The sequence below is a fragment of the Hemiscyllium ocellatum genome, chromosome 5 (genome assembly GCF_020745735.1).
Source record: "Hemiscyllium ocellatum isolate sHemOce1 chromosome 5, sHemOce1.pat.X.cur, whole genome shotgun sequence".
Taxonomy (NCBI): domain Eukaryota; kingdom Metazoa; phylum Chordata; class Chondrichthyes; order Orectolobiformes; family Hemiscylliidae; genus Hemiscyllium; species Hemiscyllium ocellatum.
This window is the reverse complement of record NC_083405.1, coordinates 79,467,894-80,044,609: the sequence shown is the minus strand read 5'-3', so window position 1 is coordinate 80,044,609 and position 576,716 is coordinate 79,467,894. Positions and strand designations below refer to the sequence as shown.

General features: G+C 41.6%; 1 protein-coding gene and 1 pseudogene across 1 annotated transcript; both read right to left on the bottom strand.

Moving 5' to 3' along the window:
• Positions 1–3,512: 3,512 nt before the first annotated feature.
• On the bottom strand, positions 3,513–3,635 carry LOC132816270 (5S ribosomal RNA; annotated as a pseudogene).
• Positions 3,636–115,377: 111,742 nt separating this feature from the next.
• LOC132816083 (potassium voltage-gated channel subfamily H member 8-like) lies at positions 115,378–553,772 on the bottom strand. The gene is made up of 16 exons (XM_060825513.1): positions 553,697–553,772; positions 427,323–427,556; positions 360,996–361,127; positions 336,133–336,260; positions 332,234–332,477; positions 323,414–323,571; positions 285,283–285,490; positions 254,514–254,711; positions 242,715–242,914; positions 235,271–235,520; positions 186,148–186,362; positions 165,737–165,778; positions 163,401–163,756; positions 153,234–153,340; positions 152,094–152,173; positions 115,378–116,088 (listed from the first exon to the last, which is right to left on the bottom strand). Exons 1-16 carry the CDS (start codon positions 553,770–553,772, stop codon positions 115,378–115,380), a joined length of 3,339 nt encoding a protein of 1,112 aa, XP_060681496.1.
• Positions 553,773–576,716: the final 22,944 nt, after the last annotated feature.

Below are 576,716 nucleotides of genomic sequence, written 5' to 3'. Positions count from 1 at the left end.
TCCCACCGGAGACACATTGCTTTAGACCCACTCATCCAGATGTTTTGGTTCAGATCATGAATTGTTGGAAGCACATTTAAAGCTCACTCAAAATGCAGGACCAATTTTTGCTTTGGCTGCACTCTGTAAATTGGTGCAGATAGAATATATGACGGAAATATATACTGTGGATGTTTGCTCATTATGTGCAGAGTATATTGTTGTTGAGCAGAGAGCAGTTACAGAAAAGTATTGTCTTACACATGTAGGGGCGCTGATCCAGGATAATAATTAGGTTCGATTCTGCCATTTTGTCCTGCAGTTTACTTTCTGACATTCATATGTGAAGGATTCTGGAGGCAGATATAATTGTCATCCTTTGTTGCTGGTACGAAGGATCATTACAAATGAACAGGAAGAGGTTTTGGTGAACATTTTCATGAAATTTCTTCATCACTTTTATCATTGTTCCTATGCCATCTGAGTTTCAGGTGCCTCTCCAGCAATTGTACAGCCTCTCTTTTTGAATTGTGCAACCAATGGATTCACAATGTGAATTCATTTCAGTGGTCTGATGGGTGAATATAGGTGGACGAATTTTCATGGACACTTCCATTGAATAAATTGACTGGAGGAAGCTGACACCCATTCAATAAGGTTCACTGGAGATCCAGGAAATTTCCACTGTTATTAGGAATATAGGAACAAGATTAGGCAATTCAGCCCCTCAAGCTTGCTCTACCATGCAAATAGATCGTGGCTGATCTGTGACACAACTCCATATGCCTGCCTTGGGCTCATATCACTTGATACCTTTGCTTAATAAAAGCTTGCCTCTCTCATATTTAAATGTAATAGTTGAATTGGCATCGGCCACCATTTGGGGAAGAGAGTTCCAAACGCCCATAACTTGTGTTGCATATAGGAATGCTTTCTCCTGAATGGTCTGGCCCTCATTCTTAGACTATGCCTGCAGGTTCTAGAATCTTTAACCAGTGAAAATAATTTATCTTTATCCACCCTGTTGAGCTGCCAATACTAAATGAGTGTAATTAAAATAAAACCACTGATTTTCCAATACGAAATGTTGAATACGTGAGGAAGGAATTACCCTGGGTACCTTCAACATTGAGTCTGGATATCATGTAATCTCATGGCATCAAGTCAAACATGGGGAAGGAAACCTTCTGTTGATTGCCACCTACCTTCCTCCCTTGACTGATGAATCAATAGCCCTCCATGTTAAATACCATTTGAAGAAAGCATTGAGGACGTCAAGGACTCTGACTGGGGGACTTCAATGTCCATCATCCAGAGTGGCCTGATGGGACCAATGCTAACCGGGCTGGCCAAGTCTGAAAAGATGCTATACTGAGTCTGTTGCCGGTGGTGAGGATACCAGCCAGAGACAAATATTTACCAGACCTGGTCCTCCCCATTCCCTCTGTACCAGATGCATGTGTCCATAACAATATCAATAGAATGACTGCTGTATAGTCATTGTGAAGACAAAGCTTTCTCTTCATATTGCGTGTACCTACCATTACATTGTGTGGCATGAGACCATATGACATAAGAATAGAAGTAAACCATTCAGCCCGTTGCTCTACCATTCAATGAGCTTATGGCTGATGATCATTCTGTTGAATGTGGCTTTAAATGCAGACATAGTTGGCCCCAATGTATCTGCCCTCCAAAGAATTGTATCCTACTTTACTCTCAGTAGGTGTGAATGAGACTTGTGTGGTTCTATTCCAGCACCCCTGGAAAGTTGATGGTGGATCAGAATAATTGGGCAAAGCAGACTATTACATGGATGTGCATGCACCCTTTAGATGTCTTCAATATGAGTACTCATTAACAAGTGTGCACGGCAAGGTTCTGCTCCCCATTAGAGGATGGAGGTTTCTACTTTAGTCAATGAGAGGGGATGGCAGGCCTAGGTTTATACAGGAGATCAAATGAGGTCTGCATGACCATCACTTTAATGCTTGACATGTTAATGTTGTGAAAACTTGTATAGATGAGGTTATCCCTGATATCCTGTGCATATTTCTCCATGGCCCTGGCATCAATGAAAGGTTCTTTTGGATGAATGTTATGATGATGGCCCAGAACCCCAAAGTAGTTATAGACTTTTTCTTAAAAAATTTAAATTATGTTATTTTTACAAAGAGGACAGCTACAGAGAAATTTAAAAAGCCTGCAAGTTTAAGTTTAGTGACTGGCAGAATCTTGTGTGAAACCAATGAAATGCTGCACATATAAATTGTCAAGGAAACTTCAAACAGGAAAGGACTTAACAGGAAGAAATAATGTAGGAGCGGACTATCTCTCCCCTCTTGGCAGAGAGCCAGCTCTGCAAATGTGTCTATTTTACCCTCTATGAATACACAAATATAGGAGGTGGACTAGTTGGATTCAATGCACTTGTATAATATCATCTGTGGTTCGGGTGATAGTGTGCTATGAAGGTCACAGCCAAAGAGCAATTGCCTAGTTACCCCCATGTAGCGTATCAAGAATCTGCCTCATGTGAAACACTGTAAACCAGTGAAAGGAAACAGGACAACAAAGGATTCTCTCTTTCCCCAAATGCTGGAATTGAATACTGGTCAAAAGCATTAGTGAAACAGAAACTTAACCAATCTGCAAAATAAAAGGTCATGCAGCCGACTGTTCATCTACCGATGTCACGCCTCCATTGTAAAGGCTGCAACCTTTAACTATCCATTCTTTGTGAACAATTCAGAAGTTAATCGGTACACCTGTGCTTTTTAAAATTGCTATCCTTTTGGTTGTACCTCTCGTTGCTAATCTGTGCATGTCTGTTGCATTATCAATTCTTCTCACAATTTGTCATTAATAAACTTTCACTTTTGGTTAACTCAATGCATAACTAATCTTTATCATCTGAAGAGGGCTGATTGGCCTCACACTCTGCCCCTTAGAACATTTATCTATGTTGTTGCACCAGGTTATGCACCACTATTATTAATGCATCACTCACATATTGCAGAGTCCCTCTGGACCAGACAGAGAGGCAGAAGCCCATTTTAAGAAACTCAACAGGTGTTTGATGTTGGCTCTCCCAGAGATTTTTCTTTTTTTCTTCTTTTCCGCCAGGAAGATAGGAAAAAATCCGAGTGGCCAGTGACAAGCAGTGCCCTTCACATCAAAGGGCAATGTAGGCTTGTTCTTCTCTTTTTTTGGCCTATGGCACTTGGTTTTTTTAGATTAGATTAGATTAGATTAGACTTACAGTGTGGAAACAGGCCCTTCAGCCCAACAAGTCCACACCGACCCGCCGAAGCGCAACCCACCCATACCCCTACATTTACCCCTTACCTAACACTACGGGCAATTTAGCTTGGCCAATTCACCTGACCCGCACATCTTTGTGACTGTGGGAGGAAACCGGAGCACCCAGAGGAAACCCACGCAGACACGGGGAGAACGTGCAAACTCCACACAGTCAGTCGCCTGAGTCGGGAATTGAACCCGGGTCTACAGGCGCTGTGAGGCAGCAGTGCTAACCACTGTGCCACCGTATTCCCAGGCAGTCTCCCAGCCAAGTACTAACCAGGCCTGAGTCTGCTTAGCTTCCGAGATCCGACGAGATCGGGCGTTTTTTTCAGACTAGTATGGCCGTAGGCTCCCAGAGATTTTTAAAGCCACAGCCCAGGTTGATGGTTGGATACTGAATAACAAGGTTTATGACCTGCATACATCACTGATGTACCAGTGAGGCATCTCCAGAACAAGTCAAAGGTGAACTAAAATCAATTGCTTTGTTTAGGTCCTTAATCTATTTTTGTATCCCTACTTGACCCACCCTCCATAAATCCCTCTGCATTTTTTACATGAATGCCACAATGAGACCCTTCCCTGTAATGCATCCCCTTGCACTTGAACACCAACCTCTATCCACCATCCTTTCCCTCCATACATTTCCCTGCACCTGAGCACTAACCCTTCAAAGTCTACTGTGTTGTGCCACAGAGTTCACCATGGAAACTCCTTCCCTTAGTGACATATGCAAAAAGCTGACTGGTGCACACCACCTTTACACAGTTTTGAACTGGGTGTGTTGAGACTCTCATACACCAATAAAATCCTGCAGATAAGATTTTATTGAAAAATGTTTCACGTTAATGATGCTGTGCAAATGTATTATGTGTATGAATCTGGCACAGACCAATGAATTGTTTTTAATGCTGCAAAAGCACTGTTGATTTTAGTTATGCATCTCAGGCTAAATGCTGATTAACCCAGGAATGTGATTTCACAATAATTAGGTTTAAAACCCTCAGCCAGATTAGCTCCAGCTATAACTTAGTGGCTTTTAGGCACAGAATAATTTTGATGTTCCTGTTAATAAAAAGCACTATAACAGCTGACTTGTTGTGAACAATGCCATGCCAGATGCATTAAAGAGCTAATATTTCCAAAGCTCTTTGCCATGATTCTACATTGGGGTTGGATGTTTACAATAAAGAAAAATATGGGCATACTTTTGGTACAGACAGCATTACTGCTGTTGTCAACACAGTTCACCAAACAGTAAGCTCTGTACTAGATGCGGGTGGTTCTGCCTATGCATGCGTTTCTTCACATCGACAAAGCACATGTCATCATAGGATATTGGCATTTTTTTTGCAGGAAGTTTGTTTTTAAAAGCCAAGCCAGAGCCTAGAACAAAACCTCAGTGACCAACAAGATGGTAAAACACCACAATGCTGGCAGCATTGGCAGAGTAATCAAATATACAAAAAGAGATCAATAAAGCAAATGGCAAACAAACTTAAAAGCAAAGTTTGGAAGTTGACCAAACATTTCATATTGTCAACCTTATATACCAGACCAATGGTATAAAATTATTACAGAAGCTACTACCAATATTTAACCATGAGACATCTTTTAAGATATGTACTCTGTCACAAAGCTGCTCCCTTTTTTCTAAAAGCTGTTGGTTTTTCTCAGAGAGGTCATAACACCCTCCCAGCTCTGAATAGACTAGTTTGATACAGAAATGAAGAAGGATTTTCACAGGCCTTTTGTTTATATGTAAACAGATGAGACTTCAGGCCAAAGTGGTCATGTTTTAGAAGTCACCTGTATAATGAAAGGGGAGTTGTCAGCTCTCTAGCTGAGCAATTCAGTCCAGAACTAGTTAGGGGCTAGCTGTGTGAAAACAGGCTGCTAAACCCTCTCTCTCTCTCTTCTTCTGCCCTTCTAACTTCAACCTGTAAACATTTGTTCCATTTTTACTGTTTTTTTAAAGGGGGTTTGCTTATTGGAACTGTTGTGTATATTCAGAACAGCCTAATTAAGTCTAGTTTGGATAGACTGAGTTCGGTAGGGGTTCTGTATTCTGTTCTTTGTGTTTCATTGTGTACTTTTGTGAATACAGTTGCGGTCCCATCACTGATCCCTGTGGAATGTCACTGGTCACGAGGTGCCAAACTGAAAAATAACCCCTAATCCCTATGAAGTATTTCTTTATCCAAGCCCATGTATTACCTTCAACACTGTAGGCTTTTAACTTCTGACTTAACTTGTTGTGAGGTATCTTGTCAAATAATTTCTAGAAATCCAAATGCAACATATTTACTGGTTCTCCTCTATCCATTCTGGTTGAGGCTTTCTCAAAAAAAACTCTAATAAATTAGTCTGACATGATTTCCCTTTCATGAAATTATGCTGAGACTGCTTGATTAGATTATGATTTTTCAAATATTTTGCTATTACTTCCTTAATAACTGATTCTGATACTTTTCCAGAAATGGATTTTAGGCTAATCAGCCTCTAGTTACCTACATTTTTCTTTCTTCCCTTTTGGAAAAAGGGTGTCACGTTAGTAGTTTCCCATCCTTAGGTACTTCTCAAGAATCCAACAATTTTTGGAAAATTGCAACCAATGCATTCAGTATCTCTGTTACTACCTATTTTAGGATCCTCAGATTCAAACCATTAAGTCCATGGGACTTATCTATTTTTAGCCCCATATAATGGTTTAAGAATACTTCTTTATTAATGATGATGGTATTTGATTTCTTCCCCAATAATCTTGGAGTAGATCATCTGGGTCTTTCTGCCTGCTCTGAATTTAAAATCAGCCACTTTCCTGTTTGCACTTCATAATTCTTAACTCCGTTGTGCAACAAAATTCAAATAGGTTTGAATAAGCATAAAGATTGTCTCCATAACTATTGGGGAAGAGAATTCCGCACTATAATGATCTGTTGAGAGAAAATAATTCCGCTCATCTCTGTCTTAAAAGGGAGGCTACTATCATAAATGATGTCCCCTAGTTATTGTCTCCTCAGGAGAAAACAACCTCCCAGGTTCCTTCCTTTCTAGTCCTTTCAATATCGAATATTTCAATATGATCACCTCTCATTTTTTAAAAACACCATTCAGTGCAGACCAAACCTGTTCAAACTTTCTTCATAAAATAATCCCTCACTCTGAGAATGAGTTGAATGAAGCTTCCTTAAACTGCTTTCCTAAATTGCATTTTTTTCAAATAAGGAAACCAGAATTGTCCATATTACTTCAGATGGAGTCTTACCAATATCTTGATTGCAATAAAGCCTCTCTACTCTTATATTCCATTCCCTCTGCAGTAAACAGCAACATTCCATTAAATTTCCAAATCACTTGCTGTATCTGAATTGTTAACATTATGTGGATCATATATCTAAAGCACATATATGCCTACAGTTGATACAAGGTGATTTTGCGAAGAGGATATAAGGGTAGAAAGTGATGGATTTGGACATGGGTTAGCATGAGTTGGTATTTGGTTGCCAGCAACAATAGCTCAGGAGCAAAAATTCAAGATTAAGGTTCCAGCAGAATAGGAATTTCAGGATGGCAGATTTTTATTGGGTTTTTTCAAAGCCTCCTTTCAGCCTTTGAAATAATGTGATGCTGCTGTGCCAATGCTTCTGAAGCAGCCTTTCCTATTGTTCACCAAGTTTCTAGATGTCCTGTCATGCTCACTAAACTGTTATCAGCTCAAATGCCCAATAAAATGTAAAATAACTTTAAGGCAGCAGAGAATGTTCTAACAAATTGGACATGACTTGAAATGCCTTGGTTAGTTTAACTTTTCATGGACATTTAAACATCTTAGTCTCATTTGCAATGCATAATTTCATCAGGGTCAATCTGTTTCTGAATTAACACATAGTTGAAGAGCTGGAATATAATATATGTGATTTAAGAGCTTCCAAATGGTATTCCATTTCAACCCAGGGTTAGATTATAACTTGAAACTCCTTCAGGGTGCCTATTATTTTAGAATATGCAAAGTTCATTGTTCTTTATCCTTATCTCTTCTTCTGAAAGTTTTGACTATTTAATGTTTCCAGGGACTAAGAATTCTACTATATGTCCAAGAGGCATCAATAGGAACTGGGAAAAACTCTGCTTGTTGGACTCACACCTAACATAGAGGAAGGTGATTGTGGTTGTCATAGATTAATCATCTCAACCACAGGGCACCACTGCAGGAGCTCCTCAGGGTAGTGTCCTCAGCCCAAACATCTTCAGTTGCTTCATCAAAGATATTCCCACCATCATAAGGTCAGTGGTGAGGAGGTTTTCACAATATTCAATAACATTCATTGTCATTTGTAATTCTTCAGATATTGAAGCAGTCTACATCAAAACCTGGACAACGTTCTGCTTGGACTGATATTAGATAAGTGGCACACAGTCTACATAGGTTCCAAGCATAGACCATCTCCAGCAAGAAAGAATCTCCCATTGACCCTTAATGGCATAATCTTTATTAAATGCCAGGTAATGACCATATCCAGTAAGAGATGATTTAACCACTGCTCTTGACATACTTTTTCCCATAGAGTGTTGACATAGACTGTTATCATCAATTAATCCCCCGCTTTCAATGTCCTGTGTGGTACCATTGACCAGAAACTCAACTGGACTCACTATATAGACACAATGGCCTAAAAGAGCAGTTAGATGCATGGAATACTACAGCGAATAATTCATCTCCAGATTTTCCAATGTCTGTCCACCATCTACAAGGCACAAGTCAGGAGTGTGAACGAATACTCCCCACTTGTCTAAATGGGTACAGCTCCATTAACACTCAAAATGCTTGACACCAACCAAGACAAGTAGTCTGCTTAATTGATATCACATCCAAAAGCATTGACTTCATCCACCACCGAAACTCAATAGCAGCAATGTGTACTATTTCCAAGATGCACTGCAAGCATTCACCAAAGATCCTCCAACAACACCTTCCAAACCCACAACAATTCCATCTGGATAGAAAAGAGCAACAGATACATGGGATAACCACCACCTGCCAGTTCCCCTCAACACCACTCACCATCCTGATTTGGAAATATATCACCATTCCTCCATTGTCACTGGATCAAAATCCTCCTTAAGGACATTGTGCATCAACTTCCAGCAAGTGGACTGCAGTGGTTCAATAAGGTAGCTCACCACCTTCTCAAGGGCAACTGGGGACAGGCAATAAATGTTGGCGGAGCAGCAACTCCCAATCCCATGAATGAATTAAAAAAAACAAATCACAACATACATAATTACATACAAAATAGGAGGAGAAGTAGACCATGTGTCCTTCAAGCATACATGCCATTCAATAAATGATGGCTGATCTGTTTGTATTTTGAATTCTCATCTACCTCAATAACTTGTGGTTTCCAAACAACAATCTATCTCCCCGTCTTAAACTATATACTGACCCTATTCCCTTGAGGCAGAGAGTTCTAAAGTCACACAAGTATCTGTGATAAAAAGTTTCTAATTACTATTCTGAAAGGGCAGCCCCTAATTTTAAAACAACACTCCCCATTTCTGCACTGGCTTGTAAGGGGAAACATCCTTTCCACATCCAACTTGTCAAGACCATTCAGGATCTTATACACTTCAATCACACCATCCCCCATTCTTCCAAATTTCAGTTGAATGAAGCCCATTCTGTCCAATCTTTCATTATAATAAAATCCATTCATTCCATGTAAAAATCTAGTAAATCTCCTCTGAACAACTTCCAATATTTTTACATCCTTCCTTAAATACGGAGAGATGGATTTGACATGTGGTTTCATCAATGATCTGTATAACCGAGGCACAACATCCTTTTAAAATTCAGCAGCTCTGGCAGCAACTGTGGAGAGAAAATAGATTCAATGTTTCCAGTGACTTTCCTTGCATTTATGTCAAAATTCTCCTGGAATAAAGGATAATAAACAATTAGCCTTCTGGATTATACACGTTTTTTTAAAAAAGATTCACTCACAGGATGTGGACATTTGCCAATGTTCATTGCACACCCTAGCTGCCCTTGAGAACGAGATGGTGAGCTGCTTTCTTGAACTACTGCATTTCATTTACTGTAGGTAGACACAGAATACCATTATGAAGGGATTTTGACCCATCAAGAGGGAACAGCGATAAGTTTCCAAGTCAGGATGATGGGTAGCTTGGAGGGGAGCAGTGAGGTGGTGGTGTTCTCATGTATCTGCTGCTCATGTACTTCTAAATGATCATGGTCGTGGGTTGGAAGGTACTATCAAGTGATCTTTGGTTTATTTCTGCATTATCTCTTGTAGATGATACACAATGAAAGTCAATGGTGAAGGGTGTGGATGTTTCTGGATGTGGTGCCAGACCAGCAGGCTTCTTTGTCCTGGATGATGTCAAACTTCTTGAGTGATGTTTGAGCTGCTCTCATCAAGGCAAATAGGGAATATTCTAACATCCTCTTGGGCTTGACGTTTGTAGACAGCAGACAAGTACACAGGTCAATATACTGCACCTGCATGCAAATTTTTTTCAAATCACGCAATAGAACACCTCAAACCCTCAGAACCTCAGAATTTCAGTTATTCTGCATTTAAGTAATACGCTGCTACTATTTTCCAAAGTAAACAATTTCATATTTTCCCACATTACACTCCATCTGCCATATCTTTTTTCCCACTCACTTAACCTATCTGGATCCTTCTCTAACTCCTTATGTCTTTACATTCTGACATATTTTGATGTTATCTCTGAATTCAGCTGCTATGTCTTTGCTCCCATCACCTAAATCATTGATGTAAATTGTAAGAACTTGAGGACCTGGCAAGGACTCCTGCAGGCATCCACTCATCACATCCTCCCATCCTCTCAAAACCCCATTTATGCATGCATTCCATTTTCTGCCAACCGGCCATGCAACAATGTTAACCCCTATACCTTGAGCTTTTATTTTCTGCATTAAGTTTTGATATGGCACCTTATCAAATGCCTTCCAGAAATAAGTTAGTGTTGTGCTGGAATACTCCCCTGACACGACTGAAATGTTAGCTGACTCCATTCATTGACATGAAGTACTGTTCATGGGTGTGTCATAAAGGACTGTTCCTGGATTGAGCTAACTAGTTGGCCTAAATTGAAAGACCAGTTCTACTGCTAAGTTACTAACTGGCAGCCATGTTTATTTACCCTTAAGTCAGGTCTGATATCTCATATAACAAGTGATTATGCCACTCAAATGTAATTAAACTACTTGTCAAGGACTATGTTTATCAAGATTGAGCCTTTCTTATGCTGTGGGGTTCTTTACCAATTGGTAGCAGTAACTTAGACTAAGACCAATAAGAAGGATTAGTAGCAGAGAACTTCGCCAAGGCATTTCAGATGGCTCTGAGTTTGCCAGCAACTATGAGTGAGCCACATATTAAGGGTTCCCTAAAAGGTTTTATCCCCACACTGCCATCTGGGAATAAATGGATCATAATCAAGAGTCAGAGAACCCTAATCATGATTATCTTCTCTGACAATCATCTTGGGTAAAACCAGGTAACTCAACAAAAACTGGATATTCAATCTCAGCTCTGCTTGGTCTGAATCTAATTGTCTGAATCACATAAGCCTGAGTGATCACTTTAAAATACAACTATTATTTATGAATACAGTCATTCTTCTATAATGCCATAGTTGCGTTCTTGTGCAACCCAGCGTTATAGAGAATTTGTGCGTTAAAAACAACTGTAATTGTGTTGTAGGCAACACAGGTTTTAAAATTTTGCATTTTAAGTAGAGAGTCCACAATTCATCAAACGCATTACAGTGAATTTGCATTGATGAAATTTGCGTTATAACAGAACAACCTGTATGTAATAGTCGTAACATTGGGCTAAGTTCTTGTTTTAATCCATCTCACTAAAACTCTTAAGAATTATGTTCTTCTTCCTCACTTCGCTGACTGGACAATGTTAAAAATTATGCAACACCAAGTTACAGTCTAACAAGTTTATTTGGAAGCACTAACTTTTGAGTGATGTTCCTTCATCAGGTGGTTGTGGAGCATAAGATCATAAGGCACCAAATTTATAGCAAAAGATTATAGTGTCATGCAACTAAAATGATATATTGAACAAACCTGAATTGTTGTTAAGTCTTTCATCTTTTAGAATGGGTTGCAGGTTTCGGTTCATTAATATGTAAATCCCAGAACTTCTTTTAAGTCACCTTCTCGAGGTTTTATAACAAAAGGTGACATCTCAGCTCAGACAATGCATTAAAGGTGTGAGGTCAGAATCTACCTGTATTCCAATCTTGAGTTAGACTGGTTCTATTTCCAAAGTGGAATTTAAAAAACATTACATGGATTTACTGCCTGCACTGACTGCCTGAAGACTGTACATTTTCTGAGCAAAATAGAATCTATCTGCAAATGTAATTCTGCAAATGCAAATTCACCCCATAGACTTATGTGTGTGTGCATGTGCATGAGAAAGAGAAAGAGAAAGAGAATTAGTGTATGCATCTGAGTGTGTGCGTGTGAGTGTGACTTCATATGAAAGAATGTGTGTTTGCGTTTGTGATAGCTTGGTAAATGCGTGTGTGAGTGTGATAGAGTATAACCCTGTGAGAGGGTGTGTATGTGGGTGTGAGTGTGTGTGGGGTGGGGTGTATATGTCTGTGTATAACACAGAGCGTGTGTATGAGAGAAGGTCTGCATGAGTGTGTGAGTATGTAAGAGTACGTGTGTTTGTGTGAGAATGTATAGTGTAGTGGGATCACCTGTAGTGCGACATGAACCCAAGGTCCCGGTTGAGGCCATTCCCAAAAGGTACTGAACTTGGCTATCAGCCTCTGTTTGGCCACTCTGTGTTGTTGCCTCTCCCAAAGTCCACCTTGCAGGATGTTTACCCAAAGATCCAAGGCCAAATGACCCTGAGTGCCGAAGTGTTCCCCGACTGGGAGGAAACACTCCTGTCTTTTGATTGTTGCTTGGTGACCATTCATCTGTTGTCGTAGCTTCCAAACACACTCTTTTATCAAGCTTTTTTAATTAACATTTTTAATCTTTGCAAACTATGACTGTATATTTCTAGCATCTTCTGTTTTTTGGTCCACTTTCTTAACATCCCCTTTAACTTGGAAGTTTTCAAACTTCATAAGAGCTTGTTCATTTATTCGCAATTAACTCACTTTATTCCAAGATGGTGACAGAGTAGGGGAGCTGAGCCTGGGGCTCATCCACTCATGTCAGCTTTCTTCCTCTTTTCATCTTCTTTTTACTTTAGCTCTTTTCCTGTTGCCTTTGTTTTCTTTGAAGCCTGAAGAGTGGTGGGTGGAAAAGGAAGCCTCTAGCGGCAGCGGCAGGGACAGCAACACCAGGGTGAGTTGGACCTAGCTCCACCCTAGCCTGGGGTCTCCCATCGAGTGAGGAGCAGGTCCTGAGTTGGCTCTCTCAGGCTGGACTTGCAGGCTGGTCAAAGGCTCAGGTTGTAAGTTTGCTTGCTGAGCTGGAAGGTTTGTTTTCAGATGTTTCATCACCATGCTGGATAACATCATGAGTGAGCCTCTGGTGAAGTGCTGGTGTTATGTGTCTTGGTCTCTTAGTGCGAAAACTTAAAAGGGACCTAAGGGGCAACTTTTTCACACAGAGGGTGATGCGTGTATGGATAGAGCTGCCAGAGAAAGTGGTGGAGGCTGGTACAATTACAACATTTTAGAAATATCTGGATGGGTATATGAATAGAAGTGTTTAGAAGGATATTGGCTAAATGCTGGCAAATGGGACTAGATTTAATTAGGATATCGAGTTGTCATGGATGAGTTGGATTGATGGGTCTGTTTCTGTGCTGTACATTTCTATGACTCTATGACTCATAGGCTTTTGTACATGAAAAAATTAACATCCAAGTTTTCATTCATCAAATGATATCCTCTTTAAAATTCTATTTGGTTCAATTTAAAAAATGAAATAAAATATTGAGCAGGCGATATATTAACAACATACAGTATTACCAATCAGAACACTGGGGGATGTTAAGTACTTGATATTTGAAACACTTCATTTGTAAATGTTTATCATGATGAAATCTGACAATGATGGATGACAAAATTATGATGGGTGACAGTTATGTGCATTTCTTGATTATATACAAGGTTAACAGCAATTATTGGAAATTTCTGTTTGAATATGAAGTCAGAATGATTCCTGGACAAACTGCAAGTCTGATTATTTTAGCTGTATTTATTAAGCCCTGCCTAAAGAATTCAGAAAACATTTGGTTCTGATGAACACCCCTTTACATATGATAGTAGATAAAGATACCCCTTTACATATACATTCAGTATGACATCTCTCCAAGTTTTACCTTATATTATGTTTCTTGGTATCCATCTTCAAAAAGGAGCAGAATGCAGATCTTAAGAAATAGTTTTGAAATTTTTTAAAAATGTGAATAAATTTCCGTATCTGGTGACATAGTGATGGATATCAATCAGAGTGCTTGATGATTTTGATAGGGTGGTTGCTTGTGGTGTTAATAATGATTATAATAAAAAGACATTTTTTTTTCTTCTAAGTAAATCTATCTCCCAATTTTATTCATGTGTCCATCTTCATCATGAAGCAAAAATAATGTCTAGTATTCATGAGATTGCTTTTCTCAACCAACAAAATGCATCTATTTAAGGTTCTACAATAAAATATTTTACTTCCTGATTTATTTTATAAAAATAAAAAATCAAAGAAATGCATTTTTTTGTCTATTTTAAAGATATTTAATTTGTAATTGACTTAAAAATATATAACCCGGTGTTTTTACAATAGACAAAATTGATAGTGAATGCCAAAAAGTAAAATAATTGATTGAAAAATGGAAGAGGAAGTTCATTGTGCAAAATTTAAACTACTGAACTTTGGAAAAGAAGAAGGTTAATGTGTGAAGATTGGAAATGTGTAGTAAATATAAAGGTGTTAGCTATAAGTCTCACCAAGTACCAGGAAGTATCTCAAGGTTTTTGGATATTTAATTTGTTTGTAAGTGAAAAGACGATGCTTCATCCTTGTGATTGGTAAGGCTATGACTGGTAAAACAGCCTAGAGATTGACATTACTAACATTTGCTTTCTTTTTTGTCAATAGCTAATTCAGACAAGCTACCAACTCTTTGATTGGATGATAGCCTTTGGAAACAGGATTTTCTCTCTTAAAAGAAAATGCATTCAGGCAGTCAACTGTTTGAGGGCCATAGAATTATATTAAAACCTAAGAACAGCAATGGTGAGCTTGCCCCTATCTTTCTTGCCTGCTTTGGAATCCAACCTGTTGCCATTTAATTCAAACTATTGTTCTAGTTCTACCCAGATCCCATCCCGCTTCTCTTTTTTTAGGACATTGTAGGAGAGAGGAGCACAGTTGGGTTAGTGACCTTTCACTAGAACATTTGTTTTACCCCAATTGCTGGCCTGCACCTTCATTAACCTCCAGTGCCATTTCCCCCGTATTCAACAAACTTCTTTCAATTTAGATATCAGATTTGCTGTTCATGTTGCAGTCTATTCTACATCAGGGAGATTTGGATTTCTGAGCACCTCTGTACAAATGTGATCCTGAGCTTGCAATTGCCTGTTATTTTAACTGTCTGATGCACTCTTACTTTCTGACCTCTCTATCCTTGGCATCCTGTATTGTTCCAAAGAAGCTCCATGTAAATTTAAGGAACAGCGGTCAATTTCGATTCGACACTTCACAGCGTTCTTGAATCAATGTCAAGTTTAATAATTTCAGATTATAACTGTTTTCATTTTCAAACAGCACCTATTGGAAATGAGCCTGCTACTGTTTTTTATGAATTCTCTAGAACTATCTTTTGTTTCCTTATGTGTTCATGCTGCCTTCTTTTGCTGCGAACCCTCATCTTTTTTGTCATTTATTCTCCCCTGCCCTTGACTCTATTACATATTATAACTCTTCTGTTATTTCCTCCTCAACTGCATTTTGTCATTACCCACCTCCGTGCTTGCTTAAAATCTATTCCATTTCTAACTTTTTAAAATTTTAATTAAAGTCTATTGAAGTAAAACGTTAATTTTGATTTCCTTTCTCTACTGATGATGACTGACCTGCTGAGTATTTCCAGCCATTTTTGTTTCATGCCAGATATTCCATCATCTGTAGAATGTTGCCTTTTGTAATGCAAAGAATTAGACTCAGACTCTATGGGGAAGGCAGTATTGTTAATTAAAGCTTTTCCTAACAGCCGAGTTCTTCCTCAAACAGAAATACCATTTTAAAACATCACTAACTACATCCTATTTACAGATTTTTGGTTCATTTCTCAAATCTCTCTGCTTTAAGTATATTCGAAGATTCTGCTTTCACTGTCCTCTGAGGAAATGAGTTCAAATGAATCATTTCATGCAGAGGGGGATATGTGTTAAGGAATGAGCTGCCAGGGGAAGTGGTGGAGGCTGGTACAATTGGAACATCTAAAAGGCATCTGGATGGGGATATGAATAAGAAGGATTTGCAGGGATATGGCTTGGGTGCTGGCAAGTGGGACTAGATTAGATTGGGCTATCTGGTCAGCAAGGACGAGTTGGACCGAAGAGTCTGTTTCTGTGCTGTATATCTCTATGACTCTATGTCACATTAAGAGAAAAGGTTTCCCACAACTCTGTCTTGAATGGGCAATGCCTTATTTTGAAATGGTGACCCCAGTTCAAGATTCACCCACAGTTGTAAATATCCTTTCCACAAACTACACTGTCGGGATCTGGCATGTTTCAATCAAGTGGCCTCTTACTCATCCCAACTCCAGTGGATTCAACATTTGCTTATTCAACATTACTTCATAAGACAATCACCCATGCAAGATTTCTAGTTTAGTAAACCTTCTCTGAATGGCTTTACACGATTCCTTGAATAAAGAGACAAAAGCTGTACATGGTATTCAAGATGTGAGATCGACAATGTTTTGTACAATGAAACACAATCTCTCTATTTTTTGTACTTAACTCCCCTTGCAATAAAGGATAACATTATATTAACTATCCTAATTATTTGCTGTACCAGAATATGAGCCTTGTACAAAGCAGCCAGTAGGTCACCCAGATCCCTCTGCATCTCAGAGATCTGCATTTGAATAAGATATTTCTTTTTTATTCCTGTACCAAATTGAAGAATTTCACCTCTTCCTATATTATGAGTGAAATCTTACAGAGGCTAAATGACCTGGGCTATGGTGAGAGATGTGGCAGAATACCTTGAGAAATTCAGCAAAGTCTAACTCGTGTAGTTCTGTTAACTAAGTTCTGAGGTGCTAAGGTGAAATGCTCCCGTAGGGAGCAACAAGCTGCCTATTTAGAGGATTGCTAATATTGACTATACATGTTAGCCAGGAAGGGCCTAGAAAAGAGCTAAGAGGAGCCGGGAGGGGACATAAGAAGTCTTTGGCAGATAGGATCAAGGAAAACCCTAAAGCTTTCTATAGGTAAGTCAGGAATAAAAGAATGACTAGAGTAAGATTAGGGCCAGTCAAGGACAGTTGTGTGAAGGTTAAAAGGTGACTTAATAGAGACATATAAGATGATCAGAGAATTAGATAGGGTGGACAATGAGAGCCTTTTTCCTTGGATGGTGATGGCTAGCATGAGGGGACATAGCTTTAAATTGAGGAGTGATACATATAGGACAGATATCAGAGGTAGGTTATTTACTCAGAGAGTAGTAGGGAACGCACAGCTTGCAACAATAGTAGACTCAGCAACTTTAAGGACATTTAAATGGTCATTGGATAAACATATGGATGATAATGGAATAGTGTAGGTTAGATGGGCTTCAGATTAGTCTCACAGGTCGGTGCACCATCAAGGGCCGAAGAGCCTGTACCGTACTGTAATGTTCTATGTTCTATTTCACCTAAATAATAAGCAGATTTTCATTCTGCCATGGCGCAAACAAATTAGATGCCGACGTGGAAGTCAAGTGGGTACCTGATGAGCTCAGCTCAGTGCTGGCTGCGAAGAGCCTCCATGTTGGTCGCCACACAACAGCAGCTCAGGCATGATCTGTGGGAACTAGCCTTATGCACCTTTAGTCCATGGGCAACTGACATTCAATATTTGCCAACCCCTCAGGATCCTCTAGTACCTCTCTGACCCACTAGCAGGATGCTTAGGTAGCTAGAATGAGGAGAGAGGGGCACCATAAGGATACAGTAGACAGGCTTGTTAACATATGGTGAGAAATCAGGATAGGCCTCGCATGAGAAAGCCTCCATGGAATTCAATGAACCAATACTTAAAAATAAAATGACAAGAGAAACCTCCATGTTCCATTTGCCAGATTTCTCACATTCACTATCTGCATTCCTTTGTAGCCTTATTACGTTCTCTGCAAAACCCTCTTTCCAACCTATCATTGTGACATCAGCACATTTCGCATTCATACCTTTTGTTTCCTCATCCAAGCCATTTAAATAAATTGGTAGCAGTTGACCCTACTGATTCTTGCAGCACATCACTTGTTACATCTCGCCAACCAGAAGAAGACCCAATTATGCCAACTCACAGTTTCCTGTTAGCTAGGCAAGCTTCTACCCATAGCAATGTGTCACCCCTCCATCATGAATTTTTATTTTCTGCAAAACTTTCAATGTGGCTCCTCATCCAAGGCCCTCTGAAAATCTAAGTGCAGCGCATATTTTAGTTCCCTTTATGCGTAGCACATGTGACTTCCTCAAAAATTCAAATAAATTAGTTAAACATGGTTTTCCTTTTACAAAACCATGTAGTTTGATCTGATTAGTTTGAACATTTTCTAGATTACCTCCTAGTACATCTTTAGTAACAGTTTCTGGTATGAAAATGGGTTGGAACTCCAAAATATTATTGTTTGCATTCCATAATTCTAAAATGTGCTTTTTAAAAAGAGGATTACTACAGAGACAAAATAACTGCAAGTATAAAATCTTCTGTGTTGGACTGATGGGATGCAACACCTAAAGGTGTTGAAACTTCAAACAGACCTCAAACTACGACAAGTGACTGAAGTGATATTAGAGGAACATTTTGGATATACTGATCATAATTCTATTTGTTTTGAAATAGTTATGGAAACGGATAAATCTCCCATATAAATTCAAGTTTTTAATTGGAGTAAGGCAAATTTTAATGGTGTGAGACAAGAACTTTCAAGCTTTGATTGAAGTAGACTGTTTGCAAGTAAAGGGACATCTGGTAAGTGGGAGACTTTCAGAAGTGTGAAAATAAGAGTTCAGAGTCATTATGCTCCTCTTAGAGTAAAAGGTAAAGTTAGGGTTAGAGAACAATGGATGAATAAAGGTATTGAGGTCCTTGTCAAGGATAATAAAGAATCATACATTAGACATAGACAACTGGGTTCAATAAATCTCCTGAACAGTATAAAGAATGTAGGGGCATTCTTAAGAGAGAGATCAGGAAGGCAAATAGGATATGAGATAGCCTTGACATATAAGGTCAAGGATAATTCAAAGAGATTGGACAAATACTATAGAACAAGATAACAACAAGAGAGAGTAAGGTCCCTTAAAGATCAAAGAGGTCATCCTTGTGTCCAATCTTAGGCGATGGGAGAGATATTAAATGAACATTTTTCGTCAGTTTTTACTGTGGAGAATGATACGGAGGTTAAAAACTCAGGGAAATAAATATCAATGTTCTGAAAACAGCTCATATTACAGAAGAGCAAGTGCTGAAGTCTTAGAAAATATAATGGTAGATAAATCTCCAGGACCTGATCTAGTGTATCCTGAGTCCTTGTGGGAAGTTAGGGAGGGGAATTGCAGGGTCCCTTGCAGAAATATTTGTATCATCTATAACAACGGGTGAGGTGGCGGATGCCTGGAGAATGGCTCATGTTTGCGCCTTCGTTTAAGAAAAGATGTAAGGAGAAGTCTGGGAACTATAGACTTGTGAGTCTAACATCTGTGATGGGTAAGTTTGTTGGAAGTGATTCAGAAAGATAGGATTTATGTGCATTTAGAGAAGCAAGGAATGATTAGGGCTAGTCAACATGGTTTTGTGTGAAGAAAATCTGTCTCACAGACCTGATTGAGTTTTTAAGAAAGTAACCAAGAAGATTGAGAAAGGACAGAGTAGTGGACATTGTTTACTAGGAATTTAGTGAAGTTTTTGGCAAGGTTCCACGGGGTAGACTAATTAGAAAAGTTAATTCACTCGGGATTCAGGGTGACCTTGCCAATTCGATACAAAATTAGCTTAATGACAGAAGACAGAAAGTAATGGTGGTGTGTTGTTTTTTAAGACTGGAGACCTGTGACCAGTGGTGTTACACAAGAATTGGTGCTGAGTCCACTTTTGTTTGTCATTTATATGAATGATTTAGGTCGGAATATAGAAAGCATGGTTAGTAAGTTTGCTGATGACACCAAGATTGGTGGTACAGTGGATGGTGAAGAAGGTTATCCAAGATTACAAAGACATCTTGATCCATTGGGCCAATGGGCTGAAGAGTGACAAATGGAGTTTATGAGGTATTACATTTTGGAAAAACAAACAAAGACATGACTTTGAAAATTAAAAGTAAGGCCTTGGGCAGTGTTTTTGAACAGAGATAATATGGGTTCAGGTACATAATTCTTTGAAGTTTGCATCACATATAGCTAAGGTGGTTAAGAAAACATAAGACCATAAGACATAGAAGTGGAAGTAAGGCCATTCGGCCCATCGAGTCCACTCCACCATTCAATCATAGCTGATGGGCATTTCAACTCCACTTACCAGCATTCTCCCCGTAGCCCTTAATTCCTTGTGACATCAAGAATCTATCAATCTCTGCCTTGAAGACATTTAGCGTCCCGGTCTCCACTGTACTCTGCAGCAATGAATTCCACATGCCCACCACTCTCTGGTTGAAGAAATGTCTCCGCATTTCTCTTCTGAATTGACCTCCTCTAATTCTAAGGCTGTGTCCATGGGTCCTAGTCTCTTGTCTAATGCATGCTTGTCTTCATTGCTCAGACCTTTGAACATAGGATTTGGAACATTTTGTTGAGGATATACAGAATGTTGGTGAAGCCTCTTCTGGAATACTGTGTCCAGTTTTGGTCACTATGTCATAGGAAGGATATTATTAAACTGGAGAAGGTTCAGAAGAAACTTACCAGGAATGGAGGATTTGAGTAATAAACAGAGGCTGGATAAGCAGGGACTTTCACTGGAGCATAGAAGGTTGAGAGGTGACCTTATAGCGGTTTATAAAATAATGAAGAGTGTAGAAAGATTAATGGCAACTATCTTTTCTCTAGGGTGGGGGCATTTTTAAGATGAGATGAGAAGAGTTAAAAAAGACATGAGGGCAATTTTTTTAACACAGAGAATGGTTTATGTGTGCAATGAACTTCCAGAGGAACATATGGATGCAGGTGCAGTTATAATGTTTAAAAAACACTTAGATAAATATATGAATAAGAACTCTTTAGAGGGATATGGGCCAAGTGCAGATAGGTGGAACTAGACTAGTTTAGTTTCGGATTATGGTTGGTTGGATGGAAGGGTCTGTTTCCACGTTGTATGACTCTAGACTGGACTGTAATCTGACAGTACTACAAAGAATTTATGTCTCAAACAATAATCACATTAAGAGTTATGTCCTTTGAAGAGTATACTATGACAGAGATTATAAAGCTAGTTGCATTCTACTGGAATGGATTAGTAGGGTAGAATGCTATCATAGGTATCAGCCTGGGTTGAAATGTTAGCATGCTGTGATGATCACAATCAAAGAACCACCCCTATCAACCCTCAAAGGTAAAGAGTGTCTCTAATTCTAAGTGTTACAAACCAGTTAATAATTAAGGGGGTAGGCAAATAAGGAAAGGGAATGACTTCATCCCTCTTCACTTGGGAGCTTTGCAGTTTGAAGTAGCCAGTCTGAAATGTCATGAATTGGTGAACTTCTCGCAGGGTCTGATTGGAACACTTCTAACATCCTTCTTATGCCGGATGCTAAGATAATGAGCAGGTAAAAACAATGATTGCAGATGCTGGAAACCAGAGTCTAGATTAGAATGGTGCTGGAAAAGCACAGCGGTTCAGGCAGCATCCGAGGAGCAGTAAAATCGATGTTTCGGGCAAAAGCCCTTCATCAGTAATATTGCTGCATTCAAACTCCCTCTATTTTCAAATAAAAGAATTATATTAGCAGCTTTCCAAACAAGTAGAACCTTCTCTGAATCCCTGGAATTTCGGAGAATCAATACATCAACTATCTCACAGGTTACTTTTAAGACCTTATGATAAAAAAAAGGACCCAAGGACTTGTCAGCCCATATCTTCAACAATGTGCTCAGTGTCACTTTCTTGGTGCTTGTAATTTTGTTGAGTTTTTCTTTCTCTGCCATTTCCAAATTTGCCATTATTTCTAGGATGTTACTAGTGTAATAACTGAATGACATAGCGTCGGATGATGTGGAGTCTGTGTGGGTGGAATTGAGGAACCACAAAGGCAAAAAAACTATAATTGGAGTTGTGTACAGACCTCCTAACAGTGATCAGGACCAGGGATGCAACATGTACCGGGAAATGGAGAAGGCATGTCAGAAAGGCAAGGTTACAGTGATCATGGGAGACTTCAATACACAGGTGGACTGGGTAAATAATGTTGCTAGTGGATCCAAAGAAGGGGAATTCATGGAATGCTTACAGGATGGCTTTTTGGAACAGCTTGTCATGGAGCCCACAAGGGAGCAGGCTATTCTGGACCTAGTGCTTTGCAATGAACCAGACTTTATAAAAGATCTTAAAGTAAGGGAACCCTTAGGAAGCAGCGATCATAATATGGTAGAGTTCAGTCTGGAGATTGAAAGAGAGAAGGCAAAATCAGATGTAATGGTGTTACTGTTAAATAAAGGTAATTATGAGGGCATGAGAGAGGAACTGACAAAAATAGACTGGAAGCAGAGCCTAACAGGGAAGACAGTAGAGCAAAAATGGCAGGAGTTTGTGGGTATAATTGACGACGCTGTACAGAGGTTCATCCCCAAGAAAAGAAGGATTATCCGTGGAGGGATTAGACAGCCATGGCTGACAAAGGAAGTCAGGAAATATATTAAAGAAAAAGAGAGATCCTATAAAGTGGCCAAGAGCAGTGGGAAATCAGAAGATTGAGAAGGATACAAAAACAAAAAAAGGATAACAAAGAGAGTAATAAGAAAGGAGAGGATCAAATATGAAGGTAGGCTAGCCAGTAATATTAGAAATGATAGTAAAAGTTTCTTTCAATACATAAGAAACAAACGACAGGCAAAAGTAGACATTGAGCCACTTCAAACTGATGCTGGAAGCCTAGTGATGGGAGATAAGGAAATAGCAGGAGAACTTGACAAGTACTTTGCGTCAGTTTTCACAGTGGAAGACGTGAGTAATATCCCCGAGGAGAAAGTGAGGACTACAGATGCTGGAGATCAGAGCTGAAAATGTGTTGCTGGAAAAGCGCAGCAGCTCAGGCAGCATCCAAGGAACAGGAGATTCGACGTTTCGGGCATAAGCCCTTCCTGAAGAAGGGCTTATGCCCGAAACGTCGAATCTCCTGTTCTTTGGATGCTGCCTGACCTGCTGCGTTTTTCCAGCAACACATTTTCAGCATGAGTAATATCCCAACAATTAAAGGGAGTCAGGGGGCTGAGTTGAGTGTGTTTGCCATTACAAAAGAGATAGTGCTGGAAAAGCTAAAAGGTCTTAAAATTGATAAATCTCCTGGCCCCGATAGGATACACCCTAGCGTTCTGAGAAAGGTTGGCTGAGGAAATAGCGGAGGCATTGGTTGAGATCTTTCAAGAGTCACTGGAGTCAGGGAAAGTCCTGGATGATTGGAAGATCGCTGTTGAAACCCCCTTGTTCAAGAAAGGATCAAGACAAACGATGGGAAATTATAGGCCAATTAGCCTAACCTCGGCTGTTGGTAAAATTCTAGAATCTATCATTAAGGATGAGGTTTCTAAATTCTTGGAAGAGCAGAGTCTGATTAGAACAAGTCAACATGGATTTATTAAAGGGAGGTCATGCCTGCTAAACCTGTTGGAATTCTTTGAAGAGGTAACAAGTAGGTTAGACCAGGGAAACCCAGTGGCTGTGGTCTATCTAGACTTCCAAAAGGCCTTTGATAAGGTGCCACACGGGAGGCTGCTGAGCAAGGTGTGGGCCCATGGTGTTCGAGGTGAGCCACTGGTATGGATTGAGGATTGGCTGTCTGACAGAAGGCAGAGAGTTGGGATAAAAGGTTCTTTTTCGGAATGGCAGCCGGTGACAAGCGGTGTCCTGCAGGGTTCAGTGTTGGGGCCGCAGCTGTTCGCATTATATATTAATGATCTGGATGAAGGGACTGGGGGCATTCTAGTGACGTTTGCAGATGATACGAAGTTAGGTGGACAGGCAGGTAGTACTGAGGAAGTGGGGAGGCTGCAGATGGATCTAGACAGTTTGGGAGAGTGGTCCAGGAAATGGCTGATGGAATTCAACGTGAGCAAATGCGAGGTCTTGCACTTTGGCAAAAAGAATAAAAGCATAGACTACTTTCTAAACGGTGAGAAAATTCGTAAAACCAAAGTACAAAGTATAGAAAGGCTATTGGAAAGAAATAACGATAGTGCGAATGAAGATTAAGCCTTGAGTGCTAGTTGAAGATTCTCTAAAGGTAAACATGCAGGTTGAGTCCATGATTAAGAAAGCGAATGCAATGTTGTCACTTATCTCAAGAGGGTTGGAATATAAAAGCATCGTTGTGCTACTGAGACTTTATAAAGCTCTGGTTAGGCCCCATTTGGAGTACTGTGTCCAGTTTTGGTCCCCACACCTCAGGAAGGACATACTGGCACTGGAACTTGTCCAGCGGAGATTCACACGGATGATCCCTGGAATGGTTGGTCTAACATATGAGGAACGGCTGAGGATCCTAGGATTGTATTCATTGGAGTTTAGAAGATTAAGAGGAGACTTAATAGAAACTTACAAGATAATACATGGCTTGGAAAGGGTGGACGCTAGGAAATTGTTTCCGTTAGGCGAGGAGACTAGGACCAGTGGACACAGCCTTAGAATTAGAGGGGTCAATTCAGAACAGAAATTTCTTCAACCAGAGAGTGGTGGGCCTATGGAATTCATTGCCGCAGAGTGCAGTGGAGGCCGGGACGCTAAATGTCTTCAAGGCAGAGATTGATAGATTCTTGATGTCACAAGGAATTAAGGGCTACAGGGAGAATGCGGGTAAGTAGAGTTGAAATGCCCATCAGTCATGATTGAATGGTGGAGTGAACTTGATGGGCCGAATGGCCTTACTTCCACTCCTATGTCTTATGGTCTTATAGTGTCCTCAACAGTGAAGATGAACACAAAATACTTGTTCAATACGTGCCTTTTCCTTATTTTTTGTTATTAATTTGTGATACTCACTTCTACAGGACCAACACTCACTTTATTTTAATTCTTTTCTGTAACGCATTATGTAATACAAAAGCTTTTACCGTCTATTTATATTTCTGATTAACTTTCTCTCATTCTACAGACTCACTTTCTAAAGGACTGATGCTCACTTATTTATTCTGTTTTATAAAATATGTGTTGAAGCTCTCACTTTCTTTCTCTTTATTTCCATCTAGCTCTTGTGGGTGGGGAATGAGTTCCTCACACACTTACTGGGCCACCTGATAACTTAGTTGCGAATGCTTCCAATGTTAGTGGTATAGCCAGTGTGATTGTTCAGTTTGCAGACAAAGAGCTCACTTTTCATCACTGCTTGACTACAACTTCCCCCATCCCATGACATCTCTCTTAAAAACAATTTCTAAATCAGTTAAAAGAATAACTGCATGGCTTTTAATTATATATCATAATTTAGCTTGTAGCTAATTAACCCCATTTGCACTTTAATATATAAACCTCTGCTGTGAAATTATGGATTAATTATTTTATTGAATCATAACTCCTGTCAGTTGATTGTGACCTGATACATGCCTCTGATGCGATGGAGAAAAACAAAAGGTGATGTTTTTTTCTATTTAATTGAAAGTTTAGACAGTCCAAGTCTTTTTATATCTACATAATATTATCTCGACTCAGCATGCAGACGAGAGGGATGCTAATGATTTCTTGCACTGACCTAGTTATGTGTATTTAATGCAACATCACTATTGACAGTCATAAATGTTCTGAGTCTCAGAGCTAGTCGAATATCAAAATATATTAATTATTTAGGTTAAGTCAACATTGATGAATGATACTGTGTATAGTAAAACAAAGACAATGAGAATTCTAAACGAAAAATGAAATGACCTATATTATAGATATTTTCTATTGTATTAAAGTTTAATTGAAGTCTACAGAGTGATATAAATTATTTAATAATTTTTAACAATCATTCTTCTCTCAATGGCCAGTTTGTACTTTATAATGTTGTTATTGGGTTGGTTCTCTTGGAGATTGAAATCTTTCTTCTAAGTAGATAGTTTTTAGGATGATGATTGAAAAAAAGCCTCAATCAACAACAACTCGATATGTACCAAAACAACTGGGTGGGCAGCAATATTGTAAGCGGAATCAGCTTCTATAATTGCTCCCATAACATAGAAGAGGCTCAAAGAGAAAAACAAAGATAATAAATGAATAGAAACAACCCCCTCTGCAATTGCTCTCCAAAATCATATCAGTATTAGTTGCACAGGGCACATTCTCCTTACTATCCATCCAATTTTAGATGTAGCCTGTGCTGGAGGAGTTACACCATTGGGTGGGTAGTCACACTGCCACGTATTGGGCATTTGATTTAATTTCCCTAAACTTAGCATACTGTACTGAGGAATGCACAAATCATTAAAAGGAACTGTAAAAGCAAATGTGACTTTTAATATTGTGCTTGTCGTTCGGACTCTCTCTACTACCCAGCTGCATTGCAACTTCCCACACATAGGATTCCGCACAATACTGTTATAATGTCCTTTATTTTCTCTCTGTGTTCCCAACGGAGACTTATTAAGATCGAAGGATGAGTAGACACAACGTGTTCCCAACTGGATTGTTTACCCAGAGAGCAGCAGAAAAACCAATTTACTGCGGTGCTGTCATCAAAATGATTTATGACATAAGCTAAGCATACTTATTATAGAAAGCATTAAAAGGATGTACAACATGTTTTATTACCGAGAGACTACCTAAAATAGCACAATGTCGTTTTATAACCCTGGAGAAAATGTTAATTCATTTTTTCATTATAAATGATGAAAAATGTATTTAAATATTAAGTGTGATAGGTTTACACATAGAATGTAGACCTCGGAAGTACTAATTACTCCTGGTAACAAGAGGGTGAGTCCTGCCACAGCTGCAGAAAGGAATTAGAAATTTGACAAGTTTTAAAATTCATGATACCATGCCCTCCAGTGCTGCTGTTGCACATGCCCCTTCTACCTGGAGATCTCCCATATCATCATCATTGTCTCTACCATAATACATGTCTCTGTTTACCCCAATGCCTTGACTCCAGTCAATCTGGTGATTTATTCTTGTTACCAGAAAACAAATGTTACAAGAACACAATGGTTGATTGTGAGTTCTTCAGGGAATTTGCCAGTCTGATTTGGTCTGACTGACATATCATAGAGTTATGGGCGGCACGGTGGCACAATGGGCAGCACGTGGCACAGTGGTTAGCATTGTTGCCTCACAGTGCCAGAGACCTTGGTTCAATTCCCACCTCAGGTGACTCTCTGTGTGGAGTTTGCACATTCTCCCCTTGCCTGTGTGGGTTTCCTCTGGGTTTCCTCCAACAATCCAAAAATGTGCAGGTTAGGTGAATTGGCCAGGCTAAATTGCCCATAGTGTTAGGTGAAGGGGTAAATGTAGCAGAATGGGTCTGAGTGGGTTGCACTTCGGCGGGTCGGTGTGGACTTGTTGGGCTGAAGGGCCTGTTTCCACACTGTAAGTAATCTAATCTAATCTTACAGGACTGAATTTTACGTGAGGAAGTAATGTTCCCATCTAACATGAAACACTAGGGGTGATCCCACCTTTATTTAGATGACTTTCCCCATAGTTAGGCTTAAGGCAAAACCTCAGTCTCATCTGAAAGGAATGTCAATCTCTGAGAGCTGTCAGTCAGAAGTTGTGGCCTCTGCTGGGTCTGCAGCAAATCCCTTGAAGTAAAGGAGCCATGACCCAAGAACAAGGTCAATCTGGAGTGAGCGAAGGATGAGGCAGACTTGAGTAACAAAGATCATAAGGGTGGGAGAGGTGCCGATGTTGATAGAGCAATAGAGGAGGAGAAGTGGTTGGGGGGGGGTTCTCTGATGAGCACAAAATGCCAACACAGAAAGCACAGACCCAGCCCAGTTGTCAGGCTGATATTTTTACTGGACTGCTTGAATCATTTGCATGGGTCTCCTTGTCTATGGATAAGTTGTTCATGGAGACAGGTGAGGGCAGAGAGGCAAGAAACATGGTGCCAGTGTTTAACATTGTCAGCACCTGCCATCTTGCACTTGGGACTGGTATGAGACTCATAGAGTCAGACCGAAGCTTATTCCACCCATTTTTCAAATAATCTAGCATTTCAGATCAACCAATTAACCGAAGTATACATATCACTCCATCCAGCTTACTTGTCTGGTTGTCCATGCAGTCAGTTTCTAGTATCTCTGGGTACTAAAGAATATTGACTCATTCTTGGCACATGTGCATTACTGATAATGCTGTGACATTTTGCCCATTCTTGGGGCGCAGGGCAGAATGTGTTGATGGGGACGGGATGGAGGAATCAGTGTTCTTTTCAATCACAAGAACTCTCTTTAGTAGCTGTTTGTTATACTTAAATGGCTTGCTAGACCATTTCAGAGGGCAATTATGGGCTGATCACATTAGCATGGGATTGAAGGTTCATAAATGCTAGATTGGCAAGGACAGTATATTTCCTTCTCTAAACAACAATAGTAAAACATTTGGATTTTTTTATCAACAGTCTGAGAGTTTCATGGTCACTGTCACTGATATCAGTTTTTGTTTTTCTTTTAAGATTGCAAATCTGTTTTCACATTCTCAATTTACCATAACCGAAGGTGCTCTTGAACTTAATCACTGCAATGGTGAATGCCTCAAACTGAGCAAACACTAGACATCTTTTCAAAGCCAATTTAAAAGACTGTCTTCCAGCCTTTATAGCCCAAGATGAAAATAGTAAAAACAGAAAGTGCTACAGAAATTCAGCAGGTCTGGCAGCATCTGTGGAGAGAGAAACAAAGTTAACATTATATTTCCAGTATGAAGCTTATTTCAGATTTCCAACATCCGAATTTTGCTTTTACGAGAGAGGTACTTTGATAAAAATACATCCACACCCAAAAACATCGAATACTGTATAACTACATTCATAGAATTGTTCCTGCAATGGAAGAAGCTCATGGCCCATGGTGTCTGCCCTTTGTGCCATTCCCTGATCATTTCTCTGTAACCCTGCACGCACTTCCTTTTCAGATAATAATCCAGATCCCTTCAGAATGCCTCAATTGGACTCAATTGGACTTATCTCCATGACATCCTCAGGGAGCATATTTTAGATTGTATCGACTTTCCGCTTAGGAAAGTTTCTCCCCTTGTCAGAATAGCTTCTTATGTCAATTAACACAAATCTATGTCCTCTGGCTTTCGATCCCTCCACTAGTGAGCACAGTTTTCTCAATCACCTGTGTCCTGACCCCCTCAGTGTTTTCGGTTGCACTATTGAAACTCGCATTAACCTTTTCTTCTCCAAGGGAAACAGTCCCAACTTCTTGAATCTTTCCATGTAATTGAAATTTCTCATCCCTGAAACTATTCCCATGGACCTTTTGTATATTCTTTTTACTAGCTTCATACATTTCCTAAAGTGTGATGCCTAGTACTGTTTACAATGCCCCAGGTGAAGCTATACCAACTACCATTAACTCTAGCTATAACTAGAGAAATAATTTTAATGTAAGGTGAGGACATGATAAAGAAACAAGAATATGAAGTTTAACTTATGTTGCAATCTTAGGAAAATAGAAACCATTGTTTGGAGCTGTCTCACCATGCTCACACAACATGGAATAGCAAACCAGAGACACTTTGTGAATTATTAACTTCATGACAGTGAATGTGACTCCCAACAGGAGGAAGCCACAGCCTTGTAAACTTTTATCCTTGTTGAATAGAAAAGAAGATTTTTCAAATCTTTGTATTTCAGATGAACCTTTTCTGTAAAATGTGTAGATACAAAAGGCGTTTAGACATGAAGGACATTAGTAGTCCAGACATGTAACCTTAAGCTGACATGCATTATACTCTAATTGTAAACACCACAGCGTGGGATTTCCTTGTGCTGATTTCCTGAGCATTTAATGAAATTAGGTGGAGGAATAGTGCATAGAGTCCATTGACTTCTTAACCAAATCTACCAAAGCTGCTCTGCTTTATATTAACCTTTATATCATATTATTTCCCTAAAAGAATTTGGATTACTCATGCTGCACTGCACTCGTACTCATTTTACGGAGCTGTTTTGTTTCTTGTTGAATTAAGGAGATTTAATATGACATGTCAAATTATCACAAAAATATTTTTAAAATCCCTGTGTACAGGGATCTTTGGATTTTGCCTATATGTTATGAGTCAGTACTATAGCAGAGATTAAAACATATGCAGAATGTATGCTTGAGAATAATACCTCAACTGAATGCATCATTCCTAAAGCTGATTTATTAAAACAATTTAGGTCAGAGTTTAGTCTGGTCTTATTTTTAGGTGTGAGAATTGTGATCGATGACATGTCCGTGACCCTTCTCACAAATTATTCATCATGTAGTGACTCATCACTTTCTGATGAAAAATCCAACTCCAAGTTTCGAACGTCTATTCAAATATCAAAGCTTAATCTTCATTCGCACTATCGTTATTTCTTTCCAATAGCCTTTCTATACTTTCATTACCTTATCAGCAAGTTTACATATAAAAGACTGTAAAACAGGAATTTCTTCCACAGTGTAGGGTTTGGCTTGTCACAGAGCATGATGGTGAATAAGGTCAAGCTGAAAATTATGTAAGCTTGCTATGTTCCTTCACATTCATGACAGCTTTCTCCCTGATTCTGCAATACTTGCTTTTCCTTTTTACTAATTGTGACATTTCATATCGCCCTCAGAAAAGTTAAAAGCTCACCTTGTCTATTATGTTACATCAGTCAGTTGAGTTCTCTTTCCAGAAATCCTTGAGTTGCATGCATATGCTTAAATATATAGGTTATAGTTACCAGCCATTAGAGTAGCACTGCGTTGAAGTGCTAAGACATGCAAATGCACACAGAAGACAGGTACCAAAGGAATGTGCAGGTTGATTAGTTGATCACTATGTGTCTTATTGAATGGCTTGTGATAATAAGGTTGGTTTGTAGTAGCTTTCATCTTAGCGCTACGGTCAAAATATGCTCTGATGGGCAATGACAGAAGAAAGAAAAGGTGTAGAACATTATCGAATGGGGATTTGAGGATGCATTCACTAGTACAGTTTTGTGAGCCTATCAGACACAACCTGGTACAGAAGTGTTATGTTGGTTGCCTCTTCTTTTCCTCTCAACCTTCTTCCTTCTTCTCCTATTGTGCTGCCACCATTTGAAATTTCATATTATATGAGTATGGTGCTAGAAAGGTACAGCTAGTCAGGTAGCATCTGAGGAGCAGGAGAATTGACGTTTGGGCATAAGCCCTCAGTCATTCCTGATGAAAAGCTTATGCTTGAAATGTCGATTCTCCTGCTCCTTGGATGCTGCCTGACTGGCTGTGCTTTTCCAACACCATACTCTTCAATTCTGACCTCCAGCATCTACAGTCCTCACTTTCTCCTAATTACGTATTATATACCTGGTAGCAAGTGCTGTGCCCTTACAATTTTGAGAGTGTGCAAGATGCAGTAGCCTGTCATGATTCTGACATGTCTACTGGACTGTTGGACTCTCTAAGGTGGTCCAGAGAGCAGAAGCATAGCCTTATCCTGTCAGAGATTAACTCATAATAAGCCCAATGTCCATGTGTTGCACTCATAAGCCAGATGGTCACTCAAAATCCACCCTCTGATTTCTCATGGTGACTCAAAAGCTGATGGTGCCGTGGAAAATAAAGATATTGCGACAGCTGTCAGGACACTAGGCAATGAACAATGAGATGAAGTGAGACATTGAGAAATGGAAATCAATAGTGTGTGTTACATCTCTGAACTCCTTTAAAACACAGCAAAGCAACATGTGTGTATTCGATGGCAACTGCATCATAGAAAAGCCTGGCATTGAAGCTATGTGCTTGCCCCATTTCATTCTCTCTGGAATGTGAAGGTTTGCATAACAAATATTTGTGGACTCCCTTATGTAAAGTGGATAGCAAACTGTGTAATGTTGGAAATGTCACCTGCTTAGTTCTGAAAAGAGCTCAGTGTAGAGAAACATAAGGCCATGGTTTCTTTGTGAAACTGACAATAAGTTCAGGCATCTGTGTACGTGCAGTTAAATGTGGAAATCCTGAATTTGCTGTCAATGCTCCACAGGGTGAGCTCCTCACAGATGGAAATCACGCACTGGACTTTTAAAATACTGTCCAGTGAATGTAAATTAAGAAAAGTTCATCCCCTTGAATGGTATGTAGCTCAGTCATTTAATGATATACTAAAGGACAATTACTTTGAAACAACCTCCCAAGGCCTGGAAAGTGTAATGTTACACTTGCGGAATATCAAAATTCAATGTTTTTGACTGTATATGTTGAACCTGTGGCCACTGTTGTGACTAAATGGAGGATATAACCTTATCCATCAGGCAGGAAAGCCACAGGATCACAGTGATAATTAGTTTTACATTTCCATCGAATATTACTCACCACTGCTTTCTATGGCAGAAACTTTGAGCTGGGTGCAACACTAATGTGGCACTCAATCTTGTCAGCATTGTGACTAATTTGTTGGATTAAAAAGGCTCCTTTTGGCATTGGCTGATAACTTTGGGAAGGTTGGGCTGTTCTTGCACTGCTGCAATTAGGCAGGCAGTGGCATAGCGTAAATGTCACTTTAGGAATAATCTTGAGTCCATGGGTTATATTCTTGGGGTTTTATTTCAATCCCACCATGACAGATGATTAAAGATTCAAATTCAATAAAATCAGGAATTAAGGAAAACTAGTTTAACAGCAAAGGTATAAAGCACACAGTGGAACACACACCCTTGTTTTGTTTTTTAATAATGTAACGGCAAGATGAATATGGATCAGTAAGAATATGGATGAGTGCTATTTTAACTTCTGGATGGAAAGTGAGGACTAGTTAGTGGGCAGCAGGGAAGAGTGGACAACCCAAAGGGACTTTGCTGACACTAAGGAAAGTCATAGTGTGGAGGAGCCAGTGTTGGATTGGGGTGGGCAAAGTTTAAAATCACACAACACCAGGTTATAGTCCAAAAGGTTTATTTGGAACTACTAACTTTGGAAGCTAGTATTTCCAAATAAACCTGTTGGACCTCAACCTGTGTGATTTTTAACTAAGGGAAGTTTTACTATCACAAGAAATATTTTGGGTTTTCCTAATGGCAATGTCTTATACTTGGGATGGGGGTATGGCTAAACAAAGAAGAAAACTTTACTCCCTTTGCAAAGCTTGGACAAATAGGAGTGCTCCTCCTGGCCTCTCAAACAAAAGTGTTAACATTTTTCAGAAAGAAAGACCAGCTGTAGTGGCAGTATCTTGGTACGTTTTGTACATCAAGCTTCCACCTGATTTTGGAAAGCCTGGTCTGGTCCATGAGCTGGGTGCATACCCCAGAGAACACTGTGTCCTTGCAGCAGCATTACAATGATAGTTACTTGTGCAGCCCAATGGTGTAGCATTGAAGGGCAGGAGATTCATTTCAGTGGATTGGTAATGTGTCATAATGATTATTAGAGGCTGGTACTTGTATGCCAATGTCTGTGGACAAGGGGTGCATGTAAGCAATACCCATGGAGTGTGCCCTGAGATGCTAGTGCCTGGTTTCCAACATGAAGGTCATATCATCAAGCAGCAAGCTGAAACCACCTGGTGCTTGCTCTGGTTTCCTTTATGAGTTTCCTAACTTTGAGGTTGTTTGGTGGGTTTGGCAAGATGGGAGGGTGATTTTTTTAAAAAAAAGCATTGATTTCAAATTTCAGCACCTGTCATGGCAGGATTCGAACCCAGATCCCCAGAACATTATCTGGGTGCCTGGATTTGCAGTCCAGCAATAATAGTACTAGGCCATTTTCCACTGTCTCAAGTTGCCCACTGTTAGACTCGTCGCCTGGGGTACATCACTTGTGACTCTGGCAGTAGTGGGATTCAAGCCCACGACTCAATAGAGACTGAAGCTTAAAGACAGCGCTTTAGATCCCTTGGCCACACTACCAGATAGCAAGATGGGAGGCTGAATATTAATGAAGTGAGTTGGGCTGTTACCAAGGCATTTATCAATTTAATAATGACCATTATTCGGTAACTCGCCACAGCTTGTGAAAACCATTGCTCCCACTTTGAGACGGCCCTTTCTGCGGTTGTCACCTCTTTCTGACAGATATCTGACAATAGCTCATGTTGCTCAGATCGACATGTCAACCATCATGTCTATTTATATCACATAGCAAAATAATTGTAACAATGTATCCATTTCCTACCACTTCAAGTTCTCTGGACAATTTCGTTCTTGTGTCAATATAGGCAGATGCTGAGAAAAACCTGGAAAATCAGAGTGTTATCAATAAAGTAAATTGGATTTTGTGTGGCAGATTTCAAATGTCTCCAGTCAATTAGTGCAGTTGTTGAGTCAGCAAACATAGGTGTCAATTTGTGTCCTGATTTGAGATCTTTCCATGAGTACCAATGATATTAACAGTATGTCTTTGCCATCAGGTTTGTGGAAATGGAAACAGCAGATGTCAGTAGATACAATCATAATTATGACCTGTTCCCTGATGCATCATTAATATTTAATTTAGATCATTAAATAAGATTTATAAGATTTGAAAGCCCTCAGAGGCCCCATTTGTCCAAAGCATCTATGATACTGAGATTAGTCTGGAAATAATATTTTCCTCTGCCTTATGTTGTTAGGGATATTTTGTGACTTTGGCAGAAATGTCACAGAAGAAAAGCCACTTGCTGAATTTTTTATATCTCACACCATGATACTCACATCTTTTATAACGAAAAAGACATATTATTTAACAGCTTCTCTGCTATACAAAAGGAAGAAATTCCAGTGTACAATGCCTCTGTAGGAGTGTGCTTTCAAACTTGGTGCAAATCTATAAGATTCAATAATCAGGTCACCTGTTCCATCATCTGATTTTTAGATGTTTTTTCTGACTTTACCAAAAATAGTTTGTATTGACCTCCCGTAGCACTGCTGGGATGATTATTCCTTTAAGTAAATGCAAGCAGTCATTGTCATTTTTGTTTTATTTGAGAAAAGATATTGCACATATAAACGATTGAGCGAGAAAATAAAATTGCATGCCAACACCATTTTATTATTCACATTATGTCTTGCATTTTTATCATTTGCTAACGCGCAGAATTTCCCTAATTTGATAGCTGAGGACTGCTAGTAATTCAGAAAATGTTTCTGAGCTGGGGTGGTTGTGATAACAATTGGGAAATCCATGAAAGAGTCTAGGTCTGTGGAAAGTCTGATTTGAATGAGGATTATTGGGTTGTCTAAGTGTTTCGTTCCTCAGTGGGTGCAATGTGGATGTAATTTTAGTTTCACTGTTCAAAGGTGAAATTTGAAAGGATTGGAAGCACTTAAAGAGAGACAATAAAGTTGGAATATGGATTCAGAAAATCCAAACGCTGTGCTCCATTTTAGCATGCCACCATTGACAGGCTGGTAGAAAGGGGTAAGGAGTGGAAAGGAAAAAATCCTGCCCAGAAATAGGAAGAAGAAATAAAAAAAACAGATAAGAGGTTGCTGAGGATGGTATTAGATCAGATAAAATGATTTAATGACTCAGAAAAGGTGAACACAATTGCATTTCACTTACATTCAGTGTTGCACACACATTATTATTATTATCTTGCCAAGTGTACTTCATTACTTCTTACAGTCTTAATTTTAACAGCACCCACTGTTAACTCTCTATGCACTTTTTCACCTCTCTAATTACCATTTTATCACTGCCACTCAATCCAATATCTAAACAAGATGATTCATTTGCCTCATAATCTCCTTCACTAACTAAACTGCTTCCATCAGCTGAACAGATCCCTTACAGATATTAATAGATCTGACATTTGCTCTTTCAGTGGACATCTTATAGTCGAATGAGAAGTGATAGAATGACCCCACTCTTTTCCCACTCCTTGTTTGTCTGCTATGATCTGTGAAGAAACACTTGCCAAATCATTATGTGTTTAGCTATTTAAGTGCCATGACTTAAAAGACACATAGAAGCAAGATATCCTGAAGTTATTTTAAAGTGAAGGAAATAGTATTTGTTGTATTTATGATCTAAATAAAAATACTAAAACCATCTTAACCTCACACACACATAATCGTGAGCTCATGTACATGCACAAGTAAATTCCAGAGTGGGAGGATAGGTTAAGTGGATTTAAAAGTCCAGAATGTCAGTTGTATGTGAATTTGAGTGATTTCTTTGAGGAGCAGACTAGATGGGTACATGACGATAGTGTAATTGATGCAGACCACATGGACCTTTGACAAAGTGTCATATGGGAGACAGATCAGGATGGGAAGAGCACATGGATCCAGGGCAACTTGTCAAATTAGATTCAACTTTAAAGAAAAAACATTCATGGGATGAGGGCATGGCTGACTAGGCCAGCATTTAATGCCCTTCCTAATTACTCAGAGGGCAGTTAAAAATCAACCACATTGCTGTGGGTCTGGAATCACATGTGGACCACAGCAGATAAGGATAGCATTTCCTTCCTTAAAGAATCAGAAGGGTTTTTCCAACAATCAATCCAGAACATTACCTGGGTCTCTGGATTAACAGTCCAGTGATAATACCACCACGTTGTCACCTCCCCTTATTAGCTTATTGGCAGGAGGCAAAGAGTGATGGTTGAATGTTTTGATGATGGGAAGCTTGAGTCCAGTGGCACATTGCTGGGACCCTTGCTGTTTTTAGTATAAGTTATAGACAGGAACATAGGAAATATGATCAGTAAGTTTGTAGATGACTCAAAAATTGGTGGTGTGGTAAATAGTGAGGAAGAAAGCCTTAGACTACAGGATGTTATAGATGAATAACATAAAACAACAAACTGTGGATGCTGAAGTTTTGAAACAAAATCAAAACTTGCTGGTGAAACTCAGCAGATCTGGCCACATCTGTGGGGAGAAAGCAGAGTTAATGTTTTGATTCTAGTGCTTCTTCATCAGAACTCTTGAATGATGTAGATGCTCTAATCAGATAGCAGAAAAGTTGCAATTGGAATTTAAATCCAAAAAAATGTGAGGTGAAGCATTTTGAGAGGATGAACAAGGCAAGAGAGTGAAGGATGGATGATAGGATTCGAGGTAGTACTAAGGTTCAGAGAGACCTTGGTGTGCAAGTCCATTGATCTGTGAAGGCAGCTCGACAAGCGGTTAAAGATGTGATACTTCCTTTTATTTGTCATTGAATATAATTCATTAGTCTATAGTTGCAGTACTGTGTACAATTCTGGTCACAACACTATAGAAAGGACGTGATTGCACGAGAGAAGATGCAAAGGAGATTCACCAGGATGTTGCCTGGACTGCAGTGTTTCAGCTATGAAGAAAGACTAGATAGGCTGGTGTTTTTTTGAACAGCAGAGTAGGATTCATGTGTACAAAATGATGAGAGGCATGGATAGGGTAATTACAAGAAACTTCTCCCCCTATTAGAGGGGTCAATAGTGAAGGGACATATAATTAAGGTAAGGGGCAGGTGGTTCAGGGCATTTGAGGAAAGTGCTTTCACTCATAGAGTTGGGATTAGCTAAAGCTCAATGCCTGAAATGATGGTAGAGCTGGGAACCCTCACAACAATTAAGAAACATTTAGACGACCATTTAAAACACCATAGACTACATGCCAAGTGCTGGAAAATGAGATGAGAACGGATAGGTGCTTGATGTTCAGCATGGACACAATCGGCCTAATGCCTGCTTTCCCTGGGTTAAGTCTTTATGACTCTGCAAATTTATGATTTGGAAGATTGATGCCTTGGATGATATTGGACTGGGCACAAAAGTCTTTCTGAATTTTGCAACAGCACTGTGCAAAGATATTGAGGAAAAATTCCTCAATAGATCTTTTAGAGTAAGTAGTTGCTGAGTTGGCTTTTAGACATTGGTCATAGTATAAAACTGGCAAAATGAGGGCAGGGTTCAAGATCGCCATTTGGACAGAGAGAGAGAGATCCCAGTCAGGGTCTATCCTCTGTTGGATCTCCTCTACTTCTTTTCTCACTGCCCTGGAAAAAAGCAGTTTCTAGAAAACACAGAGGATCAGGTGGAAGAGACATGGTGTCTCTTAACAATGCGTCAGTTAGTCAAACATGGTCATAACAACAGGACTTCAGATCCAAGGTGTAAAAATGATGATATGACTGGAAGAGTTCCCTCCTTAGCAAGTGCCCATTGTACAAAGTAATTGTATCTCATGGTGTATTCCATACTCAGTTAAATGTATAGGTGCTGTCTGAGCTTTTAGTAAATGGGCCAGGAAATAGATCATTTGCATTCCTGTATTATGAATGCCTCTGATGACTTCTTATTGCTGAACTCCAAGTAAACTACTTTTGAATTTCTTGCCTATAAAGTAAGTTGCTATTGTTCTACTGAACCACAGGACTGTGCTTTCATTAAAGAGAGAAGAGTGGCGCTGGTTTAACCTGATGGCCACTGTGTCTGAGGTGAGCAGAGAGGCTGAGAAGGGGAGTCCTTTATGGCAACCTCAGCCAGCGTGGGAATCGAACCATGCTGTTGGTGTCACATCAGTATTGCAAACCACCCATTCAGCTCACTGACCCTCTCCCTTATCCAAATGCTTGTTTGGTGTAATAGAAATTGATGCTGAAAAAAGACTCCCATTATTGGAGCTTTTTATCTTGCATTCACCAGAACATATCACAAGAATACAAATTCAAGGGGTTAGCCAATGTTTCTGTTGCATAACAGAAGTAATTCTTCACATATTCAGGATTACTTAGTAAATGTTGTCCAATCACAGAATCATATCTAATATTAGACACTGTATTTAGGTTCACAAACACTGACTTTTTGTGAACAGCACAAGGTACAAACTGTTTGAGATGATCTTCCAGTTTTTGGAGTGAATAGCTTATATAGTTGACATTACACTAACACTGAAATTCATATACCACATTACTTATTACAAAGGCAGAATGTCTTTTTAGTTTGACATCAGCATCCTGTTAGTGGCGAGTACCAACTTATCAATCTAAACACCAAGCTACACAAAAAAGTTTCACCTTCATTGAATTGGGCTGAATTTCGTCAGTTTCAGTCATGATCAGGTATTGGGCAGAAGTTCAGGAATGTCTCACTCTGCTTTTTAGGAAATGCTTTTATGTAATGTGCAGTAATGAACGGCATAGGATGGTAATGCATGGTACAGTTTCCGATCACTGCATGACTTTCTAGTATTACTATTGCCTATTAATTTTTTTCCAACATGTAAAATTAAACTGGCAAGGAAACTGCAGCTATCTAAGAATGCTTTCATTGAACATATATTGAACATATTATTGAACAGGAATTAAAAGCAATCAATTTAGCATAATGAAGGATGAGCTGTGCATGGAGAAAAATTGTTGACATGAACTGATGAGATAGTATTGTATAAATTTATCCAGATTCCCTTACATATTCAGGGTTAAGACTGATAATTCATTTAGACCCAATTAGATCAGGCATTCAGCAGGTTTTTGACAGCCTGTGCAATTAATGAGGAGTCACAGAAGATGAGCAGAGACATGCAGAGGTTGGGAGGTGGAAGGGGATAGACGGAGAGGTAAAAAGGTCAAACCACCAGTCAAAGACAAGAAAGAGAAGGAGCAGTCTCATTATTTGCAGCTGAAATGACCTCCACAGGAACAGCCTCTTGGCAATGGGGATGATGAAGAATCCAATAAATGCTGTAAATCATTACTCAGTCTTTGCAATGTCAGTTGAAAATTATTTAAAGTTTAATTATTTGCAATTTAAAGATTATAAATAATAATTTAAGATTCATAATTTGTGTACTTCATAACTTCTGTCGCAATTAAATTGAAAGGAATAACAGAATACAATGTAGATAATTTTCAACACTGCTGCCTGGTTGATGCCTGAGGGGCATTCTGTCTATTACCAATACCTGTATATATATAACCAATATAAATTAGGAGCAGGATTAGGCCACATTTCTCATTGAGCCTGCTGCACCATTCAATAAGACCATGGCTGATTTGATTACTTCACATACCCACCTATACCAATGGTCTTTCACCAATGGCTGATCAAAATCTACAATCCACCAAGTAATACAATGGACACATTTTTTAGCTGTCAACATTGCAAATTACATCCAATAATATGAAGGCAACAGAAAATAAAATACTATTAATTGTGAAAGGTCACCAAGGATTGAATTTTTACGTCAGTTGCGTGAAACATAAGTCAGGCCTTTCCTGACTTATAAAATATACAGTTGGCTCATGATGCACACAGGATTTAGGCATGTGATATAGTTTGTGACTCCCAGTGAAATCCAAAATGGCACCTGTATGGAGTTGAACTGGTTAGGAGACCTGCTTCAAGTTTTGGAGAAAATAGCTAACTCCCAACATTGCCTGAATGCTCCTTAAAACTCACCCCTTCCCAAACCCCATGCATCCTCATCTCCACCATGGCCTGTAAGTCTTAACAGACCACTCATGCCTCCTCAGTGTCACTTCAAATTCCCATGTCACCCATGCCCCCAAGATATCACCCAGTGACTGTTATGTACAATCATGGGAATTCTTCCAGCTCAGGTAAAGAAAACTAAACCTATGATAATCTAATTAAACTCTCATTTATATATTTGTCATTGATGGTCAAAGAGAAGAAGCTGCACAATAGAAATAAAGTATTTTAATCTCTTAAGTAGTAAAGAAATAACCATACACAGAAACATTAAAGGCAGAATATATTATTATGATCTCTTTAAATTGTTAATCATTCCCTGAGCATTTGTGACAGTAATTCCTGACCGAGGTCAGGCCATTTGAAGCTTTTGGAACTTAGCCAAGAATTCACAATAGCCACAACTATCATTCAAAAAAACATTGCAGCTACAAGGTTGTACAATTGAAAGGAATTGCCATATTATATTTTGCCTATCAAGGTAGGGGAGCAGATGTTTAGATCTGTTTTAGCATTTAACTGTAATTTCCATGTGTACATTTAAATCATAGTGAAATGAGCCAGGAAGGTTTAGCAATGCATTTTATTTGCTTTTATGTTGTTTCATCCACTGACAAAAGAACTGTAAATATATGTCAACATGAAAGCAGCAGTGATCAATGTAATAAGTTAATTTACTTTTGCAAAACAAAGCCGCATGGTGAAATATTCCATTAAAACTACAGTCTCACTAGATGTCAAAGCGTTTCACTACTGCCTGTCATACTGCGCCAGCTGCCTTAACAAACTTCTTGCTGTTGTCATGAACTCTGTAAGGAGCACATTTGTTTTGGAGAGGGAGATTCTGAAATTTTCAAAAGCTCACAAAAATATTGTACTGAATAAAATATAATTTTCCTGTGGTCTTCAGAAAGGAGACTCTGACTCCAGGAGAGGTGCATGTGAGTTTTGAAATTAAAAACTTACCAATCTGTGAGAAAGTAGCATGAAAATGTCACGAGGTTGGAATGATACAGAAAAACTCCTTTTTTAAAAAAAAATTCTGCAGTTTACATGTCAACTCCCATGACAAGATAGACAGTCATGTTTCTAACTATCTTGAATCTAAATTGTGACGGATAACTTTGAATTGATTTTTAGCTCCTCTAAACATCTTTTGCATTGATCCACCATGGTATTATCTACAAAACAATTGTTTTATAATCTTTGTTATTCACAATGCATTAAAGCCATTTGGGTATATATCAAAGAGTTTGCTATCGCAGGTTGGAACAATTACAGTTCATGCTATTGATCATGCTACTTCATTTTTTTTTATTTTTGTCAATTAATCTTCCTCCATTCAGCTTCTTTCCTGCTTTTAAGAGCTTTCATTTTTCTCTTTTGAAGCATTTTATCAGCTACCTTCTGATAATCAAGATCGATAATGTTCCTGATTCTGTTACTTTGTCAAAGGATTCCAAGTAATTTGTTAAATGTTTTCAAACCCCCTATTGATTTGGAATTGTTCCCTTTCCTCTGATTACATGTATTGGAATTACATCAACAGGATAATAATTTTAGAACCTGATCTTAACTCTGTGAGTGGATTAGTTTTGAGTTAAAATCTGGCATTGTGTGTCAAACAAACTGTTTTGACGAGAAAACTTAGTCGATTGACATATTTTCAAGTAAAGGTAAACACGTGAAATAACATTATAATTTTACAATAGAATAGGAAGGCCATTCATGATGATGTAAACGCATGTTAGGCTAATGTAATTCTTTATAGTGCAAGAAAACTATCTGATCTTTTTTTGAAAACTTATTTCATCTGGTGGTCCACAAAACAATTACTTAACCTTTAATAAGTTGTTCCAAAATTATCTAAATCAATGCATTTCAAGCACAATTAAGTTTAAATAAAACATTGAAAACATGCTATTGTGTTAACACTAGAGACACCTGAAGTCTAATTCACTGGACCATATATATTCTTTGCATTGTTGTATTGTAATGGCATTGACATACTCAAAAATGTGGGCATTAAAATTTAGTTTTTATAAACAAAATGCTTTGGGTACGTTTTTCACTAATCAGTTGTCATTGTTGCCTCCCACTGTATGATGTGCTCTTGGCAAACTGATTTGCTGAAATGATTTCTCTGTCAGACTACAATGATATTCATGTGAATGGAGCCACTTGTGTTGTTCAGGACTGGGGTTTGTGTACAGAATACTTTTTTTTACTGCCCTGCAATAGTGTCACAGGTGCTTTTTGGCACAAAAAAGAATCCAGTTCAGAATAAGCTAAATATAATTAGTGTGTGGAAGAAGCTTCACATTTTTCTGTAATTGGAGGCATCAGATAGATAAGACCCATAGTTGCCACCAGGTGGCCATGCTCTCCTGAAAACAAAACAACTCGTGGAATTGTGACTTCGTGCAATGGCATAAAGCAGATGCTAGAAAATCAGCAACATGTTTTAGATCTCTCCCCATTTTTATTTGCCTTAACTTGAAAGATTGAAGGAAATGTAATATACGTTTCCAGTTCATGTCATCCTTTTCAACATTAGAATTGTCCTTCTGGTACTCATGAGGCCATTAAGCATCATCAACATCATGAATGAGGAATCATTTTCACTCAGTTAATGTTCAGGTAGTATCTGACAAGAGAAATGCCAGTACACAATTTACAGGTTATATTAATGGAAAGAATCTTGATGCCTTCATTGCTTATATGTCCTTGATGCCCGCAACATTTGAAGGAAGGGAATGATTGAATAGATAATACTTGCTTTGATCTGTTTTTCTTTTGCATCCATGCACCCTGATCCCAGTGACAAATCCCTTAACAGCAGAAGTGTGGCTAGCTCTGACTGAATATCTAATAATTGATTTGCTGTTTTTCAGCTTGGCTTGCATTTTCAAAACAGTATTTGAATGAAGCACTAGGTGCATTCCCTCCAGGGTTAATTTTGATGGGTTTTGGATCAGTGATTTCATGATTCACGTTCCCCACAATTAACAAGTACCTAATCACTGAGCAAGCTCGAAGCATTTTTTCTTCCTTTTCACTTTCCTGGATGTAGGCATCATTAAGGCCAGCATTTGTCAGTCATCACACTTTGAACTGATGGCTTGCTCATCCATTTCAAGGGGCAATCAAGATTCAAACACATGGCTGTGGGTCTGGAGTCATAAGACAGAACTGGCAAAGATGGTAGATTTAGTAAACCACATGGGGTTTTACAACATTGACAATGGTCATCATGACTTAAACTAATTCCAGAAATATTCATTGAATTTAAATTGCACCAGCTGTAATAGTGAGATTTAACATGTATTTTTAGAGTATTTGCCTGTACTTTTGGATTAGAAGTGGCATTAGAAAGTTGATTAGAAGTACCTTTGGATTATAAGAGACATTACAGTAATTTTAAAAAAATTCTTTCCCGGAATGACAGTGGCACCAGCTGGGCCAGCATCATTGCTCATCCTTAATTACACCGAGGGCAGTTAAGAATCAACCACATTGTTGTGGTATTGGAGTCACATATAGGTCAGAGCAGGTTAGGATTGCAGTTTTCTCATAGAATCTACAGAGTGGAAACAGGCCATTTGGCCCAACAAGTCCACAGTGACCCTCCGAAGAGTAACACTCCCAGTCCCATTTCCCTATTACTCCATATTTACCCGTGACTAATGCACCTAACCTATACATCCCTGAACACTATGGGCAATTTAGCATGGCTAATTCATCTAACCTGCATATATTTGGATTGTGGGAGGAAACCAGAACATCTGGAAGAAACTCATGCGAACACAGGGAGAATGGATTTATTCTAACAATGGATTAATAGTCATCTTTTGACTCTTAGTTCCAGGTATCTATTGATTTCAAAATCTACCATCTGCTGTAATGGGACTCACTTGCCTGCAACATTATCTTGGTCTCCAGATTAATAGCTCAGTAATAATATCACTAGGCCATTGCCTCCCTTATTGATACTACATCCTCATTATGTGCTTCCCAGCATAGGTTTATTCCATACCAAGTATTGTGTCAAGAAACTTCTGCATAGACAAAAAGCACATTTAATAAGAAAACAGCTCATTGTCATCTACATTAGGTACAAGGACATACGGGAACTGAATGATTCACTTTCCAACCTTTTATGTGTGTTTGGAAAAGCACTGCCTAGTTAGGGATAGACAGCATGGCTATGTGCAGGCAGGTCATGCCTCACTAAATTGATTGAATTTTTCGAGGAGGTGACGGCGGTGATCAATGAGACGAGAGCAGTGGATGTTGTCGACAGGGATTTTAGTAAGGTTTTCAACAAGGCCCCTCATGGTATGCTCCTCCAAAGATTAAGATGCATGGGATCCACGATGACTTGGCCACTTGGAATCAGAATAGCATGCCCATAAAAGGTAGAGGTTGGGTGGAAGGGTATTTTCCTGTCTGGAGGTCTGTGATTTGTGGTGTTCCAAAGGGATCTGTTCTGGGATCTCTGCTGTTTGTGGTATATATAAATAAATTGGATGAAAGAGTATATGGGAGGGGGGGGGGGGTTAGTAACTTTGCAAATAAGACAAAGATGGGTGGAGTTGTGGGTAGCAGAGAAGGTTATCAAAGGATACATGGGGACAGTTGCACATAAGGGCGGAGAAGTGGCAGATAAAGTTTGGATTAGATTAGATCCCCTACAGTGTGGAAACAGGCCCTTTGGCCCCAACAACTCCACACTGACCCTCGGAAGAGTAACCCACCCAGATCCATTTCCCTCTGACTAATGCACCTAACAGTTTAACATGGCCAATTCACCTGACCTGCATATCTTTGGACTGTGGGAGGAAACCCAAGCAGACACAGGGAGAATGTGCAAACTCCACACAGACAGTCGCCCAAGGCTGGAATCGAACCTGGGTCCCTGGTGCCTTGAAGCAGCAGTGCTAACCACTGAGCCACTGTGCCGCCCCAATCTGGATAAGTGTGAGGTGCTGCACTTTGGGAGATCAAATGTTAAGGAGAAGTACACAATTAATGGCAGGGCCCTGAACAGCATTGATGTACAGAGCGATCTTGGGGTTCAAGTCCATAGCTCCCTGAAAGAGGCCAAGCATGGAGCTAGGGCGGTAAAGAAGGCGTTTGGCATGTTTCCCTTTATTGGTTGTAGAACTGATTACACGAGTCAGGATGTCATGTTGCAGTTTTATAAGATTTTGGTTCGGTCTCACTTCAAGTATTGTGTTCAATTCTGGTTACCACAGGAAGGACGTGGAGACTATGGAAAGAGTGTAGAAGACTTTTACCAGGATGCCGCTTGGATTAGAGAGAATGAACTATAAGGAGAGGCTAGAAAAACTTGGGTCACTTTCTGTGCAGTGGCAGAGGCTGAGGGGAGATTTGATCAAAGTTTATAAAATTATGAGATGTATAGATAGAGTTGGTGGTCAGAATATTTTTTCCCGAGTTGAAATGTCTAGGGAGCATGTATTTAAGGTGAGAGGGAAAATTTCAAAGGGGCAATTTTTTTTACCCAGAGAATGATAGGATTCTGGAACGCACTACCAAGGATATGATATAGACATTTAAGGGACTTTTAGATAATTTCATGACTATGCGATGAATGCAAAGATATGGACCAAGGGCAGGAAGAAGGGATTAGTTTAATTTGATGTCATGTTCAGCATAATATCATGGGCCAAGGGGCCCATTCCTATGCTGTATTCTATATTTTATGTAATCTGGGTCTATTATAGCTGCAACCTGAGTATTTCTTAGAGGGTGGCCTTTAGCCCAGTTTAAGGTTTATGTCCTTGGGTGGATCTCTAACTATCCCATGGGTACAGTACAAGTGGCCTCCAAGATTCTGATGTGGCAGTAACTTTCAGTTAATTCACAAAATCAAGGCATGTCATTTTGTATTGCTGGTGATGAGAAAATGAAACATTAACAAGGAACTACCTGCACTTCAAAATAGCTACCTGGTTTATATTTCAGACATTACCAGCAAGTTAATCAAAACATTGACTAATTTGGAACAAAATTAGCCAGATGACAATTCTTGTCTTGACCAAAATTTAATTTTCCATGCCAGTTACTTGCAATTCATGGGAAGTCAACATCCCATTATGATCCAAACATTTCGGTCAATATTGAAGTTGGCCAAGACAGGAATTTTATTGCCTTAACTTGCACTTTCTCACTTTTCATCCAGCACAATAACATCAATCTTAATAAGGAACTGAGCAAAGTGATGGATAAGACAAAATTGGCTCAAGGGTCCTGCATAGGCAAGAAATGTGGAGACGTTTTTGACCTTAATGGCAGGGTAGTAGAACTATATTATGGGGATGCCTTGAATCTGATAGATGAATAAAGGGACAGTGTGACAGACCTGTGGGACTTACAATAAAGGGACAGTGTGACAGACCTATGGGATTTACAATAGCAGCAGAAGACCTGAGCCTGAAGCTAATGGTAACAGCCTCTAGGCGAAGAGGGGGGAGATCTGCTGAGGGTGACAATCGGGCAATTGGACATTGGAAGGATCTAGGCTGAGATACAGTTGGTGACTGGCAGTGGGGAGGCTATATCTTACTTTTTGAAATGAGGGGGGAAGCCCTCCTATTTCTTCTGGTCTGCAGAGGTGCTAAAAGATTAAATTAGCTGAGAAGAGTCAACGCTTTTCACCTCTGTTCCATCAAACAATGACTTCGCCATTGTATTTAGGCCCCTACTTGACTTTTACAAGGACTCCATTCATGGCTAGACTTCTGTGCTTCAGAACTTAAAGGGAGACGAGTGTATTGGCTTGGGATTTAGTTTTTAGTCCTCTAATTTCAACAATTCCCCACCACCCTTCCTTTTCACTCCACTCCCAAAACATTCACAGCCCCTTGGGGTCAGGGGGTTACATTAAAATCAAAAACAATGTTTCAGAAAAAAAAAATGCCTTGCATTTTCACACTACCCTCCAAATGTACAATGCTGTGTTTTTCCAGAGCCTGACCTGCTGCGCTTTTCCAGCAACACATTTTCAAATCTGATCTCCTGCATCTGCAGTCCTCACTTTCTACTCCAAATTCACAATGGCTGTTTCTACTTTAGTGACAAATAAAGAATTAGTTTATTGCAAACAAAATCTTAAGCAAAGATGGAAAGGTGATTAAAAAGGTTTTACTACAAACATTTATTTATTTATGGTATGTCAGTGACACTGGTTAAACTGGCATTTATTGCTCATCCCTGCCTGCATGGGGGGTATTTAAGAGTCAACCACTCTGTTGTTGGTGTGGAGTCACATGTAGATCAAACCAGGTAAGAATGGCAGATATCTTTCCCTAAAGAATAATCACGAACTAGATGGGTTTTACAACAATAGTTATATGGCTGTGATTTAGCTAAGTTTTTAATTCCAGATTTTTTATTTAAATTGAAATTGTAGAATTTGAGCCAATGTCCTCAGATCTTGATTTGCCCAATCCACCTATAGATTATAATCACGTATGAGCACAGTTGTTTCCTTATTTCATGTGTCTCTAATCTCATGTCTAATGCTTTCACTTGCAACTCCACTCTGCATGGAGGCACATAGACACCTCTCACCAATGTTTTCTACACTGTGTTGTTTCTTATCTCCTACAATACAGGTTCCACATCATACTTTTTCAAGCCAATATCCTTGCCAACTATTGCATTGATTTCCTCCATTACGAACAATGCTATTCAACATCCGTTCCTTTTTCTTTGACATTCTTAAATACTGAATACTGGATATTCAGTTCTTACCTTTGGTCACTGTGACTTACCTGATGAAGGAGCAGCACTCTGAACGCTTGTGATTTCAAATAAACCTGTTGGAATATAACCTGGTGTTGTGTGATTTTTAACTTTGTCCACTCCAGTTCCCACACCGGCTCCTCTGCAGCATGGCATCTATCCATGATAGTAGAAATGACCATTGCACAATCTTTATGGAGACAATGTTCCTTGTACAGATTGTGAATAACCTCCACTATGTTGTGTGGCAATGCCATGCTAAATTGGACAAACTTCAAACAGATTTAGCAACTCTAAACTGAGCACTCATGAGACACGTGTGGCTCATCATAAGAATTGTACTCAGCCACAATCTGTAACCCATGGCCATGCATACCCTCATATTACCATCAAACCAGGAGGTCAATGCTGGTCCAGTGAATAGAGTAGGACAGTATGTTAGGAGGATCATGTATACCTAAGAAGTAAGATAGCAACCTAGTGAAGCCACAATACAGGACTACTTGCACAATTTAAATGGAGAATGACCACAGAATTCCAATGTGTAGAGGGATTTAAGTGTTCTGGTGCATCAATCACAAAAGATTAGTATGCTGGTGAGGTGCGTAATCAAGTAGGCAAGTGGGATATTATTCTTTATAAATTGAACACAAAAATAAGAATGTCATGCTTTGGTAATATAGGAACTGATGAGAGAACATCATAAAACTTGTGTACCATTTTGATCTCCTTATTTAAGTCAATGCATTTGGAGATTGTTCAAAGGAGGTTTATTACACAGAAACTAGGAATGAGTGGTTTGCCTTACAAGGATAGCCTGGACAAACTGGGATTATTTTGAATGGAATACAGAAGAGTGAGGAGTGACTTGATTAAAATGTATAAGACCCTAAATGGTGTTTACAATGTGAATAGGATGTTTCCTCTTGTGAGTGAATCCAAAATAAGAGGGAACTGTTTTAAAATGGAGGTCACCCTTTCAGGATAGAGATGAGGAAAATGATTTTCTCTCAGGGGATTATGTGAATTTGGAACTTTGGGCCTCAGAAGGTGTTGGAAATGTGATGTTTGAGGTGGATAGATTCTGAATTGAGAGGAGGGCAAGTTCAATGAGATCTGGGTGTCCTTGTGCACCAGTTGCTGCAGATGCAATAAGCAGTACAGAAAGTAAACCTGATGTTGACCTCCAAAATGAGAGGGGTTGAGTACAGTAACAGGTATGTCATGCTGCAATTATATAGGGCATTGGTGAGGCCACATCTGGAATATTATATGTTATGGTCTCCTTATCTGCTATGGAGGGAGACCAGCAATGGTTTACCAAATTGATTCCTGTGGTGATTAACATATGAGGAAAGATTGAGTTGGTTAGGATTATGTTTGTTGGAATTTAGAAGAGTGAGGAGGGGATCTCATGAAAACATGTACAATTCTAACAGGACTGTTTAGGTAAGATGTCGGAAGGATGTTCCCGATGGTGGGGAAATCCAGAATCAAGGGTCATATTTCAAAGAAAAAGGGTAAATCTTTTAATACTGTGATGAGGATAAATTTCTTCCCTCAGCGAGTGGTGAGCCTGGGGAATTCACTACCACAGAAAATGGTTGAGGCTAAAACATTATATCTTTTCAAGAAGGGTGTAGAAATACTTCTTGTGGCTAAAGGGACCAAAAGATATGGGAAAAGGGCAGGAATAGGGTATCGAGCTCAATGAATTGAATGGCAAAACAAGCTTGAGGGGTTGAATGGCCTACTCCTGCTCCTATTGTGTATATTTCTGTGATAACAACAGTAACTCAGCAGAGTTGTCAGCATATGTGGAGAGTGAAACAGAGCTAATGTTTTAAGTCCAATATGATTTTTCTTCAATCTGTAGTCAGTCAACAAATTAAAACGATTGAGCCACTGAGATGTGGGACCCTGCCCTCAAGTATAAAATTCCACCTATTGAGAGCAAAATAGATCAATTCCTTTAAGTACAGAATGTGGCATTCTAGGATGCCTCAGAACATAAACTTTTAGAGGTTATATTCATAGAATTCATCGCATGTCAAAACATAGAGCAGTGAAGTTTCACACAGTTTCTACTCCTTCAATATATAATGATGGAAGGGCCTTAGACAGTGAGACCACTGAGCCTTTGCAGGGTCTGCTCCAAGTTTTACAGCATGCCTCAGTCTTGGAATATTCCTGCCTACAACATTTGAATGTGACAGCTTTGCACTGGGTGACCAACAAGCGTGGATGGTCCTTTAACAGAGGGTTGATAATATCTTGGTGGGCATCCCTGGGAATTGAGGTTCATGTAAAAACTCTGATGGTCTTGGTGAAATTCTGTCCTGTTGTAATTCTTCATGGGCATGAACCATCACCAACCACTCCTGGATCTGACAAGAAGCAATTCAGATACGGTCAGCAGATATCGTGCACTGTTAAAATTCAGTGGTGAGCCAGCAGAATCTCTGCTCCGCTAGATGACTGGAATTGAAATTGTAAAAAAACATTGGTGCATCATCATCTACTAGGATCTGATACTTGAAACCAAATAGAACCATGTTCTATGCCCTAAACACAGGCAAAAACAACTCAGCCAATTATCCTCCTAGCAGTCTACTCTTGATCATCAGTAAAATGGTAGAAAGGAAAATGACAGAGCTGTCAAGCAGTATTTACAAAAGGATAAACTGCTCACTGACACTCAGTTTGAATTATGCTCCTGACCTCATTACAGCCTTATTTAAAACATGGACAAAAGAGCTGAATTCAAGGGGAGAGATGAAAGTGACTGCTTTTGACATCAAGGCTGCATTTGACGGGGTGTTCCGTCAAGGAATTCTAACAAAACTGGAATCAATGGGAATTGGGGGCAAACTCTCCACTGTCAGTTCAGATCAGAACAGCACCAAAACTTCCTTATTGGTTCAGCACGGGACTCAGCATTGGCGAGGTAGACCCAGTCATGAGGGGATGGTGACCAAGGAATGGTGACTCCTATGTTGGTGCATCTGAAGCAGACAGCGGGGGCGAGGTGGTGGAGGAAGGGTGGTGGTGCAGGTATCATAGGTAGCCTGCTCAGGACTCAGCAGCAGCAGAAAGAAGACAGTCTCTCTTTCATTTATATCATCGTGCTCTTTTTATTCTTAATGTCTTCAAAATGGCACCAGCTTGTGGTGACAGTTGAAGCTTTTCACTGTATTTTACTGTATTATTCACTGTAAAATGCAAGTAACAATAAATCATTCATTCATTGTTTGGTTGACTGGAGTTGCACCTTGCACTAAAGGAGATGGTTGGGGTATTGGAGTCAAGCACTTCAGACTCAGAATAAAAAGATTAATCTGTTTTCGTTTAGTAAGGTCTATAAGGGCTATCTGAGATGAAATAAAACTAGGGCATAGGTGATGCTAACTATGAGTGTGTGTGTGTGTGTGTGTGTAAGAAAATAGGTAATCAATGTGATTTCAATTTTGTGAGATTGGTTCAAATAAAATACTGATTGTATACAATACCCATTTGGATTCAATCTGACCAACCTTTTAACCTCTGCTGTTTTACAGAAGAGATATTGTCATAAATAACTGTACAGAAGGAGGTTTCCTACATCCACAAGTCAATCCAGGAGCAAGGAATCCCTCATCATGGATCGGGGATTATATTGTTTTCTGTAATGTAAACAACATTCTGTAATGTTGAGTCTTGCCTACAGGTCAGTGCATGGAATAAGCCAAAGTAAAGTGGATGGTAAGGAATATGACAATGTCAGCAGGAGATGTGTTTTTGAAACTATGATGTGAGTTATCATAAGTGGAAGACAACACTAAAAAAGAGGTCCAGACCATGTTGCAAGATGCCACAAATCCATTGAAAAGGCCATTTGCATTTTATAATTGGCTGCTACAAATTTCCACCATTTACAGCTGTCTGTCACAAGATGTGCCGACCCTGTTACAACTTGCATACGGCACCCACTGGACAACCATTCGCCTTACCATTAACTTCCCCACCCAACCTGGGACCCTGTTGCAGACCAGGACAGTTGGCTGGACAGCACCGTGAAAGAGGTGATAAAAACTCGTGCAAGGCAGCATGCAGACTTTGGTGCTGTTACCCGGTGTCTGCAGAAAACAGACGACTCACTGCCAGACTTCATTGCCCACTTTAGGGAGGTCTGAGACTCTTCAGCAGGCATCCTCTTAACAGAGAATAAGAAGCTGGCCGTATAGACTCTCGTCAATTGCATACTCCCTACATATGCCCATGTATACAAACTTCATAACTTAACCTGGCAAACAATGACCACACTCACTAACCTGGAGAGGAATGGATTGTTCACCTTGCCAAGACAGGTGGCATTCCCCTGAATTTCACAGCTGGACTGCCCGAGGAATACAGCCATGCCAGCACAGGGACCTATTGGGTTCTTTAAAGGACTGTGCTGGAACTGTGGCAAAACAGGACACTTGGCTAAACACCGCTGGCTACCACCCAAGCAGGGACTGCCAAGCATCTCCGTCTTCCCCTGTTCCCCACAGGCACAGCAGCAGCAGCCCATCGTCCCACAGTGGCAGCCTACACTCTGACAGATCCCTTCCCCTGTGCCCCTGAAACAAACTAGAGCAGCCGCAAGAAGGAGGTTATGCAGGCGGTCTCAATACACCTCTCCAACTCCCCATTGGAAAACCCGATGATGGATGTGGAAGTGGGGGTGTGGCTCATCTCCTTTCTGGTAGATTCCAGGGCCACCCACTCGTCTGCTCCTCCCTCTGCGGAACTTGCCCCTAGCTCCGAGACTGTCCGTACAGTAGGGGTGTCAGGAGTGCCCATGACAGAGCCACCCTCCCAACCCGTGAACTTTAGTGTCAGACCAGCCACTGTCCCTGATGCAGCCATCATTTCCGCTACCTGCCCAGTCGCTCCCCTGGGCTGACAGACCTAATGCAAACTAAATGCCGTTATTCACTGTTCCCCAGAGGGCCTCATACTGGAGATCCTGGACACCCACTATTCCATGTTGCGGGCGAGAAACACTCACAGCCTGGACCCCCCTAACCAGACAAGCTCTTGCTACGCCTGGTCCTGTCCCCACAACCCCTACCCGCACTCTTCTTGACCCCCTGCTTTCCCTGTTATCAATGGCCCCTTCATCCCCCACTTTATCTTTCCTCCACTGGCTGCTTTGTCTGTCAGTTTCACTGCGCAGCTTCGGCCCACAGGAACCGGCATCACCATATGCTGCACCCGGGGACCCTCATCTCACCTTCACCAGCCTGTTAGCACTCACACCGGGCACAGCCTCAGCCCCTACACCCCACAGTACCCGAAACTTCCCCTACTGGCCCCAGAGCCAGACCCACTGCTAAACGAAGTGGCTGCCTTTGTTACCACGCGGCCCATGAGAAGCTCACAGCAGGACACAGCAACTGCTGGGCAGCCTGAATCTCTACCACTGCCCAACACAGGGAGTGGCAGCAGAGGTACAGCTTGGCAAGGAACTGTTCCCTATATTCCCCTCATTGTTAAGAGCTTGTGGGTCCCTAAGGATTTTGGTCACATGATGGTGCTCCTAAGGGAGTCCCCCCATTCCCCTACCACTTCATGCCCCTCAGTCAAGTCCACACCCCAATCAATGCCCATTTATTCATTCCGTCCTGGCCACTATGTCATGATAAGATCACTAGAAAAGAATTCTATCTCCCCGAGATGGAAAGGCCTGTACCTGATCCTACTGAGGACCCGGACAGCTGTGAAACTGGAAGGACGGCCCAAACTGACATGCCACCCACTGCAAGAGGGCTCCACAACCAATGAACAGGGACCACACAGAGGAAGACACCACTCCGACCACCAACCAGCTGCTCGTGGCAGTCATCACCATCAGCACCCTCAGCCTGATCTGTCTGACCATCACACTGGTAAACAGGGACAAGGGGCAGCACATTTCATAACCCGCCGTGATTTGCAAGCCAACACCTTCCTGAAACTGGCCCATGGGTATGCCCAGCGATATAATCAGACCTGCTGCTGGGTCTGCTCTAGGATCTCTGTCCACTCTCATGGGAGTATTCCTTTATCCTCAATCTTCTTAAATATCTCTGACATGGCGGAATGGTGGCTAGACCCAGACAGGTCCCCTGAAGTTACCACACTGGCCATGCCCAACTACGGGACAACAGCCCAGCCCACTGGAGGTCTGCAGGTTACTGCCGAGACAAATTTAAAGGGTGGTTTCACCCCGCCTCCAATCTTTCCCATGAACTCCCAGCCCTGACCATTGCTGACACTAACGCACAAGGGCCACCTGTGGGATCCATCTGTTTAAAAAGCACACAGCCATCTGGATGGGAGGCTGGCTGGAGCCAATGTACTGACTCCCTGCTCCTAACTCATGCAGCACACCGATCCGTTGCAGAAGGCAGCATGTTTAACCTACAGGTTCTCAACAGGACCAGCCAGAATGTCACCTTCACCGCTATCTGGACAGGGACCCAGACCCATCATCTCCAGACCGACAATGGCACTTAGAGTCATAGAGATGTACAGCATGGAAACAGACCCTTCGGTCCAATTTGTCCCTGCCGACCTGATATCCCAACCCAATCTAGTCTCACCTGCCAGCACCCAGCCCATATCCCTCCAAACCCTTCCTATTCATATACCAGATGCCTTTTAAATGTTGCAATTGTACCAGCCTCCACCACTTCCTCTGGAAGCTCATTCCATACATGTACCACCCTCTGAGTGAAAAAGTTGCCTCTTAGATCTTTTTTTTATCTTTTCACTCTCACCCCTAAACCTATGCCCTCCAGTTCTGGACTGCCCTACCCCAGGAAAAAGACTTTGTCCATTTATCCATGCCCCTCATGATTTAATAAACCTCTATAATGTCACCCCTCATCTTCCAACGCTCCAGGGAAAACAGTCCTAGCCTATTCATCCTTCCAACCCAGGCAACATCGTCATAAATCTTTTCTGAAGCCTTTCAAGTTTCATAACATCTTTCTGATAGGCAGGAGACCAGAATTGCGCAAAATATTCCAACAGTGGCCTAACCAATGTCCTGTACAGCTGCAACATGACCTCCCAATTCCTGTACTCAATACTCTGACCAATAAAGGAAAACATACCAAACATCTTCTTCAGTATCCTATCTAGCTGCGACTCCACTTTCAACGAGCTATGAATCTGCACTCCAAGGTCTCTTTGTTCAGAAACACTCCCTAGGACCTTACCATTAAGTGTATACGTCCTGCCATGATTTGCTTTCCCAAAATGCAGCACCTCACATTTACCTGAATTAAACACCATCTGCTACTTCTCAGCCCATTGGCCCATCTGGTCAAGATCCTGTTGTAATCTGAGGTAACCTTCTTTGCTGTCCACTACACTTCCAATCTGGTGTCATCAGCAAACTTACGAACTATACCTCTTATGCTCACATCCAAATCATTTATATAAATGACGAAAAGTAGAGGACCCAGCACCAATCCTTGTAGCACTCCACTGGTCACAGGCCTTCAGTCTGAAAAACCAACCCTCTACCAACACCCTGTGTCTTCTATCTTTGAGCCAGTTCTGTATCCAAATGGTGAGTTCTCCCTGTATTCCGTGAGATCTAATCTTGCTCACCAGTCTCCCATGGGGAACATTGTCGAACGCCCTACTGAAGTCCATATAGATCACATCTACTCTCTGCCCTCATCAATCCTTTTTGTTACTGCTTCAAAAAACTCAGTCCAGTTTGTGATTTCCCACGAACAAAGCCATGTTGACTATCTCTAATCAGTCCTTGCTTTTCCAAATACATGTACATCCTGTCCCTCAGGATTCCCTCTATCAACTTGCCCACCACCAATGTCAGGCTCACTGGTCTATAGTTCCCTGGCTTGTCCTTATCACCTTTCTTTAAAGTGGTACCACATTAACCAGCCTCCAGTCTTCCAGCACCTTACCTGTGACTATTGATGATACAAATATTTCGGTAAGAGGCCCAGCAATCACTTCCCTAGCTTCCCACAGAGTTCTACCGTACACTTGATCAGGTCCTGGGGATTTATTGACTTTTAATTTTTTTAAGACATTCAGCACTTCCTCCTCTGTAATCGGGACATTTTTTAAGGTGTCACCATCTATTTCCCTACATTCTGTACCTTCCATGTCCTTTCCCACAGTTAATACTGATACAAAATACTCATTTAGTAGTATCTGCCCCATCTCCTGCGGCTCCACACAAAGGCCACCTTGCTGATCTTTGAGGGGCCCTCTTGTATCCCTAGTTACTCTTTTGTTCTTAATGTATTTGTAAAAACCCTTTGGATTCTCCTTAACTCTATTTGCCAAAGCTATCTCATATTCCCTTTTTGCCCTCCTAATTTTTCTCCTACTGCCTTTATACTCTTCTAAGGATTCACTCAATCTATCCTGTTTATACCGGACATATGCTTCCTTCTTTTTCTTAACCAAACCCTCAATTTCGTTAGTCATCCAGCATTCCTTACACCCACCAGCCTTTCCTTTCACCCTAACAGGAATATACTTTCTCTGGACTCTTGTTTTCTCATTTTTGAAGGCTTCCCATTTTCCAGCCATCCCTTTACCTGTGAACATCTGCGCCCAATCAGGTTTTGAAAGTTCTTGCCTAATGCTGTCAAAACTGGCCTTCCTCCAATTTAGAACTTCAACTTTTAGATCTGGTCTATCTTTTTCTACCACTATTTTAAAACTTATTTTATCTGTGGCCACAAAGCCTACCCCTGGCCGCATTTATCTTGGACTGGGATCTGCAATGTTGGGTATGCGGTACTATTCATTTATCACTCCCAGTCCCTTCTATTCCCAAAGCCCATGACCTGCAGCAAATGAGCTTGAGCTGCCATTGACGCAGCTCTCTACCTCATGGCACCCCCTCTTTACAACCCTGTGATTACAGGTAAAAGCCCATAAACTTGCTGCCACACTAGAGGAGGTGGCAAACTCCACAACAGATGAAACGCCCAGCTGAATGCGGAGGCTGTTGCTCTGCAAGACAGGATGGCCCTGGACTACCTACTCGCTGCGAAAGGGGGCACATGCACCCTTATTGGTGCTGATTGCTGCACCTACTTTCCTGACCCCAGTGAAAACATCACAGACCTGGCCCAACATATCCGGCAGGCAGCTTCTGCAGGACCACAACTCCCACTGGGACTTTTGGGACTGGGCAGCCTCCTGGCTGGGGTCATGGGTCACAGCCCTACTGCAGGGACTGATAGCTCTCATCGTTATCATTGCCAGGCATGTAGCGCTGGTCCTGGCCATCTGACTGTGTTATTCACGCCTATGTGCAATATTGTTACCCTCTGCCAACCCCCTCACCACTCAGCTAGCATTAATGCACTGGGAGGACATCCCTGCATCTGAGATAACCTCTCCTGGGCCAGACTCGGAGACTGAGAGCTACCTGTCTGATGCCGAGCCCCCACCTGACAATCCACCTGGCTCTGGCTACATTGGCCTCTTCTCATCCCTTCCCTTAGCAAAACAAAAAAGAGGGAATTGTGGGAAAAGATCTGCTACCCTGCCAACCCACAATAGGCCCACAAAATCAAAATTGGCCAAAAGTACCAAAAACACCCAGAATGCCTCAGCAGGGACCAAGCAGGCTGACAAGCCAAACTAGGCAGCACTTGCAGACAAGGGAATACACTTCAAGCTCCCACTACCAATGTCATAGCAACACAGTTATCCCAAAGCCCTGAGGGCAGTTTCACAACCCAGCAATACCAAAGCCACACAAAGAACTGGTCAGATATAAAGGCACCAGCAAGAATATTGCTTCCAGGACAAGACAATGGAAGCACCTCACCACTTCAGAGGAGGCATTAACGCCTACCTGCGAAGAGCAATGGAACCATTGATACTGTCAGGATGTTGCATTGTGTGAAGGAACAGGACGTTCATCCAATAACTATTTTCCAAATAGCATCGTTATAACTAGATGACTGCATTTCTGGATACATTGTATTTTCCCCATTTCTAATTAGCCTTATTGTACAGCATTACTATAAAAACTGGTCTCATCCTCAGCTCTGCAAAGAGAAATTCTGATCTACCTGTACAGACTGTTAGTCCTTGTCAGCCGAGTCATTTTCTCTTCCAGCAATATCGCTTGTAATAAACAGCATGTCAATTTCACCCAATCTGGTTTGTGTGGACTCTATTGGGCAAATTTCCCTGACAGTGGCTAACTTGTGTTTGATAGAAGCTACATATATTCATAAACAGGATTGGTCTTTCACAGGCCAAAGAATATTTCCAGGCATTGCTCATTTTCTTAATTAGGTAAAGGCTTGTTACATTGATCATTGTTACATGTGAATTCCTTACGGCATGACCCAACCAAGTCAAGTCAAATTGCCTTTCCTGAATTTACCCAAAGGCTGAGGAGTAATTGTTCCCTGCTGCATTCTCCATAGTAATGCCTTTACTAATCAGAGTTCATGTGCCAACCACTCTGTTTTACTTACAAAATAGAAAACCTCACCCTTTTCTATGTAGTAGCATCATCTATATTATAACAAGTGGCTTAACTCAGCAAAGTGTAATTTGAAAATGGCACAAATTAACACTCCTATCAAGCTATCACCTATCAACCAGAATATAGTGTAAAAGCTCACACTAAAATGCATGTTTCAAGATATCTGTTACATGCTGAATAACATAAATAAATCTAGACTTCAGCTTGCATCTTTTTATTTATATTGTAAAACGTCAATATTATTGGGTTTAATGCTGCAATGAACGTGGACGTGCTAAGCTAATTGTCTGCGTGTTTCAAAGCCCTGATGTGTAGTGACATTCATTCAGGATTTATCGATTTTCATGTAATTACTGTGGGTCTATAGGGAAATAATCTGCAGTATTTTCATCCGCTCAGTTGAATCTTGAAATTGTCTCCAGTTGGCAGCTTTATCTGATAGAAGATTAACTGTATATATTGTAAGTTAAGGCTACTGTCTCACTGATTAATATAGTCAATCAATAGCAATTTTAAATCCAAGCTGCACAAACTAAAGTGTCCAGGTGGTAAGTTAACCTTAGCAGTCAATTCTTTGCCCAATGCATATCTATAAACAATCATTTTGTGTATTGCTGTTTGATGTATAAGATGATCAGCTAACTAGTTGGTTTAGTTTGAAATGATGTGTTTTGTGGTCAGTTTCCTTTACCAATAACAGAAAAGGAGATGTGACTGTAATGCATCGATTAGAATGTTCAGCGCATCTCAGAAAAAAATGTAAGTGCTTTATACACCTAACTCTGATATCAAATTGTATTACATTTAAAATGTACTGATTTAATATATATGTCAAGAGTCCCGGATTTTCCAATCTATCTACGCAAGTGAACTTCCTCATCCCTGAGATCATTCTCGTGTATTGGATAAACATCCCTGCCAATGCCTTCACCACCTGCTCAAAGTGAAGTTTCCAGAACCGGACACAAACACTTCAGTTGAGGCCACACCAGTACTTTGTAGAAGTTTACCATAACTTTCTTGTTTTTGTACTCTACATCCTATTTTTAAGGCCCACTATCATGTATACGTTTTTATTGCTCTCTCAGCCTGGCCTGTCACATTTTACACTTAGTGCACATAAATATCCTGAGGTTCCTATGTGGTATTCTGACTGGATGTGGCAACAGGCCACAGGGGAAGCTTCATGGGAGTCATTCCTCTTGTTCCATGTTTATTAGGAATGTGTTTGATTGAAGCTCTATTTCTATTTCTAACAGGGATATGCCTCAAATTATTTGCACTTTTTCTCTATTCTCCAGACTGTGGTTGCCTCATGTGGAGATGGACTGTTAAGTCAGAGAACAATCTTAGCTTAGTCCTTGGCCTAACCAATGTGGTCATAAATGGGTCAAGGCAATGGGTGTTATGGGGGGCCATTTGCCCTGCTTGTCCTCTTTCACAGTTTTGATCACACCTGGATGCCCAGAAAAATTAGCACAAGGTGGACACATGGTGTCCATTGGATATCATCAAGGATGGAATACATTAATTACCTCAGAAATAATAGTTTAATTTAAGTTTGTGGAATTTTGTTTGAAGATCTATTTTTGTTACAGGGCCTCAGGGCCTGTCAGTTTTATATGTATATTGTATATATATATATATATATATATATATATATCTCAATAGAATATGTTCTCAGGTCCCTGCACTGTGGTGTTCCATTTTGTTGTCCAGGTGTGGTGACGGCCCCTGATGGAAAGAACTCTATGTCAAAGTTGTTCTCTTTTCTGCTGGAGGCCTTGCATAGACATTGTAGCAATAGAAAACTCAGATCATTCCTGATCTCCAAAGTGATTTTAATTTCTGGAGCCTGTGCAGTTCATGTTTCATAGCTGGGTTTGACGTATGAGCTTTTTTTTGTCTCTATTTGGCCATTTGAGGAAGCTACTCTCCAATCTTTGATTACACTTGGAGCTCTTGATCTTTAATCATCTGGTGTGAAGAAAGATGTGGAACAGACATTGTATAGGACATTCTAGATAACCATCTCCTGGTTCAGGTTGTAAGTTTGCTCGCTGAGCCGGTAGGTTTGTTCTCTGGCGTTTCATCACCAAGCTAATTAACATCATCAGTGAGCCTCTGGTGTAGCGTTGGTGTTCTGTTCTGCTTTCTATTTACGTGTCTTGGTTAGTTGTGATGGGTGATGTCATTTCCAGTTCTTTTTCTCAGAGATTGGTAAATGGAGTCTAAGTCAATGCATTTATTGATGGAGTTCTGGTTTGAATACCAGGCCTCTAGGAATTCCCGTGCATGTCTCTGTTTTGTTTGTCCTAGGATGGAAGTGTTGTTTCAGTCGAAGTGGTGTCCTTCCTTGTCTGTGTGTGAGGATACTAGTGATAGCTGGTCTTGTCTTTTGGTGGTTGGTTTGTGTTTGTGTATCCTGGTGGCTAGTTTCCAGCCTGTCTTTCTGATGTAGTGTTTGTTGCAGTCCTTGCAGGGTATTTTGCAAATGACATTCATTTTGCTGGTTGTTGGGATTGGGTCATTTACTTTCATCAATAGCTGTTTCAGTGTGTTGGTAGGTTTGTGGGCTACCATGATGCCAAGGGGTCAGAGCAGTCTGGTAGTCATCTCTGAGATGTCAATGATGTATGGTAGTGTGGCTAGACTCTCTGGGCATGTTATGTCTTCTTGTTGGGTTTGTTGTTTAAAAATCAGTGGACTGTGTTCATCGGGTACACATTGTTCTTGAATACGCTGTACAGGTATTTTTCTTCTGCTGCTCAGAGCTCAGTGCTTTGTGGCCAATTTAAATAATGTCCTGATGCAGCTCTGGCGGTGCTGTGGCACTATGGTAGTGTCCCCATCTCTGAGCCTGAAGACCTGTGCTCGTAGGTCCAGCTGCCCGATGCATATCGAAACCTGTCTGAACAGGTTTATTAAAATATCTATAAAGAGACACTTATTCTTTATGAGGTTGCCAGTTAGTTAATTAATTCATTTCACTGTTTGATTTAATTGAAAATGTACAACCCCAAATCCCTCTGCTCCTTTACCCATTTTAGCATTGCATTTTCTATTTTAAATTGTCTTTGTATTCTCCCTAAGAAAGTTAATTACTTCAGCCTTCTCTCCATTACATTTCATGAGGCACTTGTGTGCCTCTTCCACCAGTTTGTCTGTGTCCTTTCTAAGCTTCACGTTATTCTCCATGCACTTCATAATACTTCCATGATTTTAGTCATCTGTAAATTTTGAAAGTGCTTCAGGAAAAGCGAGCACCTCTCACTGTGCAACTCCCATATAAATCATTCTTCACACCAAGAAAGCCCATTTGCTATGACTCCATGTTTCTTGTTACTCAGCCAATTTTATATCTGTTGTCTCTATTTATCCATAAAATCATAAGACATAGGAGTGGAAGTAAGGCCATTCAGCCCATCGAGTCCACTCCGCCATTCAATCATGGCTGATGGGCATTTCAACTCCACTTACCAGCATTCGCCCCGTAGCCCTTAATTCCTCGTGACATCAAGAATCTATCAATCTCTGCCTTGAAGACATTTAGCGACCTGGCCTCCACTGCACTCCGCGGCAATGAATTCCACAGGCCCACCACTCTCTGGTTGAAGAAATGTCTCCGCATTTCTGTTCTGAATTGACCCCCTCTAATTCTAAGGCTGTGTCCATGGGTCCTAGTCTCCTCGCCTAACGGAAACAATTTCCTAGCGTCCACCCTTTCCAAGCCATGTATTATTTTGTAAGTTTCTATTAAGTCGCCCCTTAATCTTCTAAACTTCAATGAATACAATCCCAGGATCCTCAGCCGTTCCTCGTATGTTAGACCAACCATTCCAGGGATCATCCGTGTGAATCTCCGCTGGATATGTTCCAGTGCCAGTATGTCCTTCCTGAGGTGTGGGGACCAAAACTGGACACAGTACTCCAAATGGGGCCTAACCAGAGCTTTATAAAGTCTCAGTAGCACAATGGTGCTTTTATATTCCAATCCTCTTGAGATAAATGACAACATTGCATTCGCTTTCTTAATCACTGACTCAACCTGCATGACCACGGACTCAACCTGCAATGTTGAGTCCATGTGATCTAACTTTGCTGATAAATCTAATGTGCAACTGTTTATTAAATGCCTTTTAGAAGTTTATGTTCACTCCATCATCGTCATGAACATATTAACCACATTTGTTCATCAAAAATCTCAAATGAGTTAACAAAGCATGATTTACCCTGAACAAATCTTAGTTAAGATTAATACATTCTTAATGAAAGCACACTTTCTAAATGACTGTTAATTTTGTCCCAACGTACAATTCTAAAAGATTATCAAGTGCTGAAGTTAAACTGGATGGTCTGTCTTTACTATAGTGCTATAATTTCTACACTTCTTTTTAACAAACACTGAAACATTTCCAATTCTCCTGTTCTCTGGCATCACTTCCATATCTAATGAAACTTGGAAAATTATAGCTAGTGCTTTCGCAAGTTCCACTTTCATTTTCCTCAGTATCCTCAGATGCTCCATATCTGATGATGGTGACTTATGAATTTCAAATGTTGCCTGTGTATCTCACACCTCATTTCTGCCAACGTTTAGTCAATTCAGTGTCTCAACAACACTTCTACTTATCAGAAATTTGGCTAGCATATTCACCCTCAGTAAAAGGAAATACAAAAGTGCTAATTTAGCACTTCAGCCAATGTCTCTGCCGCAATGCACAAATACCCACGTAGATGCATAAATCCCACTTTTACAATCCTTTTGCTGCTCCAATGTCTATGGAAGACTTTCACATTTCGTTATTTTGTTTGGTGCTAGTCTCTTCTCACACACTCTCTTTTCTCTTGCTTGTGTCTTTTCACTTTACCCATGAAACTTGTATAATGGCCCTAGATTTCATTATAGGTTGAGTATTATTCATCTGACTTCTGACATATGTATCCTTTACTTTGCATCTCAATCTAAATCTATTTCAGAATCCAGGGACCTTTACATTCATTTTCTCTATCTCTATCATATCTAGGAATATACCTCAACTGAACATTAGCTAACACCACTTTAAAATCAACCCATTGTTCTTCATAAGCCCTGATGAAGGACTTATGCCCAAAACATTGGCTTTCCTGCTCCTCGGATGCTGCCTGACTGGTTGTGCTTTTCCAGCACCGCACTCTTCAACTTTGATCTCCAGCATCTGCAGTCCTTACTTTCTCCATTGTTCTTTATGTATTTTAAATTATGAGCTTTCAGTTCTTGATCTGTTAAACATAGAAGCAAACAAGTTATAATCTTGTTCTGGTTATGGTTATGCATTATTCAGAAACCGGGTTATTAAAGGCTTCTAGGCTGTACTGATGCTTGCTTTAGGTAGTATGACTGTATAATGAAGCTTCAGAATATATGTTACTGTTGTTTGGGAACCTTGGTTTAAAAATGGAGGAAAAAATGGATTTAGTTTTCAGTTCTATGAAGGTTTGGCCTATCTTTTTAAAAATGGCCAGAAAGTCATTTTAAAATGTAAGTTCAAAATGGCATTCAAAAGAACTCATGATTATAGCTAAATAATCAGCAAGTAACCGGGGGCTTAATTTCCAAGATGTTTGCTGACTTTTGTTTTATGGCCAACAGAAAGAGACTGAGAGAGAAGGACCCAGAAGGATGTTCAAGCAGAGAGAAGGAAACCATAACAGAAGAAGTGTTATTATTAGCAGTCAAAAAGTGTGATGCTGGAAAAGCTCAGCAGATCAGGCAGCATTCAAACAGCAGGAGAATCAATGCTTTGTTCCTGATGAAGGGCTTATGTCCGAAATGTCGATTCTTCTGCTCCTTGGATGCTGCCTGACCTGCTGAGCTTTTCCAGCATCACACTTTGGACTCTGATCTCCAGCATCTGTAGTCTTCACTTTCTTCTGTTATTAGCAAATCCAGTAGTCAGGGCTGGGGATAATTCCGGACTTGCTCACAAGTCAGTGAGAAGAAAGCTTTAGGAGCAGAAGGCTGTAGAAGTGTCAAAGAAGAGGACATCGTACAAGACTATTGAAGACATGTGATTAGGGACCCTGTGTTCAGTAGTAAGTGAAGTGAATCAGCAATTTGCTTCAAAGTTCTCAATGAAAGACCTTACCTAAAGCAAACTGCATGGAATGAGCAGATAGAATCTTCAGGTGGAAACTGATTACAGCCATGATGACTGTTCAAGAAGCTTTGGTGTGGAGATAGGCTGTATCTTCTCTGAACATTCAATCTGTAAGAATCTTTCTTTCTGATATTTGCATTGAGATCATTCCAATAGTTATTTGGTAGTGTAGAACTTGAGTATTCTTACAAAAAGTCATACTTTGTTGAAATTTTTTTGTCTTGCATTCAACAGAATGATTTGTAAGAAATACCGAAGTAAAGTCGAAAAGTATGGTGCTGGAAAAGCACAACCGGTCAGGCAGCCTCCAATGAGCAGAGGAGTGGACGTTTCAGGCATAAGCCCTTTGTCAGGAATGTGGAGGGGGAAGGGTTGTGGGGAAGGTAGCTGGGAAGGTGATAAGTGGATACAGGTGGGAGCTGATTGTGATAGATCGGTGGGAAGTGTGGAGTAGATAATTGGGACTGAAGATGGAGAGGTAAGTCAGGTCAAGAGGGCGGTGCTGAGTTGGACGATCTGAGATGAGGTGGGTTATGGGGAGATATGGGAACTAGTAAAGTCAACGTTAATGCCATGTGCTTGTAGGGTTACAAGGTGAAAGATGAGGTTTTATTCCATTCTTCCTCCACCTCTCATCTCCAAGACTTCATCTCCCAAACCTACACCCTCACCCTCCTATTTATCCCTATCACCTCCACTTTCCTGATGAAGGGCATATGTCCGAAACATTGATTCTCCTGCTCCTTAGATGCTGTCTGACCTGCTGTGCTTTTTCCTACGTCACATTTTTTGACTCTGACTCGCCAGCAGCTGCAGTCCTCACTTTCTCCTAGATACCAAAGTAAAAGAAAAATAACTTTCATATTGTATGAGAGGGAAGTGCATATTGTTTGACATGTGGACCCTGATTGGTAGAAGCGTTACCATTGAGAATACACAGTTAATAGCATTAGAAACCAAGTATAGCTTAAAACTTATGTAATTGGTTATATCATCACCTGATTGCATTAATTTTTTTTATAGGTAGTGTAGGAGTGAGACCAGAAAGGAATCAGTGCTTCCTTCTAATATATTTTGTGACATATTTCACACCGTCACATCCTATAAAACGCTATTGTAAGAGCTATTGTTCCCTGTTGACAAAATGCCAAGAATCCATCATGGATTATGTGGAGGGTTTAACCAGAGCTGTTGGCAGGAGAGGGGTGGGAGTGCTAAGTCAAAGCATATGTCGTCAATCTCCTTTCAGTTCTTGTGGTACATCTGTACCTGTGAGTCAGGAGGCTTGGGCTCAAGTATGATGTGCTTGAGAGATGTGCAATAACATCTCTGAACAGGGTGATTTAGAAAAAAGAACTGGGTTTGAGGGGTCTTGTGGTACAGTCATAACGTCCCCGGCTTCAATTCCTCCCTGCTCCATAGGTGTATAAAACATCTCTGAACAAGGTTGATTAGAAAATAATTTTTCAATACTTAAATTACTGCTCTTCTCCTCTACAGCTCTTACTTATTTGTTGCATCTCTTTGCCTTCTTCACATCCCTCTACTTTTCCACCACAGGCTCTAACCAGTTCCTTTAGCTTTTCTGCTTCTCAAATTTCTCCTTTGGCAGTTCTTGCATCTTGAGCCTTTTTGCTTTCCCTATTCTATTTTCTGCCCATCTTTCATCCTTTATTGAAGACCTCTAGTTACACTGGCAGGTGGTTATACAACTGAATGGTTTGCTATAGTCACGAGTCAACTACATCCATGCAAGACTGTAATCGCATTCAGGACATTTTGGGAATGATGTCAAGGACATTTACAAGTTTATTTTTCTTTAACAGTATTAGATTTGAATTTCTGTAATTCTTCTCATCTGAACTCATATTCCCAGACTGCCATGCTGGAATTAGCGTTAAGTGGATTATTGATTCACAAAGTGCTGCTCCCAAAAGACCTGAGTCACCACCAGCCCAGTGACAGCAAAGGGTGAGGATGGGATGGTGGTGCAGTTCATGTTTAGTGAGTGCCATTGAGGAAGCGTTAATGCATTGCATGTTACAACTGTTACTGGAATAACCAGGCATTCCATCCAGTTCCATTCCCTTTATTGGACTGCATAGTGGTTAGATAGAACTGATCAGCAATTTCAGAGGACAGTTAAGAATCAGTTACCTTGCTGTGGAGTTGGAGTTTCATATAGGTCAGTCCAGGTGAAGATCATAGAATGCCTACTACGTGGAAGCAGACCATTCGACCTATCGAGTCCACACTGACCCTCCAGACAACATCCTACCCAGACCCACACCCTTGATCCTATACCGGTAACCTGCATTTCCCATGGTCAATCCACCTAACTTGCACTCCTTTGGACTGTGGGAGGAAACTAGAGTACCTGAAGGAAACCCACACAGACACAGGAAGAACATGCAAACTCCACACAGACAGCCGACCAAGGGTGGAATCGAACCGAGGTCACTGGAACTGTAAGGCAACAGTGCTAACCACTGAGTCAATGTACCACCCAAGGTGGCAGATTTTCTTAACCCTAAAGAACATGAATGGATCAGATGGGGTTTTCATTACAGTTGACAATGGTTTCACTATGGAGGGTAAACCCCTATCCCTAGAACATTTGCCTGGGTGTCTGAATTACTATCCACAATACCACCCACTTCCCTTTGGTCCTGTAAAGGCAACTGATATTGAACAGTTACTGCAGGGTCAAATCAATTACTTAAATGCTATACATGACAGCAAGATGACATTTAATTATACTGGCCACTGCAGTGCATGGCTCAATATATATTACACATCTAAAAGATCAGAAAAACACTGACAAACAATATTTCAGAAAATTATGAAGCAGCAAATTCTGTGTAGAGGTCTGAGTCAGCAGATTAGAATTGTACAGAACCTTGAACTTATAGAGACTGTACTCTAAGTGTTTGAGATAAGTGGTGATAGGTCTGCCACTCTGTTAACTGCAACAACAGCATTATCTCCACATCAATGCGAGGGGACTGTCTACTGGAATGCGATAAGTTATAGTAAGAATGATTTAGTTACAATGCACTTATTTCTCTTACTCTTTAGTTATCTCTGTTTCTTATTAAGATAACGTTTATTTCATTACTTCTCCAATTATCTAAAATAACAAAGTATTGCTGCAACATATGAATAACTAAATATTTAAACTGGAGGTTTTTATATTGGAAATTGGCCAGCTTCTGCAGAGGTCATACAATCCTTTGAAACATCTATCATAGTTACTCTTATTCATTGAATGCCCTCTAACAAGTGAATAATATTGTAGAAAAATTAGGAACAGAAGTGGACCATTGAGTAGATTCAACTTGCTTTGATCATTTCTCTGTCTCAGTTCCACTTGACCATCTATATGCTGAATGAAAATCTAACAAATTCAGTCTTGACAAATTCAATTGATCCAACCTCCATAGATCACTGGTAAAGCAACTTTCAGGTTCTGCTACTCTTCATCTAACAAGGAGCTTCCTGATTTTACTCTCAAGTGCTCGAACGTTGCACTTAACGTTTTCTGGTTTTCACCATTACAGAAATTATGAGTCCCTTAATTATTTTAAATAGACCAATTTAACACTCCTTAGTCTTCCTCTAAATGTAATAGAAGACAAGTTGAAGCCACATGTTCTCATATTTTAATTCTTTAAACCTTGATACTTTGGCAAATTTGTTCACTTTCAAAGTTAATATCTCATTCTGGAGCCCAAAACCAAACATAGCCTCTAGATGTGTGCTGATGAAGGCTCAGTTCAACTGAAGCATTCCTTCCTCACTTCTGAATTATTACCATCCAGAGATAAGGACCACCGTTCCATTAGCTTTTCTGTTTTCATATTTTTGTTTAATTACTTTCAGTGATTTTTTTTCACAACTATCAGGATAAAATTTATTATCCTACCACATGGTGAGAACATTTAATCCAATGAGATGTTATGGTGGGGGCTACCTTGCCTACTATGTTTACGTTGTAGGTCTAAAAATCTTCAGCTGCTTCATCATGACCTTCCCTCCATCATAAGGTCAGAAATGGGGACGTTCACTGGTGATTGCACAATGTTCAGCGTGACTCAGATTGGCAAGCAGTTCCTGCTCAAATGCAATAAGCTCTGGACACTATCCAGACTTGGGGTGACAGGTGGTAAGTGACATTCATGCCACACAAATGCCAGACTATGACCATCACCAATAAGATAAATCTAACCGCCATTCCTTGACACTTAGTGGTGGTAATGTTGTGATTGTAATGAGGTCAGCCAGTTGAACCTCATAGAACATGAGTTCCCTGACGGGGGCTGTTAATCTGGTCCATTCAAGGAACCCTGCCTGATAGAAAGGAACAAGAGGGTCAGACATCTTGTTTGCTCTGAAGGCTGACTCGGAGGAATTTGGATCAGTGTGAAGGGCTCACCACGTGCAAATAAAGGGCAACTTGGTGCTTGGATGCTGGCTTTGTGAAGTTATTTTGGTTACCATCACTGAATCCCCCATTGTCAATGTCCTTGCTTTACCATTGACCAGAAGCTCAACTGGACACCTGACATAAACACAATTGCTATAAGAGCAAGTCAGAATACCGTGGAGAGTAACTTACCTCCCGATTCCCCAAAGTCTGTCCACCATCTACAAAGCACAAGTCACGAGTGTGATGTAATGTTCCCTGGATGGGTGCAGCTCCAACAACACTCAAGAAGTTTGACACCATCCAGGACAAAGCAGCCCGCTTGATTGGCACAGCATCCACAAACCAGGCCTGACCCCTCAAAACATTTCAAGAAGGTAGCTCAGACCCCAACTTTGCAAGTTGTTTTAAGACTGACTGTGTGGAGTTTGCACGTTCTCCCTGTGTCCGCGTGGGTTTCCTCCGGGTGCTCCGGTTTCCTCCCACAGTCCAAAGATGTGCGGGTCAGGTGAATTGGCCATGCTAAATTGCCCGTAGTGTTAGGTAAGGGGTAATATGTAGGGGTATGGGTGGGTTGCGCTTCGGTGGGTCGGTGTGGACTTGTTGGGCCGAAGGGCCTGTTTCCACACTGTAAGTAATCTAGTAATTAAAAAAAAAGCAGGTGGAAAGTGGATATTGCAGAAGAGAATCAGCTGGTTAAATCACTTAGTTTTAAACAAAACAGAATTTATTTACAAGATTACTGAATGAAATACAAAGAACAGAAAACAGAATACCGGATCACTTATCCTATACGAAAACCCATCAGACTATCCCAACTTAATGATGCTGTTCCAAAATGCTTGCAATAATCCCATAAACAACCCTTGGCACAAAAAGCAACACGAAACACAAGTTCTTACAAGAATGAAGTCAGAGAGAGAGAAGGAGTCCAGTAGCCTTTCCTCATACACCCACTGCTGCATTCCAAACAAACCCAAGAAAAAAACTGAGCTGCAACAGCTGGCCACACCCTTTTCATTATACAAGTACTTTGTTGTGGTTCTGTTCGCCAAGCTGGGAATTTGCGTTGCAGACTTTTCATTCCCTGTCTAGGTGACATCCTCAGTGCTTGGGAGCCTCCTGTGAAGTGTTTTTGTGATGCTTCCTCTGGCATTTATTCCTCTGGCACTATAAATGCTGGAGGAAACATCACAGAAGCGCTTCACAGAAGGCTTCCAATCACTGAGGATGTCACTTAGACAGGGGACAAAACATCTGCAACACAAATTCCCAGCTTGGCGAACAGAACCACAACAATGAACACACGAGCTACAAATCTTCTCAGAAACTTTGAACAAGTATTTTTTTCAAAACTGGAAAGCTTTCTGCCTGGGACAGTATCTGTTAGCTGTAAACAAATTGGCCCTAAAATCCATCCAACCTCAGACTTTCAGGAACCTGTGTCATTTACAACCTCGTTGAGAAAAAAACCAAGGACACCCTAACCTTATTCAAAGAATTAGGGCGGCACGGTGGCACAGTGGTTAGCACTGCTGCCTCACAGCACCAGAGACCCGGGTTCAATTCCCGACTCAGGCGACTGACTGTGTGAAGTTTGCACTTTCTCCCCGTGTCTGCGTGGGTTTCCTCCGGATGCTCCGGTTTCCTCCCACAGTCACAAAGATGTGCGGGTCAGGTGAATTGGCCATGCTAAATTGCCCGTAGTGTTAGGTAAGGGGTAAATGTAAGGGCATGGGTGGGTTGCGCTTCGGCGGGTCGGTGTGGACTTGTTGGGCCGAAGGGCCTGTTTCCACACTGTAAGTCTAAGTCTAAAAAAAAATAGGTACATCACAATATTATCTACAAGATACACTGCAGAAATTTGCCAAAGATCATTGAATATAACATAATGCCCCCAGCTACTGCTGAAGCTTCAAAACCAGCACCTTGAGTTACTCCAACCAGAGGTGTCTTCTGCACTCACAGTCATCCAAACCAATGGGAGTGTCTCAGGTATTCTCACATATTGCAGGATGTGCAAATCTTCTGTGACATTTCAGGACTAAATAGAACATGGGTACTTACTTTCACTGTGCCCGTATAACTTCTTTAGCACAAAAGTCTTCTTTCTATTTATGTCTCAAGTCCCACTCATATAAGCCACCAATCTGTCTGCTCCTCTGTAGGAGTCCTCATCACTCTTGCTCCACTCAATGAATGATATTGACTGCCTGTCTCAGGGCCCTCTGCTGTGTGTTAACCAATTCTCAGTCCATGTTAATTCATTCTCCATAATGCTGTGACCTTCTATCATGTGGAATAAATTTTGATTGCTTTCTCAAAATCTAAATATACTTCATCAACCAGTTCCCTTTTATCAACTCTTGCGGTATCCTTAAAGATCTGTCAGAAATTTGTCGAATGTGATTTCATTTTCACAAAACGGTTTGACTTTCTTTGACTGCACTAAGATTTTTTAAATGTTCTGCTACTTCTTCCTTTTATTTGAGTTCTAGCATTTTCATATGCAGCTGATAATCCATTGACATGTAGCTTTCTGTTTTCTGTCTCTTTCCCTTCTTGAAAATTAGTAGCATATTATCACCTGCTGGAATTCTCCCAGCATCCAGTGAGTTCTGGAATGTTTTGACCAATAATCCACCAACTCTGCTTTTAAAAACAATAGATGACTTGTCTGACATTAATCCCTTAATTTGTCAAATATTTTGTCCCTTATGACAAATGTTGTTATAATATTTTTTCTCCTATTAGAATTGTGCTTATCTGATATCTCTGTGATGTTTACAGTGTACTCCACCACAAAGACCAAAGCAAAATATTTGTTTAAATTATGTGTTGTGTTCAGCTCCCTGTTATTAATTCTCCATCCAAGAGTCCCAAGTTTTCTTTAGCTACTCTCATTCCTTGTACATATCCAGAGAAGCTGTTGCTGGTCATTTTTATGTTTTTTGCCAATTCACATTCACAATCAACTTCCTACCTTAGCTTTTTAGTCATTTGCTGCTGATTCCTAAAGACAAAAAAAAAATCCTTTGACCTACCACTAGATTTTGCTCTTTGTTTGACATGGTCTTTGATTAGATATTCAAAATTGTTGACTGTCTTTGCTAACCATGGATGGTTTCTTCTTCTCATTGAGTCCTTCTTTTTGACTAGAATAATTTTTAGCTCAGCATTATGAAATACCTGCTTAAATATTTGCTATTGCTTATCTGCTGATCTTCCTTTAGTCTATTTTCCCAGCCCACTTTAGACAAATCTTTCTTCATATTTCTGTGATTATTTTATTTTACAAGTGAGGACATTGATTTGGGACAAAATTATTTAAGTTTCTGGCATCTTATAATCACCATTCCTTAAGATGCTCTTTAACTTTGAAAAACGTTATTAATACTACCCCATTACAAGTTAAATAACTAAAATAGTCTGGTCACCAGGAGGTTGTTTAAAATACAGGTCTAAAAAGTAATCCCTGATACAATCTACAAATTTGTCTTCCATGATACCCTTGCCCATCTGATTGGTCCAGATATTCTGCAGCTTAAAATCTCTCACAATAATTATATTGTTATGATTACATGCCTTCATTATTTCCTAATTTTCACTTTGTCCTGTAGTGGGGTAACCCTTCCTGGACCTAGAGGTAACCCCAACTATGAACTCTTTCCCAGGTTATTCTGTATTCGTACCCAAATCCAATTTCACATCATGATCTATTGCATCACTCATTGACACCTTCCTTTTTCAACATTGCTATTCATTTTATTTTCCTTTCTGCTTGTTCTTCCAAAATGTTGAACATCCTAGAATATTGAGTTCCCAGTTTTGGTCACCCTGCAGTGAAATCTCCATAATAGCTGTCACAACATTTTCATTTATATCTGTTTTTGCCATGAATTCATCTGTCCTTTTACAAATGCAGTGTGCATTCAGATTAACAGCCTTAAACAGATACTTATTACCATAATTACTCTTGTTCTAATTTCTGCTGTGTTCTTCTGCATATATTTTCTACCTCTTCCTGTCACACTTAAATGATTGGGTAAAAAATGAGGTCTGCAGATGCTGGAGATACAGTTGAGAATGTGTTGCTGGTTAAAGCACAGCAGGTTAGGCAGCATCCAAGGAATAGGAAATTCGACGTTTCGGGCATAAGCCCTTCATCAGGAATGAGGAGAGTGTGCCAAGCAGGCTAAGATAAAAGGTAGGGAGGAGGGACTTGGGGGAGGGGCGATGGAGATGTGATAGGTGGAAGGAGGTCATGGTGAGGGTGATAGGCCGGAGTGGGGTGGGGGCGGAGAGGTCAGGAAGAAGATTGCAGGTTAGGAGGGCGGTGCTGAGTTGAGGGAACCGACTGAGACAAAGTGGGGGGAAGGGAAATGAGGAAACTGGAGAAATCTGAGTTCATCCCTTGTGGTTGGAGGGTTCCCAGGCAGAAGATGAGGCGCTCCTCCTCCAGCCGTCGTGTTGTTATGTTCTGCCGGTGGAGGAGTCCAAGGACCTACATGTCCTCAGTGGAGTGGGAGGGAGAGTTAAAATGTTGAGCCACGGGGTGGTTGGGTTGGTTGGTCCGGGCGTCCCTGAGGTATTCTCTGAAGCATTCTGCAAGTAAGCGGCCCGTCTCCCCAATATAGAGGAGGCCACATCGGGTGCAGCGGATGCAATAGATGATGTGTGTGGACGCCTGGACCAACCAACCCAATCACCCCGTGGCTCAACACTTTAACTCTCCCTCCCATTCCACCGAGGACATGCAGGTCCTTGGACTCCTCCACTGGCAGAACATAACAACACGACAGCTGGAGGAGGAGCGCCTCATCTTCTGCCTGGGAACCCTCCAACCACAAGGGATGAACTCAGATTTCTCCAGTTTCCTCATTTCCCCTCCCCCTACCTTGTCTCAGTCGGTTCCCTCAACTCAGCACCGCCCTCCTAACCTGCAATCTTCTTCCTGACCTCTCCGCCCCCACCCCACTCCGGCCTATCACCCTCACCTTGACCTCCTTCCACCTATCACATCTCCATCGCCCCTCCCCCAAGTCGCTCCTCCCTACCTTTTATCTTAGCCTGCTTGACACACTCTCCTCATTCCTGATGAAGGGCTTATGCCCGAAACGTCGAATTTCCTATTCCTTGGATGCTGCCTAACCTGCTGTGCTTTAACCAGCAACACATTCTCAACACTTAAACAATTGTCTGTTCCCTCACTACCCTGTGCCTTTGCTCTCTCAATTCTTTTTGGGTTTATAGACTTGTTTTCAATTGAAATCCCTCTTTCATTAATTAGTTAAAGCCGTCTCTTCAAACCTACTTATACAATTCATGAGGATACTGGTACTAGTATGATTCACATTAAGCTGTCCCAAGTACTGGTGCCATACTTCCTGAATTAGAGACCATTTCTTTCACACATATAGCCCTTCTAATTAGTAGTGTGTGCAAATTTGGAAGATGTTAGTGAGCCTTGGCGAATTTCTGCAGTGCATCTTGGAGATGATTCATACTGCTGCTACTGTATGTTGATGGTAGTAGAGGTGAATATTTGTGAATGGACTTCTTAGTCCTGGATTATGTCAAACTTCTTAAGTATTGTTGGAGAAAGACCCCACCACCAGAGATATATTTCCCTCCCCACCCCTTTCCGCCTTACGCAAAGACCATTCCCTCCGTGACTATCTGATCAGGTCCACGCCCCCCTACAACCCACCCTCCCATCCTAGCACTTTCCCCTGCCACCACAAGAACTGTAAAGTCTGTGCCCACACCTCCTCCCTCACCTCTATCCTAGGACCTAAAGGAGCCTTTCACATCCAACAAAGTTTTACCTGCACATCCACTAATATCATTTATTGTATCCGTTGCGCCCGATGCTGTCTCCTCTACATTGGGGAGACTGGGCGCCTCCTAGCAGAGCGCTTTAGGGAACATCTCCAGGACACCTGCACCAATCAACCACGCCGCCCCATGGCCCAACATTTCAACTCCCCCTCCCACTCTGCCGAGGACATGGAGGTCCCTGGCCTCCTTCACCGCCACTCCCTCACCACCAGACGCCTGGAAGAAGAACGCCTCATCTTCCACTTCAGAACACTTCAACCCCAGGGCATCAATGTGGACTTCAACAGTTTCCTCATTTCCCCTTCCCCCACCTCACCCTAGTTCCAAACTTCCAGCCTAGCACTGTCCCCATGACTTGTCCGGACTTGTCCTACCTGCCTATCTTCTTTTCCACCTATCCAATTCACCTTCTCCTCCCTGACCTATCACCTTCATCCCCTCTCCCACTCACCCATTGTACTCTATGCTACTTTCTCCCCACCCCCACCCTCCTCTAGCTTATCTCTCCACGCTTCAGGCTCACTGCCTTTATTCCTTATGAAGGGCTTTTGCCTGAAACATCGATTTCACTGCACTTTGGATGCTGCCTGAACTGCTGTGCTCTTCCAGCGCCACTAATCCAGAAGCTGCACTCATCCAGCCTATCAGTGAACATTCCTTTGTACTCCTGATTTATGCACTGTAAGTGGTGGAAAGGTTTTGTGGAGTCAGAAGGTGAGTTATTTGTAGCAGAACTCTTACCTTTAATCTGCTTTTGTAGCTATAACATGGGATGATCTAGTTTTGGGCATAAGACTTGGGAAATTTTTCATGATGCTGGGTAGATGTCACTATTGTAGCTGTAGAGGAATAGTTTGTCTAGGGGCACAACAAGCTTTTCAATAGTATTGCTGAAATATTGCCCTGTCCCATCACCTTTACAGTATTTAGTGCTTTCAGTTGTTTCTCAATATCACATCAAATGAATTACATTTTCTGTGATGGATGGCAAGTGAGTAATGTGGGGCTTTAATGTATATAAAGTCTAAAAATGCATTTTGGTAACACGTTATTTGTGCAGCATGATTTCATTTTGTTTAATAAAGCAGAAATTTCATTCCTAAATAACTAACATTTTCCATACTGTTTGCTAGCCATATTAAATCTGGGTTTCTACTAGCGTTCTGTTCAGTTTGAAGCCGATGATGGCATAAGGCCATATGGAAATCCCAAATACTGTATTTATGTTTTACTCTTACAACAATGACTTGCTCAATTAGTCATTAGTGGGACTTTTTATTTCTCTGGTCGGTCATTTGTTTTCAGTGTTTGAATAGCTCTGATCACAAGGTCATCATCGTACAATCAACCAGCATGGAAAATGACTGAGGGAGCTCAATAGGGGCCAAATGCATGCATATGAAATGGCAACATTATTACGAGCATCAATAACACCAGTAATTAGGTTGTTTTGTAACCTTTTGTATTGAAAGGATCTAATTGCAGAGTTGTGAACACCAGGACTGAGCCCCAGCATGTCATTCTTTGGCTTTTAATCCCAATGAGACAGTTCAGAGCCTGTTGTCTGAAAGTAAAGCCGCCTGAAAAAAGAACAAATGCACTAAAATAAGTAAATCTGTTTCTGAGGGAGTGGTCTGAATTGTTCTCTCATATCTAGATATCATAAAGAATGACTTTTGTCCAATGTTGGATGGCTGTGAACCATTCTGATAATTAGAGACAATCTTTTCCATAACTTTGGCATCGTAGCATTTCACTCCATTGGTGTCTCAAGTAAGAATGGTGCATTGTGCATTCCTAAGAAGTGCATCAGGTCTGTAAATGTAATATGGATAATTAGATTAAAACCTGTGGTGCTTCATTATACACCACTGTAACATTGGAGGAAATGAGTCAGGACACATCCATTTGGGTGAGGTACAGGGGTGTTTATGTATCTGACTTTTTGGGGTAGTTGGGGAGATTTCTCCTGACTTAACCAAAGTGTAGGATGTTGGAAGAGGAAATTCACATTCAAAATTGTGATTAAGCCTTCAAAGTGGAACTGAATAAAAAATAAATATATATACAATGGCTTTTTCACAACTTTGTAATTCTGAGATACAATGAATGGAAGTATTGCAGATGTGATGTTACACCACTCCCTACCCTTGTCACTCACAGCTGGCCAGTCTTATTCTGGTGAGGTTCTGAGATGCAAGTAATGTAAGATGTAATGAAAATCATGGCAACAGGAAACAAGGTTTGCAAATAGGAAGGAAGTGCACATAAATTTAATTAGACATAAACAATCAACTTGAATATCATAACAAACATACAATCATCTTGTAAAGGTATATTTTGTAGACACATAAATTTGCATTTTCTTAATATGTCAGGTCTAACCATAGATTTAAATCCTTTTTCTATATTCCTTTGTATGTAGATCAGTACAAAGGATACACTATTGGATCAGGCTGGACATTTGTTCTGAAATGAAAACGCAATGCTGGTGATTACAGCAGGTCAGACAGCATTCATCGACATTTGTTCAGAAAATACACCACTAAGCCACTTGCAAAATTACATTTTTGATTTGTTAAAAAATACATTGAAACTTGTTTCACTGTCTGAATTGTAAATTCATTAAAAACCACTTCAGATTGAGAACAAACATGCATGACCACAAGGGACAAACCTGATTAAACCAGAAAACTCATTATCCAATCCCAGGCAATTCCTTCAATATTTTACACCCCATTTGTTGGAAGAAGTTTATCACTCGTCAGGGAAATACTGTATAGAATCAGACCTGCCTACTGTCACCTTCAAGGAATGTGAGGTAGTGGCTAACTTTATTGTGTTTTGGCAAGAGATAAGGTAAGAGATAAAGTATTGTTCCTGTGCACACTTCCACTTAAACCTAAATTGTTCAATTCATTTTATTCAACTTCCTTCTGATTCCTTCACTCAGTTAAAGTCAGATACTGATAAATAAATTCCAATAAATTGTATCTTGTTTTAAGGCAGTTTTTAAGTTTATTTCAGCATCAGTACTATCAGCTTATCATTACTTTGCAGATTTTAAGGTTTTAGAAATATTCTCCTCATTCATGTCTTTCTCATCTATATATGTATCTCGTCAACTTGTTATCCTCAATCACACCACTAAAAAACATTATCTCATTTGGGTCTTTGTGGGTGCTGCTGTGTGCAAATTATTTTTGTTGCCAACAAAATTAGCAGAGACGATGATTAAAAAATAATTCATTATCTTTAAAGAAATTTGATGTGTTTTGGTGGGATAATAAAAGTTGTATAAATGTAGCTTTTTTTCTTGTGTTAAAATTATGTGCAACAAATAACCCACATAAAAGTATTGTTGGCATTAAAAATGGTCAAACTGCAACACTATTACATTCATCATATCAGATATAAATCTGCACATGGAAACCCACTTGTTTCTCTTACTTTTGGTCTTGCTCATAGCCCATTATTGATTTTAAATAAAACCACTTTTTTTTTTGTAATTTCATGTGATTTACCATTTAGTTATTTTGATGATATAAACCTCGTTCCCTTTGAGTGAAATCCTTCATGTTAGCCCCAAATTTTTACCTGCTTTGACTGCTTGTGAAATTTCAGTTTGTTGCCATGAGTTTGCAGCCAATCTTACAGTTGTGATTATAATGTTCAAATATAGATGTTGCCAATTATGCTGTATCATTTGCCTTATTTATTGCTTATCCATGAGGTATCACACGGAAGCATCTGTTTGTCAAGTGTGCAACAGCTTTTTCAGAAATTAATGACAGAATTTTGCAAGAATCATTAAGGTCGATTTTTCAAATGCATGTATTTGGGGCACAGCCTCACACAGAGTAAGCACTTACTGTGGATCATGTGGTTTAATTATCACATACAGCACACCAGTGATGTCCTAATCTGTATTTCTGGTTAATGAATCTTTTGATTCAGGGGAATGCTATCCAAAGATTATCCATTTTAATGTCATGTGGACCTCACTGTGTTAAAATGGCATTATCTGCCAATACATTCCATATCTCTGTTTAATTAATTCATTTCTTTGAGAACCATATGTTTATTTATGTTCATATGTGAAGGCACTAAATATGTACATGTTGTAGAGTCATGGAGTCATACAGCACAGAAACAGACCCTTTGGTCCAATGTTTCATTGCTGACCAGGTTTCCTAAACTGAACTAGCCCCATTTGCCTGTGGTTTGGACTATATCCATCAAAACTTTTCCTATCCATGTACTTGTCCAAATGACTTTGAAATGTTGTAATTGTGTCCACCTCGATCACTTCCCCTGACAGTCTGTTCCATACATGGACCACCCTCTGTGTAAAAAAAAAAATGCCCCTTAGGTCCCTTTTCTCCTCCTACCTTAAATTGTTGTTTTCTTGTCCCTCTAAACCACTGATGCTTCCCTTACATTTCTTGTGAATGTCTGTAAGGGACGTGGAGGTCAAACAAATTCAGAATTTGGCTGCCACGTTTGGCTCCAGGAGGTGGAACAATTCCTTGTTGAAGCAAAGACCTGGAATCTCCTGTCAGTTAATTTATCATAGAATCATTCCACAGTGTGGAACAAAGCCATTAAGCCCAACAAGTCCACACCAAGCCTCCAAACATAATCCCACTCAGAACCATTCCCCAACCCTATTACTGAAGGGATTCTGTGATTCTATGATTCAATAGGGTAATGGCTAATTTGATATCCGTCACATCCACTTAATGAAAATGGCGGCATGGTGACTCAGTGGTTAGCACTGCTGCCTCACAGTGCCAGAGATCCAGGTTTGATTCCAGCCTTGGGCAACTGTCTGTTGACCCCGGGAAACATCGAGGAGCTCAAGAGGGCTTACGCAAGTTGGAGAACCTTGAAGCCCCTCTTTGAGTCCCCAGCGGACTAGTGGGAAACAGTAAAAGGGAACATCAAGAGGTTCTTCATCCTCAAAGGTGTTCAGGAGGTGAGAGAGAAGCGGGGAAAACTGTCCCAGCTCCAGGAAAGTATGCAGAACCTGCTCCTGCTGTAGACATTGGGGGGGGGGGGGGGGGGGGGAGGTCGATGTCACCGAGGACATCCAGGAGGTGAAGGGCCAGCAAGCCTCGTTCTTTGCCTCGGAGGCCTCCAAGATAATCTTCCAGTCCAGAGTTCGCTCCATGGACCAGGAAGAGACGTGCTCATGTTTCTTCTTCCAGAAGGTGCGAGAGGGAGAGGCTGAATAGGCTGGGGTTGTTTCTCCTGGAGCGTCAGAGGCTGAGGATGGCCTTATAGAGGTTTATAAAATCACAAGGGGCATGGAGAGGATAAATAGACAAAGACTTTTTCCTGGGATAGAGGAGTCCAGAACTAGAGGGCATAGGTTTAGGGTGAGAGGTGCAAGATATAAAAGGGACCTAAGGGGCAACTTATGGCTTGGTAATGTCATCTCAGGCTGACGTCATGAGGATCAGCAAATCCTTCTATGCCAGTGTGTATGACTCAAAGCCAAATGACAGCGTGACCTCCCAGTCATTCCTATCCTCTATCACAGAGGTCTTAGATGACGGAACACGAAAGAGGCTGGACCAGCCGCTATCTCTGGATGAGCTGACCAAGGCCCTCGAGTCCTTCTAAAAGAATAAAACTCCTGGAAGCGACGGCTTACCGGTCGAGATTTATTCTGCTCTTTGGGACTTGATTGGCCAGGACCTGCTGGAGGTGTATGTCAGTATGCTTCAGGAAGGTACCATGAGTGAATACATGAGGAAAGGCATCATCACCCTCATCTACAAGCGGAAGGGGGTGAGGGAGGAAATTAGAAATTGGAGACCAATCTCACTGTTAAAAACAGAATACAAAATCTTGTCAAAGGTCATCGCCAACCGGGTCAGGTATGTTCTGGGATCGGTGATCCACCCTGACCAAACCTGTGCTGTACTGGGCAGGAAGATCGCTGAGAGTCTCGCACTCCTCAGGGATACGATTGCCTCTGTGCAGGACAGGGGGGTGGATACCTGCCTCATCAGCCTGGACCAGGAGAAAGCCTTTGACAGGATATCGCATACATATATGAGGGACGTCCTCTCCAAAATGGGCTTTGGGGAGGGAATCAGTAATTGGATCAGACTGCTCTACACCAACATTGTCTGTGCAGTCTCAATCAATGGGTGGGATTCAGATAGCTTCCCAGTCAGACCTGGGGTCAGGCAGGGCTGCCCTCTCTCTTTCCTGCCTTGTTTGTGTGTTGCATAGAGCCATTTGCCGAATCCGTCAGGAACGATGTGAGCCTGAGAGGGGTGACTATTCCTGGCAGCAGGGGCCTGCAGGTTAAGGCCTCCCTGCACATGGATGACGTTGCCGTTTTCTGCTTGGATCCACTGTCCGTGCACAGACTCATGTGCATCTGTGACTAGTTCGAGTGGGCCTCGGGGGCCAGGGTAAACCGAGGCAAGAGCGAGGCCATGCTCTTCGGGATCTGAGCTGACCAATCCTCTGTCTCCTTCACCGTCAGGACCAACCACCTGAAGGTACTGGGTATTTGGTTCGCGGGGGCTGGGGTATGTGCCAAAACCTGGGAGGAGCAGATCAGGAAGATGAGACAGAAACTAAGCAGATGGGAGCAACGGTCGCTCTCCAATGCCAGGAAGAACCTGGTCATCAGGTGTGAGGTACTTTCAGTATTGTTATATGTGGCACAGGTCTGGCCTATCCCCAGAAGCTGTGCCTCCGCAGTCATCTGGGCCATCTTCCACTTCATGTGGAGATCAAAGATGGACCGGGTCCGAAGGGACACAATGTACAAAGACCTGTGCAATGGGGGACAAAACACACCCAATGCCACCCTCACCCTGATGGCCACCTTTATGTGTGGCTGCATCTGGATCCCTGGTACGTAAATACCAAGTGTCACTACGTACTGTGGTTCTACGTGTCCCCAGTGTTGTGAAGGATGAGCCTGGCCTCGCTGCCGCAGAACGCTCTGAGTAGTTGGACTGTTCCATATCACCTGTCCTTCGTGGAGAAGTTTATGAAGAAAAACACCTTTAACCACAAGTCCATCAGGAAGTGGTCAGCACGTAATGACCTTGAGACCCTTCAGGAAAAGGAGAGGGCGGATTCTGTCGAGCAGTTCCCTGAGCAGACTGTCAAAGCCATTTGGCAGAATGCCTCATCGCCAGAACTTTCCAATAAGCACCAAGACATGGCTCTGCCTGTGAGATCCTTTATGCACGCCCGGACTCTCAGCCGCACTGCACGCTGCCCTCGAAGCGGCGGCGGTGGGGACGAGACTGTCACACACCTCCTTCTGGAATGTGCCTTTGCAGAGGAGGTCTGGAGAGGAATGCAGTGGTGTTTGTCAAGGTTTGTCCCGAGCCGCGCCGTGACGTGGGACTCTGTGCTCTACGGCCTGTTCCCTGGGACACACACCGAAATGAACATCAACTGCACCTGGAGGATCATCAACTCGGTGAAGGATGCTCTCTGGGCGGTTCGAAACCTGTTGAACTTCCAGCTGAAGGAGTTGACCCCGACTGAGTGTTGCAGACTGGCACATTCCAAGGTACAGCACTACATGTTGAGGGACGCGCTGAAGCTTGGGGCAGCTGCTGCCATGGCACAGTGGGGAAAGACCACCGTGTAACATCTGCCTGCCTAAAGAAGAACAGGGAGCCCATGCAGTCATTTGGGCTCTGCTAACACCTCAGCTAAAAATGTAATTGTACAGACCTGTAAATAGGAATGATTACTCTGTTTCAGTATGCAAAGAAATGGAATATTTACATATGTATGGCATTTCCAGTTGTATAGAGCATCAAAGTATTTTATGAAAAAAGTATATATATTTGAAATAAAAAAAGTCTGTCTGGCATTTGCATGTTCTCCCCTCGTTGGTGTGGGTTTCCTCCGGGTGCTCCAGTTTCCTCCCATAGTCGAAAGATATGCAGGTTAGGCGAATTGGCCATGCTAGATTGTCCATTGTGTTCAGGGATATGAAGGTTAGATGCATTAGTCAAGGATAAATGTAAAGCAATCAGGTAGAAAAATGGGTCTGGGTGGGATACTCTTTGGAGAGTCAGTGTGGACTTGTTGGGCCAAATGATGTGTTTCCACACTGTAGGGATTGTATAATTCTATGATTACTCTGCATTTCTCCTGCCAATGAATCTAGCCTACACATCCATGAACACTATGGGCAATTTAGCATGGCCAGTTCACCTAACCTGCACATCGTTGGACTGTTCAGCCAAAATCAAGATAATGGGCATAAAAAACTGGAATTTTGAACATATTTCCGAAACTTTTTGCACTTGTTTGAAAGGGATTGAGGGACTCAACATAGGGCAGGTGTGTGGCTAATATGCACCACACCCTTTCCCTTGCTTCTGCCACCCCTTTCTCCCTGCTAATTCCAACCCCCAGCCTTTGATTGACTGCCAGCACTCAATGGGAAGGGACCTCTTTAGATAAATTGATAAATTAATTCTTAATTGATCCCTAATAAAAGCTTAAAAACATTTGTGAATTTTTTCACACATGAATTATTCACAGAATGAACTTTAGGAGTGCAACAATGATGATTTCATTCTTGTTAATGTACAAGATTACTCTTTCCTTCGGATGGTGACTGGCCTTTTATACAATATCTTGGTTTTTATTTTTGTTTGAGCGTGGTTCAATGTCAATCGAACACTGGAAATTACTTTAATGGTCCTGAGATATTCTAGCTCTTTATGGTCTAAATTCTATTTAGATCTTAAAGTCCATCTTCTATATGTTACTTTCTAACTTTATTGATTGATTAGATTCCCTTCAGTGTGGAAACAGGCCCTTTGGCCCAACCAGTCCACACTGACCCTCCGAAGAGTAACCCACCCAGACCCATTTCCCTCTGACTAATGCACCTAACACTACGGGCAATTTAGCATGGCCAATTCACCTGACCTGCACATCTTTGGACTGTGGGAGGAAACCGGAGCATCCGGAGGAAACCCACGCAGACATGGGGAGAATGTGCAAACTCCACACAGGCAGTTGCCCGAGGCTGTAAATTGAATCTGGGACCTTGGCGCTGTGAAGTAGCAGTTCTAACCACTGGGCCACCATGCCGCCCAAATTTATAGTGAATGAACTGTCATTTTTCGAACAAAATTTCAGTACATTTTGATTTATGCACCTGCATCATAATAATACTACAGGATAATTGTTGATTTTATATCAAAAAATATATCTGAGAGGATTCTGGGCTAAAAACATCTCAAACAGCTAAAATGCTTTTCATTTGTATGTACCGTCCATGAAGGTGTTCTGTGACTTTCCATTTGTCGGTTCCATTAATGTAAACTTCACTTGATTCTGGTCGCAAGTTATAATACTGAGTTATCAAATCATTTCCTTTCCACTGTGCAGAGATTTAGGTCACCCTTTTGTGCCTCTCTAGAGATGTGTTGAAACCAAGCTGTCTTTTCTGGAATAAGTCATTGCTCGTGTTGATTGAATCAGGTTGTCACAATAAGGTCAGCGGTTTTTGGCTGATGCTGCCATGTTTCCAGTAAGGGAATACAATTGTAGCGCTGCACAATTATTGTAACAACAGCAGTGGCTTTCCATCAATGAGTGCAATGTCCAACATGTCTATTTGTGAAGCAGCTGTCAAACTAGTTAAGGAGGTATTCCAGGTCATTCACTTCTCTATTATTTAATATAAACCTTGATACAATACAACTATTTTAATATATTTTGAGCAAAATCTTATTTTGTTTCACATAGATTCTTAGAGAAGTATAGCACGGAAACAGACCCTTCAGTCCAACTCATCCATGCCGATCAGATATCCCAACCCAATCTAGTCCCATCTGTCAGCACCCGGCCCATATCCCTCCAAACCCTTCCAATTCGTACACCCATACAGTTGCCTTTTTTTTAGATTAGATTACTTACAATGTGGAAACAGGCCCTTCGGCCCAACAAATCCACACCGACCCGCCGAAGCGCAACCCACCCATACCCCTTACCTAACACTACAGGCAATTTAGCATGGCCAATTCATCTGACCGCCACATCTTTGGACCGGAGCACCCGGAGGAAACCCACGCAGACACGGGGAGAATGTGCAAACTCCACACAGTCAGTCGCCTGAGGCTGGAATTGAACCCGGGTCTCAGGTGCTGTGAGACAGCAGTGCTAACCACTGTGCCACTGTGCCACCCATAAAATGTTGCACTTTTAAATGTTGCAATTTTACCATCCTCCACCACTTCCTCTGGCAGCTCATTCCATACATGCACCATCACTTCTGTGCGAAAAAGTTGTCCCTTACGTCTCTTTTATATCTTTCCCCTCTCAGCCTAAACCTATACCCTCTATTTCTGGACTCCCCAACCCCAGGGAAAAGATCTTGTCTATTTACCATATCCATGCCTCTCATGATTTTATAAACCTCTATAAGTCGCCCCTTAGCCTCTGACGCTCCAGGGAACACAGCTCCAGCCAATTCATCCTCTCCCTATAGCTCAAATCCTTCAACCCTGGCCTTTCTGAACCCTTTCAAGTTTCACAACATCCTAAAGAGTTCCAGCATTCTGGCCCAGTGGTGTAATGAAAGGTCATATATTTCAAAGTAAGGGCAGTGTGTGTGGATCACAGGAGATTTTTTTTCCAATATTCTATTGAAACTTACTTTCTATCTGATTCCACCAGGCTTTTGGATAATGCATTCTAAGTGAGGAATGAATTGGAGATCAATGGTTCTTGTTGTTCTGGTCTGTGAATACCACAGATGTCACAATTGGTGATTAGATTGTCCTTTGAGATGTCAGGTCACCACAGTACTGACTGAATTCTGGATCTGCACTTAGAGGTCTCTAAGTATCATTGGTCAAGCTTTCCTCAGACAACATTCTGCAGTGATGCTGGAATGGCTATTTGCACATTGCACATGTGTACATTATCCTAAATTGTATAATGCTGTTGGTGGTCAAAATATGTTTTCACGACTAGTCCAATGGGATTTGTTCTGGCCAACCTTCAATACAATACCAATAGATGTTGAGACATTCTGTCAGTTCTATCTCTGTCAATTCTGCCACCATGTACTGAGTGTATAATTCAATTTTGTGAACAAACTCAATATCATACCTAGTAAAACTGTCAACCATCCCTCGGAAGAGTACATATGCCATTGTTTGCACTTTTCCTTGCATGCATAAAATTTCATCAGGGACTCTCATGAGATAAATCAAAATCTTTGTATTCTTGGAGGTATTTTTGCTAGTTCTATCTCATCCAATAGAGAAGCCAGAGATTTGGGATCCGTTTCCACTTTCAGTTCAAGGATGTAGTCATGCAATCAAGATAGCCTCCTTCTCAAAAACGGTTGAAAATGTGTTGCTGGTTAAAGCACAGCAGGTCAGGCAGCATCCAAGGAATAGGAAATTCGACGTTTCGGGCATAAGCCCTTCATCAGGAAGGGCTTATGCCCGAAACGTCGAATTTCCTATTCCTTGGATGCTGCCTGACCTGCTGTGCTTTAACCAGCAACACATTTTCAAGTGTGATCTCCAGCATCTGCAGACCTCATTTTTAACCATAATCCTTCTCAAAAACAGCATTTTCTATGACTGATAATACTTGCAATGTGTAAAAGGCTAGTCAATGACACCCATCTGGTTGCTGCTGAAGAGCATTGCTGCAGATCCTGTAGCTGATATGATGGTTGAAAAGAGCAGTTCATAGCGTTGATAGATCTGTGGGCATCAACATGTCCCTGATTCTCCACAAAGAATGCTCTTGATACAGTTTCTAATACTAACATTACATCTTCTTGACGGGTTGTCTCAAAGGTTCTGCCAACAGAGGCAACATTTTACCAATAAATTTACCATTCCCAGGAATCTTTGCTCTGACTTTAGACTTGGAAATTTCTCTAGGGGAATCATTTTCTGAGGACCCACCATTATACCATTGCTGTTCACAAAGTGTTCTGAGAACTGAAAAACATTTCAGATGTCTTTCAGGCTGACCTTGCTGACTGTGTTTCAGGATGCATGCACTCTCAGACCATGCTCTTCAACTATTTCTCCATGTATCAACATATCATCCACATGGCATGTGACTCCTGAGGTGATCAAAAGCAGTAATATCCTAAAACAGAATCTTTATACATCACAAGTATTATCAGACATAGAATATGCTGTGATTGAGAAGGAAGCTGTCTTGGTGGCATGACTATAGGAGCTTTGAAAGTAGTAAGCAATCGTAATTACTCGTCCTATGAAAACTGTCAGAATCTATTGATTGAGTGGAGTTTTGAGAAAACTCCAGCTTTGGATAGGTTAACTGCACTCTCATCAACTGTAAACATTGAGTAAGGTTTCTCTCAAACAAGGCCACAGCACGTTGTGTTCTGTTAGGTAAACACAGATTTGAATGGCATGGTTAGGCTTGGGTATAAAAGTCACGGCTGAGTAACTCTCCATTGGCTTCTGGACTGAAAAATGGTATCCAGGCGAAGTTGCAATTATTATGTGTGTAGAGAAGGTTTAGATTCTTTCTTCAGTGAAATGCTGTATTCAGCACCCTTATGTCTATCCATCTCTCTGTTTGTGTAAAGAGGAGTTTATAAAGGACTTGGAGCTTTAATTTATAGAGTTTGTATGATTTGATTTAGCTACTTGCCTGTTACTAGAATCAAAATCCCTGTTCTGGCTGAAATGAAGCACAAAACATACTCTGTACTTTTTATCAACCTTGGTTTGAAAATCAGGTTGTTTAGAGATTTCTTGCAAAACAATTAATATATTTTTTAAAAATCTTGTGATTACCTTGGGAATAGTGAGGCTTGATTTCCAGCATGCTACTCCAGTGAGTCATGACAAAATAAATAAATGGTGGAGAATTCTTACATTACATACAGAAAAATTTTATTAGCCAATAAATCTTAATCCCAATAAGAAAAGTGGCAAATTGGCACTTGTACATATGGAATGACCACAGGTAGCTGAAAGGGTTATATATGGGAGAGCATCTTAATGGGAGTGATCATAATTCACTTAGATTTAAATTAGTTATGGAAAAATGATAACAATAGAGAAAAAGTTTTTTTTAATTGGAACAAGGCCAATTTCATTAAGCTGAGATGTGATTTGACAAAAGCAGACAGGCAGCACCCACTTGAAAATAAATCAGTGTCATAGCAGTGGGAGGCATTCAAGGAGATGCAGAGAGCTCAGAACAAATATATTCCCATAAAGAAAAAGGCTCAGAAATAACAACTCCCTTGAATGTCAAAGACCATGCAGAGGAGGATAAGGCAAAAAAAAAGACAGCTTATGTCAGATGACAAGAATTCAATATTGCAGAATGGCCTGAAGAATTTAGAATAGTGAAATTAAAATGGAATTTATGAATGTAAAGAAAGGGGATGAAAAATCATCGCCAATATAATCAAGGAAAACTCAGAGAAGTTTCATAAGCTAATAAAGCACAAGAATATAAGAAAGAGAAGGGTGAAGAAGGGTCAGAGACCAAAGTGATTTTGAGGCAGAAAATATGGGAAAACTCCAAACTTTGCATTTTTTTTCTCAATCATGGGATGTATTTGTCGCTGGCAGGGCCAGCATTTATTGTGCATCCTAACTGCCTTGGCATAGTTGGTGGTGAGCTGCCTTCTTGAATTGCTGTTGTCCTTGATCCCCAATGCTGGTCAGGAGGGAGTCCCAGGATTTTGATTCATTGACAGTGAGGGAAAGGCAATATGAATTCTGAGTCTGTTATCACAATAATAAAGAAAAACAGACCCTGGAAGTAAGGAAGGGGAGTGTGAAGTGTGAAGTATTTGACAGAGTAAACATGATGAGGTCAAGGATGGGGCATTCATAACATGACCAAACAGGTTGAGAATCAATTTGCAAATCACTCTATAATATTCCAGATACAGGAATAATGTCCAAACTCCACACAGTTAGTCTGTAAGGTTGGAATTGAACACAGGTCTAGGGCACTGTGAGGCAGCAGTGCTAACCACTGAGCCACCGTGCCACTGATATTCCATGTTTAATCAGCTATGAATAAAATAGCCAGGGAAGCAAGGTTCCTTCAAGCCTTGGTTGGCAAATCACTGGGAGAAGGAAACTCTGAATCCAAACCTACAGCTTAGAGACCTTACTGCCAGTGTCCTAATTCACTGGGTCACAATAGATGAGCTCCTTGCTCAAAGACAGGGGTCAGAGATCACAACCTATTCTCCCTAAAACCCCTTTGCACAGACAGGAAGAAAAACTGATCATTCTCACTCTGCTATAGGAGGAGTGTTATTAAACTGGAAAGGGTTAAAAAAAAACTCACAAGCATGTTACTGATACTGGAAGGCTTGAATTATAGGGAGAGACTGGATAGGCTGGGACATATCTCCTGGAATGCAGGAAGCTGTCAGGGCACCTGATAGAGGTTTATAAAAAAATCATGCTGCTATGAGTCTTTAACAAAATTGTGTATAAGTGAGAAAGAGTCAAAACAGCAGGTGTGAGATGTTGCTGGAAGCTAGGTTCAACCCTGCACGCAGGCAGCTCAGGCTATAGATCATTCTGTTGATGACCTAGAAATAACGCCATCATCAGGTAGCACCCTAAGTGAGCACGCAGCCATTTTGTGGAGGAACACTATTTGCTTCTGAAATGGAAAGCAGCCAGGGAAAGGTGGCATAAACAATTGTTTGCCTTGCCACCAACCAGCTGGTTTGCCATAGTCACCAAATATCTCGTAATGTGATTCTGTGACACAGAAGAATTAACCAAATACTCAATCTCACTTCGAACAGAAGAAAAGTACAGAAACTCACTAGTGACAGCAATCACCACAGTGATGCACAGTTCTGCCTATCTGCCCATGAGCAAACCAGATTAGACATTGAGATACTGTCTCAGAGCAATGCAACCTGTCACAACTCAATGCTGGCTACATGTTGTACTGGTCAGGTAGACCTCAAGGTGAACAAATCCTTTTCAGTGTTGAGTTCACGGTGAAGAAGATTAACATCACGAGTCCTTCAAGCCTGTTAATTGACCATTCTGAATAGATCATGTTCTTGAGTCCCCCCCTCGGTGACTAGCAACATGCAACTCTCATCAGCATTCCTATCCCAAAGCTGAGAAAAGTGAGTCACACAGATCTCTGTGAACTCAGATGGATTGCCTCTCTTGGGGATAAAGTTATCATTGTCGGTGAATTCATTGTCAGAGTTGGCTGTGTTGGCCAAACTTCAAAGGAATGGTTGAAAACCATTAAGTTGGACACTGTGAGGACTAACATCTACTGTTGGAACTCTATGCAGTAAGGCAGCTGTCCATCAGCTTTTTCTAACAATATCACTTCAAGGCCACATGGATGCATCCCCACTCTAAATGCTGGCACCTAATAAACTATAGCTTGGTGTATCAATGTGGTCTAACTGATGCTCAAGTCATGCTCAGCAGTCATTACAGAATATTTGCTCATTTAATCAAAACTGAACTTCCATTTCAAGTTTAAGCCCAAGAAGAGGCCCATCAAAGCAACTGGCACACTTTATCTTACAGGGATGTTTATCAAACAGCCTTGTGGACCAGACTGGAACATTCTGACCTCATTGCTCATTTCGCTCCAGAAGACATCTGGAATAACATTAGAGCTGCAGACCTGGATACTTCCAACAAGATCATCGGACACAGCACTTTGACGACATTTTCTTCCTCTGGACCCATGGCGAGGAGTCACTGATAAAACTACACAGTGACATCAACAAGTTTCATCCCACCATCAAACTCACCATGGAATACTCTCGACTATCTGTCTCATTCTTGGACACATGCATCTCCATCAAGGATGGGCACCTCAGCACCACACTCTACCGCAAACCCACAGACAACCTCACAATGCTACCCTTCTCCAGCTTCCACCCAAAACATATTAAAACAGCCATTCCCTATGGACAAGCACTACGCATACACCGGATCTGCTCAGATGAGGAGGAAGGTGACGGACACCTGGAAGTACTCAAGGATGCCCTCACAAGAACGGGGTACGATGCTCAACTCATCGACCGCCAGTTCCGACGTGCCACAGTAAGGAACCGTAATGACCTCCTCAGGAGACAGACATGTGCTGCAACTGACAGGGTACCCATCGTTGTTCAGTACTTCCCAGGGGCTGAAAAATTACGCCATGTACTTCGTGACCTGCAACACATTATCAATGAGGATGAGCACCTCACCAAGACCTTCCCCAATACTTGCCTTTAAACAACTGCCGAACCTCAAATAGATCATTGCTCATAGCAAACTGCCCGGCTCTCAGGACAACTCCATACAACCCTGTCATGGCGGATGCTGCTAGACGTGTCAGATTGTGGACATAGATACCACTATTATGCGTGGGAACACCTCCCACCTTGTACATGGCAGGTACTCATGTGACTCAGCCGATGTTGTCTATCATATACGTTGCAGGCAAGGATGCCCGGAGGCATGGTACATTGTGGAAACCGAGCAGAGGGTACGACAACAGATGAATGGGCACCGGACAACAATCAACAGGCAGGAGGGTTCCCTCCCAGTTGGGGAACACTTCAGTGGTCCAGGACATTCAGCCTCGGACTTTCGGGTGACCATCCTCCAAGGTAGACTTTGGGACAGGCAGCAGAGAAAAGTGGCTGAGCAGAGGCTGATAGCTAAGTTCGGTACCCATAGGGAGGGCCTCAACCGGGACCTTGGGTTCATGTCACGTTACAGGTGACCACCATTGCACTACACACACACACACAGATATTCCTACAACACACACTCTCACATACACACGGACACAGGTACACACAGACGCGCACGCAGACACCCACACACACCCTTTTAGACACATACACTTCCCCACTCACACATGCACCCCCTCACAGACTTAAAACACTCTGCACTCACTACACACAAACACACACACACACACACACACACACTTTCTCACATTCACAACCCCCACCCGAGACCGACACATACACACACACAGCCAAAGATCAATGTACACACAAATATTTTGTGGGGTGAATTTGTACTTGTAGAGTTACATTGTACTTTGCTCAAAACTGCATGCATTCATGTAGAACTCTGAGCTCAAAAACTGCATGAATTTCTGTAAAACTCTGTTATCTCACTTTTTAGATTAGAATCAATCTAAACATCATGGCATAGACAGAGAACACAGGGAGCCAACACCTTCAACATATTGTCTAGCTATCACCATTGTTAACAGCTAACCCGAGAATGCAACTTTTAAAAAAAAGTTTTTGTGATTTACACATGAATGACGTGAAACTATCACTATATTCGAACAGATGAAGACAATCAATTTTTCAATGTATAATTTCAGTTATGTCACACTGTAAATTTTTGCTATAAATTCTGTGTTACGATCGAGCCCTCCACTATCACCTGATGAAGGAGCGTCGTTCCGAAAGCTAGTGTGCTTCCAATTAAACCTGTTGGACTATAACCTGGTGTTGTGTGGTTTTTAACCAAGTTCTTGAAGATTAGATTAGATTACTAGATTAGATTAGATTACTTACAGTGTGGAAACAGGCCCTTCGGCCCAACAAGTGCACACCGACCCACCGAAGCGCAACCCACCCATACCCCTACATTTTACCCCTTACCTAACACTACGGGCAATTTAGCATGGCCAATTCACCTGACCCGCACATCTTTGTGACTGTGGGAGGAAACCGGAGCACCCGGAGGAAACCCACGCAGACATGGGGAGAACGTGCAAACTCCACACAGTCAGTCGCCTGAGTCGGGAATTGAACCCGGGTCTCAGGCGCTGTGAGGCAGCAGTGCTAACCACTGTGCCACCGTGCCGCCCACAAAGATCTGTAAAGACAAATCAAGCAAACCAGCATCATTTTGAATCCCTTTAAAATCTACAGTGGAATGAAACAGGGATTTGTGCTGGTTCCAACCATATTCATTATTTTCTTCAGAACATTACTGCAGCAGTCAGACCTTGCACACAGGGAATTTACACATACTTCCATATTGATGAAGGTTGGCACAACATTTTGGATTAAAAATCAACATAAAGAAAACTGAAATGCTGTATCACCTTGCACCCTAGCATCAAGCATTATCATCGACGGAGTCAAGAAGAAGGGCCTATGCCCGAAACATCGATTCTCCTGTTCCTTTGATGCTGCCTGACCTGCTGCGCTTTTCCAGCAACACACTTTTAAGCTCAAGCTAAATCCTGTCAGTTGACCCATTTGGGGCGTGTCACCTTATTTGATGATTGAGAGGTGTTGGATATCTTTTGCACTGGGTCTCAGCTGCTGTCAAAAGTGTTTAAAAAAAACATTTTCCAAAACCTTTCAGTCCTGATGAAGAGTCAGGCCAGACTCAGAACCTTCATTCTATTTATTTCTTCACAGCTGCTGCCAGACCTGTTGAATTTCTTCAGCATTTCTTTGCTTGTTTCAGATTTCCAGCATCTCAGGATCTTGTCTTATTCATACAGTAGCCTGATGAAATTTTACTATTACAGTTTGTAAATGTGTTTATTGCAAAAGTAATTCATGTCCCTTTTAGATACTTTTAATCAGAGGACCAGATATGAAAAAAATCTGTATTGGCATGCAAGCCTTCAGTTTAAAAATAGTGTCTACTGGGAATTGGCTGTTGTTTTCCTCAGGGAAAGAAATTTTCAGGTCGTAAAGCAATGTGCATTTAAAGTGATCATGGTAACAGCATTTAAATGCCTACTGCAAGTGCAGTTTTTCCTGATGTTAGTAATTTCATAGAGATGTATGGGTTCTTGTAGGCTATGCAAACTATACCAGGTAAGACGCTCTGTGAACCCTGGAAGGAAGCCTGATATGAAATCAGGAAACGTTTGACAAGTCATTTTGAAAGGTCTTGCCAAATTCAAATATCAGAATGCAATGGTGCATGACGATTTATATATGTTTTCAATGTAATGATTGATCAATGGACAGTGTCCATCAAATGTATGTGGTCTTTGCATTTATCAGCACTATGTGACTGCTTTCATACATTATAGTACGTTATCCAGTGGGTTATGTATCCTTCTAAATTCAACAGTATTGGGAATCAGATTTAAAAGGGTAATTTGCATACTGTGGTTTGAGTTTAACACTTATTTGAATTCTAGAGATTCTTTCAGTCTCTGAAAACAAAAACAAACAGATGTTAGTATTTTATGATTAGAACATCTTTGAAACTTTAAAAAAAAGTCTAGTCAAGCAACTTGAAACACTGTATTCTATTGAATTCTTTAGGATCTACTTATTCAGATATATGTGTTTATTATGAATGCTTAGCATAGCAGGGGTTGCTGACAGAGTTATGGAGGGCACTGTATCCTTCCTTTGATTGAGCTTCGTAAAAAGATAACAGAAGTTTCTGAAGGGATTTTTAGAATCTGTGTTTATTTTGAAAAATTAATGAGCACTTTAAATGAATAGTTTTTGAAAAATAATTTTAAACAATGAGTTTTATTAACATTAGTATGAACTTCTATGAGGAATGCACTTTTTAATTGTGCTTGAATGACTAATTATTTTCTTTTTAAATTTCTTGAGCAAAGGCCCTCCTAGTGTTATCAAATGGCTCATGTGTTTTGTACATTGTAGCTAGTGGGTGAGTGAGTCGACAGAGTATGCTGGGGTATGGAGGATGGATGAGAGTGTGCAGAGCTTAGGGAGGGACATCAGCTGGTTGGGGAGGCTGAAAGATATGAGTAGCTAGAGTGAGGAGCTGTAACAACCATGTTAAAAACTATTTAGGAGAAAGTGAGGACTGCAGATGCTGGAGATCAGAGCTGAAAATGTGTTGCTGGAAAAGCACAGCAGGTCAGGCAGCATCCAAGGAGCAGGAGAATCGATGTTTCGGGCATGGGTCCTTCTTCAGGAATCTGAAGAATCTGAAGGTTCCTGAAGAAGGGCTCATGCCCGAAACGTCGATTCTCCTGCTCCTTGGATGCTGCCTGACCTGCTGCGCTTTTTCAGCAACACATTTTCAGTATGTTAAAAACTATGTCTATGTCCCACTGAAGAAAGATGGGTCTGCATTGTAGGTAGTTCAGAGATGTTTTACTAGATTGACACCTGGGTGAATGGGTTCTCTTCTGGGAACAGACTATCCACGGTTCTTGTTTCTGCTGTAGTTCAGAAGAATGAGAGGTGACTCAGGTTAACATCCTGAATGATTTTGAGAAAGTAGATGAGGAAAAGATATTTCCTCTTGTAGTGATTCTAGATCAGGAGACACTGTTTTAAAATTTGGAAGGGACTGGGTAGCTCGTAAACTGTTGGTTTTAAATATATAATTTTTAATTTTAATTGCTGTAAGCTTGGCTTCTGGTTTTGAACTAAAATCTTGTGGGCTTTTCTGCATGCCTGAAGTTAAAAATTAATTGGTAAATATTGCTGCAATGGTGATTCATTTAAACCTTCTAAAGGTGATTTATTTCAAAAATCAGTTTGTTAAAGTCTGACTATAGAGTGAATAGATATTGTACACTAATGGACTTTCTTTATTTCAGATTATCTGTGATCCATCATGGGAGATGATACAGCCTCAAGACTTGTTCGAGATTTGATTTATTTAAAATTGTAAGTCATACAACACCAGGTTATAGTCCAACAGGTTTAATTGGAAGCACTAGCTTTCTGAGCGCTGCTCCTTCATCAGGTGGTTGTGGAGTGGACATTGTAAGACATAGAATTTATAGCAAAAGTTTACAGTGTGATGTAACTGAAATTATACATTAAAAAATTCCTTGATTGTTTGTTAAGTCTCTCATCTGTTAGAATGACCATGTTAGTTTCACTTCTTTCATATGTAAATCACAAAACTTTGTCTGACAGGAATTCGTGGGGAGGTGGGGCAGAGAGAGAGACAGAGAGAGAGAGAGAGAGATTTAGCCCTTGGCTAAATGAAATATAATTCACAATGTAGGAATATGATGGGAGTTCATTCCTAGTTCATCTAGTTTGAGGTAGAGAAAGAATATCTAAGAATGAAATAACTCATTGTAAAAGATTGTTTTAAGATTAAAAACTTGCAGGCTGAGGTGGATATTGTCAGGAATGGAGGGCTTAAGTTATAAGGAGAGGCTGGAAAAACTGGGATCTTTTTCACTGGAATGTAGAAAGTTGGGGGAAGTATAAAGAAGCTGGTTTATGATACCACTGATGTTTTGGGAGTTGCACTGAGTGTTTGGAATACCAAACAAAAGTAGGGAACAGGGCCGGGGAATTCCTCATCCCTGCTCTTTATTTCCCCAGTCTGAGGTAAAGGTCCCATGATCAGGGTTCTGTGATATGCTCAGTGACAGAACCAGTAAACCTTTGGTGTTTGTATCAGAACAGCTGGGATCAGTGGGCCAAGTGGTCTCTTTACATGCTGCAGGTTTTCTATGATTCCTGAAGGGAAATGGTAGACTGCAGGCGGCAGATATTTTGGAAAAGGACTTGTGTTTCCCTTGAAGAAGATAACCGAAACCACTTCATGATTCTTTTCCTTAATGACATTACTTAATAAATGGGAATGAGAGTTTTCCACAAGTAATGAAGAAGAAGGTACAAGACTATAATTCACAAGTGAACAAGGGATCCATCCGGAGGGAGATCAGAACACTCTCGAACTGTTGTCTGTGAGTTTCCAGAATGAAATATTGTAAAAGCACTGCAGAGAAATATTAAACTGAATGATTTCCTAGATAATGGAGTGTACAGCAGTCAATTTATTTGTAAATGAATGGGGAAATCACATTTTAAAAGTTTTAAAAATTGTCTATTGGTGTCTTTCGGTCTAAGTAGAAGCATTATATTTGTAGTCTCCTTGAAAGCCCAAAGATATAAGAAGCCAAATGTTCACAATAGTGTTTAATTTGATCTGGGAACATGATGAATTTTGCTGACAAGGCCCGTTTGAAATGAAATTGCTTTTTGTTAAACTACAACAAAAGACTGCAGAAGCTTTTTCTGTGCTGAATGTAATTTGTGCTTAAACTTTCTTGACCTTTTGTGCTGGTTCAGTAGATTTCAGTGGAATTACACTGAAAAAAATGTATAAGCTAATGGAAACTGTGTGCCAATGTGTAAATGATGAAGGAGAGATGTTAGGTTGCTTGTCGATTTTCGTTCAGGTTGATCAATGCGGTAGTGACTCTCAAATCTTGATTTCTAGTTCCGGTTGGTGTTGGTTATTGAGATGGGCAGTAACTAAAGATAGCAGTGCCTGCTTAATCCCTGTTTCCTCAGTTTCATCCTGCCCCAGGGCCATTTTGGTGAAGGAAGGAATATTGTGGGTGCTGATGAGAGGAGAGTGTGGTGTGGAGATTAGGCGGTTGTTGATGGTCGTGTTTATAAGGGTTACTGGCCTGCTATTTTCTAATTCATTTACAGGATGTGGGTGTCACCGGGTAGGCCAGCATTCATTGCCAATCCCTAATTGCCCAAAGGGCAGTTAAGAGTCAACCATGTTGCTGTGGATCTGGACTCATATGTAGGTAGACCAGGTCAGGATGGTAGTTTCTTTCCTTAAAGGACATTAGTGAACCAGATGGGGTTTTTCCCAATCATCGACAATGGATTCATGGTAATCATTAGACTTTTATTTCCAGATTTTTATTGAATTCAAATTCAACCATATACCATGGCAAGATTTGAACCAGGGTCCCCAGAACATTATCTGCTCCCTGGATTGACAGTCCAGTGATACTACCAGCAAGCCATTGCCTCCCAAATGATGATGATTATTAAGGCTGTTGACTGAGGTCATTTGGAATTTTATACTTGTACGTTGGTTCCTGGGAGTGATGAGTGACAGTCCAGCTGCCTGCATATGGTTCCAGCAAGAAATCTGGAAGAAGATTCCCGGGTAGGGGTAGAGGACCCCTGCTTGACCAGCTCAGCTCTCACAACTGCAGGCTGCTCTGTAGAGGGTTCTCATCTCAGTGCTTCACTGTTAAGTCTCTGTCAACTTTAAAACAATTGGAGATGGTACATTGTCTGCTCCATCTCCCTTTCATTTCATCTTGCTGCAGCTTTCAAGTTGGAAAGTCACTGATGGAAAATTTTTCCTGCTTAGCACAGCCTCCTGCCATCCTTAATTGTCCATGCTGGGAAAGTCATAGTGAGTGCCCATTTCCCACATCGTGCGTGCATTGGACTCGCAGTTAATCCTAAAAATGTGGGGGTACTGCAGCCTTCAGGAATCTCCTGCCCATTGCTTTTAGTGTAATGTTGGATCCACATGTTTCCCGCACTTTCTAATTGAAATCAAGGTGACTGCCTAACGGCTAATGCATACTCTGTACACTTGTCTGCTTTCTTACTGGTTATCAGAAAAGGGTCTTTTCACAGTACTTTTGCTGAGAGGTTACTGTTTACACTTTGGAGGTTTCCTGCAGCACATCACGTTTAGTGCTGTTTACATTTTTGTAGAGAGAGAGCTACAGCACAGATTCAGGCCCTTCAGCTCAATGCATCCTTGCTGGTCAACAACAAAACCTTAGATTGAACCTCCAATCAGGACAGGTAACCAGTAAAGATACCGTCAGCAGTGTCCTGTTGTAATTGCACAGCAGGAAAAGGATCAGGAGAGAGAAGACCAACAGAGTGATGAGCAGCAAAAAAAGGGCCAGGCAGATGGATGCAGCCTGAGAAAGTATTAGTCACAAACAGGACCTATGGGCAGATGATCGGTTTCCTTGTCACATCTAGCTAGGCAAAAGGGCTTTTGCCCGAAACATCAATTTTCCTGCTCCTCGGATGCTGCCTGTCCTGCTGTGCTTTTCCAGCACCACTCAAATCTAGACCCCCACTTCCTTGTCATATCTGACCAGCGGTATCTCAGGAGGGTCAGGATATGCCAGGTTGTGTCAGACATATGCAATCACCTGGAAGATGAGCTGCCAATTGACAGGCGGTCATTTTGTGTCTCTAGATCATTCAGGCTTCTTGTGCACATATCTACAACACTTAAATAAAAACCAAAAGGACTGTGGATGTTGCAAGTCAGAAATGAAAACCGATATTGCTACAGCTTTGGCACCATCTGTGGAGAGAAATCAAAGTTAACATTTCAGGTTGAGTGACCCTTCCTCAGAACTTCTGACTGGAAGCCTTTGCCTGTTCTGCTGTTGAAGACTTTTAGAACATTTGGAAAAGTGCAAAAGTAGCAGGGTTGTTGTCATGGGTGATTTCAACTTCCCTAAGATTGATTGGCATCTCCTTAGTGCAAATAGTTTGCATGGAGTGGTGTCAGGTGTGCTTAGGAAGGATTTCTGACTCAATATGTAGATAGGCCAACTAGAGGGGAGGCCATATTGGACTTGGTGCTTGGCAACGAACCTGGTCAGGTGTCAGGTCTCTCAGTGGAAGAGTATTTTGGTGATAGTGATGGCAACTTCCTGACCCTTACTATAGTCATGGAGAGGGATAGAAGCAGGCAGTATGGGAAAGGATTTACTTGGGGGTGGGGCAATTAAAATGTTATTAGGCAGGAAGTGTGGAGCATAAATTGTGAACAGATTATCTCAAGGAAATGCACAACAGAAATGTGGAGTTTGTTTAAGGACCACTTGCTACGAGTGCTGGATAGGTTTGTCTCACTGAGACAAGGAAGGGATGGCAGATTAAAGGAACCTTGGATGACAAGAGATGTGCAACATCTAGTCAAGAAGAAGGAGGAAGTTTACTTAAAGTTGAGAAAGCAAAGATCACACAGGGCTTTGGGTGGGGTGGGGGGGGGGGGGGGGGGGTGTTACAAGGTAGCCAGGAAGGAACTGAAAAATGGACTTAGGAAAGCTAGAAATGGGCATGAAAAAGCCTTGATGGATAGGATTAAGAAAAACCCCAAAATTGTTAGGAATAAGATGATGGTCAGAGTGAGGGTGAGGCCAATCAGGAATAGTGGAGGGAACTTGTGCCTGGAGTCGGAGGAGGTAGGGGAGATCCTCAGTGAATACTGTGTTTCAGTATTCATTACTAAGAAGGACCTTGTCATTTGTGAGGACAGCGTGAATCAGGCTGATTTGCTCAAACAGGTTGATGTTAAGAAAGAAGATGTGCTGGAAGTTTTGACAAATATGAGGATAGACAAGTCCCCTGGGCCAGATGAGATATACCAACGGTTACTATGGGAGGTGAGGGAAGAGACTGCTGTACCTTTGGCGATGATCTTTGTGTCCTCACTTTCCACTGGAGTAGTATCAGATGACTGGAGGGTGGCAAACGTTATTCCCTTGTTCAAGAAAGAGAATAAGGATAAACCTGAGAATTACAGAAAAGTCAGTCTTACATTGGTAATGGGCAAATTATTGGAGAAGATTCTGAGAGACAGCAATTATGATTATTTGGAAAAGCATAGTTAATTAAAGGTAGTCAGCATGGCTTTGTGAGGGGGCAGATCATGTCTCACAAGCCTTACCGAATTCTTTGAGGATGTGACAAAATACATTGATGAAGGTAGACCAATGGATGTAGTGTATATGGATTTTAGCAATGTATTTGATAAGGTTCCCCATGGTAGGACCTCAGCTCTTTGTGATTTTTATAAATGACTTGGATGAGGAAGTGGAAGGGTGCATTATTAAGTTTGCCAATTACATGAAGGTTGGTGGAGTTGTGGATAGTGTGGAGGGCTGTTGTAGGTTGCAACACAACATTGACAGAAAGCAGAGCTACGCTGAGAAGTGGCAGATGGAGTGTTCAACCTGGAAAAGTGTGAAGTGATTCATTTTGGAAAGTCAAATTTGAATGCAGAATACAGGTTTAAAGGTAGGTTTCTTGGCAGTGTGGAGAAACAGAGGGATCTGAGGGTCCAGGTCCATAGATTTTCAAAGTTGCCACTCAAGTTGGGTAGGGTTGTTAAGACAGTGCATGGTGTGTTGACTTTCATTAGCAGAGAGATTAAGTTTAGGAGCCGTGAAGTTATACTGCAGTTCTATAATGTCCTGGTTAGACCACACTTAGAACATTGTGTTCAGTTCTGGTCACCTCATTACAGGAATGATGTGGAAGCTTCAGAGACAGTGCAGAGGAGTTTTGCCAGAATGCTACCTGAAATGGAGGGCATGTCTTATGAAGAAAGGTTGAGGGAGCTAGGGCTTTTTTCATGAGAGTGAAGAAGGATGAGAGGTAACTTGATAAGATATACAAGATGATGAGAGGCTTAGATAGAATAGATAACCAGAGACCTTTTCCCAGGTTGGAAATGTCTATCACGAGGGGGCATAATTTTAAGGTGAATGGAGGAAGGTTTAAGGTAGATGTCAGAGGTAGGTTCTTTATGCAGAGAATGGTGGGTGTGTGGAATGCACTGCCAGCAGTAGTAGTAGAGCCAGTTACATTAGGGACATTTAAGCAACTCCTGGATAGGCACATGGATGATAGTAAAATGAAGGATATGTGGGTTAGTTTGATCTTAGAGTAGGATAAAGGTCAGCACAACATTGAGGGCTGAAGGACCTGTACTGTGCTGTACTGTTCTATGTTCTAACTGCCCCTTGGCACCGCCATCTGCCTTTTCATGGCTAGCCCTATCAAGAACAGTGAACTCCTGATGGCATCACTTAAAGAGTTTGTCAGAGCACACAAACTTCTTCACTGCATCAAGATAATCATCTACAGATTGCTGTAAAGGCAGAAGAAGGCAACAGTTTTGGTACTGGATCCATGTAATACAGCATCCTGCCTGACAATCTGTGTCAGTGTTTGTAAAGAGGAATACATAAAATGTCTGCAGCATTACATTCACCATTCAGTTTGAACTAATGTCTTGTAACATCTTGAGACACATACGATGCAAGTGTTTCATTCCCAGCTCTGCATGACAAATGACACTTCTGTTTGCTGTTTTGATATCTCCAGACATGTCTAGGTAAATGTTTAACAATTACATGGACACCTTTGGAGCATTGAAAACAAACTTGCAAGAATCTTGACTCTTGACATTAAATTTAGAGTGCACTTCTCAGTGTAGGGTAGTGAATCTGCTGAATGCTTTACTGTTGCGGCTGGGTCGTAGATAGAGTTTTAATCAGAAAGGCAATCAAGGGCTATGGCAAAAGGCAGGATAATGGATTGAAATCTGACCACTGGCCCATAATGGTCATGTGAACAATGATAGCTTCCCCATGGTTCACATGTTGAACAGAGTTACTTTGGCTGGGACCTGCTTGCTCAGTCTTGTGGTAATGGATGTTCACCAATATTGATAAGACTGTGAACCTGGCAGTGTTTATCCAGATTTTGCACAGAGCTGTTGAATGTAGGATTAGTGTTTGACAACTGTGGAAAAATGTCAGCAGCATCTACGACTGAGAAGCTCTCTTCAAGTTATACCCCCTGCTGAACCCAAATGGGAAGAGGGCCAGAAAAGGTGCTCCAAAAACAGACTGTCCCACTTTCTCTTGCCTGGGAAATCATGCCCAGTGATTTCACCAACTTTGTGGCCAAAGAAAGCAAACTTCATATTTTGTAACTTGGAACATTAGAACACTCAGTGTTAGGTTATCTCAAGTAGCCGAACACATGATACTACATGAGTTATCAAAACTCCAAATTGGCATCAGAGCCTTCAATGTGACCTGACGTCCTAGGGAAGGAATAAGCAGGAGATACATCTTCTACTCGAAATGACCATCATGTCTATGAAGTTTGTTCTGCCTTCTGAAACTGCCAGAACTCTCCAATGTATAACTGAAAGACTTTGTGACACTTATCTGCAGCTCAGTATCAATACGCCACATAGGAACATAAGCATGCAAGTAGGCCATTCGGCCCCTCAAGAATATTCCACTATTTGCAGAAATCATGGCAGATCTGTGGTCTTTAGTCCATACCCCTTAGTACCTTTGCTCAATAAAACATACCTATCACAGATTTGAAATTAACAATTGATCTGGCGTCAATTGCTATTTGAGGAATAGAGTTCCAAGTCTCTAACACTCTTTGTGAACCAAAGTGCCTCCTAACATTTCTCCTGAATGGTCTGGCCTTAATTTTTAGCCATTGCCCTCTAGTTTTAGAATTCTTAACTTAGCTTATCTTTATCTACCTTGTCTTTTCCTGTTACTATCCTTAATATTTTGATCAGATTACTGCTTAAACTTCTAAGTTCCAGAGAAAACAGACCTAATTTATACAATCTCTCCTCATAACTTAACCTCTGAAGTCCAGGTTATCATTCTTGTAAACCTAAGTTGTACAGCCTCCAAGGCCAACACATCCTCCCTAAGGTTTGGTGTCCAGATCTGCTCACAGTACTGCAACTAAGGTCTAACCAGGGTTTTGTACGACTGCAGCATAACTTCTGTGTCTTATACTCCAGTCCTCTAAACTTAACTTTTATCAGTGCTTGTGCCCAGACCTTTGACTTTTAATGAAAATGTTAAGGAAAGTTTCTATTCTGAACCTGATGAAGTCTTGCCTGCCATTGCAACAGATCAACCTTCTAGGAGCACTGGCTGGGAGGGAGTGTAACATCAGTTGACCATGATATCAACACCCTTCGATGAACTATTGGGAATAATAACATGAGAAAAACCATTATGAATGGTGTCCTCCTATTGACAAAGTATGCTCTAAAACATATGAGAAACTTCAAGTATGTTCAAAGAGCAATACTACAAAGAGACTCTTCTGCCAGGAGGAAAAATATCAAATCACATGGAGGCATTGTCAATCAAAGCACTGGCACATCCTCAATAAGCAATCTATTTGCCTTTTGGATTTTGAAGCATGCTATTATTGCATTCTGGCTAATAGATGTTAGCATTTTTCTGCCATTGGTGTCAGCTAACTGATCTTTATTTCCTGTTTTCTCACAATCCTTTCTTGAATCAGTGGATTGTGATTTTTAGTTTCTATGCTGCAGAAATTGGGGGAATTCTGGAAGATCTGTGTGCCCATTATCTCTGATATCACCTCTTTTAAAGCCCCAAGATGTTGGGAGCGGAAAAGGTTGAGGAATCTTGATAGAGGTGTATAGGATAAGAGGGGCATGGACAGGGTGGATAGAAACCAGCTGCTCCCCTTAGGTAAGGGGTCAAGAAGAAGGGGACACACTTTTAAAGTGAAAGGCAGCAGATTTAGAGGGTATTTGAGGAAAAATGTATTCACCCAGAGGGTAATAGATGTCTGGAATGCAGCGCGTGTGAGGGTAGTTGCAGTGTGAAACCTGACAACCTTTAAAAAGCACTTAAATAAGCACTTGAAGTGGCATAGTATTCAAGAATATAGACCTACTACAGAAACTGGGATGAGTTTAGTTAATAGAGCATTTTTGGACTCAATAGGCTGAAGGGCATCTTCTGTACTATGATTCCATGATGTGGTCATCAGATCCAGGGGTTAGCTTTTAGTCTCTAGTCCTATTTCCTTATAAATTTAAAATTCTTAATAAACATTTGTTTCTTTATTGTTTCTGGAATGCTTTATGTGTCTTCCACCAAAGTATTTGTTTAATTCTCTGCTTTTTTTTATTTCCACAGTAATTCCTCCTGTTTCTGCTTCTAAGGGACCCACATTTACTTTCACTAATCCCTTTTCTTTTACCTCTCTTAAGAAGCTTTGATTTTTTTTTTAATGATTCTTGCTAGTTTACACTTACATTTTCTTTGTTCTTTATTAATTTATTAGTCTTCCTTTATTGCATACTAATTTTTACCAGTCATCAGGCTCACTACTCTTTTTGGCAACATTATAAGCCCTTTCTTTATCTAACAGGGCTCAAACTTATGTTTTTATTTTGTTTAAGTCTGAATTGTAACAAGTGGTTTGGAGGGTAATTTTTTTTCATGAGGCAGAGGAAGATTTCTTGTGCTACCGTACCTCATTAATTACCTCCCTATGGTGCCTTTGATGTCTGATTTCTGCCCCAACTTACTACAGGCCATTCCATTTAAACTTGCCACCCAATGGTTACCAGCTGAAACACCAGCATCCCTTGTGGTTGCACCATCTTTAAAAGCCCATGGTGCACTACTCTGTTCGATCTAGGAAGGAGCTTGAAGAAATCAAGGAAGGGGAAGATGGCACCATGGTTCTCTAACAGGGGTCCTCGTGGGCAGGATCATCCAGTGGGGCTGTAACATTTTCCTGGAGGACCAGCAGAGGAGGCTGCATCACCCAACCCTGCCAGTCTGATCTGACATTACCACCCAAATGTTTGCTATCTGCACAGTGCAGAAGAATGGTCAGCTTTGCAGAAAGTCAATGACTCTCTCCACTCTGCTGTGCTAAGTGCCACACACTTTTCTCTGCCACTCACTGTACATTTGTCTGCATCCACCTCCCACCAATGCACGTGTTCTAATACTCTCATAATTGCATGAAACGCCTTCTCTCACTTGCTCTACTAACCCACCCCCCCAAGCCTTTTGCACCCTAATCCTGCTTGGTATCTGTGTTACCTCTTTAGTCCTTCAGTGCACCTCTGTATCATGAGAATTTCAACAATATAATAGCATCTCTGTGATTTGCAATTAGTTTGCACAACCTCATAAATCATAAAAGTGTTATGTTCCCATGTATAGCAGTTAAGGCTCTTTTGGTGGTTTGCCTACTGGCTGGATGGCGAGAACTCAGTAAAATTCCAGTTTACAATACTTTAACTACTGTTATTATAGTAATAACATAAAAACAGCGGTCGGCCATTCAGACTCTCGAGCTTGTTCCACCATTCAATGAGATCATGGTTGATCTGTCGTCTAACTCTATATACCTGCCTTTGGCCCATATCCCTTATTACCATTGCTTAACAAAAAAAAACTATTTCATGTTTAAAATTAACAACTGATCCAGCATCCACTGCTTTTTGTGGAAAAGCGTTCAAACATTTACCACCCTTTGTGTATAGAAATGCTGCCTAACATTTCTCGTGAACGATCTTGCCCTAATTCTCAGACTATGCCCCTAGTTTTAGAAATGCTATAACAATGAGTTTTCTTTGCAGACTAGTCACTATTCATTCCTCATCCGACACCACCAATATAACTCACCTCATTTGTTATATGTGGGACCTTGCTGCGTGTTAATGGATTGCTGTGTTCGCTTACATAAGCCATTTAACTAAACTTCAAAATCAACTTGTGAGTGAGGCACTTTGGAAAGTTCTGAGGAGATGAAAAACAAGTTGTTTCTTTCTTGTACGTACCAGTGATGTGCAGGTTAGTGGATTAGCCATAGTAAATGAGGGGTTAGGGGGATAGGGTAGTGGGGCTGGGCTTGGGTAGATGTAATATAGTTATATGAAGTAGGATGGAGGAAGGTTGGATTTTGCATCAGTTTGGTGAGCAGATTAATGAAAGGGCCATTCTGCTTTAGAAACTGTGGCCGTAACTATTTCCATACCATAATGCAAAGTAATTAGTCATTGTATAATAAAACAACCTTATTTAGAATTGTATAATTATATAGCTGCATGCTTTCTTCTTCCAGACTCTTGTAGAATAGTTAGCTTCATAAGGATATTGCCCCTTGCCCTTGAGCTATTATATACATTGTAAATTCCAGAGATGGGTTTTGTGAAATATTTTGCTTTTGGGAGAAATGCGTTTCTCGGACTTGGTACCACAATATAATGTTTGGTCATTGTGGTGCGCCTTCACTGCATGTTATTGGTCCATTTTTGCCTTAATATTTTCTTTTCTGGAATCCATACAGCTTTGCTAGAAAGTAACCTGCATTTGTGCAGCACATTTAACAAAACCCAAAGGATGGAAAGGTTGCAGGCAGGAAAATAAGGATTAGGAAGATGAGGTTTCATGGAATGGCAAAACTACACAATGGTGAAGAAAAAGCAGTCACAGCATCAACCCCACCAATAACCCCAGCTGCCTGATGGTAGACTCTCAAATAACACTTCACATCCCTGCTGTCCCAGCATATCGATTCTGAAATAGTTTCCACTAGCTTCTTCACTCCCATCAGTCAATTGTCACCTCACAATCCAATATCTTTTCCTTCATTTGACGACAAATACAAAACACAAATAACTATCTAATAGCTGTATTCCACACATGTATGACTCTTACATAATTAAGGAATGCACTTGTGAAAACCCTAGTTTGAAATTTGTGCTGACAGATTTCAGCCCAAAATGGATGTTAAAAATATTTATTTGTGCCAGAAAAGAATAATGAACTTAGAATATATTTAATAACACTCATAATGTGCCATCATATTTACCACAATTCCCCATGTTATTCCAATAGTGTGATACTCTCTTGTGCATATGGTATTATGTTTTCTAGTGCTACTTTGAACGGTATCTCCAAAATTTCAACTTGCATTGCGGAAGGCTGCTGCGCTTCCACTGAGACCACTCCATATCACTGTGGTGGGTGAACTCAAACAGCTCTGGGCTTGAGGGCCTGACTTCAGACTATAGCATCTTGATATGGACTGGGACAATCTGTTGGCATCATCAAAAACACTGGTGAAGAAGTTGGCAAGGAGCAAATTGTTTGGAGAGAGAACAGAATATGCTTTTCCAATGGTGCGAAGGTCACTGCATGCAGGACCACAGTGATACAGTGAAGGAATGGGGCCAACAGAATCACCCGAGAGGGCCAGCTTGACGTAATGAGCAGAATGACCTTCTTCTGTTCTTTAATAGCTCCAGAACTTTTCTATAATGCACCAACAGCTCTACATTGCAACAGCATGTAGGACTCCAATGATCTTTATTATTGATTCCTGCACTCCTGACTGAAAAGTCTGCTCACACTGCACTGACTAGAGACCTGCCTATGCCGTAGTTGTATTAGGCTGGTGGCAGTTTTATTTGGGACTTCTGCCCCTATCGGAGAAGATGTCCCACCTAGATAGCTATCTGGTTAATCGGATTGGCTTGTAGCTGTGTAGTCCCAGAAGGCCAAAGTCAAGTAATGGGCACGACTGGACTACAATCAGTTTATGAAGAATAAGAGCAATGGATTGTGGATTATGGGTAAGTTCGGAATTTAATTGAGTCTGCCTGGAAGACTCCCGAAGGTTGGGGAGGAGAAAGCAAGGAGGGCTTTAAACGCCAGAAATGGTGAGATAAAGAGGATGGCACAATCTGGTGGATGCTGTGGTGTCACCAATGGGCAAAATGGTTTCCTCCAAAGAAGTTACTGCCTCATCTGTGCTTGCCTGAAAATAGCTTATGAAGATAGGATAGCATGTTAATTGCCTTGCTCATCTTCTCCTGCCACACTTTAGACTTTGGAAGAAACAGATAGAGGCCCTTGAGTTGCTACTAATGGGTCATTTAAGGATCTCACATAGTCTGGCCTAAGGGCATGATACCTGTCCACTGTAATTTGGGAGAGGGGTGGATGGACAGGCGATTTTATTTAATGAGCACCCAAACTCCTGCCTTCAAATATATCATTGTCAAACCATAATATTCAGTCCATTATCTTCCTCTGATGGAGAAAAGATGTACAGATGGCCTCCATTAATCACCATCTCCTGCATCAATTTGTATGCCACTAATGTCTACAAGAACAGGGCCCTCTACTTTTTGTCATTTACATAAATGATTTGGATGTGAGCATAAGAGGTACAGTTAGTAAGTGCGCAGATGACACCAAAATTGGAGGTGTAGGGGACAGCAAAGAGGGTTACCTCAGATTACAACAGGATCTGTACCAGATGGGCCAATGGGCTGAGAAATGGCAGATGGAGTTTAATTCAGATAAATGTGAGGTGCTGCATTTTGGGAAAGTAAATCTGAGCAGGACTTATATACTTAATGGTAAGGTCATAGGGAGTGTTGCTGAACAAAGAGACCTTGGAGTGCAGGTTCATAGCTCCTTGAAAGGGGAGTCACAGGTAGATAGGATAGTGAAGAAGGCGTTTGGTATGCAGGTGGGACTAGATTGGGTTGGGTTATCTGGTTGGCATGGACATGTTGGACAGAAGGATCTGTTTCCATGCTGTACATCTCTATGACTCTATGTTATTGTTATTGACAGTACCAAAAACAGAGTTCAGGAGAAACTCAGCAGTTCTGTAGCATCTATGGGGACAGAAACAGGATTAATATTCAAGTCCAATATGATACTTGTTCCATGAATCCAACCTTGCCCTTCTTAGCGTAAGAGGCCATGGGTTTGGGAGGTGTTGTAGAAGTAGTTGCTGCAGTGCATTTTTAGATACCACTGTTACCATTGAGTGTTAGAGGTGCAGGAAATGAACTTTTAAGGCGGTGAATGTAACGGTTAATTGAATGGGCTGCTTGTTGCAACTGCTCTCATCGAGGCAAATACAGAGTGTTCCATTACACTCCCTAATGGGCCTACTCTTTCATCATTATTCACCTGGTCTTCATATATTATTTGAAAATGCTTTGGGTTTTCCTACAGTCCATCTGGCAATCTCATACATTCTCTTAGTTTTCATAATCCCTTTTTAAGATCCTAACAACCCCCACCCCTCCAAACATTTTATAATACTCTGCCTTTTTGAACCTGGTTGGGCCAAGGAAACTATATTGAGGACCTCTTCAGTGATGTCCATGGACTGCGATAATTGACATCTAAGAACCACAACTATTTTCCTTTGTGCTAAGTATGACTCTAACCAGCAGATATTTAATTTTGATTCATATTGGCTTTGGTTTTCTTCTGGCTCCTTGATGTCTGATGAAATCAAATGCTGCTTTGTTGTCTCGGTCAGTCACTCTCACCTCACTTCTTGAGTTTAATTTTATGTCCATGTTTTGACCAAGACTATAATTAGATCAGAGCTGAATGGCCATGAGGAACTCAACCTTAGAACCAGGAGCAGGTTATTTTTAAGTAAGTGTCATCCTGCATCAATGATAATGACCACTACCATCACTTTGTTGATGGTCAAGAGTAGACTGATAGGGAAGTAACCGGCTGAGTTGGACTTGTTTGTTTGTGCATGAACATATTTTGGCAATTTTCCACATTGCCATGTGGACTCCAGTGTTATAGATGTGCTGGAATCGTGTGGATATGGGTATGACTAGTTTGCAGTTGTCAAGGTGTATAGTCTTTGCAGCATCCAGTGCTGTTTTATGTCATCATGAAGGAGTAGGCCAATATGGATCATCCACTATTCTAATTCAAGGTGGATGCAAACACTTCATTTGCATAAATGTGCTGGTTCCCCCATCATCGAGAAAGGGGGTATTTGTGGTGCTACCTCCTCTTGTTAGGTGTTTAATTCTCCAATATTATTCATGATTGCATAAGGGCAGAATGAAGAGCTTTGGTCTGATGTGTTGGTTGCAATTTTGCTCAGCTTTCTCTCCCACATTCTGTTTCCTTTATTAGGCATGTAAGTAGTTCTGTCCCTTCAAACAGTTATACCTTATTTTTTAGGTACACTTGGTGCTGCTCCTGATATACTTTTCTGCATCCTTAGCTCTTCACAGTTTTCCGATCAGCTTGATGGTGATTGTAGAGTTCTGGAAATGGTGGTCATATGGCTACAGATTATGTTTGAATACTGTTTAGGTTGATAGATTTTGGCCTATTGTTGCAGAGGATGCAGGGCACACCTGAAATCACTAGATTTGACTCAAGGACTGTACAGTGATTCTTTCACTAACATTACCAGTGTTGTTTTAGAAAGATGCATGTGTGACAGGTAGATTGGTGAAGATGATCGAGAATCAGTATTTTCCTTATTGGTTGCCACACCATCTGCTGCAGATCCAGTCTACCAGTTACACCTACCACCCCACCAACCTCAGCATACAATGTATCATCCGCCGCCATTTCCGCCACCTCCAAACGGACCCCACCACCAAGGATATATTTCCCTCCCCTCCCCTATCAGCGTTCCGCAAGGACCACTCCCTTCGTGACTCCCTCGTCAGATCCACAACCCCCACCAACCCAACCTCCACCCCCGGCACCTTCCCCTGCAACCGCAGGAAATGTAAAACTTGCGCCCACACCTCCACACTCACTTCCCTCCAAGGCCCCAAGGGATCCTTCCATATCCGCCACAAGTTCACCTGTACCTCCACACACATCATCTATTGCATCCGCTGCACCCGATGTGGCCTCCTCTATATTGGTGAGACAGGCCGCTTACTTGCGGAACGCTTCAGAGAACACCTCCGGGCCGCCCGAACCAACCAACCCAATCACCCCGTGGCTCAACACTTTAACTCTCCCTCCCACTCCACCGAGGACATGCAGGTCCTTGGACTCCTCCACCGGCAGAACACAACTACACGACGGCTGGAGGAGGAGCGCCTCATCTTCTGCCTGGGAACCCTCCAACCACAAGGTATGAATTCAGATTTCTCCAGTTTCCTCATTTCCCTTCCCCCCACCTTGTCTCAGTCGGTTCCCTCAACTCAGCACCGCCCTCCTAACCTGCAATCCTCTTCCTGACCTCTCCGCCCCCACCCCACTCCGGCCTATCACCCTCACCTTGACCTCCTTCCACCTATCCCACCTCCATCGCCCCTCCCCCTAGTCCCTCCTCCCTACCTTTTATCTTAGCCTGCTTGGCTCTCTCTCTCTTATTCCTGATGAAGGGCTTATGCTTGAAACGTCGAATTCTCTATTCCTGAGATGCTGCCTGACCTGCTGTGCTTTGACCAGCAACACATTTGTACCAGTTACATCAGTTCAGATTTGACCTGTTTGATCAATAGTGTACTACTGAGCCATTCTTGGTGATGGCCACTGAAATACCACCCAGAACATATTCTGTGCCCTTGCCACTCTGTGATCCAATGAATTGCTGTTCAACGTGGAATAGTCACGATTCACCACCTGAGGTGGTGAGGTCAATGGTAATTAGCAGGTTTCCTTGCCCCCATGTTTGTCTTGATGGCATCCAGCACCAACACTGCGGTCTTCCTGGGCAACTCTCCCCTTACTGTATACCAGTGTTCAATCACCTCTGGAATGTCTGTCCTCGTGGGACAGGTCATACCTGAGGATGGTGGTGTTGGTGTCAGGGTCTTTGTCTATTGAGGTATGATTCAGCGATTAGGATGATGTCAGGCTGTTTCTTGACTAGATTATAGGACAGCTTTGCCAATTTTGACACAAGACCTGAGAAGTTAGTAACTAAGATGCACCTTTCAGAGTCGTTAGGTTTTGCCATGGCTGCTCCCGGTGTCTGGATCAATGTCAAATGGTTCACTCTTGGTATGTTAATTTTATAGTTTGTAGCAACTTCTTCCAACAGAATGTACTTGTTAGGCCATTGCTAGGCCACATAGAAACCACTTAAGTGTTTACCACATTTTTTGTGAGTTACATGTAGGCCAGACCAGGTAAGGTCATGGTCACTAATATCCTATCCTCAGAGATATTAGTGAACCAAGTGAGATTTTACAACAATGACTTCATGTTCACTAAATAAGGAAGAACATTTAATTCTAGATTTCATTCATTGAATTCAAATTTCACTGGCTGCGGTGATGGAACTTCATCCCATGTCAGCATAGAATTAGCGTTGGCCCCTGGATTATTCATGCACTGATGTTATCATTACATCACTGTCTCCTTGAATACATTTTAACCGTCTGCCCAAGAACCCAAAACATTCAAAATGGGTAGCAACTGGCCACACACTGGATAAACATAAAATGTTAGGAGCTGAACTAGCCATTTCGATACAGAACTGAGTCAAAGATAGAAGGCAGCGGGTGGTAGTGCAGGGTTGTTTCTTCAGACTGGAGGTCTGTGACCAGTGGAGTGCCACAAGGATTGGTGCTGAGTCCACTACTTTTCATCATTTATATAAATGATTTGGATGTGAGCATAAGCGGTATAGTTAGCACTTTTGCAGATGACACCAAAATTGGAGGTGCAGTGTACAGCGAAGAAGGTTACCTCAGATTACAATGGGATCTCGATCAGATGGGCAAATGGACTGAGGAGTGGCAGATGGATTTTAATTTAGATAAATGCAAGGTACTGCATTTTGGGAAAGCAAACCTTAGCAGGATTTATACAATTAATGGTAAGGTCCTTGGAAGTGTTGCTGAACAGAGACCTTGGAATGCAGATTCATAGCTTCTTGAAAGTGGAGTCACAGGTAGATAGGATACTGAAGAAGTCGTTTGGTATACTTTCCTTTATTGGTCATAATATTGAGTTCTGGAGTTGTAAGGTCATTCTGCGGCTGTACAGGTCATTGATTAGATTAGATTAGACTTACAGTGTGGAAACAGGCCCTTCGGCCCAACAAGTCCACACCGACCCGCCGAAGCGCAACCCACACATACCCCTACATTTACCCCTTACCTAACACTACGGGCAATTTAGCATGGCCAATTCACCTGACCCGCACATCTTTGAACTGTGGGAGGAAACCGGAGCACCCGGAGGAAACCCACGCAGACACGGGGAGAACGTGCAAACTCCACACAGTCTGTCGCCTGAGTCGGGAATTGAACCCAGGTCTCAGGCGCTGTGAGGCAGCAGTGCTAACCACTGTGCCACCGTGCCGCCCTACGGTTAGGTCACTTTTGGAATTTTGCATGTAATTCTGGTCTCCTTCCTTTCGGAAAGATGATGTGAAACTTAAAATGGTTCAGAAATGATTTACAAGAGTGTTGCCAGGGTTGGAGGATTTCAGCTATAGGGAGAGGTTGAATAAGCTAGAGCTGTTTTCCATGGAATGTCAGAGGCTGAGGGGTAACCTAATGGAGGTTTACAAAATCATGAGGAGCATGGATAGGATAAATAGACAAGGTCTTTCCCTGAGATAGGGGCATCCAAAACTAGAGGGCATAGGTTTAGGATGGGAGGGGAAAGATATAAAAGAGATTTAAGGGGAAAGTTTTTCACACAGAGGGTGGTGCGTGTGTGGAATGGGCTGCCAGAGGAAATAGTGGAAGCTAGTAAACTTGCAACATTTAAAAGGCATCTGGATGGGTATATGAATAGGAAGGGTTTGAAGGGATGTGGGCCAGGTGCTGGCAGGTAGGATTAGATTGGGTTGCGATATCTGGTCGGCATGGACAAGTTGGACCGAAGGGTCTGTTTCTGTGCTGTACGTCTCCATGACTCTATGCTCCATGTGTAGCACAAGATGTGCCATCTGCTTTAGAGGATGACCAAATCTGGAGGACACTTTTTTACCCACTGCTCCTTTAATCTGTGACTTTTATTTTGCAGTTTGCTTGTAGAAGAACTCTCTCAAAGAGATGCCTCGCAATTATATTTAGACCTATTAGAACAACCAGAAAGGGTGAAAGATGATAGGTTTTCTACTCATCTCTATGAGTAGTATTCAGTAGGGGGTCAAAAAGCTACAGTGGTCCTGTTAGTTTTTGAACAATATTGTCGTGGCAATACAATGTGTATAAAACGCAAACCATTTGTACCACCCCTCATACAAAGTTATCAAGTTATTTTTATTAAATGTTAAGAATTTAAAAGAACATGAAATACTTGTAATGGTAGTGATTTTTTTTCATAATATTGTACTTATTTCTGGAATTACATAATTTTTTTTGACATTCCCTACAATCTTTTATTGAAATATAAGCAATAAATAAGTGTCATTCTTTATTAGTTTTAGTTATATTTTGATCACTGCAGGTACATTCATAGTAGCTAACATGCAACCATTTCTAAGTAACCTAATTCATTACATACCTTTTTAGCCACAGTGCCGTACATAACCTTTTTTCCAATTATTTGAGATAACACCATAAATAGGATTATTGTAAAGCATTTGAGTTTTCTTTCAAGCTTTGTCACAAAAAGATTTCATTATAAACATGTGACTTAAATACGGTTTCCATACCAAACGTATAAAAATAGTCATTTTTTGATAAATAATTGAACAAATTGATTTACATGATACAATGTGCAGCAACTAACCTTCTGCTACCAGCTGTAGTTGACTGATTGTCTAGGAGACTGCATGCAGCGTTAATTGTACCTGGACCTTGTCCATAAAGAAAAATGAATCAGCAGGACATCCGACCACCCAGAGCAAACTGTCCAATTCATAGCCATTCGGGATAGCTCAGCAGAGATCTTTCAGAAATAAGAAAAACTTTGCTTTTGGGAAGAATTATTTTCTGTTATAAAAGCCATTTTTATTCAGCTGCCCTGAATTTCCAGCTGTCCTGAGGCTGTAAGTGTCTTGAATCGCCCTGGGAGCCTGCCGGCCAGATAAGCAAACTACTTTTGTGCTCAAATAGTTATAGATTCATAAGCATGCTCCTGAAAACTGTTATATGATTTTTTTTTCTCCACTGGAGAATAATCTGATAGATTTCTACCACTTCATTTATAATAAAGTTCGATTTCCAGTGCTCCCCTGAAGTCATTTTCTGTGACTCTTACTTCTGCAATATCAGTGGAATGCAGAAGAATATTGCATGGATGCAATCATAAAATATTCAGAACTGAAAGCTCAATGCCAACCTTTTCAGCGCTTGCTTATTAATTCATCATAATCATTACAAATTAATGGCACTGTCATTCTTAAATTTGTCAGTACTTGTCATAACTTCCATTGGTGAAGCTGCCATGTTTGATAAAGAAATACCTGACATCCCCTCAAGTTCCCAGGAATCTGGAGAATTTCCAAGATCTGATGAGCTGATTGGGCCCAGGTTGGAGCTGCTACTTTCTTTAGATTTGCAAGGGAATGCTAGTGGGTTTGCTCTCTCAGGTGATGAACCTGTAGAAGATGAAAGGGTAACTGACATGGACTGAAGAGGGGTTAATGTGGTGTCAGAATGTGGAGTCCCACATCGAACGCGTGGTAAGCAATCACCTTGGAGTGACTGGCAATGCTGAGCATGGACTGGTGTGGACAAAACGTGGTAATGATCACTTTCCATTGGTCGTTGTGAAATTATTCCCAGTCCTTGAGGGTTACTGTATTTAATTCCTGAATCCAAAGGCCACGTGTCAGCCGCCACTGTTGAGTTTTGTGATGAGTTTGTGGCAACACAAGAGGCTGTCCCACCCTGCATATGAAAACAAGGCTGATGTGATGTCCAAGCCATTCTTGCTTTCATGTTGTCCACTGTAGGGGCCATGTGAGCACCACGAACAGGCCAGAAAGGTGTATTTTTCTGTGCTGTCAAAAGGCTTTCCAGAAGATGCACTACATTGTGTAGGTCTTTGCCTAATTGAGACACTTCTTGAGTTAGATTACCCATCTGTAAAATAAAATGTACTTCATTAGTTGATTTGTTTATGCAGTGTCAATCAAACCAAGAATACAGGTAAATACCCAACAACTCAGATGGCCTCCTTCAAAGACCACAACATCCCCCCAGGCGTGATTGGCGATGCTCTCCACCGCATCTCCTCCACTTCCTGCTCCTCCGCCCTGGAGCCCCGCACCTCCAATCGCCACCAGGACAGAACCCTACCGGTCCTCACCTACTACCACACCAACCTCCATATACATCATATCATCCGTCGTCATTTCCGCCATCTTCAAACGGACCCACCAGGGATATATTTCCCTCCCTTCCTCTATCAGCATTCTGAAAAGAGCACTCCCTCCGTGACTCCCTTGTCAGGTCCACACCCCCCACCAACCCAACCTCCACTCCCGGCACCTTCCCCTGCAACCGCAAGAAATACAAAACATGCGCCCACACCTCCTCCCTTACTTCCCTCCAAGGCTCCAAGGCATCCTTCCATAACCGCCAGAAATTCACCTGCACCTCCACACACATCATTTCTGCATCCGCTGCACCCAATGTGGCCTCCTCTATATTGGGGTGACAGGCCGCCTACTTGCGGAACGTTTCAGAGAACACCTCTGGGACACCCGGACCAACCAACCCAACCACTTCTTGGCTCGACACTATAACTCCCCCTCCCACTCCACCAAGGACATGCAGGTCCTTGGACTCCTCTATCGTCAGACCATAGCAACACGACGGCTGGAGGAAGAGCGCTTCATCTTCCGCCTAGGAACCCTCCAACCACAAGGGATGAACTTAGATTTGTCCAGTTTCCTCATTTTCCCTCTCCCCACCTTGTCTCAGTCCCAACCCTCGAACTCAGCACCACCTTCCTAACCTGCAATCTTCTTCCTGACCTCTCCGTCCCCACCCCCACTCCGGCCTATCACCCTCACCTTGACCTCCCTCCACCTATCGCATTTCCAACACCCCTTCCCCAAGTCCCTCCTCCTTACTTTTATCTTAGCCTGCTTGGCACACCCTCCTCATTTCTGAAGAAGGGCTCATGCCCAAAACGTTGATTCTTCTGCTCCTTAGATACTGCCTGACCTGCTGCGCTTTTCCAGCAACACATTTTCAGCTCTGATCTCCAGCATTTGCAGTCCTCACTTTCTTCTTGAAATATAAGCAATAAATATAATTCTTCACTAGTTTTAGTTATATTTTGATCACTGCAGGTAAAGACATAGTAGCTAACATGCAACCAATTCTATATAATCTATTTCATTGCATATCGTTCCAAAAGCAACTGTACTCTGTGTTCTTTTAGATAAATGTGACTTTGTTTTCTGGAAATGCTATAATATGTGGTTAATTGGTATTCTGTACATAAAGAATACTGCAAACTGTACTAGTATGGAGTCTATGTTGATTATGCCATATGGTGTTTTTCTGCCCAAGAACAAAGTACTGCTTTGATCAGTACTGCAGTAAATTTAATACACGCTAGAGTATGGAGAAATGATTAAGAAATACCATATCACTTTCAGAATACAGAAAGGACAGCTGTAAGATAAAATCTGGCTCCCCTAGTGCCAATGTAATATCATTGGGTATAATAGTTTAATAGAATTTTATTTGGTAAGGGTACTGAGGGGTTAAAGGCAGTACACAGTTGAAACATAGATCACCTGTGATCTAATTGACAAATGCAAAATAAATTGTATTCACATAGCACCTTTCCTGGCCTGAGGACAACACAAAGCACTTTAGAACCTCTGCACCAAACAACCTTTACTATTGTAAAGTAGAAACTATGGCAGCCAAAGTGACAATGAATAGAATTTCCACCAAATGACAATGATAATGGGGTACCACGGACTATTCCTGTGATTTTGTCAGGCAAAATTATGGCATGTGATCTTTCCTGTCACCGTGAATTCAGCTGAAAGACATGCAGAACCTCTGACTGCTGCACGTCAGTACCAGCAATGGAGAATTACATTAGATTTTAAACTCAAGTATTGAGCTTCTAAACTATCTATGTTGGGTTCTATCTTCCTATGAACAGAATTGATACAGAAAATTATACATCATGTACGTGTACATTCTCAGTAAAGAATACTGTCTTATCTATGTCCATGAATAGCATCTAGTCTGTGTTTCTATTCACATTGTGAAATCTATCCTCAGACTCATAGTTTCTGATGTATGCTGCTTTTGAAAGTAATTATTAACTATATATCACCTCAAATCAGATACAGATTCAGTCTGGGAACTAATTGCAGCATATTTTCACAGTGCATTTTTCTTCCTTCTTTGACATTGTATGGCAATGAGATCTGAATATCTTTGCCTTTATGCATCTGATTACAGACAGAGCCAGCTCACTCAGTCCATAGGCGGACATCTTCCCATTTGACAGACTGTATGCATTGGATCGCAGAAACATACATCATGGTAAAAAGCCATTCAGATCATCATGAATGTGTTGACTGTTTGAAAGTTGTACCCAATTAGACCCACTCCTTCGCATATCCCTGTTAAAGTCTCAAATAATCACATGAATTAGGAGCAATAAGAATACATTTTAGCTCTCATGGTACCTTTGCTATTCAATATGATCATGGTTCATCTGTTAATGAAAATAAAACATTACTGACGCTGAAAATCTGAAGTAAGCAAATAGTATATGGGAAAAATTTCAACAGGTCTAGCAGCATCTCTGTGGAGTTAACAGTTTGAGTTTAATACAACTCTTCTTCAGCTGAAAAAAAGACAAAAAGATCTGTGGATGCTGGAAATCAGATGCAGAAATTGCTGGTAAACTCGCTTCTGGAGTCTAGTTCTGTTTTAGGAAGGTTATTGTTAAGCTGCAGAGGATTCATCGAGTCATCGAAATGTACAGCACGGAAACAGATCCTTCAGCCCAACCTGTCCATGCCGACCAGATATCCCAACCCAATCTAATCCCACCTGCCAGCTCCTGGCCAATATCCCTCCAAACCTTTCCAATTCATATACCCATCCAGATGCCTTTTAAATGTTGCAATTGTACCAGCCTCCACCACTTCCTCTGGCAGCCCATTCCACACATGCACCACCCTGTGCGTAAAAAAGTTGCCCTTAGGTCTCTTATATATCTTTCCCCTCTCATTCTAAACCTATGCCCTCTAGTTCTAGACTCCCTTATCTCAGGGGAAAGACCTGGTCTATTTACCCTATCCATATCCCCATTGATTTTGTAAACCTCTATAAGGTCACCCCTCAGCCTCCGACACTCCAGGGAAAACAGTCATAGTCTATTCAACCTCGCCCTGTAGCTTAAATCCTCCAAACCTGGCAACTACGTTGTAAATCTTTTCTGAACCCTTTCAAGTTTCACACCAACTTTCCAATAGGAAGGAGACCAGAATTGCATGCAATATTCCAACAGTGGCCTAACTAATGCCAGCTGCAACATGACCTCCCAACTCCTGTACTCAACGCTCTGACCAATAAAGGAAAGCACAGCAAATGCCTTCTTCACTATCCTATCTACCTATGACTCCACTTTCAAGGAGGTATGAACCTGCACTCCAAGGTCTCTTTGTTTAGCAACACTCCCTAGGACCTTACCATTAAGTGTACAAATTCTGCTAAGATTTGCTTTCCAAAAATTCAGATAAAATTAAATTAAATTCCATTGGCCACTCCTCAGCCCATTGGCTGATCTGATCAAGATCCTGTTGTAATCCAAGGTAACCTTCTTCACTGTCCACTACACCTCCAATATTGGTGTCATCTGCAAACTTACTAACTATACCTCTTATACTCACATCCAAATCATTTATATAAATGACAAAAAGTAGTGGACCCAGCACCAATCCTTGTGGCACTCCACTGGTCACAGGCCTCCAGTTTGAAAACAACCCTCTACCACCACCCTCTGTTGGCTAGTTTGAGCCAGTTCTGTATCCAAATGGCTAGTTCTCCCTGTATTCTATGAGATCCAACCTTGCTAACCAGTCTCCAATGGGGAACCTTGTTGATCGCCTTATTGAAGTCCACATGGATCACATCTACAGCTCTGCCCTCATCACTCCTCTTTGTTACTTCTTTAAAAAACTCAATCAAGTTACCAGGATGTTGCAAGGAATGGAGAGATTGAGTTATAAGTAGAGGCTGCATAGACTGGGACTTTTTTCGCTGGAAAGGAAGAGGTTGAGGGGTGACCTTACGGAGGTTTATAAAATCATAAGGGGTATAGATAAGATGAATGGAAGGTGTCTTTTCCACAAGAGTGGGGGATTTCAAAACTAGAGACGAATTTTTAGGATGAGAGAAGGAAGATTGGAAAAATACATGGGGTTATTTAAAAAGGGAATGATTCATGTGCAGAATGAATTTCCAGAGGAAGTGATGGATGTGGATACAGTTAAAAAATTTAAAAGGCATTTGGATAAGTACATGAATAGAAAACATTTGGAGGGCTATGGGCCAAATGCAGGCAGGTGCCACTAGTTTAGCTTGGGATTATGGTCAGCATGGAGTGGTCGGACAGAAGGGTCCATTTTAATTCTTTCTCCTCTCACTTTGAAAATATGCCCCCTAGTCTTGAAATTCTACACCCAAGAGAAAAGCTGCTGTTCACTTTATCTATACCCCTCATTGCTTATAAAACTCCATAAGGTCACCTCTCAACCTCCTATGCTCCCGTGAAAAACATTCTAATTTACCCAGCCTTTCTTTATAACTCAAATCCCCCATTCCCAGCAACATTAGATTAGATTAGATTAGACTTAGACTTACAGTGTGGAAACAGGCCCTTCGGCCCAACAAGTCCACACCGACCCGCCGAAGCGCAACCCACCCATACCCCTACATTTACCCCTACCTAACACTACGGGCAATTTAGCATGCCCAATTCACCTGACCCGCACATCTTTGGACTGTGGGAGGAAACCGGAGCACCCGGAGGAAACCCACGCAGACACGGGGAGAACGTGCAAACTCCACACAGTCAGTCGCCTGAGTCGGGAATTGAACCCGGGTCTCAGGTGCTGTGAGGCAGCAGTGCTAACCACTGTGCCACCGTGCCGCCCATACATCTGGTAAATCTCTTCGGAACCCTCTTCAACTTAATAATATCCTTCCTATAACAGGTGACCAGAATTGGACACAGTACTCCAGAGTCATTCTCTAATGTTTTTTGTGTTCTGACCAGTCACCTTACTTGCCATTCATCTTTGTGTAATTAGATGTTCCAACCTTAAGTTTGATGATTTACTTAACTTCTTTAGCTAACCACAGATGGTGGGTTTCCCCTTGGATTTCTTCTTTAAATTATTCTGAAATATCCACTAAGATTTCTACCGATGCTTCTCTACTGATCTATTTCTTAGCCTAAAAATTCGATTCACTCAGTTTAATATCCAAATAGTTGCCTCTATTAAAGATTAAAATGCTAGTCTTAGACCACTCTTCTCCCTTTCAAACTGAATGTAACGTTCAATCAAGTCGTGAATGCTGCTACCTACAGATACACTTATTCTGCAGTGATTGATTAAATAAGACCAAATCTAGCATAGCCTACTGTTTGGTCATTGAAGGAAATACTGCTGTGTGAAACTATTTCAAACATTCTATGAACAAACCGATCAAAGTATTTCTAATATGATCTTTCCATCTTATGATATTTCATCTTTCTAATATGATTTAAATCGTCAATGATTAATGTTTTCTCACAAACTTGCAATATTTCCCAACAAAAAAAAAAATCCCTGAGGAACCATGGATGCTGGAAATCAGAAACAAAAACAGAATAGGTTGGAAAACCTCAGCAGGTCTAGCAGTATCTGTGGAGAGAAAGCAGAGTGAACATTTTGGGTCCAGTGATCCTTCTTTAGGCTGCAGTATTTCTAGTTGCATATTTTTTCCAACATCATAGCTACTGTTTTAAGGCCTGAAGATAACTCCCACAAGTGATTTCTTACTCCACACAAATTAATTCTACATTATTTCCCACGATATGTCCAATTTCTTTTCTGAAATTTACAATTCAATCAGCTTCTAATAATGTCTTTTCTTCCAGATTGTGACAACTTGCTGCATAAATGAATTTCTTCTTGCTGTCTCCTCACCACTTCCAGAATATATTCTAATTATTATTTAGAATTACAGAATGGATGGAATTCATCACCACAGTAACCCCACCCCCCCATCCAATTCCCAGAACAAATGGGTTTGAAGACCTGAAACCCAAGTGCAATCCATCTCAAAACACATCCAACTGGTTTTAATGGAGGCTGAATGGGGGTGGATGATCAATATCTAATGAGGTAGATTGGTCATTCAAACTTTGAAGAAGGCTGTGTGTGTCCAGTTTAAAAGGATTTGTATTTTTAACCTACGTTGATTACATTTCCTGGGCATTTGGAAACCCAAAAGAGACAAAGAGAGGAGACAGACTGGATCTGTGAGGAGGTGCCTATATGCCTGCTGTTGGACCATGGGAAGCAGCAGTTTCTCCCCAAAACTAACATGTTCTGTCTGTTCTCCCACCTTCATATCTCCCTCTGACACCACTGATCAGAGACCTGCTAAAGTTAGCCATTTGGTCAGCCTTTGAATCCCACATCACTTCATCTGATAAAGCAGCAACTGAAAGCTTGTGATTTCAAATAAACCTGTGGGTCTATAACCCGGTGTTGGGTGACTTCTGACTTTGTCCTCCCTAGTCCAATCACAGCCCCTCCATATCATCAGTCCCACATCATTGCCACCACTGCCCAATAATCACTTTCCCACAGTACCAACCACTCAATCACTAAACTCTCCAATCCTTGCACCCATCCCCACACTCCCCCATACCCCATACAAACACCTCCTCTTACCATCCTTAACTCTGACTCACCTACCACTGAACTTCTATACACCGATCACCTGCCTGAATTTCCCGTAATTGGACATCCCATCATTCTACCTCCAACACCACTACACCAACTTAATGCCAAAAACTCCCCCGTGATCAGAAACCTTCCCAAGCCAGTGCTTCTAATTTTTGACTGTGGTCTAATCCTGATCTCTGATATGCTTCTGATCTCTCATCAAACTCCCATTATCTACACAGCACTCCCCAAACTATAGTGATCATCACTCCTAATAATCAGTGAGCACACTCATGCTTAGACTGCAAGTTTTTCTGCAGTATTTGCTGCCCAACAGGCATAAACTTATCAATCCGGTTTGCTTCAATGTACAGAATCTATCTGAAAAACATACACGCACACATAGAAGTAAAATTCCGTTCTGAGTCAGTACATTTTTAAGTGTTGGTGCAATTCCTGTAATTTTATTTTGGGTCTTCTCCAGTATTTCCATTTCTTTTCAATAAGTTGGTTATCAGAAGCGTGCAAAGTACTTTGAGTCCAGTCCATTCAAATTTCAACCTACGGGCGAGGAACACTAAGACAAGCAAGGTAATGGGAATCACGTCCCAACTGCCTGAGCGCAATCTATGAACAACTCCAATCCCTACGTGAATGCCGAAGGAACCAAATACTACCACTCTGGGTCAGACACAGACCACCAATCAATAACCCACAAGCCAGGGAAACAGTCAGACAAAACAGTCTCAGAACAATCCAGGTTATGATTATGGACTCATACAACAGATTACACAGGTACAGGCCAGAAATTGCACGCAAAGAGTTGTTAATTTCGGAAACAGCCAGTCAGGAGTGGAGCACAACAATTGAACAGGCCATCACTTTAGGACAGAATATAACCGTGTATGGAAAGAGAATAGCACCACAAGACAAAATGACGAAGCTAACCAAAAGTAGAGAGGACAACATGACAGACACCTGGTTTGGAAACTCTCCAACAGACAGCTTACAGACACAGAAAAAGTGGTACTAGCTAAGGGACTACAACCACAGGAATGCAAATACAACAGACTTCCTAGCTGCGCTCAGAACTAATGGACTAAATGAAGAGACACAGCAAATTGATACCCTTACTAACAAAGAATAGACAAACAAACAATCTCAACGCCAAAGAGAGAGACGTCAAAAAAAAACTCAAAAATCACAAGAACATAATTATAGTACAGTGGACAAAGGCAGAATGATGGTTATCATGTGTTGCTGGTTAAAGCACAGCAGGTTAGGCAGCATCCAAGGAACAGGAAATTTGACGTTTCGGGCCAGAGCCCTTCATCAGGAATGAGGAGAGTGTGCCAGGCAGGCTAAGATAAAAGGTAGGGAGGAGGGACTTGGGGGAGGGGCGATGGAGATGTGGTAGGTGGAAGGAGGTCAAGGTGAGGGTGATAGGCCAGAGTGGGGTGGGGGCAGAGAGGTCAGGAAGAAGATTGCAGGTTAGGAGGGCGGTGCTGAGTTGAGGGAACCGACTGAGACAAGGTGGGGGAGGGGAAATGAGGAAACTGGAGAAATCTGAGTTCGTTCCTTGTGGTTGGAGGGTTCCCAGGCGGAAGATGAGGCACTCTTCCTCCAACCGTCGTGTTGTTATGTTCTGCCGATGGAGGAGTCCAAGGACCTGCATGTCCTCGGTGGAGTGGGAGGGAGAGTTAAAGTATTGAGCCACGGGGTGGTTGGATTGGTTGGTCCTGGCGTCCCAGAGGTATTCCCTGAAGCGTTCCGCAAGTAGGCGGCCCGTCTCTCCAATATAGAGGAGGCCACATCGGGTGCAGCGGATGCAATAGATGATGTGTGTGGAGGTGCAGGTGAATTTGTGGCGGATATGGAAGGATCCCTTGGGGCCTTGGAGAGAAGTAAGGGAGGAGGTGTGGGCGCAAGTTTTACATTTCCTGCGGTTGCAGGGGAAGGTGCCGGGAGTGGAGGTTGGGTTGGTGGGGGGTGTGGACCTGACGAGGGAGTCACGAAGGGAGTGGTCTTTGCGGAACGCTGATAGGGGAGGGGAGGGAAATATATCCCTGGTGGTGGGGTCCGTTTGGAGGTGGCGGAAATGACGGCGGATGATACGCTGTATACGGAGGTTGGTGGGGTGGTAGGTGAGAACCAGTGGGGTTCTGTCTTGGTGGCGGTTGGAGGAGCGGGGCTCCAGGGCGGAGGAGCGGGAAGTGGAGGAGATGCGGTGGAGGGCATCGTCGATCACGTCTGGGGGGAATCTGCGGTCCTTGAAGAAGGAGGCCATCTGGGCTGTGCGGTTTTGGAACTGGTCCTCCTGGGAGCAGATGCGGCGGAGACGAAGGAATTGGGAATATGGGATGGCGTTTTTACAGGAGCAGGGTGGGAGGAGGTGTAGTCCAGGTAACTGTGAGAGTCAGTCGGTTTATAGTAGATGTCTGTGTTGAGTCGGTCGCTCGAGATAGAAATGAAAAGGTCTAGGAAGGGGAGGGAGGAGTCTATACGGTATTCAAGGCCAATACCGTATAGCCCAGATGGCCTTCTTCTTCAAGGACCGCAGATTCCCCCCAGATGTGATCGACGATGCCCTCCACTGCATCTCCTCCACTTCCCGCTCCTCCGCCCTTGAGCCCCGCTCCTCCAACTGCCACCAAGATAGAACCCCACTGGTTCTCACCTACCACCCCACCAACCTCCGTATACAGCGTATCATCCGCCGTCATTTCCGCCACCTCCAAACGGACCCCACCACCAGGGATATATTTCCCTCCCCTCCCCTATCAGCGTTCCGCAAAGACCACTCCCTTCGTGACTCCCTCGTCAGGTCCACACCCCCCACCAACCCAACCTCCACTCCCGGCACCTTCCCCTGCAACCGCAGGAAATGTAAAACTTGCGCCCACACCTCCTCCCTTACTTCTCTCCAAGGCCCCAAGGGATCCTTCCATATCCGCCACAAATTCACCTGCACCTCCACACACATCATCTATTGCATCCACTGCACCCGATGTGGCCTCCTCTATATTGGGGAGACGGGCCGCCTACTTGCGGAACGCTTCAGGGAACACATTTGGGATGCCTGGACCAACCAACCCAACCACCCCGTGGCTCAATACTTTAACTCTCCCTCCCACTCCACCGAGGACGTGCAGGTCCTTGGACTCCTCCATCGGCCGAACATAACAACACAACGGTTGGAGGAAGAGTGCCTCATCTTCCGCCTGGGAACCCTCCAACTACAAGGACTGAACTCAGATTTCTCCAGTTTCCTCATTTCCCCTCCCCCCACCTTGTCTCAGTCGGTTCCCTCAACTCAGCACCGCCCTCCTAACCTGCAATCTTCTTCCTGACCTCTCCGACCCCACCCCACTCCGGCCTATCACCCTCACCTTGACCTCCTTCCACCTATCACATCTCCATCGCCCCTCCCCCAAGTCCCTCCTCCCTACCTTTTATCTTAGCCTGCCTGTACACTCTCCTCATTCCTGATGAAGGGCTCTGGCCCGAAACGTCGCATTTCCTGTTCCTTGGATGCTGCCTAACCTGCTGTGCTTTAACCAGCAACACATTTTCAGCTCTGATCTCCAGCATCTGCAGTCCTCACTTTTTACTTGACGGTTATCATGGACCAGACTGAATAATTTCAGAAAGCAGAGAAACTACTTGCAGATACCGACACCTACCTACAGAGGGAGTTTGACCCTATGTCGCAGCTAACCAATAGAATAAACAACACACTACTGAACCTTCAAAAAAATGGACTAGTAACCAAGATTGACCTGCAAAGGTTGAAACCAGAAAGCAACAATACTCCAAGACTTTATAGATTACCCAAAGTACACAAAGCAGACAGTTCAATCAGACCCATTGTGGCTCTGCCAGGAATGCCATCGCATAAACTAGCAAAAAAAACTCCAACAAAAACATTATATCAGCAGATCCAAACACTCCAAATACAAGCACCACAGGAACTCCTTGACAACATAAAGAACATAAATGTAGACAAGGACGAAGCATTGGTCTTAATGGCACAGTTCACTTCAATTGACAAAACTCTAGCCAGAGAGACAATAGCCAATCTCCTGGACAAGCAGAACAGACAACACAATGGGGAACCCATCAGCCAGGACTGCATACTCAAACTACTACGCCTGTGCTTGACGACACACTCACAGTCAGCAACCAAATATATGAACAGTTCAATGGAATACATATGGGTCACCCATCTCTGGACTCATAGCAGAAGCAGTGATGCAAAGATTGGAACAAACAGCCCTTCCACAAATCCAACCCAAACTCTGGATCAGATATGTAGACAACACTTTTGTTATTATTAAGAGAACAGAAATCGAAAACACACATTGGATTATCAACACCATTCTCACAGGGAACAGATTTATGAGAGAGGATGAAACCAACAATTAATTCCCATTCCTGGATGTAATGGCTCAAAGAACACAGAACGGTGAATGCAGCACAAAAATGTACAGGAATGCCACACACACTGACTAAGTCCTGAATTACAACAGCAGCCATTCAAACACACATGCAAGAAGCTGCATTAGGACCCTGTTCAAAAGGGTTACAACACACTGCAGCACCGCAAACCTATGAATGGAAGAAAAACATCTTTATACAGGCTGGGCCAACAATGGGTACCCCTCAACTCCATCTGCAGAAGCCTAACAGACAAACAACGTGATGAGGACATAGTATGGCATAACTCACTAGCCACGCTACCTTACATAAAAACGTCTCGGAACTGACAGTCAGATTTCTCTGACCACTCTGATTCACGACAGCCCATAAACTGACAGCCATGCTCAGACAAAAACACACCAGGACAAAAGACCCTATACCCATCATGTGCAAGACTAATGTACAAGATTCCATGCAAAGACTGCGCAAAACACTAGTGCAGACAACTAACAATCCACATCCACGAACACCAACTAGCCACTAAACGCTATGACCAGCTGTTCCTCGTAGCCATATGCATGGATCATAGGGACCACAAATTCAACTGGGACAACACAATGATCATAGGAAAAGCAAACGGAGGCCAGCCAGAGAATTCCAAGAAACATAGCACTCATTCACAGACTCCTGAACCTAGACCCAACATACTAGTCACTACAACGAACAACCGGAAGCAACAGAAACGGCACCAAATAAATTCCAGAAGACACAGTACAGCAGTACTTCACAGGAGGCTCCAAGATGTCACCTGCAAATCAACTTCCCAGCTCAGCGAACATACCCACAATCACAACAACTGACACCCGAGCTACAAATCTTTTCACAAACTTTGAACACCTTATCAAGCATTGTGCATGGATCTGGAATGTATTACCTGAAAGTCTGGTGGAGGCAAATTCAGTGAATGCTTTCAAAAGAGATTTGGGTCATTATTTGGAGAGAAATATGCAGAGCCACTGGGGAGTAATACTAGGTGTATTCCTCTCACGGAGAATGAGCACAGAATTGAGAGGTCAATTGTCTTCTTTCAGTGATGTAAACATTTAATGATTCTGTGTTTAAAGCTTAAGCCTGAATGCATAGATATATTCTAACATTTAAGCACACAGCTGTGTGCAGACAGGTGGTCAAGAAATGCCACACTGCATTGGACACAGTGAAAGCTATAAGACCTGACAACAGTCAGATTGTGGAGCTCAATACCTTAGCTTCATATCTAGCTGTTCTTCTAACCAAGCTGTTACATTACACCTACAGTTCGCAATTCTAAAAATATGGAAAACTGCCTAGATATTTTCTTTTGCAAAACCATTCACCTTTGTCAATTATTACTATATCAGTCTACTCAAAATGATCAGTAAAGTGGTTTAAGGAGTATCTGTATTGTTAAAAGCATCAGTGACTCATGAATAACCTGCTTACTGAAAGTATTTGCTGGACCATTTGGTCCCAGATGTCATTGCAGCTTTTCTCCAAAGGAATTTAGTTGTTATTGCTGGAAGCCAGTCACTTCAAACTCAGAGCAATGGCACAAAATTTCCTGAGGGATTGACCCGGGCCACAAAATATAAACTGGAGCTGCTGACTGAGGATTACACAATGTACAGCTCCATTCACAATTAATGTTACTGGGTTTAAAGCCTGGAAACCTCTCCCTAATGGCATTATGGCTTGACCTACAGCAAATGGACTGCAGTGGCTCAAGAAGGCAGCTCACTACAACCTTGTCAACCTTGACAAGGAACAAACTATAAGTACTGGCTCAGAAAAACTGCACTGGACCAACCGCATAAATACTTTGGCTATTGAGTTAAAAATCACACAACACCAGGTTATAGTTCAACAGGTTTCACCTGATGAAGAAGCAGTGCTTCGAGACCTAGTGCTTCCAAATAAAGCTGTTGGACTATAACCTGGTGGTGTGTGATTTTTAACTTTGTCAACCCCAGTCCAACACTGACGCCTCTAAACCTTGGCTATTAGTGATAGCCAGGAACTGGATACTTTGCAACTAGTTGCTCTTCCCTTAACTACCCAAGGTGTTTCCATCACCTGTACAGGAGATTGATGAAATACTCTCCTTTTGCTTGGATGACTGAATGCCTTAACAATACATAATAAAATCAACACTGATTAGGAAAATAAAGCAGTCAGTTTGATCAGAACTGCACTCATTAGGTTCAGCACAAGCACTGGCACAATGCAGCTGCAGTATGTGCTATCCAAACCAATTGAAGCTTCTCCAGTAAAACATCCCAAACCCACAAATTCTCCCTTCTACTGGGTCAAAGGTAGGGTGAGCCTCACCATCAAAAAACAACCCTCCAAGCCCGGCACCATGCTGACCTGGAGGTATGTCTCTGTGTTTTAAAAGGAAGCTCTGCAGGATTTTACCAATTTTCTTGAATGTGTACTGATATCTTTTGGAGGTTGTGGAGAGTCAGTATGTGCTCCGAAGGTCATCAGTCCTTATTTTGGTCATTAGTTTAAAATCACACAACACTAGGTTATAGTCCAACTGGTTTAATTGGAATCACACTAACTTTCAGAGCGACGCTCCTTCATCAGGTGATTGTGGAGGGCTCGATCGAAAGCTAGTGTGCTTCCAATTAAACCTGTTGGACTATAACCTGGTGTTGTGTGATTTTTAACTTTGTACACCCCAGTCCAACACCGGCATCTCCAAATCATGGTCGTTAGTAGCTGTGTTATCATACTTTCCTCCAGAGAATCAGATAATCAGGCTATCAGGTGGTGCCTTCAGTGTTTGAGAAATCAAAACACTGTTGTTTCTTTGAGCGCTTCCATTTGGTGTTTGGACTATGTATGATCTAAGTTGTGGAAACCTTGTCAGCTCAATACCCTTACACTGAAGATTCTTAATCAAATCTGGGTGCCTTTGCCATTTTGGATAGGTTAAAATCCCTGTCAGTCCCATTGACTCAGGAGACATTCTTTCTCTTATGACACATTCTTCTCCTTCTGGTTTGCCATTGGCTTGAGACCATCTCCATTTGAACATAGATAAACCCATTTTGGGCTGCAAAGGATTGGAAACACACATTGGCAAATTGTGGTCCGTTATCAGAGATTCCAAGTGTGGAAAATATAGTCTGCAAAGAAGTTATCATGGTCCCTGAGATGGTCTGATTGAGTTTCTGAACCTCAATCCATTGGGAATAATAGTGAACAAAGACAAAAATAATCTTAAAATGAAAAAATAGACAATAGACAAGACAATAGACAATAGGAGTAGGCCATTCTGCCCTTCAAGCCTGCACCATCATTCAATATGATCATGGCTGATCATCCTTAATCAGTACCTTAATAGATCTATGCTTTGACATTTTCATGATCTAGCTGGAAAGGATGAGATGTTCTTTCTGCCATAGTATGAGTAGCACATGTCCATGAGGGAACAAGAGATACCAGGTTTCCAGATTGTGCCCCTGGCTGGGACTTGAATATACCCAAACATATCTCATGTATCTTTTAGAGGAAGCCTAGATAGAGAGCTCACAGGATGAAAAATTTCTCACTTTAGAATGAAAGTCCATTAATGATACTGATGTGGTGGCATTGTTCAAAAAGCGGTTGCAAGGCAAGGTTCATGGAGAGACCATGTCAGCCTGCCATCAAAGCATAATATGAGGATATCCATGTTGAATGATGACCCTTCACTACTGCTCATGTTTTCTGGAAGATTTGCTGCCTTCATCCTCTTACCTGGCAGGGATCTATAAGGCCTGCCTGGTCTAGTGTAGTGAAGGAAGACCACTTACTAGACTAATGAGAAGAAGTTATTGCCTTAACATGATGGCTTTTAATCCATGACAGCAACAATGTACATGTTACAATGATGTAATAAGCATTTTAACAGGGACAATGAGGAAGAGCCAGATGTTAGGCCTTACTCCTTTAAGATCCTAAACTGTCCTCCCATCATTCATCTGATATCATCATAGCATGTAGTACTTGAGACACTCCACCACATTAACCCTTTCAGACCCCTACATCCTTTCCAAGAGGCCACGTATTTTCCCTCGTTGGACTATAAACTAGAAGGGAAATTGGACACAGAATTTAACAAAGATACCAGAAGAGTTTTACAACTTGAAAATACCAAAAGGTATGCATTGCTAGCTGTAAATACGATGTTGCTTTTGGAGATCTCAGTCAGGTTGCTACATTTTTGAGTTAGAGCAACACCAGGTATTTTTTGGGTGAATGAAAATAAAGCTGTCTGATGCCAGTCCTTAGATTAGTCAAGTTGCAGTTTACACAGACTTGTGGGAGCAATAGTTTGAAATAGCTAGAGTCTGCAAACATGAAACATTGATCTCTTGTCATTGAAAAAGCAGACAAAAACTCAGAAACTTATGAGAAACGGTAAAGGCCCTAGGCTCATCCAATTAACCTCTGAATCAAAGAATGATCATCACTCTACAGACAGCAGCTGGTCATCATTGCTAACCTCAAAAGGACTAAAATCAAAATCTGTATTTTTGATCTTCAGAATGTATTTTCCATCCATATAATTTTCCACCCATAATATTTGTGCCAAACTATCTGTCTTTATTGTGCCTTATTTGAGAATGAATGTGTGCAGGCTTGGAGTTTTAAAGGGGGTGGTTTAAGTTGCATAACAATAGATTAGTAATCCTTTCTTTTCTAATACTTGTTAAAGAATAAATACAATCAGTTCTGTCATAACACGATAGTTCCATTCTTGTGTGATCTTGCGTTATAAGAAAATTGTGCAATAGCCACACCATTTAAACTTTTGGGCTGGAACCGTGTTAAAGATGCAGGTGTTATAGCAGCACCAATTAAACATTTACACTGGAGTTTTTTTTATTAAAACCTTGGTATCAATTTAACCTGCAATAGCAGTCAGTCAGGTGAACTGATCATCTTGAATGTTTTTTCTTGCACATTTGTGACGGTTTGTGGAATAATGGGGCTCAAATCAATTAACTCCTCCTAGTTAAGAGGTAAAATCTTCCAAAATGCTGCACACATTCTTCATCACACAACTGAGCCTCTCAAACCTCCTTCATTGCGGGTGGCAAATGGTGGGCAGTTAAGGCAGCAAAAGCTGCTCTATCGCTTGAACAACCTTTTATTCTCATTGCTTGGGCTGTTGATAGACTCCTTGATAGAGTGAGAGTGCTGGTCTTGCATTTCTACTCTGCATACTTTTTGACTGTGTCATTCTATGTCCCTGGTCGCAGGGACGTTGTGCATCTTCCCCAGTCGGGTGCTAGATTAGGAAAGGACTGGAATTTTTGGGAAATCAATACTTTGTTAAATGGGAGGCATGTGAGCGGTATACCATTTGATTAAACATAAGAACACAAGAAATAGGAGGAGTAGGCCATTCGACCTCTCAAGCCAACCCGGTCATTCTGTAAGATCATGACTGACCTGTCCCATGCCTCAACCATTGTCCTACCAACTCCTCATCGCCCTTAACTCTGTGATATTTTAATAATCTATCTATCTCTTCTTTAAATACTTTCAGTGATCTGAACAGTCAAGCACTCTCATTGAATTCTTACTGACTGCTAACTATGAGCATTGCAATCAGAGTATCACTCCAGCTCCCATGCAGATGTTATCCAGGGTGGGCAGCCATGTACAAGTCCAACAGCAGATGTGGCACTATTTCAGAAATACACAAAAAGCCCAAGACTGGCATTTCTATAAGCTGATGAAACAATATACTTCCTGAAACTTTGTATTCAGAGAATTCCTTTCAAGTTCTGAAGAAGAGTAAAAGCACACTTGAAATGTTGACATTGTTTCTCACTCCACAGATGCTGCCAGTCCTGCTGAGTTTCTCCAGCAATCTTAGTGTTTGTTTCAAATTTCTAGTACCTGTAGGGGTTTACTTTTGTTCAAATAATCTCACAACGTTAACTGAAAAGTATATCAATAGAGACAATGGGGCAAAATCTTCCCAGATCCTGAATGACATGGACATTGGTAAGAAAACAGGGAAAATCAGGTGGGATCAGCAGTAATGAGATTCCCAACCTTATGAGGAAGATACCTGATTCTCTAACCAATGGCTGAATGGTGAGGTGAAAATCTGTTTTCTGAGCAGCAAGAGGCCTGTTTGTATCCATCCATACATCAAAATCTCATTTTCAGTTAATCTTGCCTGAGTTATAAGCAATTTCCCACCTGTTTCATAGAAACTAGACAGTGACAATTCCCAATGTGGAGGTCAGAGAGGTCACTTGAGGTTTCTTCTCTGGCCTTCCATCTTGGACAGCAGTTACTAATATCTCAAGGTCTGCTCCTTGGGCATCCCTCCCATCCACAGGCACCTAGCAAGTCTTATGACACATCTTATCCAGTTACAGTGCAATTCTGTACTTTGGAGCACTCGGCACCTTCATTAGAAAGTTGCTGCCAGCAAAGAAAACAGACACCCATCTGATGGATTGGACCAGGATGCATCTTTGGACTCTTTGCTTGTTGTCTTTGCACTCACTCACTTTGCTCACAGCACCTCTGCCAAGCTTTGATTTCTTTTTTTTTCTTTTCTCTCTCAACTATAGCTTAAAGACTCACTGTATTACTGCCTTAACTTGCTCTGTAGCATCAACATGAAATCAAACAGCTGGTCATGGTTGTCTTCAGTCAGTGATCAAAGGGAAGGATGCTGCTGCTATGACAATTGCTATGTCAATCTCATACCTGCACCATGTGCAAGCAGCAAACACACTGATGATGTGCTTCAATGCAATGGCTATTTTTCAAAGGAGTCAATCTTCTCTCAGGAGTCCTGGCACAGTACGTCAAGGACAGCGTCCACTATTAGTCCAGGGGCTTGACACAGTCAGTGGCTCCTTGCGGTAGTCTGACTTCAGGTGTCTGTATGATTATAGTGCAGGAAATGGGCCATTGTCAGTGCTGTAGATCCAGTGTAACCAGTCCATAATGTTCTGGTGAGTTAGTCAGGAAGTTGCACAGAGATCAGTAAAGGACTTTGTCAGTTGGGGCAGTTCTTTGAAGTTGGTCAAAAGGTTGGGCCATGCTCTGCCCTGAGGCTTAGCTTGATGAAAGTCAAGGAGGGGTTCCCAGCGGCCACAGATATAGGAGGGAGAGTAGGATGTCAATTCTGAAGATTGAAGGCAGAAATGCTGGGATGCATAGGGAACAATAATTGTGAAGGTTGATTCTCAATCTATAAAATTGAGGGAGATAACAGTGCCTTAGAGAGATGTGATACTGCAGGAGGGGGAGTCATTGATGGCCACCAAGAGCCTGGGCTTAGTGGGAGGGATAGGGCAGCATGATGGTTAGCATGACTGTAGGGTCAGGCCCTGGGAATAAAGTTGGAAGATGCAGTTGTAACATGAAGCGATATGTGAAAACAGTTGGAAGCTCAGTACTGTCAGAGAGTGCCAGACAGAAAAGAACATGGAGGTGTGAAGGAACCCATTGAGTATCAGACTGAGCTGACAGCTCACTGTGCCAAGCATGACCTACACCATCTTCTGTATTCATGAAACACATAAACGCACAATGGAAATGGAAAATACCGTAACCACATTGGAGTGGGCAAAGTAAATGTTTTTTTTTCTCACTGAGCACATCGGCTCTATTTGTGAACGGTAGATACCATACGAGGATGGGAGACAAGGATTACCCTCTGGAATCAGAGTTTAGATCAGAGTGGTGCTGGCAAAGCACAGCAGGTCAGGCAGCATCCGAGGAGCAGGAAAACATTTCTGCCCAAAACATCGATTTTCCTGCTCCTCGGATGCTGCCTGACCTGCTGTGCTGTTCCAGCACCACTCTGGTCTAAACTCTGGTTTCCAGCATCTGCAGTCCTCATGTTTGCATACCCTCAGGAATCAGCTGATTGTTCAAATTGATGTATGATGGAGCAGGTAATGGGCTTCCTGAAGATGAGATTGTAATGATTGGATTGGTCAGAAAGAGCCTTTCACTATTCTCCAGAAAACGTGTGCTCTGCACAACTGAAGCAGGTGACAAGAGGATATGATGGACACTGAAGAGCTGGGAAAGCAGCAGTAGGCTTCTGAGGAGGAAGAAGAAGACACGCAGAAGGAGAACTATCACCTTCTACATTACAGAGCACAGCATTAAACACAGACAGGAATTAATCAATACTTGGTTCCAATCACTTCACTCTTATTACATACTCTGTAACAATTTATTTAGGTTAGTGCAAAATGATCTTCAGTATAGTTTTATACCTTTGAAATCATAAACAACTTTTTACAATATATCTTTTGTCCTTTCAAAAATGAGGAACTCTTCCAACCATTCAACTAGAGACAAAAAAAGTCACCAAACAGGTATGTTGGTCACCAACCTGGTAAAACATCACCTAGCAAGAGAGCGCAAAGAACATCAAACCAGGTGGTTCATCATCAATGTCTGATTTAATCAGAACTTCACCAAGTGAGGGAAGGTTGGGACCATAAGCCCAGAAATATCAGCCGTCGGATCGCGACTGTGTATCCCTCTCTTTTCGAAAGCAAAGAGGTAAAGAACATTTCAAATCATCCGCTTATTTTAGTAAAAGAAAACGCAACAATAACAAAACTCACTGAAAGGAATGGGCTCGTGGATAATGAGAGATAAATAGTGAGAAGTATCATCAGTCAGTGTTCATCAGCGTTAAGAGCCAACTAAAGATTGCTTATATGCACTTTAAACCAATTAGCACTAAGACACGCTTCACTTTGGAAATTCAGAATGTAGTGATGCTATCGACCATGTTCCACGTTGTGGCTTTGGAAAGAGTTAATAAGCAACAGCCTTACAGGCGTACAAGGCATTTCAAAGTAAAATTATCCTGCTGTCCAAGCAGAAGCAGAAGATCCTCAAAATATTGCAGCAAGTCCAGACACGGAGTGTGGACCCACATCCCAGCTGAACTGAATGGCAAGCATGATAGTAGGCCCATGAATCCCTGCTTTTATCAGTGTTGTTTATAATTTAAATAAAGTTTCCTGAGTTACGCCACCAGATTTTCTGCTCTTGCTGTGAACACGTTAATATTGGGCTTTGAGTTTAAGCTGTAACCTAAAACTTACACTTGTGAGGAGGAGCAAAGAACCTTTGACTCACAATTCTACCTAGTTTGTGTCCTCAGTAAGTTTGAAAATATTACATTTTATTTTCTTATCCACATTATCGATAGCTATTGTGGACAGTATGGTACAAGCTCTGATTTCTGCTATACCACATGAGCCACCACCTTCTACTCTAGAGAACACCCTTTTATTCCCACTCGCTATTTGTGCAGATTCAGTTTATTGAAATGTGAAAGAATTGGGACAGTGACTGTGATCTTGAATCTTTAAAGAGCAGATAACGGCAACTGACTACTGTGAAAGCTGGAAGCACTAAAGCAGACAATTTAAAACATTGGAATAAAACCATGCTCAGATACATAACCTGGTGGGTGTTATCACTACATACTTCTAAGGTTTAAGACACAATACAGACCAGAAAATGTTCTGACTGGCTGACCTGATGTACTGCTAACAAATATTTGTATAAGCAAAGGTAGTATTAAATTCTGAGAGGATTCCTACAATTAAAAACTAAAAAGATTGATATTTTTGTTCTTTTACTTTTTTTCTTGTAATATATGGGACTGTTACAAGCACACTTGTGAATTTTCATGACCTTTGGCACCAATATTTCAAATCCTTCATGTCTTAATAGAAAGCAATTACATAAAAGAGGCAGAGGAAAATTTATTGAAAGACTAAATGAAGGAATGACTCCAACCGCTCATGCAGCTTTCAAAATGCTTTGGAAATGTACCCTTTGATTTCCATCTGCTAAATGTACAGCTGTAGCAAGGAGCCCTGTGGAGCAACGTCTGCTTCAGATATTATTGCAAATTTATATAACAATGGAAACTACAGAGCCATTACTTTTCATTTTTCTGCTTTTTTCTCTATAGGAATTTGTAATCTACATACAGTTTGTTGTTCTTATGAGTACAGTATACAGTAGCACATGGACAGTGAGAAAGTCAACATTTACTGATTCAGAATATCCTGGTAAAATTTCCAGCCCCTTTTAAGATGTACTTGAGCTGTAGGATACATACTGACCTGGCTCACTTTCCCTTTTCTCCTTGTGTCTTGGTTTTGCATGAGTAGTAGATGAATTGGCACATCTCCTTTCTCTGTGCTTGGTCTACTTGATCTACTAAACAGCTCTTACATGATGAAGTGATCCTACATTTTCAAGCTTTAAGACTAACTCTATGAGTTAATTTGAAGGTCTAATTAGTTCACCATAATCCTGTCTTAATATTGAAGAGATTTTCATTTTTCTAACTGGTCTTTCTTCGATCTAATGTTTCAGCTCAATGCTATTCATTATGGGTTCTAATGAAAAGACATTGACTAGAAAAGTGAGTTCCCAGATCTCCCAGTCTCTGATGAAAATATGGGAATTGCCTAGGAAGTGTGAACTTCCAATTGCCCTACTCTTTCGGTCACAGGGACTGAGGAAGGGGAGTTCTCTGCCATTCAATATGATCATGGCTGTTTAATCATTTTAATACATCTGCCACATTGAAAGAGAGGGTTTCTTTAATTTATCTCATCTCTAGATACCTCTGAGGCATAAGTCACAATACAGTCCAGAGGAAGTTGTGGCTTGCTGACCTGGCAGAAACACTAGGATGCTTCGCTGCTGTTTCCCTGCTTACTGTATTACCCATCATGATTAATACCATACCCACACTTCCATTCCTGTTTGGTGAGCAGTAAACAACTCCTACCAATGTTTATTGACTCTTGCAGTTTCTTACCTCCACCTGAAGAAATTCTACACTTTGTTCTGATCTGACATCCTTCCTCTGGCCCACTTAAAAAAAGGCCTTCAACTTTAAATTGGACTTACATATTTTGGATAGTTCTGATTTATTTAGCTGGATGTATGCCAGAAAATCTTAAACATAAAAATCCTAGTTTAACACTAGTTAGCCATATAACTGAACACCCTGATTCCCCCCAACAACATCCCACCTCCCAGTTCTCCCTGACTCAACTTGACTTGCTTCAACTCCCCACAGGTCTCCTGGCCTGATCTCCCTTGCTTCATCACTTGACTCTTCCCTCAGACACTGCATGACGAGCCCCAACCTAATAGTGCCTCCTAACCTCACTATCCCAAACCCACATATCCATTCACTTGCCACCCTTCCTATTGCCTTATTCAGTTGCCACCTAACCATATTGCCTACCTAGCCACTTATACACCTGCACATTTGACTATTCACTCACCCATTCACTTAAGCACTGATTCACCAGTAGGCTGAATATTCTTATGATATTTAAACACTTACTAGAATATAGGAGCTAGAGCTGTATAAAGTGCACGTGGTTTGTCTTCCCTCCTCCCCACAACCAAAACCTCAACAATTAGACACAGGGAGGAAGCAGTTCAGTGGAAGATATGATCCATATTTCTGAATACGTTGGGATCATAAGACATGGCCCGAACTACAGAGCACTTACAGGGTTTAAAAAGTCGGAATGGAATGGTAATCTGATGATGGTTGCTGTTTTGCAGCTGATCTGGGCCAATATTATTATTAGAGTAAAAAATGAGGTCTGCAGATGCTGGAGATCAGAGCTGAAAATGTGTTGCAGGTTAAAGCACAGCAGGTTAGGCAGCATCCAAGGAACAGGAAATTCGACGTTTCGGGCCAGAGCCCTTCATCAGGAATGAGGAGAGTGTGCCAGGCAGGCTAAGATAAAAGGTAGGGAGGAGGGACTTGGGGGAGGGGCGATGGAGATGTGATAGGTGAAAGGAGGTCAAGGTGAGGGTGATAGGTCGGAGTGGGGTGGGGGCGGAGAGGTCAGGAAGAAGATTGCAGGTTTGGAGGGCGGTGCTGAGTTGAGGGAACCGACTGAGACAAGGAGGGGGGAGGGGAAATGAGGAAACTGGAGCAATCTGAGTTCATTCCTTGTGGTTGGAGGGTTCCCAGGCGGAAGATGAGGCGCTCTTCCTCCAACCGTCGTGTTGTTATGTTCTGCCAATGGAGGAGTCCAAGGACCTGCATGTCCTCGGTGAAGTGGGAGGGAGAGTTAAAGTGTTGAGCCACGGGGTGGTTGGGTTGGTTGGTCCGGGCGTCCCAGAGGTGTTCCCTGAAGCGTTCCGCAAGTAGGCGGCCCGTCTCTCCAATATAGAGGAGGCCACATCGGGTGCAGCGGATGCAATAGATGATGTGTGTGGAGGTGCAGGTAAATTTGTGGTGGATATGGAAGGATCCCTTGGGGCCTTGGAGAGAAGTAAGGGAGGAGGTGTGGGCGCAAGTTTTACATTTCCTGCGGTTACAGGGGAAGGTGCCGGGAGTGGAGATTGGGTTGGTGGGGGGTGTGGACCTGACGAGGGAGTCACGAAGGGAGTGGTCTTTGTGGAATGCTGATAGGGGAGGGGAGGGAAATATATCCCTGGTGGTTGGGTCCTTTTGGATAACTGACCAACTGAATAACTTCTCTTTTCAATCCTCCCACTTCCTCCAAACTAAAGGAGTTGCCATGGGCACCCGCATGGGCCCCAGCTATGCCTGTCTCTTCGTAGGATATGTGGAACAGTCCATCTTCTGCAGCTACACTGGCACCACCCCCCACCTTTTCCTCCGCTACATCGATGACTGTATCGGCGCTGCCTCATGCTCCCACGAGGAGGTTGAACAGTTTATCAACTTTACCAACACCTTCCATCCTGACCTCAAATTCACCTGGACTGTCTCAGACTCCACCCTCCCCTTCCTAGACCTTTCCATTTCTATCTCGGGTGACCGTCTCAACACAGACATCTACTATAAACCGACTGACTCCCACAGCTACCTGGACTACATCTCCTCCCACTCTGCCCCCTGTAAAAACTCCATCCCATATTCCTAATTCCTTCGTCTCCGCCGCATCTGCTCCCAGGAGGACCAGTTCCACTACCGTACAGCCCAGATGGCCTCCTTCTTCCAGGACCGCAGATTCCCCCCAGACGTGATCGACGATGCCCTCCACCGCATCTCCTCCACTTCCCGCTCCTCCGCCCTTGAGCCCCGCTCCTCCAACCGCCACCAAGACAGAACCCCACTGGTTCTCACCTACCACCCCACCAACCACTGTATACAACGTATAATCTGCCGTCATTTCCGCCACCTCCAAACGGACCCCACCACCAGGGTTATATTTCCCTCCCCTCCCCTATCAGCATTCCGCAAAGACCACTCCCTTCGTGACTTCCTCGTCATGTCCACACCCCCCACCAACCCAACCTCCACTCCCGGCACCTTCCCCTGCAACCGCAGGAAATGTAAAACTTGCGCCCACACCTCCTCCCTTACTTCTCTCCAAGGCCCCAAGGGATCCTTCCATATCCACCACAAATTCACCTGCACCTCCACACACATCATCTATTGCATCCGCTGCACCCAATGTGGCCTCCTCTATATTGGGGAGATGGGCCGCCTACTCGCGGAACGCTTCAGGGAACACCTCTGGGACGCCCGGACCAACCAACCCAACCACCCTGTGGCTCAACACTTTAACTCTCCCTCCCACTCCACCGAGGACATGCAGGTCCTTGGACTCCTCCATCGGCAGAACATAACAACACGACGGTTGGAGGAAGAGCGCCTCATCTTCCGCCTGGGAACCCTCCAACCACAAGGGATGAACTCAGATTTCTCCAGTTTCCTCATTTCCCCTCCCCCCACCTTGTCTCAGTCGGTTCCCTCAACTCAGCACCGCCCTCCTAACCTGCAATCCTCTTCCTGACCTCTCTGCCCCCCCCCCCACCCCGACCTATCACCCTCACCTTGACCTTCTTCCACCTATCCCACCTCCATCGCCCCTCCCCCTAGACCCTCCTCCCTACCTTTTATCTTAGCCTGCCTGGCACACTCTCCTCATTCCTGATGAAGGGCTCTGGCCCGAAACGTCGAATTTCCTGTTCCTTGGATGCTGCCTAACCTGCTGTGCTTTAATCAGCAACACATTTTCAGCAATATTATTATTATACTATATTTCTACTGTCAATGGCATAAGCCAGATACTGATAGTTTAGCCCTCTAATTAAATTCTTAACTTGTGATATCTGAAAATAAGCTTAACTGAAGCAGAATGCAACTGTACATTTAATCTTTAACCCTCTCAGCAGCTTCAATACAAAGAGGTAAAATGAGCTCACAAACAATTTAATATGTCACATAGAACCAGGAAATTACAGTGCCAAAGTGGCTCAATGGGAGGGATGCTCTTTGGTGGGTTGGTGTGGACTCGATGGGCTGAATGGCCTGCCTGCACACTGCAGGGATTCTATGATTGCATGATATTATTGCAGAGATTCTTTAGCAAAGTTGTTACAATGCTGCAGCAGTACAGTATGTCAGCAGTATGTTATGAACCTTGCTGAAAGTACAAAGCTGGAGTTATCAGCAGTGTCAAAATACGGATTGTTCATGCAACTTATGGACAGCTAGCATTTGTACCATTATGGCTATTAATGTCTTTTACAGCTTCATCATTGTTATGAAAGTTTATGATATATCATTATTATTTGAAACTTGGGTGATAATGTGGATAGAATCAAATATGAATTGAATTTGAATTGTCTTTCTACATTGTGTGTGTTAGGAAGTTTCAGTTTTGAGTTCTGCGAGTGGAGGTGGGCTGTTTGGAATTTTGTACAGTTTGAGGAATACTTTATTGCCATACTGTAATATAAGGCTTTTAATTGAGGCTTTTTAAACCGTAAAGGTAACTAATTCAGTGCCTAACAAACAAGTAGAGAAGAGAGAAAAACAAATGGGCTTTTGATTAAGGAACTTATGTCAAGAAATAAACGAACACATTAGCAGTTGTTTAGAAGTCTCAGGAAGAGATAATAACTAAACAAATCACAATGAGTGAATACAGAAATTTGCTAAAAAGAAATTGATAACAACAGGACCTCACAGTGCCAGTGACCTGGGTTTGATTCCACTCTCGGGTGACTGCCATTGTGGAATTTGCACATTCTTTCAGTGTCTATGTGTGTTTCCTCCAGGTGCTCCGTTTCCTCCCACAGTCCAAAGATGTAGAGGTTAGATGAATTAGCTATGGGAAATGCAGGGTTACAGGGGCAAGGATAATGGGGTGGGTCTGGGTGAGATTCTTTTCCGACAGTGTGAACTCAATGGGCTGAATGGCTTGCTTACACGCTGTAGGGATTCTATGATTCTATGTCCACTAAATAAGGAACTTTAAAGATGAATCTGGGTGATCCTGTAAAGTTGCAGTATTTTTAAGGTTGTTTTGGATGTCGGTTTGCTTGCTGAGCTGAAAGGTTCATTTCCAGATGTTTTGTCACCCTACTGGGTAACATCTTCAATGAGTCTCAGGCGAAACACTGCTGAAAATTCCTGCATTCTATTTATATGTTTGGGTTTCTTTGGATTGGTGATGTCAGTTCCTGTGGTGATGTTATTTCCTGTGGTGAAGTCACTTCCTGTTCCTTTTCTCAGGGGTAGTAGATGGGGCCTCACTCGACTTGTTTGTTGATAGAGTTCAGGTTAGAATGCCATGCTTCTAGGAATTCTCGTGCATGTCTTTGTTTGGCTTGTCCTCAGATGGATGTGTTGTCCCAGTCGAAATGCTGTCCTCCCTCATCCGTATGTAAATGAGAGAGGGTCATGTCTTTATGTGGCTAGTTGGTGTTCATGTATCCTGGTGGCTAGTTTTCTGCCTGGTGGTCCAACGTAGTGTTTGTTACATTACTTGCATGGTATTTTGTAAATGACATTAGTTTTGCTTGTTGTCTGTATAGGGTCTTTCAAGTTCATTAGCTGCTCTTTTAGTGTGTTGGTGGGTCTGTGGGCGACCATGATGCCAAAGGATCTGAGTATTTAGCAGTCATTTCTGAGATGTCTTTGATGTAGGGGAGAGTGGCTAGAGTTTCTGGACGTGTTTTGTCTGCTTGTTTGGGTTTGTTACTGAGAAATCGGTGGACTGTGTTCATTGGGTACCCATTCTTTTTGAATACACAGTATAGGTGGTTTTCCTCTGCTCTGTGTAGTTCCTCTGTGCTGCAGTGTGTGTTGGCTCATTGAAATAATGTTTTGATTTAGCTTCACTTGTGGGTGTTGGAATGATTGCTTCTGTTGTTTGATATTTGATCTGTATATGTTATTTTCCTGAAGATGCTGGTTTGAAGTTCCCAACACACTAAAACAGCAATGAATGAACTTGAAAGACCCTACACAGGCAACAAACAAATCTAATGTCATTTACAAAATACCATGCAAGGACTGTAACAAACACTACATTGGACAAACAGGAAGAAAACTAGCCACCAGGATACATGAACACCAACTAGCCACAAAAAAACATGACCCCCTCTCACTAGTATCCTTACATACGATGAGGAAGGACACCATTTCGACTGGAACAACACATCCATCCGAAGACAAGCCAAACAAAGAAATGCACGAGAATTCCTAGAACTCTAACAACAAACAAATCGAGTTAAACCCAATCTACCACCCCCTGAGAAAAGGAAGAGGAAGTGACTTCACCACAGGAAAAACATCACCACAGGAAATGACATCACCAACCCAAAGAAACCCAAACAAACCCAAATATATAAACAGAAAGCATGAATTTTCAGCAGTGCTTCACTTGAGGCCCACTGAGGATGTTACCTAGTTGGGTGACGAAACATCTGGAAACGAACATTCCAGCACAGTGAGCAAACCTACATCCAAAACCTTAACCTGAGCTACAAATCTTCTCAAAACTTTTAAGGTTGTTGTTGAGGATCAAGGGTTAAACCTTTTGTTCTGATATTTTTAATAAGACCATTTCAATTAAGTCTGGTGTAGCACAATAGAGTTGGTGCTTTTTTTCCCTTTTACACATCATAAATCTTTATATTTCTTTTTTAAAGTACTTTTGCAACCTCTTACAAGCTTGTTCAGTGGTTGACCACTGCAGTGAGCGAACTGTAAATATAAAATTTATGACCTATCATGCTAGGTTTCACACTGGATCGGAGATGTTCAGCATTATCATCAGCTGCAATCATAACGCTATTACCTCCTTTGAAATCAGAAAATTTACTTTTAATTGCCTTTTTGTATGCATAAAGGTCTCCACACTGATTCCCGATGCATCACTAGCTCTTATCTTTCATCTATCCCTGAACCTGTGCTGTCAGTATATTTTTAACACCATGAACCTGAAACATATGAAATAATTCTCCTCTTTAGGACATCATCAGAAGCTTTTTAAAAGCCAGATATTCAATTCATTCACTTTGACTGTGTTCAGTCAGTTCATTGAAGGATTTGATTAAATTAATCAGGCATGACTTAGGTTTTGTGAACCCAAAGAGACTGTCCCTGAATAACCTGTGCCTTTCTAAGTTTCATTAATGTTACTCTATATTATGTTCTCAAAATGTTCCTCTGTCACTATCATGAATATTTTACTATGATCCACTTCTTTGATGGTGAGCATATCTACATCATTTCTTTCATCATTAATTTACCTCAGTATTTTTCAGTTAAAACTGTTCCATCTGCTGACTTAGGGTCACAATTTATTAGAAGCTTTACAGTCACATGAACCCCAACATGTGAAGTAGGGTAAATAGGAGATCCTATAGCTCAAGATCTGCTAGAGGTTAGTGATTACAACATGATTGAATTCCAAATTTAGTTTGAAGAGAACAGCTTGGGTTACAACCCAATTTTCTCACTTTAAATAAGGGTGATTACAGAGGTGTGAAAAAAAATGTTGTCTAAAATAGGCTGGGAAAGTCGATTAATGGGAAGGTCAATAGCTAACAGAGGCACACAGTTAAGTAGATATTTCATAACCTTCAACGAAAATGTACTCAGCTCAATACGAAGAATACTATTAGAAGGATGAACCATCCATAATCAATAAAAGTGGTCAAAGAGAGTTTCCAATTAAAAAGAAAACTATGGCATACAAAATATCAACAAACTAATGGCAGACCAAAGGATTCAGAAATTTTTAGGGACAAGCTGTCGATGACTAAAAGCCAAATGAAAATGAAGAAAATTTATTATGAAATAATTGGCATGAAATATAAAACAAATATATAACAGTAAGAGCTTCTAGATATATGTAAAAAGAGGTGTAAATAAATGGGGTGTTAATGGGAGGAAAAAGTATGTAACACTCTCCACCATGAGGACCTGATGGCCTGCATCCAAAGGTTTTCAAAGAAGTGGCTGCTGAGTCAGTGGAAGCTTTGGTTGAAATCTTTCAGAACTCACTGGATTCTAGGGTTCCATCACATAACAAAGCCTTTTGCTCTCTGTTTAATGTGATATGCTGTTCAAGAAAAGTTGGAGATAGAAAACAGGAAGCTATAGGTTAGTTAATGTTACATCTAACATTGGGAAAATGCTAGAGTCCATTATTAAGGAAGAAATAGCGGGATATTTGGAAAGCTTAACACAATTAGACAGAATCAACATAGTTGATTGAAAGGAAAATTATGTTTGACAAATCTGCTAGACTTCTTTGAGGACATAACAAGCAGAACTTATAAAGTGAACTGATTTCAAGAAGGCATTTAATAAGGAACCAGAATAAAAGGTATTGCACAAGATAGGAGATCACAATATTGGGGCTAATGTATTAACATGGATTAAGGATTGATTAATACACAGAAAACAGTTGGGATTAATGGGTCATTTTCAGCTTAGAAAGACAAAATGAGTGGAGTGCCTCAAGGACCAGTATTAGGCTATCACTTATTTACTATCTATAAGGACAGCTTGGAGGTTGGGACAGAGCGTATTGTATCTAAATTTGCTGATAATGCAAAAATAGATGTCAGGACTTCTTGTGATGACAAAATAAGGAATCTGCAAAGGGATATAAATAGTTGAGTGATTGGGTGAAAACTCTGCAGATGGAATTTAACGCAGAAAAATGTGAGGTCATGCACTTCCTAATCAATTTTCAGTTTTGGCATTTATTCATTTGTCTTTTATTCATTTGTCAGTCAAGGTACAGTTAGATAGAATTATTGGGGAATTTTTAAAATTGTATCAATGAATAAATGAGGATAGTCTTTGTCAAATGTATTTGTTTTATTTAGTGAGGAACTATACTCAGATTCTAACTCAAAGTTTAAATTTACTGTCACAGATATTAAAAATGTTGCTCATAAGCATTTCTAAAAAAAAACTTGACTGCTTTCTTCTTTCAAATGCTGTCACATTTCCTTTTAAATGTGCTTGTTATATACCATGGAACTGGAAATGTTTTTGATAATTACAGCCTTGTATCCAAGGCTGTTCTCATTTTCAGATGTCACCTTCGTAACAAAATTTACTGAGAAATTTAAAACCTCACTTGCCATTGAAAACTTTTATTGAAGATATACATGGTACATTGGTTATGTTATTCTTATGCAGCAATTTTATTCCCCTTGTTGGCAATAGCATAAATGTATTTTTAATGTGACTAAATTAAATGCAAGACAATAATCTGAATATTGTATCTTCTTCTCATAGTGGAATCTCTGATCTCTGCTAAACGCGTCAATGAGCATTGCTCTGCTATTGATGCATGTTGGAATAAATACCTGTTTTAATCATTGCACTTTGAAAACAAAACCCATGACCATGAATATGAGATTCTTAGCAGCAATGGTCAGGGTTAGTATAGATTTAGGTGCAAAGCTGTGATAAATTTAGCCTTATGAAAATGCATTTGTGAAGTTAGCAATATGTGATTCCAGTAGGACTCTGCTGGAGTAGCATCTGTTACAGTTGCTCAAAATATCGGAAGGTTCCAGTTCAAGGACTCAGCATATGCTTCTCTAGTTCTGTTTTTGAAAAATTATTGAACTAAATTTTACCTTGGAGAATCAACTGAGCTTGGGTGACTTGATTTGATGGTTAAAACTACAGCACATTGGGAACTCAACTTCACCTTGCTGTTTCCTACATTTCATTTGAGTATGTTAGGCCGTGATACATTGGGAGTAACAAATTTGTAATTACTCTATGTAAATCACTCAATTAGAGCAATATTTCAATGTCTTTTGGCTTTAATATTGAGTCCATTGGCTTCCTGAAATTAGGCAGTGGAAACAGCAATCAAAATGGGGCTGAATCAATCCCAGAAGAATATGTTGATAAATATACGCCCCTGACTCCCTCCTTCCCCTTGAATGGGAGATTGTTTGTTCACAAAACTTTTCATGAGATATTATTTTCTATACTTCAGCTCTAACACATCAGGATACATCAGGAAGGGTGCTGCTTATTCTGCTTTAGGTTAGACCTCAGATGAGGATCCAGGTTGCCAGAAAATGTAATAACCACTATTCAAGCTTATCTAAGCAATGCCACTGGTACTGAGTAGACCTTCCACCAAACAACCAGTATCCCAGAACTCCCTCTTTGATGATCCCATTGCTTCATACCTTAGTTATAAAATAGGTTAGAAAGCCAATTACCACAAGCACTCAAGGATGGATAAAGGGAAAGTGGTCAAAAAGAATAACATATATGCTATGATAATTTAAGAGCAACAACTTAATAAATACATTTCCTCAAAAACCATGCGCATACAAATATTCAGTCCCTTCAACCCACTATACCATTATATCAAATTATGGCTGATTTGATTGTGGTCTCAATTTCAATTCCCATCTAATACTGCTAATCTTTAATCCCTTGTTATTAAAGCATCTAACTACCTCTACCATAATAGTAGTAATAACCTGACATCCACTGCTTTCTAGCGAAAAGAGTTCCAAAGACTCTTTGTGCATTCCTTTTTACAACTATAAGACTTTAACTTTATCTTCTACCTCTCCTGAGAGGGGGACAATGCTTCCTGTATCACTCGCAGGGTTTCCATCAGCTTATCCCACTCGTCCAATATGCTCACCATCAGCTGCTCGAAATTAGTGTCCTCAGTGCCAATCTGGATGGGGGTGCAAACTGTGGAGATTCAGCAGAGCGACACAAACCTGCTCAGGTTTCTATTATAAGTCTATTATAAATAGATTCACGGTTACTCATGGAAAGACGCATAATTTTGGTACATTCTATAGAATTGAAGTGCAAAAGTAAATTATGAAAATATATACAGTAAGCTATTAAGTTTTCATTTACATGTTTCTATGAGTACAGTCAGTTAAGCTGACATAAGCTGCAATTTATGCCAGTTTCATTTTGGCTACTAGATTTAAATATAGACTGTCACAAATATGACTGGTAAGTTTTGGCATTTCATTTGATTGCAATGTTCTAAAGTAAAAATAAAATATTGGGAGAGACAAAACTCTGAGGAGCACATCAGAAGTAGTTTATGCGATGGTCCTTAAATGGATGATGCCAAAATCTAGTTAAGATGTAAGTAGCCTGAGGCCAAAATTTGTGGACAGTTATATATGGGAATTGTAGAAGCCTAATTTGACAAGGAAACAATGTCATTTTTCTGTTACTTTGAAAAATAAGTTTTTTTTTCTTCAACAAAGTTAACAGTGCAAGTAATGGCTGAATAAATTGGGTAAATTTCAGCGAAGATCTGACATACAATTGAGGGTTCCTAATCTTTGGTTGTTACTGCCCTATGCTTAAACTTTCCAGAAGTAGTGAAATAACATATCCCTATAGATCTGGGATATGCTTTTCATATTGGACACCTATGAATACATGCAGAATAATATTTTATACAGTCAAGAGTGATCTCTTGTACAGTCAAGCAACATGGAAACAGATCCTTCGGTTCAAATTGTCCATGCTGACTAGATATCCTGAAGTAATCTAGTCCCTTTTGCCAGCATTTAGCCCATATCCTTCTAAATCCTTCTTATTCATATACCCACCTAGATGTTATGATTCTGTTCGCTGAGCTGGGAGTTTGTGTTGCAAACGTTTCATCCCCTTTCTAGGTGACATCCTCAGTGTTTGGGAGCCTCCTGTGAAGCGCTTCTGTGATGTTTCCTCAGGCATTTATCAGTGGCTTGTCTCTGCCGCTTCTGGTTGTCAGTTGCTGTCCGCTGCAGTGGCCGGTATATTGGGTCCAGGTTGATGTGTTTGTTGATAGAATCTGTGGATGAGTGCTATGCCTCTAGGAATTCCCTGGCTGTTCTCTGTTTGGCTTGTCCTATAATAGTAGTGTTGTCCCAGTCGGATTCATGCTGTTTGTCATCTGCGTGTGTGGCTACTAAGGATAGCTGGTCGTGTCATTTCGTGGCTAGTTGGTGTTCATGGATGCGGATCGTTAGCTGTCTTCCTGTTTGTCCTATGTAGTGTTTTGTGCAGTCCTTGCACGGGATTTTGTACACTATATTGGTTTTGCTCATGCTGGGTATCGGGTCTTTTGTCCTGGTGAGTTGTTGTCTGAGAGTGGCTGTTGGTTTGTGTGCTGTTATGAGTCCTAGTGGTCGCAGCAGTCTGGCTGTCAGTTCAGAAATGCTCCTGATGTATGGTAGTGTGGCTAGTCCTTTGGGTTGAGGCATGTCCTCGTTCCGTTGTCTTTCCCTTAGGCATCTGTTGATGAAATTGCGGGGGTATCTGTTTTTGGTGAATACCTTGTATAGGTGTTCTTCTTCCTCTTTTTGCAGGTTCTGGTGTACTACAGTGTGTTGTGTCCCTTTTGAATAGTGTCCTGATGTAACTTCGTTTGTGTGTGTTGGGGTGGTTGCTTTTATAGTTCAGAACTTGGTCAGTGTGTGTGGCTTTCCTGTATACCTTCATGCTGAATTCTCTGTTCAGTGTTCTCTGTACCAGGATAGGGGAGAGGTACCATGGTACAGAGAACACTGAACAGAGAATTCAGCACGAAGGTACACAGGAAAGCCACACACACTGACCAAGTCCTGAACTATGAAAGCAACCACCCCAACACACACAAACGAAGTTGCATCAGGACACTATTCAAAAGGGCCACAACACACTGCAGTACACCAGAACCTGCAAAAAGAGGAAGAAGAACACCTATACAAGGTATTCACCAAAAACAGATACCCCCGCAATTTCATCAACAGATGCCTAAGGGAAAGACAACGGAACGAGGACATGCCGCAACCCAAAGGACTAGCCACACTACCATACATCAGGAGCATTTCCGAACTGACAGCCAGACTACTGTGACCACTAGGACTCATAACAGCACACAAACCAACAGCCACTCTCAGATAACAACTCACCAGGACAAAGGACCCGATACCCAGCATGAGCAAAACCAATGTAGTGTACAAAATCTCATGCAAGGACTGCACAAAACACTACATAAAACAAACAGGAAGACAGCTAACAACCCACATCCATGAACACCAACTAGCCACGAAATGACATGACCAGCTATCCTTAGTAGCCACACACTCAGATGACAAACAGCATGAAACCGACTGGGACAACACTACTATTACAGGGCAAGCCAAACAGAGAACAGCCAGGGAATTCCTAGAGGCATGGCACTCATCCACAAATTCTATCAACAAACACATCGACCTAGACCCTATATACTGACCACTGCAGCGGACAGCAACTGGCAACCGGAAGCGGCAGAGACAAGCCACTATAAATGCCGGAGGAAACGTCACAGAAGCGCTTCGCAAGAGGCTCCCAAGCACTGAGGATGTCACCTAGAAAGGGGACGAAACGATTGCAACACAAACTCCCAGCTCGGCGAACAGAACCACAACAACGAGCCCCGGAGCTACAAATCTTCTCCCAAACTTTGAAACCATCTAGATTTCTTTCAAATATCTTGTACAAGATAATACATGGCTTGGAAAGGGTGGACGCTAGAAAATTGTTTCCATTAGGTGAGGAGACTAGGACCTGTGGACACAGCCTTACATTTAGAGGGGGTCAATTCAGAACAGAAATGCGGAGACATTTCTTCAGCCAGAGAGTGGTGGGTCTGTGGAATTCATTGCCACAGAGTGCATTGGAGGCTGGGACACTAAATGTCTTCAAGGCCGAGATTGATAGATTCTTGTTGTCTCGAGGAATTAAGGGCTACGGGGAGAACGCTGGTAAGTGGAGTTGAAATGCCCATCAGCCATGATTGAATGGCGAAGTGGACTCAATGGGCCGAATGGCCTTACTTCCACTCCTATGTCTTATGGTCTTATGGTCTAAATATGGTAATTGTACCAGCCTCCATCACTTCCTCTAGTGACTTATTCCACACGTGCACCACCCTCTGTGTGAGAAAGTTGCCCCTAAGGTATCTTTTAAATCTTTCCCCTCTCACCTTATATCTATGTCTTCTAGTTTTGAACTCCCCTACCCTGGGAAAAAGACTTGGCTATTCCTGATGAAGGGCTCTGGCCCTAAACATCAATTTTCCTGCTCCTCGGATGCTGCCTGACCAGCCGTGCTTTTCCAGCAACACACTCTCAACTTTGGCTATTCACCCTATGCATGCCCCTCATAATTTTATAAACCTCTGCAAGGTCACTCTTTAGCCTCTGACACTCCAGGGATAAACAGCCCCAGCCTATTCAGCCTCTCCGTATAGCTCAAACTATTCAACCTCTCCCTATCGCTCAAACATTTAAATATTTTCAAATGTAATCCTGTCTGTAAGAATTCTGTTTTTGCTATTTCATGCTGAATTATGATTTTCAGTTTGAGTTAATAATAATTATCCATACCTCATCATTCAGCTTTTTTATTTGCTGCTTTGTTTCTTCAGCTTTCGCAGCCAGCATTGCAGGTGTAACTTGGTCAAAGTCTGTGAACATTAAATAGGAATTTACAATTTCCAGTTGTCCTCCAGTTCAGCTGTGCAAGGTACTGACGATTATTGTTAGAGAAGCAATTTTCATTACTTGAAAATGCTAGCATTTAAAAAATAATATTCAGAAGAATTTAACAAAATCGTGGGATTTTGGAGGGGGTGGGAGGAGGATTGGAAACTAGGTGAGTAAGCAGTTAAATTATCTATCTCACTTACCCATCAATTCATCACCTGCTTCTTGCTAATTCTGATCTCAGTCTACCCTTCTGAGGAAGCGACAAAGGCAATCACTTCACAACTGATGGGTATCTCTTGAAATGCACAGCTTGGGTGTGATGATCTCTTAAGGCCCCGAAGTGCAATCTTAACTCTGGTTCAAATGGGGAAACCGTGGTACAGAAAGGAATAAGGGATCTAATGAAGCAATGTTTTGAAGGTTTTAATGCTTTTCCTGGGGTGTCTGGCTGACAGCTCACTGATGTCGAAATCCCTGTTTAACTTCTCTGATCAGAGCTGATATTCATTCACTTCAGGCGACCAGGAACTAAAATTAGTTGGGAGTCATGCTGCTAACGTTCACTGTGTTTGGTGCTTTTTGACCCCACTCAACTAAACCCTGCTCACACTTAAAATGTCACTATGTCACTTAAAAGACAGATTTGATGTTCATTTTTTAAAAAAAATAAACATAGATACACTACAGTATCTGGCAAGAACCCCACCAAATGTGTGATAGGAAGCTGGCACATTCTGAGTGTCTGCCAGGTTGCACATCTTGAACCTGACTTAATTTAAATAGAAGACATCTGATGGTCTCTGGTGATATACCATCCACAACGGCGGCAAGGATTCCCCTTCAAGTAATAGTGAAGACTTCCCTGAATCTTGTTAAGAACTCATCATTGTTGATATTGTGGACATGTGGATCTCAGATGAAAGGAGGATCAGGATGATCTGCTCTCATCTACATATCAGAGGACAATTTTTAATAATATTCAAGCATAATAGGGTAATAATTTTATGTTGGTTCAAGTATAAACATGACAAATATTACCTCTGGCATGTGTAAGTCTGAATGATTCTTGTCCTGTATTTTCATTGCAAAACTCAAATCTCTGGTTTCCTATTGAACTTTTTTCATCTTCAATGCCATCGACAATTCTATAAGAATTAAACATTTAGTTGTGTTAATATACAGATGCAAATATGAATCATCTAATTTGTGTGTACAAAATAATATTTAAAAGGTTCAGCTCCTGTGTTTGTGCATCAAATCCAAGTGGAGTGATTAACAGTTACTGTTTATAGTTTGGGAGAAGATTTGTAGCTCGGATGCTCGTTGTTGTGGTTCTGTTCGCCGAGCTGGGAATTTGTGTTGCAAACGTTTCATCCCCTGTCTAGGTGACATCATCTGTACTTGGGAACCTCCTGTGAAGCGCTTCTGTGATGTTTCCTCAAGCATTTATAGTGGTTTGTCTCTGCCGCTTCCGGTTGTCAGTTCCAGCTGTCCACTGCAGTGGCCAGTATATTGGGTCCAGGTCGATGTGTTTGTTGATAGAATCTGTGGATGAGTGTCATGCCTCTAGGAATTCCCTGGTTGTTCTCTGCTTGGCTTGTCCAATAATAGTAGTGTTGTCCCAGTCGAATTCATGTTGCTTGTCATCTGAGTGTGTGGCTACTAAGGATAGCTGGTCGTGTCCTTTCGTGGCTAGTTGGTGTTCATGGATGCAGATCGTTAGCTGTCTTCCTGTTTGTCCTATGTAGTGTTTTGTGTAGTCCTTGCATGGGAATTTGTACACTACATTGGTTTTGCTCATGCTGGGTATCGGGTCCTTCGTTCTGGTGAGTTGTTGTCTGAGAGTGGCTGTTGGTTTGTGTGCTGTTATGAGTCCTAGTGGTCACAGTAGTCTGGCTGTCAGTTCGGAAATGCTCCTGATGTATGGTAGTGTGGCTAGTCCTTTGGGTTGTGGCATATTCTCGTTCCGTTGTCTTTCCCTGAGGCATCTGTTGATGAAATTACGTGGGTATCCGTTTTTGGCGAATACATTGTATATGTGTTCTTCTTCCTCTTTTTGAAGTTCTGGTGTGCTGCAGTGTGTTGTGGCCCTTTTGAATAGTGTCTTGATGCAACTTTTTTTGTGTGTGTTGGGGTGGTTGCTTTCATAGTTCAGGACTTGGTCTGTGTGTGTGGCTTTCCTGCATACCTTTGTGCTGAATTCTCTGTTTGGTGTTCTCTGTACCATCACGTCTAGGAATGGGAGTTGGTTGTCCTTTTCTTCCTCTCTAATGAATCGGATTCCTGTGAGTGTGGCGTTGATGATCCGGTGTGTGTTCTCTATTTCTGTGTTTTTAATGATTACAAAGGTGTCATCTACATATCTTACCCAGAGTTTGGGTTGAATTTGCGGTAAGACTGGTTGTTCTAACATTTGCATTACTGCTTCTGCTCTTTCATCAACAGATGCCTAAGGGAAAGACAATGGAACAAGAACCTGCCGCAACCCAAAGGACTAGCCACACTACCATACATCAGGAGCATTTCCAAACTGACAGCTAGACTGCTGCGACCACTAGGACTCATAACAGCACACAAACTAACAGCCACTCTCAGACAACTCGCCAGAACGAAGGACCCAATACCCAGCATGAGCAAAACCAATGTAATGTACAAAATCCCATGCAAGGACTGCACAAAACACTACATAGGACAAACAGGAAGACAGCTAACGATCCGCATCCATGAACACCAACTAGCCACGAAACAACACGACCAGCTATCCTTAGTAGCCACACACTCAGATGACAAGCAACATGAATTCGACTGGGACAACACTACTATTATAGGACAAGGCAAACAGAGAACAGCCAGGGAATTCCTAGAGGCATGGCACTCATCCACAGATTCTATCAACAAACATATCGACCTGGACCCAATATACCGGCCACTGCAGTGGACAGCTGGAACTGACAACCGGAAGCGGCAGAGGCAAACCACTATAAATGCCGGAGGAAACATCATAAAAGTGCTTCACAGGAGGCTCTCAAGCACTGAGGATGTCACCTCGACATGGGACGAAACGTTTGCAACACAAATTCCCAGCTCGGCGAACAGAACCACAACAACAGTTACTGTTTATCTAGACTAAGCCATCCTTCACTACTGAACTGCATCAAAATTATCTGCTTAAATTAGCAAGGGAAACCAATTACTTCAAAAAGTTTTATTTATGTTCCTGCTGAAAGACAGACACTGCTTAACAAACTCCTAACACATAATGCACAAAGCCCATTTCCAGCACATTAGACCACTTTGCAAAATGTTATTCATATTCAAGAATCACCCATTCCAACTTTGATTAAACTTTATAGGTGTATGTGGCAGAAGTGTTTTGAATATGTTTTGTTTTTGTGTAAGTGTACTTTCTGTAACTTGTAACTCTGAATTATAGTTTCCTTCTAGTGGAAGAAAGAAGCAGAATTTCTACTAAGAATGGAAGCAAAGTGAATGTCAATTGACTTGCGATCTAGAGACCTGAACTCATATCCATATTTAAACTGGAGCTCCCCATGACAGCTGGGGAAATTTGAATTCAGCTAATTAACCCAAAAGGGTTAATTCCCACTTGGGTGCAATCTTATAGGCGCCTGATTGATGTGGGCTAGAACAAGATTGGAGACAGAATCACACAGAGCGTCCAGCAAGGCTTATCTCACATCAGTAGCACTTGCCACAACTTCTACGTATTTGCTGATTGGCTTGACGATAACTTCAGTGAGTTGCCATGAAGGAGGAATTATAACTTTATTAATGCCATGACTCACCTTATCAATATTCAGCTTTCTATTTTACCAAAGCCGAACAAGTGATATGTTGAGAATTCTTGCGATGGAAGTCAGCAGGGACATCTGGCGACTAAAGCTCGCCAAAGACTCCAAGGTATGCACCATGCACCCCATGTGCATTGACATTGACATTCAAAATATGCCAACACCTTGGAACTCTCATGGCACCTCTCACTTACAGTATGTTTCTGCTCATCAAACCACATCAGCAACAATCATTGCAATGCTACTGCAAGGACACCGCGCTCGGGGACATGCACCAGCTCATAGATTGGACCAGGTTGCATGTCTGGTCTGTTTGTTTGCTGTCATAGCACTTGCTCGCTCTAAGCTTTCTTGGATGCTTGCAGCATCTCTGCCTTGCATTGCTTTCCTTTTTACCCTCTGAGCCTGAGATACCAGGCTGACAGTAGTGTGGTATTCCCATGTCATTTAGCACAGACACAAAGCCAGGTAGTTTGAAATAGTTGTGAGCTGTCATCAGTCAAATCAAGGGAGATAGTCTTCACTCAAGAGTCAAGGTCAGCCTCTGTATCAGTTGAAGGGCTTAGACACAGTCAGTCAGCCACTCAGGCAGTCAGCATCAGGATAATCTGTATAAGGGGCAAGGAACATGAATGTGAGGTAGCCCACACCTATCTTGATTCTTAATTCCTTATTGTGGGCTGTTTTCCTCTTTGAATGAGAGAGAGGCAGCTATTATGGGAGATGAATTTGGGTGGCACAACTGTAACTTTTGGTGCAAATGGGGAAGTGTCCAGAACGATTAGATAGTGCAGATGACAATGCAGGATTAGAGGATAGGTTGGCTAATGGGAAGCAGAAAGTGGGCACTAACAGGTCATTTTTGAGTTGGCACAATGTGAGGTGCGTCACAAGTATCAGTATTGGGCCCATTTAAATACAATTTATTCCAATGACCACGTGTGGTTGCTAAAGTTGCCGATGTCAGAAACATAGTGAGGAAAGTAAGTTGTGAAAAGGACATAAAGAGTCTGCAAAGGGATTTAGGTAAGTTAAATGAATGGCAGAAAATTGGAAGCTGGAGTATAATGTGGAAAAATGTAAACTTATCCACATTGGTTAACAAAAAAGAAAAGCAGCATAGTATTTAAAAAGAGATAGTTCGCAAATGATGCAACCCTCCACGTGAATCCTATACATGAATCATAAAAAGGTAGTACAAGGTATAGTGAGTGACTTGCGAAGAAAATGGAATGATGTATTTCATTGCAAAGGAAATGGAATATAAAATTCTCGACTTATTACTACAGTTGTATAGTATACTGCTGAGGCCACAACTGGAGTACTGTATATAGTTTTGAATTTGTTATTCAAGAAAGGATGTAAATACATTAGAAGCTATTTCAAGGAGGCTTACTTGACTGATTCTTGGAGTGTAGGGAATGGAGGAGGCTCATCTTCTGTGGAGATTTTGTTTGCTTTCTGCATTCACGGGATAAGAATATCACTAGGTAGACAACATTTGTTGCCCAGAGGTCAATTAACTTTTGTGGTTCTGGAGTCACATGTAGGCCAGTCCAGGTGAAGATGGCAGTTTCCATCCCTAGAGGATATTAGTGAACGAGCTGGGTTTTTATGACAATAGTTTCATGGTCATTGTTAGACTCTTAATTCCAGAATTTTTTAAATATTGAATTCAAATTCCACCATCTGCCATGGTAGGATTTGAACCCTTTGGGTTGAACAGTATCTGGGGGAAAGCGAGGACTGCAGATGATGGAGGTCAGAGTTGACAGTATGGTGCTGGAAAAGCACAGCAGGTCAGGCAGCAATAATACCACTACACCATTACCTCCCTTGGTTGCTAAGGTAGACAAGCAGGTGGCTGGAAGAACACAGTAAGCCAGGCAGCATCAGGAGATGGAGAAGTCAACGTTTCAGGTATAACCTTTCTTCTGGACTGGAATGGGTGTAAAGGGAGCTGGGGTATCAACTGGATTCATTCCTCCCATCGACCAACCAGGCCGTACCCTCTACCTGTGTTCACCTATTCCTGCCTCACTATCCCGCCCTTCTCCCCACATACGACCCTCCCTCAGCCATCTCCCTCAGATACAGCCATATCTGTAGCTCCCCTTACACCCACCCCAGTCCTGAAGATGGCTTACATGTGAAATGTTGACTTCTCCACCTCCTGACGCAGCCTGGCTTGCTGTGTTCTTCCAGACTCCCATTTGAGTACCTTGGATTCTAGCATCTGCAGTTTTTTTTTGTCCCTTGGATTTTAGACAGGCTGGGCCTATATTCAGATGAATTCAGAAAAACGATCTTATTGAAATATCAAATATCAAAATCCTGAGGGGACTTGACAGCACAAATGCTTCAAGGATATTTTCCTTGCCCGTGGCTCTGTATATTGATCACTAGCCAATGAAAGGTTTGTTCAAGTCCTGCATTTTCTGGGTTCTCAGTCTTTTGAATATAGAGAGAACAGCCAATTAATCACTTCTGCAATGTAGTTTTTTTGGCAAAATGTTACAGTTAATTTGGTCACAACAAGATCTAAAAAAACTACTTTTGACAAATCTAGGAAGTCCTACGCAATATCATTAAAAAGAAATTGCTTGCTGTTCATTCTCTCAATAAACTTCTACATGAACAGCTAGAATCCTATATTAAAGTTGCACTTCTGAATTACCATAAAAGTCTATGGTTAGTCAACATTTGATTGAAATTGTTCATGAAACAGAATGATAACTTCATCATAGCTTAATTGTGAAGGCTGAACTGAAGTATTGGCTGCTAAGACAGTCAGCTATTTCAGAAATGTTGAAAATCCATAGCAGTAGAAATTTAACAGAAAATGTCATTGAGAAAGATATATTAACATAGAACAAATTGTATGTTTTATAAGCATGCTATCAATGTATGGATTTCCATCGTATACCTATCTTAAATGGGACAACTTTGAGGGGAGTTCTGGAGCAGAGAGACCTTAGGTTTATATGCATAATTCTATGAATGTGGCCAGGCAAGTTGAAACAGTTGTTCAGGTTTATCAGATTCTTGGGTTTATAATAGAGGCATAGAGTACAAAAGTGATGCTAACCTCGACAAACAATTGGTCAGACCATATTTGGAGTATTATCTTCAGTTCTAAACGTCTTATTTAAGGAAGGATGCTAAAGCCATGGAGAGAGTGCAAAGGAGATTTACTAGAATGGTGAGGGATTTTAGATACAAGGAAAGATTTGAAAAATTGGGCTTATTTTCCTGGGAGCTGAGAAGATTAAGAGGCAATGTTATTGAAGCGTTCAAAATTAAGAACAATTTTGATAGGGTAAAAAAGCATATTCTGTTTCCAGAAGTTGATGTGTCAGTAATAAGGGTCATAATTTTAAGATTTTCAGCAAGAGAGTTGGATTGAGATGAGGAGAAACGTCTTTACTCAGAGAGCTGTACGGATTTTGGGGGAAGGGAAAGTGAAAGCGACAGGGAGTATGGCGTTAAATGGAAAGATAAACAGCAGGATAGTATGTGTCCAGGCGGATTTAAAATTGAGGCAGACTGAGAATGCAGAAAAAAGCAAGGATAACTTAGGACATCATATGACTTCCAACATCTCTAATGATAAGAAAGTTAGCATTAAGGCACTTTACCTGAATGCTCCTAGCATTCATAACAAAGCCGATGAACTAATGGTACAGATAATAGTGAATGATTATGATGTGGTAGGCATCACAGAGACTTGGTTACAGGGGGGGTCAGGACTGGCAGTTAAACCTCCATGGTTTTTCAACTTATCGAAAAGACAGAGAGGTGGGCAGAGGGGGTGGGTTTGCCTTGTTAGTTAAGAATAAAATTAAATCAATGGTATTGAATGACATAGCATCGGATGATGTGGAGTCTGTGTGGGTGGAATTGAGGAACCACAAAGGCAAAAAAAACATAATTGGAGTTGTGTATAGACCTCCTAACAGTGGTCAGGACCAGGGACGCAACATGTACTGGCAAATGGAGAAGGCATGTCAGAAAGGCAAGGTCACGGTGATCATGGGAGACTTCAATATGCAGGTGGACTGGGTAAATAATGTTGCTAGCGGATCCAAAGAAAGGGAATTCATGGAATGCTTACAGGATGGCTTTTTGGAACAGCTTGTCATGGAGCCCACAAGGGAGCAGGCTATTCTGGACCTAGTGCTTTGCAATGAACCAGACTCTATAAAAGATCTTAAAGTAAGGGAACCCTTAGGAAGTAGCGATCATAATATGGTAGAGTTCAGTCTGGAGTTTGAAAGAGAGAAGGCAAAATCGGATGTAATGGTGTTACAGTTAAATAAAGGTAATTATGAGGGCATGAGAGAGGAACTGACAAAAATAGACTGGAAGCAGAGGCTAACCGGGAAGACAGTAGAGCAAAAATGGCAGGAGTTTGTGGGTATAATTGAGGACACTGTACAGAGGTTCATCCCCAAGAAAAGAAAGATTATTTGGGGAGGGATTAGACAACCATGGCTGACAAAGGAAGTCAGGAAATATATTAAAGAAAAAGAGAGATCCTATAAAGTTGCTAAGAACAGTGGGAAATCAGAAGATTGGGAAGGATACAAAAACAAACAGAGGATAACAAAGAGTGTAATAAGAAATGAGAGGATCAAATATGAAGGTAGGCTAGCCAGTAATATTAGAAATGATAGTAAAAGTTTCTTTCAATACATAAGAAACAAACGACAGGCAAAAGTAGACATTGGGCCACTTCAAACTAATGCAGGAAGCCTAGTGATGGGAGATAAGGAAATAGCAGGAGAACTTAACAAATACTTTGCGCCAGTTTTCACAGTGGAAGACATGAGTAATATCCCAAAAATTAAAGGGAGTCATGGGGCTGAGTTGAGTATGGTGGCTGTTACCAATGAGATAGTGCTAGAAAAGTTAAAAAGTCTTAAAATTGATAAATCTCCTGGCCCCGATGGGATACACCCTAGAGTTCTGAGAGAGGTGGCTGAGGAAATAGCAGAAGCATTGGTTGAGATCTTTCAAGAGTCACTGGAGTCAGGAAAGGTCCCGGATGATTGGAAGATGGCTGTTGTAACCCCCTTGTTCAAGAAAGGATCAAGACAAAAGATGGAAAATTATAGGCCAATCAGCTTAACCTCGGTTGTTGGTAAAATTCTAGAATCGATCATTAAGGATGAGGTTTCTAAATTCTTGGAAGAGCAGAGTCTGATTAGAACAAGTCAACATGGATTTAGTAAGGGGAGGTCATGCCTGACAAACCTGTTGGAATTTTTTGAAGAGGTAACAAGTAGGTTAGACCAGGGAAACCCAGTGGATGTGGTCTATCTAGACTTTCAAAAGGCCTTTGATAAGGTGCCACACGGGAGGCTGCTGAGCAAGGTGAGGGCCCATGGTGTTCGCGGTGAGCTGCTGGGATGGATTGAGGATTGGCTGTCTAACAGAAGGCAGAGAGTTGGGATAAAAGGTTCTTTTTCAGAATGGCAGCCGGTGACGAGCGGTGTCCCGCAGGGTTCAGTGTTGGGGCCACAGCTATTCGCATTATATATTAATGATTTGGATGAGGGGACTGGGGGCATTCTAGCGAAGTTTGCCGATGATACGAAGCTAGGTGGACAGGCAGGTAGTACTGAGGAAGTGGGGAGGCTACAGAAGGATCTAGACAGGTTGGGAGAGTGGTCCAGGAGATGGCTGATGAAATTTAACATAAGCAAGTGCGAGGTCTTGCACTTTGGCAAAAAGAATAAAAGCATAGACTACTTTCTAAATAGTGAGAAAATTCGTAAAACCAACGTACAAAGGGATCTGGGAGTGCTAGTCGAGGATTCTCTAAAGGTAAACATGCAGGTTGAGTCCGTGATTAAGAAAGCAAATGCAATGTTGTCTCTTATCTCAAGAGGGTTGGAATATAAAAGCAGAGATGTGCTACTGAGACTTTATAAAGCTCTGGTTAGGCCCCATTTGGAGTACTGTGTCCAGTTTTGGTCCCCACACCTCAGGAAGGACATACTGGCACTGGAACGTGTCCAGCAGAGATTCACACGGATGATCCCTGGAATGGTAGGTCTAACATATGAGGAACGGCTGAGGATCCTGGGATTGTATTCATTGGAGTTTAGAAGATTAAGGGGAGACTTAATAGAGATGTACAAGATAATACATGGCTTGGAAAGGGTGGACGCTAGGAAATTGTTTCCGTTAGGCGAGGAGACTAGGACCTGTGGACACAGCCTTAGAATTAGAGGGGGTCAATTCAGAACAGAAATGCGGAGACATTTCTTCAGCCAGAGGGTGGTGGGCCTGTGGAATTCATTGCCACGGAGTGCAGTGGAGGCCGGGACGCTAAATGTCTTCAAGGCCGAGATTGATAGATTCTTGTTGTTTCGAGGAATTAAGGGCTACGGGGAGAATGCTAGTGAGTGGAGTTGAAATGCCCATCAGCCATGATTGAATGGCGAGTGGACTCGATGGGCCGAATGGCCTTACTTCCACTCTTATGTCTTACGGTCTTATGGAATATGCTGTCTGGAAGAGTGATGGAAGTGGATTCCATAGGAGGTTTCAAAAGAGAGCTGGATATATATTTGAAAGTGATGAAATTAGAGGCCTACGGAGGCAAGGCTGGAAAATGGAACAAGCTGGGTAGCTCTTTCAGGAGCCTGTAAAATTCTATGATTCTCTAATTCTATATTCAAAATTTAAAACTATAAACACTTTGACAGTAGGCGTAATGAAAACATACACTCCCAGATTAGTTTTGTTAGGCCCCTACTTCCACCCGATGTACTGAAGTGGTTCAAAAAGCTGATTCATCAGAAACTGTTTCAAAGGAAATAATGAATGGGCAAAAATTACTGGTATTGATAACTATACTAATATCCCAGGAAATAATGGAGAAATTGTGGTAGACCCTCATTTCCTGTCCATTTTGGTTGCAAATTTTAACCTCCAAGTTTAGAAATTATTTTTAGTTTTTTTATTGTCATTCAGGGATGAGGCATTCACTGACTTATTGCCCATTCCTAGTTGCCCTTGCGAAGGTGGTGGTGGACTGCCTTCTTGAACCACTGCAGTCCATTTGGTGTCATTGTTATGTTTTTGTACTAATGCACCAAATATGTGTCATGTTTCACTTGATTTGCTCTCTCTGTTATTTTATGGAGGGATTAATAAATAATTTGAAACAAATAGGTTCACCTGCTCTGTTGCAAACAAACAGGCAGAGGATAGCCAATCAAATCTATTGTGTTTTTATATGAATACCACCACTTGCATCCAGCCTTATGTGCCTTGGTGCAGTGAGTGCCCAGGGAGAAATGTGTTCCTCCCCTACCTTGAAATCCCTCATTTTGGTAACCACAAAAATAAAATATAAAGAAATATATTGAATATTTTGTACCTTGGACTGAGATCAGGAGGAGCATATGAGTTTAGTGCAGAGAGGTGCAGTTTTAAGTTTTTGTTTTTCTCACTCCTTACATTAACCGATTCATGATCTTGTCTGCTTCTGATCATGACACCACAACCCCTGATGGGAGACCGGAAGTCTATACGGCCTGAGAGGTGCTGTTGATTAGCTGCTAGGAGATTGCTGGTATTCGTAGTTTTGTTAAAATTCAAGGATCGATTGTAGTATGTGACGCTGGTAGAAATATGTGACAATGGTGTTGTCTCATCCACTTCCTGCACATCCTCTTCATCTTCTACAATAGAGGTGAGTTTCTGGTTTAGGTTCCCATTTCCGTTGGATTCTGACTATGTGTAAATGTGGACAAAAAAACAATCATTACAGAGGTGTTGAGAACTAAACAGTTCATTATTAACTGAATACAAAAATGATATGATGTAGTAGAAAAAAGACCTGTATGTCTTTCTCAACTTCAAGAAATTCCAATTACTGAATTACTTCTGAAGTGAAGATGCTAATGCAATTAAGGGTTAAAACAGCAGCAAAGTTGCATACAGTAAACAACAATGGAATAAATAACTATTGTTTTCATGATGTTGTTTGAGGGATAACTATTGGCCAGGACATTTGGCATCCTGTATGTCCACCTCAAAGTGAAGATAGGATCTCAGCTTAATGGTTCATTGAAGATGGACACTTTTGAATGCAAGCTTAATAAATGATTATGTTAATATCAAATATTTTGAAAGTCTCTTGCCTGCAAGGCTAACAGCTCAAAGCACTCTTGGATAGTTCCTGAAGTGTGGCCAGAACTTAATGCAGACCCATTTCTCAGAAAAGAGACAAGATGGTCAGAGTAACTAGTAAACTTTACTAATTAGTTTTACATCAGCTATAGAAAAGAGGTTTGAGAGAATCGTTGAAGATAAATCATATGATTGTTTAGATAGATGGGGCATATTGAGGACGTCCAACATGGCTTCAAAATAAGGAGGCAAAGTCTAAAAAAACCTGATTGCAATATTTCAAGAAGTGACCAAATGATGGATGAGGAAGGCCTGGTAGAAATTGCTTCCTTAAGACTTCCAAAAGCTTTTGACGTGCTACAACACAATAGGCTTCACTGCAAGCTCAAACCTTAAATATTAATGGTGTCATACAGGGTAAGAGTGGAAATTGACTGGAAGCAGGTAGGCAGAAAGTAGATGGATTTACTTGGAGACCAGTTACCATGGTTTCACACATGTATCTGTGGTGGGATTATTTCATTTTGTTAATTTTATAGGCTTGGGATGATTTGTTTGGGTTTCATAGGATAATAATGGGAAAGGATTGTGCTTAAATTTATGGTTTATTCCAATGAAATAGGTTAGGGAGAACCAGTGGATGTAATTTGACAGTGCATAGGTTGTATCTCAGGAGATAGTTCTTTTCTCACAGAATAATGGACCTCAGCATCAGGCTGTTGGTCATGCGTTGCACATGAATTCATTGAATTCTTGAAATGAGAGGAGTCCAGTTCTGGGTATTGGAAGTGCTCATTCTTACAAAACGTTTGGAATACAAGAAATCATGACTGGAGTAACTTCCTGCACTTGTTTTGTATTCTTATGTGAGTCAGTGAGGAATTTTATAGATTCCTTTCCCCTAAGTTGCCCTGGGTTTGCTTTTAAACCAGATGTATGTTTTTTTCTGTCAGGCAATCACCTGGTTCCCAGACAGGTTGAAGACTACATACATTGCAAGGGTAAAGCATCACCATTTGTATAGGAAAGATTATAAAGGCCTTTGTCTTTTTGTCATTGCTTGTGTGGTCTTATGGTTCTTCAGATAGAGCAACACAATGTACAGTATTTTGAAGTATGCAAATTTCTCACCCCAAAAAATTTGTAAGACTAAATTTTACAATTGTTCAGGAAATGTTAAATATCTTTAATCAGTTTTAAATTACACTACACCAGGTTATAGTCCAACAGGTTTAATTGGAAGCACTAGCTTTTGGAGTGCTGCTCCTTCATCAGATGTTTGTCACTAGCTCTGAAAGCTAGCGCTTCCAATGAAACCTATTGGACTATAACCTGGTGTTGTGTGGTTTTCAACTTTGTACACTCCAGTCCAACACTGGCATCTCCAAATCACGACTTTAATCAGTTTAAATAGCACATGTAAACATGATCATGCTGGATAATATATGTTTTAGTATTTGCCTTAAATAACATTGATTTGCTTAAAGAATAGAAAATAACTTAAGTCCTAATATATTATGGTTATGATATGGCAATTAACCACTTTCTAATGAGGAGAATAATTCAAAAGGTGCAGCATACCTGGGACATTGTATACGATTTGTTGGACAATCTTGAAATCCCCTGTTGAAATACAAAATCCAAATGAAGCAGAAATACATTTTTATTTACAGAGAGATAATTGTTGAAATCCAAAATACAAACTTCTATGATTCTATACAATAAAGTTCTACAAAATAGTAAAGAATAATTTATTAATGGACACTGGTATATAACACAGAAAGGCTGGGCTTGCTTTCTGATTTTAGAAATACATGTGGTCATCTTCCTTTCTCATTTCTACAGTTCTTTAACTTGCCAATTCAGGGTTTTTTGAATAAATATAAATGGGGTAAAAATCTGTTCAGGGTTGTTACAAACCATTGTTCAGGAATATTACAATTATCTATATCTTAACCTCGGTGTTAAGACTTAACTAAACAAATATATACTGATGATTCAGTTATCTAACTACAGTTACCTATACAGACTATGTTACTATCAGCTATTGTCAGTGCATATGCATAACCCCAATCCAGTACAGTAGCCTAATGGATTCTCTCTTTGGAAGCCAGAATGTAGCTGCTTTAAGTTGGATAAATTACTAATTCAGTTACTTTTCACTCCCAGTTATGGTGATTGATTGAGTGAAATCAAACAACAAGGCAGTCTGTTATTTACATAGTCTACTGCAAGTTTGTTCCTTACTCTATTTTGTTATACTTGGCACTATCTCTGTTCCTGAGCATTCGTTACGTGGGTGTTGATATTACTTCAGTCTTGACTGCTTTCTTTTGAAATAATTCCAGCTCAGCAGGTGAATGAAATGCACTCTTGTTATCTTCTGATCAATCAGCAGAAAACAGCAAAGGTAGCCAGGTAATTATCATGGCATCAATTGCTCAAAGTAACCTGGAACGTTCATTGCAAGAAACATTTTTGCAAATCTAAGTTAATGAGTAGCACTGGTGTTTTATATTATTTCCTGAATTGGCTCCAGTTTTAGTGTCAATTTCTGTTTGTTGTTGAATTATGGCAGAAACCTCCTTAAAAGAATTCTTTACAATTTCAGAATAGAAAGATGAGTTGAATATTGGGTTTATAATGTTGCGCTAAATTATTTTCAATATATACATTATTATATTTTAAATTTAATACTCAAGACTCTATATAGGTTCAGTGTCACTGATCACTTTCCTAATAGTAACTAAGGTCTACTATCATTTTTAAAATTCTTTCATGAGATGCGAGGATCATTGGTGAGGCTAGAATTAGTTACCTATGCCTATTTGCCCTTGAGAAGTTGGTGGTTCAATTCTTGAACTGCTGCAATCCTTGGAGGGTAGTGGACACCCTCAGTGCTGTTACAAAATGAGCTCAAGAATTTTGACTTAGCGACAGTGAAGGAACAGTGATACAGTTATAAGTCAGGATGGTGACTAGCTTGGAGGGTAACTTGCAGCTAGTTATGTTCCAATAGACCTGCCCTGTCCATCTTGATGGTAGTTGTCAAGGATAGAGAAGCTGTTGTGAAAGGAGTCTTGATGCGTTGCTGCAGGGCAGCTTTCAGAGAGTACACATTATTGCCACTGTGCACTGGTGGTGGAGACATTGACAAAACCAAAAGAAATAAAAACAGGTGTAAGCCATTTGGCCCCTCAGATCAGCTCACCATTCAATAGAATCATGGCTGATCTGTCACTCCCTATGCCCACTTTCTTGCTATATACTTGTAACCCTTGATTCCCCTCCTGATCACAAACCTATCTCAGCCTTAAATATACTCAAGGACTCTGACCCCATAACACTCCCTGGTAAGGAGTTCCAAATCAATTCTAGATCAGTTGCTGGCTAATATTAACTTCGAAGATGTTGATGGTGGGGAGGTTCTGCAATGGTACTGCCATTAAAATGTCACAGTCAGATGGTTATATTCTTTTGTGTTGAAAATGGTCATTGCCTGGCACTTGTGTGGCATGAATATATTTGCCACTAATCAGGTGAAGCCTGACTTTTTTCCCCACAGCTTTTATTGCATGGACATAGAGTGCTGCAGTATCTGAGTTACAGATTTGTTGAACAATGCAATTATTAGCAAACATTTCTACTGTTAGTGTCTCCCTTCCTCCCCTCCAGATATTTACAAAGTACATAAAGAAGTTTTGCGACTGATGGAAGCACATTGAAAACTGGAATAGTTACAGAAATTTTTAATCTCTTCATAAAGTTTCTTATCCACCGCAATGTCTGATAAAATGTTCAATGTCCCTGAATTCCACCACATCAACCCTTTTGAGAGTGGCAGCGATGTCTCTTTGTTTGGGTGTTGAAAGTAATATTCAGTCCACATTATTAATATGTACAAAGAGAAAAGGAAGACACTTCTTTACTTTTCTGAATGTCTTTTTATCTTCGTGAAAAATTTCTTCTTGAGGTAAACAGTACTGTTTTGACACCAGGGACTTCCTGTCCATAATTTGAAACATATCTAAACCAATAGCTACTTACAAAGCTTCTGCCTGCAATTCCCACAAGAAGGCTAAACTTGAACTATTACTTAATATAGTTTTACATTTCACCACATGTTAAAATATTTGCTACACTTAAAAAAGGAACTACACGTAAAAGAATGATCAATAAAACTGGTGACACAAGCACAATCCAATGTTATAGTTTGTTTAGTTAAGAATAATCTTCTAATAATATTGGGAAGTTTTGAATAAAGTGATCTCTAGCTTAGGACAGTCAACCAACAGATATGCTGCACAGATATCAAAATTTTGAAAAAATTGAAAGTTTTTTTTGAAAGAGGGTCCAGATGTAAATGGGTCATGTGTGCATTGCTTGTTTTGGAAAACAAAATTGCAATTATTCTTGTTGATGAAAATTCTGAAACATCAGCTTTTTCCATTGGAAAAATTAAATTACAAGAAGCATATATTGATGTTAGTGAAAATGTTCTTTATCTGAGGATTCAGTTGTATCTCAATTACTGACCAGCTGTAAAATAAGTTATGCCTCTGCGCAGTGATTCAGACAGCTTCTCAAAGAAAATCAAGGAAATACAGAGAGAAACTGACTGAGGTCTATTGTTTAAGGATTCCTCAGCTAACAGCAACTGAAATACTGCATCTTTAAAGGCATATTGTTAAGGAGGCATACCTTGAATAAAAAGGCATAGACTGAATAACCTTGAGCATAATCAGATCAACAAAACAATTGATGGAGGGATGAAAAAGTAGCTCAGCAAATCCTGCAGAGACAAAGATAAAGAAACACATTGGGATGAATACAACCACCTTTAGAAGCAAATCAGAAGGCCATTGGGGGAAGCAAAATGATTCTAGAAATGAGAACAAGATGTAGACGGTAAACAGAAAATTATGAATTGTCGGAGCAGTAATTGTGTGGAACTGAAATTGGTCCAGAGGCAGTAAGCAGCAATTAGTATTAAATTGTTGTTTTTCAGACTTGAGGGAAGCTGTAAATGGTGTGCCCCAAGGGTCAGTATTAGGAGCTCTGTCCTTTTCAATATATATTAATGATCTGAAGTTGAATATAAGTGATATAATTTCACAGTGTGTAGATGACACAAATTCAAGATGTAGTTAATAGTAAGGAAGAGAACAGAAGAGAACAATATAGATGGGCACTGAAAATGGAAAGACACTTGATAGCTGAAATTTCATGCAGAGAAATAAAGTGGCACATTTTGATCAGAAAGAAGTGACAATGTTAACTAAATGGTACAATTTTATATGGAGTTGACTAGACAGACTGGGGGTTCAACCACATAAACTATTGAGGATAGCAGAGCTAATAATAAGATCTTGGAAAAGCATACAGGAATTATGGATAGAGACCACTGCTCTTCATAGCAGTGAAATAGCCTTTAGTAATGCTACAAATTGCATCCAAGCATGACTGCAAATGTCAGCCCTATGGCTTTGCAGGTGTAGACATAATGGAAATGCTGAGGAATGAAAATGGAGGCTGAATTCCTTTTGCCATTTCTGGTCTGCCATACATGTGTGAACATGATTGTGGTCTATCATGAGCAAATTGTAATGTTATTGAGTGTTAAATTAAGGTTTGCTGTCTGATCTGCCCCTTTTGGACTTTGTAGGTTATATTACTACTCTCAAATTGAAAACTCGCAAGGACTATTGGAAGGAAGTGGCAGGGAACCTTCAGCTGGGGGGTTTCTGACTTCCTTTGTCTATTGCTGGGTGAGTAGAAGTACTGAGCTCAGTGTTGTTGAGGAGTTCAGAAAAGGTACTGGAAGAGCCTGGTGGTTGATTTTACAAGGAGTGCAGGACTTTGATGATCTGTTAGCAGAAGGCCTGGCAGTTCAAATGGAGAGTATAATTGCAATCTCTCTTCAGCTGGAGCACCATAAAGGTGTGAAGTTAGAGAGTCAAAGAAGAAAGAGGAGGAGAGGTCTGAATTGAAGACTGTACTCACCCTAATACATTCAGGGAAAACATCTACTTTCACTTCAGAGCATGGTCTAAGACAGCCACGTTGACCAAGGAAGCAGTCCCCGAACTATGCCACCTCCTTCCTCTACCAGGATCTGTTGTTGCAGGCAAGGACACAGCTCCTAATTTCCATCAGGTTTGGCCCTCAAATCCTAGGTAAGGGGCTGCTATCCTGGAGCTGACAACATTGGTAATTCACTGGAAAGCAGCTGCTGAGGTAAAGGAGGGATTGTTTACCAGGAGAGAGATTCTGCAGTCATCCCTCTAACCGGAAAGAAGGAACATGGTTTTATCAGGGTGTCAGAATTTGCAATGGTGCAGGGAGCCACAGCCTGCATGCAGAAGGTACTACAGCCAAATGCAGAAATACACCAGAACTGCCAGAGATAGCACTCCCTTCAAGGGAAAGTGCTGTCTGGCTAAAACCCTATGTTTCTCATTGCTGAATGCCTGCCACTCTGTGTGTGCTTTCATCCTGAGGCAGTCAACATCTACCAGAGTATTTCAGCACCCCGTCAGATCAGGGTTAGTTGCTGCACAACATTGCTCCACCACCTGACCATGCTTCCATTGGTCGACTGCTCAGGGAAAGCCCAACAGTCCTCATTGGAGTGTGCCTCCAGACTCATAATGCTGCATTCTCCACCATCTCAGTTCAATGAGTGTACAGTTCTCAATACCAGATTGTCAGTGTGGTCCTTGGGAAAAGCAGAGGAGGAAGAGGAAAAGGATAGGGATAAGAAAAAGGAGGAGGGGGGAGGAGGAAACCTTTGGGATACATTCATTCTGAATGGATTGTAAGGGAGCATCTGGTCTGACAACAGATCTTCTAAAGTTTCCACTGGGAATAATCATGGTATCCACCCAGACATAACTCTGAAGTAAACACAGTACTGAAAAAAATTTCATAGCCACTTTAACCACCAATATTTGCAAAGTTTTATTTTAAAAAACTGGACTAGTCAACCTTATTCTTTCCCTTTATGCCCTCCAAATACCTTTGCCTCACCCAGATCTCCTTTCACTAATCGCTGCAGTGTGGTTGCTGTCTTTCAATAAGGACAGCTTTGCAGGATGATCTTGTGCAGCTCTGGGCCTCAAGTCCAAATTTGGACTGCACTACCCGTAGCTGTTTGAAATAGTTGGCTGACAAGGAGCAGCAAGCGCACTGGTAGAATGGCAGCCATGAGAGCACAAATACTGTCCCGTGAGAGAGGACATCAGGTTCAGAGCTCCCTGAAGCCATTGGCACTTCCCAGTGCAGTGCCTCAGTAACCCTAGTAATCTGCTGGAATCCAGGTTGCTGGTTTACTGTAGGAGGCTATAGGTGTTCTCCTTTGAAAGCTGGAATTTGCTGATATGATGGCTAAGCTTCAAAAATATCTCTCATGTTCTCTGTCTGAGCTTCCACTGCTACACTGAGAGACTAGGTAGCTGCTGCCGATGCTCCAATTGAATGGAAACATTGACAATCAGACACTGCACCATGCCAGCTCTGCACATGCCCATGACTTCCATTCGGGAAAGAATTGGCTCCAAGCTCTGTGCCAAAACAAATTGAAGCCTGACCCCTGCATAAGCCTTGGCTGGAATGGGTGGCTATGTGGATTTGATTTGATTTGATTGAATTATAGTCATATGTACTTAAGTACAGTGAAAAGCTTTATTTACGAGCAGCACAGGCAGATCATAGTAAGCAAGGACATACAGATTATGGGGAAAAAGAAAACTGGACAGAGGCATGCAAGTTACATCGCACAGGGCTAGGCAAGATCAACATGAGCAAGATCAGCACTATTTGAATTTAGAGAGACCATTTGTCAGTCTAATAACAGCTGGAAAGAAACTGTTCCTGAATCTGCTGGTGCGTGTGTTCAGGCATCTGTATCTTCTGCCTGATGGAAGAGTTTGTAGGAGAGTATTACCAGGGTGGAAGGGGTCCTTGATGATGCTGGCAGTCTTTCCGCAGCAACAGGCCGTGTAAATGGAGGGCTGGTCAATGCACCTGAGTACATGTTCGTCAGCTTCGATTTGTACACTGCTCCTGATCTAAGTCTTCTGAAGCAACCTCATCTACGCCCTTGCCAATGAGGCAGCTGCCACATCCTCTCTGCATGGCCTGGCTGCAGCCCCATTTGTGCCCAGTAATTCATTATGTGCTGATCCCATTCTATGCTATGCTTCAAAGTACACACAATGACAGCTGGTAGCTGTGAGTGCCAGATTGAATGATGATGTTTCTTCAAGAAGCTTTTGCTCCTGCTGATGTCTTTGCAGATGAAACTGCAGTTCAAGGGGAATTTTTGGTGTTTTAGACAACAGCAATACCAAATTGGAAAACTTAGTAAGTCAAGAGGAGAAGTAAGGGGTCTAGAGACACACTTCTCCAATTCTTCAAGATAAATAGTAGCATATGAGAACCCACCTAAGAGATGAACATGCTGGTACATCTGATGAAATCCTCACAGCTGATGGTATATGTTGTGGTCCATTCGATCCATCTGAAATGGCAGATTCACTGCCACCAATCCATCTTGTTAGTGTTACTGTTAGCTTGTAACTTAGTACCATACAACTCCTCTCACCAATAGTCCTTTCTATCCTAATGGGTGGAGCTTATCTCGTGCTGCAGTTAACCCTTTCAGGTACTGCTGTCCTATATAATATTTCTGCTCATGTTTTTATTTTCTAATTATTTTCTACTTACTAACTTCTTTATGCAGTTGTTTCAAATAAGTAGACTTATCACCACCTCATCTTCCTAAAACCCTCTGAGTTTATAAATGGCTGACAACTTGGTTTGATTGGAAATCTGTTGCTTGAGGATGAGGCATTCAGATACAGTTTGTTACTGTACTGTAACTTGCTGCATATTTGATTTACTGAATGCCCTTTGAGGGGTGTTTTCTGGCATCAATGCCACTGGCAAAGATTTGTTTCTCTTGGCGGATCTAAGTTTTCTCAAATTGTGTCAGAGAAGGTAATTATATTCCTTAACCAAGCAAACTTCTCCTTTTGACATTGTAACAAGGCAGACTTGATATGATTATTTTATTCTTAATCATATTATTCTGGATAGCATCATCATTTAATCAGGTTCAGTCACAGATAGTAACGCTGAATGTGCTGTTTGGTGAGCTTTTCTAAACAGCTGATCTGACTATATTATGAGTGTAGTATGAACTCAAGATTGTTGTGATATCCAGGATGTCTGCTGATCAGATTTTAAAGATACATCTGTAGCTGGAAGACAAATGAACAATTTTTCAAAATTTATTAAATCAGTAATATCTCCTAACCTCTCAATTGTGAAGAGTTGTCACACCCCAACGTAATTAAACTCAAGTGGTGAATATTTTCTCTTGTATTTTGTGAAAATTCTTTTGAAACCTATGAAGTATTCTAGCTGAAAATATGTTGCTGGTTAAAGCACAGCAGGTTAGGCAGCATCCAAGGAACAGGAAATTCGACGTTTCGGGCATAAGCCCTTCATCAGGAATGAGGAGAGTGTGCCAAGCAGGCTAAGATAAAAGGTAGGGAGGAGGGACTTGGGGGAGGGGCGATAGAGATGTGATAGGTGGAAGGAGGTCAAGGTGAGGGTGATAGGCCGGAGTGGGGTGGGGGCGGAGAGGTCAGGAAGAAGATTGCAGGTTAGGAGGGCGGTGCGGAGTTGAGGGAACCGACTGAGACAAGGTGGGGGGAGGGGAAATGAGGAAACTGGAGAAATCTGAGTTCATTCCTTGTGGTTGGAGGGTTCCCAGGCGGAAGATGAGGCGCTCCTCCTCCAGCCGTCGTGTTGTTATGTTCGGCCGGTGGAGGAGTCCAAGGACTTGCATGTCCTCAGTGGAGTGGGAGGGACAGTTAAAGTGTTGAGCCACGGGGTGGTTGGGTTGGTTGGTCCGGGCGTCCCAGAGGTGTTCCCTGAAGCGTTCCGCAAGTAAGCGGCCCGTCTCCTCTAGATCGAGGGCAGGTAAGAGGCCAGCATGGGGTGTCCAGGTGGATGGGGTGTGTTGGAGGCAGGAGAAGGGGTCGTCAGAGGATGGGCGGGAGTTTTGGTTGTGAAAGTAGGCACGGAGGCGAAGGCGGCGGAAGAATTGTTCAATATCTCGCCGCGTGTTGAACTCATTGATCCGAGGGCGTAGGGGAATGAAGGTGAGGCCCCTTCATTCCCCTACGCCCTCAGATCAATGAGTTCACAACCAAGACTCCCGCCCACCCTCTGACGACCCCTTCTATTTATAGCCAACTGCCGCCGCGACATTAACCGACTCAACCTGTCCACCCCTCTCACCCACTCCAACCTCTCACCCTCAGAACGTGCAGCCCTCCACTCCCTCCGCTCCAGTCCCAACCTCACTATCAAACCGGCAGACAAGGGAGGCGCAGTGGTAGTTTGGCGCACCGACCTTTATACCGCTGAGGCCAAACGCCAGCTCGCGGACGCCTCCTCTTATCGCCCCCTTGACCACGACCCCACCTCCCACCACCAAACCATCATCTCTCAGACCATCCATAACCTCATCACCTCAGGGGATCTCCCATCCACCGCCTCCAACCTCATAGTCCCACAACCCCGCACCGCCCGTTTCTACCTCCTGCCCAAAATCCACAAACCTGACTGCCCCGGCCGACCCATTGAATCAGCCTGCTCCTGCTCCACCGAACTCATCTCCGCATACCTCGACACGGTTCTGTCCCCTTTAGTCCAAGAACTCCCCACCTACGTTCGGGACACCACCCGCGCCCTCCACCTCCTTCATGATTTTCGCTTCCCCGGTCCCCAACGCCTTATTTTCACGATGGACATCCAGTCCCTGTACACCTCCATCCCCCATCACGAAGGACTCAAAGCCCTCCGCTTCTTCCTTTCCCACCGCACCAACCAGTACCCTTCCACTGACACCCTCCTTCGACTGACTGAACTGGTCCTCACCCTGAATAACTTCTCTTTTCAATCCTCCCACTTCCTCCAAACTAAAGGAGTTGCCATGGGCACCCGCATGGGCCCCAGCTATGCCTGTCTCTTCGTAGGATATGTGGAACAGTCCATCTTCCGCAACTACACTGGCACCACCCCCCACCTTTTCCTCCGCTACATCGATGACTGTATCGGAGCTGCCTTGTGCTCCCACGAGGAGGTTGAACAGTTCATCAACTTTACTAACACCTTCCATCCCGACCTCAAATTCACCTGGACTGTCTCAGACTCCTCCCTCCCCTTCCTAGACCTTTCCATTTCTATCTCGGGCGACCGACTCAACACAGACATCTACTATAAACCGACTGACTCCCACAGCTACCTGGACTACGCCTCCTCCCACCTGCCCCCTGTAAAAACTCCATCCCATATTCCCAATTCCTTCATTTCCGCCGCATCTGCTCCCAGGAGGACCAGTTCCAATACCGCACAGCCCAGATGGCCTCGTTCTTCAAGGACCGCAGATTCCCCCCAGACGTGATCGACGATGCCCTCCACCGCATCTCCTCCACTTCCCGCTCCTCCGCCCTTGAGCCCCGCTCCTCCAACCGCCACCAAGACAGAACCCCACTGGTTCTCACTTACCACCCCACCAACCTCCGGATACAACGTATCATCCGCCGTCATTTCCGCCACCTCCAAACGGACCCCACCACCAGGGATATATTTCCCTCCCCTCCCCTATCAGCGTTCCGCAAAGACCACTCCCATCGTGACTCCCTCGTCAGGTCCACACCCCCCACCAACCCAACCTCCACTCACGGCACCTTCCCCTGCAACCGCAGGAAATGTAAAACTTGCGCCCACACCTCCTCCCTCACTTCCCTCCAAGGCCCCGAGGGATCCTTCCATATCCACCACAAGTTCACCTGTACCTCCACACACATCATCTATTGCATCCGCTGCACCCGATGTGGCCTCCTCTATATTGGGGAGACGGGCCGCTTACTTGCGGAACGCTTCAGAGAACACCTCTGGGCCGCCCGGACCAACCAACCTAACCACCCCGTGGCTCAACACTTTAACTCCCCCTCCCACTCCACCGAGGACATGCAAATCCTTGGACTCCTCCATCGGCAGAACATAACAACACGACGGCTGGAGGAGGAGTGCCTCATCTTCCGCCTGGGAACCCTCCAACCACAAGGAATGAACTCAGATTTCTCCAGTTTCCTCATTTCCCCTCCCCCCATCTTGTCTCAGTCGGTTCCCTCAACTCAGCACCGCCCTCCTAACCTGCAATCTTCCTGACCTCTCCGCCCCCACCCCACTCCGGCCTATCACCCTCACCTTGACCTCCTTCCACCTATCACATCTCTATTGCCCCTCCCCCAAGTCCCTCCTCCCTACCTTTTATCTTAGCCTGCTTTGCACACTCTCCTCATTCCTGATGAAGGGCTTATGCCCGAAACGTCGAATTTCCTATTCCTTGGATGCTGCCTAACCTGCTGTGCTTTAACCAGCAACACATTTTCAGCTGTGATCTCCAGCATCTGCAGACCTCATTTTTTACCCGAAGATTTTTATGAAGTATTCTAGTTGAGTAGAGTTATGTTGATCACTGTGTTTTCTTTTAGCTGATTGAGATTGTTCAACATCCTGTAGAATTTTAAGAGCAAAGTATACTTTTCTGCTCAGAAGTGAGAAATTTTGGTTTTTGATGGTGTATAACTACTCCACATAAAATTGGTGTTTGTATTTCCTGAGGACTCTCAGCATGACCTTAATCTTAAGCAGTGTGCTGCCTGTATCATGGCAGAAGGTTATAGTTTCATTCTCCTTCACTGATTTCAGACATTACTCATACCAGTGTCAAATTTGGTATTAGTTAGATTGTTATGAACCTGTAGGATCTCTGTCATATCTGGTTCAAATGAGTCATCTATTACCCAAGGAATAGTTGAGTTACATCTTTCAAAGGTGGTTCATCATCATAGAAGGATATGTAATCAAAAGAAGGTATGTTTAATGAACTACGTTTTCATATAAGTCATTTATATATATTACAAACAATTGAGGTCCCTTATGGAACACCACTCGTCAGTGATCTCCAGCCTGAAAAACATTCCCCCCCACCCCCCATAACTTTTCAATGTCTTCAATGACCAAGTCAATTTTGTATCCAATTTGCAAACTTACTGTTGATTTCATGCGACTTAATCTACTGGACCAGCCTACTATGAGGAACCTTGTCAAATGTTGTGATCTTGTTCATCAAATCTGTCTAAAAGACCTTGGGTAAATTCATTGCCACTAATCATTCTGATTGCTATGAGTCTAAATTATTGATACTGAATGAGGAAGGATGTCCACATAGTCTTTGACAGAATCTGGACTTGGTCTCAATGACAAAATGAGTTTATTACATTGTGCTTGGTAGTTAGTTGCAGCAAATCTGACTTACATGATAATCTCTTGTGAGACATCAGACTATATGTTAGATTAACTACATATTACTATTAGTTGTTACTTAAAAGTCACTGGCTAACACCTACCAGAGTATATCCTTTATATCCTGATGAGCCAAATTGATCTTCAATGGAAGTCAATCCTTTCAGGTACTAACAACAAATGCAGTCCTGAATATTCTCAGTTACTGCTGGATGTAATGGTCTTAGTCGATGATGGTCCTAAGTGATGGAACACAGACTAGTGGATTGCAGTGAGAGTCTATATTCCTTTTTTATGATGTTCCAATTCAGCTGAACACAGATAGCTAGAAATTGGCTAACTTCGAGACAAATTAGAGAGTTGGAATACGAGGTGGGGGGTGCATTTTCAGGATGGCACCCTGCAACTATTGGAGTGCCATTAGTATTGATAAAATATATTAGTGACTTAGATGAGGGAAGTGAAGGTATTGTCATTAAAATTGCAGATGATACAAAAATAGATCAGAAGGCAAGTGGGGGGATGGGAGAAGGAGAGATATAGACAGGTGAAGTGATTGCTCAAAAACATGGCAGATGGATATAATGGGGGAAAATGGAAGATTATACACTTTGACAGGAAGAATAGAAGAATATTATTCAAATGGAAAAAGATTACAGAAAGCTGCATCACAGAGGGATTTGGGGATCCTCATGCCTAAATCATAAATGATCAGCATGTAAATTCGCAGGAATAGAGAATTCGACGTTTCGAGCATAAGCCCTTCATCAGGAATAAGAGAGAGAGAGCCAAGCCGGCTGAGATAAAAGGTAGGGAGGAGGGACTAGGGGGAGGGGCGATGGAGGTGGGATAGGTGGAAGGAGGTCAAGGTGAGGGTGATAGGCCGGAGTGGGGTGGGGGCGGAGAGGTCAGGAAGAGGATTGCAGGTTAGGAGGGCGGTGCTGAGTTGAGGGAACCGACTGAGACAAGGTGGGGGGAGGGGAAATGAGGAAGCTGGAGAAATCTGAATTCATACCTTGTGGTTGGAGGGTTCCCAGGCGGAAGATGAGGCGCTCCTCCTCCAGCCGTCGTGTAGTTGTGTTCTGCCGGTGGAGGAGTCCAAGGACCTGCATGTCCTCGGTGGAGTGGGAGGGGGAGTTAAAGTGTTGAGCCACGGGGTGATTGGGTTGGTTGGTTCGGGCGGCCCAGAGGTGTTCTCTGAAGCGTTCCGCAAGTAAGCGGCCTGTCTCACCAATATAGAGGAGGCCACATCGGGTGCAGCGGATGCAATAGATGATGTGTGTGGAGGTACAGGTGAACTTGTGGCGGATATGGAAGGATCCCTTGGGGCCTTGGAGGGAAGTGAGTGTGGAGGTGTGGGCGCAAGTTTTACATTTCCTGCGGTTGCAGGGGAAGGTGCCGGGGGTGGAGGTTGGGTTGGTGGGGGGTGTGGATCTGACAAGGGAGTCACGAAGGGAGTGGTCCTTGCGGAACGCTGATAGGGGAGGGGAGGGAAATATATCCTTGGTGGTGGGGTCCGTTTGGAGGTGGCGGAAATGGCGGCGGATAATACGTTGTATGCGCAGGTTGGTGGGGTGGTAGGTGAGAACCAGTGGGGTTCTGTCTTGGTGGCGGTTGGAGGAGCGGGGCTCAAGGGCGGAGGAGCGGGAAGTGGAGGAGATGCGGTGGAGGGCATCGTCGATCACGTCTGGGGGGAATCTGCGGTCCTTGAAGAAGGAGGCCATCTGGGTTGTGCGGTGTTGGAATTGGTCCTCCTGGGAGCAGATGCGGCGGAGACGAAGGAATTGGGAATATGGGATGGCGTTTTTACAGGGGGCAGGGTGGGAGGAGGTGTAGTCCAGGTAGCTGTGGGAGTCAGTCGGTTTATGACTCCCACAGCTACCTGGACTACACCTCCTCCCACCCTGCCCCCTGTAAAAACGCCATCCCATATTCCCAATTCCTTCGTCTCCGCCGCATCTGCTCCCAGGAGGACCAATTCCAACACCGCACAACCCAGATGGCCTCCTTCTTCAAGGACCGCAGATTCCCCCCAGACGTGATCGACGATGCCCTCCACCGCATCTCCTCCACTTCCCGCTCCTCCGCCCTTGAGCCCCGCTCCTCCAACCGCCACCAAGACAGAACCCCACTGGTTCTCACCTACCACCCCACCAACCTGCGCATACAACGTATTATCCGCCGCCATTTCCGCCACCTCCAAACGGACCCCACCACCAAGGATATATTTCCCTCCCCTCCCCTATCAGCGTTCCGCAAGGACCACTCCCTTCGTGACTCCCTTGTCAGATCCACACCCCCCACCAACCCAACCTCCACCCCCGGCACCTTCCCCTGCAACCGCAGGAAATGTAAAACTTGCGCCCACACCTCCACACTCACTTCCCGCCAAGGCCCCAAGGGATCCTTCCATATCCGCCACAAGTTCACCTGTACCTCCACACACATCATCTATTGCATCCGCTGCACCCGATGTGGCCTCCTCTATATTGGTGAGACAGGCCGCTTACTTGCGGAACGCTTCAGAGAACACCTCTGGGCCGCCCGAACCAACCAACCCAATCACCCCGTGGCTCAACACTTTAACTCCCCCTCCCACTCCACCGAGGACATGCAGGTCCTTGGACTCCTCCACCGGCAGAACACAACTACACGACGGCTGGAGGAGGAGCGCCTCATCTTCCGCCTGGGAACCCTCCAACCACAAGGTATGAATTCAGATTTCTCCAGCTTCCTCATTTCCCCTCCCCCCACCTTGTCTCAGTCGGTTCCCTCAACTCAGCACCGCCCTCCTAACCTGCAATCCTCTTCCTGACCTCTCCGCCCCCACCCCACTCCGGCCTATCACCCTCACCTTGACCTCCTTCCACCTATCCCACCTCCATCGCCCCTCCCCCTAGTCCCTCCTCCCTACCTTTTATCTCAGCCGGCTTGGCTCTCTCTCTCTTATTCCTGATGAAGGGCTTATGCTCGAAACGTCGAATTCTCTATTCCTGAGATGCTGCCTAACCTGCTGTGCTTTGACCAGCAACACATTTGCAGCTGTGATCTCCAGCATCTGCAGACCTCATTTTTTACTACAGCATGTAAATTCAGCAGGCAGTCAAAACGTTGCTCTTTATTTTCAAGGGAATGCAGTATAAAGAAAAAGGAGATCTTGCCAAGATTATGCAATACACTAATCAGCTCACACTTAGAATTTTGAGAATAGTTTGGTCCCAAGAAAAGATGTACAAGTATTGGAGGCAGCCCCAAGAAGGCTCACGAGGCTGTTTCTGGGTATGGAGAGATTTTCTTGTGAGGAAAGGTTGAGTAAGTTGAGCTTAATAGTTCTTGGGGTTTTGAAGAATAAGAGGTGACTTTACTGAAACATATAAGATTCTGAGGGAGCTTGGCATGGTAGATGCACAGTTGTGGAGAGATTGTTTCCCCTTATGAGAGTGTGGAAGCCAGAGGGCATAATCTGAGAGTAATTTGGTTGTTCTGTTTAGATAAAGACGAGGAGGATAGTGAATCTGTTGAATTCTTTATCACAGAGGGCGATAGAGGTTGGATCATTAAATATATTGAAAGCCAAGATAGATAGATTTTTAATCAGTACAGGAATTAGTTATGGGGAAAAAGATATGATCATATTGAATGGTAGAGCAGACTTACTGAACAAAAATAGTTTACTTCTCCTCCTATGTCTTGGTCTTATTCCACTGTGCCGGGAAACACATTTGTCGTAATCTCTAATCTTGCCTGATGCTTCTTTTGTTTTTAGTGTCCTCTGGTTCTGTAGTCAAAGTCAACTGGATAGTTCAACAAAATGTTCAGTGCTGACAAAATTCTCTTTTCTGAATGCTATCAATGAAACATTTCACAATTCCTCTGGATGGAGCGTCCCAGAGCAACTGAGATCAACACTTACTTGGTATTTTCAAAGCAAAGGCAACTTCTGCAAAGATGTAGCATAAAGGACATTGTGATGTTTGATTTACGTTGGACATGCCTGGAAAGCCCTCATTCCATTTATAGCACTCTCAAAATGAAGGTTGCCCAAAAGAAACAGGGCTGTAATTTTGTATTTATTTTGATCACTTAGGAAAGGCATACCACAATTTTCAAAATCTGGATTGCAATAAATCCAACAACACTGTGCAAAGGATCTTGAATTTATTGAGCAGTGTGAACACTTTTGTAGTACAGCATACAATCCTGGTCGCTCTGCCAATGCAAATATGTTATTAAGCCGGAAAGGATGTAAAAAAGATTTACACTGAGACTGGAAGATTTGGGTTATAAAGAGAGGCTGTATGGATTGGGACTTTTTTCCCTGGAGGAGACGGAGGGATGACCTTACAGCAGTTTATAAAATCAGAGGGGCATAGACAAGGTGAATAGACAAGGTCTTTTCGCCAGGGTAGGGGAGTTCAAAACTAGAGGGCATAGGTTTAAGGTGAGAGAGGGAGTGATTTAAAAGGGCTCTTGGGGTAACTTGTTCATGTAGATGGTGGTACATATAACGAACAAGCTGCCGGAGGAAGTGGTAGAGGCCGATACAATTACAAAAGACATTTGAACAGTTCATGGATAGGAAAGGTTTAGAATGATATGGAAGAAATGCAGGAATATGGGATTAGTTTAGTTTAGGAAACCTAGTTGGCATGGATGAGTTGGGCTGAAGGGCCTATTTGATGCTAAATGACTCCAAGTCTCTACAACACCTTATATATTTTACACAAATTTTGAAAACTCTTAATGAAACTGGTCCCTGAATTTGTTTTGTTCTCCTCTGTGATGGTTAGGTCCAGCTTGTACAACTCCTTTATGGAAGATACAAAGGCTTCTCCCAGGCTGAGCTGACAACTATGCATTTTACTCGAATGTTAAGTGATTCCTGTTTAAACAGTTATCCTTCCAAGTTTGCCATAAATATTTGAATGCAACATGGCAAAACACCTTAGGAATGTTGTATTTCTGGGGTCAACGTCTTGCCATCCAATGCTACATGGGAGGAAATCAAATCTTCTTAAACAATATAAGTATTTTTTCTTTCATGTTAGTGCTGCAGCTGTTATTCCAGTGCTGGTCCCTACACCCAGCTTTCCAGCCACATGGATCCCAAACACCTCAACAATTTCACTTTAACCTACAATCTTTCCCTTCTTCCCCAGTGATTCTACCACATCATGCTGTCACGGCTCTCTACGTCAATTTTAGTCAAACAGCTGTTGATTGACCATCTCTAGTATTTTTATCACTCCTAAATAATGGCCCATTGTCCTTTCACGTTGTTGTGCACGGACTGTTTGTTGTAGTGCATAGTTTGTACTAGATTCTGCTGTGACATTCTGCTGGATATGCTGCAGCTGTACACAGCCGAGCTGGAACATTGTGAATGCTGGTAATGTGTTAATAGTAATTGTTTCTTAATGTTGATATATTTCGCTCTTCCTCCTCTATGAATATGGCAACTCATTATTTAATCCCAAAAGCTTCTTTCCTCATTTCAGCTTCTGTCTTGCCATTTCTTCTTCATTTGAATTACAGTTGTGAGAGCCTTATTAATAAAAGGGGCCAAACATATTAAAGTCTCAACTAGAACTAAAGGAAGCAGGAATTCTGGAAATGACAATCATTAGAGAAGTGGTATTGAGTATCCTGGTGGACTTCATCCTAGAATCTTAAAAGGAAGTGGCTAGCGACATAATTGAATCATTCATTTAATTTTCCAAAACTCCCTTGATTCAGGGATGGCCCCATTCGATTGGAGGATAGGAAATGTAACACTTTTATTCAAAAGGGAGGAAACCAGAAAGTAGGAGTGTACAGGCCAATTCCACCAGTGATATTACCTTCACGCCATCCTCTCCCACTAAGTGCAAAACATAAGAATTGGATGGCTTACAATTGCTAGTGTTTGTATATGACACAGAGAGTTTAGGAGTGAGCATTAGTCTAAAGGTGGGGATTACAATAACCAAAGCAGAATAGTATTAGGATAATGTTCAGGGAAGGGTCAAATACATATATTGGAATTTAGCAAGTAGAAATTGGAGATGGAGAACTCAAGTCAGGTGAATTCACACTCAGTAACCACCATCTCTCTCTCTCTCTGACACTGTCTTTCTGCTCAGTGAGCTGGCATCTGGGCTGAGTACAAATCATTGCACAAATCTTTAACAGAGGGGAGAGGGAGATCTGAGTCAACTCAATTTTACCTTTACTAATACAGTAATGTTCCTTTTCTTGCAAATTGACTTTTTAAATAAAATGCTAGAATTTGGTCATGGCAGAATTCTGCTTCATAACCTTGTTGGAAATTATCCTGAGGGTGATTGACTGAACTCAAAATACCTAAGCACAATTCCAATAATTTTGATCCTGGAAGGTTACAATAATTGTGGATCTTATTTATCATACAGCTTAATTAGACATGTCTGGGAAGCATCAAGCTTATTAGCAAACAAAAATAAAGCATAAAAAGATATAACTGAGAATATCCTGAGAACTAATGTTTCTTTCTTTCAAAGCTGTTTACTCTGGTCTTGTTCAGTATTTTTTCAATGGTCTGGGTTAGATTAAGATTAAGTTTCTGACTACATTTGTTTTTGCTTTGTATTCTGGAATTGCTATGGTTATTAGATATGTTGCAGGTTAGAACAGTGGCCACAGCAGAAATTGATGTTTTACAATCCCACAAATACTGAAGGTACATTACAGAACCGTGAGAAATTGAACAGGAGAGTGCTGAAAGGGTTCCAACAAACATGGAGATCATAGAGTGCTTTTTAAAAAAAATATATTTTTAATGTTCAATAATAGGGCGGCACGGTGGCACAGTGGTTAGCACTGCTGCCTCACAGCGCCTGAAGACCCGGGTTCAATTCCCGACTCAGGCGACTGACTGTGTGGAGTTTGCACGTTCTCCCCGTGTCTGCGTGGGTTTCCTCCGGGTGCTCCGGTTTCCTCCCACAGTCCAAAGATGTGCGGGTCAGGTGAATTGGCCATGCTAAATTGCCCGTAGTGTTAGGTAAGGGGTAATGTAGGGGTATGGGTGGGTTTCGCTTCGGCGGGTCGGTGTGGACTTGTTGGGCCGAAGGGCCTGTTTCCACACTGTAAGTCTAATCTAATACATTATTGATGGGTTTTGGGAAAATACTATTTCTTCAATTTATGTTTTTCTCTGTGATTGGTGGTATATATTTTTATAATAAAATCAAAAACATCAGAATATTACCTGCCTTTTAAAAAATTCGTTCTTGGGATGTGGACACCTCTGGCAAGATCAGCACTTATTGCTTATCCCTTATTGTCCAGAGGATAGTAAAGGTTCAACCAGATTGTTGTGGGTCTGAAGTCATATGTAGGCATGTCCAGGTAAGGACATCAAATTCCCTTCTCTAAAGACTTGAATGAATCAGATAGGTTTTTATGACAGTTAACAATGGTTATGTGGCTATTACTGAACTAGCGTTTTATTGAATTTGCATTTCAGCCTCTACCCATGGTGGAATTCAAACCCGTGTTGTAGAATCATAGTGGTCTACAACACAGAAAAAGGCCCTATCGTCAATCAATTCTGTACCTGTCGAAAATAATCTCTTGACTAGTCTAATCCCATTTTCTAGCAACTGTCCTGTCGTCTTGTATGTCTTAGCATCATAAATGCAAATCGGAATACTTCTCAAATGTGATGAGAGTTTCTGCTTCTAACACCCTTACAGGTAATGAATTCCAGATTCCCATCAGTGAAATAATCTTTACTCATATTCCCACAAAAGCTTCTGCCCCCTAAATTGAATCTAAACCCCCATCCCACTCCAGTCACTGGTGTTTTCAAAAATGGGAAAAGTTTTTCTCATTTACTCTATCTATGCCCCTCGTAAGTTGAAAATTCTCAGTCAAGTCATCCCTCAGTCTCCTCTATTCCACAAAAAGAAGTCTATTCAATTTTTCTTCAGAACTAAAACTCTGCAGCAACATCCTGGTAAAATCTCCTCTACAATCTCGCCAGTTCAATCACATCCTTCCATAATGTGGACTCACCAGGATGATGCCTGGACTCGATGGAATAGGCTTGCTTTTCTTGCAGCAAAAAAATACATAAAGCAGCTATTTGCAAGTACAGGAAATATTTGCATGTTAGTCTTTGAAATTACAACCATGAATGGGATCGCATTCATAACGACAAGCACTTGTAATGGATGATCGTAAATTGGGTTGCCTTACACATAAACGGATTATTTCAGGAGGGGAAAGAAAAACAAGTAAATTGAGGAAACAAAAGTGGCATTCAAACCTGTTTTGATAAACATGTTGATTTGTGTATAAATATTCTGTGGAGCTAATAACGCCAAACAAAAAAACACAAAATTCTGCCACAGCAGAAACACTTTGGAAATATCACAAAGTTATTTTTTTGGCAAAAGTCATGTACAGTAACATTGTGGTGGAAATTGTAGCTTTAATTTACAGGAGGAAATACCCTGAAGCTATAATCACAAGTTGAAAATCCGTAAAGTGTCTTAAAATTTTACAATTATTTTGAATATGTCTGAATTTCAATGGTACCTTAATGTCAGTAGAAATACAATGAGCAACACTACTGTACTTACATCACTTTCATGACCCTCTCTGAGGTTATAAGTGAGATTATGATGAATGTCTTCCTTGAATTTATGAGAATATTCTGGGTAGAGCTCCAGCACCTCATAGAGACCTTTCAGATTAATACATTGCAGGTCGCAGTAGGTTAGAGCTTTAACGTCTGAATTGGTTTTGATAACTTGGTCTTTATTTGCAAGATTTGCACCAATTAGATCACCTTTACCTGGAAGACAATAAACAATACAGATCTGCAAAACATTTGACAAAAACTGGAGAACTGAGTTCAAACACAGTACATCAATATGAAACATTAAGGCTGATTTTCCTGTGTATTATGGAAATTAGGGCACTGCAACAAAAAGATCTAAACAATAATACTGCATCTGCTGCATGTAGCTGCACCTGGATTTCATCTTGGATGTGGTTTCCAACTTTTGAGAGTTATATGGATTACCAAGGCTTCCTATCGGTTGCCATAATGATAGCCTAGAGTTACAAAGCAACGTCGTGGACTTTTAAGCTTTATTTTGTGATCTTGGAGGGACCTCTGGAGGTGAGGCTGACTGAGCAATCTTTTTAAATATTAAAAGGTATTAGCTTTCTTCTTGTTTAGAATGCTCAATCATTGATTTTAGTTTAGAAAAAGCCCAGGGATTGAAAAAAATGTTTGGGCATCACGAAGAAGATCTGGCTGGGGTCAGATCTCTTGGAGAAAGGAATTAATTTAGAACAGTTAGGAAACGTAATCCCCGTATAATGGTATTAGTTTGAAAATTCCATATCAGAAGTGTTTGGTTAAAACCTTGAAGAGATTACTTGAAGTTCCAGAAGTTTAAGCTTAGTTGTGTGAAAAATCAAGGTAGAGGCCACAAAGCTCTCAGGACTGGGAATTAGAAGAAACAGTTAAGTCAAACGTCTAGTTATGATCGAAGAGGGAACTTTCTCTGGTGTTTGAGTGATGATGTTGGAATAGATTGGAATGTATTTTGCCATGTGTTCTGAAATTTTTCAAATTGCATTATATGTAAATAGTTTGATTTGTTTAATAATCTTGTTTTATTGCTAAAACCAAACCTGCAGCATTACGTGCCTATGTTTCAGTGAAAGACCACCACACTAAATAAAAGAAGATACATGTCAAGCCAAATTTCAGTCTGGAATCTTGTCCGATAGTAATTGGATGTGAGAAATTGTGCCCTACTTCAATTCTTAGTTCCCATCTTACTATCTGCTGTTGCCTCTGGTAAACCTCCAAATAAGTTTACTGTGCAGAAAAAGCAGTCGCCATTGGCATTGGAAGCATTATAAGTGGAAAGAATTGGGTTCACAAACATGATAAATGACGATGCAATAAACATGCTGGCTGCAGAATATGAAAATTGAAATTCCTTTTGCTGTGGCAGGGATTTGTACCTTCATGCAAATGAGAAATAATACGGATAGATTCAGGGTAATTTCTTCTTGGGTGATATTATTGCAAAGGAAGATCAGAGGAAAAGCTTGAACCAAGAAATCATCCTGGATACCATAATGGGAGTGTTTCTAGGATGAATGTTCTGCTACGAGTGCCAGCCAGATTGCTTCATGGTTTTCCTGCTGCTTTCACTTCCACTCCTCTGAAATTCTATGCCTCCACATCCCACTTCTTTCTTGACCAACCAAACAGGTGCCCCAATCAATGGCAAGGTAGTGAAGTGAATACGTTGCATTTTGATATTTCCCCAGAGATACCTTAATAATAATCCAGGGATCAGAACCTATGCTTCACAACTCCAATGGTTTCCACCTTAATCATTCTATTGGAAAGAAGAGATTCATTATATCACCGCACTGCATCAAGAGATAGAGCCTGCAATAGCACTGCAAAACAATAACAACTCCTTTGACCTAACCTTCAATTCTTGACCTTCTGTGTACAAGGTGGAATAATGAGCTGTCTGGAGGGGAAGGAGTTGCATGAGCTACCAGCTATTTGCAACTACTTACTGACTTTTTAAACTTTTATGCTGTTGTCTACACAAAAGCTGCATACTCGTGGATTAGTGTCCTTTTAATTCAAATACGAGGACTTCTTTTTTAAGAGGAGCCAGGCATTTATAGTATCCTGTACCCTGGATAAGCGAGTAAGTGGGTTGAAGCTAAGCGTATATGCCTGTTGCTGTCGGATTTCCTTGAAAGACACGTATTAATTCCCCAAGACAAAGGATTCCTGATCCATTTGCTGTATTAAGCACTGCCAAGTGACTTATATAAGATATAACTCGGTGGCTCCCTGAGATTCTTTATTATCACAGAAATTGAATGTTGCAGTAGTCTTCATTGTCACAGGCAATGCAGTATAGGCTCAAATCATGTTTTCAGGTTCGTTTTCTGCAGATAGTACAATATTCTTTATAGAAGAACATAAGGCAATCAGGCCCTTGAACCTGCTCTGCCATTGGATACGATCATGGCTGATTTCAGCTATGCTTCAACCTCACTCTCCTGCCCACTCTCCATAATCCTTCAACTCATTACTAATTAAGAATCTGTCTATCTCCTTAAATCTCACAGCATTCATTGTACTCTAGAGTAGTGAATTCCACAGATTCATGACCCTTGGAGAAAAGCAATTTCTCATCATCTCTGTTTTAAATCTACTCGCCCTTATCCTAAACTTATGGCCCCTCATTCTAGATCGCCCTTCTGAGGAAACATGTTTTCTGCATCTACTTTGCCAATCCCCTTTGACATTTAATATAACTCAATTGGATCTCCTCTCATTCTCTAATCCCCAGACAGGAGGGGCTTAAACTACCCAATTTCTCTTCAGAAGGCAAACCCCTTGTCTCTGGAATCAATCTAGTGAACCTCCTCTGAACTGTCTCCAATATAACTACATCCCTCCTCAAGAAAGGGGACCAAAATTGTATGCAATACTCTAAATGTGGTTTGACCAGGGCCAGAAATGTTCATCAGGATTATAACACTTCTGACTTGATGCTCTCCTCATTTTGTTGTGGATTTACTTTGTTTGAAATCACATTTAGGTTTCTTTTCCTGCTTCAGAGATCTTCAGAGAACTACAGAGATCCTGGAGAGATGCCACGACAAGCAGCTTTGATACTTCTCCTTAATGAGACCAAAACTAGAATAGCAGTCATTAAATCTTTCATGTAATCCTTCATGCATGCCTTAGAATTCTTACTGACTCAGGAATCCTAGTTCCCGAAACTCTGTTTTCTGCTGAATGACATTTTGTGCAGCAGCATCATCTCTCTCTCTCTCTCTCTCTCATGAGAACATGACCCCAGATTTTAGCCTAGATTTAACCAAAGGATCTAGAGGTCTGTACTGATAATAGCACCTTAGCCCTGGTCATGATGAAACTGGAGAAACAATAAAACAGCTCAAATTCACACATACAACAACACTGGTGGGCAAATACAGCTGATTCTGTCCAAAGTAAACAGACAATTCGATTGTCAGCACTCCCTAATCAATGATTGTCCATTCAGCAAATTCCATGTCACTGGTCACATGTTCTGTGGGTCATTACATGACTGATGGACCTGGACCTAGAGCCACATCTTCAACCACACACTTGACAAATGTTTTCACCTGGAGATTGTTGGCATTTCTTTCTCTGGTTCCTTTTCCATACTTTTGTTTTTGCTGATGGGGGTTCTTTTAAAACTGTGACCCTTCATGCAGGAGTTTCCTCAAGTTAGTTTCTTCTGAAAAGGGTCTCCAAAGCATTAACATCTATTTTGCATTTCTTGAGGGAAGCTTTGAGGGATTCTTTGAAATGCTTCCTTTGTCCTTCTCTCATTTGAGTATTTTCCTTGAACTGGGCATTGATGTGTTTTGGCAGATGGAACTCAGACATCCTAAGCATGTGGCCAGTCCAGTGGAGTTGGTTTCAGATGGTCATGGCCTCGACACTGGTACTGTTAGCTGCTTCAAGGACACTGACATTCGTTTAGCTGTCCTCCCAGCTGATGTGGCAAATCCACCGCAAACAGTATTGATAGTACCTTTCAAGGTTGCATCGATACGTCGTCCACGTTTTACAACCATAGAGAAGAGTCAGAAAAAAGACTGCCTTATACACAAGAATCTTGGTGTTAGTTCAGAGATACATTGAAGATTCTTATCCTTAGGCTTCTGAATGCTGTAGTTTCCAGATTGGATGTAATGTTGAATCTCTACATCAATGTCAACCTTAGATAAGAGGTAGTTCTCCAGATAAGGGAAAATGATCCATTTTTGCGAAGATTTCTCCATCGATTTTAATGAAGGATTGGACTGGAATTTGACCTGGGACACGTTAATTGAGGATTTGCATTTTCTGCATGTTGAGACTGAGGCATTAATGAGGTTTAAAGATTCTCTACTGAGAGAGCAGAGATGACATTGTTATCTTGGCGGAGGTGGGTACTGCAGATGCTGGAGATTAGAGTCTAGGTTAGAGTGGTGCTGGAAAAGCACAGCAGGTCAGACAGCATCTGAGGAGCAGGAAAATTGATGTTTCAGGCAAAAGCCCTTCATGGAATGAGCCCTTCATTATTCCTGATGAAGGGCTGTTGCCCAAAACGTTGATTTTCCTGCTCCTCGGATGCTACCTGACCTGCTATGCCTTTCAAGCACCACTCTAATCTTGACAATACCACCTGCATACTAAAGTTTGACAAGTGAGGTTGGTGCTGTTTCCTGTCCATCCTGTAGACAATGTCCATCCCACTGGGAATCTTATTCTTGACAAAATGAAGAATGGTGGTGATGAAGATGGAGAAAGGTGTGGGGGCAGTGCCACATCTCTGCTTGAACCTGTTTTAACTTTAAAGGATTCTGTCATATTACATCAGAGAGAACCGTTGATGACATCTTTATGTAGAGGAGACAGAAGGTGCTTATAAATTTCATTGGAGAGCCATAGCACTTTCTAATTGTCTGAGTTAAAAGCATTGGTCAGATTAATGAAGGCCACATGGAATTGTTGCTGTTGTTTCTGACATTTCTCTGCACCGGAGCATACAACACATTATAATTGGAACTTTGAAACTGATGTCATACCAAATGAATAATATTATCAGGTTTTTAACCATATATTAGCAACTGGCTATTTTAAATATGATGTTTTAAATAATGGAGAGTGTGCTTCTAATTCATAGATGAGTCTACTCAATGAGACATAGGCAAAAGGGAGGACTGCAGATGCTGAAAACCAGAGTTTAGATCAGAGTGGTGCTGGAAAAGCACAGCATCCGAGGAGCAGGAAAATTGATGTTTCAGGCAAAAGCCCTTCATCAGGAATAGAAGGGCTTTTGCCCGAAACATTGATTTTCCTACTCCTCGGATGCTGCCTGACCTGCTGTGCTTTTCCGGCACCTCAATGAGACACAGCATTAATATTCCAAATAATACCTATGATGGGGTTTCTGCACCAATTAGAATTTGGGGCAGGCCATTTAAGACTGAGATTTGAAGGAATGTCTTCACTCAAAGGAGGGTGAATCCTTGTTATTCATGGAGATTGAGTCATTCAGTATTTTTGTGACTGAGATTGATAGATTTCTGCATATTGGGAACATATTACAGAAAAATGGTGTTGAAGGAGATCAGCCAAGTGACAAGAGGTCTACTTGCACACCTTAACATTCTCAGTATTATATCATCATGCCTCACTGATATGTAATCTCCCATTATCCCAGCAATGGATAGAAACAGGACAATAACAACTTCTGACATGAAAGGCAGAGCGGTACCCTGTCAACTCCAGCTCCTGTAGACCCTCATTAGTCACTGGGACATTCCATGGGTAGTGATTGCATATATACCCCCCTTCCACCAATCATTCAGCAGGAGTGTCAATTCCTTGTCAGCAGGGCAAGGTGCCTATTGTCCTCTGTCCAACAATATCTAAGCAAATGCTACAAACTACATAGGGTTTTGACTGGCTGCACTTGACTAGCTTGGTGGCTGGGCTTTAAAGATGATGCAGATTCCAGGAAGCCCCAGTAGTGGCTTGTACTTTAGCCTGTGGTGAGTGGGAGAACATGATTAGAAGGGGCTTGGTGCACAATTAATGCAAGATTGGAAAGATAGTGTGAGAAAACCCATTAGGACTCACAGAAAGAAGACCTCCATGATAGTCGCCAAAAGTCACACTGAACCAATTTCTGCTAAGATTCTGTTTTTATGCTTTGACTGGTACACACCAATATTTTGCTTGAGCCAACTCAGACATACCATATTTTTAAAACAATCATTCTTGTGATATGAATGGCTTGAGTAATTTATTGGAGAGTCGAAGTTTCAGGCATAAGCCCTTCATCACAGTCCTGATGAAGGGCTTTCACCCGAAACGTCAATGCTCCTGCTCCTCGGATGCTGCCTGACCTGCTGTGCTTTTCCAGTGCCACATGTTTCAACTTTGATCTCCAGCATCTGCAGTCTTTACTTTCTCCTAATAATTTATTACTCAACCCTAGTTGTCCTGACAAGGAGATGGCAGATCACCATTCTGAAAATGTTTTCACAGAATCATCACAGAATTCGGACAGTACAAAAGGAGATCATTCAGCCCATTGAGTCCACACCAACCCTCTGAACGGCATCCGACCCACACCCAGCCTCTTACTCTATCCCTGTAACCCTGGCTAATCCATCTAGCCTGCACATCCCTGGACAATTTAAGATGGCCAATCCAGTTAACCTGCACATGTTTGGACTGTAGGAGGAAACCAGAGCACCCGGAGGAAACCCACACAGTCACAGGGAGATTGTGCAAACTCCACACAGACAGAAACCCAAAGCTGGAATCAAACCGAGGTCCCTGGTGCTGTGAGGTAGCAGTGCTAACCAGTGAGCCAATAATAACTGAGGCTCTTATTCAGTCACATCGGAAGACAGCTAACTGCGCTGGTGTGCAAAGTCCTATACAAGATACAACTAAGAATGACTGGATGTCTCTTTACATAAAAAACCATTTGGTAAATTATTTTTGGTTTTACTAGAATTTTGTTGTTGTTATCAGACATGTTTGAATTTACAGTTTTTTATTTAAATGAATTCAAAATTATTAACTGCTGTGATTTAAGTCAACATTTGTGTCACCCTGAGGATGATGCATTCACTTTGTATCCTTTCAATAACATAACTGCTACACTGGCTCACTCATTTCCATAGTTACTGAATTAAAATGGGGCTGTGTGAAACAGCAAGGGAGGTAGTGAAAATTAATTCTTCAATTGAATTGCCCAGTCTGCCAATTTATATGGAATCCCATTTTACAGTACTACATACTTTCATCAGCGAAATAGTAGAGATGACATTGTGATGGTTCAAATATCCAAAATGATCCCATTATCTGATTGGTATGATGGATTGAATTGAAAATCAAAATCCAATTTAATGTCACATTGAACAATAATTCTCTCCCTCCTAGACTCACCTATTGCAGCAATAGTAATTACTTTAGAATTATGTTAACATATAGAATCTAAAATGGGAACCTGGAATAATTCAACATAGGTCAAGAAGATTTCATATTCAATAAACATCTTCAGAACCTGTGATATGTGACAGAAATTGCCAGAAATACTTAGCAGGTCGGGCAGCATCTGTGGTGAGAACAGATGTCACCTGTATTTACAGCATTCTTTTACATTTCAGGTTGCATTTACAATATTTTGTCTTGATGACTTAGTTTTAAACATTGCACATACATCTCGTGTTTATCAGTCTAATTAGAATCCAAATAAAATAAGAATGAACTCAGAGGAATAGTGGCCAGTTGAAAAACAAAACCTTGGATATTCCAATGCTTTCCAACTGATCAAGTAACAAATTTGAAGATTAAGTGCAGCAATAGTACAATAGGAAAGAAACTGATGAGCCATTCGATTTTGACATTAGATTCCAGCTCACCAAAGGTACACCTACCAATTCCCCAACAATAGTAACTGGGGACCTGTGCAAGAATTTGGAGAGCTGTCCCACAGACTAGTCAAGCAGCAACCTGACCCAGAATCATAATATCAGGCAATGTCCCAGACTCCTCCCTCTCCATCCCCGAACATATCTGTCCCACATAGAAGGCAAATCCAAAATCCAAGATTTTAAACACAGACATCAACTTCAAACTCAATGACTCCCACAGCTACCTGGACAAGCTCCACCGCTCCCTCCCCCAGTAAAACCACTATCCCTTACTAGCAAATTCGCCCCCCCCTCTGCTGTATATGCTCCCAGGAGGAGCAATTCCACTCCAGGACATCTCAGATGGCCTCCGATTTCAAGGACAACAATTTCCCCTTTCATGTGGTCAACAATGCCCTCCAGTACATCTCCTCAACTTCCTGCACATCCCACTCCTCCTACTGCAAAAAGGATAGAAACCCCTGGCACCCCACTAATCTCAATATACAGCGCATTATCCTCCACCATTTCTGCCACCTACAGTCAGACCCCACCACCAGGGATATATTTCCCTCCCCACCCCTTCCTGCATTCCACAAAAACCATTCCATCCCCGACTCCCTCGTTAGGTCCACGTTCTCCCAACACCCCCTCCCTCCTCCCCCCACCCCCCCAACCCTCCCTCCACTCCTGGCAAATTATCTTGCCACTGTAAGAGGTGTAAAACCTATGCTCACCCCTCAACTCCATCCGAGGTCCCGAAGGATCCTTCCACATCTGGCAGAAATTTTCATGCACATCCAATCACCTCATCTACTGTGTCTGTTGCTCTTGATGTGGTCTCCTCTACATTGGGAAGATAGGACACCAACTCGTGGAATGTTTTAGAGAACATCTCCGGGGCACACACACCAAACAACCCCACCACCCTGTAGCCGACCCCTTCAACTCCCCCTCCCACTCTGCCAAGGACATGAAAGTCCTGGGCCTCCTCCGCCGCTAAATCCTAGCCACCCGATGACTGGAGGAAGAGTGACTCAACTTCTGCCTTGGGACCCTCCAACCACACGGCATCAATGTCAACTTCACCAGTTTTCTTACCTCCCCTCCCTCCACCTCATCCCAAATCTAACCCTCCAACTCGCACCACCCTCTTGAACTATCCTACCTGTCCGTCTTTCTTCTCACCTGTCTGCTCCACCCTCTCTTCCAACCCATCACCACCATCCCCCATCTGCGCTGACTTATTGCCTTCCTAGTTACCTTCCCCTCACTCCCACATTCACCCTCCTATTTATCTCTCAGCCCCCTTACCCATTCCCCAACATTCCTGATGAAGGGCTTATATCCAAATGTTGATTCTCCTGCTCCTTGGATGCTGTGTGACCTGCTGTGCTTTTCCAGTGCTACACTTTTCGACTCAGATCCAAGATGCTGTCAAGTGGCATACAATGAGAGAAAATGACCCCAGCAGAACTCAACACTCTGGATCCCATGAGTTCTCACGATACAAGTCAAAATGGGCAAGGAAATTAGACCCTAAGACATAGCAGCATAAATTAGACCATTCACCCCATCAAGTCTACTCCACCATTCAATTATGGCCGATAAGTTTCTCAATCCCATTCTCCCGCGTTCTCCCTGTAACCCGTTATACTCAAGAACCTATCTATCTCAGTCCTAAATATACTTAATGACCTGGCCTCCACAGCCTTCTGTGGTGATGAATTCCATAGATTCACCACTCTCTGCCTGAAGAAGTTTCACCTTATCTCCATTCTAAAAGGTCCCCATTACTCTAAGGGACTATTTCCAGTTGATTACAACCCATTGTCCTCCCCAGCTGATGAATCCATATCCCTTCGTGTTTGGGAGAAACAGCATTTGGGAGAAACAATGAGGGCAACGAAAGCACAGGATGTACTTTGCTTGGGGAAACACAAAGTTAATCACAAAATGTAGTTTGCTCAAACCATTAGGATATAGCCACCTGCAGTGCCATACTTTAGGCAATTTGATTCATTGCCTATGATACTATGAAATAGCTGAGTATACTAGATACAGCAAAAGCTCTGGCAACTGGAAAAATCCTGACAGAATGTTGGCGTCCTGTGCTCCAGAAATAATTATGGCTCTAACATAACTGTTCCAGAAATTCTGGAAATTGGAATATCCCACAGTATGTTCCTGTTACAAAAATAAAACTGACAAACCCAAACACATATGGTGTTTCCAACATTCTCTGTCTTTATCTCAGACTTTCAGTACTAACAGTATTTTGCTTTTGTGCTGTGGGATCTGAATTTACCCTTTTTCTAGTTTTTGTCCTATTTGCTCATGGGATGTTAGATGGGATAGCCAGGCCAGAATTTATTGCCATTCTCTGAGCCACGCTACAGAATGTGAGCTGTATTTTTAATCATTACAGTCTTTCGGGTATTGGGACACCCACAGTGCTGTTAGAACTTGGACCCGGTGACAATGAACAAACAATGATATAGTAGGTCAGCATGGTGTGAGGGTGGAGCAGAACTTGCTTATGGTGATGTTCCCATGCATCTACTGCCCTTGTTCTAGATGGTAGAGGTCATGGGTTTGGAAAGTGTTTTTTTAAGGAGCTTTGGTGAGTAGCCGCAGTAGAGCTAGTAGATAGTACACACGGAGGCCTGTGTGTACTTGTGTTGAAGGGAGTGAATTTTGAAGGTGGGGGATGGTGTATCAATCAAGTCGGTTGCTTTGTGCTGGATGGTGTCAAATTTGATGATGTTGCAGGTCCGTTCATTAGTTCAATGCTCTTGGTCATGTGGACACCCATTCAATGTAGCTGGTCATGTATATAGCTCATTCATAAAACAAAGATGACAATAGAAAAACTGTGTGAATTTTTTGCAATATGTGGACTCCCAGAAGTATTAGTCACAGATAATGCGCTATTGTTTACCAGCAGGGAATTTGAGTATTCCTTAAAGTTGCATGATATTTGACATAGAAGAACAGCTCCATACTCCGTATCATCCAATGGTCTGGCAGAAAGAGCAGTCAAATGGTGAAGGCAGGTTTAACGAAACAGCTTACAGCTTCACTGGATACCGAACTCAGCTGGTTCCTATTTGATTAGAGGACCACCCCTCATGCAATTATAGGGATAGCTCCAGCAGAGTTGCTAAAGGGGAGAACACTTCCACACCAGGTTAAATCTGATCTTCCTGGAATTGAGAGGGTGTGGGGGTAGGGGGTGGGGGAGGGTTGTTGATAATAGTGAAAAGGGCATTAGGAACACCAATACCAGACACAAGAGTCCATTCAGTGAGAGAAACAGTTAACTTCAGCAGGTAAACGTAGGTGTAGGAACCATGGGAAAAGCCGTGAATGGGTAATAGGTATGGTCAATGCAGGGTCAGGACCAGGGGCATTTAAAGTTTGGATTGCTACAATGGTCCTGAATAAGCAATTGGACCACATGAAAGCTGCAAATCGCAAACAGTGCAGGAGCAAAACATGCTCAGCCCCTTGTCAGCTGTTTCAGGATACATGGGCTCCCCTTTCCATCAAGCTTTGAAGATAGCTTAGAATCTGGGATGGACTTGGTGGATGACACCATCTTGCTGCCTGAAGAAGAGAATGACTTTCTTCCAAGACGCTCCTGGCACAAGAGGTGAACTCATGTGCTTTCCATGCTGCCCATATCTGAGGCAGCGTGGGAGGAACCTGAGCTGGTGCTAAAATGCCCCAGGAGGAGCTACAAAAACAAAAGAATGAGTTTATGTCCTCAGACTCGGGTGGGGGAATGTCCCTTGATTGGGGCTGTTAATCTGATCTGATCAGGGTGCTCTGGCTGAAAGATAAAAAGAGAAATGTCAGACATTCTGTGTACTCTGAGAGCTGGCTCTGAGGGAACTAGATCAGTGGAAAGGACTCTCCATGTATAAATAAAGGGTGATTGTTGATGGGATGCCAGCCTCTGTGGTGTTATTTCAAGCTCCCTAAGAGATAATCCTGGGATTGAGATGATTGGCCATTAACAACCACAATCACCTTTCTTTGTGATAGGCACTATTCCAACAAATGGAGTAATTTCTCCTTGATTCCAGTTAGCTGCAGTTTTGCTAGGAACCATTGATGCCATTTTTAGTCATTTCATGCCTTGATGACATGGACAGTCACCCTCAATTGTCAGCCTTTTGTTCATATTTGAACTAAGCTTGTAACGGAGGCAGGGGCTGAGTGGCCCTGATGAAATCCAAAATAAACATCAATGGGCAGGGTATTGCTGGGTCAATCCCACTTAATGTGACTATCGTCAACCCCTTCAATCACATTGCTGATGACTGAGAGTAAGCTGGTAGGGTTGACCAGGTTGGATTTTTCTTTTTTTTGTGTGGACAGGACATATCTGAGCAATTTTTTTCATAATGCCAGGCAGATACCAGAGCTTTTGAAGAATGGGTATAATTCTGAAAGCAAACCTCACATGTTGACAAAATTGAAAGGTCCCAATATAAACTTGACAGTTGACACAATCAGTATAATACTCAAACATATCGAGGTTTGTGCATGATGTAGCCCTCTGCACGCACCTTCTACTCATTCATCTTTCAATCCATTTTGGAAAGCATATGGCAAAAACGACCATTGCTAGAGGAAAAACACTAGAGCAAAGGCTGATGCAGCTACAAATATCCATGTACTGTGACCCAAGCAGATCATGTACAATGAATACATCAAGCTACAAGACGGATAATCTGATATTAAACATATGTGGATACAGTGAGTTTTGAGAAGATTGTAGCTCAAGTTGAGGTTCTGGATCGGGTTTGCTCGCTGAGCTGGAAATGAATCTTATCCATATATGAATATGAATGAATCTACATCCATATATGAATACAGAGTCTGATGATGCACATAATGAGACAGGTGAGTGGTCAAATTGTTTCATACTGTCATTTCACCATCAAAAGTGGCTGCAAAAATTCAAGTCATCCCCACTATCCCGATTATATTCTGTGTCCTTGCCCACCCTCGTCTACATGGTGCCAATATTGAGATGAACTGATTCCTCAGCTGAAGGGAGGGAGGGCCACGCAGTAAATGATAATCAGGAGGTTTCCTTGCCTGTGTCTGACCTGATACCATAAGATTTCATGGAGTCTGCAGTCATTGTAGCTGATTCCCATGGCATCCCCCTCTCAACTGTATACCAATGCCAGGTTTGTTCTGACATCCAGCAATGGTGATGGTAGTGTTGGGACACTGTATGTAAGGTGCAGTTCCTTGAGTATAACTCTGTCAGGTTGGTGCTTGACTAATGTGAACAATAGGTCTCCCAATTTTGCCATGTATTTATTGAAGTTTAGAAGAATGTAAGGTGATCTTATTAAAACATATAAGATTCTAAGAGAATTTGATGGGTAAATGGGGCATGCATAATCACAGAATAATAGGTCACCCATTTAAAACAGAGGAGGGTAAATACCTTCTCTCAGAGGGAATGATCTATGGAATTCTTTACTGCAGAGTGTTGTTGAGGTTGGGTCATCAAGTATATCCAAGGCTGAGATAAAGGGATTTTTAATCTGTAAGTGAACCATGGGGAAATGGGGAAAAGGCAGGAAAGTGGAGTTGTAGATTATTACATCAGCCATGATCTCATTGAATGGCAGACTGGATTCAGTAGACTGAATGGCCTACTTCTGCTCAAGGTAGACCAGACTGGGTAAGGTTTAAGATTTCTTTTTCTAAAGAACGTGAATGAACCAGATGAGTGTTTGTGATAATCAGCAAAGACTATATTTAATTCAGATGTTCATTGAATTCAAATTTCATCATCTGCCATGGTGGAATTCAAATCCATGTCATTAGGACATTAGCTTTGAATTTTGGATTAGGGTCCCATTGACATTATCACTATGTCACCACTGCATCCAATTTCTGTACAATCATAAATGAAAATCCAGTATGATGTACTCAGCACATCATCTGTAAACAGTGTGAAAACTGTAAAGGTTATCTTCAGGAAGACCTAACCATAGAAAGGTGTCCTGACTAATACACCTTAGTGAGGTGACTTCCCTGCAACATTCAATTTAGTTCTTTTGGAACTAATCCTTTCACATTACTTCTGGAAGAAGATTTTTCTGTTCAGTTTGCTCAAATGATAAACATATGTTTCTCTACTGTCCACAAGGGCTAGAGAAAGCACCTTCAAAGCCTAGGACAACATATAATATTTATATTTTACATTTCAAACCACACACAGAACCATTCGCCTGTTGCGAATAATTAAGGCAGTCTCAATTATCTACAGTACTACATTAATTACGCTTTAAAAGATGTCCTTAATTGGCTGTTACGTATTGTGTGGATGTCCTGAGGTAATGAACTCGCAGTTTGAGTGCGAGCAGCAGTGGAGGTGAGACGAACCTGAAAGACTGCAGCTAAGGTAAGGCAGTTTTTTAGAATTACTTACCGGCAGCGGACAGCGATATTTTCCCTTTCACAGAAGGAGTGGGAGCAGCGGAGGAAGTGACGAGGACGAGGGGGGCAGCCGGGAAGGGAAGTAGTGAGTATAAATTCTCACCCTTTGATGCCAACGGCCATTTTGAGTGCGAGCAGCAGCGGAGGTAAGATGAACCTGAAAGACTGCCAGCTAAGGTAAGGCAGTTTTTTAGAATTACTTACTGGTAGCGCTTAGCGGTATTTTCCCTTTCACAGAAGGAGAGGGAGCAGCGGAGGAAGTGACGAGGACCAGAGGGGCAGCCGGGGAGGAAAGCAGTGTCCATATGTATCAGCAAGGCAGCTAAACCCGAGACTCTACAACTGTAGTGTCTCCCACCCGCCCTCCTCCTCTAACCTAGTTAATAAGGTAAGGTTCATTCTAAGCTTCCTCTATTGAATATAAGTTTGCTATTAAGGCTAAAGCAACTTGAACTAAGCTTCCTACTTTAGTACTGAGTGGGTGTTCGGGTACGGATGCTAGGGCAGTTGCTTGCTCCTCCTGCAGAATGTGGCAGGTGGGAGACATGGCACATGTCTCCGCTGGCTATATCTGTGGAGGTGCACCCAACTCCAGCTCCTTGAAAACCGTGTTAGGGAATTGGAGCTGGAGCTGGATTAACTACGGATCATTCGGGAGGCTGAGGGGGTAATTGAGAGGAGTTACCAGGAGTTGGTGACTCCGAAGTCTCAGGACAAGGATAGATGGGTTACAGTTAGGGGGAGGAAAGGGGACAGACAGACAGTGCAGAGATCCCCTGTGGACATTCCCCTCAGCAATAAGTATACCGTTTTGGATACTGCTGGGGGAGATCACCTACCAGAGGGAAGCCATAGCAGTCAGTTCTCTGGCACTGAGCCTGACACTGTGGCAAAGAAGGGAAGGGGGCAGAATAGAAAAGTACTCGTGGTAGGGGACTTGATAGTTAGGGGAATCGACAGGAGATTTTGTGGTCAGGATCGGGATTCCCGGAAGGTATGTTGCCTCCCTGGTGCCAGGGTCTGGCAAGGTCTCCAATCGGGTGTATAAGGTTCTAAAAGGGGAGGGGGAACAGCCAGAAATCGTGTTACATATTGGCACTAATGATATAGCCAGGAAAAGGATTGAGGATATAAAAAGTGATTTCAGGGAGTTAGGATGGAAGCTGCAAAGCAGGATAAACAGAGTTGTGTTCTCTAGTTTACTACCAGTGCCACGAGATAGCGAGGCGAGGAACAGGGAGCGTGCACAACTTGACACGTGGCTGCGCAGCTGGTGTAGGAGGGAGGGCTTCAGATATGTAGATAATTGGGATGCCTTCTGGGGAAGGTGGGACCTGTACAGGAAGGACGGATTGCATCTGAACTGGAAGGGGACCAATGTCCTGTGTGGAAGGTTTGCTCGAGCAGTTCGAGAGGGTTTAAACTAGTATGGCGGGGGGGGTGGGAACCTGAGCTGTATACCGGAGGTGAGAGTTGATGCAGATGAGGTAATAGCAAGATGTAGACCAACTAGTGGGAAGGATTTTCCTGGGAAGGAACCAAGGGATCAGTTAAAGTGTGTTTGCTTTAACACAAGGAGTATCAGGAATAAAAGTGATGAACTTAGAGCATGGATCAGTACCTGGTGCTATGATGTTGTGGCCATAACAGAGACATGTGTTTCTCAGGTGCAGGAATGGTTGCTGGATGTTCCAGGGTTTAGAGCATTTAAAAAGAATAGGGAGGGAGGAAAAAGAGGAGGGGGTGTAGCACTGCTAATCAGAGAGGGTATCACAGCTACAGAAGCTTCCATTGTCGAGGAAGATCTGCCTACCGAGTCAGTATGGGTGGAAATTAGGAACAGCAAGGGAGCAGTCACCTCGTTAGGGGTTTATTACAGGCCCCCCAATAGCAGCAGGGAGATGGAAGAAAGCATAGGTCGGCAGATTTTGGAAAAGTGTGGACGTAGTAGGGTTGTTGTAATGGGTGACTTTAACTTTCCCAATATCGATTGAAACCTCCTTCGAGCAGAAGATTTGAATGGAGCTGTTTTTGTAAGGTTTGTTCAGGAGGGTTTCCTAACTCAGTACATTGACAGGCCGACAAGGGGAGAGGCCATTCTAGACTTGGTGCTCGGAAACAAGCCAGGGCAGGTATCAGATCTTGTGGTGGGACAGCATTTTGGTGATAGTGACCACAACTGCCACACATTCGACATAGCTATAGAGAAGGAGAGGATTAGGCAAAATGGGAGAATATTTAATTGGGGAAGAGGAAACTATGATGCGATTAGACATGAGTTAGGAAGCATGGATTGGGAGCAATTGTTCCATGGTAAAGGCACTATAGACATGTGGAGACTGTTTAAGGAACAGTTTTTGCAAGTGATGAATAAATATGTCCCTCTGAGACAGGCAAGAAGGAGTAAGATAAGGGAACCTTGGATGACGAGAGCGGTGGAGCTTCTCGTCAAAAGGAAAAAGGTAGCTTACATAAGATGGAGGAAGCTAGGGTCAAGTTCAGCTCTAGAGGATTACAGGCAGGTGAGGAAGAAGCTCAAAAATGGTCTGAGGAGAGCCAGGAGGGGGCACGAAAAAGGCTTGGCAGAACGGATTAGGGAGAACACAAAGGCATTTTACACTTATGTGAGGAATAAGAGAATGATAAAAGAAAGAGAAGGGTCGATCAGGGATAGCATAGGGAATTTGTGTGTGGAGTCTGAGGAGGTAGGGGAAGCCCAAAATGATTTTTTGCTTCTGTCTTTACGAAAGAAACGAACTTTGTAGTGAATGAAACCTTTGAAGAGCAGGTGTACATGCTGGAATGGATAGAGATCAAGGAAGCTGATGTACTTAAAATTTTGTCAAACATTAAGATTGACACGTCGCCAGGCCCGGACCAGATTTGTCCTCGGCTGCTTTGGGAAATGAGAAATGCAATTGCTTTGCCACTTGCGAAGATCTTTGCATCCTCACTCTCCACTGGAGTCGTACCTGAGGATTGGAGAGAGGCAAATGTAACTCCTCTCTTCAAGAAAGGAAATAGGGAAATCCCCGGCAATTACAGATCAGTAAGTCTCACGTCTGTCATTTGCAAGGTGTTATAAAGGATTCTGAGGGATAGGATTTATGACCATCTGGAAGAGCATGGCTTGATTAAATGCAGTCAACACGGCTTTGTGAGGGGCAGATCATGCCTCACAAACCTTATCAAGTTCTTTGAGGATGTGACTAGAAAAGCTGATGAGGGTCGAGCTGTGGATGTGGTGTATATGGACTTCAGCAAGGCATTTGATAAGGTTCCTCATGGTAGGCTCATTCAGAAGATCAGCAGGAATGGGATACAGGGGAACTTAGCTGTCTGGATACAGAATTGGCTGGCCAACAGAAGACAGTGAATGGTAGTAGAAGGAAAACAATCTGCCTGGAAGTCAGTGAGTGGTGTTCCACAGGGCTCTGTCCTTGGGTCTCTACTGTTTGTAGGAGAAAGTGAGGACTGCAGATGCTGGAGATCAGAGCTGAAAATGTGTTGCTGGAAAAGCGCAGCAGGTCAGGCAGCATCCAAGGAGCTGGAGAAGAAAGGCTCATGCCCGAAATGTCAACTCTCCTGCTCCTTGGATGCTGCCTGACCTGCTGCGTTTTTCCAGCAACACATTTTCATCTCTACTGTTTGTAATTTTTATTAATGACTTGGATGAGGGGATTGAAGGATGGGTCTGCAAGTTTGCAGACGACACAAAGGTTGGAGGTGTCGTTGACAGTATAGAGGGCTGTTGTAGGCTGCAGTGGGACATTGACAGGATGCAGAGATGGGCTGAGGGGTGGCAGTTGGAGTTCAACCTGGATAAATGTGAGGTGATGTATTTTGGAAGGTCGAATTTGAAAGCTGGGTACAGGATTAAGGATAGGATTCATGGCAGTGTGGAGGAACAGAGGGAGCTTGGTGTGCAGGTACATAGATCCCTTAAAATGGCCACCCAAGTGGACAGGGTTGTTAAGAAAGCTTATGGTGTTTTGGCTTTCATTAACAGGGGGACTGAGTTTAAGAGTCGTGAGATTTTGCTGCAGCACTATAAAACTTTGGTTAGACCACACTTGGAATCCTGCGTCCAGTTTTGGTTGCCCTATTATAGGAAAGATGGAGAGGGTTCAGAGGAGGTTGACCAGGATGCTGCCTGGACTGGAGAGTTTATCTTATGAAGAGAGGTTGACTGAGCTTGGACTTTTCTCGTTGGCGAAGAGGAGGAGGAGAGGGGTCCTAATTGAGGTATACAAGATAATGAGAGGCATAGACAGAATCGATAGCCAGAGACTATTTCCCAGGGCAGAAATGACTAACACAAGGGGTCATAGTTTTACGCTGGTCGGAGGAAAGTATGGAGGGGATGTCAGAGGCGGGTTTTTACACAGAGAGTTGTGAGAGCATGGAATGCGTTGCCAGCAGCAGTTGTGGAAGCAAGGTCATTGGGGACATTTAAGAGTCTACTGGACATGCATATAGTCACAGAAATTTGAGGGTGCATACATGAGGAACAGTGGTTGGCACAACATAGTGGGCTGAAGGGCCTGTTCTGTGCTGTACTGTTCTATGTTCTATGTTCTATGTAAGTCTTTTCTCTCTATTGATGCATTTAGTCTATTTAATATAAAATATCTCCAAGAGATTCAAAGACCTGAAAGAGGATTGAAGCTAAACAAATGTGGTCATGATCAATCATAGACTATAGCATGAAAATAGGCCCTTTGGCCCATCATATCCAGCTGCAAATGTGTTGCTGGTCAAAGCACAGCAGGCCAGGCAGCATCTCAGGAATAGAGAATTCGACGTTTCGAGCATAAGCCCTTCAACAGGAACCATCATATCCACACTAGTTATCAAACATCCAACTGTTTTTTTCGGTCACAGAAAAGCAAAAGTACTGGTTAGCATCTTAGGGGGTTTTGATTAGATTAGATTCCATACAGTGCAGAAACAGGCCCTTCAGCCCAACAATTCCACACTGACCCTCTGAAGAGTAACCCACCCAGACCCATTCCCCTACTCGTGCATCTATCATGATGGGCAATTTAGCATGGCCAATTCACCAACCTGAACATCTTTGGACTGTGGGAGGAAACCGGAGCACCCAGAGGAAACCCACACAGACACAGGGAGAATGTACTAACTCCATGCAGACCGAGGCAGGAATCAAACCTATGTCCCTGGCGCTGTGAGGTAGTAGTACTAACCACTGAGCCATTGTGCCACCTTAAACTATAGGCATAACATGAATGCAAGTTCTTGTTGTTGCTAGGCTGTACTAATCAGGTAGACATTGTAAGAAGTATGGTATTAAGGTAGCTTGCTGTAGACTTTGCAGCTGAGGAATTACTTTGATACTTCTTGCGCAGAGTTTCTACTTGATAACAGCTTTATGCTGCTGCTGGGACTTTTGAGCTCGCTTTAGCATTTGAACCATAAAGCACAGTTCATAATATTGTTCTATTAGTGAGGATCCTGTATGTGTGTTGGCAGAGGGAGAAGGGCCATAGGGAAGGCAAGGAAGGGATTTTCGGGGAGCACTCAACACCAGTTGTCAGACACCTATGGATGCAGGTCAAAAGGGACACCTTCACTGAAACAGGATCTGTCCAACTGCAAAATCAGATCTGCTGTTGAAGTCCATTTTTGGCAATCACATTAACTGACTCATTTACATGAAGTCTTTCCCAATTCTTCTTAATAAGATTGATGAAGAAAATGGTTCTGATGTGCATAGGTAGTACACACTAATTTGTCTTGGGAGCTTTCTCCTTGCCACTTCTAACTTTAGCTTGCAGGATCAGGACAGGGTAATTACTCACTCTGTCAGGTATATAGCTTTGGCAGTGAAGGTTGGATAGTGGGGAAGGAACTGAAGGACTGAGCACCCGAAAAGGAACTATAGCTATGTAAAATATCCTTAATTACTTTACTTAATTCAATTGAGAAGTAAGATGGGTGATATAATATGAAAACTGAAATTATAAGGCCATTTAAATCTGTTGTAAAAGCTGTGGCTGGCAAATTAAATTAAAATGGTGAATCACATGCTTCAACCACTGAAATAAAACAAAATTAAAACAGACATCCTAATTTAATTCTAACTTATTATTACATGATTAAGTCATGCATGGTTCCTTGTTTGGAACTCGTGTTCTATTTTTGCAGAGCTCAGGAGATTAGTCTGTATTAATTAAAATCCACGCTTCAGGCTCTCTGCCTTTATTCCCGATGAAGGGCTTTTGCCCGAAACATCAATTTTACTGCTCCTCAGATGCTGCCTGAACTGCTGTGCTCTTCCAGCACCACTAATTCAGAATCTGGTTTCTAGCATCTGCAGCCATTGTTTTTACCTTACTTAATTAAAATCAAGTTTGTTTTTTTCCAATTCCAATGAAATGAAAGTCTTTTTCTGAAGGTTCTCGAACATAATCTGCTTTCCACTCACTGTAATTAATGCAAGATATGCTGATGGGAGACAGATATTGTAACCTGTTTAGATGAGGAGAATCATAATGTAACAATTTGGAATATGTCATATTCCATGATTATTAAATCATGTTATTTTTTTCCCTGGATAACTATGTACAATTATGATCTGTCAATTCTGTTCTTTAACTGTTGAAGTATTGCAACAGTATTTCAAAATCAAAATTCTTTATTCCAATAATTTCTTTTAAATTAAGATCCCAGTTAGAGCATAAGACCATATGATATAGCAGCAAAATTAGATAATTTGGTTCATCAAATCTGCACTGCCAATTGATCATGGCCAATTTGTTTGTCCAACCCATTCTCCTACATTCTTGCCATAACCCCTTACTAATCAAAAACCTATCTCTGTCTTAAAGATACACAATGCTTAGCCTCCATGTCTTCTGTGACAATGAGTTCCACTGATTCACTATGCTATGGCTGAAGAAATTCCTCCTTATTTCAGTTTTAAAAGGTCGTCCCTTTACTCTAAGGCTATGTTCTTAGGTCTTAGTGTCTCCTACTAGTGGAAACATCTTCTCCATGTCCACTCTATCCAGGTCTCTCTGTATTCTGTAAGTTTCAATGAGATGCCCTCTCATCCTCCTTAAGCCCATGGAGTTCAGACCCAGAGGAGTCAACTGCTCCTCATATGACAAGCTCTTCATTTCCAGGATCATTCTTTAAATCTCCCCTTCAATGCCAGCATATCCTTCCTTAGATACAGGGCACAAAACTACTCTCAGTAATTAAACTGCAATCTTCCAGAGCCTTATCCACCCTCAGCAGTACATTTCTGCTCTTGTATTCCAGTTAAGATGGTGGTGGAGTAGGACGCCCCAACCAGAGCTCCTCCACTCCTTCTGTTTCCTTTGTTTTATCTCTTTCTTCCCCCTAGTAGCCTCTCCCCAGGTCTCAGCCTGGTCTCTTGACGGCTTGTGTCAGGTCCCAGCTTGGTTTCGCAACAGCTTGTGGTCAGTCCCGGCCTGGTCTCTCATCACCTTGTGGTCAGTCCCGGCCTAATCTCTCATCACCTTGTGGTCAGTCCCGGCCTAATCTCTCATCGCCTTGTGGTCAGTCCGGCCTGGTCTCTCATCACCTTGTGGTCAGTCCCGGCCTGGTCTCTCATCATCTTGTGGTTAGTCCCGGCCTGGTCTCTCATCACCTTGTGGTCAGTCCCGGCCTAGTCTCTCAGCAGAATGTTGGCTGGTCACGTAGCAGCTCACGGCGGTGTCTTGGCTCAGTATGTGAGTGGATCCTGACCGGGTATGTTCCCAAGGCACTGGGAGAGATCGGAAAGGCGTCAGTTTTAGCAGCAACATTATCTGTGACATTGGCATCGATAACAGACAGCTGAGTGAGATAAGCAGAGGACTCATCAAAGACTGTTAAACTTTTAACATATTCCTTTGTTTTCCTAGTTTAAACTACAAATGATTTTAATGTAAACTCTTATCTATTTATTTATTTTTCTAATATTCATTGAAGTAATAACTAACTTTTTAACTCTTGTTTCTCTTGCTACCGTGTACCTAAGTTTTGTTTTACCAGGTACCTTGGTACCTAAGATGATGCAATGTGTGGCGACAATATAAACTTTTCACTGTACTCCTGTGTTGAATACACATGACAATAAAATTTAAATCTATTTTAGTCCTTACAAAATGAATGCGAGCATTTAGGTAGTTAGAAAATTGTACTCAATATTTATCTCCACACTATCAGAGGGATACTGAGCATTAGAAAGGATAGAAGACAAATTCATGAGGATTCTTCAAGTTATGAGAAAGTGTAAAAAAAGGGGAAAAATTTACTTGTTGCTAAGTGAAAAAATAAGTAAATGGGGAGTGGACATGTTCAAAATTATTAAAGGGTGGGACAGGGAAAATCCAAAACAGAGTGCTTCCAGTAGTTGAAGGGTGAGGGATAAGTGTCAATAGGTACAAGAATAAATATATATTTTTTTAAATTCATTCCTGAGATGTGGTAATGATTGTCTAGGCCAGCATTTATTTCCCATCCCCGAAATGCTTTTTGATTTGAGTGATAAACTTGTGTCATTTCAGAGGGCAGTTAAGAGACAATCACATTACTGTGGGTGTGAAGTCAAGTATGGGCCACACCAGGTAAGGAAGGCAGATTTCCTTTCCTAAAGAACATTAATAAACCAGATGGGTTTTTACTTGTAGCCACCATTTGCCTTCCTTTTAATTCCAGAGTTTTTCCAAATTGAATTCAACTACTACCATCTGCCATGGGAAGATTCAAATCCACGATTCCAGAACATTAATCTAGGGTTTGGGATTACCAGTCCTGTGACAGTGTCCGAACAACACTGACCTCCCTTCCAACTTTAGTGGTCAAAGCAGAAACAATTGAGTTTTAGTTCATAGACTTATGAGACATACCCATGATATCATCATAGCATCACGGCATGTGTCCTGAGGCTATAAATCTTCGACTCGATCTTATCTCAGATCACTAGAAATAAGACAGTCGCTCTGTTGTAAATTCATAGTTTAATAATTACCCGGGCACTTATTAATGATTGCCCATAACATTTGGTTGTAATAAATGTCTGTTGAGATCTATGACACAACAACATCGACATTTAGTTTCTTACATTAAGACTGATAATGTAAGCATTGGAGCATTGAGTAAAATACCCTGGTGGAGGCAAACCCACACCAGAAATTACAGGTGCAATTTTATGGGTTGCTCCACACAACTCCCAGGCGTACATTGGCAAGTGGGGGAGGAATGAGTTGAGGGAGGTTCTAAAATTTGGTGCCATGGCAAATTACACATTACAATAGATGTTTCCAGTGGTATTTTAGCCATTAATGGCCAATTGAGGGTCTCTTCGCGCCACCACTGGCATCCTATCAGTGAAAGGGAATTGAAAGGAGGTGCACAGGCTGTGAGTTTGGAATGCTTTAGCCATCATTTTGATGTAAAATTCAATGTCAATCTTGAAAGTTTATGAAAGAACATCAATAATAGATATGGGAAAAGTGAGGGCAAATGTAATTAAAACTATTTATGAACTGCAAGGACCCCCAGAATTGGTGGGAGTGTTTCTTCTGAAATACATTGCCCCCTCACCAGACGTTCCAGGATCTGATGGTGAAGCAGTGGTTCAGGAAGATTCCTGTCTTCAGTGCTGCTCTGAGATCTCTAGATGTGTTGAGAGAGGGAGATTGGGGACCACATTCCGGTGCAGACACAGCATTATCAATAGCTATTGTGACTATTTTCTTAAAATATGTGACAGACTTTCGTAAGAGTTCACTGGCAATATCAATGACATCAACCGGTGATGCAAGGCTGCATTTAATAGGTGATAGATGCATTACTCAACAGAAACAAATAATACATAAAATTCCTCTTGGCTCGGGGAGTAAAATGCTTGAGCACTGGGATTCTTCAGATTACCAGTTCCGAAGTAAAGTTGTATCAGACTCAAAATGTTAACTTTGTTTCTCTCTCCATATATCCTGCTAAACCTGCAGCATTTCTCAGATTTCAGTGTTCTCAAAATTCAGGAGATAACTGATAATTCTCACATAACTCTTCACACTTCCCCTGAAATTGATGACAACTACGTGAACTGCTTGGGCTTGGATTCCATCAATGCCTCAGACCTGCCTCACAAGATTCAAGTGATTACTGACCTTCTGGTTGCACAGATGACCTGTGTACTTTAAGGTGATAAATATTGTCACCATTCTTTGCAAATTCTCAGACAGTGAAGGGCCTGCTACTAGACGATCAAAAATACCAATTAAATCCTTGGCTTGTGACTGTTTTGCAGCTTGCCAGTCTCCCAGGCAAATAAGACTGTGTTGAGACTCACACCTCTACCAGGCCAAAACTGACAGTACGAATGACATCCACAAGCAGCTCCTCTGGTGCTTCATCAATAAGGGTGTGTCCTCTAGTTTTTTCCTAGTTTCCTGAATCATTGTGTTCTGATGCACTCGTCAGAACCTGGCCATCACAAAGTGACCATCTGGTGAAACTACATTGGAGCCTACAAAAGAAAGCTCACAGAAAAAGGACATCAAAGCTACGGAAGAACCAACATCACATGGTCTTTTGAGATCTACCTGAGACATCTAACAGTTCTTGATTCAAGGTACTTTTTTCTGAGGATCGCAACTTTTGCTTTCCCCCCCCACCAACCTTTCCATAAAAGTGAAGCCCTGACATTTTCCTGTCTCTCAAAGCATTTCAATTCCTCTGCTTCATCGAATCTGGACTTCCAATTCTGCAATGAAGCAGTGATGGACAAAAGTAAGTTGTTAATGCAAAGATCAGGATCCTGCAACAATTGCCTATGTCCAATGTTTCCGCTTCCCAAATGTTGGGCTAAGGTCGTGATCCCTGATTTATTCCAATACTTATCCAGCAGGTGCTTTGTTCGGTTGATGCTTTTCGGCCTGGGCATGGCAGCCTTGCAGCCTGAACTGATAAGACAGATTTTTAGCTCAGTGTGGCACTCTCTTGGCCTGGAGTGGTGGTCTCTTGACCCAGTGTGGCACTCTCTCAGCCTGGCGTAGTGAACTCTTGGCCTGGGTAGTGAGCTCTCGACCTGGCGTGGCACTCTCTCGGTATGGCATGGCAATCTCTCAACTTGGCATGGCGGTCTCTCGGTCCGGCATGGCGCTCTCTTGACCTGGCATGTCATTCTCACAGCCTGGTGTGGTGGACTCTTAGTCCGACGTGGCAGTCTCTCGGCCTGGTATGTCGCTCTCTCGGCCTGGTGTGGTGGACTCACGGCCTGGTATGGCACTCTCTTGGCCCAGCACGGCATTCTTAGCCTGATGTGGTGGACTCACGGCTCAGTGTGGCGCTGTCCCAGCCCAGCATGGCGGTCTCTTGGCCTTGTGTCGTGCTTTCTCAGCCTAATGTGGTGAACTCACGGCCTGGTATGTTGCTCTCTCAGCCTGGCATGGCCTCAGCCTGGATTTCCAGTCTTGAGGTTATTCTGTGCTCCCACTGTAGCTAAGCACTTTAGAAAAACTGTAATGTTTGAACTTGCAGCTTTATTTCTTTCTTTTCAACTTAAAACTAAGGTGGACTGCAATGTGTAATTTTCACCTTATTTTGTATGTTTTATGCTATAATATAATTACTGCAATGTTTAACTTTGTTCCTTCTTTTTACCTTAACCTTAAGATTTTGTGCCTAAGATGTTGCCTTGTGTGGTGGCATTGTACACGTCTCACTATACTCCAGTGCTGTTGTGCTTGAGGATATGTGACAACAAAATCAAAATCAAAAATCACATCAAAAAATCAGATGCCTGGGCAGTAACCACTGGCTGCCTAATGAGGACAATCTGGGTCTGCCTGCCTTTTGACCCCCTAGGTAACCTTCAGGAGTGAAATTCAATGTGCCCTTTGTTATGGAAATGTTGCCATTAAATTAGAGAGCAGTAACACTGACCAATGCTATAAGTTGCAATGAAAATATTTTTAGGATCCCAATGGAACGTTATCACTGGATAGTCAGATCCCTGACTGAAATCTGATTTGATAGATCATATTTTGTCCTTTGGTAATAGTGATGGTCCTTTAATAAAACCCAAACATGCAACATTACATATTTGGTTTTAACAACAAAAATATGTTTAATATTCAAAAGAAATAAAGATATAGTAGAATATACTAACTTATTTCCATACAAAACCAATTTAAAGTTTTCAAAACACACAGGGTAAAAACAATCCCATTAATTCCAACAGCATCCCATTATAGTACTTAAACACTGAGACAAAACTGTTAAAGTAAGCTCTGACAGCCTTGCTGTTATTGCTACTACAAAGTTCCAGGTCAAGGTGCAACATTAATCTCAATTTGATCAGTACTTTAAATAATTCAAAGTGAATTCTGCAATGAAAAGTCTAAAAACAATATGTTTGTCATGGCTTCCATGTTGCATTGCCTTGAATTCCATGAAACGCCTTTCAATTGAAATGTTGAACAATGTAATGTGATTAATAGGGATCAGTATAAGGACCAGTGTCTTTCCTGATATAAAAATGTATACAAATGTCATGGAATCACTTTTATTCCAAAACTTGCACAAAATTTGGACATTTTGTGAACTGTGAGGAGGAGAGCGTTAGAGTTGAAGAGAACAATGACAGGCTAATCGAATTAACTGAATGTGACAGGTTAAATTCAGCACAGTGTGAAATTTTATATTTTGGAACAAAAGAATAATGAGAGTCAATTTAAAATAAACAATGTATTTATAAAGAGGTTTTAGGAACAAAGAGAGCCAAAGTTATATGTACAAACATCACTGAAGTTGGCAGGGCAGATTGAAAAAAGTGGTTAAAAAGGCACACAGAATACTGGACTTTATAAATATGGGCATCAAGTGCAAAAACTATGACGAATCTTTATGAAGTCTTGTTTAGATTCCACTTGGAGCTTGATATCAACTTCAGGGACACTTTTTGAAAGGATGTGAAAGGCATGTGACTCCAGACCACAGAAATGTGGTCAACTCTTCACTGTCCTCTGGGTAATTTTGGTGGGAGCAAATATCCACATCCCATGGATGGATTAAAAAAAAGGACTTTGGTGACATTAATTTATTGGAGACGTTGCAGTCAATCTCCTTAGACAAGTTGAAATTGAGTACAGATTTAGCAGAAATATTTAAAATGATGTGAAATCTGGACAAAGCAGATAGTGAGAAATCATGCCTATTGGAAGAAGGGTCAAAAAGCAATGGACACTGCTACAAGATGTCAGGAAAAGTGGTTTTAGATAGTGTGTGGTTAGGATCTGCAATGCACAATCTTGGACTTAGAGTCATAGAGACGTACAGCATGGAAACAGACCCTTTGGTCCAACCAACTAGTTATCCCAACCCAATCTAGTCCCACCTGCTAGCACCTGACCCATATCCCTCCAAACCCTTCCTATTCATATACCCATCCAAATGCCTCTTAAATGTTGCAATTGTACCAGCCTTCACCACTTCCTCTGGCAACTCATTCCATACACATACCACCCTCTGTGTGAAAAAGTTGCCCCTTAGGTCTCTTTTATATCTTTCCTGTCTCACCATAAACCTATGCCCTCTAGTTCTGGACTCCCCCATCCCAGGGAAAAGACTTTGTCTATTTACCCTATTCATGCCCCTCATAATTTTGTAAACCTCTATAAGGTCACCCCTCAGCCTCTGACACTCCAGGGAAAACAGCCCCAGCCTGTTCAGCCTCTCCCTATAGCTCAAATCCCCCAACCCTGGCAACATCCTTGTAACTCTTTTCTGAACCCTTTCAAGTTTCACAACATCATTCCAATAGGAAGGAGACCAGAATTGCATGCAATATTCCAATAGTGGCCTAACCAATGTCCTGTACAGTCGCAACATGACCTCCCAACTCCTGTACTAAATACTCTGACCAATAAAGGAAATACCAAATGCCTTCTTCACTATCCTATCTACCTGTGACTCCACTTTCAAGGAGCTATGAACCTGCACTCCAAGGTCTCTTTGTTCAGCAACACTCCCTACGACCTTACCATTAAGTGTGTAGGTCCTGCTAAGATTTGCTTTCCCAAAATGCAGCACATTGCATTTATCTGAAATAACTCCATCTGCCACTCCTCAGCCCATTGGTCCATCTGGTCAAGATCTTGTTGTAATCTGAGGTAATCCCCTTTGCTGTCCACTACACCTCCAATTTTGGTGTCATTTGCAAACTTACTAACTGTACCTCTTATGCTCACATCCAAATCATTTATGTAAATGACAAAAAGTAAAGGACTCAACACCAATCCTTGTGGCACTCCACTGGTCATAGGCCTCCAGTCTGAAAAACAACCCTCCACCACCACCCTCTGTCTTCTACCTTTGAGCCAGTTCTGTAACCAAATGACTAGTTCTCCCTTTATTCAGTGAGATCTAACCTTGGTAACCAGTCTCCCAATGGGAACCTTGTCGAATGCCTTACTGAAGTCCATGTAGATCACATCTACTGCTCTGCCCTCATCAATTCTCTTTATTACTTCTTCAAAAAACTCAATCAAGTTTGTGAGACATGGTTTCCCACGCACAAAACCATTTTGAATATCCCTAATCAGTCCTTGCCTTTCCAAATACATGTACATCCTGTCCCTTAGGATTCCCTCCAACAACTTTCCCACCGCCGAAGTCAGGCTCAGTGGCCTATAGTTCTTACCACCTTTCTTAAACAGTGGCACCGTGTTAGCCAACCTCCAGTCTTCCGGCACCTCACCTGTGACTATCAATTATACAAATATCTCAGCAAGAGGCCCAGCAATCACTTCTCTAGCTTCCCACAGAGTTCTAGGATATACCTGATCAGGTTCTGGGGATTATGCATTTCAAGACATCCAGCACTTCTTCCTCTATAATATAGACATTTTGCAAGGTGTCACCATCTATTTCCCTACAGCCTATATTTTCCATATCCTTTTCCACAGTAAATACTGATGCAAAATACTTGTTTACTTTCTCCCCCATTATCTTCAGCTCCGCACAAAGGCCACCTTGCTGATCTTTAAGGGGCCCTATTCTCTCCTTAGTTACCCTTTTGTCCTTCATATATTTGTAATAACCCTTTGGATTCTCCTTAATTCTATTTGCCAAAGCTATCTCATGTCCCCGTTTTGCCCTCCTGATTTCCCTCTTAAGTATACTCCTACTGCCTTTATATTCTTCTAAGGATTCACTCGATCTATCCTGTCTATACCTGACATATACTTCCTTCTTGTGGGAGCAGATATTATTAGAGCATTTAGAGTGCCTGAAGGGAAACAAAATTCTGCAATGTAAGTGTGGAGGCGTGGGACTAACTGAGTTGCTACTACAGGCAGTTGGCAAAGACACAATGGACCAAATAACATCTTTCTGTCCTGCAGTCATTCATTCTATAATTCTGTATGAACTACACAGGGAAACTAGGTTTGAGCAGGGAACTAGTAGGAAATATTTAGTAAGTGGATTGATGTGGTTTTGCTCATATTTGAAATGCGAGATGCTCAAAAATGATGAAAGTGCCAGTGAAATGTGCTAAGTGTTTCTACAAATCAATTCATGCCTCACATTAAATATAAAAGAAGTATGCACTCATCACTACTTGAAGATGTAAGAACATTAGTCAATATAGTATTGTTTGTTTTAAAGAAATTTATGTGTTCTGATGTAAAAGTTATTATCTATTGTTTATAGCTTACAGCGAAATCTTTTGGACTTTAGAAATATTCATTACTTGAAGGATTTGTTTTGTAATCACAATCTGGATGAAATATGAGAGCAGCCACAGAATTGGTGCAAAGCTAAAATTAGATTCCAGAGAAGTTGTAGCTCAGAGCTGTGAAGAGCAGTTGCTGGTTTCCTACCAATATAGCCAGGCACTTCATGACACAATTAATTGTTTCTGCCAATTGTAGCCAACTGGACTGCATTATGCAACATTATCATCTGGAATTTTCTTGATGAGCTTTGCACTGTATTGTAATTTATAGAGTCATAAAGCCTTACAGTATGGAAACTGACCCTTCAGTCCAACCAGTCCAAGCTAACCACATTCCCAAACTAAACTTGTCCCACCTGCCTGTGCTTGGTCCATATCCCTCCAAACCTTTCCCATTCATGAACTTATCCAAATGTCTTTGAAACATTGTAACTCTACTTTAGGGTGGGCTCAGTGATTAGCACTGCTGTCTCACAGCGTCAGGGACCTGGGTTCAATTTCTGCCCAGGGTGACTGTCTGTGTGGAGATTGCACATTCTCCCCGTGTCTGCGTGGGTTTTCTCCAGGTGCTTTGGTTTCCTCCCACAATCCAATGATGTGCAGATGAGGTGAATTGGCCATGCTAAATTGCCCATAGTGTTTGGTGCATTAGTCAGAGGTAGATATAGGTAGAGGAATGGGTCTGGGTGGGTTGTTCTTCAGAGGGTCATTGTGGACTTGTTGGGCTGAAGGGCCTGTTTTGATACTGTAGGGAATCTAATCTAATCTAAATTTCTCTGGCAGTTCATTCTACACACAAACCACTCTTTGTAAAAAAAAAGTTGTCCCTCATGTCCTTTTCAAATCTTTCTTTTCTTACCTTAAAAATGTCCCCTAGTTTTGAATTCCCCCATCCTAATGAAAGGACCCGTGTCATTCACCTTATCTCTGCCCCTCATGATTTTATAAACCTTTATAAGGTCCCCCCCAACATCCAGTGCTCCGGTGGAAAAACGTCCCAGCTTTTTCAGTCTACTTTTATATCTCCATTCCAATTTTCACTGGCCTTCAGAGGGCAAAACACAACACATCCTGTTTTTGATCACTTTTACAGCCACTGATAAAAGTATTAATGTAAAACTACGTATATCTGGAGCAAACAGTTGAACAATCAGGAACTTTCACACTGATCTCTTATTGTACTGTTCCGTCTATGTTCTTTATCAGCAGTTCTTGGCTCTTTCAGCCAGATCTCAAACAACCTCGCTTCATGCCTCACCAAGAATTGCATCATGCTTGGACAGATTGATGAATATTTACGTGCCATCTGTCCTCAACAAGCCATAGGATAAGTTGAGAACTTCACTGAGACTTCTGAGCCCTCCTTGGGACTCTGAAGAGAATTCAAAGTGAATTATTAGTAGGATGCCACTGAATCACCCAAATTATCACTCATGCCATCTTGAGAAATGTATCACTGGCACTGTGCCAACCATCTCATCTCCAGGACTACAAAACAATGCTACCAAAGGTTCCACAATCCTAAAAAGACAGGCAAAGTAATACTGCGCACATAAGAACCATACGTTCCTCACCATCTTAAATCCACAGCCAATCATATTCTTGTGAATAATGATTCAGTTCCCTTTGTGACAGTTACAAAGCTTTTCCAAAATGCTACCTTTGACAACTCTGAAACCTTTTCCTGCATTTAATCCCATTACATTCCTCATCCATTACCAGGCTACGTTATTATCATACGTTTTTAATTAACCGACTTATATTTATCTTTTTGCCTTGCAGGAACATTTGGCACACAGTAGCTGTCAAAGGCAGAACGGTGTCCACCTTTAAATTTTCATTCCTTCAAGAAAGATGCACAAATACCAGGGGTCTTCAAGAGACACGAAGCTAAACCAACCGCATCAGGGACTGAGATAAAGCAAAACATTCACAACATTGGACCCATAGTCTTTTTTTCATTAATTGACAGGACAAGAGTATCGCTGACTAGAGCAGCATTTATTGCCCATCCTAATTGCCTAGAAGGGCAGTTAACCACTTTGCTACCCCTAGGTCTGGCATCACATGTATGCCAGACCAGGTAAGGATAGCAGGTTCCTTCCCTGAAGGACATTAGTGAACCAGATGGGTTTCCCCAGAACATTATCTGGGTATCTCTGGATTTACAGTCCAACGACAATGCCACTAGGGCATCACCTCCGCCATGCGCAAACGAGATACTGAGGCTGGCAGAATGTTTCTGGTGCCAGTTTATTGACAGAGCACCAGGCATCCATGTGCAGCATAACAATCCTCATAACTTCTGTCTTCTCAATAGTAAGGTAGTGAAGGTTGCTTAGTTTTGCCTTTCCTCGTCCCTTCTTGACAAAGGGTTGATTAGGTTGAAACACTGACGAAGACAAATATCATGTAGCTGTCTGAGGTTCAGGATTCTGTCTGGACATCAGCACATGTCAGACCGCTGGATCCTGTGCGTCCCCCTCCCCCGCCTCAAAGCACCATGTCATTTGAATGTGTGAGGTGAGACCTGGCTACAGTTCTGACTTTCAGATGGTAACTGCAAGAAGCATGAGAATAGGTTCCACAAGGGAATGTCATACCTTCTCCAAGTACAATTGTTATCTGATGAGGTTTGTGCATGAGGTGTTAGAAATTTTTCCAATGTTCCAATCTTCTGTAAAGCACCTAAAAGCCACTCTGAGTGAAAATAAACCTTCAATAAAAGGCTTTTCTTTGTGAACAGAAGTTCACTTTTGCTTTTAACAACTAATCTCGCTACCTCCTGCACTTAAAGAAAACCGAGGAACCTTGCCCAGGTCCAATACAACAGGGCAGGCAGCATCCAAGGAGCAGGAGAATCGATGTTTTGGGCATCTTTAAATCATACCCAATTGCACCTTCAAATCATTTATATTATTGCAAATGCTGTGTGCATTCAGGTTCCTGAAGAAAGGTTATATCTGAAATGTCAATTTCTCCACCTCCTTCTGCTGCCTGGCTTGCTGTGTCCTTCCAACCTCCTGCTTGTCTACTTTGGATTCCAGCATTTGCAGTTTTTTTTGTCACTATGTGCGCATTCAGATGGCATACCCTTGAGTTTCATTCTGTATTCTGATCTTATATTTTGCGCATGTTTTGCTTCATCTGCTTTTTATTTTCACTTACCACTTTTTTACTTCTTTTTTTGGCTTTGCTTTCTGAGTTACCTCTCAGGTTCCCATTTCCCTGTCAATCTTGTTTAAAACTTTCCCAACAGCAATGGCAAATCACCCTGGAAAGATATTCGTCCCAGATGTACTAAGGCACAACCTGCCTATCTTGCACAGGTTCCACCTGCACCAAAACTAGTACCCAAACCTCAAATATCAGATGTGCTCCCTCCCAGGCTAATTCTCTTGCCACATGCACAATTAGAGTAATAGAGTCATAGAGATGTACAGCATGGAAACAGACCCTTGGGTCCAACCCGACCATGCCGACCAGATATCCCAACCCAATCTAGCCCGGCCCATATCCCTCCAAACCCTTCCTATTCATGTACCCATCCAAATGCCTCTTAAAATGTTGCAATTGTACCAGCCTCCACCATATCCTCTGGCAGTTCATTCCATACACGTACCACCCTCTGCATGAAAACGTTGCCTCTTAGGTCTCTTTTATATCTTTCCCCTCTCACCCTAAACCTATGCCCTCTAGTTCTGGACTCCCCCATTCCAGGGAAAAGACTTTGCCGATTTACCCTATCCATGCCCCTCATAATTTTGTAAACCTCCATAAGGTCACCCCTCAGCCTCCGCCGCTCCAGGGGAAACAGCCCTAGCCTGTTCAGCTCTCCCTGTAGCTCAGATCCTCCAACCCTGGCAACATCCTTGTAAATCTTTTCTGAACCCTTTCAAGTTACACAACATCTTTCCGATAGAAAGGAGATCAGAACTGCACGCACTATTCCAACTGTGGCCTAACCAATGTCCTGTACAGCTGCAAAATGACCTCCCAACCCCTGTACTCTATACTCTGACCGATAAAGGAAAGCATACCAAACGCCTTCTTCACTCTCCTATCTACCTGCGACTCTACTTTCAAGGAGCTATGAACCTGCACTTCAAGGTCTCTTTCTTCTGCAACTCTCCCAAGGACCTTACCGTTAAGTGTATAAGTCCTGCTAAGATTTGCTTTCCCAAAATGCAGCATTCAGACGGACACAACATGGCTGTGGCAAGTGGCAAGCTGAATTCACCAGTTATCGTTCTGATTTCCATGTCAAATTTTTCCAATGTCCAGCTTGCTTGGCATTTTTGATAAGATGGGAAGCTGAACATTAGTGAGGCAAGCTGAGTGTTAATAAGGCATTAATAAGTAATAAGTCCCCTTAATTGGGAAGTCAGTGCTACCTGGTGTGAAATTCATCATGCTGCTTGTCAAAAGCATAAAGTATGGAGACAGAAGCTTCCAGTGTTGAATCAGGCCTTACTAGGCTTATTGTCAGAATCTACCACAAATCTCCCACATCACTCATGCCTCTATAAAGTTCCACCCTATGACTCTTGATGTTGACTTGTATCTAATCTAAAGCTAGCATCGAGATGGTATCTGCATGTGAGTACACGATGAGTCACTGGGTACAGGTGAACTACAGCCAAGGACAAGGATAAAGCATTGTATGGGTGCTCACTCACCAAAGCATGAGATCACACCTGAATCCTGCTTCAGTGGACTCAGATGAGAATAGAGAAAAGGCTGATGGGAATGTACACATGAACGGTCACACTAACTGCTCTGCCAGATGAGGAGCCACAATATTATAAAGGATACCATGTCTAGTATTAAAACACCCTTTTATTACCTGCAGTCTTTGTTTATTTTAAGGAATCAGTATTAATTTGATTTAAAATGCAACAATTAACCAAGGCTTATTCTCAAATCCTTTCTGTTAATAAATTGTGCTCAAAAATCAATGCACAAAAAAGTCACTTTGCATAAAATTTCAACTGTTTTTTGCTAATTTACAATTCTGGCAATTCAGTGACAATTTAATTCACGACCTTTATTTTTATCATGAATATAAATGCATTCCCAGCCACCCAATTATCAGAAAATCATCTCAGCATATGGACTCCCCTGTTTGACTTCTGAAAAACATATGCTTCCAAAGAGGTCTGCAAATGAGAAAACATATTGTTCTGTAAATGTCTTTGTGTAGAGGTGAACTCTTGGAATTTTTAGAACACCAATTAATGGAGTACAATTAATTCCCATTAAAGGCAAGTACTTAAATGTAATACATTTCAATATTTACTGACAGGTTGACCCTGTAATCTGTAATTTAATAATTAGTTGATAAGTGCAATATCATTAACTGAAGTGGCTTTTTTAACATCATAACTACATATTCCTCTCAATTTTTCAAAAAAATTGTTGATAATGTCTCATTAATCAGTCCAATCATAGTATCATGGCAGCTATGTTAGAAATATCTGATGCAGAGGAATGATTACATTTTAAAATGAGAATGTAAGGTGAGAGGCAAAGCTTTGATGTTGAAGGTAAGTAAGAGACTATTATGATTGAAAGAAGCTAGCAATTAGAAATCAGAAATAATGCCTGTGTATAAAATACTCACATGGTATAATGGTAGTATAACAGTTTAATCCTGACTGTGTGATATGCTAATGAAACCACCATCACTGAAGTGCATGCCAGTTCAGCTGGTAGATCGTTTAACTATAATCTCAGGGCTGTGGGTTCAAGTACCACGGGGCACCATCATTTCCATGTTAGGGCTCTTGTGGAGTATTGCTCATGAGCTTATCTGTGGGCAAGGAAGTCCAGGTTCAAATCTTACCTGCTCTAAAGCTGTATCATACCATGTGCAAATAGATGGATTAAAAATATTTTACACCACAAGAAATGTTGTGCAACTTTGGTCTCTCTTCCAGCTTTACAAAGATGAAGCCACAGTAAGATGTTTTCATAAATAAAGTTAATGTTTTCCTTACTTCAACAGACCCTGTAAATAATCTTTAGCGGTACAAGATCAAGAGCATTATATATTGGCAGCCAGAACAATACACATAAACACACTACCTGTATATTAATTAGGAGCAGTAATTGGGATTGACATCTCTTCTATGACCAGAAAACTTCAAACAGGTCTCAGGTCCCAATTCAGCAGAGGCATGGCTGAACTCAGAGTTATACAGCATGGAAACAGACCCTTCAATCCAACTGAAGTAAGTGTTTTAAATGGTTAGACTCATCTTCCCAGAAGTCCTTTGCTCCTCCCTCACAATTGTCAGCAAATGGAGGCCCCGATGCCTGAAGCAAGTGTTTTAAACAGTTAGACTCACCTTCCCAGAAGTCCTTTGCTCCTCCCTTGCACCTCTCGACAAATGGGGCAAACAAGGTTAGGTTTAAGGTGGAAATGGGGGCAAAAGTTCTGTTTTTTTTCTGATACTGAACTGTGCTTGAAGAAAAGCTCCCTTCAGTCATCACCATAGTCAGGAGATAAAGAACTCAAAGTCAACTGAATGTAACCCTTCAAAGCAGAGAAAGAAAAATGACTGAAGTTATACTAATCCCAAGTTCTTTGCTCTGAAAAAGGCCTTATATCTGATTTGCAGAGTAATGGAACTGTAAAGCCATTAGAGAAAAAGTATTGCATAAACTACTGGGACTAATAGCTGCCAAGTCCCCAGAACCTGACAGGTTATATTGTAGGGTCTGAAAGGAAACAGCAGGTTAGATAATGGTTCCATTGGTTATATTATTTCAAAATTCCCTGCAAGTAGGAAAGGCTGCAGTGGATTGGAAAAATGCAAATAGAATGCCCTTATTCAAAAATGGAGGGAGACAGAAACAAGGAAATCAGTTAATTTAATCTGTCATTGGGAAATTGTTTGATTCCATTATGAAGCAGGTAATAGCTGGACAGTTGAAATGTCAAAACTCAATCCATCATAGTTTCATAAAGGGTAACTTGTGTTTGAGTAATTTACTCAAGTTCTTTAAAGATGTAACAGGAAACATGGATAATGAGGTCCCTTAGATATAGCATATCTGGATATCCAGGAGGCATTTGACAAGATGTCACATAAACGGTTAATACAGAAGGTAAGATATTTTTCTAAACGGCAACAAATTCAGTTTTCGGGCCCAGCTACTTACAATCTATATTAATGAATTGGATGCAGAGATAGGACGTACTCTGGCCAAATTTGCAGATGATACTGAAATAGCTGGGAAAATACATTTCAATAAGAAACTTACAAATGGATATAGATAAATTAGGCAAATGGTCCAAAATTTGACAGGTGGAGTTTAGCATTGACAAGTATGAGTTTACCCATTTCACTCAGAAGAGTAAAAAGGCAACTTATTATCTAAATGGAGAAAAAAACTTCAAAATGCTTCAGTATAGAGGAATCTGGATATCCTTGTGCATAAATTGCAGCAGGTCAATCTACAAGTACAGAAGGAATTTTGTCATTTCTTACTAAGGAAATAGAATACAAAAGTAGGGAAATATTGTTGCAATATTATACAATATTGGTAAGACTGTATCAAGATTACTACGTGTAGTTTTGGTCCCTTTACTTGAGGAATGATGTAATTATATTGAAGGCAATTCAGAGAAGGATCACGAGATCCATTACTTGCATGAAAGGGATGTCTCACAAGGAAAGGTTGAGCAGTCTAGGTCTACATTCAGTAGAGTTTAGAAGAACGAGGGAAGATTTAATTTAGATATAGAAGATGGTAAAAGGGATTGACAATACAAATATAGAGCAGATGATTCTCCTTGTGGGGCAATCTAAAGTAAAAGGTCATAGGTTTAGCGAGTATCATAAGGAGTGGCAAATTTAAAACAGAGGAGACATTACTTTCCTTAAAGGTCAGAGAATCTGTGGAATTTGTTACCTCAGCATGAGCTGGACACTGAATAAATTTAAAAAGGACGTCGACAGGTTTTTAATTAGTACTAAATTAAAGGGTTATTGGAAATAGATAGGAAAGTTGAGGCTGCAATGAGACCAGCCATTATCGTATTAAATAGCGGAGCAGACTCAAAAGGCTGAAATGAGTATGCCTGCTCCTCATTCTCATGTTCTTATAGTGTCTTAGAGCCAGACAGTGTAGAAAAGGCCCTTTGGCCCATTAAGTCTACATTGACAATAACTATGACTTAAGGCACGCTAATCCCAATTTCCTGCACTTGTTCCATATCTTTGAATGTTATGATATTTCAAGAGCTCATCCAAATATTTTTTAAAGTTTGTACTACTACTACTCCACTATCTTCCCAGGCAGCACAGTTTCCCACAACCATGAGGGGAAAAGTTTATTCTCAAATCCTCTCTGAATCTTTTGCCCCTTACCTTAAAACTATGCCCCCTCATGATTGACCCTTTAATCAAGGAGAGCAACTGGTTCCCTCTCATCCTCTTCATACTCCTCACAAATGTATACACCTAAATCTCATCTCCTGCTTAGTTTTCACTGGTCTGAAGAAAACAATGTAAGCCTTATATTCTAATACTCTTATGTTCTTATAGAAAACCAAGTAAATGAATCTTAAACCTTCAGAGCTGGATTTGTTCCATTGCTTACTGGACTAGGGTGCTGAACACTGCATTTGACATCCTGAAACAAAACAAATGGGTATATTCGCACCCAGAAACGTTCCTCAGCTGCTTTTGCTAAAAGTAAAGAAAGAAATTAACTCTATGTTGAAGCAATATTTCATCTGTGACAAAACCAACACATGGATTGGGTGGACAGCGGTAGCAGGGGATTTGAACCTTACTCTGGCTGAGGTCGATTCAGCACCTACCTCCTTGTTCCGACTGTAGTAAAATATCACAGCACTCTGCCATGCTTAAGCAAATAATTGCAAAGGACCTATCTTCAAAGTAGACTAGTAGGAGGCTGGAAGAACACAGCAAGCCAGGCAACTGAAGAAGGGTTACAGCTGAAACATCGACTTTTCCACCTCCTGAAGCTGCCTGGCTTGTCGTGTTCTTCCAGCCTCTCACTTGTCTACCTTGAATTCCAGCACCTGCAGTTGTTTTTTTTAATCAAGGACATGTCTTCAGGCAGACAAGAAAGTGAAGATTCTTTTCTATCAAGTGTGGACAATCCATTTTATCAAATTCTTGTTTGTGATATTATTCAGAAACATAAATAAATTTGGCCATGAAGAGATGATAATTTTGATGTAGAATATCTTTCAATTTTAATTGAATAAAAACTTGCCACCAACTCAATGCGGAGGGCTCTGTCTTCTACCTTTGAGCCAATTCTGTATCCAAATGGCTAGATATGTCTGAACTATATTCTAGAAATAATAAGGCTAGCAGTTTTCCAAATTAATCTATCAAATACAAGGACTTAGAGTGTCTGCACTGCAGCAGATTGGAAGCTGTTTGCACCATTCCATCTCATTTAAAGAACAAAGTTAATGCATTGACTTTTGTTAGTGTTAGTTTTGTCAAAGATGAAATATTGCTTCAACATAGAGTTAATTTCTTTCTTTACTGGAGGCCTATGACCAGTGGAGTGCCACAAGGATCGGTGCGGGGCCCTCTACCTTTTGTCATTTACATAAATGATTTGGATGCGAGCATAAGAGGTACAGTTAGTAAGTTTGCAGATGACACCAAAATTGGAGGTATAGTGGACAGCGAAGAGGGTTACCTCAGATTACAACAGGATCTGGACCTGATGGGTCAATGGGCTGAGAAGTGGTAGATGGAGTTTAATTCAGATAAATGCAAGGTGCTACATTTTGGGAAAGCAAATCTTAGCTGGACTTATACACTTAACGGTAAGGTCCTAGGGAGTGTTGCTGAACAAAGAGACCTTGGAGTGCAGGTTCATAGCTCCTTGAAAGTGGAGTCACAGGTAGATAGGATAGTGAAGAAGGTATTTGGTATGCTTTCCTTTATCGGTCAGAGTATTGAGTACAGGAGTTGGGAGGTCATGTTGCGGCTGTACAGGACACTGGTTAGGCCACTGTTGGAATATTGCATGCAATTCTGGTCTCATTCCTATCAGAAAGATGTTGTGAAACTTGAAAGGATTCAGAAAAGATTTATGAGGATGTTGCCAAGGTTGGAGGATCTGAGCTACAGGGAGAGGCTGAACAGGCTGGGGCTGTTTTCCCTGGAGCGTTGGAGGCTGAGGGGTGACCTTATAGAGGTTTACAAAATTATGAGGGGCATGGATAGGATAAATAGACAAAGTCTTTTCCCTGGGGTCGGGGAGTCCAGAACTAGAGGACATAGGTTTAAGGTGAGAGGGGAAAGATATAAAAGAGACCTAAGGGGCAACTTTTTCATGCAAACGGTGGTACGTGTATGGAATGAGCTGCTTGAGGATATGGTGGAGGCTGATACAATTGCAACATTTAAGAGGCATTTCGATGGGTATATGAATAGAAAGAGTTTGGAGGGATATGGGCTGGGTGCTGGCAGGTGGGATTAGATTGGGTTGGGATATCTGGTCGGCATGGACAGGTTGGACTGAAGGGTTTGTTGTTTCCATGCTGTACATCTCTATGACTCTATGACTCTTATACCTCAGGACATTAAGAAAGAAAATTTATGCATTAAGTCTAATATTTGGATAAATTGCTAAAACACTTCAATATCAAACATAGAAAAAAATTGCGATGTCAATATAAACTGGATAGATTTCTTTGTTACTTTCTCTTTTTTCTATAAGAGCCTATTGAATTGCATCATAATGGAATTATTTAGAGAATCTCTACTTCTTCACTCTAGACAAGTCTTAAAAATATTTCTAGTCGCTGTAATGCAGCTCCTTCCTTTGTATTGCATAAAAATGCTTGTAGCTGTCAATAGTACTTTCTATATTTTAATCTAATACCCAACTTCAGATCTTTTCCTTCTCCCAACCCTGTGCCAAATCTGCTTCACTGACACGTTATGGACTAGACCAAAAGTCCTCAAAATACATTAAGATGATAACCTTGACCCTATCTATTCCTTATTTTAAAGGCAAGTGCAAGGCTTTGCATTCCAGATGCAATTTGATTGTTCAAACTACCAGGCATGCAGCAAAACCTACTGTATTCATCCACAATAGTTTAAATCCACCAAAAGAAAGAAGAAATTAGAATAACACAACTATAATAGAAAACTTAACAGAATAACACATAATTCAACCCCGAAACATTAACTGTCCCAATATAGTAACATCCCATAAATACATGCTTGGCAAAGGCAAATTCAGTAAAATCGATTATCTCACAGGCAATTCTCCAGTCCAGGAGGAAAAACATCAAATTGAAAATTCTGAGAAAGAGAGTAGCAGGTAGAACTTCCAAACCTAGCCTAGGGCAGTTCCCGGAGTTGGGAATTGGCTGCAGCTGACATTGTCGAAGGCAGCCATGACGGGGGCTACTGTAGCCTTGCAGATTGGATCAAGCAGAAGAGCAGTTGGTGAACAATCTCATGGTGCATGCAAGTGGCTAACAATCACTCTGTTTGAATAGCTCTACTTTATCTTTACTTTTATTCAACAGCCACCTCACACAGTGGCTCCCACATTGCTCTTTACAACTGCGGAGCATTTATGTTTACCAGACAATTCACTTTTTTTCTAGTCCCTATATAGAAAATTTCCTTCTGTCTTACGATTCATCAAGCTTTTTCAGGATCTTAAAAGCCAATTAATTGGAAGTGAGATATTTTCTCATTTCTTCCCTCAGTTTGAAAAGACCAGCGTATTCTGGAGGTTTCAGAATATGGAAAGGCTAATTGTCAGGGTTACTTTCAAAATGTGGCCACATTCAACTTCATCTCCTTGTATGTTTGAAAATCAAGCCCACCTAGCATAACATGTAGCTGTGACATGGTTATTGCTGCATTTTAAAAACAAAAAATTACATATAGCTGACAAATGTCCATACATGTGACTATTACATATATAGGTAACAGAAAATATATGATCATTTATTGTTTAGTGGTACACAAGTTAGTTAACAGTCGGAATGATAAAGGATATTCTAAATAAATATACTTAACAAATTTTCACAAATGGAGCATTCAAAATTTACACCACCATGTTAATGGCATTATGCTACTTTATTTCCTGTACCATTATGGCAGCAATCTGATCTGAGAAAAGGTATTAATTTTAGAAATGGTTACAAACAAGCAATAAGGATTATATGACTAATGGCAAAATATTGTCAGTGCTGGAAATCTGAAGCAAACAGAGAGAATGCTGGAGAAACTCAACAGATCTGGCAGCATCTGTAGACAGAGAGGTAGAGTTTGGTTAAGGTTTCAAATTTGGTATGAGTCTTCTATGGACGTAAAATATTAACCCTGTTTCTCTCTCCAAAGATGCTGCCAAACCTGCTGAGTTTCTCCAACAGTTGTTGTGTTGGTTCAGGATTACTTGTCCAGTGAATTGTGTTCAATCAACTCAATGTCATTGAGTTTTCTCTGTATCAGAAAAGGGTAGATCATGTGGGGTATGTGCTGTGGCACACATGTGGAATGATCCAAGTTAGGTAACAGCCTAGTAAGCCATCCTATTGACGAATGGGAAGAAAGCAGGAGAATGAGGTTGAGGATTAAATCAGCCATGATTGAATCGTGAAGCAGACTCAATGGGCCAAGTGACCTAATTCTGCTCTAGTATCTTATGGTCTTACAATTAAAAAATGTAAATTAGTCTCCATGATCATAAAAGAAAAATCACGAGCGAGGAATTTGTTAGATAATATAGCATCAAGTTGTTAATATGCTCTGGTAAAATTTCTTTGATGTCTTTTCAATGAAAGCTTTAATTTGTCTAAAATAAACAATTAACCATTTGGTTAAAACCCATCAGCCAGTTCTATTTCACTGAATATAAGGACAAATGAATAGAATGGTCTTAGTCCCAGCAGCACCAGGTTTGTGTGGTGTCTATTCCTCGCTAGGCCTGTGGACAGAACTCAAAGGAGAGATGGTTATGGAAGTTGGATTGAAGATAAATCTGGATATCAGCAGTGTTGCTGTCAGGGTCCTTTAAAGGGAAATAGGGGGAAATGAAGAATGTAGTTATGGGGCTTCCAGAAGGGATAGCCAAATATGATCTTGTGGAAAATGCTTTGTACTGCTGCAGGGTACACCTAAAAGGAGATTTCCCCCACTTCACTGTCCAACATAAGCCACCAGCTGCAAAAGCTGTCACATTACACATCTGACATCGGCCTCCACCTGATGTGGGTAAAATAGAGGCAGGGCAGTGGTGGTTGGGGGAGGTGGGGGGGGGAGCGAAATCACGTGAAGGTTAGTGGTGGCATGAGAGAGCCTTTGTTCTTAAATATATTAAGCAACATAGATAACAAAACACCTTGTTGAGTCAGAAGTTTTGAATTATATTTACAATCCCAATTTTCAGCATGGCTATAATATCAAAGATTTATGTGTGGTCTGGGTTCTCACTTACTGATATTACTGCACATTACATACGCAAAGCTAACTAACTAAGACATCATGCTGTGACTCCAGGATACACTGAAAGTAATGAGTATTGAGATAAACCTTTTTATTAGGACATCTCACCACCTTGAATTTGAAAGTTGTGGGTGGGAGAATGGGAGAACACATATCAATGAGGTGGGATTATGTAGTAATAAAGATATTAATGTACTTAAGTACACACAAATAGGCTTCTAGTTGCGGGTGTGGATCTGACAAGGGACACTCCCCCCATCAGCCCTCACCCCACTCCTGGCACCTTCCCCTGCCATCACAAGAAGTGCAAAACCTATGCCCACACCTCCTCCTCACCTCCGTCCAAGGCCCCAAAGGATTCTACCATATCGACAGACATTTACCTGTACCTTCACTCATGTCGTTTACTGTATCCGTAACACCCGATGTGGTCTCCTCTACATTTGGGAGACAGAAAGCCTACTCGCAGAGTGCTTCAGAGAACATTTCTGGGACACCCGCACCAACCAACCACACCACGCCGTGGCTGAGTACTTCAACTCCCCCTCCCACTCCAACAAGGATGTGCAGGTCCTGGGCCTCCTCCATCGCCAAACCCTAACCACCTGACACCTGGAAGAAGAACGCCTCACCTTCCGGCTTCGGACCCTGCAACCACACGGGATCATTGTGGATTTCGCCAGTTTTCTCATTTTCTCTCTCCCCACGTTATCCCAGTCCCAAGTCTCCAACTTGGCACTGCCCTCTTGACCTGTCCATCGCCTTTCCCACCCTCCCCTCCGATCTATTACTTTCTCCCTCATCTTCATCTATCTCTCGTATTCTCAACTACTCACCCCCAGCCCCATCGCCCCTCCCATTTATCTGTCAGCTCCCTGGCCCATAAGCCTCTTTCCTGATGAAGGGCTTATGCCCGAAATGTCAATTCTCCTGCTAATCAGATGCTGCCTGACCTGCTGTGCTTTTCCAGCATCACACTGTCAACATAGAATAAGAGTAACTGACGTGAGGTGCATTCTTTTGTATTGTTACAACAAATGTTTTGATGTAATGCATCTGTCTTAAGGTACAGGTCTATCCGGTCTGGAACCTGCATCATAAAACATTGGCTCCAAAAAGCCCAAAGGCGAGTGGGCTACCAAAGGTGTCTACCACACACTGTACAATAGAAAACCGATTGTAACTAACAGATAGATGGTGTGCAGCCAACATGAGGCCCAATGCCTTCAAACTGATAGTGAGGAGCAACAGTAAAACTTCACCCAGAATGAACTGGGTGAAAGCGAGCTGCACAGTTTCAAAGAGATCAGATTAAAAAATGAATGAGAATCCTATGAGTCTCAATACTGTGAACTGTTAACAAGGAGGATAAAAGTGGACATGATAATGTTCATTTTCCATTGTTTGGCACATGAGCAGAAGGTAAAGTCAGAAAATTGTAAGAGAAGTAACATGTACAAAATCAGGTTGAAAGTTGAACAACAGACAACTGATGATGCAGGGAGATGGATAGCAAAATTATTGCTGAAATAAAAACAATTGAAAGTATCTGGTTTCATATTTCTGGTAAGATCCTAAAATGGATACCATAACAAATTCAATAAATACAAGCCACTCAAACTTCATTAGATGCTTGACACTGTAATTTATGTATTTCTAATATATACACAAGAATTATTGCAATGAACATGGAAGACATGGCCAAGACACCAAGTCAGGAATCCTAATATTGTCTGAAATGTGAATAAGCAGCTTGTTTGTGGAAATCTTTACTCCCTGAAATATCTGTGAAATGATTCAAAAGGCTAAATCATTAAAATGTCAGATGCATCAGAGGCAAATATAAGGGCTTGAAAATGATTAAACTTCTTTGACCTGATTTTTTAAAATCCACATACAACAATGAGGTTTATCCTTGGATCTGAGAGAATGCACTATTATTAGGGAATAAATTAATGCAATAGGAACGTATGATGTCAGTTATATAGAACTTTAATTTTCTGTCATTGATTTTGGTTGGCAGAATTCATCACAGCTGTCACACCATTTTATATATAATCCTGATTATTTTGCTGTCATTCAAGTAGGAAGTAAATGTCATCAGACATTTAAATAGCAGTAATTATAGTAATGTACAAAATGACAAATGTCCAACATTAATAAAGAAGCTTTCCTCAAGTTTCTAGCTCCTAGTTTAAGGACAGTTTAGGTAAATAACATATTTCCACAGCAGGGATTTTGTCAGGGGTCTTGCACACCAGGCAGGGAAATGCTAAGGAACCCTTGGCAGTTCTGTAGAAAGACTCAATCTACTCACGTGCCCTTCAGACACTTGAATGGCAGTGTCTTTAGCAGGTTCTTTACTCAGAGAGTGCTAAGGGCATGGAATGCCCTGCCTGCCAATGTAGTTAACTCAGCCAAAATAGGGGCATTTAAGCAGCCCTTGGATAAGCTCTTGGATGATGATGGGATAGTGTAGGGGGATGGGCTTAGATTAGTTCACAGGTCGGTGCAACATTGAGGGCCGAAGGGCCTGTTCTGCGCTGTATTGTTCTATGTTCTAATGGCTTTTGGTGGGCCTTTCCTCTGACCAAGGTCCACCAGAAATGCAGGCAGCACTACTAGAGGCCTAGGATCATTGTGGAGTCCCAGACCAAAGGAGAGTGGGGATGATTTGGAATCATAATGTTGGGTCTGTGGTGAGGAGAGGGGGGAATGGCTGGGAATAGAGATCAAAGGCAAGTGCAGGGTGTGGCTTTCAGTGGTCAGCTTCTCCCAACCAATGCGAGACTGTGAAGTGGGCAAAAGTTGCCTGATAATGAGGGAATCACTCAGGAGCCACTGGAATCCTGACAAAGTTCAGTGAGCAGACTCCTTGCAGCATGACAAAACTGTCTGGCTCTCATTTAACTCTGAGCCACCATTAAATTGAAGTGGACTCAAGGATGATGATTAGGAGAAAGTGAGGACTGCAGTGCTGGAGATCAGAGTCAAAAAGTGTGACGCTGGAAAAGCACAGCAGGTCAGGGAGCATCTGAGCTGCAGGAGAATTGACCTTTTGTGCATAAGCCCTTCATCAGCCCTGACGAAGGGCTTATGCCCAAAACGTCGACTCTCTTGCTCCTTGGATGCTGCCTGACCTGCTGTGCTTTTCCAGCATCACTCTTTTTGACTCAAGGATAATGATGTCAACTGATGAGGCTAATTGACATCATACTGATGGTGGCTGGAAGTCCTGTGGCAGTGCCTTCCAACTTAATCAGGGAAGGTTGATATGGGTGTTGTCCTCTGCTCACATGTGTCTCGTCACTGTTTTCTGGCAATGACACAATACGATCCACCCCAATGAGGCAGGGCCTGATTTTCTATCCTGCTCCAAACATGTTCTCTCCATAGAGATGAATTCATATTCTACAATTCTCTGGCAAAGTAGTTGGCACATTATCTGCCATCAGTTTGTTATGCGTCTTATAAATACCTGCTGGATCATTTTTCTTTTGATAATTTCCTTTTTTGTCCCTTGAAAGCTCTGAGATAGATTTTTAATGTTCAATGAATGATGGTGCAGGTCATTGGCTGGCTGCCTGATAAATAAATTATATTTATTTGATATTTGATGCTTGATTTATTTATTGTCATGTGTGGTAGCAGTGGGTGTTCAGTCTGTTTTGCCGGGGCGAAGCTAGGGCTCGTTACCATAGATTTAATAGGCTATTGATTACATTTGGGATCAATGAAATTTCCTATGGCTTGGACCTGCTCTATATCATGCAGTTAAGGAGAATAAACCCATTAGTAGGCATTAGTCAAGGGTACTTCAATGTGGTAACAAGCTTTATTATTCTGGTGTAGCCTGGGACATTGCTCTGATTAATTCCATATAGAATAATTATGAACTAATTGTTTTTGGCCCTCTTTAGTTTTACTTTTGTGTAAACCACTGAAGATATTTTTCATTAACCTGATCAGATCAGCTCTGACTCACCTCTGAGCCAGGTAATACTTGAAGCTGGACCTTCTAGCCCAGAGGTAGGGACACTTACACTTTAACCCTAATGGTCTGGAATATTATTTTTATTGTCTAAGAAAAGCCATAAAACAAAATACTCTAAAAACTCAGCTTATCTCCCCATGAATTCAACAATCCCACACTCTCATATCAAGCTGTGATTGAGTTGAGATATTGCATTAAACTTAGACACTCGTCGTCTATCCCACTTTTAGAAATCACATCGCTTCCTCAGCTGTTCAGCTAATTATTTGATAAAAGTTATATTTTTGGATAGGTTGGACTTTGTTTCATATATATCCTGGGATTTTAATCTTAAATCTCACATTTTGTATGTAAAATATGAGTAATTCTGCATTTGACTGCATTTCAATTATGAAGGAGGAAAATTAGAAACAGTGATAATAATGGGAAGCATTATTTGCAATTTAGAATAAATCTGTCTTAGGTTGTTGCTTGGCATTGATGATTAATTTAGATTTCAGTTCATAATGAGTTGAAGAAATGGAACAACAGCATGAAAGTAGTCTCTTCTGTCACAACACCAGGTAAGAGTGTAGTTATAAAGTTGATTTTTGTGTGCTTCCTGTTGTTTCATCCAATGCAGTCTGTCTTTTCAAGTTTAGCTTTCTTTTGGTATCCATTGTATGTAATACAACTAAACAATCAGCTTAGGCTGCAGACTTGGACATAGCCCAAGCATGTACATTTGTAGCACATAGAAAACCATCTTTACAACATTATTCAATAAATTCTTGTAGAATATTACACAGCATTCAGCAAGAAAAGAACAATACTCATTGGACTGTACATTCTATTTAATAAAGTACCTTAGTCCTTACAAATGTGTATTGGGAATTCTGCCTGAGCTTGAGGAAATCAAACCTTTGATAAAGACTCACTGAGGTTTGTAAAATGCAACATCCAGAACTTTTTCTGCAAGTAAATGGATAATAACAATGCACCTATAGCGCTACTACATAGAGCAGTCAGTAAAACCCTTTCTTCCATATTTTGAATTTAGTCTTTTGGAATAGATATTTGCAAAAGATTTTGTGACAAAATAAGAATCATCATTTATACTGTACAGTATTGCACAAAGTGAGCCCAAAGCACTTCACAGCAACATTGAGACAACAAAAAAATAACACTGAGCCAACAGAGATAGAGGGACAAGTGACCAAAACCTTGTAAAGAGGTTTTAAGGCAGAGAGAGAGAGAGAAAGAGAGAGAGAGAGAGACAGACAGACAGAGAGACAGAGAGACAGAGAGGCAGACACAATAATTTAGAGATGAAATTGCAGAGCTCAAAGTCTAGGCTTAAGGCATGGCCACCAGTGGTCGGGAAAACAATACGAGGATACACAAGAGACCAAGTTGAAGAACACAAATTACAAAGCGTACGAGATACAAAATTTGACTGGTTCTCAGAAATCGGTCAGAACATTTGAGGGTCACTTATTTTCTTCTAAATGGTCTGAAGACAAATTGGTATATTTAGAAATTGTAGCTATGGTAGCAATTAAAACAAAATTATACAAACCTACCAAGTATTGCCAGCACCATGGTACCTTTAAGAACTTCCATGGAGCCTGAGCAGACGAAGTAGATGGCCTGCAATGCATCGCCCTGTCGAAGGAGGTACTCGCCTGGAGCACAGAAAGAAGTTTTGATGTGTAGAGAGAGAGACCTAAGGCATCCACGGCTGGCAGAGGCAAACAGAGAAAGTTGTAGGATTTCCTTGTTCAAGTGCATAGTGATGTCTGACCTCAGCTCATCTGGAAAATCCTTTAAAAGCTATGGAAATGACAAGAGTTAATATGCATTGAAATAAGTAATGACATAGCTGCCTGCAAAAGAACAGAGGAGGGTCTGAAATCCCCTCAGGGAAAAAGAAAATCACAAGAATGAATTAAGTGTGTTAAATAGTAAAATCTAGTAGATATCCACAATAATCACCGATATCAGCATTGTCGGTTGTCGTTTAATTGAAATTAATTAAGTGCATGAAGACATGATCATAGTTTTCAAAATAGTTTTAAGCTGAAATATCCATTAATGACTGCAAGAGATAATTATATGGAATTTAAATGAAACAAAATGCATTTCAGAATCTCCCCATGGAATCTCTCTTTGTTCCATCTATAATACAATTAACAGTATGGTATAAATGCTAATGTAGTATTACAAAGATTCAATTAAAACTTCTTAACAAGTTCGTAGACACAAAAATACACATACTTCCACATCATAATGTGTCTCCTCGGTCTGGTTAGATTAATTTTAAAGATATACATAAATACACATACATGGTACAGAGACTAACTAGATCAACCAGATAGATGAGAATTTTGTAAACTGATACAATCATGAGCTAAGCATTAAAAGTACTTATTGAACTGCAACACAAATATACAATTATCTTTTCAGCTTAAGTGTTAAAAACTGCAAATATCTCCTCTCAAAATGAGAGAGATTATCTCCACTGCTGTTGATTGCTATCCTATCAGTTTATTTTAAAATTTTCTCTTTGATTTTCTCACCAGGCTGATAGTGATTAATTTTGAGTGATGCACATTTGGCGTTGATGTTCTTTGGGGTGCCATCATCTCCCTGTGACAGTGCGCTTTGATGGTATGAAAGGCAGATTTATTATCACTTTCAACTGATAAAATAAGCACTAACAGGCAAATATATTTGTGCAAAAGAGAGAAAAGAAAGTAAAAATCAGCATTTGTACCATCTTAGGAAAACTCCAAAGTGTTTCACTAATGAAATATCTTCGAAGTAACAGTCTCTGTTATGTAAGCAAAAATGACTTTATGGTATTAGCAACGATGATCCAGTGCAAGTGAGGATCATGTTAAAGCACCCACAGGCTGATATAAGCAAACAGGTTTGGGATCATGCCAAAAATAAGAGTGAAGACCAATACACTTACAACTGGACAGTGCTCTGCTTATAGCAATAAAAACAAATTAAAAGAGATGAAAATGAATGGTTGGATTATTGGTCCAGATCTCCTGGTCTTGAGATCATTGAAGGCTAGACATAAAGCTCAAAATGTGTGTTAGGACCTGCACAAAGGCTCCAAAACCCACCCCCACCCAGATCTAAAAACCTCTCCCCCTACCCTCTTGTCCAACTATCCCTGACAACCTGACCACTCTTCCTGATCAAGCCTTTCATCACCAAACGAGCATTCACTTTTAATCTTGATTACCCCAACTGTCTAGCAATCCCGACCTGACTAGTTTCAACCTGACTACTCCATCTGACCCTACAATCCCATACCCACTTATCCACTGTTGCCCCACTCACCTACCACTCGACTTGTCTGCCACTTCATCCACCTGACATCTAACTTAATTACCTCAACCACCCTACTCACTTTCCTCACCTATCATTTCCATCAGAACACTCTGCCTAATCACTCATTCACCAGATGTCCAGGACACATGCACTAAACAGCCCCACCACCCTGTGGCCGAACACTTTAACTCCCCCTCCCACACTGCAAAGGACATGCAAGTCCTGGGACTCCTCCACCGCCAAACTCCCAGTGCCTGGAGGAAGAACGCCTCATTTTCCACCTTGGGACTCTTCAACAACACGGGATCAATGTAGATTTCACCAGTTTCTTCATATCCCCTCCCCCTGCCTTATCCCAGGGCCAAACTTCTAACTTGGTACCACCTTCTTGAACTCTCCTACCTGTCCAAGTTTCTTCCCACCTATCCTCTCTACCCTCCATTCTGACCTATCACCATCACCCTCCCCCTCCATCTACCAATCGCATTCCCAGCTATCTTCCTCCCACATTGATGAAAGGCTTATGCTCAAAACGTTGATGCCCCTGCTCCTCGGATGCTGCCTGACTAGCTGTGCTTTTCCAGCACCACACTTTTCAACTCTGATCTCCAGCATCTGCAGTTCTCACTTTCTTCACACAGATGCTACAGAGCTGTGAAGAAGCCTCTCAAAAGATTATATGCTCTCTGTTGCTGTCAAAGATGATTCAAGGAATAACACACAGGGGACTGGCTGAATAATGTCATAAGCCACAAAAAGAAAGCCCAAGTCATTTATTCAGTCATACAGTTCTGAATAATACGTTACATTCTCAAACCATTCTGTAGATTTGGAGTAATCCATATTTTTGAAATGGATGGTGATTAAGCAGCTACGTGCCCTTAAATTTTCAATTACATTTATATTGTCCGTGTGTGACACCAATTTCTCTCCTGCCAGAATTGGAGCTGCTGAGCTTTGAGCTATATTGTGCCATGTGTTGTGGGATGGTGGAATGAGGTATCCTAAGATTATGACATAAGACCAGAATACTTTATTTGGGAGAAAACATGTGCTCTTTTGAGAAATTGAAAAGCTTCCAGTGAAAATACCATTCTTCTCATTACTAATTTGAAACTCAGCCTCCGATGCAGTGAACAGCTATAAATATTTTCCATATTTATTAGTTGGTCTGATTGCTAATAACAGCATGTTACACAAAAATCTATTCTCACAGAAAGAAAAACTATGGAAAGAAATGGAGTCAGAGGATCATAGAGTAATACAGCACGGAAACAGACCCTTTGGTCCAACTCGTCCATATTGACCAGATATCCTAAGTTAATCTAGTCCCATTTACCAGCACTTGGCCCATATCCCTCTAAACCCTTTCTATTCACCCACCCATCCAGATAACTTTTAAATGTCATAATTGTACCAGCATCCACCACTTCCTTTAGCAGCTCATTCCATACACACACCACCCTCTGCGTGAAAAGATTACCACTCAGGTCCTTTTTAAACCTTTTCCCTCTTACCTTAAATCTATTCCCTTTGGTTTTGGACTCCCCGACCCTGAGAAAAAGAACTTGGCTATTTACCCTTTCCATGCCTCTTGTGATTTTATAAGCTTTTATAAGGTTACCCCATATCCTCTGACATTCCAGGGAAAATAGCCCCAGCCTGTTCAGCTTCTCCTACAACTCAAAACTTCCAGTCTTGGTGACATCCTTATAAACATTTTTTTCTGCACCCTCTCAAGTTTAACAACATCCTTCCTGTAGAAGAGTCACCAGCATTGTATGCACTATTCCAAAAAGGGCTTAACCAATGTTTTGTACAGCCGCAATGTGACATCCCAACTCCTATACTCAATGCATTGACCAATGAAGGCAAGCATACCAAATGCTTTCTTCACCATCTCCAATTTCAAGGAACTATGCATCTGCATCCCTTGGTCTCTTTGTTCAGCAACACTCCCCAGAAACTTACCATTAAGTATATAAGTCTTGCCCTGGTTCGCCTTAGCAAAATGCAACACTTCACCCTCCATCTGCCGCTCCTCAGCCCATTGGCCAATCTGATTGAGGTTCCATTGTATTCTGAGATAATCTTCTTCACTGTCTACTACACACCTATTTTGGCGTCATCTACAAACTTACTAACCATACCTCCTATGTTTACATCCAAATCATTTATATAAATAAGGAAAAGCAGTGAACCCAGCACTAATGCTTGCAGCACACCACTGGTCACAGGCCTTCAGTCCAAAAAGCAGCACAGCCCTCTGTCTCTTACCTTCAAGCTCATCATATATCTGGTTGGTTAGCTCTCCGGATCCCATGTGATCTAACTTTACTAAAACTGAACTAATAGTATGAAAATGATACTTAGTGCAGTGATGGAAAAGAAAAGAAAAACAGAATATTACCTAATACACCTGAAACCATAACTAATACTGAAGCTGTCCATCTTATTCAAAACATTGATGGTAGTAATCATGTATCCACAAACTGCTGGAGTTAAACATCAGAAGTAATCCTTTTATTTAAATTATGATCCACACATTAAAATTATGTGTTTATTAGTGGAGATAATCAATATCATTAAAATAATAAATCAGAATCATTTTGCAAGTTGAAATTTACAGATATTAAGTGGTAGAAGTCACCAAGTATTCACCCAGGCATTATATTGTAGGCGTACTTTCAATGTACTTATGACAGAAATGCACTGTGCTATAACCATTCACTTTAAATAACACTCAAAATTAGAGGGGAAATTTAGTTATGCTGCAGGGAGAAATGCTGGGTAGGACTACGCTTAGTGTTGGAATTGGAATCCTGCTGCATTTGCTGTTGTATGTTTTGAAAGCTTGAAATAAATGAAAAAGAATTTAAACCGCTCATTGTATTGTTACCAGGGAGGCAGATTCAACATTAATCATGAATTACTTTTAAAATTCACCCTAACATAACAAATTATTTTATCTGCTCATTGTTGAACACTACTGTCTGCTTATCAAAAATAAATTAAGGAAAGCTCATGCAATGTGATGCAGTTGGTCAATTTACTGAAATTGTCAGACATTATGTCTAAAAGTACCTGCTATTGGACACAATAGACACTAACCCTGAAGGTGTGCCCAAAGCTGGAAGCAGTTTTGCCCACAGTGCATTCTCTGTTCATGCCAGTGTGAATGAACAGTTATCATGGATCCCAATTGGAGAGCTGGCAGCTTGACCACTGATAGGACAGCAAGCTAGAAGCAGCAGTGTGAAGCCACCCTTGTAAGAAGGGAATTTGGGTCAGGGTTACAGGGGAGAGGTAAGCCCTAGTGAGGTGCAGAGAGCGTTTATTTGAAGGTGAAGGTTTGCACAGGAACAACACTTGTAGCTGATAGCTCTGCTTTGAGTCACAACGTGTCCAATCAGAAAGAACTACCCCAATGGCTGACAGGGTAAGTTGGCAGGAATCACTGAGTGATCTTCCAGCATGCCGGACAGCCTGCATTACTGTAAGACAAAGCAATGATAGTGGGAAGAGGTTCTTAATGGGCCATTTAAAGAACTCAATATATCTCTGGGTGAGAAGGCCATCCTCTACTTTACCTGCTACTGATAAAATTCCAGGGTGTTGAGAAGATGGCAGACATTTCATTCCTTACCTTCCTTTCCCATCTACCTTCCAAAAGCCCCATTAAATGTGACCCAGGAGTTAGCCAAGGGCAGACTCATGGAAAGAGGAGGAGAAAGGAAAATGTTTGATTATTATAATTTTTTTTTCTCCTTTGATATAAGCTGTGAGGTTTACATGTATGATTTTAATTGATGAGTGAATAGCTTTGTGTACGAATTTCTGTTGGATATTAGATTGTTTGGAAACCAACAAGGTAAGTAATAGGCGGCCTCAATGGTTGATTCGATTGTCTTGGAATTTGTTTATTTTTCACAGCTTACAGAAAATGCCCTTAACGGGGGATTTATAGTTTCACTTTTGTGCATCAGTGAGGCAGTCCTGTGAAGTCCTTGGAACAGGATGGAAGTCTGGAATAGTGTTTCAGAGAAGGGAATGGTAGATAGAGTGAATTAGATTACAATGGAGTGAAGAGTTAGTGCTAGTCCCAGACCCAAAGTAATGGGATAAACAAAGTCCGGAAAACACTACTTAAAGTTCAGTAGAGTGAAACATAGCTTCTTCCTGAAGCACCCATACAGCTATCAGTCACAAGTGACTTAAGGTACAGGGATTCTGGTGTGAGTATTATATGGCTGGTACTTTGGGGAGTGGGCCAGAGGGGTGTTCTGGGTTCTTCACAAAAGCTGTTTTGTTTTTTTTCTATACAATAATGCTTTGAGATTAATGGGATTATACTGGTACTGAATGTTTAATCTTTTTTTGAAATTGTATCATAAATAGATAGTTGGATTATTCTATTTTATCTCCATTTCTTTTATAATAGACTTCTGTTTTACTGTTAAACCAAATCTGCAGCATCGTCTGCTTATGTTTCAGTGGGAGGCCACTTCATTGAAAACAAATAAAAATACGATTTATAAAACTGGGTTCCTAATTGGGATCTGACTTCTCCAGTAAAATATCAGCTGGGATGTCAACACTCCCAGTTCAAGGACATAGATACAACTTGGAATGCTGTTTCAAAGAAGACTATGAGAAACAGCAACATGGTCAGGAGAGGAAAGCAAACAAGGTGTATGGACATGAGGTACATACATTGTGAATCCACTTTATCCAATGCACTGCATGTACTACCCACAATCTTATAGTGATGCTGTGTTTCAGAGGGATAGACTTGAAAAGGAAATCTAGCAAAAGAAATGCATAGCATCATAATCCCAGAACTGGAGATGGAACAACAGTCTAATATCACTCCTGTACTTCCAGTGAAAGTGATCCCAATCCACAACCCTTCATTACAGGGGTGTTCTAAGCAATCATCCTAATTATGCAGAATAAGTGAGCATGCTGTGCACAGATTCACCGAACAGATGAAAGAAGCTGTGCATAAATATTCAAAACCGAAAATTCACTTTAATACAAAACTGCAGCAAAAGATGCATTTTTTCAAAATAATATGCTGTTGCTTTCTCTGACGCTCAGGGCAACATTGACCAGTCATCTGTTTTATGCTTCATCAGCAGGGCCAGAGTTTTATGAAATTCCAAATAATCTATAAAAACAGAATGAGATCATGAATCTCATTCAATGCTCCATATATTTCTACAGTTCAAGAATCCAAACTCTTCCATATATGATAAGAATGAAAAGGGGAAGAGAGAGAGATAACTCATAGAATACGATACACACGAAGTATATCACCAGCCTCTGTTTGCCTCAAGAGCCAGGGAATACAGTAATGAAGTGATATGCAGGAACTGCCATGGAAATTCACATTGGTGGGCTCTGAAACCTTTTGTTTCCTCCTGTATGATACTCAACAGGACTCCCATAAATTACCCCTATTAGTACTCAAATGCAAAATCTTTTGACCCCCTGTCCAGAGCCGAACTACCAGATAGTTCAATGGGACATACAAGAAGGAAAATCGGGAACCAATCACACTGTGAGAAAGATGCAACTATGATTAAAGTATTCTTAGTTTTAACATTCAAATTGACTTTCAGTTATATATGAAAGTATTATTTCATTGTATCAAATGAAAATTAGGAAGGAAATTACCTCATTAGCATCAATTCCATTATTGACTGACCACGTTGTCTGGAAATACTCGAGCATTCGCTGTTTGAGCTGCTTTGGGAGATGATGGACTCGAATGAAATCCTTTAGATCTTTGATTCTGTGGTGATACAGAGACCACCTGGAGTACATGCGCTGAATGATGGCAGTTACATTCCCGAATACCAACGCATGCATCAGTGCTGAGAAGAAAGAAAAACAAATAGTTATAGATCATACAGCAATGTTGGCAAAATAGGTCAGTTTACAGGATTGTAAAGCACCAATGTGTATGGACGAGTGGGCTACCTGCTAAATGCAGTTCTTCATATTTCTGATCTTGCAGTCCCGATAAACTGAACTCTGCACAATTATGAACGAGAAGCTCATCAGAGTTAACAGCCAACTTACAGCTAGGAAATCTTACTGGGGTTAAAACTTGCAAACGTTTAGTAAGAGAATTCACCAAAATGTCTCTTATTTTCTCATATTAATTACTTTGAGTTTTTCCACTATCTGGCAAAATCTAAAATAAGAACAGAAAATGCTTTCATAACAAATGTAATTATGTTGTTATTGTGTAACTATAACTAACATATTGAATCTACAAAGCTGTATAATTTGTGGTCAGCTTTCAATGTAATTGCAATGCTATTGATTTGATTACCACAGACCAATCAGGTCATTACAAAAGGATTTTGGATGTGTTTAGTCCACACATAAATCTGTTAACCATATTATTATATTGTCCCATAAGCTATAACCAAAGAGCAATTCTTTATGGCAAATTATATATTTGCAGCCAAACCCCTGTTTCCACTGATTTAGCCTCTTCAATGAGAGTCCTTTAGTGTCCCCAGAATCCACATATAGAGGAAGGATAGTAGCATCCAGAAGCAGAAGGATAAATAAAGTGTGTAATGGATGAGAGTGGTGCATAGACCTAGAGAAGAAAATAATTCCACACTATGGAGAAACAGATGAAGCTGGACAATGAGGAACTCAATGACAGATTGCATCAAATGTGATGAATAAGGTTGGAGAGATTAGGTTAGATTACTTACAGTGTGGAAACAGGCCCTTCGGCCCAACAAGTCCACACTGACCCGCCGAAGCGCAACCCACCCAGACCCCTACATTTACCCCTTACCTAACACTACGGGCAATTTAGCATGGCCAATTCACCTGACCCGCACATCTTTGGACTGTGGGAGGAAACCGGAGCACCCGGAGGAAACCCACGCAGACACGGGGAGAACGTGCAAACTCCACACAGTCAGTCGCCTGAGTCGGGAATTGAACCCGGGTCTCAGGCGCTGTGAGGCAGCAGTGCTAACCACTGTGCCACCATGCCGCCCACAAGAGCTAAAAGCACAAATAATCATGTGGGAATACAATGGTCATAAGAGAAATGTGGTTAAAGAATGGTGAGGACTTGAAGCTAGATTTCCAAGGATACAAAGTGTTCAGCAAAAATTAGAGAAGGGAAAAAGGGAGTTGGATAGCAGTATTGATTAGGAAGAATTGGAAAAAGAGGATGTTCTTGAGGTAACAATCCACAGAGTCTGATCTTTAGTTTGTGCCCTCACTCCTCAGACATTTAGCAGAACATAGTCTCAGATTTATCTATGTTGGCAGTATTCACAAGAGGACAGAGTAAGAAAGATTGTAAAATATACAAAAAGTGACAAAAAAAGTCAAAAAACAAATCAAGTATCAGACACAAAACAAGAGTGAAAAAAAACAGAAGTACAAAGAATAACAAAAGGGATTGAGCAAAAAGTGGCAAGACAAATGATATGACATAATTTAATTATTAGGTCTGGGCCGCAAGCAGAAAATATAATCCAGCAAGAAATATGCTTTGTTATAAAGCATTAAAGCATTTTGCCATTGAGATTAACATATACTAACCAAAACCAGATGAATATATTAGTGTAGAACTAAATTTTACTTTCCACTAATTTCATTTTAATCCCTAGCCTGTACTGATGTGACAGTTTTCATTTAGCTTAGTTTTCCATTAACAATAATTTTTTTGAAAATTTACTAGTGACAAATTAATTTGCGTTGTTGCTTGTGGGTGTCAGCGTTACTGAAGATCCCAATATGAAAAATGATCATAACTCCTTTAGCTACTTCCAATATGGTCGATGTTGTGTGCCCTGACACTCAAAATGAGATAGCACAGGTGTGCTGTGTGCAGGCTGGAAGCTTGCAGCTTAGGCGGATCATGATGTCAAACCCGTTCTATTGCTCAGTTGACTGGACAGTTGATTTGAGATACAAAGTGATGCCAACAGCAAGGGTTCAATTCCTGAACTGGTTGAAGTTACCATGAAGGACTCTCCTTCTTGACCTCTTCCCTCACCTGAGGCATGGTGCCCCTCAGATTAAACGCCCAGCAGTCATCTCTCTGTAAAATCACTTTCTAACTTTTTGATGCACAGTGTTTCTTCTTGGATCTCATAAGTCCAGTTAATGCACTCTCTCCTTTATGCATAAGCTCCACCACATGAGGAGACTTCACCTGCATTACAGAAAGGGTAGGCCATCCAACTTCTAGGTTTGATTTATTTGTGGAGTCATGGAGTCATACAGCACAGCGACAGACATCCCCAAGGGGAACACTACCCCTGCTCATCTCCGAGGGGAACACTACCCCTGCTCATGCCCCGAGGGGAACACTACCCCTGCTCATGACTCCACCCCCATTCCCCCCCACCATCACACCTACTCCAGTTACTGGCTCCGCCCCCACTCCCAGCTCCATACCCACACCAGATCCCAGATCCCAGCTCCCAGCCCTGCCGAGTTTTCACCATCCCTCTAGACCTCCCCCTCACTGCGGACGAACGATTGGTCCTCAGCAAACGACTCACCTTCATCCCCCTCTGTCCATGCATCAATGAATTTATTACACGCCGTGACGTTGAACAATTCTTCCGTCGCCTCCACCTCCGAGCTTACTTTCACAATCAGGATTCCCACCCACCTTCCGAGGACCCCTTCGCCCACCTCCAACACACTGCATCCACCTGGACACCCCGCGCTGGCCTATTACCTGCCCTCGACCTCTTCATTTCCAACTGCCGCCGGGTCATTAACCGCCTCAACCTGTTTACCCCCCCTCCCCCACTCCAACCTCTCACCCTCACAATGCACAGCCCTCCAATCCCTCTGCTCCAATTCCAACCTCACCATCAAGCCAGTGGATAAAGGGGGCACATTGGTAGTCTGGCGCACCGACCTCTACACCGCTGAAGCCAAACGCCAACTCGAGAACACCTCTTCCTACTGCCCCCTCGACCATGACCCCAACCCCCATCACCAAACCATCATCTCCCAAACATGCAGAACCTCATCACCTCAGGAGATCTCCCAACCACAGCTTCCAACCTCATAGGCTGGGTACCCCGCACTGCCCGTTTCTACCTCCTTCCCAAGATCCACAAGCATGACCACCCTGGCCGACCCATTGTCTCAGCATGCTCCTGCCCCACTGAACTCATCTCTGTCTACCTCGACACTGTCCTATCCACCCTAGTCCAGGAACTCTCCACATACATTCAAGACACCACCCATGTCCTCCACCTCCTCCAAGACTTCCGTTTCCCCGGATCCCAACGTCTCATCTTCACCATGGATATCCAATCCCTCTACACCTCCATCTGCCATGACCAGGGCCTCCAAGCCCTCCATTTTTTCCTCTCCAGACATCCCCAACAGTACCCTTACACCGACACTCTCATTCGTTTGGCCGAACTGGTCCTCACCCTTAACAATTTCTCCTTTGAATCCTCCCACCTCCTCCAGACCAAAGGGGTAGCCATGGGCATACGTATGGGTCCCAGCTATGCCTGTCTCTTTGTTGGGCTACATAGAACAGTTGATCTTCCGTAATTACACCGGCACCACTCCCCACCTCTTCCTCCGCTCATTGATGGCTGCATTGGCGCCACCTCGTGCTCCCGCGAGGAGGTTGCGCAATTCATCAACTTCACCAACACATTCCACCCTGATCTTAAATTTACCTGGACCATCTCTGACACCTCCCTCCCCTTCCTGGACCTCTCCATCTCCATTAATGATGACCGACTTGACACTGATGTTTTTTACAAACCCACCAACTCCCACAGCTAGCTGGATTACACCTCTTCCCACCCTGCCTCTTGCAAAAATGCCATCCCACATTCCCAATTCCTCTGCCTCTGCCGTATCTGCTCCCAAGAGGACCAGTTCCACCATACAACACACCAGATGGCCTCCTTCTTTAGAGAACGCAATTTCCCTTCCCACGTGGTTAAAGATGCCCTCCAATGCATCTCGTCCACATCCCGCACCTCCCCCCTCAGACCCCACCCCTCCAACCATAAAAAGGACAGAACTCCCTTGGTGCTCACCTTCCACCCCACAAACCTTCGCACAAACCAAATCACCCACCGACATTTCCACCACCTCCAAAAAGACCCCACCACCAGGGATATATTTCCCTCCCACCCCTTTCCACCTTCTGCAAAGACTGTTTCCTCCGTGACTACCTGGTCAGGTCCACACCCCCCTCCAACCCACCCTCCCATCCTGGCACTTTCCCCTGCCACTGCAGGAAACGTAAAACCTGTGCCCACAACTCCTCCGTCACCTCTATCCAATGCCCTAAAGGAGCCTTTCACATCCAAAGTTTTACCCTCCCATCCACTATTATCATTTATTGTATCCATTGCTCCCGATGCGGTCTCCTCTACATTGGGGAGATTGGGCGCCTCCTAGCAGAGTGCTTTAGGGAACATCTCCGGGACACCCGCACCAATCAACCACACCGCCCCGTGGCCCAACATTTCAACTTCCCCTCCCACTCTGCCGAGGACATGGAGGTCCTGGGCCTCCTTCACCACCGCTCCCTCACCATCAGACGCCTGGAGAAAGAACACCTCATCTTCCACCTCGGAACACTTCAACCCCAGGGCATCAATGTGGACTTCAACAGTTTCCTCATTTCCCCTTCCCCCACCTCACCCTAGTTCCAAACTTCCAGTTCAGCACTATCCCCATGACTTGTCCGGACTTGTCCTACCTGCCTAGCTCCTTTTGCCACCTATCCACTCCACCCTCTCCTCCCTGACCTATCGCCTTCATCCCCTCCCCCACTCACCCATTGTACTCGATGCTACTTTCTCCCCACCCCCACCCTCCTCTACCTTATCTCTCCATGCTTCAGGCTCACTGCCTTTATTCCTGATGAAGGGCTTTTGCCCGAAACATCGATTTCACTGCACTTTGGATGTTGCCTGAACTGCTGTGCTCTTCCAGCACCACTAATCCAGAATCTGATTTCCAGCATTTGCAGTCATTGTTTTTATCTAACAGACCCTTCAATCCAACTCAGCTGCGCCGACCAGACATCCCAATCTGATCTAGTCCCATTTGCCAGAATTTGGCTCATATCCCTCTAAACCTTTACTGTTCATATATCCACCCAGATGCTTCCACCACTTTCTCTGGCAGCTGGTTCCAGACACACACCACCTTCTATGTGAAAAAGTTACAGATCCATTTTACACCTTTCCCCTATCACCTTAAACCTCGGCCCTTGAGCTTTTGACTCCCCCACCCGAGGAAAAGGACCTTGGCTATTTTAACCTATTCCTGCTCCTCATGATTTTATACACCTTTCATAAGGTCACCCCTCATTTTTTCTAGTGAACAGTTAATTACTGTATCTTGTTGTATTCAATTGTGCTAACCCAGCTTTCTAGAAACAATTTCAGTGAGCATTTTTGACAATAAAAATCTCTGCAAATCAACACAAGTTCAACTGTCCAAAACAGTTGGCATCACCACATTCCTGCTCTGCAGTGAGACCTGGACTGGGTATCAGCAACGCACAAGAGTGTTGGAGAAATTGCATCAAAATCCCTCTGCCACATCAATGAGAGGTCCATTGAACAAACACTTGCATCCTTCTTGAAGCAATCTGCACCAAGATCCAGGTAAAACTCCTGACAAATTAAATACAATGGACTGGACACTGTATCCACTTGGTCGATAAATATCTTCCCTAGCCATGTCTTGTTTTCTCACCACCTACGTTCTGGGAAAGAGCAAGAGAGCTTTACAAAGACATTCTGAATCTCTCCTTAAAGTGAGGTAACATTGATGTTTATGGCTGGGAATAGTCATTCAAAAGTATATCAACCCATATATCAAAATGCATCACACATTGAGTCTAAACAATAAGGTAGGGGAGGAGAGACAAGGAAACAAATCTTGCACTCCAGCTCCACTACAGTACCTTGTGGGATGGCTTACCTTATGTACCCAAAGTTCAGCAAGTCAAGAATATGCCTTTTGAGTTACAGAGGTCCAAAACAGAAACTCATGATGCTAATTAGATGTAATCTGAGTTGAGCGCCATCCAAAGATGAATGTGCCTTGTGTTATTGGAGGATTTCTGCAATTTATTTGAATTTTTCAAAGGACTGATGCTGGCTCCTATCATTGAGGTTAAAGGAACTGACATTGTCAAGACTAATTCAGAGTGGGTTAATAGTTGCACCCCTCTTGGGTATCACTGATTTGGATAAGCAGCATACAAAGCAAAAGAGAGAAAAACGGAGGCTCTCAGTATCCCTCAGTATCCTTTAAGGAACACTTCTCTAATCCCACCTCAGCCATGACCAGTGTCTGAGGCATTTCCATTTCACCAAGGCAGGTAATGAAATGGGTCACCTCCTATAACTCATGCTGCATCCTCACAATCAGGCAAGGATGGCATTGCCAGTGTTGTCAATGTTTCCGAGTTTTTATGCCAGTGGATCTTTCAAGGAGGAAGCAGCCAACATGAGCAACAACTCACAGTTCACTACCCATCACAGCATCAGGAAGGTGACAGTGGCTCTGTGTAAAATGCATTGCTACCTTACTGGCTAGAAAGAAGCACCTGGGAGTAAATGGATTTGGGAGGATATGGGGATTCCAATGGTGCAGGGAACACATGTGGCTCTGTGGGTCTCATATATAATTTCAGCACAAAGGCTACCATTCATTCCCATTAGATAATGTCTGATCATGCTGAGAAGGTCCCCTGACTGAATGCCTGCTATATTAGGAGCAGCCACAACCCATTAGTTCTGCACGTCAGCCGTAAAGGACCTACAGGAGGTGAGGGATACAGCTTTTAGATTTGTCCTACAATTCAAGACATGCAGAAACCAGGATTCTTGTGGAGCAAAATGCAGCAATGCTGAAGGAATCCTTATAGTATTTCAAGGGAAACATGTCACCCTCTTCCCTCATCTGCACTCCTTACAACCATCAGAGCTCATCTCCAAAGTTGTGGCAGTCTGCTCCGTAACTCTGCCCTTTCAAAGCAGTAACCACCGCCAGATGAAGGGAAGAACTATCACCCTCCTGCTCTGGAGGGACTGTCTGTGACTGGATACTTGGAATACAGTTCTCCTGTAATGTCATCCCTGCATCATAGCTGTTGCAGAAGTCTGCATCTTTCAAATCATCTGCTACATCAGAGCATCCTTATGACTCAATTTTATTGAAAGTAAGCTAATCAATAAAAAGCACCCCACAATAATCTTATTTAACTATATCCAATAAAACTTCTAATAATCCACGGACCGAACTGTGCATTGCATTGCTGTCTGTGTTGTGGGTGCCTCAGCCTGACCTGGTGTTCCCTACTCAGTGGTTGCAATATGGGTAGTGGGAACCTGAGGAATTTCCCAGGAAGGGATTGTGGAATAGTATTGTAGGATGATCTTGAACACCTCTGGCCCTTTCATTTCTGGCTTCAAACTGGCTGATGCCAGAATGGGCATCTGCAGTCTGGGCTGGTTCAGAGGCAAAAGCAGGGGCTCCGAGATGTTGACTGGCTTCTGCCTTTGCTGCAGTAGAAGCTGAGACATTGGCTGTCAGATGGTCTATCACGGCGGGAAGGCAAGTATTCACATGGAGTTGGCTTCCACGCTGCAAATTATTTGCACAAAGCTGGAGCCAGGCATCAGCATGTTCCTTGATAGTGGCAAGAGACTATCTAACAGGCCTGCCAATGCAATCAGTATCTTTGTCTAGTTGCCTAGCAGTGTTTTTCCTGTAAGCCACCACATCTCATCTGCGTCTTCAGCAACAGACCAGTTTGACTTTGCCTGCAGGTGGGCTGGCACATGAACTCGCCTTTTCTCTGGCCTGGTCCCCTTGTGCCTGTGTGCTGCTCCTGACTCGGTATTATCCTCTAACATTTCCTTACTGCCAGTATCTGGTGGCTGCAAGGGTCAGATATCATGACAATGCTTTTTCAGCATGTTTGTTGTTCCTCTTAGCCTTCATGAAGAGGCTGCACCATCTGGTGTGGTTGCAACAGTTCAGGGCTATGTGAAAGCAGAAATACAAAGTGGGAGGCTTGGAATGAGGAAACAATAGTGATCCATTATCTGTCATCTGCTGCTCGCACTTAACGTGAAAAAGTTAGATAATGGTGAAGTGGTATATTGAGAATTGGCAAAGGCAGGTATAAAAATATCTTCATGATCTCAGCAATGGCAGGTACAATGGGGTCAGTACAACCATCTTCTCCAAAGGCCTCAGTCAAAGCAGGCTTGTTTATCCCTCATTAGCTCTCTACTGTCCTCCATGGTTATGGATTCCAATGCCTTGAAGGCAGATTTCTGTGGGTGTTGTAATTTATTTAGTTATGTGCCTGTGTCAGCTGAATAGCTGGAGCTATGGTGGAGATTTGGGAGGTTGAGTGAGAATGGAAACATTGGTATATATGTGAGGGCGAGGTGGATTTATTGAATTAGACTGTGATACATAGAATAGACAGAGCGGGGAGGGGGGTAAAGATGTTCACGGAGTACTGGGAGATGTTGATGGAGCAGTGGGGGAGGTGTTGGTGGAGCCGGGATGGGGAGTGTTGATGGAGCAGCGGGGGAGGTGTTGGTGGAGCTGGGATGGGGAGATTTTTTTTTAGATTACTTACAGTGTGGAAACAGGCCCTTCGGCCCAACAAGTCCACACCGAACCGCCGAAGCGCAACCCACCCATACCCCTACATTTACCACTTACCTAACACTACGGGCAATTTAGCATGACAATTCACCTGACCCGCACATCTTTGGACTGTGGGAGGAAACCGGAGCACCCGGAGGAAACCCACGCAAATACGGGGAGAACGTGCAAACTCCACACAGTCAGTCGCCTGAGTCGGGAATTGAACCCGGGTCTCTGGCTCTGTGAGGCAGCAGTGCTAACCACTGTGCCACTGTGCCCCTTGTTGATGGGCAGAGGAGACCATATGCTCCCATTTCCTCTCTGGATCCCATACTGGGATGGCTTCTTTCTTCTTTTCTCGCAATCCCCTTGATAGTGCCTGCAGTGCCATGTTATATAACCTGGCATCCCTCATGAGGTCCAATACAGGGATGAAGTAGGACACTCCAGCTGGAGCTCGCCTGCTCACTGCATTCCTTTTCTTTTTCTCTCTATTTCTTTCACTCCCTGTCTTTTTCCTCCTCAGCCAGCAGCCTTGAGCAGAGTGGGTTCAGAGGACAGCAGCCCGGAGCAGAGTAGGGATGGAGGCCAGCACCCGGAGCGGCGTGGGGATGGAGGCCAGCGACTGGAGTGGAGTGGGGATGGAGACCAACAGCCCGGAGCCAAGTGGGGATGGAGACCAGCAGCCCGGAGCAGAGTGGGGATGGAGACCAGCAGCCCGGAGCGGAGTGGGGATGGAGACCAGCAGCCCGGAGCGGAGTGGGGATGGAGACCAGCAGCCCGGAGCAGAGTGGGGATGGAGACCAGCAGCCCGGAGCGGAGTGGGGATGGAGACCAGCAGCCCGGAGCAGAGTGGGGATGGAGACCAGCAGCCCGGAGCAGAGTGGGGATGGAGACCAGCAGCCCGGAGCCAAGTGGGGATGGAGGCCAGCAGCCTGGAGCAAAGTGGGGATGGAGACCAGCACCTGGAGTGGAGTGGGGATGGAGGTCAGCAGCCCGGAGCGGAGTGGGGATGGAGGTCAGCGCCTGGAGTGGAGTAGGGATGGAGGTCAGCAGCCCGGAGCGGAGTGGGGATGGAGGTCAGCAGCCCGGAGCGGAGTGGGGATGGAGACCAGCAGCCCGGAGTGGAGTAGGGATGGAGGTCAGCGCCTGGAGTGGAGTGGGGATGGAGACCAGCACCTGTGGTGGAATGGGGATGGAGGTCATCGCCTGGTGCAGGGTGGGATCAGAGGCCAGCAGCCCGGAGGGGAGTGGGGACAGAGGTCAGCGCCTGGTGCACGGTGGGATTGGAAGACAGCAGCCTGGAGCGGAGTGGGGATGGAGGTCAGTGCCTGGTGCAGGGTGGGATCAGAGGCCAATGCCTGGTGCAGGGTGGGATCAGAGGCCATCAGTGGCTACTGTTTGGAAACCAGTGGAGCACGGTCAGTCCGGTCACATAGAAGCCCTTATAGTTGGACTGTAATGTCTATCTGTTTAGCTTTATTTCTTATTTTCCTAACTTAAACCGCTATTGCGTATATCTGTAATGCAGTGTAACTTTTCTCTTTATTTCCTTTATTTTTTGTATCTAAGACTGTACCTCGGTACTTTGTACTTAGGATGACACTGTGAGTTGGAGACTTTATACATTTTCCGCTGTACTCTTGTTGTTTTGTGACATGAGTACATGTGACCATAAACCTAACCCGGATTCGATGTGCTCCTGTTACATTTGTCTCTGACTGACAGTTTCCTGACATTCTATGGATCCCATACAGGACTTTTGTCAGACAGCATGAAGTTACATCTAAAAGCTTTTCTTTTTCTGTAGTAGTCATTTTATTCTAAAAAAAAGCCACACTTTGGAATTAAAAGTTAAAAATGTCTATAGTACTTTGAGGCACTGGTCCATTGTTAGACACTGTGCTTTTCCTTGCAGCTAAATGTACCTGAGGCAATGGCAGCAGTTCTCCTTTGAGATTGGTGGGATGGCTTTTAGCTGTTCAGGGTGAGTATGTACCATGTTAATCAGCTGCTTGTAGAGCATTGAACTTCATACTGAAGTCATTTAGGTGAGGAGGCAGCACAAAGTTGACATGCTTACATTTTTAATTACATCCTATTTCAAAATCTATAAGATTAAAAGGTTTGGAAACATTTTGGTTTCATCAATAGATATTGATATCTCCATTATTAATTATGACTCTGTAACTAAGCACTACTATCGATAATAAATAAGGTATTGACTGAACACTGAAATGGAGATTGGAAAATGAACTAACCTGCATCATGACTCTTTTCAACAGAATTCATAAGTACACACATTGAATGGACGTAAGGTAAACATAGAAACAAGAAGCTGGCATAGGCCACTCGGCCCTTCAAGTCTGCTCTGCCATTCAGGATGATCATGGCTAATCTCTGTCTCAATGCCATAATCCTGCTTTCTCAGCATACCCCTTGATGCCTTTAAAATCTCAAACATTGAGTAAAGACCTTAATCATTTTAAAACTGTCAAAGAAACTGAATACACAGAGACAAAAGTTTATAACTTGAAGTAAATAACATGAAACATAGACCAGTGAGGAGACTGATGAGAGATTCAACTGTATATGTACTTCCAGAGCTCCTCATTGGTCACCCATCAAATGTCCTACAGGATATCCACTTCCAGAAGTTTCAATGGAGTACAGTAGGTGACCGATGCAATACACACTGCTGAATGCTAACTCCCAAGTTGAATTTCCAACCCAATAAATCTTATGCAGACAAAGTACATCAGAGCTCTACTGATGACACACAAAGATAAATGAACATACCTCCAATCAGCATTGTGCAGATAGAGAAGATCTTCTCTGCCTCGGTATTGGCTGAGACATTTCCAAAGCCGACACTGGTCAGACTACTGAGTGTGAAGTAGAGAGCAGCAATGTAGGCACTTCTGATTCCAGGACCTCCCAGTGTGTTATTGTCATAATATGGAGTTTCAAGGCGTTTTCCCAATTCATGCAGCCAGCCTATAACCACAAAGTGAAAATAAGTAATTACCAGTAGAACATGTCTTTAAATATTAAAGATGCAGGCGCACAGAATTAGGAATGTCCTATTTAGTCCCTTGAGCCAGATCCGCCATTCAATTGGAGCATCATTGATACAAAGTTATCTCATCCTCATTTATCCATTATTATTCCATTTCCCATGAATAAAAATCTAAGCAAAAGGGTGAAAGGTTGTCTGTGGTAGGTGGAAATATTTGTAAGCAGATTAGCCATGGTCGTATTGAATGGCTGAGCAGGTTTAAAGGGCAGATTGGCCTAATCCTGCTCCTAACTCATTTGTTCGTGTCTTTAAGATCTGCCCAATCCCATTCTGTAGCATTCTCTGCGGCAACTGTCCAGTCACAGCCTTATTTCTCTTCTCTGTCTGGGTATAAACCCACTGGGACCCAGTTTCAGCCATGGAGGCAATGATGCTGCTGCAAGGTGATCCCTTATAAAAGGCTAAGGTATACTACAAACTGAGCATTGGGACTCATTAGCATAAACTGGGCCTGGAGCTGTTGTCACATGTGTGAATGTATACCTGCACTTACAATGTATTATAGGAGGAGGGCATTACTGGCTTGTCAATATTTATTGCCGATGTGAAGGCGGTGGTGAGCTGTCATCTTGAACTGTTGTAGTATATGTTGTGTAAGTACAATTCATAGTGATTTAAGGGAGGAAGTTCCAGGATTTTGGCCCAGCAAAATATAGATTAGGTTAGATTCCCTACAGTGTCGAAACAGGCCCTTCGGCCCAACAAGAGCAGACCGACCTTCCATAGAGCAACCCACCCTCCTCTGACTAATGCACCTAACACTATGGTCAATTTAACATGGCTAATTTACCTGACCTGAACATCTTTTGACTGTGGGAGGAAACGGGACCACCCAGAGAGTTGCTGCTGTGCATCTACCAGATGGTGCACTCTGCTGCTTCTGAGCTTTAGTGGAGAGAGGGAATATTAAAGGTAGTCAAGGAGGAACCAATCAAAGGGGCTGCTTGGTCCTGGATGGTGTCGTGTTTCTTGAGCGTTTTCAAAGCTGCACTCATCCAGATAAGTGGAAAATATTCTATCAGGTTCCTCACTTCGCAAAAACGAATTGCTTGGGGGTGATTACTGAAAGACCACTGAAGGATCATGGACAGATAAAGTCCAATTCTTGCAGGGGGGTCCCTAAAAAACCACGTGTAACAAGTCTAATATTGGACTAGGGATGCCTGAAAAATTACCCAGCCTCAGGTCGAACACCTTTCAGGTACTATTTAAGCATGGGACATTTCTGTACAAAAATGTGAAGCATTGCACTAATCACAGACCATTAAAAATGAGTGCAGCAAGATCTAGCTTCTACCATACCCACCTCTGCTTTGTGTCTAAACCTATTGAATTTGATCAGGTTTACAAAGATACAATGTGAGAAACTTTGCCCCAGGTTTTCCAAGGGAACTGCAGCAGCTGGTGAAATGTTTGCTGCTATCACTCTTGGGGTCCTGAGGGTGTCCTGGCCTGCACACATACTGCACATAATATTTATCTGGAAATTTACATTTTTGGGCAAAATATGCCAATGGTTCCCCCCAAAATGTTTCTGATTCTGATCTTTGAGGTTTACCTTACTTTTCAGTTGCTGTTACCCTCCAGTGAATCGGACACTGGGAGTTGTTTAGGGAAGACTTAAACAACACCCTCCACCTGCACTCTGATGTTCACTTTCCCGTACACCCCTGACAATGCTGACTTTACCACTCACTCACGCAGTCTCTCCTCCTGACAATTCTTAATGCCTGTTCCTTCATACTATGCCAATCCCGCCCCAGCCACCCGCTCCCCCCCCCACCTCACACCCCAACAATCCTCAATATCTCATACTCTCATAGCCCAGACAATGGTGAAACATCCCTCATCCTCACACCCTGCAGGTGTCCAACCGCTCTCACCTGCAACAATATCCAACCTTACCACAAACCTACCAATGCACATTGTCGCCCCACACACCTGAAAGTGTTTAATTTTCATTTCCTAATAATGTTTGACCGCCCTCACTTTTGACAATGCTCATATACCTGCCTGCAACATCCTGATATATCAGTGGATGGCTCTGAAGTAGTTAATTTTTTGTTACATTGAGGTCCACCAAACCTGGTGATGTCATACACAATTTCTGGGTGGAGACAGTGAGTTCTGCTGATGCTTTTGTAGGGAGCCTATGGTTCCTATGGTCCTCGTAACTATAGATGCACCAATTGCTATCCTACAATACACGTTCTTGATATGTTAGAACAGTGCCTCTTCTCAAGATACTCTGCAGTGGTGTATCCTCCACCACTAATCACTAGACTGGCCCAAGATCCAGCAGGATAGGTGATAGTAACTTGGCTCAAACAATTCTTACCCAGTGCCATGTACAAACAGAGCTGGCAAATATCAAAATGCACCAGGGTGGTCATCTGGTAAAATACCATGACCCCGACAATGCTCAAGTCTTCTCACCAGTCAGCAATACTCATCATCACTGTCCCATAAGTCCTAGGAACCTTCACTTATCCTCCTCCACAAATGCATATCTTAAACATTCAAAATAATTTTTAGAAAAGCTTTGAGCTTTAAAAACGTGAACTCAGTATAACATTACAAGCTTGCTGACCTGAAAGGGCATGATATCAGGAGAGAGCTGACCTTGCCACTCTCCTTCTTCACCAGTTCCTGCTCGTGGATCTCTGTGATGCACCTTCTCTCCATGATGTGGAGTCTCGGTTGATAGGATAAACCAAGCACGTGCTTATAATAGTGGACAGCTGCTACTACCATGGCATCACTACTGATCAGAAGAGCTGGCTTAATAATTCAACATACTGCAATTTAACCATGACAACTGCCTTCCTGTGCTAAAGCTATCAGTTCTGGCTCCAAGAGGTGGTATGATTCTGTTACCACTGCCTTGGTGAATCACGGCCACTAAACACATCGCAGCCTGGATTTTAATGCCCCCTCCTTTCTCTCCATGGATAGATTAGTAGACAGTCAGCGATATAATCATTTCACACTGTGCTGTTCACAGCACCTATCCACATGCCTCTGTATTTTTTCCGTCTCCTGTCTGCCTTGACCCCAGCTCCACTTGTCCCTTTTGCTGAGCCCTATCAACCTCACCAACTTAATTCCCAGTTTCTGTGAGGACAAGATGCAATTCCAGCAGTGACCAGCACTTCCACTGGTGCTGTTGGGATCAGAGCTCTATTTGATTGGCCCAGAGCTCTTGCAGGCAGGGCTTCATCTCTCAATGGGCGTGGAAGTCTTGCCTCAAACCAAACTAACAGCAATGGCTGCAAGATGAGCCAGCAAAATGCAGCTGGACGCATCCCTTTAAACCACCAGGGTAAAACCTAGCCCCTCTTATTGGAAGCCCAGTAAGTGCAGTATGACAAAAGACATGGAATTTTCATATCACAAACGTTGATGTCATAACCCTGGAAAGGCTCTAAAAACTGTTTGACAAGTTTACACATGTAGCTTCCATTTTTAATATGTACAAAGGCAGTTATAATGGAAAAATGTAGCAGTGAATTGGATCCCACTGACACCATGGAGAGAACAAGTGTCCAAAGAAAATCGTTCTTTTGGAATGAGGCTGGCACCACAATTAGGAAGGTCACTTTGGTGACAACAAGACTGGAGAGCAGTGGACCTCTGTGAACCACACCACTCTGCAGGCACCTTGCCTCTATTCCTAATGAAGGGCGTTTGCCCAAAACGTCGATTTTCCTGCTCCTCGGATGCTGCCTGACCTGCTGTGCTTTTCCAGCACCACTCCAATCTAGACTCTGTGAACCACAGTCAGTCGCTGAGAACAGGTCAAAATAGGTCAGAAGTGGAATTGGACAGAGTAAGAGACAAGGTAGGGGGACAGGATGAAAAAATTCCCAGGAAAAGATGAGGAAGAAGGAAGCTACGATGGGGACAGAACAGAGAGAGAGAAAGAAAGAAATGGGAAAGAAGGACAGGAGGGAGAAGTACAGTACACTCATCGCCTCAAAAACATGTTAATATAGGACTTGCAAAGTTTCAGGAAAAGTTAGTATTTCTCCAAACCAAACTAAACTAAAACTACAGCTGCAATTCAACACAATGACTGACATCGTCCAGTTTCAGGTAACCAGAGACTGGATGTACTCTGAAAGATGAGAGTCAGGATCCTTCAGAAATCTTGAGGCACTGGCAATGCAGTTATTTCCCAGGAAGTTGAAACTTTCATTGAACAATTACCCAGAACCCTCCAAAGGTACTCGCCAATTCTGAGTTAGAGTCAGACACTGCTCCAACTTCCCTATCTTAGCAGTTAGCCAGGAAAAGTCGGAGAGATTAAAACCTCCTCACCTTCTGCCTAACTGAGTTTCAGCCATTCCTCTAAATGCCACAATCACACATTGAACCATATCCCCCCCAAAGCCCATACAAATACCTCCTGAGAAACTGACCAATCTCAGCCCCTACCAACACCTGGCTGTTACCCTAAAGTACTTACTGTGCTTTCTGCCATCCCTTCCCCAGCTGCCACCTTACCTGCTTTCTCATCTGTTGTCATCCTATCCCCTCACATTGCCACACTATTCCCCAATCCCACTTACCTTATACACTTGTTGCTCTCCTTGGCAAAGTGCCTTTGAACATTTAAACCCTGGAGTAAGGCAGTTAGTTGGCATAAGAGTGATGTGGCATCCAGCTCTGATCCTGCACTGCACTGCACTGAAAGTCTCCTGAACAGGTACTCTCTGCGTTTCTTAAGAGACCTGAATCATATGATCAGGCCAGAGACATGGAGCTCCCAAGCAAGGTCAGTACAAAGAATCAGATTCACAGTCCAACTGTTACTGACACTTCTCAGAAGATTTGTCTGAATATCTCCACCACCACCACAAATCCTTCAGATAAAAGCAAATTACTGCAGATTCTGGAATCTGAAACCAAAAAAGAGAAAATGCTAGAAAATCTCAGTAGATCTGGCAGCATCTGTAAGGAGAGAAAAGAGCAACTTCAGATGATTATCCCACCTCTACCTCTCTGTTTTCATTCTGCTCCATAATTTTATTTTATTTATTTTTAAATTTCTTTTCACTGTTCTGTACCTCTTATTTCTTGATTGTCTCACTTTCTCTCGCTCCCCAATCTTTCATCACCTTTTTCCTCTCCTCTTCCCCCTTTGCTACCCTTCTCCCCTGTTTTCCATTTTGCCTCTGCTTCACCCATCCCCCCCCCCATCTCCTACACATTTTGTTACATAGCACTGGCTTCAGCCTTGGTCATTCACAGCTCCTAATCTCCCTATAATCTCTCTATGCACTGTCATTATCACCTCTTTATTGCTACCTTTGCTTCTGGAGCCATGACTCACCTTCTTTGAGCCTAGTATAAATACCTCTCTATTTCTCCTTTTTTTTAGCTTTGACAAAGGGTCATTTAGACTCAAAACGTCAGTTCTTTTCTCTCCTTACAGATGCTGCCAGACTTGCTGAGATTTTCCAGCATTTTCTCTTTTTTTTGGTTTCAAATCCTTCAGAGCCTGCTCAAGCCTCATTGTGTTCTGTTCAACAGTACTCTGGTAATCCTTTTTGAATAACTCCATTCCCAGCTGCTCTGGTCTGCTGCTGAACATAATAAATGCCTTTCATTAGAAGCAGAGTGGTCCAGAGTGAGAGTCAGAGCCAACAAGGGAGCGTCTGCAACCTTTGCCCAGGTGCATTAGATTAGATTAGATTAGATTACTTACAGTGTGGAAACAGGCCCTTTGGGCCAACAAGTCCACACCGACCCGCCGAAGCGCACCCACCCAGACCCATTCCCCTACATTTACCCCTGCACCTAACACTACGGACAATTTAGTGTGGCCAATTCACCTAACCTGCACATTTTTTTTGGAGTGTGGGAGGAAACCGGAGCACCCGGAGGAAACCCACGCAGACATGGGGAGAATGTGCAAACTCCACACAGTCAGTTGCCTGAGGCGGGAATTGAACCCGGTCTCTGGCACTGTGAGGCAACAGTGCTAACCACTGTGCCACCGTGCTGCCCACAAACATTGTTCAGTAAGACATTACTGGAAACTATGGGAGCAGCACAACAGAATAAAGTAGGCCCCAGCTGAACCATGGAACAGAACAGCAAGGATTCACTTGAAGCCAAGTCTGTGGCCAGCTGGATGCATGCCACAAGGGAGTTCAAAGGGGCTGAGAGGGGTTTGGCAATGAGGCAGGAGTAGATACACTTCTTAAAAGTGGGCAGGAACTACACCCAGAAAACTCCAAAATGTTTGAATGGCAAATCTGTGAGGAGTCAGGTACACCTCTGAAAGATCTTAAAATGGTACTGTTGATGCAGAGGCTATAAATGTGAAAGTGAACAGTAAAAAACTAAATTTAAAACTGAGATTGAACTGAAGCAACAGAACTGAACAAAGGACAAACTCTGGCTGGAATATTGCATTGCTTCCACGAACGGAAAACATGATGGGCAGAGGAACTAAACAGTACGGGAGGCTAAAGAACCAACTTCCCGATGGTGAATTGAAACAGGCAATTAATGTGGTTGGGGTTTGACAGTGGATTGAGCGTCCTGATAGCAACATGATGGGAACCTGTTTCTAATGCATTACCATTTAATGCCATTAAAAACACTATTTCACCGGATTAAATGATGTTTTGCAGTTGACTCTGCAAAGGAGAAACAAGTGTCTTCAGATTCATGACTAGTTCAGAGTGGCATGCGACAGGCAAGATCGTCTTTCTGGACTTGGACTGCTTTTCTTTTATTGTAAGCCTTTTTGCAAGAGAGAGTACAAGGCATTGATGCATTGAGATTAATTAGTGGTAGGTTAAGGGTGAGGCCACACCTAGAATGTTGTGTGCAGTTTTGATCTCCTTTTCATGAGGAAGGATGCTCTTGCTCTCAAGGGAGTGCAGCGAAGGTTTACCAGGAATTCCGGGGATGGTGGGACTGACGTATGAGGAGAGATTGATGAGGTTAGGATTGTTTTCGCTGGAGTTCAGGATAATGAGGAGGGATCTCTCACTCTCTCAGCGGAGCAGGTAAGGGCTGTTTGGCAGTGGCTGCTTGAAGGCTCGGTGACGTTTGTTTAACAGTTTAAATTTGAAAGTTTTTGTTTTAAAAAAAAGCGCAGAGCGGACCCGGAAGCTGGTGTAGTGCAAGCTTACCTGGGTAAGTTTTTTCCTATAAAGCCACGCAGGAGAGGAACCCGAGGCACTACAGGGGTAGTGCCTCCCACCCGCCCTCCTCCTCTAACCTAATAATAAGACCTGTTGTGGTAAGTGCCGCATTTTGCTTGTTCTATTGTTTAGACCTAGTTTTTTTTTTAAAGGTTACTTTTAGAGGGATGGCAGTGAAGACAGTGCAATGTTCCTCTTGCAACATGTATGAGGTGAGGGATGCCATGGTCGTCCCTGCTGATTACACTTGCAGGTAGTGCACCCATCTCCAGCTCCTCCAAGACCGTGTTAGGGAACTGGAGCTGGAGTTGGATGAACTTAGGATCATTCAGGAGGCAGAGGTGGTCATAGATTGGGAAGTAGTAAGTCCAAAGATTGTAGACAGTTGGGTGACAGTGAGGGGGACTGGGAGGAAGCAGCCAGTGCAGGGACCCCCTGCGGCTATTCCCCTCAAGAACAATTATACCGTTTTGGATACTTGTGGGGGGGGGGACTTACCAGGGGTAAACAATGGGGTTCTGGCCTCTGGCACGGAGCCTATCCCCATTGCTCAGAAGGGAAGGGTGGAGAAGAGCAGAGCAATAGTTATTGGAGACTCGATAGTTTGGGGCACAGATAGGCGGTTTTGTGGGGGCGAGAGAGACTCACGTTTGGTATGTTTCCTCCCAGGTGGAAGCGTATGTGATGTCTCTGATCGTGTTTTCCGGGTCCTTAAGGGGGAGGGGGAGCAGCCCGAAGTTGTGGTCCACATTGGCACCAACGACATAGGTAGGAAGAGGGATGAGGATGTTAGGCAGGCTTTCAGGGAGCTAGGTTGGAAGCTCAGAGTTAGAACAAACAGAGTTGTTGTCTCTGGTTTGTTACCCGTGCCACGTGATAGAGAGTCGAGGAATAGGGAGAGAGAGCAGTTAAATGCGTGGCTACAGGGATGGTGCAGGAGGGAGGGATTCTGGTATCTGGATAACTGGGGTTCTTTCTGGGGAAGGTGGGACCTCTATAAACAGGATGGTCTACATCTGAACCTGAGGGGCACCAGTATCCTTGGGGGGAGGTTTGCTAGTGCTCTTTGGGGGACTTAAACTAACTCTGCAGGGGCATGGGACCCTAGACTGCAGCTTTAGGATGCAGGACCTGGAGTGCAGGGAGGTTAGGAACATGGCATCAATCTCGAAGGAGGGTGCCTGTAAACAGAAAGGTGGCTTGAAGTGTGTATACTTCGATGAAAGAAGTATACGAAATAAGGTAGGTGAACTTGCAGCGTGGGTTGGTACCTGGGATTTCGATGTTGTGGCTATTACAGAGACATGGGTAGAACAGGGACAGGAATGGCTGTTGCAGGTTCCAGGGTTTAAATGTTTTAGTAGGATCAGAGGTGGGGGTAAAAGAGGGGGAGGTGTGGCATTGCTTGTCAAAGATAGTATTACAGCAGTGGAAAGGACAATGGATGAAGACTCGCCATCTGAGGTAGTTTGGCTGAGCTTAGAAGTAGGAAAGGTGAGGTCACCCTGTTAGGAGTTTTCTACAGGCCCCCTAATAGTCCTAGAGATGAAGAAGAAAGGATTGCTAGGATGATTCAGGAGAAGAGTGAAAGTAATAGGGTGGTTGTTATGGGGTCTTTAACTTTCCAGATATTGACTGGGAAAGCTATAGCTTGAGTACGTTAGATGGGTCGGTGGTTGTCCAATGTGTGCAGGAGGGTTTCCTGACACAATGTATAGACAGGCCAACAAGAGGTGAGGCCATGCTGGATTTGGTTCTGGGTAATGAACCAGGTCAGGTGTTAGAATCGGACGTAGGTGAGCACTTTGGAGTCAGTGACCACAATTCGGTGATTTTTACTCTAGTGATGGAGAGGGATAAATGTGCACTGCAGGGCAAGAGTTATAGCTGGGGGCAGGGAAATTATGATGCGGTGAGGCATGACTTAGGATGCGTGGCTTGGAAAAGTAGGCTTGAAGGGAAGGGTAAAAAAATGAGGTCTGCAGATGCTGGAGATCACAGCTGAAAATGTGTTGCTGGTCAAAGCACAGCAGGGCAGGCAGCATCTCAGGAATAGAGAATTCGACGTTTCGAGCATAAGCCCTTCATCAGGAATGAGAGAGAGTAGCCAAGCAGGCTAAGATAAAAGGTAGGGAGGAGGGACTTGGGGGAGGAGTGATGGAGGTGGGATAGGTGGAAGGAGGTCAAGGTGAGGGTGATAGGCCGGAGTGGGGTGGGGGCGGAGAGGTCAGGAAGAAGATTCCAGGTTAGGAGGGCGGTGCTGAGTTGAGGGAACCGACTGAGACAAGGTGGGGGGAGGGGAAATGAGGAAACTGGAGAAATCTGAATTCATACCTTGTGGTTGGAGGGTTCCCAGGCGGAAGATGAGGCGCTCCTCCTCCAGCCGTCGTGTTGTTATGTTCTGCCGGTGGAGGAGTCCAAGGACCTGCATGTCCTCGGTGGAGTGGGAGGGAGAGTTAAAGTGTTGAGCCACGGGGTGATTGGGTTGGTTGGTCCGGGCGTCCCTGAGGTGTTCTCTGAAGCGTTCCGCAAGTAAGCGGCCTGTCTCACCAATATAGAGGAGGCCACATCGGGTGCAGCGGATGCAATAGATGATGTGTGTGGAGGTACAGGTGAACTTGTGGCGGATATGGAAGGATCCCTTGGGGCCTTGGAGGGAAGTGAGGGAGGAGGTGTGGGCGCAAGTTTTACATTTCCTGCGGTTGCAGGGGAAGGTGCCGGGGGTGGAGGTTGGGTTGGTGGGGGGTGTGGATCTGACGAGGGAGTCACGAAGGGAGTGGTCCTTGCGGAACGCTGATAGGGGAGGGGACGGAAATATATCCTTGGTGGTGGGGTCCGTTTGGAGGTGGCGGAAATGACGGCGGATGATACGTTGTATGCGGAGGTTGGTGGGGTGGTAGGTGAGAACCAGTGGGGTTCTGTCTTGGTGGCGGTTGGAGGAGCGGGGCTCAAGGGCGGAGGAGCGGGAAGTGGAGGAGATGCGGTGGAGGGCATCGTCGATCACGTCTGGGGGGAATCTGCGGTCCTTGAAGAAGGAGGCCATCTGGGCTGTGCGGTGTTGGAACTGGTCCTCCTGGGAGCAGATGCGGCGGAGACGAAGGAATTGGGAATATGGGATGGCGTTTTTGCAGGGGGCAGGGTGGGAGGAGGTGTAGTCCAGGTAGCTGTGGGAGTCAGTCGGTTTATAATAAATGTCTGTGTTGAGTCGGTCGCCCGAAATAGAGATGGAAAGGTCTAGGAAGGGGAGAGAGGAGTCTGAGACAGTCCAGGTGAATTTCGTCTAGGAAGGGGAGGGCGGAGTCTGAGATCTAGGAAGGGGAGGGAGGAGTCTGAGATCTAGGAAGGGGAGGGAGGAGTCTGAGATCTAGGAAGGGGAGGGAGGAGTCTGAGAACTCTGAGGGAAGGGTGCAATCGATATGTGCAGCTTGTTCAAGGAGCAACTATTGACTGTCCTTGATAAGTATGTACCTGTCAGGCAGGGAGGAAAGGGCGGTGGTTTAATAAGGAATTGGAATCCCTTGTTAAAGGGAAGAGGGCGGCCTATGTAAAGATGAGGCGTGAAGGTTCAATCGGGGCGATTGAGAGTTATAAGGTAGCCAGGAAGGATCTAAAGAGAGAGCTAAGAGCAGCAAGGAGGGGACATGAAAAGTCCTTGGTTGATAGGATTAGGGAAAACCCAAGGGCTTTCTATAGGTATGTCAAGAATAAAAGGATGACCAGGGTAGGAATAGGCCCCGTCAAGGATAGTAGTGGGAAGTTGCGTGTGGAGGCTGAAGAAATTGGGGAGACACTGAATGAATACTTTTCGTCAGTATTCACTCAGGAACAGGACATTGTTGCCAATGTGAATATTGAGTCACAATTAATTAGAATGGATGGCTTTAAGGTATGTAGGGAAGAGGTGTTGGAAATTCTGGAAAGGGTGAAAATAGATAAGTCCCCTGGGCCTGATGGCATTTATCCCAGGATTCTCTGGGAAGCAAGGGAGGAGATTGCGGAGCCATTGGCCTTGATTTTTATGTCCTCATTGTCTACAGGAATAGTGCCAGAAGACTGGAGGGTAGCAAATGTGGTTCCCTTGTTCGAGGAGGGGAGTAGGGATAACCCTAGTAACTATCGGCCAGTGAGTCTCACTTCTGTTGTGGGCAAAATCTTGTAAGAGAGAATTGTAAGGGATAGGATTTATGAACATCTGGATAGGAATAATGTGATCAAGGATAGTCAGCATGGTTTTGTGAAGGGCAGGTCGTGCCTCACAAACCTTATTGAATTCTTTGAGAAGGTGACTAAGGAGGTGGACGAGGGTAAAGCGGTAGATGTGGTGTATATGGATTTTAGTAAGGCGTTTGATAAGGTTCCCCATTGTAGGCTACTGCAAAAAATACAGAGGTATGAGTTGGAGGGTGAGGGCGAGTTGGAGGTTTAGATTAGGAATTGGCTGGCTGGAAGAAGACAGAGGGTAGAAGTTGATGGTAAAGGTTCATCTTGGAGTGCAGTTACTAGCGGTGTTCCGCAAGGATCTGTTTTGGGACCATTGCTGTTTGTCATTTTTATAAATGACCTGGAGGAGGGGCTAGAAGGTTGGGTGAACAAGTTTGCGGATGATACGAAAGTCAGTGGAGTTTTTGACAGTAAGGAAGGATGTGGCAGGTTACAGCAGGATATAGATAAGCTGCAGAGCTGGGCAGAAAGGTGGCAAATGGAGTTCAATGTAACTAAGTGTGAAGTGATTCACTTTGGTAAGAGTAACAAGAAGATGGGGTACTGAGATAATGGTTGGATACTTGGTAGTGTGGATGAGCAGAGGGATCTTGGTGTCCATGTACACAGATCTCTGAAAGTTGCCACCCAGGTAAATAGTGCTGTGAAGAAGGCATATGGTGTACTGGCTTTTATTGGTAGAGGAATTGAGTACCGGAGTCCTGAGGTCATGTTGCAGTTGTATTAGACTCTGGTGTGGCTGCATCTGGAGTATTGTGTGCAATTTTGGTCGCCATACTATAGGAAGGATGTGGAGGCACTGGAACGGGTGCAGAGGAGGTTTACCAGAATGTTGCCTGGTATGGTAGAAAGATCGTATGAGGAAAGGCTGAGGCACTTGGGGCTGTTTTCATTGGAGAAAAGAAGGTTTAGGGGTGACTTGATAGAGGTGTACAAGATGATTAGCGGTTTAGATAGGGTTGACCATGAGAACCTTTTTCCACGTATGGAGTCAGCTATTACGAGGGGGCATAGCTTTAAATCAAGGGGAGTTAGGTATAGGACAGATGTTAGGGGTAGATTCTTTAATCAACGAGTTGAGAGTTCATGGAATGCCCTGCCAGTAGCAGTGGTGGACTCTCCCTCTTTATGGGCATTTAAACGGGCATTGGATAGACATATGGAGGAAAGTGGGCTAGTGTAGGTTAGGTGGGCTTGGATTGGTGCAACATCGAGGGCCAAAGGGCCTGTACTGCGCTGTATTTTTCTATGTTCTATCTCATAGAAACTTATAAAATTCTAACAGGACTAGACGGTGTAGGTGCAGGGAGGGTGTTCCGGATGGTGTGTGTGTCCAGAACCAGGGGATCACCGTCTGAGGATTCGGGGTAGACCATTTAGGACAGAAATGAGGAGATATTTCTTCATCCAAAGAGTGATGGGTCTGTGGAATTCATTGCCACAGGAAGCAGTCGATGCCAAAACATTGAATGTATTCAAGAGGCGTCCATCTATAGCACTTGGGGTGAGTGGGGTCAAAGTTTATGGGGAGAAAGCAGGACTAGGCTATTGAATTGGGAGATCAGCCATGATCATGATTAATGGCGGACCAGACTTGAGGGGCCAAATAGCCTCCTCCTGCTATGTTTCTATGTTTAAGGGGATTAGAATGTAGTTGACGGAGAAACCAAGTGAGGGGTGGGTAATACCGAACTTATGAGGAAGATTTGTGTGAGAAAGATGGTGGAAGTTGGACTATACAGGGGTAGTCAATATCTACAGATAACTGGTCAAGCATGAATAAGGGACATCCAGGGTTGTCGAGGGAAGGTCAATGGTGGGTTCTGTACGTCAGGAAAAACAGTCAGGTGCAGGGTAATGGAGGGAGGTTTAAATGATGACAGAAGTCAGGTTAAGAGAAAGAGGGTAGAGGGTGCTGAGGGGCAGGGTAGGTCCAGGATTCCAGGACAGATCAAAGATAATGGGAACTGCCGCCTGGGTGAGTGAACATTGAGTGAGGATATGATGAATATTCTAAGGGTCAAAGAAGACAGGTGTGATGAAGTAATGGTCAAAGGGTGGCATGGTGGTTAGCTGTGGTGCCTCACAGCACCAGGGACTCAGATTTAATTTCACCCTTGGATGAGGAGTGAGTCTAAGTGAAGTTGCATGTTCTCCCTGTGTTCTGTGTGGGTGTCTGCTGGGTGCTCTGGTTCCTCCCACAGTCCAAAGACTGGTGAAGTGAATTGAATGATAAATGCAAGTCTGTGGGAATGGGGACAGAGTGCAGGCTGGGTCGAGGTAGAATGCTGTTTGGAGGGTTGGTGCAGACTCACTGGGGTGAATAGCTTTTTTCTGAACCACAGGTTTTCTATGAATCTATGATAGAGCAAAGATCAAAAATGGACTGAGGGAGGATACAGGGTGATGGCTTCATGTTTCAGGCATAATATGGGCATGTCCAGAGGAAAAGCTGCATCCAAGCTGAAAAGGTGATTGGAATACAGGTTGAGGATATTGATGTTAGGGTGGATTGCGTGGAGGCCAGGATGTGGCTGCTGCAAGATACGTGGCTGCCCAAAGATCAAAGGTTCTCAGTCAAAATGGAGGCCATTGGAACTGGTGACCAGATCTTATGACCATTAAGGCAAAGGAAATAGCAAAATACACCCGATTCTTTTGCTAGTTCTGGCACATCTGGAGGGAGTGGCCAAAAGCTAGATTCAACATTGGTCAGAATGCAACAAGAGCTACCAGGATAGGGTCAGAAAGTTCAAGATGCTGGCAAGCAGGGTAAATGCAAAGCTGAGGATTGGCGCAAAATAGAACGTACAACATACATGCTAACTAGTTACAAATGTCAGTGAGGGAATTTTGGAGACTTCTGTCCTGAGAATGTCTGTTACTTACCAGCATCATTTTTTTTAGGGTACACTAAGCTCTTGTGACTGAGAGGCAAACCAATTATTTAAAAGTCACTGTAGAATTGCATTCCTAAGTCAGTGTGCCTTTCTATGGTTCCATTGGAGACATCTCACAGGCAGCCACTCACAAAAGCATCAGGGACGTAACCAATGCCCTGTTTAGAGGAGTAAATAAACTTACATGATTTCCTGCAAACCCTGAGAGCCAAGCAGTTAGTGATGTGGAGAAGGGGATCTGGTGGAAGGTTGAAGTGCCTTCATCCTCCCCTGACCTAGCAACAGTGTATACAACCAATGGCCAGATAGATGGAATGCAGGTCTGAGCAAATATTGGGTTGCTGCTGGGTCGCTTCTTCCTGTGTGTGCATGTTCAGCGGGTTTCTTATAGCCATTTCCAGAGACACGTGGGACTCAGTATAGACCTGGTCGACAGCAATCATCCTAATATCGGAGATTTTAGCTGTTACATCCTCCATCAGCTGCACAGATGTGTCATAGATATGCTCACCAGGTGGTCACTCTGAGTCCAATTATGAAAAGAAAACCACCTCAATGGCTGTCTCTGCATTGCTGGGGAGTATATGGAAGGTTGTGATGGTGCATTCTCTGAGAAGTCCATTTTGTCATCCTCAGAGATGGAGGTCATGCTTGCTGCAGACTGCTTTCGCTGTCCATCAATGACTGTGACCTCCTGTAGTGGCGAACACAGGAATTAATTCAAGTTAAATACATTCCATTCTCTTCTCAATGTATCACGTCTGCATCTTGGATGTTTAGTTCTGAACAGCAGGATTGAGACAATCTTTTGCGTGGCGTCCATCCCCACTTTTACATTTATACTGTTTGATGCTGATATTCTAGATGAGAAGATTGAAGGCTCCTACTTCTCCTGAACATGTGAGGAAGATGTGACCAAGGTTAACACTGATCCCTTCACGTAGAGCTCTGGTGTAGCTGATGACATGTTGGCATTGATATATGCAGCCTCCTGTCTCCTTGGTCCTAGAGGTTAGCATGACCTAACCTCTCTGATGACTTTATAGGAATAACGCTCCCATAAAACCTATTATGATCCCTATGGGTGTCAATAACTTATACAAATTAATTCAAATTCCCAGTTAATAATTGAAACGATGATGGAACAAAATTTCACATTTTACGATTTTCACTTTAATTAATTAAGCTAATTAGGGACAACCTTGACGAAACACTATTACTATTAATCAACTTATACTGCAAAACTACTTAACCGAATATTCTCTAATACTCTGAACACAAGTGAAAATTCCACTTCACAAGTATATCTTAAACCAACACTTAAATAGGCATTCAACGCTATGGAACAATTCCAAAGCTGTTTTCACCTTCCAAGAGTTTACTTCTGTTCTTTTCTTTCCCAGCCTGGTAAATTATAACCCCAAAGCTTTGGGATGGGTGAGGAATTTTCCCGGAGCTTCTCTGCCTTATGAAAGCTCAGTGAATCTTTCAGCCTTGTGTTAAATCCTCCTGAATAAATTTTTAAATCAGCTTCAAATGCATTCTCTGCTCTGTGTACCACTGGGACTTTCAGCCTTTAACTATTCCTTCTCTTGGATTCTGGCAGACTGACCTGCCTGAAAATTCAGTGATCTTTCAGGAAGGCCTGAAATTTTTAATGTTTCCAAACTCCATGTCCTTGGCAACCTGAAATGCTAACTGGCTAGACCCCAACTCTAATCTATCTTGGAAGTTTAAAACAGAAGTAATTACAACCTAACATTCTCAATAGCTTCCTGGGAATTTTCAGATAATCACTGTAAACAGATTCTGCTACTATTGTTTACATATGTGATTACCTTACACTCTCTTCCCATGAACACAACCAAGGCCTCCCCTTTCATCGTTACAGCCATGTCAGCCAGGGTTGTTGTCAGCTTGAATTGAGAACAGGTCACATATCACCCTTCTTTTTGCCCTAAACTAAAGAAACAGTCCCAAAACAAAATAACTTTTCAAAACTTCAGATTTGTAACACACCTGAGAAAGGATTCTTACAGAGGAAGGAGTTCCCCATTTGGACACCATCACTGTGACAAGAAAAAAGCCATGGAGGTTGTGAGGGGGGGCTCTGAGGAATAGGTTGGGAAATGGGAATTCCTGGAATACTAAAAGAGGGAGTGAGTAGGAAGGCAATTTGCAGTGAACGGGTTGTGTGCCCTCCTTCTGTCCAACAGTATGTCACGGACTCATCTTAATTGGAAAGCCTCAGCCAGGGCTAATGCTAATGATCTTTCATGTATCTCCCATAGCTTCTGGCACTGAGAGGAGGGAAAGATTCCTGTGTTTTTACTGAGGCACACACTGGTATCAGAGACACCACTGTTACATCTTTAAGCATGGTATCTGCCAACTCAAATGCACAGTCCACTTTGTGTGACATTAGATAGTGTGTTACTGTATAAATTAAGGAGGAGACAAAGAGTGACCCTGTAGGGACTTCACAGATTTCAGTTTATATTGATAGTTATTTGGATATAAATACTGTGCAGGGATATGGGGAAAAGGCAGGAGATTGGCAATATGTAATAGACCTGGTACAGACACAATAGCCTCCTTCTGCGTCATAACAATTCTGTAATTCCGTGAAATGGAAGTTTGGATTATTAAGGCTTTTTCAAATTGAAGAAAATATTTAATTATTTTTCTTTTGATTGAACTGGATTTGGTACTTTTGTACAAAGCACAACGTACCTTTGGGGAAAAGTGCAACCTCAGCAACAATGTTTGGACTGTTCATAAAAGACAGATTGGTACAGAACTGTGAGGAGAGAGAGGACAGTTCAGACTCAAGCACACAAGCTACCAGCAACGTCAATGACTCTTGTTCACTTGGAGTTGAAAATAACTTGGGATGACTTTGCAAAAAGGATGAAAACCTTCAACTCAAGATAAAACTGGGTTCAACTGATGAGCTCCTGAACTGTGGATTATCTCAGTTGACAACAGTATGACATCATCATCAAACACAACAGAAAAAGAGACTTTGAAATAGTCACTTCATTCCACTACTTTTGGATTGGACTCTGATCCACGGATTTTGTGCCTTTAGCCTGTTTTTCCTAACCACGAGATCCAAGATACAGAAAATGATTAAGGAAGGATTCGAGAAAGGAACATCAGCTTAAAAAGCTGCAAGTTGAAAAACAGAAGCCTCAGAAGTAGTGGGTAGTTCTGATGAGGAAAACATCGAGAGATAATCTAAAGTCCAGGAAGGAAATGTTTAAAATTGTACAAGCCTACCAAAATTTGAGGGAAAGGAAGTGGATTCATTCTTTATGTCATTTGAGAAGATCATAAAACAAATTAAAAGGCTGAAGGAAAACTAGATGCTGTTCATGCAGGGCAGATTGGAAGCTGGAGCATACAAAATTAGTGTATTATTGCCAGAAGAGGTTTCTATGGATAATGACACTGAAAAAGACTATTCTAACTGTGTATGAATTAGCTTCAATACTGCACAGACAAAATTTTGAGCAAACAGTCTTAAGTTTGAAAGGTTAAAGCAAGGCAATTGTGAGCAGGGGACATGGGTATCAGGGGTAAATGCCATGCACAAAGATCTTAAATCGATCATTCTCTCAGAAGAAGTTTGGTAACTAGAACCCATGTTAAAGATCTAAGAATATCAACTGAGACAGGCAGCAGGGATAACTAATGATTGTGAACTGATCAATAAAGCTTTCTTTGGTCATAGATCCACCAATGAGAGAAGGTGGGATAGTGAAAGTAGCCAGAGTGGAGAAAGGACAGGTGGGAAAGCCAAGAGATCTCTGCCCTGGGGACTCAAAAATAAGGTGCTGAGGGTGGAAGTGAGAATGTTAGGCCTCAGCTTTTTCATTGTCACAAACTGGGAAACCTTCATTCATGATGTTGAAGTTACATGGATTGCTGGAGTTTGTAAGAATGAGTCTGAAAAGGGAACTCAAGTGGTAATTACCACAAATCATTTTGTACCTTTAACTACTACTATGAAACTGAAGCTAAATACTGCTTTTAGTACAAGAGAGGTATATTAGTGAGTAAAAGGATTTTTGTTGATATGTCTGGGAATTTGCATCTCCTGCTGAGGTTTTATTCTTTACTGCCACTATCTGAAAAATCTGAGTGCCCCTCTTGCCACCCTGCCTTTTATGAGCTTATTTAATTTAAGGGATGGCTGTGACTGGTCACTATTATACTGCAGCCTCCATGCACGTGTCTGGCCCTAACCCTGTGGGCAAACCACATGCTTTTTTTACTTACTTGTGCGACCTGGGCATCGCTGGCTGGCCAGAATTTATTGGCCATCCCATTTGCCCTTGAAACGGTGGTGGTGAGTTGCCTTCTGCTGAGCTGCCGTCCACGTGCTGTGGGCTGACCCACAATGCTTTGAGGGTGGGAGTTCCAGGATTTTAATGCAGCGACAGTGAAGGAACGATGATATATTTCTAAATCAGGATGGTGAGTGGCTTGGAGGGAAACTTGCATGGCATTCCTATGGACCTGCTGCTGCTTTAGTACTCTAGTTGCAAGTGGTTTTGGGTTTGGATAGTGCCGTCTAAGGTTCTTTGGTGAATTTCTGCAACGCATCTTACAGCTGGCACACACTAAAATGCTTCATTAAAATTCTCTCTACAAACTGACAACAGGCTCCTGAAGTAGCTTGGTATATATGTTTCTGGTGTGGTCCTCCTGACCCGAAAGAAATTTGCCAGTCCTGTGTAGAACAACTGGTAAGGTAGCATGCCAGCTGACACTCCTATTTCCATTGCCCGCTCATTTCCGTTTCAGCTCCTTCTCCTGCCCTCAAACTTAATTGGAAGCAAAAAAAAATGCAATTTTCATGTAACCACTTCTCCACTGAAGGGTATCAAAAAGGAAACTAAGAATACTCAGGGAAAACAGTCCTTTATCTCCTGTTCCACTTAGATTTAAAACCAAAGAATATTCTGCTTCTCGCTGCACAATGTCTATTCAAACGACTTATGGAAAAATCATATCCATAAATTCTTATAGCTTGCAGAATAAACAGGAGCTGCTGAAACTGTCAAAATTGTTCCCATGTTAACAATGTTTAGTAAGTTTTGACAGAAACAATCTCAATTCAACACAGATATTTCAAATGACTTGCTCATCAAATGTTGTTGACAATTTGATTTTATAAAATGTCATCCTCAAAGCAGAGCATATAGTGGTTCTAAGTAAGTATTTCTGTCTTCTTTGATCATATTGTTGTCTTTTCCAAATAACCCCATGGAGTGACTTCTAAAATCTCTCAATTTCTTGCAGTGAAAGCAGAAATATTTGGTGTCCCTTGGTAATGGCTCTGTCTTGCAAAATGCTTTGACTGTCAAACATTCAACACAGCATCATATTTTTGTCCTCAATATTCAACAATAAGCATGAAACCAAAGGCTTTGTAGGTAAATGGTTTTATTTTAATATTAATTTCATGTTTTTGATCCAGCTTTGCCTTTACTGAGGCTCAACAGAAAAGATACAATAACCAGAGCTGACTCACAGCCAACCAAGCACACTATTGAAGTTACACAAATTGCTTATGACAGCTTTGACTTTGTAAGATAAACAGCAGCCTGCCTCGTAGCCTCCTGCTAATCTTCACATTATAAAGCCAGTGTCCGTCCAAATTTACAGGACACAAAGTCCTTGCAGAACGATTGTGTTAACTTTAACTCAATGTAGCCCTCAGAAGCCAGCATTAGAGGGGAAGAATTGGTCGGGTGGCACTATTGCTCGACAATTAATCTGGAGACCCCCGTAATGTTCCGATGACCTGGTTCGAATTCTCCCATGGCAGATAGTAGAATTCATAACTCAATACTGAAGAAAATTTGCAATTATGATTCTAGCAATGACCATGAGGCAGTTGTTCATTGATGTTTTAGAGAAATGGAACTGTCATCCTTACCCAGTCTGGTCTACATGTGACTCCAGACCCACGGCAATGTGATTGACCCTTAACTGCCTTCTGGGCAATTCGGGATGGGGAAATAAATGATCACTTGACCATCATGAATTAAGAAAGAAGTACAGGCTTCTTAGACAAATTAAATTAAATACAAGATTTGCAGAATGTTAGCGAAATAAGTCAGTTTGTATTAAGCTCATGAGTACCGTGCCTCAAAATAGATTTACATGACATAAACTAGGACCCAAGAAGTGTTGATAATGGCATTGAAGTGACAGTCATCAAATCTTGCTTGTTTACGATTACTTGTAGGGTCATTGGGCAGGATTTTAATTCCCTGCCAGGCTGGGGGAGGAAGGCAAATAGTAGCTAAGAATAACACCACTGGTCATACAGCTTGTTCCCCAAATGCATTCTGCCCTCCCAGGCTGTTCTTGCAGCAGTAGAATGGGGGGGATAGAAATGCTCTCCAGCCCCACAAGGCAGTTAGCAGGTATAAATGGTGGAAAGCCGATTGGGGCAAACTAATCGACCACCAGGTCCCCTCAAGCAGCATAAAGTCATACAGCATAGAAACAGAACCTTCAATCCAACCAGTCCATGTCGACCATATCCCAAACTTACTAGTCCCACCTGCCTTCATTTGGCCCATTTCCCTCCAAATATATCCTATTCATGTGTTCATCCAAAGGTCTTCTAAACATTGTAACTGTACCTGTATCCATCACTTCCTCTGGAAGTTCATTCCACACACAAACCACTTTCTATGTAAAATAATTACCCCTCATATCTTTCTTAACTCTTTCTCCTCTCACCTTAAAAACATGCCCCCTAGTCTTGAAAACTCCCAGCCTGTGGAAAAGACACCTGCCATTCACCTCACCCGTCATGATTGATAAACCTTTATAAGGTCACCCCTCAACCTCCTATGCTCCAGTGAAAGAAGTCCCAGCCTAAACAACCTTTCCTTACAACTCAAATAGTCTATTCCAAGCAACATTCTGGTTAATCTTTTCTGAAACTTTTCTGCAGGTGTCAGGTGAAGTTCCTGTCGAGGAAACCTACCCTCTGGTCATTAATTGACCAACCCTGTGGAAATAGGAGCCTGTGACTTCTTTATAAAGGAATGGGTCTGGGACCAATTTCTCTATCCCAGGGGGAAAAGCCTGCCCATTCTAAACCATATGATCCTGTTTGTAGAATGGAATTTGTTTTATTGTTTGCAGGCATATTGATACACTTATTTTCTGAAGCAGTGCTCTATTAAAATCTTGGAAAGAAAGAGTCCAGGTTGTGTTACCAAAATGACAGATAATTTATAAAAATAAAGATAACATTACAGTTTGCGAACAAAGAAGAAATCTGAAGCAATAACACAGAGGTAAGTGGCAGCCATCTGTACTTGAAGAAATATTATTTGTGGCAATTTCATTTTTCAACAGAACAAATGGATAATGAAGGATCTTACAGAGAAAACTACTCTGTCTGTATTATTTAAACAAAATTTCAATCATTGCTCTCACACATAATCGTGAAGATGTCTCCCTAGGCAACTGTGATTCCAGTCTCAAAACAGGCATTCCCAATGAAGGGCTTTTGCCCGAAACGTCGATTTTCCTGCTCCTCAGATGCTGCCTGAACTGCTGTGCTTTTCCAGCACCACTCTAATCTAGACTCTGATCTCCAGCATCTGCAGTCTTCACTTTTGCCTACATGTAAATTAGGCCTAATGCTGGGCCTGACTAGCTGAACATCACTAGTTCTACTTGTGGCCTCACCACTGGTCCTTCCAAGGTCTTTACTGGGATTAGCAGATGTTACTGAAAGTGCAATTTGTTTTAAATTGTTACCTTGATTCATTAGATTCCAGCCATAAGATCATAAGACTGTCACATACAGGAGCAGAATTAGGTCACTGACCTCTGGATGAAGAAATTTCTCCTCAGCTAAGTTCAAAAGCGTTGTCCCTTCACCCTGAGGCTAAGTCCTCAGGTCTTAGTCTGTCCTACTAGTGGAAAAAAATTTTCCATGTCTTCTGTATCCAGACCTCTTAGTATCCTGAAAATTTCAATCAGATTCCCCCTCATCCTTCTAACCTCCAAGTGCAGATTCAGAGTCCTCAACTGCTCCTCATATGACAAGCCCTTCATTCCCACCATCATTCTTGTAAACCCCCTCCAACACCAGTGCATCTCTCCTCAGATATGGAGCCCAAAACTGCTCACAATATTCCAAATGCTGTCTGACCAGAGCCGAATACAACCTCAGCAGTACATCTCTGCTCTTGTATTCTCACCCTCTTGAAATGAATGCCAACATTGCATTTGCCTTCATAGAAAAGTACAGCACAGAACAGGCCCTTTAGCCCACAATGTTGTGCCAAGGTTTAATCCTAATGTAAAACATAGTAACTTAACCTATGCACCCCTCAACTCACTGCTATCCATGTGCACATCCAGCAGTCGATTAAATGTCCCCAATGACTCTGCTTCCACCACCACAGCTGGCAACACATTCCATGCATTCACAACTCTCTGCATAAAGAACCTACCTCTGCACATTTCCTTTATACCTTCCTCCTAATATCTTTAAACTATGACTTCTCGTACCAGTCAATCCTGCCCTGGGGAAAAGCCTCTGCCTATTGACTCTATCTATTCCTCTCATTATTTTGTACACCTCGATCAGGTCTCCTCTCTTCCTCCTTCTCTCCAGAAAGAAAAGTCTGAGCTTATTCAACATTTCTTCATAAGGCAAGCCCTTCAATCCAGGCAGCATCCTGGTAAACCTTCTTTGCACCCTCCCCAAAGTCTCTGCATCTTTCCTTCCTAACTGCTGACTGAACCTGCACATTAACCTTAAGAGAATCCTGAACTTGGATGCCCTAATTCCTTTGCACTTCAGATTTATGAATCCTTTCCCCTTTTTGAAAATAGTCAGTGCCTCTATTCTTCCTACCAAATTTTTTCCAGAATATCTTAAAATAAAATGCTGTTCTGACTACCTCTCATGCAAGTTCACCTCCACTATCCTGACAGCAGTCTTCATCCCATCCTATCGGGAAGTGAAGATGCACTTGACTAAGTGTACAATGCTACAAACAGCCTTGAGACAGCATATCACAGGGCCTGGTTCATTGTAGCTGGTGACTTCAGCCCAACCAATCTCAAAAATGCGCTAACAAAATACCATCATCAACTCTCCTTTCCCACCAGAGCTCTGAACATCCTTGACCATTGGTATACAATAAAGATGCTTAATACTCCATACCCCATCTGCATTTTAGAAAATCAGATCACAATGCTGTTCTCCTCCTCCCTGCTTACCAGCAGAAATTGAAATGAGAGAACCCAGTACAGAAAGAAGTGCAATGTTGGTCAGAGGCCATGGAAAGGCTTCTATGGGACTGCTAAGAGTCTGTGGACTGGTCCATATTCCAGAACTCAGCAGCCAACCCAAATAAATTTGCCACCACCATCACAGACTTCATTAGTAAGTGCGTAGAAGACTGCGTGCTGAAGAAGTTAATCCGAATGTCCCCCAGTGGGATGAACCGTGGATGAACTGGGAGATCCACTCCTTACTGAAGTCCAGGTCTGAGGCATACAAGTCAGGCAACCTGGCCTATACAGGAAATCCAGGTATGACCTTGGAAGGCCATCGAAGATACCAAGAGGCAATAGCAAGCTGAGGTAGAGATCCATTCTAACCACATGGACACTCAGAGTTTGTGGCAAGGCTTACATGATATACCAGGCTACAAAGTGAAGTCAAACAGAATCTTAGTTAATAATATACTGCTCCCCAATGAGATCAATGCATTCAATGCTCACTTTGAACAGAATGTCAGTGATATGATGTCACCTATGCCAACAGCCTTGTATGCACTGGTCACCATTGCAGACGTTGGATCAGCCTTTTTGAGAGTGAACTCACAGAAAGCAACTGGTCCAGATAGAGTCCCTGGCTGTGCACTCAGATCCTGTGTGGACCAGCTGGTGGGAGTATTTGCAGACATCTTTAGCCTCTCCTTACCATGGTCTGAATTCCCAACATGTTCAAAAAAACCACAATCTTCCCGATGCCAAAGAAACATCATGCACGTGCTTTACTGATGACTGTCCATTGGCTCTGACCTCCATAATTATGAAGTACTTTGAGAGATTAGTCATGGCTCACATCAACTCCGGCCTATCAATTTGCCTTGATCCTTTGCAATTTGCTTACCAATGCAACAGGTCCACAGCAGATGCCATCTTCCTTGCCCTATATCTGGATAAAAAGGATACCTACATCAGACTCCTATGTATTGACTACAGTTCCGTCTTCAACATCATTATTCCAAACAAACTCATCTCTGAACTCCAAGACCTAGGTTTTGGCTTGTCACTCTGTAACTAGATCCTTGACCTCCTGACCCATAGACCATAATCAGTAAGAATAGATGACAACACCTCCTCCATAATCCTCAACACCAGTGCCCCGCAAGGCTGTGTAGTCACCCCCTACTGTACTCCTTATACACTCATGACTGTATGGCCAAATTCTGCTCCAAAATCATTTACAAGTTTTCCTACGACACCACCATTGTAAGTTGGATCTCAAACACAGATGAGACAGAATACAAAAAAGAGATTGCGTGTTTGGTGGCATGGTGTAAAGACAACAACATCTCCATCAATGTCAGCAAAATGAAGTGTTGCGCAGTTACAACCCTTCAGAACAGTTATTGGCATGGCACAAAGCAGACAAGAGTAAAATCTGTATCAACTAACCACCAACTTTATTAGTTTAGTTAAACAGACATTCAATTTATACTGTTTGGTGAAGAAAAGGTTAATAGCAGGCATGCAATTCATACTGGTTAAGGTTGAAATCCAAGCACATACCCATTGGTTTTCTATTGATGTTTGCTGAACAGTTAACAAAAATAAAGGCTAGTACCCAAGAATATAAACTTGTGCTCATCAGGTGATTTCCTCCAGGTCTAGGGGTCCTCTCCATTTTTCCAATCATGGGATCCACAACTTCACAAAGGTTGATCTCCAGAGTTTTTGCTGATGGCACGGCAAAATCCTTCAGTTTTATCCTTTCTTTTACCTTCCTGAACTGGTCTTGTTCTTGTTGGTTCTTAGATCATCTGACAAACCGATGTCTTTCCACCAAAAGCTCACTCCAAGGACACATTTAGAATGAGCTTATTACTCTCTCAAAACAAAGACTTGCACCTTATGTCATCCTCAGAGCTGACCTAGTTCAAACCAGCACAAGCCAACAGCTGGGCTTGGGTAATTTCAGTTCACAAGGTTGCTGTCAGCCCCTGAACAACAGAAGAAACTAGTCACTGACTACAGGTGCGCATGTCCCTGTCTGCATCAAGGTGCTGAGGGCGAGATGGTTGAGAGGGTCAGGTTTCTGGAAGTGACGATTACCAACAATCTGTTCTGGTCCATCCACGTCAACGGGATGGTCAAGAAAGCAAAACAATGTCTCTACTTCTTCAGAAGTGTAAAAAAAAACAGCATGTTCACAGTACTCTTACCAATTCTTATTGATGCACCACAGTAAGCATCCTATCTGGTTGCATCACAGAATGCTTTGGCAACTGGACTTCCCAAGACCACAAGAAATTATAAAGAGTTTTGAACATAGCTCAGTCCATCATGCAAAGGATTTGATTTCCTCCCACAGTCCAAAGACACACAGGTTAGGTGGATTAGCCATGGAAACATTATTCCATAGTATCCAGGCATATGCAGGCTAAGTAGATTAGCCATGGTAAATGCAGGATTATGGATGGGGAATCTGGGTTTGGGTGGGATGGTTTTTGGACGGTTAATACAGACTCAATGGGCTGAATGACTTCTTTCTGCACTGTAGAGATTCTATGATTTTGCCAGAGTTGATGGATGTGTTATGCTTAGATTTCCAGAAGGCTTTTGATAAAGTTCCCCAAAGGATGCTGTTGAGAAAAATGAAAGAACATGGATAGAAGGTAATGAACTGGCATGGACTATCAACTGGCTAACAAACAGAAAACAGAGAGAAATAAATGGGTCATTCTTGCAATGATAGGTCATTGTATCTAGTGAAGCACTGCAAGGACCAACCTTCACAATGTATGTCAATAATTTAGAAGTGGAGACTGGATGTAATATTTCCAAATTTGTGGATTATGCAAAGCCAAGTGGCAATGTGCACTATGTGGAATATGTAAAGCGATTTCAGAAGGATTTGTGCAGGTTTAGTGAATGGGCAAGAACATGGAAGATGGAATATAATGTGTCAAAATGTAAAGTTCTCTGGTTTTGTAGGAGGAATAGATGTGCAGAATATTTCTTAATGGCAGGACATTGGAAAGTGTCAATCCACACATGGACATGGGTGTTCTTGTTGATAAGACATTGAAGGCTAACATGTAGGGGCAGCAAACTATCAGGAAGGTTAATGGAGCATTAATCTTTATTACAAGGTGATTTTATAGGAGTATAGGAGTAGGGAAGTCTTGCTTCAATTGTATAGGAACTTGGTTTGACCACATCTTGAGAACATGTGAAGTTTTGGTCTCCATATCTCAAGGAAGGTATTGTTGTCATTGAGGGAGGGCAACAAAGGTTCACTAGACTTGTTCTTGGGATGGTGGACTGTCCTATGAAAAGAGATCAGCCAAACTGAGCCTGTATTCTCTAGAGTTTCAAACAATAAGAGGTATTGTCAATGAAACGTACACAATAATTAAGGGGATAGGCAGGCCTGGTGCAAAGGGATAGACAGGGCAGATGCAGGTAAGATGCTGTCCCTTAGTTGGAGAATTTAGAAATAGGAGGCACAATTTAAAAATGAGAGGGATGTTTCAGGTGCAAGATGAAGAAAATATTTTCTCTGTGCTGCTGTGTGTGGTGACTCAATGAAACAATGTTCTGATGCAGCTTCGTTTGTGGATGTTGGGATGATTGCTTCTGTAGTTCAATATTTGGTCCGTATATGTTGAACAACAGAAGCAATCATCCCAACCTGCACAAACGGAGCTGCATCAGAACATCATTCCAACGAGCAACCACACACCGCAGCACAGAGAAACTACGCAGAGCAGAGGAAAGTCACCTGTACAGTATATCCAATAAGAATGGGTACTCAACGAACACAGTCCACAGATTTCTCAGCAACAAACCCAAAGAAGCAGACAAAACACGTCCAGAAACCCTAGCCACTCTCCCCTACATCAAAGACATCTCAGAAATGACTGCCAGACTACTCAGACCCCTTGGCTTCATGGTAGCCCACAAACCCACCAACACACTAAAACAGCAACTAATGAACTTGAAAGACCCTAAACAGACAACAAGCAAAACTAATCGCATTTACAAAATACTGTGCAAGAACTGTAACAAGCACTACATTGGACAAACAGGCAGAAATCTAGCCACCAGGATACATGAACATCAACTAGCCACAAAACAACATAACCCTCTCTCACTGGTATCCTTACATGCAGATAAGGAAGGACACCACTTCGACTGGGACAACACATCCATCCTAGGACAAGCCTAACAGAGACATGCATGAGAATTCCTAGAAGCATGGCATTCAACCTGAATTCTATCATCAAACACATTGACTTGGACCCCATTTACCACCCCTGAGAAAAAGAACAGGAAAGTACCTCAGCACAGGAAATGACATCACCAACCCAATGAAACCCAAACATATAAATAGAAAGCAGGAATCATTAGCAGTGCTTCGTCCGGAGGCTCAATGAAGATGTTACTTAGTATGGTGACAAAATGTCTGAAAATAAACCTTCCAGCTCAGCGAGCAAACCTACATCTGTTCCTATGTTCTTAAGTTGAACTCATTGTATCAATTTCATAATGGATTTGGTCATGATATAGTTGCTAATATGGAAACTTGACTGAGAGAAGGGCAACAGTGACGGATAATCCCTGGATATAGAATATTGTAGAAATACAGAGACATTAATTAAATGCAAGGGGTAGACCGCTATTGATTAAAGTATCAATCACAACTAGGAGGAGGAATAACATACTAAACAAAGCATCAAATGAAGAATTGACTGCACCTTCTCACACCCTGCATCCACAAAAGATTGGGCGGCACGGTGGCACAGTGGTTAGCACTGCTGTCTCACAGCGCCTGAAGACCCGGGTTCAATTCCCGACTCAGGCGATTGACTGTGTGGAGTTTGCACGTTCTCCCCGTGTCTGCGTGGGTTTCCTCCGGGTGCTCCGGTTTCCTCCCACAGTCCAAAGATGTGCGGGTCAGGTGAATTGGCCATGCTAAATTGCCCGTAGTGTTAGGTAAGGGGTAATGTAGGGGTATGGGTGGGTTTCGCTTCGGCGGGTCGGTGTGGACTTGTTGGGCCGAAGGGCCTGTTTCCACATTGTAAGTCTAATCTAAAATTCCATTCCATTCTCTCAGTTTTTTTGTCTCCGTTACGTCTGTTCACAATGCCACTTTCCATTGGGTTGCCTCAAAAATGGGGGACATTCTTTCTTCTGAACCAGAGGATTCATACCACTGCATTGACAGGGCCCTCACCTCTGTTCAATCCAATCCACTCTCATTTCTTCACTTTCCTTCTCAGGTCCTCACTTTCCACCCTACCAATCTCTCCATTTAAAGGATCCACCTCTGCCATTTCTGCCACCTCAACACCTCCAATTTGGTGATGCTATCATTTCCAGGCAACCAGCTACCCTAGCTTTTGACCAAGTGTTACATTGTTACCTTATTCTGAGTGCTTGATGCTGTGTCAGGTGGTTCTGCTAGCTTTTAACTCACTTAAAGGTACAGTACACTCACATCTTTATAACACCGGCCCAGACCCATTCCCCGATCCTACTACTCTACATTTCCCCTGACTAATGCACCTAGCCTACATATCCTTGAACATTTTGGGCAATTTAGCATGGCCAATCCACCTAACCTGCACATCTTTGGATTGTGGGAGGAAACCGGAGCACTTGGAGGAAACTCACACAGACACGGGGAGAATGTGCAAACTTCACACTGATGGCCACCCGAGGCTGGAAGCGAACCTGGGTCCCTGGAGCTGTGAGACAGCAGTGCTAACCACTGAGTCACCATACTGCTCAATTTGCTCTATTGGTCTACTGTACTGGGCAAAGACTTAAAACTAAGGATAGGGAATAACAACAATAGCTTCCCTTGCCAATGATGTTTGCACACCATGAAGAAATATTTCTTAAAAAGCACGATGACATTTAACTAGAACAATATTCAACTTTAATTCTTGCATAAACCTTGATTCTGAGAAACAAAGTATTCATATTTCACAGCAACTATTACAATGTACAAGACACATCTGTATTAACAGCAAATATATCGAGAGCTTTAAAAAGCCTTGTGTTCCCACTCATTGGTGCTTACAGCTTTCACTTGCTTGTGAAACATCTCCAAACAAAACTTCTTAGAGAGACAGGGTATCAGCATGCATAGCAGCCATGTGAAGCTTCTTTACCTCTGGCACTAAACCAACTTGTTAATGCTATTTATATTCAAGTATTTATTGTCTTATTTTATCCAAACATACTGAGAAGATATCAACATCACTAATCATTGTACTTATGCTGTATATAGGATCGGTGTTAAAATAGGATTTCTCCTTGAAAATGCCTGCACAGTAAATTACAAAATCTAATCAAAATAAATAATAGCAAAGTGGATTCAATGTTGACTTTTGTAAAATTCACTATTAACAGTGCTATTAACTCTAAAGAAAAATATTTACATTGACTCCGTTAACGTGTACTTTATTTATTTCTAGCAGCTGATAAAATATTGGGCAAATTAATTGATTTCATATTCTCAGTATTGTGGCATGCTCAAAAGAGCATGGTCCAACAGGTTTATTTAGAAGTACAAGCTTTCGGAGTACTGCTCCTTTGTCAGGCAGCTCGCACTTCCAAATAAACCTGTTTAATTATAACCTGATGTACTGTGAGTTTTAAATTTGTCCATCCCAGTCCAACACCGGCACCTCCACATCGTGCTCAAAAGAAGCCAAGATGGAGAACTAGCATTTCAGTGTTGTAGTCCTATCTCTGATATGTGCTCCTTTCAAATGAGACTCAACTATAAAGTACTCATTTTACTGTTCTAACAAAATACAAACAGAAATATACATATTTTCACAAGGTAGTACATGAATAATTTGCATTACATTATGGTTTAAATGATCACATAAAAATGCTGCAGAAATGGGAAGACTTACCAATGTCCCATGTAAGTGGATCATTCCCTTCCATTTCAATTTTGCCAATAACATACCAGATGCATGCCATCCAATGAGCCAACAATGCAAACATGGACATCAACAGGGTTAGGACTATTGTGCTGTGCTGAGAATATCGATCCAGTTTTTGCAACAGTCGCAACAAACGTAAGAGACGCACTGTTTTTAGAAGGTGAACAATTGAGACCTGCCAATAAATGCAATAGAATTATGGTCAGTTCTGCTGTTTCTCCAAATGCTAACTCAATTTCAGGTACAAAGGTTCATTGTGAATGTTATATTTTTTGAGGCAAGCACATGAAATGTTTTCCTATACTGCTGAATATTGTGCTTTGTCTCAGACATGACATGAAAATGATCATGAACAGAGACATCTAAATTGTATAAATTATGTATTTAAATTATGTTATCTAAAACCGTAAAATTGTATAGTTCTTTGAAATGCATAGCCTCTTCACTAACTCAATGTACTCAAGATAGGTTCTTCATGTTGCAATAACTTCTAACTGCTTTTCAGTTTTCACGAGCACATTGCCATTTAAAAAAAAATTTACATCCTTTAAATCATCTTTAGTTTATTTGCAAGTGGTACAGCAAAGATACACAAGTGTAATTACATGCTAATGGTGATATTCATTATAATTGCTTTTTTTTATATATAAAATAAATTCTAACCTACTGAGATTATCCTCCATTATCAAAAGAATATTAAAGTGTTGATAAATGCATGAAGCCTAATTGCTCGAAGTTTTTGCATGAGATACACTCAGCCTAGTCCTAATTATTTTAATATTGCTGAATTATGTAACAGTGAAAACTCCAGTTAACTTATATCAGTAGAATTTCATTATGTTTTCACTATTTGCTGATAGTAATAATAAAGTAGCCATGGATAAACAGTATTAGAATGTTCAAGGAAGGTATAAGTATCTAGCAGTTGGAGCAGTACAGCAAATAGTGTTTATGCCAGACCTGGAACATAGGAAGAGTAGGCCATTCAGTCCCTCAATTTTTGGATTAGTGGTGCTGGAAGAACTCAGCAGTTCAGGCAGCATCCGAGGAGCAGCAAAATCAATGTTTCGGCAAAAACCCTTCATCAGGAATTTATTCCTGATGAAGGGCTTTTGCCCGAAACGTTGATTTTGCTGCTCATCGGATGCTGCCTGAACTGCCGTGCTCTTCTACCACCACTAATCCAAAATCTGGTTTCCAGCATCTGCAGACATTGTTTTTACCCATTCAGTCCCTCAAGCCTACTTGATTATTATTTAACTCAAGGGTAATCTGTGCTTTGATTCCATTTACTCTCCTCTGTTCCATATCCCCTGATACCTTTGCCAAATTAAAATTGATCAATTATGCCAAGATGCAATGTTCTAGATGAAATCCAGACTAAATACACCTGAAGGACCACTATCATCGGCGGTCCCTTGCAGATGCAGGTGATTCTCTTTCACTCTCGGTGAGTCCGTAGGTGGCTGTACAGATCAATGTGGCTTGCACAGCTTCTGTTACACTTGGGACAGAAGGTGGTCAGGGGAAGGGGTGTGTGGGGCATTGGCATGGCAGTGCGCTCCTTGCACCATTTTCCATGGCCTCTGTTTTTTCCCAACTGCAAGTCTCGAGGTGCTCGATGCCTTCCGGAATGCTTCTCCTCCACCTTGGACAGTATTGGCCCAGTGATTCCCAGGTGCCAGTGAAAATGCCAGTGAGGCCACTGAAGCATCTCCTCTATCCATCTGGGGCTGGCCTGCCATTTCAGAGCTGGGAATAGAGCAACTGCTTGGGGAGTCTCGTGTCGGTCATGCGGATGACAGGTCCACCCCATCATAGTCGATCAATGCTGGGATGTTGGCCTGGGGTCGGGGACGCTGACATTGGTGCGTCTTTGTTCCCAGTGGATTTGTAGGATCTTGCACAGGCAGTGTTGGGTGGTACTGCTCTAGCACTTCAACGTGTCTGCTGTAGACTTCACTTGCACTGCTATCTCTCTGTTAATTTGGTACTAACCCAAAATTGCTCTATAATCAGATGTCTATGCACTGGAGCAGCTCTTGAAATAACAACATGCTAGCACAGAGCTGCCAATATACTGAAGGTTACCAAATGAGCCATGCTTTCTGGGGAGCAGCTTGTGACTGAGACAGTCATGGAAATATGAAATCATCTCACAGCATGGCTGCCAAATCACCAAACATCTTGATCTCAAATAGAAATCTGGATAGTAGTAAAATGTATCTATTTCAATAAAGAGAAACATTAAATATATGCCACACAGAAACTAATGATGGCCTAGATTGTATGCTGAGGCCAATAGTATCGCCATTATTATGAAGCAAATTAACACAAAAATCCTGATGTTGTGACCCAAGCTGTGCTGCTCCTCTAAAGGCTACACTGTAACAGTACTTTGCTGATATCTCTATCATTGATTCCATATAACAGGGTGAAATTGCAGCAGTAGTACTGGATGAGCAGAAGTGAACACCAATTAACTTTTGGGAAGACTGAAGACATTACTTTCAATCTGAGATTAAGTCATCCTGTTCCCGATCTTGGTACTAAATTTGGCCCAAAGATGAGCTTCTGACCCTCACACTTGCATAATCAGTCAGATTACCTTCTTTCAATGGAAATAGGCAATGGCATAAATACAATGTCACTGGATTAGTAATCCATAATTCCAGATTAATGTTCTCGGGACCTAGTTTTGAAACCTATCTTGTCAGATGGTGAAATTTGAAAGCAATAAAAAATCTAGACTAAAAAGCTAGTCGAATGGGACCAAGTGACTACCATCAATTATCAAAAACCCATTTGGCATACTAATACCTTTGAAGGTAATACATCTGCTATCCTGACTTGGTCTGATCTACACATGACTCCAGATTTACAATAATATGGCAGACTCTTAATTGCCCTTTTGGATAGCAGTGGTGGGTAATAAATTCTGGCCTTATCAGTGATGGCCAGATCCTGTGTACTAAGATTTAGAAAACTCCCTTTCTCAGTTCACCTTTGCTGAAAGCTTTATTTATGTCTTCTTATTTATGTGGGTGGCATGGTGGCACAGTGGTTACACTGCTGTCTCACAGCGCCTGAGACCTGGGTTCAATTCCCGACTTAGGCGACTGACTGTGTGGAATTTGCACATTCTCCCCGTGTCTGCGTGGGTGTCCTCCGGGTGCCCCGGTTTCCTCCCAAAAATGTGCGGGTCAGGTGAATTGGCCATGCTAAATTGCCCGTAGTGTTAGGTAAGGGGTAAATGTAGGGGTATGGGTGGGTTGCGCTTCGACGGGTCGGTGTGGACTTGTTGGGCCGAAGGGCCTGTTTCCACACTGTAAGTAATCTAATCTAATCACCATCTTTAGACATAAATATCTTAACACATTGTAGACTTCCCCATTCCAGCCTTCATAAATTTGAGAAATAGTATCTATGTCAGATCTGAAACACAGGAAGAGCAGCCCATTTACTCTCTGAATCTGTTGCCCATTCCCCATCATTCATCTATCATCTCTATGTAAATTGGCACTTGGTCAAGCATTATTGTGATCTTGAAATTCCTGCCCTTGTTTTTAAATCCTTCCAAAGCCTTCCTCTTCCTTATCTTTGTAATTTACTCTATCCCCATAATCCTCTGGGCTATCTGTACACTTCTCCCTGTTCTTGGTCCTCGAATCATCCACAATTTTAGCCACTTTATAACTGCTCACTCACCATTCATTTGTATAGGTCCATGTTCTAGAATGTAAATGTAAATCTCTTCTTTGCTTTCTTCCTTTAGGATGTTCCTTATAAACTAACTCATTGACTAAGTTTTTGCTTATTTTGCCTAATGTTTCCTCTTGTGCTCAGTTTTTTTTTGCTTTATGAAGCTCCTCTGATGCATTTCACCAAATCTTATATTTACAAAGAGTAAATAATGTAGTAATGTGATAAATTGGTGTACCTGCTCATTAATCAAAGTATAAAATGTAGGATTAGTGCATGCAGATGTCAATAGTCTTTTAATGGCCATAATAACTGTCAAACAGCAACAGTTAGTTCATTGTACTGAAAATGTAATCTTACAATGTGTGAAGTATTATTGCTTCAGACTTGAATTATTTGTTTTGTCCCTTTTGTCTCTCCCTCTTAATCAATTTTTTTTTAATTCATGCTCATTATTTTGCTTCCTGTACATGATTAAATACTTATTTCCACTTCCTGATTTATATTTATGAATAGTTCCTGGTTTAGAATCTGTAGCTTGGATATTAAACAGTGTAAATTACATAGGTATTAGCAGAAGAGTGCTGAGTAAGAAATCTAGAGTCTGGAAATTGCTGCTGAATAGCCTGCACAATATCTGTGGGCATACTTACATAGTGGAGGAGTGCTGTTCCTTCACCAGTGACTACAATTTCCAGGATATTTTACTCAATCCATGTCACACATTAACCGGTAATAGAAAAACCATTACAGACTACAAGGCACATATATAAGAATCTAATCTCGTTTCTCAGATTCTTACGTGAGCTCTCTAAGCAGGCATTATTGTTTTACTCTACTTGCACTGAAAATCACGGATCTTCTTCTTGACAATTCTTATGTCAGACCAGAATGCCAATGTGGATGATTCTATTGTCTGGATCCAGTTGCAGGAGATAAGGTAAAGTTGTCATCGTCCCAGAGGGCTGCTCTCTCATTAAAGAGAAATAACCAGTCGAGAATTTAATCTAAGGGCCACCACACCTCAACTGAGGTTGAGAAGGCAGGAGGTTCTTGGAGGCCAAACCCATAGTGTTGGTGTAAACAGCATTACAAACCAGCCATCTAGGAAAATGAGCTAAGTGAACCCCTGCGAGAGAGGGATAGGGTTGGAGAAGATGGTTATGAGTGTGTGTGTGTGTGTGAGAGAGAGAGAGAGCGAGTGCAAGTATGAGAGGAGAACGAGTGAGTGAGTGAGTAAGTAAGTGTGTGTGTAATGTATGTATATTACACACACAGTTGAGGGTTCCCAAACAGAATGCCAATCCAAGGTTCCTGGACAGGGAAAGGGAAAATGAGAGAATTCTAGGAAGGAAGTCAAGGTTGGGATTGAGGTCAGAGGTGATGGATGAAGATCAAGGGTCTGGAGTCAGAGGGCTCATGAAGTTTTGAAATTGGGGGCTGAGATCTGTTTGAAATTGAATACCAAAGGGAAGGAAAAAAGTATCGGGAAGTGCAAGTGGTTGGAATTGAATGGTTCATTGGGTAGGTTAGTGAGGTGAATGCAGGGTCTCAAACAGGCCATCCTACTGGACCTGGGAGGTTGATATAAAGTCACTCACTTCCTTGATCCAGCATCATTGCCTGGACAATGCTGTCGTCTTTCTCAAAGTCAAGGGAAACTTGACCAACTATAGTTTAAGTCAAAGGAGTCTTTCGTATTTGAAGTGTCAGCTCACCTTCTTGGAACAGATGAGCTACTCATTGACCTTTTGGCTTGAGTTCAAAGCAAAAAGTGGATGGATTTGTGGTGGAAAACTGCTTTGTAAGACTTTAAAACCTCACTGTGGATTTATATCCATCCATTTCTACAGGTTAAAAATCCAATCGTGATGTGAAAAGTTAGCATGATGGGGCAGGAAGAGATACCATTGTTGAAACTATGATCTTTCAAACAGTTAGGAATGGGACCCTGAAGGGGCATTTACTCATAGCTGAACAATGGAGCAGTAACAATGCCAATTTACATCTACTTCACCCACAGAGTCGAAAATTTGAAAGATGTGAATCATGTTAGCCTCACTTTTCTTTCCTCTTAAAGCGCCTTAACATTCTAAACAGCATCCTTGGCTTTTTCAAGTATCCATTCTCCATTTTTACCAGTGGTCATTTTTACTTTTGCACCAGATTTTCAACATCATTCAATGCATAGGAAAGACAACTTTATATCCATTCTGACACCCAGTACAAATCTGTGACAAAATGGATTCTATCATTGAGTGACAAAAAGTAACTTATCTTTTGGGAAAAAAGAAATGCAGTAGGGAACATGAAAAACTGATGCCTTTTTATGACAAAAAATTTATTTATTGAAAGAATAAAACCCCAAGGTCTTTGAATTCAGGTTAAAGACACCTTTTATATTCAAAATCCTGGAGGCAAATTTGGTAAGTGGAGAAATCACCATCACATTCATTCAAGTCCCACAATACTTGACATTTAGCTGCTCTAACTGCAGGAGGCTGACATAAAACAGAAGCCCTTCACCTTGACAAGATGCCAAAGTATATAAACAATGATCCTGGTTAGTATGAATTAGGACAATATTGTTTTACAATGTGATTATGCTCATTGTTGAACACTGAAATTTGTTTTATGGAATATAGAAACGTAGGAAACAAAGAACCTTTATGGCACAGTGGACCATTCAGTTCAACACGGCAACATGGCTGAAGAAAAGTTACCTCACCTACATCACAGCTTCCATCCTCTGGTTTGTAGCTGTACAGGTTATGGCACCTGAAGTGCCAATCCAAATATTTAAATGTGAAAAAGGTTTCTGCCTTACTCCCGTTTCAAACACTGAACTTCAGACTCCCTCCATCTTCTGCTGGAAAAATCACCTCTCAACTTCCTCTAACTAGAACTCGAAATCTATGTCCCGATTATTGAACTTTGGCTAGGTCCTTCTTATGCACTTTATTTAGGCTTCTTATAATTTTACAGAGCTCTCAATAACCTCTCAACCTCCTCTGTTACAAAGCCTATCCGATATTTCCTCAAAGCTGGGATTCTCCATTCCTAGTAATATCCTTGTAAATCACCTGTGTATCCTCTTCAATATGAATTACACATTTCAAGCAACGTGCTAAGCAGAACTAAACAAAGTTCACAATCTGAAATCTGATTACTCTCCATACACTTCAGACATAACCTCCTGTTCACACAGACTGTGCATCAGCAAGAAAAGAAAATATCCCATATGACTGCTTTAACTGTCTTACCTACATTAGGATCCATAGACACAAACTTCAAGGTTCCTCAATTCCTTCACACTTCTCAAAACATCCTATTTCTTGTGAATGCCCTTGCCTTGTTTGCCCTCTGGCACCTCCACAAATGCATTACTCCACATTTCTTTGAACTGAATTCCTTTGCCACTTTTCTGACCAGTTCATAGATATCTAAAAATAGTCTACATCTCTCTTTCTAACTATCAAACACATGGACAATTTTTGTATATTTTGTAGACTTCTTATTCATGACATTGATATGTACAACAAACAGCATGAAACATAGGACTGAACCCTATGGAATCTCACCAGAAACAGCATTCCAGTTACAAAAACACCAGTTGGCTATAAACCTTTGGCTCCTGTTACCAAACCAATTTTAGATCCAATCTGTTTCTTCATTTTAGATCCCATGAGCTACTTATTTTCTGACTGGCCTACCATTATCAAAGCTGGCAAAATCCTCACAGAAATTCCTGCATACAATATCAAAATATGCTCCCCTTATTGACTCTGCTGATTACTCATTATGTTCAACTCATTCAACATTACACACTCCACGACTACAATGCCTGCTTCTCCCTGTCTTTTGTGAAAATATTTACAAAGGCTGGAATAGCCACATTTTCAGTCAGTGCAATTTGTCGAATGAGATTTATGGTGCCTGGTTTGTCATGGCTTGGTAGAACTCTTTTTCTCATGCAAGGTCGCACTCCTCATTGTGCAACCAAGCTCTTGGACTCCTTTCTTGGTTGGAGAGGTGCAAGTGCTCATTCCTGCCAGGATCTTCCAGCGTTCGTGCCTCCAGCACCATACTGGAAGCCTGGCTGTACACCCCTGTACAGCCAGGCACTGTGCCTTCCATTGTTGTACTTGACTGTTATCACTGAGGAAAAGACTTGGAGGAAAGGAAAGCTTGGTGTCCACTTTGCAGATGGGGACCAAGCTGTCTTGGTGGATGGAGCAATGGGGAGGTGGCCTGGTCTTTTTCCAGCTGATTGCTACCAGATCCAACCTGGATACACAGTGCTGTGTCCCAAGTGAAGTGGGATGCACAGCAGTGTAGGAAGAAGTTTAGTGGTTTTTGTACTCTGCAGGCCGCCAGTATCTTTTCCCTGTTACCTCACACACACATAGGGGCACCTCTCACTGTAAGTTGCTCACTATTAGTGGATTATGTCCACGCAATGACTCTCACTCAACTTATCTTCTCAAACCACAAACCCTTGCTGCTGTCTGTACTTCCGACTCACTCGCTGGGGACATCTCACCACCTCTACTGCCCATGTGCCACCACTATGTGCTCTTCCATCCACTTCCATCGTACTCAATCCCTACCTTGGTGCCTTCTCAGAAAAGTCACCTCCTCCCCCCACAACCCCCAATTCCCACATCCCCAGGTAGATAGCCCCTCAGTTCCCCAACTGACTGACCTAGGATCCCAGGGCTAGTTACACTTGACCTGCAAGGCAGCCTGCTAGAAAAGGGAGTTGATGGTGCAGTGGTATTATCACTGGACCGTTAATCCAAAGACCGAGATCCTATTCTGGGGACCTGGCTCCTAATCCTGCTATGGCCGATAATTGCACTTGAATTCAATAATAATCTGGAATTAAGAGTCTAATGATGACCATAAAACCATTGTTAAATGTTGTAAAAGCCCATCTGTTTAAGTGTTCCTCAGGGGAGGAAACTGTCATTCTTATCTGGTCTGACTGACCTGTGACTCCAGACCAATAGTGTGGCGCTGGAAAAGCACAGCAGGTCACGCAGCATCTGAAGAGCAGGAGAATTGTCATTTTGCACATTAGTCCTTCATCAGGACATGTGACTCCAGACCCACAGCAATGTGATTGACTCTTAACTTCCCTCTGGGCAATTAGGATGGGCAATAAGTGCTGACCTGCCAGTGACACCTCCATCCAGTGAATGAATTACAAAAAAGATGGATCCCTGGATTCTCATAGGACAATATGCCTGCCTGACTGAGGCCAACTTTGTGGACCAGAACTGAATGAGATCCTTAACTGAATGAAGCTGTACTTCCTGACTGACCGCAGTTCACCCTTTGACCCCTCTAAGGACTACTTCGCTTTGACATTCAAATGTGACTGATGACTTGAAACACATACAGTGTGTTTGTTACATAAACTGCTGGCATATGCTGCAGTACGAATTGACATACCATGTCCATCAACATGTCCATCACCTTGACAGTTCTGTGCTCCTCATTGTCACAACCTGCCTGCCTCATCCTCTGCACTGAAATGCAATGCAAGGACACAAAGGCTAGCAAGCTGTATCTGGGTATTGACAAGCTGTGCACTAAGAATGACATATGAACCATATGGAGGCTGGCAGCCAGTAAGTCAATGTTGAGGTCCATGTGCATGTGTGCTGACTAAGTTGTCTGCTGCATATAGAGACTGCTAGTGTGTGTGTGTGTGTGTGTGTGTGTGTGTGTGTGTGTGTGTGTGTGTGTGTGTTCACGCAAGCAAAGTAACCTGCCAGAAGCATGCACATTGTGCATGTGCCTTGACTTCCAAAGTACAGTGTTGAAGCCCTGAAGTACTGTCTCAGTTGGTCTAAGAAGCAGCAGGATGGTGTAGTGAGACTGGGGGGTTTGTTGATGCTTGTGTGGAGCAAGGATCAAGGAGGATGCTGGCCATGAAACATGCAGGGACTTGTTGTAAAGGAGCAGTTACATGTTGGCTGGGACAAACATTTGGCATGCCACAATCACCAAGATCTGTTCTGATTTAGATATTGAGAATTTGTGCTGTCTGGTATCTCAGGGAAGGAGGAGAGAATTAGAAGTAGCATATGAATGAAGGTTGAGTTGAGCCTTTAATAAGATGCAACTTCATGGAAATAAGGTAGAGGTTAAGAGATTTCTGATTAGCAATGATGGACAGCGTATTGGGGTTAGGGTCTGTAAAAAGCATTGAAGTGTTCGATTAGTCACCATCATAATGAATGGTGGGGCAGTCTCAACGAGCCGAATGGCTTTCTCCTGTTCTTATCGTCCTTCTCATACCAGGATACAGAAAATGTGACAAGTGTTTGGTTCGGCAAGAAGGAAGATTGGTGAATACAGCTGCTGGTAACTGGGAGCGGGAGACCTGGCAAGCCGAAGGAAGAAAGGAAAGCTGTTAACTGAGTATTATCAGTTGTCATCAGAGATGCTGCACTTCAGTTGAAGACATTGCTGAAAACTATAAAGTGGTTGAAGAGTCACAGATATCTCAGTCAAATGTTCTTTCTGCTCCATCTACTCATTGATGGAAAGCCATGTTGTGATGAATGATATCACAGGTCAAGATAGCAAGGTCAAGTTTTTCAGACAACACCAGGGAGGCTGGGGTTCAAAGGTACTCTTTGCTACCTTCTCCCCAGATACACACCCCCCGTTTATCTCTCCACCCTGAAGGCTTCCTGCCTCTATTCCTGATGAAGGGCTTTTGCCCAAAACACGATTTTCCTGCTCCTTGGATACTGCCTGACCTACTGTGCTTATCCAGCACCACTCTGATCTAAAAACTGGGGTTCAAAGCCTACCTGTTCCATCAGTGTGTAATAATATCTTTGAACAGGTTGATTAAAAAATATAGGCAAGCAAGGCAAGTTACAATACTGGATAGGAGAAAGTGAGGACTGCAGATGCTGGAGATCAGAGCTGAAAATGTGTTGCTGGAAAAGTGCAGCAGGTCAGGCCGCATCCAAGGAGCAGGAGAGTTGACGTTTCGGGCATGAGCCCTTTTTCAGGAATCCTGAAGAAGGGCTCATGCCCGAAACGTCGACTCGCCTGCTCCTTGGATGCTGCCTGACCTGCTGCGCTTTTCCAGCAACACATTTTCAGCTACAATACTGGATACCAGATCAATGCAGCTAATCTGTTTTACAGGCCTCAGTATAGCGGTTTGTTTGTACAATCAGCACATTAATCTCTGCACCGGACAAGAATATTTCCTCCATACTTCAAAAAAAGGTCTTCGGAAAGACAGATTAACTTACTCTTGCATTGCTACTTTTCTGAAGCATGCAAATCCAGCTCTCTGACTCCTGGGAAATTAAGATGATTTAAACAGGGAATTAATCTGTGGTCCATGTCTGCACCAGTGTCTCAATATCAAACATTACTGGATGAAAAGAAAACTAACAATTATATGCTAACTGAGGCTGAAACAATATTTATAAGGGCAAGATAATGCTCAGATCTTTCTTCTCCTTGGTTCGGCAAGAATAATGGTGAATAGATTGAATAAATGGGGTGAGAACAAACACAGCCGATTGTCACTGTCAAGAAAAACTTGCATGTTTTTTCTCAAGCTTGAAAGCATGATTTCTGAATCTTGCCTTTCAGTGGTAAGTGGCTTTTTGCCACGCATTTGCAAGTCATTAATACCCCAACCCACCGTAATACATCCCACTTCCAATTAGCCTCTTCAGCAAGAAACCAAGCAGCACAAAACTGTGACAGTTAAAACAGAGTGGCTACCTGGAATCCTGGCCTTAACGCAATACTTCTTCAGCAACATGTCCAAATGTACTATGTTGCTGCAATTAGTAAAAGTTATGTCAAACAATCATTTTTTATGCAAATCCCTCACTCATAATTATTTGAGAGAACACTTGCCAGTATGTAAATAAATACCTTCATTGCTCCACTTGTGATTTTCACTCTATACAACACTGTCTGATAACCGAACAGAAGCATGATTTGTAATTACGATTGTGTTGACCTTTCACATAATTTGATTTACTTTACCTGAACATAGTAAACTGTATAATTCTTGGATTCTGAGTATCAATTGAAATTGACATTGTTTCAAATTAGAATTCATAAATTACAATCTTTCCTTTTTTTTTGGAGTTCTCTGAAGTTAAGATTTTGAATTACTTTAAATGACCTAAATCAACAGGAGCCCTCAAAATACAACAGTGTAACCCCTGAAGCTGGTAGTACCTCAACACTTTCTCATTCAGCTTCAAACCTCTTGGCATCAGACTCTTCTTTCCCTGCCACGATGGACATTTACTCACAGAGTGATAGCACGTGAGGGAATGTACAGCTTAAAGACTGCACATAAGTGATAGAACAACCCAAAGGTGACAGCCTTTCTGAACTAAGCTTGATTAGGTCCAACTGACCAGGCTGAAAGTTCAGGTTGTACTGAAATTCTTGACTTCATTTTCTGGCTTACCAAAAAGCTATAATTGGATAAGACATAAAGTTAATAATGAGCAGCTACAAGAGTCATAGAGTCATACAGCGTAGGCACAGACACTTCAGTCCAATTAGTCCACATCAAACAAGTTCCCAAACTAAACTAGCCCCAACTACATGCACTTGGCCCATATCTCTCCAAACCTATCCTATTCATTTACTTATCCAAATGTCTTTTAAACATTGTAACTTTATTTGCATCCACCATGTCTTCTGGAAGTTTATTCCACACATGAATCATGCTGAGGAAAAATGTTGTCCCTCATCTCTTTTTAAAATCTTTCTCCTCTCACCTTAAGAATATATCCCTAGGGAAAAGACTCACTTCTCAACTTCAGGTGCTCCAGTGAAAGAAGTCCTAGCCTCGCCAGTCTCTCCTTATATCTCAAACCCTCCATTCCCAGCAAAATCTTGGTAAATCTCTTCTGAACGCTCTCCAGCTTAAATTCCTGATAGAAAACTGATCATTATTTTCTTTCTGTTTCATTTTTGATTCATACAAATCACAGTAATTGCAGTATAACATTTTTTTTTAATATATAAAGACAATAGCTTGTCAGCAGTACATTTGCTAAAGTTATTTTCTGAATCCTGAAACCGATTGAGCAGAAGGCTATATTGAAAGAGAACTCCACTTTCAGAGATGCAGTCATTTGGATGAGATGTTAAATCAAGTTCTTTAAGGCCATAAGGCTTTTATGCAGATATAGAAGATTCCACAACACTTTGTTTAATACTAGCAAGGGAGTTCTCGCTAAAGTGCTTGCCAATAATTATCCCTCAAACAGCACAAATAAAAACAAATTATCTGGTATTTTCATGTTACTTTTAGTGCATAAATTAGTGGCTGTGTTTTCTACAATAAAATGGTGGTGGGATTTCAAAAGTACTTCATAGCGACTATAATCGGGTTCAGGCTTCCTGAAGTCACAACAAGCACTATATAAATGCAGAGAATAACTTTGCTAGCGTTACGGTGAAAACATTGTGCAATGTTATTGCAACAGTTCTTCAGTTGTAGCACATTAAGTTACATAAAATCTACAGCATAGAAAATCAGACTATTCAGCTCAATTACTACACACAAGCCTCCCCCCCCGCCACTCTAATTACTTCTTCCCTTCTCTATCTCAATCCCCACAATATTGCTCAATTCTTTTCTCCAAACTAAAGGAGTTGCCATGGGCACACGCATGGGCCCCAGCTATGCCTGCCTCTTCGTAGGATATGTGGAACAGTCCATCTTCCGCAACTACACTGGCACCACCCCCCACCTTTTCCTCCGCTACATCGATGACTGTATCGGCGCTGCCTCGTGCTCCCACGAGGAGGTTGAACAGTTCATCAACTTTACTAACACCTTCCATCCCGACCTGAAATTCACCTGAACTGTCTCAGACTCCTCCCTCCCCTTCCTAGACCTTTCCATTTCTATCTCGGGCGACCGACTCAACACAGACATCTATTATAAACCGACTGACTCCCACAGCTACCTGGACTACACCTCCTCCCACCCTGCCCCCTGTAAAAACGCCATCCCATATTCCCAATTCCTTCGTCTCCGCCGCATCTGCTCCCAGGAGGACCAATTCCAACACCGCACAGCCCAGATGGCCTCCTTCTTCAAGGACCGCAGATTCCCCCCAGACGTGATCGACGATGCCCTCCACCGCATCTCCTCCACTTCCCGCTCCTCCGCCCTTGAGCCCCGCTCCTCCAACCGCCACCAAGACAGAACCCCACTGGTTCTCACCTACCACCCCACCAACCTCCGCATACAACGTATCATCCGCCGCCATTTCCGCCACCTCCAAACGGACCCCACCACCAAGGATATATTTCCCTCCCCTCCCCTATCAGCGTTCCGCAAGGACCACTCCCTTCGTGACTCCCTCGTCGGATCCACACCCCCCACCAACCCAACCTCCACCCCCGGCACCTTCCCCTGCAACCGCAGGAAATGTAAAACTTGCGCCCACACCTCCACATTCACTTCCCTCCAAGGCCCCAAGGGATCCTTCCATATCCGCCACAAGTTCACCTGTACCTCCACACACATCATCTATTGCATCCGCTGCACCCGATGTGGCCTCCTCTATATTGGTGAGACAGGCCGCTTACTTGCGGAACGCTTCAGAGAACACCTCCGGGCCGCCCGAACCAACCAACCCAATCACCCCGTGGCTCAACACTTTAACTCTCCCTCCCACTCCACCGAGGACATGCAGGTCCTTGGACTCCTCCACCGGCAAAACACAACTACACGACGGCTGGAGGAGGAGCGCCTCATCTTCCGCCTGGGAACCCTCCAACCACAAGGTATGAATTCAGATTTCTCCAGTTTCCTCATTTCCCCTCCCCCCACCTTGTCTCAGTCGGTTCCCTCAACTCAGCACCGCCCTCCTAACCTGCAATCCTCTTCCTGACCTCTCCGCCCCCACCCCACTCCAGCCTATCACCCTCACCTTGACCTCCTTCCACCTATCCCACCTCCATCGCCCCTCCCCCTAGTCCCTCCTCCCTACCTTTTATCTTAGCCTGCTTGGCTCTCTCTCTCTTATTCCTGATGAAGGGCTTATGCTCGAAACGTCGAATTCTCTATTCCTGAGATGCTGCCTGGCCTGCTGTGCTTTGACCAGCAACACATTTGCAGCAATTCTTTTCTCCCTCATGTACACATCAAACCTCATCCAAATGAATCATTACTATCTCCATGAACTGCTCCACGTGGCTGATATAATTACATTTAGAATGTATGAGTTATAATGTAAATGGCAGATTGCAGCAACTTTACTTTGTGGCTGTAGTTCTGGAAAAGCTGGTGCTGTTGCTAAAGCACCAGAGGGCCATAGGGATGCTCAGTTTTAGTTTAACCTGAGGGTCACCATACCTTAGAGGTTGACAAGAAGAATCCTTCATAGCAACCTCACCTGGTGCAGGAATTCAACCCACACTTTTGATTTCACACAGGAGCAGCCCAGCTAACTTTGCAGTACTCTGCTCATCCACTCAGTCCACACTTTGATAATTATTCTGTGCGGTGGATTGTTACAGAGAACAGAATCTACATTGAATCCCGACAATGTGGAAACAGGCCCTTCGGCTCAACAAATCCCCACTGGCCCTCCGAAGAGTAATCCACCCAGATTCATTCCCCTACTCTATTATCCTATATTTACCTCTGACTAATGCACCGAGCCCACACATCCCGGAACACTGTGGGCAATTTAGCATGGCTAGTTCACCTAAACTGCACATCTTTGGGTTCTGGGAGGAAACCAGAGCACAAGGAAGAAACTCGCGCAGACAGGGGAGAATGTGCAAACTCCACACGGTCACCCGAGTCTGGAACTGAACCAGGTCCCTGATGCTGTGAGGCAGCAGTGCTAACCACTGAGCCATAGTGCCACCCATTTGTAGCAAACACTAATTGTCAAATACAAAAATTTTCTGGCACATCTGTTAACATATCAGTTAAATTGGGGACTAGAATTTAAAGAATCTCTCCTGGTTATATTGAAACAGTCCTGCTAGTCTTGTATTGAACTAAGTCCTGTTGTTCTACAATCAGCTTTGGTTGTTAATGGACACAAGAGGAAGGCATACATTGAGGAAGGAGGTACATAGAACTTGTTGTAAATAAATATCACAAAAAAAAATCTGATCTGGGGCAGCAAAGTGACTAAGTGATTAGCACTGCTGCCTCACAGTGCCAGGGACCTGGGTTTAATTCCAACCTTGGGCAACCATCTGTCTGGAGTTTGCACATTCTCCCTGTGTCTGTGTGCGTTTCCTCCAGGTACTCCAGTTTCCTCCCACAATCCAAAGATGTGCAGATTAGGTGAATTGGCCATGCTAAATTGCCCATAGTGTTGTGTAGGTTAGGTGCATTAGTCAGGGGTAAATGGAGGATAATAAGGTGAGGGAATGGGTCTGGCTAGGTTACTCTTTGGAGGGTCGGTGTGGACTTGTTGGGCCAAAGGACCTGTTTCCACACTGTAGGGATTCTATAATAATAAAAAAAATCTATGAAGTACTCCAAGTTTTACTCTTCAAACATATTTCACCTTTTTAACAAGGCTGCATTAATTCTCAAGGGGTAGAAAATTGTAATGGCTTGATTTCAATTTCTATTCAAAATTCACATTCATTGGCTCATTTTTCAGGGCAATGCCTTGACCAACTCAAGACAACTGTCTAGTTTAGAATTTAAGTAAAACCTGACAGTTAACTGGTAGTTATCATTAATTGGTGCATTCTGCATGACAACCTCTTTACCAGAGAACTTGTCTATGAGTCTTCAGTCCCTTCTCATATAGTATAATGTTGCTTTTGCCCTTACATTGGTATTCATCCAAATGGTCTAGATGCATGCAATATGAAAAACTCCAACAAAATGTCTCTTTTTTGAGCAATTTGCAAAATTACAGTATAGAACTGTTGAACACTGAACATTGTTAGAACTTAGTTGTCACCAATGTAGCATGTCTGTTAACGTTGAATTTTGTGTACAAGACAACTTGTAAAATATGGTGGATAAGTTCAGTTGGATGTTAGCTAGTTTGTACAAGGGATGAAATTCCAAGAAGCGCTGTCAAATCGTTAATTCAGCCAGCAAACCTTGAGTGCTGAATATTGTCTGGACAGTCTTGTGATAATGTGGTCAAGCAGGCTGAAATGTAGACAACAGGCAAAATGCTTGTCAAACTATGTCATGCTAGCTTGATTAATGTAAATCTAATTCAACTACGGTCTAACGTAAATCTAATTACGTTAGTATGATATCAGAAAAGTGTAAAATTAAGATGCTTCATGGAACATGCTTACAGAAAGAAGGGAAGAATGAAGACAGACTTCACTCAAGGCAGCACCATCACATTTAACCAGAGTTTGAGGACAGTGAATGCAATTAATTACTACTGCTGTTTGTTAAGTATCATATTTACATAATTCCAGTAACCTTAATTCATTTTGTAAAGTTTCTATACACAAACTCATATCTAAAGTAGTTTGTAACTGGTCTGAACTGGAAGTTCATTTTGATCAGATTTCTCACTTCCAAATCTGATTGTAATTGGTCCAAGTCTTAGAATTGAAAGTGAACTTAAAGATCTTAGGTATGTAAAAAGCTTAATGGTTAAGTACACAATATCGCCACTGAAACATTCCAGTACACAACTTAGGCACAACTGAACAACAGCTGTGGCAATTAGCACCATGCATAGATCCTTTTAAGGTAGTTAAAAACAATGAGTGCAGATGCTGGAAACCAGAGTCGAGATTAGAGTGGTGCTGGAATAGCACAGCAGTTCAGGCAGCATCCGAGGAGCAGTAAAATCGACGTTTCGGACAAAAGCCCTTCATCAGGAATACAGGCAGAGAGCCTGAAGGCTCTTAGATCCTTTTAAAAACAGCCCTTTATATCCTAATGTGCAGAGCTTATTGTGTCATGTCAATTAACCCTTTCAGGTTTTTTGAGGTTACAACATTATTCACTCTGACCTTGATCTATTATGCCAAAATTTTAGCCCAACCCTTCTGTAAATATGCCAGTCCAGACTGGGTCAGCTCATCAGGGGCCTGACTACTATTAGAGGCCCTACTGTACAAAGATGAGCATTGGGAGAATGACCAAGGAAACAACAAACAATGTTTAATACATCAAAGGTGCAGATAACATCTTCACCAATCTTTACTTCAACCACATATGGAAATGTATATTACTAAAGATGGGTTAGGAAATACAATTGAAATTGTACTTTCACTGGACAGTGAAGGAAACAAATGATCAATCTGCTGCTCATCATTCCCATTGGCAGAAAGTGAAAGCTAATATTTTATTGGAGACAAGGAAACATTAGCCTGCTTGATAACATTGACACATGAATCTCTACAGTTGAATACTCATTCTTACATTGATCACTACGTGCTGAACACATTGTTAGCCATATTAGTACCTGGGCAATGACTTCTCTGTTCCCACAGATAGTTAGATCATTTGTATCAGAATAACTTTGAGAACACTTATCTTACAGGCTTACATAGTTGAGACAAAAAAAACTGCAGATGCTCACAGCAAGCCAGGCAGCATCAGGAGCTGGAGAAGTCAATGTTTCAGGTGTAACCCTTCTTCAGTTGACACACAGTTGAGAAGCTGACATGCTGTGGCATATCAGCAGTAGCAATGACGAAGTAATTTATAACATTGAGGATTATGTGATTGCAGTAAATTAATATGTGACTACAAATTTTGCAGGAGGTGTTGAAAGCTCAGTTGGCAAGAGACAGTGTACTACAGCAATAGGCCATTACTTAAAAAATAGAGTGCACTTGAGAAATAGCAGAAGAATATGTTCCATACTGCACACGACACAATAAACTCACATTGTTAGATGATAACTGTATTGAATGTGGATCTTGATCAGTTAAGCCACAGACACCAATAACAACATAGCTGGGTGTTGTTAAGATGAAGCAATTCCACAAAGCAATGACCAGCAATGCGTTATTGTATAGAAGATTTTGTTTGAATATACAAGCTACATAGTTTCTATGAAAAAATCTGTTAAAATGTACCTTGAAACTCTACCACTGGCCCATGGCCAATAAAACCATGGCAACAATTTCCAATTGATAGTTTTGGAGCAGTGGAAGCAACTCTTTGCAATTAATTGTTTTGTGCTTATTGTTTATGACCTACACAGCATTTAGTCAGAATTTCTAAAACTGTATTCTTTCACATGATGTGGTCATTGCAGGATAATCTAGCAATTACAACTGGAGAAGTTGGCGATTGTAGTATAGGAGAGTTAGTATCTGAAGCGGTTAATTGATGTCATGAAATAAGCTCCACACACAAAGGATGCAACAGTAGTAGACTTGCCAACTTTAAGGGCATTTAGTGGTCATTGGATAAGCATATGGACGAAAATGGGATAATGTAGGTTAGATGGGCTTCAGATTGGTTCCACAGGTCTGCGCAACATCGAGGGCTAAAGGGCCTGTACTGCACTGTAATGTTCTATGTTCTATGACTTAACATTGCTTGTAAAGTTTCCATACGTACCATACAGATAATGAGCCACATGCTGAACCACAGTAGTTAATGTGGTATATGCATGATTACAGAGCTGTTAGGAAGGGAGTTCCAAGTTTTTGTCTCAGTGTCAATGAAGGAACAGCACCATAGTTCCAGGACAGGATGGCCTGTGGCTTGGAGGACATCATTGCTGGAGGTGGTGTTCTCATGCATTTGCTGCCCTTGGTTACCTCTATGGCAGAAGTCGTGGTTTTGTAATGATGTGAGAGATGGCACAGGGCAGGATGACACTAGGCACACGGACACACAAGATGGCTGCTAAACCATAAGTTGGTCACTTGACACACCATATGGCCGTTGGACCACAATATGGAGAGAGACGGCATAGCAAACACAGGCACTGCCTGGGGCCACCAGAACGCCAGTACAATGCACTCACAACCTCGTTGATTAGTTTAGGGTGGGTGGGGGAGAAAATATTCATGACTAGTGTATATTGTACATTGAAGTGTCTGGGTCCAGCCAACACCTTTGGTAGAAATGCTAACAGTTTGATAGTGACTCAATACAAAGTGCTCATAGCCAGAGATGCAGTAATCATCCTTCTTAGGAAGAGTGATTAGCGCCCATTTCAACAGCAATGGACTTCCGCGGAGACATTGAAACTGACAATGTCTGCGCTGCAATTGACAACAACAGTGCTGAAATTAACAAAGGCTGTGCTAGAACTGACAATGACTGCATCAAAACTATTAATGATTCTGCTGTGTTTACAACAAATAAACTATGTTACAGAGACAATAACCTCATCACCGATCCAGTATATTGCAAAATGTATAAAAAGTATTCTTGACATGTGCTCCCGATGGACAGAAGAATCGCAGCAGACTACTGTGCTGTTGGTGTCTTTCTCTCCCCAGAGCTCTGGAATTTCCTTGTACAATAAACTCTGTCGTTTAACAATGACTGTGACTCCAAGACTGGTGTTTGTCCCCACAACCCCGCTGCGAGCAGGGTTCCTACTACTGGTGCCCTGGTCGAAGGTCACGATCAGGGAGCCGGGGTAAGAAGCAATTTGTACCTGCAAACGGGAAGAGTCAAACTGGGCCAAGGACACAGTTTAAAAGGTATACCGATTGTAATGTCTAATTTGCTACAGTACTGAGTTAAAAGATTCTTTATAAGTGCATGTCTGTGGAGAATAAGTGTTTAACTGTATTAACTGTTGTAAGAATCTGCTGCTTGTGCTGAAACAGCCAGAAGACAAGGTAGTGCCTGCCCCAAAGACCCTGCCCTAAACCGCTTGTTAAGAGGAGTAGCCCCTCCACGTGAGGGTTGGGATTTGAAGTGGGAATTGAGGCACCAAAGGTACTTGGAGTTGTGAAGCACAAGTGGCAAAGTCAGGTAACATTGGACTCTGTGAGGGCGAACAACACAGAGTCCAGTTAGAGTCTGAGTTATAAGTTGGGTGCTGTTTGTATTTGTAATTTCCAATGTGGTGAGCCAAATCTCAGTGGAGGTGTACCTTACCGACGTTTACAATGTGGACACTGTGAGTAACCGTGATACCCTGTCAGTCTGTAGTAGAACAACAGAGCTTGAATAGTGACAGTGGCCGTGAGGGTAAAGAGTCCCACCGGTAGACAGCACACTGGGCTAGAGGTAGGTTTCTGGGCCTATCGGAAGGTGTTAGGTCAGTAGAGGTGGCCGGAGGCGGGGGAGCGGGGGTCGTGGGGGGTGTAGAGGAGTCCTGGTACAGACCACATCCTATTGAGCCAGCATTCCCAGCCAACTGGTAGAGAAGTCCCACTGATAGAATGCACACCTTGCCAGGATGCTGCTATGGCCATACGGACAGTGCTGGGACAGTATCATTGGCTAGGGAGTAGAGAAGTCCCTACCAGTTAAGAACACTTTACTTTTGGTGGTATCCAGGGGTACACAATCTGCTAAATTAAGGGGGATGCTGCAGGTTCCCTTATTGAGAAAATACAAGGCAGACAGACAAGGGTTGACAAGCAAATGAAGAAAAATGGTTGGGATCCATCCCCGACATTAAGAAAGAGTAGCTAGATAAACAAAAACAAAATAAAACTAAAAAGATTGGGGTAATGTTAGTGTACCAAATAGTAGGCCTAATTGAACAAAGAACAAAGAAAATTTACAGCCCAGGAACAGGCCCTTCAGCCCTTCAAGCCTGAACTGATCCAACTCCACTGTCTAAACCCATCACCCAATTCCTAAGCATCTGTATCCCTCTGCTCCCCACCTACTCATGCATCTGTCCAGATGCATCTTAAATGAATCTACCGTGGCTGCCTCTACCATCTCTGCTGGCAATGTGTTCCAAATGCCCACCACCCTTTGTGTGAAGTACTTGCCGCATGTATCCCCCTTAAACTTTCCACCCCTCACCTTGAAAGAATGACCTCACGTTATTGAATCCTTCACCCTGGGAAAAAGCTTATTTCTACCCACCCTGTCTATACCCTTCATGATTTTGTAAACCTCAGTCAGGTCCTCTGTCAATCTCTTTTTTTCTAATGAAAATAAACCTAACCTACTCAGCCTCTCTTCATAGCTAGCACCTTCCATACCAGGGAACATCTTCATAAATCTTCTCTGCACCCTCTCCAAAGCGTCCAAATCCTTTTGGGTAATGTGGCGACCAGAATAAATTACATCAAGATTAGATTCCCTCCAGTGTGGAAACGGTCCATTTGGCCCAACAAGTCCATACCAACCCTCCAAAGAAAAGCCCACCCCCCCCTACATTTACCCCTGAGTAATGGACCTTACACTATGGGAAATTTAGCATGGCCAATTCACCCAATCTGCACATGTTTGGATTGTGGGAGGAAAGCAAACCACTAAGAAGAATCCCATGCAGACAGAGGGAGAATGCGCAAACTCCACACAAACAGTGGCCCAAGGCTGGAATCGAACCCAGGTCCCTGGCGCTGTAAGGCTACAGTGCTAACCACTGAGCCACTGTGCCACCCAGTAGGTGCCTCCACCAACAGGTGCAGAAAAGGCCAAGAATTAATTGAGGAGCTGGAGGATAGGATAAAGGAGCTAGAACAAAGATTAGAAAAAGTACAGGAAGAAAGGGAGATTGACTCCCTCCCCTCCTATGAAACCGTCCAGCAGGGGCCAACTACTCCCTCTGTTGGACTAACCGTGCAAGAGTATAACTTAGCGCCTGTTACCAGAGGAGGATTCGCCCAGACTCACAGCCCAGAGCAAATTATAAACTCTTCCTGAAGAAGGGCTCATGCCCGAAACCTCGACTCTCCTGCTCCTTGGATGCTGTCTGACCTGCTGAGCTTTTCCAGCAACACATTTTCAGCTATAAACTCTTCACCCTAGGGGTGAAGCAGCAAATTATGGCCTCCCTGGATAGCCCCAAAGCACAAATATCAGGTTCTGGGAAGAGTTGGATAGTGTACGGGTAGGGCACAAATGTACCTGAGAGACATACAACAGCTGGTCCAGGCAACTTGCTCAGCGGGACAAGCGGAGACAGGTAGTTGGTGGACCTGCTGCTACAACAACCCGAGATTTTAGGAGAGGATGGTGGACACATGCTGTTGCCCTCACAGCTGAGATAGATTCTCAACAGGCCCCTTTCGCCAATTGTAAAGAGGAAATCCAGACGGTGTTAGGAAATGCTCCCATGACCTGCAGCAAGATCATGATCACTAAGCAACTTAAAGGGGAAGGAGCCTCTGAGTATGGGGAATGATTATTTAGGGTCTATCAGGAATGCTCAGGGCAAACAAACCCAGATTGGGGAGACCGGGCATTCATCCAAGCTTTTAGAGATGGGCTCTCTCGCGCCCACCAAGCCATCCTGAAAATGGGAGTAATAATGTCCCAGGCATATGATGATCTAGTTGAGTAGGTTAGTGGGGTGCAGGCGTCAGAAGCTCCTACAATAAAGGCAGGACCTGACAAAGCAGCCTCCCGGAATGGAGGCGAGAATAGAATAAAACTATCCTGCCACAACTGTGGCCGACAGGGACACTTTGTTAGAGAATGTAAGGCCCCACGAGCAGGGACTAGAGCAGGGAACAATGTAAAATACTGCAGCCACTGCAACAGAATGGGACATATAGAAGCAATGTGCTGGGAAAAGGATGGGACACCCGGAACACCGCAGAACCAAGGGAACCCCGAGGTCAGCAGAGCTGACAACCAGCTCAGGGGGAAGGGAGAGGGGAGAATTTACATGCCCTCAGTAATAGGAGAGAGGAAATGTGAAATGCTAGCAGCTGTATCTATCACAAACTTATCCTTACCCCACACAAATAAAATGAACATTTAACTGGGATATGAGGGGATAAAACACCAGCTTACCTAAGCAAAACTACCCTCATAGAAATAAACAATACATATATCCATATGAAATTTTATATATGCCAGAATAATGAGGGCAACATAATGGACAATGATCTCATGAGAGAATATAATCCCAGCGGAGAGACACAGCAGCTGATCCTAGCTCTAGCTGGGCAGATGGAAGCAATGGAGGAGGAGGTAATCGAGAAGGCAGAGGAGTGGATACCTGTTAAAAACAGGAAGAGAAAATCCTGCCAGGCCCCCAAAGCCTCCCAGCAAAGGGGGAAAAGACAGCTGCACGAGGGAGAGACGGCCAGCGCTTCGGATGAGGAAGACGGGCGCAAAGAAGGTCATCACCACCAGAAGAAGAGACAGAGCGCCGTAGATAAAGAGGAGGGCATTTCCTCCCAACCAGGAAACAACAGACCCCCGAAGTCCACCCTCCACCCAGTGAGAACCACTGCCCCACAACTACAGGTAACTGAAAGCTGTGATCCTCTGACAGTCCCATTGTCAGACACAGACCTGGACAGTGCAGACCCTTGCCTTGGCTCAATGACACCAGAATGGGTAAATGACCCCAGTGAGGAGCTGGATAGCTACCTCAGCCCAGCGAAGGTCCAGCAGTTCATGCTCACCATGGGGATGCAGACAGCTACCCCAGAGACAGGACAGTCAAATGGACAATGGTAACCCCATAAACTGGGGATTAAAGAAGGTTCCTTTGCTATCGTATAACAGGGCACCCACTCAGCAGGTGGGTTCCGCTGAAGCCACAGCTAAATAATAAGAGACTGGATGGTTAATAAAGAGAACTGTAAATAGGATAACTGTAAATTCGATTAAATTAATCTGTTCTTTGTAATGTTAAGACATGCAATGTATATATCTATGAATGACATGACAAATTGTATAGGTACCAAAGATTTATTTCTATGAATAAAGTATATTTTGAAATTAATAAAAATAATGTTCTAATCGATTGTGCAAAAGGGAAATTGATTTGACCCAGACAGGATCGTCAAAAGACTGAGATTGGCAAACTTACAAGTCACCTTGAAACTATTAAAGTAGCTACAGTCACCAGTAGGGACTGGAACCTTGAAAAGGGGGGATTCAGAGCCATCTGCGCCTCTGTCCCCAGAGCCCTGGGCAGAAACAAACTTAGATACAGGTCGAGTTAACATAGACCCCATATGGGTATCTGGACCAGAGCATAAGCCCCATTGGCAATACCCGTAAAACCCGAAACAGAAAAAGTAGTTGTTGAGATAGTGCAAGGACTAGTGAAACAGGGAATCCTGAAAGAAACCACAAGTACAACTAATTCACCAACATGGCCAGTAATAAAGCCTGATGGGAGCTATAGGCTCCCCATTGATTATACAGGACTAAATAAGGTCACCCCCAAATTGCACCCCATTGTAGCAGACCCCTCCACCATTTTAAATACTGTAGCCCCCAAACACAAGATGTTTACTGTTTTGGACATAGCCAACGGGTTCTGGACTATACTGTTACACCCTGAGTCCCATAACAAATTCGCTTTTACAGTAAGGGACAGACAGTACGTGTGGACTCGCCTGCCACAAGGATTCCACAACAGCCCCACTATTTTTCACAGGGTGATGATGAGTGACGTTCTGAAGAGAATAGATTTACCAGAGGGTAGCGCTGCCCTCCAATATGTAGATGATATCTTAATTGTAGCAGAGTCCGAGTCAGGACACCAGGAAGATTTAGGGCTTGTATTGCAGGCATTGGCAACTGCAGGGTTAAAAGTCAGCCCTACAAAGACACAGATTGGCAAAACACAAGTCTTATACCTGGGACACCTCATATTCCAGGGACTCAAAGAAATGCTCAATGACCACAAGAAAGCAATCCAACAAATGCCCTGACCTGACACAGTTTGGGGAGTCAGAAAGGTCTTGTGGCTGTTCAACTACAGTCGGAGCTTTATACCCAAGTTTGCAAAATTGGCTGAACTGATCCAGAGATTAATTAAAGGAGGTAAGCCCACCTTGAAAACTGTCATCTGGGGGCCAGAACAGGAAGAGGCATACATTCAGCTTAAAACTTGATTCATATCAGCCCTTGGACTAGGGCTGCCAGAAACCAGGAAGAATTTTCACATCTACTGTAACAATGAAGGAAGGTTTTACTCCGCAGTGGTCACCCAAGACCATGGTAGCAGGAAAAGGCCAGTAGGGTATTACTCAACTACCGAGGAGCAGGAGAATCGACGTTTCAGGCATAAGCCCTTCTTCCTGAAGAGGGGCTTATGCCCAAAACGTCAATTTTCCTGCTCCTCGGATGCTGTCTGGCCTGCTGTGTTTTTCCAGCACCACATTTTTCAACTCTGGTACTCCAGCATCTGCAGTCCTCATTTTCTCCTATTAGTGAACTACAGAAGGCCATTAGTCACTGTGTTGCCCGGGAGAATAGCTGCCTTAGACTGTGCTGCTTGGGCCGTTAGGGTTATCGAGCCCATAGTAATGTCAGGGAATGTCATCCTCCACAGTAAAAACACCCTAGTAGAGATGCTAAACACAGGGAAACTGAGGGCCGTCTCCAATATGAGAAGGGCAAAATGGGAGGCAGTTCTTTTACCCCCAAGTCAGCCCGTGGTAATAGTCAGGAATACGGGGGAAAACCCAGCTGAGGGGATTCTAGACACAGGGGAGCCGCACAACTGTGGGGACATAGAGGGGGATGAAGATAGGGAGAGAGTAAAAGATATCCCCCTAGGCATAGCAGAGAAGACTCTCCTAGTGGACGGGTCATGAAGATATGCAGCAGGGTCACCCTGAACAGGATGAGCTGTGGTAAATGATAAGTTAGAAATAGTTATGTCTGGAAGAATTGATGGAAGTCAATCTGCGCAGGTATCAGAACTGGTAGCACTCACTAAAGCACTGGAACTAGCAAAAGGAAAAATCGTAATTATATATACGAACAGTCAATATGCTTTTGGTGTAGTTCATGACTACGTGGTGGCAGGGGGTAGAAGAAGGTTCACCACCATGGTGGGGGGAACCCTATTAGACACCAATTAAGAATTCAGGCATTATTGAGTGCCAGTGAACAACCAAAAGAGGCTGCAGTAATAAAAATAAAAGCCCATCAAAAGGAGCCAGCAAAAGACAGTCCAAATTGGCTAATATTCAAAGGAAACTGGGCAGCAGACCGAGCAACTCAGAAAGCCCTAGAACAGGAAGCCACTGACGAGGCTGCAATAGCCACTATTGACTTAGCAAAACATGCTATCCAAATTTAGCAGCTATAGGAGGACACCTCACAAGAAGAGAGAGAACAATGGAGACTGCAGGGGGCATTCAAAGGCGAGGATGGTGTCTGGAAGTGATCAGACAAAGTGATAGCACGAGCGTGTATACAGAACACATTGCTTGTACTGTACCACGTGCTCTCCCATACAGGCAGAGCAGCCATGATAGCAAGCCCAGGGAGAGAGTGGTGGTGGAAGGGAATAGGAAGAGACATGGTCAAGTATTGCCACAAATGCATGGTTTGTGCACAACATAAGCCAGGGAGAGCCATACAAGTCAGGATGGGACACCAGCCCAGACCTAGGGGACCCTGGGAACACCTTCAGGTGGATTTTATGGGCTACTACTACCTTCCCCTGGGAAAACGTACTGCCTGGTCATCATAGACCAATTCACCCGGTGGGTAGAAGCATTCCCGCACAACAGCTGCACTGCGACCACTGTCACCACAATATTAGCGGAGGAGGTAATCACGTGGAGGGGGGTACCCCTCCAAATCGACTCCGATCAAGGCACTCATTTTAAGGCAAGGCCAAGAAGACTGTCTGCCAATTACTCAGCATGAGACAAACATTTCACATTCCCTATCACCCCCAGAGCTCAGGAATGGTAGAGAAAATGAATAGAATGCTCAAAAATATTGTAGCTAATGCTATACAATCCTCAGGCAGGGCATTGGCTGAGGTGCTGTTAGCCATACTGATAAAATTAAGAGCCACCATGAATCAGGCAACTGGGCTAACACCATAGAAATTGATGACTGGGCGAGCAATGCAATTGCCAGAGACAATAATCACAGGTGGCATCGATGTGTGTCCACTAAAAGCCAAAATTCGGCAGTATGTGATAGAATTAAGCTCCTGATTGAGAGGGATGTGGAAACCTGTAATTGATAAACAAGACAAAAAGGGTAGGGCAAGGGAACTCAAGTCTTCTCTGAGATCCCAGTAGCAGGAAGCCGTGTCCTGGTGCGAGCACTGCCCAACAAACCAGACTTTGCCCCAAAATGGAATGGGCCATACGACATGATCATAAATGGGGACACCTGTGCCTGTATAGATATTAAAGAAAAAGGCACATGGAAGCCCTGGACCCAACTCAAACTGTTTAAAGACTCCTGTGACCAAACTAATGACATTGACCATTCCCCAGGTGCAGACAGGAATAGCGGATAAGACAGTCATCCCGGGGGGAGTACGGAATACCCAACAGAACAAACCTCACAGAAGCACAACTGCACCTCCTGACACAAGCAAAGACTTTGACCGATAACTTTATTTTAACTGCAAAACGTATATAGCTGTATGTATTTTACTGTGTTTAAGTGTTGCGACTGTTGGGAGCATGTCAGGATTTGAAGATAACCTCTTCTATGAAACACACCTAAGTTTGCATGGGAACCAAACTGTCTGCTACCCACTGGTGTGATCAGTAGAATGCCTATTTGTGGCTACCCCGGTGTGGACCCCTCGCGACCTGTATACAGTAGACACCTCAGGAGCGCCGTGTAAGGGGCAGATAGGGAAATACAAACGGGGACTCCAGGGCAGATGTGTGTAACTGGGCAGGACCAACAGCCCATGGGGCCAGATCCCCCAGCCTAGGGAAGGGGAGACCTATTTAAAACCTGGTAATTGCCAACTCTGTTTCACAGAGCAGGAATGGGGATACGTTTATGCCCTGATTCCCAAAAATGACTCATGCGTCCAGACACAGTACACTGATCAGTGCTTTACAGTCACTAGGGGACACTTTATCTGCACCTGCAGTGAGCAGGTATGCTTGAATGTAACCGTGGGCAGACAATTCATATGTGGTCAGTGCGATGGCACCCGTGTCAGCTTTGCCACATGGACATACCCATTTGACACTTACCAGCTTGGGGGGCACTTGAGGGATCAGGGGCAACATGAGTGGACAGACAGGTGGACCGTCAGGACAGTATATGTTACTGAGCAGCGAAGGGATTTGTTTTTCTATTTAAGGGGACTTATGTGACAGGCACTCCAGACCTCCCAAACCTATTCACGGTAGGGACAATTGCAACCCTTATTGCACCATGCCCCAGTGGGGAACATGTGCGGAGAAGGATAGTGACCTGCTCCACCAGCCAGGAGTTCTGTGCTGATTGCTAGATCCTCCACAATTTGGGGTCATCATTGGGATATGGATTCTTGGGATCTCTATCTTTGGGGGAGGGGGCACAGAGGGGGTCATCAGTGCTAGAATCCAAATTACCTTGTATGTGGCCTGACTATCTTAGGCAATAATACCTCAAAAACTCTGGAAGCAATTAATACAGAGTTGGCTGAACTCAGACTCTACACACAGCAGACACGTTACGTGGTGGATTATCAATTAGCACAGCAAGGGGGAGTTTGTACAATTATTGGTGACAATTGTATCACCCATGTTAGTGATGACTCTTATAACATTACAGAAGCCATCAAGAATATCCGAGACCGCTAGATAATTTTCAACAGGGATCCACAATTATAGACAGCTGTCTAAATTGGTTGATAGATAAATTTTGGGGAGCCTCTTTGACACACAGTATAGTTGTCGTCTTCGTACTCATGCTGGTATTCTGTGTGGGTCTCCGGTATGTAAAGCTCTGCCTTCAGGCGCTACTGACGAGAACTGAACCAGCAGCGAGTGTCACCACAGAAGAGCCCCCCAATGAAATTGACACACCATGATACCCCTGGGGAAAGGGAGTTCCTAGAGATGACCTACCTCTTCATGTAAACTGGGTGGTCTGCGGGAGATCTCTGAAGTTGCCTCCTTGACCACAAAGTGGGATTGAAGTAGGGCAGGGTAACAACAGCACATGGACACAGGAGGTGGCCGCTGAACCATAAGTGGGCCATTTGACACACAATATGGCTGCTGGACTACAAAATGTAGAGAGACAGCAGAGCAAACACAGATGCTGCCTGGGGCCACCAGAATGCCAGCACATTGCACTTACAACATAGTTTATTAGTTTAAGACGGGTGAGGGAGAGAATACACATGAGTAACATATACAGCCCACTGAAGTGTCTGCATCCATCCAACACCTTTGATAGAAATGCTACCAGTTTGATACAGAATCAATACAAACTGCGCATAGCCAGGGCTGCAGTAGTCGATCTTCTCAGGAAGACTGATTAGCACCCATTACTACAGCAATGAACTTCCATGCAGACGTTGAAACTGACAATGTCTGTACTGAAATTGACAACGATCGTGCTGAAATTAACAAAGGCTGCACTGGAACTGACAATGACTGCACTGAAACTATCAACGATTCTGCAATGTTTACAACAAACAAACTGTGTTACAGAGACAATAACCTCATCACTGATCTAATATATCACAAAATGTATAAAAGTATCTTGACATATGCTCTGGGTAGACAGAAGATTTGCAGCTGACCACTGTGCTGTCGGTGTCTTTCTCTCTCTGGAGCGCCAGTATTTCCTTGTACAATAAGCTTTGTCGTTAAACCCCAACTCTGACTCCAAAGCTGGTGATTTTCTCCACAATAGTAAGATGCTATTGAAAGAGCATCAGGGCTTCACTGAAGTACATTTTGTACATGTTACGTACCACTCCACTCTGTGGTGGTAGGAGAGGACGTGAATATTTAAGATTTTATTTTTGATAAGCATTGGCAGAACTGCACTCATCCAAACAAGTCGGTTGAATTCCATCACATTCCTGACCTGTGTCTTGTAGATAGTGGACAGGCTTTGGGGAGTCAGGAAGTGTAGAATTGTTTGTAAAGTTTCCTACCTTTGATGTGCTCTGGTGTCCCAGTTTTTGATAAGGCTGATCTAGCTCAATTGCTACAACTTCCACAACCACTACATTGATCACTGAGTTTCGAGAAATGTTGTTCACAAAATATGCTTTGTCATGGACTGTCAGTAGAGACAATGGACTGCAGTTGGTTTCCATCAGCTCGTATATTCCTTTTCCATTCAGAATGTCTGTGTCAAATGATCTGCCTTTCTCTGATCTGAACAGAGGTGTGGGTACTTTTGGATTCTGAAGTGGTGTAAAGTTGCAATATACCTGTAATCGATTTGTAATCCTTGCTTTTGCCTGTTTTTTTGTTGTAGTTTGTGTGCTGCAATAGCTATTTTCTGTTACTAATGAACATTTTGTGATTTTTTTTGTTCAAACATGTCATGACATATCTCCGGAGTAGATGAGACTTGAAACCAGGCCTTCTAGTCCACTACTGTGTCAACGGCACCAAACCAGCTGTGAATTGTTTTTGTCCTGAATAGCAGTCAGAAGGAAAATTTGACATCTCAGGATGCTGACTCAGATATTGTACATTTTGGATTGGCTTGTGGCACCGTTGAGATATTTTAATCTTCCCAGGCAGGTTGTAACAATGTTGATAATCTGCCTCATCAAAGTGATCATTCAGAAGCAGAACTTCAAATTCACAAATCACCTTTGACCTTCCTGTTTTGGCATCCATTTTTGTACTTAAATGCTTTCAAATACAATAAAAAAAATTGAACTGTAATATGGCAAAATTTTTTATTGTATTTGATTGTTCAGTTTAAAATACTGTCTATGTACTTGTATGAGGAAGAAGGCCTCATGTTTAATTGTGCATGTCTGTTGGTTGCTCTCTGTGTGTGATTAATTCAGCCTGAGTGGTTACATAGAAAGAGAGAGAGAGAGAGAGAGAGAGAGATTGGAATGAAGCTAGCCACTGTAAACACGACAGTAAACATTTTGAATTCCTGGAAATTAAAACTCCTTCTGCATTTATTCAGCCTGGAGTATCATCTTTGCGTATATGTAGGGTATAACTATAACCATAGTTAATGTGCTTGGATACTCCTAATCACCCATTGGAGCTGCAAGCCATCATCATCATGCACCTACCCTCAGCCACCTCCGACCTGACCTCAATCATCCAATATCCTCTCTTCATTAGCCTAGACCTGTGTCATTACCCTTCAGTCATCATCGTTACCATTGACTAAACTGATTCTCAACCAAAAGGCTGCTTCTCCTCACAATCAAGTTTCATCTGGCATCCTGGACCTTTCAACTATCATGTTCAAAACATCTTCTATCACACTTGATCTCCCCTTGGGTGTCCCAGCCTCACTACTGACCTAACACATTTACTTTATTCACTTCTCTTTTATGCTCAAGTGATGTTTGGACAAACGTTCCTCATCTGTTGTCAGCTCTATCCCTCTGCTCCCCAAAGTTCTTCTTAGGTCTGTCACAACCTAACCTCCTTGTCTCAGACACCCACTCTCCAAACCTCGTAGACAGTTGTCATCCTCTGTTCCACGAACAGTCATGTCCTAACTTCCTTGAACAGCCACCATCCTCCCTTCAATGGACTGCAATGCCCAAACTTCCCTGAACATGAGCTTCTCTCCCGCCCATCAGCATCCATACTCTAAACCCCTGAGACTGCCATTACCTAAGCTCAATGCAACAGTTCAGTCTCCAATTACCTGGTCCAAATATATTGTATGTTCAATACAATTAGCTCATACACACTTCAAACCAACCAAAGTGACCCCCACCTGCAGCAAGCCATTTTTCACCAGTTGTAAATTTATCATTTGCAACAACTTATTGCAAAGGTATAAGTTAATCTGGTAATCATGCATTTTAATGAGCATTGATGACATTTCAGTGCATTAAAAAAAGGATCCCACTAACTGTGTTAGGAACAACAATCCACCTTTAATCTGCTGCAAATTGAACTTCCAACTTTTAGCCCACCGTAGCAAATATGATATACAGCTCTAAACACAATTGAGCACATCCCTCCACCTCATTTACTGCTCCTTGAAAGTTTGAGATCCTGCCCATTTATCAGTTTTCTGACAGAATATAACATTTAAAAACATATCATAAGCTAGGCTTATGCTCTTCCATGTTCTCCCTGCCAGCAAACTAAACAGTTACCACTTAATGATGCCAGCTTTAAACAAGAATCCTAAAGCAATAACATACATAAATATGCCAATTTTTCATCATGGTTATAACAATAATTTTTAAAAACCACTAACAGTTATCATTGTTGAAGAAAACAATTATTATTCATGCTGTTTTTTCAAAGTTACAGCAATAACTACTGTAGATAGTCTGCAAACCTGCTGTTTTCAATAATGAATTTAGAAAAAGGTAATAAAAAGATGGCATTGTCATTGGACACCAGCCAGAATTCATATTCTTTTGGAAATAGGAGTTGTTAAATTTCTACATGCATAAAATCCTTTAAATTGAATCAGACTGGAGCACCAATTCTCTATTTATGCAGTTTTTACCATTTAAAATAACAACACTGGACTATTTTTGGGGCACAGAGATGTATTGATTATAACCAATTTTAATAGTCCATGCCATATGGTTGAAAATCTTGAGATTTGATATTGGGCTATGCTGATTTTGTTAGTTCAAAAACACTCTTTTCTTTATGTAATGCTTTCTATTTTTAGACCAGTGTATTTCCAATTAATCCCACTACAGTATGAATCAATGAAGAAGGATCATGTCATTTTGTGGAGGATGTGAAACATCACATGACCGTAGTTATGTCAGAGATGTGGTAGAGGTTTACTCAATTGCAGAGTATCTTCAAGGCCATCTGTAGGGCTGTGCCTAACAATGTAAGAATAATTTGTCTCTCATTAATGTTTCAACTGATACTATTAAGACCTAGAATATTCAGTTCCACATTGCATTAGACAGATTTGATTAATTGGAAAGAACTTGGCTGCAGACTAGTGCAGAGTATTCATCCTTGTAGAAGCCTAATAGGCTTTGGGTGTTAAGAGTTGAGTTACCCACTGCAGGATTCCTAGCCTCTGACCAGCTCTAGTAGCCACAGTGTTTATATGGCTAGTCCAGTTCAGTTTCTGTTAAATGGTAAACCCCAGGATCTTGATAGTGCGGGATTCAGTGGTGGTAATGCCATTCAATGTCATGGGGAAATAGGTTCTATCTTGCTAGAGATGATCATTGCCTGGCATTCATATGGCATGAATGTTACTTGCCATTTGTTAGCCCAAATCTGGAGGTCTTGCTGCATTTGGACATGAACTGTTTCAGTATCAGAGGAGTTGTTAAATGGTGCTGAATGTTGTGCAGTTGTCAGTGAGCATTTCCTTGTCATCAGAGGATGAGCCTGGGCTTTAGCTTGAACTATACCACACACTATCATTTCATCTAATGACTAAAAGTTGTCCTCAGCTGAAGAATTCTGCACCAATCTCTTTGCCGGTCCATTTATGAAGTGGTTCTCATTCTTCTACATTCATTAGAGTTGAGAAGTGAAGACCTGATGGCATTCACTGGTTCCATTTACAATGTTCTTTACTCTGTCAAGTTGCCTTGCCTGAACTGATGACATTCAGTGTTACAGCTGCTCTACAATATATGTTTGATCTTATGTTCAGCTGAAAATCATTCACTGGAATATTAAGAGTGGAGTAAATTGGGTCTGCAAGTTCCTGAACTGGATTATCCTCTTGTACTAACTAACACAATCTTAGCAAATCTGAGCACCACATAGGCTGAGGAAGGCAAACAGAGGAAGGGTTTAGTCAGCCACAGATATGTGCAGTTGCAAGATTCAAGATGTGGCAGAAAAGATGTACAGTATTTAGTGAAAGGTAATAACAGCTTCACATTCATTAACAGTGAACAGATTATACTTAGTAGAGTTAGGTGAAGCACTGAGAAGGAAAAAGGATCAGTATGGCATAGGGAGAGTTTTGGGATTGAAGGGAAAGTAAATTACGACCAGGAAATAAACCCTTTATAAAAGGATGTGCATAACTCACGCCGTGCAGTGAATTCAGAAATGCATCAAATATTCCGTGGAATGCTGTCGCAAAGAATATTGCTCGCCTAACTTTAATATAGAAATGCCAACTTTCTAATGCAGACTGGTAATGACAATAATGTTAGATTACTATTTCAGATGAATTTCTTTTTACTCAATGGTCCACAGATGATGAGGAGGTTGTGTCTTTTGAAAAGTGCAAAACCTAGTTATGCATTTGTGAAATTAAATAAATATGAGAAGATCTATGGAAGTACAAATTGCAAACGATTCACTTGAAGAAGGGCTTCAATGGGAATATCATTTATTTCTTGTTTCATGCTTTCTGACATTGTGTTCTTTTATTTTTATTTCCCTAATCAGTTATTTCAAATTATATTCACTATCTTACATACTGCCTTCATTTCATTTTCCAATCATGCATTTAATTTTAGGAATTATAGGATCACATTAGCTCTAAATCAACAAAACATATGTTCTACAGTAGCAGTAAGATTTCAAACATGCAAAAATCACAACTTCTCATTCAATATTCATTGATACCTTCAAATGGCCACATCAGACTTTGAATTCGATGCTCATGTTTCATAGCTTGCATTAAATGAAAAGTATAATATTATAACTGATCATATCACATAAAACAAGAAGAATTCTGCCAAAAGTAATTGAAACACAAGTTTTATTTTATTTTATTTACTCATGGGATGGAGAGATGGCTGGCTGAGCCAACGTTTATCGCCTGCCTTTAGCTGTCCATGAGAAGATGGTGGCAGACTGCTTTCTTGAATCACTGCCATCCATGTGGTACAGATACACCCACAATGTTGTTAGGGAAGGAATTCCAGGATTTTTACGCAGCGATGCCAAAGGAATGGAGATATATTTCAAAGTCAGGATCATGAGTAGCTTGGAGGGGAACTTGGGGTGTCCCCATGTTTCTGTTGCCTTTTCCTTCTGCATGGAAGTATCCATGAGTTTGGAAGGTGTTGCCTAAGGAGACCTTGTACATCTTGCAGGCAGTATATATGGCTTCCTCTGAGCGTTAATGTTGAAAGTACTGGGCATTTGTAAATGAGGAATGAATCAAGTGGGCTGCTTTGTCCTAGATGGTGTCAAGCCTCCTGAGTGTTGTTGGAGCTGCAGCCATCCAGGCAAGTGAGAAGTATTTCATTACACTCCTGACTTGTGCCTTGTAGATGGACAGGCTATGGGGAGTCAGGAGGTGAATTGCTCATGGTAGTATTCCTAGCCTCTGACCTATCCTTACATTCACTGCATTTATGTGGTGAGTACAATTCAGTTTCTGGTCAACAGTAAAATCTACGATGGTAATAGGGGGTGATTCAGTGGTGGCAATGCCATTGAAAGGTCAAAGGGGCAAGGTTAGATTGTGTCCATAAGATCAAAAGATATAGGAACTGGAATAGGCCATTTGGCCCCTTGAGCCTGTTCCACCATTCATAGGATCTTGCTTGATCCGACATTCTTCATGTCCCCTTCCTGCGTTTTCCCCATAACTCTAGATTTCCTCACTGATCAAGAATCTGACTAGCTCAGCATTAAATATATACAAAGACTCTGTGTTCTCCCAGCTGTCTGTGGGAGGGAGCTCCACAGAAGGTGTTCGACAAGCTCCTGCTAGTTAGACTGGCTAATAAGGTCAGCTCAAATGGGATCCAGGGTGAGTTAGCCAATTGGATACAAAACTTGTAGCATGGTAGGAGTCAGAAGGTGGGAGTACAGAGTTGTTTTTTCAGGTTGGAGGCCTGTGACTGGCAGTGTGCCACAAGGATTGATGCTGGATCCATTGTTGTTCATCATTTATACAAACGATTGGGATGAGGATATAGGAGGTATGGTTTATATGTTTGTAGTTGATACCAAAATTGGTGGCATAGTGGGTAGTGACCAAAGTTATCTAAGATTAAAATGGGATCTTCATCAACTGGGCCAGTGGGCCAAGGGAGTGGCAGATGGAACTTAATTCAGATAAGTATGAGGTGTTGTATTTTGCAAAGAAAAATCAGGGCAGGACCTATACTGTTATAGTAAGAGCATGGGGAGTTTTGTTGAGAGAGGCCAAGGGGAGCAGGTAAATAATTCCTTGAAAGTGGCAATGCAGGTAGACAGGGAGGTGAAGGCACCATTTGGCATGCTTACCTTCACTGGTCAGATCATTGAGTACAGGAGTTGGGATGTCATGTAATAGCTGTACACGGCATTAGTAAGCCCCATTTGGAGTACTGTGTATAATTTTGGTCACCCTGCTATAGAAAGGATGCTTTTTTCTTGAAAAAGGGTTCAGAAAAGATTTACAAAGGATGTTGCTGAGACTCTTCACATCCATGTTCCTGCCCTTTCCCCACAACACTTGATTCCCTATTAAACAAGAATCTATTTGCAATTAGAAATGATATGTTGGTTGTAGAACTTGCTTGGCTCTCTCTATCATTCAGTATTTTGACAGACAAGTAGCCCTCTTTGGTAGCTTCACCATGTTGCCACCTCATTTTGTGGTATGCCTGGTGTTACTGTTGGCATGCTTCCTTGCACTCACTGTTGAACCAGTGTTGATCTCTCGGCTTGATGGTGTTGGTAAAGTGGGGATACGCCAGGCAGTCAGGTTGCACTTTGGGCTGGATGATGGTTCTGCTGCTTTTGATGGCCAACAGCATCTCATGGATACCCAGTCTTGAGATCTGTTCAAAGTCGCTCTCATTTAGCACAGTGACAGTGCCATATAATAAAGTAGAGGATATTTGCAATGTGAAGGTGGGATTTCATCACCACAAGGTTTGTGTAGTGGTCCCTGTTACCGATACTGTCCTGGACAGATCTAATTGTGGCTGGCGCATTGGTAAGGATTAGGTCAAGTGTGTTTTTCCCCTCACCACCTGCTGCAGACTCTGTCTTGCAGCTACGTCCTTTAGGACCTGACCAGCTCAGATCAGTAATGGTGCAGCCAAGCCACTCCAGTAATGGATATTGAAATCCCACACCCAGAATATATTCTAGGACCTTGCCACATTCACTGCTTCCTCCAAGTCGTTTATCACCACCAGAGGGAGGATGGTATGTGATAATCAGCATGAAGTTTCCTTGCGCATGTTTGACCTTGTGCCATGAGACTTCATGATGTCTGGAGTCAATGTTGAACACTCCCGGGTCAATTGCCTCCTCCTTCTTTGGTTATTCAAATCCCAACAATACATTTCTGTACAATACAGATTATATCAAACAAATTTCTAATGACACAATGAGTATGGCAACCCTTACTGACCTTAAGATGTGAGAATGAAGAGCGGAGAAGGACCATGTTAAAATGATTGCCAGGAGGACACTTTAATGACGTAATAAATTAAACATTAAAATGCTCAGTAGTAGTGAATATTAAACTTACCACATTAACATTAAAAGCGTAGAGAAGATCAAAAGGAAGCGCAGCTACCAAGTCGATGATAAACCACGTTGTTACATAGTGAATACAAATAGAGCGAGCTTCAAAAATAACTTGCCCAGACTTGCTGACATATGTAGTTCGAAAATTCAGAATAATATCTGTTTGACATAAAGGAATAAAAACAGTTTGTTATTGTGGATCATTTTGTTTAAGTTGGTGTGAAAACTTAATATAAATAAATAAGACTTTCTGATTAAATTTGTAAATGAAATAATTTATGTAAATTGATCATACGTTTAATTGAAAAAAAGAACTATCGATTTGAAGTGACTATCATCACTATTAAATGTATAAACCACTCATATTCCATTTCCTGCGTATTGAATGGTCTGAAAAAAATCAGCTTTATCTATGTCTTTAAACACTGCACAACTTGGCAACACCAACTGTGTTGTTCAAGTTATATAACTTGAATTTACAGGAGTATCATAAATTAGCTGTCATGAAGAAGGCAATGTGATTTAATAAATTGCGCGTTTCATTATTTGGCCTATTAAGTTCAGTAGTAGCTTTTTTATAGATAAACAACTATAAATTACTTATATAATAATGAGTAGATTGTTGTTTGAAAGATCTCTCAATTAATTTGTGTGGTCTTTTGCTGACGAGTGCACTAAACGCAAAGCAGTTGGTGTTTAAAGACTTCAGAATTTTAAGCCAATACTTTTCTATCATGACTGCTTGATGCACTAAGGTTACATTATTTTAAATAAAGAAACCAAAGAGCTGCAGATGCTGGAAATCAGAAACAAAACAAACATTTCTGGGAAAATCTCAGCAGGTCTGGCAGCATCTGTGGGGAGAAAGCAGAGTCAACATTTCAGGTTTAGTAACCTTCCTGCATTATTAATTATTTTAAATAATATGCCTCATATTTTTCCAACAATAATCAAGTTCTTTCATTTCTTCCATTTATAATGGAATGCCTTCCCTAGAAAGAGACTTTGAACATTATGTAGTGGATTGTTCTGTATGACTGACATTTATTCATAGAACCCTTACAATATGGAAACAGGCCATTCAGCCCATTGAGTTCACACTGGCCCGCCAAAGAGAATTCCACCTAGACCCATCCCATCTTTGCAACTCCACATTTCCCTTGGATAATCCACCCAGACACTATGGATAATTTAGCATGGCCAATCCACCTAGCCAGCACATCTTTGGTCTGCATGGATTTCCTCCCACAGAGATGGGGACAATGCCTATGTGGAGTTTGCACAGTTGCCAGAGAGTGGAATCGAACCTGAGTCCCTGGCACAGTTAGGCATTGCTAACGACTGAGCCACTGTGACACCCATGAAATATTTCATAAGCATCAGTTTGATATTATCTTGAACGGCTGTTCACCCCACTGAAAAAAAGTACTTTATATCCAAGCCGACACTATAGCATGTGACCGCTTTTTATGTTAAGGTGGATATTAGACTATCAGAGCAGAACTAAGTCAATTGGCCTATTTAATCTCTACTGCCTAATGAGGTGATGACTGATCTGATAATCCTCAAATCCACTTGCCTGCTTTTTCCTTCGGTTCCCTGACTGATTTTGCTTGAATCAAATAATCTTTTTATGAAAGCTTTTTACATCCAACCAGCCAGCTTTTATATTGAGTTCAGCAATTTTAGATCTGAGCAACAATAAAATGATTTTTGCATCCAATTGATTCTGCTTCCTTTCCCAGATCACAGTGATAACTTGTAAAATATTCCCTCGGGACCCCCCCTGCTGTATCACCAAGGCTGGATTCATGCCACCTGTTTACGAAGGGGCTTTTTTGTGGGGGAGGTGCAAAATAATTCAAGTGATGAGGAAACTTTGTCACTCACCTCCAAGTTTGCAGCGTAATAAACTAGGTGAATGAGAGTCAAACTCAACTGCCAGTCACATATAAACAAATAAGGGTCATTTAGTCTCATTAACAAGTCTCTTGAATTGAATAAAGCACCACTCGTGACAAAGTATAATTGGGGTAGGCTGTCAAGTGGCAGCAAGCAGACAGATCTTTAGACTACCTGAGAAAAGGAAGGAGGAGCAAATTATATGGGGCTGTTCAATGTGCATTGATGACACCCCTCAAGACGACACCTCCATCCTTCTGTGCTGTTTGCCTAAGAGGAACCCTCCTTCCTGAATTCTAAGGTCACTCCTCAGCTTAGGTGCTTACAAACCACCTTTTCTGGGAAGTCCTGATCCACTTAGACCTCCTTCCAGCACTCCCAGTTGAATGCATCAAGCTACAGTGCAGCCCAGCATGATAGAGCAGCCCACCAACTTCTGGAATCTCCCTAGGCTGGGATCTCCTCCCAATTAAGACAGCAGATCAGAAAATTTCACCTCCTGGCTTTTATGTAGGTTGATAATATCTCCTTAGGGGCAGTGTGTAGATGCTAAACATTTCGTCCACAGTGCATTGTTGTTGAAGGGAGTGAAAGCATAATATCGTGAATGTGCACTGCCTTGTCCAGGATGGTGTCCAGCTTCTTGAACATTGTTACAACTGCAGTCATTCAGGCAAGTAAATATTCCACCACATTCCTGACATGCCTTGTAAATGGAGGATAGACTTTGGGATTCACAAATTACACCATAGAATTTTGAGTGACTGATGTTCTCTTGTAGTGGCAATACATATATGGTTGTTCTTAAAGACACTGATAGATGGTGATTACAGTGAATGTCAAAGGGAGATAGTCAAATTACTGGGATGGTCTTTGCCAGGCACTGGTGTAGCTTGTCAACTCAGCCTGGATATTGTCCCGATCTTACTGCATTTGAACATGGACTGCTTCAGTATCAGAGGAGTGTGAATGATGCTGAACATTGTACAATCATCAATAAACATGCCACTTCTGACCATATGATGAGGGAAGGTCCTTGTTGAAGCAACTGAAGATTACTGGGTCTCAGACACTAACCTAAGGAATGTCCCAGAGATGCCATAGACTTGAGATGACTGCCCTCTAATTGCCAGAACCATCATCTATTGTGCCAGGTATGACTCCAACCAGTACACCTTCTGATTCCCATTGACTCCCATTTTGCTAGGTCTTCTTGCTGCCACACTTGGTCAAATAATGCCTATTGCCGAAGGCAGTCAATCTCACCTCAACTCTGGAATTCAGTTCTCTTGCCCAAATTTGAAACAAGGCTGTAATGAGGGACAAGAGCTGAACCCAATCTGGATGTCAGTGAGTGGATTATTGTTACTCAAGTGCTGTGTGTTAGCACTATTAAGGGCACCTACCATCACTTTACTTGTGATTGAGAGTGGACTCAGTCAATGAGTAGAGAGTAGGCAGTAATTGGCCATGTTGGATTTGTCCTACTTTTTGTGTAAAGGATGGACCTTGGAATTTTATACATTGTTGGGTAGATGCCAATGTTGTAGCTGCACTGGAACAGTTTGGGTAAGATGCGGCAAGTTCTGGAGCACAAGTCTTCAATATTATTGCCAGAATGTTGTCAGGGCCTAGATCCTTTGAAGTATCTCTTGCCTCTACTCATGTCTTGATATCATGTGGAGTGAACTGAATTAGCTGAAGACTGATATTTGTGACACTTCGAACATCCAGAGGAAATCAAGATGGATCAACCACTCAGCACTCTGGCTGAAAATTGTTCCAAATACTTCAGCCTTGTCTTCTGCACTGATTTGTTTCTCTCTCATTGTTGAGGCTGAGGAGATTTGTGGAGTCTGCGCTACTGTCAATTGTCCACCATTGTTCATGACTGGTTGCAGCAGAGTGGATACTTGATCCATTGCTTGCGGTTTCATTTAGCTCTGTCTATAACTTGGTGCTTTCACTATTGGCACGTGGGTAGTCTTGTAATGTCGCTTCACCAGGTAACCATTTCATTTTCAGGTGTGCCTGCTGCTGCTCCAGGCATGTCCTCCTGCACTCCTCAATCAGCCAGGGTTGATTTCATGGATTGATGGCAATGATAAAGTGGGGTGAAATGTTTGGCTAGGAGGTTACAGATTGCGACGAAGTATAATTCTGCTGCTGCTGACCCACAGCACTTTACATTGCTTAATCTGTTAATACTCTTCTGTGGTCCTAATATTTCCATTCTCTTCACTCTCCTTCTTAGAGGTATCTGAGCAGTTCCAGTTTTGGCTTCTTCAGCATTTTGGAGATGAATTGACCAGCGTGCCTTCAGATGCCAAAACTCTAAGCCCTAGCATTCCTTTCTTAAACCTCTGAGTTTGGAGTCTACTAGAGACAGAAGGTTGGTGATGTTGGGGCAGGAAGAGCACAGGAAAAAGTTTGATGCATGGGGGCTAATGGAGATGAAATAACTAAAGATTTTATAAAGCAGCAACCAAAGAGAATGACAATGGATACAGATTTTTTTAAAAAATAAGCTTGCATTCAAAGAATGGAAAATTTGACAGGACCATGAAGATAAAGGAGTAAGGGTGAAGAATTACAATTTCAAGCAATCTGAAGCTTAAGGTCATGCTTGTGGACTGAGCGGAGGTGTTTCACGAAGTGGTCACCCAGTCTATGTTTGGTCTCCCCAATATACAAAGATATCACATCATGAAATCAAATGCAGTAATTAAAGTTAAAGAAATACAAGTATAAAGTTGTTTCACTTGGAAGGTTGGACAGTGAGAAGGGATGAGATGTAAGGCCAGGCATTCCATCTCATACCTTTGTACCGAAATATAGTGTAGAGAAAGGAATTGAAATTGGGGTTGACTTAAGACTGGACGAGAATGTTACAGTCCCTATGAAATGCTGCAAGAGGATAGTAGGGGAAGTTGTGTTTGGTGACTGCATCAAACTGGACTTGCTGAAAAATGGCAGAGGATGAATACGGAGGAATTGATGGAAGTAAGTGGAGTTTAAGGAAGAGTTGTTCAAAGCAAGAACAACCTCAACCTGGCATAGGAGAGTGGGTAATGAACGGAAACTAGTGGGATCCTGTTCAAGGAGGAATTGGAGCTCTGATGCTGTCTTGGTGGTTGTGTTGAGGGATTGTGCACCTACATACAAACAGTGAAGAGGATCTGATTAGGGAAAGTGTTGAAGTCATGTAGAACAGCAGATAAAACCTGGATGTAAGTTGGAAGGAAATCTATCGAGAAGGAAAATAAATAGTTGAGATAGGAATGAGTCAGTTCAGTCAGGCAGAAATAGGCAATGGATTGACCCATTGTTTTACTTCTGGATCTTGAGAAAGTGTTAAATATGGGATTTTTGGGTGCCAATGAATTTGGAGGCAGTGGGGAGAAGATAGGAAAAGAATAGGTATGTATAAAAGAGACAAGTTCAGGGAGTGTGGATGAGTGAGAATGGGGAATTAAAAACAGATAACAAGGAAATGGCACATAAAATTAATAAATATATTGCTTTGGTCTTCATTACAAAAGGATACAAAGAATGTTCCAGTAATAGCTATAAATCAGGAGAGAGGAACTTGGTTAAAATACAATCACTCGGGAAGTGGTATAGAGCAAAGGATGGAGATGCACACTGACAAGTCCCCAGATCCTGGCAGACTTTGTCCTAGGAAAAAGTGAGGACTGCAGATGCTGGAGATAAAAGTTAAGAGGATGGTGCTGGAAAAGCACAACAGGCCAGGCAGCATCCAAGGAGCAGGAGAATCAACGCTTCGGGCATAAGCCCTTCATCAGGAATGAGGCTTGTGGCCTGGAGGGCTGAGAGATAAATGGGAGGGGCGGGGGGGGAGGTGGGGGTGGAGAGAAGGTAGCTTTCCCCCAGCCCCATTATCTCTCAGCACCCCCTGGCCCAGAAGCCTCATTCCTGATGAAGTGCTTATGTCCGAAGCGTCAATTATCCTGCTGCTCGGCCTGCTGTGCTTTTGCAGCAACGCACTCGACTTCATCCTAGGGTCTGAAAATAAGTAGCAATGCATGTTGTGATGATGACATAAGACAGATACATACAGGTTCAGTGAGTGGGCAAATATCTGGTAGACAGAATATAACGTGGAAAAATACAAAGTTGCTAACTTTGACAGGAAGAGCAACAAAGCTGAATATGACTTAAACAGAGAATTACTGCAACAGTTTGAGGTGCAGGGAATCCTAGGAGTTCTCAGAATGAGTCAAGAGAAAGTTAGCATGCAGGTAGAAGCATATAATCAAGAAGGTCATTGAAACACCACTATTTAATAGAAGATGAATTGAACATAAAAGTAATGATGCCATGTTTCAAACAAACAGGCACTGAGGAGACATGGCAAAATTTTCTGACCCTTTAAGCAACCTGGGCAATAGAAGAAAAGTTTGGTAAAAATGAAAAAAAAAATTGCTTTCCTCATTGATAAAAGTGTTTCTGACTTTCCCCTTGAGTTTTAAATGGTATGTTCTGAATCTTGCCAATGAATGGCATCAAACTTCTTTCCAAATTTTGTAGCTCACTATTAACCTTACTAATATTGATGCTATTTTCTTCAGAGCACAGTTATTCATATCCTTCCCCTATGAAGACAGTCAATTAGCTTTGGCAGAGGGTTCTCCACCCAATGCTGTCAACTACACCAATGTTGCTTGGAGAATTCCCTATCATTGACATGCAAGTTCATCAACAGTAAAGGCTTCCATTTGATGAATATTCAGCTTATAGATGACCATCGACACTGGATTTGAGGCTGCACCAGATATCCTGGGTGTTGTCACGATGCACACAAACTAAAGAACTCACAGGTTCTTGGCTTCTGCCAGGGTCCTCAGGTCATGCATGGATGGATGCTGGCAGACAGGGGCTACTCTCTCCCAACATACTTGATAATACCTTTATGGAACCCTCAGACAGACTCCGAATGAAGACTTCTGCCCTTCCTTCAACCAGAATTATGGTAGAACAGACTAAAGGTCTCCTTAAGATGAGGTTTTGATGTCTCAATTATTCTGGCAAGCCTTTTGGTGTAGTCTAGAAATGGGGTCACTCATCATTGCGCTTTCACAAATGGAGAAAACAAAGGGAGGATGTCCTGAACGTAGAAGAAATCAGGACATTGACCAGGAGGGATTACTATGAAAGCAATACATGGTCATGTGAGAAGCCATTTATATTTGTTGAAATAAACACTTCACTTCCATCATCTTCTGTTTTGATGAAAGGTTATTGACCTGTAACCTTAACTTTGTTTCTCTCACATATTTGCTGCCTGATCAGCTCAGAGTTCTGTTTTTATTTTAAAAATTCAAGATGTTTGAAGGAAGAGGGGCAGTCAGTCAGACAGAAATAGTTTACTGGGGAATAAAATGACTGCAAATAGTTCTGAGGTGACTTGTTCCTTTTCAGAGAGAAAAAGGATTAAGGGTTGTGAAAAGATGAGAAGGTGAAAGGCAAATACTCATTTTTAAAAATTCACTCATGGGAGTTGATAGTCAAGCCAGTATTTGTTGCTCATCCTTGGTATCCCTAGTTCTCCAGGAGAAGTTATTGTTGAGCTGCCTTCTTGAACTACCACAGGCCTTGGAATGTAGCGACACTCATTGTGCTGTTGGGGAACAATTCAACAATTTTGCACCAGCAACACAGTGAAAGGATGGCATGTGAATGGAGGGGACCTCACAGGCTGTGGTATACCCAAATATTTTTTTTCCCCTGGATGGTGGAAATCAAGGATTTGGAAGATGAGATCAAAGGAGCCTTACACATTACACCCTGTAGATAGTATACAACACTCCTATTGTGTGTTGGTTGTGAAGGCAATAAATAATGAAAGTGGTAGATGGGGAGGACCATTAAGTGGGCTGCTTTTTCCTAGATGGTGTTGAGCTTCTTGACTGTTGCTGGAGCTGTACTCATTGGAAATAATTAGTGAACATTCTATCCAGTTATACTTAACTTCAATCTAATGAAATCTTCAATTGCTGTACAAGCGCAAGAGATGGATTTGAACAAATGGTTTTAGTGACTAAATTCACAAAAAGCCAATAGTTATTTTCTTGCATTAATAAGTACAAGTGACCACAAAACAATGCAAGTGTCATGCTGGAGGCAGCATGAGGTGATTCGCTATTTAAATACACTATTTTAAAATATGATTTCTATTCATTGAAAGGATCAGTACTGAAGCTGGGTGCAGTTTGAAGTTCAAATAAATAGTTCCTTGGAAGACATAATACAACCAGAAATCAATGGGGCCTAGTACACTTTGATCATTCAACAAGGTTCCTGGCATCTGTTATTTTTGATTAAATCCTCTATGATGATTTTTGTAGTGGTTGTGTGACAAATATTAAAATATTCATATGACCCTTAAGATATGAATGGTGTCAAGAGCATCTGTGAACAAAACAAAAATTAATCCAAAATGGAAACCCACAAGAAAAGTAAGTGCTCTATTTTAAAGTTTGCAATTCAGGAGATAGTTAAATGAGTTATCTTTAGTTACCATAGTTTAATCAGGTAACTGCCTCGCATTGGTTCAGGAGGAATGAATGTTCTTCAACTATCACATGCATGTGAATCTACTGTGATAAACAAAAAGCAGGGCCATTTTAAAATGAACTCCTCAGGTGAATGTATAATTACAGTAATCAAGTGTGGGAAAAATCTATGCAGTTAAAAACAATTAATTGAGTTCATATTCAATTGGCCAAATTTGAAAACCTGCTTGTGTAACCAGAGAGATTCTATACTCAATAACATTGATATTTGTAACATTAATTCATTCTGTTTGTCAATGGCAAATCATAATTGATTCATTAATACATAAATAATTGCTGATTACAAACTGAATTAAAAATCAATGACAGAATTGTCTGCTTACCTATGATGAACAGAATTTCCACTGAAATGTCACTAACTGTTGTGCTTCTTGCTGAAGGCAAGTTTTCATCAATTCCAATAAAACAAACATTATATGGTACAGTCACGGCAACATAAAACGTTGCCAATAATATTAGCCAGTCCCATAATGCTTTAAAAGTGCTGTAATGCAAAAGGATGAATTTTGATTTTTTTGCATCTGCAACCTTGTATTCTGGTAGTGCTGGCTGGTTCCTAAACACATTCTGTAGAGGAATAAAATTTTAAAATATAAATATTAGACCTTCACATATTGCAATTTATTAGTAATTGAATCACAACTATTTCTACTTACTCCATGCAAAACAATTATATCAATTACCCCCTCTACACATTGTTCAAAGTGTAACATGAAAATAATTTCACATAATTTTCTCACTGCAAAAATTAAAGGGAATTAAAATGTTATTCCAAGTTCACAGATTCTCAGCACTCTGATGGGCTGAATCATTATAATCATATCAAAATGGATCAAATTACGTACAGTTCTGACAGAAAACAGTTGACATTGTGCATTCAGACATTATTAGACTAAATATTCCTAGTCTATAGACACCTGCCATTACACTAGTGTAAAATAAGCTAGGTCTCAGTTATGTTGAAAGAGATGGGTATGGCTGAAAACACACTCAACTTATTCAACTAGACTTGCAGCCTGTGCATTAAAGATCAATGTGCACACAACCTACCCACATACAAATTAAATAAGCTCTCAGTGAAATTGCATGTTTCAGCACATTCAACTGTACTGAACTCCTGATGAGTGAATTCATGGTCTCATGGCAAGTGTCATCTACACATTCAAAATTTGAATTTGTGCTGTACATGATTGATCAAGTATTATATTCAGAAATGGAATCAGTGTACATATCCCAATTCTGACATCTCTACAGGTAGGCAAATTTGCTGCTCAGAACAGGAAGTCAGATAGGTTCTATTACACTCTTGGTCTTGACCAGGAGTTTAGTTCTGATGAAAGATAATCGACCTAAATGGTTATTTTGTTTCACTCCAACAATGCTGCTAGGCTTGTTGAGCATTTCCAGCATGTTCTGACTTATTCACAAGTTTAGCCCATTATTCTTCACTTCCATGTGGATACATTTCAGCAATAATTTAATATTTAACCAACAGCTTCAAAAAGACTTTTGTGAAGGTTCTTGTTAAAATATTGACAGTTACATTGGTGCAATAGGGAGTGATTTCTAAAATTCACATCAAAAGTTGTATAAGTAGGATTTCTCTTGGTAATCCGCAGTAATTTCAGTTGGAGGATGATGAAAACAGGAAAGAAACAATACAAAGGGTAAAAATGGGTCACAGTTGAAAGGATATATGGTAGGCCACTTACTGCCAAAATAAGGAGAAATTTCTTCACCCAGAGAGTGGTGAGTGGAATTCATTACCACAGAAAGCAGTTAAGGCCAAAACATCAATTGTTTTCAAGAAGGCGATAGATATACTTATTAGGGCTCAAGAGATAAAATAGTGAAAGTGGGAACAAGGTACCGAGTTGGATAATTAGCCATGTTCACATTGAAAGGTAGAGCAGGCTTGATGGGCCCATTGGCCTTCTTCTGCTCCTAATTTTTTATCTCTTAAAAAGTATAAATGGTAATTTCACTAGGATTTTCACCAATCTTCAGTTACAGTGAGAGGTCAGAGAACTGCAATCATCCCCTGTCACCACTCTCCACTCCTTAGAAATTCTTCTCCATTTCTCAAAGTGTAATTTGAGTTTTATCACAATATTGGTCTGCTTCTGACATTGAACACAGCAGTTTACTTTTCTGCCATTCAGATAATTCACCCAAATAAAAATAAACACATTCTGGTCAATATAACTTTGTAATAAATGTCTGTTGAAATTAAAATTAGTATACGTTTTCAAGCCTTTTGAGTGGTTAAAAAAATTACTTCCTTGCTAAAACCTTTAAATAGAACAAAGAACAACGCAGCACAGGAACAGGCCCTTCAGCCCTCCAAGCCTGTACCGTCATGTATTCCCCTTTCTTACTAAAACTGTCTTCACTTGCAGGATCCACATCCTTGTATTCCTTTCTCATTCATGTATTCATCCAGGTATTTCTTGACGTGGTGAGTAACACGAGAAAACAATTATGGCATCAGGTGATAGCTGAATTTAAATATGGAACACCTGCCTATAGCCAATCAACTTGCAAAGGAATTAAGAGGTTAGGCAATAATTAGTAAATTCTTACTTCTATCTTTAGAAAGCAAACCTTATTCAGCAATAAATTATGAGCCAAGGGCCTGGGTTCATAGTTGTCATTCGGAAAGATGAATCAATGTATGAACATTTGCTTGGAGGTATGAGCACAAGGCTTAAAACAAAGGGTTCAAACTTCTGCTGTTATCTACTCCAGGTTCATATGAGTAACATCGACTCTAAATTTACATTGTTTGACTATACAGTTAGGTTACACTAGCATAGTGTTTACAGTGGTGGAAAAGTACTTTTATGAACTAATAGTCTACCAGGTTGCATGCTCAACATCTTCCAACTTAGTTTGAGAAATTGAATTCAATTTTAAAAACATAGAAACAATTTGGGAAGTTAATCACTAAACTGTTGGATTATCATAAAATCTTATTAATTAATGGCACATTTGTCACTTCAGTTTCAAACTAATGTGATGTTGCTTATTAAGCTACTTAGTCATATAAAAGAAAGGGAACAGCATTGAAGCAGTCTTACCATACAGATAACACAGGTTAAAAATTGCAGAAAGTGGTCATTGAATGCTGGCCTCACCAGCAATTACCACTTTCCATGAATGTGTTCTTTCAAAAAAAAATCTCTTGATTATGTTCATGTATCATGGGCCAAAAGTGTGGAATTTTAACTTCGGACTTATATGTCAGGTCACAACTTTGGTCTATTCATTCCTAATTGCAGTTACCATTTGGTACATGTATTAGAATTGTTATTAGAATGGCACTTTCTAACCTCCAGCATGCCACACTGCAAAATTAGAATCAGAATTTCCCACAGGAGTTTATGCATGCCATGGATGTACCAATGAAGTATATCTGCTAATTACTCAATGGATCTCAATATGTATGTTATTTAAAGCCAGCAAGCACGTTCCCCAAACAAACCTTGCTTCCTTTCGCTCCCGGCCGTAAGACTGAGTTATCAAATACCTTGCTTAATTTTATCCAAATCAATCACAGGTTTTACAAATAAAGTGGATTTGTGAAATCCTCATTCTTGCATATGTCATAATTCTTGTCTCCACAAGTTCACTGAACTTGCAAGGGAAACCCCTGAATCTCAGAAGACAGAGCAGCTTTGCAGTAGTATAAATTGGTGCCCTCTGTAGATATGTAAGTTATTGATCTTCTGAAAGAAGAAGCATCCAACTTAAATTAAAATGATCTGTTGACCATTCTGCAAATTGCTGTTTGTACATAGTAACATCAAAGTCAGCAAAGCAGTAGTAACCCCCTGAGGTAGTCAACACAACAGTGACCCTTCAAACAAAAAACGTACTTAGATCAGCTCAAATCAGTGAAGCTAATCCGCCAGTTCAATTTATAAATTGCCAAGTCTGTACGTTCAAAATGAATTAAAGGTTTCTACTGGGACCTAGCTATTAATAGCTCAGCTAAACAAGCAGCTGCTGAGCAAACTGTTTTTAGGAAGGTCTGAGTCCACAGGCAGCATTATAACTTAGTGAATTTGACAATTCGAACAAATGTATAGCCAGAATACACATTATAATTTTATATGGGTTCTTGACTGTAATTGTAGTACAATATAGTATCACTTGTAAGACTTGCTTGATTTAGCAGCAGAATAAATTTCAAGTTCACACAAATTCTTCATTTACTTACATTATTAATCTTCAGTTTGCTTTTCTCTTGTTTTTGTAGGTGGCCAGAAATGTGATAAAGCACGGCTCGACTTCGCCGACGAGCTGAACTGAAGTGTGTTCCCGCTTTCCCTCTTCCTTTGTATTTTTCTATTTATGAAATAAAATATTTCATTGGTTGACTGACTTTTGTAAAACTGTTTTTTTTTAATCAGCTCCAGAAAAGGCTCATTCTTGTGTGTACATGGAATAGTCACTGATTTGAAATAAGTATAACTCAACAAAATGTAATTAGAATTTGGGCTGATTTAAAACATATCGATTAACCTATCTGCCGAACCATGTCTAAAAGCCAACAATATCAGCAAACATTTTTCAGGAAACCAAATGATGCAAATTATCATTTTCTTTCAAATTTAGCAGAGGATACGTAAATCTTACTGACTCTTATCAGGCAGCCAATAAAGGATTCAATGGGTTCTTCATATTTTAGCCAGTGCACAGACTAATTAGGTACTCAGGGGCAGTTAATCTGTGGCTCGAAGTTAATGGACTAATTTTGACTGTTGGATTTGTTCCAAAAATTCTGCTTGAAGATCATTATTTGTGACTTTGAAGGTCTGTTAATAATTGTTAGCTATTTAACAAGGCATTATTGAAAAATGAAACATGCAAATTTAACTCATTAATGCATTGTTCTTTTCATCCAAAATGTTTTTGTAAAAGCTAGCTGCTGACAAGTTGTATAAGAAGCAGGACAAGGAGCATTGCAGAAAAACAGAAGATTTGTCAGTGAACCCTACATGATAGGTGCTAAAGAAAGAACTTGTATCAATCTAACACCTTATCCCAGGAAGTTCCAAAACACTTGTACATTTAAATGCTTCTTCAAATATAGTGACTTTTCTAAGGCATCAAACTCCTTTGATGTTTTGGACAAGAAACAGCAGTAGGTAATAGGGTGATTTTGGCAGGTAAGTATATTGTCTACCAACCATAATCAGTATTGAAGGGAAACGTCAGATAGTGGGGTGGGATGGGGAGTTGGTGGGAGTTGTTGTTGCCAAATTGTCATAGTTACGTTCTGTGATATTCAGAGGTTTGACAACCATAGCTTGTTGGAAACAATCATAGAATTTGTGGTTGTAAAACAGTGAGAGTGGAAAGGGACCTTTCAGTAAAGAGTCCCACACAGATACTGTTCTGTTGGAGTCAGGAGTTAACAATGATTATCTGCAGAAGAACTGACCAATAAGCAAGCTCACTAAAAATCAAATTGGACGGGCATGTATGGATGGTAAATGGGTCTCATAACTTACACTGACTCATGTGATGGTGGGGGGTGGGGGGTTTAAAAATGCTCCAGTGACTTGTTTAGCAGCGTGGCTGGTGTGGGATGGGAGATGGAAGGGATTGCTGTTTGAAGTAGTTCAGTCAGCTTACTCAGATGAATGTGTTCTGTGTAATCTCTAGGCTTACTTTTGACAAAGCTTGCTGGGAAAGAGGAGTTTAATTATTACTGGAAGTTGACCGAAAGTTTAGGCACACAGTGTTTTAGTATACATTCTTCCCATCGTAAACAGATAAAGGTTTATAGATATGTGTGAATCATGGTTAACTGATATTGTCAGCACTTCCAGTATCAACTTGCTGTCAATCAGGGCAATGACTGCTGCCTCTTCTTCAACCTGCTCATGTGTCATATATGGTGTTGGTTGGGAACATTATACAATTGATTCTTTTGCTACAGTCAGAGTACTCTTTTGCCAATATTCTTTAAAGTCTCTCGAGTATTTTAAATTCTTCCATTATTTAATCTCTATTCAACTGTGTGTACTGATAAAACATCACCTGGGACTAATTATAAACATAGCATTAATAGATTAAATTTGTTTCCTGTATATTAATTTCTTGCATTTGGTAATAACAATATCAGCATCAGTTGCATCTTCAGCTGCATCAGCATTTTCAGCCCCTCAGACTGCCAAGTCTTGTAAACTGTGCATAGGTCTGGCTTTTTTTTTAGCTATTAATTAATAGAAGATGCAACCTCAATGTTGTCCCATTTTATTCCAATGCTTCTGTAATTTCATTATACATTGTCTGCCATTTCTAGTTTCACTGAAAATTGAAAAGAAATAATTCAAGTGCGAAAAAGATGCAAGTTACTTCACCACTTCTGTCACTGCAGATGGGATGAAGTAACTTGCCTCTTTTTCAAACAAACTGTTTCATTAGAATAATCCTTTCAAAATCTGGTGGATTTTCTTTATCCCACATTCTTTATTTAAAGAATAAACTCAAATGTTATACAGTTAGTGTAATTTTGATATCTGACATTGAAATTTTTAATTATAAATTATGTCCAATAACATAAAGCAGATGTTACAGAGTAGGTTACAGTAAAAAGGTCAGCGTTACACCACACCAATTATACTGCTCTGTCAACGTACGATAAAATTGTCATTTGGTAGCACAGAACTTTATTATTGGTGAAAAACTGATTTTGTTGAAACTTTTCACTTTGCACTTATCAGGATAATTCACAAGAATACCAATTCAGGCAAAGCCAATATTTATATCATATGAGAGGTCACATTGATTGATGGATACTTGGATTCTGATTGGTAGGAACATTGGCATAGTGAATGCACTGCCAGGCTTTTGTTTAAATTTTCAACATGAAAGGTTGGTTCTGATTAGTCAGGGCAATGTCCTGAAAAATGAACCAGCAAATGACTATCACCTATTTTGTTAAACTGAGAGAGTTGCAGTGCACGTACATATTCTTTCTATCTATAAGGAACAGAGGCCTGTACATTAATACTTGTAACTTCCAGTATATGCAGTACCAAACTGCAAATCTGACTGACAATCCCAAAGTGGTTGCCTAGTAATTATAGAGTCATATGGTATGGAAACAGGTCCTCATATTCATGCCAACCAGGTTTTCTAAACTGAACTAGTCGCAGTTGCCTGTGTTTGGCCCATGTCCCTCCAAATCTTTCCTATCCATGTACCTGTCTAAATGTATTTTAAATGTTGCAACTGCACATGCATCTACCATGTCCTCTGGCAGCTTGTTCCATATATGTACCATGCTTTGTATGAAAAAGTTGCCCTTCATGTCCCTTTTAAATCTTTTCCCTTTCAATCTAAATCTATGCCCTCTAGTTTTAGACTCCCCTACTCTGGGAAAAAGACCTTGGTTATTCTTTGCACACTTAAGATTATGCTACAAGTTTTGATCAATTGTGGGATAATATCCAATGTTGGACACTGTGTAGTGGATTTTGCATGCAAAGGCAGGTTGGGAGTCAGGACCTTGCATACTATTACAGCAATAATGAAAGAAATTCTTAACCATAGGTTTGGGCAAATATTTCAATGATTAACCGATGTCTGCAATGCAAGATCATTTGAAATCAATTTAATCCCTGAAGGACAGAGTACCGAGAGCTAGAATTTTGTTTTCTTGCTTCAAGTCACCAATTGACAACACCATGGCAAATTCACTTTGATCCTCAGTATCCCACAGCACTTGAGGAATCTCAATCTGTTGCTCGGCCTGAGAGACACATGGTCATCAGTCTAATGTCACATTGCTAGGGAGATGACATGGAATATCAACAGTTGCATATTACTTGGCTTATTGGTAATGAATAAGAGGAGAAGTGAGAACTCTCAGTGCTGTGATCACCACTGGTCTCAGCACTCTTATTAACTTCACTAACAATCTACCAACTCGAGTGACCCTCTACTGACCACACAATAACAATTCAATAGCTCTGTGATGACCATTCAGAACCACTCACTCACCTCACAGTGTGGAAGAGCAGGTGTTGCACTGGAGTAGAAGTCACATGGCACCAAGTTATAGTCCAACAGGTTTATTTGAAATCACAAGCTTTCTGAGTACTGCCCCTTCCTCAAGTGAAGTGAGGAGAAGCATACAGGCACAGAATTTATAATCAGACAGATCAAACAAATGGTGTGCATGGACTGTCAACAGGCTGAATAATAGGTCTCTGCAGGTGATCAAGAGCGTAAGACAGTGTGGGTAAAGTGTCAACAGCTAATAGCATGTGAAGGGATGACCTATAATCTGATTAATTCAGGCAGAAAGATAATTACAAAAGATTAAAAATATGGTGGTGCTGGAGACAAACCAAATGACTAGAATAACATGATAGGTATAAGAGTTGCATGCCAAGGGTCTAACCAAAGCAACAGGTAATTCAAAAGTGTACAAACTAATCAAGGTGATTATGTTAAAACAGTACAGTAAGCAAGATTTTACAGATACAGAACAGTGTGGCGAGGTTATATGTAGCGCATCACAGTGTCCTTTATTTTAAAACTTCAGATTACTTAGATATTATAGCTGGTGCCAAGACAGATTAAACTCATGAGCAAATTTTATTCCTGATCCTCCAAGCCACTTGACCATCTATAGTTGTGCTTTGATAGAAAACATCTTTTTCCTGCTTGCAGCAAATGTTTTCTTTAAGTGGACATAATTGATGTTGATGTTTAAAAAAAATACAAAACTGTACCATGTGATGCAAAATGTCAGATCTATTACACATCTCAGCTGGAGGGAAAGGGCTGCAAATTTGTGAACCATACTGAGCATGGTGGCAATTGAACATATAGTAAATTGTTCCAAAAGGACAAGCAATGCTTCCTTGTGTCTACATGATAAAATGAAGCTATTGTTGTACATGGTTAAGTGGGTGTGGTTGTGTTTTCTATAGGCATTAATGGAGGGGAAATAAAGCATTATATCAAGTGATTCAGACCTATAGTCATCATCATCATTGGCGGTCCCCCGCAGATGAGGAAGACTCTTCCACTCTCAGGGTGAGTCTATAGGTGGCTCTACACAATGAAGTGGCTACCTGGGGCAGCAGGTAGTCATAGGAAGGAGTGAGTAGGGTGGTGGTGTGGCTATTTTCTCCTGGTTTCCATGTTTTCTTTTTGCTAAGCTCCCCAGGTGCTCGGTGCCTTCCCAGGAAAAAGATGTTTTCTATCAAAGCACAACAAACCAAGTGGCTTGGAGGATCAGGAATAAAATTTGCTCATGAGGTTAATCTGTCTTGGCACCAGCTGTAATATCTAAGTAATCTGAAGTTTTAATAAAAAGGACACCATGGTGTGCTACATGCAACCCAACCTCACTGGTCTGTATCTGGAAAATTTTCCGAAATGCTCTTCCACTTTGGACGGTCTTGGGCCAATGATTCCCAGATGTCTGTGGGACTGCTGCACTTTATCAGTGATTCCTCGAGGGTATCAGTGAAGTGCTTCCTCTGTCTACCTGGGGCTTGTCTGCCATTTCTGAGCAGAGAGTAGAGTTTGAGGAGTCTCATGTCAGTCATGTGGACGACATGTCCAGTCCATTGTAGCCAATCAAGGGTGGTCAGTGCCTCGATGCTGGGGACACTGGCCTGGTTGACGACACTGGCATTGGTGCATACTTCTTCCCAGTGGATTGGCAGGATCTTGCGCAGGCAGCATCGTTGGTTCTGCTCCAGTGCCCTGAGGTGTCTACTTTAGACAGTCCACGTTTCAGAGGTATATAGCAGGGAGGCAACCACCAGAGTTCTGTCAACCATAACGTTGGTGTCTGATCCTGATGTTGTTCTCAAACACCCTTTTCCTCAGGTGTCCAAAGGCTGCACTAACTCACTGGAGGCGATGCTGGATCTCTTCACATTTTGCCAACAGGACACTCCTGAGGTATTGCAAGTGGTCAGCATTCTCTAAGGCTGCCCCATGGACCTTGGTGATCAGGGGTTTGCTCCACAAAGCCAGGCTAGGTTGCTGGAGGACCTTCATCTTGCGGATGTTCACTGTGAGATCCATGCTCTCATATTCCTCTGTAAATGTGCTGATGATAATCTGGAGTATGTCCTCTGAGATTGTACAGATGCAATCATCATCTGTGTACTGTTCCTCAATGACATTGGTTGGGGTGACTTTGCTTTGGGCTTGAAGGTGGCAGAAGTTGAATGATTTCCCGTTGGTTCTGTAAGTTAGCTCCACTCTGGGAAGTGACGCTGTCGTGGTGAGGTGAAGCATTGCAGTGAGGTAGAATGAGAACAATGCTGGTGCTTGACACTGGTCTGAACAGGAAATATGCTGGTGGTGGAGTCATTTGTCAAACCCATGATTTCCAGGTCATCATGGAGCAGGTGAAAGGTGGTGACAAACTTTGTGGTGTAGTCAAAGCAGAGAAGGACATTTCATTGTGTTTCCCGATTGACAATGTCAAAGACATTTTTAAGGTCGAAGAAGGCCATATACAGTGGTAGGTTACTATCTCTGAATTTCTCCTGCAGCTGTCATGCAGTGAAAATCACGTCCGTTGTGCCCTCCATAGCTGAAAGTCACATGTGACTCTGGGAGGAGTTCCTCAGCCACAGGGAGGAGACAGTTGAGGAGGATGTTGGTGATCGCTTTTCTGAAAGTTGACAGCAGGGAGATTCCCCTACAGTTATCATAGTCAGATTTGTTCCCTTTTTTGAAAATGCTCACAATTGTGGCATCTTGGAGTTCTCCCAGGATGCTCTCCTCCTTCCAGATAAAGCAGACAATGGTGTGTAGCTGCAGCGGGAGCTCTTTGCCTCCACACTTCAATGCCTCAGCGGGAATACCATCTGCTTCAGCAGCCTTGTTGCTCTTAAGCTGCCATTGGCTTTCTCTATTTCTTGCAGGGTTGGGATGTTGCTGAGCTGATGGGGATCCTGCAACTTGGTGTTGCCAAGGCCACTAGGTTTGTGGGAAGGAATCAGCTGTATAAGGCTATTTTTTCAGGTCTTCAAGTGCCTCAATTTTGCACTTTTTATGGCACTGTGTTGTCTCTGCAGCAGAAGGGCTATATTCATGTTGATCCTGGCTCAGATCAGGTGATGATCTGTCCAGCAGTAGTTGACTCTTGTCATGACAAGCGTGATTTTAAGGTCTTTCCAATTCCTTGCTCTGACAATGACATAGTCGAGGTATCAGTGTTTGGAGCACAGGTGCTGCCACATTGTCTTGTATTTGTGTCTTTGGTTGAACAGTATGTCGGTGATGAGGAAGTTGTGTTTGTGGCATTTGGTCAGGAGAAGAGTGCTGTTGGAGTTTTGCTTCCCAATTCCCTCTTTCCCGATTACGTAGCGCCAAAGGTCCATGCTTTTGCTGATTCCAGCACTAATGTTGTTGAGGATGATTAGTTTGTCTATTGCAGGGATCCACGAAAGAGATTGGTTGAGGCTGGAGTAGATTTTCTCCTTGTCTTCAGGTGCTGCACCGAGCATATGCACTGAATACTACGACATATTGGTTCCCAGCAAGGGTGAGTCAGAGTGTCATGAGGCATTCACTTATTCCACAAGGGGGGGTCTCTGAGTTGGCGAAGACGACGCCATGGATGCGGCACTCTTCTTTGGCCTTGCTTTCCCAGACAAAGTGTAGCCACTACCTTGCTGTCTAAGCGGTTCTTCCCCTGTCCACTGGGTTTCACTCGGTGATGATGTCAATATTGTAATGCCTGAGTTCCCAAACAATGATGGCAGTGCATTGTTCCACTCTGTCTCTGGTGGGATTGTCCATAGGAACATTCCAGGTCCGAAACTTCATCCTGAGGCTGTGGAAGGTGTCTGAATGAGAGTTGTTTTAACATGGGGAAACAGTTGCATACTGGCTACCACACTGGGTTAGCAGTGCAAGGTCATGTTCCAATGGGGGGGGTGGGGTCTAAGACAACTGGAGACCAGACACTGCTGTTTGGCATGAGGTTGCCTGCAGTGGAGTGCAGGGAAATGGTTCAGTGCTGGGCAGCGCCTCCTGCTGGATTAATGCAAGGACCAAGGTGAGCAGAGTACAAGGAAGGGGAGAGAACGAGAAGGATAGTGAGGTTGCTGTCATTGTGCTGACCATTCTCAGTCTGTGACTGTGAAATCACTGAGCTGGGAGTGTGGGTTAGTATGATTCCTGGGGTGGGGGGCAGGTTGTAAAAAGCACTGGGCTGAGGGTTGGGAGAGTTTACATTGATAAATAATTAAACTGGTTGGGGGGGGGGTTATGAAATCACTGAACTGGTGGGTGAGTAGGTTATAAAATTATTGGGCTGATAGGAGTTTATAGAAGCACTGGGCTGGGAGGGTGTTAAAATATTATTGGGCAGGGGTGTTTATAAAAGCACAAATTGGGTGAGGGTGTTTCATAAAACACTGGGCTCTCAGGTGTCATTAAGTTTAAAAAAATCACTGGGCTAGCTATAAAATTACTGTGCGGGAGGATTATAAAGATTACTTGGAGGGGGGGAGGCTTACAAAACACAAAAAACGTTAGACCGCGAGAATGTTTATGACATTAATGAGCTGTGGGGTATGATTAAAATTGCTGGGGGCGGTTGTGTAAACACTGATTTGGGGGAAGTTGTTGCAAAATTATTGGGGGTTAATAAAAGCTGGGCTGGTGGCGGGTGGTGAGGGTGTTGGGGGTGTTATGAGAAACTTGTAGCAGTATCAGGAGCTCCAGCTGTTGAGTCATGGTTTAAGGTACTAACACGTGCACAAGTTCTCCAATCCATTAAACTGCTATCAACTTCTCAAAACCTTAATAAACGATTATAGATATTTTTGTGTTCACCAATCCCTTGTGCATAGTTTATGCCTTGATCTTACCTATTTGACACAAAAATAAGAAAAGCATAACAAAAAGGCAAAGTCAATTTTAAAGTTCGAACTGTTTAAATTTTATCTAATTACATTTTGATGTGGACAACACTAACATCAGTTTCCACTTAGAAATCACACAACACCAGGTTACAGTCTAACAGGTTTATTTGGAAGTACAAGCTTTTGGAGGTTTGCTCTGTCAGATATCAAGCTAGCTACCTGATGAAGGAACAGCGCACTGAAAACTTTTACTTTTAAATAAACCTGTTGGACTATAACCTGATGTTGTGCTTTTTTTAAACTTTGTCCACCCCAGTCCAACACCAATACCTCCACACCATCAATATCCAGATTATTCATTGAGCTCTTGATGTTTCTTCCAGTGTTATTATATATTCTATAAGCAGAATTCAGAACAGGTCTCGAGACCCTCATCTTTCCTTCATTTTACCTAAATTGAAACATAACTTACAAAGCTTCATCCTTGTAGCAATTAAAAAGTGGAGGATATTTAGGAGTTCATACATGGGATTAGAGGCAAGTTAACATTGAGAAAGGTCAATAAGGGAAGGAGTAGAGGCCAGTAAAAGACTACAGTATGGGCAGACATTGATTTTGATGGGGTCCACTTTGGGTCATGAGACAGCAGACTCAACTCTGGCACGAAGTGGGGCCATCCACTGAGAAAACCCTGATTCCTGCAGTGATGGAAGCAGGGTCATGCCAGCAATAGACAATAGACCACAGACAGTAGGTGCAGGAGTAGGCCATTCAGCCCTTCGAGCCTGCACTGCCATTCAATATGATCATGGCTGATCATTCCTAATTAGTATCCTCTTCCTGCCTTATCTCCATAACCCTTGATTCCACTATCTTTGAGAGCTCTATCCAACTCTTTCTTAAACGAATCCAGAGACTGGGCCACTTCTGCCCTCTGGGGCAGAGCATTTCACACAGCCACCACTCTCTGGGTGAAGAAGTTTCTCCTCATCTCTGTGCTAAATGGTCTACCCCGTAATTTTAAGCTGTGTCCTCTGGTTCGGCACTCACCCATCAGCGGAAACATGTTTCCTGCTGCCAGAGTGTCCAATCCTTTCATAATCTTATATGTCTCAATCAGATCCCCTCTCAGTCTTCTAAACTCAAAGGTATACAAGCTCAGTCACTTCAGTCTTTCAGTGTAAGGTAATCTTACAGTGCAACATTAACTTTGCCTACTGATTCCGAAGTTCAGTGTGAAAATCTGGCTTGATTAGTTTAGGCGCCATGCACTTAGAATACTGAATGCAGAAAACTCATGTTGGACTGCATATTCAGAGGGTCTGTCGATTATCTCAGGTAAATCTCAAATGTATTTCTATTGGAAATATGGTAGTTAGAGCTCATCTGGTGAAGAGTGAGCATGCATGCATTCCAGACTTTACTAGCAACAATAAAGGGAGATAAGCCAATTGCCCTTTCGCTGTGAAAAAAACTCATTCTTTGCTTCTAATGCAATTGAGTTTTGTCCTCCAAAATGTTGAAACATTTAGGAGTCCAGTTGTGCAGAATGGTTCAAGATAGCTGTAATGGAATATCAGTTTCAGCACACGATTCTGTGAGTTCATGGAAACAGCATCATGAAGCAATTGAAACACAGTTTACTTCTTAAGGATTTGTGGAGTTTCCTACTAAAATGTTCCCATTTTATGGAATTTGCTGACTGAATCAAATTCGGCCAAATACCTGCAGAGTTTCTTACTGATCTTAAATATTGGGCAGTAGGAAGAAAAGGCACTTGGAATATTGTAGATGGGAAACTATATCCACTATCGGGAGTCAGTGTTTAGCCAGCTAGCCCCTGAATTTCACAAAATACACCACAGTCCTCTTGATACCAATTTATTCTGTTTCCCGTTTCAATTGTGACACATTTAATAACTTTGTTCAATATCCTCTAAATCTTGCCATCATCCTATTGGCATTATTTATTTTCTCAAACTGTGCAGCAAATTACTCTCTACTAGCCACACACTATAATTTTCACCTGTTCAGAAAGAAAGGCTGAGGACAAAAGTCATGTATTTTTGGAACATAATCAATTTTACTTTCACTGAGTGTTTCATAAAGGTCACTTGCAGAGACTTCCATATCTTGTTATGATCGATTTAAAACCTTTTTAATTTTTTTTCAGTTTCAGGCATTTTGCAGAGATATGCTACTATTTGTTAAAATATTGTTAGAATTGTTAAAAGATAATTATGGCCATATTGATTAGAACACAGAGTTGGAGATTACCTAGTGATACGGACAGGAATTAGTTATGAAACAAGAAACTGAGTATATACTCAAATCAGTTGGACTTAACCAGTGCTATCCTTTAGAGATTTATGAGGTCCTTGGCTTTTCACTATAATTGGAAATTCCTGAAATAAAGAAAACTAAGTTACGTGACATAGTATGTTGTTCAGATGGAAGCAGAAAGTTGTTCAGGGACATTATTTGCTAAGATGAGTGGATCAAACAGTGTAATTTGGAGTTGAATGTTAGATGGGTAAGGTTATTTTTTTTGTACTTGAGGTCAGAGAGGTTTTGTTTTCCTGTGGAGAGAAGACATTGATGGTGGAAGATGCTGCAAGAGGCAGTTACAGAAAGGTTTAAGAGCTACTGGGCAAGTATAAAATATAATTATAAAAATGTTAATCAAACTTTAGCCTTTATCTCAGGTGGCGTGAAATATGAAGTTATAGAAATTATGTCCAAGCTCTACAGAGCTCTGGTTTGACCCAAATTAGAATGGGGAAAGTGACCTCTAAATGTCTCTCAGTTGTCTAAAGAGCCTGACTTGAGCGCTGGATGAGGAGCCTATCCATGACCTTCCCTGTCCTTGGCTGAATCACAGGGAATTGAGAAGGTGAGTCTCCCCATCACCACTTTCCCTCCTGATTCTCCAGCCAACCAATCCTCCCATGCAGATTACATCACACTCTATGAATGCATAATAATTAAAAATCTACCCACATTTCCATTGACTATTAATTGATCCCATTCCCGCTCTCTCTGTTACTAGTGGGTTATTGTGAGGATCAGTGCTAGGTTACAGTGATTCACAAGCTATTTAAATAACTTGGATGTGTTGACTAATTGTAATATCTCTAAATTTGCTGATAATACAAAACTAGGTGGGACTGTAGAAACATAGAACACAAAACAGAACATAGAAGAGTACAACACAGAAACAGGCCCTTCAGCCCATGATGATGCTATTTGAAAATAATCCCATCCTCCTGCACCTGGTCCATATCCCTCATTCTCTGCCTCTTAATGTGTCTGTTGAACTGCCCCTTCAACATTGATACCATATCTGCTTCTAACCCCTCCCCTGGCAGCATGTTCCAGGCACCTGCCGTCCTCTGTGAAAAGATGTTTCTCACACACTTCCTTGACATTCTGCACTTTCACCTTGAAGTGATGCACCCCCAGTATTTGACATGTCCACCCTCGGAAAAAGACTCTATCTATCTACCTTATCCATGCCTGCCATAATTCTATATATTAGGAGATAGTGAGGACTGCAGATGCTGAAGAGTCAGAGTTGAAAAATGTGGTGCTGGAAAAGCACAGCAGGTCAGGTAGCATCTGAGGAGCAGGAGAATTGATATTTTGGGCATAAGCCCTTCATCATAATTTCATATACTTCTATCAGGTGCCCCTCATCCTTCGATGCTCTAGCAAAAACAATCCAAGTTTGCCCATCCTCTCCCTATAGCTAATACACTCTAATCCAGATCTTAAACCTCTTTTGTATCTTCTCCAAAGCCTCCACATCCATCCTATAGTGTGGTGACCAGATGTACACACAATATCCAAATATGGACTCATAGTACTATACAACCACACCATGACTTGCCAACTTGTATTCTCCATGCCCTGACTGATGAAGGTAAACAGGCGCTACTACTTCTTTACCATTCTTTAGCATTCTCTAAATTTAGCACTTTCACCTGAGAAACAGTCTTATTATTATCCATAATTGTCTTTAAATGTGCAGAATTATGGTCACTGTTCACAAAACAGCTTCCCCACCAAAACTTTGATCACGTGGACAGGCTCATTCCCCAATGCAAGATACAGTCCAGTCCCTTCCCTATTAGGACTATTTACATACTGTTTAAACTGACCCTCTTGGATGCACCAAACAAATTCTGCCCCATCTAAGCCCCTGGTACTAAGGGAGTATTAGCCAACTTAAAATCACCCACTAAAAAACCCTGTAGATTTTACATCTATGCATGATCTGCTTACATGTCTGCCTTGATCTGTTGCCTATTGGGAGGCCTTTGGTATAACCCCGTTGTAGTGATTGCACTTTTCTTATTCCTGGGTGCTAATATAAGGCCTCACTAGTTGAGCTTTCCAAGATGTCCTCTCTTATTGCAGCTGTGACATTCTCCTTAATCAATAATACAACTTCCCCACCACTTTTATATCCCTCTCTATCACAGCTGAAACATCCAAATATTGGAATGGTCAGCTGCTTGTCCTGCCCTTCTCTCCACCAAGTTTCTGTGATAGCTACAGCATCGTAGTTCCATGTACTAATCCAGGCTCCAAGCTCTTTTGCCTTACCTGTTATACTCCTTGCATCAAAATAAATACACTTTAGACTGCCAATCCTGCCATGTTCATTAATCTGGCCCTGTCTGTTCTTCCTATTAGATGTATTTGACTCAACCTCTACATTCTCCTCGATCACTCCTACTGCTCTGGTTCCCACTTTGCAGCCTCACCCATTTAAACCCTCCCAAGTGCACGAGCAATCCTCCCTTCAAGAATATTGGTGTCCCTCCAGTTTACGTGCAACCTGTCCTTCTTGTACAGGTCCCTCCTGCCATGGAAAAAAATCACAGTGACCCAGATTTCTGAATCCTACCCTCCTATTGCTAACATTGTTAGCCACATACTATCTTGCTATTTCTGGCCTCATGAGCATGTGACACAGGGAGTAATCCTGAGATTACAACATATTTTGCTTTTCAGCATTCTACCTAACTCCTCAAATGCCTTTTGTAAGACTTCATCTCTCTTTCGCCTGTCATTAGAACCAACACGGACCAGGAGCTCTATCTGCTCACCCTCTCTGTGCCCACTCAGAAACATCCTTGACCCTAAAAAAAAGGAGGAGAAAGTGAGGTCTGCAGATGCTGGAGATCAGAGCTGAAAATGTGTTGCTGGAAAAGCGCAGCAGGTCAGGCAGCATGCAAGGAACAGGAGATTCGACATTTCGGACACTTCAGGAAGAAGGGCTTATGCCCGAAACATTGAATCTCCTGTTCTTTGGATGCTGCCTGACCTGCTGCGCCTTTCCTAGAAAAAGGGAGGCAATTGAAGTTTCGCTCGTGGCCACAGAAGTGTCTGTCTGTGATCCTTATATAGAGTTCTCTACTGCTACCACTCCTCTACATTTTGACCCTTCCTGTCGTATAATAGAGCCAGTTGTGCTGCCATTGATCTGGCTGCTGCTGCTGTCCCCTGAAAGGCCAACACCCACAACAGTATCCAAACTGGTATATCTGTTTGAAAGGAGAATGGCCATAGGGACTCCTGCAATAGTTGTCCATGGTTATTAGTCTTCTTGGAGGTCACCCAATGCTTTTCTGCCTGGGTAGCCCTTATTAGTGGTGTGACCCAGTTCACTAATGTGCTATCTATGATGTCCTCAGCTTCATGGATACTCATAGTGAGTCAATCTGTAGCTCCAGGTGCTCCATGTTGTCAATCAGGAGCTGCAGCTGAAAACAGTTCCTGCATGCATGGTCACCATAGAGACTGCCAGTGAACCTGATTTCCCACATTTGCAGGAGGAACAATGTATGGTCTCTCAGGAGTGTGTAAGGAAGCTTCAAATGGACTTGAACGTAATAACTGAATGGGCAAGATCATGGTAAATGGAATAGAATGTAAAAAGAATGTTGTAGGTTACAGAGAGACATAGATAAGCTGCAGAGCTAGGCTGAGAGGTAGCAAGTGGAGTTTAATACAGGAAGGTATGAGATGCTTCAATTTGGAAGGAGGAACAGGAATGCAGAGTCTGGGCTAATGGTAAGGTTATTTGTCATGTAGATAAGCAGAGAGATCTTGGTGTCCAGGTCTATAGATCCTTGAAAGTTGCCACCCAGGTTGATAGTGTTGTTAAGAAGACATACAGTGTGAGCTTCTATTTGTAAAGAACCATTCAATCAGCTGCAGCTGTACAAAACATTTGGAATATTGCATACAGTTCTGTTCACTGCATTAAAGGAAGGATGTGGAAACAGTTCAGAGGAGATTAACAAGGATGTTGCCTAGTATGGAGGGAAGAACTTACAAGGAAAGGCTGATAGACTTGAGACTGTTTTTGTTATAGAGAAGAAGGATGACAAGTGACTTCATTGAGACATATAAGATAATCAGAGAGTTAGATAGGTAGGACAGAGAGAGCCTTTTTCCTTGGATGACAATGACTAGCACAAAGAGGACATAGCTTTAAATTGAAGGGTGATAGATATAGGACTGATATCAGAGGTAGTTTTTTTACTCAGCGAGTAGGAGGGGCGTGGAATGCACTGCCTACAACAGTAGTGGGCTCATTTTTTAAAGGGCATTTAAATGGTCATTGGATAGACATACAGATGGAATGGAATATTGTAGGTTAGATGGGCTTCAGATTGGTTCCACAGGTTGGTGCAACATCAAGGGCCGAAGGGCCTGTACTGCACTGTTATGTTCTATTCTATATTATTCTATGAGTATGTAGTTATTTATACTGGTTGAAAAAAAAAACCTAGAAAGACAGAATATTAGACTATAAGACATGGGAGCAGAATTAAGCCATTCGGCCCATCTAGTCTGCGATCATGGCTGAATGTTTCTCAATCCCATTCTCTTGCCTTCTCCCCATAACGTTTCATCATCTAATTAACCAAGAACCTAGCTATCTGTCTTAAATACAATCAATGACTTGGCTCCACAGCTGTCTGTGACAATGAGCTCCATAGATTCGTCACGTTTTGGCTGAAGAAATTCCTCCTCATCTCACTTCTGAAGGATTGTCCCTTCACTCACTCTGAGACTGTGCCCTCTCCTACTGGTGGAAACATCTTCTTCATGTTCACTCTCTTCAGGCCTCTTCGTATTCTGTAAGTTTCCATAAGAACTTCACTCTGAACTTTGGCAAATACAGTCCTAGAGTCCTCAACTGGTTCTCTTATGACAAGCTTGTTCTCCCCAGGATCATTCTTTTCAATCTACTCATTTCATTTGTCTTCCTAACTGCCAAGTGAACCTGCTTGTAAATCTTAAAAGAATCCTGAACTAAGATTTCGAAATCCCTTTGCGATTCAGATTTCCGAAGTCTTTCTCTATTTGGAAAATAGGCTACACCTCTCTTCTTTGTACCAATGTACATAAACTCACACTTGCCCGCATTGCATTCCATCTGCCACTTCTTTGACCAGTCTCCTGACCTGTCCAAGTCCTTCTGCAGCCTCCACGTCTCCTTCACGCAACCTGTCCATCCACCTATCTTTGTGTTATTTGCATACTTAGCAACAATGCCCTCAGTGTACTCTAAATTTATGGAGTAGATGCAAACATTTTTAAAGCAGTATGCTCTGAATAACTGTCATGATTGTAGTTTTTTCAAATGTCACACTCGTCAAATTTCATAAAGCCCCAGGCTACAGCTGTCTGTGAGAGTTAAAAAAAACTTGGATTGACAGACATAGATTAAAAAACAAAACAGTGACATCTGTTTATGCAGTTTCAGTTGAGCGTCTTCCTGACATTTCCCAAGGATATTATTATGCATGTATGTTTGGCTGAGTTTCAAATTCTGCATCAAAACCTACATTCAATCTCAGTTTGACTGATGTCTTAAAGAGACAGCTTAAAGATTTATTTTCCTTTGTGTGGGGTTTGAATAAAAGTTTGCTTTATAAGTAATCAAACACTTGAAGAGAGTTAAAAGCTTTGAATGATTTTATGATGTGAGTTTTCTTTTCATTGTAAAGTCCACAAGAATAAACATGGGTTAACTTGGATGAAGTTTAATTTTATCCATCTCTATATGGTCACTGAGACCAACTCATGGAAGATAATAAGGGACATTAAGTGATGATTAGGGGTACATCAATTGTCATGGAGGTGAGGGGCAATGGAAGATGGGGAGGTTGAAGAATGTAAGATTTGAGAACTAAAGAGTCTAATTTATAAGAAAACAGGAATAGTTATTCCAATTTTACAAACTGCTTGAGCGTTTGCACACCATCCCACCATTAAGACTGCATTTGCTGTGCTTCCTAGGTCAGCTGGCCCAGTTGCAGTCCCACACCCATCAAAAATTGGGTGTTTCAAGGAACATTTTACAGAGGTTGATCCAATAAGTACATCAAATATGACAGTGTTCTCAAACTCATTCCTTAATTAAAGCAAGAATAACAATTGAGCCCATGCCAGATAATATTGTAACTGGTTCTGTGACAATGCTGCTCCTTTAACAAAGTTATGTTGTCCTTGGTTTCTTTTTCCAGAAAGGTCGTAAAAGATACAGACTCCAAAAAGTCTAAGTTTGAAGGGCTTTAGGGTCAATTTGATTATAGCTAACAGATACTGCCTCAGACAAAAGGTTTTTAAGTTTCAAAAAAAATTTGTACAATGAAAGGGGAGTTGCCAATTCTCCCAGCTCAGCTTGTCTCTGGTTTGGTTTGGTTTGGTTTTTAGCACACTAGTGTTCTAAAGCTGCAGGATCCAAAGGAACAGGTCCAGACTGGTACTTTCAGTCTGACATCTCTCCTAGAAGACCCTGTGTTTGATCTTCTTGTGTCAAGGGGTGTTTATGGGGATTGTTGCAAGTATTTGGAACAGCATATTAATTCGCGATAATCTGTTGGTTTTCGGATAGGATAAGTTATTCTATATTCTGTTCTTTTTGTTTGTGTTTCACTCTGTAGTCTTGCAAATAAATTCTGTTTTGTTTAGAACTGAGTGAATGGTTTGATCAGCTGCATCTCTCCTAGAATATCCGCTGTATACCTGCTTAAAACAACTTGCAAAGTTAGGGTCTAGGCTGCCTTCTTGAAATGTTTTGAGGGGTCAGGCCTGGCTCATTACAGATTGGGGGCTCTTTGCGGGATTTGTTCTATAGTTCCGATTTGGGATTAGGGTTCTTGGACTCAAACACAGTGAGTGGTAGGTGTTAGTGTCTTTCGTTCTAGGTGTTGATTATGGTTGGGTTAAACAGTGCTTGGGTTAGTAATGGCTCTTCCAGTCACCAAGAATTTTCTGAAGGTGGAAGAGGTGACTTTGGGGGTTTTACTGAAGGTGAGTAAGACCAAGCTGCAGGAATTAAGAGACAAGCTGGATCTGGATCTGCCTTCTTCAGTGAGGAAAGGAGAGATAATTACAATAAAAGCTCAACATTTAAATTTGATGGAAACACCATCAGAATCTTTAGAGATGGCTAAAAGTCAATTGAAAATGAAGCCGCTTGAGTAAGAGGCAAAAGACATGGAATTACGATGAAAAGCACAGGAAAGAGCGAAAGAAAGAGAGAATGAGAGAGAGGAAATGGAGAGAGGTAAGGAAGAAAGAGAGGGAGTTTGAACTTCAGAAATTGGCACTTAGACAGGAGTTCAGAAATTCACTTCCTGAAGTAATGCAAACTCATGTGGAAGAGTAGAGAGTAAATAAGGCAAGATTAGCAGCTAAAATGGCTGATGATTATGAATTATTCCATAGATCAAAGTTTAGCTTCCAAAATCAATTTTAATCCGTGAGGGATAGAAATTGGGAAAAGAGAAATCATCACATGGAAAGGAAAGGTAGATCCCAGTGAAGATCATATGGATAACTTACAATAGGATAGACAGGAAGTTAAAAAGGGGACAGAGAAGTTAAAAAGCTCCGGTAATTTCACTGCAACAAAGTAGGCCACATGAAATCAAAGTGTTGGTGGGCTGGTGAAACACTGGGAAGCCAAGTGTAGGAAAACCGGATAGGTCGGTGAGTTTGGAAAGCACAGTAAAGGCCAGAAAGCTGCACTAGAATGTATAAGCTGGTCAGAGTTTGGCTAAGGAGGAAGTGCCAGACCTCCTTAAGCAATATACCTCAAAGGTAAAGTTTATTCGCATTGGCCAGGAGCAGCAGGTTACAATATTTAGAAACACACAATTCTCTCAGTCTGTGATGCTGAAAGATAAGTAGATATGTACCTCGGAAGGACTATTGCCAGAAAATATGCTAGTAATGGGAATTCATGGTGAGACAAGAACCACTCAATAACACAGAGTGAGGTTAGAGTGCCCAATGAAAGAGTGGAGGAGTCATGGTAGGAGTACTGCACAAACTCTCAGCTCCAGGAATACAATTTATCCTTGTTAATGATGTAGCTGATTCACCAGTAGGAGTGCTGCCTACTGTGGTTAAACACCCATGAAAACTCAGGCAACTGAACTATTGCAGGACACATTTACTGGGATTTTTCCTGACTGTGTGGTAGCGAGGTTACAAAGTTACCAGTTGAGATGGGGAGATCAAAGAGTAAAGATAAGAAAGTAGAAGTGGAATTAGCAGAGACCCTGTTTGATCAGATGGTTGAGACAAGCCAGAAGCAGATAGATGTCAAAGCAGACATTTTTAGTTGTGGTTCTGCTCGCCGAGCTGGAAGTTTTTGCTGCAAACGTTTCGTTCCCTGGCTAGGGAACATCATCAGTGCTGTTGGAGCCTCGTGTGAAGCGCTGCTTTGATGTTTCTTCCGGTATTTATATTGGTGTGTTCTTGCCGCTTCTGGGTGTCAGTTTCAGCTGCAGTGACACCCGGAAGCGGCAAGAACAAACCAATATAAATACCGGAAGAAACATCAAAGCAGCGCTTCACACGAGGCTCCAACAGCACTGATGATGTTCCCTAGCCAGGGAACGAAACGTTTGCAGCAAAAACTTCCAGCTCGGCGAGCAGAACCACAACAACGGATACCCGAGCTACAAATCTTCAATCAGATTTTAGACATTTTTAGCTCCGATATATGAACTGAGTTACAGTAGAAAGATGAAAATTTAAAGCAATTGTATCAAAAGACATATACTGAATAAGTATCCAAATGTATCCCCGAATGTTATTATTTTAAAAATGATATCTTAATGAGGAAATGGAGATCATCACATATTCAGACTGATGAGAAATGGGCAGAAGTTCATCAACTCGGCACGGTGGCTCAGTGGTTAGCACTGCTGCCTCACAGCACCAGGGGCTCAGGTTTGATTCCAGCCTCGGGCAACTGTCGGTGTGCTGTTCGCACCTTCTCCCTGTGTCTGCGTGGGTTTCCTCTGGGTGCTGTGGTTTCCTCCCCCAACACAAAGATGTACAGGTCAGGTGAATTGGCCATGCTAAATTACCCATAGTGTTTGGTGCATTAGTCAGGGATACATATGGGGAATGGGTCTGGGTGGATTATTCTTCGGAGGGTCGGTATGGACTTGTTGGGCTGAAGGGCCTGTTTTCATACTGGAGGTAATCTAATCAAACCCGTGTTTCCATGAGTTTTTGAAGGGAGGTAGTGCATGACATACCACTTGGGGATCATTCAGGAGTGAGAAAATACAAAAACATTTTTATTGGCCTGGAATGCACAAGGATGTAGTTGAAGTTTGCCAGATCTGTCATACATGTCAGGTCATTGGAAAACAACGGGCAGTAATAAAACCTGCTGCTTTAATACCTATTCCTGCATTTGAGGAAACTTTTACAAGAGTCTTAATTGATTGCGTAGGACCCCTACCTAAAACAAAAAGTGAGAATCAGTATTTGTTAACAATAATGGATGTGTCCACTAGATTTCCAGAGGCCTTCCCATTATGCAATATCACAGCTAAAAGGATTGTAGAGGAATTACTCAAAATTTTCACTAAATACGGAGTACCTGCAGAGATAAATCAGATCAAAGATCAAACTTTACATCCAGATTATTCAAGGAAGTTATGGATAGCTTAGACATAAAACAATTCAATTGTGGACCATTTGGAAACGCAGGGTGCACTACAAAGGTGGCATCAGACATTAAAGACCATGTTGAGGGCTTATAGTCAGGAATATCCAGATGATTTGGATAAAGAAATTTTGTTGGTGCTTTTTTGTAGTCAGAGATGCATCAAATGAATTGACCAAATTCAATCTATTTGGGGCATGAAACGAGAGGACCACTCAAATTGATTAAGGAGAAATTAGTAAGTCAGAACTCAGACTCCACATATTTGAACTAAATTTCAGGAATGGCTAAATAGAGGTGGGGAGTTGGCTAGACAGCATTGGCAAGTATCACAGCATACACTGAAACAGGAAGCAGACAAGAAATCTAAAGCTTGCAATTTTGTTATCAGTTAGGTAAGGTGTTAATGTTACTTCCAGTGGTAGGTGAACTTTAAAAGCAAGGTTTAGTGGATGTTATCAAGTTGAATGGAAATTGAGTGAGGTGAATTATTTGGAAAGGACTCCAGAGAAAGAAATCTCAGTGTGTCATGTGAATGTGCTCAAAAGGTACTTTGACAGGGAAGGAAAGCAAGAGGAGGATGTGTTATTGGTTACAACACAGAGAGCCAAGTTTAGATGTTTCTAAATTGGACAATGAGGAAATTGTCAAAAATTGAGATATACTATTGAGTTACTTTCCAGAGGAAAATCAAAGTGACCTGAAAGAGCTATTACTATTACCTGGGGAGATATAAGGAAATAAACTAGGAAGTACTAACCTAATTATGCATGACATAGATACAGGAGATTTTGGATTAGTGGTGCTGGAAGAGCACAGCAGTTCAGGCAGCATCTGAGGAGCAGCATCAACTTCACCGTAGATATAGTAGATGCTGTTCTGATTAAGTAACATCCTTATAGGCATAACTCTCTAAAGCTGGCTCAGGTTCAGAAGGAGATAGAGCGCATGCTCCAAGACGACATAATCGAAGTGAATTACAGTGACTGAAGCTCATCCATAGTAATGGTACCAAAACAAGATGGCACCAACAGTTATGTGTGGACTATCGCAAAGGCAATGTCATTACAAAGAATGATGTATATCCAGTTCCATGTTTGGAAGACTGTGTTGAGAATGTGGGACAGGCGACTTACATTTCTAAGTTGGAATTGTTCAGAGGATACTGGCAGGTATCTTTGTCAGAAAGATGTGCAGGCAATTTCAGCTTTTATAATGCCAAATGGACTGTATCAGTTTAAAATCATGCCATTTGGTGTGAAAAATGCACAGCACATATCAGAGACTAACCAATAAAGTCATTACCAGATTACCCAATTGTGTCATATATATAGATGACCTGATGAATTTTAGTCACATATGGAAGAAACATTTCCAACATTTATTAGACTTGTTCGATCAATTTTGGAAGGCAGGCTTGGTGAGAAACCTGGCTAAAAGTTATTTTGACAAAGCCCAAGTCAGTTTCCTGGACCATGTTTTTGGACACAGACAAATGGCGCCACAGGATGCAAAAGTAAAGGTAATTGGGGAGTTTCTCATACCACTGACAAAAAGAGCAGTACTACAGTTCTTGGGATTGAATGGATTTATCAAAAATTCGTACCAAATCTTACCAGCATGGCTGCTCCACTCACTCAATTGCTAAAGAAAGGCAAGAAGTTGGAAAACAGGCTGTCAAAGGCATTTAACAGCCTGAAAGCCGTGTTAACCACTGTCCCGGTATTAGCCACCACAAATTACTCAAAGGCATTCAAGGAGGCTATAGATGCGAATGATGTGGGTGTCGGTGCTCTGCTCTTGCAGGAAGACAATGAGAAGACCAAAAGACCTATCGGATATTTCTCTAGGAAGTTGAACATTCATCAGCAGAAATATTTGACAATTGAGAAGGAGACTTTGAGCTTGGCGTTGGCATTACAACATTTCAATGTTTATGTTATCAGTAACATAGCTGAGGCAATCACATACACTGATCATAACCCATTGAAATTTGTGGAGAAATTTAAGGACAAAAATGCCAGACTGTTTAGATGGAGCTTGTTGTTACAGCCATTCAATTTGAACATTGGTGCATGCGGCAGGATGAGAAAAAGTGATTGCCGATGCATTGTTGAGACTTGAATGAGAAATGGAGGCGTTCGGTGATAGGCTTACAACAGACTGAAACATAATGTAGGAATGCATGTTTGCATGATTATTGTCAATGTAATGTATATAGGAGAAAGTGAGGTCTGCAGATGCTGGAGATCAGAGCTGAAAAATGTGTTGCTGGGAAAGCGCAGCAGGTCAGGCAGCATCAAAGGAGCAGGAGAATATACATTTCGGGCATATGCCCAATGTAATGTATATGTGTGTTGTAGAGTAAGAACAGTTTAAGTTTAAGGGGTTTTAAAATGAACCCATGTTTGGATATTGATGGTTCTTTTTTTAAGGGGAAAGCTGTGATGGTGCTGCTCTTTTAACAAGGTTCGTTGTCCTTGGTTGCTTTTTTTCAGAGAGGTCGCTAAAGACACAGACTCCAAAAAGTCTAAATTGAAAGGTTTTCAGGCCAATTTGATTATAACTAACAGATACTGCCTCAGACAAAAGGCTTTTAAGTTTTAAGAAAAACACTTGTACAATGAAAGGGGAGTGGCCAATTCTCCCAGCTCAGCTTCTCTCTGGTTTGGTTTGGTTTTTAGCACACTAGTGTTCTAAAGCTGCTGGATCCAAAGGCACAGGTCCAGACTGGTACTCTCAGTCTGATGTCTCTCCTAGAAGATCCTGTGTTTGTGTCAAAGGGTGTTTATGGGGATTGTTGCAAGTATTTGGAACAGCTTCATTAAATTGGGATAATATGTTGGTTTTCGGCTAGGAGAAGTTATTCTGTATTCTGTTCTCTTTGTTTGTGTTTCATTCGGTAACCTTGCAAATAAATTCTGTTTTGTTTTAAACTGAGTGGTTTGACCAGTGGCCCTTTCTCCTGGAATATCCACTGCATACCTGTTTAAAGCAACTTGCAAATTTTGCTTCCAGGCTACCTTCTTGAAATGTTTTGGGCATCTGGCCTGGTACATGACAGTTCCTTCTCTAAGATAATAATAAATTCAATAAAGAATTCAGAAGAAATGTATTCTTCTAGTTTTCTGTTAGCACTTGAAGTTAGTTAAAGCAAGGAGTTGTTGAGATAAATAGTATAGTTGCAATTAAATGGTAGTTGGGAAAAATACAAGGCAGAAAAAGAAATAGGCAATAGCATTAGTTGAAGAGAATTGAGAATAGATTTGATTGAATCATAGACTAGGGTGGCACAGTGGCTCAGCGATTAGCACTGCTGCTTCACGATAGGTTCAATATTCTCTGAGTTGACTATTTGTGGAGGGTTTGCACATTCTGTCTGTGTCTCTGTGGTTTTCCTCCAAGTGCTCGAGTTTCCTCCCACAGTCCAAAGATGTGCAGATCTGGTGGATTGGCCATGCTGGATTGCCCATTGGGTCTAGGGATGTGCAGGTTAGGTGGATTAGCCATGGGAAATAGAGAGTTACAGGGATGGGGTGGGATGTTGTTTGGAGGATCAGTGATGAATGGGCTCAATTAACTCCGATTTCTCCTCACAGATGCTACTAGACCTGCTGAGCTTTTCCAACAACTTCTGTTTTTCTTTCTGATTTATAGCATCCACTGTTCTTTCTGTTTTTATTCAACTGAGCAGGCTGTTTTCAGGCTGTTTAGTCTATGATCCATTTATCAATTTGTTTCTGGAAAGTATTTGAATTTTCAATTTAGTAATATAGTAATAGTCATAGAATATGTTTATTTGATGAAGATGACAATAAAAAAGAGATGGCAGGCATGTTTTAAGCTTAGTTTTGTGAATGAGCAAAAAGTTAATTGAAAACCTTAAGCCTGCAAATGCTGAATAAAATTTAATACAGAAAATAATAGGAAACTGCATGTTGGGTTAAATTGGGAAACTAAATCTTTATGATACATGGACTTAACAGCAAAAATTTTGAAGATAGTCAACGGAGGTTGAACATAATTTATAAAGGAACATATGCTTTGAATAGCTATATCTGAAAATAAACAAAACAGCAATACCAGATTATTCACTGTGAATTTTGCTTTTTTGCAAACTTATTAATTACTGCATTTTATTTGGAATCTGGCAGTAAAAAAAGCATATCTCGCTGCCTCATTTAAATACGCAACATTTCAAGATGAAACACTGACCTTCCTTTTTATCCTCCTGGGCAATCTTCACTTTGGTAACAGTGATGTCTTTGAAGGATGCCAAAAAAAGAACTACGTCTCCTTTCTCATTTTTAATTGGCACAACATCAAGTAGGCACCAGAAAGAATTACCTATTTAAAAAAAAGCAGACATTGACCATTATAGCTTACCTTCTGTGGCATATTTAAAATTTAACTCCACTTGAATTGCAGAGGGAAAACAAAAGCTAAGAAATTAGAAACAAAAGAGCATTTTACTCTAACAAACCTTTAGTTGGAACAACCTTTTGTCTGTTTTATTAATTCATAATTAATAATATTAATCATTGCAATAATAATAAATGAACAGTGAGTCTGTTTTTATCTCAACCCCTGTTTGCGACCAAATGACAGCAGACCAGAATATTTAACCAACATCAATTCGGGGATGTTTGAGATGACTCCTGATGAAAGGGCAACAGATAAAGAATTTATTTTCAATATCAAATGTAAAAATGCAGGGTCAATCTTCACTAAGCAGACTGCCAAATTTACTGAATCTAAGACATTTTCCTTCAAACTACCTCAAGCCACAAGGAAACAGTGTAATCACTGAACCAAAATAAACTCAAATGCACAAGGCAATGTGACCGAGCAGTACTGTATATAGATAAAAGTTTCCAACAATTCTCAGATCTTACAGTGTACTTATTGTCACCCTTCTGAATAAGCCTTTCATTATCTGTTGCCCAGAAAAGCTAAGATAGATGATAGATTCTTCAAATGGCAGAGTTAACTATCCCAACCATCTTTGACAAATATTCTAAAATCAGTGTTAGACACATCACTTATTACAAAATACTTTCCCAGAGTCACAGCAGGGAACTTTATTCCAAAAGCATTGGAAATATGGTATAACTATATGAATTGAATGATATTTAGTTGTATACATTAATCAGGATGTATATCAGGAAGCCCTTCCTGATGAAGGGCTTATGCCCGAAACGTCGAATTTCCTGTTCCTTAGATGCTGCCTGACCTGCTGCACTTTTCCAGCAACACATTTTCAGCTCTGATCTCCAGCATCTGCAGACCTCACTTTTTCCTCCTTATATACATTAAGGCAGGAATGTGTGACCAGAGAAAATCTGAGTGTGCAGATTCAAAAGTTATCACTGTATGATACACTGGGTTTTTTATTCCGCAGAATTTCAAAGAACTCCTACTGTAGCACAGAAATAAAAATACACAAATTGGAAGCTGGAGCAGGCCACTTCTCTCCTCTAGCCTTCTCTACTGTTCAGGAAGACCATGATTTGTCTAACTGAGGCCTCAAGTTCCTGATGATCTCTGACACCCTATGAATCTTTTCTTAGTCAACAATCTACCTACCTCTTCCATAAAATTATTCAATAGTACCTCCATCACTATCTGGCAAAGAGATTTCAACAGAATCACAACCCTCTGAAAGAAAATACATCTATTCATTCTCATCTTAAATAGATGATCCTTTATTTTAAAACTGTGTCGCCTGGCTTTAGCTTCTCCCAAGAGAGAAAGCATCTTTCACCATCCACCCTGTCAAGTTCAAATAAAATCACTTCTCATTCTTCTCAACTGCCATGAATACAGGCCCAACTCATAACCTCTTCACCCTAGTTACCCATTGAGTGTGCCTTTTCTGAATGACATACATTGCAGCGATATTCTTTTGTAAATAAGAGACCAAAACTGTACAGAATACTCGAGATGTAAGCTCTTCAATACCCTATACAGCTGCAGCAAGTTTCTCCTTGTAATAAGTTATAAACTTCCAATTGCCTTCAGAATCATTTGCTGCACCTCCTTACTAATCTTTTCATCACAATTAGCTGCTGAGAACTAGCCTGTACGGAGTTTGAAAGGTGAGTGGAAAAAAACCACAGCAAATCAAAGAAAATCTGTAAGGTCATTAGTTGATAAGAAACTGCTATTAGTGACTACCTTTAAATTCCTGTCAGTTCGGGAAGTGTATTATTTTTAAAGAGGTAGCTTTACTTGGATTTAATTAAGAAACACTAGGAATAATAGTAGAGTAATGTAAGTAATCCAAAGTAATGTTCATATAAGCGAAGTACTTTTAAGGTATAACAGTACCTTGATCGAGTGGAATATGTGGTCTGTGGGAAAATATGGACCCTTACCAGGATTCTACATGACCCCATGTACTGTACTAGGAGTGCTGCCAGCTGCAGAAATTTGAGCTCCAGCTTTCAGAGCTTAAGTGGTGGCTGGAGTCACTTGTGGCACATCCATCAGATTCAGAGTTACGTGGATTACATATTTGGAGAAATGCACACAATAAAGCTTATGGGTCTGAAGTCAGAAAGGAACTCAGTGATTCCATTCTGACGTCAGAAACAGGAACGGGGTCCAGGAGTTCCTTGGGGTCATGTTCACAAATCAGTGTCCATTTTAGAAAAAGGCAGAGGCCTTGGTTCCTTAAGAGCATACAGTCAGAGTCAAGTTTCAGACACCACAATTGGCTAAGCTGTACATGAGGGAGGAAGACAAAAGGGGAAGCAACAGTGATCGACAAGTCATTGACGAAGATTGGCGTTGGGCATTTCTGCAGCTATAAATGTGATTGCAGGATGGTATGTTGCCCACCCCCCCCCCCCAACTCCCATCCCAGGTATCCTGGTTGAGGACATTATGGAACAGTTGCAAGGCATTCTTCTAGAGGAGAGTAAACAGTGAGAAGCCCTGATGCACATCGATAACAATGACTGGGAAAGGAAGGGAGACGTGATCTTGCAATCAAAACCAGGGGAGCTTGGTAGAAAAGCAGCAAACATGACTTCAATGTAGTAATCTCTGGCTTCTCCCAGACTCCATGTACAACTGAGTACAGAAATCAAAATGTAAGGCAAATGAATAGCTGGCTGGAAAAATGATGTAGGAAGGAGGGTTTTACATTTCTGGGACTGGGTCAAGGGAAGGTGGCACCTGTAAAAGCCAGAAACTGAACATAGATCATACCAATTTCCTTGCAGAGGGTTTTTCCTAGTGGAAGGGCTTTAATTGAATTCAGCAAGGGTATGGGTACCAAGAGACAATATCTGAGAAGAACATTATGGTGCCCAAAATATCTCCAGAGACAGATAGCACTAATATGAGAAGGGAAAGTCAGTAAGTGAAGTTAGAGTAAGGGATAAAGTAATGATGGCAAAATCAGGGTTATTGTGCACATATGTGAAAGCTTGGTGCACTGTAAATAAAATGGGGAACTTAAATACAGATACAAATTGCCATAAGGAAATATGATGCTATGACTATAAGTGAGGCTTGACTCAAGAAAGGGCAGGGTTGCTTGTCAAATATTCCTGACTACAAGGTTTGCAGAAAGGCTATTAAAGGAAAGAAAGGAAGAGAGGTGGGAGGGCTGGTTAAGGAGAGTATCACAGTGCTGGAATAAGAGTTGAAGGAGAGGATCAATCTCGCTGGAGCTAATTGTATAAAAACAAATACAATTACCTTGCTTGATGTAGTCTACAGACCAACAAATGGGAATAATGTAGAGGAGCAAATTTGCAAGGAAGTTACAGAGAAGTGCCAACATTATAGAGTGATTATAATTGGGGATTTTAACTACCCAAATGTAGACTGGGGCAGTGGGTAGAGAAGGGCAAACTTTCTGGAATGTGGTCAGGAAAATGTCTGACAGCAGTATTGGTCCTATCCAATTAGGAAGGTCTGAGAGTGAAATAGCAATATTCAGGGCTGAGTTCTGAGCCCAGGCTCATCCACTTCCATCTTCCTTTCTTTTTTATTTCTTTTGTTTTTGCTCTTTGTTCTTTCTTTTTTTCCCCATTTGCAGTGGCCAGGTTCCCCTTCGCTGGATTGTGGCAGTGGTGGGAGTGAATCCTTCTCCAGTATCAGCAGCTGCGAGGGCCATTCGCTCTTGGAGGCGGTGGCTGCAGCAACATAAGCCAGAACGAGGCACCGGCTGCTATGATGTGGTGGGTCCATCATTGCGTTTGGGCCAAGTTTGGGACCTGGCAGCTTCAGCAGCAGCTCCATTGCCAAAATCGGTCCAGTGCAGACTCATGGCAGTGGTGTGGTCGGTGGAGGCAAGATGGTGCCGAAGAGTGGCGACAATGTTTCAGCAGCGATGATACATCTCCAGGACATGGCTGGGCCTGAGGCCCAATGGCGGAAGCAATGGCATTTTGGCTATGGTGGTGTGTGGGGACTCAGGCACCTGAGTGTTCACAGATTGAGGGATGGATTTTGTTTTGCGAGTGACAAGGTCTCATGGTGAAGGTTGGGGAGTGATTTGGATTTTTCCTTTTCTTTTGGCTGTTTCCTTTATTTCTGCTTCTGCTTTTAATCCTGTCTAAGATGGTGTCGTAGAATGGCGACTTGTATGCTTTTTTCACTGTACTCCTGTACTCAAGTACACGTGACAATAAAATCTAATAATAATGATTGTTGTTCTTGGAAATTAGGTGGGCCAAGTAATCATTTGTCAGTGGACGGACATTCAGAAGATACAGATCACTGTATTCAAAGATACATTGATGGAAAGAAGAACATGCAATCCACAGTAAGTATAATTAACTGGGAGTCACACAACTTCAACAGGCCAAGAACAGAACTAGACCAGAGAGATTGGAGCAAGAGGTTAAGGTGAAAAACGATAGCTGAAAAATGGGCTACCTTCAAAGTGGACATTCTTTGGGTACAATTTCCTCAAAAGGGAAAGGGGTAGCAAACAAATCCAGATGTCCCTGTGTGAAAAAGGAGATAGAAATTAAAATAAGGTTGATTAAGTGCACTTTTGGCAAGTGTCAGGTAGAAGTGCAATTGAAAATGAAACAGAATACAGAGATTTCAGAGGATATACAAGAAAGTATATTAGAAAAGTGAACAGGGATTATGAAGAAGATTGGTGGCCAACATAAAGGGAAATCCCAAAGTCTTCTCCGGGTGCATAAACAGTAAAAGGAGTAGAGCTGATTAAGGACAAGAATGGGATTTAACAGTGAGGTGTGGGCATGGCTGAGGTGTTAAATGAACACTTTTGCAGCTATCTTTACTAAAACAGTAGATTTTACACAGACCATGGTGTGTTCTGTAACTAGAAGTGTTCAAATTTGCTAAGGAGGAAATGATGAATGGGCTATTAATACTTAAAGTTGATAAGGCATTGGGGATTGAGTGAGACAGCAAGAATATTAAAGGAAGTGACAGTGAAAATTACAGTGAAACTAACCATAATCTTTTAGTCTTTCCTGGGAAGATGCCAGAGGATTGGAGAAGCTACACCCTTTGTCAAAAAAGATATAAGAATAAACCCAGTAATTGCAGACAAGTCTGTTTAACTTCAATATTGCAGAAGTTTCTAGAAACAATTATTTAGGATAGAATCAACACTAACATGGGAAAATGTGGGTTTTTGAGGAAGAGATTTTGAAAAGTGAAATTGTGTTTGACTAATCTCCTGGAGTATTTTGAAGAGGTAGCAGTAAGTGTAATGCTATGGATGTAACGTACATGAATTTTCGAAAGACATTTGACACAGTCCCAAACAAGAGACTTGTGGGGAAAGTTACAGAGCATGGAACAAAAGGGACAGATTAGATGCAAAATTGGTTCGGTGACAGAAAATAGAAAATAAAGGTCAGTGGATATTTCTCAGGCAAGAAGAAGGTGTGTAGTGGAGTTCCCCATTCTTTCTCTTCAATGTTTAATCATCTAGGTCTGGTCTGCAGATTGCAATTTCAAAATTTGCAGATGGTCCAAAATTTGGAAGCATTGGAAACTGTGAGGAGGCCAGTTAGATCTTGTAAAGGATATAAATTAGTTGGTGGAGTGGGCAGGTAAGTGGCAGACAAAGTTCACTCTAGATGCTGAAGAAAAACAGATGTAAAATAGCCTGCTCTCTACTTAGCTTTAATATGCTGTAAGACAGTGTCTTGAAAACAAAATTGCTGTCCATGTTATATTTTTCCAATCTTTTCCATCCAGCCCATGTGGAGATTACTATCATCCACATAATTCTCACAAACATCCATTTTTGTCCTAGTTTTGTCCCTCCTTCAAAGTAGTTACTGTTAGGGGACCAATAAGCTACGCCCACAAGTGAGTTTCTACCTTTCTTATTTCTTGTTTCTCCCCAAATTAATTCTGCTTGGTCTTCGAGCTCAGCTCATTTCTCTTTATTGCGCTGGTAACTTTTGTAAAAGAGCTACCCATCCTTTTTTCCCTAGCTTCCCGTCTTTCCAGAATGGAGATAGTAGGAATGTAGGTAGATTACTAATTCAGAATCCTAGGCTAATGTTCTGGGAATAAGTATTCAAATCCCACCACAGCAGTGGTGGAATTTAAATTTGATTAATAAATCTGGAAGACAAAGCTATCAGGGATGTAGTTGAGGCTTATTAGATCTCTGAAATGGTCTTGCAATTCACTCAAAGGACAATTAGGAAAGCAGAACAAACACTTCCTTGCCAGTGATACTACATCCCACAAAAGAATGTTATCACAGATAATACAAAACTTGGTGAAGTGATAAATAGTGAGATAGATAGCCTTAGTTTTAAGAATGTATTGATAGAGACAATGAGGACTGCAGATGCTGGAGATCAGAGTCGAGAGTGTAGTGCTGGAAAAGCACAGCAGGTCAGGCAGCATCCAAGGAACAGGAGAATCGATATTTCGGTCTATTTTTCTGCTCCTTGGATGCTGCCTGACCTGCTGTGTTTTTCCAGCACTATACTCTCGACCCAGAATGTATTGATGGATTAGTCACGTGAGCTGATCAGTGGCAAACTGACTTCCATCTGGATAAATGTGAGGTGGTGAACTTGGGCAGGATAAACAAAACAAGGCAATACCCGATGAATTGTTACATTCTGGGAAGCACAAAGGATCAGAGGGACCTTGACGTGTGTGTCCCTGAAGGCATTAGGACAGGTGGATAAAGTTGTTGAGGAGGCATGTGGTATACTTGCCTTTATTAGCTGAGGCATAGAGTTTAGGAGCAGAGAGGTTATGCTGAAACTGTATAAAATATTGGTCAGGCTGGAGCGTTGTGTGCAGTTTGGAATGCACTTTATAGGGGGGATGTGATTGCACTGTAATGGAGATTTACTAATATGTTGTCTAGGCGGAAGAGTTTTAGCTGTGAAGAGAGAATGGATGGAATAAGTTAGTTTTCCTTAAAGTAGAGGAGACATAATTGAGATGTATAAAATTATGATGGGCATAGGTAGGGTGGATATGCAGGAACATTTCATTAATGGAGGGATCTTTGGCCAGGAGGCATGGATTTGGGTAATGAGCAGGAGGTTTAGAGGAGATGTAAGGAAAAGTGGTTTTCATCCAGAGGAGAGTGGAAATCTGGAACTCAGTGCCTATAATGGTGGTATAGGCTGGAATCTTCATAATATTTAAGAAGTATTTAGATGTATACTTGTGTTGCCAAGGGAAAAAAATCTAATGACAGTGAAATCTAATTTTAATTCTAAAAGCCTGTGGGCCAAGTGCTGGAAAATGGATTGAACCAGTTAGGTGGCTGATTTTAACCAGTGTGGAAATAATATGCCAGACGGCCTTTTTCTAAGCTGTGAAGGATTGTATGACTCTAATAAGGAAGAAAAAAATGTTGTGTACTTTTGAATATACAGGTCTGAGACTTTATGACCTTGCATGACTCTGCAATTCAGATCATACTGATTTAATTTTATTTAAGTTGTCAATTCATCTGAGTTGTTACAAATGTTATGTGCATTCAGGTTTGGAGATTTTAAATCTCTTTTTTACATTTTTCGGATTCATGGTCTTATCTGCTGATGTTCACTTCCCTTTGCGTGTTCAGCCACTTCCAGGAATGCTCTGGTTTACACTTCACCGATTGGAACATTGTTCTCTGACCTTTTCTTCTCTCTTTAATGTATTATTACCACACTTGATACTTCATCCCCAACAATTGCTTTAAAGCCCTCACTAGAACATTGATCCCAGGATTGTTCAGGTAAACAGAACAGCATATACTTTACTCAGCCTGCTCCATTCTTCTGAGGCTAATTACACCAAATGGGAGGACTGTGCAGCAAATCAGCATTGTTGTGAAGTACTCCGTTACAACAGAGATGAGTGGGACTCAGTCATAAATGAAATGAAACTTTTCTAGTTATAGGTTACTCTGACTTGAAAAGGGGTTAGTCGGAGCAGCAGTGCAGTAAACAGTGGCTGCAGAGCTTCCCAATTAAAGCCTGAGGGACGAGACCCACATTGAGCATAGTTGGAACAGCATATAACCTCCTACAGAAACCTAGCCAGAATTTGAAAAGATTGCCAATCAGTAGCAGTGCAAAGCAGTGAGGTGATTGGTAGACAGGAGATAAGTTGTTTCTGTTTACTGTAAAGCTGTGCCAAGGAAAGGTAAGAGTATTCACTTCTTTTCAAAATAAAAGTTAAGTATTAATTTTCTAGTTGACTTAACTAATTTGTCAGAGGAATGGGATTCAGAGTGGAGTCACAATACTGATTAATGCACAGACACATGTAGGAGAAAAGCCAAGTCAGTCCCTAACACACACAGGGTACATAGCCAAGACACAAGAAAGCTCAGAAAGGCTGAGTGATATTTATTCTAATGTGAGGAAACTTGCAAGTGAGGCATTGATTTGTGGTTGGGTTGTTATTGATTAGCAAACGGGGATATGGCATAATTGACATCACAGGTGAGGGAAGGCGAGAACGGCAGCTCAATATTCTGGGAAATAAAATTCTCAGAAGATGTATAAAAGAGGAGCTGGTGTTGTAATATTGATCAAAGAGTCAATTACTGCAGTGAGAATGTGTGATACTTGGAAGAATCCTCAATTGATGCCAAATGAATGGAACTTCAAGACAAAAAGGGGGCAATCACATTGTTGACAGTGTAGGACAGATCCCCAAACAGTCAGGAACAGATAGAAGGACAGAGAAGAAGGTAATTTTCTGAGAAGTGAAATAATAATAGGGTAATAACAATAGGAAACTTTAACTTCCCCAATACTAATTGGGATAGACAAAATATAAATGGTTCGAGGGTTGGGATTCTTAAAACATATCCAGGAGTACTCAGGAAAGTCCTACAAGAGATGGGGCATTACTAATTTTAGGGATCAAAGTCAGGTAAGTGGTAGAAATATCACTGGGACAGCATTACAGTGACAGTGACCATGAAACAGTAAGATTTAAATAGTAATGGGAAAGGACAAAGATGGACCAGAAATTGGGGGAAGTCTGGTTTTAATACAATCAGACAGGATCTAGCCCAAGTGGATTGGGTAGACAAACAGGAGGCTAGAGGAACACAGCAAGCCAAGGCAACCTCAGGAGGTGGAGAAGTTGACGTTTCTGGTATAACCTTTCTTCATGACTAGACATGGGGGCAGGTAGATAAAGAACGAGGGGTGAGTGGGATAGGTGGAGTAGCAGAATGATGAGGTAGTGATAGGCGAACACAGGTCGAGGGTACGGCCTGGCTGGTCCAGCTGATGGAAGGAAGGTCCAGTCAGAGAAAGGAAATGAGGAGGAGGGGCTGGAAAGTGAGTTGGGGGATGGATGAGAAGGTTATGTGAAATTCAAGAACTCAATGTTAAGTCCTCTGGGCTGTAAAAGTGGATTGGGAGCAGCTATTTTTGAAAAATCCACATCAGAGCAATGACAGTCATTCAAAACAGAAATAGTAAAAGTTCAGGGCCGACATGTTCCTATAGAGGGGAAAAGTGAGTCCCAAAATTCCAGGGAATACTCAATATTGAGGGATGTACAGGATTGGGTAAGCTTATAGTAGATTCTGATGACTCGGAACACAAGAAGCCCAAGAAAAATTGAACAAGTGCAGGGAGTTCTCCAGTTATAGATTTATACAGTACTGAAACAGACCCTTCGGTCCAACATATCTGTCCCGACCAGATATCCTAAGCTGATTTAGACTCAGTTGCCAATTTTTGGCCCATGTCCCTCTAAATCATTTCTATTCATGCACAATCCAGATACCTTTTAAATGTCCACAATTTCCTCGAGACAATAGACAATAGACAATAGACAGTAGGTGCAGGAGTAGACCATTCAGCCCTTCAAGCCTGCACTGCCATTCAATATGATCATGGCTGATCATTCCTAATTAGTATCCTCTTCCTGCCTTATCTCCATAACCCTTGATTCCACTATCTTTGAGAGCTCTATCCAACTCTTCCTTAAATGAATCCAGGGACTGGGCCTCCACTGCCCTCTGGGGCAGAGCATTCCACACAGCCACCACTCTCTGGGTGAGGACATTTCTCCTCATCTCTGTCCTAAATGGTCTAACCCGTATTTTTAAGCTGTATCCTCTGGTTCGGCACTCACTCATCAGTGAAAACATGTTTCCTGCTGCCAGAGTATCCAATCCTTTCATAATCTTGTATGTCTCAATCAGATCCCCTCTCAGTCTTCTAAACTCAAGGGTATGCAAGCCCAGTCGCTTCAGTCTTTCAGTGTAAGATAATCACGCCATTCCAGGAACTGACCTCGTGAACCTACGCTGCACTCCCTCAATAGCCAGAATGTCTTTCCTCAAATTTGGAGACCAGAACTGCATACAGTACTCCAGGTGTGGTCTCACCAGGGCCCTGTATTGCTGCAGAAGCACCTCTTTGCTTCTATATTCAATTCGTCTTGTTGTGAAGGCTAGCATGCTATTAGCCTTCTTCACTACCTGTGTGTACCTGCATTCTTGCCTTCATTGACTGGTGTACAAGAACACCCAGATCTCTCTGTACCTAAATTGATTCCATTGAGATAGTAATCTGCCTTCCTGTTCTTGCCACCAAAGTGGATAACCATACATTTATCCACATTCAACTGCATCTGCCATGCATCTGCCCACTCACCTAACTTGTCCAGGTCACCCTGTAATCTCCTAACATCCTCCTAACATTTCACCCTGCCACCCAGCTTTGTATCATCAGCAAATTTGCGAATGTTATTGCTGTTACCATCTTCTATATCATTAACATATATTGTAAAAAGCTGCGGTCCCAGCATGGATCCCTGCGGTACCCCACTGGTCTGTCTGCCATTCCGAAATGGAGCAGCTAATCACTACCCTTTGTTTTCTATCAGCCAACCAATCCAATCTAGTACTATGCCCCCAATACCATGCGCCGTAATTTTACTCACTAACCTCCTGTGTGGGACTTTATCAAAAGCTTTCTGAAAGTCCAGTAACACTACATCTACTGGATCTCCCTCGTCCATCTTCAGAGTTACATCCTCAAAAAATTCAAGAAGATTAGTCAAGCATGATTTCCCCTTCATAAATCCATGCTGACTCTGTCCTATCCTGTTACTACTATCCAGATGTGCCGTAATTTCATCCTTTATAATAGACTCCCGCATCTTTCCCACCACTGAGGTCAGACTAACTGGTCTATAATTTCCTGCTTTCTCTCTCTCACCTTTCTTAAAAAATGATATAACATTAGCCACCCTCCAATCCTCAGGAACCAACCCCGAATCTATCGAACTCTGGAAAATAATCACCAACGCATCCACGATTTCTCGAGCCACCTCCTTCAGCACCCTGGAATGTAGACCATCAGGCCCTGGGGACTTATCAACCTTCAGACCTAACAGTCTCTCCAACACCAAATCCTGGCAAATATAGATTCCCTTAAGTTCAGGTCCTTCAGCCACTGTTACCTCAGGGAGATTGCTTGTGTCTTCCCCAGTGAACACAGATCTGAAGTACCCATTTAATTCTTCTGCCATTTCTTTGTTTCCCGTAATATATTCCTCTGTTTCTGTCTTCAAGGGCCCAATTTTAGTTCTAACCATTTTTTTGCCTTGCACATACTTAAAAAAGCTTTTACTATCCTCCTTTATATTATTGGCCAGTTTACCTTCGTACCTCATTTTTCCTCTGCGTATTTCCTTCTTAGTAATCCTCTGTTGCTCTTTAAAAGCTTCCCAGTCCTCAGTTTTCCCACTTATCTTTGCTATGTTATACTTTTTCTCTTTTAACTTTATATGTTTCTTAACTTCCCTCATCAGCCACGGCCGCCCATGCCTCCTCCTGGGATCTTTCTTCCTTTTAGGAATGAACTGATCCTGCAACTTCTGCATTATACACAGAAATATCCGCCATTGTTCCTCCACGGTCATCCCTGCTAAGGTATTGCACCATTGAACTTTGGCCAGCTCCTCCCTCATAGCTCCATAGTTCCCTTTATTCAACAGAAGTACCATCACTTCCGACTGTACCCTCTCCCTCTCAAATTGCAGATTGAAGCTTAATGTATTATGGTCACTACTTCCCAATGGCTCCTTCACTTCGAGGTCTCTGACCAATTCTGGTTCGTTACACAATACCAGATCCAGAATTGCCTTCTCCCTGGTTGGCTCCAGCACCAGCTGCTCTAAGAATCCATCTCTGAGGCACTCCACAAAGTCTCTTTCTTGAGGTCCAATACCATCCTGATTCTCCCAGTCTACGTGCATGTTAAAATCCCCCATAACAACTGTAGTAACATCTTTGCGACAGGCCAATTTCAGCTCCTGATTCATCTTACATCCGACATCCAGACTACTGTTCGGGGGTCTGTAGATGACTCCCAAGAGGGTCCTTTTATCCTTAGTATTTCGCAGCTCTATCCACACTGACTCTACATCCCCTGACTCTAGGTCCCCCCGTGCAAGGGACTGAATATCCTCCCTTACCAATATGGCCACCCCACCCCCTCTGCCCATCAGTCTGTCTTTACGATAGCACGTGTAGCCTTGAATACTCATTTCCCAGACCCTGTCCATTTGAAGCCACGTCTCAGTTATCCCCACAATATCGTATCTGCCAATTTCCAAAAGAGCCTCAAGCTCATCCATCTTATGTCTAATGCTTCGTGCATTCATATATAGTATTTTTAATTTGTTACTGCTCTCACCCTTCCCATCAACCCCTATTTCACTCAACCTTTCCGAGTTTTCTGCCTCATTGATACAGTTGTCTTTCTTGACTTCTCTTGTTCTAACTTTCCCTTCAATTTCCTTTTTAAACATCTAGTTTGTCCCCTCTAGCAGCATGTTCCATGCAAGAACTGCCCTCTGAATGAAAAAGTTATCCCTCAGCTCCTCTTCAAAATTTTGCCTTTCATCTTCAACCTATACTCTCTATTTTTGGACTCCCCTACCTAGCTATCCAATTTATCCATGACCCCCATGATTTTATAAATCTCTATAAGTCATCCTTCAGTCTAAAATGTTCCAGTGAAAACAGTTCCAGCCTATTCAGCCTCTCCCCTTAGCTCAAAGTCCTTGTAAATCTTTTCTGAACCTTTTCATGTTTAACAACACCTTTCCAATAGCAAGGAGATCAGAACTGTACACAGTACTTTAAAAGTGGCCTCACCAATATCCTGTACAGCTGCAACATGACATCTCAACTCCTGTACTCATTGTACTGACCTGTGAAGAAAAGCATGGAAAATGCTTTTCTCACCAACCTGTATACCTGTAACTCCATTTGCAAGGAGCTATACACCTGCTCTTCTAGGTCTCTTTATTTGGCAACACTCCTCAGGGTCCTACCATTTATGTTATAAGTCCTGCCCTGGATTGCCTTTCCAAAATTCTGCGCCTCACATTTATCTAAATTAAACTCTATTGGCTGCTCCTCGGTCCATTGGCCCATCTGATCAAGGTCCTAGTGTTGTCTGAGATAACCATCTTCAACCTCGATTACATCACCAATTTTAATGTCATCTGCAAACTTACTAACCATACTCCCTATATTCACATCCAAATCCTTTATATAAGTGATGAAAAACAGTGGACCCAGCATCAATTCTTGTGGCACACCATTGGTCACAGGCCTCCAGTACATAAAACAATATTGTACTACCATCAGATCTCTCCTATTTTAAGCCAATTTTGTATCCAATTTGCTAGCTCTCCCCAGATGCGATCTAACCTCACTAACCAGTCTACCAAGTGAAACCCTATCAAATGCCTTGCTGAAGTCCCACAATGTCTACCACTCTATTTCATTAATCTTCTTTGACACCTCTTCAAAAAACTCAATCAAGTTAGTGAAACACGATTTCCATGTTGACTATCATTAATCAGCAAATCCTATCCCTTGGAATTATTTTTAAAAAATTAGGAAAGCAAAGAGGAATCATTGAAAACCGCTGGCAAGGAAAATAAAGGAGAATCCAAAGACATTTTATAGTATATTAGGACAAGGGTCTAACCAGTGGAAGAGTGGAGACCATTAGATCCAAGATGGTAGAACTGGCATGGTAGGGCTCCTGAGCTCCAGGCTTCTCTCTCTCTCTCTCACCTCTTCTGTGTTTTTTGTTCTCTTTTCTTCATTTTCTGATGTTGCGGGGAAGCTGGAGCCTTGTTGGAGGGTCGTTGACAACAGTGGTGGTGGTACCTGGATTGAGGATTCCTGGCTTTGGTAGGCCCAGACCCTGGACTTGGCAATTCGCTGGGCCAGTGGCTGTAGTGGAGCTTGGTGCCAGAGTGGGGCTGAGTCCTTTCTGCTGTGTAAAGTTGAGTTTGGTGCAGACTGGAGGTGAGGCCTGGCACGGTCTAGAGGCAAGGCCTGGCGCAGACTGGTGGTGAGGCTCTGAGCAGAGTGGTGACAAGGCCCAGTGCAGCTTATTTGAAGGACTGAAATGCTGAACTTTTTATTTCTTTATTTCTCTAATTTATTTCTGAGATCTTGTACCTAGGTGCCTTCATACCTAAGATGGTACTCTAAGCAACTTTGTAAACGTTTCGCCACCTTCATGTGCCAATAAATCAAATTCTGATTCTAATTCTAATTCTGGAGGACCTAAATGGAAGACATAAGTGAGATTTAAAATGGGGACTTCGTTAAACCTGGACTTAATATATAGAGAAAGAACATATATCCAGAAATCAGGGAAGACGGCTGTTACATTTGAAAGGAAGAAGGAAGTAGCAGATTTAGTGGATGTAAAATTGGAAAATTCCTGAGACCCCGGTGAGATGTATCCCAGGCTGCTATCAGAACAAGGGTAGAGGTTTCACGCATCCTTATGCTAACTTTCAAATCCTCTCTGGCCACAGGAGGCATGCCAGAGGACTGGAAAATAGCTAAAGTGGTACTATTATTTAAGAATGCTGATGGGGATAAACCAGGGATCAACTGGCCACTGAGTCTAACATTAATGATACAGAAACACTATTGGAAAAAATTCTGAGGAGTAGAATTAACATTAATTTGGACAGGAAAAGGCAGTCAGCATGGCTTTGTCAGGCAGTGACGATTTTGAACAAATGTAACTGAATTTTTGAGGAGTTGGCTGGTTCTGTACTACCATTGATGCAGCCTACATCAATATCAGTGAAGCTTTTGACAAGGTCTCATATGGCAGACTGGTTAACAAGCTCTAAGCTCACAGGATCCAGGGCAATTTGGCAAATCACATTCCAAGGAGGTAGATAATAATGGTTGAAGGTTGTTTTTGTGTTTGGAAGCTGGGATCCAGTGCCTTCCTGAGGGTTTGCTGCTGAATTCCTTGTTAGTCATACTGTATATTTAACAATTGAGACTGAACGTTTAATCAATAAATTCACAGAAGGCACAAAAATTGGTGGTGTGATAAATATGAATGCTTTAGACTACAGGACAATAGAGATGGCCTAGTCAGTTGGGCAGAAAAATTGCAAATGGAATTTAGTCCTGAAACATGTGAAGTAATGCGTTTTGAGAGGACTGACAAGACAAGGAAGTACATGTTAAATGATAGGACCCAACGAAGCAGACAGCATTAGAGGGTGCCTTTTGTGTGTTAATTGATTCTTGAAGACAATAGAACAGGTGGACACAATAATGACAAAGGCATTTGGGTACATGTCTTTACTAGTTAAGGTATTGAATACAAAAGCAGGGAATCAGTGACGGAGCAGTAAAAGACATTAGAGCAGAGAAACCCAAGGATGGACCCTGATTCAGTGGTAAACAATTATGACAAGAAAGGAAAGAAAGAAAGGCAAAAGAAGAAAGAAATAGCAAGGGAAGAAGAAAGAAAGAACGAGGAAGGGAGAAAGAAGGAAGGAAAGAAACAAAGAAGGAAAGAAAGAAATAGGGAGGGAGAAGGAAGAAAAAAAAGAAATGCGGAAAGAAATAAGTATAAAAAGAAATAAAGAAAAAGGAAGGGAGAAAGAAGGAAAGGAAGAAAGTAAACAAGAAAGAAGGAGGGAGGAGAAAGGAAAGAAAGAAATTAAAAAATAAAGATAGAAGGAAAGAAAGATGGAAGGCGAAAGAAAGAAGGAAAGAATGAATGAATGAATGAATTAGTTTTCTGGATATTTAGCCTCAGGCCCATTCTCTCATGCATCAACAATAGTTTAGAGCTCTGAGTGAATGGAAGCTTTGACTGCATATGTAGCTGGATGATAGAAATTGGGATGGCCTTGGGCCTGGACTGAAGCTTTCCACCAGTGTCCCATGAATTGAAATGCTTGGGAGAGATCTCTAATCAGATTTACACTATCCCAATTTGCACATGGTGATAATCAACAGATGATTATCCTTGAGGTTCTACTTTATGATTTAGCCCATATTTCATTATACTCACTTAGCAGAACCTCTTTCTTAGTCTGTCTGATTTCTAGGGTACTTGTATAGATCATGACGACATAGATCCTTTCCCTTCCATCACATCCTAAAACGGATGTCAAAGACAGCGCCAACTGCAACTTCCCTTACAAATCACACAGTGTTCCTCTGTAAAACGTTTTCACTGTTCCTTCATTATCACTGGACCAAAATCCTGGCACTCTTTCCCTACCTGCACAGTGGGTGCTCGTACTGCCTGAAGACAGCAGCAACTAGAGAAGGCAGCTCACCATCACCACCTCCAGGACAAGTAGGGACGGACAATAAATTCTAGCCTAACCATTTATGTTCATATCCTATGAACCAATGAAGAAAATACCCTACCCTGGACTGTAAACTTAGCTGTCCTAGACTTTCATTCTTGGCTGCAGAAAACTATCTCTGTTCTATGGAATATACTTTCCTCCATACCACAACATCCCTATTTACTCTCCATGCTTAAAAGGTCTCCAGCACCATTGTGCCACGGTCAATTCACTCATCCACCCTGCATCCTTCATTTTCATGTATTCACGTTGCAAGTGTCTTAAACCTTTTAGACAACTACTAAAGCAGACAGTCCTCTACTTCTACCTTCTTAATCCCCTTACCTCGCCCATTTTCCTATAGCTGACCACTGACCAAATCAAAAGACTCTATCCTCAGGGTGCGACCACCTCTTGGTGTAAAGTGTTCAGATGCATTCCTGATGCATCATAGTATCTTCAGCTCAGCCTCCAGCTCAATGATTCTGACACAAAACTGTTCAAATTGCAATCATTTATTGCAGGTATGATTGCTCTGGATCTCACTGGCATCTAGAGTTCTCACATTGCGCTGACTCATTAGCCATACTACCTTTATTATGTATCAATTTGTTTATTCTTCTTAATTAATTTATAATTCATACTTACTAGCGCACTGAATGGGCTTTAGTACTGCTAGTAAACCTCACAACCACTAATAAAATCTTACAACCATTCATAAATTACAATCCTTGACCTCAACACTATTTAGCATTGCCGTTTCTCTTTTCTACATTTGGCAGCTAACCTCTAATATGATGTCACACAGGTCTTCACATACATACACACCTAAGTACTATATATTAGGCCTGTACTTTGGCCAAATAACATTTTAATTAGATCAAGTAAAATAATCATACAGAATATTAATAAGCAAACAAGTTTGTTTTACGTCATAATATGAAGTTGTCCCTTGTGCAACACATAAATCACCGAATCTAATTTGGCTGCACCAATGCAGTCTTCCTCGACAGTTGAGAAACTGGAAAGATGGTTATCACGTTTTAAAAATATTGATCTATAGCATGCATTAATTTGTGCTAAGACAGTGAACAAAATATAGATTGAAAGGCAGAAACCTGCCTGGAACGTTTGGGTAATAGAGGATACAGATAACAGTTGGAATTGTGATGACTAACAAAATGGCAGAGCAAACATGATGAGCCAAATATTCCGAGGCTTACACATTTATTCTGACTGTCTACATTTCAGCTGGTGCAGCCTGAAACCGAACTCTGAAATGAATTTAAGGCCATAATTTAAGGAACTTCTCAGGATTGTCATACAAATTGACATCAGATTTTTTTAAAATTTACACTCAAATTTAGTGGTATTTTATATTGGATATGGCACTAGATCTGTTACAAATACATTACTTTGGTTGTTGGAGTCTGTATAAAACACAGAAAAATCTGAGAATGCAATAATGTTCTGTTTTAGCAAATGATACTAGATTAGATTAGATTACTTACAGTGTGGAAACAGACCCTTCGGCCCAACAAGTCCACACCGACCCGCCGAAGCGCAACCCACCCATACCCCCACATTTACCCCTTCCCTAACACTACGGGCAATTTAGCATGGCCAATTCACCTGACCCGCACATCTTTGGACTGTGGGAGGAAACCGGAGCACCCGGAGGAAACCCACGCAGACACGGGGAGAACGCACAAACTCCACACAGTCAGTCGCCTGAGTTGGGAATTGAACCCGGGTGTCTGGCGCTGTGAGACAGCAGTGCTAACCACTGTGCCACCACTAATCAAGGTTGTACGTAGGTCACCCAATAGACAAGAACATTCTTCACAATTGTTTTATCCAAGTCAAAACCTGGACAGTCATTGTGATTTAAAGAGATTTTAAGTAACTTAACATCTGATATTGTACACAATTACATTGACATAACAACCAGTTATGTGCCTGGGACCACGTGCATGTTATAACTGAGGCCCAAAGACACCTGGAAGGCAGCATTCTACTTGCAAGACTCTCAGTGATCTGCCCTGGACTATGATCTGATTTCTCACCACAATTCATTGATGGAACCTGCAAAATCAATTGAGGCATTATTCTTTAACCACTTATTGGACAGCTTTAGCAGGAGAAATTAAAGAGTAATAGAGTTTCTAAGTAGGACAGGGATCAGAAGAAATTCACCTAAGAGGTGTTATTAGGTGAGGAAACAACAGAATAGATCAAGAATGTTTTAAAGATGAGTAAGGTAGCTATTAATGAACAAGAAACTCCATTATGAAACAAAATTGTTCAAAAACTAAGACTACTTGAGATATTTTAAGGTTTGTTCAAATTAGACCGAGCTGTTCTGCTATGGATCACCATCAGACAGAAAGTAATTTTGTAGCAGACTCTAATTTCCTCATTTGCAATAGTCAGACAATATCCAATAACATTATTTTCATACAGTTAAATTTGGAATTGAGAATAAAGTAATGCTAAGCAGGTCAGTATTCTTCAACATGATGAGCAGCTGACCATAAACATTGCACACTTCGGATTTTTTTAATATAGATAACAACTTGCGTTTCAACTATGTTTTTCATGTGGTTAAACATTCCATGTCACTTCACAGGAGGCTACCAAGACATATATTGAGTGGATGACCAAAAACACAGCCAAACAGCAAAGCTTTAAGGAGTGCCTTGACAAAGAAGAGAGAAAAGGGCAGCATAAGGACTTAGAGTAGGAATTTCAGTGTTTAGTGCTTAGGCATTAGAACCTACATCAGCCAATGGCAGAGTGGTCCAAATGAAAGATGGCCAAGAAGCCAGAGTTGGAGGAGTGCAGGTATATCAGAGGGTTGTCAGACTGAAGGACTAAAATGAGGAGGAGTGACTCCATGGAACACTTTGGGAAATAAGGATGAGAATTTTAAATGAAAAATTAATCAAAACTCAGAATAACCAATCAGTTAGCACATCTAATAGATAAAACACCATTTTTACTCTAGTCCATCCTAAATGTTGAAAAGTGAGTTTCTGGAAACTGCCAAACAAACTGTGATATTATAAAGATATGCAAGATATCTAACCTACTAAAACTAATCTGTTTGCAAAAACTTTGTGTTTGTAATCAGTTACCATAATTTAATCAATATGGGAAGGTGTACATTATTTTAAATTCAACATCAATGACATAAGTAGTCCTGCATGGTGATCTTTCTGCCTACTAAGTAATTATTGAATATATTGCCCAGATAATATATTCAAGCACAGATTGTACTCTATGTTTACTAAATAACAGGCACTCTGTTAATTACGCCACAAAAACTGAGTCATAATGATACTGCACAGAGAACACAGACTGGCTTAGGTCCCAGCTTTTCTACCAACTCCTGCTAAATAGTTGTCCCTAAACCAACATGACTAAAACAAATTACCTCCCATTGCTGTTTGTGGGACATGGTAGTGTGCAAATTGATTGTTGAATTTTCTACATTACTGCACTGATTTCTATTTCAAAATATTTCTTTGTTTTTAAAGTACTTTGCACATTCTCACGTTATGATGGCACTATATAAGGACAAGTCTGTATTTCTTTCTTTCAACTCTGATTATGTTTTTGTGCGTGTTGGTATGGGTGGAGGGGAGTTGGAGGAAGGGAGTTTACTCAGTGATGTCTAAATGCTGGGTGATTTTAAAGTTAGAAAACTGTTGATTGCATAGCCAGCTGTCTGGTGATACCAGACACCACTATTAGAATGTTCTCTGTTCATGTTTGGGAGCTTTATAAACTTGGTTTAGGGCTAGATTTAAACATGGCAATTTTTGTGAAGTTGAATTGTGGATAAACCTCACACCATTTGTCTTCAGGTGTCTTGGCATTCATTTATAGACTTACACACTTTTTGCATCAATTCAAAATCAAAATGGCTTTGCAGCATGCAGAACTGATAAATGAATGTTAAAAACAACTGTGAATGATCTTGTGGCTGCCACAGTCCAAACTGCACAATGAAATACAACATATCACCGACAGCTGGAGAGGGTTCTACATAGATCTTTGCTAAGTGGACAATCATCCGCATGTTGAAATGTGTTTCCACATTATTTGAGTGGGCACTTATCTGTTAAATAAATGATTGTGACTATTTCTCTTTGCATTGTTTATATGAAGACATTATCCTCTTGCAATTCTGACCTCAGTTTTCTGCAACATATTGATTAGATACTCAAATACAATGATACTTGTGATGGAGATAATTGACTTAAACAAAGCAAAATATTTCAATTCATTTGCCATCTAGATGCCTGACTTCACTTTTCCTTTCTAGATAAGAGGAACCAATTCCTTTAATTTCTGTTCACTGTTCCTCCTAATTCCTCTGGCAGCCTAGTTAATTGTTTTTATATTCTGAAAATTCACCATCAAAATATCAACAAAATAGTTTCCTCCATTAAGTCAACCACATATTCTGCTAACCATGAATGTTGCATTGTGGTTCAATACTAAATCAGAATATTAACCTTTGCTTTTCTTTAAACATTACTTCCAACTCCAATTAAATGTCCTTTTTTAAGGACAGTAGTGCAATGTGCAGCACACAGGAGAAAATGGGGATTGCAGATGCTGGCGATCAGAGTCAAGAGTGTGGTGCTGGAAAAGCACAGCAGGTCAGGCAGCATCCGAGGAGCAGGAGAATTGACATTTCGGGCACAAGTCACTCATCAGGAATGAGGTTTGTGGGCTGGGGGTTCTGAGAGATAAATGGGAGGGGGGTGGAGCTGAGGAGAAGGTAACTGAGAATGTGATAGGTAGATGAAGGTGGGGAGAAGGTGATAAGTCGGAGAGGAGGGTGGAGTGGATAGATGGAAAAGGTGATGGACAGGTCAAGAGGATGGTGCCGAATTGGAGGTTTGGGACTAGGATAATGTAGGGGGTGGGGAAATGAGGAAAATCAACCTAACTCAGTCTGAGATATATTCAGAAATGTAGCCTACAACTCTTAATGTTCTCGTCTCTTGTTGAGAATTGAATTGGATGGTTTGGCCACCATGACATCCCTCTACCTCCAAACATTGGGACTAAGCAGGGAGGATTATACATGCCCTTCCCAATGCTCAACTTCTCATCTTTCTTTAAAATTACCCAGAATCAAGTGTGCATGGCATGATGCCAAGATATAGATGTTAGCATGCAGAAATTATGAGTTACATCTGACATAACTACCATAAGGTTATGCATGGTGAAAATGCAGTGAAGTATGGACCCATAAATGAACACTTACATGATAAAATGATGATTGTACTTAGATGAGGATGAAAATATATTTTAGATTTACAAGGCACTGACACATAATTCATACAGAAACTGACTTTAAAGCAATCAAAGTGATATTTGTGTAAGGGAATAAAACTAGGTTGGTACAACTGAAGGCTAGGAGTGGAAAAATACTTCATGAGCCAAATCCACAAGATGGATCCACAAGTGACTAGAGACATGGAAAATCTTTCAAGTCCATGCATAACGCCAGGCAACAACCATCTCCAATATAAAACAATCTAAACATCACCCCCCGACACTCAATGGCACTACCAACACTGAATCCCTGACTATCAACATCCTGGGGCCGACCATTGACCAGAAACTGAACAGGACTAATCATATAAATATATTGCCCACAGAGCAGGTCAGAGGCTAGGAATCCTATAACTCACCTCCTGACTCCCCAAAGTCGGTCCACCATTTACAAGACACAAGACAGGAATGTGATGGAATGTTGTCCACTTGCTTGGATGGTGCAACTCCAACAACACTCAAGAAACTTGACACATGACAAAGCAGCCCACTTGATTAGCATCACATCCACAAACATTAATTCCCTCCACCGTGATATTCAGTAGCAGCATCCACAAGGTGCATTGCAGAAATTCATCAAAGTTTCTCATCAAACCCACAACCACCTCCACTTATAAGGACAAGGACAGCAGATACATAGGAATACCACCACCTGCAAGTTTGTTTCTATGCTACACCACTCCTGACTGGGAACTATATCACCTGATCTTCAGTGTTACTGGGTCAAATCCTGTAACTCCCACACTAATAGCACTGTGGTATACCTAAACTAAATAGTGCACAGTGAATCAAGAATTTTCCAAATGGCATGTTATTGCAGTAATTACTGGATTTCCCCAAATGTCAACAAGTTTTAATACACAAGTCAAAAAGGAGACAATAAGTAACACTGAGGACACTATGTAATTTAATGTGGTGTTTAGAAACGTATATATTTTATTTCCCAAGACCATAGAAAACTAACTCTCAGATGAAGGAGGGAAAAGAGAAAATGGCTATTCCAAATTTGATGAGTAGTTGTTCACGTTCATTGGCTAAAAGGATTCAACCAAGTGATTGACTGCATAGATTTTAAGTCCCAAGAATAGGATATATCAACAAATGTTCAAAGTAGGAAGGGAATCTGAGAGGGGCACAGTCCTCAGCGATAAACCATCTCCTTCAGATGAAGGTAGGCCAGCAGAGATTAAGGGAAGATTCAGGGAACATTGCCGTAACACTTTGGCTAGAGAACAGAACATTGCCTTCACAACTTTAATGAGATTAGCTTCTCTTACGTTTATTCAGCTTCTGGTATCAATGAACAAACCTCAATTTTTTTTTTCCTAATTAACAAATATATCATACATAAACTATGATATGAAGGTGATAGTGTTGGACTGGGGTGGACAAAGTCAGAAATTATATGATATCAGATTATAGTCCAACAGGTTTATTTGAAATCACAAGCTTTCGGAGCGCTGCTCTTTTGTCAGGTGAAGTGACAAAACTTAATCAAAACCTGACGATACCTAAACTAGTGTTTCTTAACAAACTCAATAGATCATTTGAAAATTCCTTTTAACTGTTTGACTGCCTACATTAGGTATCTATGCTCACAAACTCACTCTCAGGACTCATTAATGGCACTGAACATTGTGTGATCATTAGTGAATATCCCCACTTTTAAATGTTATAATGGAGGGTGAGTCATTGATGAAACAGTTGAAGATGGTTGGGCCTTGTACACTGCCCTGAGGAATTCCTGCAGTGATGTTCTAGAGCTGAGATAATTGATGTCCAACAATCTCAGCCATCTTCTTTTGTGCTAGGTATGATTAAAACCAATATAGAGGTTTCTCCTGACTTCCACTGACTGCAGTTTTACTTGGACTCCTTTCTGTCACAAGCAGTCAAGAGCAGCCTTGAAGAGAAGGGCTGTCACTATTCCTTGCCCTTTGATGTTCAGCTCCTTTTTCCAGGCTGTAATAACATCAGGAGCTAAGTGGCCCTGGTGGAACCAAAATTAAGCTTCAGTGAACTGGCTATTGCTGAGTAAATGCCAACAGATAGCCCTGTTGGTGTCAGTTTCCATCACTATCCCGATGCTTGAGAGCAGACCAATGGAACAATAATTATCCAGGATGGATTTTTCTTGCTTTTCTGGATGGTTCATGCCCTGGATAATGTTACACATAGCTGGGTAGATGCCATGGGTATAATTGCACTTGAGCAGCTTGGCTAGTAGCACAGCTGGTGATGAAGCTGAAATCTTCAGTACTATTGCTGGAATGTTGTCAACTCCCATAGTATTTGCATGCAGTGTTTCAACTTTTTTTGATCTTATGTGAAGTGAATTAAGTTGACTGAAGACTGGTTTCTGTAATGCTAGAGGAGACTAATACATTAGGAGACTAAGACAAATCAAACAATTAGAAATTCTGTCTGAAATTATTTGCAAATACTTCAGCTTTGTCTCATATATTGAAGTGTTCGGCTCCCTCATTATTTAGGACTACAATATTTATGAAATCTCCTTCTTCAGTTAGTTACTAAATTGTCCACAACTATTCACGACTGAGTGAGGCAGGACTGCAGAGTTTAGATTGGATCATTAATTGTGTAATTGCTCAGCTCCATCTATCACCCACTAGCTTTACTGTTTGGTATGTAGTCCTGTTTCACCATGTTCCCTGGTCAATCTCTTTTGTTTCAGGCTTGCTGCAGTGCTCCAGTGAAGTTCAGTGCAAGCTGGAAGAATAGCACCTTATTTTCCATTTGCGAACACAGTAGCCTTCAGGACTCAATATCAGGTCCAATAATTTTAGGGCTTGACCACCTTCTCCCATGTTCTTACCCCAATCTCCACACACCCCTGGCAGTCATACCCTGGAGTTTCAACCCAGCATTCACGATGGGCCCATCAGTTTCAATATGGTGTGGGCATAATGGAAATAGTGGAAGAGGCAGAGAATCCTGTCAAGTTAGTAGGGCAAGAGCTCAAACTAGACAGACCACCAAGGTGTGTGACACATCCAAAGAGACTATCATGATTGTTAGTCTGGCAATATGACCAGTCACCTGAGAGTAGGACCTTACCCAGTACAAATTCCATTATGAGTTATAGAATGTCATAAATACCAACACAAAGTAAATATTTCAAATCATATTTTTAAATGAAAAGCATATCATATCAGAGACAAAAATCTATTTGTTAACACATTGCTTAATCTTCATTAAATTACTTCTAGCTATCATTATTTTGCTTCTAATTTCTGCATCATATCTGCCATCTTTTGTCATCCCTCTGTGCTTATCTACCATGTACTTTTGCCTGCCCCAGTAGCTGCATTGCGATTGGTGGAAGACTGGTGATTTTCAGTGTGGGAGGAAGTACAGACGGCCTTGCAAGATCACCTCATGCACCTTGGGAAGTAGAAAGCCCACAGCGTGAGTAGGAGCTATCTAAGCTGACCAGATAACAGGAAACAGCAACAACACTGGGAAAGAGGCAGTAATGGGAAAAGAAATGTTGTCAACCTGAGGGAGCACAACAGCTCCACAAAGCTGCTGGAGTAGTGGCTCAACAACCATGAAATTTGTTCGGGGACAGATTGCTGGGCTGCTGTGTAACCCAGCAAATCTCTTTGAACACTGGTAACTGTGGCCATAATGACAGCAGTCTGAGTATGCATAGCGACAAGTGGTCTTTGTAACAGAATTCTGAGCTACCATAGCAACACTGAGTATTGGGTCACTTCTGCTTGTGTTGAAATAAAAATTCAGAAAATAACTATCCAATGACTGAGTTGACACTCCATGGGATGACTTCTGAAGTCTGCACAAAGCCCAGTGAAAAATTTGATGCCAGGCACCATGCTTACTAACATTGCACACAGGTTTGCTGACAGGCTTTGCCAATGTCTCAAACATTCAACTGTGCTCTTAGATTTGTATTCTGCTATGGCATGCTCTATGAAAATGCTTACCTAAGTCTTCTGCAGCATAGCTTGGGTGGGGCTTTAGCATTCAGAGAACTGGCATGTACACTATCCTTACCCCTACCTCGTGTACACTGCCTCTAAACTATTCCCTGAAGTACATACAATGTCAGTATCTGTGATAGAGGCTGCGAGTGTGTGTTTCTTTATTGACACTGTCCTGTAGCTCTTCTATTTATTGCACTTTCATTAATGTCTGACCAGGTTTCAGTTCTTGGCCAGCTGAAAGAAGAAAGTTAAAAATCGCACAACACCAGGTTATAGTCCAACAGGTTTATTTGGAAGCACTAGCTTCCAAAATTCTGCAAACTTACAATTGCGTGTCTGCATGTGGATGTGTGTGTGTGTGTGCGAGGGGGTATGAGTATCTGTGAGAGAATGTGCGTGTGTTTAGTTCAGTAGGGTTACCTGTACTGTGACATGAACCCAAGGTCCTTGGTTGAGGCCATCCCCTCCCACACACACACCCACTTGCACGCACGCACGCACAAACACACACGTGGTCTCTCTCACAGACACTCATACCCACTCGCACACACACACATCCACATATACACACACACATATAAATTTGTGAGCTGAATTTGTACTTGCAGAATTACGTTTTATTTTGCTCAAAAACTGCATGAATCCATGTAAGATTCTGTAAATCTCTTTTTTAAATTAGAATCAGTCTGAACTTTGGGGCACAGACAGCCTCACACAGGGCACCTCACACCTTCAGTGAATTACTTGGGCTGACATGGCACCTATTGTTAAAGTTCATTTGAGAATGTAATTTAAGAAAATTCTGGAATTTACATATGAAAGAACTGAAACCAGCATGCCTATTCTAAAAGATGAGAAACTTAAACAATCCAGGTCTTTGTCAATATATAATTTCAGTTACAACACACTGTAAACTTTGCTATAAATTCTGTATCATACAATCTTGTACTCCACAACCACCTGATGAAGGAGCAGCGCTCTGAAAGCTAGCACTCCCAAACAAACCTGTTGGACAATAACCTGGTGTTGTGTGATTTTTCACTTTGTACACCCCAGTCCAACACCAGCATCCCCAAATCATGAAAGAAGAAAGGCTGACAAGTTTAGAGGGGAGCAATGTATCAACATGATAATCCTTACACCATCCTGCAATTGGAAATCAGAAAAGATTTCAGGATAGGGGGAAGTGGAATGTGAGAGGAAGGATTAGTATGAGGCTACCATAATTCTTCTATTGTTTAATGTTTGCCACTGGCCATGGCCTCAGCAATAGCCACTCCATTGATACTGAGCGCAGTCTCCTCAATGAGGGTAAGTTTTAGATTCATACCTGTACTCTACTGGCAAGCATGTCCTGCCTCTGGTCATGAACCATGTTGTATAAAGAGAGGAACATGTACCAGTTCCTTGGGTTTAAGTCTTGGTGTTGACCTCATGTGGTTAAAAGGTTCCACTGCCTTTGAAGAATTTGTCTGGAGGGTCTCCTACCTGCTTATGGATACAGCACATCTCTCCTCTGCACCTCCTCCTCTGCCAAAGTCAAAAGTGTAACATCAAAAAACATTGTACAACCATTCTCTGTAAGGTTGTGTTATTCTAATGTTTTCATAATCAAATGTACTTCCAGCAAATGCTCCAGTCAGAATGCATATCCCCTTTATGAGGGCCAGCCTGCCTTTATGTTGTGTAGGTTGCCTTTCATTATTTTGGAGCATCTGTTGAAGAGCCATGTTGCCACTCAGCTGCATGGCTGCACTGCAACCACAAACATTCACAGGCAGTTCAACGTGAGCCTGCCGCCTGCATTAGAAGAAAGGGGTTGATTCTCCATTGCAAACCTGTCTGTGTTTTCTGGGCATTTACACATCAATGCTAGGCAATTGCATAAGTTACTAGAGGTATCTCTCTCTGGTGAGTTGAGGGCATTTACCACATCAGTGGTGAAAAATAGAAGTGAAGATATGATGCAGATTATACACCTGTTACAAAGGTGGTCCAGAACATTCAAACTATGTTCTACCAATAGCCATTAATATTATTCCTTGATATTTTCTGATCAACCTATTCAGAGATACTGTTACACATGCCTGGAGCAGGTGGGATTTATAGAGTCACAGAATCATTGGGATGTACAGCATGAAAACAGATCTGTCGGTCTAACTTGACCATGCCGACCAGATACCCTAAATTTATCGAGTCCCATTTGCCAGCTTTGGGCCCATTTCCCTCTAAACCCTTCCTACTCAGATATCAATCCAGATGCCTTTTAAATGTTGTAATTGTACAAGCCTTCTGTACTACACTTCCTCTGGCAGCTCATTCTGTACCTGCACCACTCTCTGTGTGAAAAGGTTGCCCCTATAGTCCTTTTTAAATCTTTCCCCTCTCACCCTAAACCTACGCCCTCTAGTTCGGGACTCCCCCCATCCCAGGGAAAAGACCTTGTGTATTCACCCTATCCATGCCCCTCATGATTTTGCAAACCTCTATAAGATCACGCCTCAGCCTCTGACGCTCCAGGGAAAATAGCCCCAGCCTATTCAGTTTCTCCCGATAGCTCAAACCCTCCAATCCTTGAACCCAAGCTTCCTGACCAAGCGATAGAAACAGTACCATTGCACCATAAGTGCCCTTAACATTATTCCTGTATAGGTAAGAATCCAAAGAGAAGTATCTGCATTTCAATATTTCAAAATGGCACTATTTTGTTCAGCCCATATTGTCATTTTTCTGCTTAATGGGGGAGACCAGTTCAGCTGATCACTCTGAATAATTCTGATAATGTGCAGCCTTTGTATACCTCTCAACAGTTATGCTTTCCAGTATTATGCAGCCAGCTGCCAAAATTACCTTGCCCCACCTTAGTATTGCCCCCTTACACTTGCACTTCACTGCCTTGATTACTGGAGCCCTTTTTCTCTGTATGAGCAGCACTGTACAATTATCAGTTGTGGGTAATTTTTCTTTCCAAATGTATACACTCCCATTGTGCTGTTTTGTGACCACGTGCCACTACTTTATACAATTAATGCAATACTGTTTACATTCTAATTACCAATGCAATTAACTGATTATCTGTAGATACCATTTACTGTTAAATTATCATATGGTATCAGCTCTCTTCATGACATCTAATCCTGTTAAGGACTAATTAGCTCATCAACGAAAACTATCGAAAACCACAGGGGAATCCTTTTTATGGATTTCAGCAGAATGAAAGGAAACAGATAACTTCCATTAGGCTTGAACACCCTTGTTGTACTACAGATTACCTCAGACTACTGTAATACATTAGATAATTAGGCTCAACATAAAAACCAAAAAAGGGAAGAAGCAGTGAAAGATAAAGATAGTTGACTCAAATAAATTAAATTTAAATTTAGTAAAAGGTAATCACCTGGATCCATTGGTGAGAAAAATTATTGGATAAGACAGCAGACAAGCAATAAATTACTTTCCAAAGGACTTTCTGACTGCACATTTTTCAAAGAGAAATAAACAGTTCGGCAAAAGTGTGAATTCCTTCAATGAGTGTAGAAAATAAATGGAAAATTTTGAAAAGAGCCATAAAATCTACAGCAAATAGTAAAGTGACATAATTAGAACTCCATAAACATATATAAACATTCATGTGCAGTAGTTTGGCACATAAATTTTATAAAACCATTTTTTTACAACTTCCATTAGTCTGGACTTATTTTATTGTTGGAAGAGCTGACAACTTGTAACAGTGAATTTAATCCATCACATTACTATGTGGTGCAGACACAAACCTCTTGAAGCTTTCACTCTTTAATTAGGGAAATAAAACTCCCAGATATGAAGAATGTTTTTCAAAAATGACTCTGCACTGTAAGTTGTAAGAGGTTAGAATTGAATGTCTGTAGAGATCTAGGAGCATTGTGAATCTGAAAAAAATGACAAGTGATACTGAGGTGTGAGGTCATGAGGGGGTACTTGAAAACAAGAAAGCAAATTTTAAAAATGAGATTGATCAAGTTGCGCAGTCAATGGCATCCGGTACCTGTGGGAATCCAACCAGCGAGATATGTCCGAGCACTCACCCATTTAGGCTGTTTTCATCACAGGGGAAGTTTATGGCCCATCCAACATGCAGCAGACTGTGAGACCCTGGAAATATCTTGGAAGGAAGCAAAGATAAAACGAAAGGTGGTAGTGCTGTCCTTCACAGCTGCTTCAAATGCATGATAGCTCGGCACAGCAAGTTTTCTTTGAGGTGATGTCTGTCAACATCCAATGTGACAACCTCAGTCCGCAGAAGCACTGCTCTTTCAGGAGGTCAGCAAGCTGAGCCTATGGAAAGGTTAAATTGAAATCTAAGTAGATTCAATTTAAACCATGTTATTAACCTCTTCTATGGAGGTTAATTGTATCGTTAACTAACTACCCACTGTGCTAATTTAAGCCTTGACTTTAGCACACAGAGAATCACAGAATTGTTATTGTGCAGAAGAAGGCCACTCACCCCATCATACCAGCACCAGTTCTATTACCTTGTGCCGATCTCCTGTTCTTACCCCATATCCCTGCACACTATTTCTATCTAAATAATCATCCAATGCTCACTTGAATGCCTCACCCTCCAACCCAACCAATCTCTTGGGTTGAAATTCTGTGCTTTGGAGTGGGAGAGAACAAGGGCTGGATTTTAATTTCTGAGGCTGTATGTAAGCGGGCACAAAAATGAGGACTTTTACACAAGTACAGGGAAGATGTTCACCTACATTCTTTTGAGTTAATTACTTCATCTTGCACAGAAGAGGTCTTGCTCTGTCCTTAGACCTTATGTCATGACCCTCAGCAGGCTCCAAATAGGATGTATGACTGAAGACAGAAGGCAATGTCACAATTACAGGACAGTTCATTGAATACTCTGTTGCAGGGTGTTGGTGACTGCAGAGATGTTCTCTTTACATGAGATGGCTACACATGGTCATCCTGAGAGACAATGTCTGTGTGCTGAAGGTGGTGGATGCAGTCAGAGGCTTGACTATATCAAATGTTGCAAAAAGGATGAATGATCCATCACATACTTCTAGGGTTAACACCACTGTTTATTTAATGCTTCATTCCCCTGTCAATTTGACTTAACATAATAAGCTTGCCACTGCACAGGACTGTAACACATAAGATTGGGTTAGACGAAGGGCTTTTGCCAGAAATGTCAACTCTCCTGCTCCTCAGATGCTGCCTGATCTGCTATGCTTTTTGAGCACCACACTCTCAACACGAGATTGGGTGTCACGCATTTCTGTCAATGTCTCATGTGCAATCAATGCCTGCCACTTCATTGCATTCACCCTCCCATGTTGTACAACTTGCTGCTAACTGTCTCCCACATATCAGGGTTTAAGAACAAAAGAAGCTTCAACACTTAGTAATGTATAGATCCAACAGCTTTTCACCATAAGCTTGCATAGAGCATGGGTACCAATACAAAATGTGGCTTCCAGATGATTGTCTCACAAAAATCAGACATATACATCTTGTAAAGCTTTATTGATCATCATCAATTCTAGCGCTTTGACAACACTGAGTGATCTTTTATTCAGACCACTCTATCTCTTAACTTTCCCAATCACATTCATGTCATAAGTAGGCACATGGACAATCAGTGCATGAGAGATTCACATCTCTATCTGTGTCTATCATTACAGGCAGAGATGAATGTGAATGGCATTATGTTTCTGTCACTGCTGGAGTGAAAGGTCTACAATAGATGTGATAGGGTGCAGGAAGGGAGCGTCTGATATAAGTGTCCTTAGCCCCTTCAAAGAATAGGCCACTTGGCTGGCAGGGGAATGAGGGGAGCACATCTGCGCCAGAGAGGAGATTGGGGATGTAATCCAACCAACTAGTGAGAAAACCTTAAAACAGCTACTGTCAGTGGCATATCAAGCATCAATACCATCATGAAATGTTGGGCAATGTTGGGATTTGAGACACAACCCAATAGTTATGTCTGTTTCTGCAGCCTTGAGATTGCAGAGCCAAGCATTTGCAGAGAAAAATTATCCCAGCCCTGAAGCCAATCTCTCCCAACAGCATAGAACATAGAGGAGTATGGCTGGGACCCTCAGTGCAAGTACAGCCAAGGTTTCTCTCCTTCCCCACACTCCACCAGGACAGAGACATTCACAAGGGGAGGGGGCCTGATCGATCTATAGTTGGCTTGGAGTCACATTCTGGTGAGCACCGCACTGGCATGGGTCTGCAGCTAAAAGTAGAAATAGCAGTGGTCTCTGACCCTGCTGAGCCCAGTACAGATGATGAGCCTCTGGACTCTGCTATTAATGAGCTGATAAAGATGCAGAGACACGTGGGAGATTATCTGGTGGAGGTTCCAGGAATTCTGTGCAGACCAGACAACAAGACATCGAAGTCTGCCCAAGTTCTGTCTGATGCCATGGTTCTGCTGTATGAGTGCATCATAAACAAGTGGCAGCCACTGTAGAGAGCTGGGTGAGAGAACAGTGAGCATCTGCCTTTACATGCTTGGGGTGGCATGGTGGCTCAGTGATTAGCACTGCTGCCTCACAGCACCAGGGACCTGGGTTCGATTCCTGTCTCAAGTGACTGTGTGTGTAGAGCTTGCACATTCTCCCTGTGTCTGCATGGGTTTACTCCCACAGTCCAAGGATATACAGGTAAGGTAAATTCACCATGCCAAATTGCCTATGGTGTTTAGGTATGTGTAGATTAGGTGCATTAGTCTGGGGTAATGTAGGGGAATGGGTCTGGGTGGGTTACTCTTCGGAGGGTCAGTGTGGACTTGTTGGGCCTGAGGGTCTGTTTCCACATTGTAGGGATTCTAATTCATACCTTCACTCTACTGTATGAATTACATATTCATTCATTTATTCTCTTATTGAAAAGGACAAAGGGACCTTGACCTCCCTCTTGCAGCCCCATTCCCTCAAGAGATGGGGGAGGTGCCATTGTATACTAGGGAGGCGCAATGACAGACAGACAGACAGACACTCAGCGAGTGATCCCTCAGGACACTCCAGAAGTGCCCAGACACACCACTTCCCTTCTGCCAGGGAGCCACACACTTCCATCTTCCAGGAGGTTGCAGCTGAAGCTGTACTGGAGTCCCTGAACAGGCTGGGCCACCACACAATGCCAGCCAGATTCATCTGAGACAAGGAGGCCACACAGTAAGCTGGTGGCCACAAGGAAAGACCGAACAATATTGAGACCACTTTGGGCCTACCAGTGTAAACCTCCTGTGCATAATTATACTGGAAACCAACACAACACCATCATCTACATTCATTTAGTCTCATTTTATCTATTAAGATTTCTAACTGTTTATCGTTTCATTATCTGAGGGGCAAAGAGTAATGAGGCTCAGCTACTGATTATATTTCTGTAACTTGCAGATTCAACATGATGTCTAGGGGCAGTTCAGTGGCTCAGTGACTAGCACTGCTACCTCACAACATCAGGGATCTGGGTTCGGTTCCCACCTTGGGTGACTGCCTGTGTGGAGTTTGCGCATTCTCCCCGTATCTGCATGGGTTTCATCTGGGTGCTCTGGTTTCCTCCAACAATTCAAACAATGCAGGTTAGGTGAATTGGCCATGCTAAATTGCCCATAGTGTGAGGTGCATTAGTTATGGGTAAATATAGGGGAGGGGAACAGTCTAAGTGGGTTACTCTTCGGAGGGTCGGTGTGGACTTTTTGAGCCAAAGAGCCTGTTTCCATACTGTAAGGAATCTAATCTAAGGCATCCATGTACAAATTCTTGAATTAGAAAAAAATTAAAAGTAAAGAAATTAAAAATCTAGCATTAGATGCAAAATACAAAAAGATATCAATAAACAAGAAAAATCAATAAATAAAAAGTTCAGAACCACAGTCCTCCCACTCAGTCCACAGGGACACGCATCTAGACTGTGCAGGGCCTCAAATCCAAACCATGCCAGGGACACCCATCCTGACTGTGCTGGGCCCCAACTTCAGACCATGCCAGGGACGTGTCTCTAGACTGTGCTGGGCCCCAACTCCAGACCATGCCAGGGACACGTCTCCTGACTGTGCAGGGCCTCAATTCTAGACCAAGCCAGGGACACGATTCCAGACTCTGCTGGGCCTCAACTTCAGACCATGCCTGGGACATGCCTCCAGACTGTGCAGGGTCTCAATTCCAGACCATGCCAGGGGCACACCTCCAAACTGTGGAGGGCCTCAATTTCAGACCATGCCAGGGGCACGCCTCCCGACCTTGTTGGGCCCCAACTCCAGACCATGCCAGGGTCACGCCTCCAGTTCACAGCAAATACTAGCCTCCTGTCCATGATGGGGACTCGCTGTCTGAGATAAAAGGGAAACAGAAAAAGAAGCGAGAAAAAAGTTAAAAAAGTTAAAGATAAGAGGATGGAACACATGAGCTCCCGTAATGGAAGCCATACTCTGCTGCCATCTTGGACGTGGAGAGAAATTCAATAAAAATGTTCCACTACAATTAATTGGAATTGTTTTTCCCAGCCCACACCCCACCCTGTCCCAACAGCAATTATATCTGAGTCTTAAATTGGTAACCTTTTATTCTGAAACTTATGCTCACTGATTCCAGATTCTCTCATCAGGGGAAACATTGTCTAAGCATTTATTATGTCATGTTCCTTAAGAAACCTAAGTGTTTCAATGCGATTACTTCACATTCTTCTAAACTCCAGTGAGTACAGTCAAATCAGGGATAATCCTAGTGTACTTTCTCTGATCTGCCTCCAATGAAATTATATCTTTCCTTCAATAAGGGGGTCAAAACTGCTTCACAGTGCTTGAAATGTGGTCTCACTGGAATCTTCTACAATTTCTTTAAGACTTTCCTAGTCTTCTACTCCAATTTCCTGGAAATAAGGGTGAACATTTAGCCTTCCTAATTACCTGCTGCATCTATGTGCTAGCTTTCTATGTCTTGTGGACAAGTACTCCCAACTTCCTTTGTGTTGCAATTTTCTGTAATTTTTCTCCAAATAAATATTATTCTGTTCTTTTGTTCTCCTGTCCAAAACAAACAAAATTATATAAATACAGTCCAGCAGTATAAACAAAAGTATAAAGCAAAGAGTTTTGGAAGAATGTCAGAGGATAGAAACACCCAAAGGTAGATTTATGCTGCCCTCAGTCTAACACTCTTGGGCAGTCCAGCAGAGTTTGAGAAAAAACAAAACACCTCATGCCAAACTGGTCAGCAAAGTGAGAGCCCATGAGACCAAGGCAAATAGCAAACTGACTCCAAAATTGAATGACAGACAGGAAGTAGAGGGTAATGATGGAGGGGCATTTCAGTGACTGTAAATTTGTTTACAGTGAGGCTGTGCAGGACTCAGTGCTGGTATTCTTGCTGTTCATGATGTTCATTAATGAATTTAATTTAAGCACAGGGGGTATAATCAAGAAGTTTACAGGCATCATGCGAATTGGTTAGATACTAGATAGTGAGGGGGATAATTGCGAATTGTAGGAACATATCAATGGACTGTTCAGGTGGGAAGAGCCATGGAAAATGTAATTCAATCAAGAAAACTGTGAGGTAATACACGTGGGATGCTGTTTAGGCCAGAGAGTCTAAGCTATGTGGAAAGACCGGATACAGCAGTAAACATCAAGAGGGGACCTGATCAAGATTATAAGGGGCATACCTAGGTGAGATAAAAGGGCACTTTCTTTCACTAGTGTAGTGGTTAATAACCTGGGGGCACAAATTTAGAATAAGAGATTGAAGGCTAACAGGAGATTAAAGGATAATGTTTTTCACCTATAGGTGTTTGGAGCCTAGAACTCTTTACCTGAAAGTGAAGTTGAGTCAGAAACTCATAATAATTAAGCAGTATTTAGATATTCACTTGTGTTGCTGTAGTCTCCAGAGCTATGAGCAAAGAACTGGAAAAATTAGATGAGTGCAGTCAGATACTTTTTGACCAGCATGGACACCAACTGACCAACGGCCTCCTTCTGTGATGTAAATGTCAATGAGTCTGGAAACTGAAGCAAGTGGACAAATCCCAGAACAAGTGACCATGTTGGGCAGCTTATCACAAATGATGGGAGAAGTAATTGTTAGACTTGAATGAAAAATGTGTTCACATCAAAGAAACTGAAGCTGAATCTTAGGAAAAGAATTCTAAGATGTCATATTTTTGTCATCTCTGTTATGAGCTTTGGGAACATGGACAACCAACAAAGAAACTATTGATAAGTTGAATATATTTGAAATGTTAGAGAATATCCTGCATATCTTATACAGGCAGAAAGTGTCATGAACAAGTTTTAGAACATAGAACATAGAGCATAGAAAAATACAGCGCAGTACAGGCCCTTTGGCCCTCGATGTTGCGCCGACCCAAGCCCACCTAACTTACGCTAGCCCACTATCCTCCATATGCCTATCCAATGCCCGTTTGAATGCCCATAAAGAGGAAGAGTCCACCACCGCTATTGGCAGGGCATTCCATGAACTCATAACTAGCTGAGTAAAGAATCTACCCCTAACATCAGTCCTATACCTACCTCCCCTTAATTTAAAGCTATGCCCCCTCAAAATAGCTGACTCCATATGTGGAAAAAGGTTCTCATGGTCAACCCTATCTAAACCGCTAATCATCTTGTACACCTCTATCAAGTCACTGCTAAACCTTCTTTTCTCCAATGAAAACAGCCCCAAGTGCCTCAGCCTTTCCTCATACCATCTTCCTACCATACCAGGCAACATCCTGGTAAACCTCCTCTGCACCCGTTCCAGTGCCTCCACGTCCTTCCTATAGTATGGCAACTAAAACTGCACACAATAAATAAGTGACTGGAGAGAAGAAAATTAGTACATTTCATAAAAGAGTAAAACATATGACTATTTTGGTTACATTATTGATGCAGACAATCATTGGATAAAACAATTCAGGTAAAATGTAGGTGAGGGAAGCAGAAGAGAAAATGGATGATGAGTGTAAGGGACTGTTGTTTTCATGGAATGGGTAAGACTAGCACAGGACAGAGGTTGAATCCTTGGTTGCCAACCTTTTGGGAGGAACTTAACACCAATGAACAAAAAGAAAGCTGGTGAAGAGTATCAACATAGGTCAGAAGGATGAAGTCTTGGGGAACATTGTACAGAGTGATTCATTTTATCAGACCATTTGGCACACCAGGTGCAAATCTGATGGATCACATAATAGGCGGGTTCTTCTATGAGTGGACAATCTTTCCATCACAATTCAACCCGAGCAGAAAAGTAAATGAACTCTCAATCAGCCTTTGGTTTAACCAACTGATCCAACTGGTTCTTACAGTCTTCTGTTGTTTGCTGACGAATGTGATTGAAATAGATTTACAACCAATTACAATGAAAAGGTTTATTTTCTCTTACTAAATATTCCTCCTGGCATTTGGGAAAAGTAAAAAAAAATTATCCTCTGTTTAACAGGCTGTCTAGATGCTAACAGTAATTTTAACTGAAGAGGTTTTATAAGCTACAGAACTTTATTATAAACTAACTGCAATTACTAGAGGCAGTAATAAATGTGACACAAACATTGAAAACACTTTCTCATGAAGTTAAGCTTATTTAATTTACTTTACTTATTTTCCCAAAAAGGTCTTTGAGGACCATTAACAGGACAGCATGCATCAGACAGAACTCAGTAATTTGCCATCAAATCCCTGTAGGAAAGCATTGAGCTTCTGTTTGAAGTGGCTAACATTAGGAACTGAAATTGTAAATTCGATGCTCTGACACCGTGCAAGCTCATCAGAAATTGTGCTTCATCATTGAAATGATTTATTTGACCTCGGGCATGCAAATACAAATGTAAACAGTAAGGGAGAATCTGCACAATAAGGGCAAAACACAGATGTGAGATCACTTTCGGAACTGGTGCAGAATGATCCCCAGACTGCTCCCGCCCTCAAACTTATGCTTGCAAAGCTTACAAAATCATTTTAAATATTGAGTAGATTCTACTTAACAAGGCATCATTGTAAAATCAGTTATTTTTAGCAAATGAAATTGTAAATTCATGTTCCAGTTGAATTCAATACTATTTCTGAAGATGAATTCCCAACCTTTCTTTGAATCATGCCCTTGGGAATATCCAATGAATGCAATCATTCTGAGAAGAGAAACTAATCATTGACAGCATCTTGCCAACATTCTTATGTCTTGGCTACAGGAAATAATTGTCATCTTAAAATTAATGAAGAGGACGTCCCTGAAAGAATCAATATGGTCAGCAGATTCAGGACAAGCTGTTCACTCATCCATTGGTTGTAAAAGTGTCATGACCAATCTGTTCCTCATATTTCCTACGATTCAAGTCTCCAACAAAAATATATCTTGCAAAAAGATGTAGTAAAATACAATTTTAACCTGTGTATTGATAGCATGTCTCCTCAATGGGGCAGTGGGACTTATTTCATTGTCATGTGTTATATTTAACTGAAAAGTCACAAAATAGGGGTAAAGAAATGAAAGATTAGATGGCAATGATTGTTTTCTGCCTTAAGTGGGTTTTATTTATCACTAAACTCCAAGCTAAGGTTTTAGATTTGAATATTATATCTTAATGGAAAATTTTCAAATATGAACCAGAAGCATGCCCAGATCTTTGGGAATATGAGCCAACTGATGGGAAAGTTCAAATTGCCTCCCAGATTAATTGAACCAATGGGGAATCCCAACCACGGCTTACAGCAGTGAAAAATTTAATGAGTTTCAAAACTATTTGAATTTGTTGCTGCATCATACCAATGAACCCACAGGTTAATGGATTTGGACTCAGGTTAAAATGCTATCACTTCTTTCTGCTGTAGCAGCATCAAATTCTGCAGCTGTGACCATGTAAGAGTCAGAAGTCACACGACACCAGATGATAGTCCAACAGGTTTGTTTGAAATAGCAGGCTTTCGGGGTGCTGTTGTTGGACTATAACCTGGTGTCTTCTGACTTTTGATTTTGTCCACCCCATTCCAACACCGACACTTCCACATCACGTAAAAGCCAGTGGTGATTTTCTTTGACGGCAATTTTCTGGGATGGGATTGTTTGTTGCAAGTTAGATCAGAACCGCACAGCTGTCCAGTTATAAGCCTTTTTATTGATGACTCAGTTCACATCTTCTGCTTAAATAGAAAGATTAGGGCAGTAAATGTCTGGTGCAATCAAACTACAAAATGTGCCTAATAAAGCACAGATTAATATAACCTCAGGTTGCAATTCATACCTGTAATCATTTGTACATCTGCACGCATCTGCACCTGCATCTTGACTGACAAAATTGCAGTTTCAGTGGGAATGCTTCTCTTCAGGCACTATTGATGACCTATAATTAGAAGGCAGGAATTTGTGGGAAAGCACGGTGCCTCTAATGCTGAGTGCATTATGTTCTGGGCATGCACCACAATTCAGTAGGGAGGTGATTTGGTATTAGCAGCACAAATGCACACAGAACAGATGGGAAACTGTTCAACTTATGCTGCCTTCAATTCAAAATGAAATCACCCCAACCTCAGTAAGAGACCTACAGTATACAGGCAACACTTGTGGGTGCACTCATGCAGAAACTGAGCACCAGGTCATTATTGATTCCTTCTCTGAAGCATATGGGAAAGTAGGCCCTTTATCAACATCTGAGAAACTGGAATTTAGAAGAGCAAGGGGGAGACTCACCAAAACTAATCAAAGTCTAACAGGACGAGACAGGCTCAACAGAGGAAGGACAGTCCCGATGACCAGGAACTCATGAATCAGAGTCAAAGGACGAGGTCAGTTAGGACTGAGATGAGGAGAAATTTCTTTACGCAGGGAGTGGTGAATATGCAAAATTCTCTGCCACAGAAAGCTGTTGAGGCCAAAACTATGAATGTTTTCAAGATGGAGTTAAATATAGTTCTTAGGACTAAACAGATGAAAGCAGGAATAGGGTACTGAATTGGATGGCCAGCTATGATCATATTGAACGACAAAACTGTCTCAAATAGCTTAGTCCAGCTCCTATTTTCTATGTTTCTCTGTGGTGATACCATGATGCCACTACCTCACTCCTTCCCTGCAGATTGTGCTGAGGCCAAAATCTGCCAGTCATGTTCTCATTCCCAGATGAATCCTCCCACTTCCTCTAGATGAAAGGCGTAGCCATGGGGATTCGCATGGGCCTCAGCTCTGCCTGTCTCTTTGTTGGCTACATGGAACAGTTTATCTTCCACAGTTACAGCGGCACCACTCTCCACCTTATCCTCCGCTACATTGATGACTGCATCGGTGCCAACTCGTGCTCCCACGAGGAGCTTCAACTTCACCAATACATTCCACCCCGGCCTAAAAATCACCTGACCATCTCATCCACATCCTGCACCTCTGCTCTCAATCCCCATCCCTCCAACCACAACAAGGACAGTACCCGCCCCCCCCAACCCCGGTCCTCACCTTCCACTCACCTACCTCCATATGCATCACGTCATCCTCCGCCATTTCCACCACAACGTCCTTCTTATAGGAGAGAGACCAGAATTGCACAGAATATTCCAAAAGTGGCTGAACCAATGTCCTGTACAGCTGCAACATGACTTCCCAACTCCTCTACATCATTAGGTTCACGCCCCTATCAACCCACCCTCCCTTCCCGGCATCTCCCCTGCCACCGCAGGAATTTCAAAACCTGCACCCACACCTCCCCTCTTATCTCCATCCAAGGCCCCAAAGGAGCCTTCCACATCCATCAAAGTTTCACCTGCACTTCCACACATGTCATTTATTGTATCCATTGCTCCCGATGTGGTCTCTTCAACACTGGAGAGACAGGACACCTACTCGCAGAGCGCTTCAGAAAACATCTCCAGGACACCCACACCAATCATCCCCACCGCCCCGTGCCGAACACTTTAGCTTCCCCTCTCATTCCAGTAAGGACATGAAGGTCCTGGGCCTCCTCCATTGCCACTCCCTTACCACCTGGTGCCTGGAGGAAGAACGCCTCATCTTCCACCTCGGGACCCTCCAACCCCACGGCATTAATGTGGATTTCACCAGTTTCCTCATTTTCCCTCCCCCCACCGTACCCCAGTTCTAACCTTCTAGCTCAGCACTGTCCTCATGATGTGTCCTATCTGTCCATCTTCCTTCCCACCTATCCGTTTCATCCTCCCCTCCAACCTATCACCTTTACCCCTACCTCCATCCACCTATTACACTCTCAGCTATCTTCCCTCCAGCCCCACCCCTCTCCCATTTATCTCTCCACCCCGAGGCTCCAAGCCTCATTCTTAATGAAGGGCTTTTGCCCAAAACATCGATTTTCCTGCTCCTCAGATGCTGCTTGACCTACTGTGCTTTTCCAGCACCACACTCTCAACTCTAATCTCCAGCAGCTGCAGTACTCATTTTCACCTTCTACCTTGAAGCCAGTTCTGTATCCAACTAGCTAGTTCTCCCTGTATTCAGTGTGATCTAACCTTGCTAACCAGTCTCCCATGGGGAACCTTGTCAAATGCCTTACTGAAATACATATAGATCGCATTCACTGTTCTGCCCCTCATCAATCCTCTTCGCTACTTCTTCAACAAACTCAATCAAGTTAGTGAGATACAATTTCCCACGCCCAAAGCCATGTTGACTCTCCCGAATCAGTTCTTGCCTTTCCAAATACATGTAAATCCTGTCTCTCAAGATTCCTTCAACATCTTGCCCACCACCAATGTCAGACTCATCAGTGTATAGTTCCCTGGCTTTTCCTTACCATCTTCCTTAAATGGTGGCAACACGTTAGCCAATCTCCAGTCTTCCGGTACCTCAACTGTGACTATCAATGATACAAATATCTCAGCAAGAGGCCCAGCAATCACTTCTCTAGCTTCCCACAGTGTTTTAGGGTACACCTGATCAGGTCCTGGGGATTTATCCACCTTTATGCATTTTAAGATATTCAAAACCTCTTCCTCTATAATATTTTTCAAGATGTTGCTATTTATTTCCCCATGTTCTCTGTTTTCCATATCCTTTCCCACAGTAAACACTGATGCAACATACTCATTTAGTATTTCCATCACCCATCTCCTGCCGTTCCACACAAAGGCTGCCTTGCTGATCTAAAAGGGACATCATTCTTTCCTGAGTTATCCTTTTGTTCTTAATGTATTTAGAGGCATAGAGTCATAGAGATGTACAGCATGGAAACAGACCCTTCAGTCCAACCCGTCCATGCCAACCAGATATCCCAACCCAATCTAGTCCCACCTGCCAGCACCCGGCCCATATCCTTCCAAACCCTTCCTATTCATATACCCACCCAAATGCCTCTTAAATGTTGCAATTGTACCAGCCTCCACCACATCCTCCGGCAGCTCATTCCATACACGTACCACCCTCTGCATGAAAAAGTTGCCCCTTAGGTCTCTTTTAAATCTTTCTCTCTCACCCTAAACCTATGCCCTCTAGTTCTGGACTCCCCGACCCCAGGGAAAAGACTTTGTCTATTTATCCTATCCATACCCCTCATAATTTTGTACACCTCAAAAAGGTCACCCCTCAGCCTCTGACGCTCAGAGAAAACAGCCCCAGCCTGTTCAGCCTCTCCCTATAGCTCAAATCCTCCAACCCTGGCAACATCCTTGTAAATCTTTTCTGAACCCTTTCAAGTTTCACAACATCTTTCCGATAGGAAGGAGACCAGAATTGTACGCAATATTCCAACAGTGGCCTAACCAATGTCCTGTACAGCTGCAACATGACCTTCCAACTCCTGTACTCAGTACTCTGACCAATAAAGGAAAGCATACCAAATGCCTTCTTCACTATCCTATTGACCTGCGACTCCACTTTCAAGGAGCTATGAACCTGCACTCCAAGATCTCTTTGTTCAGCAATGCTCCCTACGACCTTACCATTAAATGTATAAGTTCTGCTAAGATTTGCTTTCCCAAAATGCAGCACCTTCCAGTTATCTGAATTAAACTCCATCTGCCACTTCTCAGCCCATTGGCCCATCTGGTCCAGATCCTGTTGTAATTTGAGGTAACCCTCTTCGCTGTCCACTACACCTCCAATTTTGGTGTCATCTGCAAACTTACTAACTGTACCTCTTATGCTTGCATCCAAATCATTTATGTAAATGACAACAAGTAGAGGGCCCAGCACCGATCCTTGTGGCACTCCACTGATCACAGGCCTCCAGTCTGTAAAACAACCCTCCACCACCACCCTCTGTCTTCGACCTTTGAGCCAGTTATGTATCCAAATGGCTAGTTCTCCCTGTATTCCATTAGATCTAACCTTGCTAATCAGTCTCCTGTGGGGAACCTTGTCGAATGCCTTACTGAAGTCCATATAGACCACATCTACTACTCTGCCCTCATCAATCTTCTTTGTTACTTCTTCAAAAAACTCAATCAAGTTCCCATGCACAAAGCCATGTTGACTATCCCAAATCAGTCCTTGCCTTTCCAAATACATGTACATCCTGTCCCTCAGGATTCTCTCCAACAACTTGCCCACCACCGACTTCAGGCTCACCGGTCAATAGTTCCCTGGCTTGTCTTTGCCACCCTTCTTAAACAGTGGCACACGTTTGCCAACCTCCAGGCTTCCGGCACCTCATCTGTGACTATTGATGATACAAATATCTCAGCAAGAAGCCCAGCAATCACTTCTCTAGCTTCCCACAGTGTTCTTGGGTACACCTGATCAGGTCCTGGGAATTTATCCACCTTTAACTGTTTCAAGACATCCAGCATTTCCTCCTCTGTAATCTGGACATTTTGCAAGATGTCACCATCTGTTTCCTTACAGCCTATATCTTCTATATCCTTTTCCACAGTAAATACTGATGCAAAATATTCAGTTAGATTCTCCTCCATTTTCTGTGGCTCAACACAAATGCCACCTTGCTGATCTTGGAGGGGCCCTATTCTCTTCGAGTAAAAAATGAGGTCTGCAGATGCTGGAGATCACAGCTGAAAATGTGTTGCTGGTCAAAGCACAGCAGGCCAGGCAGCATCTAGCTCGAAACATCGAATTCTCTATTCCTGAGATGCTGCCTGGCCTGCTGTGCTTTGACCAGCAACACATTTTCAGCGGGGCCCTATTCTCTCCCTAGTTACCCTTTTGTCCTTAATATATTTGTAAAACTGCTTTGGATTCTCCTTAATTCTATTTGCCAAAGCTATCTCATGTCCCTGTTTTGCCCTCCTGATTTCCCTTTTAAGTATACTCCTAATTTCTTTATACTCTTCTAAGGATTCACTTGATCTATCCTGTCTATACCTGGCATATGCTTCCTTCTTTTTCTTAACCAAACCCTCAATTTCTTTAGTCATCCAGCATTCCTTATCCCTATCAGCCTTTCCTTTCGCCCTGACAGGAATATACTTTCTCTGGATTCTCGTTATCTCATTTCTGAAGGCTTCCCATTTCCCAGCCGTCCCTTTACCTGCAAACATCTGCCTCCAATCAGCTTTCGAAAGTTCTTGCCTAATACTGTCAAAATTGGCCTTTCTCCAATTTAGAACTTCCACTTTTAGATCTGGTCTATCCTTTTGCATCAATATTTTAAATCTAATAGAATTATGGTCGCTGGCCCCAAAGTGCTCCCCCACTGACACCTCAGTCACCTGCCTTGCCTTATTTCCCAAGAGTAGGTCAAGTTTTGCATCTTCTCTAGTAGATACATCCACACACTGAATCAGAAAATTGTCTTGTACACACTTAAGAAATTCCTCTCCATCTAAATCTTTAACACTGTGGCAGTCCCAGTCGATGTTTGTAAAGTTAAAATCCCCTACTGTAACTACCCTATTATTCTTACAGATAACTGAGATCTCCTGAATAAGTTTGTTTCTCAATTTCCCGCTGACTATTGGGTGGTCTATAATACAATCCCAATAAGGTGATCATCCCTTTCTTATTTCTCAGTTACACCCAAATAACTTCCCTGGATGTATTTCCGGGAATATCCTCTCTCAGCACAGCTGTAATGCTATCCCTTATCAAAAATGCCACTCCCCCTCCTCTCTTGCCTCCCTTTCTATCCTTCCTGTAGCATTTGTATCCTGGAACATTCAGCTGCCAGTCCTGCCCATCCCTGAGCCATGTTTCTGTAATTGCTATGATATCCCAGTCCCATGTTGCTAACCATACCATGAATTCATCTGCCTTCCCTGTTAGGCTCCTTGCATTGAAATAAATGCAGTTTAATTTATTAGTCCTACCTTGTCCCTGCCTGCCCTGACTGTTTGACTCACTTCTGTTCTCCGCTGTACCCGTCTCAGATCGATCTCTTTCCTCACTATCTCCCTGGGTCCCACCTCCCCACCTTACTAGTTTAAATCCTCCCAAACAGTTCTAGCAAATTTCCCTGCCTGTACATTCGTCCTCTTCCAATTTAGGTGCAATCTGTCCTTCTTGTAAAGGTCACTTCTACCCCAAACAAGATTCCAAAGATCCAAAAATATGAATCCTTCTCCCATACACCAGCTCCTCAGCCATGCATTCATCTGCTCTATCCTCCTATTCCTGCCCTCACTAGCTCGTAGCACTGGGAGTAATCCAGATATTACTATCCTTGAGGACCTCTTTTTAAAATTTCTGCCTAACTTTGTGTAATCTCCCTTCAGAATCTCAATCTTTTCCCTTCCAATGTCATTGGTACCAATGTGGACAATGACCTCTTGCTGGCCCCTCTCCCCCCTGAGAACATTCTTCCCCCTCTCTGACACATCCTTGATCCTGGCACCAGGGAAACAACACACCATTCTGATTTTTCTCTGCTGGCCACAGAAACGTCTGTCTGTTTCTCTGACTACAGAATTCCTTAATACAATTGATCTCTTGGAAGCCGACGTACCCCTCATTGCATTAGAGCCAGTCTCAATACCAGAAACTTGACTGTTTGTGCTATGTTCCCCTGAGAATCCATCACCCCCTACATTTTCCAAAACAGTAGACCTGTTTGAAATGGATATATCCACAAATGACTCCTGCACTAGCTATCTACCTCTCTTACCTTTCCTGGAGATAATCCCATCTACGTGACTGTATCCGAGACTTTCCCCTCTTCCTATAACTGCCATCCATCACATACTGTTGCTGTAAAATCCTTTGGATTTTCCTTAACCCTATTTACCAAAGCTATCTCCTGTCCCCTTTTTGCCCTCCTTATTTCCCTCAGAAGCACACACCTACTGTCTTTATACTTGTCTAAGGATTCACTCGAACTATCCTGTCTATATCTGATATATGCTTCCTTCTTTTTCTTGACCAAATCTTCAATTTCTCAAGTCATCCAGCATTCCTCCACCTACCAGCCTTGCCCATCACTCTAGCAGGAACATACTGTCTCTGGACTCTCATTAACTCATTTTTGATGGCTTCCCATTTTCTAACCGTTCCTTTACTTGTAAACATCAAACCCTCAATCAAAGTTCCTGCCTAATACCATCAAAATTAGCCTTCCTCCCGTTTAGAACTTCAACTTTTAGATCTGGTCTATCTTTTTCCATCACTGTTTTAAAACTAATACAATTATAGTCGCTGGCCCCAAAGTGCTCCCCCATTGACACCTCAGTCACCTGCCTTGCCTTATTTCCCAAGATTAGGTCAAGTTTTGCACCTTTATCCTGAAACAGAAAACTTTCTTTCACAAACTTGAGAAATTCCTCTCCAGCCAAGCCCTTAACACTATGGCAGTCCTAGTCTCTGTTTGGAAAGTTAAAATCCCCTACCATTAGCACTCTATTATTCTTACAGATAACTGAGATCTCCTTATAAATTTGTTTCTCAATTTACTGCTGACTATTGGGTGAGTGGAGGTTTATAGCACAATTCCAATAAGGTGATTACCCGTTTCTTATTTCTCAGTTTGACTGAAATAATTCCCTGGATATATTCCCAGGAATACTGTCCCCAAGTGCAGTGGTCATGTTATCCCAAATCGGAAACACCATTCCCCTCCACTCTTGCCCCACTTTCTGTCCTTCCTTTGGCATTTGTATCCTGGACCATTAACCTGCCAGTCATGTCCATCCTTGAGCCATGTTTGTGTAATTGTTATTATATCCCAGTCCCATGTTCCCAACCATGCCCTGAGTTCATCTGCCTTCCATGTTAGGCCTCTTGTATTTAAATAAGTAGTTTAATTTATCAGTCTTACCTTGTTCTCTGCTTTGTTCCTGTCTGCCTTGACTGGTTGACTCACTCCTTTTCCCAACTGTACCAGCCTCAGATTGATCTCTTTCCTCACTATTTCCCTGGGTCTCCCTTCCCACGCCCCACATCTTACTAGTTTAAATCCTCCCAAGCAGCTCTAGCAAATCTCTCTGCCAATATACTAGTCTCCTTCCAATTCAGATGTGATCTGTCCTTGTACAGGTCAGTTCTACCCCAGAAGAGATTCCAATGATCTAAAAATGTGAATCCTTCTCCCCTGTACCAGCTCCTCAGCCATGCATTCATATGCTCTATCCTCTTATTCCTCCCCTCACTAGCTCGTGGCATCAGGAGTAGTCCAGTTATTATTACTCTCGGGGACCTACTTTTTGAATTCCTACCTCACTTCCTATAAAATCTCCTTAGAGCCTTGTCCTTACCTTTTCCTATGCTTTTTATTTCCAATGCGAACAATGACCTCCTGCTGGTCCCTCTCCCTTTTGAGAACATTCTGCACCCTCCGAGATATCCATGATCCTGGCACCAGGGAAGCAACACACCATTCTGATTTCTCACTGTTGGTCCTGTATCACAATCGATTGCTTAGAAGCTGACATGGCCCTTGATACATCAGAGCCATTCTCGGAATCAGAAACCTGGCTGTCAGTGCTACATTCTCCCGACAGACCATCACCTTTGGTAAATTCCACTCAATCCCAGGCATCATAGTACTGCTTTTTTTGTTGATGGTGTGGGAAATTTCCCAATTACTTTCACTTTTGCATCTCATGGGGCCATTTGTCCATATCCAATAACATGGCCCAGGAAGGTGACTTGGGCTTTGGCATATTCACTTTTAGCTAGGTTTACCATCAAGCCTGACTTCCAAAGTCAGTCAAACAAGTTCAATAAATGCTGTAAATGTTCCTTCCATGAGTGACAAAAAATCACCAGATCAACAATAACACAGTTGGGTAATCTGGCAATGACCTTATTAGTTAATCTCTGAAATGTGGCTGGAGTGTTTTTCATACCAAATGGCATGACTTTGAACTGATATTGAACTGATTTGGCATTACGAAAGCTAAAAGCGCCTTTGCTCTCTCTGACAGAGGTACTTGCCAGTAGCCTCTGAGCAAGTCCCACTTAGAAATATAAGTTGCTCGTCCCATTGTTTTGACATAAGCCTCCAACCGTGGGACTAGATATACTTCAGGCATTGATTTTGGGATAGTCCACACATAAGCATTGTGCACCATCTGGCTTTGGCACCATGACTTTGGGTGAACTCCAGACACTGTAACTCACCTCGATTATGCCATCTTGGAGCATGTACTCTATCTCCTTTTGAACCTGTGCCAACTTTAGAGGGTTATGCCTATAAGGATGTTGCTTAATTGGAACAGCATCTCCTATCTCTACATCATGCACAATTAGGTTAGCACTTCCCAGTTTATTTCCACATGCCTCCCCATATGATAGTAATACTGCTTTCAGGTTATTTCGATTTTCTTGTGGAATGTAACTCGATAATTTATTCCAATTTTTGACAACTTCCCCATTGTCCAATTTGATTTGAGGAATGTCTAATTCAGAATCCTCTGAACTTGGTTCTTCCTTCTGTGCTACAATCATTAATGCCTTCTCCTCTTGCTTCCCTTCCCTATCAAAATACCTTTTCAACATATTCACATGACACACACAGTGAGATTTCATCCTGTCTGGAGTCCTTATCAAGTAGTTCACCCCACTCAATTTCCACTCGATTTAATAAGGTTCACTAAACCTGGCTTTTAAAGGCTCACCTGTCACTGGAAATAATACTGATATCTTATTCTCAATTGCAAACTTACGAATTTGCGATTTCTTGTCTGCTTCCTGCTTCATTGTCTGCTGTGATACCTTTAAATGCTGTCTAGCCAACTCTCCAGCTCTATTTAATCATTCTGTAAAATTTGACACATAGTCCAAATGGGTGGTCTCTGCATTCTGATTTATTAATGTCTCCTTAATCCATTTTAATGGTCCTCTTACTTCATGCCCAAAAATTAATTCAAATGGATTGAATTTGATTGATTCATTCGGTGCATCTCTGATCGTAAAAAGTACAAACAGAACTCCCTTATCCCAATCATCTGGACAATCCTGACCATAAACCCACAACATGGTCTTTTGTGTTTGATGCCATCTCTCTCGGGCTCCCTGTGATTCCAGATGATACGCAGTAATTTGAATTGCTTTATTCTCAAACTATCCATAACCTCTTTGAATAGTTTGGATGTGAAGTTTGATCCTTGATCTGACTGGATCTCTATTGGTAATCCATATCTAGTAAAAAAATTAAGTAATTCTTTTACAACTCTTTTTGCTGTGATGTTGCATAATGGGATTGCCTCTAGAAATTTAGTCAACGCATCCATTATTGTTAATAAATACTTATTCCCATTTTTTTGTTTGAGGTAGGGGACCTATAGAATCAATCAAGACTCTTGTGAAAGGTTCCTCAAATGCTGAAATAGGTATCAAAGGTGCAGGTTTTATTTCTGCCTGTAGTTTTCTGACTAGCTGGCATGTTTGACACACCTGGCAAAATTCAATTACATCTTTGTGTAGCCCCGGCCAGTAAAAGTGTCTTTGTATTTTAGCCTGTGTTTTTCTCACCACTAAGTGACATCCAAATGATAGCTTATGCACCACTCGCAGCATCTCCTTTCTATACCTTACTGGCAAAACAATTTGATGAATCTCTACCTATTTTTCACCTGCTTGAATGTGTCTTGGTCTCCATTTCCTCATTAAGACATTATTTGTTAAGTAATAACAAACTTAACAAATGCATTCACTTTCCTTCTCTGTAAATGCCTTTTGATGTAACTGTTTTAAGTTCTCATCGTTCTGCTGTAATTCAATCAGCTTAGCAGAGTTAAAGATACTGGCATGTTTACCTATTTGCTCCTTCTGTTTGTCACTTATCTGATCAAAAAAAGTCTCGGATAACATCATGTCAGCTTCCTTATTTGTGCTTTTTGATCCCTCCTGTATCAGCTTGCGCCTCTGTGATCTTGTGATCAAACAATCCGAGAACATTCCTAGAAAAACATTCTTCATGTCTTCACTTGCCTGAGTTTCCACTGGCTTTTTACTAGAGTAGGCAGCACACTGACCGGTGAATCAACTATATCATTTGCAAGGACAAATTGTATTCCTGGAGCTAAGAGTTTGTCCAGTACTGCTACCACAAATTCTCCACTCTTCTCTGGACACTCTAGCCTCACCTTACATAATTAAGCACTTTTTGTCTCACTATGAATTCCTGTTGCCAGTACCTTTTCTGGCAATAGAGTCTCAGGAGTACATATCTCCTCATCCTTCGGCATTACAGTCTGAGAAGATCCTGTTTTTCTTCATACTGTAACCTCCTTACCAACTGCTCCTGCCCAATGTGAATAAACTTTACCCTTGCATGAATATATTTTTATGAAGATCTGGCACTTCCCCCTTAATCAACCTCTGAACATCTTGTACACTCTGAGGTAGTTGTCCAACTCCCCTTGTGCTTTTTGTTATTAGTTCAACAAAACTCCCAGGCTTGTACAATTTTCCTACATCTGGCTTTCTCCTTGCCCACCAACACTGTGATTTTGTGTGGCCAACTTTATTACAATGAAAACACCGGAGTTTTTTAACTTATTTGTCCCCCTCGAGGGTTTTTTTTTACCCTGTGGTAAGTTATCCTTATGATCCTCACTGAGATCTACCTTTCCCTTTCCATGCGAGGATTTCTCTTTGTCTCAATTTATATCCCTCAGGGACTGAAACTGATTTTGGAAGCCAAATCGAGTTTTATTGACCAGTTCATAATCATCAGCCACTTCAGCTGCTAAACTTGCTATTTCAACTCTCTGTTCTTTCACATGAATTCGCACTACTTCAGACAGTGAATTTTTGGTTGGGTCTACCCAACCAAACCAGCATCCGAAATAAAGATACTAGCACCTTCTACTCAATGTTTAAAATCCTACAAAGAGCCCCCAGTCTGTTATGGACTAGGCCAGACCACTAAAAACATTCTTAAGCAGGCAGCCCAGACTGTAACTTTGCAATTTCTTTCGGCATGTGTACAGTGAAAATTACCCGGATTAAGTTAGCAAGGTGAACTACCAGGTTTAATAAAGAGAAAAAAATTATTCACAAAATTATACAATGAAGCATAGAAGAATAGAATAAGGACCCCCTACAGAAGTCAGTCTATCCAAACTAGACTTAAGCATGCTGTTCCAAATATATACAACAGTCCCAATAAGCAAACTCCCTTTAAAACACAGTATAAAACAGGGCCAGATGCTTACAGGTTGAAGTTAGAAGGGCAGAAGAGGGAGTTTCCACACAGCTCACTGTTGAACTGCCAACCAATTGTGGACTGAACTAAACTGTTCATCTCAGCTAGAGAGCTGACCATGCCCCTTTCATTCTCCAGGTCACTTCTAAAACATGACCACTTTGGCCTGAAATCTCATCTGTTTACGTATAAACAAAAGGCCTGTCAAAATCCTTTTCACCTCTGTACCAAACCAGTCTGATTGGAGCCTGGCCAGGTTTATTACCTTTCTGAAAAATATCAAGGGCAGAGTCTCTTTGAGCGGAGGAACAGCTTTTAGATTTCAAAAAAAGACTAGCTTTGTGATACAGGTTAACAGCTTCAATCAGGGAACTTATATTCTATGAGATTCACCTTCTGACCTCATTATAATCACTACAGAGGCAAACTTGCAGATGGTTCAAGATAATGAACTTGTCCATGCATCTGAAAAAAGAAAATGTTGGAAATCACAGTTGACGTCAGCTCTGATAAAGAGTTATCTAGACCCGAAATGTTAGCTTGTTTTCTCTTCAAGGATGCTGCCTGATCTGCTGTGATTTCCAGCATTTTCTGTTTTCAGTACAGATTTGAGTATTGCAGTATTTTGTTCCTACATTGGCCATGCTTCTGTTGTCCTTGTCCATCTAGATGGTAGAGGGCATGGGTTTAGAAGGATCTGTTGCTGTAATCTTAGTGTGTTACTTCAAAATACTTGCAACGTCTTTTACAATCTCTTTTTATATTCCTGGTTAGATTACTTTAATATACTATTTTCTCCCGTTTTATCAATCTTTGGTGAGGTTTGCTGATTTCTAAAATAATCTCAGTCCTCAGGTACAATCTTGCTCTGCAACATGTATAGAATTTTCATCAGAGTGGCAGCAGTGTTACTACTTACAAGATAGTGTGTGGCAACTTTTAGTGGAATGCATTCTGATGGAACGTTTTGAATTATTAGTTTCAAAACTTCCCATTTTTCATTTATTGTCATATGTTTCAATCTAACTACTCCACCAACATTAGGCAATACTTTCCTCACAATTATGTAATTGGCATAAGTTTCAGATTTTGTTTCTGATTAGAGTACAGGTTATTCAGTTATGACACACATTTCATCAATACGATTTCACTGTACTGTGATTGATCAATTGGAGATGCTGTATGTACAGCGTGAGCTTTTAAAATGTGTGTTGGCTGTAATGCAATTATAGCACCAACACTTTTAGCCCTGTTTCTAAAGTACAATTTTTCTATAATGCAGGGTTGGACAAGAACGCAACCATTGCATTATAGCAGAACTGACTGTACATTGTTTTCAAACTTAACATGGAATTAAGTTGCATTATGATCATTGTTCCCCAGTGGATCTTTCACCATTAAATTGTTAATTTATCCTATTTCACTGCATAATACTAGAAACAAAATAGTTCTATCCTGAGTTGGTTCCATAACATATTGCTCCAGGAAACTGTCACTAAAGCATTGTACAAACTCATGTTCCAGATTACCTTTGCCAAATTGGTAAAAGGGCACTTCCCATACTGAGCAGCCAGTGAACATTACCTGTTTATAGATTCATCTTCAATTAAAGAGCACATATTATTATTCATCAATCCTTGCCTGTGACTTGCACACTTACGTATAAGGGTCAATTTGAGAAGGAATCAAAGCCAAAAGCTTGTTCAAAGTTGTAGGTTTAAGAAGTGTCTTAATTGGTGAAGGAAACGTTGATGATCACTAAGGTTAGGGGGAATGCAATACCAGTCCTTAGGGCTTAGGCACCTGAAACATGTGAAGGAATAAAATGGAACATGTTGAGGAGATCAGAATTAGAGAAGCATCAATGCCATACAAGGTATGGGGCTGAAGGAGATTACAGAGCTGGGGGAAGGGGGGGGGGCAAGGCCGTTGCATGATTTGAAACAAAAATGATTAGAAACAAGATATTGCTTGCCTGGGAGTCAATGCTAATCAATGATTACAGGTGACAGGGGAGTGGGATTTGATGACAGTAAAAACAAGGCAGCAAATTTTCACGACCTTAAAATTATAAAGGATACCATTTTGAAGTCTAGCCAGGGTGCATTAAAGTGGTCAAGTCTGAGACACAAATGAGGATTTTAGTTGCAGGTCAGCTGAGGGACAAGCAAGGTTGAATGATGTTTGAGTAAAAAGTGAGGTCTGCAGATGCTGGAGATCAGAGCTGAAAATGTGTTGCTGGTTAAAGCGCAGCAGGTCAGGCAGCATCCAAGGAACAGGAAATTCGACGTTTCGGGCAAAAGCTCTTCATCAGTGAATGATGTCTGAGCAATGATGACGAATTCATCTCGGTGTTGAGTATGACACAAAGGTTGCAAACAGTCTAATTTAGTCTCAGACAACTGCTGTGGAGGGCAATGAATCAATGGCTATTGAAGTTTGGAGCAGGGAATGAAGACAATCACTTCAGCTGTCCCAATATACAAACGATAGAAATTACTTCTCATCTAGCATTGGAAGTTGGATAAATAATCTGACAATTTAGCAGTAGTAGAGAAGTTGAGAAATGCATTTGTGATGTAGAGCTGGATGCCATCAACTTACATACAGAAAACATTGCTGTACATTCAGGTGATGCTGCAAGGGATAGAACTAAATTAGGAATAGGAAATCCACAGATAGATCCTTAGGCGATATTGAACACAATAGTGTGGGAACGTGAACAGAAGCCACTGCAAGTTATGCTTAGATAAATAATGTAATAATATTCTTGCCCTCAGTGTAACACAAATTAAGTATATGGATTCCATTCACTTGAAGATCTCCGGGAGGTTAAGTTACAGCTAACAAGTATATATAGTTCTGTGTAATCTCCAGACACAGTCTGTGCCTCGAGTGCTCTAGTGCAAGGAACTTGTGGTACGTTGTAATACTTATCTCATTTGTAAACTGAGCTTTTCAAGGGACAAACTCCAAGGGTGATAATACATCAGATAAAAATAGAACCAGGTGAGAACCCAGTAGCACTGCAGTGGAGAAGTGTTAGAGGAGCAGGATACATTTAAAGACTGCCTACAGGTTGAGAAGGATGGTAAGAGATAGTTCCATTTTATCTCAGTCACATACGATGCCATTTATAACTTTGATAAGAGTTGTTTCAGTACTGTGGCAGGGCTTCAAACATGAAATTTCATAATGGAGAAGCATGAATTTGGGAGAAAAACTATTCAAAGAATATTGAGAGAAAAGGAAATTTGATGATGAAGTCGCAGATTATTTGGATAGTGGAGGTTAAAGAGTTGATTTATAGAGTCATACAGTTGTACAGCACGGAAACAGACTCTTCGGCCCAATTTGTTCATGTTGACCAGATATCCTAAACTAATCTAGTCCCATTCATTAACATTGAGCACATATCCCTCTAAACCCTTCCTATTCATGTACCCATAAATGCTGCAACTGTACCAGCCTCCACCACATCCTCTGGCAGCTCATTCCATTAAGTATTCTTAAGTGAATGTGTTTAAAGTCCATAAAAATTAAGAAGAATCCTAATGCCATATGTTAAATTGCATTAATTAACAGAAACAGTAATTTCTATGTGCTACTCAAAATGACTCATACTGCAAGTTGCATACCCTTGCCATTATTCCAAGTGTAATTGTCATAAATTCAGTTCACCCTATCACTGTTCAACCATGATGGGAGTGAGCAATTGGATCAGTGTAAATAATGGGTTAGTTAAGTTGAATGCAACCCATATAATATGATTATGGGCTGTGCTAAAAGCAACCTATGTCATGACAGGATCCAGGCGCAGGGCTGGGTAAAAGAAATGGAATGATGGAATCAGGTTTTTTTAGATTAGATTAGATTACTTACAGTGTGGAAACAGGCCCTTCGGTCCAACAAGTCCACACCGACCCGCCAAAGCGCAACCCACCCATACCCCCACATTTACCCCTTATCTAACACTACGGACAATTTAGCATGGCCAATTCACCTGACCTGCATATCTTTGGACTGTGGGAGGAAACTGGAGCACCCGGAGGAAACCCACGCAGACACGGGAAGAACGTGCAAACTCTACACAGTCAGTTGCCTGAGTTGGGAATTGAACCCGGGTCTCAGGCGCTGTGAGGCAGCAGTGCTAACCACTGTGCCACCGTGCCACCCACAAAAGTTCTAAAGTCCTTGAAAAAGATATTGAGTCCTACAGGCTTCAGAGTCCCCAAGCAGAAAATGAGATATTGTTTTTGGAGCTTGTGCCGAGACTCACTGAAGCAATGCAGTAGGCCTCAGACAGAAATGTTGGCATGGGAACAGGTTGGTGTGTTGAAGTGGCAGTTAACTGGAAGCTCAGGTACAGGTCTCCTGCAAAGCAGTTGTGCAGTATGTGCTTCATCTCCTCAATGCAGAGCAGACCACATTGTAAGCAGTGAATATAGTGGTCTAGATTGAGTGAAGCACAGGTCCAACCTCTGCTTCACTTGAGATCTTGGATAGCGAAGAAGGAGGAGATAAACCAGGAGGTGTTATACTTTCTGTGATTTCATGGAAAGATACGATGGCAGTGTGAGGGGTGCTGGGAATGAAGGAAGGAACATTGTCCTGAAGGGAACAGTCCCTCCTGAAAGCTGACAAGGGAGGGGAGGGGAATGTATGTCTGGGACATGCATCCTATTGGGGGTGATGGAATGGCAGCTTGCAATCCTTTCAGATGGCGAGGCTGCAAAGGTGGTAAGTGATGACTGGAGGACCCTGTCCCTGTTGTGAGAGGGAAGAGAAGGGCCAAGTGCAGAAGTGCATGAAATGGGCTAAACATGGCTAAGGGCCCAGTCAACCATGGTAGTGGAGATTTCATGGATAAGGTAACTGTGGATGTTCTGACACCCGTCTGTGGAAGGTGGCATTGTCAGGACAAATACGACAGAAAGGGAGAATGGGGAGAATGGAATGGAGTCTTTACAGGAAGCAGAGTGTAAGGATGTAAAGTCCAGCTAACTGTGGTAGTTTCTAGGTTTGAAGTGGATATCGGTAGCCAGCTTATCTCCAGAAATGGAAACAGAGATGATGAGGGAGGTAAGGGAGGAATCAGAGCTGGACCAGGTGAAGATAATGGCAGATGAAAATTGCAAGCAATATTGATAATTTTTTCCAATTCCGAAAGAGAGAGGGAAGCAGCACCAATTATGTCATTGATGTACTGGAGAAAGAATAATGGGGAGTGATCCAAGTAGGATAGGAACAAGGAATGTTCTGCATAGCTGAGTATCAAAACCTAATGTACTACCTGACAATCAGCTCATTTTCGCCTTGAAATATTCAATCTTTCAACAGGACCAATTTATTTTAGTTGACAAAATATTGTCAACCTGCACCCAAGGGTAGTCAAAACTCCAATTCTGAATCGAATTAAAAGAACAATAGATGCTATAAATGGGAAAAGAACAGGATTGACATTCTGTTGTTTTTTTGTTAACAGGATTTAGACCATAGACATTTACAGCCGAGAAGAGAGCCATTCAATTTGGAAGAACAGTCATACTTAGTTCCACACCATGCTTTTGTTTGTGACTCTTTATAGAAGGACCTTATTCCAAAAATATTTCATAATCTTGTACTTTTGATTCATGATAATTGAAAAGAAATTGGGCCAAATGCTAACTTAGAAAGAAGTAAAAGAATACCTATGCAACAATGAAGCAATTCGGTTAGAACTAATTATAAACAGGATGATTATCATTATTGTGTTTTCATGGGCTTGGACCTTGGACAATACTGGCATTTGTATGTTAAATATGTTTATATATTTAAAAGCACACCAGACTATGTCAATGCCTTTGTATTAAAGTTTTAATTTAAAATGGTTTCTACAACTATTACTGCATCACCCCAAAATTCCAAACTTTGATCTTTGGACAATTACAGCTCAGCATCTTCTCAATCTTCTGATCCAAAGCATTAAGGCCCAAGCTGGCAATGTACTGGCACAACTTTTGTGGAAACTCTAGGGGAAAATCATCTGCAATATATCAGGTAATTCAAAAGCATAAATTGAAATACTTTGCTTGAATTAAAGCAAGATGTAAAATGCCAAAATAAATTATAATGACTTGACAATTTTAATGATGAGTTTCAAGCTTATTTTTAACTATCAGCAAATGAAAATCCTTTCCAACAAACCTAAAAACTAAAATAAATAAAAAGCACTTTATGTCAATATGTTTGAATATTGCTGAAAGAAATGCATGCTGGTAAAGCTTTTAATCTTGTACTCATCGAGACAAGTACAAAACCGACAAACTGTGAACAATCATAATATTACTTCTATGAGGAGATGTTGCACAGGTTTGGCCATTAATCATTGAAGTTTAGAAGAATGATCTTTTTGAAACAAATAAGGTTTTTATGGGGGCTTGGTAAGGTAGATGTGATGAAGTTGTTTACCCTTGTGGGAGAGTCAAGGTCCAGACTTTGCAGAATAAGGTACATATTTTCAGAATAAGGTGTCACCATGACATGAGGATCAATTTCTTCTTTCAGAGGGTAGTGAATCTGTGGAATTCTTTAATGCAAGGAGCTGTCATGCTGGGTGGTTAAATATATTTTAAGCGGAGGTAGACAAGTTCTTAATCTAAAAGAATTAGTGGTTAAGGGGAAAAGCAGGAAAGCAGAGTTGAGCATTTTCAAATCAGCCATGACCACAGTGAATGGCAGATCAGACTCAAGGTGCTGAATGGCCTACTTCTGCTCCTATGTCTTATGGTTTTCCAGGAGAAAACATGTTAATGGAAGAGCTAGTTGATTCTGATTGGATGAGTCATTGCCATGGAGAATGCAATGGGAGCACTATCAGCTTCCCCAGCTCCTGGGTGCAAGGCCTGAGCATATAACTTCTGTTTGTGGAGGATGGGCCCTGAATATATGAATGCATGTCACACCTAGCAAGCATTAATGAGCCACATGCCATGGCTGACTGATTACTTGAAATAGATTGTGCAGCTGTTAATGCATTCAGGATTCTTACATTTTTCCAGCTAAGTTTCCTTGACCAATCCATGGGTAGTGAGCATACTGGACAAGCAAACCAAAAAATTGGATTATTTGCTGAGATTAGAGCTTGTTTCCATCAAAAAGTAAATTTTTATTGAACATATTTCTAAGGTAAATTTAAGACATTAATAAGTAACTGGGCAACTGCTATAATTGCACAATTTATGGTACAGGGTTTCTCAAAGTGGGATCAGGACCCCACTTGGTTACAAGCTAAAATTTTGGGATTGTGAGCTCCAAAAGTAGTAATGGGCTCCACAGAACTCTGACTGAGTTATAACAACAGTGTTCTGCAGACAGACAGATACCCATTTACTCAGAACACCACCACTCCCCATCCCACTCTCACAGGTCTTCCACCCACTCCTGACAATTCTCACTTTGGAGTCGGGAAAATGTCCAGATCTCAAAATTGGGTCACTGTGTGAAACAGCTTGGGAAGCACTCTTATAGTAAGTACATAATACATGTTATATTTGAATGAAAACAATGTGGAAAAAGTGCTAAGGTTTTTAATTAAGGTCTCTACAACGTTATTTGCAAGGCACAACAGATCCTTACACAGACATTTGGCTTCAATACATACAAGTTATGAATCTCTTTGGATTCCTGCTTCCCTATCAGTCCATTGTTGCTCATCCAATTGAATCAGTCAATTAGGCCTTCCAACAGGGAGCCATGGTATCTTGATCCGATTGTCCAGTACCACAAATAATATTTATTAAGTGGATATGATTTGTAATATTGCTATATGGGATGTTGGCTTCTAAAATAGAGGTAAATGGATTTTTGGCTTCAGTTTTGTGAATTTTTTAAATAAAAGTCAGAAACAGTGTTCCCTTGAATTTTCTCAGCTGCTCAGGCTATGATAGTGAACTCCAGAACCGAAGCCATTGGCAAGCTGATGCTAATGCTATGCGCAGAATATTGGAGCAGCTCCCCACAGTCACACAGGTTAGAGGGCTGGTTGGTCAAAAAGTAATTTTTGAACAGTGAGTTCAAAATAGCACCTCATTAAAGCACGCAATTTAAACAAATGACTAGACAAAGTCCCTGGTAAGTTAATTGTTGAAATCTTCATAATTTGATCTTTTATAATGCACTGGAAGAGAGGCCAGGGCCATAAGAAGTTTCCATTCATAAAAAGAAAGATATTCCCACCTGTTGAAAGGCAGTTTTGGTTTTTGGTCATTTCCAAGCCATCAGAGATGGAAACAAATCTTCAACTCTTTTAGCAGTACGAGTAGGCATAACTGGAAAATGCCCAGAGTTTTTCTTGGAATTTAGTAAAAAAATAGTGAGTCAACAAGTCTCTCTGTGGGTGAATAATGTCTGGTGACTGTTCCGGTCATTCTTGAAAGGAAACACTTGTGATCTCATTGGATGAGTAAGAAAGTTTAAAGTGAAAATAGGACTGATCCTCCACTGTGCTTGAGCATCTGTGAAGGATATTGTTGGGTGTTGCTTTGTGCTGTTTATGACACAATCTTCCAAATTGCCTTATATAAAGCTATTGTTTTCCCTTTTTATGTGCAATTATTTTTGTCAAAAGTACATTATGAACTTATGACAGTTTAATGTGAATACATTCAATAACTGAACAGAGTGATCAAATTTAAAAAATAGAAATTATTACCTAGACTTCATGTTAGAATTCGACTTATCCATTTTACCATCAGTTGGAGTCATAACACATGGCGACAATCTCAACACAAATTCAAGTTCAGAGTGTTTATTTGATATTACCTCACCATCGCTCATCATGTTGTCTGAGCTATCTGGTAGATTTCTGCCATTATCCTCTCTCCTGATAAGCATCTACAGGGCCTGCTTGTTCTAGTTTGGTAAAGAAAAACCTCCTGATGATCTTCAAAAGAAAAGGTTTCTGTCTTAAGCAAAAAATGTAGTTTATTACAGTTATTGAATATGGACTTTGCTACTTAAATAATGAAGAGAACACAGATTGTAGACCTTCAAGATCTTAAGCTGCAATTCCCCTAAGTCTATGTGACACTATCTTCTTCACCCTAACAGAAAAACTACCTGGCTATTTGATTGTTTCCATGCATCCAACAATTTGATCTATAACCATTCTACTAATTTTGTTTTACCAACAGGGGGAATTTAATCTGGGGCTTTTTACAGACGCAGATCGCAGGAGAAAAGAGAAGCTCATGATCAGCCTGAAAACAGGGCCTCAGGCCTCATCTGAATATTAAGGGTAAACTGTTGATGTTTGGTACATCTCCATGGGCTGCCTGCACTTCTGAAACATTGAACATCAGGTTGTCTACACCAGATAAATTTTGCAACAGGCAATGGAAGGGAATGCATCACCTGGACTATATGGTGAGGGGAACACACTTTTTATTCTGAATCCATGCAAAAGATTTTTAAGAGATAAATACATTTACCATTAGTTACTGGAATGCTGAGGAATGCTGATCATGACAAGGGACTATTTGACAAGCCCAATAACAATATTCAGGGTGCCAATCCCACTTTTCAACAGATGCAAGGCTGCCATAACAATGCAGCACACAGATTTAGCAGTGGGACCAATGCCTAAGTACATTGAGTGGAAGTCATTCCAATGCTAAATCGATATTCTTTGCACATGGTTTGTATCCACAAAATGGATAGAACATAATCAGATTCTATCCCAATAGAAACAGAAGAAAAGTATGCACCAAGCAATAAGAAAATTGGAATGAAGAGGGGATTCAGAAAAAGGGAAGGCAGGAAAATTGTGAGACAAAGAGGAAACAAAACAATGTAACTAAGAGCAGTCCTAAAGTCCTTAAAAAAAGAACAATTCCAAAGATTTAATTACATTATATAAGCCATGTCAGCTTAGCACTGAAAAATGTTACACAACCACTTTTGTGCTGCTCTGTGCATTTCTTCTTGAAGACTTTATTTTTAGCATCAGTGAAAATGTCACATTTGGAATAAAAGGTGAAGAAGGTGAATGACAGATGAGTCCTTCCTTTCCATTTATCCCTACTTTGGAGAAATGAAACAAACAGCAATTCAGGGTCAATTTAAAAAAAATTAATTATTGAAACAAACTTTTAATCCTGATGGCACCGACTGGGTAATGAACTACAGTAGCTCAGATAAAACATGCATTCTAGTCAAACCCAGTGATATTTCATTTTGCTACACCACGTTTTCCATTATATATTATACCAGGTCAACTAGAACCACATGGGATTGTAGTCTGGATTTTCTTTGAAAGAAATTTACTGAAAAGAAAATACAGATTTGCACCATGTACTGTTTACTTCAACAGATTAAAACTGATACAGCAAAAATGCTGCAAAATTCAAAGACTCAATCCATTATAGTCAGGGAAATAGCTTACTAAGTCTTTCTGTCAACACCCTGCTAGCTCAGTTTCAAATTGAATTGTGTAATTGCAATGTAAGGGTGATTGGTAAATAATCAGTCTGACCTTTACAGGGAGTGTGTAATGGTGTAAAGGGCTGTGATGCCTTGCCCGATTTAAACTCAGATAGACAGATCACGTTTGCCAGTGTGGAGGCCTTGTGGTATAAAATGAGTCTACCAATACTAATCTGTAAATTTCTTTCATGCTGTTCCAAGCTTGTTGACTGTTCCTTACTGTTGCTACTGCACATAATGGTTCCTCCAAAAATATGACAAAGATGCATTGTGTATAAGACATGTAGGAGGGAGAAGTGCAGTGGGTGGCATTCACGGAGCAGTGGGAGAATTAAATTAAAAGTGTATATTATCTAGACATTAGGCTGAGGATAACTTTCATTCAGTTGAACAGTGTGGAAAGCCACTTCAGACAGTTCTTGGTAAGATAATAACTTACATTTGTGCACTGCTTAATATTACAAGGATTGTGTCTTATGGTAGATATTGTGAGTACAGGACATGGGAGGGGTGTGGCCTTCTGAACTTTGCCATCTGATTGAAAGGTGCTGCACTGGATAAATTGCGCATCTGTCAGCAGGTATGAAGGTGCAGGAAGCACATATAATCCAATGGCTACCATACACCCACTTCAATTAAATGAGAGACTTGTGCCTGGTGGAACATGATTAAAATCCATTGAAAGGCCTCATTTTGGTATTGTATCTATGGAAGTGGGAGGCCCATTCCAGTTGGGAAGCTCTGCAGCTGTAGCTGTATGTGATTGTGTCAAGCTGGAATGGGGATGTAACTTTGTGGGTTTGCAGGGTCGACAAGAGCCACAACCCCTTGAAGTCCCTTGCTTTTAGACCTCCCCCACCACCCCAAGTCTTTCAAATCCATCATCCCAACCTGCTCTCCAGTACCTACCAACTTGGGCCCTGCACAACCCCCTACCTTAACCATCAATCCAGGATCCTTAGCATGGAGGATGCATATGTTTCTGGCTACTGATCATGATCTTTCATTTCCTAGTAGATCAAGAACTGATAACATAATATTACTGCAACATTACCAGTACAATGGCTCATTAAGTGTTGCATTTTCTTCCATTAAGATGAATTAGCCACAGATACAAGAATGCATGACGATTCACTGCAATATTTCAGTAAGGTTCAGCAGTTGAACTGCTGCACAAGCATTCCTGTTACATCACAAGAACTTATTAACTGGGAGGGATATCAAAGAGTCTTGTACACAATTTGGATTGGATTTTATTGAGACATGTATGGTCTTGTCTGCTGGCTGAAGAGTCAGTGAGAGACATTGTTGCCTCCTCATTGAAGGCCCACTAGGATTGTGCCACTGAGGCACTAAATAGGCATCAGTGGTTTCCTTGGCATCAAGGATCCAAAGGTGAAATTCCCACCTGTAACAATTGCTGGCCAATCAGTGACTAAATGGCACCACCAGGGGGTGGTTGCTGGAACTGCACCAACTGGAGGTTCAGGGTCAGGGACCAACCAGGCCACAGTTAAGGAAAGATTGCATGGGTGTTATGGAAAGAGTGTCATGGGCAAAGGGATGTTGAGGGATTGGCAGCATGTTGGCTCTGAGGGTTCTCCCCTACTCTTCCCATGCTGCAATCAGGTAGTGAATGTTTTGTAACAAAGGTCCCGATCTTCAACCTTAGACGACCACAAAGAAACCACACAGTTTTTCTTGTTGTACACTCACATGCCACCATTGGGTTAATCCCTGCATGAGATAGCTACAGTTGAAATGTACTCGATGCATGCTGCAGAGATGTTTTGGAAAGCAGGCGGGAGATAAGTAAGTACTTCTCCATGGGGAGCTATACATCATTAAATTATTGCTTCAGTACTGGAGATCAGAGGCACTAGTGCACAGATGAACTGTACCTTGTACATTTTGAGATTCCTTCAAATGTTCTGTCTCTGGATTTCCGAACAGGCACTGAAGCTTCACAAACGTATGTAGATATTAAAGCTACAACATTATGTTGAATTATAGTGTGTGTTTTTTTCTGAACTCTACCTTCCTTACTTGGAAGCAGTTTAATATTTCAGACGTTCGAGGTCACCACGGTACTCATTCTTTATCTGGGGTCAGACAGCAAGTGCGATAGCAATCCAATCCAGGGTATCCCAGTCGAACCCACAGTCCTTCCAAAATCAATATCCATATCAGTGCCATTCATAATGGGTATTCCTACTAATTGTCTATTGTTTCCCTGCCCTACTCCCAATGGCACTTAATATCTAAGATATTTACACAATATATTGTACTAAGGACTTAGTGAAATAAATAGCAATCGCCACTAAGGGAGACAGATGTTGATAATGGATGTTGTGAAACTTGAAAGGGTTCAGAAAAGATTTACAGGGATGTTGCCAGGATTGGAGGCAGAATAGGATGGGAGCATCAGAGGCTGAGTGGTGTCCTTATAGAGGTTTATAAAATCATGAAAGAAATGGATGGGATAAATAGACGAGATCTTTTCCCGGGGTGGGGCAGTCCGGAACTAGAGGGCATTGGTTTAGCGAGATAGGGGAATGATATAAAAGGGACCTAAAGGGCAATTTTTTTCCACACACAGCGTGGTGCGTGTATGAAATGAGTTGCCAGAGGAAGTGGTGGAGGCTGATATAATTACAGCATTTAAAAGGCATCTGGATGGTTATATGAATAGAAAGGGTTTAGAAGGATATGGGACAAGTGCTGGCAATTGTGACTACATTAATTTAGGGATGGACAAGTTGGACCAAAGGGTCTGTTTCTGTGTTGTACATCTCTATGATTCTAAGACTCTAATTTAGCAAGTATTGTTGGACAGCTTATAAATCTGAGGGTAATGAAAATTCACAGACACTAGATAGCTCTAAAAAACCTCTGGAAAATTACATTCACATTTGACAGAATGTACTATGATTCAAAACCACACGGTGTCAAACATTTTAAACACCTCCCACCTCGTCTCCCCTAGTTTGTTTTTCTCCATCCTCTCACAGTTTGTGTTCTGCTTTCATCTTCTTTCACACAGTTTGTGTTTCACAATCTCTCAGTCTGTGGTTCTTCCACTCTGCTTCCCTCTCTATGTTTCTGAGGATGCAGAGGGATAGTGCACAAGTTTAGGGAGTAATGGGGAGGGATCACATACGCAGGCATCAGAAAGGATCATTCCCCCTGGGAAGGTCGGAGAAATTTGACACCCCGTTCATGGAGGCTCAGGGAGAGATCAGGGGAAAACACTTTAGTGGCCAACATTTCAAGCCTTGCCAAACCCAACTCACAGCTATTAACTTCACAGAGCCACTAAAATCTGAGACAGGCCATTGTGATAATGTTATAGACTCACCTCTTTTTACTCATCAATCTCCCAAACCCCTCTGGTTTAACCAAAAGAGGGCACATACACAGCAGGTTAGGATTGACTTTCCCATATTTCTAGAATTTAACCCACCTCTATGGCCAGGGATTAAAATTTTGTCAAAACGTATCTGAAGAACTGAAACAAAATATCAGCTTAACTAAGAGTCTAAATACCTGCCCCCACTCTAATTAAAGAAAAAAAACAGGCTCTCTCTCTCCTCGCCTGTCCCAGAGGCTTGGTCTTCAGACATTACCATAACTCAATGAGATGTATTCTGTTCATAATCTCACTTAAAATGCAAGTTTGAAAATTGTTTGAAGTAAAATAAAATACTTAAGCCACAAATTAGTTACAAAGGTTGTGACAAGTTTGATTTATTTTGTACAATATATCTTTGGATTAGTGGAGTCCTATATATGTTGATACAGTAGAACCTAAAGTAAGCCAAGCAGTGGAAATTAATGGGTATATAACACTTAAGTTATAAATGAACTAATGAAAGACATGAACGGTTTAAATTTACTGATTTATGGAAGTACTTCTTTGAAGTCCTTATAATTCTGTAGAAAAGTAAATGCACGAGCAGCTGAATATTTCATTTGGTCAATATGAATAAATGAGAGAAATCTGGCTTGTGCCGAAACTGCATTGCTAGTACACTGTTGTATTTGCTTCCAATCCGTCTTAACTATAACAAAAAGAATCACCATGAATTTTTAATACAGTATGGGTTTTATGAATAAGTTTAAAAATAAGAATCAGATTGCTTACCATTCTTCCTGTAAAACATGATATCTCCTTTAAATTCTGTCTTTTCATCCAAACCTTTCTCGATTTGAAGTGTTACCTGTTCATTTGTCTCAGCACCATATAAAAACTTACAGCTACAGCTCTTCTGCATGACTTCAGTGCGAGCAAATCCAGTGAGTTCACAGAAGCCATCTGAGCAATAAACTATAGGGAATCCCTTTGCCACCTGTGCGTTTGCAAGAATAAAGTTACTGTCTGTAAAAGAACAGAGAAAAGAACAGAGATTAGAAATGGTAGGTCTTTGTGGGAGCTTCTGCTCAATGGCTTCACAGCTGCAGATTCAAACACGAGACCAGCGCTTCCCAAACATTTTCCCATTATGACCCCATTTTGATGTTTGAAATTTGTCATGGTCCCTCAGTGACTGGCAGAATGTGGAGGTGAAGATCTATGACAGCAGAGCAGGAGGGTCAGCCATTGTTGCTTTGCAGCATGGAACATCAAAATTTCAGCTCGTGGCTCCACTGGGGGTCCCAATCCCCACTTTGGGAAGTCCTGAACCAGCAAAATAAATTAGAAATTTAACATAGACATTGTTGCATGGAAGGAAAAGAGCAGGTTCTATCTAGACCCCTTTGACAATCCTGGCAGTCACTTGGTATAATGATAATGCAGTTGTTGACTACAGCAGGGGAGTAATCAATCTCTATCAAACAAATACACATCCAACAGAACAGTCATGAAAGCAACAGATTCCCTGGCAGTTAAGAGCTTTGGAGCCATAGGTTGGAATCACTTATTGCTCTCAAGCATGTTATACTTGTCAGACAGTACTTAACACAGGTGACAGGGGTCTTGCTCACTGGCTAAAGAATTGGCAACAACTGACATCACCTCTTTTTGGGAAAGCAATCACCTAAGAGCTAATTAGGCACTTAGCCGATCAAAGGCAGGCCTTCCCCGAATTCAAGGATCACAATGGAGGAGGTACCAAGCCTGGAGGTAGAAGCTAGCACAAAGGGAAATTAAGGAAAGGGGTTTAGCAACAAGGGGAAGAGGGATATCACTGAGCAGGCTTCCATGAGCCTTCCCACCACGGATTGAATCAGGTCGGAGGCTGGACCGGTGACAAGGTCCCCATCCACCACCTTCACACCTCATTAAACATTCCCCACTGTCAAAATCACCACGGAGTTGGGCATTATATTCCACCTGCTATGTTTAAAATTATTCACATACTCACGTAAAATTATTTTCTAAAAAAAAATCCAATTTTGTTAGGTAATTAAATCACATTTACCATACGTGTGTGAATGTACTGTAATTTACCAGCAATTATCAATCCTTCAGTGTAAATTTTTGCTCCCATAATGATTGCATAATTCTTGCTTCTCATTTTGAAAATAGAAGCTGAGGGAGCTCTGAGTGTATTCCTACTGCTCTGTGACACATTTTTGAGACATCTGACTTCCACAACTCTTCATTTTCCTTACAATACCTTCTGTGCTGAATTCTTCTAGCACTCTACCAAGGCCAAGATAATGGTTATGTCTCTGTTGCAGCAATTTAAAAAAAAGCAAAGTCAGGCAAAATTCCTGCTCTCTCATGGCAAATGCCTTGGGATAAAACTTTATTTTACAAAATATTTCTTTTTTTAAACAGTGATGGTAGTAACAATGAAATCTTTATTAATCCCAGGATTTTCCTATTCCTACTTTAACAAGGACAATATATTTAATTACAGTAGATGAATAATGATACATTTATTGATTTCTATACAAGGAGTATATTTTACCCTCTAAGTAACTTTTCTCAGCAATTATTAAAAACCTTAAGGAATAGTGAACCAGAAATATGCTTCTTCTTGCTTCTCATTTGCAGCCTTTAACTCAGGAAAGAGTTGGGAATTTTGTAATCATAAGTTTCATGAATTCTGTTCTTCCTTTTATACGTTGGTGAGCCATTATTCTGCTCAGGTCCCCAGAAAAAAAGAAACAAACTTGAAACAGTCACAAAACTTTCAGGCAGTCAACTGAATATTAGATTTTGAAACATTCCTGCACTGAATCACATTTTTGAATAATTCGGTGCTTAAACACCAAGGTGGCACAGTAGCTCAGTGGTTAGCACTGCTACCTCACAGCACCAGGGACCTGGGTTTGGTTCCAGCCTCGGGCAACTGCCTGTGTGTAGTTTGCATGTTCTCCCTTTGTCTGTGTGGGTTTCCTCCCACGATCCAAAGATGTGCAAGTTAGATGAATTGGCTGTGCTAAATTGCCCATAGTGTTCAGGGATGTGCATGTTAGGTGCATTAGTCACCTAACATGTAGAGGAATGGCTCTGGGTGGGATACTCTTCAAAGAGTTGGCATGGACTTGTTGGGCCGAATAGCCTGTTTCCACACAATAGGGATTCTAATTCTAAATTAAAAACAATGTGTGCAGATGTGTGTGACTGGAAGAGGGTGGAAAATTTCTCAAAGTTGTGCCTTGGTATTCTCCCCCAAAATGTTCTTATCTTTAGGAAATCTTGTGGGATGAGGACAGCAGTATTTGCTCACTCAATACCAGCAGCTAGTCTTATCGGATAAGTTAACAGCCTTCGGGTGGCAAGTTGGTGACACCGTTAGGATATTCCTAACAATGGGCGGAACCCTGCTAAAGGCAAAACCAGCAGGAATCTGGAAAGGACATCCTGGGGGGTGGGCCAGGAGGTCAGCTGTTAATGCTACCGTGAAGTCTAATCCTCCAATTAGCCAGGAGCTGTGAGGATGATGGGTTACAGCTGAAGTCACAGGCTCCCTCTGTGTAGAGATTCCTGCTCCACAATGGTGACTCACCAGCTCCATTTTTAAACATTCAGAAGACACTTCCAACTTGGTGCACCCCCATATCAGCAGGAAGTGGTGGGACTCCCTACCACCCAGAGGCTGGTCACTCTCATCTGCCTTCCACCAATACAGTCATCAAATGAACTTTATTGTTTATATTATACAGATAGAGAAAAAAAAATCAGGAAATGAACAGGAGAAGAAGGTTGAAGATAAATTATTGCAGAAAAATATTTAAATTAATTTCAGTACATGTTGCATTTTTTTCTGGACTAGAATCCCTACAGTACGGAAACAGGCCTTTTGGCTCAACAAGTCCACTCCGACCCTCTGAAGAGTACCTACCCCAACACATTTCCCTCTGACCAATGCACCTAGCACTATGGGCAACTTTGCATGGCAAATTCACCTGACCTGCACATCTTTGGACTGTGGGAGGAAACCAGAGCATACCCACAGGGACATGGGGAGACTGTGCAAACTCCACACAGACAGTTGCCTGAGGCTGGAATCAAACCTAGGTCCCTGGTTCTGTGAGGCAGCAGTGCCAACCACTGAGCGACCGTGCCACCCCCATCATTTCCTGTGAAACTGAAAGGATTTGACATTCCATAAATCTAATCTTTATAAGGAGACTATTTGCAAAGGAGTAGAAGTGCTTATCATATTCAAGATTTCTAATTGATTGCAGCCTTGGGAGACCTCAACAGTGCGCCAACAGGACAACCACAGAACTGCTGACAGTAGCTTATTGTTTTCAATGTTTATACATGTGTGAGCTCTAAAACTTACTGTCAGTTTCAGAGGAGTAATAATGGCAAATGCTGACAGGTTTGCCACTGTCATTGCTTCCACAAAATCTGGGTCACTGAATCCAAGAAAGAAACTCACTTATGGAAGCATTATTCTTCAATACCTTTAGGCAATGAACTGTTTGAAATGTACAGTTGGACATAGAAAAGAGGCATTTAGTGGTTTACTCAACACGTACTGTATGGTGGGAATTTGCTGGTGATTTTCCAATGTGTACAGCCAAAAGGTAGAGCTCCCCACTGCCATGCACTTACCATGCCTCAAGCCACCGGTGAACACATAGTGTTTCACTGAATGCAGAGACTAGAATTAGAGATCGGAGATGACATTTCTAATTATAGAGACTAGATTATTGAGACTAGAATCAAAACGCGTGGTGTTGGAAAAGCACAGCTGGTCAGGCAGCACTCGAGGGACAGGAGACTTGACGTTTTGAGGGTAATCCTTTCATCAGGAATGTTGGGGATGTGGTGCTCAAGGGGGCTGAGAGATACATGGGAATGAGTTGGGGCTGGGGGAAAGTAGCTAGGAATGTGATCGGTAGATGAAGTTGAGGGGCTGATGGTGGTAGGTCGGAAAGGAGGGTGAAGCGGATAGGTGGGAAGGAAGATGGACAGGTGGGAGAGTTTAAGACGACGATGCCAAGTTAGAAGTTTGGATCTAGGATAAGGTGGAGAGAGGGGAGATCAGGAAACTGGTAAAATCAACATTTATCCCATGTGGTTGGAGGGCCCCAAAGCAGAAGATGAGGTGTTCTTCCTCCAGGCATAAGGTGGCTAGAACTTGGCAGTGGAGCTGACCCAAGACTTGAATGTCATTGACAGAGTGAGAGGGGGAGTTGAAGTGGTTGGCCACAGGGCAGTGGGATTGTTTAGTGCATGTGTCCCAGATATGTTCTCTGAAATGCTCCGCAAGTAGATGTCCTGTCACCGTAATGTAGTGGAAGCCAGAGCAACACTAGATGAGGTGTTCTGAATATTCAGGAAAATCTTCGCTGGGAGGTGAGGGGGGAGGTGTGGGCGCAGATTTTACACCTCTTGTGATGACAAGGTACTGGGAGTGGAGGGTGGCTTGCTGGTGGGGGGGGGGGGGGGGGTACATTAGCACATTAGACTTACAGTGTGGAAACAGGCCCTTCGGCCCAACAAGTCCACACCGACCCGCCGAAGCGAAACCCACCCATACCCCTACATTTACTCCTTACCTAACACTACAGGGCAATTTAGCATGGCCAATTCACCTGACCCGCACATCTTTGGACTGTGGGAGGAAACCGGAGCACCCGGAGGAAACCCACGCAGACACGGGGAGAACGTGCAAACTCCACACAGTCAGTCGCCTGAGTCGGGAATTGAACCCGGGTCTCAGGCGCTGTGAGGCAGCAGTGCTAGCCACTGTGCCACCGTGCCGCCCACTGTTAGGTGTGAACCTAACAAGGGAGTCACAGAGGGAATGGTCTCTGCGGAATTCTGAAAGGGATGGGGAGGGAAATATATCTCTAGTGGTGGGGTCTGACTGTAGGAAAATGGTGGAGGTGCATTGTATTCAGAGATTGGTGGGGTGAAGGTGAGGACCAGGGGTGTTGTGTTCTTTTTGTGATTGGAGGGGTGGGGTTCAAGGATGGAGGTGCAGGAATTGGAGGAGATGTGCTGGAGGATATTGTTGGCCATCTGGGAGGGGAAATTGTGGCCCTTGAAGTAGGAGACCATATAGGATGTTATGGAGTTGAACTGGTCCTCCTGGGAGCAGCTGTGGTCAATGCAGAGGAATTGGGAGGAAGGGATAGCATTTTTGCTGGGGATGGGAGGAGGAGTGGGAGGAGGTGTAGTTCAGGTAGCTGTGGGAGTTGGTGGGTTTGAAGTAGATGTCTGTGTTGAGTCGGTCACTGGAAATGGAGATAGCGAGGTCTAGGAAGGGGAGGGAGGTATCCAAGATGATCCAGGTGAGCTTGAGGCCATGGTGGAAGGTGCTTGTGAAGTTGGTGAACTTTTCAACCTCCTCATGGGAACACAAGGTGGCACTGATACAGTCATCAATGTTGTGGAGGAAAAGGTGGGGAATGGTGCGGGTATAACTGTGGAAGATGGACTTTCCACATATCCGACAAAGAGGCGGGCATAGCTGGGGCCCATGCGGGTGCCCATGGCTACCCCTTTAGTCTGAAGGAAATGGGAGTATTCAAAGGAGAAGTTGATGAGGATGAGGACCAGTTCAGCCAATTGAATGAGTGTGTTGTTAGAAGGGTATTGGTTGGGTCTGTGGGAGAGGGAGAAAGGGAGGGCTTGGAGGCCTTTATCATGGTTGAAGGACATGTACAGGGACAGGATGTCCATGGTGAAGATGAAACACTAGGGGCCAGGGAAATGAAAGTCATGGAGGAAGTGGAGGGCATGGGCGGTGTCCCGAATGCATGTACGGAGATCCTGGACCAAGGGGACAGGATGGTGTCAAGAAATGAGGAGATAAGTTCAGTGGGGCAGGAGCAGGCAGAGACGATGGGTCGACCAGGGCAGTCAGGTTTGTGAATTTTGGGAAGGAGGTAGAATTGGGTGGTGCGGGGTTCCCGGACTATGAGGTTGGAGGCGGTGGATGGGAGATCCCCTGAGGTGATTAAGTTGTGGATGGTCTGGGAGATGGTAGTTTGGTGATGGGAGGTGAGGTCATGCTTAAGGTGCAGGAGAAGGAGGTGTCTGTGAGTTGGCACCTGGCGTCAGGGTGTTGAGGTTGCTGCACCAAACTACCACTGCGCACACCCCATCCCTTATCTGATGGTTTGATGGTGGGTTTGGGGTTGGAATAGAGGGAGTCGAGGGCTGCACATTGCGAGGGTGAGAGGTTGGAGTGGGTGAGAGGGGTGGACAGATTGAGGTATTTAATGTCGCAGCAGCAGTTGGGGATTAAAACATCAAGGGCGGGTAAGCAACTAACGTGGGGTATCCAAGTGGATGGAGTATGTTGGAGGTGGGCGAAGGGGCCCTCTGAGAGTGGTTGGGAGTTCTGACTGAAAATGTAAGCACGGAGGTGGAGGCGACAGGAGAAAATTCGATGTCACAATCTGTGTTGAACCCATTGATGTGGGAGCATAGTGGGGTGATGGTGAGGCCTTTACTGAGGACTGATCATTCAAAATCGGTGAGGGGGGAGGTCTGGGGTGGATGGTAAAAACAAGGCAAGGCTAGGGACTAGGACCTGGTGTGGGGCTGAAGGTGGGAGTGAGGGCAGAGACTGTCTCTAGACTGGTTGTAGTCATGGTATTATGGGTGACATCACCAAAGGAAGTGACACTCACTGTTGGGGGTCAGGGATGCAGAAGTGGTGCATTCAGTGGCAACTGTGGGGGTGGAAGTGATATTTCATGTGACATTCATGATATCTTCGGCGGTGGCTGCATGTTTGTCAGTGGTGTACCGGTGAGTGATGTAGGTGGGGTTGGAAGTGGCTGAGGCAGCGGCAACTACAGGGATGGAAGTGACATACTGGGTAGTCTTCATGGTGGTTTTAGCTATGGTGGTTCTGGCGGCGATTGTGGAAGCAGTTGTCTTGGCAGCAATCACAGAGGTGATAATCCTGGCAGCAATCGCAGAGTCGGTATAGTCCGTGGTGGCTGCAGTCTGTGACTCAGCGGGGACAGAAGTGATGTCATCCTTTGCTGCGATTGTGGTGGCTGTAGCGGCCATGTGGCTAATTGTGTCTGAGCAGTTCCAGAGGCCAGGAGAAGGTTCTAGAATGATCAAGGAATCCTGAGTTCAGAGGCAAGGACACAAAGGTTTGTTGTATTTACATTGCTTGACGTCAGATAAGCTGGGGAAAAAGCGTTTGTTGAGTGCGTGCATTCTTCTCAAGATGAAGAACAGTAGAGGTCGTTTGCAGGTCTGGGAGAGTGTGGCGCTGAGCTAGAGCAGGGCTGACTGCAGGGTGGTGGTGTATGGCTGCGAGTGTGGAGTGGAGGATCCAGAAACTCTGAGGCTTTCGATTTGCTATAGATAGCGGTTGTCCTGGTCAGATCCAAATTGGTCTGAACATAGTTGTTTGCATAGGTAGGCACTGAGGAAGGAGATGTGACTGTGGTAGCGGGTCTGCTTCAGGATGTGGTTGAAGAGCTTCAGTGCAGAGGAGATGACCTGAGAGGTGCAGTGAGAGAGACACTCACTGAGATCCTTGTTGATGGAAGAGAACTTTTGACTCTGATCTCCAGCATCTGCGGTCCTCACTTTCTCTTAGTTGATTATAACCTTACTCTGAAGCCTCTTCCAAGGATGCCCACCTTGAAGAAGTTCTCCTCCTCCCTCCACAAGGAGCTCTGAGTCCCTCTCTCATTGCACATCCCAGGTGATCCATCTCTCAGCTTCCTTGGGTCAAATCCCCTGCCCCATTCCTGATGAAGAGCTTTTGCTCAAAATGTTGACTCTCCTGTTCCTCAGACGTTGCCTGACCTGCTGTGCTTTTCCAGCCCCACACTTTTGAATCTGATCTCCAGCATCTGCAGTCCTCATTTTCTCCTCATTGAGATTAGAAACCCATAAGTTATAAGTTTAAATCCCACTTGAGGAAGTTGGGAACTTGAAGTGAATAAAACATTAGATTTGTGGTCTGATACCAAAAAAAAACATGACCCTGAAAACTATTGGATTCACAGATGATAATCTGTCATTGTTGCTCTGCATCCCCTGCACATGACTGTTGTTTGATGATTTTTAACACCCTTTCAAGTGGCCCAAAATGCAACTTGCTTCCTCAAGGCAAAGAAGTAATGAGTAATAACTATGGCCTTTGCCTTCTAAGATCAAATAATGGAATTGCTTTACAGTGTACATAACTAAAAATAATGGGTGTTGTTATCTTTCAGTACACTCAGAAAATGTAAAATCCTAAACCAAAATGCTTATTCTAGATTGAGGAATAATAAATCAAAATGTTTTGCTGTCCCAGAACTAGTTGCAGAGTAGTGTGATATTCACTTGACCAATAGCTCTATGACAGTTTTCACTTTCATGGTGTAAGTTTTGTTGAAAGTGCAATAATTCCATTTAGTAACAGCTCAATTCAAGTACTAACCTCATAGAAACTGATGGACAGGTGCTGACTCTGATGTGATGTAGTGAGCCAAGATATCAAAGTCTAGAAGAGCTCTATACTACACCGTGTACAAAAAGAGTTGTTCACATTGTTAGGTCTTACATAACTCTTTGTACATTCATCAGCAAAATTTAACGAGCACATACTTTTTCAATCATATATGAGAAGCAGGGAATTGATTCTGCATTATTGAGAAGATATCAGCAGATTCCTGTGAAATGGTTTTGTTGTTAACATTTTTTTTGTCATACTAAAATACAATCATGTCCTGCTATTCGTTTGAAACCTGTGCATTGATTTCTTGTGTCGAACCTTGTGCTGGGACGCTGTTTAATGTTGAAACAAAGATTCAGAGAATTTGATGACAAATGGATTGCACATGTGCAATCTCGAGAAGCAGAACCCTTTGCTGTGATCAAGACTGGGAATGGTTTTGCATGGAGGCAGGTGGGATGATGGCACATTACAAAAGGAGGACTTACGGCCCATCAAGTCTGTGCTGCCTCTATAAATGAGCATCTCATCTAGAGTCATTCTCCTGTGTCATTCTCCTGCCTTCTCTGCATAATTCTGCACATTGTTCCCTTTCAAATTACATCTTATTTCCTTTTGACTGCCTCAACTGATTTGCCTCTACCGCACTCTCATTCAGTGTATTTAAGAACCGAACAATTCACTGTGAGGAAAGCTTTTTCTTACCTTTGCTTCTGTAATGAATAACTTTAAGTCTGAGCTCTCTTGTTTTTAGTCTTTTCAGAAGTGGGAACATTTTCTCCTTATTTAGTCTGTTCATTCCTTTTACAATTTTGAATCTTCTATCTGCTCAACAGAAAATTTCCTGATTTTTCTAATTTATTTGCATAACTGAAATTCCTCATCCCTGAATCCACTCTTGCAAACCACTTCTGCACTCTTAAAGTCTGGTGTCCAGAACTGGGAGCTGAGGTTAATCCAGTAACTTCTATGGGTTTGTCACAACTCCCTTGCTCCCATACTCTATGTCCCTAATAATAAAGCCCAGGATACAGTGTGCTTTATTAACTGCCATGTCTCAATCTGTCCTGCCATCTAATGACTAATGGACATGAACAGCTAAGTCCCTCTGCTCCTGCACACCCTTTAGAGTAATCTCCTTTGTTTCATCCTATCTCAATATGTTCTTTCTACCAAAATGTATCATCTCAAACTTCTCAGCTTTGAACTACATCTGCCAAGTATCTGCCCACTTCATCAACTTGTATATGTTCTACTCAAGTTCAATTCTGTCCTCACAATTTACAATGTTTCCATTCTTGTATCATCCACAAATTGTGAAACTGTGATCTGTAACACTAAAGCCTAGATCAATAACATGTATTAAGAAAACCAAGAGCCCCAACATCGACCTCTAGGGAAATCCATTACAAACCTTTCCCCAGTTAAAAAAATATTCATCATCCATTAATTCATCATCCATTACTTTGTTTCCTGTCATTCAGCCAATTTTGAATTCTCAGGTTTTGAATAGTAAAACACTGAGTAATGTACCACTGTTACCTTCTTAAATCAGGGAATGTCTTATGAAGGAGCTAGGGATTTTCTCATTGGAGTGAAGAAGGATGACAGGTGACTTGATGGAGATGAAGAGAGGCATAGATAGAGTGGATAGCCAGATACTTTTTCCTAAAGTGGAATTGGCTATCACAAGGGGGCATAATTTTAAGGTGATTGGAAGAAGGTTTAGGGGAAATTTCAGAGGTAGGTTCTTTATACAGAGAGTGGTGAGTGTGTGGAATGCACTGCCAGCAGTGGTAGTAGAGTCATATACTTTAGGGATATTTAAGTGCACATGGATGATAGTAAAATGGAAGGTATGTAGGTTAATTTGATCTTAGAGTAGGATAAAAGGTTGGCACTAAATCAGGGGCTGAAGTGCCTGTACCATGCAGTACTGTTCTATGATCTATAAACATGTGTCTTAAATAGAACTGTAGAGAGAAATGGTTTATTAAATTATTGATGGTCATGTTTTCATCCTCATGACTGCCAGTCTATTGCCATAATCACATCCAGTGACAGACAGTTTCACCTTATGTGATCACAGTTAGTAGGAATAATTCCAGCTTAAATTTAAAAGCATCTTTATCAAAGCAAACCATCCCAAAGCCTTTCACAAGAGAGCTGTTACATAAAATTTGATACATGGACCTGGAAGTTTGGAGACTCCATGGCGTTTAGAACCGTGGGTGAGATCCAGATGCAGAAATCCAGCACCATTTCTCACAAATCCCAATTTCAACAATAGCGGATTTGGACAAGATAGTACTCACACGAGGGAAACCAAAATTCAGCAGGCCCATTGTAATACAGTGCTGAGCTCAAATGCTCCCCATTTCACTGTGGCAGGAGCCTAGCATGTGTACAAGCTACAAATTTTGTGAGTGGTTATAAATACTCTAGAAGTGTAAATAAGGTCTATAGAACTGTCAAGCTGTAAAGTTACTTACGCCCCCTCCAATTTAAACATGAAAATAATAGCCTGCCGATAATGGTAAGAGGTTACAAACACAAACTGTTGAGTTATTTAAATCCTGAGTCATCTGATAATTTATGAAAAGAGCCAGCCTGTCATTGGGAGTTGAAAACAAATGTTTCAGCAATTACAACAGTTCACATTCTTGGAAATTATATTATTTTGTCACTATATGTGCTTGGTGCTTTCCTCACATGTTATCAATTCAGGTCACACTAACTTTGCTATTTGATTGATGGCTGAAAGAGGCTATCAGAAAATTAGCTGTTTTCAATATCTGTTTACATATACAAGTCTGTTCTTATATGGGATTAGGTTCTTGAAGAATTTAAATGTTTTGAATGGAGTTTTATAAATATGCATTTGTTTTTACCATTTTTGATTTCATTTTAATATGGATTTGAGTAGAGATAACAATTGAATGCAAAAGTGAAGGTTGATGGTTGGAGAATATAATTTAGCATTACATTGGCGTGAGTCTTTAAGGTAAGTGCATTTGTCAGAGGAAATGGGTCTGGGTGGGTTACTCTTTGAAGGATTGGTATGGACTTGTTGGGACTGTTTTCACACTGTAGGGAATCTAATCTAATCCAAGGGGTGTCAACAGGGCATGCTTTAGTAGTAATTTGGCATGGGGGAATAGAGATGCCATGGGGAGTTGGTGATGGGTGAGAGAGATGGTGTTTCAAGGCTGAAAATTGAAAACAGCAGAGACAAACGTCCAGAGAACCAAGAGGGCAGGGGCTATTCAGTAGTCCTGTAGACACCCGCAGTTTCTTTTTTATTCATTCAAGAGATATGTGCATTGTTAGGCAGACCTGCATTTACTGTCCATTCCAATTTGCCCTGGAAAAGGGAGTTATAAGTTGCCTTCTTGAACTGCTGATTTCCAGAAGAGTCAGTTAGAAAGAGAATTCAGAACTTTGACCCAACAATAGTGAAGATATGGAAACATTACTCCAAGTCAAGATAAAGTGTGTCTTGGAGGGGAACTTGCAATGTAGTGGCATCCCCATCATCCTTTGCCCTTATACTTCTAGGTGGTAGAGATTGCATTTGGCAGGTGTTGTTGAAAGAGCCTTGGTGAGTTATTGCAGTGCAGTATATAGATTGTACACACTGCTGCCATTATGCATTAGTAGTGGAGGGAGTTAATGTTTGTGGATGGGGTGCCTATTATGCAGGCTGTGTTGTCTTGATGGTCTCAAGCTTCTTGAGTTGGAGATGCAGCAATCCAAGCAAGTGGACAGTATTTTATTACAATCCTGACTTGTACCTTATAGATGATAGACAGGTATTGGAAAGACAGGGGTTGAATTACACGCCACAAAATTCCTAGCTTTTGACCTGCTTTTGTAGCCATAGTATGTACAGTTGTTACAGTGCAGTTTCTAGTGAATGGTAACGTCCAGGATGTTGATTGTGAGGAATTCAGTGATGGTAATGCCATTGAATATCAAGGGGCAATGGTTTGATTCTGTCTTGTTAGAGAGGATAATTGCCTGGCACTTCTGCAGTTTAAATGTTATTTGGTGACTACCAGCCCAAGCCTGAATACTGTCTAGGTCTTGCTACGTTTAGACATAGACGACTTCAGTATCTGAGGAGTTATGAATGGTGCAGGGCAATGTGCAGTCATTCATGTACAGCCCCACTTCTGATCACATGGTGGGAAGGTCAAAGGAATCTGAAGAGGTTAAACCCAAGGTGCACTGAGGATGTCCTGGAGCTGATATAACTGACCTCTAACAACCACAACCATCTCCCTTTGTGCTGCGTATTCCACTAGTAAAGAATTTAGCCCCTGATTAGTGTTGACACAAGTTTTGTTGGGGCATTTGATGATATATTCAGTTGAATATTGACTTGATATTAAGAGCTATCTCTCTCACTTCACCTCAGGATGCTAGCTCTTGTGCTCATTTTTTGACCCAAGACTGAAATGAAGTCAGTAGCTGAGTAGCCCTGGCGGAAAATAAACTGTGCATCAATGATCAGGGTATTGCTTTGCAAGTGCTGTTTGAAAGCACTGTTGATTAAGTGTAGGATGATTGGGAAGAAATTGGTCAGGGTGGATTTGTCCTGTTTTTCTTTGTAGGTAGGATATACCTGGATTAGTTTCTATAATGTCAGCAAGATACCAGTGCTGTAAGAGCTTAGATAGGAGTGTGGCTAATTCCAGAGCACAAATCCTCAGTAGTTTTGCTGGAATGTTGTCAGGTCCATAGCTTTTGCAGAATACAGTGTATTTAGTCTTTTCTTGATATTACTTGAAGCAAATAAAATTGGTTTAAGTCTGCATGTGTGATGATGGGGAACTCTGGAGGAGGTTGGGATGGATCATCCATTCCGCATTTCTGGCTGAATGTGTGCAAATATTTTAGCCTTATCTTTTGCACTCATGTGTTGGGCTATTCCATCATTGAGGATGGGGTGTTTGTGAAAATACCATCTCCTGCTAGTTGTTTGGTTATCCTGTACCATTCATGACTGAATGTGGCAAGCTGCAAAGCTTGGATATGGTTCAGTGATTATGGGATCACTCAGCTGTTTGTTGCATGCTGCTTCATTGTTTGGCATGTAGATAATCCTGTGAGTTGTAGTTTCATTTGGTTGATGCCTCATTTTTAGGAATGCTGCTGCTCCTGATCTGTCCTTCTATGCTCTTTCATGATCCAGGGTTGATTCTCTGGATTGATGGCAATCTTAGAGACAAGCTGCAAATGTGTTGCTGGTCAAAGCACAGCAGGTTAGGCAGCATCTCAGGAATAGAGAATTCGACGTTTCGAGCATAAGCCCTTCATCAGGAATAAGATAATACGCTACATCTTAGAGTCATGGATTGTTGTTGAATACAATTCCACAGATGCTGACGGTGAGAACACCTTCTAGATACCAGTATTGAGTTGCCATTTAGCACACTAATTGTGCCACATAACACAATGCACAGTATCTCAACGTGAAGATGGGACTTAATCTCCACAGGGACATTGGAGCGATCACTCCTATACTATCAAGAACAGATGTATCTGTGATTTGTAGATTGATAATGATGCGGTCAAATTGACTTTTCCCTCTTGATGGTTCCCTTAGCATCTGCCGCAGACCCAGTCTCGCAGCTACATCATTTAAGGCTCTGCTAGTCAACAGTGATACTACCAAGCTACTCTTGTTATAGTCATTGAAGTCCCCCACCCAGAGTACATTCAGTGTCCTTGTCTCCTCAACATGGAGGAGTACTAAGTGATTAACCAAGGGGACAGGAGGTTATAACTAGCAATAGGTTCCTTGCCCATGTTCTACCTGATTCCATGAGTCCAGATAGGTTGTAGACTCAATGGTTAAAGCTGTCAGGATAATTCACACCCAACTCTATAGCACTGTATGATGTGCATTGTCCACCACCTCTTATGATGATGGTGTTGTTGAGGACATTGTTGGTCAGGTATGATGCTGAGTATAGCTGTTTCATCTGTTGGTTGACTGGTGTATTTGACAATTTTGACACAAATCCCTATATATTGATAAGGAGGCAATTGGAGCATTGACAGGGTGGTGTTTGCTGGTGTTTCTAATGCTAGGTCAATGCTGGGTGTTACATCCAGTGTCAATCCTTTTTTATGACTTTGTAGCAATTTTGACACAATTCATTGGATCCAGTGTCGTACTTAGGCCAGAACTTTCCTTCCCTCAAGATAGGTTATTATGACAATTGACAACAGTTTCTTGTTCATCATCAGGCTAATTTTAATTTACAGATATTTATTTAATTCCAATTTCACCATTTGCTATTGTGGGATTCAAACACATATCTTCAGAACATTAACTGAGATCTGTTTTCCAAGGTAAATGACATTACCACAATGCCACTACCTCCTGTCCAATCCATCTGGACTAGTAGTGATTATAGGTCACTGAGCAGAGGGAAGCTAATTGTATAAGTTAGGAAATGTGCAGCAGATTTAAGAGTTATGTTGATATTTCGTTTTGCAACTGAACTTAAGCTGAGGTGCTGTGATCTAATGAAGTTGCAGATGGTTAACTGTTTGTTTTCTCCTCAAGAGGCATGACACAATGACAAAAGGTACTCTGAAATAAATAAATGCTGAATGGATAATCCATTGCAACATATGATTGGGAAATCAACCTTAAATATGAGAATGAGAAAAAAGTTCTGGAAATTTCAAAGGCCATTTAAACCATCATGTTCATACTGGCCATCCAAAGGAGAAATTCATGCTTTGCCGCAGCTCTGCTTCATCCTCACATTCTTTTTTCCACATATTTAAAAATATAGAAACATGGCACAGATAAGGCCACAATGCATGTCATATCTGTGCCGACCAAGAAATGAATTGTATGGTTTAATCTCATTTTCCAGCACTTGACACATAAAGAGTTTTCCTATTCATAACTTTAAATCTTGTTCATTTCTGTTGCAGATGCAGATTATCCAAGATTGGACTTCAGAAAGACTTTACTCAGATTATATTAATAAATGATACCCTGAATGAAATGTTACTATTAGGGCAGTCAATTTCCTATCAGAAAGCAAAAGGTGGAATATTTTGGCAAATGAATAGCAGTCGTCTTAATAAAATTACTTCTTAAGCAATTGCATTCAGTAAGGGAAGAGCAGCAAAGCTCAAGACAGGCAATATTAGTTCAGCGGTGGCTTGCATCTGCAAGACGATGATCAAGTGCCCTTGTAGAAGATAAATGAAATTGATCCTGTGGGAAGATGGCTCATTTTTAACATTGCTCGCACTTAATTTCACTTACTTATGATAAAGGACCAAAGAATTGGGATACAACCACAGTAACATTCCAATAAGCTAAGGGCAATTCTTGTCAAATCAGAATGGTTACAAGGCATCAGGAGAACTAGTTCAGAAGAAGAGAAATACCAAACAGCAGAAAATGGGACACAAACAAAAACAGAAATTACTGCAGAAACTCAGCAGATCTGGCTGCATCTGCAGTTCTTTATTTGAGAACAGAGCTTTGTATCACAAAAGAAAAGACAGCTACAGTCCAGAAATTAGAGTGAATAAAACCCTGCCGGTCCTGATAAAAACTCAGAAGTAAGAAGGAGTGATTGAGGCATTGGAGGTGTGGTGGGCGTGTTGGGAGAAGAAGTTCAGTCAGAAATCTTCTCAATAGAACTCCCAGGGTGTTTGATGGAAAGCATGGTAGATCTTGAGAAGTAAGCCTGATGAGCTGGAGAGGGGAAAGAAACTCTCCTGCTCCTGCTGTCTACAATCTGAGTGTTAAAAATCTGAGTGGTCACACAGCCTTTCAGTTGTTGGGTGCTTGTGGCCTGGAAACAGTCTGAAACCATCAAAACTAATGGTTAAAGTGGAGGCTTAAAATATTTGCACGACTGACACCTCTGGAGAGTGAATTAGTTGTCCATCCCCCAGCTACATCCATTAGCACTAAAATTGGGTGCATGGGAGGTGTGTTGGATCATGCCCATTTATTTAGTTTCAAAACCTTACCTGGCTTAGATGTATTAGAAGTTTCCCCAAATTGATGGTTTATCTGGTCATTATTTTAATCGAGTCAATAATCTGTTTACTTTGACTCAAACATCACAGCCATTTAATGATTTGCATTTGAAGTGCTTTGAGATTTTACTACATTAAGAACACTATGAGAGCAAACTGTTGTTTGTCTGCAATTAGGCTGTATAGCACTGGTGAGACCAGACCTGGAGTACAGTGTATACACTAATTCATTACTTTATTTAAGAAAGATTGCAAGTTTGACATAGATAAGGTAGATAGCCAAAAGCTTTTGCCCATGCTAAGACTAGAGGGCAAAGGTTTAAGGTGAGAGGGGAGAGATGCAAAGGGTACAGAGAGGCATTTTTTTTCACACAGAGAGAGGTGATTGTCTGGAACAGGCTGCTAAAGGTAGTTCTGGAGGTGAGTACAATGTTCTTATTTAAGAAACATTTGGACAGGTACACGGATGGGATAGGTATGGCAGGATGTGGACCCAATGCAAGCAAATGGGACTAGATTAATTGTGAAACCTGGGCGGCATGGATAAGTCGGGCTGAAGGGCCTATTTCCATGCTGTAAATCTCTATGAATCTGCGAGACTTTGTTGAAAGCAGTTCTAAGAAGGTTTACCAGACCAATATCTGAAAGTGGCAATCTTTGAAGGCAGAGGTGAATAGATTCTTGGTAAGGAAGGAAATGAAAGATTTTCGAGGGGGGAGATGGGAATGTAGATTTGAGGTTACAATCAGATCAAACATGATCTTATTAAATGACAGAGCAGGCTTGAGATGTCAAATGACCTACTTCTGCTCTTAATGTGTAAGTTTGTACATTCTGAGATAGTTAAGCACTTGAAGCAGTATTCTCCTGGCGAGCATTTGCTCAACAATATTGCTGAACAACAGAGCATGCAGGGTAAGGAGAGCCTGCCTTGCAGGTCAAGCACCATAAATTATAAAGCGACAGGAAAAAAAAAATGTACACGGTGATCCTGCTGTATTGAAGTTGAGGTTCTAATCACGGGACAGTCCTGGAAAACAGAATGGAAAGATCAGTCTTGGTCTCGCAGGATTCACCATTCCACGCTTGCTTCCTTTTCAAATAAAACTGGTACAGGTATTCGGTACACAACAGACAGGGAGGTAGAAAGAAACTTCCTCAGAGTGGGCTCGGAGCAACTTGCTTCTATTCTGATGGTAACAAACCAGCTGGGCATGGAGTGAGTTGTAATCATCATGTTCAACATGTTTACAGACAGCAACTCAGATGACCACACAGATGCAATCGATTACTCTTTCTACTCAAGGAGAGCTAGCAGTTGATCGAATTGCGCAGCCCCTTCGTAAGGTGACAAACGTTCTCAATGTGTTGTCCATCCTGATGACAGCATCAGACATCCCTCGAAGAATCCTTGTGAACATTGCAAACATTCTGTGGTAGTCTGGAAGGCATTCGAAGTATAATATTGAGACTGCTGTGACCTTGAAAGGAACTGCTGTGCTGTCCAAAATATAATTATTGTCTGGATATCTTTTTATAGAAGATGAAGCAGCCTGTCATGGTCTTCCTGATGAACCTTTGGCAACTGTGACGCTCCTCTTCAATCAATGCAAGGTAGCTGCTGTGCCTGGAGCTGTATTTCCATTAAATTATTTCACCACAGGACAGAACAGTATTCCTCTGGTGCCCACTCATATCTCTGTCAATCACCCCTGTACACACTGATGTTCCTCAGTTAGTTTCAGTGCCAGGGGAGCACTGAAAATAAACCCATTTGCTTATTTATACACAGCAGCGATGTCAGGAAACTGAGCAAATTGTTGTTCAATTTACCCCACAGAAACAAAACTAAGACAACACAGATACTGGAAAGCAGAAGTCAAATGCCAGAAATCGTCATTAGATCAAGCAGCAACCGTGGAGAGAGAAACAGAGATACTAAATGTCCAAATTTTAAAAACACTGCAGAATGTTGGAAACAAGAAACAACAACAGAAATTGCTGGAAAAACTCAGCAGGTCTGGCAGCACCTGTGGAGAGAAATCAGAGATAATGTTTTGGGCTCTGAAGAAGGGTCACTGGACTCAAAACATTGACTCTGCATTCTCTACACAGAGGTGAAAGTGAGGACTGCAGATGCTGGAGATCAGAGTGGTGCTGGAAAAGCGCAGCAGGTCAGGCAGCATTGAGGAGCAGGAAAATCAATGTTTCGGGCAAAAGCCCTTCTATTCTCTCCACAGATGCTGGCAAACCTGCTGAGTTTTTCCAGCAACTTCTGTTTTTAAGACTAAAATATCTAAGGCCTTTGTTTTAATTTCAGGTCAACAATATTGACAAGAGCTAATCTGTTGAAGGGTGATGTCAAGCAGTTGTTCTTCACATGGAAGATAGTGGAAATCTGTAGTTCTGTCCCTCAAAAACATATATTAAAGCTAATAGCCAATTCAAAATGTCAAAAATGATTGATAATATTTTATTAGGCAAGAATATTGATGGTAAAACTAGTGAAAGGTGCTGATACAGATCAATCATGATCTACATGAATTTCAAAAGAAGATGAAGGTATGAAGTAGCTTACATTCCTGTTCCTGCTTGTGTGTTCCTAAGTTAGCAATGGCACTGTGTGCCAAGAGATCTACTGTGTATCTTGCCAAACTCGCTGTTGTATGAACATGAGAGCCATTGAGTTCTTTAATAAAGAAACATCTTTACCAGGTCAGCAACACTGGAGTACAACAGAGAATCATAAGCTAAATCATATTCCCAAAAGAAAACCCAATTCTCCCAATGTCACTGCCCCATTATTCTTACTTACTTCCAGCAGAAATCTTTGCATCAATTATTGTAGCAATTTGTTTCCATCTACACAAATATTATGCCCTCCATTGTCTTTGCATGGCTTTTTTGCTTTTCCATAAACCTCATCTGAAAATGCTATAAAAGACATTAAAAGTACTGGCAATTTTTGGAAAATCTGCTGTTTTGTTCCCAAAGGCAAAAGTGAGGACTGCAGATGCTGGAAATCAGAGTCTACACTAGAGTGGTGCTGGAAAAGCACAGCTGGTCAGGCAGCATCCGAGGAGCAGGAAAACCGACTTTTCGGGCAAAATCCCTTCATCAGGAATGTTCCCATACAAAGTCAAAAGTCACATGATATCAGGTTATAGTCCAGCAAGTTTATTTGAAAGTACAAGCTTTTGGAGCGTTGCTCCTTTGTCAGGTGAAGCAGCCTTAGTGCCTAGCTGGCTGTAATTACTGCGAATGTTACTTCTACTGAAGGTTAAATGGGTACCTTCACTGACAAACCTCAGATATTGTGATGCCATCTGACTGTCTGGACTGGGATGAATGCAATAATACAACACCCTTACACTGGTTTACAGGAATATAATGAATGCAGTGAAGTGCAATGTCTACTCCTTAGGTTGGATTTAAAGTTCTCCACATGAAATGTAGTGGCAGGCATCTTCAGAGACAGCAACCTTTCAACTCCACTGAGAAAATACACCAGATCAAGCTTGAACCAATCACTACCTCTGGGTGTATCATGAGCCTGACAGAAGCTATCAGACAATCAGAGGTTTGTAGCTTTTGGGGGTGGTAGATCCCCACTGGAGGACCAGGTTGTGCAGCTGTGAAGGGCTGCACTGGTAAGGATGTACTTTTGAAGAGAATGTGGGTTAAGGGCTGTTTTAAGAGGGTTGGAAGCAAGGGCAAGCAATGGCTTTCAGTGGCCAGGCCAGCCCCCATCCATGCTGCCAGATTGGGGCAAATAGAGGCACCCACAGCAATCAGGATATTTTTGTTTCAATGGCAAGAATTTCAACTGCTGGAAAGGCAAGTCATTGGGCTGGGGGTAGACTGAGACCCTGAAATGACCATTAATGGATCACAAAGTACCCTCAATGGTGACTGGTCAGAAAGCTTACACATGCACCTCCCTATCCAGAAATTAGCTGCTGAGGTACCAGAAGAAGGGTGTGTGTCTCAATAACACTGACTTGCTCCATTATTTCTCCTATATTCTACATAATCTGTCATTTCAAGGGAAGGGATTTCCCATCCCCTAAGTCAAAGCAGTTTGATGCAGCATTGAGCAAAAGAATAAGATTCAAATCCCAAGAGATTTATGGTTTCCTGGTGACCTGATTAGTTTGTAACTTGTATAGGTTTGCACATTGCTATGAGGAGGTTTCATAGGTTGTAGAAGCAGTGCAGAAAACAAAACAATGAAGCTACTTATCAATTTTAAACAAATGCGTTTGAACTTGTAACACTGTGGTTCTTTAGCTCTGAGAAGAATTTTCAGTTGGGACCTCATCAAGTTACATAAAATAATTAATGTGACAAAGATATTAAGATTTAAAAAGATATGTTCTGATAGTTTGGGTTAGGAATGCTAAGATGTTATTATTAAAGGAGAAACTTAGATCGGCATTAGGAAATACTAATTTATGTGTAACATCATCGATAATTTCAACAAGTTTCAAAGACAACTAGTGACCAACATTATGGACTCAATACAGCACCAACCTGATGTTGTCATGGGAAGATAGTATAGACAATAGACAATAGAAAATAGGTGCAGGGGTAGGCCATTCTGCCCTTCGAGCCTGCACCACCATTCAATATGATCATGGCTGATTATCCTTAATCAGTATCCTCTTCCTGCCTTATCTCCATAACCCTTGATTCCACTATCCTTGAGAGCTCTATCCAACTCTTTCTTAAATAAATCCAGACATTTGGCCTCCACTGTCCTCTGGGGCAGAGCATTCCACACAGCCACCACTCTCTGGGTGAAGAAGTTTCTCCTCATCTCTGTCTTAAATGGTCTACCCCGTATTTTTAAGCTGTGTCCTCTAGTTCGGCACTCACCCATCAGCGGAAACATGTTTTCTGCCTCCAGAGTGTCCGATCCTTTAATAATCTTATATGTTTCAATCAGATCCCCTCTCAGTCTTCTAAACTCAAGGGTATACAAGCCCAGTCGCTCCAGTCTTTCAGCATAAGGTAATCCTGCCATTCCAGGAATTGACCTCGTGAACCTACGCTGCACTCCCTCAATAGCCAGAATGTCTTTCCTCAAATTTGGAGACCAGAACTGCACACAGTACTCCAGGTGCGGTCTCACCAGGGCCCTGTACAGCTGCAGAAGAACCTCTTTGCTTCTATACTCAATTCCTCTTGTTACAATGGCCAGCATGCTATTAGCCTTCTTCACTACCTGCTGTACCTGCATGCTCACCTTCATTGACTGGTGTACAAGAACACCCAGATCTCTCTGTACTGCCCCTTCACCTAAATTGATTCCATTTAGGTAGTAATCTGCCTTCCTGTTCTTGCCACCAAAGTGGATAACCATACATTTATTCACATTAAACTGCATCTGCCATGCATCTAACCACTCACCTAAATGATGAAGAGCTTTTGTCCGAAACGTTGATTTCGCTGCACCTTGGATGCTCCCTGAACTGCTGTGCCCTTCCAGCACCACTAATCCACTCACCTAACTTGTCCAGATCACCCTGTAATCTCCAAACATCCTCCTCACATTTCACCCTGCCACCCAGCTTAGTATCATCAGCAAGTTTGCTAATGTTATTACTAATACCATCTTCTATATCATTAACATATATTGTAAAAAGCTGCGATCCCAGCACTGATCCCTGCGGTACCCCACTAGTCACCGCCTGCCATTCCGAAATGGAGCCGTTTATCACTACTCTTTGTTTCCTATCAGCCAATCAACTTTCAATTCAAATTAGTACTTTGCCCCCAATACTATGAGCCCTAATTTTGCTCACTAACCCCCTATGTGGGACTTTATCAAAAGCTTTCTGAAAGTCCAGGTACACTACATCCACTGGATCTCCCTCGTCCATCGTCAGAGTTACATCCTTAAAAAATTCAAGAAGATTAGTCAAGCATGACTTCCCCTTCATAAATCCATGCTGACTCTGACCTATCCTGTTACTACTATCCAGATGTGTCGTAATTTCATCCTTTATAATAGACTCCAGCATCTTTCCCACCACTGAGGTCAGACTAACTGGTCTATAATTTCCTGCTTTCTCTCTCCCACCTTTCTTAAAAAGTGGTACAATGTTAGCCACCCTCTATCCGCAGGAACTGATCCCGAATCTATCGAACTCTGGAAAATAATCACCAACGCATCCACGCTTTCTCGAGCCACCTCCTTCAGTACCCTGGGATGTAGACCATCAGGCCCGAGGGACTTATCAACCTTCAGACCTAACAGTCTCTCCAACACCAATTCCTGGCAAATATAAATTCCCTTAAGTTCAGGTCCTTCAGCCGCTTTTACCTCTGGGAGATTGCTTGTGTCTTCCCCAGTGAACACAGATCTGAAGTACCAATTCAATTCTTCTGCCATTTCTTTGTGCCCCATAATATATTCACCTGTTTCTGTCTTCAAGGGCCCAATTTTAGTCTTAACCATGTTTTGCCTTTCACATACCTACAAAAACCTTTTACTATCCTCCGATCGCCACCCAGACAACTGCCTCCACGATCGCCAGGAAGACCATCACCAACAGATTCCTGGCCTCCACCGGGTGCACGGCTATTGGGAACAACACTGTTTCTGCTATCGCCACAGCCACGTCCAACCCCAGTAACATCATTCACCTGCACAAGGACCACACCGCATGCGTCTCCGCCCCCACGCCGATCCCCGCCACCACGTCTAACCCTGCCCCCACACCGATCTCCATCCCCACGCCTACCCCCACGCCCGTCCCGATCTCCGTCCCCGCCCTGATTCCCGCCCCCACGCCTAACCTCGCCCCCAAATCCCAGCTCCTGCCCACAAGAGGTCCTAGCTCCCAGCCCTGCAGTGTTTTCACCATTCCTCCAGAACGACCCCTCTCTGAAGATGAAAGATCAGTCCTCGGCAGAGGCCTCACCTTCATTCCCCTACGGTCTCGGATTAACGAGTTCAACACGCGGCGAGACATCGAACAATTCTTCTGCCGCCTTTGCCTCCGCGCTGACTTCTTTAACCAGGATTCTCGCCCACCCTCTGACGACCCCTTCTCCCGCCTCCAACACACCCCATCCACCTGGACACCCCGTGCTGGCCTCTTACCTGCCCTCGATCTCTTCATAGCCAACTGCCGCCGCGATATTAACCGCCTCAACCTCTCCACCCCTCTCACCCACTCCAAGCTCTCACCCTTGGAACGTGCAGCCCTCCACTCCCTCCATTCCAACTCCAACCTCACCATCAAACCGGCAGACAAGGGAGGCGCGGTAGTAGTTTGGCGCACCGACCTTTACACTGCTGAGGCTAATCGCCAGCCGCAGACACCTCCTCCTACTGCCCCTTTGACCATGACCCCACCTCCCACCACCAAACCATCATCCCCCAGACCATCGATAACCTCGTCACCTCAAGGGATCTCCCATCCACCGCCTCCAACCTCATAGTCCCACAACCCCGCACCGCCCGTTTCTACCTCTTGCCCAAAATCCACAAACCTGACTGCCCAGGCCGACCCATTGTCTCAGCCTGCTCCTGCCCCACCGAACTCATCTCTGCATACCTTGACATGGTCCTGTCTCCCTTAGTCCAACAACTCCCCACCTACGTTCGGGACACCATCCACACCCTCCACCTCCTCCATGATTTTCGCTTCCCCGATCCCCAACACCTTATCTTCACCATGGACATCCAGTCCCTGTACACCTCCATTCCCCATCACGAAGGACTCAAAGCCCTCCGCTTCTTCCTTTCCCGCCGTACCAACCAGTACCCTTCCACTGACACACTCCTTCGACTGAATGAACTGGTCCTCACTCTGAACAACTTCTCTTTCCAATCCTCCCACTTCCTCCAAACCAAAGGAGCAGCCATGGGCACCCGCATGGGCCCCAGCTATGCCTGCCTCTTCGTTGGATATGTGGAACAGTCCATCTTCTGCAGCTACACTGGCACTACCCCCCACCTTTTCCTCCGCTACATCGATGACTGTATCAGCACTGCCTCATGCTCCCATGAGGAGGTTGAACATTACGTTCACTTTACCAACACCTTCCACCCCGATCTCAAATTTACCTGGACCATCTCAGACTCCTCCCTCCCCTTCCTAGACTTCTCCATTTCTATCTCAGGCGACCGAATCAACACGGATATTTACTGTAAACCGACCGACTACACCTCCTCCCACCCTGCCCCCTGTAAAAACGCCATCCCATATTCCCAATTCCTTCGTCCCCACCGCATCTGCTCCCAGGAGGACCAGTTTCAATACCAAATAACCCAGATGGCCTCCTTCTTCAAAGACCGCAATTTCCCCCCAGACGTGATCAGCGATGCTCTCCACCACATCTCCTCCGCTTCCTGCTCCTCCACCCTGGCGCCCCGCCCCTCCAATCACCACCATAACAGAACCCACTGGTCCTCACCTACTACCCCACCAATCTCCATATACATCGTATCATCCGTCGTCCTTTCCGCCACCTCCAAACTGACCCCACCACCAGGGATATATTTCCCTCCCCTCTCCTATCTGCGTTCTGAAAAGACCATTCTCTCCGTAACTCCCTTGTCAGGTCCACACCCCCCACCAACCCAACTTCCACTCCCGGCACCTTCCCCTACAACCGCAAGAAATGCAAAACTTGTGCCCACACCTCCCCCCTTACTTCCCTCCAAGGCCCCAAAGGATCCTTCCATATCCACCACAAATTCACCTGCACCTCCACAGACATCATTTACTGCATCCGCTGCATCCGATGTGGCCTCCTCTATATTGGGAAGACAGGCCGCCCACTTGCGAAACATTTCAGAGAACACCTCTGGGACACCCGGACCGACCAACCCAACCACCCCGTGGCTCAACACTTCAACTCCCCTTCCCACTCTACTAAGGCCCTTGGACTCCTCCATCGCCAGACCATAGCAACACGACGGCTCGAGGAAGAGCTCCTCATCTTCCGCCTAGGAACCCTCCAACCACAAGGGATGAACCCAGACTTCTCCAGTTTCCTCATTTCCCCTCCCCCCACCTTGTCTCAATCCCAACCCTCGAACTCACCACCACCTTCCTAACCTGCGATCTTCTTCCTGACTTCTCCGCCCCCATCCCACTCCGGCCTATCACCCTCACCTTAACCTCCTTCCACCTATCACATTTCCAACGCCCCTCCCCTAAGTACCTCCTCCCTACCTTTTATCTTAGCCTGCTTGGCACACTTTCCTCATTCCTGAAGAAGGGCTCCTGTCCGAAACGTCGAATTTCCTGCTCCTTGGATGTTGCCTGACCTGCTGCGCTTTTCCAGCAACACATTTTCAGCTCTGATGTCCAGCATCTGCAGTCCTCACTTTCTCCTTTATATTATTGGCCAGTTTATATACCTCATTTTTTCTCTGCGTATTTCCTTCTTAGTAATCCTCTGTTGTTCTTTAAAAGCTTCCCAGTCCTCCGTTTTCCCACTGATCTTTGCTATGTTATACTTTTTCTCTTTTAACTTTATATGTTTCTTAACTTCTCTCATCAGCCATTGCCACCCATGCCTCCTCCTAGGATCTTTCTTCCTTTTTGGAATGAACTGATCCTGCAACCTCTGCATTACAGTAACGGTGGGAATCTGGGTTAATGAGAGCAAAGGGTGACAAGCCTCTTCTCCAGCACTCAGAAGTTTTCAAGCAATCCCCTTTATTATAAATATCCTTTTAATTATCTTCAGCACAGTTTCAGAAGGTACAAATGTCAAGTTTTATTAACTAAAACAGCAAATGAAAAATATCATAATTTCATATTCATTTACCAAATAAATTTTGCAGAGGTTAGCATAGGAAATTAGTTAAGGACATACTTTACTTAAAGGACTACTAAATGAAGTTATGAATAAAAGTCTAAATTATTCATTTTTGACAGAGTAAATTCACCAATGAATATTCATTGTTAACAATAGCCTAATTTTCCTTAAACCTCTTTTCCAAGGTTAAGAGCTTATACAATCAGTGTGACACATCACTTCACCAATTGTACCTTTGAAACAGTTTCTTAACAATTCAGCAGTTTTTTTAACTTCATTTCCTCACGGTTCATATACTTTGAAAACAGCCAACCTCAATGGGTAGATTTACAGCTCAGTAACTTCCAAATAATTTCAAATACTTTATTTCACACATGGAATATGTTGGTTTGTTTAGAACGAGCCAGCATGAATTGCACAAAGGGGAAATCATGTTTAATTAACTTGCCTACGTTCTCTGAAGAGGTAACAGAAAGGGTCAATATTTGTGGTAGACATGGACTCGTGAGGAAGGGGTACATGGAATAAAAGAGACAATGAGTAATAGGAAAGAGGCATTAGTGGTTAATTTATATGTTTTGGTCTAGGGAAAGATGGGGGTGGGTATGGGATCCTTGCATGAGAAAGCAATGGGTGGCACAGTGGCACAGTGGTTAGCACTGCTGCCTCATAGTGCCAGAGACCTGGGTTCAATTCCCACCTTTCCTGATGAAGGGCTTATGCTCGAAACGTCGAATTTCCTATTCCCTGGATGCTGCCTAACCTGCTGTGCTTTAACCAGCAACACATTTTCAGCTCTGATCTCCAGCATCTGCAGACCTCATTTTTTACCCCTCAATTCCCACCTCAGGCAACTGACTGTGTGGAGTTTACACCTTCTCCCCGTGTCTGTGTGGGTTTCCTCTGGGTGCTCCAGTTTCCTCCCACAGTCCAAAAATGTGCAGGTTAGGTGAACTGGCCATGTTAAATTGCCTGTAGTGTTAGGTGGAGGGATAAATGTAGGGGAATGGTGGGTTGGTGTGGACTTGTTGGCCTGAAGGGCCTGTTTCCACACTGTATGTAATCTAATCTTGCAGACCAGCTTGTTTCTTCTCCTCTGATCATGCAGCCATGGTGGGACCTAAAGAAAGCATTATTTTGTATCTTATTAATTTACAAACAAATGAATAAGGAATAGGTAAAGGCCATTTAGTTCCAAGTCATGGTTGATCAGACTGTGACCTCAACTCCACATTCCCATCAATCTCTGGTAAATATTGAGTCCCTTACTAGTCAAGAATCAACATGCCTCCAATGTTTTCTGGGAATGAACTAAATACATGTGACTACTTTGAGAGAAAACCTTCCTCAATGCCTTAATCTTAAATGGGACGCTTCTTAAATGTTTCTAATTCTAGTCTATCCCACAAGTGGAAGCATCCTCCAACAACCAATGTGTCAAATTGCCACTGATTCTTATATGTCTCAATTAGATCACCTCTTATTCTTCTGAATCAAATGGAAAGGTTTCTGCAACAAACAGTGTAATTTCAGCCACAACATACAAATGGATTAGGGATTTAATGGTATTTTTTAAATCTCAAAAGTGATCCCAACTCACTTTAAACCTTGAGATAGCCAATGAGTGGCCATCCAACCTGCTCTCAGAGAATAGGCTCTCCATTTAAACTGAATAATAAAATTGGGAGCCTTGCATCTGGCCTGTCTTCTGTGTTTAACCCTTCTTTTGAATAGAAATGCAAGATCGCATTAATGTGCTTCCTGATTGCCATATGTCCTCTCTCACAGCAGGGATCCATCTGAAGAAAGATCTCATAAAGATACAGTACAAGCCTAATTGCACTCAGCTGAGCACCTCACATAGAGTGGAGCTCGGGATTAAGTGTTTGGAGATTGGAGAGTGGCTAATGTAACCCCAGTATTTAAAAAGGGAAGGTCAGAAAAAACAGGAAATTAGAGATTAGTTAGTTTAACAGTGGTATTGGGGAAAATGCTAGATTATTATAAAAGACATAATAAATCAACAATTGGAAAGTATTAATGGACAAAGCCCAGAATCAGGTTGTAAAAGGTAAATCATGCTTAACAAATCCATGACAGTTTTTTGAGGATGTGACACTAGAATATGTAAAAGAGAAATGGTTGGTTCATGTATTTGGATTTTCAAACAGCTTTTGATAGCGTCCCTCATAAGAGGTTTGTGGGCTATGTTAAAGCACATAGGAAGCTGGTAATTTTTTTGTATGGATCAAAAATTGGTTGATAGACAGTAAACTGAGAGGGAATAAATGGATCTATTTTTGAGTGCCAGGCAGTGACTAATGGGAAAACGCGAGGACCCATGAGCCCTAGCTATTTCTCCTCTCACCTTAAAAATATGTCTCTCACTTTGAGCTTCCCATCCTAGTGAAAAAAGACCTTTGCTATTCATCATATCTATGCCTCTCATGATTTTATACACCTCTATAAAGTCAACTTCCTATGCTCCAGTGAAAAAAGTTCAAGCCTCTCCCATACTTCAAAACTTCTAGTCCCGGCAACATCCCTGTAAATATTTTCTGAATCCTCTCTAATTTAATAATATCCTCCATAAAGCAGGTTGCATACAGTACTCCAAAGGCAGCCTTACCAATGTCTTGTACAATCTCAACACGACATCCCAACTCCTTTACTCAGTGGTGGGAGCAATGAAAGCAAGCATGTTAAATGTCTTCTTCACCACCCTGTCTATCAGTGACGCAACTTTCAAAGAATTATGTACCTGAACCCCTTGGATTTTCTGTTTGACAACATTATCCAAGGCCCCACCATTAACTGCATAAGTCCTGCCCTTGCTTGTTTTACCAAAATGCAATATCTCGCATTTATCAAAATTAAACTCCATCTGTCACTCCTCAGCCAATAGAATTCATGATGAAGAGATCATACTTGAAATGTCGACTCTCCTCCTCCTCGGATGCTGCCTGACCGGCTGTGCTTTTCCAGCACCACAGTTTTCTACTCTGATCACTTTCTCCTAACTGATCTTTAAGGGCCTTATTCTGTTCCTAGTTGCTCTTTTGCTCTTAATGTATTTGCAGAATCCTTAATCTTATCTGCCATAGCTATTTCATATTCCCTTTCTCCCCTCCTGATTTCCTTCTTAAGAATACCCTATGAGTGGGGTTCCAAGATGGCGGTGATCTAGGAAGAACGTGTTGCAGAGCCCTGCACCACAGCGCAAGTGGGATAAACCTTTAACCCACTCTACCTGGACCATTGCGATATCTTGGGACTCTGGAAAGCTCATGGAGTCCCAGGAAACTCTTAAAAAAACAACTTAACTTGGTTTTCGCTGTGCAGGGATGCTGAGGAAGGGAGGAGGAGGCCCACCCTGCAGGATCCTTGGACTCAATTTCTTACCAGGCCCTGATGAAGGAGCTCATGAAATCTTGCGAGATGTTGGGTAAGCAGATAGAGCAGAAGCTGGCCCTGATCGCTATCGTGCTACAGAATCGTGAACAGCAGCTGGGAGACTGGAGAAAAGGACGGATGAGGTAGAACACAGAGTCGCATTGTGGAAGCTGATACCAGTTCCTCCAAGGAGGTTTCAAGCCCTGGAAAATCAGGTTCATAATTTGCTTGACCAAATTGATGATTTGGAGAACAGGGGCAAGAGAAATAATATTTGGATTGTTGGTCTGCCGGAGGGTAAGGAAGGTAAGCAGCCAGTGGAATTTCTTGAGGACTGGTTGCTGAAATTCCTTAACTTGGAGGCTGGAATGTGAGGCTTGAAGATCAAGAGGGCTCATCGGGTCATGGCACAGAGGTCAGGTCTGGACCAACGTCCTCGTCCTATCTTGGTGCGGTTTCATCATTATAGAGATAAGGAGAGAATCGTGGAAGCTTCCAGAATCCAGGGGAAGGATCTGAAGGCCCTAGTTCACAACGACTCTATAAGGTCTTTAAGGACTTCTCAACGGCAGTGATCCAGAAAAGTAAATCCTATGACAGTGTCAAGAGAAGACTGAGAGAGCTTGGGACCCAGTACTCTCTGAAGTATCCAGCGGTGCTTCGGATCACCTTAGATGGATCCGTACATCTCTTTGACACATCAGAGAAGGCAAGAGAATTTGTGGCCAAATTAACTTAATCTGAACAATTTATTAGGTACAAATAGTAGTGTTGTTCTGGTATGTCTCTGTTTATCTTTTTTAAAAAAGAGGTCGTTTGGTTGGGGTTTCCTTTTCTTTTTTTTATTGGTAATAATCTGGTCTAAACTATGTCTGGCAGCCGTTGGGATGTGTACTTTCTATTTCTAAGTTAAGTTATATCAAAGGATGGGTGGGGTACTTACCCGCTTTTTTTTCAAAATTTCTTTATTCACATTGCTATTCCATGGTGTATTTTCTTTCTTTTCTGTGTGTGTTTGCGATTCAGCTCTGGCTAGGAGGAGGGAAAATAGTTGGGATGACTAGAGGCCTACTTACAGGCAGGTTCAGGTATTTAAATGCCATGGCTGCAGTACTGGCAGTTGGATGGGAAGTTGGGTTCTGGGATGTGTAAATGCCCCCTTTGGGCAGGGGGTGAGGCTAATGACTTGACTAAATGGTCTACCTGGAACATCAAGGGGAGTCACTCATCAATTAAGAGAAAGAAGGTACTTTCGAGTCTTAGAAAGGAAAAAGTGGATATTGCTTTATGACGGGAGACACTTGGATGATAGGGAACATTTGAAACTTTGGCAGAAAGGCTTTGATCAGTTTTACTTTTCATCTTTTAATACCAGAAGTAGGGGAGTAGCTATATTCATTAGGTGGAATCTCCCAGTTAAGTTATTAGAGTGTGTTAAAGACACACATGGGAGTTTTGTAGTTCTCAAAGCCCTGATAAATGGGGAAGAATATGGTATTTTAACTGTTTATTGCCCTCTGGCCCATCCCCTCAAATTTCTAGTAGATGAGTTCTCTAAACTGATCAGTCTCTAGTCCTGGCATATCATCATCGGGGGAAATTTTAATTATCTTATGGATCCCACGGTAGACAGGTTGCCCAAAGGTCCCCCCGATACCCTCTGTACAAACTAAACAATTAGTGGATTTGTGTGTGGAGTTAGGATTGTTGGACGTCTGAAGGCATCTCCATCCTACAGGGGGATTTTACAGTTTTTCCAATCCACACAGGTGCCACACCAGGCTTGATTTTTTTTCCTGACCCCCGTAGCAACCCTGGCCTTGGTGGTATCTTGTACGATATTAGATATTACCATCTCCAATCATGCTTCAGTGTACTTGTTGGTTAAGATTAAGGACATTACAGTGGGCCCAAGGCACTGGCAAATTAGTGGAGTTGAAATGCCCATCAGTCATGATTGAATAGCGGAGTGGACTCGATGGGCCGAATGGCCTTACTTCCACCCCTATGTCTTATGGTCTTATGGTCTTAAATGGATCCTTTTATCCTTAAGAATAATAAGTTTGTGGAGTACTTCTCTAGGGAACTTTGGGTGTTTTTAGACATTAACTCAGGCTCGGATAGTAGCCTGTCCGTCCTTTGGGAAACTGCCAAAGTCTATGCCGGGGTTAGTGATTTCCTACTCTGCCAGTAGAAAGCAGCAGAAGGGCAAGCAGCAACATCTCCTTGAAGCACAGTTGAAGGCAGCCGAGAAGGCTTATTTTGACAGGCCCACGTTGGTCAAGCTACAGAGGATTATGGCGCTGCGGTCTGCATTGAATTCCATGCTCACGCAGACAGCAAAGAAGGAGTTTACTTTTGCAAAACCAAGTTTATATGAGCATGGTGACAATCCAGGCAATTACCTGGCATATCGCACCAAGAAAAGGAGCACCCCTCATGCCATTATGTCAATAAGGGAAGGGTATGGGAACCTAACATGTGATTCCAAAAAGATTAATGTGGCATTCCAGGCATTTTACTCTAAGTTATATGAATCTGAGGGTTGTGAGGAGGGACGGGCTAAGATGGAGTCCTTTTTCAAGGGTCAGGAGCACCTGGGTGTGACCCCCGAATGAGTCTTTTCTCAATGCCCCCTTATCAGAGCAAGAGGTGCAGGAGGCTGTGAAGCTTCAGAGTGGAAAGGCACCCGGTCCTGATGGATGTCCCAATGAATTCTATGAGGAATTTATAAAGTATCTTCAGGCCCAATGCTCAACATGTTCAATGACTCATACAGTCATGATTGTCTCCCGTCTTTTCTGAGAGAGGCCAATGTTTTGTTTATTCTTTAAAAAGGGAAGGTCCCAGAGGACTGTGCTTTGTACAGGCCCATTTTACTCTTAAATATAGACTTCAAAATCCTCCCTAAGACTCTTGCTTTAAGGCTGGAGACGGTGTTACCTTCTATTGCTAAAGAGGACTAGACGGGCTTCATAATGGGCCGCAGATCCTCCAATAATGTTAGGAGGCTGCTTAATATAATTGAAGTGTGTCAACAACAGTCAATACAGGGATTGATGATTTCTCTAGATGCAGAGAAGGCATTTAACCAAGCTGAGCAGCTGTACCTATTCTATACTTTGGAGCAGTTTGGCTTGGATTAAGCCTTGATAAGATGGGTAAATGTTCTCGACGGTGACTCTCTCGTTGCGGTCATCGCCAATGGGGTACGATCAAGCAATTTTAACATTTTTAGGGGCAGCTGGCAGGGCTGTCCCCTTTCACCACTGCCTTTTACACTGGTGATTGAACCATTGGCAGGGGTCTTTCATAAGGATCCTAATATATCAGCTCTAGAAGTAAGGTCAAAATTCCATAAGATTTCGATGTATGCGAACGATGACCTCATTTTTTTTTGTCAAACCCAGCAGTTTTGGTGCCTTGCCTGATACAATGCATCAGCACATTTAGCACCTTTTCGGGGTATAAGATTACTTAATTAGAGGCTATGCTTATGGGTGGTTTTTTGAAGGTGCTAGATCTTGAGGGCGAATATCAATGCCCATTTAAGTGGTGACGGGAGTGTTTTATATATTTGGGCATGTTCATCACTCCAGTTTTTGATCAGTTGTTCAAAGCTAATTTTGTTTAACTGTTTGACAAAATCAAACAAGACCTTCAAATATGGGAGATACTTCCGGTCTCATGGTTAGGTCGAATAGTGCTTATTAAGATGAATATTCTCCCCCGTTTGTTATACCCTGTACGGATGCTCCTTCTGATTTTTGATAAGCAAACATTCAGGAGACCGAACGACTGGTTCAGCTCTTTTATTTGGCATGGTAAGTGGTCCCTTATTAAATTAGCTAAACTGCAATTGCCTCACAGATTGGGGGCAGTGGATCTCCTCGACAATAAAAACTATGAATTAAGCTTGCTTTTATCCTACGCGAGTGATTGGGCTTGTGGAGACCCTCTTTCAGTATGGTTAAATATTGAAACCTCTCAGGCAGGGTGTCCCCTTACTAGCTCGCTGTTTTTGGACAAATTGAGGACAGTTAGGGAATATTGCCATAACCCAATAGTTACCATCACTGTTAAAGCAATTCGGCAGAGAGAAGGCAATATTGGGAAAACATCTTCTCTTACACCTAAAGTGGGTTTTCAACTGGGAATGATAGATTCAGGATTCAAGCATTGGGCAGCTAGGGGTGTGTCTTGCTAGGGTGAATTATTTGAGGGAGATACAATGATGTCCTTTGATCAGTTAGCATGGAAATACGAGCCATCTAACAGGGACCTCTTTCGGTTTTCTCAAGTTAGGGATTTTATTCAAAAAAAGACTACACTTTTGACTGATTGCTATAAATCCAACATACAGAAGAGGATGCTCAGTGCTAAGGGTATACTTTCTGTTAGCACTTTATACCATCAATTGGGGGGGCACCCCCTCAGATGAGTTCGATTGACTCTGCAGGGTGTGAGGGAGAGAGAGCTAGGCACTGAGGTCTCCTCAGAGGCATGGGAAGATATTTGGGAAAACGCAAGAAAGATCTCAATTTGCAATAGGACCCATGCTTTACAGTTGAAGATTCTCCACAGGGTCCACTTGGCTCTGAACCATTTTCTAGATTAGTGGTGCTGGGAGAGCACAGCAGTTCAGGCAGCATCCAAGAACTGCTGTGCTCTTCCAGCACCACTAATCCAGAATCTGGTTTCCAGCATCTGCAGTCATTGTTTTTACCTCTGGACCATTTGTCAAAATTTAAACCAGGGGTATCTTCAACATGTCCCAAATGTAAATTTGGTACAGGCACTCTTATCCATTATCTCTGGTCAGCTTCAAACATACTGGAGCACTGTGGTGGGTGCAACAGAGGGGATTTTGGGTGTCAGGGTGGAGAAGGACCCGAACTTTCTTCTTCTTGGCCTGCCCAGTGTGTTCCCTGCAGATGTGCTTAAGAAAAAACTTTTCAACTTTCTCACTTTCTGCGCAAGAAAGAATATCTTGTTAGGTTGGGTATCCGAAAATCCCCTGGGCCTGTCAGGTTGGCAGAAGATTATTGAGGAGCATATTCTCTTGGATTTTCTCATAAGTATGGTATACCTCAAGACTGAGAATTTCTATCAGACATGGCGGCTCTTTTTGGAATACCTGGACACAGATTTGTCTGCCACACTATAAGGAATTTTATATAGCTGTAACAATTGTGTTTTATGAGTCCAATATCCAGAGAGGGGGATCTGCAAATAGAGTCATAGAGTCATAGAGATGTACAGCATGGAAACAGACCCTTCAGTCCAACCCATCCATGCCGACGAGATATCCCAACCCAATCTATTCCCACCTGCCAGCACCTGGCCCATATCCCTCCAAACCCTTCTTATTCATATACCCATCCAAATGCCTCTTAAGTGTTGCAATTGTACCAGCCTCCACCACTTCCTCTGGCAGCTCATTCAATACACGTACCACCATCTGTGTGAAAAAGTTTCCCCTCTCACGCTAATCCTATGCCCTCTAGTTCTGGACTCCCTGACCCCAGGGAAAAGACTTCGCCTATTTACCCTCTCCATGCCCCTCATAATTTTGTAAACCTATGTAAGGTCACCCATCAGTCTTCGACGCTCCAAGGAAAACAGCCCCAGCCTGTTCAGCCTCTCCCTATAGCTCAACCCTGGCAAAATCCTTCTAAATCTTTTCTGAACCCTTTCAAGTTTCATAACGTATTTCCAATAGGAAGGAGGCCAGAATTGCACACAATATTCCAACAGTAGCCTAACCAATATCCTGTACATCCCACAACATGACCTCCCGACTCCTGTACTCAATACTCTGACCAATAAAGGAAAGCATATCAAATGCCTTCTTCACTATCCTATCTACCTGCGACTCCATTTTCAAGGAGCTATGAACCTGCAGTCCAAGGTCTCTTTGATCAGCAACACTCCCTAGGACCTTACCATTAAGTGTATCAGTCCTGTTAAGATTTGCTTTCCCAAAATGCAGCACCTCTCATTTATCTGAATTAAACTCCATCTTGTATGAATATGTGAAAACTAATGCTCTCGATATTTGAGAGTGAGTGTTTTGTTTGGCTGAGCTGAATTATTATTTATTATTTGTTATTGGTTATTATTAGGAGAAAGTGAGGAATGCAGATGCTGGAGATCAGAGCTGAAAATGTGTTGCTGGAAAAGCGAAGCAGGTCAGGCAGCATCCAAGGAACAGGAGAATTGACATTTCGGGCATGAGCCCTTCTTCAGGAATTAGGGCTGAAGAAGGGCTTATGCCCGAAATGTCGACTTTCCTGCTCCTTGGATGCTGCCTGACCTGCTGCGCTTTTCTGGCAACACATTTTCAGTATTGGTTATTATTAATTTAGTTAAGTAGTTAGCTGGAGTTTTTTAATATAGATATTTTTCTATACATATTTATACATTTGTACATGAGGGCGGTTTGACTTTTATTGGTGTTCTTTCTTTCTTTGTATTGTTTTGAATTGTATTGTTTTGTATTTGTTGAAATATTTAAAAATCTATTTTTCAATAAAAATATAATTTAAAAAAGAATGCCCCTACACCTCTAATACACTTCATGAGATTCAGTATATCCCAATTTTTATGTCTCCTTATTCTTGACCAGAGCTGCAATATCTTTATTCATCCATTGTTCCCTACTCCCACCAGCCTTACCTTTCACTCTAACAGGAAATAATGCCTCTGAACTCCTCTTATCTGACTTTTGAAAGTCTCTCACTTGTCAGTTGTCCCTTTACTTGGAACAGTCTGCTCCAATCAGCTTTTGAAAGTTCCTGTCTCAGACTGTCAAAATTTGCCTTACTCCAATAAAGAACATTAACTTTTATGCAAGGCCTATCCTCTTCCATAATCACGTTAAACTAATAGTATAATGATCACTGGTACCAACATGCCCCTAATTTCTGTTTCCCTGTTGAAGAGCTGTAAAATAATGGCTGCTTCAAACAGAGGGAAACAGGAATGTTCAGAGTTGTGAAAGGAAGCTACAGAAAAGGAAAAAAAGGAAACTGACCACAACTGAGATGGTGTAACGGTGCCAATTGGAATAAAGGATGATCTTGAACAGACCTGACATTTTTCTTCACACAATATCAAACCAGAGCAGTTATGAAAAACTACATCATTATTATTGTTGGGAAGAGACGGTTACCACACTAAATCTCCTATACGTTACATTCATTTGGTATTCTCATTTTGAATACCAAATGAATATAACGTATAGGATACGCATTTAACATTAGGGCCCAAGGATTAACACAACTCATGGAATCCTGTGAATTTGTGCATCTGTGAGACAATCTAATCAAAGACTGGATTATATTAGGCATTTGAGATCCCACAGCCAAAGCATGTCTATCAGGAGAAGAGATACATACTCTCAGGAAAACGATTAACATGTGCAGAAGTGTAAATATTGTAAAACAGCATTGTAGTATAATCATACTCAGACAGGCCAGGCCTTGCATTAAACTGATAAACATTCCAGGCTGAAAGTGCAGAAAGAGCAGTGATGAAGTATAGGATCCAAATACTGTGGAGGACAACACATGAAGGAAAAGAAGGCATGTCCAGAATGAGGAAATCAGTAATCTCACTGTAGAAAGTGAATCATTTTGCACGTAAGAGCATGGCTAGAAGGAAGCACAACAAGCTAGTATAAATGACCACTGGAGAGACATCAGCTGAAGATCCTGTAAAACCATTTTACTCTATGCAAAATAGTATTAGAGGTTGTACAGACAGAGAATTGGCTAACTAATAGAAGAGGGAATGTTGAGAAAAGGGGGGTTGGGGAATGCTGTTTTAGGATGATAGCCTGCAACTAGTGGTGTGCCACAAGGATCAGTGCTTAGGCTATGATTATTTTAGGTACATAAGAGTGGGTCAGGTGAGGAAAGTGAATGCACTATAGCCAAGTTTGCAGATGACACAAAAAATGATGGGAAACTGAGGATGACAGGTTAAGTGAGTGGGCAATAATGTGGCAGTTGGTATACAATATGGGGAAAGGTGAGACGATGCACTTTGACAGAACAAATAGAGGTGCTGAATATTATTTAAATAGAGAATGACTGCAGAAAGCTGTGGAACAGAGATAGTTGGGAATTCTCATCTATGAATCACAAGTTCAACAGGTAATAGGAAATGCAAACAGAATGATGGCGTTTATTTCAAAGGGAACACAATATAAAAATAGAGAGGTTTTGATAAAACTATGCAAGGCAATAGTCGATCCACAGCTGGAACATTCTGAACAATTTTGGGCCCCTTATCTAAGGAAAGGTATCCTGGCATTGGAGACCAGATGAAAAGTTCTGATGACTCACTGGCCTTGAAATGTTCATTCTTGCCTTCTCTCCACAGATCCTGCCAGAACTGCTAAGTTTCTCTAGAAATTTCTATTTTTCTTTCAGATTTCCAGCATCCACAGTTCTATTATTTAAAGAAATCAAAAGATTATGGAGGAAAGGCAGGAAAGTGGAGTTGAAGATTATTGGACCTCACTGAATGTCAGAACAGAATCAATAGGCTGAATGCTCTACTTCTGTTCCTACAACTTATGATCTTCTAACAGTTTGGATACATCAATAGGTGAAAAAGTAGTTTGTGATTGTTGGAATGAAGGAAAAATTAAGTCAATATAAAGTGCCAAATAGGCATCATTGTGCTGTCAACATCATGACCTCACAGATCTGTGCAAAGTAGCCCAACATTATGATTCAAAACTTAAGCCCTCAAAAGTAAGATTGAGGCTATATCATATTTGTGCTGAGAGGATAAATTACTCTGAAAGCACAATAGAATGAAAGAGCAATGATCTGGAGCTCTAATCATAAGCAACAAGCAAAAACCAGTCATCTCAGTTGGAGCAAGTCTAAACTTTGGATTGATAACCAATGGGGAGGCATTGCATATCAGCACCAGCTCTTGCTTGGGACTATCATGTGCCAATGCCTTCGATGATAGCTGTTTCTTCACTTCTCTATAGGCTATGTTTTGACTACAAGATCATTTCCAAGGCTAACATTTTTTCAATAGCAGATATCAGGGTACGAGAACGGAGGCCAGGTAATGCATGAACTTCCATAATAATTCACCAATCCAAGACCCAAGCTTTGGTACAGACAAGGGAGCCAGGGCACCTTCGATCAGCCTCACTTTATCTTCCAATGATGTAACCCAGTCTTGTTGATTCTATAGACCAAATAGGTCACTTAAGGTGCCTGAAACACACATTTTTCCCTTCTAAGGCATACGCCTGCTTGGGAGAAATGCCCATGGACTTTATCCAAGTTCTGTAAGTGCTCTTGATTGCTGTTCGTAATTATTAGCACATCACCCTGATAAATGGCAACCTGAGTGGAATCTTTGTAAAATGTTCTCCATGGTCCACTGAAAAATGGCACAGGCTATTGATATCTTGAATGGCAGTCTCATATATTGGTGCAACCCTTATAATTGAAGCCTACTTCTGGGAATCCTCATCTAACCACAATTGCAAATATTTTGTGAAGGACAGCCCCCCACAACCAGCTTTCTGTATAAATCTGCTGTGTGAGGGATTTGGTATTTATCCAACTGTGAGAAGCCATTTACTGTTTGTTTAAAATTCCCTCAAACAGATCCATTGGGTTTTACAATTGGAATGACCAGAGCTGTCCATTCCACAAACTGTACTGGTTTGATGATTCATTCACTTCAGCTGCACCAATATAATTTGCCCCCAAAAAATAATGCATTCTTTCCACATACTGGACCTCTTCTTCGATGTGAGCATCAAATCAAGTTTTCCAACTAACATATGATTCCGGAAATGCTTACCCCAACTCAAAGATGACGGTTATGAGCAAATTTCTTCAGGGGCAATGCTTTTCCTCTTGTCGCCGTTAAAATCAAAGAATTTTGTAGAACCCCTACAGTGTAGAAACAGGCCATTTGGCCCAACAAGTCCCCACCAACCCTCCAATGAATGTCCCACCAATGACCATTCCCCTCCCCTATTATTATTAATACTCTACATTTACCCCTGACTAATGCACCTAACCTACACATCTTTGGACTAAGAGTGGGAACTGGAGTACCCGGAGGAAACCCACACAAACATGGGGAGAATGTGCCAATCAGGAGGGGTGTTTTTGCACTTGACTTTGTAAATATTCTGTGTTAATGGAAGCAGATTATCATGTCAGTTAATTCAATGGACAACACATGCCAGGAAAAAACATATATTTTATGTCAGACTTATTCACGACAACATGGTGAAAAGTAGATTTATGTCTGTATTCTAACCATAGATAGCCAGTCTTTACAAGTTATTTTGGTTGGATATTAGGTGAAGGGCACTAAAACCTAAGGGAACCTACTGATTTCATGTCCAGAAGTAAATCATTTCATTTTGTTTATGTGTGCTATAGAAACACTTTGTGAAGTAAAGTAATTTTAGGGAGTCACTTAAAATCCGTGCAAAGTGCACGACTGTGAATACTAATTTAGGCAACTGATGTTCCCAGAGCCACTGTTGATGAAGTCTAAGTGTATCCTGTACTTTAGAATGATCTTCTCTAGCCTTTGATAAAATAAATTTTTGAATGCACTGTGGCGCGATCTTGGTAGTTGTACCGTGTATATTTGAGGAAGTTTTATTGAAATGATTAAAAGCAGTAATTACTTCAAGCCTTCTTATTTGAGGAATTACAGCTTTGATAGCTGTCGAGAAAAGGTTTTACAAAAAAAATTCTTGTACATAGGCAATAAAAGATTGCAGATTTATTAAAGTGCAGGAGGGAGGCCATGTGGCTGTTCCATCTCTCCAAAGAAGCAATTTATTTCATGTCATTACTGTGCCTGCACTCTAACATTGCGCATTGTTGCATTTGAAATAAGTATAATTGCTTCGTGGATGCCTCAATCGAACCGAACCCCACCACAATCTGCTGTAGTAGATTCTAGACTTCAACCACTTTTGTTCTACAAAACAGTTTTTTCATGTATTTCTTCCTCTTGTTTTGCGATTTAAGTCTCCATCTTTTCATTCTTGACCTTTCTTTCAAAGATTGGGAACAGCTTTTCTTTCTCTACTCTGTCCAGATCCCATATGATTTTAAAAACCTCTATCAAATCTTTGCCTTGATTTCAAGGGAACTGGCCTACCTTCTCAGTCCATCATTGTAACTAAAGTCTCTCATCCCTGGAAACCTACTTGTGAATCCTTTCTGTCACCTCTCTAATGTCTTCACATCCTTCCTTAAAATGCTCTGCCCAGGACTGGATGCAAAATCCTAGCTGAGGCTGATCTAGTATCTTATATAAGTTCAAAATTACCTCCCTTGCCCCTGTTAATAAATCTCAGAATAAAATGGACATTTTTAAAAATTAACTTGAGGGAATGTGGGCATCATTGGCTGGGGCAGCATTTAATGCCCATCCCTTCAGAAGGGGTTAGTGATCTGCCTTCTTGAACTGTTGCAAATTATTCGCTGTATGGACATGTACAATGCTATTAGGGAGGGGAGTTCCAGGATTTTTACCCAGTGATACTGAAGGAACAGCGATATTTCAAAATTAGGATGTTGAGTGATTTGGAGAGGAATTTGAAGGTGGCAATATTCCTATGTACCTACTGCCATTGCCCTTCTCAATGATAGCAATTGTGAGTTTGGATGATGCTGCCAATGGAGCTGTGCTGAGTTACTGCAGTGCATATTGTAGGATACATTGCTGCTTCTGAACATGGTGGTAGAGTGAGTCAATGTTTGTGGATGTGAAGCTCATTCAATGGGTTCCTCTATCTTGGATGGTATCAAGCTTCATGGAGCTGCACTCACCCAGGCAAGTGGGCACACCCTTGATTTGTGCTTTGTAGATGATGAACAGGTTTGGGGAAATCAAAAAATGAGGTATTCGCTGCATGTCCTAGCCTCTAACCTGCTCTTCTGACCACAGTATTGACAAGATGAGTCCAGTTCTGTTTGTAGGCAATGGTAACACCCAGAATGTTCATTAACCGCACTCACAAGCTATTACGCCACCTTTAATGACATAAGATTTCAGTAATATTCATAAGTTAGAAATGGATTGCATCAATGAAAATCTTGTTGTTTATTATGTTATTAGTTAGCATAACATGGAATTTCAATTCTAGGTTGGTTAATCCATTTTCAAATGACTGTGTTTGGAGGTCTAACATTTTTCATATTTACTCTTTAAGCTCTCTTCTTGGTAGTCAGTTTTTTTGAGGCCATACTTTGCAACAGTTTAGTGAACATCTACGCTATTACAGGCAAACCAGATCTGACTTACCTAAAAGCAACGGAGTCAGAAAACAGTAAAGGACAGATACAGCCTCCACAATGTCCCTCACTTAAGGTAAAGTACAGTCACAAGCTAACAGTCCTTGTGATTGAAAAGGATAACTGTTTTCTTCTCTTTGACAACATTTCCTTACTACTACTTAAGATCCCTGTTCTTTTTTTGCCTTTAGGAGGTGTTCCGAACATTGTGTATTTCCTTTAATTTAATCTTTCCAAACCTGGAATGACTTTATCCTGAGTATCAAGGTTCACAACACCATGAGCTGTGCAAGGCTTTTGTCCAAATATAAAGTAATAGCAGGTTTTTAGGTGAGAAAAAAACATAAATGTGTGTCCATATACTTTGCCTCACATTACGTTCTCGATAGCAAACCAAACGGGATTTTTAAAAAATTCATTTATTTGCAAGATTGCAACCAAAGGTAGCTCCTTATGGCATTTACAACTGCAATTCACTAACTTGGAGCAGCGAAGGATATTACTAATTAAGTCATATGACCAAGTTCTGCAAACCTTTAGATAGCTCCCAAAGGATAGCAAGAGTTCAAAGATATCCACCAGCAGCGAACTTGCTGACCACTGCACTGCTGAGGAAAGTGTAGCTACATATTAGCAAAGTGACTGATTGGAATGAAACTGGCTGAAAATAATTATTATCAAATACAATTATTTTGCAAGTGTACATGGTTCATAGCTAAAGTCGAGTCTAAATGTAATTAAAGGAAAACATGACAGAATCACTTAACCTACAACTTCTGAAAATTAATTATGCATAAGACAAACAAAAATATTGAGAAATGGTGTATACAGCATTAAAACAAAACAAAGGAAGCAAATCCATTCGCAGGGGCAGATGGACCATGGGTGGATTTGGATGGCAGCATGGATTAGACAGTCTGTAGACCAGCCCTTCATTCAATCTGACTGAAGACATAGATGGCATACTTTATTGAACTAGAATAAATAAGCTGCCTAAGTTAATTGCACAGCTTCTGTTCAGTTGTTATTTTGTAGGGCAACAGATTCAAGGGAGGATTTCTACTACCGAAAGATAGCCAACAGCTCGTAAAGGAGAAGTGATCACTGATAGTTGTATAGCCACATATAAAGTAGGAGCAGAGTAGGCCATTTAGCCCCTTGAACCTGCCCTGCCATTTTATATGATCCTAGTGGAAAATCTAAAACGAAAAACATATTTGTATTTTTCTTGAATATATTCTATAGAACATAATGCCGCAAAGGGTACAGCAGTACGTCATTGGCCAGAGCACCCAAATTATCCAATGCACTGGAGATCTTTAAAAAAAAAATTGAATTTGTTTCATTAAAGAGGCCTTTCAGCCCATTGGGTCTGTACTGACTAAAACTATTCTATACCTATACTAGCCCCACTTTCCAGGACTTGGTCCATAGCCTTGAAAGTTATGATACTTTAAGTGCTTACCCACTTGCCTTTAAAGGATATGAGGTTTCCCATTTCTATTAGCCTCCCAGGCAGTGCATTCCACATTCCCATTACTTTCTTGGTAAGAAATGGTTTCCTCAAATCCCATCTCAATCTTCTGTCTTCCACCTTACAAATATGTACCTTTGTTATTAACCTTTCAACAAGGAGGAAAGCTGTATTCTCTCCATCTTGTTCATGCCTGTCATAATTTTATACACCTCTACCAGGTCTCTGCTCGAAAAACAACCCCAGCTAATCCAGCATCTCTTCATAGCTAAACTGCTAGTTAATATCTTGGTGACTCTCTTCTGCATTTCTTTCACATATTGTAAATTGATATTAAATTTACCACTTCCCAATCCTCCAGCATGTACCCATTCTCACTGAAACTCGGATGAATATTTCCAAGGCTTATACTGTTCTATTCCTGGTTTCCCTGAGGAACATTAGATGTATCCCATTACGTCACTTTTGGCTTCATGAAGAGATCAATGAAACAGATGAGTGTGTGGGGAGCATCTGTAGCTAACTTGTACAATCCCATAAATTTATTTAAAATTTCCCAATTGTGCTGTTATTTTAAAAATATCTGAATGTTTCCTCTTCCCCAGTGTCCTTCTCATTTTCAAACACCTCAGAAGATTGTAGCTGTCGGGTAATTGAACATTTTTACAGTGGGTGTGGATAGATTCTTGTGAGGCAAGTGCATTACAAGTTACTGGAGGGAGACGAGAATGTGGAATTCTGAACACAAATATATCAAATATATACCTTATTGAACAGCAGAGCAGGTGTGAGGGATAAAATGGCTGATGTCTGCTCCTAAATCTCATGTTTGTATATTGGCTAAATCCATAAGACTGCAGATTACTGCTTAACTGAGATATTTGCTAAAGATGATTTCATTTACAATGTTCACATTCCTGATGAAGGGCTTATGCCCAAAACATCGACTTTCCTGCTCCTCAGATGATGCCTGACCTGCTGTGCTTTTCCAGTGTCACACTTTTGGACTCCGACTCTCCAGCATCTGCAGTCCTCACTTTCTCCAATGTTTAAATAATGTCTTACTGAGCTAATACAACAGTTAGTAGTCTCAAAAATATTTGTGAATGGAAATATCTGATCGATCATAACATTAAGATATTCCATACAAATTTCTAAATGTTCTGGTGAACTGTGAAGACACTCCTGTTGAAGGGCTTATGCTCGAAACGTCGAATTCCCTATTCCTGAGATGCTGCCTAACCTGCTGTGCTTTAACCAGCAACACATTTTCAACTGTGAAGACACCTCAATCAGACATTGAATTCACGTTAGACAGTTTAGAACTTTATAAAAGGCTGAATTTCTAGGCAATGCTTTGATGTGAGCTCAGTCAGGTAGAATGAGAGTTTGCATTGTCTGCTCATTTAGGTTAGCAAGCATGGAATGTGAACCATGTCCCCAAATGGAGACATTGGTCTAAAGTAGGTGAGAGTTAGGGCTACCCGATGTCTTCAGACATTTAGTAATCTCACAGTGAGTGAATTATTGGTTGAAGACTGGCATCTGTAATGCTGAGGACTTCTGGATGAAGCTGAGATGGAACATTTGTCACTGAAGATGCATGCAAATGATTCAGACTTGTCTTTAGTACTGATATTGTGGGTATTGTGTCAGTTTCATTAGACCAATGTGCCTTATAGGGCAATAGGAAAGTATGTACATTAACTATGGACAATTAAGGTAAATAAAAGCAGATCTTTAAGGATTCAAGAATGGGCAATTACAGATACAAGGTAAATTATAAGAAATTTAAAATAGGGCAGGAGAAATTTATTATCGTAGAGAGTGCTGATCCTGTCTAGTTCATCTCTTGAGGTTGAGGCAGAAACAAAGTCAAGGGTCAAGTTTGGTTCGGACAGATGGATAAAGGAAAAGGTTTTGAATATGTATAAATAAGATGGGTAAATGTGATTTGATTTATATGCATACATGCAAAGTGAGCCCCTTCATTAACTGGTTACATACATTGTGGCAAATGGCTGTTTCCATGTTGTAATGTCTACCTAAGGTGTACTCACTATTCTCCAAATATGCTCCATCACCTCAGTAAACTATTGTCTCAGGATGTTCTAGCTCACATTTTCTTTCCATTGATCCATTTGTTAAATATATAACTATTCTTCTTGATGTTTCAGGGAGAATTTGCATCTCACTACTTCCTTGCTTTCTTTATTCTTAACCTCTTATCATCTCATGCTCTCTCTTTGATTCTTCATTTCAGCTTCAACTTTACTTGATTTTAGCACCTTTGTTTCCAGCACATGCAATGTGACATTGTCTCTTTTTAGTATATATTTGTCCTAAACTTTGGCAATTGCTTCTTAAGAAACCATTGTTGCACACTGTGGTACAAACCACTGATGACTTGTGGTTGTGGAGAATACTGTCACCAAGCCTCCTTCCAGATCCTGCACTGAATCAAAGTTCCTTGTATAATTTTCGCAAAATTCTTTTTTTAATTCATTCATATGATGTGGGCATCACTATCTAGACCAGCATTTATTTGCCATCCCTAATTGCTGAGGGGGCTGTTAAAAGAGTCAACGACTTTGGGGTGGGTGTATGCATAAACCAGACCAGGTGAGAACAATAGTTTCCTTCCTTAAAAGATCATTGTGAATCAAAGGTTTTATTCCAACAATTGCCAATGGAGTCATAGTAATCATTAGACTCCGAATTCCAGATTTTAATAAAGGTTTTCTTTGTCCTGACCTTCTTTCAGCTTGCCAGTAAAGCCAACCAACTTTAAAACTTGATACTTAGAGTATATTTCCGAGGCTGTGAGAGGCTTAGCATCTCCTCACTGATGTTGTTCTCAAGTCTGCCACTACACTCTCAATAACCAAACTGAAACTTGCCTCCATATTTTTATACTCTGTTCCCTTTGAAATAAAGGGTAGCATTCCATTTTTCTTCCCTATTACCCAGTGAACTTGGATGCTAATGTTTTGTGATTCAGGTAGACGGAATCTTAAATCCCTTCATTATGTATATTTCTGCAGTCTGTTTAAATAATATGCAACTCCTCTATTTTTCCTGTCCACCATTGTTCCTCAATCATCTTTGCTGCTAAATTTATTTTCCAATTTAGCCCAGCTCTTATTCCTTGTAATTATCCCTATTTAAGCTTAGCACAGTTGTTTCTGACTCAAGCTCTTCCCTCTCAAAACTAATTGTTGTATAATTTGTGATATTGATGTTACGTCAGAATGGAAATCGTACTAATATGCATTGGTGACTATATTTCTTGCAGCCTGTTGGTCAATTTGAAACGAGTAATGTTTATTCATTGTACAATTTTAATTATCCAGAACTAATTCATTTTTGGTAATTACGATTTGAAAATGTTTCAGTTTGTACATTTTAAAAAGTCATTTAAATACTTGAAGAATATATTCTTCCTTCCTGAAGCATGTCTAAATTATTCACTGAATTGAGTGTTTGAAAGATTTGCAATTGCGGGGGAGACATGGTCCTGTCACATCTGTTTTTAAGATGCAAAATATACACTGCCTGATCTATTTCTAGGCACTGCCTCCTGCCTTTGATCTTCTCAACAATGAACTCCCACCCAGCATCCATTCTACCCTACCCTGATGTGTGGGAGTTCTGAATATATTGCACAAGTTCCACTGAGTTTCTCTGTGGTCTAACCTGTGATTCTTAAAGAGACTACTGAAATGGCATTGAGGGTGAAACAAGTTTCCAATTTATTTACTTATCCCTAATGAGAGAAGAATTTCTTTGCCTGTCTCTGAACAAATATTGATAGAACAGGTAAAGAGAAACTTCTCTCACTGGCAGGGGAAACTGTGACAAGGGGGCATCAAAACAAAACAAAATAAAAGTTATGAGTTTCAGGTAGGAATTTTCGAAACACTTTTTTATATAAAGCTGGTCCATATAAAGCTTACCTCAAAAAAGTCACTAACTACTGGTTCAATTCAGAATATGAATACTGAAATAGATTCATTTCCGATATTCAGCACGACAAGGATGTTGTTCAGCCATGATGTCAGAAAATGCAGAAAGGATTTGAGGATCTGAATGACCAATCTATGTCTATAAAGTCCTATGCTATCCTTATGGACTTTCTATTGCAGAGCATTAAAATTACAGAATTCTTGTGATGTAGTCACAGTAAAACCATCATAATTTCTAGATGTGTAACCTTACCTAATGGTGAAGTCAGGGTATTAATTCCTGATGAATGGCTTATGCCTGAAACATTGATTCTCCTGCTCCTCAGGTGCTGCCTGACTGGCTGTGCTTTTCCAGCACCATGCACTTGACTATTAATGTCCAGTATCTATGCACCAAGCTTCACTGATTCAGATATAAATTACTGGAATTTGTAAGTGGTAAATTCAAAGAATAGATTTTAATCATACAGTATTTCTTCAATTTCTTGCATTGGATAAACTCAGCGTAATAAATTAGCTCAAGATTTGCCGCATGGAATCAGCATCCCATCCACCACCTTAAACATCAACCCCCTCATCACTGGTACACAGTGGCTGCAATGTGTACCAGATACAAAATTCACCACAGCAATTTTCCTTGGTTTTCTTTCATAGAAACTACCAACTTCCCAAACTCTACTGCCTAGAGAAACAAGGGCATCAACTGAATGGCAACACATTATCTGTAAGTCCATCAATGCCAGACACATTCCTTACTTGAAAAATATCACTGTTCCTTCAATATCACTGGATCCTGCATTTTGTGTGTACTCATGAACTGCAGTGGTATTATAAAACAGTTGAAACTGTGCTGCTAGAAAAGCGCAGCATCCAAGGAGCAGGAGAATCGACATTTCAGGCATGAGCCCTTCTTCAGGGATGAGGAAAGTGTGTCCAGCAGGCTAAGATAAAAGGTAGGGAGGAGGGACTTGGGGGAGGGATGTTGGAAATGCGATAGGTGGAAGGAGGTGAAGATGAGGGTGATAGGCTGGAGTGGGGGTGGGGCGGAGAGGTCAGGAAGAAGATTGCAGGTTAGGAAGGTGGTGCTGAGTTCGAGGGATTTGACTGAGACAAGGTGGGGGAAGGGGAAATGAGGAAACTGGAGAAATCTGAGTTCATCCCTTGTGGTTGGAGGGTTCCTAGGCAGAAGATGAGGCACTCTTCCTCCAGCCGTCGTGTTGCTATGGTCTGGTGATGGAGGAGTCCAAGGACCTGCATGTCCTTGGTGGAGTGGGAGGGAGAGTTGAAGTGTTGAGCCACGGGGTGGTTGGGTTGGTTGGTCTGGGTGTCCCAGAGGTGTTCTCTGAAACATTCCGCAAGTAGGCGGCCTGTCTCCCCAATATAGAGGAGGCCAAATCAGCTGCAGCGGATGCAGTAAATGGTGTGTGTGGAGGTGCAGGTGAATTTGTGGTGGATATGGAAGGATCCCTTGGGGCCTTGGAGGGAAGTAAGGGGGGAGGTGTGGGTGCAAGTTTTGCATTTCTTGCGGTTGCAGGGGAAGGTGCCGGGAGTGGAGGGTGGGTTGGTGGGGGTGTGTGGACCTGACGAGGGAGTCACGGAGGGAGTAGTCTTTTCGGAACACTGATAGGGGGGAGGGGAGGGAAATACGGACCCCACTACCAGTCTGGTCTAATGGATTAAACACCAAATAGATCCATTTTATGAGAAATCAGGTTTTATGTTCGCTCAAATGTTTGTTTGTTGATTTGTCAAAATACTAAGCTATGCCTTTCTGTAAAGTGTTTGGATCAGTGCTAAATGGTGAACCAAATCTGCATTTCACTCGCATTCCTTGACTTTTATCAGCAAGTATTCAAATAAATACACACAACATAACCAAATAATCACACAAATTCACTGCTGAAAGGAAAGCCTAAGTTCTTGATCAGGTCTGAGAAAATATTCATTTGTCAGAATGTAGGTTTGGATACTGGAAATATTTAGTTATTGCAATATAAAAGGAGGACTGCGGCATGGCATTGTTGTAATAGGGGACACAATCCGGTAGTTAGGTTTGAACACAGCACTTTTCATCTCAAAAACGGATGTTCAATATCATTCCTGAAAGTGTAAGCTGATAATTGTGTTAACAGCACAATTGGGACCGGAGTGAAAAATGAAATCATATGGGTATTTCCTTAATTAATTAAATTTGTGTTTATGAAACGAACAGAGGAAAGGGCAAACTGTTTCAGGCAAATTCAATGCTGTATTTGTTGCAGCAAGAAAAATTAAGATGGAAAGAAAGATTGGACTAAAAGAGAGAAAAGTCAAATGATTTTGTTTTTAATATTGTCAGTTTTAAAATCTTGCTGCAAAGTTCAAACCATGAAGGAATGAGATTTCAAATTTGTACTAATTACATAACAATGCTGTGGACATTAACAATCATTGGTTCACATTGTTAGAGTATGTGCTCCTGTAAAGACAAGACTAAACTACCAATGGTGAGTTAAATTGTCAGTTAACAGGTAAACACAGTAATTTCTAAAACTGAGATCTATGATTTTCACAAAACTGAGAGGGACAGTTCAAAAACCATCGGCTGCATATTCACATTCAACTGCGCATCTGCTCCTCTGAAGCTGCTTTCTTCACTTATCCATAAGTAACAGCCAGTTCTAATAACCTTGCTACAATTTTAGCAAATTTCAGCCCATTATACCCATCATTCTGAATATCAAAGTATCAGATTGAGAGGACTGAAGCAATATGCAAAAAAACAGGTGAACATAACGTCTAAACAGTTTTAAAAATTGAATTTGATGCTGGTGAGATTCTTTTGCTTTTGACCCACTTGAGGAGAAACTATAAAATTTCTTGCAATTCCCGAAGACCTTCCAGAAGATCATGATTACCCTTGATATATAACTACATTTACTTCGATCATTCTCTTCTCCCATGCCCTCCCCAGATGACCCAATTTTCTTCACTACCATTCATCCAATGCTTTAACTCATATAGATTTTATTAAAGTTCTTGAATCTTCTAAACTAGCATCAGCAACTAAAATATGATTATATTTGTTGCTTTAATCTAATATTCAATAAACTGTGTCCACAACCTCAGCCTCAATTTTCAAGCACATTAATCTGCTTTGATGTTCAGTCCAACCTTCGTTCTCTTACATGCTTTATGTTCCCAATTGAAAATTGTGGAGGTTTCTTACTAAAAATGCAATAAGCCATGTGCAATTTGGCTGTCTTAAATTTTCTTTCAAGTCCCAATATTTCACCAACTGCTGAAAATACCCTGTTTACCACAGATCAAAATAAAGTTAATAAAATGATCCAGCAACCAATAAACACATTTGCTTTCTCAAACTGATTACATCGCTTGTCCACTGCATTTTATTTATTACTTCAATTATTTAAATAAGACATTTTGATATTCAGTGCAATAACTTTGATATGATATTTCGTTGTACAAAATAGATTGAGCATTATTTAGGTCTCAGCACATGCATATGCCTCTGATCACCCTACCTAACAAACGGTCTGAATCCAGAGAAAGTCATGCCAGTCAGCTCCGTAACACTATAAAGAAATAGATACAGGAGTAGCCATTCAGGCCCTTGAGCTTGCTTCACCATTCACCAAAATCATGGCTGATCTTACATTCCTCATGTCCACTTTCCTGCCCTTTCCTTGTCATCCTTGATTCCTTTACTGCTCAAGAATCCACCTATCTCATCTATCTACCTTAAATGTCACAAGTACTCTGCCTCCATAGTTCTCTATGAAAGGAGTTCCAAAGACTCAAACTCTCTCAGAGTAGAAATTCCTCCTCATCTTCATCTTAAATCAGTGACTGGTTATTCTGAGACTGTTTCCTCTGGTCCTAGAGGCACCCATGAGGGGAAACGTCCTCTCAGTATTTACCCCGGCAACCTGTTAAGAATCCTATATGGAGGAATGAGCTCATCTCTAATTCTTATAAACTCTAGTGAGTACATTCCCAACTTGCTTAGCCTTTTCTCGTAAAACAATTACCCCACACCAGGAATCATCCGAAAGAACCTTTGGACAACTTCCAAAGAAATGATCATAGATCCTGAGAGTGCGGATTGAGGCCATTTGGCCCATCGAGTCCTGCACCAATCTTCCAAAGAGCATCCTAGCCAGACCCAGTCCCCCATTCTACCCCGCGTAACCCTACATTTTCTATGCGGGCGAATTAACATGGCCAATCCACCTAACCTGAACATCTTTGAACTGTGGCAGAAACCCAGAGCACTTGACAGACATGGGGCGAATGTGGAAGCACAACACAGACAGTCACCCAAGGCTGGAATCAAACCCAGGTCCCTAACCACAACCCCAACATGTCACCCACAACATGATATGATATTTTTCCATAAATAAGGGAAACTAAACTGCTCACAGTACTCCAGCAATATTCTGGGGTCACGAGTTCAAACCCCACCATGGCAGATAGTGAAATATGAATTCAATAAAAACATTTGAAATTAAAAGTGATTTTAATGTCAATAATATAGCCACTGTTGATTTTCATAAACAAAAGCCATTTTTAGGCAAGGAAAGCTGTCATCCCACCACAACAGGCCCACATGTGACTCAAAACTCTTAACTGCCTTCCGAAAAGATTGAGTAGGCCACTCCGTTGCATCAAACTAAAACAATGCCTAAACAAAGGAAAGAATCTGAATTGACCACCTGACATCAATCTAAGCACCAGAAATTACAATAACAAGTGAGTCTGCAAAGTCCCTCATATTGACATTTGAGGACTTGCACCAAAATTGGGACAGCTGTCCTACAAACTAGTTAAGCAAGGGTCACACTCACAGAATCATACTTTACAATGTTCCAAATACCATAAAATCTATCCTCACCTATTATCTGTCCCACAAACAGGACAGGCCCACTAGAGATTGTGGCACAAGGTATGGAAGAAGACACTACCCTCTCCTGTCCTGTCCTGTCCTGCCCAGTCAGGAAGACACTGCCCTGGGAGCTCTCCATAGGAATCTCCATCCCATAAAGTCTTATGACATCTGATAAAACAAGAGAAAGAAGCCTCCAACTAATTAGTACCAACCATACCTCCTCAGCTGAATAATCAGTACTCCTCCATGTTTGGGAAATCACTAAGGGCTTAAGGGCAGGGATCTTCGATGTTCATCATAAAGGGTAGCTCAGTTGCACAACTACTGACTGAAATAGCTGAATGCTAAAGGATATAGGTACTAGACTGGTTCTGTGGTTGATGGTGAGGGAACCAACAAGAGGGAAGAATGTATTTGGCCTTGTATCACTAAACAACGTGCCATCCATGACAGCACCAGCTTCAGTGACCACTGCTCAAATAGTGCCAATGAAATAGAAACATAGAAAGAAAGGTGCAGGAATAGGCCATTCAGCCCTTCAAGCCAGCACCACTTTTCAATACAATCATAGATGATTATGCAATCTCAGTCTCCCACTCCCACTTTCTCCCCATACCTTTTGTTCTCTATAGCTATAAGGCCATGTCTAGCTCTGTCTTGAATATATCTAACAGACTGGCCCCAATAGCTTCCATAGGTTCACAACTCCCTGAGTGAAGAAATACTTCCTCATCTCAGTCCTGAATGGCTTACCTCTTACTCTTAGACTGTGACCCTTTGTTCTGTACTTGCCCAACATTGGGAACATTCTTCCCACTTCTAGCCTGTCCAGTCCTATCAAAATTTTATCTGTTTCCCCCCTCATTCTTCTAAATTCCAGTAAATACAAGCCCAGCCGATCCATTCTCTCTTCATATGTCAGTCCTGTCATCCGGGAATCAGTCTGATGAACCTTGGACTTGCTGAATAGCAAGAACATCCTTCTTCAGACTGGGAGACCAAAACTGCACAGAATACACAAGGTGTGGCCTCACCAAGGCCCTGTATAACTGCAGCAAGACATCCTTACTCTGATGCTCAAATCCTCTCGCTATGTAGGAGCGCATGCCATTAGCTTTCCTCCTTGCCTGCTGAACCTGCATGCCAACCTTCAGCGACTGTTCCACCAAGACACCCAGGTCTTGTTGCACCTCACCTTTTCCAAAAGTGCCTAAATCATTCAAATAACAATCTGCCTTCCTGTTTTTGTGACCAAAGTGGTTAACCTTACATATATCCACATTATATTGCATTTGCTCAATCAGCCAGTCTGTCTAAGTCACCCTGCAGCTTCTTAGCATCCTCCTCACAGGACAGACTGCTACCCAGCTTAGTGTTGTCTGTGAATTTGGAGATATTGCATTCAATTCATTCGTCCACATTATTAATGTCTATTGTGAACAGCTGAGGTCCCAGTACTGAACTCTGTGGTGCCCGACTTGTCATTGCCTGTCACTCTGAAATGGACCCGTTAGTCCGAACTCTCTGCTTCCTGTCTGCCAACCAATTCCCTATCCATGTCAATACATTACCTTTGATACCATGAGCTTTAATTGTCCTTACTAATCTCTTGTGTGGGAACCTTGTCAAAAACCTTTTGGAAGTCCAGATCATGACATCCACTCATTCACCATTATCTAATCTACTGGTCACAGCCTCAAAAAATTCCAGAAGATTTGTCAAGTATGATTTCACTTTAGTGAATCCATGCTGAGATGATGCTCCATCTTCACATTGAGGGTGCTTTCCATTGTATTAGGTGGCTTGACCACTGCACCAATTTGGATGGACTTCAAACAAACCATACAACTCAAAAAGGGGCATCTGGGAAACACTGTGGGCCATCGGCTGCAGAAGAAATGTTTTCAACCAAAATATGTAAACTCATTGCCTGGCATAACTCCTACTCAATCATGACCATCAACTCTGGTTCAATGAGAAGTGCAGGAAGCCATGGCAGGAGCAGTATCATGAATGTCTAAACGTGTGATGTCAACCTTGTGAAGCTATAGCACAAGACTACGTACCTCTGGGACGCCCGAACCAACCAACCCAACCACCCCGTGGCTCAACACTTTAACTCTCCCTCCCACTCCACCGAGGACATGCAGGTCCTTGGACTCCTCCATCGGCAGAACATAACAACACAACGGTTGGAGGAAGAGCGCCTCATCTTCCACCTGGGAACCCTCCAGCCACAAAGGATGAACTCAGATTTCTCCAGTTTCCTCATTTCCCCTCCCCCCACCTTGTCTCAGTCGATTCCCTTGAACTCAGCACCGCCCTCCTAACCTGCAATCCTCTTCCTGACCTCTCCGCCCCCACCCCACTCTGGCCTATCACCCTCACCTTGACCTCCTTCCACCTATCACATCTCCATCGCCCCTCCCCCAAATACCTCCTCCCTACCTTTTATCTTAGCCTGCCTGGCACCCTCTCCTCATTCCTGATGAAGGGCTCTGGCCCGAAACGTCGAATTTCCTGTTCCTTGGATGCTGCCTAACCTGCTGTGCTTTAACCAGCAACACATTTTCAGCTACGTGCATGTGAAGTTGAGTAAGCAGCAGTGACAGATCAAAAGATCAGATAAAAACTCCGCAGTCCTGCCACATCAGTTATGAATAGTGGTGAACAATGCAAAATTAACAGGAGATGACAGTGAAGAAGGTTTTCTAAGATTACAAAGGGATCTTAATCAAATAGGCTTAATGGGTGGAAAAATGGCAGATAGAGTTCAATCTGGATGGTGCTAGGTCTTGCATTTTGGTGCAACGAATGGGGGTCGGACTTATATAATTAATGGTTAGACATTGGGTAATATTGTCGAACAGAAGGAACTAAGGGTTCAGATACATAATTCTTTGAAGTTTGCATCACATATTGACAACTTGGTTGAAAAGGCATTTAGCATGCTTGCCTTCATTGCTCAGTCCTTTGGGTTATGGGAGTTGGGAAGTCATGGTGAGGTTGCACAGAACCGTGGTGAGGCCTCTTCTAGAATACTGTGTTCAGTTCTGGTCACCCAGTTATATGAAGGATTTCATTAAGCTGAAGAGGATTCAGATGAGATTTACCAGAATGTTGAGGAGTATGGAAGATTTGAGTTATAAATAAAGGCTGAAAAGGCTGAGACTTTCTTCACTGGAGCATAGGAGATTCAGAGGTGACCTTATAGAAGGGTTTTAACATTATGAGGGTATAAATCGGACTAATGGTAGGTGTCTTTTCCCCAAGGTGGGGGATTTTAAGATTGGGGGCATATATTTAGAGTGAGAGGAAAGAAATTTAAAAAAGACATGAGGGGCAAATTTTATACACAAACAGTGGTTGGCTTGTGGAATGAACTTCCTGAGGAGGTGATGGATGTGGGCAAAATTACAACATTTAAAAGACATTTGGAGAAGTACATGAATAGGAAAGGTTTGGAGGGATATGGGCCAGGAGCAGGCTGGTGGGATTAGTTTAGTTTGAAATTATGTTTGGCATGGACTAGTTGGACTGTAGGGTCTATATCTAATCTGTATGACTCTATGATTCTATACCCATCCTCAATTGTAGGGGAACCCACCACATCAGTGTTAAAGACAAGTCTGGAGCTTTTGCAACCATCTTCAGTGACAAATGTCGAGTGGATGCTCCATCTCAGCTTCATCCAAAAGTCCTTAGCATTACAGATGCCAATCAAATTTCATGCACTCAATGTGAGATCAATAAATGTCTGAAGACACTGGATAGCCATAACTCAAACCTATTTTAGACCAATGTATCCATTTGGGGACATTGTTCGCATTCCATGCTTGACAACCTAAATGAGCAGACAATGCAAACTCTCATTTTACCTCACTGAGCTCATATCAAAGCATGGCCTGGAAATACAGCTTTTTTAAAAGCTTTGAACTGTCTAACATGCACCAAATATCTGATTGAGGTGCTTTCACAGTTCACCAGATGATTGGAACATTTAGAAACTTGTGTGGAATATTTTTAATGTTTTGTTCTATCAGATATTCTCATTGGCTGAATACCACACTCACAAATATTTTTGAGACTACGAACTGCAGTATAGCTCAGTATATAACATTATTTAACTATTGTAAATGTAACCATCTTTAGTGATTAGCTAAATTAATCACTAAACTGCAGTGTCATGGAGTTAACCTACACACAAACCTGGGAATTAGAAGCTGACATCAGTAATTTGTCCCTCACACCTGATCTGCTATTTAATAAGGTCCAAGTTGATATATTTATGTTCTGAATTCCACATTCTCGTCTCCCTCCAGTAACCTGTGGTGTCCTTGCCTCACAATAATCTATCCACTTCCCCCTTACAGCCACAATCTTCTGAGACAGAGTTACAAAGTTACACAAAATTCTTTCATCTCTATCCTCCAAGGGCCAGCCCTAATTTTAACACTGCATCCCCTAGTTTATTACTGCCCCACAAGAGGAAACATTCATTCCAGTTCCACCTTTTCAAGACCATTCAGATTTGTATAAACCTCAAAAATAACTCCTAATTCTTCTGATCTCCAGTGAAAACATGCCCAGCCTATCCAATCTTCCCTCATTAGACAATCAGTTCATTCCAGGAATAAATCTAACAAACAGGAATAAATCTAGGAACTATCTCCAGCACAGTTACACACTTCCTTAAATAGAGAAATGAAAACAAACACAGTATTTGAGATGTGGTCTCAGAAATGTCATATGTAACCGAAGCATAACATTCTTACTTTACTGTTCAATTTCTGTTGTACATAAGGATAACATCTCATTAGCCTTCTCAATCACTTGCTGTACCTATATACTAACTTCTTGTGACTCACACTTATACTTAGTTATCCCCCATAGCTTGGAATTCTGCAGTCATTCTCCATTTCTATGATACATTTCTTTTTTGCTATTCTTCCTGCCATATGATCTATCAGCCAACTTGATGCCTATTCATTTACAAAGGCAGAGCATATGCTGCCACCTCCATAACATACTTCTTTGCCTTCTTTGTAAATTTTGCAAATTTAGCCACTGTGCCTTTAATCTCCACATTTAAGTTATTGATATGAATTGTAACAAGTTTGAGAGGCCAGCACAGTTCTCTGCAGGATTCTACTTTATCACATCCTGTCAATTGGAAAAAGATCCATTTATGTATACTCTCTGTTTTCTACCATCCTACCAACTTAAAATTAACTGCTTCTGTTCCCCACCTTTCTTACATAGAGGGATTATATTTGCTGTTTTCTAGTCTGATGGGACTTTTCCAGAACCGAAAAACATTTGGGAAACTAACATTTTGTTAATTATTACCTCATTATCATTTATTGCTTTATTAGCCATCTCTTTTAAGACCAGAGGTTGAAATTCATCAACTTCAAATTTAGTTCCTGATGAAGGGCTTATGCCCGAAACATTGGTTCTCCTGCTCCTCGGATGCTGCCTGACCTGCTGTGCTTTTCCAGCACCCCACTCTCGACTCTGATCTCCAGCATCTGCAGTTCTTACTTTCTCATCATTGATTTCAACCTACAACTCCAGTACCATTTCCCTGGTGAATATAATTTCACTGAGTTCCTCTCTTTCTTCAACCTCCTGTTTATTGATATCACTGGAATATCTTGGGTATCCTTTATAGTGCTAACAGAAACAAAATATTTATTCATTACATCCACCATTTCTTTATTATCTACTATTAACTCCAATTCTTACCCTCTAGAAGATTAACAATGACTTTATTTACCATTTTCCTTGGATATCAACAGAAATTCTTGCTCAAATACAATGTTTGATCACTCTCTCAGCAGAGCAGGTAAGGGCTGTTTGGCAGTGGCTGCTTGAAGGATCGGTGACGTTTGTTTAACGGTTTAAATTTGATTTTTTTTTAAAAAAGCGCAAGCTTACCTGGGTAAGTTGTTTGTTTTGTCCCCTAAAAAAGCGCACAGGAGAAGAACCCGAGGCACTACAGCCTCCCACTCGCCGTCCTCCTCTCACCTAATAATAAGACCCGTTGTGGTAAGAAGGTAAGTGCTGCATTTTGCTTATTCTCGTGTTTAGACCTAGTTTTTTTTTAAGGTTACTTTTAGAGGGATGGCAGTGAAGGCAGTGCAATGTTCCTCTTGCAACATGTGAGGTGAGGGATGCTATGGTGGTCCCTGCTGATTACACTTGCAGGAAGTGCACCCATCTCCAGCTCCTCCAAGACCGTGTTAGGGAACTGGAGCTGGAGTTGGATGAACTTAGGATCATTCGGGAGGCAGAGGGGGTCATAGCTCGGAGCTTTAGGGAAGTAGTAAGTCCAAAGATTGGAGACAGATGGGTGACAGTGAGGGGGACTGGGAGGAAGCAGCCAGTGCAGAGACCCCCTGCGGCTGTTCCCCTCAAGAACAAGTATACCGTTTTGGATACTTCTGGGGGGGACGACTTATCAGGGGTAAGCAATGGGGTTCAGGCCTCTGGTATGGAGCCTATCCCCATTGCTCAGAAGGGAAGGGTGGAGAAGAGCAGAGCAATAGTTATTGGAGACTCGATAGTTTGGGGCACAGATAGGCGGTTTTGTGGGGGCGAGAGAGACTCACGTTTGGTATGTTGCCTCCCAGGTGCAAGGGTATGTGATGTCTCTGATCGTGTTTTCTGGGTCCTTAAGGGGGAGGGGGAGCAGCCCGAAGTCGTGATCCACATTGGCACCAACGACATAGGTAGGAAGAGGGATGAGGATGTTAGGCAGGCTTTCAGGGAACTAGGTTGGAAGCTCAGAGTTAGAACAAACAGAGTTGTTGTCTCTGGTTTGTTACCCGTGCCACATGATAGAGAGTCGAGGAATAGGGAGAGAGAGCAGTTAAATGCGTGGCTACAGGGATGGTGCAGGAGGGAGGGATTCCAGTTTCTGGATAACTGAGGTTCTTTCTGGGGAAGGCGGGACCTCTATAAACCTGATGGTCTACACCTGAAGCTGAGGGGCACCAGTATCCTTGGGGGGAGGTTTGCTAGTGCTCTTTCGGGGGTTTAAACTAACTCTGCAGGGGCATGAGAACCTAGACTGTAGTTTTAGGGTGCAGGACCTGGAGTATAGAGAGGTTAGGAACCGGGCATCAATCTCGAAGGAGGGTGCCTGTAAACAGGAAGGTGGCTTGAAGTGTGTATACTTCAATGCGAGAAGTATACGAAATAAGGTAGGTGAACTTGCAGCGTGGGTTGGTACTTGGGAGTTCGATGTTGTGGCTATTACAGAGACATGGGTAGAACAGGGACAGGAATGGTTGTTGCAGGTTCCAGGGTTTAAATGTTTTAGTAGGGTCAGAGGTGGGGGTAAAAGAGGGGGAGGTGTGGCATTGCTTGTCAAAGATAGTATTACAGCAGTGGAAAGGACGATGGATGAAGACTCGCCATCTGAGGTAGTTTGGGCTGAGCTTAGAAATAGGAAAAGTGAGGTCACCCTGTTAGGAGTTTTCTACAGGCCTCCTAATAGTCCTAGAAACATAGAAGAAAGGATTGCGAGGATGATTCAGGAGAAGAGTGAAAGTAATAGGGTGGTTGTTATGGGGGACTTTAACTTTCCAGATATTGATTGGGAAAGCTGTAGCTCGAGTACGTTAGATGGGTCGGTGTTTGTCCAATGTGTGCAGGAGGGTTTTCTGACACAATATGTAGACAGGCCAACAAGAGGTGAGGCCATACTGGATTTGGTTCTGGGTAACGAACCAGGCCAGGTGTTAGAATTGGAGGTAGGTGAGCACTTTGGGGACAGTGACCACAATTCGGTGATTTTTACTCTAGTGATGGAGAGGGATAAGTGTGCACTGCAGGGCAAGAGTTATAGCTGGGGGCAGGGAAATTATGATGCGGTGAGGCATGACTTAGGATGTGTGGATTGGAAAAGTAGGCTTCAAGGGAAGGGTGCAATCGATATGTGGAGCTTGTTCAAGGAGCAACTATTGAGTGTCCTTGATAAGTATGTACCTGTCAGGCAGGGAGGAAAGGGTCGTGTGAGGGAGCTGTGGTTTATTAAGGAATTGGAATCCCTTGTTAAAGGGAAGAGGGCGGCCTATGTAAAGATGAGGCGTGAATGTTCAATTGGGGCGATTGAGAGTTATAAGGTAGCCAGGAAGGATCTAAAGAGAGAGCTAAGAGCAGCAAGGAGGGGACATGAAAAGTCCTTGGTTGAAAACCCAAAGGCTTTCTATAGATATGTCAAGAATAAAAGGATGACTAGGGTAGGAATAGGTCCCATCAAGGATAGTAGTGGGAAGTTGCGTGTGGAGGCTGAAGAAATTGGGGAGATACTGAATGAATACTTTTTGTCAGTATTCACTCAGGAACAAGACATTGTTGCTGATGTGAATATTGAGTCACAATTAATTAGAATGGATGGCTTTGAGATATGTAGGGAAGAGGTGTTGGAAATTCTGGATAGGGTGAATGTAGATAAGTCCCCTGGGCCTGATGGCATTTATCCTAGGATTCTCTGGGAAGCAAGGGAGGAGATTGCAGAGCCATTGGCCTTGATTTTTATGTCCTCGTTGTCTACAGGAATAGTGCCAGAAGACTGGAGGATAGCAAATGTGGTTCCCTTGTTCAAGAAAGGGAGTAGGGATAATCCTAGTAACTATAGGCCGGTGAGTCTTACCTCTGTTGTGGGCAAAGTCTTAGAGAGAATTGTAAGGGATAGGATTTATGAACATCTGGATAGGAATAATGTGATCAAGGATAGTCAGCATGGATTTGTGAAGGGCCGGTCATGCCTCACAAATCTTATTGAATTCTTTGAGAAGGTGACTAAGGAGGTGGACGAGGGTAAAGCAGTTGATGTGGTGTATATGGATTTTAGTAAGGCGTTTGATAAGGTTCCCCAAGGTAGGCTACTGCAAAAAATACGGAGGTATGGCATTGAGGGGGAGTTGGAGATTTGGATTAGGAATTGGCTGGCTGGAAGAAGACAGAGGGTAGTAGTTGATGGTAAAGGTTCATCTTGGAGTGCAGTTACTAGCGGTGTTCCGCAAGGATCTGTTTTGGACCATTGCTGTTTGTCATTTTTATAAATGACCTGGAGGAGGGGCTAGAAGGTTGGGTGAGCAAGTTTGCGGATGATATGAAAGTCGGTGGAGTTGTTGACAGTGAGGAAGGATGTGGCAGGTTACAGCGGGATATAGATAAGCTGCAGAGCTGGGCAGATAGGTGGCAAATGGAGTTCAATGTCGCTAAGTGTGAAGTGATTCACTTTGGTAAGACTAACAAGAAGATGGAGTACTGGGCTAATGGTCTGATACTTGGTAGTGTGGATGAGCAGAGGGATCTGGGTGTCCATGTACACAGATCTCTGAAAGTTGCCACCCAGGTAAATAGTGCTGTGAAGAAGGCATATGGTGAACTGGCTTTTATTGGTAGAGGAATTGAGTTCCGGAGTCCTGAGGTCATGTTGCAGTTGTATAAGACTCTGGCGTGGCCGCATCTGGAGTATTGTGTACAGTTTTGGTCGCCATACTATTGGAAGGATGTGGAGGCACTGGAACGGGTGCAGAGGAGGTTTACCAGGATGTTGCCTGGTATGGGAGGAAGATAGTATGAGGAAAGGCTGAGGCACTTGGGGCTGTTTTCATTGGAGAAAAGAAGGTTTAGGGGTGACTTGATAGAGGTGTACAAGATGATTAGGGGTTTAGATAGGGTTGACCATGAGAACCTTTTTCCACGTATGGAGTCAGATATTATGAGGGGGCATAGCTTTAAATTAAGGGGTGGTAGGTATAGGACAGGTGTTAGGGGTAGATTCTTTACTCAGCGAGTCGTGAGTTCATGGAATGCCCTGCCAGTAACAGTGGTGGACTCACCCTCTTTATGGGCATTTAAACAGGCATTGGATAGACATATGGAGGAAAGTGGGCTAGTGTAGGTTAGGTGGGCTTGGATCGGCGCAACATCGAGGGCCGAAGGGCCTGTACTGCGCTGTATTTTTCTATGTTCTATGTTCTATTTCTTTATATAAGTAAGTGTGCAAATGCGCTGGAGATAGTTCAGAGTGTGTTTGCTAGATTTATACCTGGAATGAACTGTTTGTCTAATGAGGGAAGATTGGTTAGGCTGGGCATGTTTTAAATACTAGTTAGCCTTCTCTAATTTATTTATCCTGACTTATCCTGATTTATTTATCAGCCCATTCTTTCCATTTTTTATTGTTTTCTGACCAGCACTCATATTTGTGCAATTACATCCTTTATCCTTAATTTCAATGGGTTACTTAACATCTTTAGTTTAGCATGGCTAATGGATCCTCCCCTTGGAATTGTTCTTCATAGGAGAAATATACTTAACACTGAACATTCAAAAATGGCTGCCACTATTTCTCAAATGATCTATCTCCAGCCTAATTTCCCAGTTCACTTTAGCTAGTTCAGTTTTCATGCTGCACAGTTGCCTTATTTAAGTTTAAAGTACTAGTCTTATACTTGCTCTTCTCCCTTTTATACTGGTTACAAAATTCAATCACATTATGATCACTACTATCTAGAACTGATTTTACTCTGAGGTCATTACTTGTACTTCACTTTACACAAAAAATGTACATTACACAATACCAAGTCTGGGTGGTTCCAGGATGTGATGCTCTAAGAACCTTTTTTGTTTAATTCATGATCACTGCATAAGAAAATTTCAACGGGACATCTGATACCTTATATTTTAACCACATATAAAAAGCAATAATAAGGCTGATGTAAAAATTATTGGATGCTGTGGCAGGTTACAGTATTATCCTTCACATCTGAGAAATGGGCTGAGAACTTAACTCATTTAAAACCACACCAATCTCAAAAAGTGGGAATTGTGCTAATGGATTCAAATCCAATTTCAATCAATGATAGAAAAAAATTTGAACATAGGAATATATTCAGATAATGGATGCTCTCAAACTAGCTATACGTGAGCCACAATACAATACATTGCCATCATGGTGGCTCAGTGGTTAGCACTGCTGCCTCATAGCACCAGAATCCCAGGTTTGATTCCAGCCTCGAGTGACTGTCTGTGTGGAGTTTGTACATTCTCCCCATGTCTGCGTCGGTTTCCTCCCACAGTCCAAAGATGTGCAAGTCAGGTGAATTAGCCATGCTAAATTGCCCATAGTGTAAAGTATATTAGTCAGAGGGAAATGGGTCTGGATGGGTTACTCTTCAGAGGATCGGTGTGGACTGGTTGGGCTGAAGGGCCTGTTTCCACACTGTAGGGAACCTAATCATTTGGAACAGATGATAATTTGTCAGTTGCATTCGCAACAATCACTGAAGGAAATGGTGTGAACCAAAGAAAATTTACATTTTGGCAGTTCGAATCATTTCTCTGAAGCTCAGGGAGAACGTAAGGAGTTTACATTATATATAGTCCATCATATATCTGACACAGGAGTGCTCAGCATTGGCCAGGTGATAAAATGGAAAACTGTTCCATTTCAAAGAGCTCCCATCCATTTTTGTGACATGTAAGAAAAGATTTAAGTCAAAATATAATTTTCACTTAATCAGAATCCTGCTTGGAAGGCATTCATAAAAATAAGTGAAAATGTTTTAAATTAAATATGTTGCAATGTTATCTCCAAATTCTCAAATATCAATATAATGTTAATATGATTTCTAAACTATTATTCCTGGTATGTAATATAATGTGAATATGAAAATGCTTGGAAATCTACAAATACAATGGATAATTTAGGAGGGTAACATTATAATCTATCCATTTATTCCATTCAGAGTATTAGACACAGAAATAAATGTGCGTTTCAGTAAATATCTAAAATTACTAGTTGCAATTTCATTATGTGATAGCTCCTCTAAAGAAGAGAAAATTGTGAAAGAATGGTTCTGTTCCAGAGATTAGTATGAACCAGTAATGTCACCAAATATCTTATCTCTCCACTTATACTCAAGCATGAACGAAAGTAGGGTTGAAGGTAACATACACGAATACTCACTAAAAAGCAGAATATATATGGAGACTGGAAATCTGATCTAAACAGAAAATGCTGGAAAAAATCAGCATGGAGATAGTGGCATAGAAATAATGAGGTCAGAGGCTGTTGCTAAGCTGGACTAAATCCTAACACAGAAAAATATCAAAATGAGGTTCAGTTAACACATTTTGGAGGTGAAAATTATTTTCCTTAATGGTGACTATGAATTGTTGTTTAAAAAAGTATCCAATTCATTACTGCTGTTCAGGAAGACTATCTGACATTCTTACCTAGTCTGGTTTAGGTGTGACCCCAGTCCACAGAAATGTGATTCAATCCTATCTTCTGAAATGGCCGGGCAAGACCGTCAGTTCAAGATCATATGGGATGGGCAACAAATGCTGACCTCAGCAATAGTGTTTATATTCCATGGAATAATAATGAGAAAAAGCTGTATAGAGACAGAAATAAGCTAACTTTTCAGGTGGAAGAGCTTACAAGAATACTGATTGGTATATCTACAGCATTCTCCCTGGTGTAAGCATGATGTGTGAACTTTAGATCACATAAGCAAAGACTATAAAGCTGCTGCAGTTCTTCGATTGGGTGGGTACCTTTTTGTATATGACCCCAGAGCAACTTCGGGAGAGGCCACTGTGACAAAACTGTTCCTTTAACAAAGATATGCCGCCCTCGGCTTTTTTTTTAACAGAGATAATAAATGTCACAGACTCCGAAAAGTCTTGGGTGTAGGGTTTTAGGGACAAGTTGATAACAGCTAACAGATACTGCCTCAAGCAAAGGCTTTTAAGTTTTAAAAAAATCATTATACAAAGAAAGGGGTTTGGTCAGCTCTCCCAGCTCAGCTTTTCTCCAGTTTGGTTTGTTTTAGCAGTAATGTGATAATAAGCTGCTAGACCCACAGCAGCAGGTCCAGGCTGGTACTCCTCTCTCTGACTTCTATCCTGTAAGACTCTCTGTTGGATTTTACCTTTTGTGCCAAGGGGTGTTTATGGGGATTGTTGTGAGTATTAGGAACAGCATCATTAAGTTGGGATGATCTGTTGGGTTTTCGGATAGGTTAGTTATTTGATATTCTGTTTTCTGTTCATAGAGTCAAAGAGTCATAGAGAAGTACAGCACAGAAACAGACCCTTTGATCTAACTCGTCCATGCCAATCAGGTATCCCAAGTCAATCCAGTCCCACCTGCCAGCACTTGGCCCATACTCCTCCAAACCCTTCCTATTTATATACCCATTCAGATGTCTTTTAAATGTTGCAATTGTACCAGCCTCTAACACTTCCTCTGGAAGCTCATTCCACACATGTACCACCCTCTGTGTGAAAAAGTGGCTCCTTAGGTCTTATTTATATCTTTCCCCTCTCACCCTAAACCTATGCCCTAGAATTCCGGACTCCCCCACCTCAGAGAAGAGACTTTGTATATTTATCGTATCCATGCCCCTCATGATTTTATAAACATCAACGGTCACCGTCCAGCCTCTGACGCTCCAGGGAAAACAGCCCTCACCTAATGAGCCTCTCCCTTGAGTTCAAATCTTCCAACCTTGGCAACATGCTTGCAAATGGTTTCTGTACCCTTCCAAGTTTCACAACATTCTTCTGAAAGGAAGGAGACCAGAATTGCACGCAATATTTCAACAGTGGCCTAACCAATGTCCTGTACAGCCACAACATGACCCCCCAACTCCTGTACTCAATACTCTGACCAATAAAGGAAAGCATACCAAAAGCCTTCATCACTATCCTATCTACCTGCGACTCCACTTTCAAGGAACTACGAACCTGCACTCCAAGGTCTCTTTGTTCAGCAACCCTCCCCAGGACCTTACCATTAAGTGGATAAGTCCTGCTAAAATTTGCTTTCCCAAAATGCAGCACCTCACATTAACCAAAATAAACTCCATGTGCCACTTCTCAGCCCATTGGCCCATCTGGTCCAGATCCTGTTGCAATCTGAGGTAATCCTCTTCGCTGTCCACTACACCTCCAATTTTGGTGTCATCTGCAAACTTACTAACTGTGCCTCTTATGCTCACATTTATGTAAATGACAAAAGGTAGAGGACCCAGCCCCGATCCTTGTGGCACTCCACTGGTCACAGGCCTCCAGTCTGAAAAACAAAACTCCACCACCACCTTCTGTCTTCTACCTTTGAACCAGTTCTCCAGTTCTGTAACCATATGGCTAGCTTTCCCTGTATTCCATGAGATTTAACTTTGTTAACCAGTCTCCCATGGGGAACCTTGTCGAATGCCTTACTTAAGTCCATATAGATCACGTCCACCATTCTGCCCTCATCAATTCTCTTTGTAACGTCTTCAAAAAACTCTATCAGGTTTGTGAGACATGGTTTCCCATGCACAAAGCCATGTTGACATCTCTAGTAAATCCTTGTCTTTCCAAATACATGTACATCTTGTCCCTCAGGATTCCCTCCAACACCTTGCCCACCACTGACGTCAAGCTCACTAGTCTATAGATTCCTGACTTGTCCTTACCACCCTTCTTAATAGTGGCACCACATTAGCCAACCTCCAGTCTTCCGGCACCTCACCTGTGACTATCGATGATTCAAATATCTCAGCAAAGGGCCCAGCTAAGGTGATCACCTCTTTCTCTAGCTTCCCACAGAGTTCTAGGGTACACCTGATCAGGTCCTGGAGATTTATCCATCTTTAACCATTTCAAGACATCCAGCACTTCTTCCTCTGTAATCTGGACATTTTTCGAGATGTCACCATCTATTTCCCTACATTCTATACCTTCCACGTCCTTTTCCACAGTAAATACCGATGCAAAATAATCATTTAGTATCTCCCCCATCTCCTGCGGTTCCACACGAAGGTCGCCTTGCTGATCTTTAGGGGCCCTATTCTCTCCTTAGTTACCCTCTGTCCTTAATGTATTTGCAAAAACCCATTGGATTCTCCTTAACTCTATTTGCCAAAGCTATCACATGTCCCCATTTTGCCCTCCTGATTTCCCTCTTAAGTATACTCCTACTGCCTTTATGCTGTTCTAAGGATTCATTTGATCTATCTTGTCTATAGCTAACATATGCTTCCTTCTTTTTCTTAACCAAACCCTCAACCTTTTTAGTCATCCAGCTTTCCCTATCCCTACCAACCTTTCCTTTCACCCTAACAGGAATATGCTGTCTCTGGACTCTCCTTATCTCATTCCCATTTTCCAACCGTCCCTTTATCTGCAAACATCTGCCCCCAGTCAGCTTTTGAAAGTTCTTGCCTAAATTAACCATCAAAATTAGCCTTCCTCCAATTCAGAACTTCAACTTTAAGATCTGGTCTATCCTTTTCCACCATTATTTTAAATCTAATAGAATTATGGTTGCTGACTCCAAAGTGCTTCCCCACTGACACCTCAGTCACCTGCCCTGCCTTATTTCCCAAAAGTAGGTCACATTTTATACCTTCTCTAGTAGGTACATCCATATGTTGAATGAGAAAATTTTCTTGTACACATTCAATAAATTCTTCTCCATCTAAACCCTTAACACTATGGCAGTCCAGTTCTATGTTCGGAAAGTTAAAATCCTCTATCATAACCACCCTATTATTCTTACAGATAACCGAGCTCTCCTTACAAATCTGTTTCTCAATTTCCCTCTGACTATTAGAGGGTCTATAATACATTCCCAATAAGGTGATCACCCCTTTCTTACTTCTCAGTTCCACCCAAATAACTTTCTTGGATGTATTTCCAGGAATATCCTTCCTGAGTACAGGTGTAATGCAATCCCTTATGAAAAATGCTACTCTCCCTCCTCTCTTGCCTCCATTTCTGTCCTTCCTGTAACATTTGTATCCTGGAACATTAAGCTGCCAGTCCTGCCCATCCCTGAGCCACGTTTCCGTAATTGCTATGATATCCCAGTCCCATGTTCCTAACCATGCCCTGAGTTCATCTGTCTTTCCTGTTAGGCCTCTTGCATTGAAATAAATACAGTTTTATTATCAGTCCTACCTTGTTCTCTACTTTGTCCCTGCCTGCCCTGACTGTTTGACTTGCTTCTTTTCTCAGCTGTACCAGCCTCAGATTGATGTCTTTCCTCGCTATCTCCTTGGATCCCACCAAATCCCCCTCCCTCCCCTCCACCCCCTGCACCCCCAACCTTACTAGTTTAAATCCTCCTGAGCAACTTTAGCAAATCTCCCTGCCAGTAAATTAGACCCCTTCTAATTCAGGTGCAATCTGTCCTTCTTGTACAGGACATCTCTACCTCAGAAGAGATTCTAATGATCCAAAAATGTGAATCCTTCTCCCTTACGTCAGCTCCTCAGCCATGTATTCATCTGGTCTATCTTCCCATTCCTACCCTCACTATCTCGTAGCACTGGGAGTAATTCAGATATGACTTCTCAATAATCTCCTCTTTAAATTCCAGCCTAACTCTCTATATTCTCCCTTCAGAATCTCATCCTTTTGCCTTCCTGTGTCATTGGTTTCAATGTGGACAATGACCTCTTGCTGGTCCCTCTCCACCTTGAGAACATTCTGCACCCTCTCTAAGACATCTTTAATCCTGGCACCAGGGAGGCAACACACCATTCTGATTTTTCACTGCGTCTATCTGCGCCTCAGACTAGAGAGTACCCTATCACAATTGATCTCTTTGAACCCGATGTATCCCTCAATGCATTAGAGCCAGTCTTGATACCAGAAACTTGGCTGTTCTTACTGCATTCCCGAGAATCCATCATGCTCTACATTTTCCGAAACAGCAAATTTGTTTGAAATGGAAATTGCCACATAAGACTCCTGGACCACCTGCCTACCTCTCTTACCCTTCCTAGAGTTATCCCACCTATGTGATTATATCTGCAACTTTTCTCTCTTCCTATAACTGCCATCCATCACATCCTCTTGTTCTTGTAAATTCCTCATTGCCTCTAACTGTCTCTCCAACTGATCCATTCGATCTGATAGGATTCACAACCAATGGCATTTATTGTAGATATAATCCTCAGTAACACGTAAACTCTCCCTCAACTCCCACATCCGACAAGAAGAGCATATCACTCTACTTTAGGCCATTTTTGCTTCTTCCAATCTGCAGACCCAGAAAATTGCAGTGTCTTATTCCTCTACAAAACACTGCTCCTGGCTAACTTAATACTTATGGCTAATTTTTTTTAAGTTTAATCAAGAGACATATCTCAATAAAGCATATAATCAAGAAAGACCCTACTCTATTCACTACTGCAGACTTACTGTAAGACCACACTTAAACATGCGCATTTATCTGTTTCTGTGCTGTGACCTCTCCCATCAGGTTCCTCAAAGATCAGTTGTGAATTTCACTGTTTGTTCATTTTCTCAGATGCACTCCAATGTCCAGCGAGACATGAATTCAAACAGCAAAGGCAGTAACTGTGCAGGTTTATTGCTGTGTCAGTTAGCAGTGTGAGTTTCTTTCTCTCTCTCTCTTTCTCTCTCCTGCACTGACCTCACCACGTGTTGCCTTTCATAATCTTGTAAATAAATTTGATTTTGTTTTAAACTATGTGCTTTGGCCAGCTGGTTCTCTCCTGGAACATCCACTTTATACCTGCTTAAAACAATGAGCAAAGTTAGAATCTGGGCTATCTTCTTGAAATGTTTGGAGGGGGTCCAGCTTGGTCCAAAACACCGTGTGTCCATTGGGAGATGTAAGGTGTCCTGACCAGCTGTGCTTTTCCAGCACCACACTTTTTGACTCTGATCCCCAGCATCTACAGTCCTCACTTTCTCCTGTCCTCTGTGATTGTTAAATGTAGTCATAATGTGTCTAGGAAGTGCACAAATGCATTGGAACTGTCAGGCTCATTGGAAGGGTTAAGGTAGCTGCTTAGAAAACTGTCAAGACAGCAACCAAGAGAACTGTCAAACTGCCAAACATTTACATTTCTTTTCCTTCAACTATTTGTAAACACTGTCTTAGAATAAATCATTGTTTTCTCTTTTATACCTTTTTCTTTTAATTCACTTGTGGAACATGCATATTGCTGGCTGGCCAGCCATTATTGTCCATGTGTAGTTGCCCTTGAGAAGGCGGTTGTGAACCACCTTGAATTATTGCAATTGAGATAAGAATGAGGACCATAATTACAGGATTAGCATTGTATGACTGATTTCACAACTTTTCATTATCACAGCGGGGTGTTAGTCTGACTACAGTTTGATTGATTTCCCAAGTCATGATAAATTCTTTAAAGTAGAATCCAAACGATTGCGCTTATAAAAGAAGTTAACTGTAGTGAATGGGTTTTTAACAATGAGCATTTAGTGATAAAAATGTGAAGTTCATTAGATTCTTAAAAACTTTATTTGATCTCAGCATTGCTCTTAAAGTCTGTTCACTGTGGATACAGGATGAGTTGATCTGGTAGGTGATGGAGTAAACAAACACACATGAGTGTTGTAAATTGACACTAAATTGATGCAATACCTAAAAGGACTCATGAGGATGAGTCGGGGTAATGGATTGATACGAGTAGTTTGTTCTATGTTAGCATTTATCTCTCATAATATGGCACATGCCAGCGATTTAATGCCAACAGTGTCCCACAAAGAGCAGCAAGACAGATAACCAGTTTATCTGATTTTAGGTGGCATTCATTGAAGTAAGAATGTGAGTTAAATTACAGGAAGAACTTTTAATTTGTCAACATCCTTAACATGATATGTTTAATATCCATTGAAATAACGGAAATAGCTGTAGGGATGGTTGTTATTCAGTAGAAATGAATAGGAAAATTTACCGCAATGAATATTTAAACATAATAGAAGTTTGAAATAAGGATAAGACAATGTTTGAAGATGAGTTTAAATAACTTTAAGCTGTGACAGGGAACTTAGGAATAAATTATTGAAACAAGAAGAAAATTTCATTTACAAAATAATTGGCTTTGTGAAGATCACGAGCAAGAAGAATGTCTTATAATGTACTTATAAATGCTGGAGCAATATGATACAATTTTGTAAGAAGACACATTTTCAGTATCACTGTCAAATGGAAATTGGCTAAAACCATTTGCAAAAAATCTGGAAATAGGCAGAGCCATAAGGTAATAACCAGCAATTACCTTCAATCATCAACTCAAGAGAGTTGTGCATAACACGCTCAGTAGTCTTCACAGTCGATGGATGAAGATGTAATCATTGAATCATAATGTTTTACAGCTTAGAAGGTCATTCAGATCATCAGTTAGTTTCTATGAATGAGAATGTGGCACTGCACAATTCTCAGAGCATAATCAAAACAGGAAAATGAAGAATAAACAAAAGAGAAGAATAAGGATATGCGAGTAGAAAAGGCTGTCCCTGGTTTCAGAGTCATGGAACCCTAATCTTCTGGAGACTTCAGTTAAAAGGGAAAATATTTTGAGGAGATTTCTAACATTGTGCAGGCACTGAAATTTCAGATGTGATTCTAGAATCTACAGCCCTTAGCTGGGGAAAATCGTGAACATCACTTGGTCATTGCAGCAATCAATGCAATTTATTGTAGCTTTGCAGGAGTCTGTGAGAGACCCCTCCTCCCAGATGGTTCAGGAAATGGTGAGAGCCAGCATCATCTACAGAAGTGAAGATTATCATCTAAGTGGCAGTTGTGGGTGGATTAGATGGCAGTTTCACCTTCTCGAGTTCTCTGTCTGAAGACAGGTAATTGGCAATTATTTCTCAAACGACTACAAAGTGCTGTTATTTTCTTTAAAACTATAGATCAAGGTGAAGAAGCAGACCCTGAGTCAACATCAGTTAGAACAGGAACTGAAATCCATGCTGTTGGCATTTACTAACTATCTGGCTAACATATTATGCATCCATATTTAGTTGCTGAGAGCTGCTATTCTATCACTATGCAATTGGCTGTCAGAGCTTCCAAAATGCAAAAATAACCATTAGACCAGCCACTTTGTGAAGAAAGAGATCCAGCTCCCAGTAAAATGACCAAAACTGCTGTTTTCCTATATCAGGCTACTGTTTATCAGGATTGCAGCATGTGAACCATCCATGTGGGTCCAGGAATCAATGGGACACATGCAAAAGTGCAGTGAAAGCAGGCTGTAGGGTAGTTGACTTTTTTGTGATAAGAAGGAAGGTGCAGTCAATTCAACAACTTGATGCACAGAGGAATCTTGGGGTTCAAGTCCATAGTTCCCTGAAATTGGCCACACAAGTAGATAGGGTGGTAAAGATAGTGTATGGCATCGGCGAAAGTGAGGACGGCAGATGCTGGAGATCAGAGTCAAGATTAGAGTAGTGCTGGAAAAGCACAGCAGGTCAGGCAACATCCGAGGAGGGGTCATGCCCAAAACATCAATTTTCCTGCTCATCGGATGTTGCCTGACCTGCTGTGCTTTATTTTCTGAGATTTGAGTCCAAGGGTCAGGATTTCAGGTTGTAGCTTTATTAGCCTTAGAGTATTGTACTCAATTCTGCTCACCGCATTACGGGGAATGCAGAAGAGGTTTAACAGGATGCCGCCTGGGTTAGAGTATATGGGCTATAAGGAGAGGCTAGAAAAACTTGGGTTATTTTCTCTGGAGTGGTGGAGGCTAAGGGGATACTGGATAGAAGTCTTCTAAAATTATGAGATGCACAGGTAGGGTTGACAGACAGAATCGTTTTCCCAGAGTTGAAGTGTCCAATACTTAGGGGCATGCATTTAAGGTGAGAGGGGAAAGTTCAAAGAAGATGCGAGGGGCAAGTTTTTTTATACAGAGAGTGGTAGGAGTCTGGAACACGGTGCTAGGTGTGATGGTGAAAACAGATTCGATTGAACCATTTAAATGTCTTTTAGATAAATACATGAATAAGCAAGAAATGGAGGGACATGGACCTATGGTAAGCAGAAGGGATTAGGGATTAGGTTAATTTGGCGTCACGTTTGGCACAACATCATGGGCCTAAATGCCCGTACTGTTCTATGTTTTACTAATAGCTTCTTTAATGTTTTAAAAAAATATGTTTCACAGGAGCATTATAAAACAAAATATGGCACCAAGCCATATGAGTCACTCTGAAGAGAAGGCACAATCAAGGACAGGAATAATATTTACAGCTTCAGAGGAACAGCCACAATCTAAAGAGACAGCATTCCAGTGAACCTGCAAAGTTCTGCACTGTCTAGGGATATAAAATGTAAAATGTCTTTCTAGCTACGGTGAGCTGACTGAGTTGGTAAATGCATCCAAGACAAAACTAACAAAGTTACATGCAGGTTAATAAATATCATATATCAGGAAAAATGAGCCTGTATGAATGATGCATTTTTAAAGTGTTTTCTGGGGGGTGGAGATCTTGCTGCCAAGGCCAGCATTTCTTGCTCATCACTATTTGCTTTCCAACTTATCTGCAACACCATTTCAGAGTCAACCACATTGGTGTGAATCTGGACTCACAAATGAAGGCCAGAGCTGACAACTGTGGCAAATTTCTTCCTGAAGGGGCATTAGTGAACTAGATGGGTTTTACAACAATGGTTTCATGGTCACCATTATTGAGTCCAACGTTCAGTTCCAGATTTTCACTCATTTGAATTGAAATACCATCAATAGCAATGTTGGGAGTTGAACCCACCTCACCAGAGATTTAGCCTGGGCTCTGGATTTCCAGTTGAGTGATACTAGCATTATGCATTGTCTCTGCACTTACTTCCCTGGCAGGCTGCCAGCAGTCCTTTAGGAGAATGTGTTTGGCCCACACGCCCCCGTGAATCTTGCTTTCCCTTGATGGCAGTGTGTGCAAGGAAGACCTCACTTTCCAGAGCTTCAATCCTCTTGGAAAGTAGGTTTTGCAGAGAATGGCACACCACATGATATGTGAGACCCTTGGTGAGGTTTTTATTTAATTTCCACTGTCACTTATTCAGTCACTGCATTTTCATCTATGAGCCTTGTAGTTGTATGACAGCAGTTACAGGTATGCACAGTCCCTGTGCTGGGCCTCTGCAGAGATATAAAGAGCGACATCTTCTTTGCACAGACCTTGTCAATAAGTCTTCATTCATGAAAGCACTTCAATGTCCCAAAATGGTGTGGCATTCAGCACTATCACAGAATGTCAAAGACATGACAGCTACCTGGAGATCTTGCACACATCAGAAAAATCTGCATGCGCTGATCACAATTGAACATTGAGTGAGTGAAAACATTTCAAGTTGCTGTATAGGAGCTTTAACAGTTGATTTCCCAATGCAGCGAAGGGACTCCAGCAATCATCCCAAATTCATCATTGCTCTTGTGTTGATTGGTATGCAAGTGTAGGAATTGGCCAGGATTATGTGAGCAACTTAATTAGATTTTGGGCTGCAGACTAGAATATCCCACAGATATCCTCCACAGGTTCATGGAATGATCCTGAGGTGTGAAGGTTAAATGCCAATGTGCCCTTCACCACCAGGAGGCACCAAATCTCATCAGGTTCAGATCGACCTTCAGCACAGCCCACGTCTCTGTGACTGCTTCCTTGGATGGGAGCTGCATTGTGAACAATGATTCTCTGACACCTTCAAGAAGCAAAGCCTTTGTCAGTAATCCCTTTCATCTAGTTAGCATCCTTTGCTGTCATATGTTTGAGCATATGTCATATGTTTCCTTTCACCCTCAGAGGTTTACTGCTCCTCTGGGTGTTGCAGACCTATTCCCTTTGGCTACACCTTTTTATAACTTTCATTTACCTATTTCTCAGAGTGACTTAGAAACCTGCATTCATGAGACCCATTGTTCACTGAAATACTATCATCTCAGGCCTTAGCAACTTTAACTCTGACTCCATGAAGTGCAGCTCAGAGGGACCTTTCCAGAATTATGCCCGAGACATATGTGTCCACTTCACAAGAACTCTGGCTTTTCTGCTTCTCACTTTCTTCACATTGCAACATTGCTACTCAAAATGAATTGTAGCTTCAACCAATCCTGAGCTGCTGCTGAACTCACATCTCAATATAATTGATGAGATTCTGTGCTACCCAATAAAATTTAAAAGATTCCACAAAATTGTGGGCAATTATCTTGTTAACAAGATCATTTGACCCTGTGCTACCAAGTGTGGCCCGGCCCTCTCCGGAAAGGTTCAGAAGAGACAGTGACAACTCAGGTTTTCTCTTTGATGCAATCCCTTGTCATTTATCCAGCCCACCCACCTCTGAGCCTGTTACCCTGGAGTCAGTAAAAATACGCCTCAGAGGACAGCTAGCAAGATCAACTCTGGCTTGAGTACATACGCATTTGTCTATGTTGTACCTGTCAAAGGGATAGAGTACTCAAACTTCCAGTCTCTGATTATTGGCTTCAACTTAGTGAGCCTGAGGTGGTGTAATCAACTAGCTGACCCCAACCTGGAAGGAAACAGTGGCACTGCTCCAGAACCAAACGCTGCTTCTGTATCTCATTTCAATAGCATATCAGATCCTCCTGGTTGCTCCTAGGGCTTCAAGGAAGAGGAGAGATTGAGGAATGAAACAGGGAAGTCCCTGAGTACAGTCACTTTAAAAGGCTATTTACTGACATCACTTGCTTGAGCATTTGATTAATATAAATGAACAACATCATCAGAAATAAGGTGTAAAAAAGCCACAATATCTGACACAGAACTAATTTAAATTAAAGTTCAAGACAAGAGCAACCATTACTGTAGAATAGATTGTTACATAGAGACTGGTAACATTTTAAAAGAAATTTGAATTCACAAAAGGATCACATAATATTTTGAACTTTGAGACCATTGCTATAGCAAAAGCACTATTGAATAATTACTGTATTTTTCAGCAAAGAGTACCTCAAACTACAAAATAGAACATTCAACTTTTTCTTTAGACTTGAGAATGTGCTGAACAGGTATATTTTATAGTGTCCTTCATGTAAACATAAAATTCTCTAGGAGGCAAGAATGACAGAATTGTTATTGGTCAGAGGGAATCCATTCAGCCCATCCTTCTATTCCCCAGTGTCAACTACCTGCACACCATTTAATCAAATAATCATCCTCTTGAATGCCTCCACTATATTTCCATAATCTAACTGGTCACTGTGTGAGAAGATTTTTTTCTCACATCATTCTTATTCACATACTTATCTCCATACTTTTTTAAACATAGTAACTGTACCCACCTCCATCACTTCCACTGGTGGTTCATTCCACACAGAAGCCACTCTCTTTGTAAACAAGTTGCCACTCATGTCTTATCTTAAAAATGTGTCCCCTAGTCTTGAAATCCCCTAACTGAGGGAAAATATACCTGTCAACCACTTTATCCCTTTCCCTCATGACTGTATAAACCTCTATAAAGTGACCCCTCAATCTCCTACATTCCAGTGAAAAAAGTCCAAGCTTTTCCAGCCTCTCCTTATAACTCAAATCCTTCATTCCAGGTAATATCCAGGTAAATCCTCAGCCTGAAAGTTTTTAATCTGAGAACAATCTTTGTTATTTCCCCCTAAGAGATTCTTTCTCTACCTCAAACTAGATGAATTGTTTAGTATTTTAAATCTAGGCATGAACACCCATCATGTTCCTTTGTAATGAATTATATTCCATTTAGCCAAGGGTTGCTCTCTCGCTCTCACTCTCACTGTCACTCTCACTTTCTCCAAGCTGCTGGCAGACAAACCTTCTCTGAAAGTTCCAAGAAAATCTTATACCCTTTCCTCTCAAAGTCCATTTCCATGGTAACCTGCATCACATGGGCCTTGTATCCATATAAGACAATAAAAAATAGGAACAGGAGTAGACCATTCGGCCCTTTGAGCCTGCTCCATCATTCAATAAAAAAGTAGAACAGCTGACAAGTTATCCTTGAGACCCAACTGTCTCCTATCTGGAAATAAATTTCTATGTATCTGGAAAATTGATAAGACCACTGGACAAGTTACTTAGACCTCTAAGACAATGGTCTGGGTGCAACATAGCAGATGCTGAAGTTTGAACTTCAATAAAAATCTGCAATGAAAGGTTGAGCGTGTGACTACCATCAATTGTTGTGAAAACCCATCTGGTTCATTTATGGCCTTGTGGGAAGGAAATATGCTCTCTTTATTTCGATTGGCTTACATGCAACTCTGGAACCAGCAATGTGGCTGACTTTAACCGATGTGTGGGATATTAAAGATGGTGAATAAATGCTGGTGTGGCCAGTGATGTCCACATCCAATGTCCACATAAAAAAAAAGACAGTTCAAAGGACATCTATTTACAACCCAATACTCTCAACACTTTTATGGGTTTTTGAAGCATCAATCCATCCTTTGTTAACACACCATTTACTACTGCCTCCACAAGTTGCACCTTGCATTTTCTTCCAAGTTTCTGGGCCCCATTTAATCTCCAGCAATCAAACTCTCAAGTTTGCTGTCAGACAGACTTAAGATTGAGTCAGATGACCTCCTTCATTTCACCTTAAAGACACAGGCCCAAAACATGACATTAAAATATACAATGCAATGCTGCAGATTTAATGCCTAAGCTGTAGTTTTTCACACAATTTATATTAAGATATAATAAAATGAATCAAGCTATTTACATATAGCACTATTTGAAAGATTTAAAAGCACACATTTAACAATACAAGCCCATCATTCATAGTCATAGAGTCATAGAAAAGTACAGCATGGAAATAGACCCTTTGGTCCAACTCATCCATGCCGACCAGATATCCTAACCTAATCTTGTCCCATTTGCCAGCACTTGGCCCATATTTCTTTAAACACTTCTTATTCACATACCCATCCAGATGCCTTTTAAATGCTACAATTGCACCAGCTTCCACCACTTCCTCTGGCAGTTCATTCCATACACGCACCACCCTCTGCATGGAAAAGTTGTCCCTTAGATCCCTTTTATATCTTTCCCCTTCCAACAGCATCACTTCATACTACTCAAATACCAGAGAGAGTTCCCTTCTCTGTCATATCTATAGACTTAACAAATCTATATCTTTCAATACCTGTTCTTGAAAGTTTTAATAGCCTTTTACTTGAACAGTGACACAGTTTCTTAACTTCAAGTCACCAATTCAAGATTCTAACCAAACACTTCTGGTCAGGAATTTCAAACTAAAACTCTTACATTCAGATAATCCATGTCCCAACTGTACTGAACTAACTCCTTTCTGTAGGAGAAATTGTTCTCACATCTAATTTTAACCAAGATTAATAATAAAAAGCTTTCTGATCTACAAGATTCCTTACCCTAAATAATAAAGAAAATTCTGATTCTTTTCAATCAAAAGCAAGCTAATGCTGTTCAAATATACGCTCTCTGATCGTAAAACTTTCACGACACAAATAACTTCCCATTATCACTCTAGGAATTCTTACTTTTTAAAAAAATATGTATTGTAGTGACAGAGAGACTGACCAGTCAATTATCAAACCACCTTCATACAAAATGATAAAAACCCACATGCCAAAAGTACTCTGGCAAATGTCCAAACTATTTACAGTACACTTCTGCACTTCACTGCTGTATCTCATGCTACACCAACAACTCTCACTGTAACACTTTGTGTGTTCAGATATGTACACCTAGTTTATGGCCTAGTCCAGGTTCCTGCCTATTCACTTGCTGTCACATCAAGTTATTGTTACCTTTGGGCAGAAAATAGAAAGTCCTATTCCAATATATTAAACGGATCCTGAATTTTTTACTAGCTGCAAAGGCAAGGTTTCTGAGAATTTGTGCCACTAAGGTAAGTAAAGTACAATAAAACACTGTGACAAAATAAGCAATTTGGAAGTTATATACTGTGCAATTCACAATTACACCAATTGTTGCCAATTGAACTTCCATTAAAAACAATCCAATTGTGTGAGCAGCTCATTAACAGGATGCTAAGAAACCCAACCATGATAGTCCTAATTGCTCCATCCGATGTAAACAGTTGCTACCCAATTGTGAGAATGAGAAACACTCATTCTAAAGCTGCAGAGATAACTAGGATAAAATTGTGCTTTACTCTTCCTATATTCAGAAACAATAGTTTAAAAACGCTTCGTAGTAAACAAAAGATAGGAGCCAGTGTGTCACTGACTTAGAGTAAGATGAAGACCAATCCCAGTGAAATCCAGCTTCCAGTCCATGGTAAGTCACATTATTTGATGAATGAATTGCATCAATTGCTACAAAGTCTCAAAGAAATGAAACCTGATGGATCACCTGGTATCGACCTAGGCAATGGAAAAGACAATAGCAGAAACAGCCAGAAACAAAGGGTCAGTTAGACTCGAAACATCAGCTCTTTTCTCTCCTTACACTTGCTGCCAGTCCTGCTGAGATTTTCCAGCATTTTCTCTTTTAGTTTCAGTTTCCAGCATCCGCAGTAATTTGTTTTTATGCAGAAACAGCCCTATTGACCCTGCAAAGTCCTCTTTGCTAACATCTGGGGGCTAATGCTAAAATTGGGAGAGCTGTCTCACAGATTAGTCAAGCAAAAGCCTGACACAGTCATTCTCACGGAATCATACTTCACAGACAGACAATGTCCCAGACTCCACCAACTCTATCCCTTGGTAGGCTCTGCCCCACTGAAAAAACAGACCCAGCAGAAGCGGTGGTGCCGGGTTTTTCAGTTGAGAGGGAGTTGCTCTGGGAGTTCTCAATATTGACTCCAACTTTTGTGGCTTCAGATTAAATATAGGCAAAGAAACCTCCTGCTGATGACCACATACCGTTGTTCGTCAGTTGATTAACTTGTTCTCCTTCATGTTGAGCAACACTTGAAGGATGCAATGAGGATGGCAAGGGCACAAAATATATTCTGTGTGGGGGATTTCAAAAGTGGCTCGGCAGCAGCACTACAGATCAAGCTGGTCGGGTCCTAAAGGACATAGCTGCAGACTGGGTCTGCAGCAGGTGGTGAGGGAAACAAGAGACAATAAAAATACTTGACCTCATCCTTAACAATCTGTCAGCTGCAGATGCATCTGTCCATGATAGTATCAGTCAGTATCAGTTAGAGTAGCCACTACACAGTCCTAGTGGAGACAAATTCTCACTTTCACATTGAGAATACCCTCCATCATGTTGCGTGACACTATCACGGTACTAAATGGGACAGACTTTTGAATAGATCGAGCAACTCAAGACCATGAGGTGCTTTGGACCATCAACAGCAGCAGAATTGTACTCCAGTACAATCTGTAACAACATGGACCGGCATGTCTCCCATTTAACCATTACCATCGAGATAGGGGATCAATGGAGAATGCAGGAGGGCCACCAAACAGGACTACTGATAGACAGAACTAAGCAGTCCCATAATAAACAGATCAGCAGTCCCTCAACAGATAAGATCTGCAGTTCTGCCACATCCAGTCATGAATGGCGGTGGACAAATAAACAACTCACTGGAGGACCAGGGTCCACAATATTCCCATCCTTAATGATGGAAGAGCTCAGCACATCAGTGCAAAAGAGAAGGCTGAAGCAGTTGCAGCAATCTTCAGCCAGAAGTGCCAAGTGGATGATCCATCTCAGCCTCTTCCAGTGGTCCCCAGCATTACAGATACTCATCTTCAGCCAGGTCAATTCGCACCATGTGATAACAAGAAATGGTTGAAGACATTGGACACTACAATGACTACGGGCCCTGACAACATTCTGGCAATAGTACTGAAGACTTGTATTCCAGAACTTGCTGCTCCCCTAGCCAAGCTCTTCCAATACAGTCCAATGCAATATAGACAATTGTCCAGTATTGTCCTGTACACAAAAAGCAGAAGAAATCCAATTCAGCCAATTATTGTACTGAGTTTTGAGAAGATTTGTAGCTCAGGTTGAGGTTCTGGTTGTAAGTTTGCTTGCTGAATTGGAAGGTTCGGTTTCAAATGTTTCGTCACCATACTAGGTAACATCATCAGTGAGCCTCCGGATGAAGCACTGGTGGTATGGCCTGCTTTGATTTATGTGTTTAGGTTTCTTTGAGTTGGTGATGCCATTTCCTGTGATGATGCAATTTCTTAAGGCGATGTCATTTCCTGTTCTTTTCCCTCAAGGGGTGGTAAATGGGGTCCAAATCAATGTGTTTGTTGATAGAGTTCTGGTTGGAATGCCATGCTTCTAGGAATTCTCACATGTCTCTGTATGGCTTGTCCTAGTTTTTCTGCCTATTTGTTCAATGTAATATTTTATAGTCCAAAATAGTAAAAACACTACGTTGAACAAACAGACAGAAAAACTAGCCACCGGGATACATGAACATTAACTAGCCACAAAAATACATAACCCACTATCACCAGTATCTTTACATACAAATGAAGATGGACACCACTTCGGCTGGGACAACACATCAGTCCTAGGACAAGCCAAACAGAGACACACATGTGAGAATTCCTAGAAGCATGACATTCCAACAGGCACTCTATCAACAAACACATCGACTTGGATCCCTTTACCACCCCTTGAGAAAAAGAACAGGAAATTACATCACAACAGGAAATGACATCACCAACCCAAAGAAACCTAAACTTATAAATAAAAAGTGGGCCATACCACCATTGTTTCATCTGGAGGCTCACTGATGATGTTATCTAATATGGTGACAAAACGTCTAAACTGAACCTTCCAGCTCAGCAAGCAAAATTACGTCCAAATTATTGTTCCAATTCTACTTTCAGTAAAGTGATGGAAGGCATCAATAACAGTGCTGAAAATGTGTTGCTGGTTAAAGTGCAGCAGGTCAGGCAGCATCCAAGGAACAGGAAATTTGACGTTTCGGGCCGGAGCCCTTCAGGGCTTTTGCCCGAAACGTCGAATTTCCTGTTCCTTGGATGCTGCCTGACCTGCTGCGCTTTAACCAGCAACACATTTTCAGCTCTGATCTCCAGCATCTGCAGACCTCACTTTTTAATCAATAACAGTGCTATCAAGCAGCACCTACTCAGCAATAACCTGCTCAGTGTTGCTGGTTTGGGTTCCACCAGGGCCACTCTGCTCCTGAGAGAAAGTGAGGACTGCAGACGTACATCGAATCCCTGCACAATCTTTCCACAAGCTGTTCCTGCAGTTATGCGACACTCAGCAGATATCTTTCAGAATTCACTGGCATCCTTCACCTAGGCTGTCTTTAAAAGCCTGTTCTGCAACCAGACACGCTCTGTCAGTCTGAAGCTGCTCTGCCTTGATATTTGCCCCAGACATGGCAGACAGGGGAATATCAGCACCACAGGATAGGAAGGGTATGAAGAGTTAGAGGGAGAAGGCAGGAAAACAGGGTTGGAAAACATATCAGCCATGATCAAATGGTGGGTCATACCTGATGGGCCGAATGGTCTAATCTTGCTCCTATATTTTATGGATTTATGGGGTCTGGAGGACCTGCTAAATGGGGTGATACTGACTCAGGTCTTCTTCTTCCTGTGGGACCTGAAGTGGAAGCCACAATACAAGACTGTGCCAGTTCAGCCCAGAGCAGTCACAACCATTTGGAGGAATGGCCAGCACTGCAAGAAGAAAGCCAATGGCCTTCTCCACTCTATCAGCTGAGTGACCACACACTTCTCTCCACTACCTCATCTCACTAATTATAAAACTATAGACACCTCCCGTCAAGTCTCATGACTATTGCCAGCAACTCACTCACTGTCATCCACCCCATTGCCTGACATCACTAACCCTGCACACCCTCTGCACTGCCTGCTCATTCACTCAAGATACTGCTGTACTTGCACCAAAAGAAATAGCACTGCCACCCAATTTCATCTTCCGTAAAATGTACTGCTTTCTCATTCTAGGAGATAGGCACCATCCAACAGGGCTGAAAGACTCAAGATGGGTGATGAGCTGCCTGACATTGAGCTCCTCAGCCCTTATGCGGGAAGCATGTGGACTCCAAACATCCCGAGTGACTGTTTCCAAGCCCCTGGGCCAGTATCGGAGGCTGCCCTTGACTTACTGTGCTAGGACCCCCTCAACAAAGGTGATCCCACTTGACAACTGAGACCTGCTGACAACCATGGCAGGTTTCCTTGTTTTGTGTCTATGTTTAATAGCAAGGCAATACAGAAGGAACAAGCCCCTCTTATCTCTGGCTAAGGAGATAAAACTCAAAAACGCAAAGGGATGTTGTAGGCATTCTGGGTAGGCTCAGAACGAATGAGTACAAGACAAAGCAAAAAGAGCCCAGAGATGCAGCATGGTCCAGTCCATGAACTGGGGGTACGTCCCTGAATGTACAGTGTCTCCCAACAGCAATATAACAGTAGCTGCCTTTTGTATCCTGAGCTGCAGCATTGAAATGCAGAAGCACTTAAGCAGGTGGACCGGGCACATGCCACGAGGGATCTTAAGGTTGGTACCAATGCCTGTGGATATGGGCTGGGCATGCCTATTGCCCATGGTGCATGCTCCAGTGCCTCGTATCCAACATGGAGTTCCTGCAGAGGAAGTAGTGAGGTGAATCCAGCCCATTTCCACATCAAGGTTTCTTGATGTTTAGCATGTTTGGTGAATTTAGTAAGATAAGAGGCACAACATGAATAAGACAGGTTGGACTACAAACGAGGCGGTTAACAAGCAATAATTCCCCTTAGTTGTCAACCTGCTATTTTCTAGCGATACACTCGTCTTTAATTTATTTTAACATGTGACAAGGCATCACAATAGCCCTTGCTGGACTTCACATCTGGTTCTGCCACATATCTCATCTTAACCTACACTGCTCAGAGCCCTGCTGTTTAAATTCAAAAATCTGCTGCTTTTTTTTCCAACAAAGAAACATAATTAGCGTTACAACGTTCAAAAACTGCAGTTCAGAGAATCTGAATTGCACAGAGATCAAACATTACCTACTCTCCAAGTCTAAATCAGAACAAATTCTGTGCAATTTGACCGCTGTTCAGCGACTGACACACTAACTGCATCTCTCTATGCATTCCACCTCAAAACTCTGCTCCAAATTGAGATTAAAGTGCAATGAAAAAGTAAAAAAAAACCTGCTTGCATATAGTGCCTTTGACAACCTTAAAACAGTCTAAAGTATTTCACCAGAAATTACACTGACAGTGATGTAGACAAGTCTTTGAATACATGTTGCAATCAAATAATACTTCTAATTTTAAAAAAAAATTACTGCTTAAGGCAGTGGTCTTATGAGTTGACTGAATATATTCTCCTGTTCCTTCTATGGCATGTGCCTTTCACTGATGGGAATGGGAATATTTCATTTTTGAGGTCGCACTGTGTAATAGATGAGTAATCTCCTTCAGGTAATCTCAGTGCTGTCATTGACGAGATTACTCTTCCCATTGATGGAAAATTAATCCCATCAAAATTGACATGGTAATGTCTACAGTGATATTGTCACTGACTGAATTGCTGAAAAACATTTTGGAGCCAGTTTTCAGTCATTGAGCTCCAATTTAACTTCCATTTTCACTCCTGCCTCCAAAATGGATAATGAGAACTGACGGGAGAAAGATGCTGGAGACCAGAGTTGAAAAGTGTGGTGCTGGAAAAGTGCAGCACGCCAGGCAGCATCCGAGGAGCAGGAGAATCGACACATTGAGGTACACACAAAGGTACGGTACGCACACGGAGGCCCAGTATACACATGTAGGCACGGTACGCACACGGAGGTGCGGTACACTCATGAAGGCACGGTACACACACAGAGACCCAGTTCACACATGAAGCACAGTCCACACACACAGGCAAGGTATGCACATGAAGGTAGCGTACACACAGAAAGGTTCAATCCAGTCACAAAACTTCAGTCTAGGACCCACACACTGAAACATACACAGAGGCCAGGTCCCATCACCAAGTCACCTTTTACTTTACTAGTACATAGTGCTGTGGCCAACCAGCTTGGAGTTAGTCCTCAACCGAAGAAGTTCTAATCACCTGCTTATATATATAAAACACGTGGGTGCATCATGCCTCCATGTGTGTACCGTGTCTCCGTATGTGTACCGTGCCTCCATGTGTGTACCGTGTCTCCGTGTGTGTACCGTGTCTCCATGCGCATGTACGGTGCCTCCGTGTGAGTACTGTGCCTCCGTGTGTGTACCGTGTCTCCGTGTATGTACCGTGTCTCCGTGTGTACCATGCCTCCATGTGTGTACAGTGCCTCCGTGTATGTACTGTGCTTCCGTGTGTGTACTGTGCCTCTGTGTGTGTACCATGTCTCCGTGTACTGTGCCTCCGTGTGTGTACCGTGTCTCCATGTGTACCGTGCCTCCATGTGTGTACAGTGCCTCCGTGTATGTATGTGCTTCCGTGTGTGTACCGTGCCTCTGTGTGTGTACCATACCTCCATGTGTGTACTGTGCCTCTGTGTGTGTACCACGATTCTGTGTGTGTACCATGTCTCTGTGTGTGTACAGTGCCACTGTGTGTGTACAGTGCCTCCTTGTGTGTACCATGCCGCCGCGTGTGTACTGTGCCTCCATGTGTGTACCATACCTCCATGTGTGTACCACGCCACCGTGTGTGTACCGTACCTCCGTGTGTGTACCATGCCTCCATGTGTGTACCGTGCCTCCGTGTGTACCGTGCCTCCATGTGTGTACCACAACTCTGTGTGTGTACCACGACTCTGTGTGTGTACCATGTCTCTGCGTGTGTACAGTGCCTCTGTGTGTGTACAGTGCCTCCTTGTGTGTACCATACCTCCGTGTGTGTACCACGCCACCGTGTGTGTACCGTACCTCCGTGTGTGTACTATGCCTCCATGTGTGTACCGTGCCTCCGTGTGTACTGTGCCTCCATGTGTATACCACAACTCTGTGTGTGTACCACGACTCTGTGTGTGTACCATGTCTCTGTGTGTGTACAGTGCCTCTGTGTGTGTACAGTGCCTCCATGTGTGTACCATACCTCCGTGTGTGTACTGTGCCTCCGTGTGTGTACAGTGCCTCCATGTGTGTACCATACCTCCGTGTGTGTACCATACCTCCGTGTGTGTACCATGCCACCGTGTGTGTACCGTGCCTCCGTGTGTACCGTGCCTCCATGTGTGTACCGCGCCTTTCCTCTACCTTTAAAACTATTCAATTCTTCATCAACAAGAGATTTGAACACAGAAGTGAGTTGAAGACAGCTGCCTGTTGTTGGGAGACTTTCTGATGGCTCCACACAGGAGAGAAAGATACACATAAAAATATCTTACCTCTTTCCCTTTACAATCTGGGTAGTTCTCTACTGTACCAACTCCATACAAGCCATGATTGGCTGGTCAGGAGCCAATCCAAATGTTGTTGTCAAGCTATTGACACCCCCCCTCGCTTTAGTTCAAATCCCCTTGGCTCCATGGTGTCTGCGTTTGCTCTCACTTCATCAGGGGAAAGCAACATTGTATACAACTCTCAATGCATTCAGGTAAACAGTATTTTTAAAGACAGCCAATTCTTGGCACAGTCTCCTTGGTATAATGACATGGAGGTTGGACTGGGGTGTGCAAACTTAAAAATCGCACAACTCCAGTTTATAGTCCAACACGTTTATTTGGATGTACAAGCTTTCGGAGTTCTGCTCCTTCTTCAGGTCGTTAGTTTATCCTTGGTATAAAGCACTGCCTTTCTTTTTTAGTCCACAGTCAAAAATAAGATGAAATAAAAAGACTGGCTTTACATGAGTCAAACAAAGGGACAAATGAGGAGTATAATGAAATACTCCCATTTGCCCAGAATGAATGCAGCTCAACAAAACTCAAAGTTTGGGATCATCCAGGACAAAGCAGCCCACTTGATTGGCACCACGTCCACAAACAATACCCCTTCCATTACCAATATCCAGTGGCAACAGTGGGCACCATCTGCAAGATGCACTGCATAAATAAGACTCCTTGGACAACACTTTCCATACCATAACTATTACTTTCCAGAAGGACAATGGTAGCAAATACAATGGAAACACCATCACTTACAAGTTCCCCTCCAAGCCACCCACCATCCTGACTCACCATTCCTTCAGTCACTGGGTCAAATTTCTGGAACTCTCTCCTTAACAGCATTGTCTGATCACCTGCACCAAATGAACTGCAGTGGTTCGAGAAGATAGCTCACTACCACCTCCTCAAGAGCAACTAAGGATGGGTAATCAATCTTGGCCCAGCCAGGAACACCCACATCCCAAAACAGAACATTAAATCCTCATACATATATTTTAGGAACATTGGAACTGGATTAAGGCAATGAACCTGTCAAGTGTGCTCTGTCATTCAATATGATCATGGCTGATCAAACAATTCAGTGCCTTTTACCCACAGCATCCCCCATAGCCCATTAAGTAAACCACTGATATTCATAGAACATAGAACAATACAGCGCAGAACCTCAATGGCCCTCAATGTTGCGCCGACCTGTGAACTGATCTAAGCCCATCCCCCTACACTATCGCATCATCATCCAAGATCTTATCCAAGGGCTGTTGGGCCGAAGGGCCTGTTTCCACACTGTAAGTAATCTAAATAATCTAATCTAAATGCCCCTAATGTGGCTGAGTTAACTGCATTGGCAGGCAGGGCATTCTACACCCTTACCACTCTCTGAGTGAAGAACCTGCTTCTGACATCTGTCTTAAAATTATCACCCCTCAATTTATAGCTATGCCCCCATGTACAAGCCGACATCATCATCCTAGGAAAAAGACTCTCACTGTCCACCCTGTCTAATCCTCTGATCATCTTGTATGTCTCTATCAAATCCTTTCTTAGCCTTCTTCTCTCCAGTGAGAACAGACCCTAGTGCCTTAGCCTTTCCTCATTAGACCATCCCTCTAGACTAGGCAACATCCTGGTAAATCTCCTCTGTACCTTTTCCAATGCTTCCACATCCTTCTTATGATGGGGCAACCAGAACTGTACACAATACTCCAAGTGAGGCCGCACCAGCATTTTGTATAGTTGCAGCATGACATTATGGCTCTGGAACTCAATCACTCTAACGATAAAACCTAACACACCGTATGCCTTCTTAACAGCATTATCAACTTTCAGGGATGGCAACTTTCAGGGATCTATGTGCATGGACAGCAAGCTCTATCTGCACATATCACAACATATCACTGCTGTGGTTTTATTTTTATTTAATTCACTGAGAATCTCTTTTAGGTGGGTGAACAAGAGAACCTGTTAAATTGGCAGGAGATAAAGAAACTTGAGATGAAGATGTAAATGGGTTTCCACCAATCCAGGTGTTACTTCAGTAGTTAGTTGAAAAAATCTCCAAAAAAACTCCTGCTGATTTTCTGAAGAGATATTGAAAGACACACTGGACAAGTCAAACACCTGCAGTGTTGCTGTACAAATCCAACATTTGCTTCACATTGGCCCTGTTTCCCCTTCATACTATGTCTCTGTTAAAGTCCCGAGGGATTATGCAGTGATATCAGCAAAATACAGGCTTCATAGTGCCTAATTCTGAGGAACTGAGTGATAATCCTTGAAAGAGTTGTGGGATGTTTGCCTTGGCTGCTGCCAGTTGTTGCTAAAGTGCACGTGGGTGCCTTGGTGATGAGCCAAAAATTACCTCCTTAACAGGGCAGAGAGCAATAAAGTGGCTGATGTTTACATTGTCTCTTCTGTGAGTGGAGAAATGCTTCATAAGGTAATCAAGTTGAAGGCAGTGGCTCTAGTCCCTGTCACTGGTGTAGCAGCCTGTCTGTTGTTATTATGGATCAGGTAGCATAACTCAGTCTTCAGCATCCTGTTGTGTCTAAGTCTCCACAATTGCAGACACTCAGTGTTGTGGATACTTTTAAACAACCTGTTTAGACATGTTATACCACACCTCTGAAGAAGGTGGGATTTAAACTCAGGCCTTTTGGCTTAAAGATAGGGACATTACGCCTATGCCATGAGTCCCAAACTCATCACTGTAAACTTGTCAGTGAAACTGTGCATCATGCTTGCCAATGCACTTAGGCTCCCAGGTTGCCCTGTGCATCTGCTTTACTAAATGATAACTGGTCATAGCTGTGGCACTGGTGCCATAGTGCTGAAAACTCAACTTTATGATTTATCTTTGTCAGCCTTCTGGTGATATTTTGAAATCTCTACTTGACCAACAACTGTTCACAATGTGAATTCAGCTCTCATAACAAATATATATTGTTACAAGGATGTTTTAAAATGAACATTTCTTTGAGGACATATGTTTTGAAGGATTGTAGAAGCAAGAATTTATTTCATGCTTTGTGGAAATATCTGGAGTGTCATCTCTAAAGGAGATCATTTTGAAAGTTCATGGTCAATATTGAAGATATGTTTTAACATGGCTTCCCAGCAGATATGTGAAAACTCTTCTGATGATAACTGTTTTGCTGTTGACCCTGCTGGCTTGAAGATGTTCTCAATTTTAACTTGTTCTTATTTGAAAGCTTTTACGTTCAAAAGATGAATTGGAATAAACATTGTTACGCATGAGCTGTCTAGCTGATCTCTCTTATTTCTAAAAAGGAAATCTTTGACATCAGTTCAGAATGAACCCTATCAGCGTAGTGAAGGTGGCATTTGGTATGCTTGCCTTTATTGTTCAGTGCATGAGTATAGGAGTTGGGATGTCATGTTGTGGCTAGATAGGGTATTGAATAGGCCATTTTTAGAATACTGCATTCAATTCTGGTCACTCTGCTTTAGGGAGGATGTTGTGAAACTTGAAAATGTTCAGAAAAGATTTACAAGAATGTTGCCAGGGTTGGAGGATTTGAGCTACAGGAAGAGGTTGACTAGGCTGGGGCTGTTTTCCCCGGAGTGTCGGAGGTTGAGGGGTGATCTTATACAGGTTTAAAAAATCATGAGGAGCATGGATAGAGTGAATAGTCATGGTCTTTTCCACAGGGTGAAGAAGTTCAAAACTGGAGGGCATAGGTTTAAGGAAAGACGGACATCTGGGTGGGTATAGCGTAGGAAGGATTTAGAGGGGCTGAAGCCAACCAATGCTGGAGATCACAGCCAGTCAGACAGCATCCAAGGCGAGAGAGCATGCTAATGTTTCGAGTCTGGATGAATCATCAGAGCTGAAGTGAAGTGTAGAGGGGACAGAATTTAGGCTGTAGTTTGGAGTGGCCAAGGGGCAAATGCTGGCAAATGGGACTAGATTAATTAGGATATCTGATCGGCATGGACAAATTGGACTGAAGGGTCTGATTCTACGCTGTACATCTCTATGACTCTATGACACTTTTTTGTTCTTTTAAAACGATTGAAAGAACATTTCAATATCGCATATCCTGAGCAGACTGTGACTGTGAGATTCCAGAGGCAATCGTGCTTTACTGATTTGCCCACTTGTGCAGAACATAAAGGCAACAGACTCTGGAATATCCTATCCTTTATCCTTTTGCTTTCAGGCAAACTCATTGGCCAAAGTGTTTTCTTTTCAGAAAGCCAATCTCTGCTGAGAAATTTTTCCCCTCTATATCTAAAGAGCATTTAAATGTTAATGTGTGTGCTTTAGGGATATTTAGAGGGATAAGCATCTATAGAACATTGAAAAATACAGCGCAGTACAGGCCCTTTGGCCCTCGATGTTGCGCCAATCCAAGCTCACCTAACCTACACTAGCCCACTATCCTCCATATGTCTATCCAATGCCCGTTTAAATGCATAAAGAGGGAGAGTCCACCACTGCTACTGGCAGGGTATTCCATGAACTCATGACTCGCTGAGTAAAGAATCTACTCCTAACATCTGTCCTATATCTACCACCCCTTAATTTAAAGCTATGCCCCCTCATAATAGCTGACTCCATGTGTTCCGTATTATTGATTGTGTTAACCTATTATTACATCTTCATTCAGTAAGTTTTGATTTGACAATAAAGCTTTAATTGTGTTTATTAAGAAACTTGGTTGATGGATCATTTTGCTTAAAATCAGATATTAAATAAGGTATTTAATTGGTCACCTCGACAACTAAAAAAGGTATTATTGTTTTATGTTATATCCTGTGAAGTACAGGACTAGAGCTTCTCCCATGTAATGCTGCACAAGTTTATCATAATTCACCTTAGAAGTCCTTAGCAAACAGAAATTTTCCTTTGTACATTTTTGTCATCAATTAGTTTAGATGCATGACACAGAACAATACTAGTAAATGAAAGCACTTTCCCATGGCCCTGGTTGTATTCAACAGTGTGGTGCTGGAAAAGCACAGCGGGTCAGGCAGCATTCGAGGAGCAGGGGAAATCAATGTTTCGGGCAAGAGCCCTTCATCAGGAATTTCACACTCGACTCTGATCTCCAGCATCTGCAGTCCGCACTTTCTCCTGGTTTTATTTTTGTACATCTTAATTCCTTGACAGAATTCTGGAAGAGGATTGCAAGAGAAAATTGTCCTCTATTGAGTGAATTCAAACGCTGCAATACTGGTGACAAATAATTAGTGCCTAGCCCTCAAATTATTTGTTCAATATTCAAAATTTTAAAATGTCAACACCTCTTGTGTGAAAGGAATTTTCCTCAAATGTGTCAATATATTCAATATTAATATTGAGCAATGAAACATCAACTGAAACTTGTCAAGGTCAATATCGCTATGAAGAAGTGGTTATCTGAACCAATTGTGAATGAAAGCAATACTGTAACAGCAACAGGACTGTGATAATTGTTTACTGTTTGGCTGAAACAGTGACCTCTAGTGTCTACGATCATTGATCCTTCTCTTAACATTCTCTCTGCCAACTGAAAGCCAGGGGGATGTACAAGTCCATTCAAAAGCAAAACACAGTGGTTACTGGAACCTGAAAGGAAAACCTCAGAAAGAATTTGTGGAGAGAAATAATCTCGATGATTCTCATAAGGAAAGGAATGTAAGAGATTGAAGGGAGTGGAGAGGGGAGGAGTGGAGAAGCAGAAAGAACAATTGGATGATGCAAGAGACCAAAAGAGGAGAGGGAATAGATACAATAACTATCACTGAAGAAGAAAAGCTCGGGAAACTAGTTGGCTAAAGACTGATTAGTCCTCTGGGTCTGGTGGGGTGCAGCCTATGATATTAGAAGAGATAATGCATGCGCTGGTAGTAATCTTCCAAGAATTCAAATATTCAGGGGAAGTCCCAGAGAATGGAAAACTATAAATGTAATACCTTTATTTAAAAGGGGGAGACAAGAAAAATGATATATGTAGACTGTTATTGGGAAAATGTTAGAGTCTATCACTAAAGAATATAATGGCGGAGCATTTAGAAACATATCAAGTTATCATCGCTCAATGATGGAGGAAGTAATACCTGACAAATTTATTAAAATTCTTTGAAGAGGACAAGCAGGATAGATAATGGGGAAGCAATGGATAGAGCAAGCTTGCATTTTCAGAAGACATTTGATGTTGGTCTTTACTTCAAAGGGAATGGAGAATAAAAGTAAGAAGTTCTTGGTGAAACTATATGAGGCACTAGGCAGACCACAGGAGGAATACTGTGAACAATTTTGGGCCCCTTATTTAAAGAAAGATATACTTGCAGTCTAAAGAATATTCACTAAATGGATCCCAGGTATGGAGGGACTGTCAATAAGAGGCAAGATTGGATAGGTTCAATTTGTACTCACTGAAAGTTTGAAAGAATGAGAGATGACATTATTGAAGCATGCAAGATTTATAAGGGACATGACAGGGTAGATGCAGAATAGTGGCTTCCCCTTGTGGGAAAGTCAGGGATCAGAGACGATATCTCAGAATAAGGGGTCACCATTTAAGACAAAGATGAGAAGGATTTTTTTTCTTCCCTCAGAGGGTAGTGAATCAATGGAATTCTTTACTGTAAAGGGCTGTTTAGGCTACATCACTAAGTATATTCAAGCTGAGATAGACAGAAGTTTAAGCAGTAAGGGAATCAAGGGTTATAGGGAAAAAATGGATAAATGGAGTTGAGAATGATCAGATCAGCCAGGATCTCATGGAATGGCAGAGCAGACTTGATGGGCTGAACACCCCATTTTTCCTCCTTCGTTCTTTAGTCATTGGCAGAAAAGACAAGTAGGGATGACAGCTTGCTTGTGGACGGACTGGAGGTTTCCTTCAGAGCAATATCCAACCTGAATTGGTCATCCACTGTAGGGAAGGTCACATCATATACATCATACCTAACTGAAAGAAGGACATCACTGTTCCACTTGGAAGGAGTGTTTTGTGAGAGGAATATGGTGAAAGGACAGGGATTGCATTTCCCACATTTACACAAAAAGATGTTGCAGGTGACTGGGGAGAGGACTAGAGTGCCCTGGACAGAATGATCCCTATGATATGCTGAAAGGGGATGGCAGGAGACTACGTATTTGATGTTTACTTTAAGCTAGTGCTGGTAGAAATAGTTTATAGTCTGCTGAATATTCTGGAGTTGAGCCTGCACGGAGAGAACATGGTGAGCTCTATCATTGTGTGGAGAGGCACGGGAAGAGTCAGAGCAAAGGTGTGTGGAATGGATTGTACACAAAGGAGGATCCTACTGACCATGCTGGATGAGAGGTTTTGGTGTGGAAGATAACATCATTGGTATAGAAATGACTGAGATACAAACATCAGGAAAATGGAACATAGTCTTTATAGGAAGCAGCATGTGAAGAATTGTAATCAAGCTTTGGGGTTTTGTGGATTTGCAGTGAACCAAATTATGCAAAGTGGCACTATCTGACAGCTTCTAGAATCAGAAACAACCTTCAGAAATGTTCAACATTTCAAATTAGATTGCCGAAAGAAACTTAAAATTACTTTTTGCATGAAATGAGATCTGCTTGCCTTTGGTAGTTGGAAAGTGTTTTGATAAGTGAGGTGAGACTGACCAATTCAGTAGGTTACTATCGCAATGCCCTTCCTGTGGAAGTCCATTGCAACCTTATGAGCTGTCTGAGGGAAAGAGTTATTTAATATAAAATCAGAGAGTGCTTGCAACTTAAAGCATCTTTCATAACCTTACAACTTCTTAAAACACTTCACAGCCATTTTAGTACTTTTGAGGTGTATTCCTTTCCATAAAAATTTCCGTGAAAGGAAGATAATTTATTTTATGTGCAGTAACATCCTACTGAAATAAATAAATAGATGTTTGTTTTTATGGCATTGTTTGAGAGTATAAATGGAAATTGACCAAAAGGATATCCATGTGATAGGATTCCCTTTTCCTAGCCTTAGCCCGATCCCATTCTTTTAACAGTGCCTTGGCAACTTTTATATCCACCTAAAGTACAGAGAATACAAATCAATTCTTTGCCTTTTCCCATATGGCAAAGTAACTTGGGAAAAATAAAGCAATTCTGTAGCATTTAAAATGTATTGGAGGTTTAAATGGACTTTTGGCAGACTCTTTCCTCATGAAATATGTACTTCACTTCGTTTTGGCATTTGGTAATAGGAGGTTGGTTAGTTCAGGTGGCTGGATAGCTGGTTTACATTACAGCATAACACCAACAGCATGGGTTCAGTTCCTGTACTTGGCTGAGTTTACCATGAAGGATTCCCTTTCTCACCTGAGGTGTGATGATCCTCAGGTTAAACCACCCTCAGTCATCTCTCTCTTATGAGAGAGCAGCTCTGTGGCGTGGTAGTCCTATGGTAACGTTTAATCCAGGTAAAGAACATAAGGCTATGATCAGCTACTAGCAGTTCAAGTTCAGCAAGTTTGTCTAAAAATACAATTATGTATAACCTAAATACATGAACTTATGAATTTCATAATAATGCAATTTCATAAACATTTAATTATCCAATATAAGGCCATAATAAAAAGTGTTTTTACAGAATGTTTAACATTATCTATTGACCCAGAATTATGATCAGAGCCTGCTGATCTCCAAACAAGAAATTAGAAAATACAGCAGAAATATGTTTTTACATTCTATTATTTTTCAGTGGAGCTTCCTCTGCACGAACGAAAAATAATGGCTTGGGAGTTCCAATGCTACCTGTGAAATTGTGTCAAATTCAACCTCATCAGGTTTGAGTGAAACTCCAACCATTGGAAAGCTGAAGCTGTTGGAAGGGGTCCAATTATTTTCTCCAAGCTTGCAAGTGAATGCAAGGTGTGGCAGTGTCTGAAGATTGCATTTAGTTATCCATAGCATAGAATGGTGAGAAAGAACTTGCATTTTTGACTTCTCATGATCTGAGGGGGTTTCAAGATGTGTTTAAGAAAAACATGCTGCACGTCCTTACCTTCCAATCTCAAGAAAGAACGGTGTTGCATCATCCATTAAGCCAAAATGTTTAAAGCAAAATATTGTAGTTCATAAATTGCAAGAATCCCAGGAATGCAAATCAACCCAACAGACAGCAGGAATTTTGTAGCTCTGGGCAGAATCCAGAATGTACCAAAATGTTATGAAGTACTTATTTCATTCATAAATTTCCAGCAAAAAGCAGCAGGTATTGCTTGCAAATGATCATTGGCACCCACATGGACCATCATCAATTTACGCTGCTCCCACACCATATTCTGGGGTAGTTCCCGTGATTTTGCCTTAAATACCTCTCTTAGGTCAAATTAGTACTAGATGGCATCTAAATATAAAACCTTTCGACTACCAATAACCATATAGGTAAATCAATTTCAGAAGGATTCATGGCCAGTTTTACAGGAATATATATTACTCCAAGAATAGAGATGAATCATTCTTTAGATTAGATTAGATTACTTACAATGTGGAAACAGGCCCTTCGGCCCAACAAGTCCACACCGACCCGCCGAAGCGCAACCCACCCATACCCCTACATTTACCCCTTACCTAACACTACAGGCAATTTAGCATGGCCAATTCACCTGACCCGCACATCTTTGTGACTGTGGGAGGAAACCGGAGCACCCGGAGGAAACCCACGCAGACACGGGGAGAATGTGCAAACTCCACACAGTCAGTCGCCTGAGTCAGGAATTGAACCCAGGTCTCTGGCGCTGTGAGGCAGCAGTGCTAACCACTGTGCCACCATGCCGCCCTAATTTTATTTTACCTTCAACATGATTCAGATCCTGCACCAACACTGTTCCCCTGCTCCCATATCCACCTACTCACTCCCAACTCCCAGTATGCAGATCCTGACAGTATGCAGTTCAGGTGCTAAATTGTACAGTGGATATCTACCCAATTACTGAAATGACCCTTTTCCCAAAGCAGTGAAACTTCCTACTTTGTATTTATTTTGACAAGCTAACCTTCATAGCAATAAATTATAATGAAATGCTGTTGTTAAAGGAAATGTTCTGACTATTGACCAATTCCTTATAGACCAGTAAAATCCAAGGTTCAATTCCTGATGTGGATTGAGTTGGCTGATACCAATCGGGGAGCAATAAATCTGCAATCAGCGCCATTCTCTAGGTGGAATAAACATCATTTGCTGTTTCTACAGGGTGGATGAGGGTGTGAGTCTTACACAGAATTTAGTGTACATTGTTTGTGTTTCATTCATGAACAATAGATACAATACACATCAATTTTTATTCTCATTGCTGTTCCCTGTCCTAAAAATATTCCTGCAAAAAATGAACAATCGATTTGTTCTATTCCTGTTTTACCTCTCTGCATGTTTATATATTTCCAGTAATCTTTGAAATAGAAATCACATTAAATGAATGAAGTAAACATTACTTCCTGCCTACATTAAGAATTAGTATGACCGTATTCATAACTGTTCAAAAATACTAACAAGGCTATCTTCAATGATTTATAAGAAATATTGAAAGCTACAACCTACGAATTCAAATATTCAAATTGAAGGATAATGTGCATAACACACAAAAGCATTTCCTCTGTCCATCATTGTGTGTAATAACAACTGCAAGAACTGGAGTTACTTTGTGTTAGAGTGCTTAAGCAGATCGTAAGACCACAGACAACATCTTTTATTTAAAATAAAAATAAGAGCTGTCCAACAGCAATTAGAGGTGATGATGTGTGACACTATGAAGCATTCATTTTTCTCATGCCTTGTGTAAAACCTGACAGCTTTTATTCAGTATGTGTAGGCAGAACAAAGGAAACTCATATAATGCCAGTTTTTACAATGCTCACAACTGAAAGAAACGTGGTGAAAAACTAAGGATGTGAAGCTGTTTCAAAAAAAGCCTTGTTCAATCTGGGACATTTGTTGATCCTGACAGTATGATGAGTAAAACACAATGAGTGACTAATTTTGAAATGGCAAAATTCAATTAAAGTTAGGGTCACAAGGAAATAAGTCACAGTGTAACACTGATGATCAATCAGCATTACAATCAGTTGCTCTGAAAAATCAACCATGCCCTATTCCAGTGTACCATTTAAAGAATGGGGTTTGCTGACTGATAAGCTAATAGTGCATTATATTCATTAATAATAATATTTAGATCCTGAAAGTACTGTTTGTCCCCAGTAGAATGATGTGACGTTAGTTTGTAATTGGATTGTTAATGTGTTTAAATTTCTTTTGTGATGCTATTCTTTATTACAAGAAGAACTGAATATAAAAGTAAGGAGGTTAAGCTTTGGTTATATCGGCATGGGTGGGACCACATCTGGAATACTGTGTGCAGTGCTGGTTTCCTTAGTTAAGACTGAATGTAAATGCATTGGATACAGGACAAGGAGATTACTGGATTGATACCTGGAATGAGTGGTGTGCCTTATGAGACTAGGTTAGTCTAGCTGGGCTTGTTTCTACTGGAGTTCAGAAGAGCAAGGGTGTGACTTAATTGAAATGTATAAGATCCTGAATGCTCTTAACAAGGTAGATGTGGAAAAGATGTTTCAGCTTGTGGGTAAGTCCAGAAGATTGCTTTAAAAGTAGAGGTCATATTCAGGGCAAACAAATTTTTTCTTTGAGGATTTTGGAATTCCCTACTTCAGACAGGCAGTGAGCAATGACTGTGCGGGTGCTCAAAGGTTCTAATTCATGTCGATCGGCGTAATGATGCTTTGGTTTCCACTTGTGAGAGCAGCCACTGAGCATAGTAACAGATTTGTGCCATAATAAAATATGGCAGCACTCTTTCTCAAATCAACTGGAGACAGCATTGCAGGCTCATACAATAAATAGAGTGAGGATAAATTATTGAATGTCCAATGAACATTTGAAAACCTCAAAAATTACAGACCCATTAAAATACACAGCATGAAAGAAAAAAACTTGATTTCTTTTATACAATTGTATAATTCATTTTTATACAAAAATGCTTCTGTTAAAGGAATCCACAGATATTTTATATACCAAGGAGCAATATGTTCAAGAACATCTACCTTAATGCTGGCCTTGTAATTAGCGATCACTACCTGCTTTCAGGTACCAACTGGTTCTTTCCCTTATTTTCTAGTTATATAATCTTAGAAAAGTTAAGCACGGGCGGGGGGTCATTCAGCTCATTGAATCAATGCATCATACCGGAAGAACTCTAAAATTACTACCACTATGTTCATCTATCCTTCAAAACTTTTTTCCTTCAAGTATATTTCCAACTCCCTTTGGAAAATATTTAATATTCTTCCACAAACCATTCGAGCAGCACATTCCAGCACAGAACAACTCATTGTATTAAAATATATCACCTCAGATCATTGTGACTAATTCTTGATTACCTTAAATCTGTGGTCTCTGCATACTGGTTCTTCTGCCACTGTAAATTTTCTTACTTCTGCAATTGAATTTATAGAATCATACAATACAGAAGAGAGAAGAGGCCCTTTGGCCCATCAAAGCTGTACTGACAAAAACAACTGTAAATCAACACTTGCCAGCACCATGCCCATAGCCTTGAATATCACAACATTTCAAATGTTCATCCAAAGGTTGTGAAGTTTTGCATCTCAACTACCCTCCAAGGCAGTGCATTCCTCCGAGGAAAAACATTTTTCATAAAATTCTCTCCTGTGTTTCACCTTAAAATGATGCCCCTATGCTATTGACCCTTCAACTAAGGGGTGCAGCTGCTTTCTACCACACCATCCATGCTCCTCATTTTCATATTTACCTCAGTCAGATCCCCTCTCAACCTCTCTGCTCTAAACAAAACAACCCAAGCTTATTCAACCTCGCTTTATAGCTAAAAATGAAGTTTTTCATCATTTTGCCACCAGTGCTAAATTTCCCTGGAATGAGCATACCAAATTAATGCTCCAACATTAAATAAGATCATAGCTGATCTGATTGTAACCTCAAATCCACATTCTTGGTTCCACCCCCCCTCTCCCCCCGCAATCGCAAACACCACACCCCCCAATAACCTTTTACTCACTTCCTTAACAAACAAAATCTATCTAGCTTTGCCTTAGATTTATTCAAGGCCTCTCTTCCTGAAAACTTGTTGGGAATAGATTTCCAAAGACCCATGAACCCCTGAGAAAGAAAGATTCCTCATCTCTGATTTAAATGAGTGACGCCTAATTCTCAATTTTCCCAAAAGAGGAAATCATCCTTTCCGCATCTATCATGATGAGACATTTCAATCAAGTTATCTCTTCTAAACTCCAGCAGTTACTAGTCGAAACTGGCCAGTCTGCCTTCATGAGACAACTCCCCATTCCAGGTAAGCCTTCTCTGAAATGCTTCCAATACATTTACAGCCTTGCTTAAATAAGAAGACCGGTGCTGTGAACAGTACTCCTGATGTGATCTCACCACTGTACTTACATTGGCATTCAATTCCCTTTGGGATAAATAATAACATGATCACAGAATAACCTCAAATTCCCTAGTTTCTCCATGCAACTAAATTTCCTGAACCCCTGGCACTTTTCTAGTACATCTCCCCTGCAACATCCAGGGCCTTGATATTCATCTGTCCTTCCAAGTGGGATGTAACCAGTGATTTATATTCAAAAGGGAACCAAAAAGGAAAGAATCTGAAGAGATCACAAATCATTTTGGGAATATTTTGGGAATATTGGAAAGGATGAATATAGATAAGTCTCCTGGGCCTGATGGCATTTACCCCAGGATCCTATGGGAAGCGAGGGAGGAGATAGCAGAGCCATTGGCCTGGATTTTTATGTCATCGTTGTCAACAGGAATAGTACCAGAGGACTGGAGGATAGCGAATGTGGTCCCATTGTTCAAGAAAGGGAGTAGGGATAGCCCTAGCAACTATAGGCCAGTGAGTCTGACTTCAGTGGTGGGCAAAGTCTTAGAGAGAATGGTAAGGGATAAGATTTATGAACATCTGGGTAGGAATAACGTGATCAGGGATAGCCAGCATGGTTTTGTGAAGGGCAGGTCGTGCCTCACAAACCTTATTGAGTTCTTTGAGAAGGTGACCAAGGAAGTGGATGAGGGCAAAGCAGTAGATGTTGTGTATATGGATTTTAGTAAGGCGTTCGATAAGGTTCCCCATGGTAGGCTAATGCTAAAACTTCGGAGGTATGGCATTGAGGATACATTAGAGGTTTGGATTAGGAATTGGCTGGCTGGAAGGAGACAGAGGGTAGTAGTTGATGGATTATGTTCATCTTGGAGCGCAGTTACTAGCGGTGTACCACAAGGATCTGTTTTGGGACCATTGCTTTTTGTTATCTTTATAAATGATCTAGAGGAAGGACTTGAAAGCTGGGTAAGCAAGTTTGCGGATGACACAAAAGTCGGTGGAGTTGTGGATAGTGAGGAAGGAAGTGGTAGGTTACAGCGGGATATAGATAAGTTGCAGAGCTGGGCGGAAATGTGGCAAATGGAATTCAATGTAGCTAAGTGCGAAGTCGTTCACTTTGGTAGGAATAACAAGATGATGGATTACTGGGCTAATGGTAGGCTACTTGGTAGTGTGGATGAGCAGAGGGATCTTGGTGTCCATGTACACAGATCTCTGAAAGTTGCCACCCAGGTAAATAGTGCTGTGAGGAAGGCATATGGTGTACTGGGCTTTATTGGCAGAGGAATTGAGTTCCGGAGTCCTGAGGTCATGTTGCAGTTGTATAAGACTCTGGTGCGGCCTCATCTGGAGTATTGTGTGCAGTTTTGGTCGCCATACTATAGGAAGGATGTGGAAGCTTTAGAACGAGTGCAGAGGAGGTTTACCAGGATGTTGCCTGGAATGGTAGGAAAATCTTATGAGGAAAGGCTGAGGCACTTGGGGCTGTTCTCATTGGAGAAGAGAAGGTTTAGGGGAGATCTGATAGAAGTGTATAAGATGATTAGGGGTTTAGATAGGGTAGATACTAAGAACCTTTTACCGCTAATGGAGTCAGGTGTTACTAGGGGACATAGCTTTAAATTAAGGGGTGGTAGGTATAGGACAGATGTTAGGGGTAGATTCTTCACACAGCGGGTTGTGAGTTCATGGAATGCCCTGCCCGTATCAGTGGTGAACTCTCCTTCTTTATGGTCATTTAAGCGGGCATTGGATAGGCATTTGGAAGTTATTGGGCTAGTATAGGTTAGGTAGGATTCGGTCGGCGCAACATCGAGGGCCGAAGGGCCTGTACTGCGCTGTATCCTTCTATGTTCTATGTTCTATGTTCTATTTAGGTGAGACTTGTGATTGATCAGCAACAAGGGTTATTATTATTGAACATTTCTACAAATTAAACAATAAGCTGCAAAGTAATTTTATCACTTGATGCCTCTGCATGTGGACTGTCACTTCTCAAGAGATCAAACTCAAATTCCTGCCCACTGCACATACATTTCCAATAATTTAAAATAACAGTCAAAAGAATTGTCAGCATTCTATTTGCACATTTCTGAGAGATGTTTCCAATGGTTGAGACTCTGAATTTTTAAATGAGCATAACTTACAACACAGCTCATTATAATGACTATCATATAGCTCACTGAATGAAAGACAGACATTAATGTTAGTTATAATTTAATTCAAGTGATTTGAGAACATGGATTCATCAATATAAAATAATCATTACAGATCACAGATGGAGGTGGCAGGGTCTCAGCATTGGCTGGAGAGTCAATGAAAGCCTCATTACCTCTTTTTGGAAATGACATCCAGTCAGGCATGTAATCACCAATCCTGCCTGGAGCAGATGACCTGCCTACTTTGAACTGCTGAAAGAGCTCTCCAATGACTGGCCCATACGCCAATACCCAAACCCAGCCCTCCTCTCTAGGGGACCACAAGCAAACCCCATAGGGTTTGACTGTTGTACTCTCCCATTGGCGAATCCCCAACCTGCTACTGAGTTCATACATACACTAATAGGATGAAAAGAGCAGTCAAAAACAAGTTAACACTTGGAATTGAACATACTCGTCATACCAAAGTTGTATTTTGATGTATGCAAGGCAAGACAGATTCAGTGCCCACCTACGGGTGTCAATTGATGGCAAGGAAGGGAAACCATGCATAGGTCTCTTTGCCACGTACTTATTCAGTCTGGAGGCAGGAAGATAGTGTAGTTTAAGGCACTTAAACCTCCCTGTTTAAGTGCCTGTTTAACTGTCCCCAACCAACAAACTCAGCACAGCAGAGGGTACAAAATTCTATTCCACATTTCAGTTTCACTTATTTTTGGATTTTACACATTGTGTGTCATGGTCAATATCCACTACAGCCTCTAATTGCCTTTGAGAAGATGGCTTAAGCAGCGACTGACATTTTACAGCATTAAGTGGACTTCGCATCCTGTGGGAAGACTTCACGGCAACACCTGATGACCTCCCTCTATGTTTTGGACAGGCCTGTCAAATTTCAGGAACCTGTGGCCTATAGAGGAGGTCCCTAGAGTGGGAGTGTCCAGTTATGTAGTAATACTTCACCTATCCACTCATACTAACCAGACTGCTACCTGGGTGTGACTGACTGTCCATGGTGACCTCCAGCCCCAATTATCTTGCTGCTAGGCCGGAATCCATCAGTGATTCTCACAACTGAGTGCAGTTTGAGCAGTGGTCACTGATCCTGGTGATGATGTTGGGACTTTGAAGCTGCCAGCCCTCTGATTGGCTTGCAACTCTTGGATGTGAGCCCCGAGAGCCATTCATTAGTTGCTAGACTTTCATAGAATTTGATGTCAGAGCAAGTCAATGTTGCCCTTCATGAGTCCAAATCACCCAAGAAAAACTAGTCCTTCATGTGCATACATGAAACCTTTACTCAGAACTATCTATTAGTTGTGCACAATGCCATATTAAACTATCAGGAGCTATCACACCAAACCTGTTAAGAGTTGTCATTTTGCATTTAAATGCAAATGTTGGAAAGATGTTTGCAAATAATGGTAAAAAGTCAAGCTAATGATCTGTCTATGAATAAAGTTAAAATGAGATTGTTCACAAAAAAAGTACATCATAATTGGGCAAAGTCATGAATCAGAAGACTGTCAAAAGGTTTTTACAGAAGTGAAGTGTTTATATTTTTGGAGATAAATTATACAAAAAAAAACACATATTCAGAATTTCTTATACTGTAACAATTTGCAAAGTGCAAAACTTGATTTACTCATTGCTTAAGATCTAACAAAACTGGTAAGCAGAATGTGAACCAAACTAATAGAAATGTAAATTCCACTAACTTGGGTGATTTTTATCCACAAGGTTTTGGAATAACAAACTTATATCTGAATCATACAGCTTTAAATAAACATTGTCACTGAATTGAGAGCTGCAAATACACTTCAAACATAAAGAAAATGTAAAATGCAGACATAGACTGAAGATATATGAATTAATCTTCATATAACAATCCTTAAATTTGTATACTCCACAAATCATGTTGCAAGAACTAAGAACAAAAGTTTCAGAGCCCTATGGGTTTAAGTAGAATTGATGACTGTCATGTCGAATCAATGAGGAGCAGCAGTTAAAAGAACTAAAATAATGTTAAACAACCAGAGAAACCCGTGACTAAAATCCAACAAATCTCTAGGAAGTGACAGCTTAAAAGAAGTAGTTGAGATTGTGATTGCGCTGGTTTTGAAAACGTCAGTAAGTATAACACTGCTATCCAATAAAGGGGGAAAAGAGATTTAGGGAACTAAAGGCTAGTTAGCTTCTAATCATACTATGCTCTTCTAAATACAACACTGAAACTTTTATATAAGCAGTTAGTACTGGAAAAGATTAACTGATATCACAAATAAACTCCACCATCAGGACATAAAGGATTGTTCCTGGGAGGGGTGAACCAAAGTTAGTGACATTCAAATATCTCTCAGTTGAGCACCAGAATGTTTCAGTAGCAATATGATATATTCTTGAGTATAGATCGATGTCTCACAAGAGGCTATCAAGTATCTCAGATGTAGTGAAATTAACTATTAAATAATTTGTAATAAATAAATTCTGTTTATCAATATTGAACCAAAAGGTTGTGTCAGTATTCTTCCTAATTTTCCATTAGTAACTTAGACTAAACTAAGAGGAAGGATTTGTGCCAGGGAATATGTCCAAGATATCTCAGATGGTTCTGATGTACAACCAAAATGTTATGAGAAGGATTTTCTTAATAATAGACAACAGCATTTACCCAATGGACTGTGTTAAGCTAACTCTCATAACATCTCACAGAAATATTCATGATTATGAAGCGGTTTGGTAAGGTAGATGTTTAGACTGACTGGGGAATCCAAAAGGGGAACAAGGGGATAATTACTGAAGACAGATGAGAAGAAACTTATTCAATTGTCGACAGTTAATTTTTGGAATTTTCCACCTGAGAAGATTGTAGATGTGACGTTATCAAGTATAATTAAGGTTCATGTAGACAGATGTCTGGTGTCTTTTGGCATCAAACAATATGGAGAGTGAAAATAGAAGGCAAAGGGAAGTGGCGGAAGGGTGTTTTCCTGGCTGGAGGTCCGTGACTAGTGGTGTTCCACGGGGATCCGTACTGGGACCTCTGCTGTTTTGTAATATATGTAAATGACTTGGATGAAACTGTAGGTGGCTGGGATAGGAGGTTTACAGAGATCAGTGGAATTGTCGATTGTGTAGAAAGTTCTCAAAGAATACAGTTGCAGTTGTAGGCGGAGAAATACCAGATGAAGTTTAATCCAAGTAAATGTCAGGTACTACACTTTAGGACATCAAATGTTAAGGAAAAATATACAATATTAATGGCAGGACCCTGAACAGCATTGATGTACTGAGAAATCTTGGGGTTCAAGGCCATAGCTCCCTGAAAGTGGTCATGTAGGTTAATAGAGTGGTAAAGAAGGTGTATGGCATGTTTGCCTTTATTGGTCATGGGAATTGACTACAAGAGTCAGGATGTAATGTTGCAGCTTTATAAAACTTTGGTTATGCCATACTTAGAGTATTGCATTCAATTCTGGTCACCACATTACAGGAAGGATGCAGAGGCTTTGGTGGGGTACAGAAGAGGTTTACCAGGATGGTGCCTGGATTAGACAGTATGAGCTATAAGGAGAGGCTGGAAAAACTCAGGTTGTTTTCTCTGGAAAGGCTAAGGCTAAGGGGCAACTTGAGAAAAGCGTATAAAATTATGAAATGCATAGATAGGGTTGACAGTCAGAATCTTTTTCCCAGAATTGGAATGTTTAAAATTAGTGGCGTACATTTAAAGTGAGAAGGGGAAAGTTTAAAGGAGATATGAGGGACAAGTTGTTTAAACAGAGGAATCTGGAACATGCTGCCTGGGGTAGTTGTGGAGACAGATGTGATAGGAACATTTAAGAGACTTTTAGATAAGTATGTGAATATGCAAGGAATGGAGGGACTTGGACCAGTAGGCAGAAGGGATTAGTTTAGTTTGGCATCATGTTCAGCTCAAGATTGTAGGTCAAAGGGCCTGGTCCTGTGCTGTACCATTCGATGTTCATGTTCTATGAAAAGGAAACAGGAGTTACAGGACAAGATCAGATTGATCAGAAAACCAAAAGAACTGTAAATGCTGGAAATCAGAAACAAAAACAAAAACAGAAATTGCTGAAAAAACTCAGCAGTTTTGGCAGCATCCGTGAAGAGAAATCAGAGTTCACATTTCAAGTCCAAGGAGCCTTCTTCAGAATGATAAGACTTGAAGGGCTGTATTGTCTTCTCCTATTCCTATTTCTTATTTTTTTATATACAGAACCTAAACAGTAAAATATCGGGCAATGGAGGATCGATAAAACTGTACAGTCAGGCTACACTTGAGCACTATACCCAAAAACAAATGAGATATTCAAATACAGAGAAAAACCAGTAGGCTAATCTCTTCATCAAGGATATGAGTGTCAATGAAAGATGTTAACACTTCAGTAGTTCAGTCTGGAAAAGAGATATCTCACAGAATCATACAAAATAGCATATACTTTGGCAAGAATGGAAAATATGAGATATTATTTTAAACCATATTGAGGAAATGAAATGTGGAGGGAAAGAAGCAGAGATTCTAAAATAAAATGGATAAATATATGGAAGGAGATCAAATAAAATAATTAGATGCTGCAACTGACAGAATGTGATGCTTTTCTGACAAATTCTTTCTCATTTAATTTTTCTAACACACTCACATCTTCATCATTAATGTCCTACTTAGCTGACTTTACTTCTGCGTCTCATCTTGCTTCAAACCGCAAAATATTTAGCCTGTAAATATGTAGTTATCAAATGAATCCAAATTACAGCTGAATTCAGGCAAAATAATATATATTTATTATTCAGTGTGAATATTGGCCACTTTTCCTAATCTGAGGTATGAGTCGTAGTGAATTATTTTGAAGCTGCAGTCTACTTACCATGATTTAATTCTCCTTGGTTTAAATTATCCAGGAAAACACTAGTGGTTTCTATGAGATAAGTCATCTGTCTCCAAGCTAAAACACTGTGATTTCAAATCTCAACCTAGACTGACACTTGAATGCAATAAGCAAGTACTGTGCTTTTGGAGGTACCGCCTCTTGGATGAGATATTAAACCAAAGCTCAAACTCAATTTTTCAGGTAGTTAAAATGAATCAAATGCAATCTGAACAGTTTTATTAATGAAAGTTGCAGTAGCAATTGTCTTTCTCTGCTCAGAACTCTTTTACAAAAGCTAATTATTTTCGATTGCATGTAGACTATGAATAAAATGAAAATAATGGCAAATGATTTACAAAGGTGGAATCATATGTTAATGCAATATTAAAAATGAATTGTTTCATATCTGTATGCATAACTTTTTGCCCCATTTGGGTATGAGTGGGAATTTTTGAAGGATTAGTATGCTGATTACCAACCTGCTTTATGAGTACAAACATATCCTGGAGTGGGATTGAACCCAAAGGCAGCACTGCCATTTCTTGAGCCATAAGGCCTCCCTTTTTTAAAGGAAGAATTTGTAAACTATTTGAGGAATTGTCAAATATCAATGCTACTGATGTGTTCTATATCAAATCAGTGTGTTCAGACAGAAAGAAACACAAACTTATTTTTGCATTCAGAATCAGTAAACAGTTAAATGGAGGAAATACAACTCAAAAAGTGAATTAAAAGTTGATCGCTGCCAAAAGATGCTTAAGATGCACATGAGATATTCTGAGTAGCTGTCAATGTTGCATGTCTCATCATTAATATGTCAGTGAGTTCCTGCACTTGATGTATGATCCTGATGCCTGTAAGTATTATATTCAGTCATTCCTACATTTGTAAAGCAAAATGGTGTGCAAGCAGTTAGTAAGCTGGTTGAAGCAATTTGGCTACTGAAATATTTTGGCTCTCTGTGTTATTGATAGTTTTGGCTGAGTTTTACATGATTTTGAAAGTACAAAACCTTTGGACTACTCATATAAAACAAAAACTGCAGATGCTGGAGATCTGAAACAAAAACAGAAACTGCCGGAGAAACTCTTCATCAGTTCTGAAGAGGAGTCACTGTTAGCTCTGTTTTCTCTTCATGGATGCTGCCAGATCTGCTGAGTTTCTCCAGCAGTGTATATTTATGTTTTGGACTACTGACTCCCAGGAGAAGCTGAAGTGACTTCCTTTGCCTCTTACATGAAAAGTAACAGAGGTTAAAAGCCAAAAATACCAAAGGAACCCTCTTTCAGCCTCACCAGTGGAGCTAGCTTAGTTTATGGGATACTGACAAATTTGATCCGATGGAAGTTAGACAGCCATATCCAAGTTTCAGAAAGAGGTCCGAGAATCCCTACCTCAAAAATCTGCCACTTTATTCTGGAATGTATTTTATTATCTAACATTAATTAAAGTTAGTTTATATAGATTCTCCGTTATGAGAGTAAGAAAATTGCCTCTGATTAACTTGTGTGAGCATATCAAATCTGAAAGATATCAGAACAAAGCATTTAAGGTCCATTGCAAATCTAACCAGAATCATATTGTGCTGGCTGAGCAAACCTTTTCTGGGTCAACTAATTTCCATATAATTTTGCAGCTCTCACTGCAGTTACTTCATGAAAGAACATGGAGCTTATTAGACTTGAAAGACTAAAAACTAAGTGGCTGAATTGGGGGTGGGGGTGGGGGTGGGTGGGTGGAGAGAGATAGGTTCTTGCACATTATTGGAAAGTTTTATGAAGGCATTTAGATTTGTTTACAATTTTCCTCAAGGTTGAACAGGAAGAGAGACAAAAGTAGTCAAAATTAAACAAAATGGAAAACCAAACAGACAGCAAATTGTGGAGTCTGGAGTACATGATAGAATGGCATTTCTCCAGCAGCACTCCATTTTATGGTTGACGAAGTAGATACAATGCAATAGAAAGCAGACTTGACAGGATTTGTCCTTTGTTGGCCCCGTTAGGTTCCCTCCCCATGCCTGCAATAAACTTGAGACAGAAAATGAAAGTGGTGAAATTAGTTTCAGTGATATGAGCAGTGATGTACCAACTTGAGATTAAGTATGGATGAACGCAGAATTCCTTATGACAATCCAGTTAAGTCCAGTTCTGTCTGGGTTGCTGGGTAAAAAGGTTCAATAAGTCCAATATAATCTTAGAATCTCTATAATGGAGGAAGAGACCCAATTGGCCCATTGAGATTGCAATGACACCCCAAAGAGCATCCCACCCAGAGCCAGCACCCCATCCTAAAATCATGATCCATAATGACCATGACAAATCCACATAACCTGCATATCCCTGAACATTGCTGATAACTTAGCAAGGTCAATCCACCTGAACTGCACATCTTTGGACTGTGGGAGGAAACTATAGCACCCAGTGGAAACCCACACAGATATGGGGAGAAAAACATGCTAACTCCATACAGACAATCGCCCAAGGCTGGAAATGATCCTGTGTCCTGAATGCTGTCAGGCAGCAGTGCTAATCACTGAGCCAATATATGCCTCCCATGATGTTCCTTAATTTGACAATCCTCAAGTGATCCTCTTTCCTCGCTCCCAAAAACATAATAATAGCTCAATTTCCAGAGCGAAACACAATGTCCACATTTCAAGAACATATGCAGAACCAGAAACTTCACAATAAAAGCTTGATACAAAATACAAAAAACATTTACAAAGCATCAAAGCAAATATTTTGTCTTCCTTGGGCCTTCTAAGCATCTACAACTGCTGATTAACAATGCTGGAGTATGAAATTATTGATGAATGATTCCCAGATCTGGGACACCAGCCAAAAACCAAAGGAGAACTCTATTTGGTGTCATCTGAAACTCTATTTCTATATTTAATGAAGTTCCCACTTCTCACCATCTGGACATTTCTATATATTGATATGACATTCCCAAAATACATATCATGTGCAGTAAAGGAAGAGCTCAAGTAGCAGATTTATGCAATATTTTACTGTTACCCCTAATTGCAGATATTTATGGGGCATAGTAGGGATGAAAATTCCAGCTCCGTTGTTAACATATATCATTGCAAATCGTAAATCTTTTTTTTCTCAAATGGTAGTTACCAGTGGCTTACAAATGATTTGTATTCTAAGATAAATAAATCATGAAAATAATAGTCATTGTAGCTTTTTGACATATGTATTCATGACTGAGGACCAATGCTTCTAATAACATAGTGAAGCATTAATTACCCTACCATTCTTCAACCTGAATATAAATTGTTACGACAGCATTATTGTTTTACTTTACATGTTCAGGAGTAGCTGTCATTCTAAATTATAAATCAAAATGATACCTTGGACCAATCATGTTGCATAGAGAACATCAAGCATCAACTTCTAAAGAGTCTGAAATAAATCTGTGCATGCATAAAATGTGCCCATGAGACCTGAAGGCATAGCAGCAGAGGTAGGCCATTCAGCCCATTGATCTGCTCTGCTATTCAATGAGACCATGCTGATCTAACAAGCCTCATCTCTATTATATTGTTTTTTTCCATGTAATAATTTCCTTACTGATTAAAAATTTGTCTGTCTCAGCTTGAATATATTTAACGACTGAACCTCTACGGCACTCTGTGGTAAAGAATTCCACAGATTGACTACTTCTGAGAGCAGAAATTCTTCCTCATCTCTGTCTTAAAAGAACAACTCCTCACTCTGAGACTATATGTCCTCTAGTCTCGACGCTACTAAGTCACCTAAGAATACTATATGTTTCAGGGTTTGGTTGCATTATTGCATTGCATTTGTTGTTTTTTCCCCATAAATGTTGTTAAATTGAAACACGGGAAAAACATGGAGTGAAAAATATTTTTTTATTCATCACTGTTTATCTTCTTTTCTTGATATAAAATTAGGAAACATGTTATAACTAAATGAGAACACTAGGAATTAAATACAAGTTGGACAACTGACATTTCTACTGTACCAGTATTCAAAACTACTTCTTAAAACATGTCCTTTTGATTATAGAAAATGATTTTTACAATTTAGCATTTCATTCAAATACAAATCACACTCAGAATTTACATTCATACATACTTAGCTTTAAGTTATGAGTTATTTTCTAAAAGTCACATTGTAACCTCTATAACCATGAATAAAATCAGCAAAGAGAAATAGCAAGTTAATGGGAAAATACGCACATTAGTTACTACAAAAGCATATGAGCTGTGATTAAGGTTATTATTTTAATAATTCCCTATCTACATTCTTAATGGCACAAGGAATACTAATTGCTTTGTATTCAGGCATTTTAATATTACATTTCAAGTTTGAATTTTGAATGAAAATGTTTTAAATTGACTAGCATTAAAATACAATTTGCATTATAATGTGTAAACATTTCAGGAAGAATTGTAATGAAAAAATATTGCAACAGAGAGTAAAATTTACATGAGAAATTTAACTTGAAAGACCCGTAATTCAGAATGTTTCAGAATGCCAATCAGGACATGTATTAGCCTATTATTAGACAAATTGACTGCATGAAACAAATTACCTGATTGGCAAAATAGGCAATATTAATGCTTACTAAAAGGACAATTTCTTGAAATGTATCAATGTACAGAGGAATCTTGATTATCCAAATACCGATTGTCCGAATTTCAGATTATCTGAAGATTTCAAGGTCCCACAAAAACATTATATTAAAGGGGTAAGTGTATTCAACTTGCCTATACTGAAGAACATGTGAAAATGCTGGCAAAAGCAAAGAAACACAAGCAGCTCACGCATCAGCAACTGGATATTATTTAAGTTAGGGTTGTTACACAGCCCTTTGCAAAAGTAAGTATTTTACATTACTGTACAAGCATTCCTGTCACTTTACCAGGCCATTCATTAAAAGAAAGGCCGAGAATGTTTACGCATGCGCGAGGTGCTACTTCTGTCTTTAGATCACGAGACTGCATTCCCGGAGACTGACAAATGATGTTGCGATCGTGGAAGCTGTTAGGGACTTTGTTTAATGCTGTCTTCACCAGTCCTTGCCAAATGTTAACCAATGCTGCATTTTAAAAAAAAACTTTCTTGTGTTATCATTGCTTTATTTTGATCATCATGTGAAATCTGTGTCCTCTTGCACTCAATACATTAAAATTATAAATTTAAATAAATTCTCCAGTAGAGCATAGGTTTAGATCTGCATGGCTTCCCTTGTTTGAGGTAAAATTGATTATCTGAATAATCAATTATCTGAATGAAATACAGGTAGAAGAACCTTTATCCAAAATGCTCAGGACCAGCTGTTTTTCAGAATTCGGAATTTTTCGATTTTCAGAATGTGACAGTTTAATGATGAAATTTTAAAAAATCTTACTGAGAAATCTTACCTAACTAAGAATGTGCTTGGCCACGCTTCCCACCCTCCACACATGTCGCATCTGAGTGACACGCATCAAGTGGGTGTCGACTTGAGTTAACTGTTTGCTCGCCAAACAACCTTGTCAATGAGAACAAAAACTTCACAAAAAACACCCTTCAGATTTTGGAGCTTTTCGGTTTTTGGATGTTCAGATAATGAATCTTCTACCTGTAGTAATCGCCCATCTCGTTTGGACAATCGAGATTCCTCTGTACTCAAAAATATATAAGCATTTCTTATGCAAAAACTGAAAATTTTTATCTGATTAATATTTGTAGATGCAATTTGTACCATTGAATCAAGTACTAGAATGCATTCTGAGTATATTTATTGTAGGTGTAAAAACATTATTTGTGTATGACATAATTTGTATATGACATAAGGTTACTTTTTTTTAATAATGTGCCAATCTGTGTTGGTTCACAGAACTGAATTTTATAGTGACCAAATAAAATCACGATGCATATTATGAAGCTTACTACGGCCACTTAATATGTTGATTATTTAGATCCAATTAAACATGATTTTATTTCTATCATGGTCACATCAGAAGATAAGAACAAAATCAACAAGGCTCAATTAAGACTTATTTATTTTTTACCCACTGAGTAGTAACTGCATTTAGTAGGTTATACTAAACTCTTTAAAAAGCTTCCAAATTAATGTTTAAATCTAAATGTTCTCTATAAGAATGCAAACAATATGTGAATCATCAAACACTCTACCGTGCACAAGGATCTTCACCTGAAGCTCTGTAATTCTCTCTCCCAAAAAATCTGCCTCTCCACTTTTCTCTCCTCCTTTAACATCCATTTTTAAATCTACTTCATTGACGAAGCTTTCAATCAAATATCTTAATTTGTTTTTGCTTTGTGTCACATTTTATCTCATTTTCATCCTGAGAAGTGTCTGAGACATTTTGCTATATTAATGTGGCAATATAAATGCAAGATGCTGTTATTGTTGGCAAACTGAAAACGTCCCTTGAATAACATAACAAGACAGAATCAAACAATATAAATTGCTCTTTGGCATTATGACATATCATGCTAAATTCAGTGATATTATATTCCCAAAACAAGTGGGACAAGAATGTGATGTGGTGGCAAGGCTATAACCTGATTTTTCTATTGGTGTTCTCAGTTTTCAGGGCTCTGCTCCAACCCACCCAGATTTAGTCATATTCAGAAGTATGCTCTATTTTTCCACCTTAGATTTCTACGGTTTGGTTTTTATGCCTCGGAGAAAAAATGCTATTTTTTTTAAAATAGGTTTTACATTGAGTTATGTAGTTACAGTATCCTTACAAAAGAGAATTAAAAACAAAAATACAAAAACAAAGGACTGAAAGTAAAAGCTTGACAATTTGGCATTTAGCCACACTTATAAGCAATGTTTTCCTATATGTGAAATAATTGCACATTGTACATTGGAGAGTGCGAACTTACAAAAAAAGTAGCTAGAATTTTTTCATACTAGACTTGCTTATGCTTTTAGGTTGTCAGTTCAAATTTATCTATTTCACTGCTAAGTATCCTGAAATATTCATGAGAACATAGTGATATACAACAAGAATGTGCAACATTATTCCACACTCACCTGATATTGTGCTACAGGGTTTATCAAAACAACTAATATTCTGATGGCCAGAGAGTCAGACCTGTGTTGACTAGAAACAAAAACAGAAATTGCTGGAAAAGTTCAGCATGTTTTGCAGCATCTTTGAAGAGAAATCAGAGTTAACGTTTTGGGTCCGGTGACCCTTCCGCAGTTCTTTCGGTCTTTCTCCTGTATAGACTAAGAATTGTACATTGGGATCATGAAGAATCCTACACGCGGCTGATTCTATGGAAATTGCTAAGGAAATTGAATTTTCCAATGGGCAAATCCCCTACATATGGAACACTCCAAAAGAATACAAGACCATAAGATATAGGAGCAGAATTAGGCCATTTGGCCCATTGAGTCTGTTCCACTATTTGATCATAGCTGATATGTTTCTCAACCTCATTTCCTGCCGTCTTCTCACAACCCTTGAAGAGAAGGAGAAGTGGTGAAGTGGAGAATTCAGAGACACCCACCTTGTCTAAGCTAAAAGTTACTCAAAATTACTGTTAAGCTGATCCCTTCCTCAGCCCCTCGTCCCATTCCTGGCTCACCTCTGATTTCTCTGGCCATTACACCTTCCCTAACTCCTTAGAATCTTGGATTCCTGACAAATACCCATACTAGAACCCACCTCCAACCCAACACAATTCCAACTCCCCCAACTAATCCTGTTTGAACCTTTCCCATTCAGACCCAACAACCCCAGTTGCTCATCTGAGCAACCCAGACCTAACACTGCTAACACCCTTTTCCAGTCAGACTTAATACACCCAGAGGCCAGTCTGAAACCCTGGGGGAACAGCATAATACCCACCCCCACCTCCCGCCCCAGATCCAACACTTCTTTCTCCAGTCGCCTAACCTCTTCCAAATCACATCCATGGCTTACTCTAAGCACGCCATCATTTATGTGGCACTCTACCCCCACCTGCCTGGAACCTTTACACTCTTACCCTTTCATATCAACTCGTAAGCTGTCTGGCTGTGCTTCTGAAAAGTTAAATCATAGAACATAGTACAATACCTGCTGGTTTCCAAACTAATTCCTTTTGCTGCTGAATTTAGGCATTCTGGAATAGTTTAGAAACAGGAAGCCTCTACTCATGAGCTTGCAGTGCAGAAAGTGTTTAAAGGTAATTGCATACATTTTAATCCAATTAGATAGTAAAACAATGTTTCTGACCCTGTACAAAATATCCATTTGATTCATTCAACACAGGTAAGAGCAAACAGTAAAATCAAGACAAAGACCCAAAACCCTCTTACATTGATACATACACAATTCTTATTAACCATACTACGAAAAGGTACATGAAGAGGTGATTATACGTAGTCATTGAAAGTTGTTAGTGAGTTTTAGGGCTGTAATTCAGTTCCAAACTAAGCATCAATGGAACCTTAATACTGATTTCAGTTATATACCTCCATGAAGCAGTTGTTACTAGAGTTCTAAGAAAGAAATTCTGCTCCAAAAATCAGATTGTAGATCTTTTCTTCAACTCTTCACTTTTGGAATACTGCGTGCAATTTTGGTCTTCCTCCTATTGGAAGGATGTCGTGAAGCTTGAAAGGGTTCAGAAATGATTTACAAGGATGTCACCAGGGTTGGAGGGTTTGAGCTATAAGGAGAGACTGAATAGACTGGGGTTGTTTTCCCTGGAATGTCAGAGGTTATGGGGTGACCTTTTAGAAGTTTATAAAATCATGAGGGGCATGGTTAAGGTAAACAGACAAGCTCTTTAACCCAGAGTGGGGGAAGTCCAAAACTAGAGGGCATAGGGTTAAAGTGAGAGGAGAAAGATTTAAAAGGGATCCAAGGCAACTTTTTCATGCAGAGGGTGGTGCGTGTATGGAATGAGCTGCCAAAGAAAGTGGTGCAGGCTAGTACAATTACAATATTTGAAAGGCATCTGGATGGGTATATGAATAGGAAGAGTTTAGAGGAATATGGGCCAAAAGAAAGTAGGTCACATATATAGAAGAGATTACTGCAATGGGTCGTGGAAAAAAGTTCTTGAAACATATGAGGCTCAGGGTTAGGATCACAGTATTCATTTACTGTGATAGTTGGACTAGTTGGACTGAAAGTCTTCTCCAGCCAGAAACCATGTTATTATTAGAAATGTAACACTTGTGGTTCTGTGCGATTATTGGTCCAAGAAACCTTTACAACAATGCTCACAGTTGTTGCTATAACAACGTTGATCTGGGAAGTACAGTACAGACTGAAAAGATAGGGCAGTGACAACAAGAGAAACCAAATGAGAATCGCAGAGAGAAAATCAAACAAAATGAGGGAGGTAAAAAGAATGGAAGAGTGGGAGACAAGCAGAATGACAACTACATCAACAGATGCCTGACTATTTTACACTTTTCCAAGACTAAAACCACTCCATATCAGCTAGTGCCATTTACAATTCAATAAAACTCAAGGAGCTTCCTTATCCTTAATCATTTTCTTTGCAGACTACAGATCCAAGTGTCCTTATAGCACTTTTCCCTTAATCCTGGGATCGGCTGTGAGGGGAGATGTTTGTTGCTCTTCCTGCAATGAAAATGCCTTTGAGGTAAAGTGTCAAATTATTTCCCTCTACAAATGCTAACAAGATCTGCTGGTTGTTTCCACCACTTGCTGTTTGTTATTCAGATTTCTAGAAGCCAGTGTTTTGCAAGAGCAAACTCTTATAGATCCTTTTGCCATTTAATCTCACCTACCATCCATTCCATCACTTTTCACCTTCCCTTTTGTTCCTTAACCCAAGGTGCCTCATCTTTCATTTGCTTCTTTATAACCTCAAATATTTCTAGTTTCTCCTCTTAAGAAGGATCACAAAACCCGAAACGTTGATTCTACTTTTTCTCCACAGATGCTGCTAGACCGGCTGAGATTTTTTCCAGTAATTCCTGATTTTGTTTCTAACTTCTCCTAGTCCTGACAAAAGCCATAGATCTGAAGTGTGAACTGTTTCACTTCCCATTGATGCTAGCAGACCTGTTGAGTATTTGCAGTATCTTTTCTTTTTGTCCTGTAATATATTGTTTTTGTATCGAGAATAAAAATATATTCACCCAAATTACTCAAGAAACTAAACTCTCAATGAATTGAATGGGAGGGATATTTGTCATCTTTCTAGTTAATAATTCAGTCACCAAATTTGTTCAATCTTTATACAACTAGAAAATTGTTTTTTTTCCCCCTCAGAGAATTGAAGATAGATCCACAGTTTGCCTTAAAAATAATCTGATATGTACAGAGGAAAAGTACAGTACTTGACTTTTTTTTTAGATTAGATTAGATTAGATTACTTACAGTGTGGAAACAGGCCCTTCGGCCCAACAAGTCCACACCGACCCGCCGAAGCGCAACCCACCCATACCCCTACATTTACCCTTTACCTTACACTACGGGCAATTTAGCATGGCCAATTCACCTGACCCGCACATCTTTGGACTGTGGGAGGAAACCGGAGCACCCAGAGGAAACCCACGCAGACACGGGGAGAATGTGCAAACTCCACACAGACAGTCACCTGAGGCGGGAAATGAACTTGGGTCTCTGGCGCTGTGGGGCAGCATGCTAACTTTGTGTAGCAAAATTTAGAGCTTCCATCTGTGAAATTGACAAAAATGGAATCTGGCCAGTGGTTCTTGCTAAATGCCAGCTCTTTAATTACCTATGGATGGTTACCTACAGGGGAGCTGATAGATCCTCTGATGACCCCCTGTTGATGTCTATCAAAAGGTAATTAAAATCCTCAGTTTTACAATCTACAAGAGTGTCTCTTTTATAGTTAGCATCATTGTCAATTTCACAGACGATCGCTCTGATTTCAGTTATACTGCAAGTACCACACACACACATCATCAGATCAGAAAACTATAGAGTTAGCCATTCATCTGCTAAAGAAATAAGAAATGAAGATATGACTTCACAAAGTTGCCTCTCTAAGAATCTTCTCTGAAATTTCATTCATGTTTCAACAGCTAATCCATTTCAAAGTGCCTGTATATGGTATCTTGAACAGACTGCAGGCTTCAAAACTCTGATATTAGACAAAAGTGGGTCTACAACCTCCATTTGCTGGTAACATTTTGCTGCAATTTATCCTAATTGGCTGCCTGCAGGTCCACTGCATAATTAAGGACTACAGGCAAACTTCTGACACTGCCAACCCAATCAAAGGTGATATCCACAACTCATGTCATCCTGTCAACTCTGTAATTTTGCGTAGAAGATATGATTGTGGATAAAGAGTTTCTTGTGGACATTTACACGATTGTTATGAGACAATGTATCCAAACTCCCATTCAATTAACATACTTCTGTGTCTTCCAACATTTTCCTGAAATGAGGCTCAATTTGTTATCCTGTTTGTGATCCTATGACAAGCATTGAGTACAGTGGGGTAGAAATTCATTTTGAGCTGTACAACAAAAGTGGTAGAATCACAACAGCTATCTTCAAAATGCTTTGTCTAAAATTAAATTTGAAGTCCTTTTTTTATTTGTTCACAGAATGTGTGTGCAACTGGCTGGACTATCAATTATTGCCGATCCCTAATTGCCCACAATGCAGTTAAGGGTCAACATCTTGCTGTGTTCCTGAAGTCTCATGTAGTCCAGGCCAGATAAGGACAGCAGATTTTCTTCCCTAAAGGATATTAGTAAATATTAGTGAAAATTGTTCTTTTTCCCCAACAATGAGCACAATTTTTTTTATTGAATTCAAACTCCAGCATCTGCCATGATGGGATTCGAACCCAGGTCCCCAGAACATAAACAGAAATCTCTGGATTAGTTATCTAATGACAATAACATTTAGGCTTTCGCTTAGTGAGGAGCATCCAGAATCAAGGCAAATGGATGGATTTAGGATACAAGTCAGTATTGACCTGATGCAATTGACATAACACGGTAGTGAGATTGAATAGCCTATCTTGTTCCTAACGTCCTATACTTAACGGCAGCCAACACAATAATGTCCAATGCAGAGAATTACAGCGCATTCTGTAAGTGCAGCTCAACCAACCTTTCATGCAGAATTCACAAAACTTCAGTAGATTCGCATTTACTTGTTTTAATTACATAAATGTCTTTGTGATTTAACCTGAGGGTCACCATACCACAAGGGGAGAGGTTGACAGTCCTTCATGGTAACTTCAGCCAGTGAAAGAATCAAACCCACACTTTTAGAATCATGCTGCATCACAAACCAGTCATTCAGCCAACTAAGGTAACTGATCCACCAAACCTGTTCTAATTATAAATCTTGGGGTTTGCTGTACCATTTCTTTCCAGGCATTGAACGCAATGGCTTACTTTGCTACTTTGTAAGTCTAGTTGATGTAAAACTCTTCTATAAATTTTAACTGTATTGTCTGTTTCTATTCTTGTCAGAAAGTTTGAGAAGTTTACTTTTGATTTTATCATCTAGAATATTAATGCAGATTCAAAACAAAAGGGATTCAAGCAATGACTCATGTGGGCTATACTTTATTCCTCATTAGTAATTTCTATTTTTCTTCTCCTAACTAGTTTTTACCTATTTCTGCGTTCTACACATGAATTTTGTTTTTAACGTTTTTAGTCTTTAGTGGAACTTTGTGAAAGACTTTGAAGTCCAAATAAACTGTCATAAAGGCATTTACCATTTATGTATATCTATATTATGTATATTTATATTGTGTATATCTATAAGGTTATGAAAGAGCAGCAAACTATGTCAGGCATGATTTGTATAATCTAAGTCCATTTAGGCTGATTCCAGTAACCTCCCAGAATGGTTTTAATGAATTTATCCTTTCACTGATATTAAGCCAATTTACCTGTAATTGACCAGGCCATGCTGGTATCCATTTCTAAATATATTATATTTGTTTTCTTCTAGTCCAACATAAAGTCAACAATGGCCAAAGATTCCTTTCGAGTGGTATTGGGTGATCACAAAATTCCCTACCTTATCCTTCAACATCCTAAAATGCATACTGTTTGGCTCAGGGGATATGAAGTCTTCAGTCACTTTAATTCACCAAGTAATTCTTCCTCGTTGATCTCAAAGTTCCTTCATACTCTAATGTTATTACTTTTTAGTTTGAGGGCACCATTGGCAAGATCAGCTCTTAATACTCATCCTGCTTGCCATATGCAAATAGTGATTTGCCTTCTTTTTGAATTGGTCTAGTTAATATGGTGAAAGTAATTCAACATGGTGATAGATGTTCAAGCTGAAAATGTATGACATGAAGCTGATGTTCTTCTGCAACTATTATCTATGTTTTCCTACATAGGGTTTAGAGCTTTTTAGTGCTGCTAAAAATGTGTTGGCAACTTGTTGCAGAACACTCTATGCATAGCAGACAACCAAAGAACACCAGTGGTGGAAGAGTGAATGCTATGAGGTCTTTATCAACAACACAAGTTTTTTCCGGATTGCGTAGAGCCATTGAGTGTTGTTACGCATAAACACAAGTTAACTAACTGGGGACTCTTCCAATGCACTTCTCCATTGTATCTTATGGTGGAGACCTCCAACAGTCCTGGAGCATATTTAATGATGACACTGTTATTGAATGTCAAAGTGACCTAGTTAAGCTCTTTCATGTTAGAAATGGTCATTGGTTCACATTTGCGCAGCATGTAATTTGCCATTTATCAGACCAATCCTTAATGGCATCTAAGCTTGCTTAGCATGACCTACTTAATTATCAGAGAAATTGGAAATTGAACTGAACAATGTGTAATTCATTAGCAGGGAACCTCACTTTAGAACTTGGAATGAACGGAATGTCTAAATGAGGCAGCTGAATATAGTTTGGTCTCCAATGCTGTCCAGAGAAATTAGGGGATCCCTGTGGCATAGTGGTGGCATCTCTACCTCTGAGTCAGGAGGTCTGATTTCAAGTTCTTTTAATTTAAAAAATATACTCTGAGAATTAGGGCCCTTGGGATGGAACGGTACAGTCCCTACAGATTGTATTGTAAGACAGGCAGGGTCATTAAAAACATTTACAAACTGAGAAATTCTACAGCAATATCTGTATATTGAGGTCTTTGATCTCACACAATTACATTTTCTTTTCCTGCCAGATATAATTACAGCCACTAGAGGGTTTTCGCCATTTATTAAAATCCTGCTTTAATGTCAAGAACTATCACTCTTGCCTCACCTCAGAAACTCAGCTCCCATGTCCATGTGTACACCAAGAATTTGATTTGCACTAAATCCAAGTGATTTTGACAGAATCTAAACTGAACATTGGCCAGGAGATTATTAGTAAGTAAACCAAAATAATCAGTTCTGAAGAAAGGTTACTGGACCCAAAATGTTGACTCTGTTTCCTTTCTGCAGATGCTGCCAGACCTGCTGAGTTCTCCAGCAATTTCTGTGTTAATGAGTAAGTATTGTCTTAAAGCACTGTTGATTATTCATTCTATTATTTTGCTAGTAATTGGGAGTAGGCCAATAAGATGAGAATTGGCAGTTTATTTTTGACTTTTTGGGTTTACTTTTCTGTCATGCAGCAGGTTGTTACGATATGGAATGCTATATCTGAAAGTCTCATGGAGGCAGATTAAACCAGAGCTTTCAAATTGCATTTGATAAGCATCTGAATAGAAAAGAATGCAGGTTTGTGATAAAATGCAGAGCAGTGGTTAGCATAGAGCTGGACAGAGCCTTCCTTTATTCTGTATTCATTTTATGATTCTATTTCCACATTGCCAGCTAGATGTCCATGGTGTAACAGTAAGCCAACAATTTAGCTAAGAGTGCAGCTAATTCTGGAACATATATTCTTCAATATGAAAGCTGCCGTGTTGTTGGTACTTAAAGCCTTTACTTTGTTACTTCTTAATGTAACATACAGTAAATTTGATTAGTTGAACACTGGCAGGGTAATGACCAGAACTATTGGTTGTATGATCGCTTAGCTCAGTCTAGAGAATGCTACTTTGACTCTTAACTTCAACAGGTTGGCACCTGATTTTCAGATGCACCAGGTTCTGTGCCAGATCTGATCTCTTGTGGCTTCAAGGTGCTGGATGTCTGAGTAATATGTTGAGTCATACTGTCCCAGATTATCATGACAGATTCTGCAGCTGCCAGTGTGGCTCCCAGCATACCCTGGATACCCAGCATTGATGTGACCTATCCCATTTAGCAGAATGCTCCTGCCATGTGACATAATGGAAGATATTCATTGTGCAAATACCGTGCAGAAGTCAATCCTACTAACACCATCATGGACAGACACACGTATAAAGATTCATGAGTTTAAGATTAAAAGTCATGGAACTAATCATTACAAAAAAATACAGTAAAGGAGTATTTTTGGAATATGTGTTCAATTCTGATCCCCCTGCTATAGGAAAGATGTTGTGAAACTTGAAAGGATTCAGAAAAGATTTAGAACATTGAAAAGTACAGTACAGAACAGGCCCTTTGTCCTATGATGCTGTGCCTAGGATTATTCCTAATCTAAAATAAAATAATCAAACCTACGCACCTATCCATATGCATGTCTAGCAGTGGCTTAAATATCCCTAATGATTCTGCTTCCCCCACCTCCACTGGCAACGCACTCCATGCATTCACAACTCCCTGCGTAAAGAACCTACCTCTGATGTCTCCTCTATACCTTCCTTCTAATATCTTAAAACTATGACCCCGCTTGCTAGTCAATCCTGCCCTGGGGAAAAGTCTCTTGACTCTATCCAAGCCTCTCATTACCTTGTATACCTCGATCAGGTCATTTCTCTTCCTGCTTATCTCCAGAGAGAAAAGTCTGAGCTTAGTCAACCTTTCTTCATAAGACGAGCCCTCCAGTCCAGGCAGCATCCTGGTAAACCTTCTTTGCACCCTCTCCAAAGCCCCCACATCCTTCTTAAAACAGAATTGGACACAATATTCCAAGTGTGGTCTCACCAGGGACTTGTAGAGCTGCAGCAAAACCTTGTGGCTCTTAAACTCGATCCCCCTGTTAATGAAAGCCAAAATGCCATATGCTTTCTTAACAACCCTATCCACTTGGGTGGCAACTTTGAGGGATCTATGCACTAGAACACCAAGATCCCTCTGTTCCTCCACACTGCCAAGAATCCTGTCTTTAATCCTATATTCAACATTCAAGTTCGACCTTCCAAAATGCATCATTTCACATTTATCCAGGTTGAACTCCATCTGCCGTTTCTCAGCCCAGCTCTGCATCCTGTTTGTGTCACACTGCAGCCTGTAATTGCCCTTGATACTATCAACGGCACCTCCAACCTTTGTGTCATCTACAAATTTACTAACCCACCCCTTGACCTCTTCATCCAAGTCATTTATAAAAACTACAAAGACCAGAGGCCCAAAAGCAGAGCCCTGTGGAACACCACTCACCATTGACCTCCAGGCAAAATACTTTGCAACCACAACCACTCTCTGCCTTCTGTCAGCCAACCAATTCTGAATCCAGACAGCCAAATCTCCCTGTGTCCCATACGTCATGACTTTATGAATGAGCCTACCATGGGGAACCTTATCAAATGTCTTGCTGAAGTCCATATACACCACATTCATAGCTCGACCTTCATTGATCTGTCCCGTCACCTCCTCAAAGAACTCAATAAGATTTGTGAGGCATGATCAGCCCCCCTCAAAGCCATGCTGACTGCCTTTAATCATCTATATTTTTCCAAATAGTCAAAAATCCTCTCCCTCAGAATTCTTTCCAAATCCTTGCTGACCACAGGTGCACGACTGACAAGGATGTTGACAAGGATGGAGGATTTCAGCAATAGGGAGAAACTGAATAAGCTGTGACTATTTTCCTTGGAGTGTTGGAGAATTAGGGGTGACCTTACAGAAGTTTATAAAATCATGAGGTGCATGGATAGGATGAATAGTCCCAGGGTACTGGAGTCCTAAAGGGCATAGGCTTATGGTGAGTGGTGAAAGATTTAGAGGCAACATATCATGCAGAGGGTGGTGTGTGCATGGAATGAGCTGTCACAGGAGATGTTAGAGGCTGTGCAGTTATAATACTTAAAAGGCATCTGGATGGGTACATGAAGAGTAAGGATGTAGACAAATAGTTACAAATGGGACTAGATTAATGTAGAATATCTGGTTGGCGTAGATGAGTTGGACTGACGGGTCTGTTTCTGTGCTGTGCATCTCTATGACTCTATGACTCCATGAGTACCAAACGTAATCTGAAATAGGATGATAAATAGTCAGCAGGAAATTTGCTTCCTCAAGGACAGCAAATTGGTTTCTCAAAGGACAGAGATTTCGAGAATCAAAACTGATGACTATATTTACCATACACCATCTCGTGACCTTAGTGAGTATGATTATATCAGAATATTGTTTGATGTGTGTATGGAATTATTATTCAAATAAATGCTACCAGCAGTTTTCCCCACCAAATAGTATACTGGGAAATACCAAATTTGCATTCATGAGTTTTACATGAAAAGTTTCATTATCATGGACATGTTATCTGTGATATCTTGTTATGTATTCCCATCAAGAAGGCTTCATTTTGGCATCCATACATTTGGAAAAATCAGCCCTCTGTTGTAATCTATCCTCTGCCAATGGGTAAAAGGAAACTTCACAGAATTGCTCAGACTGTGACAGACTGTACAGTAATGTACCATAGTGTGAAACAAACTGTTTTATATCTTGAATCAACAAAATATCTTGTATCAACAAAATGGTTTCCAATCCATTTATTTCTAACATAATACTGTTTTATTAATATACAATACATTCCTGATATTCTAATATTTCCACTTTTTGTTTTAACTTTGTCACCTTTGATGTATTATTGTACTATTTCTTATTCTTTGAAAAATGTACATTTTTTGCTCCCAGATGTGAAGTGTCCAATGTCTTATTTGTCGGGTGCAGTCATATTAAACTGTATCACTTTATTTAAGATTATAGAACGTAATTGCAGTAAATAGGTGTATCCCTCCGACAGTATTTGATGCGAGAGTTTTGCATTATTTAATTCCTTTTCTCACTCAAAGTATTCTGTCCTGAGGAGCTGACTAGATGCGTCGCTTGCAAAAGCCCTGATGAAACGTTGATTTTCCTGCTCCTCGGATGCTGCCTGACCTGCTGTGCTTTTCCAGCACCACTCTAATCTAGACCACTCTAATTCCAGCATCTGCCTTTTTTCAGCATTTTGCCTAAATGCGTTGCGGATCTAAATCTGGTTCATAAGTATCAGAACCTCAGTATATTCCGTTATTAAAACCGGACAGGAATTTAGAAGGCCGGTTTGCGAAACTTGACGGTTACGTAACATTTTAATTAACTTTCGAACACACTAAGCCTGGGGTTCCCCTCGGTGAGTTCTTTGTACAAACAAGCTTAAATCGATTATAAGGTATGATGAAAAACATGCTGGAAAAATATTATGGTTCAAAATTATTAGACTGTAAGGTACAGAGCCAAAGAATGTCAGGTTCCAGTGGTATCAAACTCGCCTACTTCTGCACTTCTCAGCGGCACTATCCCTTTAACAAAGATAATCAAATAGGAGTTTAGCAGATTCACCAATCTACAGAGTAGCCAATGAACCATCTCTGAGCATTCAAGGCTAATTTTAGAAAGTCGGTCGGTGGGAGACAACTCGCCGCTAGATGTACATTCAACAAGATCGAGAAGGAATGTTACATGCTAGCTTTGGAGAATAAATTTGTAAAAGATAATGACGGCTTTTAAAACGCCTGACAATAATTCATGCCAAGAGTTGCGAAACTACAGTTAAACTAGATCGACCAAATCAATCGACATTACATCCCAGTCGATATCATTGGGGAGGATGTCAATGTCTCCTGTCTCATCAAACCTTCCCTTGTCAAAGTATAAAACCTTAACACGAATTGAGTTAGCGTCGGAACCTGAGACAGGATTACAATGAGTATAACAGAACAACTCCTGGGATAGACAGTCATCCACATTCGGTTGCAAAGAACGGAGCTGAAGGTTGGAATCTTGGACCCGTCCCTCACATCTCATCATCTTGCCGCTTCTTTCAGGATACCCTCTCATCCTCATTAAGAGAAATCCTTTGTAGCGACGCGCTTTAACAAGCATCGCCCAGGAACAAGCTGTTCACATTCACCTCCTAAAGGCACTGAGAGCCAGGACTTTACTAACTTCTCCCAGTCCCTCAGCAGCGTTCCCTCTTCATTCCTGCATCCCCTCAGAACTCCTCACATGTGCAAACCAGAACTGAGAGAGAGAGAGCAAAACAAAAACTTACGTGTCCCATCAAAGCGCGTTGCTATGGTATCCAAGAAAGTGTTTTGTGGCGCTAATAATCCTTTCATAACAGGCATTTTTCCGGAGCGGTGTGAAATTCCCCATCAAACTTGCGCGGCTGTGTTGGAGCACTGAGCGACGGAAGGATGAGGAAAGCTCCCGCTCAATGAAAGCGCCTTCCACTCACAGCGAGAGAGCTAGGGCTGGGGGAGGAGGAGGAGAGAGAAAGCAGCGCCTCTCTCTCTCTCTCACACACACACAACCGCAGCCAGGCTGGAGAGACTACAAGCCAGTCACGACCACGAACAGCGGAGAGAGATCACCACTAATCAGAGAGCACTAGGGGACAAAAGGAGAGGGAATGTCACACAAAGCTGAGCCACAACAGAGAAAATAAAATGAATTTTGGATTAGTGATGCTGGAAGAGCACAGGAGTTCAGGCAGCATCCGAGGAGCAGTAAAATCAACGTTTCGGGCAAAAGCCCTTCAAATAAAATGAATGTCCAACTCGGATCTAGCACTAACAGAAAAACTAAACATTTTGAACAAATCAGGAATAGATCCAATTACGTTCTGGTGTAGTCCCTTTCTCGGGAGATGGCCCTATTAACATTGACACTCAGCCCCATTATCTAAACTTGCCGTTGGCTAGGCTGACTGGAAAGTGTATGTAGCAGTCCCCTGGGAATTCCTGTCAGCGAGAAAGCCTAACACATGCAGCGTTGACGAATTACTGACACCTAATTTAGCGAAGTGTGGAAGGCTAAGTTGTTGCAGTGTTGGGGATGACTCTCAGTCACTCACCTTGACAGAAACAGCTCACTCTCCTCTGTTAATCATGAATATTTGTACATTTTACCAAATGAGGAGTTGGGACACCTATGAAGTTTATTGTATAGAACATAAACAGTGGTCGCAAGTTCCAGCAGCGAACATGTGTTATGTGTAATCGAAAGTATTAAAATAGTCATTTCATACCATATAGTCAATCGTTTTAGACGGATGACCGGCAGGATGAAAGGGAAATAATTTAAGATTGGCCAACCAGTCAAACGATACGCATTAAGACTGCCACACCATTATTAAAAGATCAATCCCTTTGGGAATGGAAAATGCAATGTGTCAAAGATGTTGACCTTCTCATGTATTCTGATGAATTTAAAACGGCTGAAGCAATCTTCTGCAAAAAAAAGCTAATATCCAACATTAAGAAGGCTGTGTGCTAGAATCACTCCTCTGTCAATCCTGGCCCATGCTTTACATGATCACAACATCAGAAATCAGATATCTCATAGACAGAAAACTGCTGAAGCTGAGGTAACTCCGGGCAAAGATTAGGCATTGAAAGAGAATACTTGGCGATTATCTATTTGACAGTGACTGTGCAACTGGTGCCGCTGAACAGCTGGACCTCTTCTCCAATGCATGTTGTTCCATCTGTAGGAAACAAAACGAGAGTAATGTACCGCGCTGCTCCTGGAAGGGTCGACCTTGAGCCAAGGTTTCAGCCCATGAGCAGAACCTATCAGCATCAGCTCTTGCAGCACACCATCTCTGCAGCACAGGACATCTACAAGCGTTGCAAAAGCAGTGTAGCCTTTGGCAGTCTTCATGCATGTGTGTGAACGAAGTGGAGTAGGTTTGCCCGTTAGATTGAAAGTCTATAAAGGAATATCTACTCTGATCTACACACCAGATTTGCATTGGGTACTAAGCATCGTTTCCATCATTTGCACTTAAACCGCCTTTGAAAGTTTCTGAAGTTCAGATTCCAGAATAAAATGCCATACACTGAGGTACTCACCTGAGATAACACGCCATCCCATTTCAGGATAATCACAGCTCAGCTGGGCTGGCGGCACAGCCAAAATGCTTGACACTTTCTTCCTAAAGTGAATCTTCTAAGGACAGCTTGAGTTTGAGTGACCTGCATTGAATTTAAGAGAAGCACCACAACAACATTCTGAAGGCTGAACATAGGACCTTTGCATTAATTTGACTCCCATGGGAAGGGCATCGAGGATCATTCTGCCTGGTGAACCAAATAATAGTAGGGCAGACTCCTTTTGAAACCAAGCACATATTGGAAACAAAGAGAAGATGGAAGCCGAAGAATCCCTAAAGTAGTAAATTGTCCAAAACTCAATCATCTGCAAAATCTTGTTCTCTTTACAGCAGAACATTTTGAGTGCCAATCTGCCAAAAATAGCAGATGAATATGGAAATCTTCCACTTAAGGGCAAACAAGTAAAAGAGCAAAGATGCCTTTGGCAAATCTATAGTAAACAATAAAGTTGCTAAGATAGCAAATGCAGTTAATCAGAGGTATTAAAAATGCTGGTAGTATTTCAAAGTGGATTCTATCCAGAAGCCATGCATCCTCAGTTGCTGAGGGAAGTAAAGATAGGAGTTATGGAGGTGCTGGACAGAAGCTCACAGTCCTCTGTGTCGTGACCACATGTCACACTACCAAAGACTGTAGACATTTTAAACTTGGAATTCCAAAATGTGATTTTTTTAAAAAATGAGGGCTGCATAATCAGGAATGGTTGTAGATATAAGTTAAGTGGTTATCTGGAGAATGAGAGCAATAGATTGTCACACCTATGGGTGTGAAGAGAACTTCAAACAACGGCTCTTCAAAGGGACAGGGGGCAGATGCAAATAAAAAATGAAAGATGAGAGTATGATGACCCTGCTCAACAGCATGGCACCCTCTACAGTTTATGTCCTAAATTACAGACACACTTTGTGCTTTTCCCAGCAGACCATGAGATGTAGGAGCAGAAGCAGGCTATTCAGCCCATCGAGTTTGTTCAATGAAATCATGGCTAACCCAATAATCCTCAACTCCACTTGCCTGCCCTAGCCTAATAACCCTTGATTCCCTTATTGATAAAAAAAATCTGTCCATCTCAGCCTTGAAATTACTTAACAACCCAGTCTCTATAGCCCTCTGTGGGAAATAACTAAGAGTAGAAATTCCTTCTCACCTTTGTCCTAAATGGGCAACCCCTGATTCTGTTATATGTGCTCTTGTCCTAAACTCTCTCACCAGGGGCAGTAACCTCTCTGAATCTAACCTGTCAAGAATCCTAAGAATTTTGTAGATTGTCCCTCATTCTTTTAAACCCCAATAAATACAGGCCCAACTTACTCAACCTCTCCTCATAAGACAGTCCCTCTATACCTAGAATTAGCCAAGTGAACCTTCTCCCAGACTGCTTCAAATGCTGGTATATTTTTCCTTAGATAACAGCCCCAAAACCAGTTAAGTATGATGGTGTGATCAGAGTAGTGCCAATGTCAATGCTACTTGTAACTGCCACTGCAATAGCCGCAACATTCAACGATCCATTCCTCGTGAACAATTCAAACTGATCCCTTTTTCTTAATTCTGTCATTTTGGACGCATCCATTATTTGTAATTGTTGTGCTTGTGTGTTGCTGTGGTATTTCTTCTCACATGTAGTGATTAATAAACTATTTTCCTTGGTTCAAGAAAGACTGGTTAAATTGGTTCCTCTTAAAACATAACTAAATTTGGTTCTAAGAGGAATGATCATTTTCTACATTAAGCTCACTGCAAATAATTAAAGGGACAGATGAATTAAGAAGAAGAGACAGTTATTTCATCTTTATAGTTTGTGGTATGCCACCTGGTATGCCATGTCCAGTGGATCGGGAAATGAACCCCAGGGTTTGATAATAATGTAAGATACTGAGACTGTGCAAAGGACTGGAGAATTTTATATCTTACTCCATTGTTCAAAAATGGACAGGAGGATAAACCTGGAAACTACTTGCCAGACAAATTAACATCGATGATGGGAAAGCTTTAGAAGTGATGATTGATGAGAAAATTAAGAGCCACGTGGGCAAGCATGGATTATAAAAAGTAAGCATGGGTTTATTAAGGGCAAGTTGTGTTTGATTAACATGATTAAGTTTTTTGATGAGGGAACAGTCAGAGTAAATATGAACAGTGTGTTATGAATATGGAAATTCAAAAGCTAGTTGAGAAAGTACATGCATTTATTTTGCTTGCAAAACTGAAATGTAGAGGATTAAAATCACAGTAACAGTAAGTGTAAAGAAAAATTAAGGCTTAGAAAACAGGGTTTTAATGATAGCTATCTTTCAAACCATTGGAAGATATGCAGTTGCCAATGGTTCAGCCCCAGAACCATAGCTTCTTGATGTTGATTAATGGTTTAGCCTTGAAAGTACAAGGCATAGTTTTAAAATTTGCAGATGGCATGAAGGACCGGACTTTCTCTATTCCATGGAGACAGGCTTGGAGGCAGAAAGGGGGTCTGACAAAATAGGTCTGGACAGCTTCTACATTCAGTCTGACCTTTGGAAAACTTCCCAGCAGTGGTAGGGAAAGGATCTTGTCAGTCCACCTCAATGAGGCAAACAACCAATTATGGGAAAGTGAAGACTGCAGATGCTGGAGGTTAGAGTTGAAAAGTGTGGCACTAGAAAAGTACAGCAGGTCAGGCAGCATCTGAGGAGCAGAAGAATCAATGGTTCAGGCGTAAGCCCTTTATCACTTTAAGGCTCCATTTTGTGTTCATTTTTTGATGGAGAGAAGATTATCCTGACATCAAAGTGGACCCCTCGCCCTTGTGTAGTGTGGGACTCACCAGCTTTCTAGTGATGGTATGCCAGTTTCATGTCCAGCGACCATTGACACTTCCTTTAATTCCATTCCCCCACACCCAAAGCATTGGTGATCAGTAGGTCACAATTGTGACATGAAATGTTCTTGCTTGACATTGATGGCTTGGCAGTTGTGGGTACACTTTTGATAATTCAATAACTCCTCTGACCATACCTTCATCTTGAAATGCCCTTACAGACCACATCTACATTGACAGTTTATGTTCTCCGAGTGGACCTGCTGACTGCCCGCTGTCTTGGCTGCTTTAATTGGTCCTCCTCCCTGATCGACCCAAACTACCATCCCTAACCGGACAGAGCTCCAGAAGCACTTTGATAACAGGTTACCAGCAGAAAGATTAGGCAAGTGGATGGGTCTGAGATGTCATCAGGGTGATAACCTTGATATGGACTGTACATCAGGTGCCAAAAGATGTAAGTGTCAGGAACTGAAGTAAACAGTGAGGAAGATAGTAACAGGCTTCAAGGGAATGAAGATAGGCTTTTGGACTGGGTGGAAAATATGAAGACTAAACTTATATAAAAGTAGGAAGTGACACATTCTGATAGGATGAAAGGGGACAGAGAATAAATGTGAAAGGCCCAATTTTAAAGAGGGTAGAAAAACAAGAGGTATTCTTGCCCAAACCTTTAACGAAGGTCAGACTGGTTAACAAAACATTAGGGATCATGGTCTTGATAAATGTAAGCACAAAGTTTATAATTATCTATAAAACATTAGATTGACACCATCTGGAGTGCTGTGTGCAATTCTCTGCACACTAACCTTAGGGAGACCTGAAGGTTTTGAACAGCATACAGCACTACAATAATTCCAGGAATAAGACATTGTATTTACGCAGATAAACAAAAGAGATAAAAATAAAACCGGTTGCTGAAGAAACTCAACAAATCTGGCAGCATATGTGGAGAGAGAAACAGAGTTAATAACTTGAATCTGAATTGATTTCTTCAGAACACCAGTTATTCCATAACTGAAGAGTCTGGGTTATTTTCTTTGGGATGATCAGATTAAGAGGAGATTTGTTTGAGAAGTTTAAAATCTTGAACAGTTCAGACAGATTAACTAAAGAAAAATTATTTCCAATGGTTGAAGAATCAATAACAGGAAAGTGTGGATATAAGTTGATTAGTAATAAACGGGATAATACAGACTAAGTTATTACCATTGAGGTAAGAAACTTAATTTATGAAAAATCCTGACTCAACGCACTTGTCTCCATATGACTGACTTCTGTATCACTAGTTACACCTCAGAAAAGCAGGGGGTGTGCCAGTTGATTCCAGGAGCAGTTCAGACATGGCTTGGAAGCTAATGAGTGCTACAGAGAATTGGTTCAAGAGCCTGCCTTGATTCTCTGGGACTTCAACTATTTCAAGTCTTCTTTTCTTTGCCCATCTAGTGTTCATGCTTAATTTCTTCCTCACACTTAACCACTTTCCATGTCAGCTCTATTCCCCAGGCCAGCTCCATACCAGACATTCCGTATGATTAATTAACCATTGTGCCTCATAACGGTAAGTCTTGAAATTGACTTAAAAACACATTTTCAAAATATTGCTTGAAAAATGCTTGCTGCTTATGCAATCTCATAAAAGGGATAATCATATAGAATCATTCATAATTTCAATATCAAAAACTTTTCCTTATTGGCAGTTCTTAATCTTCTCCAAATAAAGATACAAACATTGAAAGTGGCAGATTAAAGAAAAAATAACTTCTCACAAGTCCAAACAATGTTAATCAATTAAGGCTTGATCTTATCCACTTCATCAATCCACTTCAGACTGTGAAATTTGTATAAAGAGATCACATGATTACACCAGACCAGGAAAGGTATTTGCATATGCTTGCATTTCAATCCAAAACATACAGAATGAACAAAGAAAATTTACATATATTACTGTGTGTATTTTGAGTTTGCCCAAGTTATCTAACATGCAGATATTATTTTTGTCAGTCTCTGCATATGCACACATAGTTTCTGAGTCATGCTAGTCTCTTAGTACCATGTTTTTGTTGGCTGTTCATTTGGCTAATGGTCCTTCCCCAGGGAGTGTCGAGCCTGTGTTATTTGTTGTTTCTGTGGCACCTTTGTTGCTCCATTTCTGTTGCTGGAGTGTTATGGACCTTCAGGTATACGTTTTGATTTGTGGACTGTGTAGCTGATGAGTTTATATCTTCCTGATCAGCTGCTAGTAGTTGAGGAACAACTTCTCCAGTGTGTGTCAATAGCTGCAATAATATATCTGGTCCTTCATTACAATGCATATAATCAAGTTGACAACTACAAAGGTCCACGTTGCCTCTTGGCTCTGTTTTGTTGTAAGCATTGAAGAATTGTACCTTAATTGGATTTTTAAAACTGTAAACATTTTATTATCCAGCATCTATGGGACCAGGAATGTACTGACTGATCAAATATTCTGTTTACTTTCCCAAACAAAGTAAAAACACACACTAAGTAATGAAAACATACTACAGAGGTTATGTACATCAGTATTATACTTTATTTACAGCATATATCATTTAAATAATAATGCAACTTTGCCTTAAATTAAACTTACCAGCAGAGAACCTTCTCACTCACACCCTCAACTGACTTACTCAGACATCACAGTATTTGAGGAGAAATTGATTCAAGATTGAATCAATTGCTGATATTTTGGCTGACCATTCAATTGAACAACAATAATATTTACATTGAAGTAAATAAATTTTAAAATCCATAATAATTGGATAGATTAATCCATAAACTTCACAGTATTAGAGGTTTATACTTCTTGCTGGTTGATCAAAAGTGGTGGGTTAGAAGCTATCAGTTATACAAAGTTTACTGTACTCAGCTCTGGCAACAGTTTGGCAGCCTTGTCAAAATGAAATTCAGCTTGCTGTCCTTTCACCTTAATTTTGTCACTTACATCTGTTACTACATCTAATTTTCCCAGCCCCTTTGCGATATAAAAAAACAGCTCTGATGCAATGTGACATTAGCCTTTGTACAGGACAACTCTCTATGGCATAAAAAGTGTGTTTCTTGACTCAAAAATTGTCTTGCATATATCTGTGCTGGAATTCCTGGATTTCATTGTGATTCTTTCATTGGTGTCGACTGCAGCTTTAGCGTTTCTATTTAACTTGAGATAGAGTGGACAAGATGTCCATTGTTGATTTTCACAATCCTTTTGGACGCAGTTGAATTCCGCATTCATGAACGGAGGGCGATTGTCATTCATGACAATGGTGAGAATGCTGTGGGTGTGCTTTTAGACATTCAGCAATCTCTGTGTTAGTCCATGAAGTCAGCTCACCCACATATCTTCCAGTCATCGGAATAGAAACATAATACAGAGGATATATACATCACTGTTATACTTTATTTATAGCATAAATCATTGAAATAATATTGTCTTAAATTAAACTTACCAGCAAAGATTATCTGGTGACTAGATAGTCAGTTCCAGTGAGAGTGAAGAGTCTATTGCCAAATATCTACATGATCTGTCTGGAATTTCATATGTTTTCAGCAACTCTTTACTTTCCTTTGCCTGGTTTGCATTACAAGCTCTGTACTAGGTGATATAGTCCTTGAATTAATGTTTGGCTTGTGGACGACTCTTCTTGCTTTCCTTAAATTTGACTCAATTCTTTGCTGGCTTTTGTGAACATGCTTTTGCATCATTCTTCCCAACTCCCAAGGGATAACAATCCAGAACTTTATATACCCGGCAGCACAGTGACAGTGAAATTCCTACATTCCCAAAAGAGACCTCAAAGTTTTGAACCAAAAGTGAAGCCAGCTATTTAATGCTGCTACTATGCAGTAGCAAAACAAATGATGTTTATCAATAAGTGGCTACCTCTGATAAGCCAAAAAAAATTCTACTTATCAGACAAATGAGTGGTGTGGGGTGATGTCTGGCAGTTAGACCATAATGAAGGGCTTTTGCCCGAAACGTCGATTTTCCTGCTCCTCGGATGCTGACTGAACTGCTGTGCTTTTCCAGCACCACTTGAATTTAGAATCAAATGTCATATAGTCATACAGCATGGAAATAGACTCTTTGATCCAACTTGGCCATACTATCTTTAGCAAACAGGGTTAAGGAAAATCTCTCAGCCTTTTATTCATATATAAGCAGCAAGAGGGTAACTAGAGAAAGGGTTGACCCACTCAAGGTCAAAGGAGGAAAGTTATGGGTGGAGTCAGAGAAAATGGGTGAGATTCTCACTGAGTACTTTACATTGGTATTCACGGAGGAGAGGGACAAGTAGGTTTCCCGAACTAAACTAGTCCCATTTGCCTGTGTATGAACCTTTCCCATTCATGTATCTAACTAAATGTCTTTTAAATGTTGTAATTGTACCTGACTCTACCACTTCTCCTAGCAATTCATTGTATATGTCCAAAACATTGACAAATCATTTGGAACAGCAAATCTCTTCAACTGTTTGCAGTAAGCCAACCAACTCACACTTACAAAATTGGCAGCGCAGGGTGGATTATCATGGGGCCTGGACACTGGGGATTTGTTGAATTACTTTGGAGGATTACTTTGGGAATAGTGATCACAATTCTGTAAATTTTAGAATACTCATGGACAAAGATGAGAGTGGTCCTGAAGGAAGAGTGTTGAATTGAGGGAAGGTCAACTCTGCCAAAATTTGGCAGAAGCGGGGAAATGTAGATTGGAAGCAGCTGTTTGAAGGTAAATCCACATTTGATATGTGGGAAGCTTTTAAAGAGAGGTTGATTAGAGTGCAGAAGAGACATGCTCCTGTGAAAATGAGGGATAGAAATGCCAAGATTATTGAACCATGGATGACAGGTGGAATTGTGAGACTAGCTAAGAGGAAAATGGAAGCATAAATAAGATTCTAGGTGACTAAAGACAGACAAAACTTTGGAAGAATATCAGGAATGTAGGACCTATCTGAAATGAAGAATCAAGAAGGTTAAAAGGGTCATGAGATATCTTTATCAAACAGGGTTAAGGAAAATCCCTAAGCCTTTTATTCATATATAAGGAGCAAGAGGGTAACTAGAGAAAGAGTTGACCCACTCAAGGTCAAAGGAGGAAAGTTACGGGTGGAGTCAGAGAAAATGGGTGAGATTCTCACTGAGTACTTTACATTGGTATTCACGGAGGAGAGGGGCATTGCAGATGTTGAGATTAGGGATAGATGTTTGATTACTGTTGGCCAAGTTGGCATAAGGAGGGAGGAAGTGTTGGGTATTCTAAAGGCAGTAAGGTGGACAGGTCCCCAGGTCCAGATGGGATCTATCCTGGGTTACTGAGGGAAGCAAGAGAGGAAATAGCTAGGGCTTTAACAGATATCTTTGCATCATCCTTGAACACAGGTGACGTCCCGGAGGATTAGAGAATTACTAATTTTGTCCTCTTGTTTAAGAAGGGTAGCAGGGATAATCCATTTAATTATAGACTGGTGAGCCTGATGTCAGTGGTATGGAAGCTGCTGGAGAAGATACTGAGGGGTTGGATCTATTCCTGTTTGGAAGAAAATAGGCTTATCAATGATAGGCAACTTGGTTTGTGCAGGGAGAGTCATGCCTTACTAACTTAATAGAATTCTTTGAGGAAGTGACAAAGTTGATTGATGAGGGAAGAGCTGTGTATGTCATATACATGGTCTTCAATAAAGGCATTTAATAAGATAGGCTGAAGGAAAAGATGAAGTTTCATGGGGTCCAGGGTGTTCTACCTGGGTGGATAAAGAACTGGCTGGGTAACAGGAGACAGAGAGTAGTAGTGGAAGGGAGTTTCTCGAAATGGAGACCTATGACCAGTGGTGTTCCACAGGGATCCGTGCTTGGACTATTGTTGTTTGTGATATACATAAATGATTTGGAAGAAGATATAGGTGGACCAATTAGCAAGTTTGCAGATGACACTAAGATTGGTGGAGGATCAAGTAGTGAAGGGGACTGTCAGAGAATATAGCAGAATATAGATAGATTGGAGAATTGGGCAGAGAAATGGCAGATGGAGTCCAATCCTGGCAAATGAGAGATAATGTATTTTGGAAAATCCAATTTAAGAGCAAACTATATAGTAAATGGAAAAGTCCTGGAGAAAATTGATGTACAGAGAGAAATGGGTGTTCTGGTCCATTGTTCCCTGAAGATGACAACGTAGGTCAATAGAGTGGTCAAGAAGGCATGCGGCATGCTTTCCTTCATCAGACAGGGTAGTGAGTAAAAGAGTTGGCAGGTCATGTTACAGTTGTATAAGACTTTGGTTCAGCCGCATTTAGAATACTGTGTATAGTTCCATTCGCCACATTACCAAAAGGATGTGGATGCTTTGGAGAGGGTGCAGAGGAGGTTCACCAGGATGTGGCCTTGGATGGAAGACGCTAGGTATGAGAAGAGGTTAGGTGGATTGGGATCATTTTCATTAGAAAGATGAAGGTTGAGAAGGCACTTGATTAAAGTCTAAAAATTCATGAGAGGTAGAGACAGAGTGGATAGCAAGAAGCTTTTTCCCGGAGTGGGGGGACTCCATTACCAAGCGTGATGAGTTCAAAGTGAGAGGGGCAAAGTTTAGGGAAGATATGCATGGAAGTTCTTTACATAGAGGCTGGTGGGTGCCTGGAACGTGTTGCCAGTGGAGGTAGTAGAGACAGGCACGATAGCGTCATTTAAGATATATCTAGGAAGATACATGAATGGGCAGGGAGCAAGGTGATACAGACCCTTAGAAAATAAGTGACAGGTTTAAATAGAGGATCTGGGTCGGCGCATGCTTGGAGGGCCAAAGGGCCTGTTCCTGTGCTGTAATGTTCTTTGTTCCTTGTTCTAAATGTAGCAGAATCATGTAAGAAGTCCAATGGGTCTCCCTCAATGTTTGGAACAACTTGCTGCATTGTTTAGTGAAGTTCTAGACTTTAAGATGAGATTCTCCCTAGGTAGTAACACATTGCTTATTACAGTGGACCATTGTTTGTTATTGAACTGCACATCTCACCTCATTAATATGCAGCTTTTTATCGTTGAATCATCTTAGAATTCCTACAGTGTGAAAGTAGGCCATTTGGTTCATTGGGTGCACACTGACCCTCTGAAGAGCCATCCAGACATACCACCCAGGCCTGTAACCTTGCACTTCCCATGGCTAATCCACCTAGACTGCACATCCCTGGACACTACAGGTAATTTAGCATGACCAATCAACCTAACTTGTACATGTTTGTACTGTGGAAAGGAACCAGAAGAGACACTGTTAGCAAACTGGAAACATAGCATGATCAACATGGAAGTCAGAGTGGGTACCTGGTGACTTCAATTTACCACTTGTTCCAAATTACTTCCATGTTGGTCATCAGGCGACATCATCTCAGGGTACTAAATAAAAAACAATTGCTGATTTATTTTCCAGGGCAAAGTCCTAACCAGTCAAAGTTTACCTATACTGACTTGAAATTAAAACAAAGCCTAGTAACTAACTGTTAATCATCATTATCATTGGCAATGTCTCTACCAATTAGAGACTGTCATGTAATATAAATTTTTTTTTCTTTGAATTGGTATTCTTGTGAATGCCCGGATGAGAGCATGATAAAAAGTTTCAACAAAATGGCTCATTATTCAGTAATAGTCTAATCACAAATTACATATTACTTATCAAAATGACTAAATAAACCTATAGTGTGATTTGTCAGAATCTTCAGCTGTTATCGTTCCAGCTGCCATCTGTATGTGCATGTCGTGTTTCATCGGAATCATATATTGTGTACAAAATAAGATTCTGCTTCTTACAGTGAGAATACTGCCTTTCATACACTGGACATGTCTTCTTCTCTTTTGATGTTGAGGTGCTAATGTTGGACTGGGTTGGACAAGCTTTTGGAGCGATACTCCTTTGTCAGGTGAAGTGATGAAGGAGCAGTGCTCTGAAAGCTTGTGATTTCAAATAAACCTATTGGACCATAAACTGGTGTCATGTAACTTATGATTTCTTCTTCTCTGCATAATGTCTTCCAGAGTTTATGCATCTTGCCCTTAGTTATGGATTGTTCTCTCCTTTGAACCTGTAGGATCTATCTATATAATGAACAATTGGGTCCCTTCTATCCTGAGCATGCTGTTGCTACTGATTTACAACCTCAGCACTTCTGCAGCGACAATTGCTTTCCAGGTGTGAGTTTTTCCTTTCTCAGTAGGCATGCTCTTACTGCAGGATCTCTTCGGCATTATGCAATACTGCCTTAAATTAAATCGTCTTTTAGTTTCCCAAATTCACAGGATTCTACAGGCTGAGTTAATGAGGTCACATTTTGATCGAAGGGCTATTTTTAAACCTTGCTCTAATATTGAACACATACCCGTTCACAAGTTATATTCACTTGGAGTTCAAACTATGCCTTCAAGTCCTTTAAAATTTATTCAGTGTGATAATTTCTGTTCTTCAGAGAGATTCATGTTGGAATATACTTTGAAACTGTCATATAAACAGTGATAAGAGTGTAGCAACACAGCTCCTCTGGTTTGTTAAACAGAAACATTGCTAGTTTGTAATTCTGCCATTCCATGTGAAAAACCTCCAACTTTGTTTATATCTCCTTTTAGCTCACTTAGAACTGAAAGAGGAAAAGCTGCAGGCTTCATCTCTTGCCCAGTGTTATGGAAGAGGATTCTTTGTTCTTTTTCAGTTTATTTCAGTTGCATTTGGCAGTTTTCACAATCTTGAACATATCTGTGTCGCTCCGTCAATGCAGTTTTTAAAAATAGTTCTTGAACATTCAATCACAGCTTCACTTCTGACACCATGTTATATGTTCAGAAAGTAGCAGTCTGGTCAGAATGTCATCTTTATTGAAATGGCTCTAAGCTGGCTGCCTGTGGAGTGTGTCTGATAGTAGAGTTCACAATGATTACGGCAGACCATGAAGGACATTTGAACATGAATGTATTTCAATCCAAATAAAACATGTCATCAGAATGATCCATGAACAAAAAATCTGCAAGAACCTCACTTGTAGGCCCGTTTTAATTGAGGCAATTCATTTTTAACTGTCACAAGCATTAGGTCTCACTGTCAGTTTTTTGTGAGGTAGAAAGAACTGCCTGTACCTCCAGGGAAGTTTGATAAAGTGTTGTAAGACTTCTTCTTGAGAGACATACAGTCTTGTTCCAACTCCAGCTGAATCCACAATATTTATGTGACTTAAGGGAGCCAATTTGTAAGACTTTTCATGTCCATTTTAAATACAGATCAACCTTCTTTACTAAATATGTAATGCTAATGGTACAGTTCTGCATTAATGGCATTAGCTTTGTGGTCAAAGAAAAGAACCAACAAGAACGGCTTCATCTTCACCAATCTTCCTGTTGCAAATGTATCCCCACATGACAGTATCAGTAAAAGTGTTCACCGCATATTCTTTGCAGAGAAAAGTCCCATCTTTGCATTGAGAATACTCTCTATTGTGTTGTGTGGCACTATCACTGTGCTAAACGAGATAGATTTGAACAGATGAACTTAGGACTGAGCATCCGTGAGGTGCTGTGGGCCATCAGCAACACCAGAATCATACTCCATCATAATTTTCAAATTCCTGGCATGCCAATACTCCATCAAGTCAGGGGATCATTCCTGATTCAGTGAAAAGTGCAGAAGGGCATGCCAGGAGAGCAGCACCAGGCAATTCTAAAAATTAGGTGTCAACATGGTGAAGCTTCAGAACAGGACTATTTGTGGCCAAACAGCAGCAAGTGACAGACAGAACGATTTCACAGCCAACGGATCAGATCTAAGAAGCTCAATGGTCCTGCCACATCTAGCTATGATTGGTGGTGAACAATTAAACAATTTATTGGCACCACAAATATCCTCATCTTCAATTATGGAGTAGCCCAGAAATTTTATGCAAAAGGTAAGGCTGAGGGCATTCACAACAATCTTCAGCCAGAAGTACCAAGTGGATAATCCACTTTGGTCTCCTCCAGAGATTCCTGGTATCAGTCTTCACTGAATTCATTCACTCCACATGATATCAAGAAATGGTTAGGGGCACTGGATACTGCAAAGGCTAGAGTCCCCACAATATTCTGACAGTAGAACTGAAGACCTGTGCTCTAAAACATGCCACATCCCGAGCCAAGCAGGTCCAGCACAGGTATGACCCTGGCATTTATCCAACTGCCAATGTGGAGAACTGACCAGGTATATCCTGTGCATGAAAAGCAAGAGAAATCCAACCTAAACATTTCCTGCTCCCTCAGTAACAAAACAGAAATTGCTGGAAAAGCTCAGCAGGTCTGGCAGCACCTATGGAGAGAAATCATAGTTGAAGTTTCAGTTTGAGTGACTGTTCCTCAGAACTCAGAACTGTCTCAGAAATTTATTTTTTTTCTGATTTGCAGCATCTGCAGTTCTTTCGCTTTTTACCACTCCCTCAGCCATAGTCAAATCGCAAAGTCTTCAGTTCTTATCTTGGTGGGCCTAAAACTGATGAATTGAAGCAAGATTCTCTCAAATAATCTTTTTATCCCCTTTGATCTTGGAGTCTAGGTTTCAATTTACAGCATACTTCCTAATAGCCAGAAGATGTAGAAAACAAATAGATTTAAAGCGGTACATTTAAAGTATGGTGATCCTAGCTGATGGTAATACTGGAAAAGTGAGGTCACAGAATGAAGGTTGAACATGTGTTGCTGGCTAAAGCACAGCAGGTCAGGCAGCATCCAAGGAATAGGAAATTCGACGTTTCGGGCATAAGCCCTTCACAGAATGAAACCTGGCTTGGTAGATCATAAGTTTAAGTTTTCCAGCTGGCGACTGTGGTGCTTAGACACCATAAAATATTTAAATGAATGTGCAAATGTTCTTGGACAAAAAGTATAATTTGTTTATTTTACAAAAAGAAACAAGCTTTGTGTAAAAAAAATGTTTGGAAAATCTTAAGACAAACAACAAAGCAAAATTTCAATCTGTTTTCTAAAATAAACTTTCATAGAAACTCGATCCCAGAGAGTATCACTTCTATCCCAACTCTTGAAATACTTAACTTATTCTTGCAGGTTTCTTTTCCTGGACTGCTGATAGAGTATTACAATTCTTTTCCTTGGAATGCAGCGACAATATTACCATTTTTCTCAGAGGCTGCTGGTACTAAATTTTCTCAAATTCTGATAGTGTAAATGTTTTCATTTCTAACAACTTGAAATTTTTTAAACAAACACACCCTGTTTGAAAGCTTCACAAATGACAAACATTTCATCGAGGGGAACTGGTTCCTCTGGATTGAAAAGTTGATTCTCCTCTTCATCGAAAAGTGTTCTTCCTTTTGAATTCTTGTTTCTTCTGTTCTGAAGTCAAAAACTAAACTAGGGTCACCTGGTCTCCTTCTGAGGAAATAACTGACAGGTGGTTAAATCCTGTCTTTTTGGAGTGAAATGGCACCATGACCTAACTGGCATCTCCAGCCAGCTTGAGTGACATCTCATAATACAGTATGACTGAAACGAGTGCGGTTATCAGCACAGCTTTAGATTGTCAAGTGAACTCTTATGTTCTTTTCTCTGTTTAACGTTTTTTATGCCTATCTCCAATACATTTGCAAATGAACCATTCCAGAACTGTTATTTGGAACAAACTTCCAAAAAAGTCACTCATGCCAATGCTTCAGAGTTTCATATTTAGTCTTTGGCACTGGAAAATCCCTTATTTTTGCTTGCCTTGGTGCCTTATCCCACAGCTTGATCCAAATAAGTCACATTTGCTTTGGAAAATTCACCTTTAACCAGATTTATAACCACCATGACTCTTTTTAGCTGAATGAACAATTCCTTCAAGTGATGTTAATGTTCTTCTGAGGTTGACTGAGTATAACAAAATCATCTATGCATAACAACACTATTAAATAATCTTTCAATAACTTGGTTGATTAATCATTAAAAAGTTACCACTGAATTATACATTCCAAATGCCATGATATTACATTTATAAAGTTACAAAAGCTGACATTTCTTTGGCTCAGTCAATGGAACTTGCCAGTGTCTTCTTAAAATGTCAGGCTTACCAATGAATTATGCTTGTTCAATTCTTTCAAAGCAGTCCCTTAGTCAAGGGATAGGATAAAAGGCTGCTTTTGTTATTGTGTTGATGTTGCAATGATCAATATAGAAGTTTTGTGACCCATCCAGTTTAGGTACCATCACAATAGGTGAACACTAGATACTGACTGAGTTCAATAATATCATTGTCCATTATGGACTTAATCTCTTCTCTCACTTGTGCTAATTTCTCTAGATTGAGTCTATAATATTAATATTATATACAGCCAAATACATTTTGCCTGACCCATTCACAAAAATGAATTTATGATCTGTATTAGCTTTGGTGAGTCACTTTGATATTTTTCTGGCAGATAATGTAATATTCCAACTAAACATTTAGACAGCTCTGTATTATCCAATCTGATTACTGGATGGTCAACTTTTGTATTTTTCAATTTATGATTCACTTCCCAGTTGTTCTGATTTTTATTTCACTTCCTTTTCCTATCACTCCCATAAATGTACTTTTCTCCCGACTACCCTCCCTGCCATAATATCATATTAACATATTGATATCACACATGTCTGGTATTTCCCCAGTGTGGAGTACTCACTGCATAATTCACATCATTGAGTTTCTTCTTGATTTGATGATAGTTTCCCAGAGATAGATAATAGTAATACTAATGCCTGGGCTTCAGCAATAGCATTCTTGTAGCTGGCCTTCATAACAAGAGGGATTGAGTATAGAAGCCAAGAGGCTCTTCTGCAGCTGGGCCCTGGTGAGACCACACCTGGAGTACTGTATGCAGTTCTGGTCTCCAAATTTGAGGAAAGACATTCTGGCTATTGAGGGAATGCAGCATAGGTTCACGAGGTCAATTCCTGGAATGGTGGGATTACCTTACACTGAAAGACTGGAGCGACTGAGCTTTGTACCCTTGAGTTTAGAAGACTGAGAGGGGATCTGTTTGAGACATATAAGATTAGTAAAGGATTGGACACTCTGGTGGCAGGAAACATGTTTTCGCTGATGGGTGAGTGCCGAACCAGAGGACACAGCTTAAAAATACGGGGTAGACCATTTAGGACAGAGATGAGGAGAAACTTCTTCACCCAGAGAGTGGTGGCTGTGTGGAATGCTCTGCCCCAGAGGGCAGTGGAGGCCCAGTCTCTGGATTCATTTAAGAAAGAGTTGGATAGAGCTCTCAAGGATAGTGGAATCAAGGGTTATGGAGATAAGGCAGGAACAGGATACTGATTAAGGATGATCAGCCATGATCATATTGAATGGTGGTGCAGGCTCGAAGGGCAGAATGGCCTACTCCTGCACCTATTGTCTATTGTCTATTGTTTTTCTGCAATTGTTTCCATTTTTTGTGCCCTTTCAAATGTCAAATCACATGCTTTGGTTAATTTCACTCTGAAACTCAAAATGTGGTCAGAATCTCTGAGCTTTGATTGAGAAATTGCTTGTTATTGAATTTAAGGAATACTCTGACCTCATGTCTGCATATCAGTTCAAAAGAATTCAATCCAATGAACAAGTTAGGGGTACCCATAATGGCAAATAGCAACAATAGAATTCATTAATCCCAATCGTAGGACATGCTTAATTCCCAAACTATTAATTATTTCTTTGAATATTTGTTAAATAAAATTTGAACCTTGACCTCTTTTTTTTGAGTTGCCTCCTTACTAAGAATAGTCATCCCTTTACTTCCCTCCACCCTGTGGCCATGTTTCCTTCTGCAGCAGTGACACCCAGCATTCCCAATCATTTTGTTTCTGTCTTCATGGAATTCCCAGGTCCTTGCATGGCTTCAATGTCCAAAACTGGATGTCAAAGCTACAAAAGACATCTGTACACTGATGACTGTGTGTGGACCCATGGAGAGGCCACATTGTGACACAGCTTCGAGGAAACATTGGTGAAACCTCCTGTTGCCATCCCATCAGCCATTCCCCTTAGTTTCTGTGGACATAGGAAGAGATTGACTGTAGTCCATTCCTTTGGTTTTTGTAGTTGAGTTGATAGTGTTATCTGATAAAGTTGGATTTTGCAGAATTTTAGATTTAGTGGCTCCTACTTTGATTTCAGTTGAAGCACAAAAGATTGTTTTGCATATTCGAAAGGCCCATTGAATTTCCCATGAACAGGTACATTCTAAAGAAATGGATATAAGTTTGCTCACTGAGATGTAAGGTTCATTTTCAGACATTTCATCACCATACTAGGTAGTATCATCAGTGAGCCTCCGGTGGAGCACTGGTGGTATGGTCCGCTTTTTATTTATATGTTTAGGTTACCTTGGCTTGGTGATGTCATTTCAGGTGGTGATGTCATTTGCTGTTCTTCTTCTCAGGGTGTGGTAAATGGGATCCAAGTCAATGTGTTTGTTGATAGAGTATCTGTCATGACCCACTCTCACTAGTATCTTTACATAAGGATGAAGAAGGACACCACTTTGACTGGGAAAACACATCCATCCTCGGACAAGCCAAACAGTAACACACATGAGAATTCCTAGAAGCATGGCACTCCAAACACATTGACTTGGATCCCATTTACCACCCCGTGAGAAAAAGAACAGGAAATGACGTCACCATAGGAAATTACATCATCAACCCAAGGAAACCTAAACACATTAATAAAAAGCAGGCCATACTAACAGTGCATCACCGGAGGCTCACTGATGATGTTGCCTAGTATGGTGATGAAATGTCTGACAATGAACTTTCCAGCTCAGTGAGCAAACTTACATCCATCACATCAACCTGAGCTACAAATTGTCTCAAAACTTGCTCATTCTAAAGAAATCTTCCTTTTGTGATTTGAGACGGAGATGGCGCATACTTTGAAACCCTCCATTAGATCAGCCATGACCTGTGGGGTGAATCTGTACTTGCAGAATTACATTTCATTTTGCTCAAAAACTGCATGAATCCGTGTAACATTCTGTAAATCAGTTTTTTAGATTAGAATCAGTCTGACCATTGTGGCACAGACAGTCTCCCACAGGGAAGCTCACACCTTCAATACATGGGCTAACATGACACCAATTGTTCACTTGTGAAGGTAACGTTTAATAATGTTTTGTGATTTACATATGAAAGAACTGAAATCAACATGGCCATTCTAACAGATTTAACAAACAATCCAATATATAATTTTAGTTACATCACACTATAAACTTTTGCTATAAATTCTAGGTCTTACAATCTTATATTCCACAACCAACTGATGAAGGAGCAGCGCTCTGAAAGCTAGTGTTTCCAATTAAACTTCTTGGACTATAGCCTGGTGTTATGTGATTTTTAATTTCGTATACCCTGGTCCAACACCGGCATCTCCAAATCCTGTGGTGTGTCCTACATCTTAAAGAGAATAATTCAACTTTTTTTCCAATGTACAGATTTTTAACATGGAAATATTCTTCTTAAAAATCTGATACCAGCCAATATGTTCAGAAAAGAAATATACATGCTGTCTTGTTAAAATGTGGGCCTCTCCTTGTTCACGTACATGCTGTTGTTTTGTAAAATACTCTGTAACCATTGAATCAGTTTCCCTGATGTCAATAGTGTCCAGCTGTAGCTCCTCATCACTATTGTTCACCTTTCCACTGCCTTTCTATTTTTAAGATTGACATTAGGCTTGGATGTCAATTTCTTCCAGTTGAACATTAGGAAGAAAGAAACTATATTATTTAGCTCACACCATAAACTCCATCCAGATTTGACAATATGAATTAACTTTCATATTCTCTTTCCATAAAAAAAACAGTATTCAAAGAACAAAGAAAATTTACAGCCTAGGAACAGGCCCTTCAGCCCTCCAAGCCTGAGCCAATCCAAATCCACTTCTAAACCTATTGCTCAATTCCTAAACATTTGTATCCCTCTGCTCCCCACCTACTCATGCATCTGTCCAGATGCCTCTTAAACGAATCTACCATGCCTGCCTCTACTACCTCAACTGGCAACATGTTCCAGGCACCTACCACCCTCTGTGTAAAGTACTTGTCGCGTGTATCTCCCTTAAACTTTTCACCTCTCACCTTGAAAGTGTGACCTCTCGTTATTGAACTCTTCACCCTTAGATAAGCTTTTCCAAAGCTACCCTGTCTATACACTTCATGATTTTGTAGACCTCAATCAGGTCCCCTCCCCCCACTCAATTTCTCTTTTTCTAATGAAAACAGCCCTAACCTACTCAACCTCTCTTCATAGCTAGCACCTTCCATACAAGGCAACATCCTCATAAATCTTGTCTGCACCCTCTCTAAAGCACTTACATCCTTTTAGTAATGTGGCAATCAGAACTGTACACAATATTCTAAATGCAGCCAAACCAAAGTCTTGTACAATTTTAACATGACATGCCAGGTCTTATACTCAATACCCCATCCGATGAAGACAAGCATACTATATGCCTTCTTGACCACTCTATCCACCTGAGCAGCAACCTTCAGGGTACAATGGACCTGAACTCGCAAATCTCTCTGCTCATCAGCTTTTCCCAAGCTTCTTCCATTTTATAGTATAGTTCGCTCTAGAATTAGACTTTCCGAAATGCATCATTTCACATTTGCCCAAATTGAACTCCATCAGCCACTTTTCCACCCAACTCTTCAGTCTATGTATATCCTTATCAAATGCCTTACTAAAGTCCATGTATACGACATCTACAGCCCTTCCTTCATCTAACAACTTGGTAACTTCCTGAAAAAACTCTACTACGTTGGTAAGGCATGATCTCCCCTGCACAAAACCATATTGCCTATCATTGATAAACCTGTTCTTTTTCAAATATAAATAGATTTTATCTCTCAGTACCTTCTCCAGCAACTTTCCTACCACCGATGTCAGGCTCACTGGTCTGTAGTTACCCGGAATATCCCTATGACCCTACTTGTACAGGGGGACAACATGAGCAATCCTCCAATCCTCCGGCACCTCACCTGTGTTTAAGGATGCTGCAAAGATATCTGTCAGGGCCCTAGCTATTTCCTCTGTCACCTCCTTTTTTTGGTAAATATATTTATTAGCAAATTTTTTTTAACTTTACAAACATATAAAATTATTGAAAAATACAAGCAATAATAAATATCAGTATAATAAAAAAGAAAAAAAACACAAATTACAATACAACTACAGTCTACTAACTATTGACCTACCCTATAATACAAAACAAGCCGTAAAACTATGCAAAACACCACCAAAACAAAAGAAAGAAAAGCAAAAAAAACAAAAAAATAACCCCACAAAATACAGAACAGCTCGGCGCAAAGCTCCCAAACCAAGGAATGGGAGCATTGTATATATACCTGTATTAACTCAGAAGACGCCCTCCAGGGCTCAGGACTTGACAAATCTAATCATCCTGATTAAACAAACGCCCTAGTTAAGATAACTGACAAATCTATTTCCAAATAACTCAAGTCGGGCTGCCATGTCTTATAAAAATGGTCTGTTGCATGGTGCACCATGTTTGTTAAAAAGGTCCAAGGGAATGTGCTCCATAATTAGTTTCTGCCATCCCAGCAAGCCTGGTGGGTTCCTCAGACACCCAATTCATCAGAATATTCTTCCGTGCACAGTATGCTTCTTCCCATGCCTGTCTAAAGATGGTAAATTCGGTAGACCTAAGAGGAGTGATATGGGGTCAATTTGACTTCAGTCCTCAATACTCTCCCTATCTCTCCCACCACAGCACTCCAATAAACACTGAGCCTGTGGCATGTCCAGAAGCAATGGGTAAGAATACCTACACTTATTTTACATTTAGGGCACATTGAAGATACCCCTTTTTTGAACTACGCCTGATGGTCTGGTGCCAGATGAGCCCTGTGCAGAACTTGTAGCACATGTCCTATTATAGTTTATGATCTTTTGAGTATTCTTCCATATGTTCTCCCATGTTTCCTTGCTCTTGCTCCCAGACCTCACATAACTGGTTAATATCCTGCCATGCCCTGCCACCCAGCAGGTGATAGAGGGCACTAACCGAAAGGGTGCTTGTGGAACGTAGCAACAACCTCTCTGTATTGGGCTTATAGGGCTCAGTGAGAAGCGTAGTCTTCTTCTGGATGAAATCCCTAACCTGAAAAAAATGGAAATGGTCTCTGCTGGTCAGCCTGTATTTGTGGCTCAGTTACTCAAAAGACATCATAACCTCCCCCTCAAACAAGTCTCCCAAACTAGAAACTCCTCTTGCTGCCCATAGTTTGAACCCTGAGTCCATCATCCCTGGTCGGAACCCTGGCAAACTAACTATAGGTGTAAGTGGTGAAGTCTTGGATAAGCAA

Coding starts and splice junctions, on each gene's coding strand:
- LOC132816083 (XM_060825513.1), bottom strand. CDS start 553,772: ATGCCTGTTATGAAAGGATTATTAGCGCCACAAAACACTTTCTTGGAT. Junction 254,712..285,282: donor TCCACTTACATGGGACATTG/GTAAGTCTTCCC, acceptor TTGTGGTTATAG/GCTGGCTGCATGAATTGGGA. Junction 165,779..186,147: donor GAGAGGGTCATGAAAGTGAT/GTAAGTACAGTA, acceptor GTATTTCAACAG/GGGATTTCAAGATTGTCCAA.